This window comes from Tachyglossus aculeatus, chromosome 20 (assembly GCF_015852505.1).
Source record: "Tachyglossus aculeatus isolate mTacAcu1 chromosome 20, mTacAcu1.pri, whole genome shotgun sequence".
NCBI lineage: Eukaryota > Metazoa > Chordata > Mammalia > Monotremata > Tachyglossidae > Tachyglossus > Tachyglossus aculeatus.
Genome location: NC_052085.1, coordinates 22323152 through 22889690, shown reverse-complemented (window position 1 = coordinate 22889690; position 566539 = coordinate 22323152). Strand labels below are relative to the sequence as shown.

General features: G+C 42.5%; 6 protein-coding genes and 3 non-coding genes across 11 annotated transcripts; 3 read left to right on the top strand and 6 right to left on the bottom strand.

The window, feature by feature from the left end:
- Window positions 1-49504: 49504 nt before the first annotated feature.
- LOC119941359 (stromelysin-1-like) lies at window positions 49505-57712 on the bottom strand. Its single transcript, XM_038761764.1, has 10 exons — window positions 57593-57712; window positions 55992-56236; window positions 55750-55898; window positions 54891-55016; window positions 54108-54269; window positions 53612-53744; window positions 52679-52812; window positions 51472-51631; window positions 50879-50982; window positions 49505-49768 (listed from the first exon to the last, which is right to left on the bottom strand). Exons 1-10 carry the CDS (start codon window positions 57710-57712, stop codon window positions 49668-49670), a joined length of 1434 nt encoding a protein of 477 aa, XP_038617692.1. The 3' UTR covers window positions 49505-49667.
- A 27229-nt stretch (window positions 57713-84941) lies between these two features.
- On the bottom strand, window positions 84942-85079 carry LOC119941712. Its single transcript, XR_005455295.1, has one exon. It is a non-coding gene; the product is annotated as a small nucleolar RNA SNORA7 (small nucleolar RNA).
- A 2878-nt stretch (window positions 85080-87957) lies between these two features.
- On the bottom strand, window positions 87958-102454 carry LOC119941523 (collagenase 3-like). Its single transcript, XM_038762006.1, has 10 exons — window positions 102335-102454; window positions 101951-102192; window positions 99536-99684; window positions 98990-99115; window positions 98271-98432; window positions 95570-95687; window positions 94239-94372; window positions 92006-92165; window positions 90751-90854; window positions 87958-88996 (listed from the first exon to the last, which is right to left on the bottom strand). The coding sequence occupies exons 1-10, from the start codon at window positions 102452-102454 to the stop codon at window positions 88896-88898; spliced, it is 1416 nt and encodes a 471-aa protein (XP_038617934.1). The 3' UTR covers window positions 87958-88895.
- A 3421-nt stretch (window positions 102455-105875) lies between these two features.
- LOC119941524 (collagenase 3-like) lies at window positions 105876-119712 on the bottom strand. The gene is made up of 10 exons (XM_038762008.1): window positions 119565-119712; window positions 119243-119484; window positions 117763-117911; window positions 117502-117627; window positions 115207-115368; window positions 112549-112657; window positions 111270-111403; window positions 110635-110794; window positions 107565-107668; window positions 105876-106372 (listed from the first exon to the last, which is right to left on the bottom strand). Exons 1-10 carry the CDS (start codon window positions 119688-119690, stop codon window positions 106272-106274), a joined length of 1413 nt encoding a protein of 470 aa, XP_038617936.1. The 5' UTR covers window positions 119691-119712; the 3' UTR covers window positions 105876-106271.
- A 22573-nt stretch (window positions 119713-142285) lies between these two features.
- On the bottom strand, window positions 142286-142423 carry LOC119941667. The gene has a single exon (XR_005455256.1). It is a non-coding gene; the product is annotated as a small nucleolar RNA SNORA7 (small nucleolar RNA).
- A 26924-nt stretch (window positions 142424-169347) lies between these two features.
- Window positions 169348-188563, bottom strand: DCUN1D5 (defective in cullin neddylation 1 domain containing 5). 3 transcript variants are annotated; one of them, XM_038762011.1, is made up of 8 exons: window positions 188485-188563; window positions 182832-182923; window positions 177891-177961; window positions 177424-177515; window positions 171281-171389; window positions 171067-171171; window positions 170495-170597; window positions 169348-169691 (listed from the first exon to the last, which is right to left on the bottom strand). In XM_038762011.1, the coding sequence occupies exons 3-8, from the start codon at window positions 177930-177932 to the stop codon at window positions 169636-169638; spliced, it is 507 nt and encodes a 168-aa protein (XP_038617939.1). In that variant the 5' UTR covers window positions 177933-177961; window positions 182832-182923; window positions 188485-188563; the 3' UTR covers window positions 169348-169635. The 3 variants fall into 3 exon arrangements, with proteins under 3 accessions (XP_038617939.1, XP_038617938.1, XP_038617937.1); XM_038762010.1 differs by lacking the exons at window positions 177891-177961; window positions 182832-182923; window positions 188485-188563 and adding an exon at window positions 172708-172810 and having other exon boundaries at window positions 177424-177513; XM_038762009.1 differs by lacking the exons at window positions 177424-177515; window positions 177891-177961; window positions 182832-182923; window positions 188485-188563 and adding an exon at window positions 171749-172690.
- Window positions 188564-188990: 427 nt separating this feature from the next.
- On the top strand, window positions 188991-196504 carry LOC119941300 (basic proline-rich protein-like). The gene is made up of 2 exons (XM_038761671.1): window positions 188991-190070; window positions 195983-196504. Exons 1-2 carry the CDS (start codon window positions 188991-188993, stop codon window positions 196502-196504), a joined length of 1602 nt encoding a protein of 533 aa, XP_038617599.1.
- A 63-nt stretch (window positions 196505-196567) lies between these two features.
- On the top strand, window positions 196568-421470 carry DYNC2H1 (dynein cytoplasmic 2 heavy chain 1). Its single transcript, XM_038761670.1, has 90 exons — window positions 196568-196753; window positions 198055-198225; window positions 199226-199361; window positions 199863-199981; window positions 202669-202813; window positions 204800-205032; window positions 205345-205479; window positions 205587-205700; window positions 205925-206036; window positions 206699-206823; window positions 207971-208146; window positions 210485-210680; window positions 213301-213396; window positions 213574-213726; window positions 213994-214092; window positions 215586-215725; window positions 215810-216038; window positions 219576-219703; window positions 221716-221831; window positions 223637-223764; window positions 224598-224747; window positions 225112-225317; window positions 229550-229705; window positions 229791-229905; window positions 231723-231893; window positions 233109-233491; window positions 235689-235821; window positions 235918-236035; window positions 236224-236336; window positions 236425-236544; window positions 239056-239206; window positions 241163-241368; window positions 243608-243790; window positions 244336-244518; window positions 245906-246129; window positions 247280-247395; window positions 247897-248096; window positions 250519-250783; window positions 253437-253644; window positions 256604-256733; window positions 258021-258176; window positions 259145-259404; window positions 260513-260759; window positions 263493-263644; window positions 265979-266123; window positions 268888-268990; window positions 270324-270491; window positions 270776-270906; window positions 272543-272791; window positions 274347-274455; window positions 275358-275471; window positions 276405-276547; window positions 277933-277999; window positions 279749-279903; window positions 280745-280882; window positions 281532-281645; window positions 282330-282490; window positions 282827-282950; window positions 284228-284349; window positions 285039-285125; window positions 287840-287966; window positions 288719-288860; window positions 290828-290937; window positions 292665-292685; window positions 295549-295647; window positions 297891-298014; window positions 298754-298917; window positions 300377-300496; window positions 301336-301470; window positions 304173-304316; window positions 306096-306185; window positions 312333-312398; window positions 313264-313314; window positions 314193-314270; window positions 318795-318926; window positions 320936-321008; window positions 329763-329923; window positions 331022-331147; window positions 332209-332319; window positions 333799-333954; window positions 336906-336981; window positions 338947-339155; window positions 341263-341367; window positions 360729-360845; window positions 371572-371781; window positions 381648-381737; window positions 404493-404602; window positions 405542-405620; window positions 411767-411883; window positions 420935-421470. The coding sequence occupies exons 1-90, from the start codon at window positions 196568-196570 to the stop codon at window positions 421091-421093; spliced, it is 12915 nt and encodes a 4304-aa protein (XP_038617598.1). The 3' UTR covers window positions 421094-421470.
- Window positions 206273-206410, top strand: LOC119941706. The gene has a single exon (XR_005455290.1). It is a non-coding gene; the product is annotated as a small nucleolar RNA SNORA7 (small nucleolar RNA).
- Window positions 421471-566539: the final 145069 nt, after the last annotated feature.

Below are 566539 nucleotides of genomic sequence, written 5' to 3'. Positions count from 1 at the left end.
TTTCTGCTATCTCTGGGCTTCCATTTGGTATTTACTTCTTGTATGTTATTCATTTGTATTCACTGTTTGTAAAGTGGAAAATGTGGGAAAAGGATAAATACTCTTCTGACTCACCGGGGAGAATTAAGCAACATGAATGGAATATCTGTTCTTCGAGCTATTCAATGTTTGTTAGGGTTTTATACGACTTCCTGCTTCAGTCTTATCTACACAGTCCTCGTGGGATGACGCCTCTAATTTGGATTCCACAAGGTTCTTTTTTTCTTGACATCCAGGGAAATATAGAAAAAAGTGTCCTTTGGCCTGTAATATCTGAGCTGTTGTGCCTGAGTGTAGTCAGGAAGAGATCAATTGCTCTTCTGGGTGTACCTGAACTGCTATAACCCTACAGACATTCAATAAAAGACTCCTGATGATGATAAAGATATGATTGCAAATGAACCTTTCAAGAACACCTTCACCAATTGCCTTCAGTTTTTCTGCAGAGTCTCCATCATCTATCCATAGTACTTTTGGAGCACCTACTGAGTGCTAAGCACTGTATTAACCACTTGGGAAGGTATGATAGAGGCAAGGCACACATTCCTGGCCCTCTAGGAAGTTATCATCTGAAGAAAAAGACGGCCTGACAAAAGATTTATAAAAATAATGGAAGCAGAAGAAAGGTCAAAGATATTTGATCTTTATAAATCACACTGAAGAAACAAAAAGAATTAACTTTTCCTCAGGGAGGTTGGTCTTTTATTAAAACTGATTTATTTCTCAATTTCAAATTGGACCTTCTTGAAGAAAGAGCCATGAACTGATTAGGGCCTATAGATTTTTTTTACCTGTTCGTTTAATCAGCTCTTTGCTCCCAACTTCAGGTTTCAGTCCACAGAAAGCAATGAATAGTTATAGTTGACTGAGTCTTGAGTCACCATGGTCACTTCCCGTTTAGACAACACACCTTGTTATTGTGAGACATTCTCCAAAGTCTGGTAAACTTGAAAGCCATGATAAGAGTTGAATGTGGTCACTGTAAAATGGTGTATCAGATTGAACAGCTTGAAGAGTAACAGAGGAAGTAAAATTCATGACTTTTTGTTTTAGCTGATCTCCATTTCCGTTACCTTGCGAGGTGTGTCTCTATTCAGAAGCAGATAGAGTCAGTTAGAGTCTGGGAGTGAGAAGGTCATAGGTTCTAATCTTGGTTCCGCCACTTCTCTGCTGTGTGACCTTGGGCAAGTCACTTTGCTTCTCTGGGCCTCATTTACCTCATCTGTAAAATGGGGATGAACACTGTGAGCCCCACATGGGACAGGGACAGTGTCCAACCCAATTTGCTTGTATAATAATAATAACGATGGTATTTGTTAAGTGCTTACTATGTGCAAAGCACTGTTCAAAGCGCTGGGGGACACAAGGTGATCAGGTTGTCCCACGTGGGGCTCACAGTCTTCATCCCCATTTTACATGTGAGGTAACTGAGGCACAGAGAAGTTAAGTGGCTTGCCCAAGGTCACACAGCTGACATGTGGTGCAGCCGGGATTCGAACCCACAACCTCTGACTGCTAACCCGTGCTCTTTCCACTGAGCCACGCTGCTTCTCTTGTATCTACATTCCAGTACAGGGGTAGGGCTTGGGCAGGGGTTGATGGCGGGACAGGCAAGAACAAAATACGCTTGATAAATGATTGCTTGTACTCTCTCAACAGCTTAGTACAGTGCTCTGCACACAGTAAGTGCTCACGACTGACTGATTGAGTGATCGATTGATTCTTCCAACTCCACAGCCCATTATATCCAAGCAGGCTTGTATGGACTTTCCTTTATGCTGTGTTACGGAAGCAGAGTAGTGCCCATGTTTGTAGAGCTTGTTGATAGAGATCGGATCTAATGCTCCCAATTTTATCACCTTTGAAGCAATTTCCTCTGGCAGAACTATGTCTACAGTCAGCGATGAAATAATATTTTTTCTCGAGAAGCGGTTTGATCTAATGTCAGAAAGAGTCAGAATACTTGAATTAGGATCCTGGCTCTGCCACTTGCCTTCTATGTGAACTTGGGTAAGTCACTTAACTTCTCTGAGCCTCCGTTTCCTCACCTTTAAAATGGGGATTGGAAACAGTGCCAGCACTTAGAACAGTGCTTTGCACATAGTAAGTGCTTAATAAATGCCATTATTATTATTATTATATCTGCTCTCCCTCCTCCTTAGATGATGAGCCTCACGTAGAAAAGCGGTGGTGTTTCACCTGATTATCTTATGCCTTCTCCAGTGTTTAGTAAAGAGCTTGGCACGCAGCAAGTGCTTAACAAATACCACTATTATTATTATTATTGGAGAGGTGATTGAGTACCTTAGAGCCAATGGATGAGAGGTTTTTTTATGGTATTTGCTGAGCGCTTACTTAGTGCCAGGCACTGTACTAAGCATTGGGATAGATAAACTGTAATCAGATTGGGCACAGTCCCTGTCCCACATTAGGGCTCACAGGCTTAATTTCTATTTTACAGATGAGTTAACTGAGGCACAGAGAAGTGAAGTCACTGCCCAAGGTCACACAGCAGACAAGTGGCAGAGCCGGGATTAGAATCCAGGTCCTTCTGACTCCCAGGCCTGTGCTCTATTCACTAGGCCACGCTGCTTCCCATTAAGCTACTTAGCTGTGTGACTTTGGGCAAGTCACTTAACTTCTCTGTGCCTCAGTTACCTCATCTACCTGATTATCTTGTATCTCCCCCAGTGCCTAGAAGAGTGCTTGGCACATAGTAAGCGCTTAACAAATACCATCATCATTAACATCATCCTCATCATTAAGAAGAGTTTCTTCTTGAGAATTGTACGGTTCTCTTTTCTGGGAAACTACAGATAGTAAACCTATTTAAGCTTCAAGTTGCATAGGGAAATGCTTGATTTGGGAAAATAAAGTGCTTAGTAAGGCCCAAGTTTGGGAGTGTGGTTACCTCACTGCTTGGTATTCTTTGCTGATCCTGAGGTTTTCACTGAGGTTACTGAGGTTTTCCTCGATGTTCCAGTGAAATCAGGAAACTCTTGTCAATCTGGGAAAGATTCTGAGGAAACGTTAGGTCTGACTCTCATTTCTAACTAATCAAAGGCTCACTGGAGCAAAATGATTAAAGTAGGCATAGAACGTCAGGAACATAGGTTCAAGGCATGAAAATGTTCATTCTACCAAGGAAGCAGTGTTGTCTAGTGGAAAGACCACGGGCCTGTGAGTCAGAGAACTCAAATTCTAATTCTGACCCTGTGTGATCTAGGAGGAGTCACTTAACTTCTCCCTGCCTCAGTTTCTTCATCTGTGAAATGGGGATTAAATACTTGCTCTCCCTTCTACTGAAACTCAGAGCCCTATGTGGGGCAAGGACAGTGTCCAATCTGCCCATATACTTTTTTATCTTCTCTTACAGTCTGGTAGAGTGCTTGGGGGTTACCAGTGGTCTAAGGCTTATCAGCTGCCAAATAACTGCAGCAAGATACCCATGCTCAGCCTGAATCATTCCAGGGCAGACAATCTGCTGGACATCTTTGTAACTGCTCAATCGATCAATCAGTGGTATTTATCGAGAACTTACTGTGTGAAGAGCACTGAGCTAAACACTTGGGAGAATGCAAAACAACAAAGTTTTTTTTAAGTGGTATTTGTGAAGCGCTTTCATTGTGCCAGGCATTGCATTAAGTGCTACAGCAGATACAAGCCAAGCAGGTTGGACATAGATGATACTTGCATATTTACCCCAGTTTTGGACATAATTTTTGCAACCCCATGACAGGGGAAGGACTATTATATGGGGAATTAAGCCTAGCAATAAGGAGTAAAGGGAAGAAAAACAGGAGGAAAAAAGGAAGAAAAAAAGGGCACTTGAGATTGAATTCCCTTACTTCTATTGCACTCTTTCAAGTGCTGCATGAAACAGGTACTCAGTGAAATAACTCCCCTCCCTTCTCCTGTTCCAACCTGGGAGTTCATAGTGTCAGTGAATAATAATAATGCTAACTATGGCATTTGTTAAGCACTTACTACGTGCCACACCCTGTACTAAGCGCTGGGGTGGATACAAGCAAATTGGGCTGGACGCAGTTCCTGTCCCATGTGGGGCTCACAGTCTTAATCCCCATTTTACAGATGAAGTAACTGAGGCACAGGTAAGTGAGGTGACAATAATAATAATAATAATAATAATAATAATAATAATAATAATAATGGCAAGAAGAATAATGGTATTTATTAAGCGCTTACTATGTGCAAAGTAAAGAAACTCCCTTCCCAGTGTGAGCCTGTATCTGTGACTTTAGTGCAGTCTATGATTGAATGAATAAAGGAATTCTAAGCCTTCTCCTCTTTCTACCCTGAGCTGGGGCCTGGTGGAGAGTTATATGGTGTAGGCATTTTGTGATTACATACCATGATCAAGTTGTCTAAATTGGCATTTAAATAGAAACTACAACTTGAAATTCCACAGATATCTTTTCTTCAGTGAAAATACATACCTCCCAAGAATATTTCATTATGAATTAATCAAATATAGAAACCCTTGACTATTTTCCTGTCTATTCTCTACCCATCTGACAAAATGATTTCCTCATTTAAGCATGTCTTTAACCCTAAGTAGGTCAGCTCTGCTTGTGGTGGATCATTATGTTCAAGTCCCCCCCCCCAACTTCCCGGCCCCCCTCTCATTCTCATGACCCCTCATTCTGATTTTTGCCTTTTGATGTTCCTACTTTTTTATGGTATTCGTTAAGCCTTTACTATGTGCCAAGCACTATATTAAGCGCTGAGGTAGCTACAAGCTAATCAGGTTGGACACAGTCCCTGTCCACCTGGGGCTCACAATCTGAATTCCTATTTATTTTACAGATAAGGGAACTGAGGCAATAGAAGTAAAGCGATTTGCCCAAGGTCACACGGCAGACAAGCAGCAGAGCCGGGATTAAAACCCAAGTCCTTCCGACTCCCGGGCTTGTGCTCTATCCATTAAGTAATGTTGCTTCTCTTAAGCTTTTTGCCATTTTTTTCCCTCTCTCTTTGAAAGTCTCCAGATTTTTTTTTAATAAGAAATGGATTGTAGGGTTTAGTCCTTGTGGTAGCCTTTTTGGAAATACTGATTTTGTGGTTTGGCATCCTGTTGATCATAATTCTCGTGAGAATGAGGAAATTCTCACGGTTGAGTTGAGTTTATCCCAGTGGGGTCCTCATTTCCTTGGTATAACATAGCTAAGCAGAGTCATTTTCTTCTCTGAAGCTCATAACCTTCAGAATCCTTTGCTAAATTTCTTTCTCAGTCAAACTGACACACTTAGAATTAAAAGAAGGACTCCAGGTACTTTTACATTGCCACAAACTATGAGGAACTATGGGAGGCAGTGTGGCTCAAAATAATAATAATAATAATAATAAATAATGATGGCATTTATTAAGCGCTTACTATGTGCAAAGCACCGTTCTAAGTGCTGGGGAGGTTACAAGATGATCAAGTTGTCCCACAGGGGGCTCCCAGTCTTCATCCCCATTTTACAGATGAGGGAACTGAGGCCCAGAGAAGTTAAGTGACTTGCCCAAAGTCACACAGATGACAATTGGCAGAGCCAGGATTTGAACCCATGACCTCTGACTCCCAAGCCCGGGCTCTTTCCACTGAGCCACGCTGCTCCGAGCATGGACCTCAGAGTCAGTAGGACCTGGATTCTAATCCTGGCTCCACCACTTGTCAGCTGTGTGACCTTGGGCAAGTCGCTTAACTTCTCTGTGCCTCAGTTACCTCATCTGCAAAATGGGGATTAAGACTGGGATTCCTTGTGGGACAGAGACTGTGTCCAACCTGATTAGCTTGTGTCTACCCCAGTGTTTAGAACAGAGCCTGGCACATAGTAAATGCTTAACAAATACCCTAAAACAAAGGGGAAAAAAAAGGAAAAGACTTAGATCAGCCTCAGAGAATAGACCAGTACTGGGGGAAGGGGATAATTTGGGAAATTTAAATGGGGAAGATGGGCTGATAGCAGCAAAACCACAACACCCACTCTGCCTCCTTCCTCCTCCACTTCCTTCACTGGGTCGGATGACTTGGAAGTAATCATCATCATCATCATCAATCGTATTTATTGAGCGCTTACTATGTGCAGAGCACTGTACTAAGCGCTTGGGAAGTACAAATTGGCAACATATATAAGTAATACTCATGCTCATAGGAACAAGGGAGGGGGAGCAGTAGCAGTGGCTCTTGAGTAATGTGGGGGACACTGTGGGGAAGAGGGGACATTAGAAATCTGCCTGGACAAAGGCCTTTGCTTCTGCCTTGAGAAGCAGTGTGGCCCAGTGGATAGAGCCCGGGCCTGGGAGTCAGATGGACCTGGGTTCTAATCCTGGCTCTGCTGTGTGACCTTGGGTAAGTCACTTCACTTCCTTGTGCCTCAATTATCTCATCTGTAAAATTGGGATGCTAGTGTGAGCCCCATGTGGGATAGGGATTGTGTCCATCCTGATTAACTTGTATATACCCCAGTGCTTAGAACAGTGCTTGGCACATAGTAAGCTCCCCGTCCCACAGCACTTATGTATATAGGTATTTATCTATAATTCTATTTATTTATATCCCAAGCGCTTAGTACAGTGCTCTGCACACATTAAGCGCTCAATAAACACAATTGAATGAATGAATGTTTACTTGTTTGACTTGTTTTGATGTCTGTCTCCCCTTCTAGACTGTAAGCCCGGTGTGGGCAGGGATCATCTCTCTTTATTGCTGAATTCCAAGCACTTAGTACAGTGCTCTGCACACAGTAAGCACTTAGTAAGTGATTGAATTGAGCAGTTACCATAATTATTATTATTATTATTATGCAGATTTCCATTAAAAGATCCTGGGGGATATCATCAATCAATCAATCAATCAACCAATCAAGTGCTTAGCCTGTGCAGAGCAGTGTTTCAAGCGACTGGGAGAGTACAGCAGTGAGCAGATACAATCCCTGCCCTCAGAAACCATGGTTGTTACCATCTCAGTAGAATGTGACCCTAGGGAGAAAGCCAATTCTTAAAAGTCTTAAAGGATTCTTTTTGCAGACAGGGAATTATTCTAGAATGAAATATTCATCAGGTTGTAGTACTACAGCTCAATGTTTATGTTGGTGGTTTTTTTGTGGTAATTGTGAAGTATATATCAAGCAGCGTTCTAATCGCTGAGCTAGATGCAAATCAGTCAGGTCAAACACAGTCGCTGTGTTACACGGGCTTGGAGTCTAAGTAGGAGGGAGAACAGGTCTTGCATCCCCATTGTACAGTTGTGGAAACTGAGGCACCGAAAAATTAAGTTACTTGGCCAAGGTCACACAGCAGGCAAGTGGAAGATCTGGAATTAGAACCCAGGACCTCTGCCTCCCACCCGTGCCCTGTCAGGCTGCTTTATGTAGTCAAAATGACTTTTAACAGATTTGTTATTTTAAGAATCTTCTCTCTGGCTTAAGCCTGCCCGACTCCTGACTCTGACTCCGAGGCCTGTGTTCTTTCAACTAGGCCATGCTTCTTTATGCTGCCAGGGCTTAGAACCGTGCTTTGCACATAGTAAGCGCTTAATAAATGCCACTATTATTATTATTTTTATCAGATTTGTTATTCTGAGAAATTTCTCCCTTGCTTCAGCCTCCTGAAGGGGGCAGTAAGGCTATTCACAGGGTAAGATATGCCAGTCAAAAGTTTTAAAATGAGGAGAGTGAGAGGGGAAGACAGGGGTAAAAGGGGAAAGAGAGGGAATTGGAGGGAAGAGAGGGAAAGAGACCAGTTTAGGAGTCAGAAGGATCTGTGTTCTGATCCCGGCCCCGTCACTTATCTGCTGTGTGACCTTGGAAAAGTCATTTCACTTCTCTGTGCCTCCGTTCCCTCATCTGTAAAATGGGGATTAAGACTGTGTGCCTATGTGGAACAGGGACTGTGTCCAACCCGATTAGCTTGTATCTACCCCAGTGCTTAGTACAGTGCTTGGCACATAGTAAATGCTTAACAAATACCATTCAAAAAATATGCCAACCACTATGGGGTATCTCCAGCCTCTTGCTCACAACCTCACTCTGTTTGGAATTCCCTCCACCTTCACATCTGGCAGACCACTCTCCCTCTCTTCAAAGCCCTTCTGAAGTCACATCTCTTCCAGATGACCTTCCCTGATTAAGCTCACATCTCTCTGCCCTTTTCATCCCCTTACTGCCTCTCTAGAATCAATCGTATTTACCGAGCACTTACTGTGTGCAGTGTACTGTACTAAACACTTGGGAGAGTACAATATAATAGATTTGGTAGAGACTTTCCCAGCCTACAAGGAGATTACAGTCTAGAGAGATGAATCAAGAATTCAGAAATTTTGGATATACAAACATCCCCATGGCACTTTTTATCTGGTTGCTTAATTTAGACTAGACTTCGTCCCTCTAGACTGTAAGCTCGTTGTGGGCAGGAAATGTGTCTGTTATATTTTTTATTGTGCTCTCCCTAAAGTTTAGTAAGTGTTCTGCACATAGTTAATGCTCAATAAATATGACTGACTGAGTTATCTACCTGTAATTTATGGTGTTTCCAGTGGCAACGTATGGCTCCAAAAGCTGGACAGTGAAAAAACAGGATAGAAAGAACATCGATTCTTTTGAAATGTGGTGTTGGAGTAGGCTTTTGCGAATACCACGGACTGCCCGAAAAACAAACAAATGGATTTTGGAGCCAAGTAAACCAAAGTGGTCTTTGGAAGGCCAAATGACTCGACTTAGATTAGCATATTTTGGACACATAATCAGGAGGACTGATTCTCTGGAGAAGACACTAATGCTAGGAAAAATCCAAGGAAAACGTGGAAAAGGCAGACCAGCAGCTAGCTAGATAGAGACCATAACAACGATAACGGAAGACCCATTAGAAAGGTTGTGGATTATGGCAGAGGACAGGGCATTCTGGAAAAACTATATCCATGAAGTCGCTATGGATCGGAAATGACTCGACGGCACTTAAAAACAATAATAATTTATTTCAGTGTCTGTCTTTCCCCACAGGACTGTAAACTCCTTGAGGGTGGGGATCATGTCTACTAACTCTACCGTACTCTTCCAAGTGCTTGGTTCAGTGCTCGGCACAGACTAGGCCCTTAATAAATACTAGTGATGGAGTATTATGTTTTATGTGCTTATTATTTTTCTCTTCTTGAGGGTGACAGAATTCCAGTGCGTTTGGGTGGTTCTCCATCAGATGTTCCTTATGGCATCATTACTTTCATATTTATTAAGCACTTATTGTGTGCAGAGCACTGTACTAAGCGCTACGTGGTATTGTGTGCCTGTCATGAACTCAACTCGTCATCGTATGTTAAGGCAGTCCCGGCAAATATTTTCTCTCTCAGGGCTCCCAAATGCCTGAAGTTGGTCCCAGGTATATAGAGATTAAAACACTAACGTGATAACTTCATCCTCTACCTGAGCTTCTAACCTGGGATACTGTTCTGGCACAGTGAGCACTGCAATTTTCATGAGTTTGCAATAACTGAGCAGATTTGGGTTTGAGATCAGGAGGCTTCTGACCACAGAAGCCCAGTCGATTAATATCATTGAGTATTTTATTATCTCTTAGCTCTTAGTATGGTGCTCTGCAAACAGTAAGGGTTCAGTAAATAGCATTGATTTTGATCTAATATCGTTGATTTCGATCTAACCCGATTTGCTCGTATCCACCCAGAACTTAGTATAGTGCCTGGCACATTGTAAGTGCTTAATAAATGCCATAATCATTATTATTACTATTATCTCTTTGTTTGTATGGGCAAGAAGTCTTCCCCAAGCCATTTAAATCTGCTGTTCATTGTCATGAATGGAAATAAATTTAATGATAATGAAAATTATAGTACTCGTTAAGCACTTACTATGTGTTAAGCATTGTTCTCGGCGCTGGGGTGGATACAAGATAATCAGGTGGAACATAGTACCATCAATCCCAGTTCCTCTTGTGGCTCACAGTCTAAAACCTGGCTTGGCTTTGCTCAAACATATCTATATTTAAAAAAATGGATCAGACTTCTAAATGGGATGACAGTTCCCCAGATCAACTGGGTAACCCAAGTATTTTGGATTCTGGATGTTGATTACTCTACTGGCTTAAGAGTGGATGAAAAGCAGGAAGGATCAAAGATATTCTCAAACCGGAATGAGGTTCACTCCTGCAGAATCTGGAAGGCATTATTCCCATGAATCCAGTTCTCTCAGGAGTTATAAGGCACATAAAGTGACAGTGGAGAAGCGTGGGATTAAGATATAAGAAATCAGAATGCAGAGGGTCTGTGTGCATGTTAGATCGACAAAAGCAACTACGGTCTTTTGGACTTTTGTCCCCTACTTGCAGATGTCTTGGACACCAGAGATTTGTAATCCGGACAACCCTTCAGCCCTCCCCCTCGCCCCACCAACTTCCTGCCCTTCACCAACCCTTTCTAGTCACTCAAACTTTGGGAAGCAATCCCAAACCCTGAGATTCACCCTAGAACTGACCTGGCCTTTCACTAATCCTTTCGAGAGGTTCTCTTTCCTGGAGTCCTTTGGACTGATTTATCCAGTCCAAGGAAACAATGTGGCCTTTTGGAAAGAACACTGGCCCCCTTCTAGACTGTGAGCCCACTGTTGGGTAGGGACTGTCTCTATATGTTGTCAACTTGTACTTCCCAAGCGCTTAGTACAGTGCTCTGCACACAGTAAGCACTCAATAAATACGATTAATTGATTGATTGATTGGCCTGAGAGTCAGAGGACCTGGTTTCTAATCCTAGCTCTGCCACTTGCCTGCTTAACGAATACCATCATTATTATTCTTATTAACTGAGGCTGGTACAGTGAAAAGGGGAGCTGCCATCAGCCAGGGCAGTCAAAGGCACTAGAAGGAAGAGGCACTAGAAAGTCAAAGGAAGAGGCACTAGAAAGATCTACCGACTCTGTTATAGAAGCAGCACGGTGTAGGAGAGAAGCAGTGTGGAGTAGTGGATAGAGCACGGGCCTGGGAGCGGAAGGTCATGGGTTCTAATCCCGACTCTGTCCCTTGTCTGCTGTGTGACCTCAGAAAAGTCACTTCACTTCTCTGGGCCTCAGTTATCTGTAAAATTGGGATTAAGATTCTGAGCCCCGTGTGGGACAGGGCCCGTGTCCAACCTATCTATCCCAGTGCTTAGCACTTAGCAAATATATTGCACTCTCCTAAGTGCTTAGTACAGTGCTCTGCACACAGTAAATACCCAATAAATACCACTGACAAAGGTCTTCAGACACTTTGTCTCGTAAATATTTAGCCTAGTAGCTGTGGCTCTTCAGGGACATGCAATTTACTGATTTCTTTCCTCATCACAATTAACGCCTTCCACTCCAGTATTAACTCTGCCTCGAGCCAGAACTCTGTAGGAAACATTAGTCAGTATGTCGTCTGCTCCAAAGGTAGGCAGCTGGGAAGGAGCCTGGGTCATTTCTTTCCATCCCTAGGAGTAGAGTCATTAAAACCCCACTGGGTTGAGCCCCATTTCCATGCAAAGGCTGAGGAGTGATGGAAGGGGGGGTGAAATCTGAGCCTGCAACTCAGGAGAGACACCTAAACCTTAGCTGCTGCAATAAAAGAAAAAACATGTCCAAAATTGAGCTCCTTTATTTTCCCTCCCAATCCCTGTCCTCTCCCTCACTGTAGACAGAACTACCATCTTTCGCGTGTCACAAATCTGCAACCTTGGTGTCATCCTCAACTCTGCTCTTTCGTTCACCCCACACATCCAATCCATCACCAAAACCTGCCAGTCTCACCTCCACAACGTCGCCCAGATCCGCCCTTTCCTCTCCATCCAAACCGCTACCTTGCTGGTTCAATCTCAGTCTCAATCTCTGTGCCTTGGTTTCCTCATCTGCAAAGTGGGGATTCAATACCTATCATTAATCATCTTCATCATCATCATCAATGGTATTTATTACCTATTTTCCCTCCTAATTAAACTTTGAGCCCCATATGGGACCTGATTATCTTGTATATACCCCAGCTCTTAGTATAGTGTTCAACACATAGGAAGCACTTAATGAATATCACAATTATTATCCTTCTTGCAATTTTTAAAATGGTATTTGTTAAGACTTTACTATATGCCAGGCACTGTACTACACTCTGTGGTAGATACAAGATAATCAGATTGGACACAGTTCATATCCCCCGTGGGGCTCAAGCTCTTAATTCCCATTTTATAGATGAGGGAACTGAGGCACAGAGAAATAAAATGACTTCCACAATGCCACAGAGCAGGCAACCCGGGTCCCTCTTAATCCAAGGCCTATACTCTTTTCACTAGACCACACTGCCCCCCAGTAAATGTGATAAAGTGGGAGAAAAAATTCTCTTAAAATATTTTATATCAGGCTCTACCCTCCTCAACTGAATTGGCTATGGGAAATTACATTTAAACTGTGACAGGAATCCATCTTTCTCCCACTGGGTTGAAGCATAATGAAGACACAGAGATCGACAAATGGGAAGATCAGAACTAGTTTATCAACAAGGCAGTCCACAGGCTATAGGAAAACAAAGAAAACTAGCAGAGGACTCTGAGAATAAAGGAACAGCATATTGCAATTAGCAGTCACTCTCTGCTAGAGCTGGGAGAAAGTACAAAACAAATGAAATAGAAGTTAGTCGATTAAACACTCAATTAAACATAATCAAACCCAGGTGGGTTTACTGAACAAACAAGTGAAAATTAGCCTGAAATGGACTGATTCTTTAACTGTTGATTTCCTTGCTAGGAGCTGACAGAGCCATCCTTGACTGTGGGAGACACACCTGGGACAAAATCAGGGACTCAATTAAGTAAATGTTGTTGAGACCAGATTTTATTTTACAGATTGCAGGTTAAGTTTTGATACATGAAGCTGAATTATTAAATGAAGGTAAAAATGCACTAACCACAAAGTATGGGGCCCAGGTTAATGACCTGTTTTTGTGAGACCCCCCCCAAGAGAGGATTTGGGGAGATAACAAAGTGTCCTGGCTTCCTGGCTCCTCCCTTGCTGTTTCCCCTCTGGAGTGAGTGAATGATTAATGGTTCTGGAATCAGGTTTGAGTTTTACTTCTGTGGGGGCATGGACTGCATCCATTTCCAGAGGATCTGTAGGGGTTTCCCAATCCTAGCCATCCCTTAACCCCAGATCAATATCCTTTGGGTCTTTTAATCTCCTTGGGGTTAGGCATGTTACAAACCTTTTGGGAAATTGGTTATGATGATATTTCAGGAGAGGTGATGATAGAGGAGAGGAAGAAGGAGAAAAAGAGGGTGGGAAGACAGGAGGGGAAGATTTAGCTGGGAAATAGGACTAGGTCAGAGAAGGGGTGGGATAAATAAGGATAAGGTGAAGGAAACTCCAAAAAGAGTGTGTCAGTCTTGATTGGCTGGTGAGGATATTTGCAGGATTGTGGACCAGAAAGTAACCCCAGAGGGCAGCAATGATATTGTCTGCTACTGTTCATGCAGCACCTAGCAGCTCATAAGTCTTCAGTGGATCTAAAAATGCCACTCACGAAGGAAGGATTTCCTAGATGGGGTGGGGCTAGCCCAGAAAATAACAAAAAAACAAGAAACTCAGCCGCGAAGCTGAAGTTATGCTTCTAATGCAAGTTGTGAGGAACAATCGTGCCTGGAGGAGAGGATGCTGGGAAACCCAGGGAGTGCCAGGGAGACTCGCTGCCCTCCATGATCACGAGGGCTTCCAACAAGGACCAACTTACTTCAGAGAGGAGGAACCAAGCTACTAGATTGTCATCTTCAAAGGAATAGAAAACAATTGAATAACATGAATCAGAGTGTCCAGAAATCATCTCTGAACTACTCAACCTGCCCTTCCCTAACATTGCATGTTAGCGACAACCAAGCCAGCGCTTGTTACTTATCACATTGCGGACTCTGTTTGAAACCATATCGTAGGTGTAGCGTTTTGCTCCATGGAAAAATAGGAAATCTCCTGCAAATAAAAACCAAGCAATTAACATTTGCATGAGAATCTCACAGACATTGATTGCTATTAACTCATATCCTATGACTTTCTCCTGATAGATTGAAAGCTCCTTTTGGCAGAGATAGTGTCCGACCTTGGGCCGCCAAGCTGAGAATCTAGTCTCCTGCTTTCTCTAGGTGCTGCCAGGAGGCATGAGAATGGAGTAGAATCAAGAGCCATTTGTGAATATTTTGATCTGGCCCGGAGGGGCCAAATTTTAATTTTGAGCCCAGGGACAAAAGTGAGGATAAGGATTTTGGGGGCAATCGACACTGGAAGAGGATTGACTTCAACAAATAAATGAGCCAGAAAGCCGCTCACTTCGGTCTTTTTGATCCTGATGGTCAAATCTGAGTTCTTGTCTGAGTCCTGGGGGTGAGTGAGGGTGTGACCCCAGTTCACTCAGCTCCAGGGGTCACAGCTGCCCTTGCTCTGCTGGACAGTGCACTCTCACCCAAGCTTCAACCTTGTTTCCAGGCCCACATTTCTGGGGCTGTGAGTTTTTAAAATCAGGTCAATAATGACAAAGTGTTGCCAGCTGCAAATATCAAGGCAAATAAGGATTTGGTGAAAAAATTGGAAAGTTTTAGTTTCAATTAGCTGATGATTCTGCAGCAGAACCACTCGGGGACAATGAGAGTCAGTGTTTTACAATATCCAGCATGCATTGGGATTCTAGGTTGCAGCCAGAATCCCCTGACGGATATTCCCCACGTACTCCACGGACTTTATCTGAACTGGGCCTGGAGCTGGGACAGACGATATTCCCCTCCCTTCTCACCCCAGAGAGATTAGTCATTCTTTTAATGATTCAGAAAAGTCTTGCAATTTCACCAAAAGTCTCAAAAGGATTTCCCTCTTACCTTTATTTTGGAAAACACTACCAACTTTAGTTCTAACTCCCGGGAAGCCTTCATGAATCATTTTTGGATAACCTTCAGACATGGTTTTCTGGCCTTCTTCGTAGCTGAATAAAGATGGTTTGAAACAGGTTTCAGCAAACACCCTCACTCTCCCTTCCTAAATCACTTTTTATGGTTTCACTTGCGTTGAAAATTTGGCTCCTCCAAAAAATAATCCCTGATTTAGCCAGACTTTCCATCGTCCCAGGTCCCCAGCCTACACCGATGTCTTGGTAAATACATTAATTAGCTCAAGTTTCCCTTTGGTTTAACAAGTAGGAAAGGTCAAAAACACTGTAGGAAACCCAAATCTTTACTCACTCAAAAACCTGTTGAATCTTCCTGTGAAAGTTCACAGTGGATGGGGAGAATGCTCTTTTTTTTTTTTTTAAGAAATTAGTATTTGCTAAGCTTTTACTATGTAACAGGCACTGAACTAAGCGCTGGGGCAGGTACAAACTAATCGAATTGAGCCAGTCCATGTTCCACATAGGGCTCACAGTCTTAATCCCCATACAGATGAGGTGAGTGAGACACAGAGAAGTTAAGTGACTTGCCCAAGGTCACACAGCATACAAGCCGGTATTAGAACTCAGGTCCTTTGAGTTCTAGTAGGCTAAAGTACGTCCCCAAAATTATTTTCTCAAAAGTCAAAAACAGAGGAACCTTCAGTAGGTCAATGCAGTTATTGTCCTACTAGACAATTTGCAACATTGGCTGTTTTGAGGGATAGGGCCAGAGTGATTATCCACTTCTCTATGATAATTCTCAGTGAGTTTGAAAGAGGCACATTGTGGGTTAGGATGGAATATATTAAGCACTTACTATTTTCTAGGTACTGTACTAAGCACTATGGTGAATATAAGATAAACAGTTCAGTAGTCTGTATGCCACATGAGGCAAAAGTGGAAGATCACCAAAGAGTAAGATTCTCTGGTCACTGAGGCTAGGGTAGAGAAAAGAAGGATGACGCTTTTCAGAGTTAATTGTCAGAACCTAAGGAGTTAGGGAAGAGACTTCCAAGAAAAGGTGCCTTTAATGAAAACATATAGGTAGTATAAGTGGGAAAACTTTTTGTCCATAAAGTGTAATTTAAATGCCATAGAGGAAATTTATTTTAGCTTGTCTTTATACCATTTATGTTATATTTCTATCATCCCAGTTAGGCTCTGCCACTTACCTGCTATGTGACCATGGGCAAGTCTCTTTGCTTCTCTGTGCCTCAGTTCCCTCACCTGCAAAATGGGGATTCAATACCTGCCTTCCCTCCTACTTAGTCTGTGAGTCTCATGTGGGATGGAGATTTATGCCCAACCTGATCAACCTTTGTAACGCTTAGTAAGCACTTAAACAAATACCACAATTGTTATCATTATTAGTAGACAATCAGGGAATCAGACGTGGGTGTCTAAAGTGCATTCACAGCATTGTATTAGATGTTACATGTTACAGTGGAGAACCAGCATAGTCTAGTGAATAGAACACAAGCCTGGGAGTCAGAAGGACCTCGATTCTAATCCCGACACCACCACTCATCTGTTGTATGACCTGGAGTAAGCCATTTCACTTCTCTGTGACTCAGTTACCTCATCTGTAAAATGGGGATTAAATCTGTGATCCCTGTGGGGGACAGGGACTGTGTTAAACCTGATTAGCCTGTATCTATCCCAGTGCTTAGTTCAGTGCCTGGCACAAAGTAAGCGCTTAACAAATACCGTTAAAAAAAAGAACAAAACATAGTCCCTGTCCTCAAGGAATTTACATTCTTTTGGACCCCGAAAGAGATCAGCAATGGTTTGATGGTGATGATTTTGAAGAGTAGGAGCTGAGGTATGCTCAGTTTGGGCAAAGCTTGGAGTTACTTGTAAATCAAATCAGAAACCACCATTTTCGGACTGTTCCTACAAACTGTTCTAGGCTGTAGAAAGGAGAAACGTAATGGTTCAAATAAAAAAAAGTAAACGTTGTTTCCGTGTTCATAGTCAAGTATTTTTACTTGGATAAATGTGAATAACTGCCTTTATGGCCCATTTCTGATGAATCATAGGTTTCATCTGAATTGCTTATCTGATCAGTCTTGTTTTGCACAAGCTGTGGCATTGTGACTTTCCTCACATCTTGCTTATTAAACCTATAGCTAACAAAGCACATGAGACTGGTAAATGGGACTGTCATGTGGGACTCTGCAGCAAAGTAAATTGAGCTCTATCTTTCAGCTGTCTCACACTTCCTCTGAGTCACCATTTTATTGGGATTGAGCTAACCCGTTTGTGTTCACATTATGCTGGCAGTGGCTTTCATTCTGTCAGCCCCTGAGAGGAAAAGAAAAACGCCAAGGTAGAGCTAAGCAATATATTCATAAACAGAGGGATCGGGGTTAATTATTAATGGAGCCATAGTTGACTATCAAAATCATCCAATGAAATGAGGTTTCACCCAGCTCCATGGGTTAGGTTATGCAACTAGCAATTTATTTCTTCCATTTCAGTGACTGATGGGAATTGAATAAACACATTTTTATCACTCGTATGTTCTGTGATTCCTTTTAAGGATGTGTGCTGGGTGCTGAGTGCTTTGCTCGGCCCAAAGAGTTCTGTACTCTTAGAAAGGCTGAGAAAGAGGAAGGAGAAGGAGCTTTTACACAATCACAGAGGGCTCCCAGGATGCAGACTAACATAGGAAGTCCACGGACTGAAAGCCAGCTTGGGTTTAGGATGACTCCATGGCCTCCAGAGATGCTTTCCCTCTAGACTCAATGTGAGCAGGGAACGTGTCTGCTAATTCTGTTGTATTCTACTCTCCCAAGCACTTAATACAATGCTCTGCATGTAGTATGCCCTTAATAAGTACAATTGATGGATTGATTGATTGATAGGTGATCTAGGGTCCCTGCTTCCCATTGGACTGGACTGATTTTAGGGTCAGGATATACCAGTCAGCTAAAGGATGTTGCAGGCCTGTGGCCCAAACAGAGGGATGCTGAAATCTAAGAACGGTCTGCCCTTGGAGATTAATAATAATAATAATAATAATAATAATAATAATAATAGCATTTATTAAGCGCTTACTATGTGCAAAGCACATAGGGCTTGCACTCTCAGAGGGTGCACGGTCCAAGTTGTTTCTGTATGCCCAATTCTGGAAATGATTTGAGGAGGTGGATTTTCCTCCTTGGGGCAGAAAGGGGGATGTCCACTTCCTGTCCTGCACTTGGATGTTCCCTGGTTTCTCTGCCCCTCGGAGCCCTTCCTAATGGCATTGGCACCCTCGACCTCTGCTATGCCATTGGCTAGGGAGCACATTTCTTCAACCCAGTTAGAATTAGAAGAGGAGACTTCAGACCCTCCCTTTAATTCCCTCCCAACTCAACCCAACCTCGATCCTTTCTTTGGTACCCGGGGGACAATCTACTGGTTAATAATAATAATGGCATTTATTAAGTGCTTACTATGTGCAAAGCATGGTTCTAAGAGCCGGGGAGGTTACAAGGTGATCAGGTTGTCTCACGGGTGGCTCACAGTCTTAATCCCCATTTCACAGATGAGGGAACTGAGGCACAGAGAAGTGAAGTGACTTGCCCAAAGTCACACAGCTGACAATTGGCAGAGCCGGGATTCAAACTTATGACCTCTGACTCCAAAGCCCGTGCCCTTTCCATTGAGCTACACTGCTTCTCTAATGAGGGAAGAGCTTATCCCCAGCCCAGTAGGTAGAATTGAGCTCATTATTCCCCTTCTACATGGGTCCCTTATGAACTGAATTATAGCCTATTACCGAGAGAAGCGGCCTGGACCAGTGGATAGAGCACAGGACTGGGAGTCAGAACCCAGAAAGACCTGGATTCTAATCCAGCTCCTCCACTTGTCTGTTGTGTGACCTTGGGCAAGTCACTTCACTTCTCTGTGCCTCTGTTACCTCATCTGAAAAATGGGGATTAAGATTGAGAGCCCCATGTGGGACTTGGGCTGTGTCCAAACTGATTAGCTCTCATCTACCCCCACCCCTAGAACAGTGCCTGGCACATAGTAAATGCATAACAAATACCAGAAAAAAAAATGAATTGAATGCTGTGCTGCTCTCATTTGGCCTCGCCTTTTGGCATTGTCAGTAGTAGCACGCGGGGGTGGCGGGGAGGGGATCACTCACCTTTTCCCCATCTCAGGGAATCTCATCCCATCCCCATCTTCTATTTATTTTGTTAATGATGTGCACTTAGCTTTATTCTATTTGTTCTGACGACTTGACACCTGTCTACATTGTTTTGTTGTCCGTCTCCCCCTTCTAGACTGTGAGCCCGTTGTTGAGTAGGGACTGTCTCTATATGTTGCCAACTTGTACTTCCCAAGTGCTTAGTACAATGCTCTGTACACAGTAAGCACTCAATAAACATGATTGAATGAATGAATGAATGAATCTCAGGGCACTCAATTAATCATCTAATCCCCACATTTAGGGCTCCAACCCTGACTAGAGACTACTGAGTCATACCGCCAGTACTGGTCATCCACGAAGAAGTAGGTTTTCCCTGAAGTACTGTCATGAACAGCGGCATCAATGTGCATCACAGCTGTCGGAAAGCCCAGGGCGGTGAGGTTTTGGGGGTAGCTGGGCAGGAGTCTGGAACTTTTGACCACCCAGTACAAGTTATCTTTAAAATAAAAAGAAAGAGAAAGAAATAAGGCATGTTTCCTGACTCTTCTTCTAAGGCTGCTTATAAAGAAGCCCACCTTCTCCCGCTTCCAACCCCTCCTTCATGCTGTTCTTCCAACTTGAAACTCCCTCCCCCAAGCAGGCCACAGCTCTTCCCACGTTCAAAACCCTCCTTGAATCCTCCTCCAATCCCACTTCCTCCAACAAGCTTCACCTGATTTATTTCCCTACACCCTGACCTTCATCATCCCTTCAACCTAGTCTAGCCCCCATGTAGTCGATTATTTATTTTGTTGACTCTAGTTGTAAATATTTTTATGTTTGCCTCCCCCATTAGAGTATAAGTTCCTTCTGGGCAGGGAATGTGTCAATTTATTACTCTGTACTTCACCCAAGCCTAATACAGTGCACTGCACAACGTGGGCGTTCAGTAGATTATGATTACTGTGACTACTACTATTACATTGAAGATGCATGCTGTCTCCTTGCCTGATTGCTATGGGACTTGGCAGGAACTATTTTAATTCTTGGCAACCTTCTGAGCAGGTGTGGACTGTCCAATTCTATTTCTATCTATAACGTGTGCAGAGCACTGACTTGGGAAAGCGCAATGGAGGGAGACGTGTTTGTGTTAAAACACGGTTGTGAGTTTCTGGGATAGGGAAGGTGATGGAGGTGGTGTTGACTCTGTTGTGAAAGGTGGGAGGAAGGGTGGGCACACTATGGAACATGAGGAGTTCAGTTTTAGCTCCGTTCAGTTTAAGGTGTGGCCGGGACAGCCGTGCGGAGATATCCTGGAAGTGGGAGGAACTGCATGATTTTGAGAGGTGGTGAGAAGTTAGAGCTAGCAAGAAAGATCTGTTAATACTCCACACACGGGGGTGGTAGTTGAAACTGCTTAAATGGATGAACTCTTTGAGTCTGTGCTATTCTCTTCAAGTATCAGGGAAAGTAACGTAGCCTAGTGGAAAAAGCATAGGCCTAGGAGTCAGAGGACCTGGGTTCTAATCCCTACTCCACCATGTACCCGCTGTGTGACTCTGGGCAAATCACTTAACTTCTCTTTGCCTCACTTCCCCCATCTGTAAAATGGGGATTTAATATCTATTTTCCCTCCTACTGAGACTGTGAGTCCCATGTGGGACCTGATTATCATATGTCTACCCCAGCAGTTAGCACAGTGCTTGGCACGGGGTAAATACTTAACAAATATGATTGACTTGTCAGTGGACCACTGTTTGATGAAGGTAGGAGAGCCAAGTTTGCAATGTTTCTTCTCACGTCGCCTCAGTCGGTCAGTCAGTTTGTTGAGCACTTACTGGGTGCAGAGCACTGTACTAAAAAGTACCATATTTCAATAGAACAGACACATTCACTGCCCACAAAAACCTTACAGTCTAGAGGGGGAGGCGGACATTAATATAAATAAATACATTGCAGATAATAAGTAAATCACAGATAACGTCTGTAACTTGCAGATAGCCTCAGGCTATAATGACTCTGATTCTGTACAGAAGGGTCCCAGAAAGGCCCCGGGGATGAGATCTGGTTTCCTGCACTCTCATCCCTCCTCCAGGAAGGTGTCTACAGGAACCCCTGCTCCCTCAGAAAAAATAGGTTCAGCCATTCCAGGTTTAAGGATGAAGCCATCCAAGACAGATGAGATTTGAAGGAAACAATCAGTCATTACCTCCCCTAGGTAAGCAGAATGGCCTAGTGGAAAGAGCATGGGCCTGGGAATCAGAGGACCCGAGTATTAATCCCAGCTCTGCCACTTGTCTGCTGTGTGACCCTGGGCAAGTCACTTCACTTCTCTGTGCCTCGGATTAAGACAGAATCCTATGTGGAACAGGGACTGTTTCTAACCTGATGATCTTATATCCACCCCAGTGTTTAGCACAGTGCCTGGCACATCGTAAGTGCTTAACAACACCACGATCATCATTTATCCCACTGAGGCCAATATCAAATTAAATTGGACCTTTCAGGATCTTTAGAATTGTACTGACCTGAAGATCATAGGGAAAGACCATTCTTTATTTCCTTAATGTCGCCTTAACAACAAATTCATTTTTTAAACAGAATTATAGGTGAAAGAGAATTAATTACCTTTAAAAAATACCATCATGTTGTTGTTGGGAATTTCATAAGCTGCTTGGATGCCTGCTGGCAGGAAAGGCCATACGGAAGTTATTGGATTCATATTGTATCCTTCTGTTTGGACGTACTTTTTCCAGTAGAGACTGATTGAAAAGAAAATTGAAAAGTATATTGATTATAGTTTACTATTTAGAAATTATCTATTTAGAAATTATCCTTCGATATATCCTTTGCACAAATCATTGTAATTAGTAACAGCCCTGTGTTTATGAATCACTTCCTGTGTGCTAAGTGCTAGGGCTAGATGTAGGAGAATCAAATCCAACACTGCTCCTTTCCCACAATGGGCTCACAATCTATGAAGGAGGAAGAGCAGGGATCTCATCCCACTTTACTGATTCCGATGAAAATAAAAAACAAAGAAATATTTATTGAGGACCGAGGTTAAAAAGACCATCATTTCATCTACTGACTGTTGCTTTTGAATCAACCATTGCATTTTCTAGTATTTCCTAAGTCATAAAATTGCTGCAAGGTTTCTGGGGAAATTAAATCTTATTCTCCCAGCCAACTAGAGTTAACCTGGCAAGTAACTCAATCTATTGAAGCATCTCAACTCTCAGGCAGAATGATGCTCTTAGGAGAGAAAATAACTGGTGAGTCATTATCTGCAGAGAACTCTTCTCATTTGGAACAGGACATTTTAGGGCAACAATCTCCCAGCTCATCTGGCTTATCATTACTACCCGAGACTGGACAATCTTCGACTTTATGACTGAAACAAATGTAAAAAACATGACATTGGAAATCTAGCCAGTGCCTGGGCTACCCAGCACTCCTTACATAGTAATAAACTGTAGATTTATACTATTTACATTACAAAGGAATATGCAAAGGGCACTTTCTGGCCTATCATCACTCCAAGAAAATGAGTGGAAACTATTGTATAATGGCTTTGGTCAAACATACCTGCCTTTAAAAAATAGAATTGCTCCTTGGTATTTAGAGATAGTATCAAATTTAAGATCGGAGTTGCAGATATGTGGTATTTTTAATTCCTCTGATGTTAGATCTGTTACTCCCTTTTCAGGTGGTCCTAATGGAAAAAGTTTCAAGAAATATTGCAACTTGCATGACATTCGATATTCCAGAACATGGGAAAAAGGAACATTACAACGAACCTAGTGTTACCAGTAATCATAAACTCCTCAAGGTCACATTTGATGGTCTAGGACAAAGAGGTCAGAAATCAGAAATGTAGCAGTTTTTGATATAAGACTATAAGCTCTTTGTGGACAGGGAATACGTAAATCAACTCTGTTACATTATACTCTCCCAAATGCTTAGTACAGTGCTCTACACACAGTAAATGTTCAATAAATATGATTGACTGATGCTTATTATTATTATTACAGGACGGTAATGACAGCTAAGCCTTGGTCCTGAGACTTCAGGATTGAGACCCCGCGGGAAAGAATTGATTCTAGGGGTAGTGGCTTGTGCAGCGTCATTTACACTTTCTCATTCTAGCCAGCCACGTTCTCTCTGGGGTAGCGAATGCAAAGAGCAAGTAGGTGGGCAGAGACGCCACACACTGCAAGATTGTCTGGGTGCAGGACATGACCATTGTAAAACTACATCTATCTATACCTTTATAGAGTTTGTTATGTAGCCGTTCTGTATTTCAAAAGGTGATGTTAGATCCTTGTTGAACCATAAATGCAAACCATCTCTAGACCATGAGCTCGCTGTGGGCAGGAATGCATCTGTTTCTTGTTATACTGCACTCTCTCAACCACTCAATACAGTGCTTTGCCCACACAGTAAGCGCTCAATAAATACGATTGAATGAATTGAATCAACCAATCAATCGTATTTATTGAGCGCTTACTGTGTGCAGAGCACTGTACTAAGTGCTTGGGAAGTACAAGTTGGCAACATATAGAGACGGTCCCTACCCAACCGTGGGCTCACAGTCTAGAAGGGGGAGACAGAGAACAAAACAAAACATATTAACAAAATAAAATTAATAGAATAGATATGTACAAGTAAAATAAATAAATAGAGTAATAAATGCATATAAACATATATACATATATACAGGTGCTGTGGGGAAGGGAAGGAGGTAAGGCTGGAGGGGATGGAGAGGGGGATGAGGGGGAGAGGAAGGAGGGGGCTCAGTCTGGGAGGAGGGGGCTCAGTCTGGGATCTCTTGCCCATCAAAAGAAAGAACAGGTAGCTCGATTGTCGTATGTTTTGTCCAATTGTTCCTTCAAAACACTGACTCTTGTATGAGACATTTTCTTTTACTGTTAAGCGTAAATCATTTTGCTTTACCATAGATGGATTGGATGCCTCTGATGTCATCGGAAGAGAGTTTAAATTTTGCAGGGTTAATGTACTTGTATTCTGGGAACATTATGGCCCGGGGATCTTCTGAATGCGCAAGTCCCAGAGAGTGGCCGGCCTCATGGGTCGCAATGAGAAACAAGTTGACCCCTAAAAAAAAGATAAGGTTCACAGGATCAGCTGGTGAGCTGGACGAAGTCAATCTCTCCTCTGAGCCCTCCCCATTCCCTTCTACTGTTCTCCATTCTGGCGGGGAAAAAAGCCCACAAGCAACTTCCCATTGCAAACACCAAGAGAACCAGGCAACCTGACTGGAAACAAATGTTGGGAGGTAATAAAATAGTTGTGGGTTAAGGTTCAAACCAGAATCTCCCAATGAAAGGTTTGAGTCAGTGGTCCATTTTGATCTCTTGTACTGTCGCTGCAGGAAGTTCTTGATTTACGACATTTCGAGTTACAACTGGTTAGGTCAACTGGTCCAGATTACCTCCGATGAAGTAAAAGTCTGCCACCTTCTTGTGGAACCTCTCTGACTCGATACAAATATTTTGATGTAACTATATTAACGCACATATGAATTCATCCAGTACACAATGCAGAATAATTCATTACCTTGCACACTGAGAAGCAACATGGCTCAGTGGAAAGAGTCAGAGGTCATGGGTTCTAATCCCAGCTCTGCCACTTGTCAGCTGTGTGACTTTGGGCAAGTCACTTAACTTCTCTGAGCCTCAGTTACCTTATCTGTAAAATGGGGATTAAGATTGTGAGCCCCCGGTGGGGCAACCTGATTACCTTGTATCTCCCCCAGCGCTTAGCACATAGTAAGCACTTAATACATACTATCATTATTATTACTAATTCAGGCTGAAAGAAAGGACATCCAATCTATTGGTTCAGGAATCAATCTTCAATTTTTAGCATTGTTCTCGCGGAAAGATTATTTTTGATGGCCAGCATCTCACCTTAAGAAGTAATTTTCAGAAACCAATTGTGTTGTAAATGCAAGACTTTTTTTGAGGCTGAAGAAATCAGCCACAAGGTTCTCTCTTTGTGGTATTTGTTAAGCACTTACTATGTGCCAGGCACTTTTCTAAGAACTTGGATAGATATAAAATAATCAGATTGGACACCATCCATATCCCATATGGGGCTCACAGTCTTAATCCCCATTTTCCAGGTGAGGTAACTGAGGCACAGAAAAGTGAAGTGATTTGGCCAAGGTCACACAGCAGATCAGATTTACTGGAGATTTTGCTGAAGGACAGATCCAGCCATGGCTCCCAGCCATTCCCAACACCCCGTTGCTTCCATTCTCTGCCATTTCTCCATCCCAGTTAAATTGCCTATTTCCTTGATTCTCTTTCATTCTCAACTATAAATAGATCACAAATGCTTTCCCGTCCTCCATTCATTCATTCACCGACTTTATTTTTCTAGACTCTCATGGCTACCAGTGTATCATGATTTTTCTCTTTTCTCCCACTGAACGTTTACGTTCTGCATCTTCCTCTAGCCCCCATTAGATCCTAAGCTTCTTGTGGGCACAGACCATGGTGTTTGTTTTTATTATACTCTCCCAAGTACCTAGAATGGTGCTGTCCACACAATATGTGCTCTGTTAACACTCTCAAATTGTATTAATGAACCACTATCTCCATTCCCTGCTCCCTCCCATACAACCACCTAAATCCTCACCTTCAAATTATTTCTCTATCACTTTTATAAGTGACTGGAACCCTCAGCCACCACTGTGAGAGAACGAAGATTTTGGAGCTTCCAGGAAGTTCTCATTAATCCCTAATCAGTCAGGGTTTACCAATTATCCCATGAGTCCCCAGTGTAATCCTGGTAACTCCAGAAGTGGGGAACTGAGCCAAAAATCAAAAAGAAGGGGTCGAGTAAGGAGGTCTGGGGCTGGAGTAGGGAAGCCATGGGAGAAAATGGTCATGATTAGTGGTTGTACACAAGTCAACCGTGAGACGCAGTGTGGCTCAATGGAAAGAGCACAGGCTTTGGAGTCAGAGGTCATGGGTTCAAATCCCTGCTCAGCCAATTGTCAGCTGTGTGACTTTGGGCAAGTCACTTAACTTCTCTGAGCCTCAGTTCCCTCATCCGTAAAATGGGGATTAAGACTGTGAGCCCCCCGTGGGACAACCTGATTACCTTGGAACCTTCCCAGTGCTTAGAACAGTGCTTTGCACATAGTAAGCACTTAATAAATGCCATTAAAACAAAACAAAACAAAAACATTTTATCTCTGCAAATACTGCTATCTAGGGAAATCGCACATTCAGTCATTCAGAGGTACAGAGCACTGTACAAAGAGTTTGGGAGATTACAACGAGACTACAGAGACAAGCAGCTTGGCCTAATGGAGTCCTAGTCCCGTGCTGTTTCCACTAAGCCATACTGCTTCTCTAAGTTTAGTAGTAATAAACTTGTCTCTGACGTACCCTTTTAAAACACAACTCGGAGTTCATGAAGTTTTTCTTTCTCAAGGGACACAGTCTCTTGTATCTTGGGTATCTAGAGTATTTGTATCTATCCTAGTGCTTAGTGCAGTTCCAAGGCACATAGTAAGTGCTTATAATTATAATAATTATTAATATAATTATAATTATTTTTCCATTTGGTCCACAGGAAGTTGAGGGTTCAAGGTTCAGGTAGGTTCATACATGAAAAGTCCATAATGAGGCACAACAGGGCTTCAGCAAGAACATTGAATAATAATAATTATAATGATGGCATTTGTTAAATGCTTACTATGTGCAAAGCACTGTTCTATGCACTGGGGAGGACACAAGGTGATCAGCTTGTCCCACGTGGGGCTCACAGTCTTCACCCCCATTTTACAGATGAGGTAACTGAGGCCCGGAGAAGTTAAGTGACTTGCCCAAAGTCACCAGCTGACAATTGGCGGAGCCGGGATTTGGACCCTCGACCTCTGACTACCAAGTCCGGGCTCTTTCCATTGAGCCACGCTTGGGTCTAGAACCATGAGGTTGAATATTCAGAAAGAAAACCATCTCACTGTGTCCTGGAACCACTGATAGAAATAGAATACTGACTTGAGAATAATAATCATAATAATGATGGCATTTGTTCAGCGCTTACTATATGCAAAGCACTGTTCTAAGTGCTGGGAAGGATGCAAGGTGATCAGGTTGTCCCATGTGGGGCTCACAGTCCTCATCCCCATTTTACAGATGAGGTAACTGAGGCACAGAGAAGTTAAGCGACTTGCCCAAAGTCGCACAGCTGCCAACTGGCGGAGCTGGGATTTGAACCCATGACCCCAGACTCCCAAGCCCGTGCTCTTTCCATTGAGCCATGCTGCTTAGCATGGCCTAATGGATAGAGCACCAGCCTGGGAGTCAGAAGGACCTGGGTTCTAATCCTGGTTCTACCACTTCATCATCATCAATCGTATTTATTGAGCGCTTACTATGTGCAGAGCACTGTACTAAGCACTTGGGAAGTACAAATTGGCAACATATAGAGACAGTCCCTACCCAACAGTGGGCTCACAGTCTAAAAGGGGGAGACAGAGAACAAAACCAAACATACTAACAAAATAAAATAAATAGAATAGATATGTACAAGTAAAATAAATAAATAAATAGAGTAATAAATATGTACAAACATATATACATATATACAGGTGCTGTAGGGAAGGGAAGGAGGTAAGATACGGGGGATGGAGAGGGGGAACGAGGGAGACAGGAAGTAAGGGGCTCACTACCACTTGTCTGCTGTGTGACCTTGGACAGGTCACTTAACTTCTCTGTGCCTCAACTACCTCATCTGTAAAATTGGGATTAAGACTGGAAGCCCCACGTGGGATAGGGACTATGTCCAACCCAATTACCTTGTATCTCCGTCAGGGCTTAGTACAGTGCCTGGCACATCATAAGTGCTTGAGGAATATCATAATATTATTCCTGAATGGATTGGTATGCCCAGAAGCAGAAATGGTTCTCTCACATCTGAATGATCGGAGCCGTTATCTCTGTCCCTGAAGGGGACTAAACCAGAATTCCAGTGACATGCCAATCACATTTCAAGCTTACCGGGTGGTTTTCCTCTCCAGTTTTCACTCAAATCGAAGTGAATATCTCCCCCTCTACCATATCCAGGAGGAAATGCATGAGCCAGAACACCTGAGGGGCCATCAAAGGGACAATCCTTGACACCGCCGTGAGCTATGATAGAATAAAAAAGAGAGTCAGCGAGTCAGTCAGTCGCATTCATTGAGCACTTACTGTGTGCAGAGTGCTGTACTAAGCGCTTGGGAGAGTACAATACAACAATAAACAAAACCCATTCCCTGCCCATAACGAGCTTACAGTCTAGAAACGGTGTGGCTTAGTGGATAGAGCATGAGCCGGAGAGTCAGAAGGACCTGGGTTCTAGTCCCCATTCTGCCTCTTGCCTATGAGAAGCAGCGTGGCTCAGTGGAAAGGGCACGGGCTTTGGAGTCAGGGGTCATGGCTCTGAATCCCAGCTCTGCCAGTTGTCAGCTGTGTGACTTTGGGCAAGTCACTTAACTTCTCTGTGCCTCAGTTCCCTCATCTGTAAAATGGGGATTAAGACTGTGAGCCCCCCATGAGACAACCTGATCTTGTAACCTTCCCAGCGCTTAGAACAGCGCTTTGCACATAGTAAGCGCTTAATAAATGCCATTATTATTATTATTACTCAGTGACCTTAGGCAACTCGCTTAACTTCTCTGTGCCTCAGTTACCTCAGTGGTAAAATGGGGATTAAGGATGGGAGCGCCAATGTCACAGGGACTGTGTCCAACCCTATTTGCTTATATCTACCCCAGCACTTAGTACAGCATCTAGCACATAGTAAGTGCTTAACAAATGCCACAATTATTATTATTATTATTTTTGTTATTATTATTATAGGGAACAGTTTCTGCTTCCCCTCCTCTCATCCCTCTGTTCATGGTCTCTGGGCATTGGGTTGAGAGAACATCCAAGGTGAGGAAGGATCCAGGGAGAGGGTTGCAGATTGATTCACCTCCCCCGCCCCCGACTCTCCACTTTCACCTCTGCCCTTTTGCATAGCTTCCTAGAGCTGAGACCCTTGTATATGAAACTTCCCTGAGGAACAGTTTGACCAAGCGGAAAGAGGAAGGTCCTGGAAGTCAGAGGACCTGGGTTCTAATCTCAATCCATTTGTCTTCTACATGGCCTTGGGTAAGTCACCTATAATAATAATACTGATGGCATTTGTGCAAAGCACTGTTCTAAGTGCTGAGGGGGATACACAGGTTGTCCCACATGGGCTCACAGTCTTAATCCCCATTTTACAGATGAGGTAACTGAGGCTCAGAGAAGTTAAGTGACTTGCCCAAGGTCACAGAGCAGACATGTGGTGGAGTCAGGAGTAGAACCCATGACCTCTAACTCCCAAGCCTGTGCTTTTTCCATTGAGCCATGCTGTGCCTCAGTCACTTCATCTGTAAAATGGGGATTAAATCCTCTTCCCTCCAATTTAGACTGTGAGTCCCATGTGGGACAGTGACAGTATCTGACATGGCTAACTTGTATCTATCCCAGAACTTAGAACAGTGCTTGACACATAATAAGCAGTTAATCAAACAATCATATTCACTGAGCACTTACTATGTGAAGAGCACTGTATTAAGAGCATGGAGAGTACAGAGTTGATAGATAAGTTACCTGCCCACCACGACCTTGCTTTCTAGAGGGGGCTTAGAGTCTAGAGGGACAAACACAGTGACAATAATAATAATACTAATAATTATAATAATAACAATAAAGGTCCAAATCATAAAAGAGCATTTTACCTCCGGCAGCGAAGAACATCATTATGTCTGCTGTGCCTTCTTGGAGTCTGATGAATCTCAATGCGCTGACTTTACTCCACACTGATAGAGCCTTTCCTATGGACTCATGCACTTGTAAAGGCGACAAGTCTTTTGTGTAATTTAAAATCCTTTAAAAGTAATGAACACAAAGGGACCCATCTTCATTTCTTATTATTCAACGGTAGCCTGGTATTTAAATGAATGATACCACCTGACATTACCTGTAGGTGAGCTGGGTTTTTTCCCATCTAAAAATTTCACCAAATATCTTATAATTAGTATCTTCACGATAATCACATCTGGGTGGGTTGTCCAGTTCTGAGGTGTTGGAGTCCAGTTTTACATCCAGCACCAGCTGGAAGGGATACTGCGGCAGTTGAATTTAAATAAAACAAAGGTTATTATTTCTCTTTCAAGTCACATATTTTTCACCATCAACATTCATTTGTCAAGGACCCACAGGATGTATAATAAATACATTAGGTGAGAGGGTTTCTACAGAGTTTTGGTTAGAGATGGGCCCTATCTTCAAAGCAGTCTTGAGATTGCTAGATATAAATACCGAAATAGGTGGATCAGACTATATGCCACCTTGGGCTGTGTAATGATGCGACCAAAATCAAACACCGAATTGTCAGTATTTTTTCTAAGATTCAGTCATGGACAGCCCACCGAGCTGCCTGCCCTTGAAGAAAAAAGGCCCAGAAAGTGTTGGACAGAAGGTCGAACAGAAAGCCAAGACTGGTCAACTCAGACTGTGGAGATTTCCTTTTCCGACTGCCCCTGCTAATAAGGAGGACTGGTTTGATGGAAACTCTGGAGAGGACATGATGCAGTCATCCCTAGATTGTAAGCTCCTATAGAACAGGGATCATTTCTACCCATGCCCATTGTATGGTACTGTTAAAAATACTCAGTACAGTGTTCTACACAAGGTAAGCACTAAGTGAATACCAGTGAGTGATTGTTTGTGATTAGTTTAGTCTGTCCAAAGCAGGGATATACAAATTTTAAAAATCTGAATGAAATGTAGGGGAAGAGAAAGTGTCTTGGGTACCTTATATGTGTGAGAAAGAAATAACTGTTGGAAGGTAAATTTGAGTCCATGTGGAATGGTTTCAGTCCTGAGCTCAACATAGGACATAAAAAAAATAATAATAATTGTGGTATTTGTTAAGCGCTTACTATGTGCCAGGCGCTACACTAAACACAGGGGTGGATACAAGCAAATAGGGTTGGACACAGTCCCTGTCCCATGTGGGGCTCACAGTTTTAATCCTCACTTTACAGATGAGGGAACTGAGGCACAGAGAAGTGAAGTGACTTGCCCAAGGTCAAAACAGCAGACAAGTGGAGGAGCCTGGATTTGAACCCATGATCTTCTGATTCCCAGGCCCGTGCTCTAGAAGCTAAAGCTGCTTCTAGAGTCACCGGATCATTCAAAACAGAAGTGGCTCTGGGTGGTTTTCCCATTTGGCCTGCTTGATTCTTCCCCCGGCCTGCAGTCAGGATTCTGGAAGCTTCAGTTCGGAAACTGAATCATGGAAACAGAAACCCTGAACAAGGGAAGCAGCGTGGCTTATTGGAAAGCGCACAGGCTTGGGAGTCAGAGATTGTGGGTTCAAATTCTGAGTCTGCCACTTGTCAGTTATGTGACTCTGGGCAAGTAACTTCACTTCTCTGTGCCTCAGTTACCTCATCTGTAAAACGAGGACTAAGACTGGGAGCCCCACGTGGGGCAACCCGATAACCTTGTATCTATCCCAGTGCTTAGAACAGTGCTTGGTATATAGTAAGCACTTGACAAATAACACTATTATTGTTTTTATCCTGGAGGAAGCTTTATCCCCCACACAATCTCCACCACCATCCCTGCTTTCCCAAGCTCCTTTTTCAGCCACCGAACAGAATCCAGAAGTTGGAAAAGGGAGGGGGAGTTATGGATGAGACAGTCTTCTTTCCAAACTCCCTTCTCTGATCTAAGCAGGCTGTGTGTCCAGGCTTCCTCTAGATGATGGTTCAAACCCTTGAAGTGACCCGTGGAATTATGAGCTTCAGTGCTGACCGAATTCGAGTAATTTAGGATACAAATGTTCTTATTAAGGAGTTAATTTCTTTTAAGGACTACAGTGCAAATGAAACTTACTGCCCCTTTCCGCTGCTCCTTTCACAGTCCAATGCACTTTGGAGTTTTGAGGGGTTCCATCGGGAGGGTTATCTGAATGTAGGTTAGAAACGATGATTGCTGAATCGGTGTTTAGATTTGGGGCAGTTTGGCTTTCACTTTGTCTTGAATGTTTGGGGGTAAGTGTGGCTTGCCTTGCGCATAGTAAGAGCTTAACAAATACCACAGTTATTATTATTAGGAGGAGTACTGGTGCTGATTAGAGAGCAACTCCAGGCTCCCAATTAAGTCTGTTGTTTCCAACTCTAGACTGTAAACTCATGATGGATGGGGAATATGCCTGCCAACTCTGTTTTATTGTACTCTTCCAAGCACTCAGTACGGTACTCTACACATAGTAAGTGCTCACTGAGGATGAGGATGATGGTGATGGTAGCCTTCTGACTGTTTTGCTTCAGGCACCCATCATCATGGCCTTAAGAAAGTGACCTAGGAAGCTCACTGGCCAGCTCTTGTTTGATGGTGGGAGGGAGAATCATTCCATCTTCACTCCAAAACAGCTCCAAACCAGCTATCAGAAAACCTGCAGTGGACAAAGCGATTGGGTTATTGCAGTGGAATTGAAATACTGACCTGCTTAGCATTCCTACTGCCTTCTTCTCCAGTTACTTCTGTAGTGAGGGGGATGGGGGAGGAAATGACCCCAGGCAAAATGAGAAGAAGTACAAAGGGCTTCATCCTTCTCTTTGTTCTCCTCTTCTCTTCTGCTTATGTTTCACAGACTCTCTTCTCTCTCGATTTCCTTTAAGCTGATCCTCCCCTGTCCCTCTTTAAAGGACAGGTGGGACTCTGTGAAGTCACTGGCAGCATGACTCATTGCTTCCAGTATCCCCTGATTGGACAGAAATCCCTTGGCTGAGGTGGCAGAATTCATTCATTCATTCAATCGTATTTATTGAGCGCTTACTGTGTGCAGAGAGCACTGTACTAAGCACTTGGGAAGTACAAGCTGGCAACATATAGAGGCGGTCCCTACCCAAAAGCGGGCTCACAGTCTAGAAGGAGGAGACAGACAACAAAACAAAACATATTAACAAAATAAAATAAATAGAATAGTAAATTTGTACAAGTAAAATAAATAGAGTAATAAATCTGTACAAACATATATACAGGTGCTGTGGGGAGGGGAAGGAGGTAGGGTAGGGGGGATGGGGAGAGGGAGAGGAATGGGGGGCTCAGTCTGGGAAGGCCTCCTGGAGGAGGTGAGCTCTCAGTAGGGCTTTGAAGAGAGGAAGAGAGCTAGCTTGGCAGATGTGCAGAGGGAGGGCATTCCAGGCCAGGGGGAGGGCGTGGGCCAGGGGTCAATGGCGGGACAGGCAAGAACGAGGCCCACTGAGGAGGTTAGCAGCAGAGGAGCGGAGGGTGCAGGCTGGGCTGTAGAAGGAAAGAAGGGAGGTGAGGTAGAAGGGGGGCGAGGTGATGGACAGCCTTGAAGCCAAGAGTGAGGAGATTTTGCCTGATGCGTAGGTTGATTGGTAGCCACTGGAGATATCTGAGGAGGCGAGTAACATGCCCAGAGCATTTCTGCACAAAGATGATCCAGGCAGCAGCGCGATGTACAGATTGAAGTGGCGAGAGACAGGAGGATGGGAGATCAGAGAGGAGGCTGATGCAGTAATCCAGTCGGGATAGGATGAGGGATTGAACCAGTTGGGTAGTGGTTTGGATGGAGAGAAAAGGGCGGATCTTGGCGGTGTTGCGGAGGTGAGAGCAGCAGTTTTTGGTGACGGATTGCTTGTGAGGGATGAACAAGAGAGCAGAGTCGAGGATGACACCAAGGTTGTGGGCTTGTGAGATGGGAAGGATGGTAGTGCTGTCAACAGTAATGGGAAAGTCAGGGAGAGGGCAGGGTTTGGGAGGGAAGATAAGGAGTTCAGTCTTGGACATATTGAGTTTAGGATGGCGGGCAGACATGCAGATGGAGATGTCTTGAAGGCAGGAGGAGAGGCAAGCCTGAAGGGAAGGAGAGAGAGCAGGGGCAGAGATGTAGATTTGGGTGTCATCAGCGTAGAGATCATAGTTGAAGCCATGGGAGCGAATGAGTTCACCAAAGGAAGGATGCTAATCTAGCCCAAGGGAAGGAGCAGGGCTTAGGTGTCTGGGACCCAGTGGAGGGAAAGATGATGGGGAGAGAGAAGAGAATTCTAGATGGAGGGTTAAGGATTATGGAAATTAATATGAGCTGGTGGAAAGACCCCAGGGCTGGGAATCAGAAGACCTGAGTTCTTCCTATTTATAATTTATTTTAGTGTCTGTCTCCCCCCCACTATACTGTAAACTCCTTGAGGGCAGGGATTGTGTTTATAAAAGCAGGCAGCTCAGCAGAAGCAAGTGTGGTGGGCGAGGAGAAGCTTGGGTGCTGATTAGAGAATCCTCTGAGCTCCAAATGACTGTCATCTCCTCTTCTAAACTGTAAAGTCACTGTGGGCAGGGGACATGTCTACCAACTCTTTTGTACTGTACTTTGTTCTCTCCCAAGCACTTAATATAGTGCTCTGCTCACAGTAAGAGCTCAATAAATATCATCGATTGATTACTCTTTTGGATTGTCCCTTATAGGCATAAAAGCGATATGTGCCCTTATGTACCCAAGTGCTTGTGATGTAATAATAATAATAATAATGATGGTATTTGTTAAGCGCTTACTATGGATAAAGCACTGTTCTAAGTGCTGGGGAGGACACAAGGTGATAGAAGGTGGAGAGATGAGAGGTAGGTAGAGGAAAGTCTCCCGGAGGAGATGTGATCTCAGAAGGGCCTTGAAGATGGGAAAAGCAGAAGCTGCCTAATATCAAGGAGGGGACAGAGTTCAGGACAGAAGGGAGGGCTTGAGCGAGAGGTTAGCCGTGTCCCTCAGCAGTTCTCCAAATTGTCTGGAGCATTTTGAATCTGATCAGTATATAACCAGGGCCTTCTTTGCCAGATCAAAGTTCTGAGCGAACTCTATGAAGCAGCTCATCATTTTCTCTGTCAACCGACCAAAAGCATTTATTGAGCTGCTACAGTTTGTGGAGGATTCTACTAAGTGCTTGGGCGAGCACTAGTTGTACTTCATCCTTGCCCGCCTTTTTAAAAAAAATCGCCAAGTGCTTACTATGTGCCCGGTACTGTACTAAGCTCTGGAGTAGAAACAAGGTTGGATACAGTCCATGTCCCACATGGAACTCATAGTCTTAATTCCCATTTTACAGAAGAGGTAACTGAGGCACAGAGAAATAAAGTGACTTGCCCAAGGTCAGTGTGGCAGACCTGGGATTAGAACCTAAGTCCTTCGGACACCCAGGCCCATGCTCTCTACCATTAGGCCACTCAGCTTGAGAGGAGCAAAATATGATTGTTAAGTTAATCAATCAATCAACCAATCATATTTATTGAGCGCTATGTGCAGAGCACTGTACTAAGCGCTTGGGAAGTACAAATTGGCAACATATAGAGACAGTCCCTACCCAACAGTGGGCTCACAGTCCAAAAGGGGGAGACAGAGAACGAAACCAAACATACTAACAAAATAAAATAAATCAATTAATCAATAGTATTTATTGAGTGCTTACTACGTGCAGAACACTGTACCAAACACTTGGGAGAGTACGATGCAATAAGTTTACTATAGTTCTCCTCTACAAAGCAGGTTAGAGAGGCCACCAGGTAATAGACTCCAGGTAAAAGAACATGCATCTCAGAAGGTTAGAGTCATATATGTCCTAACTTGGGGAGACTAATCACCTCACCTGCTGATGCTTTTGAAGCAGTGATCGAGGCCTCCCAGTGAAGGGTCTTCCGGCTTTCATTTAAGACCAGGAATAACTCACCAACTGGTGAGGTCTCTGGAGTTAACTCTAGGTCTCCTCCCCATCTGCTTGAACAGATTCCACGGAACAGCTGATAAGATGTACCGGCAAGAGAACATCTTAAGAGATCCAATTCCCTGCCGGTTTGGGTTATCATGGACCAGGCCTTTTCTCGGACAGACGCTCGAAGATTGAGGAGGCAGATTAAGAGGTGGAGGTACGCCTGAGCTGAAGCCTTCGGGAAAGACCCATCTTCCCAGGATTCTGCACTGGGTGGGCCCCCCTAACTTTTAATTAACAAGTCAATAAAATGAATGGAAACATTAATGATAGTGTTGATTAAGGGCTCAGTATATGCCAAACATTGTGCTAAGTATTGGGGTAGAAATACGATCACTAGAGCAGATCATTGAGGACAGGATGTTCCCAACTACGCTAGCTTTCTCTGAATTTCTCTGGCTCAGGAGGGAGCGAGGTCTGGTAGAATGCACTCATTTATTCATTCATTCATTCAATCAATCGTATTTATTGAGCACTTACTGTGTGCAGAGCACTGTACTAAGCACTTGGGAAGTACAAGTTGGCAACGTAGAGATGGTCCCTACCCAACAATGGGCTCACAGTCTAGAAGGGGGAAACAGACAACAAAACAAAACATGTGAACAGGTCAAGTCATCAGAATAAATATAAGTAAAGCTAGATGCACAACATTAACAAAATAAATAGAATAGTAAACATGCACAAGTAAAATAAATAAAGTAATAAATCTGTACAAACACACATATAGGTGCTGCGGGGAGGGGAAGTAGGTGGGGCGTGGGGTGGGAGGGAGAGGAAGAAGGGGGCTCAGTCTGGGAAGGCCTCCTGGAGGAGGTGAGCTCTCAGTAGGGCTTTGAAGGGAGGAAGAGAGCTAGCTTGGCAGATGTGCGGAGGGAGGGCACTAGCCCTAGACAACATTGGGCCAGAGTGATTTCCCATGGCTATTCCATTCAGACTGGAGTGGGCAGAATATGGACCTGAGAATCAGGAGGATCTGGGTTCTAATCCAGCCTCTTCCACTTGTCTGCTATGTGATCATGGGCAGGTCACTTTACTTTTCTGTATTCATCTGTAAAATGGGGAGCATGACTGGGAGCCCTATGTGGGACAGGGACTGTGTCTGACTCAATTATCTGGTATCCACCCAAGTGCTTAGAACAGTGCCTGAAACATTAGGAAGTGCTTAGCAAATACCATTTTAAAAAATGTGGGCCTGATGGCAGGTCAAGTGCACCAGCCTTAGAGATGCTAATGATGATGATAATAATAATGATAATAGTAATAATAAAATATTGTTGCATTTGTTAAGACCTTACTTTGTGCTAGGCCCTGTTCTAAGTGCTGGGGTAGATGAAATTTAGTAGGTCAGACATAGTCTCTATCTCACATGGGACTAAGAATTTTAGGAGGAAGGGAGAGCAGGTATTTATTAGTAATAATAATAATAATAATAATGATTTTGGTATTTGTTAAGCACTTGCTATGTGCAAAGCACTGTTCTAAGCACTGGGGAGGATACAAGGTGATCAGGTTGTCTCATGTGGGGTTCACAATCTTCAACCCCATTTTACAGATGAGGTAACTGAGGCCCAGAGAAGTTAAGTGACTTGCCCAAAGTCACCCAGCTGACAATTGACGGAGCTGGGATTTGAACCCATGACCTCTGACTCCAAAGCCTGGGCTCTTTCCACTGAGCCACACTGTATTTCACCCCCATTTTATCAAACTGTGGCACAGAGAAGTTTGATGACTTGCCCAAGGTCACACAAGTGGCAGTGTGGGGATTAGAGCCCAGATCCTCCGACTCCCACCCCGCGACTCATAGTCAGGGTGTATTTGAGGGTTTCATTTGGATTGGTGCCTTAAACAGAGTTTGGTACACCTCAAGTTCAACTAACTCTGTTGTATCATACTCTCCCAAGCTATTAGTGCAGTGCTCTGCACACAGTAAGTGCTCAGTAAATACCACTGATTGATTGGTTGAGTGGTGGGAAACAAGTTGCTGTGAAACCACAGGGAGGGCTGCATAACTTGGCTGACTTCAATGTCAGTCCCCGAAGCCAGCCTCTGCTGACAATTATACATTCATTCATATGTATTGAGTGCTTCTTGTTTGCAAAGCCCTGTACTAAGCACTTGGAAGAGTACAATATAACATTAAGCAGACACATTCCCTGCCCACATAGAACTAACCATCTAGAGGGGAGACAGACATTGATATAAATAAATAAAACACAGCTCCCGCCACCCCTTTACTTAGGGAAAAGTCTGGTGATCCCCTTCTGAGGACAAATAGGTGAAAGAGCCTGCCTTCATCTTAGATAAATTAAGAGTAAAAAGCACAGCACACATCTCCTTTCACTAAGACTACTTTCTGTTATCTAGCTTTGCTTAGCTTGGCCACAGCTAACCTGATGTGGCTCATCCAGTCAAGCAGTACTTCCTTCCTTGCAAGAAGTGGAAGAATCCTACCAATAAAAATCTGTTAAAGAATTACCTTCCCATCCTATTTCACAAAAATCCATCATTATGATTGATTTTATGCATTCATTCATTGGCCAGAGGAGGAATTTAGGTAAGCCCCCCTCTAGACTGTAAGATCATTATGGGCAGGGAATGTATCTGCTAATTCTCTTGTAATGCACTCTCCTAAGCACTTAGAACAATGCTCTGCACAAAGTGCTCAAGAAATATTGCTGATTTACTGATTGATTGAATAATTCAGATGATGGTTTACTCTGTGTGTCACGAGGCTCAGGGGACTGCAAAGTTAGGAACTGTGGTTTCTATATTTCCCCCCTCCTGCTACCTTTTTGATCCCCTCTTCTTTCTGACCATCCCCATTTCTGGCCTCATAGCCCTTTGACCTTGTCTTCTGGAGAGTTAATCAATCAATAGTATTTACAGAGCGCTTACTCGGAACAGAGCACTGTACTAAGCCCTCGGGAGGGTACAATGGTTACTTGACAAGATTCCTCCTTCGAGAACCTTACATCTAAAAAGTCTAAATTGACCTTAAAGGGAGAACGTTTTCAGCACCAACACCATTACAGCCCCCCAAAATAGGTTAGGGTAACCAGGAGAGAGCTTTAGGTGAGTTTTTGAAAGTGTAAGGCTACTCTGTTACCCCGTGCATTTAAAGCATAAGGCATAGTTACAAGGAAGGGTTTAAAGAGAAATTACCTTCAAAAGTAAATCACATTGTGCTGAAAGCACTTTACAATCAACTTCTCTTATCCTAGGGATAAGAAAACACTTATTTTAAAGAGAATGGTATAGGTAATATTGTTATAGCTCGCTTGTCATTAAGACAGCTCGGATATTTAAATTGAAGATGCAACAGAAAATGCTGCTTTTGGAAAAGCAGAGACATGTAATATTTATTGTGGATCAATATAGAGAATCTATCGCTTTCGATGCTAATATTCAGAACTTGTATTGGCCATTCAGTCCGCTCTGGGTAGGGAACTCGTCTACCAACTCTGCAATACTGTGCTCTCCCACGTGCTTTGTAGAGTTTACCACATACATATCACTCAATAAATACCACTGATTGACTGATTGATTGATTAAACATTTCCTAAATTTCCCCAATCCAGTAGAACCTTAATGAGAAGCAGCATGGCCTAATGAACATAGCATGGACCTGGAAATTAGAAATTAGGTCACTTGTCTGCTGTGTGACCTTGGGTAAGTCACTTCACTTCTCTGGGCCTCAGTTACCTCATCTATAAAGTGGGGATTAAGACTGTGAGCGCTTTGTGGGACAGGGATTGTGTCCAACACGATTATCTTGTGTCTACCCCAGTGCTTAGTACAGTGCCTGGCACATAGTAAATGCTTAAAAAATACCTTAAAAAAAAGAACCTAAGGGAAAACCAGGAGTTTTCTGGGTAAACTAACCTGGCTGTCTCTTCCAAAGTATCAAGGGTTAATTTGAGGAGAATAAATTCCCCAACTGAAGCACCTCTAGCTACTCAAACAGATCTGGATGATGTTTTTTGTACCAAGGAAATAACAGATTAGATGTTCCTGGAGGAATGAGCTCTTCAACCCTGCCTATCTGGGTTATCCTGGATAAGGCCTCGGAGACACTTAGATTGAGGAGGACGATTACGAAACTGGCCATGGCATCTCAGATCCATGACTCATGGAAGAATCAGTTGACTCTGACTGTAGTCCAGTACACTGCTCATCACCACAGTGGGTTCAAATGCAGATCTCTAACACGTAAATTAAAAAACAGTCACATTACCGGTGAGACTTTTGGGAAGCAAATTACCCCTGCCACATTTCTTCTGATGGCTACTTCTCCCAGAACGGCTAGGTTTGCTCAGTGTTTGAGCTTACTGTTTGAGAAGCAGCATAGCCTAGTCAAAGGAGTCAGAGGCCTGAGGTTCTAAGCCCGGTTCCACCACCTGCCTTCCATGTGACCTTGGGCCAGTAGTTTAACTTCTCTCTTTCCTTCAGTTTTCTCATCTGCAGATGGGTATTCAATACCTGTTTTCACTGCTGTTTAGAAAGGTGAGCCCCACGTAGGACAGGAACAGTATCTGACTTGATTATCTTTTACCTAGCTCAGTGTTTGGCAGATAATAAACACTTCACAAGTACCACCAATTTTACTGTTAATGGTAGCTACAGGTACCAGGCATTAGTTTGCAGATGCCTTGAGGAGGAGTTAGGTTTTCACCCAGGTACTGAATAATAATAATAATAATAATAATAATAATAATAATAATAATAATGGCATTTATTAAGCACTTAGAAAGTGCAAAGCACTGTTCTAAGCCCTGGGGAGGTTACATGGTGATCAGGTTGTCCCCCGTGGGGCTCACAGGTTTCATCCTCATTATACAGATGAGGGAACTGAGGCACAGAAAAGTTAAGTGACTTGCTCAAAGTCACACAGCTGACAAGCGGTGGAGCTGGGATTTGAACCCATGATCTCTGACTCCAAAGCCCGGGCTCTTTCCACTGAGCCACGCTGAGGAAGACTGTGGTCTGGAAAGCAGTGTGGCCTAGTGGAAAGAACACAGGCCTGAGAGTCAGAGGACCTGGGTTCTAATCCGAGCTCCAACACACGCCTGCTGTGTATCCATGGTCAAGTCACTTTTACTTCTCTGGGCCTCAGTTGCCTCATCAGCCAGAATGGGAATTCAATACGTGGTCTCCATACAACTTGGACTGTGAACCCCATGTGGGACCTGATTATTTTGTATCTACCCCAGTACAGTGCATGGCATACGGTAAGCACTTAACGGATATCACTGTGATTGTTATTTTTATTTGAAGAGGGTTGGAGTCTCAGAAAGGAGGGAGGGTGGGAGCAGGGTGTCAGATTTGGGGGAGTGAAGAGCAAGGTGAGGGTGAGGGGCTCTCGTTTTGGCAGGCAAGGCTGTTCCTCACTGGAAACTTTGGGCACTGACTGACACCACCGTCTCTGTGCCAACTGGACCTCAAAGACCTTCCTGGCTTCTTTTTATTACGGTATTTGTTAAGCATTTACTGTGTGCCAGGCACCATTCTAAGTGCTGGGGTAGATACAAACTAATTGGGTTGGACACAGTCCCTGTCCCACAAGGAGCTCACAGTCTTGATCCTCATTTTACAGATGAGGAATCTGATACATGGAGAAGTGAAGTGACTTGCCCAAGTTCACACAAAAGACAAATGGCAGAGGCGGGATTAGAACACAGATCCTTCTGGCTCCCAGGCTCGTGCCCTATCCACTAGGTCATGCTGCTTCCTTAGGCTTCACTCCTTGAGCGGACTCTGATAAGAGGTCTTCCTTCAGATCAGCAGGGCTCTTGGGCTATCAATCAATCAATCCGTGGTATTTATTGAGAGCTTACTATCTATGGAACATCGGACTAAGCTCTTAGGAGAGAAGCAACATGGCTTAGTGGATAGAGTCGGGACTGGAAGTAAGAAGGACCTGGGTTCTAATCCCAGCTCTGCCACTTGTCTGCTTTGTGACCTTAAGCAAGTCACTTCACCTCTTTGTGTCTCAGTTACCTCATCTGTAAAATGGGGTTTAAGACTGTGAACCCCATGTGGGACTGGGTCCAACCCGATTTGCTCGTATTCACTCCAGTGAATAGTCCTAGGCACCCTTTAATACCATCGCTGAGAGGCCCATGTTTCTCTCTCCCAATTCGGAGAGATATCCCTGCCTAAACAAAATGCAGTAGTAAACTTGCAAAGATATTCTAACCCATCAGTTTCCAGGGACAGAATCCCTGGGTATTCCTCTTTAGACTTGTTTAGTTTGGGCACGGAATGTGCCCACTAATTCTGTTGTATTGTACTCTCCCAAGAACTTAGTTCAGTGCTCTGTACATAATAACTGCTAATTTGATTAACTGATTGACAGAAGATCAGAAGAGAGCTGGATGTTAGAAGCAGCTTTTTTTTTCTAAATGCCTTTCCTCCACCTTGCTCTCATGTGATGGTTTTCAGTCTCCATCCTTTCCTTAATGGGGTCTTTTGCGGCTATTTCAAAGAACATTTGGCAAAACTCTACCAGAATTCCCATCTCCACCATGAATTTTTAGTTCAAGGGCATGCATTCCACAGAAACAAACACTTCACATTTAAAGAAATTCCTCTCTCAATAATAATAATAATAATAATAATGGCATTTATTAAGTGCTTACTATGTGCAAAGCACTGTTCTAAGCGTTGGGGTGGTTACAAGGTGATGATCAGGTTGTCTCATGGGGGGGTTCACCATCTTAACCCCCATTTTACAGATGAGGTAACTGAGGCACAGAAAAGTTAAGCGACTTGCCCAAAGTCACACAGCTGACAATTGACGGAGCTGGGATTTGAACCCATGACCTCTGACTCCAAAGCCCATGCTCTTTCCACTGAGCCAGTCTGCTTCTCTTGCTACCCATAGCCTGATTAATCAAGCAATGGCATTTACTGAGACCTTACTACTACTATTAATAATGCTACTACTAGTATTAATGATAATAATGGCATTCGAAAAAAATTTAACTATTTAGAGCACCATTCTAAGTACTTGGTAAAGTACAATCCAGTAGGGGTTGGCTTAATTCCTGCCCTTAAGGAGCTTACAATTTAGTGGAGGATCTTAGCAGTCTAGTGGCATTTGCCTTAATCAGGGCACGCTGGTTGTTCTCCTGTTCAGGTTGCTTTCCAGTTCCTACTTGTTCTCATTGAGAGGGGAATCAGTTGTTAAGCAGGGAAGGATTATGGGCAAACTCTGGGCCTGACATTTCTTTCTACTCTAGAGTTAAATTGAGGAGATTTGATAAACCAGTTGCTGTCCTGCCGCAGATCCCAGAAATAGTGATGTTCTTTGAACTAAAGAGGCAGCTGATAAGATGTACCAGGCAGAACAAACAATTCAGTTCTGAAATAGGATATTTTGGGAAAACCAACTCCTTACTCTCCTGGATTACCACGGACCAGACCTGACTCAGGACAAACACTTTTAGAATGATGAAGCTGATTAAATAAGTGGTTGCCTCACAAATACAATTATGTGCGTACACTATAATCATCCCTCGGATTCAAATATGGGGTGCTATTGAAAGTGAGATTTCAACAGTGTGGTGGTGGTGATGTGTGTGTGTGTGTGTGTGTGTGGTGGTTGTTTGTGGGGGCAGAATGTCTTGTTAGACTGTGAGCCTCATGTATGACGGACTGTGTCCGATTTAGTTATCTGGTATTCATGCCACTACTTGGCATATTATAAGCACTTAACAAATGACAGTTACTATTATCATGATTATTTGCACTTCTGCTGTGTATAGTATTGGTGATACTCCAAAGCATTTATAAACATATCTGTAAATTATATGTTATAAATTACTTATTTATTCATATTGAATGTCTGTTTCCCCCTCTAGACTTGCAAGGTCATTACGGGCAAGGAACGTGTCTGCTAATACTCTTGCATTGTGCTGTCCCACGTGCTTACAACAGTGTTCTGCATATACTAAGTGCTCAATAGATGGTTGATTGATATGAGTGAGATTTGTAACTTTTTCATTCAACCCCTCTTTTAGAGAAGCACTATAGCTTAGAGGAAAGAACACAGACCTGGGGAGTCAGAAGACCTGGGTTCTAATTCTGGCTCTGTGGTGGAGGAGAACCCATGTTCTGACTCCCATGCCCGTGCTCTATCTACTAGACCACGCTGCTTCTGTGCTGTGTGCCCTTGGGCAAGTAACTTCTCTCTGCTTCAGTTCCCTCATCTGTAAAATGGGGATTAAGACCGTGAACCCCATGTGGGATACTGACTGTCTAATCTGATTTAGCTTGAATCTACCCGAGTGCTTAGTGTAGTGCCTGGCACATAGGAAGCACTTAAATACCATTTAAAAAACCAACAAAGAAGCTCCCAAAGACCTCAGATGATAGAAGTTGGGTAAGGAATTCCTGGAAAATCCTCATCTAGCTGTTTTGGATAACCCATCTCCATTTGTCTACTGACTTCGGAATAACTAAACAGAGAAAAGAATAAAAAATTATGTCAGAACCGGGATCCTCCAAATTCCCCAGAACTGCCACTTGCACTGCTCTTATCTCACAATTAAACTGCATATACAGATTTCAAACCTTTTCAATCTATAAGCACTTCAGGGCATCCATTAGTTTGGTATGAAAGAAGACAACAGCTACTGTTCCTCAAAGCATCCTGTATCACCTGTTAGAGACAGAACCCTGCTCTGCCCTGATCCAGAAGTCCAATTTTTCCCATTCTTCCATGACTCTCTCTCCGTAGGCTCCTTCAATAATAAAAACCCTCCTCTGCCCATCCCACAAACTCCAGTTTGAGGGACACTGCAAAAAATTTTAAAACTCAGCTGCATCTCTTCACCTTCTCCAGAAAACTACTTAACTCAGGCGGTCCATCACCTGTCATCACCTGTCTCTATTATTCCAGTCATTTTAGGATGAATTTAGAATTTTACCTCCAGTATTCATTAGCTACAAAGAAATTGCTTTTTCTTGTGTGTGGATTATAAAAAGCCGCATCGATTTTCTTCACCGTTTCTGGAAAGCCCAGAGTCTGGATGTCCTTGGGATAGCCTTGCAGAACTTTAAAGTCTTCGGTCACCCAGTACTGTTTGTCTTGGAAGAGAAACAAAATAAGCCATTGATGCCCCTTTGAAGACCTAATTGTTCTTAGCTGAGTCATGCGAATCCCCCCACCCCTCCTTTGTACTAAGACACCCAAACTTTCCTTCACTTATCACTGAAGGTGGCAATTGCCCATATCTTCCATTTTGACAGAAAACTATGAGGGCAGGGATCATGTCTGTTTACTCTGCTCTGCTTTCCTAAGCACTTGGTACAGTGCTCTGCACATAAGATGCACTCAATAAATAGCACTGATTGACTGATTCGGTTAGCAGTATGGGAGCATGTGGGAGCAACATGGCTTAGTGGAAAGAGCATGGGCTTGGGCGTCATGGGTCATGGGTTCTAATCTCAGCTCCACCACTTAGCAGCTGTGTGACTTTGGGCAAGTCACTTAACTTCTCTGCACCTCAGTTACCTCACCTGCAAAAAGGGGCATTACGACTGTGAGCCCTATGAGAGACAACCAGATAAACTTGTATCTACCCCAGTGCTTAGAACAGTGTTTGGCACATAGTAAGCACTTAACAAATACCATCATCATCATTATTAGCTTTTGAAGCACAGAAAAGCGGTCTGAAACGTTCTGGTTTTCTTTTCTTTTTTTTAACTTTTGTACTCTGGAAGCAATTCATGAGTAGAGCAATTTTGACCAAAGCGGGGACTCTAGAGCATTACCTTTGAAAATGATGAATTCATGCGTGAAAGAAGATTCATAAGCAGCATTGAGTCCCAGTGGCACATCTTTCCAGATTGACTTTAACCAATAAATGTGATTCTATTTTTCTTTAGGATAATTTTTCCAGACGGTGCTGAAAGAGAAACAGAAAGTAGCATATTTCAAATCACTAGGATTTAGTCTTGATTACCAATGTTAAACGGATTCTTTTGAATCGCATCACAACAGAAGCATGTTCCTTGGGATTATTATTATTATTGTATTTGTTAAGTGCTTACTATGTATAAAGCACTGTTCTAAGTGCTCACGTAGATGCAACTTATTCAGGTTGGACACAGTCCCTGTCCCACAGAGGGCTCATGTTTTCTGATTAAAGCTGGCTTCTGGGGAAAATTCTAAGCTAATCCTTTCCTTCTGCCAATCAACTAGGTTTAACTTGCAGAAAATGAAAACTGAAGTATTTTTTTACGTGATTGCTAGGTTCTCAATATCATGCCTGGGGTAGATACAAGATAATCACTGGACATAGTCCCTGCCCCACATGGGGCTCAAAGTCAAAGGGGAAAAATACAGTCATTTTGGGCACCTGAGGAGGATTCTTGGAAAACAGTCGTTCAAGGCTTGGAGGCTAGTAGCGGCCCTGGGGTAGATAAAAGATAATCAGGTTGGACATAGCTCCTGTCCCACAGAGGATGAGGTCTTAATCCTTACTTTCCAGATGAGGGAACTGAGGCATAGAGGTATAGAGAAATTGTGACTTGCCAGGTTTTCTGGCACCCAGTTCTGTACTATATCCTGTGGCAAATAATAATGATGATGAGGATAATAACTGTATATCACCTGTATATATGTATATATGTTTGTACATATTTCTTACTCTATTTATTTATTTTACTTGTACATATCTATTCTATTTAATTTATTTTGTTAGTATGTTTGGTTTTGTTCTCTGCCTCCCCCTTTTAGACTGTGAGCCCACTGTTGGGTAGGGACTGCCTCTATATGTTGCCAACTTGTACTTCCCAAGCGCTTAGTACAGTGCTCTGCACACAGTAAGTGCTCAATAAATACGATTGATGATAACTGTGTCTGTTAAGTGCTTACTATTTGCCAAGCACTATACTAAGAGCTGGAGCGCTATACTAAGCACTGGATTGACAGAACTTTGGTTTTCCCTTTTCCTGGCCTCTCTTCACACCACCTCATCCATCCCCTCCAATATAATATGGTTTTCCAAGTCTCTACAATCAGTCCGCATCTTGCAGATCATCTAATCTGTGGCTGTCAGCACTTTGCCAACCCCTCTCTGGAGGTCATGATATGTGTATCACTCCGAATTTAGACTTAATGCTCCTGAGCCCTCAGCTATTCACCTGCCCATCGGGTCTGCCCAGGTGGAGCCAAAACAGACTCCGGGGGCTAAGAGCAGGTGATTCTTTCCTTAGAGGTTGAAACAATACTAAGAACGCCCCAAGTTCAAATAGGCTTGAGAAGAGAAAAATGTTCCGATGTAAAATAGATTGAAAACTGCTCTCCCTCCTGCTTAGACTTGCAAATCCCATAGGGAATGAGAATGTGTCCAGCCTGATTAGCTTGCATCTATTAGATACTTAGAATGGTGCTGGACACATAGTAAGTGCTTAAATATACTAATTACAATGACAATTAAGTTGCAGGTGGCTGGTAGCCAAGATTCAACATTTTTGTGGCATACCAAGACCTAGCATGGCTCAGTGGAAAGAGCACAGGCTTTGGAGTCAGAGGTCATGGGTTCAAATCCCAGCTCCACCAATTGTCAGCTGTGTGACTGGGCAAGTCACTTAACTTCTTTGTGCCTCAGTGACCTCATCTGTAAAATGGGGATGAAGACTGTGAGCCCCCCATGGGACAACCTGATCACCTTGTAACCCCCCCAGTGCTTAGAACAGTGCTTTGCACATAGTAAGCACTTAATAAATGTCATTATTATTATTATCATTATTATTATTATTATTAGGAGCCTTCAGAGACTGCACAGATGATTTCTGGGAATTGAGAAAGTAGTTAAGCAACTTACACACATAGTCAGGGCTTACTAAAGTCATTCAATCACATTTATTTAGCACTTACTGTTAACACAATATTAACTGTTGTTAATACTCTACCATTCTGATGAGAGCAGCAGCATATACAAGATTATAGGATCTCCAACTGACAACCACACTGCCTCAGTACAGTAAATAAATAGAAGTAAATTACTTCAATCCAACTTACTTGTTTTTAATAAAGATAGTTGTTTATTACTACCCTGAGGGGCAGTGAAGGGAAACAGAATTTCCTCCCCAGCATGGCTGAGGACCACCCGCCTGGCTTCAGCCCCGTGAACACATCGTGCTCCGGGCAAACAACCCGTCCCAGGGCTGGTGGTTGAACCCATCACATATGATGTGATCCCTGGGTGCCCATATCTGATTGGAGCCTCACAAGGCAGGCCTGTCCGATCGGACCCCTCGGCTCAGGGCCTTTGAGGCTCAGGAACGTCAAGCAGGGGAGGAGGACACACGTAGTGGCTATCGTCACACTCAGTGAGGGCTCAGAGCAGATCCTAACTGATTCACACCCCCTCCTTCTCCTCTCTACCCCTGTGGTCAGAGAGTAGAGGTATTATATCAGGTCCAAGAGAGGCACACGGCGGGCAGGACTGGGTTTATGGGAACAGATGGAAAGAACGAGGTCTGCAGACTCTGAGCCCTTGCTGACCACAGAGGTCAGTGACAGCGAGGCCGGGTCTGTTGTCCCCGGCAGCAGGGAGTCAGCCTCCGTCACGGCGCTGTACAGCCTGTCTCCAGTCCTCCAGCCCCCTTGCAGACCTCCTTTTGTTCATTCATTCAATCGTATTTATTGAGCACTTACTGTGCGCAGAGCACTGTACTAAGTGCTTGGGAAGTACAAGTGGGTGACATATAGAGATGGTCCCTGCCCTACAATGGGCTCACAGTCTAAAAGGGGGAGACAGACCACAAAACAAAACATGTAGACAGGTGTCTCTCCCCTATCCAGTCTATATTCTGTTGCCCGCATTACATTTCTCAGAAATCGTTTCAGGTACAGCTCCTCTTTCCTCAGAGACTTCAAATAGCTGACCATTCCTCTTTATATCCAAAAGCAACTCCTGACCATTGGCTTTGCAGTCAGGTCTCTCCCATTACTTCTCCTCACTCCTCTCCTACTACACTTACAGTGGCATGCTTCATTCCTCTCAAGACAACTTACAACCAGAAGAACACAGCTATCCCCCATCTTTGAGGCCCTCTTGAAAGCCCACCTCTGCCAGGAAGCCTTCCCTGATTAATCGCTCATCTCCGCCCCCCCCCCCCCCATTTCTCTCCCTGCTGCTGCTTATTATGATGATTCTGATTCAGCATTTCCATCTCACCCAAGCAGAAGAGTTCTCACCGGACCCCTTTTGCCTTTGTGGCACTTTAAAAATTGCTGATTCCCCCTACCTGTAATTTATTTTAGTACCTAACTCCCCACAACCTAGACTGCAGGATCTCTAAAGGCAAGGATGATATCTACTAACTTCTATACTCTGCCAAGAGCTTAAACGCTCAGCACAGACCAAGCACCCCATTAATACTACTGATTGATTGGCAAAGCAAATATTAAGAAAAACAACTATTGTACGAAATGATTTATTTTTCAAGATAAGTAAAAGTGTCATAAGTATATACGAATAAATTACATAATTTAACAATTCCTTTTTAAATAAAATTGAAATTCTAAGTCTTTTTCTGACCTAAAATAAAAAAAGTTAAGTGGTACAAAGAACTTTGGTATAAAAAATTTCAAAAAAAAAAAATTCACGGTGCAAACAGTCAGATGGCTACTCAGACAGCAGTCAATTAGATTAGGCTCTGACCTACACCATTGTAGATGCTATTTTCCTTCTTTATACGTGAGGTATAATGCCATTTTCACAATGAATGTTTCTAACAGTCAAACCAGCTGTTACTATTCATTATCTGGATAACACGTTTGGAAGAAGGTTCAAACTGAAGTTGTTGGGATCCTTGGAAGAAGTAGAAGTTTCCTACAAACAAGCAGAAATAGGCACAGATTATATTTCCCCCACACTACCTCACACACGGATCTTCAAAATGAGGGCAGGAAACCTAACTGTGGCTGATTGCAGGTAACTTTCTTTCCCCCTGCTCGGAGAATATGCACATAGAGAGTAGGATCTATAGGTGCTACAATCTTATGTTTGCACTTTGGGTGCGGTTTGGGTGTGTCCGAAGAGGGAAAGACTTTCTTTATATGCTGCTATGCTGAGGACACCTCTGTTGTTTGCCATGCAATACTACTCGGCTAATTAATAATAAAAACAGTAAATGTGGCTTTGTAAAGTGCTTACCACGTGCCAGACAGTGTTCTGAGCATTGGGGTAGATACAAGCTAATCAAATAGGACCCAATCCCCGTCCCATGTAAGCCTCACCGTCTTTATCCCCATTTTGCCGATGAGACAGCTGAAGCACAGAGAAGTTCAGCGATTCGCCCAAGGTCACACAGCAGACGTGTGGCAGAGCAGGGATTAGAACCCACGACCTCTGACTCCCAAGACTGGGCTCTTTCCACTAGACCACGCTGCCTCCAAGTAAGACTCAGTGAGTACAGTGCGAGAAAAGCCTTTGTTTCCCATTGTACGGTTTGGGAGGATGAAGTGTGGCGTCTTCTCAAACCAGAAATGGAAAATCCTGTTTTGTGTGATTTGCTTCAATGCTTTCTAGAGCTCATGTACAGTTTTTCCAAGGAACCGGTAAGAGCTTCCACACTTCCTCTCAGTTCTCGCCCAGTGCCCCAGGAAGTTTCAGATAGAATAACTGTTCTCTAGAACCAGGTTTTAAGATGGAAAAACAGGGGCAGAGTAAAGATAAGGGCTTGCCCAAAGTCACCAGATCCAACACTGACAAAGTCCTCTAGACTGAAAGTTCCCAGTCTACCAGCTCTGTTGTACTGTACTCTCCCAAACGTTTAATACAGTGCTGTGCACCCAGTAAACGCTCAATAAATATTATAGATTGATTGATAGATATCTGGTCTGACCCCAGGAGACAACTACTTATGTCCTAATGCTCTTCTGTTCTGAATTAAGGCAAACTTCTAGCTCTTCACTGGAGTGTCAGTTTAGGGGGACTCACTTTGGTGGTAGAAGACAGCATCAATTTTCGATTCGATTCCAGGAAAATCAGAGTTGATCTTTCTGGGGTAACCCGGGTTCATAGCCTGCCTGTGTTCATCGTACCTTAGGGAAAAATGAGGAAGAGTTTTGTCAGTGTGTTTGCCTCGAAGACACTTTCCCTGATTCTCTCTTAAGGTTATTTTCCCACGTGAACTGGGATAGCTGCAACATTCAACTGTCCCAATGGCCCCGTGAGCGATATTAAGCTGGAGCCCCATTGATCGCTATTGCACGAGGTCACGGTTCTCCTAGGAGCTGGAAGAAATGACCAGGGAATCACCTAACTGGGTGGTTCAGAGAAGAGAAACTTTCAGGTCGTCGTGAGCAGTGATCCTGTTTACCAACTCTGTTATAGTGTACTCTCCCAAGCGCTTAGTACAGTGCTCTGCACACAGTAAGCACTCCATAAATACCACTGATTGATTCTAAAATCTCCAATCAATTTCTATTCAGTGTTCGCTTCCCGTGGGTTATCTTTGCTCACATTCCTACTCCATCCCTCCTCCCTCAACGTCTCTTGCAAGGGCCCAGCTACAGAGCCCTGATTCTCACCTCCAGTACAGGTCATCTACAAAAAAGTAGGTTTGGCCTGAATACTTGTCATGGACAGCTGCGTCGATCTTTCTCACGTTGCTTGGGAAGCCCAGCGTTTGGATGTTCTTGGGGTAGCGAGGTAGCAGGTCATAGCCGTTGATCGCCCAGTACTGGTTACCTGTGGAGGAAAAAAACAATATTGTCCAAACTATTGTCCAGCTTTCCAGCTTCTGCTTGGGCAGGTTGATCTTTTGGGGGATTGATTCTTGCAGCCTGAATGTCTTCAAAACTCCTTACAGTGCTTGCCGCATAGTAGGTACTTAACAAATACTGTAATTATTATAATTGTTATTGCTCTGCAGATGTTAGATCAAGGTCTTTCCAAGGTGTTTTTATCCATTCTCTAAAAGTCTGTAAACTGAGAAAAGTATATTATTTCAATGCCTATCTCCCCCACTGGATTATAACCTTCTTGAAGGTAGAGATCACATCTATTGAGTGCTCTAATCTTCACCCTCAAAGCCTTACTAAAATCATACCTCCTCCAAGAGGCCGTCCCCAATTAAGTTCTCATTTCCCCTACTCTCTCTCCCTTCTGTGTCATATATGCATTTGGATCTATGCCTTTTGGGATCTTGATATTCACCTCACCCTTAGCCCCACTGCACTTATGTATGTAGTCATAATATGTTTTAATGTCTTCCTCCCCTCTAGACCGTAAGCTCCTTGAAGGCGGGGAATGTGTCTACCAATTCTGTTTGTACCCTACCCTCCCACGCACTTAGGACAGTAGTCTGCACACAGTAAGCACTCAATAAATACCACTGAATGATTGATTCTACTGATGCACAATGCGGTTACACCAAAGAATTATGGACATGAAAAAACAGATCACAAAAATGCACCTGCTTACCTTTCTTCTCATTTTCCTTCCCCAAAACGAGGCTTTCTCCAAGAAGCCTTTGTGATAGTTTTATAGTGTGATTTTATCATTCTGGCTCGGAGTCAAGTGTGTTCCAAATCAGGCAGTCAGTGGAATTATTGAATGCTTACTATGTACAAAGCGCCATACTAAGTGCTTGGGAGAGTTGGTAGACATGTTCTCTGCCCAAGGAGCTTCCGGGCTAGAGGGAGCCATCTTTAATTCACTCGACCACCTTCTTGTCCCTCAGAACAGGTTTGGTAGGAAGGGAAATGGGGAGGCAGCAGAGTGCTTTTAACTCACCTTTAAAGAACAGCACTTGATCCTTGGATCCAACTTCATAAGCAGCTTCGATGCCAGTTGGGAGAAATGGCCAGAATGAGGAAATCAGATTAAGATCAACTTCTGTGAGTTGCGGATGCTTACGCCAGAAATGGCTGTTTGAAAGATAATTAACGTAAAGAAAAGAATTACTATTCCCTCTCTTCAGAAGGTTAGGGAAACCCATGAATGGTTTACTCAGGAGGGCTGTAGAATCTCTTTCATTAGCTACCTCTAATGAGAGAGATACAAACAGAGAAACCTGGGAGTCAGAAAATCAAGGGTTCTAATCCCGGCTCTACCACTCGTCTGCTGTGTGGCCTTGGGCAAATCACTTCACTTCTCTGTGCCTCAGTTGAGATGTTAAGCTCATTGTGGGCAGGGATGTGACCGATGATTGTGATATTTCTTAAGTGCTTATTATGTGTCAAGCACTGTTCTAAGCACTGGGGGAGAACAAGATAAGCAAGTCGGACACAGTCCCTGTCCCCCACACAGGGCTCACAATCTAAGTAGGAAGGAGAACAGGTATTGAATCCACATGTTACAGAGGTAGTTGAGGCCCAGAGAACTTAAGTGACTTGCCCAAGGTCACACAGCAGACAAGGTGTTCTAATCCCGGCTCCTCTGACACCCAGGCCCATGCTCTATCCACTAGGCCATGCTGCTCTACTACCAACTCTGTTGTATTGTACTCTCCCAAGAACTTAGAACAGTGCTCTGCACACAATAAGCACTCAACATATACCATTGATTGATATCCCCAAATGGGAAATTTTCCTTCACCTACCCACTGAAGGGGCATAACCCCTCACTTCATCTGCAAAAATTAATGAAAATGGGCACCTTATGGGTTTCTTCACCAAACCAGTGTGTCCCTGGGTTTGTTGAATTTAGTTTCATTCAGCCACTTACCTGTCTTTAAAGAAAAGCATTTCTCCTCTGATGGTAGTGACAGCATCAAATACGAGGTTAGGACTGCATGTAGAAGGAACTGCTGAGGTTTTTGGTGTTGATCTGGTTGGTTTGGGAGATTTCAGTGGGGGTCCTAAGAAAGAGGTGGCAAGAAATAGATGGAATTAAGAATTCCTGGCAAATATTATGCTGGTCTTCTATGAATATGTTCAGATCTTTATATATTAATAACAAATTTCCCATTTAATATTTTGAGATCTATAACACGGTATTTCAGGAAAGCATATCAGGTATTAGTTCCCCATATAGACTGTAAATTCCTCTTGGGCACAAATCATGTCTATCAACTCTATGATATTGTACTTGCCCAGATGCTAATTACAGTGCTCTGCACATAGTAAGCACTCAATAAAAACCATTGATTCAATAATTGATAGTGCACTAATGAAGCAGATATTATTTCTGAGAAAGGAAGAGAGGAAGCATTTCTTCTTACCATAGAGTGTCTGGATACCATTAATGTCATCTTGATGAAGCTGAAATGTGTTGGGATCACTATCAGAATAGTGTGGGAACATTAGGGAGTGAGGTACATTGGAATGATAAAGACCCAATGAATGGCCAAACTCGTGAGCAGCAACGATGAATAAGTTGTATCCTAATAAGAAAATTGGACAATTGGACAAATTTAGAACCCTGAAACAGGAAAATAGCTGGTACATCAATATGGATGTGAGTTGTCAAAGCGGGAAAAGGTTGTGGCCGATCAGAGTATCCATTATATTGTTTCATCTCAGATGGATGAAAATACTCGCCCTCAGGGTATTCTTCGTCAAGCATATATCGCCTCATAACTATTTCATTTTGTTCTGTCTTCAGTGACAGTGACCTGGGTTTAATGGAATCTTTGAAGAATATTAGAGAAGCGGCATGGTCTAGTTTATAGAGCACAGGCTTCAGAGTCAGAAGGACTTAAATCCTAATCCCGGATCTGCCACTGTGTGACCTTGGGCAAGTCACTTAACTTCAAACATCAGACATAACCACCAAAGGGACAGCCGTTTTGTGTGTACTTTATGGTCACGTCTGTGGGACTCAACACTGGCCTTCTCAGCCACATATATATATACTCTGAGATGAATTTCTTCTTCAGGAGCATCTTCTTCTAATATAGGTAGATAGATAAGTAGATAGGTAGATGGATAGATTAAATATAGATATATCTTCCTAGCTACAGATAGATAGAAGAATAGACATAATGAAGTCATCTTTAACCTACTTCTTGAGTCCTTGGTCCAGGTTTCATCTTCGTCAAAGTGAGCATCTCCCCCGATTCCTTTCCCAGGATGGTAGGCATGGGCTAGGGTACCCTCAGGGCCGTCGAAAGGATAAAAGTCACCGTGGGCTTGGCAAAAAGAAAAGAAAATAAACCATTTCAGTCATCTTCCATGAAGTGCTGGAAAAAAGCCCATACTTTCCCCTTCAAGTGTTCCAGGCACTGAGTTCTCCCAGCATCATCCTGGAAACTTTTTCCTGACCTGCTTATTCATTCACTCATTCATTCATTCAACTGTACTTATTGAGCACTTACTGTGTGCAGAGCACTGTATTAACTGCTTGGGAAGTACAATTCAGCAACAAATAGAGGCAATCCCTGCCCACAATGGGCTCTTATAGCAACCATCTCCCCAGTGGGAAGGAGAAAAAACAGCCTGAGATGTAAAACTTCCACAGAATGTCAGCCAGGCTGTAATGGCTCCTTCAGCCAACACTGCGGTTGCTGGTAGGATTCTTGGACTCCGGGCACATAGTAAGAGCTTAACAAATACCACAGTTATGAAATTCTGTTCCACAAAGAACCTGAAATTCTGTTCCTCTAACCAGAGTACTCTATGCCCTTTTCTTCAGGTTGCATAGTTGTCCTTGTGTTTATGTTGTTAGGCCACTGTTTATTAGGGTTTCATCTCTCCTTGTGTATCTGTTGCCATTCCCTTCTCCCCACCTCATGTTCTTAGACTGTAAAGCCAGACTGTGAGAGACTGCATCTAATTACCATGTATGTCTTCTTTCCCGGCACCTAATTCAGAGCTCTGCAAAGAGTAAGTGCTTAATAAATACAATTACTACTGATAGGTTACCTTCAGATGCGAAAGATATCATTATATCAGCTTGGCCCTCGTTGAGCTTTTGGAATGTCAGTGGAGTCACTTCACTCCACACTTGGAAGGCTTTCTGAATGGAGAATTCTACATCGGCTTTAGACATGTCTGGAGTGTAATTCTCAATTCTACAGTGTGAGAGAAGAGAAGACAGTGAACCCAATTGCTCACTATTGTAGAGTAAGTTGACCCCATTGTAGATTCAGTTGGCAAAACGTTACCTGTAAGTAAGATCATGTTTATTCCACCTTGGACTCCCAGGGAAAAACGAATATTTTCCAACATCAGGAACTCCACATCTGGGCTTGTGCATCATTTCCAGAGTGTCAGAATCCACTTTGCCGGTCACCTTTAACCCTAGAAACCTCTGCATTTCTTGAATTTTCTGCTCCACAGGGCTATTGCTCCTCTTCCTTTCTACAGGGATTGGATCACTCGAAAGGCCATAGTATTTTTCCAGATAGTCCTATTGAAAACAATAAATTGTGCCATAGGTATTAGCTTCCATGTCTCAAAGTAATAATAATAATAATCATGGCATTTGTTAAGCACTTACTATGTACCGGGCATTGTACTAAGTGCTGGGGTGGACACAAGTAATAGTCCTTTGCACGTAGTAAGCACTTAACAAATGACATTAAAAATAATAATAATAATAATGGCATTTGTCAAGTGCTTACTACGTGCAAAGCACTGTTCTAAGTGCTGGGGGGGATACAAGGTGATCAGGTTGTTCCATGTGGGGCTCACAGTCTTAATCCCCATTTTACAGATGAGGTAATTGAGGCCCAGAGAAGCTAAGTGACTTGCCCAAAGTCATACAGCTGACAAGTGGCAGAGCTGGGATTAGAACCCATGACCTCTGGCTCCCAAGCCCGTGCTCTTTCCACTGAGCCATGAGTAGAGATAGTAGTAGTAATAATAACAGTAGTAGTAGTATCCAGTTGTAGCCCATTAGATGGTCTACTAGACTATAAGCTCCTAGGGGTCAGGTATGGTATCTAATAAATCAGTCAGTTGTATTTATTGAGATCTTACTGGGTACGGAGTGCCGTACTAAGCACTTGGAAGAGCACGATACGTCAGAGATGGTAGATATGCTCCCTGGCCACAAGGAGCTTCAAGTTCATCAATCAGTCCATCAATCAATGATATTAACTGAGAACTTACCATGAGTGCTCTCCCAAGCACTTAGCGCAGTGCTCTGCCCAAAGTAAGCTTTTCAGAAATTCTGCATCGATTTACCGATTGACTATATTCTCATTCCCATTCATTGCTCTGATGTCTACCCTATCCCATTAAAGTAACTGGCAGATGAGAGGCAAACAACAAACTTTCTTGCTATAATATAGACTGTCCTGATTTTAATAATTCTAAAGATTCCTTTTACCGCAGCTCAAATCTGAACAGAAATAGAAAATTTCAAGACAAACGCATCTGGAGAAACACGTTAACATCTCCAGGTATAACTTTAAAATTAATGAGTCACATTTCTCTGAGTGGGTCAGGTAACACATAGCAAATCCCGTACATATCCTGTCTTTGAAGGAGCAAATAAGCCAAATCCTCTCCTCCAGAGCCCATCTTAATTTTAGACAAACGTGAAAACTATGCTCCTATTTTCTGTGTAAGATTGATGGACGGACGGTCTCAAGAAGAAAGCTAAAACCTCTTACGTAGCCCAGATGGTCTATGAGTTTGCCTTGTCCATTTTCAAAAGAAGAAAAATTTACTGTCAAAGGAATAGACAGACAGACACAAACACACACACACACACATATCCACCAAGAAACGGCTTTGGGTTAATATAAAAAACAATTACCAGCACAAAAGTTGTTTCATCTTCTCCTATGGGAGTATTTTCTGGACGCAGAGGCACAGCATTTGAGATTGCTAGCTGCAGTGCCAGCATCAGAAGAACTCTCTTCATTCTCATGTTCATTCTGGCACGTTAGGTCAATAAAAACCTCACTTGCTGCTCTCTACAAACTTCCCCAAGTTCCCTCCTTATATAACACTGGTGCGCTGTGAAATCACATCCAGGGTGACTCACTGCTTATAACCCTTTCTGATTTATCTAAAAAGCATGTAAACACATGCATAACCATGCCTGAAGAAAAGATAAAATAACCCACATGTCACTGGTGTATAACCCTTCACTTTGTGTGGCCACAACAGGGGTTTTTGAGGAAATTCTGTATAGAATTCTTATTTAAATTATTTGGGAAAAAGTCCTTAGATTTCCTATTTTAATATGTTTCTAATGGGAAATGAATAGCTAGATTCTAATATTTTGGCTCATTTTTAGTATCGAACACCATTTACTGGCCGTCCTATTTTCAGTCATTTAACAGTTTCTGAATAAACAAACAGGAAGATGGTACGTAGTTAGGTTGAGGCAATCCTTCACATCACCTGGATTGAACTCAAAATCTTAAAAGCACACCCTGACGAGTACGAGGACTCGCTACCCGAAAGGGTGGTGGTGGAAGGAGAAGGAAATGCAGAAACAAGTGGCAGAAATTATTAAATGATTGGAAAATCAAACTCATGTTGAAAGTTTCAAGCAATCAGGAAATTTAGCCTGGGAGAGAGGGGTGTTCTCTTAAGAAGTCTTCCTAGAACAAGAGGGTTCCTCCTATTCTCCCCCAACTACCACCTCCATACTGGGTACTCACCCCCCTCTTGTACATATGCATGCATCTTTATTATCATCACCATCACCATCATCAATGGTACTGATTGAATGCTTATTATGTGCAGAGCACTGTACTAAGTACTTGGGAGAATACAAAACAACAGAGTTGGTAGATACGTTCCATGTCCATGTCTAGCTTTATACATTATTTCTCCCTCCTACCCATAATTTATTTTACATCTCCCCATTTAGATTATAAGCTCCTTGAGAGAAGAGATCTTGTCTTCTACCTACTGTACTCACCCAAGTGCTTAGTACAGCGCTCTCCCTCTATGCAGTAAGTGCACAATAATCAGACTAAAACCTCATCTTGTCTGTAAGTTCCTGGGACTGGGATTTTCTTTAACTACTCTTTGGTACTGTACTCTCCTAAGTGCTTAGTACAGTGCTCTTTCTTTACTCTGAAAGTGCTCAATAATCAGACTAAATCTTCCTATAGTTCGCAAGCTCCTTGTGGGCAGGGACTTTTATACCTACTCTCTGGTACTGAACTCTCGTGTTTATTTCAGTGTCCTGCACACAATAAGCACTCAATAAATATTATTAACTGATAAAAGTAATAGTCTCTGTGCCAGCCTTGGGGAAGTCAAATTCCCAATGACACCAGGTGTCCTAACTAGGAGGTGGCAGAAAAGCCACGGTTGCTGGAAAGTTCTCTTGTTTAGGCGATAGCTGCCTTGGTATCTCCCATATACTTTTTTTTGAGGTGTGGGGGTTATTTGTTAAGTGCTTACTTCATGTCAAACACTGTTCTAAGCGCTGAGGTAGGTACAAGTTAATTAGGTCAGACACAGTCCCTGCCCAACTTGGGGCTCACAGTCTAAGCAGGGGGGAGAATAGTCTTCTCCATTTTATAATTGAGGAAATTGAGGCTCAGAGAAGTTAAGTGACTTGCCCAATGTCACAGAGCAAGCAATTGGCAGAGTTAGGATTAGAACCCAGGTCCTCTGACTCCCAGGCCGGTGCTTTCTCCATTAAGGCCATGCTGCTTCTTAACCTTCTTCATTCCAATCCAACTTCCCCTCCACAGTGCCCACATCCAAATCCCTGCTCAATGCGGCTTTGATGACTTCAGGAACAGCTGTTAGATCTTGAACTTGAAGACCCCTAAAGACACTGAGGGGGAGTAATAGGTATAGACATTATATCATTCAGTGGAAATCCCAACTAGACCCTTCCCATGAGTATTCATCTCAAGGCCAGGGCTCCCCCACCAGTGCACCCACAAGGGAATGTCCACGTGAGTGGGAAATAATCCAAAAACAGACTTCCTCAGAAATCCCTGGTGACCTCCCTGGCTCCTTTCTCTCCCCTCTCCAGTCCTTACTCACTCTGCTCCCCAGATCATTTTTCTAAAATAAAAACCATCCAGTCCATATCTCCCCACTCCTCACAGACTTCCGGTGGTCGCCCATTTCTCTCCGTAACAAATATCAAACAGAAACTCCTCACCACCATGATTTCCTTCTACAATCCAGTCTACACACTTAGCTCCTCTAATGCCAACCAACTCAGCATACCTCAGTCTCGTGTATATTGTCACCAACCTCTTGCCCACGTTCTCCCTCTGGCTTGGAATGCCCTCCTCCTTCACACTTGTCGGAACGTTACTCTCCCCAATCAATGAATTAGTTAATCAATAGCATTTATTAAACACCAACTGCAGGCAGACCATCATACTAAACACTTGGAAAGGTACAAATACAAAAAAGTGGGTAGAAACAATCCCCTCTCACAGAGAGCTTATAGACGAGCCATCAATTTTGTGACATGGCATTGGCAGGAAGAAGAGTGGTAGATGAGGGACACTACCACAGAGTCCCTAAATTGACCAATCTTTCCTCAAATTCAATCTGGCTTCCACGTACGGGAATGACTGAGTGACTCACATGGAAACTTGGTCATTTAGAAACACTTGGGATTTGTTCTCCTTGCCTGCTGTCTCCACCCTGTTTTCCTTCCTGTCACTGTACTGACTCTGTACTTTCTAAGTCCAGAGAAATGGTACGAACAGCGAAGTCTAGCGGAAAGAGTCAATCGTAGGACCCGTGTTCAAATCCCAGCTCTGCCACTTATCTGCAGTGTGACTCTGTGCAAGTCACTTAACTTCTCATGTGTCTCGGTTACCTCATCTGTAAAATGGGGAATAAGTGAGTGCCATGTAGGATGTGGACTGTGTCCAACGTGATTATCTTGTATCTACCCCGGTGCTTAGAACAGTGCCTTGTCCATTATAAGCACTTAACAAAAACCTTAAAGATATATGAACTACTTGTCCATGAATTTATCCCAACTCCTCTTGAACCAACTGATATTTTCTGCCCCTACAAGTTCCTGAGTAACAAATTCCATAAATTGCCACACACCGCTTGTTTTGAGCCTACTATCTTCAAGCTTCAGTGCATGTCCCTGTGGTATGAAATGGGGTACTGAGCTTCTAATTCCACCTGAATTCAGAGATAGCATCCCTTTTCTAGAGGTCTTAAAGAAAGACTTCCCAAGGCAGGAAGACACTAACCAGAAAGCCAAGGAAATGGGAGTGTTGGGGAAAGATTTTCTGTGATCTTCCTACCACAGTTTTGACAATCACTGGGTCACTGTTTCTTCCTGGACTCCCAGGGAAAAGAATTTTCCTTCTTCTCCTCTAGAGTGTAATCTTCTTGGGGGCAAGGAACACATCTACCAGATCTGTTGCAGTGTACTGCAACAGAAGCAATGTGGTTTAGTGGAAAGATCACAGATTTGGCAATCTAATCCAATCCTGGGGTTCTAATCCCGGCTCCATGACTTGTCAGCTGTGTGACCTTGGGCAAGCAGTTTAACTTCTCTGTGCCTCAGTTACCTCATCTGTAAAATGTAAAGACCATGAGCCCCATATGGGACAACCTGATTACCTTGTAGCTATCCTAGTACTTGGCACATAGTAAGCACTAAACAAATACCATAATTTCTAATTATTATTATTATTACTTTCTCAAGTGCTTAGTCAAGTGCCAAGAGAATGGTTACTTAAGTGCCAAGAGCTTAGTATACACGGCTTTGAAGGGGGAGAGAGTAATTGTCCATTGGATTTGAGGAGGGATGGGGTTTCAGGCCAGAGGTTGGAAGTGGGCAAGAGGTCAGCAGAGAGAGCGATGAGATCAAGGGACAGGTGAGAAGATTAGCTTTAGAGGAACAAGGTTCAATAAATACAGATGATGATGATATTCTAGTGTGAATTATGCACTCAGCCAACACTGTAGACACAAACAGAAAATAGACCCAAGTAAATGGTATTTCCCAAAGGTATTTCTGGGAGTGGGGGGAACAGAAGATAGTCCCCTCCCTTCCACACCCAAAAGCGTATGGGCTCCCACCCTCCTGAAGGCGAAGAAAAGATGCCTGTTCCATCCTTCCAGGAAAATAGTTCAGGCCAACCCCCCTGGCAGCATTTGAAACACTTCTGAAACCTTTCAGGAAAGATTTGCATATTATCAGGAGCATTGGGAAGATAAATAAGATAAATGGAATGAGAAATTCAAGAATTTGGAAGGCTGTTGCCTGCTCTCCTCTAGACTATAAGCTCAAGGTGGGCAGGGAATGTATCTACCAACTCTGCTTTATTGCACTCTCCCAAGCGCTTAGTACAGCACTCTGCACACAGTAAGCACTCAAAAAATATGATTGATTCATTGATTGCTCCCCCATTACCTGGGATTGGGATCCATTGGGTTCATCCAGCTGAACTGGATTCAGGCAAAGAGATCTGGAATTTATCTCAGAATCAGTAAATCAGTTATATTTTTTGAGCATTTACTGTGTGCAGAGCATGGTACTAAGCACTTGGGACAGTACAATATTCCCATAAGCAGACACATACCCTGCCCATGAGCTTACACTCTAAGGCTGTGAGCTCCTTAGGGCTAGGAATGTTTCTACCAACTCTGCTGTATTATACTCGGCAGAGTATGTTTAGTAAATGCTCTGCACATGAGAAGTGCTCAATGAATATGACTGATTGTTTTAAACCACCCCACTTTCAAAGCCTTACTGAAGGCACATCTCCAAGAGACCTTCCCCAACTAAGCTCTCATTTCCTTTCTTCCACTTCCTACCTCATTGCCCTTGCACTTGAATTTGCTCCCTTTATTCACCCCTTCCCTCAGCCCCACAGCACATGTATATATTTGTAATTTATTTGTATTAATGTCTGTCTCCCCCTCTAGACTGGAAGCTCATGGTGGGTGGGTGGGGAAAAGGTCAACAGCTCTGTTGTTATATTGTATTCTCCCAAGTGCTTAGTAAAGTGCTCTGCATACTGTGAGCACTCAATAAATCTGATTGATTGATTGATCGATTGATTTTTTTGTGTCGTTCCACTGGCCCGACACAGATGGGGGACTACTGAGGATCAGAATTTTCCCTCTCTTGGCTTCTTGACTTGTGTGGTATAGAGTGATGCCTCTAACTTTCTCCACCCTCCTCCTTCTCTATCTGCAATGAAACTTCCAGATTGTATCTCCCCTAGCTGGGACACCATAGTGCGGCAAGTATTCTTTGCCCAAAATTTCGTGCCGCTTATATCATATGGACTAGCCTTGGTGGAGTTGATATCAGAGCATTGGTTGAGGCTTTTCTGTCTGATGGAGATGGGATTTTGATGCACCTGGTTTCAAAAGGACCTTTCCCTAATGGAGTGATAGCCCTGACCAGCAGCCGATGTTTGTTCGAATGATCAGTCAATCAATAGCATTTATCGAGTACTTTTACTATATGCAGAGCACTGTACTAACTGCTCAGGAGAGCACAATTCAACAGAATTAGCAGACACACTCCCTGTCCGCACTGAGCTTACAGTCCAGAGGACTGGTCTCTGTGAGTCGGGGAAAAATCGCAGAGAGACCGCCCTGACGCATGAGATACCATGGATGTTATTCTGGAAAGACAGCATAAAGTAATAACATCAGTGGATGACCATTTGAGTTTGCCCAAACCCTCGGACCTATTGCACTTTTCTGAGTGGGGACTGATCAGAAATTCAGAATCCCTGAATCCAAGAACTGGAAGATTCTTCTTCCAATCATTTGGAACCAAGCCTGCCACAGGGAAAACTAATGGTTAAACAACCCATGCAGATGGTAGTCGATTACATATTTCTCATCTCTCTTGATAGCCCATTCTAAATAAAAAGTTTTCTTTTGGTTAAACTGAACTGTTCCCCATCTTAAGGGGAGCACGCTACTTCACGGTTTCTTCTTCGTGGATTTGGACAATAACTGGTCAATTTCCAGTACATTAAAAACCCTTATTATTCATGGAAGGCACACACAACATCACCCTCTAGCCTCTTGATTCCAGGAAAAGTACTTGAATTCCTTTAAATCTTTCTTCCCCAGCAACGAGGCTACATTGTTGATCCAAACTCAACTGGTGGTGGACTATATGAAAAGTAGACTAAATAGTGCAATTTTTTCCTGTGGGAAGTGGAAAGTGGAATGATGGGGAAGACTTGGAGAAGGGAGAGGGTATCTGTAAATGTCTTTGTCGTGTAAGGTATCCAAGGCTGAGGTTCACTCCATTAGGGATGTCTAGACTGGTGAGAAATTTAATCACAGGAGAGTGTGGGAGAGATCGAGGGTGTAGAGAAAGATCTGGACATTATCTACTGATCAGTAATGGGAGAAATGAGATTAGGTGAGAGGATGGATGAAGGGGGAAAGAGGCCAGTTCTCAACATGATTTGTATCAAATGATGTATTCCTTTTCCTGTGAACAAGTAGGGGGTTTCCAGTCGAAGCCAGAAACAAGAGTGCTCACTTTGTGGAGAGAGATTAATTATGCTAACATAGACCCATGAATCACTGAGCTTCCATAGACTTTTTCTTCTTAATGTGGAATACTGAACAAAGAAATTGTAATTCAAGAGGGCACACTATTTGCAGATAAAGCTAGTCATTTAGGCAGACCAACAATAACCCATTAAATACCAAAAGAGAGGAGGAAGAGGAAGAGAAGGAGGAACATGAGGATGAAGAAGGGGAGGAGAGGAGGAGGAGTAGCACAAGGATGAGGAAGTGGAAGTGGGCAAGAAGAAGAAGGAAGAGGACAAGGAAGAAGCAGCATGGCCTAGTGGATAGAGCACAGGCCTGAGAGTCACAGTTCTAATCCCACCTCTACCACTTGTGTGCTGTGTAATTTTGGGCAAGTCACTTAACTTTTCTGTGCATCGGTTCCCTCAACTGTAAAATGGGGATAAGATTGTGAGCCCTCTGTGGAACTGGGACTGTGTCCAACCTGATTAGCTTGAATTTACCCCAGTTCTTAGAACAATGCCTGGCATATAGTAAGTGCTTAACAAATACCACAATTAGGATTATTATCATTTTTAGGAAGAGAGAAGGAGGAGAGGGAGGAGGAGGATGAGACCTTCCCCTGCTAAGCTCCTCGTTTCCTCTTCTCCCATTCCCTTCTGCATCACCTTTGCCCTTGGATTTGCACCCTTTATTCACCCCTCTCTCAGCCCCATAGCACATATGTACATAACCGTAATTTTTCATTTATATTAATGTCTGTCTCCTCTTCTAGACTGTAAGCCCACTGTGGGCAGGGAACATGTCTACCAACTTTGTTGCACCGTACTCTCCCAAGAGCTTATTACAGTGTTCTGCACATAGTAAGCACTCAAGAAGTAAGATTGATTGATTGAGGAGGAGGAGGAGGAGGGGGAGGAGGAAAAAGAGGAGGAAGAGGAAGAGGAAAAGTGAGAAGCTTGTGTAAGAGGGAAATCTGCTGGCTTTGTCTCTGGAGATGGGAGAAATTGGTGTGTTTGTTGAGGCCGGAGTTGACCGTAGACTATAAACTCATTCTAGGCAGGGAATATGTCTGGTAATTGTTGTATCATACCCTCCCAAGTGCTTGTATAGTGCTCAGCACACAATAAGCACTCAGTAAATACAACTGACCGACTGACTAGGTTTGAGGGAAAAGATGCCTGGGAGTAGAACTCCAGGAAAGAAAAATCCAGGGGTCAGTGAGGTGTCGATTGCCTCCAATCTTGGGCCAGGGGAAAAAAAATGACCATATGACCTGAAAGTTCCCTTCCTGATAATCTGGTCCCTATCAGTAGGAATTCTCTTTTCCCCAGCTCCAGGGCCAACCACAAGTTCCTCAGAGGAACTGTCTTCTATAGAGTTGGGAAACAGCAGATCTGTCTAAGTGACTCTGGAACTGACCTCCTGCTGAAAACATCACCCCAATAGGGAGAATATCCAGGGTGAGGGGACAGAACTGGGGTGGGGATAGGGAGAGATGGTCTGAGATTATACCCAGACACCAGGCAACACCTAAGGGGCTTGAGGAAGTTTCTTTACCCATCCGCAGCTAATTCTGAAGCAAACTCAGCTACACAGGAGTGATTTACAAAATGCCTCTGGATCCATGTTTTTGGGTTTTTTAATGGTGTTTGTTAAGTGCTCACTATGTACCAGGCACTGTACTAAGAGTTAGCGTAGATACAAGATAATCTTATTAGACTCAATCCATGTTCCTCTAGGGGCTCACAGTTTTAACCCCCATTTTACAGATGAGGTAATAGAGGCAAAGAGAAGTTGACAGACATGCCTAAGGTCACACAGCAGAGAGCAAACCCAGATCTTCTAATTCCCAGGCCAATGCTCTTTCCACTAGGCCATGCTATTTCTCAATACCTTTGAACCTATTAGCAGAGATGAGCTAGTCCTGAACTATTAAGCCATTTAACTGCTGCCCCAAATTTATCATTTGTTGGGAATGCTTTGCTAATGCTAAACCCTGGAGGGTAGAAATAATATCCACTGCCCTTTTAATTACAGACCTATTGGCAGAGTACTCTCACTTGGTAGAGAAGCAGAATAGCTCAGTGGAAAGAGCACGGGCTTGGGAGCCAGAGGTCATGGGTTCGAATGGTGGCTCCACCACATGTCTGCTGTGTGACCTTGGGCAAATCACTTAACTTCGCTGAGCCTCAGTTACCTCATCTGTAAAATGGGGATTAAGACCGTGAGCCCCACGTGGGACAACTTGATCACCTTGTATCCCCCACAGCGCTTAGAACAGTGCTTTGCACATAGTAAGAGCTTAACAAATGCCATCATGATTAATAATGGCCAGCTGAGAAGCAGCGTGGCCTAGGGGATAAAATACAGGCCTGGGCATCAGGAGGACCTGGGTTCTAATTCCAGTTCTGCCACTTGTTGACTGTGTGGGCAAGTCACTTCTGTGTGCCTCAGTACCTTCATCTGTAAAAAAAAATGGGAGTTAAGACTGTGAGGCCCATGTGGGACAGGGACTGTTTCCAACCTGATAAGCTTGTATTTACCCCAGTGCTTAATACAGTGCTTGGCACATAGTAAGCACTTAACAGATGCCATTTAAAAAAATACTTTCCCTTGTGTTAGGAAATTTTGTAGTTGCTCTTTGTATTATTCTTTTAAAATAATCTGTATTCAGTGATGCAATCAGGAAAAAAAAGTGGGCAATCCCAAAATGTAAAATCAAATTCCCGTTATAAGTCTCCTTTGGGGGAAAGAAACAAACTTGTGGTGTCTCACATGGTTGACTATATAGTTACACTTGGATTTTTTGGTGAGGAAAAACTGCCCAGTGCCCAGTATTATGATTTCAGCTGCGACTTCTCTATTTTGCTTGGCTTTCCATAGCGGATGGCTTCCAGTGAGCTCTTGATGGCATTTCCCCAGTTAGTACAAGAAGTCCCTGTGTCTTAATCATAAACTGCTTTTCCCAAAGGCAGTTTCCCAGGTGGTGCTTACTAAGAATTGATTCCCATTCTTCCTTCTGTTGGAATTCACAGAGCTTCCTGCCCCTGGAAGAAAATGAGCAGGTGAAGAAGGGGAGAGGGAATAGGACTGTGGGAATGTAGACTATTATCTTATTGTGGACAGGGAATGTGTTTACCAACTCTGCTATACTGTGCCATTCCAAGTGCTTAGCACAGTTTTCTGCACACAGTAAGCGCTCACTAAATACAACTGATTTAGCAGGCAAGACAGTATCTTCATAATACCCAAATGCATTTTATCTGTAATTCATTTTAATTTCTGACTTCCTCTGCAAACTCCTTGTGGGCAGGGATCATGCCTACCAACTCGATTGTATTGTACTTTCCCAAGCACTTAGTACAGTGTTCTGCACTCCATTAAGTGCTCATGACTGACTGCATTTTCATGGAAAAAGTGTGCACATATGTAAGAGAGTCTCTCTCATACACTCACATTTGCAGATGGTCTCATAGCCAGCAGCTTCATCTTCGAAGCAAAGGAAAACTCTTCTAGAGTACCCAGCATGGGGCTCTGAAGTAGCAAGAGCTTCAATCCGTGGTACTTATTGAGTGCTCTCTGAGTGCAGGGTGCTGTACTAAGCGTTTGGAAGAGAACAGTTCAAACAGAGTTAGTAGACACGTCCCCTGCATAAAACGAGCTTTTCAGATAGGTATCTCCATGACAAGACGAAACCTGAGTGGATGGTTGGAATAAGTTGTGCCTGCGGCCACGTATTCTTCAGTTTCTGCCTCACTCTTGCCTTGCCCCAGAAATCTTGCCCTGTAATGATAATAATTAGGGTTTTTATTAAGCACTTACTATGAGTTGAGTGTTGGGCTAGAAACGAGGCTATCTGATCAATGCAGGCTTATTGAAAGCACATCTCCCCCAAGAGCTTAGAACAGTGCCTGACACATAGTAAGCACTTAACAAATACTATAAAAAAAATCCCCTCCCCTCGCATCCCCTCCCCTCGCATCCCCTCCCATCCCTTCCCCTCCCCAGGTCCCCAGTACTTCTAAAAACTACAATACATGCCATGCACTGTACATATCTATAAATATGGCTATTGAGATTAACAGGAGAAACAGTGTGACATAGTAGGAAATAATAATAATAATAATAATGGCATTTGTTAAGTGCTTACTATGTGCCACACACTGTTCTAAGCGCTGGGGGAGATACAAGGTAATCAGATCGTCCCCCGTGGGCCTCACAGTCTTCATCCCCCTTTTCCAGATGAGGGAACTGAGGCCCAGAGAAGTGAAATGATTTGCCCAAAGCCACACAGCTGATAATAATAATAATAATGATGATGGCATTTGTTAAGCGCTTACTATGTGCCACGCACTGTTCTAAGCGTTGGGGAAGATACAAGGTAATCAGGTTGTCCACTGTGGGGATCACAGCCTTCGTCCCTCTTTTCCAGATGAGGGAAAGGATACAAGCGCGGGAATCAGGAGACCAGAGTTCTAATCCTGGCTCTACCACTTATATGCTGTGTAAACCTAGGCAAATCCATTCAATTTCTCTGAACCTCGATTTCCTCATTTGTGAAATGAGGATTAAATGTCTCCCTCCTACTTAGACTGTGAGCCCCATGTGGGAAAGAAATTGTGTCTAATCTGTTTATAAAGTACAAATCCAAGCACTTAGCACAGTAAGCCCTTTATTAGCATTATCAGTAGTAGTATAACGTTGAGTTTTAGCTTTCACTCCAGAGAGAGTACCAGAGACGCACACATTTGGCCAGAACTCATATAATCCTGCCCTTCAGCAATTCACACCCAACAAAAGGAAAGCAGAAGAGAAGTGAGTTACGAGAAAACAGTGTCAAGTCAAAAGAGGTATACATTCATTCAATCGTATTTATTAAGCATTTACTGTTCATTCAGTCGTATTTATTGAGAGCTTACTCTGTGCAGAGCACTGTACTAAGCGCTTGGGAAAGTACAATACAACAATAAACAGCGACATTCCCTGCCCACAACAAGCTCACAGCAGTCACTGGTAGAAGATCTTCTCCACTTTTGTGCCAGCACTATACTTAGAGCAATCAGTTCACAGTTATCAATGCATTTTATTTATCTTAACTTCTGTCTCCCCGGCGGACTGTAACTCCTTAAGGGGAGGGATTGTGTCTACCAATTCTATCATATTGTATTTTCCTGAGCCCTTAGTACAGTGCTCTGTACCAAGTAAGCGTTCACTCAATCAATTGCATTTACTGAGCTTTTACTATATGCAGAGCTCTGTACTAACCACTTGCAAGAATACAGTCCAAGATAATTGGTAGATATGTTTCTGGTCCAGAGTGAGTTTACAGTCTAGAGGATTGACTAATTGATTTAGAACTGAAAGGCCCTTACATATTACCAGGTATTAAGAAAAATTGCTTTTGTTTCCTTTGATTTCATCTTCTTTACTTTCGGTGCATGTCTATTGCCGACTTTAAGACTGGAATTTGTGAGTGAGCAGATGAGGTTAGAAACCTAGGTCTCTAAAGTCTTGAGTGAACAGGTCCTAACTTGCTGGGCAATTTAGGGCACTGCCCTGAGACCATTAAACCTGGGACAAGTCGGATCTTGTATTTCATGACCCAAATAAATGGAAAACACAAATCATTAATGCATTTTTTTTGACAGAAAACAACTAGAAAACTCATGACTTGATTAGTAACACAGGAATCACATCCCCTCAGTTTAGGGTTTGAAAGGTCCTGGATGTTGACTGCTATCTGTGTTATTCAAACACAGCCACACCTTGGAGCATCTCATCTTCCCTGAATTCCTTAGGAAGGCTAAAGAGGAAGAAGAGAGAGAGAGAGGGTTCAAAGGACATACAATTTGTCAACTGGGATCTGAGCTGTTCTAAGCATCTGGATGGCCTACCAGGCAGTGAATCAATTATGTTATATCATTCTCTCACAAGCGTTCAGTACAGCGCTACGCATAGAGTAAGCATTCAATAAATACCATTGGATGATTGATAACTAGACTTGCTGAGGGTACATCTCCTCCAAGAGGCTTTCCCTGACTAATCCCCCCTTTCCTCTTCTCCCACTCCCTTCTGCATCACCCTGACTTGCTCTCTTTCTTCATCCCTCCTCCCTGCCTCACTCCATTTATGTACCTAGCTGTCATTTATTTACTTATATTAATGTCTTTCTCCCCCTCTCTAGACTGTATACTCTTTTTGGGCAGGGAATTTGTCTGTTTATTGCTGTATCGAACTCTCCCAAGGGTTTAGTACAGCGCTCTGCACACAGTAAGCGCTCAATAAATACGATTGAATGAATGATTGAATAAATGAATGAACTAAAATAACCCCAAATGTCAGGATGCAACCTGTGTACTTCTCCCAACGGTTTCTTAAACGTTGCAGAGCTGGGTAGAAAGATAGAGGAATGGGAAGAGGATCTTATGGCTTGACTTTGCTTCCTTCTGCGGGTCTTGGCAAAGCCCAGTTCATCCTTGCATAAGCCAACAAGTCAAGCAGGCCTGAGGACCCCATGGCCAAATGGATGCTGTACCCATGAAGAAGTGGAGATCCTGCTCCCTTCCCAGCAGGATCATTCAGAGAAGACCTGATGGACAACTTTATTGTTTAAGGAGTGTCGCTGTAATAATAATAATAATAATAATGGTACTTAAATGCTTACTATGTGCCAAGCATAGTTCTAAGCATTGGGGTGAATACAAGTTAATCAGGTTGGACACAGTCCCTGCACCACAAGGAGCTCACATTCTTAGCCCCCATTTAACAGATGAGGGAACTGGGGCTCAGAGAAGTGAAGAGACTTGCCCAAGATCCCACAGCAGACATGTAGCAGAGCCTGGATTAGAACCCAGGTCCTTCTGACTCCCATGCCCTTGTTCTATCCACTAGGCCACGCTGCTTCTCTTTGATCAGTGGCCCCACGAAGAATACAAGAGGCCACTTTGAAACACAGAGGACTGAAATGGGCATCCGGGGATCATCTTTATGCACACAACTGAGGATAGGATGATAAACTCACACTCAGGTCAGATTTCCTCGTCAGTAGCATCGACTTCAAAACTGAAAGACAGACGTGCATGAGCATACACATGCAAACGCAAACATGCATGCATTCACATACGATTCCAATAGCTTTGATTGGAAGCAGAGATATACATACAGCTTCTGAATGAGTGGAGCCAGCTGTAGCTTCCAGTGACACATCCCAGCAGACTGAGATTGGCTGTTCAGAGAATTCACCCTTCTGAAGGGATCTGTCAGTCTTCCTGCAACTGGAATAATCACGGATTAAAAAGTTCCTTTCTTCAGGATCATATCCTTCTGACTCAAAAGTCTCTCCACTTCCCTCATGTAGAAATTGCTGAGTACAGAAATGACGGGAGCCCTGTTGCTTTTTGACTTCTGTTAACTTACTTGGCTGTGGACCCGTTCACTGGAAAGGCCATGCCATGAGGAAGGGGAAATCGGAAACTGAGAACCTATCCTTACCCATCATCGTGGGGAAATACGCACTTGGACTGCATCTTGCCTTTTTCCCTTTGGAGAGGTTCATTTGGGACAGACCAAATTCTACGTACGGATTGGAGTTCTGTTCCTTCACTGAGAAATAGCAGAGCCTCTGCCAAGTCCAAATTGGAAGAAAACTGTAGTGTTGGGAGAAAACTGTCAAACCCAATAAGGGAGGGCTCTTGGGAAGCAAGGAATCAAAAGAACCGAGAAGGTAAAAGACAAAACAACAGTGGCACTAGGCACTTCAAACATGATTCTAACTCTGCACTCCCTCACTCACTCAATCAATCAGTTGCATTTATTGAGTGTTTACTGGGTAAGGAGCACTGTATTAAGCACTTGGAAAAGTACATACAGTATAATAGAGGTGGAACACATGTTCCCTGCCCACAGGGAGTTTACAGTCTAGAGGGGACACAGTAAGCACTTCATATATATTACCACTACTACTACTGTGTGAGCACAATTTGATTAGAACTAACAGAACCACAAGGACCTTTTCAGTCATACAGACACACACACACACACACACACACAAAAAAAAAAAAAAAAGTTTGGGTCACTGTCTCCCCTGTTAGTGTGTAAGTTCTTCATGGGCAGGGAACATATCATTTCATTCAATCAGTCAGTCATATTTATTGAGTACTTACTGTGTGCAAAGCATTCTACTAAGTGCTTGGGACAGAACAATATGCATAATGATGTTGGTATTTGTTAAGCGCTTACTATGTGCCAAGCACTGTTCTAAGTGCTGTGGGGGAATACAAGGTAATCAAGGTTGTCCCATGTAGGGCTCACAGTCTTAATCCCCATTTTACAGATGATGGAACTGAGGCACAGAGAAGTTAAGTGACTTGGCCAAAGTCACACAGCTGACAAGTGGCGGAGTCGGGATTAGAAGCCATGACTTCTGACTCCCAAGGCAGTGCTCTTTCCACTGAGCCATGCTGCTTCTCTTAGTGGAAAGAGCACGGGTTTGGTAGTCAGAGGTGGTGGCTTCTAATTCTGACACTGCCACTTGTCAGCTGTGAGTCACTTAACTTCTCTGGGCTTCAGTTACCTCATCTATAAAATGGAGATTAAGACTGTGAGGTCTGCGTGGGACAACCTGATTTCCTTGTCTCTACACCAGTGCTTAGAACAGTGCTTGGCACATAAACACTTAACAAATACCACCATTATTATCATTATTATTAATAATAATAACAAACAGATAGATTCCTGCCCACAACAAGCTCACATTTTTCTACTTCCCGAGAGTTTGGGGCAATGCCTGGTAAAAAGTGAGCACTCAATAAATAAATAAAAAACTACTACTAAACAGCTTCTACTCAGTAAGTAAATGCTACCACTTCTACTACTCCTCAACTGAACATCTCACTTTGGCTATCTCAGAAAGGGACACACTCAACTAAGTCAATTTAACCAGACTTCAAAAAACCAAAGATCCAAGCTTGCTTTGGTTTGATTAAATGGTTATTTTGTTTCTCATAATTGACTGGTACTTGGCTGGCTACTGAATTTGTGAGGTTACTGTGGTAAACGCCCCCTGATTTGTAGGTTGTGGCCAGTCAATCCGTCACTCATACTCATAGAACACTTACTATGTGTAGGGCACTGAACTAAGCACTTGGGAGACTATAATATCAATATAACAAAGATGGTAGACACTTTCCCTGCCCACTATGACCTTATAGTCTAGAGATGGAGGCAGGCATTAATACAAACTGTGGATATGTACATATGTACTGTGGGGCTGAGGGAGGAGTGAATAAAGGGAGCAAATCAGGGTGACAGTGAAGGGAGTGGGAGAAGAGAAAATGAGGACTTAGTCACAGAAGGCTTCTTGGAGGAGATGTGCCTTCATTAAGGCCTTGAAGTGGGAGAGCGTGGTAGTCTGCTGGATATGAGGAGGGAGGGCGTTACAGGACGGAGAAAGAAAGTGGGTGAGAAGTTGGCAGTGAGTTAGACAAGATGGAGATACGGTGAATAAGTTGGCGTTAGAAGAGTGAAGTGTGTGGGTTGGGTTGTAGTAAGAGGGCAGCAGGGTGAAGAAGGTGGGAGCAAGGTGATTGTGTGCCTTCTGTTTGACGTGGAAGTGCCAAAGATCTCTCGGGCCGACGGGAAGCGGGTGACAGGGCAGTGTGGATCCCAGAGTCCTAGAGAGCTCTTCCACTATAGAATCCATTTCCTGGGGCTTGGTTTCCCCTGGGCCTTGCTTCCTGCTCTGGCATGTCAATCACCTGGCATTACTGCGTTTCCACAGGGTGATGAGTTACTACCCTCTAGGTATTGGAGTCCTAATTCTTCTCAACTAAGCGGAGAATCATGCGTGACTGTACGACAGAGGGAACACTGGGGATTTTCTTTTTCTCCTTTCCCTGAAAGGAAGTCCCCTTCAAGCTGTGAAGATTGAGAAGCAGTGGGGCCTAGTAGATAGATCAGGGTCCTGAGAGTCAGAAGAACTAATCCCTGCTCTGCCACTTGTCTGCTGTTTGTCCTCCGGCAAGTCACTTCACTTCTCTGGGCCTCAGTTTCCTCATCTGTAAAATGGGGATTAAGACTGTGAGCTCCACGTGGGGCAGGCTCTGAGTCCAATCTGATTATCTTGTATTTGCCCCAGAGCTTAGTACAGTACAGTAAGCGCTTAAAATCTACCATTAAAAAAATGTGGCCCAAAAAAGAAGTTGTGGAAACATACTGCTGCCTCAAGGGTGAGGGCACAAGAACAGAGATGTGATCTGCAACCCTTGCAGGGGAGGCGAAAAAAATGACATCTCCTGCAGCCTGCATCAGCGTGTTGGGTAAAGAGAGCCCAGTGCTATGGATGGAAAAGTCAAGAAAGAGGCAAGGGCAGACCGTCATGTTGGAATGATTTCCAGGACTTGGAATACGCCCAGCTGCCAGCCCGGAGCTTTGGTCTCTGGCCAAACAAGTCCCACCTTGAAATTAGAATCCTATTTAGCTGAGCATCTAAATCACACAGTGCTCTCCTCATCCTCTTTCATCATCATCATTGCCGCCATCATCATCATAATGATGGTGGTGTTTGTTAAGCACTTATTCTGTGTGGAGCACTTAGCACTGGGGGAGACTCAGAATCATAACATCAGACTCAGTTCTTGTAGTAATAATAATAATAATAATAATAATGGGATTTGTTAAGCACTTACTATGTGCTAAGCACTGTTATAAGCACTGGGGGTAGGTACCAGGTAATCAGATTGTCGCACATGGGGCTCATAGTCTTAACCCTCATTTAACCGATGAAAGAACTGAGCACTGTACTAAATGCTTGGCAAGTACAGTGGAACACGTTGGAAGACCTGTTCGCTGACCAAAAGGAGCTTACAATCTAGGATTTTGTGTATTGATATCCTGCAAATGACATCCATTTGTTATAATGTCCAGCCCCACGGCATTCATTCATTCATTCAATTGTATTTATTGAGCGCTTACTGTGTGCAAAGCACTGTACTACATGCTTGGGAGAGTACAATATAACATCAGACATATTCCTGCCCAAAATGAGCTCACAGTCCAGAGAGCGCTCATGTACATATCTCTAATATATTTATATTAAAGTCTGTCTCCCCCTCTAGACTGTAAGCTCCTTGTGGGCAAGGATTGTGTCTGTTTATTGTTATATTGTACTCTCCCGAGAGCTTAGTACAGTGCTCTGCCCACAGTAAGCGCTCAATAAATATGATCAAATAAATGAATCTATTGGCCAGTTTTTCACAACAATCAGTGTGTTCTTTACCTCTTTTTAATAATGCAAAGATGATGATGGTGATGACATTGGGAAGAAAATCCGATCGTAAAAGAGTTGGTGACCATTTCACTTGAGCACTACCTGTCTAGAAAAAAAATGCCATTTAATTCCTGTATTTGTGGGTTTGAAGAGGACTGATGGTCGTGGATTGAATCCAAACCCCTGAAGAAATATCTTCTATTTATGCATGAAGCAATGTAGGAAACAAGACCATGCTAAATCTCTTCCTGGAGGTGACAAAGATCTTCATGGAATCCTGTTTATGCTGGGAAGCGGCCAATTTCAGAGTGCTGACTCCATTAAAACCAGATGGAGCACCCTAGAATTCTTGTAACAGTGACATATCTTTCTCCAACATTTCTAAACAGATGGGTGCAATATCCTGGGATGTATACATTAGAATCAATTTAAAAATCTTACTAGTGGTTGATGTTATGTAATGTGGAGCAAAAAGAGTGATTTAAGAGACACCGAAGTCTTTCCTGAGTCTCTCTCTGCTTCTGTTCAGTTCATCTACATCTGTTTTTAAGCAGAGTTCTTTGTGTCACATCAAAGGAAGCTCTGATACATTCTTATTTCCTGGATGTTTGTGTGCAAAACTCATCCTAGCTCAACTTGTTAGCAATAGTGGAAGGATGAAGAGTGAGTTTTAGTAGTCATGGCGTGTTTTAATGCAGGGTTCTGCACACAGTAGAATCAATAAATACTATCGATTGTCAGGTGAATAGTATTACCCAGAGTAAACTTCAGGTCACTCCCCTATGATAAAATTCCTCTGGGAAGTCCTCCAGGCCAGGAAAAGTGGACACAGCATCCTCTGGGCACTGCCATCAGGAATGTGCTTCAGTGACCAGCTCTGGAAGACAGAGACAGGAAGACTGATGCCTCCTCTACTCTCAGTCTGCCCTTGCATATACGGCCCTCAATCCATCAATTGTATTTATTGAGTGCTTTACTGTATGCAGAGCACTGTACTAAGCACTTCAGAGATTACAACACAACAGAGTTGGTAGACACTTTCTCTGCTGCCCATAACAAGTTCAGATTTGTGGGATTTAAACAGAAAAGCAGCGTGACCTAATAATAATAATAATGATAATTGCATTTATTAAGCACTTACTATGTGCAAAGCACTGCTCTAAGCGCTGGGGAGGTTACAAGGTGATCAGGTTGTCCCACGTTGGGCTCACAGTCTTAATCCCCTTTTTACAGATGAGGTAACTGAGGCACAGAGAAGTGAAGTGACTTGCCCAAAGTCACACAGATGACAAGTGGTGGAGCCGGGATTTGAACCCATTACCTCTGACTCCAAAGCCCGGGCTCTTTTCACTGAGCCACGCTGCTTAAAGAGCGTGATCCAGAGGACCCGGGTTCTTATGGTGACTCTGCCACTTTCCTGCTGTGTGAGCTTGGACAAATCACTGAACTTCTCTGTACCTCAGTTCCCTCCTCTGCTAAACAGGGATTCAATATCTGTTCTTTCTCTTACTTAGACTGTGAGCCCAATGTGGGACCTGATTTTCTTGAATCTTTCCCAAGTACAGTGCTTGGTACATAGCGCCTAACAAAAACCACAATTCTTATCATTATTTTTGTTAATGGTAAATTAACTAGGACCCTAGGTGAATTCCAAAATGTTTTCTTTGCATATAGTCTGGATTGACAGCATCTGATTATTGAATAGAAGGGTACGTTCCACTCCTATATTAAATAACATCGTTCGGGGAAACGTTCCAGATTTCTCCCATCCTACATATTCTAATCCTCTATAATCTCCGGGTGCATTTTACAGCGTAATTATCGTGTCCCAATTATGATGCCCTAAAACACACCCCAACCAGTCTCATAAATCACACGTCCTTCTTTACCTGTCTCGGGGCTGTATGCCGTTATGTAACTCGGGGTAGCCTGCATGGGTCGGAGGAAGGATTTCCTTGGCCACCCTTGGTTCCACTATTTAGGAAGTCCCACAGTTTTCAAGCAGTAGGACAGGACACTGGAAGTAGGAATGTAAATGTCACTGAGCTCTGACTGGAATTCAGAGAAACAGTTGGTGGAGAATGGCAGAGTAGTATCAATCAATCAATCGTATTTATTGAGCACTTATTGTGTGCAGAGCACTGTACTAAGCGCTTGGGAAGTACAAGTCGGCAACATATAGAGACAGCCCCTACCCAACAGTGGGCTCACAGTCTAGAAGGGGGAGACAGAGAACAAAACCAAACATACTAACAAAATAAAATAAATAGAATAGATATGTACAAGATAAATAGAGTAATAAATATGTACAAACATATATGCAGGTGCTGTGGGGAAGGGAAGGAGGTAAGATGGGGGGGATGGAGAGGGGGACGTGCTGTTGGGACATGGAGAGAAAACCAGCCTGGATTTTTTCCTGTTGTCCTGCTGCCCGTTGTCTCCTCTTTCTCCCTTCGGTCCTGCCCCCTTAGACCTTTCTTATGCTATTTATTAAACCCTTACTAAGGGTCAGGCACTGTCCTCAAGCACTAGGGTAGATACAAGCTAATCAGGTTGGACACAGTCCCTGTCCCATGTGGGGCTTGCAGTCTTCATCTGCATTTTACAGATGAGGGAACTGAGGCCCAGAGAATCAGTCAATCAATCAATCGTATTTATTGAGCGCTTACTGTGTGCAGAGCACTGTACTAAGAGCTTGGGAAGTACAAGTTGGCAACATAGAAGACAAGGGAGTTGCCCAAGATCACCCAGCGGACTAGTGGCGGAGCTGGGGTTGGAACCCAGGTCCTTCTGATTCCCAGGCCGGTGCTCTATCCACTAGACCACACTGCTTCTCATTCCATGATCTCTCTATCCCTTCTGATAGTCTCTAAATTTCCCCTTATCCATCTCCTTCCCCTTCCTTCCTGCAACTTCCCAAGTAGCAGCGTGGCTTAGTGGATAGAGCACAGACCCGGGAGTTAGAAGGACCCAAGTTCTAATTCCCACTCCGCCCCCTGATTGCTGTGTGATCTTGGGCAAATCACTTCACTTCTCTGTGCCTCAGTTTCCTCATCTGTAAAACTGAGGATTAAGATTGTGACCCAAGCGGCACACAGTGTGTGTGCAACCTGATTAGCTTGTATCTACCCCTAGTGTGTAGTACAGTACCTGGCTCACAATAATAATAATAATAATGGTGGTATTTATTAAGCACTTACTTTGTGCAAATCACTGTTCTAAGCGCTGGGGACGATACCAGGTGATCAGGTTGTCCCACGTGGGGCTTATGGTCTTAATCCCCATTTTACAGATGAGGTAACTGAGGCACAGAGAAGTGAAGTGACTTGCCCAAAGACACACAGCTGACAATTGGCGGAGCTGGGATTTGAACGCATGACCTCTGACTCCAAAGCCCGGGCTCTTTCCATTGAGCCACGCTGCTTCTCTTAGTAAGCACATAACAATTACCAGGGAAAACTTACTCCTTTTCCCACATAATTCCTTGGTATAGACACATAATACCTTAGCAATCAATCAATCGTATTTATTGAGCACTTACTGTGTGCAGAGCACTGTACTAAGCGCTTGGGAAGTACAAGTTGGCAACATATAGAGACAGTCCCTACCCAACAGTGGGCTCACAGTCTATAAGGGGGAAACAGAGAACAAAACCAAACATACTAACAAAATAAAATATATAGAATAGATATGTACAAGTAAAATAAATAAATAAATAATAGAGTAATAAATATGTACAAACATATATACATATATACAGGTGCTGTGGGGAAGGGAACGAGGTAAGATGGGGGGCATGGAGAGGTGGACGAGGGGGAGAGGAAGGAAGGGGCTCAGTCTGGGAAGGCCTCCTGGAGGAGGTGAGCTCTCAGTAGGGCCTTGGCCTCCAAATAGAAAAACTCTGATTATTGGTAAGACCTGAAAGGTTTAGTAAATAAACCAGTTTGTCAGAGCTCTGAGTTAAAAGGGAAGTACAGAAAATTAAAATAGTAGTAGGACTAGTAGTAGAAGCAGTGGTAATAGTATTTTTATGTGTTTGCTGTGTGGGGAGCACTATATTAAGCTCTGAGGAAAAAAGTACACAGAGGAGAGTTAGACCAAGCCCTCCATAGGTCCACTGTCTAAAAATAGGACGGGGAGGGATTTCGTGGCAAAGTAGGAAAGATGAAATAATAGAGAGAGAAGCAGTGTGGCTTAGTGGATAGAGCACAGGCCTGCGAGTCAGAGGATCTGGGTTCTAAACTCTGCTCCGCCACTTGTTTGCTGTGTGATCTTGGCCAAGTCACTTCACTTCTCAGAGGCTCAGTCACCCCTTGTGTAAAGTGGAGATTCAGACAGTGAGGGGGACGTGAACTATGTCCAACCTGATTTACTTGTATCTAACCCAGCGTTTAGTACAATATCTGGTGCATAGTGTGTGCTTAACAAATACCAGAAAAAACCTCCACCAAAAATTAAAAAAAAAAACAAAACAGAAAACTACAATGACCCTGCTACTTACCTTGGGTAAGTCAACTTCTCCATTCTTCAGTTTCCTCAACTGAAAAATAAGGTTCTATAAAATGGGGATTCAATTTAGACCCTAGGCACACTGTGGACAGGGAAAGTGTCCCTTATGTTGTTATAGCGCTCACTAAATACGATTGACTGACTTACTAATAATATCTGTTCTTTCTCCCCCTAGGACTGTGAGCCCCATGTGGAACAGGGACAACATCTGATCTGCATATGTGGTATGTAGCCCAGTGCATGAACACTTAACAAATACCACGATTATTATTAAAAGATGACAATATGAAAGAACTGTCTGAAGGGATTTAACCAGGCCCATCCTTCCTTTAGAAATAACTCTATTTTAGAGGTCATATTCAGGCTTCTTTCCTAGTGGAAACTCAGCTCTGCCAGTTGCCTGCTAGGTGACTTTGGGCAGGTCAACAATTTCTCTATGCCTCAGTTTCCTCATTGGTAAAATGAGGATTAAGTATCCATTCTCCTTCCTGCTTAGACTGTGGGATGGGGTCTGTGTCCAATATGATTAACTTGTATCTAACCCACTTCTTAAAACGGTGCTTGACATCTAGTAAGTGCATAACAAATACCGTAATTATTGCTTTTATGCTTTAATTCTTTGTCCAAAATAGTTGGTTCCTCTCAGGTTAGCAGTTGGGGATTTTCTGGTCCTGGGTTTTGCTGGTTTGTCTTCACATGTATTCGAAAGTTGAATTTCCATCTGATCCTTATGCTGAGCATTGGATGAGTCACAATTGGAGTACGTCCTGTGAATGACACATTCTAAAGTCCCCAGGGAATAGCTATTTTCCGCAGTTGCCAAGCTTACCGGGGTCATCCCCACTTCAACTTCAGCTAAGCGGGCTGCAACGTTTAATAGGGGCAGTGACAGTGGCACACATAATAATAAAAATGATGGTATTTGTTAAGCGCTTACTATGTGCAAAGCACTGTTCTAAGTGCTGGGAAGGTTACAGGGAGATCAGGTTGTCCCACTGGGGGCTCACAGTTTTAATCTCCATTTTACAGATGAGGTAACTGAGGCAAAGAGAAGTTAACTGACTTGCCCAAAGTCACACAGCTGCCAAGTGGCAAAGCTGGGATTTGAACCCATGACTTCGGACTTCAAAGCCCGTGCTCTTTTCACTGAGCCACACCGCTTCCCTATGACCCTTCTTCAGAGATTCCAGGAGCATATCTGAACTGCTTAAATCTTTAGAGAAGCAGCGTGGCTCAGTGGAAAGAACACGGGCTTTGGAGTCAGAGGTCATGGGTTCATATCCCAGCTCCTCCAATCCCAGCTGTGTGACTTTGGGCAAGTCACTTCACTTCTCTGTGCCTCAGTTACCTCATCTGGAAAATGGGGATTAATACTGTGAGCCCCCCGTGGGAAGACCTGATCACCTTGTAACCTCCCCAGCGCTTAGAACAGTGCTTTGCACATAGTAAGCGCTTAATAAATGCCATTATTATTATTATTATTATTATTTAGCCGTTACATGGTGCGGACTTGAGGAAAACTTTGTTAGTCTTTCTCAACTTTACTGCAAGCTCTGGAGATGTTCCTTCATGTTGAGAAAGAAGGGCTTCAGAGCTAGAGTGGATTTCAGTGTGGCTTAGTGGAAAGAGCCCGGGCTTGGGAATCAGAGGTTGTGGTTTCTAATCCCGGCTCCACCACTTGTCAGCTCCGTGACTTTGGACAAGTCACTTAACTTCTCTGTGCCTCAGTTACCTCATCTGTAAAATGGGAATTAAGACTGTGAGCCCCACGTGGGACAACCTGATCACCTTGTATCCTTCCCCGTGTTTAGAACAGTGCTTGGACATAGTAAGTGCTTAACAAATACCATCATCATTATTATTATAATTATTATTTCAACATTTGATGTTCCAGACTAAAGCACGCTCTTTCACGCCTCTTCCAGGAGTTATACATTAGTTGAACAGTAGAGAAGCAGCGTGGCTCAGTGGAAAGAGCCCAGGCTTAGGAGTCAGAGGTCATGGGTTCAAATCCCGGCTTTGCCATTTGTCAGCTCCGTGACTTTGGACAAGTCACTTAACTTCTCTGTGCCTCAGTTACCTCATCTGTAAAATGGGGATTAAGACTGTGAGCCCCACGTGAGACAACCTGATCACCTTGTATCCTTCCCCGTGTTTAGAACAGTGCTTGGCACATAGTAAGCGCTTAACAAATGCCATCATTATTATTATTATAATTATTATTTCAACATTTGATGTTCCAGACTAAAGCACGCTCTTTCACGCCTCTTCCAGGAGTTATACATTAGTTGAACAGTAGAGAAGCAGCGTGGCTCAGTGGAAAGAGCCCAGGCTTAGGAGTCAGAGGTCACGGGTTCAAATCCCGGCTTTGCCATTTGTCAGCTGTGTGACTTTGGGCTACTCACTTCACTTCTCTGTGCCTCATCTGTAAAATGGGGATTAAGACTGTGAGCCCAACGTGGGACAACCTGATCACCTTGTATCCTTCCCAGCGTTTAGAACAGGGCTTGGCACATAGTAAGCGCTTAACAAATGCCATCATTATTATTATTATCATAGCATAATGCTCCGTGAGGATTTTCAAAGTCCATTTGAAAGAAAGCATTGCCACCTAGTGAGCATAATGCCATGTCTTTTCTCATCACCCATCATCTGAATTTTCCGTCTCCACTGCCATGCCAAATCTTGTACTAAGTAGGTCTTTGGAGAACCTACAAAAAGAGTTGAAACCATCATCTCTGTGCTCAGGGAGTTCACAGCCTCTGAGAAGATGAGCAGACATAAATCGATGAATCTCTAATAATTAAGTGTGTGAGAATAGGTAGATCATAAACCTAGATAATAATCATTATTGCTATTTTGGGTCAAGGACTGTGATAAGCAGTGGGAGAGATACGGTGCAATCAGATCAGATATAGAGAAGCAGCGTGGCTCAGTGGAAAGAGCCCGGGCTTTGGAGTCAGAGGTCATGGGTTCAAATCCCGGCTCCGCCAATTGTCAGCTGTGTGACTTTGGGCAAGTCACTTCACTTCTCTGGGCCTCAGTTACCTCATCTGTAAAATGGGGATTAAGACTGTGAGCCCCCCTTGATCACCTTGTAACCTCCCCAGCACTTAGAACAGTGCGTACAGAAAGTAAGCGCTTAATAAATACCATCATCATCATATAATCTCCCCTTTTAGACTGTGAGCCCATTGTTGGGTAGGGACCATCTCTAACTGCTGCCAACTTGTACTTCCCAAGCACTTAGTACAGTGCTCTGCACACAGTAAACGCTCAATAAATACAATTGAATGAATGAATGAATACAGTCCCTCCCTACATGGGGCTCACAGTCTATGGGGAAGAGAGATAGGTATTTTATCCCCATTTTCCAAATGAGGTATCTAAGGGAAGGAAACTGAGGGACTGAGAATTTAAGTGATTTTCAGGCAAGAGGTGGAGTCAAGATTAGAACCCAAGTCTCCTCAGTCCCGATCCTGTGCTCTTTTCATCCACTGATCCATGAGAAATAGCAAATAAACATATAGATAACTGGGTAAAAGGGATGAATGGAAAGATGGGGGAAGGTATTGGGAAATAATCCATAAAGTTTCCGAGTTGCAGGTTTAAATATGGGAGATTTCACCTATCTGATACTAGATTTTCATTCAGATATAATACTTTGTTTCTTGGTTGCTGTAAACAGAAAGTTACTAGAAGCATCATGCGATTGGCTGATTCTCATGATGTAGCGGATAGAGCACAGCCCTGGGAGTTGGAAGATCATGGGATCTAACCCCGGCTCTGCCACTTATCTGCTGTGTGAACTTGGGTAAGTCGCTTCACTTCTCTGTGCCTCAGTTACCTCATCTGGAAAATGGGGATTAAGACTGTGAGCCCTCTGCAGAACAGGGACTGTGTCCAACCTGATTACCCTGTAACTACTACCCCGGGGTGTAGTACAGTGCCTGGCACATAGTAAGTGCTTAGCAAATATCACAATTATTATTATTATTTCACCTCAATTTACCACCCATCACTGCCCTCCTCAAAGCACCATCTCTCCCTTCACTGATGGGCATATTTGTGGGCGTTTTTGTGACAGAACAAATCCATGTGCTGATAAAGAACATCTGAGGGATGAAGGGCAAATGGTAAAGCTACAAAAAACAGAAATTAGTCCAGCTTACCTAAGAAGAAAACAAAGAACTAGTTCAAGGAATTAAAGGAGTAGGACAATCACGTAAGTCAAGATTTGAAAAGCAAAGTTAGAGAAGTATGAAGCGCATAAAGCAATGACACTAAGTTCTTCAACTACTTCAGACGAAAGAGGCATGGCAGTGTGGCCTGCTGGAAAGAACACAGTATTGAGAGTTAGAGAACCTGGATTCTAGTCCCAAATCAGCCATTTGCCTTGGGCAAGTCACTTAATTGATCTCTCCTTGAGTTTTATCTTGTATCTACCCCAGTACTTAATCAACTAAAAGTATTTATTGAGCATTTCCTGTGTGCAGACCATTCTACTAAGCACTTGGGAGTGTGGAGTTGGAAGACAACATTCCCTGTCCACAAGGAGTTTAGAGTTCAGAGTTTAGAGTCCGTGGTTAGCCAAGTTAACCACAATTAAAGCAAAAAAAAATACTCGGGGTCATCAATGATTTAAAGCTGAATATGAGTAAGCAATGTAATGCTGATGTTGTCTTGACTTATGCCATTGAGTCATTTCCGACCCAAAGCCACACCACAGACACGTCTCTCCCAGAACACCCCACCTCCATCTGCAATCATTCTGGTGGTGGATCCACAGAGTTTTCTTGGCAAAAATATGGAAGCAGTTTACCATTGCCTCCTTCCATGAGGTAAACTTGAGTCTCCACCTTTGAATCTCTCCCATGCCGCTGCTGCCCAGCACTGGTGAGTTTTGACTTGTAACGGATTGCTTTCCACTTGCTAGCCACTGCCCAAGCTAGGAATGGAATGGATATGCCTCTGCTTGACTCTCCCTCCTGTAGTCGAGACTGGTAGAGTACTGGAAACTCTCCAGGTGCGACCCTGAGAGGGGTAATGTTGATTTTACAAAACTCAAAATGATTTTGGGATGTAGCAACAGGAACCGTACATCAGTGTAACATAGAAAAGCAGTGTGGGCTAGTGGAAAGAGCACGGGCCTGATAGAGGACATGAGTTCTAATCCCTGCTCTACCACTTGTCTTCTGTGTGACCTTGGACAAGTCACTTAATTTCTCTATGCCTCAGTTACCTCATCAGCAAAATGATGATTCAACCCCTGTTCTCCCTCCTACATAGATGGTGAGTCCCATGTGGAACCTGATGATCTTGTATCTACCCCAATGTTTGTTACAGTGCTTGTCACATAGTAAGCACTTAACACATGTCATAATTACTATTATGCTATATTGTAAACTCCTCAAGGGCACGGACTGTATCTTTGTTTTCAATTCTATATTTCCAACCAGAGTTCTTTGCAACACATCATCATCATCAATCATATTTATTGAGCGCTTACTATGTGCAGAGCACTGTACTAAGCACTTAGCACTGTAAGTACTAAGTACTCTAAGTACACAGTAAGTACTCTATACATGTTGTTGTTGATGGTGATGATAATAATCTAGACTGTAAGCTCATTAAGGCCAGGGAAGGATTCCTCTAATTCTATTGTATTGTATACTCCCAAGTGCTTTGAGCACAGTAAATGCTCAGTAAATATCACTGATTGAGTCTCTGTGCCTCTGTTTCCCCAACTGTAAAATGTGGATGCAAAACCTGTTCTCTCTCCTATTTAGACTGCAAGCCCCATGTATGACAGAGACTCAGTCTGACCTGATTAATTTGTTATTTACCCCAGGGTTTTGAACAGTGCTTAACAGCTACCATAAAAAAGTCAGGGACTCTCCATCCTTAGAGATCTACTTTTCTACGTGCTGGGGTAGATACAAGCTAGTCAGGCTGGACATGGTCTCTGTCCCACATGGGGCTCAGAGTCTTAATCCCCATTTTACAGATGGGGGAACTGAGGCACAGAGAAGTGAAGTGACTGGCCCAAGGTCACTCAGCAGACGAGTGGCGGAGCAGGGATTAGAAGCCAGGTCCTTCTAACTCCCAGACCCCTGCTCTATCTACTAGGCCATGCTGCTTCTCTTCGCTTGTCTGCAGTGGGACTTTGGGCAAGTCACTTCACTTCTCTGGGCCTCAGTTTCCTCATCTGAAAAATGGGGATTAAATTCTTGTTCTCTCTCTCCCTTAGACTCCAAGCCCCATGTGGGACAGGGGCCATGTCCCACCTGATTATCTTCAATCTACCCCAGCTCTCAGTACAGTGTTTGGTACATAGTAAGCACTTAAATACCACAAAGGGACTGGCTGTTTTTCTGATTGTCCTCTGTGGTCAGCCCAGATATCATACACATTCTCCTTCTATGTCCTGCTCAGAGGAGTTGGGTTACGGGGAAGATTGCTCCCAAAATGGCCATGTTTCAGGATCCTCCCTCAGCCCTGTGGATGTCTGTTTCCAGGGCACAGTATTGGAGAGCCAGACTTACTCGTCTCACCGTATCAGGAGGTGCCTTGGGCAACAAGAATCAAAGTCTAGGTTTCAAAGTTTTGGGAGTGAGAATTTGAGGGAGAAAGGATTCTTTCCCATTCTCAGGAAATATTGAAGACTGACCATGTTTAACTCTCTGGGACAGGTCTTGTCCTTTTCAAAAGGAGGGAGGGAGGGAGGGAAGGAGGAAGGAAGGAGGAAGTGAGGGAGACAAGAGAGTGGAAGAAGGAAGAGAGTGAGGGTAGGACAAAGGGAGAGATTGAGGGAAAGAGGAAGGGAGAGAATGATTTGTGCCTCTAGGTACTGAGAGCTCACCTCCTCCAGGAGGCCTTCCCAGACTGAGCCCCTTCCTTCCTCTCCCCCTCGTCCCCCTGTCCATCTCCCCATCTTACCTCCTTCCCTTCCCCAAAGCACCTGTATATATGTATATGTGTTTGTACATATTTATTACTCTATTTATTTATTTATTTTACTTGTACATATCTATTCTATTTATTTTATTTTGTTAGTATGTTTGGTTTTGTTCTCTGTCTCCCCCTTTTAGACTGTGAGCCCACTGTTGGGTAGGGACTGTCTCTATATGTTGCCAACTTGTACTTCCCAAGCGCTGTGCTCTGTGTGCTCTGCACACAGTAAACACTCAATAAATACAATTGATGATGATGATGATGATGATGAGGATGAGTAAGGCCACACTGGAAAGCCAGAGTCTCTCAGCCATTGACCTTCTGAGATCTGTGGCCAGCACATAGACATTGCTCGACTGGCTCAGGCTAAAATGAGTCTTGGCATTTGCCACCCAGGCTTGCCCTTTCCCCTTCCCTGAAGGCTAAACTTGGGCAACTTTAAGTGCTGACTTAGGGTTCATTTTTTCCTCTCCAAACAGCCACTCCTCAGGTCAAAACACTTCTATCCCACTTGTCTATTGCATCTGCCTCTTCGTTGACCTCCCTGACTTCTTCCTCTCCCCACTCCAGTCCATCATTCCCTCTGCTGCTGGATCATTTTACTGAAATGTCATTCTGCATGCATCTCTCCTCCCTCCTCAAAAATGTTCCCCATGGACCCGTGTTGTGTCCCACTTGATTGATGGCTTGACTGACTAGGTTTCAGGGAATAAGGGGGCTTCTTCGACTTCCTTTCCTCAACTCATTCCTGCACCAAACTGCCCTCGTACCTGGAATGGTATAAGCTCCTTGAGGGCAGGGCACAGATCATATCTACCAAGTTCAGTACACCATTTTTCCCAGAGTAAGCATGCAATAAATCTCAATCTCAATAAATAAATAAGACTGATTGACCATTCTTTGGAAGTTTGCAACCCTCCTGACACAGCCAACAGAACCTTGCCTCCTAAGATACTGACACACACAGGTACATTTGTATCTTTTATTCAATATTCCCTGAAAGAACAGAAATAATCACCATAATTATTCATACCTCCAAGAACCACAGAACTGAGAATGTTCTCAAACCATTCAAACCCCTCACTGCAAGCGTGGAGCAAATACCAAAGTTAAAGACAAAAGGCATCACATAAAACTGACATTTAAATTCAGTCTCCTTTTGATGTATAAAATATAGCACTTCTTCAAAATGCATTTAACATACTTGAAGCTGATTCTTGCTGTGGAATGGATTTTTTTTCCAGCATTACGATTCCTCAAATGCTGAGCTATTTCTCTTGTTTTCATCTGTCTCTGCTTTCAAAAATATACTTCCAACACACAACTAAAGGAGTTTGGAATCACTATTTATAAAAAAATTCAGTGAGGCTACGTGTCAGGTGAAATAACACCCATCAAGTCCATGCAAGGCTGGAAAGGAAACAGGATCCTTGTTGAATGTCTCCATTTCCCTACTGTTAACCATGAATCACCCGAATCCCTCCCTCCATGAAAGGTATTCTCACTCACATTGGCAGCGGGAACATGGGAATTTTCTTGGGAAATAGCCCAACAGGAGCCTATTTTTCTTCCTCCGTGGGCAAAATGCTGACAACAAGTTGATGTCTGATGTTTCCCTGAGGACCATCAGAGCTCAGAACAGTGCTTAGAACAGTGCTTGACACATAGTAAGCACTTAAATACCATAAAAAAATCTCAGTGGACTTCTCCACTGACGCTTGGAGATGCTAAGTTTCCTGGTCCTTTTCTTTTAAATCACCGACATTAAGTTCCACTTTGTCATAAATAATATTACCACCTAATCATGAAATCGGTACATGAACTACTCTTTCCCCTGCTATCCCCCCATCATTCATGTAAAAGTAGTAGTAGTAGTTTTCCCCTATGCTACTGAACGCTCCCAAAGTTAACACCATAAAAGGGAATTTGTAGCCATAACACGAACAATCCGTTTACTCCAAATGTTGTACTCAAACTGTAAGGGTCCATTGAAAAAGTAGAGGTAACCTAGGAGAAGAGGAATAATAGTTATTGAAAATAACCAGGTATTTCTAAAGGTATAAGTTAGCATAGCAACATTGGGCTTTCTAATCTTTTGGATGTTAACCGGCTTTTTAAGTCAACTCCGTGCTCGATCAGAATTTTCCAGGTTGTATTTTGCAATGGCTTTTCAGGGTTTCAGTTTTCAGTGTTCAGATTGGGCAATTATTCCACTCTGAGATTTAGTGGTTGGTGAGGGACTTTCCGCTAAATATCTGCCAGGGTTGGGGAGAATAAATATTCCTATGAATGAGATCTCTGTGGCTCCAGTCAATCACAAGCAGGCAGCAGGGCAAGTTAAGAATAATAATAATAATCAGCATGACATCTGGAAGCAGCATGGCCTGGTGGAAAGAAGATGTGCTTGGGACTTGTACTTCCCAAGTGCTTAGTACAGTGCTCTGCACACAGTAAGTGCTCAATAAATATGATTGAATGACTGAATGAATGACTCAAAGGAAGTGGGTTCTCATCCCGGTTTTGCCACAGGTCTGCTGTATGACCTTGGGCAAATCCCTCTACTTCTCTGTACCTCAGTTTCTCATCTGTAAAATGGGGATTAAGATCATGAGCTCTATGTGAGATAGGGGTGGTGTCCAACCCGGTTACCTGGTATCTACCCCAGCGCTTAATAAGTGTTTAACAAATACCACAATTATTATTTTTATTATTATTCCTGAGGGTTGACTCTGTGTCAAGCACTGTACTGGGATAGATTCAAGATAATCTGGTCAGATCCAATCCCACATGGGATTCACAATCTAAGGAGGAGGGCCGACAGGAATTTCATCCCCATTTTACAGATGTGGAAAAAAGGTCTGTGCTCTTTCCGCTAGACCTCATGCTTCTCTATGGGCTGAGTGGCAGTGAGAGTCTAGAGAGGGAGAAAGACATTAATATAAATTTAAAAATTACAGATATGGACATATGTGCTGTGGGTCTCGGAGGTGGGGGGAATGAATAAAGGGAGCAAGTCAGGGAGGTGCAGAAGAGAGTGGAGGTCTTCCTGCCATCATTCATTCATTCATTCAGTCGTATTTATTGAGCGCTTACTGTGTGCAGAGCACTGTACTAAGCACTTGGGAAGTACAAGTCGGCAACAGATAGAGATGGTCCTTACCCAACAATGGGCTCACAGTCTAGAAGGGGTGGACAGACAACTAATCAAAACATGTAGACAGGTGTCAAAATTGTCAGAATAAATATAATTATAGTTATATGCACATCATTAACAAAATGAATAGAATAGTAACTAATCTCTCCATTGTCACATCAACCCTTCGATGCCACCTAAACACTTACATTCTCCCATCCATCATCCACCCTACAGCACATATGTTCGTGCTTTATGAACTATATTAGGTCCTTCTATCTCTAAGAAACTTTGATTTCTGTCTGACCCTCTAGATTATAATCTCCTTGAGGTCAAGGATCATGTCTTCTAATTCTACTGTACTCTCCCTAGTACAAAGTTCTTCCTACAGTAGGCACTCAATAAATACCATTCATCGATTAGAATACATTTCTTCCCAGGCAATTAATCAATCAATGGTATTTACTGAGCCCTTACTATGTGAAGGGCAGTTTTTGTCTTTAACAAAACTATTTTGTTAGCTGCTAATGCCTAATCCGTGGCTATGTTTTGGCTGGGATGAGTAGACGTATGAGCGGTGTCTAGGCCCTAGGGTCTAAATAGGATTAGCAAGAAAAACGATAATTACCGTTTCTTTCAAAGATGGCATCTACTTTGTCACCAATTGCTGGAAATTCCTCCTCGAGAGGTCTGGGAGAGTTTTCATCCATAATTTGGTTCTCTTCATCGTAGCTGTGATAATCAAAGAAAGAAAGAACAGGAAGGTAAAATGCCTCTGGGAATTGAATCCAACCAAGGATCCAGGAACCTGGAATAGCACCAGAGAAGGCTGGGAAGCAACATGGCCTATTCATTCAGTCGTATTTATTGAGCACCTACTATGTGCAGAGCACTGCACTGAGCACTTGGGAGAGTATGACACAACAATAAACAGACATATTCCCTGTCCACAATGAGCTCTAGTGGAAAGAACATGGTCTTGGGAATCAGAGACCAGGGCGCTAATCCTGGCCCTACCACGTGCCTGCTTGTGTGACCTAGGGCAAGTCACTTCACTTCTCTGCCTCAGTTATCTCATCTGTAAAAGGGGGATTAAGACTGTGAGCCCATGAGAGACATGGACTGTGTCCAACTTGATTAGCTCGTATCTACCCTAGAGCTCAGTACAGTGCCTGGCAAATAATAAGAGGTTAACAAGTATTAAAAACAGGTCTGGCTCTATTTGGCAAAGTAAGTTAGGTGGCAACGTAAGTTAGATGTCTTTGCCTAACCCCTCATCCACTCATTAGGTTGGTGTCTGCCATACCGGAACCACCATCGGATGCCGAATCGTACTTTCCAAGTGCTTAGCACAGTGCTCTGCACACAGTAAGCGCTCAATAAATATGGTTGAATGAATGAATGAATATGGCTTCCAACAAACTACGTGTCACTTTTTTTATATATGGTATTTGTTACGTGCTTATGATGTCCAACATGGGGCTCGCAAGTCCTAATTCCCATTTTACAGATGAGGTAACTGAAGCTCAGAGAAGTGATTTGCCGAAGGTCACACAGCAGACAAATGACATAGCCAGGATTAGAACTCAGGTCCTTCTGATTCCCAGGCCCGTGCTTTAAAATTAACCACTATAAGATGAAACCTCACATCAGCACAGAAAATAAGTAAGGGAGCTACCAGGGAGGAGAGAGATGAAGCTGATTCCTCTTTTTTTCCCCTAAAACGTAGATATAAAAATTCCCTCCCCACTCCCACCAGTTTTCCCCAGTGTAGCACTCGTTAAAAGTTATTTTTAACTTTGCAATTCCAGAAAATAACTTCTCGGTAAGAAGAAAGGGCAAAGTCACTGACGAGAAATTTTAGGGAGACGTTGTTGCCATACCTCCAGACCTGGTCTCCAGTAAAGAAGAGAGTCTTGCCACTGTCTTTCATGTAGACAGCTGCATCAATTGCTTTCACGTTCCTGGAGAATCCCAATTCCGATATTTTTTGGGGATAATCTTCAAGGATTTCATACCCATTCAAAGCCCAGTATTTTCTGCCTTGGGTTAAGGAAAAAAAGAAATCACTGTCATTATCCACGAAAACTACTGGCAACTATCAAACAGAAGCAGCCAAAGTATAATTTTGGAGTTGAGAACTTTACAGGAAGAAAAATCTACAGGCTCAGCAAAATAATTTCATTTTTCCTCCCATTTGCTCAAGAGAAATTGGATTTCTAGTGCTATTTTCTTCACACATACACACCTTGCTGCTAGGGAATGTAATACAAGCATGGATTTATTTTTGATATTTTGATGTTATTGCTTTTGCACTATGAACTAGACCTCAAAACGCATTTTTAAAATAGCCTTTTACTTTAGGAATTCCCACAAATCTAATGCCTGAAGGAGTGATTTATTTGCTTTTTCATAGAATTAGACTCTTGAAATTGAAGACTGAATTGAATGAGCCAGATTTCATTCTTTGGCTTGATTTCCATGAATCCTAAAATAAAAAAGCCCAGGGCAACAGCCCGATGTAGGGACTGAAAATACATTTCACTTTATAAAGTTCAAAGGTATTTGCATTAGGCATTTCATCAAATCAATCATATTTATTAAGCACTTACTATGTGCAGGACACTGTACTAAGCATTAGGGAGAGTACAACGCATGAATATATGGACACATTGTCCCTGCTCACAACTAGCTTACTGTCTAGAGACAGTCAGTCAATCAAATTTATTGAGCACTTACTATGTGCAGAACAGTGTACTAAGTGCTTGGGAATGTACGACACAACAATATAACAGACACAGTCCCTGCCCACAACGAGCTTACAGTCTAGAGGGGCTATTTCATTCTGAGGTAGAGTCTGATTATTTCCAAAGTGGAAGTGCGAAAATTCCTTGAAGGCAGGGATCATATCTTCTACCTCTATAGTTCTCTCCTAAACACATAGGACAGTGTTCTGCACATAGTTGATGCTCAATAAATAAAACCGATTAGTTAAATAGCATAAGGTGTGCCATTTACACTGTATAGCAGAATAAAAAAGTACTGGTAGTAGTAGTGGTAGCAACAACAGCATTTGTCGACTTGTACTTCCCAAGCACTTAGTACAATGCTCTGCACACAGTAAGCGCTCAATAAATACAATTGAATGAATGTAGCACCTTTTTGGTGAGGGGTCCTGTACTAGGGCACTTGGGCAAGACAGAATAATGTCGCGACACATTCCCTGCCCACAAATGTTAAAATATGTATAATTAGAGATAAATGAATTGAGCTGCCATATATACAGGAGTGCCAAGGAGGGTGAAAATAAGTTCATAACTTCTTAAAACCCATGGTTTTTAAAAAGCATTGACTTTCACTGCCTAAAGATTATATTTCTTAGGTTGTTCTCAGTCACATCCTTAAAATAGTTACGGAATCTTTGGACTCAATGACTTTGGAAGTGCAAGCAGAGTATCAATCAGTCAGTTGTATTTATTGAGCACTCGCTTGGTGCAGGACATTGTCCTGAGCGTTTGGGAAAGTACACTACAGTGCAGTTGGTATTCACAATCCCTGCCTAGAGAAGCGGTGTGATCTAGTTGGGGTTTTTTTTATGGTATTTGTTAAACACTTATTCTGTGCCAAGCACTGTTCTAAGCTCTGGGGTAGAATACAAGGCTGGACACAGTCCATGTCTTCACAAGAGGCTCACACCTTTAAGGCCCATTTTACAGATGCGGTAACTGAGGCCACAGAAGTGACTTACCCAAGTCCACAGAACAGACAAGTGGCAGAGCGAGGATTAGAACCCAGGTTCTTCTGATTCCCAGGCCCGTGCTCTATCCACTAGACCACACTGCTTCTCAGAGGAAGAAGCAACAGGCCTGGAAGTCAGAGACTTGGGTTCTAATCCCAGCTCTGCCCCTTGCTGGTGTGTGACCTTGGACAAGTCATTTCACTTCTCTATGCCCCAGTTACCTCATCTGTAAAAAGGGGATTGATTTTGTAAACCCCATGTGGGACATGGACCGTATTCAACTTTGTATTCTACCCCAGTACTCAGAAGAACGCCTGCCACATAGTTAGTGCTTAACAGGTATCACAATTATTATATTTTATCCAGAGAAAGTTTACCTCTAAAGATGTAGATAAGGTCCTTAGCAGGGTTTTCATAGGCTGCATCGATCTTGTTGGGAAGTTCTGGCCAAAATGATTTAGTTAAAACTAATTCTGCATCAACCATCTGCGGGTGCAGGCGCCAGAAGAACCTAATGAGGAAAAAAGAAAATTCAGTTTCCAGCATTATACTTTTCTAGCCACTCCTCTCTCTTTGTATAATAAAGTTTTTTCGAAGGTTTTTGACAAACCAGGTGTTGCTGTGTGACCTAGGACAAGTCACTGTACTTATCTAATAATAATAATAATAATGTTGGTATTTGTTAAGCGCTTACTATGTGCCAAGCATTGTTCTAAGTGCTGGGGTAGATACATGGTAATCAGGTTGTCCCACATGGGGCTCACAGTCTTAATCCCCATTTTACAGATGAGGGAACTGAGGCCCAGAGAAGTTAAGTGACTTGCCCAAAGTCACACAGCTGACAAGTGGCAGAGCCGGGATTTGAACCCCTGACCTCTGACTCCAAAGCCCGTGCTCTTTCCACTGAGCCACGCTGCTTCCATCTGTGCCTTACTTTCCTCATCCGTGAAATGGAGATTAGATATCTGCTCTTCTCCTTCATCTTCTTCTTTATGGTATTTGTTAAGGGCTTACTATGTGCCGGGGTAGATGCAAATTAATCAGGTTGGACACAGTCCCTGCCCCACAGGGGGCTCATTGGTCTTAATCCCCATTTTACAGGTGAGGTAACTGAGGCACGGAGAAGTGAAGCAAGTTGCCCAAGGTCATGCAACGGACACATGGCAGAGCTAGGATTAGAACCCAGGTCCTTCTGATTCCCAGGCCCGTGTTCTACCCAGTAAGCGACGCTATTCTACCTCCCACTTAGAAAGTCAGCCCTGTGTAGGGCAGGGACTGTGTCCAATCTGATTGTATTGTATCTACCATAGCACTTAAGCACAATGCTTGGGCACAAAGTTTGTGTGTCACAAGCTTTTTTGTGTGTGTTATTATTATAATCATTCTTTTACAAAAAGTAAATTGTAATAATAATATTGTATTTAAAGTAATTTCCTTCTCACCACTTCTAACCCTGGCTTTTAAATGTGTTTTCCCTTCTCTCGAGATCTGACTTTTATCAAAGTCTCATTTCATAAAAGAGAAAACGTGAACTTTATAACAAAGAAAAATTCTATTACTATAGCAACAATATACCGTGATTTTGCTTTCTCTCATCCATTCGAAAGATTAATACACTTACCTAATTGCTTAGGCAATCTAATCACCTTAGGAGACCCAATGCATTTTAAAGGATATATCTTTTGGGAGTTGCATGCTTCATGCCTACCTGTCCTTAAAGACCATCATTTCTCCTCGAAGTTCAGTGATGGCATCAAGGGATAAATTGGCATCGCATTTCTCGGGAGTTTTGGGATGTTTCGGGTTTGGATCATCACCTCCTGCACCTGAAACCAAAACAGAAAATTAATTCAAGTTGTGGAATAATTTCTTGCATTTACATCATGATATTTAGTAGGTCAAAAGCCCCTAAAGGCACCCAAGAACCTCCAACCGATAAATCACTCAATCAGTCAGTGGTATTTATTGAACACTTGCTTTATACAGGCTATTTGGGAGAGTACAGTGTGACAGAGTTAATAGGCAAGATCTCTGCCCTCAAGGAGTTAACAAACTAGTCATTTTTAAATGCTGCTTCAAAAGGTCCATCCATTTCTATCACCTGTTTTTCCTGATTATTTTACTAAAGCATTTGGTGCAGATCCATTATTGCTATTTTCTCCCATTTCGTTCCATTCTCTACCCACAGCAACCCTCCAGCTGTTAGTGGCATTTATTAAGTGCTTACTACATGCAACGCACTGTTCTAAGCTCTGGGGAGGTTACAAAGTGATCAGGTTGTTCCGGGGGCTCACAGTCTTAATCCCCATTTTACAGAGGAGGGAACTGAGGCCCAGAGAAGTGAAGTGACTTGCCTAAAGTCACACAGCTGACAATTGGCAGAGCTGGGGTTTGAACCCATGACCTCTGACTCCAAAGCCCGGGCTCTTTCCCCTGAGCCACGCTGCTTCTCGAGTGGTGAACTGTTATCAAATTAAGCCTTTGAAAATTACAGAATAGCTCCTAAAACCTTTTCAAATTTTCCAGTGGCACTCACTGTGGCACTTAGTACAGGGCTCTGAACCCAATAAGTGCTTAATAAATACTATTACTACTGTTATCCAAAAGACAGTGAAGAGGTGACTGTTGCCTGCATACATGGAACATAAAAACCAACTCTGTTGGATTGTACTCTGCTAAGGGATTAGTACAGCGCTCCACACACATACATGCTAAAAGAAATCCCACTGATTTCATAGGAAAACACATTTCTTTTCTCTGATTATTCCCTCAAGTGCAACATAAACTGGGAAATTCGAGGAATTCAAAGTCCTTCACCAATACTTAAAAAAAATAATCTTAGGGTATGTCTGCAGTAGGAGCTTTAGATGGTTCAAATCCACGAGGAAAATACTGCGGATTTCAGTCCCCTCCAATCAAATGCACTGTTGAACACTGAAAAAAAATGTAATTGGCTAAAAAAAAATCCCCTTACAATATATATTTTGCCAAAATATTCCATTTGATTTTGCTTCTTTAGAGAAGCAGCGTGGCAGTGGAAAGAGCCCGGGCTTGGGAGTCAGAGGTCAGGTGTTCTAGTCCCGGCTCCACCACTTGTCAGCTGTGTGACTTTGGGCAAGTCACTTCACTTCTCTGAACCTCAGTTACTCATCTGTAAAATGGGGATTAAGACTATGAGCCCCATGCGGGACAACCTGATTACCTTGTATCCCCCCAGTGCTTAGAACACTGCTTGGAACATAGTAAGTGCTTAACAAATTATTATTATTGTTATTCAGTGAATTGTGTTCCTTTAAGTTTATGCTCTGATTGTGATGCAAGAAGTTATCAGTGGCAATTGCATTACGAGAGAATGGAAAGAGCCCCAGCCTGGGAGTCAGAGGACTTGCCTGCTGTGTGACCTCGAGAAACTTAACATTTCTCTACCTTGGTTTCTTCATCTGTAAAATGGGGTTTTAATACCGTTTTATGGCTATGTGTCAAGTAGACCCAAGTTAATCCGGCATGACACAGTCCCTGTCCCACATGGTGCTCACAGTCTAAGTAGGAGGGTTTGGTTGGTTTTGAATCCCCATTTTACAATAGAGAAAATTGAGGTACAGAGAATTAAGAAAACGCCCAAGATCACACTTCAGACAATTTGAGGAGCCGGGATTAGAACCCAGATCTTCTGACTTTCCGGTCGGTGCTTTTTCCACTAAGCCACTTCTCCCTCCCCCTTAGACAGTGAACCCCAACTAGGACAGGGTGTGTGTCTGAACAGAACATCTTACATCCACCCCAGCACTTAGCATAGTGCTTGGCACATAGTAAGCACTTAAAAATTGCCACAGTTATTATTATTACTATTATTGTTATTACAATAACACAATATATTACTGAGACTGTCTTAGTCTCATATACTGCCTACAAAGATGAGCCATAATGAAATGCGGTGGATTAGCGGGTGAGCTCCACATGGGACAGGGACCAGATCCAATCGGATTATCTTGTATCTATCCCGACACTTAGTACAGTGCTTGTCACACAGTAAGCGCTTAACAAATATCACAATTATTATCTTTATTGTTGTTGTTATTACCAAAGTGAATTTGTCCCACTAGACCAGTGCTTTCTATACAGGCCAGATGAATTATTTAAAAATTGCAGACATCCTGCCAATTGGGAAAATCCTCTGGCATGGCTGTTTAGTAAGCACTTTCTTCCCCATCTTTGTAACTGAGGTGCCATGTTAATTGGGGTAAAGGCAGGAGTAGGTGCCATGGACACACACAACGCCAGTCAATCTTATTTTTTGACAGCTTACTGTGCACAGAGCACTGTACTAAGTGCTTGGGAGAGTACAATCCAACAAAAACCATATTCCCTTACAGTCTAGGAACCCCATCCCGGCCAGTGAGCGATCATACCGTAGAGAGCCTGGATTCCTTGAACATCATCATCAGGAAGCACAAAGCCAGTATTGCCAACATAAGTGTAAATGGGAAACATCAGAGCTCCTGGGTCTCTGGAATGGTCTAGTCCCAAAGAATGACCAAATTCATGGGCAGCAACGAGAAACAAATTATATCCTGTAAGGAAACAAAAGCCATTCACCCACAAAGCAATCAGTGCAACCTAACAAATAGCACAATTTTCACTAGTACTATTATTATTGGATATGTATACAAATGTAGTGGTAGGCTGAGTGTGTGTGTGGTGGATGCAATTACTTAGGGTCTTAGTACTATGGAGGAGAGGAGAGATGTCTTCTTTCTCCATCAAGCACTTAGTACAGTGCTCTGCCCAAAGTATGCAATCAATAAGTACCACTGATTGATTTTTAGTCAATCACATTTACTGAGCACTTACTGTGTACAGAGCATTGTACTAAGCACTTGGGAGAGTACAATGTTACAATATAACAGACACATTCCCTGCCCACAACGAGCACACAGACAACCATTCCCAAGAGGACTTAATTCTTCCCACCCTAGTCTTATTGACAAGGAATCACAGAAATGTGGCAGGCGCTTTCTACCCCTTCCCTTACCGACACCCTTACTGGACCCTCCAGAACTTCAGAGCTTTAATTCTCCACACAATCTGTCAACCCTTCCACAGTGGAGACCGTTAGCAGTAGTGTTACCTTTGGAGTCACTTGACCAGGTTTCATCATCATCAAAATGAGCATCTCCTCCATAATTGGGCCCAGGAGGAAAGGCATGAGCCAAGAGCCCAGACGGTCCATCGAAGGGGTAAAAATCACCATGTTCTGAAAATCAAAACAACATTTGGGAATCTCCCCTAACCGATACTGAACTGAAGATGTATCTTCAAGCATTTCACACAGTGCCTGGCACAGCGCTTAACAAACACCATAATTTTTATTTTTTAGAGAAGCAGCATAGCTTAATGTGAAGAGCCTGGGCTTGGGAGTCTGAGGTCATGGGTTCTAATCCCAGCTCCGCCACTTGTCAGCTGTGTGACTTTGGGCAAGCCACTTAACTTCTCTGGGCCTCAGTTCCCTCATCTGTAAAATGGGGATTAAGACTTGAGCCCACATGGGACAATCTGATTACCTTGTATTTCCCCCAGCGCTTAGAACAGTGCTTGGCACATAGTAAGTGCTTAACAAATACCATCATCATTATTATTATTATTTAAAAAAAGAGAGGGGGACAGACTGGGGTACCTTTCCTTCCGAAGGCGATCATGATGTCAGCAGTGCCACTGCGCAGTCTGGTGAAATTTAGAGGTGTGACGTTGGACCACACTTTTAACGCTTTTTTGATTGCTTTGTCGACTTCAGCCTGAGTCAAGTCCGCAGTGTAATTCACAATTCTGTTTAAGAGATGAAACTTCAATGAACAGGCTGAAAGACTGAGCCAGGGCAAAATGGACTACCAAATAGTCACCCGGTCAGGGCAGCTTTCCCTGAAGGGGAACAAACTCTGTTACATTGTTTTCTACCAACTACTTAGTACCAGGTTCTGCACACAGAAAGAGCTTAATAAATACCACCGATCAATTGATAACTGTTATATTGTACTCTCCCAATGGCTTAGCACAGGGCTATGCTCACAGAAAGTGCTCAAAAAATGCCACTGATTGATTGCCCAGTTGTCTTTGATAGCTCTGTCCACTTTTTTGTTTTTTGCCTTAAATGGTAAGCTTCCAAAGAGAAGGGTCTGGTTTACTTCAGTTCCTTCATTCACTCATTTAATCATATTTATTGAGCGCTTACCATGTGCAGAGCACTGTACTAAGCACTTGGGACATACAATTCAGCAACAGAGACAATCCCTGCCCACAATGGGCTCACAGGCTAGAAGAGGGGGAGACAGACATCAAAACAAGTAAACAGGCATCAGTAGCATGATTATAAATTAAGATGTTTTTTTCTAGCACTGCATATTGAACCACAGACAAATAGGCAGTTCATCCATTTTTGTAGTGATGATGAAATTCTCCCCATTAAACATGACTCTTCTCACAAAGACTCAGTCCTCTATTATTTCCAAGAAGGAGTACATCAATGATTTAAAGAGAATTAAACTGGTACATACAGTACAGACAGCTACATTCACTAAATTTTCCATTTTTATCCCTTTCTGGAAGAAATATGGGTCAAATATCCCACATCCAACTGATCTCTCTCAGAGTTCAACTCTACCATAAATTAACCTGCAAGACTTTGGGGTTCCAGATCAATGAAGATTCATCACAGCAGGAGAACAAGCTTCCTGAGAAATTTTCAAATATTTTGGAATTTTCATTGAGTTGGAAAACAGAAACAAGACAAAGACTACTGCTAAATTTGTATCTCATGTGCCAGATTACTAAGTGCCAAGTGCAACTTTTAGAAGTGTTGCTCTTCAGGCAAGATTTCCAGGATGGTCTAAGTTGGGAGATCCAAGCTTTACTCCCAGAGCTCTTTCCCTCACCCATCATGTGACTTTGGTTAAGTCACTTAAGCTCTCTGGGCCTTAAATTTCCCAACTATAAAGTAGATAAGATTATAAGCACTTAATAAATGGCATTGATTGATTGACTGGAAATAAGATACCTGCTCTTCCTACCTCTTAGATGGGTCTGCTCTGATGATCTTGAATCTACCCCGGTGCTTAGCCAATCAACCAATCAAGAGTATTTATTGAGCACTATGTGCAGAATAATCTAGTGGCTTTCCACTAGTACAGGACTGGGAGTGAGGAAGCATAAGTTAGAACAGTGCTTGGCACATAGTAAGCGCTTAACAAAAACCATCATTATTAAAAGTTCTAACCCCAACTCTGCTATTACCTGTTGTCTGACTTTGGGTGCGTCACAAAACTTCCCTGTTTCCTCCTCTGCAAATGGGGATTAAATATCTACTTTCCCTTGGATCGGAGCACCAAATAGGTCAGGGACATTATTTCTTACTTCAGTGCCTGCCATATAGTAAGTGACTAACAAATACCAATCAAATGTATTTGTGTGCAGAGTGCTGTACTAAGCACTTTAACCACAATTATCATTACTTGGGAGAGCACAGTAGAATTAGAAGAGAAGATCCCTGTCTTCAAGGATTTTAGTCTAGTTAGGATAGTGCTTGGGCCATCGTTAGCACCTAATAAATATCATCATTGTCATTTTTATGGTATTTGGTAAGCACTTATTATGTGCCAGGCACTGTTTTAAGCGCTGGGGTAGGTACAACCTACACAGTCCCACATGGAGCTCACACACTCACCCCCATTTACGGATGAAGTAACTGAGACACAGGGGAGTTAAGTGATTTGCCCAAGGTCACACAGCAGACAAGTGGCAGAGCCGGGATTAGAACCCAGGTCCTTCTGACTTTCAGGCCCATGCACTAGGCCGAGCTTCTTCCCCATGTCGTTTGTTTTATAAGGGTAGTTAGTTAATTAATTAATTAATGATGGCATTTGTTAAGCGCTTACTATGTGCAAAGCACTGTTCTAAGCGCTGTTCTAAGCATTTTTATAAGGCTTTATATTATAAGGCTTTTCCCTTCGATAGCTCATGTTTACTGTGACGCTCTTTGAGCAGATAAAAAATAAAATACCAGGGAAATGACCAAGAAGGACACTTGGTCAGGTTTTACCTGTATGTCAAGTTAAAATGAGACCATTTGAGTTTTCGAGGGAAAAAATTGTATTCTCCCACATCTGGAACCCCACATCTTGGCTGTTTCATGACATCTAGAGTTTCTTCATCCAGTTTGCCTGTCACCTCCAAGCCAAAGAACGCCTGCATTTCACGAAGTTTGGAGGCAGCCGTGCCCGCTCTCTTCTTCAGTATGCCGGCCGGATTGGACAAGAGGTTGTAATGCGTCTGCAGGTAACGCTAGAAGAGACAAAGCAGAGGGTGAATTTCTCATGGTCAAAACAGTCGGGCTTTCTTCTCACCCCAAAGCCCATGGACCAGCTCAAGAGACAGTGCTTCACACATAGTAAGCGCTTAACAAATACCATCATTATTATATTACCTCTGCCAACTGGAGGTCTTCTTTGGTAAAATCGTCATCATCGTCGTGAGGTATGGGCAGAGCCAAACAATAGGTCAAACCCAAAGCCAAGAGGGTCGCGGAGAAGCATGCATTCATCATCTTGGCTTTGGAGACCTGGAAGCTTCTGAGTTTCTGTGGCAGAACTACCTTTACTTTTATAGGTCCCCAAGTAGTGAGTCATCTATTATGGACAAGTTTCAACTTCCTCCTCCGTGAAAGGCAAACATGCTTACATGGCAGCTTTTTCATTCCCAAGAGGTTGCTGTGGCTTGCGGTAAAATTGGACAGAAATTTTAAAAACATGGGCATCTCTAGTTTCAGCGGGGTCTCGGAACCCATTTTGCTAAATAAACACACTCAGCACATTTACAGTCACTGTGGGAAGTCTTGAGTAAGAAATCTTTCTCGTTACTTCGCAATTTTTCTTTTCTTTCCTGAGCTATCCTCTTCTTTGTTTTTTTTCTCAGATTATAATAATGGGAAACTATTTACGATCATTCTTTTTCAAATCTTCTTACAGGAATCTCCAATCTCTAATAAATGTCGCTAGTTCCATCTGATATTGGATTTTGTTCAAAACAAGCTCGCCAATTGTATTGGTGACATTCACCGAAAATATGTTTTTTAATCGAACACTATCCTTTTTACTCAGAGTCACTGGTGATGGTGAATATCACCTATGAGTGCGAAAGCTAATACACAGCACATGACTCTCACCAATTCCTCTAATTTTTTTTTTACTTCCTTTTGAATGCCCAACCTCCCAATGAGATTCTAAGAGAGATGTATGAAACAATAATAATAATAATAGTAATAATGGTTTTTGGAAAGCGCTTACTATGCATCAAGCACTGTTCTAAGCACTGGGGTAGATACAAGGTAATCAGGTTGTCCCAAGTGGAGGTCACAGTCTCAATCCCCATTTTACATATGAGGTAACTGAAGCCCAGGGAAGTGAAGTGACTTGCCCAAGGTCATACAGCAGACAAGTGGCAGATCCAGGATTAAAACCCATGACCTTCTGACTCTCAGGCCTGTGCTCTATCCATTATGCCATGCTGCTCCTCAATCAGAGCTGTAAATAATCCCGGAGAAATATATTGTAAACGTGCCGCTGTATTTTCATGCTATGATGAAGCTCTGTATCAGACCATCCTGGTTATATTGAAGAATTCCTCATAGGAATCTTTTTTTAATACCCAGTAAATTACTATTCTTATGAATCTTAATTGTTTTAAAAGTATTTGTGATATAGACACTTGACATGGTATATGAAGGAAGAAGAAATGGAAACAAGAAAACCTCCTAAATTTTATTTTTAGATATTTAAAATGTACGGTGCAACAAACACACAAAATCAGCTTTTTAAAAATTGGCTTAAGATTTGTTTTATCCCAAGAGAGCTGGATATAACAAATGTCACCGTTTTTAACTTATTACCATGCTCAGGAATTGAAAACCTCAGCTGCCTTTTCTGGCATCTTGCACTCAGAGAATGGTAAACACAACCAAGAGGAAATAGAAAACAAGGCGGCTTTGGGATGTGCCTTATCCCTCTTGACCACTGGTGTCTGACCAATGTTCGCCCCAAATTGCAAAGGACAGAAAAAGTGTGCTATTGTGGTATTTTGAAGTGCTCACTATGTGCCAAGCACTGCAGTCGATAGAAGATAGTCAGGCTGGACTTAATCCCTGTCCCACAGGGGGTTCACAGACTCCGGATGGGTCGGGGGGGTGGGAGAACCGGAATGGGATTCCCATTTTACAGATGAGGAAACTGAGGCACAGAGAAGCGACTTGCCCCCAGTCAGACAGCATGCAACTTGCGGAGCCAGGATTTGAACCCAGTTCTCCTGACTTCCAGTACTGTGCACTTTCCACTGGACCACAGTTCTTACTCTCCCTGCAGGAGATTCCCTCTATGTAACATTCACATTTATAAATAGCTTAGTAGCGTGCTCTGCACGCAATCAATCTTATTTATTGAGTGCTTATTGTGTGTAGAAAACTCTACTAAGTACTTGGAAGAATACGATATAACAGAGTTGGTAGACTCATTCAATCAATCAATCAATCAGTCGTATTTATTGAGCGCTTACTGTGTGCAGAGTACTGTACTAAGCGCTTGGGAAGTACAAGTTGGCAACATATAGAGACAGTCCCTACCCAACAGCGGGCTCACAGTCTAAAAGGGGGAGACAGAGAACAAAACCAAACATACTAACAAAATAAAATAAATAGAATAGATATGTATGGGTAAAATAAATAGAGTAATAAATATGTACAAACATATATACATATATACAGGTGCTGTGGGGAAGGGAAGGCTTCCCATAGCCAGTTTACAGTCTAGAAGAAATAATCAGATCCCACACGGGACTCACAGTTGAAGAAGGAGGGAGAATGGGTATTGAATCCCCATTTTGCCGATGAGGGAACTGAGGCACGGAGAAGTTAAGTGATTTGCCCAACGTCATACAGCAGGTACTTAGCAGAGCAGAATTCGAATCCAGGGCCTCTGACTTCCAGGCACGGGCTCTTTCCATTAGGCCTCACTGCTTCTCTTCAACACAGTAAATAAATACCACTGATTGACTGACTGATAATCTCACCATCTGCAAACCTGAAGGACAACTCTGTAAACCACTGCCAATTCTATCACCCTTAGAAACTCTGGCAAGAGTCAAGTGAAATTGATCCTTAAAAAGAACAATTAATCTCCCTGTCCCGGGGCTATGAGAGTTTAGAGGATTGCTCCGCCTGTCATCACATCCTTATGAGCTGGCAGAAATGCTTATCAACACAAGTCCTTATCTCTCCCCACCCATTGTTAGCCCTGAAAATCATTTCTCTCCATTTGCTACTGTGTGATGTGATGTGTGGTTGAAAACTTTGGGCTGCCTCAGGCCGGGCCTCGTAGCTGTCATGCTGATGTTCAAAATGTTTGAAATAAACTAGCAGAATTGCCAACCGTCATGTGAGAGTGGGATGGGACAGTTCTCCTAGCAAGGCAATTTGGGCTTATATTTGATCTGGCAGCTAATTGGAAGCATTGCACTAAACATAGAACATTCCCGGTCAAAACAGAATTCCTTTAAAAGTAAGCCAACGGTACTCACTGTTAGAGCCAGGTGTCTTAGAATGGGGCAAATCTACCTCCGCACAACCCAGTCCAACAGGTAAGTCAGTCCTGGCCTCAAAAGAAATACTAGCAAAAAAAAAAAATAATAATGGCATTTGTCAAGCGCTTACTATGTGCAGAGCACTGTTCTAAGCGTTGGCTTCTAAGCAAAAGGCTGCAGATCATGAATGAGCCATCTAATAGGGCTTGATTTCACTCAGATTCTGCCATTCTGAAATCTTTCAGGGCATTTACCTTCAGAACACTTGAATCGTTTCGAAACTTGGGTGAGTTGGCTAGCTTGTTTGCCCAACCTGCATTAAATAGCCCATTGTGGACAATGCCCCGTACCCACCCCTGGCCCCTGGAAGAATAAGATTTGGAGTAACAACAAGAAGATCAACCAAGAATATTTATTGAATGCTTGCTCTGTGCAGAGCGCTATTCTATGTGCTTGGGAGAGTGACCGTACATGTGGTCTCTGTCTTTTAGGAGTTTACAATCTAGAAGGGCAGACAGATGCTAAAATAATGCTCAGGGAAGGAGAAAGAAACAGAGCTTGAAAATATGAGTGTAAGTACTTCTAGCCCCAATGGGGGGAAGAGACGGGGGACCTGAGAACTCAGATCGTAAAGTGGTAGGAAGAGATGAATAGAGAGTGGGAAGATGAGAGATTAATTGTGACAATTAATCACATGCCAAATATAAGCATCATCGATGGCCGATCGTGCCTAAACCCCAGGCCTAGTAGGTGAACCCTCAGAGACTAGGCTGGGACACTGGACTTCTGGCGGGTCAGCAACATAAAATGCAGCTTGCTTTTCGAGTCTGGGTGACGCACCTTTGAGATGTGCTATATTCCCACTGGGTTGATCCGGAGAAGAAGTAGATGGTTCCTTCAAAAGAAAGGAAATTAATTTTTTTTAGCACATTTTCTTGGGCTTATTTCATAATGATTTATCCATTTAATTACCCCGGTCCACTGGAAAGAGTGGGGAAGCTGTGTGGCTTAATGAAAACAGCAAGAGCTTGGAAATCAGAGGTCGTGGGTTCTAATCGGCTCTGCCACTTGTCAGCTGTGTGCCTTTGGGCAAGTCACTTAATTTCTCTGGGCCTCAGTTACCCCATCTGTAAAATGGGGATTAAGACTGTTAGCCCCACGAGGGTCAACCTGATCACCTGGTATCTACCACAGAACTTAGAACAGTGCTTGGCACATAGTAAGCGCTTAACACCATCACTATTATTATTACAGGTCTGGAAGTAAGATGACGTGGGTTCTAATCCCATCTCTGCCATGTGCCTGCTGGGTGACCTTGGACAAGTCACTTTAACGTCTCTGGGCCTCAGTTGCCTCCTCTGGAAAATGGGGATTCAATACCTGTTCTCCATCCCATTTAGATTATGGGTCAGGGACTGTGTCTGACCTGTTTATCTTGTATCGTCCCCAGAGCTTAGAACGGTGCATCAGAAAATCAGTCGATCATATTTACTGAGCGCTTACTGTGTGCAGAGCACTGAGCTAAACACTTGGGAAAGTACAATATAACAATATAAGGGACATATTCCCTGCCCACAACAAGTTTACAGTCCAGAGGGGGAGACAGACATTAATATAAATAAATAAAATAAAGGATATGTACGTAAGTGCTGTGGGGCTGCCAGGGGGGATGACACATAATGAACGCTTAGCAAAAGCCCAAATTAATTAAGACTGAGTTTGGCTTGAAAGAAAGGGCAATTCTATTGCTCCACAGGTTGAAAAACAACCAGGAATAGAACACACCATTCAGTAGTTTCTTCTCTTAAATGGGAAATACCTAGGTAACTGGTAGAAAATTACTAGGACTGGGATGGAAGAGGCCAACTTATTTTTAAACATACTTCTAATCTCTGTGGCTTGCCCCTTACCTAGTTTTAAAATGCCTGTGTTTGCACAGGCACAGTGAGTCTATTTTTCAAATATTCTATCCTCATCTCATGACTCCCTTCATTCAGACTTGTTCTACTGCCAAACTGTTAGCACTTGGACTCAATCTCAAACGGAGTTAAATACAGTATTCATTAAGGTGGGGAGGAGGAACTTGCCATTTTGTTGGTATGCTGCATCTATGTCATTCCCAATTCCTGGAAAATCATTCTGGATGAGTTTGGGATAACCTTCTTGCAGACTTAGTCTTTCATCACTGTACCTGGAATTAAACGAAGACACTTGCCAAAACTTTTCATTCCTGGGCAGTTCTACCCTAAAGTCCTTAGGCACTGAAGACTAATAAAACTTCTTTCTCAGTCTCTTTTGCAGGCTCCTCCTCCCCCTCCCATCCTCTTACTGTGGGAGTTCCCCAAGGTTCAGTGCTTGGTCCCCTTCTGTTCTCAATCTACACTCACTCCCTTGGTGACCTCATTCGCTCCCACGGCTTCAACTATCACCTCTACGCTGATGACACCCAGATCTACATCTCTGGCCCTGCTCTCTCCCCCTCCCTCCAGGCTCGCATCTCCTCCTGCCTTCAGGACATCTCCATCTGGATGTCCGCCCGCCACCTAAAGCTCAACATGTCGAAGACTGAGCTCCTTGTCTTCCCTCCCAAACCTTGTCCTCTCCCTGACTTTCCCATCTCTGTTGACGGCACTACCATCCTTCCCCTCTCACAAGCCCGCAACCTTGGTGTCATCCTCGACTCCGCTCTCTCATTCACCCCTCACATCCAAGCCGTCACCAAAACCTGCCGGTCTCAGCTCCGCAACATTGCCAAGATCCTCCCTTTCCTCTCCATCCAAACCGCTACCCTGCTAATTCAAGCTCTCATCCTATCCCGTCTGGACCACTGCACTAGCCTTCTCTCTGATCTCCCATCCTCGTGTCTCTCTCCACTTCAATCCATACTTCATGCTGCTGCCCGGATTATCTTTGTCCAGAAGCGCTCTGGACATATCACTCCCCTCCTCAAAAACCTCCAATGGCTACCGATCAATCTGCGCATCAGGCAGAAACTCCTCACCCTGGGCTTCAAGGCTCTCCATCACCTCGCCCCCTCCTACCTCACCTCCCTTCTGTCCTTCTCCAGCCCAGCCCGCACCCTCCGCTCCTCCACCACTAATCTCCTCACTGTACCTCGCTCTCGCCTGTCCCGCCATTGACCCCCGGCCCACGTCATCCCCCGGGCCTGGAATGCCCTCCCTCTGCCCATCCGCCAAGCTAGCTCTCTTCCTCCCTTCAAGGCCCTGCTGAGAGCTCACCTCCTCCAGGAGGCCTTCCCAGATTGAGCCCCTTCTTTCCTCTCCCCCTCGTCCCCCTCTCCATCCCCCCGCCTTACCGCCTTCCCCTCCCCACAGCACCTGTATATATGTATATATGGTTGTACATATTTATTACTCTGTTTATTTATTTATTTATTTATTTTACTTGTACATTTCTATCCTACTTATTTTATTTTGTTGGTATGTTTGGTTCTGTTCTCTGTCTCCCCCTTTTAGACTGTGAGCCCACTATCGGGTAGGGACTGTCTCTATGTGATGCCAATTTGTACTTCCCAAGCGCTTAGTACAGTGCTCTGCACATAGTAAGCGCTCAATAAATACGATTGATTGATTGATTGATCCTTCTGTTTGGGCTTTCAGGAAAATTCAGCCGTATATTCCTAGAAAATACCTTTTTTCGAAAATAAGAAGAATTTGCAAAGGAATTATTTTAAATATAAAGTAATTCTATGACAAAAATAGTAATACCTAAGCAACCATTATGTATCATGTGGCTAAAGAAGCAGCATTGCCTAGTGGAAAGAGCATGAGCCTTGGAGTCATAAAACAGGTTTTAATCCTGTATCTGCCATTTATCTGCTGGGTGACCTTGGCAAGTCACTTAACTTCTCTGGCCTCAGTTCCCTCATCTACAAAATGGGGATTCAATACTTGTTTTCTCTAGACTGTGAGCCACTTGTGGGGCTTGATTATCTTGTGTCTACACCAGAGGTTAGTACAGAGCTTGGCACACAGTATAAACACTTAGCAAGTACCACAACTATTATTATTATTATTATATCAATAGTAATATTTATTGAACACCTACCTATTGTGTGCAGAGCACTGTACTAAGCACTTGAAGAAGTTTAAATGAATTAGTAGACTTGGTTCTTACCCACAAAAAGATTACAAACTAGTTGGGGGGAGATAGGAATAGAGACATTAGAGTGAATTACAAGTGGAAACAGCACAGGCCACAAAGTCAGAGACCTGGGTTCTAATTCTGTCAGTTGTCTAATTCTGTCAGTTAGAGAAGCAGTGTGGCTCAGTGGCAAGAGCACAGGCTTTGGAGTCAGAGGTCGTGGGTTCAAATCCCAGCTCTGCCACTTGTCAGCTGGGTGACTTTGGGCAAGTCACTTAACTTCTCTGGGCCTCAGTTACCTCATCTGTAAAATGGGAATTAAGACTGTGAGCCCCCTGTGGGACAACCTGATCACCTTGTAACCTCTCCAGCACTTAGAACAGTGCTTTGCACATAGTAAATGCTTAATAAATGCTATCATTATCATTATTATTATTATTATTGTCTGCTCTGTGATCTTGGGCAAGCTACTTAACTTCTCTGTGCCTCAGATTCCTCATCTGTCAAATGGGGATTCAATACCTGTCCTCCTATTTGCACTGTGATCCCCATGAGAGACAGGGGTTATGTCTAACCTGACTGTCTTGTATCCACCTCAGCACTTAGTGCAGTGCTTGGCACATGATAAGCGCTTAACAAATACCACACTATTAATAAGAAAAAAGAAAAAAGCACATGGGCAGGAGTTTGTGCCTCAGTAACAGGGTGTGCATGACAGGTACATAAATGCTATTGAAAGCTATGAGTACTTAAGGGCTGAAGCAGCAGATGTAATGGGGAATATAAAGTAGGGAGATTAGGAAATTAATCGAGAAGATTTATTGGAGATGTGATTTCAGAAGGTCCTTGAAGGTGGAGAGAGCTGGGGTCTGTCAGCTATAAACAGGAGGGTCTGAGCAAGAGGTGAGGAGGTTAGCTCAAGTCTAATTTAATTCTCCCTCCTTGCCCCTTTACAGTCTTCCTTTCACTTCTCCATCCTCCTCCGGGCGATGAATAAGAATTTGCAAATATGTGTGGATTGACACGCAGAGTCATCCATCTCTGATTGCATACCTCCAGTATGTGTTTCCAGTAAAAAAAGTCGTCACTGCAGCTTGGGTGTCATGGAGAGCGGCATCAATTTTTCCAATGTTTTTTGGAAATCCCAGTTCACTGAGTCCTTTGGGATAATCATCCAGGACCACATGGCCTTGAAGGGCCCAAAACTTGTCCCCTGCATAAAGCATTGGTTAAAATTAATCATTGCATTTATTGAGTGTCTACTGTGGGCAGAGCACTATACTAAGCGCTTGGGAGAGTACAATATAACACAGTTGGAAGACACATTCCTTTGCTTACAATGATCTGGCAGTCTAGAAATAGGGCCTGTAGTAATTTTTGAAGACTCTATGCAACACATTTAAACTCAATTTATTTCATCACAGAAGTCCATCTTGCTGCCCCAGACTAACCTCTCATTTCCTCATCCTGCCCCCTCTCCACCCCCAAATCTGTTTCCTGCGTGCACCTGGGTTTGTGCCCCTTAAGAACTGGGTCCAACCTGATTATCTTGTATCTTAGAAAAGTGCTTGACACATAATAAGTGGCTTAACAAATACCATCATCATCATCATAGGCATAGACACATAGAAAGAGACTGTTACCTATATTCCCAGGCTGAACTACAGCACAAAAGAGAAGTCAGTCACCTCCAAAAATGAACACAAGGTCTTTTCCAGGATCTTCATAAGCTGCATCGATCCTGTGTGGAAGATTTGGCCAAAATGCATGAATGGGCAGGGCTTTTTCTTCGATCACCTGGGGATGCTGTCGCCAGAAGAATCTAATATTTTAAAAATTAAAGAAAATCAGGGGAGGAACCATCTCAACTCATGATGCAGGGAAGCCTCTAGAGGGAAGAGAAACTAAATAAAAAGAAAGATATAGGATATACTGGAAAATGGTCCCAAAATCACCCAAAGGAGAGGGAGGAATTGGCCATTCCCTAACACTCCCTGAAAATCTAGACTATAGAGATTGGGTTTATTTGTGATCCTCTCAGACTTCACCTTGGCCACAAATGCACAAGGAAAAAGCAGAAATGATTTACAGTACCAAGCATATATATAGTTGCTTTTGGTTTTTGAGGACACCGCTGACAATGATCAGGCCTAAGAATAGAAGAAAAATGCAAGTGGATCCATTTAAATCATCTAAACTCTTCTTGAACCTGTAGACTGTAAGCTCGCTGGGGGCAGGGAATATTTCTACCAACTCTGATGTATTGTACTCTCCCAAGCCACTTAGTACAGTGCTCTGTGCACAGTAAACACTCAATAAATACTTGCGATAGATTGAATGAATTGAAGACTTCGACTGCACAGCATCCTTGAGGAATTAATTTATTTTACTTTCTATGTGAAGTTCTTCCTCACTCTCTCTCTCATTTTATTATTATATTATTATTACTATATTTTATAATCAGTCATATTTACTGAGCATTTACTGTTTTCAGAGCACAATACTAAGCGCCTGTTCCCACAATCTGGAGGACTGATGAGCTGATTGGTCTCCAGCAGTATAGCATAGCATCATCAGTGGTATTTACTGAGTGTTTACTATCTGCAGAGCACTGTACTAAGCGCTTGGGAGAGTACAACAGAATTGGCCGATACAACCCCTGCCCACAATGAGCTAACAGTCTAAAGGGACCCAGAAAAGCTTAGTATCCTCCCTGAACTTGGAAATTACATGTTGTACACTCCATTCTCAAATGTTAAATAAACTAGTCCTAATTCTAATGGTAACCATTCCTCCCTCCAGACAACAACCACTGACTTGTCAGTGACAGGGTAGAGCAGTAGAGAAACTTTCCCATGGTTTCTTAGTGACAAACCCACAGCCTTAACTACAGGATCTTAAAGGTAGAATGACTGTGAAAGGTACAGTTCCCTGAACGAAATTACGTTTTAAGAATGAAATCCTTACGTATCTTTAAAGATCAATTTTTCTCCCCGTAAATATGTGATAGCATCAACTGTGAAGTTTGGATCACATTTCTTTGGATCTCTGCCATCTACTCTTCTTTTTCTTGGTCCTGCAAACAAGGCAGTAAACACAAAATGTTCGTTCTTCCTGGTTCCATTCCAAATTTGCTTCTTTTCCAGAAATGGACACACATGTAAGCTCCGTATGGGCTAGTTCTGTTGTACTGAACTCTTCCAAGCTCTAAATACAGTGTACTGCAAATAATAAGCACTCAATAAATGTGACTGATTGATTGAAATAGACACCAGAATTTTTGTGGAAGAAATCCTGAAACATAGCTCTTCAGAGTCATAGATTATGCATGGTCTGAGTTCTAGGTCTTACTCTCAGATCTTTTTACACACACAAGCACCACAAAACTATATTCAAAAACTGTAGCTGGAAGAAAACTTTAATTGTTGTTAATGGATTTTGGTTTTATTGCCAACCGAACTGAATGATCTTGGACAGCTTATGTAAACCTTCTTTGTCACCTTATTCCCACCTGTCAAATGGGGATATTAATATCTGTCCCTTCCTGAGAGAGATATTTTGAGGGGAAAAATGTAATAATGTATGAAAAAGAGCTTTGAAGTAGAAGTTCAGACTTGGGGTACTCGCTACTATCTGCTAAAAAAGGGATAGGATCACCCCGCTCTGAGAGAGATACATCTATTTTTCTACATATTCTGAAACATCAACTGATAGATTACATGGTTATCCTTAAAGTTGTTACAAAATTTCAATCCACCAATGAAATATGGTTCTAGTTAGGACTTAGGTAAAGAAGAGTCATTCTCCCTCACACCCTGATAAAGGATCTGGGTATTTAATGAATGGGATGGGTTGAAATTGAATGGGAAGCATTACAACGTGGCCTAGTGGGTACAGCATGGGCCCCCTGGGAGTCAGAAGGTCACGGGTTCTAATTCTGGCTCCACCACTTGTCTGCTGTGTGACCTCGGGCAAATCACTTCACTTCTCTGGGCCTCAGTTACCTCATGTGTAAAAAATGGGGGCTCACAGTGTGAGCCCAATGTGGGACAGGAACTGCGTCCAACCTGATTAACTTGTATCTATCCCAGGGCTTAGAACAGTGCTTGGAACATAGTAAGCGTTTAACAAGCCAGGATTATTATTATTTTTATTATTATTATTACTCAGAACTGGGGACACTCTCTAGGGATTGTATTCTGAATTATACAACTCAATAAAAAGGATATAAAAATGTGAAGAACCTATAAGAAGCAGCGTTGCCTAGTGGATCAAACACAAGCCTGGAAGTCAGAAGGCCTTGGGTTCTAATTCCGGCCCCATCACTTATGTACTGTGTGATCTTGGGCACGTCACTTTGCTTCTCTGTGCTTCAGCTGCCTCATCTGTTAAATGGAGATTAAGACTGTGGGCCTCAGGTGGGACATGGATGATGTCCAACCAGATTAGTTTTTTATCTATCCCAGCACTTCTTACAGTGCCTGGCACATAGTAAATGTTTTACGAATACTGTAAAAAGTTTATAAAGAGAAGCAGCATGACCTAGTAGAAAGAGCACTGCCCTGGGAGTATGAGGACCTGGGTTCTAATCCCTGCTCCATCATTTGTCTGCTGTGTGACCTTGGACAAGTCACTTAAGTCAGTTCCCTCATCTGCAGAATAGGGATTCAATATCTATCCTCCCTCCTACTTAGAATATGAACCCCATGTGAGACCTGATGATCTTGTATCTACCCCAGCATTTAGTTCAGTGCTTTAGACACATAATAAGAGCTTAACAAGAAACACAATTATTATTACAAAGATGATTAAGGGGTTGGAAAATCTCTAAAGATTAAAATTCAACCAAAAAAAGTGATAACTATAGGATGGCAGCAGTCTTCAGGGTTAAGGCAGGTTACAAAGAAAATTCAACAGGCTCCCCCACCTCCACTAAAGATAGAAGGCTTAGGTCCATTAAGCATTTCTTGGCAACTGTGTGTTGTTAAGCATCGGTGGGTTATTAAGGAGATTGATATCTTTTTTCATATAGTATTACATTATGTTGGACACTGTACTAAACTCTGATACAATCTAATCAGATTGGACACAGTCCATGTTCCACATACTGCTCATAATATTAATCCCCATTTTACAGCTGAGGTCACTGAGGCACAGGGGAGTGAAATGACTTGCACAAGATCGCACAGCAGACAAGTGGCAGAGCCAGGATTAGATTCCAGGTCCTTCTGACTCTCAGGCTCGTGTTCTATCCGCTACAACACTGCTTCTTTTCTTAATTCCCTTCCGTCTCCACGGAGATCGGGGAATGGAGTAGATGACCTCTTTAAGGTTCATCGTTCTATCATAATACCGTTCTGTGATTTCATGACCTTCTCCTATAACTCGGGCAGGGATTGGGTTCTTGTACTGCAATATTCAGCCACATCAAACCCCATACATATCTATAGGCAGCCAACTCTTTCTTACAACATTGCCGCATCCAAACAAACTGTCATTGTTGGAAGACTAGACATAACAGGAATTCTCACTAAAATGCAGAGGAAAAGCACATGTTAGGGCAGAGCAGACAGCATTAGACTAGAAAGAGAAGAACTAAAGTTAACCACCAGAACTACCGCATACCATAGAGAGCATGGATGCCCTTGATGTCATCTTTGGAGAGAATGTTGCCTTGCGGACGTGGATACTTGTAGATGGGATACATGAGTGATTCAGGATCACTAGAGTGCTGAAGACCCAAAGCGTGACCCAATTCGTGAGCGGCAACGGCAAACAGGTTGAAAGCTGCAAGAAAATGAAGGATTTTGCAAAGTGGCCCAAAGTGGATTTCTCCTCCAAATGGTCTTTTGTCATTTTGTTTCCACCGATCAGTAATATTTACTGAGCACTAGGTAAGTGCTAGACGTTGCACTAAGTCCTTCAGAGAGGACAATAGAGCTGGAAGACTCAATCTCTGCCCATTTCTCTAAACTTTGGTTCATTGTAAAGTCAGGCAACAGTCACAGTCAGTTAATAGCATGTATAGAATGCTTACTGTGTGTAGAGCACTGTACTAAGTGCTTGGGAGAGTACACTGTAACAGACACATTCCCTGCCCAAAATGATCTTCCAGGCCAGAGGGGCAGACAGATATGAATAGAAATAAATAAATTACAGATATAATAATAATGGCATTCATTAAGCGCTTGCTATGTGCAAAGCACTGTTCTAAGCACTGGGGAGGTTACAAGGTGATCAGTTTGTCCCACAGGGGGCTCACAGTTTTAATCCCCATTTTACATATGAGGTCACTGAGGCACAGAGAAGTTAAATGACTTGCCTAAAGTCACACAGCTGACAAGTGGCAGAGCCGGGATTTGAACCCATGACCTCTTACTCCAAAGCCCGGGCTCTTTCCACTGAGCCACGCTGCTGCGGGGCTGGGAGCGGGGATGAATAATGGGAGCAAGTCCAGGTGACACAGAAGGGAGTTGAAGAAAAGGAAAAGAGGGCATAGGCAGGGAAGGCCTCTTGAAGGAGATTTGCCTTCAGTAAGGTTTTGAAGGGATCGGGGGAGAGTGATTGTCAGTCGCATAAGTAGCTCAAAAGAGAAGCTCCACTATCTCGTGAGTTCCCTTCTACCTTTAGCCTTCTGGCAGTCCCCAGCCCACCCCCTCCATCCCCTGACCCAGTCAGCATAGAGCAGCATAGGGTCAAATTTTCTGGGTCTTGCGCTAAGAAATACAGGAAAAAGACGCAGCAAACATTCGCATCGGGCAGATCCTGAATCCAGCAATGAGTTCAGGAAACAGTGAGGTCTAGTGGAAAGAGCCTGGGCCTGAGAATCACTTAAATTCTCTGTGCCTCCGTTTCCTCATTTGTGAAGTGGAGATTAAATCCTACTCTCTCTTATTTAGATGGTGAGCCGCAAATGTGAAAGGGAGTATGCCTGGCTTGATTATAATGTCTCTCTCCCAGGGTTTAGTACAGTGCTTTACACATAGCGCTTAACAAATAGTATCTTTAAAAAAGCCTTGCAGACAAGCGTGAAACCCTGGTTTACTCGCCTCCTCCTATTACAGTTACTTAGGCTTTCAAATTAAGGTCAGTGTTACCCAAGTCAGGATCTGGGGACTTTTGTGGTTTTTATTTATTTTACATTAACACCTGAAAATATGATTTGTGTATGTAAGCATGAGGATCCTTTCACCAAACTCTTGCATGAACATGACTCCATGACACAGTCTCCATTCCTGAGGGAAAAAAGTTAGGTCAGTTGAATGTTAGAGCGTCAACACATAGCAGCTGTAGTGTTTATGGCCTCAAAACAGTGGTTTCGTAGCTTCCTCTGTCTCCTTGATGGCTGTTTTTTGGATAACTTGTGGTGACTGACCTATGCCCGTAAAATTCACGAAACCATTTTCTCTGAATTGGGGGAAATTGATGTTTGTGATTTGGGTTAAATTTTTAAGTTTGTTTATTAAGTCCATCCCAGCTAAATTTTCTTTGGCTACTGATTCATCATCTTAGCTCATTATGGGCAGGGAATGTGGTAATTCTGCTGCATTGTACTCTCCCAAGCATTTCGAGTGGTGCTCTGCATATAGTAAGCACTCAATGAATGCCATTGATTGATCAATTAATTGGTTAATAATTGTGGTATTTGTTAAGCACGCACTGTATGCCAAGCGCTGTACTAAGCGTTGGGGTAGATACAAGATAATCAGGTCCCACATTGGGCTCATGGGTTAAGTAGAAGAAAGGACAGGTATTGAATCCCCATTTGCAAATGAAGAAACTGAGGCACAGAGAAGTTAAGTGACTTGCCCAAAGTCACACAGTAGTAAGTGGTAGAGCCGGGATTAGAACCCAGATCCTTTGACTTACAGGACTGTTCTCTTTCCCCTAGGCCATGGTACTTCCCTTTAAAATCTTTACCTTTAAAATCATTTGTCCAATTTTCATCATCATCAAAATGGATATCTCCTCCAAGACCTCTCCCAGGAGGAAAAGCATGAGCCAGTTTCCCAAGAGGCCCATCAAAAGGGAAAAAATCACCATGTTCTGAAAGGAAAACAAACAGAGAAACAAGCAAGTAGTGTGACCTTCAGATCAACTCCATGTTAGGAAAACCGTTGGGATGCAGCAAATTTGACCAATTGAAAACAAAACCAAAAAAATCACATTTGCTTTGGTTACCTTTGGTTCCAAAAGTGATCATGATGTCAGCAGTGCCATGGGAAATCCTGGTGAAATTTAGTAAACTCTCATCACTCCAAGCTTTAAATGCCCCGTGGATGGCTTGGTCTACAGTTTCCTGACTTAGATCTTGAGTGTAATTGGTAATTCTGTCCAAACCATATACATGATTCAGAAAAGTTTCCATGTTACTCACCACAGTGAATTCCAATTTCAAAAATCCCTCTCTGCCCGGATTTTTTTTTTTCAGAAATGCATCTGAACTTTTTATATATGCCCAGTTGGAAGCCCTCCCTAATACTGAGACATCTTGAAAGGCCAAAACAAGTTTGTCTGGAAAATAAATATATTCTGGAGTTTTTACAAATGCTTAGTTCCTTATTGCTCTCCTAGAACTCCATAAAGCATAATCCCAAATTGAGGTCATTATCTACAGATCTCTTGCCTTACAAGATAATCACCTCGATGCCTTTCTTCAGCTGTGGCATTTCATTTCAGAAAAATTATTTTTTAAACAAAGCCGATCTTGATATCTGAGTTGTAAATATTTTGTGGCTTTCGTTAAAATTAAAACAAATTTGAAACAACATTAAACAAAGAAAAAGCATCAGCCCATTAAAATGGAATTCACAGCATAAATCTCAAATGCGAAAGTTTTGTTTCTCTACAGTGTTTTAGGAAAGTTAAAAAAGATTGAGATCCCCTAAAGGCAGAACAAATCCCAGTTTGAGAAACCAAATTTCAGAATCCTTAAGTTTCTTACCAGCTCTAATTCTTTGTTAAGATATTGCATATGAGGCAAAGGAAATAGTTCTAGCTTTGAGCGATCTAGTTACGTAGCTTTTACAACTACAGAGGAGATGCATGTCAAAAATCTAAAAGTGCAGTTTCACTTGAAACCTATGGTTTTCCAAGTTCCAGACATGACATAACCATAAATTAATTAATTCATTCAATCGTTTTTATTGAGCGTTTACTGTGTGCAGAGCACTGAACTAAGCGCTTGGGAAGTACAAGTCGGCAACATATAGCGATGGTCCCTACCCAACAACGGTCTCACAGTCTAGAAGGGGGAGACAGACAACAAAACAACACATGTAGACAGGTGACAAAACATGTAGAAATGGGTTTGCAGTAGAAAACCAGGCGTATTGCCACTTGGCCACTTGGATCTGGAGTTTTGCTAAAGAAAGAAATCACATTGCTAACCCTGGGAGAGTTTGAACGCTGCCTCCTTGGCTTTCTGGCATATCATGGGCAGGGTAAGAATCTGCCCACCTTATTATAGTGTACTCTCCCAAGCACTTAGTACAATGCTCTGCACACAGTAATCACTCAATAAATACAATTGATTGATTGAGGGACAACGATTTCCTTTTTCTCTTTTTTCATCTGAATTCAAAAAAACACACTCTCAACTGTTTTCAAAAAGGAAAAGAAAATTACAGCATGAAAAAAAATGCAAAAAAAGTCAATGTACCTATATGTTAAGTTGTGGGTGAGCCACTTTACTTTCCTGGGGAAAAAATTGAATTCCACCATGTCAGGAACTCCACACCTCGGCTGCTTCATGAGATCTAAGATTTCCGGACTCAGGTGACCTGTGGCAGTCAGGCCAAAGAACGACTGCATGTGTTGGAGCTTACTTTCTGTCACAAAGGAGTTCCGTGCCTTCAGGCCACCGGAACCCAAGGGGAGTTGGTAAAACGTGTTCAAGTAGTTCTGAAAAGGAGCAGCACAACAGCCTGTTAAAAGAGGTGGTAATGTCAAGCTTAAAACAATTTCCGGGGGTAGGGGGTTACCTCAGCAAGGTGCAGGGCTTCATCCGGGAAGGAATCTGACCGAGGGGCGAACGGGAGAGGCAGGGACCAGGAGAAGATGAGACTCCAGAGAAGGAAGATGTGGAGCATGCTCACAGCCTGCAGCATTATGAGTGATCTCTGGATCCACGAAGGAGTTTGAGGCCTTGCTAAAGCTTGGGTCATACCGATCCCCTTTTATAAGGCTAAAGCAGTGGGCATGTGTTTCGTCTCTTATCCTAACGCTGTTTGTACTCCCCTATTTTCAAGGACAAAAGCATCTCTAGCACATTCTTTTAACTAAAATCAAACGCTGTGGTTTAAAAATAAGAGCAAAACCTTCTTCTCCTCAATGAATGACCTTCATGCCACCTATTGTCTTTGTTTTCAAGCTTTCCACTCCACAGACAGCTGATTGTCAGTGAAACTTTCTCTCACCCATTAAACTTGTTCTTGTTCTCCCTCCTCACAAACTGTGAGACCCATGTGGGACAGGGACTGTGTCCCACAGGATTATCCTGTCTCTACCTCAGTGCTTAGTACAGTGCTTGTTAAGGAAGCCCTTCTCAAATACCACCATAAATGTTCTAGACTGCCACTGCCTCTCAAGCTCTCTGAGAGGCATTCCACAGACTCAAATCAAGACCAAAAAGCTCAAAGGGCAACTAATCAATCGCATTCATTGAGTGCTTACTGTGTGCGGAACGCTCTCCTAAGTGCTTGGGAAAGTACACTTACAACAGAATTGCTTCCCTGCCCACAGTGAGCTTAGGGTCTACAGGGCATGACCCTGGAATTTCTCTCTGTGTGGACCATTTTTCTATTTGTCCTGATTATCACACTCCCTCCTGAATGGGTATCTCCAGTGGAAGGGATTGAGGCATCCCAAATGCCTTGCCAAGTAAGTGGTAAGGAGATGTGCTCATTTTTTTTCACAATTTTCTTTCCAAAATTTCAAAAACAGCAGCCAACAGAAACTGTGAGCCAGATGTAGCACTGTTTACGCAGATGTGCAAATGCGGGCAGAGCAGGGGAATTTCAGGGCAAATGTGGGCAAAACTGGGGAATTTCATGCAAATGAGTGAGGACAAAATATGATCCCATGTAATTTCTCTTGCTAACTCTTTCAACATCTTGGAAAAATCCTCACCTGCTTGTTAGCAGTTGGTTTCTCTCCACCCGAACTGAAGTTCATTCATTCATTTAATCATATTTATTGAGTGCTTACTATGTTCAGAGCACTGTACTGCTTTAAGCACTGAAGACAACGGCACTCTCTGTGGTGTATTTTTTTTTTAAATGGTATTTGTTAAGCATTGCGGTAGATACGAGATAATTGGGTTGGACACCGTCCCTCTTCCACATATGGCTCACAATATTCATCCCTGTTTTACAGAAAAGGTAACTGAGGCGTGGAGAAGTTGTGACTTGCCCAAGTCACACAGCAGAAAAGTGGTGGGGCTCGGATTAGAACCCAGGCCCCTGCTCTTTCTACTAGACCACATGGCTTCTCATGTTTTTGATTGATTCACTGACTCTCAGACCACACTTTGGTATGGATCATTTCAATGGTCTGAGCAGGTTAAAGAAAGCTGGGTGGCTCAATCTGAGCCATTAGGGCAATAGACAGATTTTGTTTGCACTATTTGACTCCATCTCCTTAATGTGCCACTTTTCTCCGGCAGAAAACCTGACACAATTTCCCCAGTTCAGATAAGCAACCTCTTGGTTTCCATGGGACGGTATCTCACTACAGAACTCCAGAATGTAGCTTTCAGTAAAACACTGCTTCCTCTTGGAGATGTTCTTTGGTCCATCTCATCATCTGATGAAGGGCCTTGGAATGACTCTGAACCTCAGTTTAGTTGCTTATAATGGGGAGAACAATCCTGACCAGCCTCAGGGGGCAGAGTCAAAGGGCATTAATCCTTACCATGTGTTGTGAAAATGCAACCGCACAGCACAAGATTTATATTATAATGGGCCTGGGTTCTGTGACAATATGGACAGAGCATCTTGTGCCCAGAAATCAATGAATTCAAATAGGCTTGTGATCTGTATGCCCGGCCCACTCCAACTTCCATTTCCATCCCTCTCCATGGCTCTTCAAAAGTTCCCCAATGGCTTCCCTATCCCTTCTCCCGGCACCACTAATCCCACCCCCTGTCCTTCAACATCCTTTCCCCTCCCCCTTCATTGGATCAACTCCATGTCCATGACTGGCCTTGCAGCTTTTTTAATATGTCATAGCACCCCCTCCACTGTGGCTTCCCTGGCTTAATCTCCTACCACCCCCCACTTACCAAGGTCATAATGGACTGGTCCTCCCACCCTTTCCCCGGCTGCTTCCTCTAGACTGTAAGTTTGTTATGGGTGGGGAACATGTCTGCTAATTCTGTTGCATTATACTGTCCCAAGAGCATAATACAATGCACTGCCCACAGTAGGCACCCGATAAATATGATTGAATGAATGAAAGAACAGTGGCTGGGGCTGGGAGAAGCTGTGCATGAGAATGATGGAGATGGAGAAGAAGGAGACAGGGATAGGATATAGGGAGGGGTTCAAAAGACCTGGGGAAGGTGGGACAGTGAGAAGCAGACAAGGGAGAGGGGAGAACAGAATTTGCCTATCGACAACACGGAAAACTGTGCTCACTGTTTCGTCAGGAAGCAAAGCAAAATTTGTCGCATTGTCATGTAAGTGGACTAATTGATTCAGAGACAGCTTATGAATTCCCAGTGTTCAGAAATGATCAGGATGAAAGACACTTTAAGAGGTTTTATTTAGCCAGCTCCCTGACTTCAAACAGGAGTTCATCAAAACTAGTCTCTAAGCATCATTAAAGATCAAGCAGCAGAAGAAGCAGAAGAATCCAAAATTTGATAGTTCCTCTACATGTAATTTATTTATCTGTCTCCCTCACTAGGTTGTAAGCTCCCTGAGGACTGAAATCATGTTTATTAATTTTACTGCACTCTCTCAAGCACGTAGTGCAAAGTGCTCAAATTCTATTGATTGACTGGAGTCAGGAAGCTCTTCCTAACCAAATCCTTAATCTGTTTTCCTATTAAGTACATGCTCTCATTCTGACTGTTGTTGAAATGGAGACTTATTCAGCACACTCTATATATTATTTCTTCCTATATTGTAAATAAAAATTGCCAATACGACCTTCCCTCTCTCACTACCTCATCCCTGCCAGTTTGCACTTCTCCTGGCTAAATATCCCCAATCTCAAATCATTTCCTTACAGACTCTACTCCGATTATTTCAACATGTTATTAATGGGGGATAAAGTTCTGCATTTATATGCAAAAAAACCTCAGCAATATCAATCAGTGGTATTTATTGAGCGCTTACAGTGTGCAGAGCACTGTATAAAGAGCTTGAAAGAGTTCAATATAACAGATTTGATAGACATAATCTTTATGGATGATCAAGAGAGAAAAGTGAAGGGAGTAGAGGGGGAATATCTCTATAGTGAGCATTAAGGGTCTTCTCTGACTCCATTCCTCCTCTACGGAAACTCCAAACTCATCCAAAGCTGGGATTTTCTTCCTGAAGTTCAGGGCAGCCCTGTGGTTTCTCCATTCCCCATTGTATATGAGGATGGGAGCTTCCAGAATGCACCTCTTTCCTGGAATCTGGACTAAGCTAGTGGAAAGAGAAATGAATAGGGAGACAGAAGGAAGTAAATTTTCCCAGTGAGTAAGCTCCTCCGTGATACTTCTGGTGGCTGCATTAATTCTTTGAGACCCTTAGACTACTCTTGAGATGGTTATTACTTCATTGAGCAAAAACGAACCTGAGGGACTTAGAGTGTTTCTCTCCCTCCCAGCCAGCTTCCAAAGAGGAGGAATCAAGCGTCATCGAAAATCAAGGAAATCCCCAAAGGAAATTAAAAAACAAAAACTGCAGAGTGGGTGGCTCAAACCTGAGGCTCATTCAACTGCATTCATTTTTCACTTAAGGACATTATACATAATGTATTATGAACTGATAAGATTTAAGGTACAGGGAGAGACAGAAATAATGTGAGTCATGTACCCAGGCATTAACGCCAGACGGAATCTGTGGTTTATAGTGAACAAAACCAGAATTGATAAGAGGAGTTTTGCCAAACTGTGTCCTTGGGAAAAGGTGGAGGGTGTTTCATACCTTAAGCAAATATTTTGAAGTTAATTTTAAGACGTGATTCACTCCTGGATTTTCCACCGTGGCCTATATTCATCAAAGGCCTGAGATAAATACTTATCTCCCTCAAACCACATATGGCCTGATAAAATCTCAGGGAAAAATAAAATAATTTTCTGAACCAAAAAGAAGGGGGATGAGCTTTTTTCTATTTAGAACTTTAATAACAATTATATGAGAGCAGCATCAGTGACTAAGAGCTAAACTGACTTAAATCCTATCTTGAGACTTTTTTTTAATTCCAAATGTTACCCTTCCGTTGGGGCAGTGGTGTTTATTAAGTACTTCTATGGGCTGATTCTTTTATTTCAACTATATTCAAGCGGGGTAAAGAAATTATGCTTGGATTTCACACGCCTTCCCTCATGAACTTGCTTTCTAGAAAATGCACGGGGCTCTTTGACCTTTCCTTTTCCCTCTTTCCAGAATGGAAACTTACTCTTGTGGACAGGGGCAGGGAGAAGGAAGAAGTGGGGAGAACAGGAAGGGGAAGACACAGAGATGAAAGAGGAAGAAAGGAAAAGGGAGAGAAGCAATCAAAAAAGGGAAAGAAAAAAACACAGAGGAAGAAGAAGGGAAAGAGGAGAAGAGAGATGGGCAGAGAGAGATGGTAACAAGAGGGGCTGGAAGAGGATAAATTCATCCACTGCCACCGACACCACTACCACAATGACAATGTCACCTTCTTCTTCTGTGCTGCTATCGCTAGCCCAGCTGGAAACTGGGTCAGACATGTGGAAATCTTAGTGGCAAGACCTTGCACAAGTGAGATCAGCTGGAGCTGTTGCCATTTCTGGGCACGGGTACCTGCAAGATCCTCAAACCAGGTCAAAGAGCTTTGCCAGGAGTACTCTCCTGAACTACCAGCATCAACAGAAATGGCTAATTAAGGAGTGATAGGTGATAGACACTTAAAACAGGACTCTAACAAAGAGATGAACTGGCTTCCAAACACAACTAAAAAGTGGGGCTGACTGATTCAAGGAGGGCTGGTCTTGTTTGTTTTTTCCTTAAATGCTACTGTTAAGTGCTTACTATTGTCAAGCACAATTCTAAGTGCTGGGGTAGAAGCAACTTAATGAGTCCCTGCCTCTCACGGGGCTCACAGTCTAAGTGCCGACTCCCCATTTTACAGATGAGGAAGTTGAGGCGCAGAGAAGTGAAGTGACTTACCCAGAGTCACCCAGCAGGCAAGTGGCAGAGCCGGAATTAGAACCCAGGTCCTCTGACTCTCAGGCCTGTGTTCTTTCTACTAGACCACACTGCTGGCCTTGAGCAAGGACTCCAACTGGGTAGAAGGTGCTCCTCAGAGAGAGGTGGGGATGGAGCAGACCAGAGTAGAAGAAACGGAGGAAGCAAACGGTGCATCACTAGGAGAGGAGCAGGAGGCAAGAAAGGAGCAATGGGAGCTTATAGAAGTCAAGGCATCCATAGGTATCACTGGGGTTGTTCTTGCAACTGCCCTAGCTACCCTGTGCAGTGTTAGAGAGGGACAAAAAAAAGTGTTTTTAACTCTCCCAGATTGCTTGAGCTGCTTTTGTATCCCTATGGTCACCAGTAAACTGTTAAAAGTAACTACCGGGGAATTATTGATTTATTGAAAAGAAAAACCTATGAGTAGCTGCTTCCTTCCAAGCCCACAGGAAAAGGCAAACAAGACTGATAAGCAAGTTTCTTCTAAGAAAGATCAGAAGCCTGACTGAAGCAATGAATTTGGGGAAGTTTTCCAAGCACAGTCTTTAATAAGTATAAGAAGCAGGAGCTGATCAAAAAGTGAAGCGTGATTTTGCAATGACCATCTTAACCCTCTCATTCATCTTCACCATCATCATCATCCTCAGTGGTATTTATTGAATACTTACTACGTGCAGAGCATTGTACTAAATGCTTGGGAGACTGAGCTTTAGTCTGCGGCCAGGTTTACACAGCGCAAGGAGTCTTTTCTGAGAAGCCATTTGGTCTAGTTGATAGAACACAGAGCTGGGATTTAGAGGCCTTCTCCTCTGGGATTTAGAGGGTTCTTCTCCTGGCTCTGCCACTTGCCTGCTGTGTGACCTTGGATATGTCACTTAACTTCTCTTTGCCCTCGGTTACCTTACCTGTAAAATAGGGATTCAATACCTGTTCTTCCTTCTCCGTAGACTGGGAGGGGCAGGGAGTCTATCTGACCTGACTATCTTGTACCTAACCCAGTGTTTAGTACAGGGATGGCATATAATGAGTGCATAACAAATTTTTAAATAGCATACAGTATTTTTGACTGAAGTCTGCCCAGAGTCATCCTAACCTTTGGAGCCAAGCCTTAAGCTTTTCTTGTTCCTTTGGGGAGACCAATTGTGAAGTTATTCTCATTATTATTATTATTATTATTATTATTATATCTAAATTGAAAATCATTACAAATCCTTCTGAAAACCTTTCCTGAACCTCTTAGATTGTAAGCTGAGTGCAGGAAACATGTGCCTTGCTGCTATTGTATTCTCCTAAGCATTTAGTACAGTGTCTAGCACTCAGTAGGTGCTCCACAAAAGCCATCAACTAAATGATGATCAATCTATCCAGAAATCAGCTGCCAATCAAACAAATCCCGGACCAATCTGAAGAGCTCACTCTTCTAAAATAATTATGGTACTTGTTAAGCGCTCACTATGTACCAAGCACTGGTCTAAGCAGCAGGGAAGATACAAGCTAATCAGGTTGGACACAGTCCCTGTCCCTTATGGAGCTCACCCTCTTAATTCTCATTTCACAGATGAGGCCCAGAGAAGGGAAATGCCTTCCCCAAGGTCACACAGCAGACAGATGGTGGAGTTGGAATTAGAACCCAGGTCCTTCTTGGCCATGTACCTTTGATGCTGAATCGTTAGGGTCAAGGTTTATAGCAAGCCTTGTTGCCATAAACAAGGTTTATAGCATCAGCCCCTCTAAGAGACTAGGATTCCGGGGATTTTCCCAGAAGTCTTTTTTGAGCTAAGCCAACTTGGCTTTTGCAGGCCCAGGAGAGTAGAGGGGAGCATTTATTAAGTGCTTAGTGAGTGTTAAGCACATCCAATGACTGTAACTCCTCAAAGTTGGAAAAGAAAAAGAAGATGAGGAAACAGGAAGATCCCATCTTGTTAAACCAATTAGAAACTGACCAGCATTAAGGAAAAGCCAAAGGAGGCGAACTAAAAGAAGTAGAAATTGAACCTGGGACGCTCATTCAAACACAACATGCCATTTGCCAGTGAGACCGTCATTTCGTTGCTTCAGTATTGAAGAACGTGTGTCACCGGGCAGAAATTGTATAAAAATAATGCTTTCCTTGGTTTCCTGGAAACAACCACACTACCGCTCATTGACGTTGGCACGCTCCTCTCTAGGAGGAAAGATCTTCTGGTTGGACTCTTTATCCACTCTTCTCCAATTGGAATACGCCTGTGCCCACAGTCTAGAATTTGGGCTGGTTAACCAGAGGTCAGTTAGTGGGTGGAGTGCTCTATGAAGCCTGATTAATTTTCTGCTTGCTAAACTGTCCAAAACCCCTCAGATTTGTACTTTGCGAAGAATAGTTCAATTCGAGGAAATTAAAAGTGGCCAGTTGTGGGGATCAGTCCTCGCCCACTTCCAGGCAGTGATAACTTGCTCTGAGAAAGCAGGACCCAGCATTAATTACTCCCTCACCCCTCCATCTGAGAAAGCTCAGATTTGGTGTGGTTTAGTAGAAAGAGCCCAGGTCTGGAAGTCGGAGGGCTTGGATTCTAATCCTGACACAACCACTTGTCTGCTGTGTGACCTTGGGCAAGTCACTTCACTTCTCTGGGTCTCAATTCCCTCATCTGTAAAGTGGGCCCCATGTGGGACCTGATTACCTTGTATCTACTCCAGCACTTAATACAGTGCTTGGCACAGAGTAGGCACTTAACAAATATCACTATTTTTATTATGATTGTTATTATTCCTCACACCCCCAGGCAAATATTTCGGCTTCTCTAAAGCTCTTCTGACCCAACCACCAGCCAACTTAACCAGTCCTGCTCCAAGCTGCCTATATATAGATGTATATGTGTATATATGTATATTATTATTATATATCATATTATTATATATCATACATCTATATTCAATTGGAATACAATATATCCTGATCACCTTGTAACCTCCCCAGTGCTTAAAACAGTGCTTTGCACATAGTAAGTGCTTAATAAATGCCATTATTATTATTATTATTATATATTATTATATATATTCCAATTGAATATAATTGACTATATTCAACTGGAATATAATATTTAACAATAATATATATAATAATACATAATTACATTATAATATATATTCAGTCATGTTTATTGAGTGCTTACTGTGTGCAGAGCACTGTACTAAGAGCTTGGGAAGAACAATACAGCAATAGAGAGAGACAATCCCTGCATAAAATGGTATTTTTAAGCACTTACTATGGCCAGGCACTGTTCTAAGTGTTGGGGAAGTTAGAAGGTGATCAGGTTGGACACAGTCTCTGTTCCACATAGGGCTCACAGTCTTGACCCCCATTTTACACATGAGGTGACTGAAGTCCAGAGAAGTGACTTGACCAAGGTCACCCAGCAGACAAGCGACAGAGTCAGGATTAGAACCCAGGTCCTTCCGACTCCCAGGCTCTTTTCCACTAGGTCAGGCTGCCTCTGACCCCATACGGAACCAGCCCAACAGACACAAATCTGGCCACCTGGTACGTCACCTCAGAGAAACGCTGAAAACTCAAAAATTAACACTGAGGGCAAACGTGGGGGTGGCCAACTAAATGATTGCTCATCGTGAATCTGAAAAGCAAATAGCAATTGTAATCGTGCATGTCTCCAGGCTGGGCCATTCCATTAGCCTGCTAGACAAGTGAATGATAACAAATAAAATATTATGACTCACATCCTGGCATCAAAGTCAGAGAGCACCCAAGATTAACTGGGGGAGGGGGGGGACTAAGAAAAAAAATCAGAGTATGGAGAATTATTTCTTAAACTGCGGTGACAAGTTTTGCTATGCCTTTTTCAGTCGGTTTTTAAATGTGAATGCAATGGGTTTATAATATAATGGGTCGGGGTATGTTCTTTGGCACACTAAAGGATGCCACTGTGTACTCTCTTATGTACGTGCCACATTTGGGCCACTGTACTCTTTTCAAAGCCCAGAACTTACAAGACTTGGCATGAAGGGGAAAGCATTCTAGAGACAAACAATAGCCTATCCCCAAGATGTCCGACTCGCGGGAGGTGGGAAAAGCAGAAAGACAGAAATTGCTCCCTTTTAAGGGATTAATGAGAGGCAGAAGAAGGGCAGGAGGCTGAATGGGTTTTGAGGGGTTATCATTGCGTCTAATTATCCCATTAGTAAATATTATTGAAATTACTTTGAATATTTCAAAGAGGGGTGACATCTGTTTCTACGGGAATCCCAGAATGAGTTCTTCAAACCATTCTGAGCACACGCTCAGACAGAACTGCCAATTTACTCTTCAAAAACGCTAATTTTCCCAGAAAAGGAAAGAAATAATAAAAACTGTGCCCAGAACAGGGTTGAGTCCAAGTGACTTAAAGGCTATATACCATGGAGTCCTCTTCCTGATTATGGAATGTGAAAAGTGGTCTGCTCACCTTCCTGTTCCTGCTGTGGTCATTTTGGGAAGTGAGACCACAGTTAGACTTACATCGTATGGGATTTTTCTCTCCATGAGTAAACAGTTATGCAAAAACCGGCAATTCCATTGGTCTGCAAAAACCTTGTTCCAGGATAAATCCTGGGTTGAATGAAATCCTTTGTCCCGGGACATAAAATAAAAAAAGCGTCCTTTGGAATAAAGCCTGAATGCCTTGCTGAGGAAGTTTCCGGAACCTGTACCCTCCTGTGTGATAGTTTAGAGGTCTGAGAAGGGGCCAGTCATGGAGTTTAGCAGGGCAATGTTGCCTAGTGGAAAGAGCAAGAGGCTGAGACTTAGAGGACCTGGGTTTTAATCCGGGCTCTGCCAGCTGGGTGACCTTGGGCAAGTCACAACTTCTCTTTGCTTCAGTTTCCTCCTCTGTCAAATGGTGATTCAGTACCTGTTCTCCACATGGAGGACAGGGCCTGTGTCCGACCCGATTATCTTATATCTACGTAGTGCTAGGAACAGTGCTTGACACATAGTAAGAGCTTAACAAATACCATAATAATAATAACTGAAGAAAAAAACCTAGCCCTTATCCCATAGTAAGAGCTTAACAAATACCATAATAATAATAACTGAAGAAAAAAACCTAGTCCTTATCCCCACAAATAACGACAATGGGAAAGTTTTCCCTTCCCAACTTCGCAGCTCAAACCTGCTTAAAGGATGCAATGAACTGTATGAAGTGTTTGGGAAAGCAAGAGAAAAGCTTACAAAATCCTTGTGGAGTTTACATTTTCTATCAGCGCAAGAGAAAAGCTTACAAAATCCTTGTGGAGTTTACATTTTCTATCAGTTCTTGCCCAAAATGCTCTCTACCAATCAGGAGGAGTTTGCTGACACCATGGCTACTTCTGCAGATGCTAAGGTGACACCCTTGGTATGTGGCTCTGCGAATATTAATTCTGTCCAGATAGTACTCTCCCCGGCCCTGAGTGTCGGATTGGTTTTTGTGTGCCTGAGGATCGAAAGAGGAATTTTCTGCTAAAAAACTGCTCTTTCCTCCACGCGGACCTGGATTGTTGGTACAATATTCTGGAGTAATAAATAACCCTGTAATACTGTCCAAGGAAAGAGGAAGTGACATCTTTGAATTCACAGAAAGGATTGAAATTAGGCCCAGGATGCTTTGCCCCATCTCCCTGCCAAGTTAGATCATAGGAATATAGGAGATACCAATCCTGCCTCCATCCCAATGTTTATGGCTCCAAGATTGGCAACAGGAAGCTTGGAGAAATGACATGAATTGGTCCTCTGACATCCATCCTGATGATCTATGATCTCTAACTTCATCCTTTTACATCCCTAGTTCCCCTCTAGTAGGCCATGATGGAGAGCTACAGTGACCTTCCCCTCATAATTTAGCCTCACAGTATTCCTGAGAGAAATTACCACCTCATTTAAAAAAAAATGAGGTATGTCTGGATCCAGGGGGTATGTCCAAGCTGTCAGAGAAGAGAGCATCCAATAGGTCACCTGATGCCCAATTTTCACCCATCTAAGCAACATGGATATTGGCCAGCATAAGGAAACAGATGATTGGTCCCTTTAGATGATCTTCCCACTGGGGGTAAGGAAAACGGCAATCCTAACATGGATCTCACTGCTCGGAGAACAGGAAACCAGTGCCTGGCCTACTTGTTTTGTTTTGTTGTCTGTCTCCTTCCTTCTAGACTGTGAGCCCATTGTTGGGTAGGGATTGTCTCTGTTGTTGAATTGAACTTTCCAAGCACTTAGTACAGTGCTGCTCTGCACACAGCAAGCGTTCAATAAATACGATTGAAGGAATGAATGACTGCAAGCAGCTGTGCAGTCAACAGCAACCTGAGAGAAATCCTCATTTTATAGGGTATGAAATCTCAACAGAAACTGGAATCAGAGAAGCAGTGTGGCCCAGTAGATACAGCCTGGAAGTCAGAAGGACCTGGGTTCCAATCCTGGTTGCACCTCTTGTCTGTTGTGTGACCTTGGGCAAGTCATTTCACTTCCCTGTAGCTCAGTTACCTCATCCATAAAATAGTCCATGTGTGAGACAGGGACTGTGTCCAACCTGACTGTCTTGCATCTACCCCAGCACTAGTTCCATGCTTGGCTCATAGTACACACTTTACAAATACCATAAAAAAAGGAAGGATTACAACATCTACAAGGTGCAGACTGTTTCAAGTAGTCTAGACAACCCAAGTATCTCCCCTCTCCATCAAAGACTTCCAAAAAGGTCACCTCCTCCAGGAGACGTTCCCTAATTTGCCCTCCATTTTCCTATCATCTGTACCATTCCCTCTGCCACCTAATCAATCCTCTATATTTATCAGTTTACCTGTTCATTGGGTTTCATTTGCCTCTATTTTCTACCCTATTCTGATCCTCTTTGAACTATTTGTATTTCCCTCAATTGATATCTCAGTCTTCTTCACAAGCTCTTCAAAGATAGGGATTGCTGCTCATGCTTCCAAACAGTGCTCTGCACACAGTAGGAACTTAATAAATATTCGATAGTGAACTAAGTACCTCTGGGATCTTAGTCTAAGCAGCTGAACTGTGCATTGAACTTCACAGGTTACGTATGCCCTGTAATTTCTCTGGTATCCCCAGTGAACAAAGAGATGCTACATTACACTTTACCCCACAGAAACTCCTGAATGATAAATAACCAATTTTTAGTCATAAGAGTTGGTTTCAAATGGGAGCCATAATGAGAAGCAGCGTGGCCTAGTGGAAAGAGCCTGGGCTTGGGAGTCAGAGGTCACTGTTCTAATCCCGCCTCTGCCACTTGTCTGCTGTGTGATCATGGGTAAGCCACTTAACTTCTCTGGGCCTCAGTTACCTCATCTGTAAAATGGGATAAAGACTGGGAAGCCCCAAGTGGAACAACCTGATTACCTTGTACCTACCCCAGTGTTTAGATCAGTGCTTGGCACAGAGTAAGTGCTTAACAAATACCATAATTATTATCATTATAACTATTTTTAGAACTCCGAACTCAGGCTCCTCCTGGACATTCCTCCTGAGAACTATTTCTCATCCCAGGAACTTCATTTAGATATAAGTGATTTTGCAACAATTTCGCTTCTGCACTTTATCTTTGTAATCCCCAAGCTACTATTTTCCAGAAAGTTATCTGATGATTAGAACCCAGGTCCTATGACACCCATGCCCACGCTCTATCCCCTGAGCCACACTGCTTCCGCAATAAGGATTCACTGATTGAATGTTGGCTTGATTCCACTTTTTCTTCTCTTCAACTCTAACAAGGAGCAACCTTCCTTTCTGGACCTCAAGTTTTATCGCCCAGAGCACAATTCCTGTGGTCACAATTTCTGGTAAAGTGAAAACCTCTGGGAAGCCAACCCAAAATTTCCAAGGACGAGAACTGGCTTCCGGGGCAGCATTTGGTTAGTTTATATTTCAGCAGCTGGGCCATTTGGGCTCTGAACAAACAAGCATAAGGGCTGTTCTTCTGATTCCCCAGGAAATGTGCTGACCTGAGTAATTTGTCCGCACACCAGTCATTATCTAGGAAGATAAAATGGGTTGGGAGTAAAAAGACCTGGGTTCTAATCCCGGCTCCACCACCTGTCTGCTCTGTGACTTTGGGCAAGTCACTTAACATTTCTGTGCCTCAGTTACCTCATCTGTAAAATGGGAATTAAGACTGCGAGCCTTATTCATTCAATTGTATTTATTGAGCGCTTACTGTGTGCAGAGCACTGTACTAAGCGCTTGGGAAGTACAAGTCGGCAACACATAGAGACGGTCCTTACCCAACAATGGGATCACTTGTGGGACAGGGACTGTGTCCAACCTGATTCTTCACCAGAAAATTCCTCTTTTGATCCTCAGTCTTGTATTCCTTCCTTCATTCATTCAATCAATCGTATTTATTGAGTGCTTACTGTGTGCAGAGCACTGTACTAAGCGCTTGGGAAGTACAAGTTGGCAACTTATAGAGATGGTCCCTACCAAACAAGGGGCTCACAATCTAGAAGGGTCCCAGTGCTTAGTACAGTGCTTGGCACATATTAAGTCCTTAACAAATATCAGAAAAACAAAACAAACCCATAGCTATATACATGTATATAGATAGATAGATACATGTATATTCATATATCAATCAATCAATCTATCAATCGTATTTATTGAGTGCTTACTATGTGCAGAGCATTGTACTAAGCGCTTGGGAAGTACAAATTGGCATCACATAGAGACAGTCCCTACCCAACAGTGGGCTCACAGTCTAAAAGGGGGAGACAGAGAACAGAACCAAACATACCAACAAAATAAAATAAATAGGATAGAAATGTACAAGCAAAATAAATAAATAAATAAATAAATAGAGTAATAAATATAATAATAAATATTAATAATAATATAATAATAATAAAAAATAAAGATATATATATATATAAATATATATCTATGTATGTGTGTGTATTTATGTTTACCCGCTAGACTGTGGGCATGGAATGAGACTATCCACTCCATTTTATTGCTATACTGTATTCTCCCCAGAGCTTAATACAGTGCTCTGCACACAGTATTCACTCAAATAATGTGATTGATGAATTGATCTACATATTCCAAACAAAAATCTTAGAGCGTGGGTTGGCAACCCCTAGGAGATATTAGCCAGTCTCTTGGCCACTCCAGAGGCAATGAGGCTCACTTCCAGGGGACATTTCCTGGTTGGAGAAGCCCACTACAACGATAGTGCCATGGTCTGGGCCCTGTCCCTCCTACCTCACCTTGCAACTCTCCCACAACTCAGCCTGCACACTTCCTCCACTAATGCCAACCTTCTCACTGTACCTCAGTCTTGTCTTCTCGCCACTGACCTCTCACCCATGTCCTGCTTCTAATAATAATAATGATGGCATTTATTAAACGCTTACTATGTGCAAAGCATTGTTCTAAGTACTGGGGGGATACAAGGTAATCAGGTTGTCCCAAGGGGGGCTCACAGTCTTCACCCCCATTTTACAGATAAGGGAACTGAGGCCCAGAGAAGTGAAGTGACTTGCTCAAAGTCACGTAGCTGGCAAGTGGCGGAGTTGGGATTTGAACCCATGACCTCTGACTCCAAAGCCCGTGCTCTTTCCACTGAGCCATGTCCCCTCCTCATATCCGACAGACAGTGACTCTCCTCGGCTTCAGAGCTTTTTTGAAGGCACATCTCCTCCAAGAGACCTTTCTTGACTAAGCCCTCTCTCCTCTTCTCCCCCTCCCTTCTGCATCACCTGACTTGCTCCCTTTAGTCATCTCCCCTCCCAGCCCCACAGCACTTAATAATAATAATGATGGCATTTGTTAAGCGCTCACTACGTGCGAAGCACTTTTCTAAGCACTGGGGGGGATACAAGGGGATCAGGTTGTCCCATGTGGGGCTCACAGTCTTAATCCCCATTTTACAGATGAGCTAACTGAGGCCCAGAGAAGTGAAGTGGCTTGCCCAAGGCCACACAGCAGACAAGTGGCAGAGCCGGGATTAGAACCCATGACCTCTGACTTCCAAGCCCGGGCTCTTTCCACTGAGCCATGCTGCTTCTCATTTACGTATATAGCCATAATGTACTTATTTCTATTAATGTTTGCCTCTCCCTCTAGACCATAAGCTCACTGTGGGCAGGAAATGTAACTGTTGTACTGTTGTATTATCCTCTCCCAACCACTTAAAGCTGTGCTCTACATATGATAAGTTCTCCATAAATATGACTGACTGATTTGACTGTCCCTCTCCTCCTTAAATCTCTTAGTTCCTGTGCCTGGCAAGCACATGACAAACATCAAATCCAATAAATATGTCACTTTTTAAGCACTTACTATGTACTAAGCATGAGGTAGATACAAAATAATCAGGTTGGACACAGTCCGTGCCCACTTTAAACTCGCTGTGGGCAGGGAACGTGCCCCTTATATTGTCATATGGTACTCTCCCAAGCGCTTAGTACATTGCTCTGCACACAGTAAGCACTCAATAAATATGATTCACTGCCTGACTCAAAGTCTAAATAGAAGGGAGTAGGATTTAATTCCCATTTTAAGGATGAGGAAACCGAGACACAGAGAAGTTAAGTGACTTGCCCCGTGTCACACAGCCGACGAGTGGCCCACCTTATCTGCCTCCTTCCTCCCACCCTACACCACCGGTTTTGGCACGGCAATCATTTTTTGGTTGCTGACGCCTGATCCGGAAGGGCATAAAGAGAACACTTCCTAAGAAATGGCTTATGGTTTTGACAAAAACACTGAATGTGGTGTGTGTGAGCACAGATGGGAGGGGAAATCGTTGAGGTCAGAGTTGGGGGAATTTTTTTTTGTCCTTTTTTAGGGACGGTACAGTTTATGAATTTATTCCCAGAAGGTAAAATGATCCCCAGCCTGCTCCACAAGCCCATAAACTTTGCTTCACCTTCCCTGCATCTCTAGTGGAGGGGATAGAAAGTGTTGAAAAAAAAGGTGTTTAGGCACATTGCTACCTATGAATCAGTGGAAAAAAAAAGGGGGACCATTTCAAATTGAAGTTCATAGTAAAAACATTCCTTCTGCACTTATGAATAAATCTATGCACTTGGATCTGTATTCTTCGGTGTGGTATTTGTTTAACACTTACTCTCTGCCAAGTATCATATTCATATTAAGCACTTACTGTGTGCAGAACACTGTACTAAGCACTTGGGAGAGTATAATACAACCATAAACAGTGACATTCCCTGCCCACAACGAGCTCACAGTCTGGTGAGGGGCGGAGGGGGGAGGCAAACATCAATACAAATAAAATTGCAGATATATACATAAGTGCTGTGGGGATGGTGGAAGGCGGCAGGAAGAGCAAAGGGAGCAAGTCAGGACAACACAGAAGGGAGCGGGAGATGAGGAAAAGTGAGGTTTAGTACAGTGCCTGGCATGTAGTAAGCACTTAACAAATACCATTATTATTAGAGGGCGAGACAGACATTCATATAAATGGATAATTAGAGAATAGAATTAGAGAAGCAGCGCGGCTCAGTGGAAAGAGCCCAGGCTTTGGAGTCAGAGGTCATGTGTTCGAATCCCGGCTCCACCACATGTCTGCTGTGTGACCTTGGACAAGTCACTTAACTTCTCGGAGCCTCAGTTACCTCATCTGTAAAATGGGGATGAAGACTGTTAGCCCCACATGAGACAACCTGATCACCTTGTATCCCCCACAGCGCTTACAGCAGTGGTTTTCACATAGTAAGCACTCAACAAATGCCATAATAATAACAATAATAATTATTATTATTATTAATAGATCTGTATACAGGGGTTGTAGGTGGAGCTAATACTAAATGTCCAAAGTCTTCTCATCCCAGCTCTGCCACTTGTCTGTCGTTTGACTTTGGGCAAGTCATTTAATTTATCTGTGCTTCAATCAATCAGTCGTATTTATTGAGCGCTTACTGTGTGCAGAGCACTGTACTAAGCGCTTGGGAAGTACAAGTCGGCAATAATAATGGCATTTGTTAAGCGCTTACTATGTGCAAAGCACTGTTCTAAACGCTGGGGAGGATACAAGGTGATCAGGTTGTCCCACGTGGAGCTCACAGTCTTAATCCCCATTTTACAGATGAGGAAACTGAGGCACAGAGAAGTGAAGTGGCTTGCCCAAATCACGTAGCTGACAATTGGGGGATCGGGGCTTTGAACCCATGACCTTTGACTCCCAAGCCCGTGCTCTTTCCATTGAGCCACGCTTCAGCCACCTCATCTATAAAATGTATCCTCCCCACAGTGCTTAAAACAGTGCTTTGCACATAGTAAGCGCTTAACAAATACCAAAATTATTATTATTATTATTAAAATGGTTATCCAGGCTGTGAGCCTCATGAGGGCTGTGGACTACATCTAACCTGATGAACTTGTATCTACCCCAGTGCTTACTTCAGTCCTGTAGCGCTAACCTTCTCACTGTGTCTCCATCTCGCCTGTCTCGCCGCTGATCCCGGCCCGAAACCCCCTCCCTCCTTCAGTCTGTCAGACAATTCCTCTCCCCCCACTTCAAAGCCTTATCGAAGACACAACTCCTCCAAGAAGCCTTCCCAGACTAAGCCCCACTTTTCCTCCTCTCCCACTCCCTTCTGTGTCATCCTGACTTGCTCCATTTGCTCTTCTCCCCACTTCCCAGCCCCACTATGTGCCAGACACTGTGCTAAGAGCTGTGGTGGGTACAAGCAAATCAGTCGGGTCACAGCCCCTGTCCCACGCGGGGACACAGTCTCAATCCCGATTTTACAGATGAGGTAACTGAGGCACAGAGAAGTGTCCAAGGCCAACCAGCAGACAGGTGGCAGAGCCGGGATTAGAACCCAAGCTTGGTCCACAACTCCACACTCCTTCCCCGAAGGTGAGAGCAATAGGGAACCATCTAATCTCACTGTGAGCTTAAGGATAGATGTGTGAAATTAGATGACATCTACATTTAGAAGTCCCCAAGACTCACCTTTGATCATGAAGTAATTCCACCACCGAAAAATCCCTGGATTTCCCATCCTCCTCCACACATATCAAGGTCAAGGGGAGCCTAGATCCGGCAGTTGGGGTATCTGTTAACCAGCGCTGAATCCTAAGGGGTGAGGAAATACAGCCAATCAATCTATAATTCCCCCTCGTCCCCCTCTCCATCCCCCCCATTTTACCTCCTTCCCTTCCCCACAGCACCTGTATATATGTATATATATTTATTACTCTATTTATTTATTTATTTACTTTACTTGTACATATCTATTCTATTTATTTTATTTTGTTAGTATGTTTGGTTTTGTTCTCTGTCTCCCCCTTTTAGACTGTGAGCCCACTGTTGGGTAGGGACTGTCTCTCTATGTTGCCAATTTGTACTTCCCAAGCGCTTAGTACAGTGCTCTGCACATAGCAAGCGCTCAATAAATACGATTGATGATGATGATGATGATCTATGGAATTTATTGAATGCTTTCTCAGTGCAGAGTTCTGTATTAAGTGCTTGGGAGAGAAAAATTCAGTTGGTAGACAGGATCCCTGCCCTCAAGGAACTTAACATTGAGTGGGGAAGGCAGGTACTAAAATAAATTATTCATTCATTCTTTCAGTCATATTTACTGAGGGCTTACTGTGTGCAAAGCACTGTACTAAGTGCTTGGGAGAGTACAGTACAACAATAAAGAGTGACAATCCTGGCCCACAGTGCACTCACAGTCTAGAGGGGGAGACAGACATTAATAGAAATACATCAGTAAATATTTACAGGTAGGGGGAAGTGACAGAGAATAAAGATATCTATCGATAGTTATCTTGACTACAGTTGCCCCTCTAAATTACATACTTAACCACTGCATGCATGCAGACACACACATACCTATGTGTATATATGTATGCATGTGTGTGTGTGTGTGTGTGTTTGTGTGCGCACTGTGGTTAAGTACCTGTGTGATACTAGGTTATACTACGTGATACCTATGTGGATACCCTCCCACAGTGTGTATATATGTATGTGTATGTGTGTGTGTGATTTAGGAAGTTTACATATTCACATGCACAGATGACACAGAAGGGAAGGGAAAGAGAATGGGGAGAGGAGAGATTAGTCAGGAAAGGTTTCCCGGAGGATGTGTAACTTCAGTAGAGCTTTCAAGAGGGGGAGAGAAGTGGTCTGCTGGATGTGAAGAGGGAGGGAGAGTTCCAGGCAAGAAGGAGGATGTGAGCAAGGGGTCAGTGCTGAGATGGAGGAAATCTAAGCACAGTAGGTTGGCTGGTATTAGAGGAGCAGAGTTTGAAGGCTGGGTTATAGTGGGAGAGGAGGGAGGAAAATAAAGGGGAGAAAATCGCCTGAGTACCTTAAAGGGGAGAAAATCGCCTGAGTACCTTAAAGCCGATAGTGAGTTTTTCCTTGAAGCGGAGATGGATGATTTTGAGGGGTGGGAGACATACATGCGGAGCAGTGTTTTAGAAAAATGATCTGGGCAGCAGAGTGAACTATGGACTGGGGTGGTGCGGGGAAGGATGATGTAGTAGACGGAGACACTTAAGTAGTAGTAGTAGTAGAGATGGGAGATGAGAAAATCCCCATGCCTGTACACTCAGTTCTGCCGCAACATGTGTTTTCACTGTTTTGGCTAGAACACGATTGGGGAATTAGGGATCACTCTGCCGAGACTGTCAGGTTACTGAGGTTTGGGATTCCAGGTTATAAAAACAGCAGAACAGGAAAATACCAGAGCAGCGTGAGTTTTCCTGAGGCAAGTTTTAGCAAGAAAGTGATCCTCTTCTCAGAGGAGACCTGGATTTAGCTTGCTTTTAAGTCCACTTCCTGACAATTTTGGCAGGGGTAATCATTGCACTGAAATTCATTTTCAATGTAAACATGTTTGGAAAGTCAAACGGAAGAGTTTGTTTGGAAAATTGCATCCACTTGAATCTAGTCAATGACATCAGAAAACCCTGGAGAAGATTCTGCTCCAAACATTTGCTTTCGTCACGCATTCACATTTCAAAGGCAGAGTTTACCTAGTCATGATTTCCAAGTCACTCGGAAATTACCCTGTAAGGATATTATCCATAACTGGACTCTTGATAAATATCTTTGAAAGGTTTTTACCAGATTTAGTTTAAAAAGGAAAGATTCTGGACTGTTTATTCACCTCCCATGACCTTTCCTAAAACACCTCCCGTATTCAAGAATAGACCATTGCGTTTTGCAAGAATCACCAGAAACCACATGAAATATTTATCTCGAAACCTCCATGGCTGGGAAAACCGTAGAAGGTTTGAGGCCCTGAGTGAAATGCTTTCCAAAGCGTTTCTTGGCGGAAGATCTCGCTTATTTGGAACAATATTTTCAGTCAGCTCTTTTTTGAATAACGCATACAACCCATCATTACAACATGCAAAAACTCAGCTGGGTTTTCTTCCGGCTTCCAGTTTACATTTTGCATTTGAGTAATACAGTCCTGACTTTGCACAATCCTTTGGTTTGGCTTCTGCTATCTTTTCTTTTTATGGTCTACGTTATGTGCTTACTATGTGCCAGGCATTGTACTAAGCGATAGGGTAGGTACAAGCTAATCAGTTTGGACACAGTTCATGTCCCACAGGGGGCTCACAGTCTTAATCTCCATTTTACAGATGAGGTAGCTAACTGAAGCACAGAGAAGTGAAGTGATTTACACAAGTTCACACAGCGGACAAGTGGCCGAGCCGGAATTAGAACCGTGGTCCTTCTGACTTCAAGGCCCATTCTCTATCCACTAGGCCATGCTGCTTCCCGGATTGTTTACAAGAAAATGGAAGCCTTGGCCTGCCTCTCTTTCTAATGCTTCAGAACAGTTGGGCATCATATCCAACTGCTCTTTTTAGAGGAGATGAAATAGGCAACAGTCTTCAAAAGCCCATTTGATGAAACCCAAGCAGATGGAGCCCAGCTTCCCACATCACTCTCCAAGTGAAGAGAAATGCCTTTCTTCTTGTTTTTTTTTAAATGGTATTTGTGAAGCACCGCTCAGTGCTGCGTAGATAACAAGATGGTCAGGTTAGACATAGCCCCCGTGCCACATGGGATTCACAGTCGGAGTGGGAGGAGGATTTAATCCCCATATTCCCGACAAGGAAACTGAGGGCTTGCTCTTACAGAAGTTCTCTGGGGGCCCCTGAGGCCATTTTTGAAGAGGGAGGGAAGAGAGGAAGAGGGGACAGGAAGAATGTGCTCTTTAATGTATGTGTTGCCACAACTATTCCGAAAAGGATCATGGCTAACACAGAGATAGTGGGGCAACATTTACCTCATCTACTGGAGGGCGGGGAGGGGCGGAATTATGCTCATTTGGAAGTGTGCCAAACATTTCTCCTCTAATGTTGCCTTTCAGCTCCTGGAGACCTGTCTCTCTCTCCTTGAAGGCCAGCTAGCAAGACAGGAGAAAAAAATATGGGATAAGATGAAGAAAAAAATCCTCTTTCCTCTGCCACCTGGAGCACTTGTATCTACCCCAGCGCTTAGAATGGTGTTTGACACATAGTAAGTGCTTAACAAATGCCATCTGAATCCCAGCTCCTCCATTCATCTGCTGTATGACCTCGGGCAAGTCTCTTCACTTCCCTGTGCCTCAATTACCTCACCTATAAAATGGGGATTAAGACTTTGAGCCCCATGTGGGATAAGGGCTGTGTCCAAACCGATTTGCTTCGTATCCACCCCAGTGTTTAATACAGCACATAGTAAGCACTTAACAAAGACCATTATTATTATTTACAAAAGAGGTTCCATTAGGTTGTAAGATCCTTGAGGTCAGGAGCCGGGTCTTTCGTTTCTAGTGCACGCTCCCAAATTCTCTACATTCAATAAGTGCTTAGCAAATACTATACCAGAATGATACGACTAGCTCACTATTGAGCACAAAAGGAAGCAATAAGCATGCTATTTCAGCTATAGGAATAGTTTTCTTTCTCTTCTATTCCTCATAAAATGTTCAAGCTGAACTAGCCTGTTAAACCAAGAAGTCAGCCTACAGAGTTACCAGTGCAGAAGGTTTTAGGGAGTTAAGCCTGAATTTATTGCTCACATCACTTAAAAATGATATCAATATAGTTGAATGTAATAATTATAATTAGGTTAATATTTACAACTCGCCGTTGTAGTTGTCTTATGCTGTCGAGTCTTGTCCGACCCATAGCGATGCCATGGACACATCTTTCCCAGAGCGCCCCAGCTCCATCTGCAATGGTTCTGGTAGTATAACCATAGAGTTTTCTTGGTAAAAATGTGGAAGCAGTTTACCATTGCCTCTTTTCGTGCAGTAAACGTGAGTCTACTCCCTCGACTCTCTCCCATGCCACTGCTGCCCAGTACTGGTGAGTTTTGACTTGTAGTAGATTGTCTGCCACTCGCTAGCCACTGCCCAAGCTAGGAATGGAATGGGTAGGCCTCTGCCTGACTCTCCCTCCCATAGCCGCGATCGGTAGAGTACTGGAAACTCTCCAGGTGTGACCCTGAGAGGGGGCTTAGTTCAGTACTCTGCACATATTAAGCGCTCCATAAATACCACTGTTTGATAGTATATTATGCTGATAATCCGAGTATAGTTACACAACTGAAGACCCCTCACAAGTACAGTGCTCTGCACACAGTAAGCGCTCAATAAATATGACAATGAATGAGGGACTGATTGTTGCCCCAAATTGCAAAATCAGAGAAAATCACAAAAGCAACCACAAGGAACAAATACTGAAGGGTACATTGTTGCACTGTGGCACTAAACTGAACGTGCTTTATAAAAATAGGATATAGAGCTATTCCTCAGTTGCAAAAATGACGTTATTGAAAGTATGATCCTATCCCTGTGATCCTATGATAGGAAAGTATGATCCTATTCATTCATTAAAAAAGAATGAATATAAACAAGGAAATGCATCCATGAAACTATTTATTTTCAAACTAAGAATTAGCAAAGCTCTAAGACCATGATGCACATTTTCCATCTGGAAACCAATTACCAGTCACCAAAATACAGGAAATAACAGAGGCTTTGTAGAATGTTTCAGAAGCATTTGTGAAAGAAAATTTGACTCAAGCCAAACAATATCGCTAATCAGCTACTTCACTGAACCTGCCTTCCAGAAAATTGAATCCAAACCCTAGACGGGCAAGGAGGTGGAGGATGAGAGAGAAGAGGTCGATGTGCTGAAATCAGGGTTTTAGATCGGACCCTCTGTGTTTTCTCCAAAGTAATTTCATCATCATATGTAGACAAAGGGGTGAGAAGTTGGAAAAGGAAGAGCAATAAGCGAGCCAATAAGACATTGGCTCATCCAAGTTAAGGAGGCCCCTTAATTCAAACTTGAAATCTAGCAGCCCTGAGACATTTTTTCTTTTCATTTGGCAAAATTCGGGCCTTATTGAAGTTGGCCCATAAACATCCAAAAATGCCTGGGATTTCCTTAAGTGGATGGGCTGGGGTTCTTTAATAATAAATAATAATAACAATAAATACTAATGGTATTTGTTAAAGTGCCAACTACTGTGCTGAGTGCTGGGATGGATACAAGCAAATTGGGTTGGACACAGTCCCTGTCCCACATGTGGCTCACAGTCTCAATCCTCATTTTACAGATGAGGTAATTGAAGCCCAGAGAAGTGAAGTGACCTACCCAAAGTCACTCAGCACACATGTGGCAGAGCCAGAATTAGAGCCCATGACTGACAAGGCACAACCAGGAGAGGGCTGGGTCAGTAAAACCAAACTTTTGATTTCCCTGATAGAGAAGCAGCATGGCTCAGTGGAAAGAGCACAGGCTTTGGAGTCAGGGGTCATGGGTTCAAATCCTGACTCCACCGTCAGCTGTGTGATCTTGGGTAAGTCACTTCACTTTTCTGTGCCTGTTACCTCATCTGTAAAATGGGGATTAAGACTGTGAGCCTCCCGTGGGACAACCTGATCACCTTGTAACCTCCCCAGTGCTTAGAACAGTGCTTTGCACATAGCACTTAACAAATACCATCATCATTATTATTATTATTATTTCCCCAAGAGCTCAAAGAGAGGTTAATGAACTGTGCTTCAAAACCAGTCATTTTGTTGAGATCTTTGTGGTTGAACAACTCTCCAATTGTTATATTTTGGACAGGACAAGAGGAATCGGGTTTCAGTCAATCAATCGATCGCATTTATTGAGCAACTGGCTGGGGGTGGGCCACTGTACTAAGCGCTTGGAAGAGGGCCTGCAAGGAGCTCACAATCTAGAGGGGAAGACAGACGATAAAATAAATTACAGCTCTGTATGTAAGTACTGAGGGGTTCAGAGTGGGATGATGGAGGAAGCATGGAGGATTTAGGCTATACATTGTCCCTTTGTTGGGTAGGGATCATCTCTATAAGTTGCTGACTTGTACTTCCCAAGTGCTTAGTACAGTGCTCTGCACACAGTAAGTGCTCAATAAATACGATTGAATGAAAGAATGAATGATTTGGAAATCCTAGAAGAGTTTTAGGAAACAGTTTAGTTTTCACGGATGATTAGCTTCAGCCTGGTCAGGAGGCAGGAAAAAGGGTTCATTCCAACCCTATCAGTCACTCAGCAAACAATTATTAAATGGAATCATCTGATCTGCAAGTTTCTATTAAAGCTAAAGTTTTCCCAAGATAGATAATCCCGTGTAATTTTCAGTCCCAGAATGAATTTGGTTCCAGAAGTACTCAGCAGTATAGCCCAGTGATGTGCGTGTACACCCAATTATAATGGCGGTATCTGGAAAGCACTTACTATGTGCCAAGCACTGTAATAGATACAAGATAATCAGGTTGGACTCAGTCCCTGTCCTCCAGTCTAACTAGAAGGGCAATATGTATTGAATCCCCATTTCATAGACCAGCAGACTGAGGCACAGAGTAGTTAAGTGACTTAGCCCAAGCTCACACAGCAGGGAAAGGACAGAGCTGGGATTAGAACCTGGCTCCGCTGGTTTCCAGGCTTGTAATCTTTCCACTTAGACCATGCTGTTTCTCTGCTTATCAAATCAAATCAATGGTATCTATTGAGCACTTACTGTGTGCACAGCACTGTAGTAACCGCTTGGAAGAGCACAGTATAATAGAATCAGCAGACCCAATCTCTGCCCATAAGCTTACTGTTTTAAGGGGGAGACAGACATGAACATTAATAAATTTGCAATTTATAACATGCAATTTAAAGGAGTAGTGCCTAAAACTGCAAGGCTAGAGGGTGTCGGAGGTTAACCCTTGGTGAGGATACTAAATCTTGGAGCCTGACATTAAGAGGGTGCAGGTGGTAGAAAAGCTTGAAGTGAATGTTCAGAGTTTTTATTTTCGATGGAAAGCAATAGGGAGAAACCATCAGGGACTTTTGAGGGGGCATTGGGAGACAATCACTGTTTTAGAAAAATGGCTTTTGTGGCCCAACCTCTAATGGACTGAAGAGAGGAGCAGGAGACCAGAAGGAAAACTGATAATAATAATAATAGCATTTATTAAGCACTTACTATGTGCAAAGCACTGTTCTTGTCCCTTGTTCTTGACCTTGGACAAGGAACTTCACTTGGAGAAGAGCATGGGGCTGGGAGTCTGAAGGTTGTGGGTTCTAATCCCGGCTCTGCCCCTGGTCTGCTGGGTGTCCTTGGGGAAATCACTTCACTTCTCTGAGCCTCAGTTACCTAATCTGTCAAATGGGGATTGAGACTGTGAGCCCCACGCAAGGCAGGGACTGCGTCCAACCCCATTCGCTTGTATCCACCCCAGCTTGTATCCATCCCACGTCTAAGCGCTGGGGAGGTTACAAGGTGATCAGGTTGTCCCACGGGGGGCTCACAGTCTTAATCCTCATTTTACAGATGAGGTAACTGAGGCCCAGAGAAGTGAAGTGACTTGCCCAAAGTCACACAGCTGACAATTGGCAGAGCCGGAATTTGAACCCATGACCTCTGACTCCCAAGCCCGGGCTCTTTCCACTGAGCTATGCTGCTTCTCTGATTATTATTATAGTTCAGCTGGGGAAATGTGGCAGCAATAGTTGGGGCATGAAATATTCTAGAGGGAGGAGAAGCAGAGATAGACCAAATGAGGGAACATCAACCTAATTTTTTGCTTACGATGACTTGAGGTGTCAATTTTAATTAACTTTCTGGTTTCCCCAAAAACATTCACATTGTCGGGCCAAGAAGTGCTCATTTCCTCTGGCTCAGAACCTCTTAAGCCCTTGATAGTCCCTCCCGCCCACGTCCTGCCTCTGGCCTGGAATGCCCTCCCTCCTCAAATTTGACAATGACTCTCCCCACCTTCAAAGCCTTGTTCAAAGCACATCTCCTCCAAAAGGCCTTCCCAGACTAAGCCCCGCTTTTCCTCAACTCCCACTCCCTTCTGCGTTGACCTGACTTGCTCCCTTTGCTCTTCCTCACCTCCCATCAGCCCCACAGCACTTATGTGTCATTTTATTTATTTGTACTGATGTCTGTCTCCCCAAATCTAGACTGTGAGCTCGTTGCGGGTATGGAATGTCATTGTTTATTGATGCACTGTACTTTCCCAAATGCTTAGTACAGTGCTCTGCACACAGTAAAAAAATATGACTGAATGAACAAATGATTACTGCATCAGCCTCCTCTCTGATTTCGCATCCTCCTGTCTCTCCCCGCTTCAGTCTATACTTCACTCTGCTGCCAGGATTATCTTTGTACAGAAACGCTCTGGGCACGTCACTCCCCTCCTCAAAAACCTCCAGTGGCTGCCTGTCAACCTACAAATCAAGCAAAAACTCCTCACCCTGGGCTTCAAGGCTCTCCACCCCCTTGCCCCCTCCTACCTCACCTCCCTTCTCCAGCCCAGTCCGCACCCTCCGCTCCTCTGCCGCTAACCTCCTCCCTGTACCTCATTCTCGCCTGTCCCGCCATCGACCCCCGGCCCACATCCTTCCCCTGGCCTGGAATGCCCTCCCTCCACACATCTGCCAAGCTAGCTCTCTTCCTCCCTTCAAAGCCCTACTGAGAGCTCACCTCTTCCAGGAGGCCTTCCCAGACCAAGCCCCCTTTTTCCTCTCCTCCTCTCCCCATCCCCCTGCCCTACCTCCTTCTCCTCCCCACAGCACTTGTATATATTTGTACGGATGCATTACTCTATTTGTTTTACTTGTACATATTTACTATTCTATTTATTTTGTTAATGATGCGCATATAGCTATAATTCTATTTGTTCTGGCGATTTTGACACCTGTCTACATGTTTTGTTTTGTTTTCTGTCTCCCCCTTCTAGACTGTGAGCCCGTTATTGGGTAGGGACCGTTCTCTGTTGCCAACTTGTACTTCCCAAGCGCTTAGTACAGTGCTCTGCACACAGTAAGCACTCAATAAATACAATTGTATGAATGAATGAACAAATGAATCCTTATATCAATCAATCGTATTTGAGCGCTTACTGTGTGCAGAGCACTGTACTAAGCGCTTGGGAAGTACACGTTGGCAACATATAGAGACGGTCCCTACCCAACAGTGGGCTCACAGTCTAGAAGGGGGAGACAGAGAACAAAACCAAACATATTAACAAAATAGAATAGATATGTACAAGTAAAATAAATTAGAGTAATAAATATGTACAAATATGTATTATGTATGTATGTACAAATATGTACATACAATATGTATGTATAAATATGTATTATCAAGCGGAACTGCACATCTGTAATTTATTATTACATCTGTCCTCCCCTGCGGACTGTAAGCTACTCACTGGCAAGGGATAGTCCTACCAACTCTGTGGTACTACTACTCTCCCAAGCACTTAGTACAGTGCTCTGCCCACAGTAAGCTGAAAATAAATACCACTGATTGATTTTATGTCTATTTTTCAGCTTTGTGCTTTAATATTTTCATAGCATGACTGCGACACGTGAATGGGTGACTTCCAAGCTTAAGGGCATTAGAAGCCACTAGGTTTTGGATGACTTTGTTTCCACTCCTGGAACTTGGCAGAAATCAACTGCATCACCAAACCAAACAAATGAAATTAACCAGAGACCCCATAGTCTGGAGTTCAGGCAAACTGAGAGGCTTCATTTACAGTAATAACAATCAGAAAATCCTGGAACCGAATCAACCCTGGTGGGGCTATGGTTTTGAAGAAAACCAGGCTGCCCTCACTGAACTTTTGGCCTAATGAGCGGAGATTAGTGGTTTGACAGCAAACCTTTGGTATTTTGCCTAAACACTCCCTCCTGCTTGATCCAGGGATCTTGGAAAGAGGGAAACTCCTCTCTCTGGCCCCTATGGACAAGCTGTCTCTTCAGATGGCAATGTGACTAGGCTTCACCTGGTATTTTTTAAGCACATACTGTGTGCTAGGTGCTGGAGTTGATACAAGGAAATAATAATAATTATGGTATTTGTTAAGCACTTATGTGCCAGGTACTGTCCTAAGCGCTGGGATAGATACAAGGTCATCAGGTTGTCCCATGTGGGGCTCACAATCTTAATCTCCATTTTACAGACGAGGTAACAGGCACAGAGAAGTTAAGTGGTTTGCCCAAGATCACACAGCAGACAAGTGGTGGAGCCAGGGTTAGAACCCACATTCTCTGACTCCCAAGCCGGTGCTCTTTTCACTAAGCCACTCGGACACAGACCATCTTTCAAATGCTAATTAGATCTTGGAAATTAAGCAGTCAACCAGGGAAGTAGGATAGTCTAAAGGATAGAGGACCTGGGTTCTAATCCCGGCTCCGCCACTTGCCTGTTGTGTGACCTTGGGCAAGTCACTTCACTTCTCTGTGCCTCAGCTCCCTCATCTGTAAAATGGGGATTAAGACTGCAAGTCCCCTGTGGGACATAGACTGTGTCAGACCAGATTAATCTGTATCTACCCAGTGCTTAGTACCATTCCTGGCACACAGTAAGTGCTTAACAAATCCCATTAAAAACAAAATCTCCCGAAATAAGGAGAAAGTAACGAATGCAGCCAATAACTAGACAACAATATTTCAGCTGTTACTATTAATTAAACAAGTTGTGAGAATGCCAGTGATGAACAGGGTTTTTGAAAGAATCATGTGGAACTGAGAACCTTGAACCAAAGACTTGTAACCTCCCCAGCGCTTTAGTAAGCACTTAATAAATGCCATTATTATTATTATTATTATTTATTTTGTTAGTATGTTTGGTTTTGTTCTCTGTCTCCCCCTTTTAGACTGTGAGCCCACTGTTGGGTAGGGACTGTCTCTATATGTTGCCAATTTGTACTTCCCAAGTGCTTAGTACAGTGCTCTGCACATAGTAAGCGCTCAATAAATACGATTGATGATGATGATGATGATGATGATGATGATGATGATGATTATTATTATTATTACCCCAGCAGCTGGCCAGTGGGACAGACCTCTAGGTCCCAGAATTAGCACCAAGAGCTCTGGTCGAGGTGGTAAATGGGGCCTGGAGGTAAAAACCGCATCCCTGCCCACCTACTTACTACCCACCCACCTACTGCCCACCTACAGGAGAAGCAGCGTGGCACAGTGGAAAGAGCCCAGGCTTTGGAGTCCGAGGTCATGGGTTCAAATCCCGGCTCCGCCAACTGTCAGCTGCGTGACTTTGGGCAAGTCACTTCTTCTCGGTGTCTCAGTTCCCTCATCTGTAAAATGGGGATTAAGACTGTGAGCCCCACGTGGGACAACCTGATCACCTTGTATCCCCCCAGCGCTTAGAACAGTGCTTTGCACATAGTAAGCGCTTAACAAATGCCATCATTATTATTATTATTATCTGTAAAATGGGGATTAAAACTGTGAGACCCCGTGGGACAACCTGATCACCTTGTAACCTCCCCAGCGCTTAGAACAGTGCTTTGCACATAGTAAGCACTTAAGAAATACTATTATTATTATTATTATTAAAGACTACCTGGCTTGTTTAAATCCTGTGGTGGGGCCGGGGCCGGTTGAAACTGGGGTTTAGGATGGAGCTGGCTACTCACTGCTTTGGCTCTTGCCACAGTGGGCTGGGGTTGTTCTAGTTTGGCTTTGGGACCATAGAGTCCTCCATGTGGGCAGGCACTGTGTCCATTTATGTCTCTATACATTGCCAATTTATACTTCCCAAGCGTTAGTACAGTGCTCTGCACATAGTAAGCGCTCAATAAATACGACTGATGATGATTTATGTTACACTGAACTCTCCCAAATGCTTAGTATGGTGTTCTGCACACAGTAAGCACTCAATAAATTCGATTGACTGACAACACGCTAGGGAGACTGAGGCAGCAGGGTGATCAGCGACAAAACTCAAGAAAATCAGATTCCAAGGCACATGTGACAGCACACAGGATACACCTTCATGCAGAATAACATGACGATGTCACACAGACAGTGCTCTGCGCACAGTAAGTGCTCAATAAATATGATCGAATGAATACGGACCCCATTTCTGCAGATGCATCCCTGATTTCCCTCCGACCTTGTAGTTTTTCTCCAAGGTACCTCGAGTCTCCCAACTGTTCCAAAGCCATTATGTTCCCACCACAGACATCTCTGACCACAGCTACTGCTTCTGAGCTGCAGAAATTGGCAGGAGATGAAGGGAAGCTGATAACGCAGTCTTACTTCTGTACCTCCTTCAGTAAGTAACTTCAGCATGGGTTTGTGCCTTTAGGGCAGCAGCAATATTACTATTTATTGGTCAGGGTCTTCAACGTTTTTGTGGAACCCAAGAGAGATCGCATGATAAGATGTTGAAAATTTGCCCCGATACAATTATCTTCCACCGCCACAGTTTTAATGTGGCCTCTCACGTACCAACCCATTAAATCTTGAACTAGCTGTTCATCAAGAGAAAGCCAAGGAAACCTTATCAATTAAAAGGTTTATCAAACATTACCATATTCCAAGCACCTGGAGAGTAATAATAATAATAATAATATTGATATTTGTTAAGCACTTACTATGTGCCAAGCACTGTTCAAAGTGCGGGGGAGGATATAAGGTAATCAAGGTTGTCCCACTTGGGGCTCACAGTCTTCATCCTCATTTTACAGATGAGGAAAACTGAGGCACAGAGAAGTTGACTCGACCAAAGTCACACAGCTGACAATAATAATAATAATGATAGCAGTTATTAAGTGCTTACTATGTGCAAAGCACTGTTCTAAGCGCTAGGGAAGTTACAAGGTGATCAGGTTGTCCCACGGGGGGCTCACAGTCTTCATCCCCATTTCACAGATGAGGTAACTGAGGCCCAGAGAAGTGAAGTGACTTGCCCAAAGTCACACAGCTAAGTGGAGGAGACAGGATTAGAACCCATGACCTCTGACTCCCAAGCCCGTGCTCTTTCCACTGAGCCACGCTGCTTCCCGAGGACAAAGCAGAAGATATGATCCCTGATCTCAAGGTATTAAAAATCTAACGGGGGAGGCAGACGCTTTTTGAAAATTTTCAACGAATCGATCAATGCGTGAACTAGACCCTTCCCCCAGAATTTGCAGTAGGAAGCAAAACACAATCATGCAGGTTCCAAGTTACCAGTTCATTTTTACTGATCTCTCTCTCTCCTCAAAATACTATTCAGAGCTACTCTTCTGTCACAGTCATTTAAATGATTATTTTTATTACCAGAAAATTTTCTCAACTCACACGAAAAAAAAAAGAAATCAGGGCTAGGCTATACCCTGGGATCCACATCTTTATTTTATTGTCCTTATTATTTTTTCCTCTCTACTTTCTGAAGACTGACTTTGGAGCCGACCCAATTCTCCAATCAATGTCATGACAAGTTCATAAAAATAAAATAAACTCCTTCTGGGCTGCCTGAGATTCATAACAGTTTATTCTGAAACATGCCTTGCTTCTTTTTTTCCACCTGTGCATTTACATGGAAGGGCAATTGTTGCACAGTTTCCCTTCTGTGAACAGCAAAAAGACCCTTAGGATAATAACTAAATAAAAATAACTGTATTTCTTAAGCACTTACTATGTGTCAAGCACTGTTCTAAGCATTGGATAAAGTAACTGAATATATGCATTTGGAAGCAGGTCTGAGTTTCTTTTATATATAAATGTATATAAATAATAATAATGGCATTTATTAAGCACTTACTACGTGCAAAGCACTGTTCTAAGCGCTGATGTACTTATAAACATATTTTATTTTGTATACACATACAGAATGTGTGTCTATATATGGAATTTTACAGGAGGAGATTGGGTAGGTCTAATTACTACTGAACTTCCCCTCTCTTTTTCCTTCCTATTTCTCCCCCCACCTTCAATCCCACCAGTAGTAGTAGCAACAGTTTTTAAGCCCTTACTCTGTACAAAGCACTATTACGAAGAGGACGTGTACAAAGCCTAGAGAAGGGGTAACATAAGTAGATGGAGAAATTAGGGAGCGGGAGGTGACCGTAACAACCAGATTATCAGCTGTCAGATGGGTTTCCTTTTCAATTTTGTTGAAATGTAAACAGCGAGCACTGTAATCAGTCTTGTGACCCAACTGGAATGCTTTATTTTACAACGCCGTGATTCAAGAAAATAATTGGAAAAAGCAAATGATTCATTAGGATTTGGAGCTGGATGCATCCTGCTCAATGAACATCAGGTTTTTACAGGCTTCTTTGCACGAGCTTATCTTACGGTTTGACTTTTGCAATGTGACAATAAGAGAACTGCAAGATGACTTAATCGTCTCATGTGTTGCTCTGAAACCCATGAAGATCTCCTCAGTTTTTCCCCTCCTGGAGTTAATTATCTGTGTCTTTTTTCCTTTTCCTGTATATTTTCAACACTAGAAAATATTGGTTTCTCATAGTAGTTGTAGTTCGCACTTGAGGGACTCTTTTAATTTTCTGAGTAGTTGAAGGCCTGTTGAATGAACAGTACCAACCTTAAGCACTTGGGAAAGTAACATGGAAGCAAATGAAATGGTTCCTACCTTCAAAGAGTTTATAATCTAATTAGGAGATGGGCAGAAACAAATTATATGCAAATAGAGCAGGGACAATAACAATACTACAACCCACAATGACAAGAAAAATGAAAGCTGAATACTCAACCGTATCTACTGAGCCCTTACTGTGTGCAGAGCACTGTACAGTAGATGGTAAATTCACTGTGGACAGGGAATTTGTCTACCATCTCTGTTGCAATGTTCCCTCCCAAGCGCTTAGTACAGTGCCCTGCGCACAGTAAGCACTCAATCATTCATTCAATCGTATTTATTGAGCGCTTACTGTGTGCAGAGCACTGTACTAAGCGCTTGGGAAGTACAAGTCGGCAACATATAGAGACGGTCCCTACCCAACAAAGGGCTCAAAGTCTAGAGGGGGGAGACAGACAACAAAACAAAACATATTAACAAAATAAAATAAATAGAACAAACATGTACAAATAAAATAAAGAGTAATATAATATAAAATAAATAAATAGAGTAATACACATGGTAAGAGCCCGCTGTGGGACAAGGCCTGCGTCCAACCCGATCTCCTTGGGAGCCACCCTGGCGTTCATTCATTCATTCAATTGTATTTATTGTGCGCAGAGCACTGTACTAAGCGCTTGAGAAGTACAAGTCGGCAACATATAGAGACGGTCCCTACCCAACAGCGTTCAGTACAGTGCCAGGCGCATGGTAAGAGCCCCCTGAGGGACACGGATTGCATCCAACATGATCCGCTTGGAGCCCCCCTCACCCCCCGGGCATGTAGTAAGCGCTTGGGGAATATCATTATTATTAGTCTATTATTATTATTATTATTATTATTATTATTCTAAGTCTACTATGTTTGCCCCGTAAATTAATCAATTAAAAATTGATTAAAAGAGTACAATATAACAGATTTGATAGCCATGTTCCCTGTCTACAAGGAACTTACCCCCTAGAGAAGCAGCGTAGCTCAATGGAAAGAGCACGGGCTTGGGAGTCAGAGGTCGTGGGTTCAAATCCCAGCTCTGCCAATTGCCAGCTGTGTGACTTTGGGCAGGTCACTTAACTTCTCTGGGCCTCAGTGACCTGATTGTAAAATGGGGATGAAGACTGTGAGCCCCACGTGGGACAATCTGATCACCTTGTATCCTCCCCAGCGCTTGGAACAGTGCTATGCACATAGTAAGCACTTAACAAATGCCATCATTATTATTATCCAGAGTGGAAGATAGACATCAAAATAAATTCTGGCACTCTACATAAGTGCTGAGGGTGGGGTGAATATCAAGTGCTGAAGGGGAGCAAATCCAATTGCGAGGGTGACGTAGAAGGGAGAGGGAGTAGAGAAAATGAGGTTTCAATCGGGGAAGGCCTCCTTAATAAATAGAATACAGAGGTCAGTATATACCTGAGTGCTAAGATGACTAGAGTGGTGGAAATCCATCACTGAAAGCATCCAGGAGAAAGTGGGATTTCAGGAAGGCTTAGAAGGTGAGGAGAGTTGTGACATGGAGGATATGTATGGAGAAAGAATTCCAGGTGGCTGGGGGAAAACCCAGGAGAAGGGAGAGTCGATGCTTCTTGTTTTCTCCTCGGCATAGGAAATCTCTGCCGATAACTCATAGGCTACCAGACTCTTGAGAGGAAAACAAGGGTAGAGTCAAAACATGTTTAAATGTCAGATGAAATCCTCATCCAAATTGGCGGCATGGGCCAAGGACATTATCTTATCCAAGGGGAGGCGGGAAAGAGAAGGGAGCGGGGAGAACCCTATCTGCATTTCAAGTCAATGCTTTACAGACCTTCTGAGAAAAACCACAATAAAAAAGCAAGTAGCAAATACTATTTTTAGTGGGCAGATTTCATTAGAAACATGGATGCTATGTTTTTGGGTGGTTTTTTTTCCCAACTATCATTTTTAGCCCACACAGACTCCTATCTATGTAAGCTTGTCCCTCTAGACTGTAAGCTTGTTATGGGCAGAGAATGTCTGTTTATTGTTGTATTGTACTCCCCCAACAGCTTAATGAGACTAATGGAAAGGCCCGTCCAACTTTTCCACCTTTCCAAACTGATCTACCTTTCTTCTTTGTCTCTCCCCATCCATCCACGCCTTTAGACTGCAGACTCCTTGTGGACAGGGAATATGTCCACCAAATCTGTTAAAATGTACTCTCCTAAGTGCTTAGTACAGTGCCCTGCACATGGAAAGCACTTAATAATAATAATAATGACATTTATTAAGCGCTTACTATGTGCAAAGCACCGTTCTAAGCGCTGGGGAGGTTACAAGGTGAACAGGTTGTCCCATGTGGGGCTCACAGTCTTCATCCCCATTTTACAGATGAGGTGACTGAGGCACAGAGAAGTTAAGTGACTTGCCCAAAGTCACACAGCTGACAATTGGCAGAGCCGGGATTTAAACCCACGACCTCTGACTCCAAAGCCTGCGCTCTTTCCGCTGAGCTGCGGCGCTTAATACCACTGACTGAACTCCTACTGTCTATTTATTCCTATTGTCCTCCATTCTTCCTTGGAGATTATAGCTGTTTCTTCTGACTCGGTCTGAATTCCTCTTTGCTGGAAGAAAAAGTTGGGGGATCATCATCATCATCAATCGTATTTATTGAGCGCTTACTATGTGCAGAGCACTGTACTAAGCACTTGGGAAGTACAAATTGGCAACACATAGAGACAGTCCCTACCCAACAGCGGGCTCACAGTCTAAAAGGGGGAGACAGAGAACAAAACCAAACATACTAACAAAATAAAATAAATAGAATAGATATGTATAAATAAATAAATAATTTAATAATAGATAATAGATGATGAGAAATAACACCAAGAGAGAAAAAACATTAAAAACCGGGAAAGAGAGGCAAGAGACAGCAATTCCTCTTTGCCTCTCCTTACCAAACCCTCCCTTGAGAGCTAACTTATGCACAGGGCAGACAGAGCTGAGGAAGGTGTCAGAGAGACAGAGACAAAAAGAGAAGTTGATAAATTATATTCTCCCACCATCTCTCTGGTTCTGGGTTACTTGTCATTTCCAGTACCTTCATCTTTTCCTCAGAAAGGTGACCAAATGGTATTTAAAAGTGTGTACATCTTGTGAATTGCATTCAAAATAATAATAATAATGGCATTTATTAAGCGCTTACTATGTGCAAAGCACTGTTCTAAGCGCTGGGGGGTTACAAGGTGATCAGGTTGGCCCCCGCGGGGCTCACAGTCTTCATCCCCATTTTACAGAAGGAACTGAGGCCCAGAGAAGTGAAGTGACTGGCCCAAGGTCACACAGCTGACAAGCGGTGGACTCGGGATTTGAACGCCTGACCTCTGACTCCAAAGCCCGGGCTCTTGCCACTGAACCACACTGCTTCTCTATACTCTACTATACCATACTGTAATATGCGACATACTATCCCATTCCCAAGCGCTTAGCACAGTGCTCTCCACACTGTAAGCGCTCAAGAAAAAAATACGATTGAATGAATGAACGATATGGTCCCCAAAGCTACATCTTCAGCCCTAGAGAGCGTGACGCATGCGCAGTCAAAATAGATTGGAGTATCACTGTAGTAGATCCCCATTAGTTTTGTTTCATTACTGAATCCTACATGCAAATTTAGAATAAAACCTGTCCCCTAAGCCTTATTTTACAAGAAGAAAAGAGGACACACATACTTTGATATCTGGACCAACACTGAATTAAAAAGCTGAATTAGTCAATTCAGTGATGTGCCTGCCCTCTTGTGTTTAAAATGATTCCTCCCAATTGGATCACAACAGTTTCATCTCCCTCTTGGGTGGATTGGGCTTGTAAATAGAAAAACCAATTAAGAACGTCAATAGGCCCTTCGGGAGGCTACAAGGGTGGTGCCACTTTGGCATTATTACCTTTAGACAAGACTACAGAGCAATTTTTAACCTAATGTAAGGCTGCCACAAACTGACCTCTGAAGCAATTTCATTACTGGTTGGGTTAGTTGATTCATTCAGTCATATTGATTGGGCGCTTACTGTGTGCAGAGCACTGTACTAAGCACTTAGGAAGTACAAGTCGGCAACAGATAGAGATGGGCCTTACTCCACAACGGGCTTACAGTCTAGAAGGGGGAGATAGGCAACAAAACATGTACACAGGTGTCAGAACAAATAGAATTATAGCTAAATGTCCATCATTAACAAAATAAATAGAATAGTAAACATGAACAAGTAAAATAAATAGAGTAATAAAACTGTACAAATATACACAAGTGCTGTGGGGAGGGAGGAGGAGAGGAAAAAGGAGGCTCGGTCTGGGAAGGCCTCCTGGAGGAGGTGAGCTCTCAGTAGGGCTCTGAAGGGAGGAAGAGAGTTGGGGGGCATGAGTTGGGAAGCAGGGTGGCCTAGTGGATAGAGCTTGGCTCTGGGAGTCAAAAGGACCTGGGTTCTAATCCTGCCTCCACCACTTGTCTGCTGGGTGACCTCGGGCAAGTCCCTTCTCTATGTCTCAGCTACCTCATATATCTATTCAGCTCTGTGTGCAAAGTAAATCCCTCGTCTGTAAAACAAGGATTTTACTCTGCACACAGTAACAGCCGAGTACACATGACTGATGGATCTACGTTCGGCCAACTGTATTTATTGAGCACTTACTATGTGCAGAGCACTGTACTCGGCGCTTGGGAAAGTACAACATAACAGACATATTCCCCTCCCACCTTGAGCTTACAGTTTATACCCTGGTTAGTAGGAGTGGGAGTTAAGCGCTTAGTACAGTGCTCTGCACACAGTAAGCGCTCAATAAATACAATTGATGATGAGTAATACCAAATAAAACTTTGCTAAGACTTTTCTGTTATAGACAGCAACAATTCAAATCGACATTACCAGATAAGTGTGAAAACTTGAACAACCTAGGCTACCCTGTACCTTGGACAGACTTCTAAACTAATCAGGACCTTTACCCAAAGGATCCAATCTCCCTGGAAACAGATATCAATCAATCAATTGTATTTATTGAGCGCTTACTGTGTGCAGAGCACTGTACTAAGCGCTTGGGAAGTACTAGTTGGCAACATAGAGAGACAGTCCCTACCCAACAGTGGGCTCACAGTCTAAAAGATGATATGAATCATCTTCATATCATCTTTCATATCATCTTCATATCATAGGAGAAGCAGCGTGGCTCAGTGGAACGAGCCCGGGCTTTGGAGTCCGAGGTCAGGGGTTCAAATCCCGGCTCCGCCAACTGTCAGCTGTGTGACTTTGGGCAAAGTCTCTTAACTTCTCTGTGCCTCAGTTTCCTCATCTGTAAAATGGGGATTAAAACTGTAAGCCCCCCCTCCGTGGGACAACCTGATCACCTTGTAACCTCTCCAGCACTTAGAACAGTGCTTTGCACATAGTAAGCACTTAACAAATGCCATCATCATCATCATCATCACAGTGCTTATGTACGTATCTTTATACTCTTCTTTTAGACTGTGAGCCCACTGTTGGGTAGGGACTGTCTCTATATGTTGCCAACTTGTACTTCCCAAGCGCTTAGTACAGTGCTCTGCACACAGTAAGCGCTCAATAAATACGATTGATGATGATGATTGATGATATGAATGCAGAGGGCCAAATCCAAACCTTTGTCAGCCATCCAAAGAGAAGCAGCGAGGCTTAGTGGAAAGAGCCGGGGCTTGGGCGTCAGAGGTCATGGGTTCTAATCCCGGTTCCACTGCTTGTCTGCTGTGCGACCTTAGGCAAGCCACTTAGCTTCCCTGTGCCTCAGTTACCTCATCTGTAAAAGGGGGATTAAAGACTGTGAGCCCTCCATGGGACAACCTGATTACCCTGTATCTGCCCCAGCGCTTAGAACAGTGCTTGGCGCATAGTAAGCACTTAAATATCATCATCATTGCTTGTGACAAACTGCTATGAAACCGTATCCTCCTTTCGCTTGGTTGAGAATCAATCGGTGGTATTTACTGAGCACCTACGACGCACAGAGCACTGTTCTAGGCACTTGGGAGAGTACAATATAACAGATAGGAGAAAATGCTCCCTGCTCACAAGAAGCTTGCCGCCTGTGGGGGTGGCGGGGAGACAGAAATCAATATAAGAAGAATGCCAAGAAAGCTTATTCTCTTCCAAAAATATCTGACTTTCAGTCTAGTCACCGCCTCCAGCCCCAGGGGCTTTGACAAGCTCCCTGAGACCCAGGCATGACCAACTGGGTAAGCAGGGAATAGAAAAAAATACATTTATTTTTTATGTTTTTATTGCTATTTGTTAAGCACTCCTATGTGCCAGGCACTGTACTAAGCGCTGGGGTAGATACAAGCTAATCAAGCTGGACACAGTCCACGTCCCATACGGGGGTAGGGACTGTCTCTATACGTTGCCAATTTGTACTTCCCAAGCGCTTAGTACAGTGCTCTGCACACAGTAAGCGCTCAATAAATACGATTGATGATGATACGGGGCTCACGGTTTTAATCCCCATTTTACAGACGACGTAACTGAGGAAAAGAAAAGCTAAGTGGCTTGCCCAAAGGTTACACAGCACACAAGTGGCAAAATTTCATGATCATCATCATCATCAATCGTATTTATTGAGCGCTTACTGTGTGCAGAGCACTGTACTAAGCGCTTGGGAAGTACAAGTTGGCAACATATAGAGAGAGTCCCTACCCAACAGTGGGCTCACAGTCTAATGGATAAAGTGAAGCAAAAACGTTTAATTTTCAGTCTGCCCAGGTTCAATAAAGAATACTGTACAAGTCACCCTAATCGGTGTCAAAAGACAACATTTGTCCATTCACTAGTCAAAAACAAACAGAGCTCCGAATAGTTTCTGATATTTAGTTGGCTCAAGACCCATAAATTTAAACAAGGTACCTAAACAGACTTTTATCTTTTCAGTTCAAAAAGTAACAGTAGATCGTATGTAAGTCCAAATGTTCTTTGATCATCATCATCGTCATCATCAATCGTATTTATTGAGCGCTTACTATGTGCAGAGCACTGTACTAAGCGCTTGGGAAGTACAAATTGGCAACATACCTCCTTCCCTTCCCCACAGCACCTGTATATATGTATATATGGTTGTACATATCTATTGCTCTATTTACTTATTTATTTATTCATTTTACTTGTACATTTCTATCCTACTTATTTTATTTTGTTGGTATGTTTGGTTCTGTTCTCTGTCTCCCCCTTTTAGACTGTGAGCCCACTGTTGGGTAGGGACTGTCTCTATGTGATGCCAATTTGTACTTCCCAAGCGCTTAGTACAGTGCTCTGCACATAGTAAGTGCTCAATAAATACGATTGATTGATTGATTGATTGATATAGAGACAGTCCCTACCCAACAGTGGGCTGCTATGTGAATGGTAGGAGCCAGGCACCTGTTTCGAACCTAGTCCACCCACAGAAAACTGCTGAAACTCTTCCTCTGAGGTGGTGAGAGGCAAGAGGGGGAAGGAGGAGGGACAGACATTCCTCAACTCAAAGAACAACTTCTAGTTGCATTTATCAACAAACGAGCCAGACTTTGCTAAGAAATTGCTCTCTTCTCTCCCATTTTTATAGTGTTCCATGATGTGGTACTTGGATACTTGTTAGGAAACTGATTTCCACGGGTCGTTCCTCGAAACAACTGGGAGAGGCTGACGGCACGCAGTTTAAAAGCCGAGGAAGCAAGCGATAAAAATAACCGAGACGCTCAGTCCAGGCGGCCCAGCGATTCCGAGAGATGGCACCGACCTCAATGTCCACCTCACGCTCACCGCCGTAGGGGGCTGAAAAAGTCCCAAGTAGGGGAACGCTTCCGGGAGCGAGGCCACGGATCGGGAAGGATTCCGGACAAAAACCCAGCTAGAGTGACTCACGCGGAGGACAGTCTCCAGAAGAACCCTGAACATTCACTTCTCTGTGCCTCAGTTGCCTCATCTGTAAAATGGAGATTGAGACTGTGAGCCCCACATGGGATGGGGAGGGACCGTATCCAACTTGATTTGGTTAAACCAACCTTAGCGCTTAGTACAGTGACTGGCATACAAGCGCTCAATAAATACTAGCAATAATTATCTGGCTTGTGTTGACAGTGAAGACTGTGAGCCTGTTGTTGGGTAGGGACCGTCTCTATATGTTACCACCTTGTACTTCCCAAGCGCTTAGTACAGTGCTCTGCACACAGTAAGCGCTCAATAAATATGGTTGAATGAATGAATAGTAGCCCAGCCTAGTGGAAAACACTTGGTTCTAATAATAATAATAATAATAATGATGATGATGGCATTTGTTAAGCGCTTACTATGTGCAGAGCACTGTTCTAAGCGCTGGGGGGGATACAAGGTGATCAAGTTGTCCCACGTGGGGCTCACAGTCTTAATCCCCGTTTTACAGATGAGGTAACTGAGGCTCAGAGAAGTTAAGTGACTGGCCCAAGGTCACACAGCAGACATGTGGCGGAGTCGGGATTTGAACCCATGCCCTCTGACTCCCAAGCCTGAGCTCTTTCCACTGAGTCACACTGCTGGGAGTCAAAGGATCTGGGTTCTGTTCACCCCACTCTCAGCCCCACATAACTTAGGTACATTTTTTCCTACTCCCTCTCCCTTTTGTGTCAGTCAATAAATGGTATTTATGGAGCGCTTACTGTGTGCAGAGCACTGCACTAAGTACCTGGGAGAGTAAAATATAACAAAAACAGATCCAATCCCTGCCCACGAGTTTAGAGCCTAGCCATGACCATGCACTTAGATTTGTATCTGTTAAGCACTTGCAGTTCACCTCACCTTCAGCCTCAGGATCCATGCACATGAGAGAAGCAGCGTGGCTCAGTGGAAAGAGCACGGGCTTTGGAGTCAGAGGTTATGGGTTCAAATCGCCACTCCACCAATTGTCAGCTGTGTGACTTTGGGCAAGTCACTTAATTTCTCTGAGCCTCAGTTACCTCATCTGTAAAATGGGGATTAAGATTTTGAGCCCTCCTTGGGACACCTTGTAATCTCCCCGGCGCTTAGAACAGTGCTTTGCACATAGTAAGTGCTTAATAAATGCCATCATTATTATTATAACTGTAATGCATTTATATTAATGTCTCTCCCCCCTGCTGTAGACTCGAGGGCGAGGAGTGTGTCACCAACTCCACTGTATTGCTCTTTCCCAAGCTCATAGTTCAGAGCTCTTAACACAGGAAAGGCTTACTGAATCCCATTAATTGATTGAAAAATTAATTGATCGAAAAATTCAGGTTCTGCTATTTGCCTCTGTGTGAAACCTTGGGCAAGGCACTTAACTTTTTGGAGCCTCGGTTTCTACATCTGTAAGGTGGGGATTCTACCCTTTTATCCCTAACGCTTAGACAGTGAGCCCCATGTGGGATGGTGACTATTAAACCTGATTATTTTCTACCTACCCTAGCGCTTAGGAGGCCTTCCCAGACTGAGCCCCCTTTTTCCTCCCTACCTCCTTCCCCTCCCCACAGCACTTGTATATATTTGTAGATTTATTACTCTATTTATTTTACTTCTACATATTTACTATTCTATTTATTTGTTAATAATTTGCATATAGCTATAATTCTATTTATTCTGACGATTTTGGCACCTGTCTACATGCTTTGTTTTGTTGTCTGTCTCCCCCTTCTAGAATGTGAGCCCATTGTTGGGTAGGGAGCGTCTCTATATGTTGCCGACTTGTACTTCCCAAGCGTTTAGTACAGTGCTCTGCACACAGTAAGTGCTCAATAAATACGACTGAATGAATGAATCAATGCTTAAACACCACTGCTATCTATCAAGTGGCTATCCTAGCATCCGCCCATTGATCTACAATCAATGGCCCACGACTGACGCTGCTCTGCGGTCGCTATAGCCACAAACGGATCTGCATGTGGGAATTCTTATGGACACGGGGATAGAGCATGGACCGGAGTCAGAAGGATCCGAGTTCTAATCCAGGCTCTGCCACGTCTGCTGTGTGAACTTGGGCAATTCACTTCACTTCTCTGGGCCTCAGTTACAGTTACATCATATGTAAAAATCATCATCATCATCATCAATCGTATTTATTGAGCGCTTACTGTGTGCAGAGCACTGTACTAAGTGCTTGGGAAGTACAAGTTGGCAACATAAAATGGAGATTAAGGGTGTGAGCCAGGGACAGGGATGGTCTACTCCAGCGTTTAGTACATAGTAAGCACTTAAATGCCATAAAATAAGATCTCACACCCACCATAAATACACATCACCACCACATGTCCTGCCTCTATGGATCCTTACTGGAACCCCAACGACACGTTCTCATTCTACTTTTTTTTACAGTTTTCTAAAGATTATAACACATAACATGATTCACTAGAGCAGAAGTGAACTTGGCTGCCTCAAAGGCCAGAGTGATAGGTCCGCTGAGCTGTTTTGTGGCATGAGCAAAGAATAAATCCCCTTGGTAATCCTGACTTCCAAGTAGAGAAAGTAGTGTCTTCAACTTGCTAAAGAACTATTCTTTGGCACTACGGTAATGTGAATTGAATTACATGCACACCACACACACACATCTCAAAAGATTCAATGCTTTTCTGGGGACTTTGTGGATTTTTAATAGTCAAAATGCCAGATAACATAAAAGCAATTTCTGCAGAACATTCCTTAGGTTTGAGGTAGAAAGTACACCTTTCTAACTTTTGCGAACGGAGTTTCACTTTGCTTGTTTTAAGTCCGTTGTACCAAACATCTCTAGCCACAAGTAAATAAGTACCGCCAATCCTGAACTTCAGTTTAAATTGCACTGGACTACAATGAAGATGAGCTTATTTTAGAATGCTACCACTTTAAGGATAATCCAATCACACGCAACACCTGGAAAGGAATTAAGACTGTAACCAAGAAGAGTTGTTTTATGTTCCTAATATTTTGCTGTTTTCCCCCCTTCAAACAAATGATGATTGTCAGAACTCTTAGGCAAATTAAAATCTCACCATGTCAGTCCAGATCACCTTCTACCAAACATATCTTTCATAGATATTTGTATATTTGTATATTAAAAATGTACCAAGCACTGGGCTAAGCATTAGAGTACGCAAAAGATAATCAGATCTAAAAGCCCCTGTCCCACCTGGGGTCATAATCTAAAAGGCAGGGAGGGCAATTACTATTCCTATTCCTTAGGCAAGGAAACAGGCTCAGGAGAGTTAAGTGACTTGCCCAAGGTCACTCAGCTCACCACTGGCAGAACTGGGACTCAAATTTTGGCCACCCAATTCCTAGTCCCAGAGCTATTCCCATTAGGCCGTGGTTTTTGTGTTTATTAATCATTTTTATTCAAACTCATGTTTAGCTGAACTGGACGTTTATTTAACCTGTATCTTCTTTTTTCCCCTTCCTCTGAAAAAGGAAAAATATTGTCTTTGATTTTCCCCAGAATGAAGTGAAAGGATCATTGTTTTTTCACAGAGCCCGAACTAAGGAGATCTTGAGGGTGAAGAAAAGAAAGAATTGTGTTTGTTTCCCTCGATTGAACAGAAGAATGGACTTCATTTAGGGGTGAGGATTCCTTGAAGCGTTAGCCTTTTAGAAAGCATTTTTGCTGTGGCCTTGAAACTAGAGCCCCAAAAGGCCACCAACCAACCACTTGCCCTTTAAAAACTGAATAAACTTTTCCCTAGGCTAACAAGGAGTAAAATCCATGTCTATATAGCATTATACTTCAAGAGTCCCTTTCCAGCTTCCCTCCTAAATAAATCACAAAAAAAAAAGTCTTCATTGCCAAAGTGAATACTTTTGATAGCTCTCAGGTTCCTAAACACAAATCAGTCTTCATACCTCAGACACTCTTCAAAAACACAAAAACACAAAATAGTGCATTCAGGAGGTACTGAACCATGAGCTCCTCTTCAAGATGCCCTTAAATTAAAACATTTTATGAGAACAGTCTGTTGATACACATTTATATTCATTCGATGATATTTATTGAGCACTGTATGTACTAAGCACCTGAGAGAGTTCAAAATGGTAGAAGTAGAAGATATGGTCCTTGGCCGCACTGGTCAGTTGAAAGAGCATCGGCTTGGGAGTCAGAGGTCATGGGTTCTAATCCCGGCTCCGCCACTTGTTGGCTGTGTGATTTTGGGCAAGTCACTTAACGTCTCTGTGCCTCAGTTACCTCATCTGTAAAATGGGGATTAAGATGGTGAGCCCCACGTGGGACAACCTGATCACCCCAGCACTTAGAACAGTGCTTTGCACATAGTAAGCGCTTAATACCGTCATTATTATTCCAATTTCCCAGTTCATGGGCTTTCAGGACTGAAGATGGTAGATTGAAGGAAGTAAAATCTCCAAACACTAAAATATAAAAGGGACTTTTAGAAAGAACCAAAGCATACCGGAATTGACAGGTGTCACCATTACCTCAGACTCCAAAGGCATAATCAGAGCACGTTACCGAGTATCGCCTATTGCCCAAAGTAGGTGTGAAATAAATGCTACGTTACCTGATAAATGCTAATTTGTATTGCTTGTACTTATGAAGAAAGCCACTTTGATTTTTAACAAGAAATTTTACAAGTGGATTTTTATTAAGACTTCAATTTAAATTAGGGACGACATTTTGTCAGCTTCACTATGGTACTTTAAGATATTAACTGACGGATCAACTTGCTCTGTTGCAGCGCTCATCAAAACTTTCGAAAGCTTAAAGCTGAATCACTAACAGTATTTAAGTGTCTACCAGGTGCAGAGCACCGTACTAAGCTCGTGGGAGAATACGAGGTAGAATATGTGCTCCCTCCCCTTGAGTAGTTTATACTTTATGGAGAGAGACAGACAGAAAACAAGCTACTGTTGGGAGGAAGCAGAAACTGAAAAGACAGATATAGGAGAAACAAGAGCTTAATAATAGAGAATGCAAATCGTTTTGAACAGAAGTTCTATAGATGACTGAATGCATTACAAGTATGCAAAAGCACTGGGGTGGTAGTGGGAAGGAGATGACTAGAAGAGAAGGGGAAATTAAACACGGAAAGTCTTCAGGAGGGCTTTGGAAATGGAGACTGGTGGGGTCTGGTGAATTTGAAGGGAAAGCGAGTGTGCCAGAAAGGAGGAAGGGGTTGAAGTTGGAGAGTCAAGAATGAGCCCCAAGTGAGGTGCGATTGGGAGGAACAAAGCAAGCTGCCTCGGCAATTTCCTGTTTGATTGTGTTTCACAGACTCAAACTCTGTGACTTGCCTGCTCTTGACCATATGGTCATGTACTAAGCACTTACTACAGTGCTCTGCACACAGTAAGCGCTCAATAAATATGATTGAATGAATGAACATGGTAAAAACCCAGCAGCAGTTTTAAAAGAGCTTCTCGGTGACCTCTCTCACTGTCAACTAAGTGCCAGGAGGTTTTGCCACCGGCCCTTTGTTGCAATTCAGTGCGTAAAGGCCAAAAAAATGATATAGCCTGCACTCCTGCGGGTAAGGCAGATTCCGGATGGGATCGCGGGTTTGTGCGCAGCGTGACGCCACGCTAACCCGGTCACCCGCCCACCTGCCTAATGGGGAAGGCTGCACCTCGCTAGGACGTCAGGAGACCAGGACTGACGGATGGACACACCTGAAGTTCTAGTCCTCCTCAGGCTGATTCCTGAGAATTCGGAGAGAGCACGCGTGATGCCGGACTCTGCAATTTGCAGGAGATTGTGATAGAAAGGTCACAGCAACAAGCTGGTTCCATGTGATAAGAGGCTGCTCTTCCTGAAAAATTCATCTCCATAAAATTACATTGTTTCAGAGCAGGTACTTTCAAGGCAATAGGTTAGATCTGTACCCGCTTAAGCACTTCGATAGTCGCCCTACCCCGAAAGCATTTACGTACAAATCTGTATATCCTGCCGCTTTCCCCAACTTAATATCTCTTTCCCCGACTAGTTTGTATGCTCTTTGAGGACAGGGATCAGACCTATCAACTATATCACATTATAATCAATCAATGGTACCTACTGAGTGTTTACTATGTGCAGAGCACTGTTCTAAGCACTTGGGAGAGTACAAGAGAAATTAGCAGATATTTTTCCTGCCCATAACAGGCTTACAGTCTGGTGGAAGGGACAGACGTTGATATGAATAGGTAATTTATAATAATGCAAAGATACATAGATAAGGGCTACTCTTCTAAGTGCTAGTACAGTGCTCTGCACACAATAAATGCTCAATAAATACCATTAATTGACACTGATTTGCAAAGAACTCGAACTTCCACGTCCTGCAAATTTAGAGTTAGCACATTAATCTTTTCAACCTTTCCAAAGTTCTTCTGAATTTGCAAAACCTCAATGGAGGGCTCTCTGAAAATAAAGTCCACTGTCACAAACTACATTTTTCAAGTGAGTTTCATTAGCAAAATGTACAATTTAAAATTACTTCACCTAACGGGACCAGTGTAAAAATATTAGCCCATCTCTTGATGATCAGACAACTGTCATCAAGCTCCGTTCACCGTTTCCTGTTGAACTTTTAGTTTCCGCAGAAGAGTGAGGCCCGTTGAAAGACATGATGCTGTGCACCTGGCTGGAATGCTACCACCTCTAAAAATGGAATCGACCTTCCTTCATACGGTTTCACGAAGCAAAACAATCGCCAAAGCTCATTCGATGTAACGTTCCAGGGAGCGTGGTTATATCGGTGAAGGAGTCTTCGTGTTTGAAGATGACCGGCCTTTGCTACATTGATGAGCTTGCCCCTAGCTGCATTCTAGCCACTCTCCTGGCAGACGTTTTGGAAAAATGGCAACGTCCAGAGACAGATGGGGGTAAATAAAGGCACTGTCACCGGGACAATTAACGTTGCACACTTAAAACCATTTGAACCTCACCCACTGACTCAACGGCAAATCGTGGCTTAGTGAGAAGCAGCGTGTCTTAGTGGCAAGAGCACAGGCTTGGCAGTCAGAGGTTGTGGGTTCTAATCCCGGCTCCACCACTTGTCAGCTCCATGACTTTGGTCAAGTCACTTAACTTCTCTGTGCCTCAGTTACCTCAACTGTAAAATGACAATTAAGATTGTGAGTCCCAGGTGGGACGGGATTACCTTACATCTACTCCAGTGCCCGGCACATGTTAAGTGCTTAACAAATACCACCATTATTATGACTAAACTTTGGTTTTTAAGTTCCGGAGGCCCCTGAAGGAAGCCTGCTCCACAGAAGTGCGGAAGATACTCAGCTGTGCACAAATGATTTCTTCAAGAGGGCAGTCATTTTCTTCTGACTTAACAAAATATAGACTTGCAAAATGGTAACAATTTTTCCTGATGCAATCAACTTTAGTAAAATTCCTCCCCTTCCCACCCAAAACCATCCAAACTTCAGGGAATCTGTATGGTACACAGATCTCTACGTTCCCCTCCCCGGGACCTGAAAGAAAGATACTCTCAACTACAGCATGGCTTAGTGGATAGAGGACAGGCCTGAGAGTCAGGACTCTAATCCGATCCCGGCTCTGCCACTTGTCTGATGTGTGGCCTTGGGCAAGTCATTTCACTTCTCTGGGCCTCAGTTACCTCATCTGTAAAGTGGGGATTAAGAGTGTGAGCCCCAGGGGGGACAGGGACTGAGATCAACCTGATTAACTTGCCAATCAATAACCTGATTATGTTGCCAATTTGTACTTCCCAAGCACTTAATACAGTGCTCTGCACACAGTAAGCGCTCAATAAATACGATTGATGATGATTAACTTGTATCTAACCCGGCGTCTAGAACAGTGCTTGGCACATGCTAAGCGCTTAAGTACGATAATTATAATTATTACTACTGACTGTGGGATGCCATGAGTAGTGTTCCACTCTTATTTAAGGGCTTAGTTCAGTGTCCTGCAGTAAGTGTTCAGTAACTACCACTTACTGAGGTCTTTCACCTTTTCTTACCCTTTTCATCTTACCGATTAAACGGACTCATCCTCAACACTGCATCTTCTTTCAAGTTCAACAGGACTTGGAGGAGAAGGATCCCTCCTGAGATGCCACAAAAGCAGGATGTAAGAATCCGATTTCTAACAGCTGGAGCGTCTGTCCACCGGGTTGACATCCGCTAAGGTCACTGGAGACTTGTGGAGTGGAGACTTCCAACTGACAGGGTACACCCAAAGAGCCCTAATCCACATGAATACATATTGCACAACGTGAATTTGAATTTTTATGACAATCAGTGCAATGAAAACCGATACACATAAAGAATTTCCAATAAAAAACTCAGTTCAGTAGTGCGTGCATGAAATGTTACACCTTAAAAAAAAATCTTCATGATAAACCTGGAGCCAAAATATCAGATATTCCCACGTTCCAAAAAGGAAGATGATAAACATGCTCATGGGGTTCAAAATCCACAAATATTCTTCCCAATGGCACGTGGTGGATTATAATCAGCAAACTACAGTGCCGGAGAGTTGAATTTCTGAAGTGGGGATGAGGAGGGGGAGAAGATCTTCAGGGAATCAGCACCTTAAATTTCTGATTGTTCAAAAATAAATACCATGCTCAAACTCAAGGGAGAGCTTCGCTTTAGTTCTGTCACAAATCTGATCTTTATTGTTCTGAAATAAATGTTATAAACATAACCTAAAACAGAAACCTCACTTTTCAGTCTCGGAAGAGGTGTGGTTCAATGCCCATTTATCACATGTAACAAGAGAACTTCCTTTAAAAAAAAAAGGAAAAAAAAGTACTGTAAGAAGTCTTTCATAAAGCTGAAAATGCACCCCATGGTTCTTTCTTCGATTCATATTAGTTTGTATTCAGGTGGGCATCAAAAGGTCTGCATTTTCTTCAGAGTAGTTTTTGCTATGACGCTTGACGGACTTTTTGCCACTCAACAAATTCATCAAGAAGAACCGGCCCTAGAAATAAAGAAACAACTTTCATCAAACAAAAAGCAATAGAAAAATTGCTAAAACACCTCTTGGTGAGGCGCATGAAATAAAGTTATTAAAACTATCATCGGGTAGTTTAAACATCTTTAAACAGAGAAAGCCATTGTATATTTTCACTTCTTGTTTCTCATGATCCAACTTGAAGACTATCCTGTTGTATACTCCTCATCAGATATACCCAAGGGGGCATCTTTCAAACGGGAGCTGGAGTTAAAAATTCAGCTTTCCAACTGAATCTACTTTCAGTTTCTGAATTTGCTATTACTTTGGGTTCCCCAGAATATTAGCTAATCTGAGTTTTTCTAACAATTAGTGTGGTGGGCAGAAAATGAATTTTATGCACCCATAGCAATTAAGCCATGAAGTGACCTAAAGAAGCTCACTGTGGGCTGGGAATGTGTCCGTTTATTGTTATACTGCATGCTCCCAAGCGCTTACTGCAGCGCCCGGCCCGCAGTAAGCGCTCAATAAATACGACAATGAATGCGTGAGCTCCTCGTGGGCGAGGAACACATCTACCAACTCTGTTGTGTTGTATTCTCTCCCAAGCACTACGCTCACAGTAAGTGCTGCTCAATAAATACCGTCGATGGACTAGCGATTCAAGTACTAAGGACACCTTCATTCCCTAAAGTAACACCCAAAGCCTATCCTAAAAGCTGGAATGAGAACAATCAAAACGACTGCAGCACAAATCACAGAATGCTCTTTGAAAGTACTCTTATTTGCAAGAACACAATTCATTCTCACATTACAGGGTGAACACTTACATGCACCGTCTTCATCATAGTTACTAAGATCTGCGTGAACAGTTCTGCTGAATTCTAAGACATTGTACCACTGATCTTTGTTCATAACTCGATATTTGGATTGCTAGGAAAAACGAAACAGAGATTTTAAAGTACTGAACCTAGGCTAAATGGCAATTAAGGGCAGCTAGATAATAATCTTGCTACCCCACCGATATTTCTGTTTTTTCCCAAAACCATCATCGGTCCTATGCACTGAGGCTACACGCAGACTCGCCCGTCCGATCCAGCATCTCTTTGAATCACGTTTGCTTTCTAACCACGGCACGGGGAACGAACCCTGCTTCTCATCCGATTTCAAATTAAATTAAACAACAGGTCTTCTATTCCACACTACTTCTGTGATAGGCTGATAGGGAGGTAACCACTACAGAAACTGCAGTGCAGGTGTGGATAACAGAGAGGTCTTTGGGGTGCAGATGATGAACTTTTCCACTGCCACCCATATAGAGAGAAGGACAACGCTTTTTAAGTTACACCCTATGTCACCTGGATTACAGTGCCTCCCCTTTCTCCCCCAAACACGTGAATACCTCCAAGTACTGGTAAAATACTGAAAACAGTGGCCAGGTCCTTCCGAGCAAAAGAGCTAACATAGATTTTGCGGTATCAATATCGAGACTTCTCTGGTCCTTATCCTAATATTTGGGAAAAGAAGGGGAAAAAAAAGAAAAGAAAGTTAGAACTCGAGCATCCAGTCTTAACATCTGGGGTGCTCAAATGACCAAACACAGAAAGGCCACCTACCCTTGCAAAATCAAAGGCATATCTGTAGATATTCTTAAAAGCTGAAATATCGTTCAACTGTGAGCGCAAAAAATCAAATTTGCTCTGTAACTTTTCTGTGCAGTCACACCTTAAACAAAAATCAAACCAATTATATAGATCAAGAAAACAGCGGAAAACCTTCTTTCAGGGGAACTGGCAAGGGTGGAGGGGCAGGGAAGCACGGGGGCAGAATGAGTGGGTTTAAACGTTCAAATTATACAGATAGTCGAGAGTTTCCAAATTTGCACTATGGAACATGCTTGTGGGCTTTTTAAGTACCGTGCTGCGGCATTAAGAAACAAAATCTAAAAATATCCAGATTCGCACTTGGATGGTCACTTCCCAGATGACTTTTCTATATCAAAACCATTGGACGATAAAATAAACAAAAAAATACAGTTGCACAGATCTTTAAAAACAAGGAGATTAAAAACTGAATTTCCTGACCTCCCTTGCATCGTATCAAACTAGGACAACTGATGACGGTGCTACAGTAGATGGAACTCAATGGATCCTGTTTCAGCTAGCCACTCATCTGGTTAAGCCCTTTAAGAATAAGGCCTGGAAAAGTCTAACATTTTGTTTGCAATTCAAAACGTCACATACAGAGGCCCTCCACCCCACAATCCCAAACCGAATAACTGCCTTAAAAAAAAAACAAAAAACAAAAACAAAAACAACAAAAAAAACCATGACAAAATTACAATTGTCTAGTCCCCATTGGAAAGCATACCTAAAAAGAGGGTGCCACTTCTAAAATACACAGAATAATTACTACTGTTATTAGCAAGACCTAAGAGACGCTGATGTGTTTGGCGATCTATTTCTGAACTAGCGTGACTGAAGGTTGAAACACGTCAAAATGCTTCAATTATAAAAATGGGCTTTGTAAGAATAATGGCTAAGGTAGGATACCTAGACTGTAAGCTCGTTACGGGCAGGGAACTTGTCTGCTAATTCTGTTGTCTCGCAAGCGCTCTTTCCAGTGCTCTGCACATTGTACGCGCTGGATAAATACCATCGATCGAATGAATACGGCCAAGTTTCCGAGCTCCATTTCAGGAAGCGGCTGAAGTGGAATTTGGGGGAAAAAAGGGGGGGAAAAAAATACAGGAACTCCTGGCCGTCAGCATCTGAGGACACCCAGGCAGACAAGAATCCAGCAGCCACCGTTTCTTTCTCCCCACACCTCAACCTCCAGATGCGCTCGCTTTCCCCCAAATCAGCGAGGTGGCGGCCGGGTCGGGGGGGGGGGCCCGGAGTTCGAATGGCTGAACCGTGTAGGTGGGACGAAACCGGGTGAGGGCCAAGCTGGCATCAGCCCGCCGATGGCACTCGCTACAACCGTCTTATCTCTCTCCTAACGGCCTCACAGAAACATTGAGCAGAAAGGACGAGCACTCAACATGATCCGACCCACGGGACAGATGAACAGCTGCCCATTACTGTTCTCTTCTCAAAGAAAGGGTGTAGCCACTGCAGCACAACTTCATCCACTCCCGCTGGAGTCTGCACACAAACCAAAAAAATTTATGCTCAATGGTGTACAGGCAGCTGAACGACGCAGCAGTGTCAGCACACAGACTTAACCTGGGTCTAGCATGAGGAGGAGCTTTCGGATACCAGGGCAGGATTTACACACCAAACTCATCTCCGAGGCAGATTCGCGGGGATCGAGGAAGCGAGGTGACTTCTGAGGGCCCTACGAGTGTTGTGGGGAAATCTGGCCATTCTAGCTCTCTAACTAGAAAGGATATATAATTGCACATAGCTAATTTCTGATTTAAATGTACACACGTACATATAAAAGAAATTGGCTAGATCTGCGATAGATGCAAAAGGCTGGCGAATTTCCTTCTCTGGAGGCCTGCGATAACTAGGATAGATTTTTGTCTACATGGGATTACCCTTTCTGGAAGACAGAAGGATGGCTTAGGGGACGGAGCACGGGGCTGGGAGTCAGAAGGACCTGGGTTCTAATCCAGGCTCCACCACATGACTGCTGTGTGACCTTGGGCAAGTCACTTCACTGGGTGGCCCTCAGTTACCTCAACTGGAAAATGGGGATTAAGAGGGTGAGCCCCAAGGGGGGCAGGGACTGTGTCCAATCCGATTACCGTGTACCTACCCCAGTGCTTAGAACAGCGCTTGGCACACAGTAAGCACTTAAATACCACCATGACTATCATTATTATAAATAAATAGCTGCGCATAAAACCTTGTTGCTGGTCTGAAGACCCCTTCTTGCGTCTTGTAATGGAGAAGTGGTGTGGCCTACCCGGAAAGAGCCCAGGCGCCAGAGAACCTGGGACCCAAGTTCTAACGTACTTCCCAAGCGCTTAGCACAGTGCTCTGCACACAGGAAGCATTCGATAAATACGGTTGAATGAATGATGGCTCTGCCCCTGCCTGCTGCGAGACCTTGGGCAAATCACTCTTAACTTTTCTGGGCCTCTGTTTCCTCACGTGTAAAAATGGGAATTCTTCCCGGTTCTCCCTCCTACTTGGCCTGTGAACCCCATGAGGGACAGGGACTGGGTCCGGCCTGATTAACTTGCATCTACCCCAGGGCTTGGCACATAAGTGCTAACCAAATACCACAATCACTATTCCCACGATTCTGATTCCATTTCCCTACTCTGAGGGGGAAGCGTTACTAGGAACAATACTGCAATCTACCCATAAAAGAATTTAGTGGCCCGAGAAACAAAAAGCAGTCACTCAGATAAAACTGACCGGAATACCTGGAAAAGATATGGCATTGATGTCTGCCTGTTTCCCCCACTTCTGGACTGTGAGCCCGATGTGGGCAGGGACTGTCTCTATCTGTTGCTGAATTGTACTTCCCAAGCGCTTAGTATACTGTTCTGCACACAGTAAGCACTCAATATGATTGAATGAATGAACCAGAGGGAACCAATCCATTTGCCTACAGGAATTGGAACTCCCAAACTCCACGGGGTACAAAGTTTCCCTGCTCCCCCAAAGGACGGACAACTGAGATCACGGGGGAACAAATTCTTAGAGCTCTCTTGGGTTTTGGTCCAGGTTTTCCCAGATAGGGTGTGAGGTTTGGTCTGGAGCGTATGCTCACTGCACTTCACTAATCTCTCAAACTGCCCCTCAAGAATGCCAACGAGAATGATTCGGGGCCCAGAATGATCTCATTAGGTTCCCTATCTTCAATCAGAACAAGCAAGCAGGCCATCTACACAGTTTCTTGACTCATTCCAGACCTACACGGGCTGATCCTATCACTTCCATATCAGGTGAATACATTTAAATAAATCAGACCGAGCGAGACTGCACTCTAAATCAAAATAAGTTGAACCAAAATCACTTGAACCTTTCCCTGAGCCTTGGAGTTTATTCTACTCCCACGAGCTTCTATCCCCAAATGAGACTGTGTGTGTAAGAAAATGTTTGTCATGTGATATCCCAAAGCCCTTGGAAGAGGAATTTTTTTTTAAACAAAACAAAAAAACCTTTACTTGCCCAGGAGTGCTTAAATTATTCTAGTACTCCCTAATTTAAGGTTTTGTTACCCTTCAATTTGGCGCCTAGTTTTAGTGACAGACTAGGATGGCAAGGCCTACTCTTTTAATCCTTCCTACAAATAGGAGAAAGTGGTTGCACCCAAAGGGTCAAATCACTGAGGGTCTCAAATCACTGAGCCTCCAAGTTGAAAAGGGGTGGGGGGTTTTTCCCTCAATTTTTTTTTTGAGAATTGATCAGATGGAGCTCAGAAGGTGCCGTATTGCTGATCTCTGGGGAAAGCCAGAATGTGCTAAGGGAAACTCTAAAGGGAATATATCAAGGGAGTTCTATCAACTCTGGCTTACTGTATGGAACTTGGGAGTACTAAAGAGCAAGATGATTTTACTGCATGAGCATCTCTTGGGGGAGAGTAAGACGGGGGAAAATTTTTGAAGCCTAGGAAGTTACTGATATTTTTGTACGGCTGTATTAGATCAGTTGCTATTACGGACAATACTGAAAAAAATACTCTGTGGGTTCAAGTTAACACTACAGTGGGATCATTGATTTAACTGATACCTATTTTTATAGTCACAGAATTGTTATGACAATTTGTGTTTCACATACAACTATAAGCACAGCAGTGACATGGGAGCACAAACAGCATTATAAAATTAAGTGAAAAAAGTTACATGGTTAACAGGCAACCCTAAGGTATTTTATAGTACCAGTACAGACTGTTTCACTCTATGAGAGCAGATTTACAATTATCTTTTTCGTTCATTTAAAATGCATTTCTCTGAGTGCTTTGGAATGGCCTGTACAGATAAAGCATTTTTATAATTCAGCTGCTTAAAATATCCACGTTAAAATAATGCCTCCCAAAAGGAAACATTTTCCTCTTCGCAAAACTCAAAAAGATCATTTTGCTTCTCCCCCAAAAGGCTCGTTTAACCACAAAGGCACATAAATCCAAATGATCATTTTTGAACACTAATATATTAAAATGGGGCATTATAATGTCTAGGTGGAAAGCAGAGCAATTTCAGGCATGAATACCGCGATGAAAACTGGTATCTCTCCTGCAACCTACAGACTCCATCTTGTGCAGTTCAGAACTTCTAATGGAGACAGGCGTTCATGCTGTGTGATTAAACGCTTCCACACTAACATAGGTCCAAAGAGAAAAATACATTCACTGCTTGCTACGAGAAAAAGTCTCCCAGCCCTAAGCACTGCTGTACCCGATGCTACTGATTTCCTTAGACTACCTGATCAGCCTAGTGGGAAAAAGAAACGGGAGGAAGGCGAAGGAGATGGTGCCAAGTGAATAAACTGTTTTTTCCACACAAGACAATGCAGATGATTGGTCCCGACATCGGGTTTTTCACTTGGAAGATATTTTTACCCTAAGCCTTCCTTAAACATTATTCTAGGGGGAATGTTTCCTGAGAGACTAAATGCTTGGTGTGCTTTTTTTAAAAAAAAAAACCTATCGACCATTATTCAAGATGAAAGGCACTGGGTGCAAGATAAAATATAGCTGACCTCACTGACTTTTTTTTTCCCGATGCTAAAATGTTATCGAGTACTCTCGGAAGAATTACTTTAAACCCCTTACCCTACCTTCCAAATTATTAAAAGTGCGGTACTATGGAATGAGTTTATAGGACAACCTGCCTATTCACAAAATTAGCTCAGGGTGTGTGTTAACCAAGGCAAAATTCTGGTCTGGTCCACTAACCTTAACCTTTCTAATGAGGAGGCAAATGAAACATTTCCAAACTACATGGTTTCACGCCAGGAGCTCTCTGTTGAAACTGTTCCCCAAGGATAAGACTGGACTGTAGGGGATGGAAGGGGGCTGGGGGGGAAGAAAGGAACCCTGGCCTATCCCAACTGCTGTAAGCTCATTTTTAGACTGTAAGCTCTCTGTGGGCAGGGGATGTGTCTGTCTATCGTTATACTGTACTCTTCCAAGCGCTCATCTACAGTGCTCTGCACACAGCCTACGATCAGTATAGTGCTTTGCACACAGCAAGTGCTCAATAAATACGACAATGAATGAATAACACAGCATTTCTGAACCCCATGGTAAAGTATCCTAGACAGCGCACAGACCAATTTGGGCGAGTGATTCCTTGCACCGCATCCTCCTCAAGAGGGTCAGATAAAGATGTTTTCCTCTCTGAGCTCTGGTCTCCTCTGCAACACCTTTGTGCTTGTCTGTGGGTCTCAAACCCAGCCCTACAGCACTTCTGGATATGGCTTTATACGTGACAATTTCTCCCACCTGTAATGGACTTTCCTGTCTGTCTTTCCCTCACAGACTTGTAAGCACCCCGTGGGCAGGGACCACGTCTTCCAACTCTATTGTACTTTGTATAGTGCTCTGCACCCAGTGAGCGCTCAATAAATACCACAAATTGTAGACTAAGGCTACAAAGTGTTTTCATTAAAACATCCCGACGGCTGCCATTTTCACCCGTCTACTGCTCATCGAGCCTCTGTTTAAATTGATCACTTGGAGGGGAAACGTTTCGTATTCTTTCTGCACGTTCCAATGGGAGGGTTATGAAACACAGAACATCAATTAAGACTGTCAAAATAACAACTCTCAAATTTGTTTTGAAAAAAGCCCTTACTGTAATGAAGTCATCCCCTTTAACCACTCTTCCTTGGTAAAAAATCCCATGCTTTCAGCCTCCAATTTCCAGGCTAAAACTAACATAATAATCTGAAAAGAACAAAACATAAGGATAGGGGAAAAGAGTCAGCAATTAAATAGGCAGGTCCATAGTTTAGTTTGGAGAGCATTTTGATTTCAGGAATATTTCTGATAATACGAGGTACAAACTACGAAACAGCGAGATATAAGGAGTTTAACTGACTTCACGGGATAGAACACTAACGCAAATAGATTCTGAACAATATACAGAGTTACTCTCTAAGGGAAAGGAAGGGAAAACATCTAATTCCAAATGAAATACAGGAACAAAAATGCTCTACACAGTCAAAAATTTGTTTCCAGTTTATCAGAGGATCCAATTATCATACTTTTCAAAAAAATGTTCTCTCCTTAGCTCCCACCATGCTCAGAATTAAGACCTACATTTTCAGGTTCAACGCCAATGTCTTCACAAAACTTTTCCATTCCTTCAGGCCCTACTACTTCATCTGGACCTTCAAATATAAAAAGAGTTCATTAACGATGAATGACAAAAATGGGGGAAAAAAACTTCAAGTCCACATCAAAATAAGATCCAGATTAGTAGTATTTTGAACTACGCCTACAGTATACTTTGTAGACCCTCACACTTTGGTATTACTTATTACTTTCAAACAGTGTAAACGCTTGGAAATACTCTTAAGAACTTTTAGCATCCTGAAATGTTCGTGCAACGTAGGTGGCCAAATAACAGCATAGGACTAAATAAAAAGAAGAATGGTAAAAATGTGACTTCAAAAACCAGCTTTCTTTAAAAAAATATATTTTAAGAGTTCTAATTTTATCCTGTATTTACAGGGTTCACACGAGTTATGCAAACATTGTTTCAATCGTTACACTCTATGCCAAGAAGAGGTACGAAGTAAATGTTCTCTGTCTCCCGATCCTACATTTTGAATCAGTTTGGGAGCCGTCACAACATGGGTCACTGGGGTTAGGGCTCTGGGACAAAAGATCAAAGTTCAATGTGGATATCAGGGACAACGTGAGTGGGTCTCTGCCTGAGACTGAATTTCTTCCTCAGTTTAAACTAAACGTTCCCAGTGCTTCTTCCGACGAGAAATATTAAAAGGGATAAACCCACACGTCAAAAGGAAAAACCTCTTTCTGCCTGGATGAGAATCAGGTTTGCACTCCCTGTTTCAGAGGCAGAGTGAAAAACACAAAAGGAAGGACAAGGACAAAAAACACACCAAAAAAAGCAATCAAGCAGCCCTAGTACAAGTTAAATACGCTCTTTGGGACCATATGAATTTGTAATTCTGGAAAGTAGAGTCACAAATCCATACCAACATTTAATTAATCGCGATTATCAATTACTACAGTGATAGAAGACTGTCAACTTGCAGGCCGGAATCAGCATTATTCAAATGGTAAACTGGACCAAACGTTTGTTTTCACAGTACATTATTTTAGTTGCTCTATCACCAACTAGTAAGCCTGGTGCCTAAAAAAAAAAAAAAAGACATTTGGAAGCACCACGTAGACTGTATCTATCCATCGTAGTCCTGTTAGGCTTTCCCTCCAATACCTCTGTGAGTGCCTTCCAATTATTTCCTCCTGAGCTCTCTAATACAGTGCCCAGAATTCAGATCACATACCAGTCATCTCTGAGACTAGTGTAGGAGACTATGCCAATTAAGCTAGAGCTCCGTCTCCTTTGTGCCCACGGAAGGTTGAAGTGAGTTATATCATCTCTCCCGGGACGCTTATCCTATGGTTACCATTCTGCCGTTTGAAAGAGTTGGAGTAAGATTTACGGCACTCTCGAAACGTCGTTCTTAAAATGGCCCGAGCCATCCTCCTGGACGAAAGGAGGACATTCCTTTCTCGGGAACCGAAAACCCCGCCAGCATTTCACAGCCTAGGGCCGATGCCAGGCTGGCTCTGGTGGCATCGTACAGCACCGAGTCAGTGCCCGGTAGTTTTCTGGATGGACTCTCTCCTGACGGAGCACTTCTGACCGAGGAGTCTTGCCTAGTGATCCCCATTGTGGGCACTCAATCGCTCCTCATTTACTGCTGCACTCCACTCTCCCAAGCACTCGGTAAGGTGCTCCGCACATGGTGAGCGCTCAGTAAATTTTGAACTTGCTCACTGGCATCAAGGCTGTTGAAACAGGCCCCACAGAAACGTGTCTGCTACGACTTACAACCCCGCAACACAGATGGTCCGACGTTAGGCCCGCTGCCTTTCTCTAATCTCCAATGGCAAGGGTGAATACGTTCAAACTGTCCTCGAAGAACTCAAAGCCTCTCTCTGTTACTCTTTGCTTTCTCTGGCATGGAGGGGTGAACGGTTCGCCATCCAACTGAAGGTCATTTTAGGAAATGGAAACGGAAGTGAATTTGGGGCTCGACTGCAGGTAAATGAAGGACTCTTTTATCCACAGAAAAGGGGAGTGAAGAGAGAACGGTCATTTAAAGCTTTTCCCCAAATGGCCTCAACTCTGACAGGAAAGGAAACAGATCAGAAGCGATAAGCTAAGATGGTCAACGTGGCAAACAGCATTAATTAGAACACAAACACCCGTTTCCCTGAAAGTGGGCCACACTCTAACGGTTTTGTTATACGATCGTTTGTGCTCGCTAGGTGATTTTTAATACCAGGGCATCACACTGAAAAGCCTTTGAATTCCTCTCTCCATTACCGGGGACTAGTCCCTCTTTTTTTAATGTCAATGGTATGGTCTTTACTTTTGTCTAATGAAAAGCATTAGACACGTGGCTCAGTGGAAAGAGCATGGGCTTTGGAGTCAGAGGTCATGGGTTCAAATCCCAGCTCCACCACTCGTCAGCTGTGTGACTTTGGGCAAGTCACTTCACTTCTCTGGGCCTCAGCTCCCTCATCTGGAAAATGGGGATGAAGATTGTGAGCCCCCCCATGGGACAACCTCATCACCTTGCAACCTCCCCAGCGCTTAGAACAGTGCTTTGCACATGGTAAGCGCTTAATAAATGCTATCATTAATGAAGTGCAAAATGGAGTTTTGGATCCCATCTAACCTGGGCGGTCTCCTCAGATCCGGAGTTGAAAGGGCTCATGCTAGTGTAAAATCAGCACCTTTATCCTGAATAGCAGGATACATTCACGATAAAGGTGTACAGATATAACCTTATGGACTTATATTTTTGATGGAACAACTTCTAAATAAGAGCAACCTGCCATCTATGTATGCCGAGAGCATTATAATGGAAGCAGCATGGCAGAGAAGCTGCGTGGCTCAGTGGAAAGAGTACGGGCTTTTGAGTCAGTGGTCAAGGGTTCCAATCCCGGCTCCCCCACTTGTCAGCTGTGTGACTTTGGGCAAGTCACTTAACTTCTCCATGACTCAGTTACCTCACCTGTAAAATGGAGATTAAGACCGTGAGCCCCAGGTGGGACCCTGTAACCTTCCCAGTGCTTAGAACAGTGCTTTGCACTTAGTAAGCGCTTAATACATGTCATTATTATTATTATAATGGCTTTATTAAAAGCAAAAATAGGAACTAAAATCCTTGTATTTTCATTTTGAAAAACACAAAACCTTTGACATAAGCCGATGAGTTTTTTTCTTAAAGCAGTCTTTTCATTTTAGAAGAGATAATCATTTATTCAAACAATGTAGGCCTCAAATACTGCCAACCAGTAAAAAAAAAAAATAAAAAATAAAAAAAAGGGAGGGGACAGACCACTTTGCTGTAAAGGAGGGTCCTTTTCATTCATTCAATCATGTCTTTTTATTGAGCACTTATTCTGCCCGTGCCATATTTCTATCCAGTGTGGGCAGGGATTGTCTCTCTTTATTGCTGAATGGTACTTTCCAAGTGCTTAGTACAGTGCTCTGCACACAGTAAGCGCTCAATAAATATGATTTGAATGACTCTCTAAGCACACCGAGCTTACTGGATTGAATGCAAGTACACCCCCCCATCAAGAACAAATTACGTGCACAACCACCACACCTACATGCAGGGACCGATCGGGATTCCTCGCTCGACGGAAAATGAAAAACTGACTGCAGGGAAAACGCACCTGAAAATGCTACTCCACTCGGCCAAATGACTCGCAGGTCTCTGATAACCCAGAGATCGTGTACTTGGAGAGCCTCTCCTATTTTTGGAAAATTTGTCTCGGGAGTACTTGGGCCTTAACCGCTATGGCCAGCAAGCACGCCACCACTTTTGTCCGTCATCGCTTCACGCTCTGTTCAGGTGGGTGTACATTAAATCGGGAGATTCCATCATTTAAGGCTGCCCAACTGCCCAAAATGCGTAGGTAAGACGCACAATCATCAGAGAGCTGATCAAACTTTAAGGATCCGTTTCATTTTAGCCAGGGCAGGCTGGGATTTGCCAGTTGCCGGATATCCCTACCCACTTTCAGTTCTCGGATGCTTTCACCTGGGTCGGAGCGGACGTGACGCTTCCCCATTTTCTGAAAGGTTTCAGAATACTGGGACACTACAACTCCACCCTCGTCCTCCAACCCTCTCTCGTGGCCCCCAAGGGGGAAAAGAACAATGTTCATTTTAGGACAGTGGCCCAATTTTCGGCCCAATATAACCGGCCTGTATCACCTTGGGAAAAATCTTCCACTTGACTACCCTGTGTATCACTGCAGAAAAGAGTGAGATGTCAAGGAGTTGGGCCCAAGCACAGAGAGGAATATTTTTTTTAAAAAAAGTGCAGTTTGGACAAAGAAAGAAACTAAGACGAGAGGCCACTTTTGGTTCTTCAATTCCTGCCCTGACACGCCAGGTCAAAGTCAACACACCCAACGTTTTGAAGAAAGGGTCAACATTTTCTCCCGAGGACAAAAAGAAGTACTCGGCTTCCATTTAGCTATATCGGGTTATTGGCTTCCCGGTTTACTAGACAGTAAGGCCGTGCCTAGTTTAGTATAAATCAACACTCCCGGTTACCAAATAACTTGGCATTAGCTTGAGATGCCCCTGGGGATCGCTCAGCTGAAATCTAGGCAGGAAAAGTGAAGATAAATTATGGCATCAAAAATAGAATCTATCTGACGCTTCGATTCACACCTTTCGCGAGGTGACCCCGATACGTAATCTAGATCAGCGCTGCAAAAATAGGCACTCCATTTGCACTATTTGAAATAGAACCACTGTGAATGATGCAGCCCTCTGAGGTTCAAGGTAACAGGCCTGAGAGGATGGAGGCGGAACAGAATCCGGCTGATAAAAGTCCCAGTTTCTGGACGATTCTCCAGATGAGCGAGGAGCCACGTTTCCCGACATAATGAAATGAAACCCAAGGGCTGTTTTTCTTATATTCAGTACTTATTAATCACGTGTTTGAAAAATGGCATTATTACTTCAATTACCTGCATACTCGTAAAACCAAGCCAGGCACTTCTTACTTGAAAAATGCTCGTCGCCACTTATTAGTCTAGCAGAGGCTTGTGATCTGCAATAACTTGGAAAAACAGATAGAGAAAGATGCCTGAAACACCATATAGCCCAAACTCTTAATAAAAACATGGCTACAACTAAGTCAGAACTAAACCAAATATGGGTCTTGAGGTAATTTTACACGGCACCCGTGGGAAAACCTACATTTGCTTCAATGTGAGCAGCCTGATGGTAGTTCATGGAAAAAAAAAAACAACCACCCAAAAGCCCACGTTAATAAAAACCCCACTTTGTGGAAAAGATTTCTTGCTATCACGTTTTAAAAATAAAAGACCGACTCTCTTGGCCCAGAATTCCCGAAGACCAAACGCGAGGAGAAGAACCTTAGCGGCCTGAACACAGGCCTGGAGGTCAAGAACATCTGTAGATCATCAATCGTACTTATTGAGCGCTTACTATGTGCAGAGCACTGTACTAACATCTGTAGATCAATCCCGGCTTCGGGACAGCCCGGACGTGGGTGGCCTTCAGCTATCAGAGACTCGTTCCGGGTTCCCTTATTTTTGAGGCAACGATCGTCACGCTTACCCACCTGTTTAGGGACTGAATCAGACTGTGCATCCCAAACAGTTTGAAAAATGAACAGTTGGTAACCATCTTGACATTACTCTCTCTCTCTCCCCCCCACACCCTCTAATTAAATAGGAGATTATTTAGGTTTTCGCTAATTTGGGTGATAACCTCGCTTTTGGAAGCAGTCAGCGAGAGGCCACAAGACACAGTCAGTATAAATGCCAAATACAGAAGAAAGTGCAACTGACTTGTGACTAGAAACCGTTTGCATAAATTATAGATAACTGCCAGATAACCCACCAGTTTAGGCTGGATTTTGTTCACTGTAAGCTCTGCTTTGCACGAACATCCTCTTGAAAATCATTCTCAAGACAGAACGTTCTGACTAAAATATAGAGCTGGGCAAATCGACACTTCTTTTAAAAATAAAACACCCTATATTAAAAACACACAAGCCACCATTATGATGCAATAGAGGTTATTATCTGAACCTCGGAGATCTGGCACTCTCAACCCACAACCAGAGAGGCAAAGTGCTGGCTAGGTACTGCCAGCCAGCTTCATCTTTTTTCCCGATTAAAACGGAAATATTGTAATGGTGCTTGACGACACGTCCCAGATCCTTGGGTGCGCCTATCAGAGTCTGTGAGATGAGCCCAAATTCCGGGAGACCTTTCCCCTATCATCCCGTTCAGTTTATCGGGATTACTGACATAGCTCTAATTCTATTTATTCTATAGCTCTATTCCTTCTATAGCTGCAATTCCTCCCCCTTTTAGACTATGAGCCCACTGTTGGGTAGGGACTGTCTCTATATGTTGCCAATTTGTACTTCCCAAGCGCTTAGCACAGTGCTCTGCACATAGTAAGCGCTCAATAAATACGATTGATGATGATGATGATGATTCTATTTATTCTGACGGTTTTGACACCCGTCTACATGTTCTGTTGTCTGCCTCCCCCTTCCAGACTGCGAGCCCGTTGCTGGGCAGGGACCGTCTCTATATGTCGCCGACTTCCCAAGTGCTCAGTACAGTGCTCTGCTCACAGTAAGCGCTCAATAAATACGACTGAACGAAATGTTTAATAGGTGCAAGCCGAGCATCGGGGGTTACCGATGCCCAGGAAGCAGCTGAGTATAGAAGGGAAGCAGTCGGCCGGAATTAAGGAATGAATCGATCACCACCTTGCTGAGGAGCCTACACCTTAAAAAACAAACACAACGTTTAGGTTTAAAATGGGGGGCGGGAAGCCTCCACGAGACGTCCCGCGGGACAGCAGAAGGGAGAGGGAAGAAAAGTCATTCTATTACCACCAGAAAGGCTCCCAGATAGAGGTGGGTTGGGGTCCAGCCTCTCCCCGAATCTCTCCCTGCAAAACCAGAACCCCAAGAAGGGCAGGTGGGTGGCGAGGAGGAGGGGAGGAGGAAGAGAAGGAGAAGAGGACAGTGTGGATGAAGAAGAAAATGCCACTGTTGAAGTTTCTAACGGCTCCATCTCTGCGCTGAGAGTCCAATCCGGGTCCGGGGGGCCGAAGGATTCCTCCATTTGACCGTTCCCGACTGAGTGCTCACTGTGTGCAGGGCACTGTGCGCTAAGCGCTTGGAGATGCCAACTGGGGTGCAGGTGGAGGCTGAAAGGGTGAGGAGGCTGGGCCCCCCGGGCAGCCTCTGGGGAGACAACTGGGCCACCCATTGAGCCCACTGCCCAAGAGTGGGGAGGGCCGGGAGGAGGAGGAGATGGAGATGGAGGGAGGAAATGGAAATGGAACGGGATATGGAGACGGAGGAGATGGAAATGGAATGGGATATGGAGACGGAGGAGATGGAAATGGAATGGGATATGGAGATGGAGGATGAGATGGAGAAGATGGAGATGGAGATGATGGAGAAGGAGAGGGAGAAGCAGCGTGGCTCAGTGGAAAGAGCACGGGTGTTGGACTCAGAGGTCATGGGTTCAAATCCCAACTCCGCCAACTGTCAGCTGGGTGACTTTGGGCACGTCACTTAACTTCTCTGGGCCTCAGTGCCCTCATCTGTAAAATGGGGATGAAGACTGTGAGCCCCCCCTTGGGACAACCTGATCGCCTTGTAACCTCCCCGGCTCTTAGAACAGTGCTTTACACGTAGTAAGCGCTCTGAGCCCACTCTTCTAGAATGGGAGCCCATTGTTGGGTAGGGGCCGTCTCTATATGGTGCCAACTTGTACTTCCCAGGCGCTTAGTACAGTGCTCTGCACACAGTGAGCGCTCAATAAATACGACTGAATGAATGAATACCTTCATTATTATGGAGAAGATGATGAAGGAGGGTGCTGGAGGGTGTGGGTGATGGGGCCAGGAGGGGGATGGGGGAGATGCCCTCCTTCCCCTCCCCACAGCACCTGCATATATGTATATATGTCTGTACATATTTATTACTCTGTTTTCCTTGTACCTATTTCCTCTACTTATTTTATTTTTTTCATACGTTCTGTCGTTCGTCTCCCCCTTCTAGACCGTGCGCCCGCTGTGAGGGAGGGACCGTCCCTATCTGTGGCCAACGTGGACTTCCCAGGCGCTTAACCCATCATCATCATCATCATCATCATCAATCGTATTTATTGAGCGCTTACTGTGTGCAGAGCACTGTACTAAGCGCTTGGGAAGTACAAACTGGCAACATCTAGAGACGGTCCCTACCCGACAGCGGGCTCACTGTCTAAAAGGGGGAGACAGAGAACAAAACCAAACATACTGACAAAATAAAATAAATAGAATGGATATGTGCAAATAAAATAAATAAATAAATAAATGGCGCAGCGCTCTGCACACGGGAAGCGCTCGTCATCATCATCATCAATCGTATTGATTGAGCGCTTACTGTGTGCAGAGCACTGTACTAAGCGCTTGGGAAGTCCAAATTGGCAACATCTAGAGACGGTCCCTACCCCACAGTGGGCTCCCAGTCTAAAAGGGGGAGACAAAGAACAAAACCAAACATACTGACAGAATAAAATAAATAGAATAGATAGGTCCAAATAAAATAAATAAATAAATAAATAAATGGCCCAGCGCTCTGCACACGGGAAGCGCTCGTCATCATCATCATCAATCGTATTGATTGAGCGCTCACTGTGTGCAGAGCATGGTACTAAGCGCTTGGGAAGTCCAAATTGGCAACATCTAGAGATGGTCCCTACCCCACAGTGGGCTCCCAGTCTAAAAGGGGGAGACGGGGAACAAAACCGAACATACTGACAAAATAAAATCAATAGAATAGATAGGTACAGGTAAAATGAATAAATAAATGGCCCAGCGCTCTGCACACGGGAAGCGCTCATCATCATCATCATCAATCGTATTTATTGAGCGCTTACTGTGTGCACAGCACTGGGCTAAGCGCTTGGCAAGTACAAACTGGCAACATCTAGAGACAGTCCCTACCCAACAGTGGGCTCACAGTCTAAAAGGGGGAAGACAGAGAACAAAAGCAAACGGCAGCAAACCTTGTGACTCCCAGGCCCCTACGCTGTCATCATCAATCGTATTGATTGAGCGCTTGCTATGTGCAGAGCACTGTACTAAGCGCTTGGGAAGTACAAATTGGCAACGTATAGAGACAGTCCCTACCCAATAGTGGGCTCACAGTCTAAAAGGGGGAGACAGAGAACAAAAGCAAACGGCAGCAAACCTTGTGACTCCCAGGCCCCTACCCTGTCCCCATGCAGCAGACAAATGGCAGCAAACCTTGTGACTCCCAGGCCCCTGCCCTGTCATCATCAATCGTATTTATTGAGCGCTTACTATGTGCAGAGCACTGTACTAAGCGCTTGGGAAGTACAAATTGGCAACATCTAGAGACGGTCCCTACCCCACAGTGGGCTCCCAGTCTAAAAGGGGGAGACGGAGAACAAAACCGAACATACTAACAAAATAAAATCAATAGAATAGATAGGTACAAATAAAATAAATAAATAAATAAGTAAGTAAGTGGCCCAGCGCTCTGCACACGGGAAGCGCTCATCATCATCATCATCATCAATCGTATTGATTGAGCGCTTACTATGTGCAGAGCACTGTACTAAGCGCTTGGGAAGTCCAAATTGGCAACATCTAGAGACGGTCCCTACCCCACAGTGGGCTCCCAGTCTAAAAGGGGGAGACAGAGAACAAAAGCAAACGGCAGCAAACCTTGTGACTCCCAGGCCCCTACCCTGTCCCCATGCAGTAGACAAATGGCAGCAAACCTTGTGACTCCCAGGCCCCTGCCCTGTCATCATCAATCGTATTTATTGAGCGCTTACTATGTGCAGAGCACTGTACTAAGCGCTTGGGAAGTCCAAATTGGCAACATCTAGAGACGGTCCCTACCCCACAGTGGGCTCCCAGTCTAAAAGGGGGAGACGGAGAACAAAACCAAACGTACTGACAGAATAAAATAAATAGAATATATAGGTACAAATAAAATAAATAAATAAGTAAATAAATAAATGGCCCAGCGCTTTGCACACGGGAAGCGCTCATCATCACCATCATCAATCGTATTGATTGAGCGCTTACTGTGTGCAGAGCACTGTACTAAGCGCTTACTCTATTTATTTATTTATTTATTTTAGTTGTACATTTCTATCCCACTTATTTTATTTTGTTGGTATGTTTGGTTCTGTTCTCTGCCTCCCCCTTTTAGACTGCGAGCCCACTGTTGGGTAGGGACCGTCTCTATGTGTTGCCAATTTGTACTTCCCAAGCGCTTAGTACAGTGCTCTGCACATAGTAAGCGCTCAATAAATACGATTGATTGATTGATTGGGAAGTCCAAATTGGCAACATCTAGAGACGGTCCCTACCCCACAGTGGGTTCCCAGTCTAAAAGGGGGAGTCGGAGAACCAAACCAAACACACTGACAGAATAAAATCAATAGAATAGATAGGTACAAATAAAATAAATAAATAAGTAAATAAGTGGCCCAGCGCTCCGCACACGGGAAGCGCTCAGTAAATACGACCGAATGAATGAATGAGCGAACGAATGAATGAATGAATGGGGAGGCGGGGCGGGGTGTGCGGCAGTACCTGGAGATTTTGCACTTCTTGATGGCGGCGGCGTCCTCCGCCCCCGGTCCGGCCCCGGGCCCCGCCGCCCCCGCCGCTCCCGCTGCCGCCGCCGCCGCCGCCGCGGCGGATTTCCTTTTCTTCTTCACCGGCATGGTGGGGGGGGGGCGGGGGGGGACGGGGGCGGGCGGACGGACCGAAGGACCCAAGGACCGGGGCCGCCCGGGACCGCGAGCCCCCGCCGGCCCCGCCGCCGCCCTGCCCGGGGATCGGGGGGTCGGGGGATCGGGGGGATCGGGGGGATCGGGGGGTCCGGCGGACGGACGGGCGGGCGGTCGGGCGGCCGACAGCCCCGCTCGGCCCTCGGACGGACGCGGACCGCAGCGACCCGGAAGTGACCGGCCGGGACGGAACCCGGCGCCGGGGGCGGGGCTAAGGCCGGTCCCCTCCCATTGGGCGGGGGCGGAGCCCCAGGCCTCCTTCCATTGGGCGGGGACGGAGCCCCAGGTCCTCCCATTGGACGGTGGATGTACCCCCCTCAAGGCTCCGCCCATTGGGCGGGACGGAGCCCCCAGGCTCCTCCCATTGGACGGTGCACGTACCCCCCTCAGGCTCCTCCCATTGGGCGGGACGGAGCCCCCAGGTCCTCCCATTGGACGGTGGGCGTACTCCCATTGGAAGGTGGGCGTACCCCCCTCAGGCTCCTCCCATTGGGCGGGACGGAGCCCCCAGGTCCTCCCATTGGACGGTGGACGTACCCCCCCTCCAGGCTCCTCCCATTGGACGGTGGACGTACCGCCCCTCAGGCTCCTCCCATTGGGCGGGACGGAGCCCCAGGCTCCTCCCATTGGGCGGGGACGGAGCCCCCAGGCCTTTCCCATTGGACGGTGGACGTACCCCCCTCAGGCTCCTCCCATTGGACGGGACGGAGCCCCCAGGTCCTCCCATTGGACGGTGGACGTACCCCTCCCCCAGGCTCCTCCCATTGGGAGGGACGGAGCCCCCAGGTCTTCCCATTGGACGGTGGATGTACCCCCCTTCAAGGCTCCGCCCATCGGGCGGGACGGAGCCCCCAGGCTCCTCCCATCGGACGGTGGACATACCCCCTCCAGGCTCCGCCCATTGGGAAGGACGGAGCCCCCAGGTCCTCCCATTGGACGGTGCACGTACCCCCCTCAGGCTCCTCCCATTGGGCGGGACGGAGCCCCCAGGCCCTCCCATTGGACGGTGGACGTACCCCCTCCAGGCTCCGCCCATTTGGCGGGACGGAGCCCCCAGGCTCCTCCCATTGGACGGTGCACGTACCCCCCCAGGCTCCTCCCATTGGGCGGGACGGAGCCCCCAGGTCCTCCCATTGGACGGTGGACGTACCCCTCCCTCAGGCTCCTCCCATTGGGCGGGACGGAGCCCCCAGGTCCTCCCATTGGACGGTGGACGTACTCCCCCTCCAGGCTCCTCCCATTGGGCGGGACGGAGCCCCCAGGCTCCTCCCATTGGACGGTGCACTTACCCCCCCTCAGGCTCCTCCCATTGGACGGTGGACGTACCCCCCGGCTCCTCCCATTGGGCGGAACGGAGCCCCCAGGTCCTCCCATTGGGCGGTGGACGTACCCCCCCTCAGGGCTCCTCCCATTGGGCGGGACGGAGCCCCCAGGCCATCCCATTGGACGGGGTTGGAGACCTGGGCTCCTCCCATTGGGCGGGACGGAGCCCCCAGGCTCCTGCCATTGGATGGGGACAGGCTCCTCCCATTGGTTGGGGACGGACCCCACCTCCCCTTCCCTCCTCCCCTTCTCCCCGCCCCTCCCTCCCCCGGATCCTCCCATTGGCCGGGGCGGAGCCCCAGGCCTCCTTCCATTCCACAGTCTCCTAGACTGTGAGCCCACTGTTGGGTAGGGGCCGTCTCTATATGTTGCCAACTTGGACTTCCCAAGCGCTTAGTACACTGCTCTGCACACAGTAAGCGCTCAATAAATACGATTGATTGATTCCATTGGGCGGGACGGAGCCCCCAGGCTTCTCCCATTGTGAGGGAACGGACCCCCCTCCCATCCACCCATTGGGCGGGACAGAGCCCCCAGGCTTCTCCCATTGGACACAGTCCCTTTCCCACATAGAACGTGGCTCAGTGGAAAGCGCCCGGGCTTTGGAGTCAGAGGTCATGGGTTCAAATCCCAGCTCCGCCACTTGTCAGCTGTGTGACTTTGGGCAAGTCACTTAACTTCTCTGGGCCTCAGTTCCCTCATCTGTAAAATGGGGATTGAGACTGTGAGCCCCCCTTGGGACAACCTGAGATCACCTTGTATCTCCCCAGCGCTTAGAACAGTGCTTTGCACATAGTAAGTAGGAGGCCTTCCCAGACTGAGCCCCTTCCTTCCTCTCCCCCTCGCCCCCCCTCTCCATCCCCCCATCTTACCTCCTTCCCTTCCCCACAGCGCCTGTATATATGTATATATGTTTGTACATATTTATTACTCTATTTATTTATTTTACTTGTTCATATCTATTCTATTTATTTTATTTTGTTAGTATGTTTGGTTTTGGTTTTTTTCTCTGTCTCCCCCTTTTAGACTGTGAGCCCAATGTTGGGTAGGGACTGTCTCTATATGTTGCCAATTTGTACTTCCCAAGCGCTTAGTACAGTGCTCTGCACATAGTAAGCGCTCAATAAATATGATTGATTGATTGATTGATTTTGTTTTTTTTCTCTGTCTCCCCCTTTTAGACTGTGAGCCCACTGTTGGGTAGGGACTGTCTCTATATGTTGCCAATTTGTACTTCCCAAGCGCTTAGTACAGTGCTCTGCACATAGTAAGCGCTCAATAAATATGATTGATTGATTGATTGATTGATTGGACGGGGCGGAGCCCCAGGCCTCCTTCCATTGGGTGGGGACGGAGCCCCCCAGCCTTCTCCCATTGGGCGGGACGGAGCCCCCCAGGCTTCTCCCATTGGGCGGGACGGAGCCCCCAGGCTTCTGCCATTGGACGGGGCGGAGCCCCCAGGCTTCTGCCATTGGACGGGGCGGAGGCCCCCAAGCTTCTCCCATTGGGCGGGACGGAGCCCCCAGGCTTCTCCCATTGGGCGGGACGGAGCCTTCAGGCTTCTCCCATTGGACGGGACGGAGCCCCCAGGCTTCTCCCATTGGACGGGACGGAGCCCCCAGGCTTCTCCCATTGGACGGGGCGGAGTCCCGTGGCTCAGTGGAAAGAGCCCGGGCTTTGGAGTCAGAGGTCATGGGTTCAAATCCCGCTCCTCCAACTGTCAGCTGGGTGACTTTGGGCAAGTCACTTCATTCATTCATTCATTCAGTGGTATTTATTGAGCGTTTACTTCTACCATCGGCCTCCTTTTATGGCACTAGCTGCGTGGAGGAGAGCACTGGGGAGTTGAGGAAACATTTTCAAGTCATGATAGGGGAGAAAATTGGGGGAAATCTAAAGAGGGCTGGGAGGAGGGTTACCTGATGGCCCGGCACGGTCACTAGCCGAAGATCAATCAATCAATCAATCGTATTTATTGAGTGTTTACTGTGTGCAGAGCACTGTACTAAGCGCTTGGGAAGTACAAGTTGGCAACATATAGATACAGTCCCTACCCAACAACAGTGGGCTCACAGTCTAAAAGGGGGAGACAACATGTAACATGTAACATGAATTATAGGTAGGGAAAGCAACCCCCACTCCATCCTGATAATAATAATAACAACAATAATAATGATGGCATTTATTAAGCGCTTACTATGTGCAAAGCACTGTTCTAAGCGCTGGGGAATTTACAAGGTGATCAGGTTGTCCCACGTGGGGCTCACAATCTTAATCACCATTTTACAGAGGAGGTAACTGAGGCCCAGAGAAGTGAAGTGACTTGCCCAAAGTCACACAGCTGACCGGTGGCAGAGCCGGAATTTGAACCGATGACCTCTGATTTCAAAGCCCGGGCTCTTTCCGCGGAGCCATCTAATTTTCCCCCCAGTGAACTCTTCACTAAAGGTGTAAAAACACGACAACAGCTGAACGGGCTTCACTTCTGTATCCCCCTGCGAAGATTTATAATCGGATTACAAACGTTTCTTTAGGTAATGTGGTGATATATATATATATCTTTATTGTACTTGTTAAACACTTACTACCTGCCAGACATTGTACTAAGGTCTGGGGTATGTCTGTCTACCCCTCTAGACTGTAAGCTCGTGGCGGGCAGGGAATGTAATATGGTGAGATATATATATATATATGTATCTTTATTGTACTTGTTAAACACTTACTACCTGCCAGACATTGTACTAAGGCCCGGGGTATGTCTGTCTACCCCTCTAGACTGCAAGCTCGTGGTGGGCAGGGAATGTAATATGGTGAGATATATGTATATCTTTATATATACATATCTTTATTGTACTTGTTAAACACTTACTACCTGCCAGCCACTGTACTAAGGTCTGGGGTATGTCTGTCTACCCCTCTAAACTGTAAGCTCGTGGTGAGCAGGAAATGTAATATGGTGATATGTATATCTTTATATATATGTATGTATTTATCTTTATTGTACTTGTTAAACACTTACTACCTGCCAGACATTGTACTAAGGTCTGGGGTATGTCTGTCTACCCCTCTAGACTGTAAGCTCATGGCGGGCAGGGAATGTAATATGGTGAGATATATATATATATATATTGTACTTGTTAAACACTTACTACCTGCCAGACATTGTACTAAGGTCCGGGGTATGTCTGTCTACCCCTCTAGACTGTAAGCTCGTGGCGGGCAGGGAATGTGATATGGTGAGATATATATATATATATATATCTTTATTGTGCTTGTTAAACACTTACTACCTGCCAGGCATTGTACTAAGGTCCAGGGTATGTCTGTCTACCCCTCTAGACTGTAAGCTCGTGGCGGGCAGGGAATGTGAATACCACCTCTGTAATATTATACTCTCCCAAAGTGCTCAATAGATAGATAGGATTGCCTGATGATTGATTGGATAGGTGTGAGCTAGTCAGGTTAGACACGGTCCCGGTTCCACATGGCGCTCAGAGCCCATTTTATAGATGAGGTAACAGAGAGGCTAAGTGACTTGCTCAAGGTCCCACAGCAGACACATGTGGAGCAGGGATTAGAACCCAAGTCCTCTGACTCCTAGCCCCACGTGGTCTTTCCACTAGGCCACACTGCTGCTCAGAAACTTCAGCATGGCTGCAGTCGGGTATTCCCAAGATGATACATGTCTCCCCCTTCTAGGCTGTGAGCCCATTGTTGGGTAGGGACCGTCTCTATATGCTGCCGACTTGTACTTCCCAAGCGCTTAGTACAGTGCTCTGCACACAGTAAGCGCTCAATATGATTGAATGAATGATTGTGAGCCCATTGTTGGGTAGGGACCGTCTCTATATGTTGCCGACTTGTACTTCCCAAGCGCTTAGTACAGTGCTCTGCACACAGTAAGCGCTCAATAAATACGATTGAATGAATGAATGAATGATTGTGAGCCTATTGTTGGGTAGGGACCATCTCTATATGTTGCCGACTTGTACTTCCCAAGTGCTTAGTACAGTGCTCTGCACACAGGAAGCTCTCAATAAATACAATTGAATGAATGATAAGCAGCGCTTGCGATCCGGACACTTTGTCTCATTTTACGCCCACCTTTCTTTCTGCCGACTGTACGGGTAAGAATCACATTACTGTTTTTGCCTCCCTTGTAGATGTATAAACAAATCACCATTATTCTTCAGAGACCGAAAAGCTCATCCCTATTCTGGAAAGGAAACCCAGCAGCAGAGCAAACGCTGTGCTCCTTGGTGTTCTCCTATACTGACACCAGTTTCAATTTGTTTTTCCAGATGGAAAATAACTATCTTGCGATCCATAAAATTTCCTTAAATTTATTTCATATTACAGCACATCTCCATCCTCACTTGAATTTTCCCCCCTTTTAAAAATTTCGTTTCAACTACTAACGCACATTTGAGATTCGTTATCTCCTAACCCCGCAGGAAAGTTGATAAGTTGGAGAGCATTACCGCAGTCACCTAATAGCCATGGAAACCGAGTCATCTTAAGGATAAATGATGTGTATAGTCACAGCAAAATGTCAGAACCGAGCATAAAAATTACGTTCTTTTCCTGTCATTCCAATGTTCTGTCATCCAAATGGCGAGGCATCATCTGTAAATCTAATTAGCTTGGTCTTCGTTTTACTCCCACTTTCATCTTTGTGGAATTGGTAAAGTGGTTTCCGTAACGTCAGGAGAACAAAATGCCTTTGCAGTTTATTGGAATCAGGGGAGAAGTTTTGCCCACTGCCTCATTTTGCCCCTGGAAGTCAGAGTTTGACTCTGCCAATTCTGCCCCTTGTCTAGGATTAAATAAATCACAGGAATGTTTATGTGTCTCTCTATGTTGCCAACTTGTACTTCCCAAGCGCTTAGTACAGTGCTCTGCACACAGTAAGCGCTCAATAAATACGATTGATTGATTGATTGTGAGCCTTCCCAGACTCCAGGAGGCCTTCCCAGACTGAGCCCCTTCCTTCCTCTCCCCCTCGTCCCCCTCTCCATCCCCCCATCTTACCTCCTTCCCTTCCCCACAGCACCTGTATATATGTATATATGTTTGTACATATTTATTACTCCATTTATTTATTTATTTTACTTGTACTTATCTATCCTATTTATTTTATTTTGATAGTATGTTTGGTTTTGTTCTCCGTCTCCCCTTTTTAGACTGTGAGCCCACTGTTGGGTAGGGACTGTCTCTATATGTTGCCAATTTGTACTTCCCAAGCGCTTAGTACAGTGCTCTGCACATAGTGCTCAATAAATACGATTGATGATGATGATTGATTGTCTCCCCCTTTTAGACTATGAGCCCACTGTTAGGTAGGGACTGTCTCTATATGTTGCCAACTTGGACTTCCCAAGCGCTTAGTACAGTGCTCTGCACACAGTGAGCGTTCAATAAATATGATTGATTGATTGATTGATTGTCTCCCCCTTTTAGACTGTGAGCCCACTGTTGGGTAGGGACTGTCTCTATATGTTGCCAACTTGGACTTCCCAAGCGCTTAGTACAGTGCTCTGCACACAGTGAGCGCTCAATAAATACGATTGATTGATTGATTGATTGATTGCCTCCCCCTTCTAGACTGTGCGCCCACTGTTGGGTAGGGACTGTCTCTATATGTTACCAACTTGGACTTCCCAAGCGCTTAGTACAGTGCTCTGCACACAGTAAGCGTTCAATAAATACGACTGATTGATTGATTGTCTCCCCCTTTTAGACTGTGAGCCCACTGTTGGGTAGGGACTGTCTCTATGTGATGCCAATTTGTACTTCCCAAGCGCTTAGTACAGTGCTCTGCACACAGTAAGCGCTCAATAAATACGACTGATTGATTGATTGATTGATTGGTCAACGGCGAGAGACGCGCACGCGCAGCTGCAGGCCGGGGGGGTTGTCTAGAACCAGGACACGGCGCAGGCGCAGTCGCAGCCGCCCCCCCTCAACTTTCCTAGCTACGGCGCAGGCGCAGTCGCGGCCGTCCGCCCCTCCGCGCTACGGCGCAGGCGCAGTCGCGGCCGTCCCCCCCCCCACCCCGAGGTACGGCGCAGGCGCCGGCTCGACCCCGCCCCGCGCTATGGCAGAGGCGCAGTCGCGGCCGTCCCCCCCCACCCCGTGCTACGGCGCAGGCGCAGTCGCGGCCGTCCCCCCTCCGCGCTACGGCGCAGGCGCAGTCGCGGCCGTCCCCCCCTCCGCGCTACGGCGCTGGCGCCGGCGCGACCCCGCCCCCTCCGCGCTACGGCGCAGGCGCAGTCGCGGCCGTCCCCCCCCCCTCTGCGCCACGGCGCAGGCGCAGTCGCGGCCGTCCCCCCTCCGCGCTGCGGCGCAGGCGCAGTCGCGGCCGTCCTCCCCTCCGCGCTACGACGCAGGCGCCGCCGTCCCCCCCTCCGAGCTACGGCGCAGGCGCCGTCGCGACCCCGCCCCCTCCGCGCTACGGCGCAGGCGCGAAGGGACCGCGCCGGGGGCGGTCTCCATAGCGACGGCCCCTAGCAACGGGAAGCCGCTGGTCCTTCCTCCCCGTTGTGGGCCCATCGGGGATGATGGCGGGGGATGCCAGGAAGCGGTTCATCCTGGCCACGACGCAGGACTACTTGGGGCTGGCGGCGGGCGCCGAGGACAGCTGGTGGCCCGCCGCTCGCCCCGAGCTCGACAGCTTCCTGGACGATGGCAACCAGCTGCTCCTCACCGTGCAGCGGTCCCCCAGCGGCATCTCCCTCTCCAACACGGTATCCCCCCTCCCCGCCTGCCATTCACGCTTCTTGGCGCGCTCACTCTGTGCACAGCTCTGTGAGCCCGTCTTCTCATAATAATGATGATATTTCTCCATCCCATCTCTCCATCCCCCCCATCTTGCCTCCTTCCCTTCCCCACCGCATCATCATCAATCGTATTTATTGAGCGCTTACTATGTGCACAGCACTGTACTAAGCGCTTGGGAAGTACAAATTGGCAACAAATAGAGACAGTCCCTACCCAACAGTGGGCTCACAGTCTAAAAGGGGGAGACAGAGAACAAAACCAAACATACTAACAAATTAAAATAAATAGAATAGACATGTACAAATAAAATAAATAAATAAATAAATAGAGTAAAAAATATGTACAAACGTATATACATATATACAGGTGCTGTGGGGAAGGGAAGGAGGTAAGATGGGGGGGATGGAGAGGGGGACGAGGGGGAGAGGAAGGAAGGAGCTCAGACGGGGCTCAGACGGGCTCAGAAGGGGCTCAATCGTATTTATTGAGCGCTTACTGTGTGCAGAGCACTGGAAAACAAAACATATTAACAAAATAAAATAAATAGAATAGTTAATATGTACAAGTAAAATACATAGAGTAATGAATCTACATACAGATATAAATCTACATAAATAAACATATATAAAGGTGCTGTGGTGGGGATGGGGAGAGGGAGAGGATAGTAAGCACTTAACAAATACCATTATCATTATTTTTATTAGGGGAGAACCCATGCTCTTGGCAGAGCACTGTATCGAAAACTAGGGGAAGATCCATGCTCTGTGTAGAGCACTGTGTCAAAAACTTGGAAAAGACCTATACTCTGTGCAGCGCGCTGTATCAAGAACTTGGGAAAGACACGTAAAATTAGTAGGCACAACTCAGCCCGTGAAACTTTGAAAAGACATGGATATTCAGCCATTGCTTTGGTTTATTCCTCCCCTCCTGTGATTCCTGAGCAGTGCTGTTTCAGTTTGCACCAAGCTGGTTCATTATAGGGCATTTGCGTGTCGTGCGGAGGGAGAGGGTAATAATAATAATAATAATAATAATAATGATTGTGGTATTTGTTAAGCACTTACTATACAGCAGGCCGTTTAATTAGCGCTGGCTGGGGTGGTTACAATCAAATCTTTGGTTTTGAAGAGCACCTTTTTGATGCTTTTGAATATATTTAAAAATGAAAGAATAAACTGACTCGGCTTTCAGGCATTGTCATAAACATTTCTTTGTTATAATGTACAATAATTATGACAACTCAATTCCGTTTATCTGGCCATTTTAGATCGACGTTGGAGATGCAAAAGATAAAGTATTGGTGTTTTTTAAGCTACGGCCTGAAGCGATTACAGAAGACAACCTTCACAGTAATATTCTCGTGTCATCTACGTTAGATTCACCTATTAATTCTCTTTATCAAGCAGTACGGCAAGTATTTGCACCAATGTTATCAAAGGTAACACATTTTAGTAGATATCTTTTTACCGCTCTATTCATACTATTATATCTAAATCCTATACTGCGACAGAATTACCTTTAGCAGGAAGACAGATGTTTAAGCCTCATTTTATTCTGTTAATTCTCTGGAAGGACATTAACTTCACGGTTTTCCCACTGGCAGGTATCATTTTGATGATTTAACCCTGTTGGAGGACTTCAGGTCATTGACGGGAGTGACTTTATTAAGATTTATTTCCTGGTGAAAGCCTGGAGCTGGGGAAAAGTGGCCAACTGACTCACAGGGAAGGAAATGATGCTGTACTTTCCTAAGTGTTTAGTACAGCGCTCTGCCCACAGGAAGCACACCATAAGTACTATTGATTGAAATAATAGGTTAAATGCAGCAAAAAAACTACACATCAACAGCGACAACAAAAACCGTAGAGCATTTCTGCTGAAAGAGACGGTTTTCCCAGAAAGGCTGGTGTTCTAAATGATGCTGCTGGGGCCTTATGGATAGAGCCCGGGCCTGGGTGTCAGAAGGACCTGGGTTCTAATCCCCGCTCTGCCACGGGTCTGCTGTGTGACCCTGGGCAAGTCACTTCGCTTCTCTGGACCTCAGTTACCTCATCTGTAAAATGGAGGTTGAGACTGTGTGTCCCACATGGGACAGAGACTGCGTCCAGCCTGATTTGCTTGTGTCCTCTCCAGCGCTTAGAACAGTGCCTGGCTCAAAGTAAGCACTTATATACCATTATTATTATTATTATTATCATTATAGTCCCTAGGGCATACGGGCCAATGGAAACCAGTCAGTTCAGTCTTTTCCGCACATCAAACGAAACACACGTACTTCTAGAACATCTTGGCCTAAATCATGTAGAACAGCAGATTCTTAACTCACCCCTAAAGGCTTCATATTTCTAGTAGATGATGCAGAGTGAATCTATTGCTCTTCCTCTTTTCTGGGAAGTATATTCAGTGACGACCAGTGACTAGATTCTGTTTTCCTTTAGGACGAAGAGTGGAGCAAAAACTTTGACCCCAAGCTCCAGAATCTCCTGAGTGAACTAGAAGCTGGCTTGGGGATCGTCATCCGCAGATCTCATCCCAATTTATCCAAGTTGAAATTCAAGGAAGATGATGTCCGAGGTGGGTAACAACTTAAATTACATTTTTTCACTTGCAGAAAGTTGCCGGAGCCTCTCAGTGGGAAATTCATAACTTTCTATACCCTCTTGGAGCTGCTCTGCCCTGAGTTGACTTAATGGAATTTAGAGGAAGGTGTGCATTTAATTCCGTGTTTGTACATAGTTCTCATTAATGCTTCCCAGAGATTATAAATCTATAACAGAGCTGTATTTCATACTGTGTTTTATTTGCTTAGCTTTTATTTTTATCAGGACTTCAGAAAACACTGTCTGCATGCAACTTTATGCTTAATGATCTTACCTTTCTGTAACTCTCAGAATCTATATCTGAGAATCAATTATATCACTTTAAAATAAATTTTTAGACAGTCCTCAGGATGACTACAGGAAAAAATGTGGATTGATCAGACTCTCGCGCTGCCCGCACAGGAGTGTTTAATAAACCAGTCAGCTCACTTCATCAGTAGGGGCCACGCTGTGTTTTTCTCCTTATATTTTTCAGGTATCCTTACACCAAGCGACGAATTCCAGTTTTGGATAGAACATGCACACCGAGGAAATAAATCAAGTAACAAAGATAGAGCCATTTATTTTAAAGAACTGTTTGAAACAGTTTCAAGGGTATGTATTTCCTTTATGTTATATTTTTAATCCCAAACAGATTTTAGGGATTACTGCTCAGTAGATTTAAGTCAGATTGGAAAATCCCTGGGAATGGAGTTTGTCCCCAGTCATTTTTCAGCTTTCTAATACGTTCAGTGTTTAGGGTAAATGGGGCCCAGGCTTCTTGGAATTTATCCATTGGCACTTGTGGCCAGGGCGATTGCTCACGGAACTGATGACGGAGCTTGGCCACTTTAGGCCGATACCCCTAAAATGGGGGTAGACAGAAGCCCCCTTAAAAGGGAGGAACGAAATAACGTTCCTTATCATTTCCTGCCCCCCGCCACACCCAAATTAACTTCTTTTCCTGCTTGAGGTCAGATTATCAGAAAAGGTGAAAGGAAGAGCAATGAAGAAGTTCATTTATGAAGCTCTGCTCTGTCATTTTGCAAAGCTGTTTTCACGATTATTGGCCTTTAATGTGCCCATTAGATCCTATCTGACCTGAAAATTTGAATAACCATTTTGAAATACCCTGCAATATTAAAAGTTCACAATGGGCCAATTCTCTTCTTTATATGTGAAACGTATTATTCTAAGTTGGAAAAAATGAGGTGGTGTTGGAGTGAAGTCCATTTCTGTAGTAATGCATTGAAAAAGATTGTTCTTATTGTCAAAATATGGAGCAGAGCTTCAAAATTCCAGTTATTAGTTTGCTTCAATGACAGGTTTTTGTTTTTTCTGGGGTGAGCTACCAAATGATTGCAGATGTCGATTTTCAGCTCCAAAGGAGAGAAACGGAAAGGCAGAACAAAACCAAGTAAAACATGTGAACAGAGCCTGCCTCTTAATGGCAGGTGTCTCCAGCCTGATTTTCAGATGAGCACCCTGTAGATCGATAACGCAGAACTTCCTGTCTCAGATCGATCCCTGTCAATCTCAAGTCAAAACCCGTATTTTAGATCAGTAGAGGCAGGGCACTTGTTCTGTGGAATTGCTTCCTCATGGGTGCCTTTGGTCTGGAAGGGCACATTATTGCTAGCAGGTGGCTGTGAAGTCTGGAAGCCCTCCTCTCCACACCACTGGCCAATCTGGGCTCTAAACAGTCAATCATATTTTTGGAATGCTTACCGTTTGCAGAGCATTGTACTAAGCACTTGGCAGAGTCCATTAAAACAATAAGCAGACAACTCCCCTGCCCACAGGGAAACAAATCTTAATAGAAATAAATCAATGACAGCTCTGTACTTAAGTGCTGTGGGGCTGGGAGGGGGGATGTATAAAGGGAGTGAGGGTAACACAGAAGGGAGTGGGAGAAGGGGAAAGGAGGGCTTAGGGAAGTCCTCTTGGAGGAGAATTCCTTCAATAACGCTTTGAAGGGGTGGGAAGGGTCATTGTCGCATTAAAGGAGGGAGGGTGTTCCAGGCCAGAAGCAGGACGTGGGCAAGAGGTTGGCGGTGAGACAGGCGTGATGGAGGCACAGCGAGAAGGTTAGCATTAGATGAGTGAAGTATGCGGGCTGGGTTGAAGGGGGAAAGTGGTGAGGTAGGAGGGGGTAATGTGATGGACGGCTTTAAAGACTCTAGCATCTGCCTTGAGGTTACTCAAGCTGACAGAGGCGGTGGGACAGTGACCTGGGCGTGCCAGAGCTTCCCGGGCAATTTTGGAAGAAAGTTCAGTATTGGCTAGCTCCTAAATGCTTTTTAAAAAACGCTATTTGTTATGTGCTTACTGTGTGCTGGCACTGTGCATAATGCATGCTGGGGTAGTAATAATAATAATAATAATGGCATTTGTTAAGTGCTTACTATGTGCAAAGCACTGTTCTAAACACTGGGGGGGGATTCAAGATAATCAGGTTGTCCCGTGTGAGGGTACGTGCAAGCTGATCAGGTTGGACACAGTCCTGGTACCACACGGGGCTCATGTCTTCTCCTTTTCCAGATGAGGTAACTGAGGCCCAGAGAAGTGAAGTGACTTGCCCAAAGTCACACAGCAGACAAGTGGGAAGAGCCAGTGGGAAGACTATGGAGAAACAGCTGGGCTTAGTAGATAGAGCCTGTGCCTGGGAGTCAGAAGGTGGTGGCTTCTAACCCGGCTCAGCCACATAATGATGGCATTTATTAAGCGCTTACTATGTGCAAAGCACTGTTCTAAGCACTGGGGAGGTTACAAGGTGATCAGGTTGTCCCACGGGGGGCTCACAGTCTTAATCCCCATTTTACAGATGAGGGAACTGAGGCCCAGAGAAGTTAAGTGACTTTCCCACAGTCACACAGCTGACAACTGGCAGAGCTGGGATTTGAACCCATGACCTCTGACCCCCAAGCCCGGGCTCTTTCCACTGAACAACGCTGTGTGACCTGGGACAAGTCACTTCACTTCTGGGCCTCAGTTGCCTCATCTGTAAAAATGGGGATTAAGACTGCGAGCCTTATGTAGGACAGGGACTGCGTCCAACCCGACTACCTTGTATCTACCCCAGTACTTAGAACAGCGCTTGGCAGGTAATAAGCGCTTAACAAGTACCATAATAATAATAATAGTTATTATTATTATTAATATAGTCTTAGCTTAAAAGTCCAGCACTTAGAACAGGGCTCGGGACACAGTAAGTGCTCAAGTATCGTAATTATTATATCGGCGCAGGCATGCATTTTCTTCTGTATACCGTGTTTCTAAAAGTCTTACGTTTTGATTTCTAGGATTTCTACAATTTGGATAACCTTTCCTTGTTGGAAGCGGTGGACTTAGTGGAGACGACTCGGGACACGGTTGACGATGTTTGGAGGCAAACGGAACATGACCATTACCCCGAGTCACGCATGCTGCACCTTCTGAATGTCATCGGTACTCGGAGGGGGAGAGCGGGCTGATAGAATATGGCTACTACTACAAGCTGAATTGAGGCAAATCCATGTGGGACTAGTATGCCTTGCATTGAAATCTGTGAAAAGAAGTTGTCTGTGCCTCGTTTCAGTCATTAGGGAGATCCGTCTCAATCAATCAATCAATCAGTCGTATTTATTGAGCACTTACTATGTGCAGAGCACTATACTAAGCGCTTGGGAAGTACAAAATGTCTCCCGTGGGCATTTTGAGAGATCTTTGTAGTCAAAGTCCTGGGAGCATTTAGGTGATGAAAGTGGGGAATGGTGGAAGAGGGAAATCTCCCTACTCCTACCCATCTCCCAATCTGTTGCCTGTTCTCTGATAATAACAACAGTAATTGTGGTATTTATTCAGCGCTTGCCATGTGCCAAGCACCGGTCTAAGCGCCGGGGTAGATAGGAGGTTGGACACAATCCCCGTCACACAGGGGACCCCCACTTTCGTCCCCATTGTTCAGAGGAGGTAACTGAGGCCCAGAGAAGCCAGGTGACTTGCCCAAGGTCACCCAGCAGACATCATCATCATCAATCGTATTTATTGAGCGCTTCCTATGTGCAGAGCACTGTGCTAAGCGCTTGGGAAGTACAAAGTGGCAACATCTAGAGACAGTCCCTACCCAACAGTGGGCTCACAGTCTAAAAGGGGGAGACAGAGAACAAAACCAAACATACTAACAAAATAAAATAAATAGAATAGATATGTACAAGTAAAATAAATAAATAAATAGAATAATAAATATGTACAAACATATATACAGACGTGTGGCAGAGCCGGGATTAGAAGCCACATCCTCTGACTCCCAGACTGGGGTTCTTTCCCCTTGGCCATGTTGCTCTTATACACCCACCCATGTCTGACTAATTCTCGCTCTCTCTCTGCTAACCTCCATCTTTGAGAAGTTCTCTCCCTCACTCTCTGAAATAAACATCTCAGATTCTGTCTTCGCCTGGTGTTTGAGGGCGGCCTTTACTGACCGAAAACAGTGGACATTTTGGTCAACTGAGGGGGGCTTGTCGAGATGGAGGGAGCAAACTGAGAGAAGCAGCACGGATGGGACACCGAGCTGGGAGGCTGGGCACCCGGGTTCTAGACTGTAAGCCCACTGTTGGGTAGGGACCGTCTCTATATGTTGCCAACTTGTACTTCCCAAGCGCTTAGTACAGTGCTCTGCACACAGTAAGCGCTCAATAAATACGATTGATTGATTGATTGATTATCCAGGCCCTGCCAATTGTCTGCTGCGTGACCTCGGGCAAGTCACTTCACTTCTGTGGGCCTCAGGTGCCCCATCGACACCTGTTCTCCCTCTGACTTAAAATGTGATCCTCAGGTTGGACGGGGATTGTGTCCGGCCTGATTATCTCGTATCTACCCTAGCACTTAGAACAGTGCTTGGTACATAGAAAGCACTTAAAAATACAATAATGATAATAATAATAATAAAATAACAGCTGTTGACCAGTAGAGGAAGATGGCCTGTTAATAAACTCTGAAGACTTTCCTCACGAGCCCAGATAACCAGGAAAACCATCAACGGTGGGACCAAGGAGAGGGGAAGTGTATTACATGTTTTTATAGCTGCTGCTTGCTTCCATCTGGCTGAAAAGCAGCAGGGCCTAGTGAAAAGTCAGAAGGATCTGGGTTCTAATCCCGACTCCGCCACCTGTCTGCTTGTGACTTTGGGCATGTCACTTCACTTCTCTGGGCCTCAGTTACCTCATCTGTGAAACGGGGATGAAGACGGTGAGCCCCGTATGGAACAGAGCCTGGATCCAACCCGGTTACCTTGTACCTACCCCAGTGCTTAGTACAGTGCCTGACACATAGTAAGCGTTTAGCAAATACCACAATTGTTATTCCCAACTTCCTTTATGGGGGCCGTTGGCTAGTGCTTGTGTACTTATGCTAAGGGGCAGTCATATGTCTTTTTTATGTTACTTGCAGGAGGTTCCCTGGGAAGGTTCGTTCAGAAAAAATTGGGTTCTTTGAACCTCTGGGAGGATGCTTTCCATCTTGTGAAAGAAAACCTGAAGGCCGGGATTACAATTTGTGAACAGTGGGTAGCTGCCTGCGATCATTTAACTGGACAAGTGTGGCAACGGTATATTCCTCATCCGTGGAAAATGGGAAAATATTTCCCAGAATCGCTTGACCGGCTTGGCAAACGCCTGGAGGAGGTAACCATTTCAGTCCATAACTCCACCATCTGGTCTTCTTGATTTCAGCTTGGACTGTGAGCTGAAATTGTATCCAACCTGATCAATTTTTATCTACCCCAGTGCTTAGGACAGTGCTTGACCCATAGGAAGTGCTTAGCAAATAACATTTATAAAAAAAAAATACATTTCAGCATTCTTCTAATTGTTTTTTCGTACTGAAGTTCCACCAGCATATCAGTAGCTGTTGGAGTTTTCATAGTAAATTCCACGATTGGTTTACTTGAAGTGACGGGTCACAGAAATAATGTAAGTACTCTTTTCATTTTGCAGATCTTGGCCATTAGAACAGTTCATGAAAAACTCATCTATTTTTTGCCCGTTGGTGAAGAAAAAGTCAAATGCCACACTCAAGTGTTTGAACCTTTTACTGGCCTGAATCCTGTGCAGTATAATCCCTACACTGAGGTATATGCATCTTTATGTGTAGATGAACATATGGATGTCAGTGTTTTTTTTATTATGGTGAATAATTGGATATATACCAAACTAATCAATTCATTCCTTGGTTTTAGCCTCTATGGAAAGCAGCAGTGTCTCAGTATGAAAAAATTATTGCACCAGCAGAAGAAAAAATTGCAGGGAAATTAAAAACTTATTTTTCAGAAATTCAGGATAGTCCCCAGCAGGTGTGTGCTATTTTGATTTTATTTTAAAATTTGCCTTTATGATTTTAAGGGAATATCAATATAGGGCAGGTAAATCACACGCAGTATTTCTGTGTCCACCCCGATTATCTTGAATCTACCCCACCGCTTAGAACAGTGCCTGGCACGTAGTAAGCGCTTAACAAATCTTATCATTATCCGAAACCCTGTTTTCATAGCAAAGACATGTCTTTATATTATTCTAGCTTCTTCAGGCATTTCTGAAATACAAGGAACTGGTGAAACGTCCAACCATAAGCAAAGAATTGATTGTAGAACGAGAAACTCTGCTAGCAAGACTTGTGGACTCAGTCAAAGGTAAAAATGTTAGTTACATAATGAAATAGTGATTTTTAGCAGTGTTTGGGATGGATTGTTCCAGACGTGAAGCTCGTCGTGGGCAGGGAACACGTCTACCACCTCTGCATCGTACTCTTTCCAGCGCTTAGTTCAGTGCTCTGTACACAGTAAACATTCAGTAAATCCTACTGATGGATTGATTTGGGGAAGACAGTGCCCACTACATTTTTTTTTCCCCCAAACTAACATTATTTCTCCTCTCAGGGTCACACCTGGAGAGTTTCCAGTATTCTACCAGTCTCGACTATGGGAGGGAGAGTCAAGCGGAGGCCTACCCATTTCATTCCTAGCTTGGGCAATGGCTAGTGAGTGGAAGGCAATCTGCTACAAGTCCAAACTCACCTGTGCTGTTTAGCAGCAGCATGGGAGAGAGTTGAGGGTGGACACTCAGGTTTACTGTGTGGAAGGAGGCAATGGTAAACTGCTTCCATATTTTTACCAATAAAAGTCTTTGGGTACACTGCCAGAAAGATTCCAGATGGAGGTGGGGCTTTCTGGAAGAGCTGTGTCCACGGCGTCACTACGGGTTGGACACGAGTCAACAGCAAAGGACAACAACGACGACATCATTTCTAAACACAGTGAATTAAGTGGCAATTCCTATGATTTATGACTTACAGATTTTCGAGCAGACTTCGACTATCGATGCCACGGTGCCCCCGGCGAATTATCCGGGCCGCTTTCTGGTAGAAATCTTTCTGAGGTTGTCAATAATATAGTTTGGGTCCGTCAGCTGGAACTGAAGGTACTGGTTTAAATGCATTTTGGGGGGGCCTTCTTAGTTAACATGCTTGGCCTTGAGAGCCGGCAGAAAGGAGAGAGCGTGTGAGTGGTTCTTCACCCCGCTGAGGTTCCCCCGCTGTTCTCCGTGGGTTACTCCACCATCACCAGTCCTAAACGACAGGTACACGAGAACATTTCTGATTCCATTTTGCGATTTTACACGGAGACCAGCATGGCCTAGTGAAAAGAACATGGGCATGTGAGTCGGAGGATGTGGGTTTTGTTCACTGCTCTGCCACACGCCTGCTGTGGGAACTTGGACAAGTCACTTGACTTCTCTTTGGCTCAGTTGCGTACTCTCATTAAACCAATCAATGAGGATTAATAATAGTAATTATGGCATTAAGCACTTACTACGTCAAGCATTGTTCTAAGCGCTGGTAGATACAAGGTAATCAGGTTGTTCATTCGTATTTATTGAGCGCTTACTGTGTGCAGAGCACTGTACTAAGCGCTTGGAAAGTACAATTCGGTAACAACTAGAGATAATCACTACCTGACAGTGGGCTCACAGTCTAGATGTGGGGAGACAGACAACAAAACTAAACAAGTAGACTGGCATCGACAGCCACGCTGGCTCCTTCTGGGTGACCACAGGGCGACCAGGTGGGTAGACAGGCTCCCCGCCCTTCTCCCGTTGTCCTACATTGTCCCACGTGGGGCTCACAGTCTTAATCCCCATTTTACAGATGAGGTAACTGAGGCCCAGTGAAGTGACTTGCCCAAGGCCACACAGCAGGCAAGTGACAGAGCCCCTTGTGGGACAGGGACTTTCTCCAACCCTATTACCTTGTATTTACCCCAGCTCTTAGTACTTAGTTTTGGACAGATCTAAACCTCTGATCAGTTTGTTTGTTGGGATTTGGTGCAATTCCATGTGTCTGGAGGCCAGTCAATAAATATTAAGTAGTGATGGTAGGTCTGCTCTCAGGAACAGAAGAGAAACAATTTACAGCAACGGCTAGCATTCTTGCAGACCTCTTAAAACATGTGTATATATATATATAGAGAGAGAGAGAGAGAGTGTGTGTGTGCATTGTTTGTATTTTTATGATAAATTTATCATCCAGTTGCTTTTTGAAAAAATGCATACCATTCTGACTGTACAGGTGGATGACACTATCAAGATCGCAGAGGCTCTTTTGTCTGACCTGTCAGGATTTCGATCTTTCCGTCGAAGTGCCGACGATCTCTTAGAGCAGTTTAAAACGTACGAACAAGAACAATTTGATGACTGGTCCCGGGATATTCAAGCAGGTTTATCCGATCCCAAATCTGGCTTGTGGTAAGTATATTTTAAACAGTTCCATACAATTTGAAACAGATTCAGGGAGTAAAAGAGGGGTGGGACAAGAGATAGGAGTATCCCTCCAGAAACCCACAATTAACGGGTAAGAGGCCTAAAAGGAAACCATGTCGTCATGAATCTGTCACTAGTGATTGGCTGGTGAAGTTATATGACAACTTTCTGAAGCCGCCTGTCTCAATATAATGGAAAAATAGAAATGACTCCCTCTAGATATAAGCTTATTGTGGGCATGGGATGTGTCTGCCAATTCTGTTGTACTGTACTCCCCTGGGTGATTAGAACAGTGCTCTGCATCATCATCATCATCATCAATCGTATTTATTGAGCGCTTACTGTGTGCAGAGCACTGTACTAAGCGCTTGGGAAGTACAGGTTGGCAACACATAGAGACATCTGCACATAGTAAGCGCTACAAATACCTTTCGATTAATCGGAGTATGGTCTTAGCTGTTAGTTGAAAAACCAATCCAGCGCTCACTTATCTGGAGGAGTGGGATGGCACATGCATCTGATTCATTAATTCATTCAGTCATATTAATTGAGCGCTTACTGTGTATAGCACTGTACTAAGCACTTGGGAGAGTACAATACAACAAGAGACACATTTCCTGCCCACGATGGTAATGAGTTCTTTTTATTTCTGTGTAGATGAAGTTCAGTTGAATTGGGGGTGTGGAGATGAAGAGTGGTTCATAGTTCTGTCTGATGCTTAAGATTTCAATCAGTCAGTGGCATTTATCGAGCGCTTACTATGTGCAGAACACTGTACTAAGTGCTTGGGAGAGTACAGAACAACAGAATCAACAGCCACGTTCCCTGCCCATAATGAGCTTACAGTCTAGAGGGGGAGACAGACATACCCAGAACTTTCAGGAAGAGGATAAAGGGCAATGAAGAGTCTGTTTAGGATTTTAGGGGAAAGGCTCTACAGAAATTCCTAATGCTCCATGGCTGAAAATTTTCCCAGAAGGAATAGCAGCCAGCTATTAATGTTTAATCACAATGGCAAGAGGAAAGAATGCAAGAGGAAATTCAAATGGAAAAAGAATGTGGATGGAGATTTCTAGCCACACGCACATACACACTCTCTCTCTCTCTCTCTCTCTCTCTCTCTCTCTCTCTCACTCTTAGTCAGGGATGCTTCTTGGATATCTCAGAGTACATGGGTTGTAAGCCTTTTGATTAGAAAAAGGAAGAAAGGAAATCCTAAGTTCCAAAAGAACAGCTGTTTCTGATTTCCACCTTTGTGTTTTTTCCAAGCTCTTAGTACAATGCACACAGTAAGTGTGCAGTATTGTATTGTATATTGTACATTGTATTGTATTGTAAATATTGTAATATTTACAATATTAAATAGTATTATAACTGTGTCCTTGGCCTATGTTATTTTGGCAACAAGGGCACAAGTGTATCTTCTCCTAGCACAGTCAGAGGGGCCTGGAGCAGCCTGGAGAGGAAATGCTTTGGATTTTTTGCAATTTCACTCCTTTGGCTGTGAAAACAAACTCTTTCCAGAAAGCCCTAATGGCTGCTGGGTAATATAGGCAATCCATCCCTTTGTTCCTGGAATAATAATGATGATGATAATAATAACTGTGGTATTTGTTAAGCATTCACTATGTGCCAGGCTCTGTACTAAGAGCTGGGGAGGATACAAGCAAACCGAGTTGGGCAAAGTCCCTGTCGCACCTGGGGCTCACCGTCTTAATCCCCATTTTCCGGAGAAGTGAAATGACTTTCCCAGGGTCACCTGGCAGACAAGTGGCAGAGCCGGGATTAGAACCCAGGGTCTTCTGACTCCCAGGGCCATGCTTTATCCACTGGGCTATGCTTTTTCTATGGGCTGTGTACTATTCTCCTTTGCTAACCCACACTTTCCTTGCCAGCTTTCAGTAGACCTCTGATTATGCACACCTCTTCCCCAAAAGACTGACTGAGACTCCAATGGGAATTTTGTTAGGTGAATAATTTCAGGACAATGAGGGCTTATACATGTCGGAATGAATTGATATTGTGGCATCTCCTTTCCTGGTTGTAATGGGAAAAATTTAAAATGTGTGGGATTTCTTTTAGGTTTATTGTCTGACGGGAATGAAAATTTTTAATTAAGGTCTTGAATCAAGTTTATTTCAGGATGATCGATGCTGCTCTTTAATAGCATTGGCTGGAAGTTACTGGATTGATAATTAAGGAATTTCAAAACTCTCATTCTTAGAGGACCAGATTAGCGTCAATCCAGTGCTAAAATATATCAGATGGCATGAAAAGCAGAAACGTATTTTAAAATTTTCAATTGGTCACATTTTTGTCTTAGTATCCAGGCTAATAGTCGCATTATGGAATTGGATCCTAGCGATGGTGCGTTAAAAATACATTATTCCGATCGCTTGGTGGTTCTTCTGAGAGAAGTGCGTCAGCTTTCTGCACTTGGCTTCGTTATTCCTGCCAAAATCCAGCAAGTTGCAAACATGGCACAAAAATTCTGCAAGCAAGCGATTATCCTCAAACAAGTATGAGATAATATTCTGTTAACACCCTTACCTGCCAGGATTTCACTATGCTGATAGCAAAACATTTCAAATCCATTCGGTGTCCTTTTGTTATTTCCAGCTTAGGTCATTTGGGTTAAGCCATTATAGTTCTTTCAGAAGGCAATTGAGAAATAGATTAGCAGTGTTTATTTTCATTTTTTTGTGCCAGGATGATTGTAAGTAATTCTCTAGATGAAAGACTCAGGGCCTCTCTTTAAACGAGCACCTGGAATTATTAAAGTTTTGATACTCTGTCTTAGTTTCTGCAAGTCCTCAGTGTAGTTGGTGAGTAAGTAAATTTGCTGGGCAGATGCTTCGTCCAGTTCCTAAATTTCAAGTTTTGTGTTTACATTTTTTTGTAGTATTTGTTAAATAATAATAATAATAATGATGATGGCATTTGTTAAGTGCTTACTATGTGCAAAGCACCATTCTAAGTGCTGGGGAGGATACAAGGTAATCAGATTGTCCCACATGGGGCTTACAGTCTTCATCCCCATTTTACAGATGAGGTAACTGAGGCACAGAGAAGTTAAGTGACTTGCCCAAAGTCACATAGCTGACATTTGGCAGAGCCAGGATTTGAACCCATGGCCTCTGACTCCCAAGCTCATGCTCTTTCCATTGAGCCACGCTGCTTCTCTAAATGCTTACTGCGTGCCAGGCATGATACTGAGTACTGGGGATAGGGGCTCACAGTCTGAATCCCCATTTTACAGATGAGGTGACAGAGGCACAAAGAAGTGAAGTGACGCTTCCAAGGCCGTACAGCGGAGAAGTGGCTGAGCTGGGTTTAGAACCCAGATAATTTTGATTCCCAGGCCTGTGCTCTATCCTCTAGGCTATGCTACTTCTCTGCATTTGAAGCAATGACTTGTTCTCGTTATTATCACAAGTAGCATGTTGTATTAAGTTAGTGCTTTTCACAGTAACTTTTGTTAGTGGTGAAGGTGAAATTCCCACAGACTCAGTCTATACAGGGAAGTATAATTCTGTGAATACTTTCATTATTTGAAGTACACATTTACATCCTGAATCTGGAGAAAATCACACTCAATAGTAAATGAACACTTTAGGCGAAGGACACTAAGCAGACTTCTGATAAGTGTGAAGCCACTAGGAGAAAAGGTGCTTAGAAAGCCAGGGTAGGCAACATTTTTCTGATTCAGAAAAAAGTATTGATTTGCTTACTAATTCTTGTCACACTTCATTAATGGTATCTACACGGAACCCCTCCAGTGGCTTAGGGTAGGAATCGGCTCACTTTTGGAGGAAATCTTTTTATTCTTTGAACCTGCATTGTTTGTATGTGCCCAACTGCCTTTCATTATTGAAGATGTTATTGCAAACTCTTTGTGGGCAGGGAACATGTCTACCAACTCTTGTACTGTTGGTAGACAGTTGGTAGACTGGTCTTCTCCTCCAAGTGCTTAGTAAGGGCTCAATAAATGCCATCGACTGAAAGTGCTGTTTATCCACACTGGTTGGGCCAAGTCCAGTATGTAATTGGTAGTCCTTGGCACATAAGGATTTTACACCCTGACACATCCATTTCTTGCCAAAATGGAAAATTTTGTTCTTGGGTTTGTTGCATTGGGTTGACCTCCAATCATATTTGTTACTGGGAGAAGAAGATATTTCATCATCGGTAATAAATAGCTTTAATTGCTTTCATTCCACTGGAAAAAAACATTTTTACCCACCCAGCATCCCATTGGGGTTTTTTTTCCTTTTTTTATGATATTTGTTAAGTGCTCACTATTTGCCAAACAGTCTTCTAAGCACTGGATTAGATATAAGTTGATGGTGTTGGACACAGTCCCTGTACTACATGGGGCTCACAGTCTAAGCAGGAGGGAAAACAGCAGAACTGAGGGACAAGGAAGTGAAGTGACTTGCCCAAGCTCCCACAACAAGGATTTGGTAGAGCCGGGATCAGAACCCAGGTCTTCTGATTCTCAGACCCGTGCTCTTTCCACTAGACTATGCTGCTTCTTTCCCAGTAAGAAGTAAAGTTTGTGGAATTATGGAAAAGGAAAGGTACGTGAAGGGTGAGGCCTTAACAGCGCACATTAAATGATACGTGGAGAAGGGGAATGAGAGATGTGACTTTTTCAATCAATCTCTCGTATTTATTGAGCGCTTAATGTGTGCAGAGCACTGCACTAAGCACTTGGGAGAGAGTGCAATACAAGAGTTGGTAGACATGATAGCTGCCCTCAAGGAGCTTACAGTTTCAGGAGGTAGTCCCACATGAAAAGTGAAAAACTCTGCAAATGGTGCTTCACTTTTATTAAGGATAAGGACACAAAACTGCGAAAACCTCAGAGATTTTTAGGTTAGGAATAAATATAGTGAATAAGCAAATAATAGGCAATGCAAACAAGCTGATGTATTGCAGAAAATTTAGCTGTTTAAACCATTTTTTGAAAAAAGTTACGTGCTAGGGAGAGTAGAATTGAATATTGAAATGGAAGTTTTCAGTTTTGGGGACTGCTTTTTGGCAAGGATTTGGGAATGGGGAGAAATTCAAGTGATCAAAACTTAATGTAAAAAAGAAATCACATATCAGTTATGAATGATTTACTTCTCTTCATAGGTGGCACACTTTTACAATTCTATTGATCAGCAGATGATTCAAAGCCAGAGACCAATGATGCTAAAATCTGCCTTAGCATTTGAACAAATAATTAAGGTATGTCACATCACCTCTCACTGCCGCACATCTCTTTTTATAGAACGAGGGTAGTAATAACCGACGCCTAAATCCAGGCCTAATGAAGAAATCGGTTCAATAGAATCTGAGCTTTGGGGATAGAGATGCTTTCAAAACACAGACAGCCTAAGACTTGTTTTTCTGCTTTAATTCTAGCATTCCAAAGCTGCCTCCGGGGAAAAGTCTTACATAACCTGGGATAATCCTAAAGAATTAGAAGTCTACATTCAGAAACTCCAAAGTGCTGCTGAAAGACTCGCCACCGAAAATAGAAAACTAAGAAAGTGGCACACGACCTTTTGCGAAAAGGTACGGTATGGTTCTTCTGAAGTGCAGAAGAAGGCAGTGGTAAACACTTCCATGTTTTTATCCAAGAAAACTCTATGGATACACATACCGGAACGATTCTATAGCTGAGCATGGGACATTCTGGAGATGTGTTGGCGGGCGGGGGGGGGGGGGTCCTTGGAATTGCTGTGGATCGGAAACGAGTCGACGGCATTTGAAGAAGAATTATGAAGCAGAATCTGTGGCGCTGCTCCTTTTTCAAAACAATTATTTTCAATTTCTTAACAGGTCGTCGCTCTTATGAATATTGATCTACTCCGGCAACAGCAGAGGTGGAAAGACGGGCTTCAGGAATTGAGAACTGGCTTAGCTAGCGTGGAAGCCCAGGTGCAGAATAAACCCTTTACTCTTTTGCAGCCATCAGCAGTTGATGAATTCAATCAATCAATCGTACTTATTGAGCACTTTCTGTGTGCAGAGCACTGTACTAAGCGCTTGGGAGAGTACAGTGTAGCAAAGTTGCTAGACACATTCCCTGCCCACAACAAATTTACAGTCTAGTGTGGGGGAAATCCGGAGAAGCAGCGTGGCTCTGTGGAAAAGAGCAAGGGCTTTGGAGTCAGAGGTCATGGGTTCAAATCCTGACTCTGCCAATTGTCAGGTGTATGACTTTGGGCAAGTCACCTAACTTTTCTGGGCCTCAGTTACCTCATCTGTGAAATGGGGATTAAGACTGTGAGCCCTCCGTGGGATAACCTGATCACCCTTTGACCTCCCCAGCACTTAGAACAGTGCTTTGCGCATAGTAAGTGCTTAATAAATGCCATTATTATTATTATTATTTAGGGATTCCTCAGTAGGAGGTGAACCAGTAATAAAAATGATAAAAGCGGTATTATCAAGCTTTTGAAAGATAATTGAAATATTTAAGATCTATCAGCAGACGTATATAAAAGCTGCTTAGAAAGGTCCTGGCAGCATTTTTATATTTCAGCACCATATCTGCTAATCAATTCCTCTTTCATTGGAATGTTATAGCTTAAATTTAGGATTCTTGGTTTCCCCTTAAAATATTGATAATTATGCGGCTACTGGAAGGTTAGCTTTATCTTGAAAACTCTCTTGGCTACCTGAAACTTCCAAGTCCCTAACAATCTGATTTGTGTCAGAAACCGTGGGGCTCCTGATTGTGTAGTAGCCTCGTGCAACTGTTGAGATACACAGTCCTTTCCCCCGTACCATGAAATGATGCGTGGATACTTGGTACCGTTAATGGAATCAATCATTGATTATTTTTTTTAAGCACTCAATGCAGAGCACTGTCCTAAGCAATCTGGACTAGTGGGTAGAGGCTGGGCCTGAGAGTCAGAAGGACCTGAGTTCTAATACCGGCTCTGCCACTTGTGTGCTGTGTGACCTTGGGCAAGTCACTTCTCTGTGACTCAGTTACCTCATCTGTAAAATGGAGGGTCAGCCCGTGAGCCCCATGTGGGACACGGACTGTGTCCAACCTGAGTAGCTTGAATCTACCTCAGGACTTAGAACAGTGCTTGACACATAGAGCTTAACAAATACCATGTTCATCATCATCGTTATTAGTCAAAAGGACCCGGGTTCTAAAGTCTCAGAACCAAAGTCAGATCACGTGCTCACCGGTTAAAAATATGGTATATTTGAAACATGTAACATTTTACTTAATACATTAGCTTCATGTGAAACTCATTATGGGCAGGGAACGTGTCTGCCAATTCTGTCATATTGTACTCTCCCAAGCCCACATAGTAAGCGCTCGGTAAATGAACGAATGAAGGAAAGAACACATTATAACCTGAGTATCGCTAAAAGGTGATAAAAAGGTTGTTATTTTTTAAAAATTTTAGGGTTTCCAAGCAAGTGATATGCACGCGTGGAAGCAGCATTGGAATCATCAACTGTACAAAGCTCTAGAGCATCAGTATCAAATGGGTTTAGAAGCACTTAATGAGAACCTGCCAGAAATAAACATCGATTTAATTTATAAGTAAGATCTTTTTCATCCTGTTAATGTTTCGCCTAAAAATAGTCCAGAAACCTAAAATCGAAAATGATGTGCTCAATTCTTTAGGCAAGGAAGATTACAATTCAAACCTCCGTTCGAAGAAATCCGGGCCAGGTATTACAGAGAAATGAAGAGATTCATCTGTATTCCAAACCAGTTTAAGGGAGTGGGTGAGGCCGGGGATGAATGCATTTTCACCGTTATGATCGAAAGAAACGCGAGTGGATTTGTGACCATATTCAGCAAAGCAGAGGATCTGTTTAGAAGATTGGCTTCAGTTGCAGACCAACATAAGGTACCGAATCTTCTGTCCTCAGGCAGCTTATTCCAAATCGTTCCTTCAGATGCACTTCAGTTTCTTGATTGAACTAGAAGTAGGATTGGCGGTTCCTCTGACAGAAGGCATGATATAATGTAGGAAAATGCCTCCAAGCAGGCTCCAAACTTCACAAGCCACCTACGTTTTTAATGTTGATGAAGTCTCAGCCTAGAAGGTAAGGACGTTAGTACTTTGTTAGAGCAAGGGAGATAGGAATTTTAAAGTTGGCATCCTCATCCTGGTAATATCTGCTCTACTTCTGTTTAAAATTCTGAATAGTCCGTTATTAGATATCATGAGATTGTTTGAACTATTCTGAATTTAAAGGAAATTGAGCTCAACTCTGTGGTCTCCTTAGGTGCTTGCTTATCCCTTTTAAAGGGAAAGCTCACTGTGGGCAGGGACTGTGTTCATATTTTTTATATTGTAGTCTCCCAAGTGCTTGGAACAGCGTTCCGCCCACAGTAAGTGCTCAGTAAATACAAATAGTTGATTGAGGGGAAATAATCGGGTTCTCTATATGCTTGTAGATCTACAGGCTCTTTGTGCTTTTGTTTCAGAAAAGACATCTTTGAAGTTAAACCTCCTCTTTTTCATTAATGAGTTCACCAGTGAAAATTCTCATTTTCCATCTTCATAGCTCTGGAGCCTCCATCAATGTCAAACTGTCCCTCTTTTTAAGATTCCTTGGCCGTAGGAACACCAATTCTCTAACCTGAGGCATGTGAACCTCCCTTACGAAGGCCTATACTGTAGTTTCTGCTGCTTACGTTTTTGTTTGTCTTCAATTTGTTTTAGGTATAAAATATGTACTTAGGGTTTTTTTCCAATGTAGTTCGCTGAAGTGCATTTTTACCTAATGTTTTATGTAGGTCTTGTATTTATCAGACACCTTCTGTTTTAAACACTAGAGCCCACTTGCATTTTTTCTTGGTGCCAACATTATCATCAGTAAACATTTGTTGAGTGGACCTTGCTATCCAGTGAGTCACTACACCAAGCAAATCCTCCTCAGTGAAATAAGAAGTGACAGTCATTATTGATTTATCTATCAGATTCCTTGAGTGTGCTAGCAGAGCGTGTCAGCCAGAATAGCTGAAATGCTAGAAGATCGTTATTCTGACTTGAAGGCTGCTTATCTGGCTCCTAGACTTCCATTTTGACTGCCGATAACAAATCACTTAACCTCTTTCTATGTCTACATTGTGCCCCACGACAAATAAGAGTAGTATTCCCTATCTGTTGCCATTAGACGGCATTTAATTTTGACATCTGCTTTCGTTGCCTCTTCGGGGTTTCCAGAAAAGGGTAGTTGGGGTGATCTTTTACAAATAGGGTTTTGAATTGTGAGCGAAATATCACAGGATCTGTTGTCAAAGGTGATTCGGGAAGCCGAGGGTGAGAAAGACCCTCCTGTGTGGCATTGTACTAAAAAACCCCTCCAAAAAACCCCCAAAAGTTCCAAGTCTACTTATAAACACCGTGCTTCAATATAGCGTGCAGTTTAGAGTGCTGTTTGAAGTGGAGGGTAGTGAAGATTAGTAGAAATAATGATACTTAAGTATCAACTCAGTGCAAAGCCCCTAAGTGCTAGGAATAAATTTGCAGGTGAAATTGTCCTGGTGCGTGGTCCCAAGGGGCTCACAATTCAAGAGTAAAATAGGGAAAGGAGGCTTGTGGTTGTCCCATAAGGAAAGATGAAGCAATAAAACAAAAACAGCATAAAAAATGACAGCGATAAATACAGTAAGAACGATCAAATCCAGACTGTTTGTGCTTCGGCATCCAACGTTCACGGCCACCCCAGCCTTTTAGACTGTGAGCCCACTGTTGGGTAGGCACTGTCTCTATATGTTTCCAACTTGTACTTCCCAAGCGCTTAGTACAGTGCTCTGCACACAGTAAGCGCTCAATAAATACGATTGATTGATTGATAAAGAGCACGGGCTTTGGAGTCAGAGGTCATGGGTTCGAATTCCGGCTCTGCCACATGTCTGCTGTGTGACCTTGGGCAAGTCACTTAACTTCTCAGAGCCTCAGTGACCTCATCTGTAAAATGGGGATGATGACTGTGAGCCCCAAGTGGAACAACCTGATCACCTTGTATTCCCCCCCAGCGCTTAGAACAATGCTTTGCACATAGTAAGCGCTTAACAAATACCATTATTATTATTATTATCCAGTGGGGAAAGGGCTGGGCAGATGACCTCCCAAGCTACAGGATTAAGCAATCTGGTGGCAGAGAAAACTTTCAGGCACCTTGCACTTCTCCTAGTGTCTTTTCACCCTTCTCACCCGTCAAATGAAAATTAGAAAGGTAGATGATGTTCTTAGGCTCTTTGCTAATGAGAATTGACTTGAATTTAAATTTGAAAATGGCATTTTCAAGGTTATAGAAGCAACGTGGCATATTGGATAGAGCATGGGCCTGGGAGTAAGAAGGTCATGGGTTAACTTCTCAGAGCCTGTTACCTCATCTGTAAAATGGGGATGATGACTGTGAACCCCAAGTGGAACAACCTGATCACCTTGTATCTCCCCCAGCGCTTAGAACAGTGCTCTGCACATAGTAAGCGCTTAACAAATGCCGTCATTATTATTATGGGTTCTAATCCTGACTGCCACTTGTCTGCTGTGTGACCTTGGGCAAGTCACTTCTTCTCTAGACCTCAGTTACCTCATCTGTAAAATGGGGATCAAGACTGTGAGCCCCATGTGGGACATGGACTCCACCCTAGTGATAAGTTCAGTGCCTGGCACATAGTAAGCAAATAATTATTATTATTAATTATTATCCTTAATATAAAAATTTATTATCAGGCTAGACCAAAAAAGATTGAATAAAGAAATAAATACTATAGCCACCAAGTTGTCCGTTTGGAGTTTTGTTGAATTGATCCAGGCGTTAAAAGCCAAAGAAACATTTTGGGCAAAAGGAACAAGTTTTCATCTGTGAACTACTCTTTTTTCATACACGTCAGCCTGTAAAGCATTCTGTGGATTTTTCAATTTTTACTCTTACAAACCATAAGAAATTGGTAAGCGGCATCCACAATCGAAAGCTCAAAGGTTTGAGGCATGAAGGGATTAGAAATGATTTATGGTAAACCAGAGAGCATCCTTGTCTTCATCGGTGGAAGAACATGGATGGTTCGCGGCTCAGAAATGTGATTCTAATAAGAGTAATGGGTTCTGACCGTGGCCATTGAACCGTTTAGTTCCTCAGTCAAGTGGTGAAAATTTTCCAGGATTTATCGTTCGGTCTAAATTACATTCTGGGTTTCTCCACTTATATAAACATGGCACGTGAGTCAGTCACAGAAAAGTGGTTAGAATGTATACCCTTCTGAATTCCTATCACAGCTTGTTTTCCTGCATTATACTGGTTTTTCTAAAGCAGTTCAATAGGCAAATCCTAATCTCTCGAACAGGAATTTACAGGGTTGTTAGTCATTTCTGGACTGATCATGCTGTCTTTCTAAATAATCAATTTTTTCTTTTTGCTTTGAAAAGGAATGGGTAGTAATCGGACAAGTAGATATGGAAGCTCTAGTGGAGAAACACCTCTCCACTGTTCAAGATTGGGAGAAAAACTTTAAAGCACTGAAAGGAAAGGGAAAAGAAGTGGAACAGCTTCCAAGGTATGAGGATAATTGTGGTTTATGTTTTTGAATGAGAAACTAGATATTTTGGAAGAGGTATTTATAGGGAGATATCTGCAAATAAAAATAAGTGGGTTTTTTTAATTTTAGTGATCATGTGACAACACTTGGTCTGTCCCTCCCTTATAGACTATGAGCCCCATGTAGATCTAGGACTGTGTTCCCATCTGATTTTATGGTACCTACCCCAGTACTTTGCACAGTGAGAGACCATAGCACTTGTTTTACAGGAGTGGAGATGGAATAGTAGTTGCGGTAGTAATAGTATTTATTAAACACGTAGCGTGTGCAGAGCACTGTTCTAAGCACTTTTGGAGCAGATGAGATTTTAATAAGGCTTTGAAAGAGAAACAGCGTGGCTTACTGGAAGGAACATGGGCTTGGGAATCAGAAGTCATGGGTTCTAATCATGTGCCAGCTGTGTGACTTTGGCTAAGTCATTTAACTGCTCTGGGCCTCAGTTACCTCATCTGTAAAATGGGGATTAAGACTGTGAGCCCCACATGGGACAACCTGATAACCTTTTATCCATCCCAGCGCTTAGAACAGTGCTTGGCACAGAGTAATCACTTAGCAAACACCATTATTATTATTGTCGTCATTATTATCCCTAAACTTTTCAGCCGCCTCTCATTCGGAAGCTTCTCCTTCTGTCTGATCGCCTTGGTTGGCTTTTTCTGAACTTTCTCCAGTTCTGTTATCTATTTCTAAAATGGAGTGACCAGAACTATGTGCACAGTGCATGTTTGATCTTCGTTTTTTTAAGTTTCCTGCCCACAATACCGATCATTTGGTTTTCTTTTTCGACTTCTGTTACAGGAACAATCACTAATGATATCAAACTGTCTCACACAAAGCTCCTGGGCTGGTTTTGAATCCTCTTATTTAGCTTCATGGAGGTCTTCCTGTAGATTATCCCCTTTACATGACATTTAGTCACTTGAAAGAGTTGTGTCACTTTTTTTTGTTTTAAATGATATTTTTAAAGTGCTTACCGTGTGCCAGACACTGTTCTAAAAGCTCGGGACATGCAGGTTAATCAGGTTGGACACAGTCCCTGCCCCACACTGGGCTCTCGGTCTTAATCCCCATTTTACAGGTGAGATAACTGAGGCACAGAGAAGGGAAGTGACTTGTCCAAGGTCACACAGCCAACAAGTGGGAGAGCCGGGATCAGAACTCGGGATCCGATTCCCAGGCCTGTGCTATATCCACAAAGCCACAGTGTCTTGCAACGTTACTGCCCGTTCTCTCTTCTGATCATTTTTATGTATACGCAATCAGTATAGCTGGGAAATTCCTGGTGAATAGTTGCTTTTCTAATTATTTACTTTTCCATTTTTTAAAAATCTTCCACATTTTTCCTTTATATTATTCTATCAGATTTATGCTCCATTCCACAACTATAGGTAATCATTCATAAAACTGCGAAATTCACAGTTTAAATTACTGACCCAAGTAAAATGAATATTTTTACAACTGAATATTTTACAAGTCCGGCATGCCACCAGAATTCTAGTGATTTCCTTGAAGCTTTAAAGTAGATTTTTAGCATTCTTGCCTAGGTGGTCTGTAAACCTTTCTTCATTTTCTTAGGTCATTTATCTGGCTCTTTTGTTCTTTAATGGCTGTTATTTTTCATGGTTGGACTTAAGACTTAATTTCTAGTAAACGTTTAAATAACCAACTGGGGCACAATTGAGCAAATATTTAAAATTGGCGATTTTGGTGATTTGATTTATGAATTTTTAAAGCAACATTATGTCTGTTTTTGCAAAAGGACATGAGAGGATTAGACATTTCAATGAATTACCCAAAGTCATTGCTTTGTTAACATTTCAGACAAGGTGCTTTTGCTTGATGCAATTTAACACAATTCAAAGATTCCTAAACTAGGGTTTTTAGAATTTATTAGAGCACATTGTTCTAATGAGAATATTACCTATAATCTGTCTTGTTTACCTCAGAATCTGTCACTTTCAATTTTGCAGCACTGTCAAGGTGGATTGTTTAAATATTAATTGCAACCCTGTGAAGACTGTGATTGATGATCTCATCCAGAAGTTATTCGATGCCCTTGTTCTGTCTTTGAGAAAGTCTATTCAAGGTAAAAGAAAAAAATGCTTTAGGATCCTCACCCCTCTCACTTTTCACGTGTGAACAGATGTTTGTTTGCTTCTTAATGAAAATTGATTAGCCCACTAAGTAAAAAGCAAAGATGAGCTAAAGAACACTCACATATATTTAAGAACCTAGATTTAGCTGCAGGATATGTGTTCTAATTTGAAAATTAACCAGTGGTATTTGAGTGCTTACTGTGTGCAGAGCACTTTACTAAGCAGTTAGCATAGTACAACAGAGTCGGTAGGGATGTTCCCTGCCCACAAGGAGCTTTGAGTTTCGAGGGGGAGAATGAAAATGAACAAAATGCAATAGAATCCTGCATATAAATTAGCTTGAGTCCTTTTTGTAGTACGTGTGCTTAGGTCCCATTGTAATTCTACCTTTGGCATTTGTTAAAAGGATAAGGGAAGGAATATTTCTTCTGTTGACTTATAGCGAGAGTTTTACTTGACCCACACCTCTCTTTACTTTTGTCTCCAAGGCTTTTGGAGCTTGAAAATCCCTCCCTCCCTCTCTGTCAACAGATGAAGGAAGTAGAGACTGTTAGCTTAGTAGTGTCTTGGACCAAGAATACCAATCGCTAATTTAAGTTAAAAATTTCTCTCTTGTGAGCACTTTTTGTCATAGCATTTATATCTGGGATCTCTTACATTTCTTAGTGCTGCAGAAAGTAAAATAGTGGAAAATAAGGAACACTTGTTAATAGTGAGAAGGGAAACCCTCCAGATAAGGCTTTCTTTTTAACCACTTGATTTCCCTTTTCTTTTCCTAATCTAACCTATCAATGGTATTTATTGAGTGCTTACTGTGTGCAGAGCACTATACTAAGCACCTGGGAGATGACAGTACAACAGAGTTGGTAGACACGTTCCCTGCCCACAACAAATTTTACTTGTACATATCTATTCTATTTATTTTATTTTGTTAGTATGTTTGGTTTTGTTCTCTGTCTCCCCCTTTTAGACTGTGAGCCCACTGTTGGGTAGGGACTGTCTCTATATGTTGCCAACTTGTAGTTCCCAAGCGCTTAGTACAGTGCTCTGCACACAGTAAGCGCTCAGTAAATACGATTGATTGATTGATAACTGAAGACAGTCTCTATAGACACCTAACTTAATTCTCTTTGGAAATCGCTTGTAGGCAAATGGGCTTTTTCTGTGTAGGCTTTCTGAGTTAACATGTAATTAATAAGGATGATTCAAGACTAACTACTTGAATGGAAATTTCCATACAGGATAGCTAGCTAGTTCGGGATTCTCAGTTCAGTGGTTCTGGAGGGAAGATGGTTCGGGATTCTTAGTTCACTGATTCTGCGGGAAAGGTTGGCTTGCAATTCTCAGTTCATCGATTCTGGAGGGAAGATGGTTTGGGATTCTCAGATCATGCGTTCTGCTGCTTTGTTCTTTCTGTCCCCTTCTGGAAGTATTAGAGAAGCAGCATGGTCTAGTGGAAAGAACACAGGGCTGGGAGTCAGAAGGAACTGTGTTCTAATCCAGCCTCTGTCACTTGTCTGTGGTAGGATCCTGGGGAATTCACTTCACTGTGCCTCAATTACCTCCTCTGTAAAATGGGGATTAAGACTTTGAGCCCCATGTGGGACATGGACAATTCAACTTGATTAGCTTGTATTTCACCCAGCATTTAGTACAGTGTCTGGCACACAGTAAGCACTTAACAGGAAAAAAAAAAGATGCTTCATTTAATACTGGGAGAAAAGAGTTTTTGTAAACTGTTTAAAGTGAGGGATCATTTGGTTGAAATTAAATTTATACTTTGCCATCCCCACAGCTCATTTACAAGAAATTGATTCGTTTGTCACAAATGCTATGGAAACATTAACAGTCATGCCCCAGACTGTGGATGAAATAGGTGATGCAAATTTACAATATGCCAAACTTCAAGCAAGGAAGCCAGAGGTAAGCGTTTTTTAAAAATCAGTCTGAGGAAACTGATGTTTTCACTTGGCCATTAGCAGTGAAAGCTAAAGTTTCGTCATTGTTATTTTGTCACTGTTTCCTCTCCATTCTCATATTATTGTCAGTTAAATTCTGGTCAGTTAATATTTTGTTGGCATAACCATTCCTTACCTCCAGGCTTAACCTAGAACAGGTGTATTCAGGGAGGCATCTAAAGCAATGAAGTAAGAGCAGGCTAACAACTATTTCAATCAGTGGTATTTATTGAGCACTTAATTTGTGCAGAGCATTGTACTAAGTGCTTGGGAAAGTACAATGCGACAGAGTTGGTAGGAGTTATTCCAATCAGCAGGGAGCTTGCAGCCTGTAGAAGTATTTGCTTCAGTTGAGTCTTTAAATAGTAGAGACTTAAATCTGAGCATCACTGACACCAACCCAGGAAACATTCAGTCAGTCGTATTTGTCTACCGTGTGCTGAGCACTTGACTAAATAATTATAATTATGGTATTTAAGTGCTTACTTTTTGTGCCAGGCACTGTACTAAGCGCTGGGGTGAATACAGGCAAATAGGGTTGGACACAGTCCCTGTCCCACATGGGGCTCACAGACTAAATGTGTAGTAGATTACAGTGCAAGTAAAGGGAAAATATCTTCGCCTGTTGTTGCCCAGTGACTTTTGACATTTCAAACACAAAGGACAACTATGTATAATAATTTACTATAGAAATCCCTAAACCGGTTAAAATGAGTAAGTACACATTTTTAAAAAATGCATTATGTTTTCAAAGAATGAAGTATGAATGTGTTCCCTAAATGCCTTTTCAATGTTTAGATTTTGCCACTATTCCAAGAAGCCGAAGATAAAAACAGACTTTTAAGGACCGTGGCAGGTGGAGGTTTAGAAACTATTAGTAACCTGAGAGCTAAGTGGGACAAATTTGAATTAATGATGGAAAGTCATCAACTGATGATTAAAGATCAGGTAAGAAAGAATGAAGTGTTGGGAATTCAGGTATGGGCTTAATGCTTCTGATTAGATGGCATTTAGAGTTTTGTCGTTACAAAAAAAAAAACTACAGCTCAAAACTATTTCGACTTTGATTTGACAGTAGTTTGTTGAATTGCTAAGCGGGTCAATAGATGAGGATTTTAAATTGTGGAAATCATCTGGCATCTGTGAAATTTCCTACTTGATTTGCTTTCTGTTCTGGACTTGCCAGAAATAAATATCACTGCTCAACAGTAATAAATTCCTTGAGTTACTACGAAGCGGTAATTTTAACTTAATATTGGTTAGTGACTGGAAGCCTCACTTCTTATTCTTTTCCAACTATAATGGTTTACAGATTGAAGTGATGAAAGGAAATGTGAAGTCACGCCTTGAGGTCTACCGGCAAGAATTAGAAAAGTTTAAGGCTCGTTGGGATCAGCTGAAGCCCAGCGACGACATCATTGAAACCGGCCAGCAAGAAGCCCTTGAGAGAAGTGCCCAGTCTATAAAGGAGAAAAAAGCTGAGTTCGATGACCTTGAAGCCACCAGGAAGAAGCTGATGTACGTTCATTTGTGCTTTAAACAGCTAAATTTTGTTCTTTCCTTTAGAAACTGACTCGCTCTAGATCAGTGCACTGTAGAGATTGCAGGCATTGGGGAATCTAGAGGGCTAACCTCAGTCCAAAACCACTTCCTAATCAGTCACTCATATTTATTGAGTGCTTAGAGTGTGCAGAGCACTGTACTAAACGCTTGGGAGAGTACAATATAACAATGTTACAGGACTTATTAAGCGCTTACCATGTGCCAAACACTGTTTTTTTTAATGGCATTTATTAAGCACTTACTATGTGCAAAGCACTGTTCTAAGCGCTGGGGAGTTTACAAGGTAATCAGGTTGTCCCACTGGGGGCTCACAGTCTCAATCCTCATTTTACAGATGAGGTAACTGAGGCACAGAGAAGTTAAGTGACTTGCCCGAAGTCACACAGCTGACAAGTGGCGGAGCCGGGATTTGAACTGATGACCTCTGCCTCCAAAGCCTGGGCTCTTTCCACTGAGCCACGCTGCTTCCTCAGAGCTGTTCTAAGCTCTGGGGTAGATACAGGATACTCAGGTTGGACACAGTCCCTGTCCCACTCTTAATACCTAGTTTACAGATGAGGTTACTGAGGCACAGAGAAGTGAAGCACCTTGCCCAAGGTCACACAGCAGAGGAGGGGTGGAGCTGGGATTAGAACCCCGGTCCTCTGACTGCCAGGCCAGTGCTCTAGCCAATAAGCCATGCTGCTTCTCAACTAAACTAAACTTTTCGTCTAAACATTACACCTAGGCATGGGTTTAGGGTCGTGGGCCCGGGGCTAGTGGTTTTGGCCAAGCCTCTTGATGACATGTAACATCATTTTAATAGATATTGAGGTATTTGTCAAGCGGTTTCTGTGTGCCAAGTACCACATTTCGGGAAGGGAAAGATACAAATTATCAGGTCAAACTCAATCCGAGGCACAGAGAAGTGAAGGGACTCACCCAAGGCCACACAGCCGGCAAAGTAACAGAGCTGGGATTAGAACCCTGGTCCTCTGACTCGCAGGCCTGGGCTCTTTCCAGAAGGCCACACTGCTTCCCATGTCAGAGAAGCAGTGTGGCTTAGTGAATCAGAAGGTCATGGGTTCTAATCCTGGCTCCTCCACATCATCATCATCATCATCAATCGTATTTATTGAGCGCTTACTATGTGCAGAGCACTGTACTAAGCGCTTGGGAAGTACAAATTGGCAACATGTAGAGACAGTCCCTACCCAACAGTGGGCTCACAGTCTAAAATGTCCGCATGTCCGCTGTGTGACCTTGGGCAAGTCACGTCCCTTCTCTGGGCTTCTGTAAAATGGGGATTAAGACTGTGAGCCCTGTGAGGGACAAGGGACTTTGTCCAACCTAACTTGATTCTACCACAGCGTTTGGAACAGTGCTTAGAACACAGAATAAGTGCTTAACAAGTGCCATGATTATTGTTATTTAATATCGCATAAGATAACTTTGCAGCTAACTCTGTGGTTTGAATGATTCCCTTCAATAATAATAATAATAATAATAATAATGATGGCATTTATTAAGCGCTTACTATGTGCAAAGCACTGTTCTAAGCGCTGGGGAGGTTACAAGGTGATCAGGTTGTCCCACGGGGGGCTCACAGTCTTAATCCCCATTTTACAGATGAGGTAACTGAGGCCCAGAGAAGTTAAGTGGCTTGCCCAAAGTCACACAGCTGACAATTGCCAGAGCCGGGATTTGAACCCATGACCTCTGACTCCAAAGCCCGGGCTCTTTCCATTGAGCCACGCTGCTTCTCTAGTAAGGTGGTTTGAGGCCTTTCTTCCAGCCCAGTTGGGACTGGTCCTTCATTCATTCATTCAATCGTATATATTGGGCGCTTACTGTGTATAGAGCACTGTACTAAGCGCTTGGGAAGTACAAGTTGGCAACATATAGAGACGGTCCCTACCCAGCAACGGGCTCACAGTCTAGAAGGGGGAGACAGACAACAAAACAAAACATGTACATATTTGTACATGTACATTTGTAAATGTACATATGTACATTTGTGCATATTTATTGTACATATTTATTACTCTATTTATTTATTTTACTTGTACATATCTATTCTATTTATTTTATTTTGTTAGTATGTTTGGTTTTGTTCTCCATCTCCCCCTTTTAGACTGTGAGCCCACTGTTGGGTAATGTGTTGCCAATTTGTACTTCCCAAGCGCTTAGTACAGTGCTCTGCACATAGTAAGTGCTCAATAAATACGATTGATGATGATGTTGGGTAGGGACTGTCTCTATATGTTGCCAACTTGTACTTCCCAAGCTCTTAGTACAGTGCTCTGCACACAGTAAGCGCTCAATAAATACGATTGATTGATTGATGTAGACAGGTGTCAAAATCATCAGAACAAATAGAATTAAAGCTATATGCACATCATGAACAAAATAAATAGTAAAGATGTACAAGTAAAATAGAGTAATAAATCTGTACCAGTGGATATGCAGGTGCTGTGGGGAAGGGAAGGAGGTAGGGTGGGGCAGGGGGAAGAGGAGACCTTCACTAAGCCCCCAGCTGTTAACTAATTAATGCTAATGACCAGGGCCATTAGGTAGTAGGGGCTTTTAACTAGCTAATCGATTTAGCTGTTGTGGCCCGTGGCTTTCTCAGGGCTTCATCCACGTGGGTTGACTTCCACACACCTGAGGGATTTGGGAAAAGGGAGAGAGGGGATGAGTGAGGTGGTAATCTTCTGGGGGGCTCTCCCCTCCCCGATTTCCTGAAGCTAAACTGGGTTAGCCAGGGCTAGGACTCTTTCAGGCTTGGAGTTGCCCCCAGCTGCAGGGAAATGAGGGCTTTGTTCTTTCCCTGGAGTGAGAGTGAGATTGAGGATAAAAGAGAGGTGTTTAGAGGAGGGGGAGGTGATTGAAATGGAGGACTATATTGTGCGTCTCCCGTCTCCCGGGATGGGGACAACTCCTCACCCTGGGCTTCAAGGCTGTCCATCCCCTCGCCCCCTCCTACCTCACCTCCCTTCTCTCCTTCTCCAGCCCAGCCCGCACCCTCCGCTCCTCCACCACTAATCTCCTCACTGTACCTCGCTCTGGCCTGTCCCGCCATCGACCCCCGGCCCATGTCATCCCCCGGGCCTGGAATGCCCTCCCTCTGCCCATCCGCCAAGCTAGCTCTCTTCCTCCCTTCAAGGCCCTGCTGAGAGCTCACCTCCTCCAGGAGGCCTTCCCAGACTGAGCCCCTTCTTTCCTCTCCCCCTCGTCCCCCTCTCCATCCCCCCGTCTTACCTCCTTCCCTTCCCCACAGCACCTGTATATATGCATATATGGTTGTACATATTTATTACTCTATTTATTTATTTATTTATTTATTTTACTTGTACATTTCTATCCTACTTATTTTATTTTGTTGGTATGTTTGGTTCTGTTCTCTGTCTCCCCCTTTTAGACTGTGAGCCCACTGTTGGGTAGGGACTGTCTCTATGTGATGCCAATTTGTACTTCCCAAGCGCTTAGTACAGTGCTCTGCACATAGTAAGCGCTCAATAAATACGATTGATTGATTGATTGACAACTGTACATAAATCCAGTGAGCACCTGCATTAAATCTGGCCCTGTTTTAGGGCTATAAAAGCATAGAAGATCCACCCCCCCCAAGGCTGCTTGAAATTTACTGGGTAGCAATTAACTGGAGTGCTTCAGAACTGATGTTGGTGGTCGTGGAAAAGGTTGGAATTATTTCCATTGTCAGGCTGGTATCTTGGCATTGTTATTTTTCGGCTGGAATCAGAGAGGATATCTCTAGAAGATTTTAATTATCTCTGCATAGTGCAATCGCCATTAACACCAGATTGTCAAATGACAGGTTTACCCAGCCCCGGTGTGGATGAAATCATGTCTTTCCTATTGAAAACTGGTCTTGAAATGACACTACAGCTCCTTAAAATAGTCGAACTATTCGTTGAGAATAGGCCTAAATTGTTTAGTAGATAATCTCACAAACCAACATCAGTGTACTTTGTTCTTTAAGAAGGAATTGTAACGGACCATTTTCCTTTTAGACTGTGAGCCCACTGTTGGGTAGGGACTGTCTCTATATGTTGCCAACTTGTACTTCCCAAGCGCTTAGTACAATGCTCTGCACACAGTAAGGGCTCAATAAATACAATTGATTGATTCTAAGATTACAATGCATCCTTTTACTTTCTTTTTTTTTTCTTTTTCTTTTTTGAAAGGGAGGATTGCCGTCATTTTGGCCTGGAAGAGCCTAATTTCTCACTGGCAAATGACATTTGTAAAGATATTGAGAGTAGCGCAGAAGTTTGGGCACTATATGAAGAGTACAATCAAGAGTTCCAGGATAAAGCCAAAGAGGATTGGATTACCTTTAGGTTTGATTTTCATATAATGTAATGTGATGTTTCCAACTGATTTTTATACTGCATATTTTAAGATACGTTTCTTCTTATTTTATAGGAGTAAGACTTACCTTTTTGATGAATTTTTGATGATCTGGCATGACAGGCTGAGGAAAATGGAAGAACATTCAGTAATGACTGTGAAGTTACAGTCGGAAATTGATAAATACAAAGTAAGAGTTTTAGCAATGTAGATTGTTCTAGAGTGCTTCAAAACAGATTTGTTAATACTTGTGTTTTTATATTAAGAACTTTGAGTATGATATTTAAATTTGCTCAGTGTAGCTCTTGAGTTGTATTTGAAATGACAATTTTAGAACGTTCTTCAAATATTGTATAAAGTTCTTTGTAAATCTGCTCCTCTAAGAGAAGGCAGGAATTACTTTCCCCACTCCCTGTGCAGAGATACTGCATATATTCCTGAGGAGAATTCACCCTTCCTTTTCAATAAATCTGTTAATCAATCTCCAGGACAGGGACTGTGTCCAATCCAGTTACCGTGTATCTACCCATAATTAGAGAAGCAGCATGGCTCAGTGGAAAGAGTCAGAGGTTATGGGTTCAAATCCCAGCTCCGCCAATTGTCAGCTGTGTGACTTTGTGCAAGTCACTTAACTTTTCTGTGCCTTAGTTCCCGCATCTGTAAAAATGGAGATTAAGACTGTGAGCCCCACATGGGACAACTTGATCACCGTGGAACCTCCCCAGTGCTTAGAACAGTGCTTTTCACATAGTAAGCACTTAATAAATGCCATCATTATTATTATCTACCCCAGCGCTTTAGTGCCTGGCACATAGTAAGCGCTTAACAAATGCCATAATTATTATTATTAATATTAACAGTGCTTGCCACATAGTGCTTAACAATTGCCACAATTATAATTAATCTATGGTGTTATTGTGTGCTTACTGTATGCAGAGCACTGTACCAAGTGCTTTAGAGAGCACAATATTAATGTCTGTCTCCCCCTCTAGACTAAACTTGTAGGTGGGGAATGTGAGCCCATTGTTGGGTAGGGACCATCTCTATATGTCGCTGATTTGTACTTCCCAAGCGCTCAGTACAGTGCTCTGCACTCAGATGCAAATGCAATGCAATGCAATGCATTCAAATGCAATTGAATGAATGAATGTCTACCAACCTTTGTTGTTAATAATAATAATAATAATAATGGTATTTAAGTGCTTACTATGTGCCAGGCACCGTTCTAAGTGCTGGGGTAGATACAAGTAATCAGGTTGGACACAGCCCCTGTCCCACCTGGGGTTCACAGTCTTAATACCCATTTTACAGATGAGGTTACTAAGGCCCAGAGAAGTGAAGTGACTTGCCCAATGTTCCCCAGCAGACAAGGGGAGGAGCCAGATTAGAACCCAGGTCCTTCTAACTCCCTGGCCTGAGCTCTGTTCTCTATGCCATGCTGCTTCTTTTGTTATATTGTACTCTTTCATGCGCTTAGTACAGTGGTCCGTTCAGAGTAAGCTCTCAATAAAAACGGTCTGTTGATTGACAGAATATGATAAAGTAGGGAGGAGATTAGGTATTAAACCCCAGCGTGGTAGATGAGGAAACTGCGGCAAAACCTGGAGGGCGGAAAATAAAAACACACACAAAAAAACCAGTTTAAAGAAATAGTGACGCACCATCTCATCAGTGAACTGTTGGGATGCCACTGCCCAGACAAACCAGCCTGGTGGATAACCAGCAGATTGGTATTAAAAAAATTCAAATCGTGCAGCAAGGATTTATTCTTCTTGGTAAACAAGGTGGGAGAGAGCGTCAGTCTTGCTCAGTCTTTTTAGCTTTAGTTGCTCCATGACTAGAATCTCACGGTCAATCTTGTCACTGCCATTTTAAGATATGACTAAAACAACTTAAAGTGATTACAAATTTGATATCTAATAATAGCAAACGGGGCGAATGGTATGGTAATCTTGTCTATCTGTGGGTTATTTCATTTTTTTTTTCCCCTTTTTCTGTCTTTTTCAGATGACAACCCCTGTCCTGAAATACGTTAGGGGAGAGCATCTCTCTCCAGATCATTGGCTTGATCTGTTTCGTCTACTTGGTCTCCCTAGGGGAACCAGTCTAGAGAAATTGTTGTTCGGAGATCTGCTCCGAGTAGCCGATGTGATTGTGGCCAAAGCTACTGAGCTTAAGGTATGACTTCCTTTATATGTAAAGTCACTGATTATGCACTTGAGACCACTGTTTGACACATTCATTATTATTTTATATTAACTACTCCCCATTCACCATTCATTCAGTCAATCGTATTTATTGAGCGCTTACTGTGTGCAGAGAAGTGTACTAAGTGCTTACTCTCCCCTATCTGTCTATCTGTCTCCAGATCTGTAATTTATTATAGCTGTGATTTAATTATAGCTGTAATTTAAATGTATTATATCTGTAATTTAATTATCACTGTAATTGATTGTATCTGTAATCTATATTAGTGTCTGTCTCCCCCTCTTGACTGTAAGCTCGTTGTGGGCTGGGAAAGTGTCCCTGCCCACAAAATAACAACGTTAGATTGTACCCTCCCAAGCACTTAGTACAGTGCTTTGCACACAGTAAGTGCTCAATAATTATGGTTGAATGAGTGAATGAATTATCTCTTTGGGCCCCTTTCCCCCTCTTCCCCCCACCCGTCACCAAACCCCACTATTTTCTTTCTTTTTTGAAACAACTGTAGTCTGACTGTGAGCCCCATTCATTTTTATTTAAATGGTATTTAAGTACTTACTATGTGCCAGGCCACTGTACTAAGTGCTGGGGTAGATACAAGTTAATCAGGTTGGACATAGTCCGTGTCTCACATGGGGCTCGCAGTCTTAATCCCCATTTTGCAGATGAGGTAATTGAGGCCCAGAGAAGTGCAGCCACTTGCCCTAGGTCACATAGCAGACAAACGGAGGGACCAGGATTAGAACCCAGGTCCTTCAGACGCCCAGGCCCACGCACTTTCTACTAGGCCCTGCTGCATATTCATATTTTCAGCATCATTAAATCAGGACATTTTAAACCTTTTTTTGCAGTTGAACTAAAGGCCAACTTTCTAACTAAAATTGTATTTTCAATCAATCAATCAATCAATCAATCGTATTTATTGAGCGCTTACTATGTGCAGAGCACTGTACTAAGCGCTTGGGAAGTACAAATTGGCAACATATAGAGACAGTCCCTACCCAACAGTGGGCTCACAGTCTAAAAGAAATGGCGATCAGTCGTAGTAAGTGCTTACTCTGTGCTTAGCACTGCAGTAGATATGAGATTATCAGGTTGGGCACAATATGAGGTGTCCAGCGTCCTTGAAATAAATGGTTTATCCTATCTTTGTCTTTTAATCTCTTGCCTCTGCCTCACGTCAAATAGGATTTGAACAGCCGGGCACAGGGCGAAGTCACGATCCGAGAAGCTCTGCGTGAGCTTGACCTCTGGGGAGTGGGAGCGGTGTTTTCCTTAACGGATTACGAAGACAGCCAAGGCCGGACCCTGAAGCTGATTAAAGATTGGAAAGACATAGTGAACCAGGTCGGAGATAATCGCTGCCTTCTGCAGTCGTTAAAGGACTCTCCTTATTACAAAGGATTTGAAGATAAGGTGTCTATCTGGGAGAGAAAACTTGCTGAATTAGATGAGTACCTGCAGAATTTAAACCACATTCAGAGGAAGTGGGTGTATTTGGAGCCTATTTTTGGACGAGGGGCCTTGCCAAAAGAGCAAGCCCGCTTCAACAGAGTCGATGAAGATTTTAGGTAAGTCTAACGGAGAGGTGGGTTTGCGCTTAGAATCAGAAGGGTGGTGTTAGTGCTTCACACAGAGTAAGCACTTAACCTCTAATAACTGTAGTATTTATGTGCTTTTCAGTTGGTTCTAAGACATTGTACTGGAGACATTTGATGGGTGGCTGTTAAGCTCCTTATGGCCAGTGTAGCAAGTATGTAGGAGGAAGGATAGATGCACCCAATGGGAACTTGGTTTCCAGTGTAAGGGGGCTTATTCAGGGCAGTTCCTCTGAAATCCTAGATCACAGCCGTCTCTGTCTGTTTTTCTCTGTGTCACCTTTACTTCCATTTGTCTTGTCCCACTGGCAATTAATCTAGTACAAGATAGTTTTGCAAGTAGTTTCATTCCTCTGCTTCACGCTTCTTAATGTGAATATACTATTAGGTGACTAATTTATAAGTAATGTATTGGCTGCACTTAAGTAAGGTCAGTTCCAGAATTGATCCTCACGCTGTGGCTGAGCACTACAGGTAATTGACAATCCTTAGCAAATCCTGTCCCTTTCCTCCTCTCATCTTCCCTTTTCCTACTCCCTTTCCCTACCCCTGTAAGTGCTTCCAACTCACCACTCTCTCCAATGTCTTTAGGTCCTCCATCTTCTCTCCCCTTCTCCTCTTCCCGGCCACCGGGCTCCACTATTTTCATTGTCTTTCTAAACAACTGTAGTCTGGACGGAGGCTTACTTAGACTGCGATCTCCAGGTGGGACAAGGAGGTTATCCAACCTAATTAACTTGTACCTGCCCCAGCACTTAGAACAGTGTTTGACACATAGTAAGTGCTTAACAAATGCCATTAACAAAATACAACAACCAAAAAAAAGCATCGTGACAGCTACTGGCAATCCATTCTCTGTCTTGATTGGGGTCCATGTCTCTTCTTTGGCCAAAGCAACACTACTGGCAATCCATTCTCTGTCTTGATTGGGGTCCATGTCTCCTCTTTGGCCAAAGCAAAAGTGGCAGGGAGAGAGGTTAGCAGCTTTGGACAGAATCACGCTGCTCTTTCCTCCCCAAAGCCTTCTGGCCCTGCCCTGGTCTGTCCTTATACCTGTTTCCGGGCAAGCTTGCTGTGGATAGGTTTTTTTTTTCTTTCAAAAAAAAAAAACTAGATTCATTCATTCATTCGTATTTATTGAGCGCTTACTGTGTGCAAAGCACTGTACTAAGCGCTTGGGAAGTACAAGTTGGCAACATATGAATAATAATAATCATGGTATTGAAGTCATTACTATGTGCCAGGCACTGTAGTAAGCGCTGGGGTGGATATAAGCTAATCAGGTTGGACACAGTCCCTGTCCCACCTGGGGATCACTGTCTCAATCCTCAGTTTACAGATGAGGTAACTGAGGCCCAGAGAAGCAAAGTGACTTGCTCCAAGTCACACAGCAGACAAGTGGTGGAGCTGGGATTAGAACCCACGACCTTATGATTCCCAGGCCCGGGCTCTTTCCACTACACCATGCTGCTTCTCTAATGAAGGGACTGGGGAGACGGGAGGGAGAGGAAGTGTGGAAAGTGGGGCAGGAAAGCCACTGGAAATGGGAGGTCTGGGATAAGAGTGGGATGATGAAGAAATTACCAATTGCTCCTACTGGAGTAAATCAGCAGATCAATCGGTGGTATTTCTTGAGCGCTTACGTGCAGAGCAATGTGCTAAGTTCTTGGGAGAGTGCAATGCAACCGAATTAGCAGGCGCATTCCCTGTTCATAATGAGCTTACATTCTAGTGCAGAATGTTTCCTGGGTTTTGCATGGATTATGGAGTGATAGAAACCTGGAGTAGGCCCGCATTTTCATGTAATACTCTCCCAAGCACGTAGTACAGTGCTCTGTACAGGGTAAGTGCTCAATGAATATAATAATGATAGCATTTGTTAAGCATTTACTATGTGCAAAGCACCGTTCTAAGCGCTGTGGGGGGATACAAGGTGATCAGGTTGTCCCACGTGGGGCTCACAGTCATAATCCCCATTTTACAGATGAGGTAACTGGGCTCAGAGAAGTTAAGTGACTTGCCCAAGGTCACACAGCAGACATGGCGGAGCTGGGATTCGAACCCATGACCTCTGACTCCAAAGCCCGTGCTCTTTCCACTGAGCCACACTGCTTCTGAATGTGATTGATTGAGTTAATAGGACAATATGCAAATGGTTTAATTTCTTCAGATCAATCATGGCAGACATCAAGAGAGACAACAGGGTGACATCATTGACCACTCAAGCAGGAATGAGAAACGCTTTGATTACCATCCTGGATCAACTTCAGAGATGTCAAAAATCACTGAATGAGTTTTTAGAGGTAAGGCATTAAGGCTCCGAGAATGCTTGTCTACTAAAAATGGGACTAGTTTACTGCTTTGGTAAGAGAAGTTTGTTTCTGATTTCTCTTGAACAGGAAAAGCGCTCGGCATTTCCCAGGTTCTATTTCATTGGCGACGACGACCTGTTGGAAATATTGGGCCAGTCGACTAGTCCTACAGTTATTCAGTCTCACCTTAAGAAACTTTTTGCTGGTAAGACAGCGGTCAATATTGTGCACGGAATTTGATTTATAACCTATTTAGAGTTAATGGAGACAAATGGCTGAATGAAAAGTGCAAAGAAAAACCATAGGACCTACCATTCTGTGTTTTAGTTAAAGTTGAGGGGAAGTATTTCATCAAATTTGAATATAATAAGGCTTTTGTTCTCACGGTTATAGGCATTAACAGTGTATGCTTTGATGAGGAGTGTAAGCATATAACCGCGATGAAATCACTAGAGGGAGAAATTGTGCCTTTTAAAAATAAAATTCTTCTGTCAAATGACGTTGAGGTACGTGATAGTCAAGGATACCGTAATTGTGATTTTTCTGAATAGTTTCACCTCAGTACAAGTATTGCTGTCTGATTTTTATATTCAGATTTGGCTGAACGGTTTGGCCTCAGAAATGAAGGAGACTTTGAAACAGCTACTGGTGGAATGTGTCACAGCCGGGAGAAAAGCTCAAGTCTCCATCGACCCCTCACTCTTCCCTTCACAAGTAAGGATTTAGTTTTGAGGATTGTTAACATAAGGTTAGGGCAGCCATTTCTGACCTTCTTAGGTCTCTTTTTTAGATATTTACAAAGTAGTTTTGAAGGCAAGCTTTTGATAGAAAGTTACTCCCAAAATGTAAGATTGTGTGTCAATTGCTTGACCAATTGCCTCTTAGTAGTATTTTGAGTTTTATAAGTATAGCCTGATTCTGTCAAATGGATTCTTGAAGAATTTTCCCTAAGTAAAATTCAGAATCACTGAGTTCTTCTCAATCTCATTCATTCATTCATTCACTCTCTTCAATAGGATTTATTGAGCGCTTACCATGTGCAAAGCACTGTACTAATCGCTGGGGAGAGTACAATGTAACATTCCCTGCCCACAACAAGCTGACAGGCTAGAGGGACTAGACCAGTCATAACATGGAGTGTGCCACCTTGAACTGAAATGAAAGAGATCGCATCCCATGAGAGACTATCGTATTCATCGATTAAAATCATTATTTTGGGCGAGGGCTGTGTCTCCCTTATTAAATTTAAATAGTAATGCTAATGTGATTTAGTGTGGAAGGGCACCTGATAACTGAGTACATATGCTGGTTCATGGACTAGCCATGGTTTTTTGTTTTTGGGTTTTTTTTTTTGGTTTTTGTTTTTTTAAGATTGAAGGATGGTTAAAAAACTTAGGCAGCCTGAGTGCCAACTTGTGGTATTCATTGACCCGGGCAATAAGCCAGATGCTTCCTCATTACTTCTCTCCATTCCCCTCCAAGACACCAGGAAAGGTTTGAGTGTCGTGAAGTAGAGAAACAGAGCACAGACTGGGAAGTCAGAAGGAGCTGGGTTCTAATTCTGGCTCCACTGCTCGTCTGCTGTGTGACCTTGGGCAAATGACTTCTCTGTTCCTCCGCTGCCTCCTCTCTAAAAATGGGGACGAAGACTGTGAGCCCCATGAGGGACAGGGATTGTGTCCAAACTGATAAGCTTGGATCTACCCCAGCGCTCAGTACAGTGCCTGGCACCTAGTAAGCGCTTAGCAAATACCGGGCTTTGGAGTCAGAGGTCATGGGTTCAAATCCCGCTCTGCCACCTGTCAGCTGTGTGACTTTGGGCAAGTCACTTCACTTCTCTGTGCCTCAGCTACCTCATCTGTAAAATGGGGATTAAAAGACTGTAAGCCCCCCGGGACAACCTGATCACCTTGTAACCTCCCCAGCGCTTAGAACAGTGAGAAGAACTTAGAACTTAGAACTTAGAGAAGCAGTGTGGCTCAGTGGAAAGAGCACGGGCTTCGGAGTCAGAGGTCATGGGTTCAAATCCCGGCTCAGCCAATTGTCAGCTGTGTGACTTTGGGCAAGTCACTTCACTTCTCTGGGCCTCAGTTACCTCATCTGTAAAATGGGGATTAAGACTGTGAGCCCCCCGTGGGACAACCTGATCACATTGTAAACTCCCCAGCGCTTAGAACAGTGCTTTCCACATAGTAAGCGCTTAATAAATGCCATTATTATTATTATTATAACAGTGCTTTGCACATAGTAAGTGCTTAACAAATACCACTATTATTATTATTATTATTATTATTATTATTTATTAAATACCATTTAAAAAGATCTAAGTTGAGAGACCTGCTCTAATTAGGGGTGTCTTCTGATTCAGAGACCTCCCTGTCTCCCAAATATTCCCATGGGTCAGGGATGCCCAGAATAGGATTTAAGTTCCACTTTGTTGCCCACGCTTCCTCCACGAGCCCATTAAAATGTTCGAAGGAATTTTAAAACAGCTGCTGCTTCTGGATAATGCTGGAATGTATCCACTGGGCAAATGTAACAGTAATTGTTTTGGCATTTGTACATGTGGCATAAGACTTACGGGAGCAGCATGGCTTAGTGGAACGAGCATGGGCATGAGAGTCACAGGTCGTGGGTTCTAATCCCAGCTCTGCCCCTTAGCAGCTGTGTGACTTTGGGCAAGTCACTTAACTTCTCTGTGCCTCAGTTACCTCATCTGCAGAAAGGGGGATTAAGGCTGTGAGCCCCACATGGGACAACCCAAATACCTCTATATCAGCCCCGGCTCTTAGAACGGTGCTTGGAACATAGTAAGTGCTTAACAAAGACCATCATCATAAGATGAGTTCCCCCAGAACTCAGACTGTGAATCATTTCATGAGCACTGACATGGATACCCCATAGCGGTTCTTGGGTTTGGTTAGCTGCTTCTATACTGTGAGCTCATTGTGGGCAGGGAATATGTCTGTTCTCATACTCTCCCAAGTGCTTAGTACAGTGCCTTGCACACAGTATGTGCTCAATAAATACGACTGAATGAATGAATGCTGAATGCCAATAGTTGGCTTCCTTTCTAGCTTTCCGTAGCGTGGTTTGCTACTGAAAATCATAAGGATACCTGAACATCTCATTTTTCAAAACAGGAATTCCGCCAGTTGTATGGAAATGTAGACTTAGAAGAGTTGTTATTTGCTCAATATAATTTTTTTTTTCTCCCTTAAAAAGATCCTGTCCTTGGCAGAACAGATTCATTTCACCGAAGATGTAGAAAAGGCCATCAGAGGTCACAGCCTACGTCAGCTAGAAATGGAGCTTACGGCTAAACTAGAGCACTATACCAATGTAGATACAAGTTCTGAAGATCCGGGAAATCCAGGTATTCGAAATGTTGACCAGTTTTTAAAAACGGGAAACTTGTGGAAGCCTTAATATAGCCTTCTTGTAATATTTGCCCCGGCGTAAAACGTAGCAGTTGTTTTAAAGTGTTCTCATATAAAAAAAATTCCTGGTGCATGTTCAAAATTCGTATTCAGTTCAAATAAAACACTGATCATAACAGAGCTCAAAATTAATTTGAAGAATGGTTTACTTCTGGGCTTTCAAGGATTGTTGGGAGATGTCCGAAACCCTCAGTTGAGACAGGATGATTTCATTCATTTTTTCATTCAATTGTATTTATTGAGCACTTATTGTGTGCAGAGCACTGTTCTAAGCACTCACTACTTTTCTACCAAGTTTCCATGTTAGAAACTATTTAACTCTAAAGTCAACGGTATTCATTGTATATTTTTAAAGTCGTATGTGGGGATCCATACCATTAACAAAGATTGTACATCAGAAGAACTCTGAAGACAAGCTCTGTTTCATATGATTATCAGAGTGACAGTTTTTCACAAAGAGAGTAGGAATTGTGTTATCCAGAATAGTTGGAGAATGGGAGAGACCGGTTATTCTAAAATGGCATTTGCCTTAGAGTCGGGACTACAGAGGGGATTTTGCATAGTCATACAGAGGGCATGTCTCTCTAGAAGATGCAAAAAGGTCTTTTTCCTCTCTGCGTAATCTATTTTAAGTCTGTTTCCCCCGTAGACTCTAAGCTCTTTTTGGGTAGGGTTGCTTTTTTGTTTTAAGGTATTTGTTATGCACTTACTATGTGTCAGGCACTGTACTAAGGACTGGAGTAGATACCAGCTAATCAGTGTGGACACAGTCCATGGCTCACATGGGGCTCACAGTCTTAAATGCCATTTTACAGATGAGGTAACTGATACTCAGAGAAGTGAAGTGATTTTATTACTATTATTATTAGTAGTAGTAATAATGATAATTATGGTACCTGTTAAGCACTTATTCTGTGCCAAGCACTGTTCTAAGTGCTGGAGTAGATGCAGGCTAATCAGGTTGGACACAATCCCTGTCCCAAATGAAGCTCCCAGTTTTAATCTCCATTTTACAGATGAGGTGACTGAGGCACAGCGATGTTAAGTGACTGCCCCAAAGTTCATTAGGTGAGGACTGTTGATTTAAAATATCAACAGAAAAGGAAATCCTGTTACAACTTAGAGAGGGCTTGGGTAAAGTTCCCCCAGAAACCTCAGAAAGATCTGCCAGCAGCCAACAACACCATGAACCCTGGCCACACTCAAATTTAGAGATTAAATCAGAACTATTTGCTGATCCACTGTTGCTGAAACGTACTGCCAGTGGGGCGAGGGAGAAAATACGGTTTGCTAATCACATTAGCTCATTCATCTTGAGGTGGAGGGATTTTCCATACTTAGGAAAGAGTTCACTGGTAAGGACCAAGGCGTCAGCCACTTATATTGGCAAACCTAGTTTCCTTCTCCACACACGGTCCTGCTGACTAAAATTGCCTTCGTATGGAGCTTTATAGGGGCCAGTCAGTAGAACTTTCTGATGGGTAAGTGCTGGATGATGCAGCTTTAGCTATACAGTATTTTATAAACAAAAATCAAATAAATGTTAATATGTCATAAAGCTCCATGATGGAGTTGCCTTCCTTGATGTGTCTAGATTGAAAACTCCCTGTGGGCAGGGATTATGTCTATCAATACTCTGTTGAACTCGCCCAAGCACTTCACTCTGCACATAATGAGCGCTCAGTAAATACCACCGATTTGACTGATTAATGATGTGGTTTCCACCACGTTAGTCTATTCAAGTGATGTGAAGTTTGGCATCTGAGTTACTGTTTACGTTGATCAATTTCTGGTTAAATGGTCATTCCTTTATCTTTAGTCTTTGCAGACTTCAACAGGTGGTTCTCTAAAAAGTCTCCAGTTATTTTCTTCATGTTTTCATTTGTTGGCAGAATCCGGAATCCTTGAGCTCAAACTTAAAGCTCTTATTCTTGACATCATCCACAACATTGATGTGGTGAAGCAGTTAAACCACGTGCAGGTTCAGAGTACTGAAGACTGGATCTGGAAAAAACAAGTTAGATTCTATATGAAAAGTGATCTGAAATGTTACATTCAAATGGTGGATTCTGAGCTGCAGTACACGTATGAGTATCAGGTATGGTGTTTTGATTTGTGTTGCATTTTTATGTTTGGAAGTAAATTCCTTTACAGTTAGCTTGTTTCAGATGTGTTTGCCAACTTTAACATTGTTACTTTCCCAATGTGCTTAGTACAGTGCTCTGTGCACAGTAGCGCTCAATAAATATGATCGATTGATATTTATTACTCTATTTATTTATTTATTTATTTATTTTACTTGTACATATCTATTCTATTTATTTTATTTTGTTAGTATGTTTGGTTTTGTTCTCTGTCTCCCCCTTTTAGACTGTGAGCCCACTGTTGGGTAGGGACTGTCTCTATATATTGCCAATTTGTACTTCCCAAGCGTTTGGTACAGTGCTCTGCACATAGTAAGCGCTCAATAAATACGATTGATGATGATGATGATGATGATTCCAGTGGTGAAAATTATAAATCGATAGCCCGACAACATTTATAAAGAGGATGCATAAAATTTCCTTGGAGAAAACTGACTCTAAATTGAGGAATATATAGCTGTTCTCAGTACCCAAAATAGAGAAACGGCGTGGCTTAGTGGAAAGAACACAGGCTTGGGAGTCAGATGTTGTGGGTTCTAATCCTGGCTCTGCCACTTGTCTGCTGTGTGATCTTTGGCAAGCCACTTAATTCTCTGGGCCTCAGTTACCTCCTCTGTAAAATGGGCATTGAGTGTGAGCCCAGTGTGGGACAACCTGCTTACCTTGTATCTACCCCAGCGCTTAGAACAGTGCTTGGCACATAGCAAGCGCTTAACAAATGCCATAATTATTATTTATTAGATCACTGATAGGGAAATCCAGGACCCATGTTTCTAAGTGGCGCACCTACAGAGACTGTCTTTTGCTGGGCTCTCGGATTTATTGTTTGTAGTGCTTGGTCCTTGTCCATCATCTCATGGGAAGCAGCATGGGGTAGCAGATAGAGCGTGGGCCTGGGAGTTAGAAGATTATGGGTTCTAATTCTGCCTCTGCCAGTTGTCTGCTGTGTGACCTTTGGCAAGTCACTTCCCTTCTCTGGGTCTCAGTGACCCCATCTGTCAAGTGGGGATTGAGACTGTGAGCCCCACGTAGGACAGGGGCTGTGTCCAACTAGATTTGCTTGTATCCACCCCAGAGCTTAGTAAAGTGTCTGGCAAATAGTAAGCACTTAACATGCCATATTCAGTATTATTATTATTGTTAATACAAAGCTGCAGCTTGAAAAGATGTGCTTTCTTGTCAGTGTGCCGTGCTGAAGTATCCGTGTCGATTAACTGCCAGATGATCACTTCTACTGCCTCCTTCCCCAAATTACATAATTAAAGAGGACGTGGGTGTGTGTTTGGTGCCTCCTTCCAAATATCGGAGTCCACAGTAGGTCTGCTGGCAATCGATCAATCAATTGTATTTATCGAGCACTTACTATATATGCAGAGCATCTGCAAAACTGCTGAGCATTTCAGCAGACCCTCCCTTGCACTCTAAAGCTTTCAGGGCAAACTCAGGAGGGTCTCCAAGCTGTCCACAGCCTGAGGCATTTGTCTCCAACCTTGTTACTGATTTGCATGCTAGGATGTATGACAACAATCAATTAATGGTATTTATTAAGTGCTTACTGTAGTCAATGTACTAAGTACTTGGAAGCAATAAAATGATTGACACTCCTCCCCCCCACACCCCAAAAAATGAACTGATTTGTAAGAAATGATTGCTGAAATATTTTCTCATGGAAAACAAATTGTTGTGGTAAGACATTAATATTTTTTAACTGGATTTACTGATTTTATTTCCTGCCATATTTTTTGGCTATTGCAGAGTCACTGATATAGTATATAATGGAGGTGTTATTAGTGGAGTTCCAATTTCTGATCTCCATCCTTATCTTAAGGAGGTATTCTGGGGGGAAAAAAGATTTATTCAATCGTATTTATTGAGCGCTTACTGTGTGCAGAACACTGTACTAAGCACTTGGAAAGTTAGGTTCGGCAACAGAGACAATCCCTACCCAAAAACGGGCTTACAGTCTAGAAGGGGAGACAGATAACAAAACAAGTAGATAGTCAGAAAGTTAATTTGTGTCTTAGAGGAACTGCTGTGAAACTTGTTTTTCTCTCATCTATTCTGAGATGCAGATTTCATCTTATTCTTTCTCTAATGTACTTGGATTATAAATTTGTAAGAAATAAAGTTACAAGAACAGTTTGCTAAGATTGGAGGAGATATATGACTTGAAGTATTATTCCGTGTTTACAGGGTAACGCACCCAGATTGGTATACACACCATTGACTGATAAATGCTACCTCACGCTCACCCAAGCCATGAAGATGGGTCTTGGAGGAAATCCCTACGGACCAGCCGGCACTGGCAAAACCGAATCCGTGAAGGCTCTGGGAGGACTTCTTGGAAGACAAGTTTTAGTTTTTAACTGTGATGAGGTGAAGAAATAACTCCATAGCTCTGCACTTTCTCAATAAAAATGTATTCTGCCTAATTTCATTCCATTATATTTGGAATCCTAAAGTTAATGCAGTCAAAGAATTCAGTTTTTCCTCTCCTGAAACCTTAGCTTCCAGTAGATTAAAATCCTAAAGACAAAGGAGGGTAGTAGTTACAGTAAAGAGTAAAGCTCTCCAGTTAATGTACTAACCTTCTGGACAATAGTAAACTGTATAAAAGGAGCTATGTTTAAAAGAAGCAAAACAGTTTCATCCAACAAAGATGCATTGGTAAAATTGTTCAATTGTACTTACTTTTTCCATCTAAATGGAAATGCAGGATTGTTGAAAAATACATTTAGTAAATACATGGATAGTGTTTTTACTAGTTTTAAGTGAACGATTTGGATGTGCTAAGATTTTTTCACTGTGTCTAGTAGAATAAGAGCAATGGCCTAGGGGAAAATAAATCAAAACTACAGGAAGATACAAAAACCAGGAGTGGGGAAAAATTTAATTACTTTAAAAAAAAATTTGCTTTTCAGGGTATCGATGTGAAGTCAATGGGGCGCATATTTGTTGGTTTGGTGAAATGTGGAGCCTGGGGTTGTTTTGATGAGTTCAATAGGCTGGAAGAAGCAGTTTTGTCAGCAGTATCTATGCAAATCCAGACAATTCAAGATGCTTTGAAGAATCATAGACCGGTTTGCGAGCTACTTGGAAAAGAGGTATGGTGTTGACTAAATGTTATTTTTTTTAGAAAGTGAGCAGTTCATCAATTTTTTAAAAAAGTATCCCAGCTTGCCCTGACTTAAGGTACTTTGGAGTACAATTTAGAATCTTCTTGGTGTGAAAAAGGTGTCATTCCATCTGCAGTCCTGAACATATCAAATGCATTTATGTCGGGGATTAATAGAATGCAAATGTGCATAGTCAGGTATTCCATCAGATTATGTATGACCTTGGACAAGTCACTTGATCACTCTGTGCATCAGTATTATCTATGTAATGGGGTTAAGATATCTGGTCTCCCCATCTCTGAGGCACTGTGTCCAGAGTGGGACTGGGATGAGGCCTTAGCTGATCATTTTAATCTATCCTAGTGCTTGGCACGAAACGACTGTTTAATATCAGAGTGTCATCATTACATTTTTTTTCTGGAAAGAGAAAAGGGGAAGGGAAGTCAAATTTTCCAATATGTAAACAAAATGTACATTGAACTCAAATATGCAAAAGCCATACTAATTCAAACTTTGTTTCAAAGGAAACCTGGCGAGTTTACTGTAAAATGGCTATAAAAAGTAGCTGGAGAGTACTTAACAATCAATTTTTGTAGGCTTTTGTTAGTGCATTTATTACCATTTGGCTTCTGAAGAGCTGTCGATTATAAACATGGTATTTTTCTCAAATGCGCTGTTTGCTCAGAAGCAGCATAATCTAATGGAAAGAGTTTTGGCCTGGGAGTTTAGATGACCTAGGTTCTAATCTGAGCTCCACCAATTGCCTGCCACGTGGCCTTGAGTAAGTCATTTAACTTCTCTGTGCCTGTTTCTTCAGTAAAATGGGGATTAAATCCTTTTTTCCCTCCTGCTTAGAATGTGAGCCTCTCAAGGAGCAGGGACTCTCCGACCTGATTATCTTTTTTTCTACCCCAGTGCTTCACAGTGCTTGACACATAGCGCTTAAATGCCATTAAAAAAAACACCCAGACTCAATTGATATGAATTCATATCACTAACTTTTAATGGGATTTCAAATATTCATAATAACTGTATTAGTTAAGCCATCATGGTATTTATATACTAAGCACTTTACTAAAATTCTGCTGTAGATACAAAATAATCCCTTTCCCACATAGGACTCTGTCTAATTGGGAGGGAGTAAGAAATTTAATCCCCATTTTAGAGGTGAGGAGACTGAGGCACAGAGGAGTGACTTACCCAAGGTCTCAAGGCAGGCAAATGATGGAGCCAGAATTAGAACTCAAGTTATCTGATTCCCAGGCCTGAGCTTTTCCCACTAGGCCCCACTCCTTTTGAGTAAAGAGTAGCATTTTGAGCAAAAAGTACATTTGAGCAAAAGACCACATTTGCAGTTTACTGTTTTTAACTTCAGGTGAAAATGGATTCGAACTCTGGAATTTTTATCACGATGAATCCTGCTGGAAAAGGTTACGGAGGAAGACAAAAATTGCCCGATAACTTGAAGCAACTTTTCAGGCCAGTGGCTATGTCTCGTCCTGATAATGAACTCATTGCCGAAGTTATTCTCTACTCAGAAGGGTTTAAAGACGCCCAAGTATTGGGCAGAAAATTGGTGGCTATTTTTAATCTTTCTAGGTGAGTGAGCATTTCTAAGTAATTTTTTTTTTTTTTTTTTTACCATTCTGTCTGAATGGTTATCAGTGATCAAAGGCTCCAACTCCTGGGTGGTAAGGAAGGGCATTGGGATTGTGGAAGGAAAAACCATTTTGGTTTTAGGGCCCACAGCTTGGGAGGGTTGATGGAAAAGATGGTTTTATTTCTAGTTGGGCCTTACGATCACATGTCTGTTGCACCTCCATTCGATTTCATTATTAGTATCTGTCCCCCCTTTAAAACTGTAAACTTATAAGCGGGGATCATGTCTGCTAATTCTGTTGTATTGTACTCCCCTAAGTGCTTAGTACAGTGCCCTTCAGACAATAAGCTCTCAATGAATACCATTGATTGACTGGGGCAAATATTCCTCATTTGGGCCTGGAGCCTGGCTTAGGTTGTTCCAGACACTCTGGAACTCCTAGTGGGCTCTGGAACATCCAGATACTTTTTCTCCTCTCAGGTTCTAGGCCGAAGCCTGTCTTTTAATAATAAATAATAATAATAATAATGGCATTTATTAAGCACTTACTATGTGCAAACTACTGTTCTAAGTCTTTTCTTCTCCCTATGGCTCTGGGGCCAGACAGGTGCATTTCAAGAGAAGCAGCATGGCTCAGAGGAAAGGGCACGGGCTTGGGAGTCAGAGGTCCAGGGTTCAAATCCTGGCTCCGTGAAGTGTCAGCTGTGTGGCTTTGGGCAAGTCCCTTCACTTCTCTGTGCTTCAGTTACCTCGTCTGTAAAATGGAGATTAAGATTGTGAGCCACATGTGGGACGTGGACTTCGTCCAACCTGATTAGCTTGTATCTACCCCAGTGCTTTGTACAGTCCCTAGTGCATAGCAAGTGATTAATGAACACCATAAACTAAAATAAATACCATTGATTGGGGCTACGATAGGTCACGATGGGGAAAAATTATAAAGGAAGCCCCTTTACCCAGTTTGATTTTATGAGTGGAATTGTGAATCATTCTGAGTAGTATATCATATTCTTTGTGTCTGTGAAGTTAATAGAGCAAAGCAGCCACCTTCTGTCAGCTTTATTATAATTTCCATTCTATATTCAGTGAAGGGAAAAGCAACAACTGAGGTAGCTGAACTATTCACCTTTTAATGTCTTAAAATCTCAGGGAACTTTTGACACCTCAGCAGCATTACGATTGGGGTTTAAGAGCACTGAAGACCGTCCTGAGAGGAAGTGGAAGTCTTCTTCGCCAGCTGAAGAAGAATGGCGTTAAGGAAAAAGGTAAGATTGTGTGTGTCAGGATGAGTGTAGCGTTATCACACCTGTGAGTGCAGAGGGGATGATGTTCTCAAAAATCCAGACCTGTGTGAATATTTTGCACCCACTCCCATGTCTACCAACTCTGTTTTATTGTATTCTCCGAAGCAGTTAGTACAGTGCATTGCAAACAATAAGCACTCAAATACTATTCATCGATTCCCGATCCGCACCCGCGGGCTCTTCGTCCAAACGCAACTTGGATTGGCAACTCAACCTCTTCTGGTTTTCCTCTTTTTCCTTTGGTCTTCATTCTGAGAAGCAAAAATGATTTTGGCAGAAACAATTTATTATAGTAATAATATAGTAATAATAATAATAACTATTATTCACAGTTGTCCATTTAATGTGGGCACTGTTTAGTTGCAAATATGTTAAAATGTGCCATGTTTTTTCAAATGGCAGTTTGATAGGTGATGTTTATAAAAGAGGGCTAAATTTATGTAAGATTACTTTTTTCCGTAGTTAATGAAAGTCATATCGTGATACAAGCTTTACGGCTCAATACGATGTCAAAGTTTACTTTTGCCGACTGTGCACGGTTTGATGCCCTGATTAAAGATGTCTTTCCTGGAGTTGACTTTAAGGATGTGGAATATGACGAGCTAAGCGCTGCTTTAAAGCAAGTCTTTGAGGAAGCCAATTTTGAAATTATCCCCACCCAGGTAAGTATCAAAGCCTGTTTTAACAGTGGATGAAGTGTCCTGAGTGATTGGGTCTGTGTTGGGTAGATTTTTATGAAAGTTATGAAAATGCCAATGTAACTCAATTTACGAAATCAATTAAAAATCTCTGATTACGACTCTCCATAAGCGCACAGTTCATCAGCGGTAAGGTGTTTACCTGAATCTAATAAGCAACACATAATTCAATATGAACAATGATGTGTAAAATTGTTTTAGAGTAACCACAAGTAGAATGTAAGCTCAAGGAGCATAGCGTAGTGGATAGAGCATGGGCTTGGGAGTCAGAAGGTCATGGGTTCTAATCCCGGGTCCGCCACTTGGCTGCTGTGTGACCTTGGGTAAGTCATTTCACTTCTCTGGACCTTAGTGCCCTCATCTGTAAAATGGAGTTAAGACTGTGAGCCTTATGTGGGACAGGAACTGTGTCCAACCCAATTATCTGGTATCTACCCCAGTGCTAAGAACAATGCCTGGCACATAATAAGCGCTTAACAAATGCCATTATTATTATTATCGTGATTATCCAAGGGCGGGGACTATGTTAATCGATTCTTGTTTTCTCCCAAAATTGTAGAACAGTGCTCGGCACCCAGTAAGTTCTCAATAAATTTGTTTGATTGATTGATTACTTCCTGTGAAAGATAGTAAGGAAAAACCCTGGGTGGCCAAAATACTTTTTTTTTTAAACCAACTTGTATTTACACCAGGTTTTAGAACAGTGCTTGACACATAGTAAGCATTTAATAAATACCATAAAAAGATCAAATCAGTGCTGTTGAATAAAGCTTAGATCTTATACCGTCGAGTTGTTTCCAACCCATAGCAACAGCAGGGACACATCGCTTCCAGAACGCCCCACTCTTTATCTGCAGTCGTTCTGGTAGTGTATCCATAATGGTAATAATAATGGCATTTATTAAGCGCTCACTATGTGCAAAGCACTGTTCTAAGCACTGGGGAGGTTACAAGGTGATCAGGTTGTCCCTCGGGGGGCTGACAGTCGTAATCCCCATTTTACAGATGAGGTAACTGAGGCATAGAGAAGTTGTGACTTGCCCAAAGTCACACAGCTGTCAATTGGCGTAGCCGGGGTTTGAACCCATGGCCTCTGACTCCAAAGTCTGTGCTCTTTCCACTAAGCCACGCTGCTTCCATAGAGTTTTCTTGGTCAAAATATGAAAGTGGCTTACCATTGCCTCCTTCCGCATGGTAACCTTGAGTCTCTGCCCTTGACTCTCTTCTGTGCCGCTGCCGCCCAGCACAGGTGAGTTTTGACTTGTAGCAGATGGCCTTCCACTCACTAGCCACTGACCAAGCTAGGAATGGAATGGGTAGGCCTCCACTTTACTCTCCCTCCCGTAGCTGAAACTGGTAGAGTACTGGAAACTCTCCAGATCAATCAATCAATCGTATTTATTGAGCGCTTACTGTGTGCAGAGCACTGTACTATGCACTTGGGAAGTACAAGTTGGCAACGTATAGAGACAGTCCCTACCCAACAGTGGGCTCACAGTCTAAAAGGGGGGAGACAGAGAACAAAACCAAACTAATAAAATAAATAGAATAGATATGTACAAGTAAAATAAATAGAGTAATAAATATGTACAAACATACAGGTATATACATATATACAGGTGCGACCCTGAGGGGGGAAAGCTTAGGTAGAATGTTGAAAAAGCATTTGGTTAAAAAAAATACAATTTTCATTCCTTACCCTAAAGATCTCAAGTTGAATTATTATTTATTGCTGTAATCCCAACCCAAGGTGCTCTCCCCACAGTAAGTGCTCAACAAAACCCTAGCCCTACTTCTAGTGTGCAGTCCAGTCTGTGCTCTTTCCACTGAGCCACGCTGCTCATCATCAATCGTATTTATTGAGCGCTTACTATGTGCAGAGCACTGTACTATGAGCTTGGGAAGTACAAATTGGCAACATATAGAAGACAGTCCCTACCCAACAGTGGGCTCACAGTCTAAAAGGGGGAGACAGAGAACAAAACCAAACATACTAACAAAATAAAATAAATAGGATAGATATGTACAAGTAAAATAAATAAACAAATAAATAAATAGAGTAATAAATATGTACAAACATATATACATATACACAGGTGCTCAGTGGACTGTGTCCAACTTGATTCTTACTATCCCAATGCTTGGCCCAGTGTTTGACACATAGTAAGCGCTTAAGAAATACCATGAAAAATACGACTACTTAAGGCCATATCTGTAAATTATTTATATTAATGTCTGTCTCCCTCTCTAGACTATAAGCTCCTTGTGGGCAGGGAATGTATCTGTTGTTTTATTGCACTCTTCCAAAGGCGTAGTACAGTGCCTTGCACACAGTAAGCGCTCAACAGGTACGATCAATTGATAGGATTATTTTTTTTCTTCCCAGATAAAGAAAGCTTTGGAATTGTACGAACAGTTACGTCAGAGGACGGGGGTCGTTATCGTTGGTCCAAGCGGTACTGGCAAGTCAACCCTGTGGCGAATGCTGCGGGCAGCCCTGTGTAAAGTGGGCAAAACGGTGAAACAGTACACGATGAATCCTAAAGCCATGCCTCGGCACCAGTTATTAGGCTACATCGACATGGACACGAGGGAATGGTCGGACGGTGTACTGACAAACAGCGCTCGACAAGTTGTGAGAGAACCTCAGGGTGGGTCCAGAATGAAGGGTGAATGATTTGTTTTAGCTCTGACGAGATGACGATGATGGTATTTGTTAAGCGCCTTCTAGGTGCCAGGCACTGGAATAATAATAATAATAACATTTATTAAGCGCTTACTAAGTGCAAAGCACTGTTCTAAGCACCGGGGAGGTTAAAAGGTGATCAGGTTGTCCCGCGGGGGGCTCCCAGTCTTAATCCCCATTTTACAGATGAAGGAACTGAGGCCCAGAGAAGTTCAGTGACTTGCCCAAAGTGGCAGAGCCGGGATTTGAACCCATGACCTCTGACTCCAAAGCCCGGGCTCTTTTCTACTGAGCCACACTGCTTCTCTAGTAGCGCTGTGGTGGGTACAAGCAAATGGAGTTGGACGCAGTCCCTGTCCCATGTGGGGCTCACAGTCTCCATCCCCATTTGATAGATGAGGGAACTGAGGCCCAGAGAAGTGAACTGACTTGCCCAAGGTCAGGCAGCAGACAAGTGGTTTAGTTGGGATTAGAACAATTAGACAAGTGGTTTAGTTGGGATTAGAACAGTAGTTGGGATTAGTCAGCTTTCTGACTCCCAGCCCGGTGCTGTTTCTAGTAGGCCATGCTGTTTGGACTCGGTGCCTGTCAGAACCTGTCCACCTGTCAGTGCCTGTCCACTGAGCCCCGCTGCTTCTCTCTTCCCGTGAGGCCCCCCCGGCTTCGCAGGAGAGAAGCGAGAAGGGAAGGGGGCGGTGGGGAAACCGGCTGGGAGGCCCTCGGGCCCGGGGACGGGGATGGACTTGACGCGGCGGAGAGAGCACAGGCTTGGGAGCCAAGAGGTCGTGGGTTCTGATCCCATCTCCGCCACCTGTCTGGTGTGTGACCTTGGGCAGCTTCATTTTCCTGCGCCTCGGTTGCGTCATCTCTAAAATAATAAGGATGGTGTTTTTTAAGCGCTTACCGTGTGCAGAGCACTGTTCTAAGCGCTGAATAAGCGCTGTTCAAGGCCCTGCTGAGAGCTCACCTCCTCCAGGAGGCCTTCCCAGACTGAGCCCCTTCCTTCCTCTCCCCCTCGTCCCCCTCTCCATCCCCCCCATCTTACCTCCTTCCCTTCCTTCCCCACAGCACCTGTATATATGTATATATGCTCGTACATATTTATTACTCTATTTATTTATTTATTTTACTTGTACATATCTATTCTGTTTTATTTTGTGAGTATGTTTGGTTTTGTTCTCTGTCTCCCCTTTTAGACTGTGAGCCCACTGTTGGGTAGGGACTGTCTCTATATGTTGCCAATTTGTACTTCCCAAGCGCTTAGTACAGTGCTCTGCACATAGTAAGCGCTCAATAAATACGATTGATGATGATGATGTCAGCATTCTGTAAATCTGGTTCTGCCAGTGAGGGGGCCCCAGCAGGCTTTGATTAGCCACCATCCCTGCTCCAGGGGGCTACAGCTGATGTCAGGGAATCCACTTTAGCTTGCAGGTGTCTCCTGGGAATTTGAGTTGAGTCCATTACGGCTCCTGGACTAGGAAGCTTCCAGCGATCCAGCCAGGATACCTGGCTTCCCACCTGCTTCTGGGAAGCTTGGGGAAGGACTCAGACGGGGTCTCAACTGAGCCAGAACTCCTTACAGAGGTCTCTGAAGCAGAAGTCATCATCATCAATTGTATTTATTGAACGCTTACCGTGTGCAGAGCACTGTACTAAGCGCTTGGGAAGCACAAGTTGGCAACATATAGAGACAGTCCCTACCCAACAGTGGGCTCACAGTCTAAAAGTCATCTAAAAGTCATCGGTCAATCCATGGTATATATTGATCACTTATTATGTCTCCCCCTTTTAGACTGTGAGCCCACTGTTGGGTAGGGACTGTCTCTATATGTTGCCAATTTGTACTTCCCAAGCGCTTAGTACAGTGCTCTGCACACAGTAAGCGCTCAATAAACAACGATTGATGATGATGATGATTATGTGCGGGGCACTGCTTATCCTGGACTATGCCAGACCTCCCCTTCCTGGGGATACCTCTGGGTCTTCAAGGCAACAGGGTTCAGTGGGCCTGGGCACAGGCCTGGGAGTTAGAGGATGGGGGTTCTAATTCCACATCTGCCACTTGTTTGCTGTGTGACCTTGGTCAAGTCACTTCCCTTCTCTGGGCCTCCATCACCTCACCTGTAAAACGGAGATTAAGAGCCTGAGCCCCGTGTGGGACAAGGACTGTGTCCGACCTGATTACCTCTTATCTACTCCATCGCTTAGAACAGGGTTTAGCACATAGGAAGCACTTAACAAATACCACAATTATTATTATGCCAGCCTTAAACTCCATGTGGTTCCAGCGCAACCAGGGCATTTTGGCAATATTAATTTTAGTGAATTGCATCAGAACATTTTGCTGAAGGAATTTATTTGATTGCTCAGTTCCAGAACAGTGACTTCCTGAGTACAGAGATGGCTCAGGAGTTTTATTTTCAAGAAAAATAAAAATTAGAGAGATCGCTCACATTCACAGATGACGATTGATGATGGTCAACTCAGTATCTCGAGCAGAGTATTTTGAATCATAAGGGAGGACAACAGATTTCTTTGTGATTTGGATTCACTTTTTTTTCGGGTTGTGACCAGCATTTTCATTGACTTCTTCTTCTGCTTTTGCTCGAAAACAGATGTAAGCTCATGGATAATCTGTGATGGAGATATTGACCCCGAGTGGATTGAATCTCTGAATTCCGTGCTGGACGACAATCGGCTGCTCACTATGCCCAGTGGGGAGAGAATTCAGTTTGGCCCAAATGTGAACTTTGTATTTGAAACCCATGATTTAAGCTGTGCATCTCCTGCCACGATATCTAGAATGGGAATGATATTTCTCAGGTGAGATACAAGGACACTTGAAGTGTGCATGAGTCATTTTTCATCCAAAGATTTTGTTAGATGTCTTAGTTTTGTCAAATTCCCGTTAAATTAGAGGGCTTGTTCCTTGGCTTTTGTGTGTCATAGTTAGTTCTCTGGCTGAGAAAGTTTCCATTATTTCTGCTCTTGAATTTATGCAACTGGATTTTCTCTTTCCGTGTAATATCGTCCAGCCAAACAAACCAAAATGAAATCATTCAAATATTTTTCTCTTCTTCCACGCCCTCCCCCTTTGACCCTGCATTACTAAATTTTTCTCCTAATTAGGATTTTTTTATGTATTTTCCAGCTATTACCAAGAAGGGTTGGTAAATTTAATGCCTAAACTTTCATTTTTTAAGACTTCCCCTCCCCTTCCTGTAGATTATCATGATGAAAGGCAGGGTGGGAGTAGGAATGTGGTGCAAGAAAAAGCTTTGTCAATGAAACATTGATAATTATCCAGGATAGCTAGATTGATAATAATGATGGCAATTGTTAAGCGCTTACTATGTGTGAATACAATGTGATCAGGTTGTCCCACATGGGGCTCACAGTCTTAATCCCCATTTTACAGATGAGGTAACTGAGGCACAGTGAAGTGATTTGCCCAGAGTCACACAGCTGACAAGCGGTGGAGCTGGGAGTAGAACCCACAACCTCTGACTCCCAAGCCCGATAGTGGTATTTGTTAAGCATTTACTATGTGCCAAGCACTGTTCCAAGCACTGGGGTAGATACAAGGTAATCAGATTGTCCCGCAGTCTTAATCCCCATTTTACAGATGAGGTAACTGAGGCACAGAGAAGCTGTGACTTGCCCAAGGTCACACAACAGACAAGTGGCAGAATCTGGATTGGAACCCATGACCTCTGACTCCCAAGCCTGTGCTCTTGTCACTAGGCCACCCTGCAATTGGCAATTGTTGTTTCTCACTGTGACCTGAGAAAATTTATACTCCTTGAGCCCTGTTTGGGATTTTGTATTTTCCTCTGTGAATATTGACATATGTAAATAATAGTTGCAGTACTTGTTAAGCACTTACTAGGTGCCAAGCACTGGGGTAGATACAGCATAATCGGCTGAGACACACTCCCTGTCCCACATAGGACTCACAGTCTATGTAGGAGGGAGAAGAACTACTTAATCCCCATTTTCAGATGAGATTAACTGAGGCACAGAGAAGCCAAGTGCTTTGCCCCAAGATCACCCAGCAAAAAAATGGCAGAGGTCCTTCTGACTCCAGGCCTTCCACTAGGCCATGCTACTTTCCATAGAGAAACCTGGGCCATTTTAGGAGACTAAATTTTCTTTTTAAAGGCCTGGGAACTGGGTGCCTGGAATCACGTTGATTCACATCCTTCTTATCCTCTTCATTATTCAATGCACTGCACATTTTTGGTGGGGATAAATGTTATTGTAAAGGATGTAGTTGAAATCACCAGTTTTCTAAGGACCTAGGTAACCCTAAGGCTTAATCAAGTACAGCGCTAGCAAATTTGGAAGGTATGTTATCTGTCTAGTTGAAATGACAATATCGTTTCTAGGTGAATGTTAAAAATAAGCAAACAAACGTACACAAGAAATCTTGTTCTCAGGATGTTATTAAATCTTGCACAAAGTGTTCGCCATAACAAGAAATCAAAAGTTACCGCAGTGATTTTTGCTTCCTCTTACTATATTAAGGTTCCCTCCGTAAGGCTATTTGCTATCTCAGCTAATTCGGTAATTATTATTTGATTTAGAAGAGCACAATTTTTGACATTGCTGGATACTGCAAACACATAATAATTGCTTGTTGGCTAAGTAATGAATTCCAGTTTTGATAATGTGTATTTAAAGTCTTTGTTACCTGTGGACTTTAGCCTATGCCTGTTTGCCTGGTGCGTTAAGCTACCTACTGGTAGTAATTTGGGCATTTTAGGATCACAGTAACTCTTTTAAACTATTCAGGGGCCATTTAGTGCCTTCGTTATAGTGCTTGTATGCCACTTAGATGTTAAAGTTCTCCAAGTGGTGTAAAAGATGCTGCTTTTCCTAAGTTGCAGTATTCAAGGATGGGAGAATGGAACTTATGTTCAAGGCTGCTTAAGTTGATCATATCCAATCTGAATGAAAAGCATCCATTTTTTAAGTTGGAACAGCTTCTGATTGTTTTTTCCTCGCTAGAAGTGGTAGAAAGAAATTTGTCCTGTAGGCCAAATAAATATTAGTTTGTTGGACTATGCCTAGGCATTTGTATATCTCTTATCCACTCCAGGATGCAGGAAATAATAATAATTATGGTATTTTGTAAACCCTTACTATGTGTGAAGCACCGTATTAAGCACTGGGATAGATACAGTACAATCAGATCAGACACTGTCCCCGCAGGGGCTCAAAGTCTAAGGTAGAGGAAGAAGAGGTCCTGATTTCCCATTTTACAGATGAGGAAACTGAGGCAGAAAGAAGTTAAGTGACTTGCCCAAGGTCATGCAGCACACAAGTGAACATACTTATCTTTCCATCTTTTAATATTTTACAAGATCTCCAGACCCATTTGATATAAGATCTCTGTTTCTTCAATTGAGGGAACAAAAAAAAAACCATTAAGCCCAAAGCTCCACTGATTCCCATAACTTCTAATTGCTTTAGTGATGGAATATATGAAAAAGATAGTTTTTTAAAAATCCCATATCTGTAGTTACAATTGATATAGAGTGATCTTTAATATTAGAGCATGTAGGTAGAGTAATCTTGAGTATTGGAGCAGGAGGCAGTAACAGTAGTAGTAAGGTTTATATTGAGTGCCCACTGAATGAAACACACCATTCTAAGCCTTTGGAAAAGTAAAAGAGAAGAAAAATAGCGATCATTTTAGAAAGATTAATAGCTTGGCAGTTGTCCACTCTAAGGATCTATTTGGTGATGTCCGTATTAACCGGAAATATATTTTTTCTAGTGATGAAGAGACTGATCTTAATTCATTAATAAAATCCTGGTTGAGAAACCAGCCTGAAAACTATAGAGATGATCTTGAAAACTGGATTGGAGATTATTTTGAAAAGGCTTTACAGTGGGTTTTAAAGCAGGTCAGTAGTACTTGTCTGTTATGATCTGATGTAATTTGTCACAGTTATATTTTTTAAATGAATGAACAGTCTCATAACCTATCCATATCCCTCACTGTTTTTGTTTGGAAGCCCTATCATGTATAGAAACAGCTTTCTTATTTCAATTAGCATTTCCTAAATCTTTCTTAGCTCTTTACGAGAAACCTCTGTACACAATTAATCTAATTTGGTTTTTACAGGCGTTTTTGTAGGATACATTTAAGCCAATTGCCGGCATGGTGCTTATTACTAGTTTATGTGGTGTGTTTGTGTCTGAGGAAATTATACTCAAATGATAGGCATTAGATAGGCAGGTGGATCAGTTTATGTGATGCAGTTATGTCTGAGAGGAAATTACACTGAAATGATCAGCATTATATGGTCAGATGTACCCGTTTATGTGACACGGTAATGTCTAAGGAGAAACAATCCTGAAATAAGCCTTATTAATTAAGCAGATTGTCAAAAAATTATTCATCCTAAGCACCATTAATGGTGAAGTAGATTCCTGGGACCTCTTCAACTGGACCTTTCCCAATCAGGTGGTAATAATAATAATAATAATAATAATAATCATAATGGTATTTAAGCACTTACAGTGTTCTAGGTACTGTTCTAAGCTCTGGGGTAGTTACAAGATAATTGAGTTGGACACATTCCCTGACCCTCATAAGGCTCCCAATCTCAATCCCCATTTTGCAGATGAGGTTTACAGGTGAGGCAACTGAGGCACAGAGAAGTTGTGACTTGACCAAGGTCACACAGCAGGCCAGGGACAGAGCCAGGATTAGAACCCAGGTCCTTCTGACTCTCAGGCCCGTACTATATCCACTAGGGTAGGTACTTTCTCTCTGACCTCTGTTAGTTGTGGGGAGGTGGAAGTGGACATAATGAACGCCTAAAGATAGGAAACAGATTAACCCAATGCTATGTATTCTCTATATATGTTCTGTATATTCCTGTGTTCTCAATGGTAGCCATCCACACTTGGTTTCCATGGTGGTTAACCAGCACACAGTTGGAAGTGGGGGCGGATTTTAACTTGTTCTTTTCTTGTGGCTGGTTTAAAATCTAAAAAAAAGATTGTTTTTCAAAGGAATATAATTCAGTACTCTGGAAGTGGGATGGAAAGATCAATTCTGTGCCTGGTTTTGGAAAGATTTAAGAATTTGGAAAGAATAACTTGGAAGCCTTTCACCAACAGGTTATATCCTATTTAATGGCTACTCTCCATCTTTTGTTTTTGCTATAATGATCGCTCTCCAGAATGACTATGTGGTAGAAACAAGTCTAGTCGGAACGGTGATGAATGGGTTGTCTCATCTCCATGGGTCCAGAAATCGAGATCAATTTATAATCAGTTTAATAAGAGGACTTGGTGGAAACCTCAACATGAAATCACGATTAGAACTCACAAGAGAGGTAATAGAGGCTTTTACCAAATCTTTTTTTATAAAAGAGAGGTTGAATTTGTTCTGCAATTCATTTCACTTCAGAACCTCCCACATCCAGGTGAATATCTGAAAATTGACTGTTACAGGTTTCTCTCTTGTAGAAAAAAGCTTGGGATTCGTGTGTTTTCATGATCGCTTGAAATTATTTGCCAGAGAAATAAGAGTGGGGAAAATACTTCCTGTTTATTTCTGTATCTGCTTTGGGGGATCTGAGGCTACCCCTTGTCTGGGACTGAAGGGTTTATACTTTCTGAATGTGGACACTGAGAAGGTTGGGACTGAGAGAACCCCAATTCCCACAGTTTCTCTGCTGCTTTTTGGGCCTTGCCCTTAAACAGCACTGTTGACATCGGAGGTACCTGGGAGTAATAATAATTATAATTATTATCAATTAAATACTATTACCATGGTATTTTTAAAGCACTTACTATGTACTAAGCGCTGGGGTGGATTCAAGCAAATCGGGTTGGACAGTCTTTATCCCTATTTTACAGATGATGAAACTGAGGCCCAAAGAAGTGAAGTGACTTGCACAGGGTCACACAGCTGACAGGTGGCAGAACCAGGATTAGAACCCGTGACCTTCTGACTCCCAGGCACTGTGCCATGCTGCTTCTCAGTCAGTTGTATTTATTGAGTGCTTATTGTGTGCAGAGCACTGTACTAAGTGCTTTGGGAGAGTACAGTATACTAACATACAGACACACTCCCTCCCCACAACGAGCTTAGAGTCTAGAGGGAGTGGGTGAGCATGTTCGTATGAAGACTTGGGGGATGTAAATTCTTTTCCTTCCCATTTATAAATCCCTAACGACAACAACTTCTGCACATCTATCTTGCCTTTGTGTCTTTTAGTGCAGGTGGGGAATTGGGGTCACCATTTGTTAGGATTCGATCCCAAAGAACACAAATCACTTCGAACCCTTTTCTTAACAGATTTTTAGCTGGGCCCGAGAATCTCCACCGGATCCCCATAAACCAATGGACACGTACTATGACTCAAATACGGGTCGTCTGGCGTCGTATAAACTGAAGAAGCCGGAAAATCTGACTGCCGACGACTTTAATAATATTCAAACCCTGCCCGTCATTCAGACTCCAGACATGCAAAGAGGCCTAGATTATTTCAAACCGTGGTTGCACTCTGACACTCAGCAGCCATTTATTCTCATTGGACCTGAAGGATGTGGAAAAGGGTAAGAGCAGAGAAACTCAGACTGAAATACCCCGTTGGTTTATTCCTAAATTGAGTAGTTACATTATTCCATCAGCATTTCAGAACTGCTGCTATACTTCCAATGGCTCTTTTGGTAAAATGATCAAAACATTTCAGGGATAATACTTTGGCATAATTGCCGGGGACAATCTGTAGTACAGAGATGAAGAAATGTAGACTCCTTTTTCTTCCTAGTGGTTTTATTCTCTAGCTACTAACTCCATGTCAGTGTGTACCCTGTGACTTAGGCATTGAAATTTTACCTCATAAATGCACAAAAACAGGTTTTTTTTTGGAAAAAATGTGGATTTGTCATAAACTAGTATATGAATATATAAAATTAGGTCGTGTAGAGGTTTTAAATAGTGAAGCCGTGAATTTAACCAGATATGTTTTTATTGAAATTTAATAACCTATTTATCTAAATCAACAACCATTTTCTTTACTCATCTTAAGCTTTTGGAAATCTATTTTTCTTTTTTCAACTGCTGACTTTGGATGCTGTTTATCGGCAATAAACATAACAGGGTACTTGCTGCTGGTTTATTGGAGACATTACCATTTGTTTCATAAAGCTCTCTATTTCAAATGACTTTAATAATATTCAAACACTGTTGGTCATTCAGATTCTAGACATGAAAAGAGGCCTAGATTGTTATAAACAGATACACAGTAGATGCTTTTAATGTTGACCATGTAAAGAAGACTCATATCCTGTGCCTATCAGATGCCATCCCAAGTAGATGATGATGATGATGATGGCATTTAAGCGCTTACTATGTGCGAAGCACTGTTCTAAGCGCTGGGGGGGATACAAGGTGATCAGGTTTTCCCATGTGGAGCTCACAGTCTTCATCCCCATTTTACAGATGAGGTAACTGAGGCTCAGAGAATTTAAGTGACTTGCCCAAAGTCACATAGCAGACATGTGGCGGAACCGGGATTAGAACCCATGACCTCTGACTCCCTTTCCACTGAGCCACGCTCAAATCCACGTAGATGGATTTGCTAGAATACAGCTGGTTTTAATTTTGGTATTTAGAAGATGTTTAATCGTTGACACTTTTAAACCTTGGCTATCTTTCTAGAATGCTGCTTCGATACGCCTTTTCCCAACTCCGTTCCACCCAAATTGCCACAATTCACTGCAGTGCCCAGACCACTTCTCGGCATCTCCTGCAGAAACTGAGTCAGACTTGCATGGTAATCAACACCAATACCGGTCGGGTATACAGGCCGAAAGACTGTGAAAGACTCGTTCTGTATCTGAAAGATATCAACCTGCCTAAGCTCGATAAATGGGGAACGAGCACTTTGGTAGCCTTTCTCCAGCAGGTGAGCATGTTTACTTTTGTTTTTATTTTTCAATTTCAGACATCACTTTTCATGTTATTTTGTCATTCAAGAAATAGGGGTCTCATTCAATCATATTTATTGAGTGCTTACTATGTGCAGAGCACTGTACTAAGTGCTTGGAAAGAACAATTCAGAAATAGAGACAATCCCCGCCCACAACGGGTTTACAGTCTAGGAGACGGGTTTGTGAAGGACCTTGGAGCAGTATGGGATGAAGATATTTGAGAATAACTACCGGGCCCCTATTCTTCAGGAGTTAATTACTTCCAGGGACAAAATGTTTAAACTCTTCCAATTTTCTGAGATTATTTAGTGAATTCCCTTGAGAATCAGCATGGCTTAGTTGAAAGAGCATGGTCTGGGAATCAGCAGTTTCCTTCTGTGTGACCTTGGACAAGTCACTTAACTTCTCTGTGCTTTAGTTTCAGTTCTCCCTCCTACTTAGACTGTGAGTCCCATGTGGGATGGGGATCTTGTCCAATCTGATTATCTCATATATACTCCTGTGCTTGAAACATAGTAAAGGCTTAAGTATCCCAATTATTATTATTATTATTACTGTTATTATCCTCTAGACTGTAAGTTTTTTGTGGGCAGAGAATGTCTCTGCTATCTCTCGCCTTATTTGCAACCAAAAGAAACAGACCAGATGTGCAGGTGGCAGATCTTATTTATGGTCAATTCATTGTTGCCAGTAAAGACATTGAACTAGAGTTGCTTGTATCAGCATTGGTGGAAGAGGAAATGGGATGGGTATAATTGGACAAGATGGCCTTTTGCTTAAGGGTACTTTGGGGTCTGTAGAAGGTGTTTTTGATGGGCTAAGCATCTTTCTCCCCTAGAAATCCTTTTGATCTTAGAGAAAACTCAATACAAGATACATCAAGTAGCTTCACTCATCATCAATCGTATTTGTTGAGCGCTTACTGCAGAGCACTGTACTAAGCGCTTGGGAAGTACAAATTGGCAACATATAGAGACAGTCCCTACCCAACAGTGAGCTCACAGTCTAAAAGGGGGAGACAAAACCAAACATACTACAAAATAAAATAGAATAGATATGTACAAGTAAAATCAATCAATCAATAAACAGAGTAATAAATATGTACAAACATATATACATATATACAGGTGCTGTGGGGAAGGGAAGGAGGTAAGATGAGGGGATGGAGAGGGGGACGAGGGGGAGAGGAAGGAAGGGGCTCAGTCTGGGAAGGCCTCCTGGAGGAGGTGAGCTCTCAGTAGGGCCTTGAAGGGAGGAAGAGAGCTAGCTTGGCGGATGGGCAGAGGGAGGACATTCCAGGCCCGGGGGAGGACGTGGGCCGGGAGTCGACGGCGGGACAGGCGAGAACGAGGTACGTTGGTGGAGTGGTGAGAAGTAGAAGCAGCCATGTTCCTACTAGTTTCTGCCCTGGTTTTTTTCTTTTATGGTATGTGCCAAGCGCTTATTACGTGTGTGGCACTGTACTAGATGCTGGGGTAGGTTCAAGCTAATTGGGGAGCTCATTATCTTAATACTAGTATTGCAGATGAGACTGTGAGCCCGTTGTTGGGTAGGGACCGTCTCTATGTGTTGCCAACTTGTACTTCCCAAGTGCTTAGTACAGTGCTCTGCACACAATAAGTGCTCAATAAATATGATTGAATGAATGAATGAACTGAAACAGAGAAATGACTTTCCCAAGGTCACACAACAAATAAGTGATGATGATGATGTTTGTTAAGCACTTACTATGTGCCAAGTACTGTTCTTAGTGCTGGGGGAAATACAAGGTAATCAGGTTGTCCCACGTGGGGCTCACAGTCGTAATTCCCATTTTACAGATGAGGTAACTGAGGCCCAGAGAAGTTAAGTGACTTCCCAAGTCACACGGCTGATAAATGGCAGAGCTGGGATTAGAACCCATGACCTCTGACTCCCAAGCCCAGGCTCTTGCCACTAAGCCACGCTGCTTCTCTAATAATAATGATGATATTTGTTAAGCGCTTACTATGTGGTGCTTAAAATGGTGTACAGAAGATTAAGCAATGGTACTTAAAACAGAGATTGGTGAGAGAACCCTCTAAATAGGATTAGAGGAAGTAATTCTGGATGACTTTCATATCAGTCCCAAAGTATATTATGTTTTTTTTCCTTCTTAAAGAAAATTCTGTGGGATTTCAGATATGTAGTTAAGGTAATCTAAATAAATCTGAGTAACTTCAGGCAAAGTAAGAATTTAAAGTCTAAGTAAACTAGTGATGAAGAAGTACTTTTTAGGATGACTTTATGTAGTTTAGAAGCATATGATCAAATATATACTTTTATGGGGTATATTTTATCAATCAGCAGTATTTGTTAACAGCTTACCTGAGCAGAGGAGTTAGTAAACTAAGCATTTGGGAGGGCAAAGTTAGTAGACACGATCCCTTAAGACAAAATAATAATAATAATAATGGTATTTGTTATGCGCTTATTATGTGCCAAGCACTGTTCTAAGTTCTGGGGTAGATACAAGGTAATCAGATTGTCCCACATGGGGTTTACAGTCTTAATCCCCATTTTCCAGATGAGGTATCTGAGGCCCAGAGAAGTTAAGTGGCTTGCCCAAGGTCACGCAGCAGACAAGGGGTAGAGCAGGGATTGAACCCATGTCCTCTGACCCTCAAGCCCATGCTCTTTCCACTAAACCACGCTGCTTTTCTCTGTTACTTTGCTGTGTTTTGATAAAGGTGCTAACATATCAAGGATTTTACGATGAAAATCTAGAATGGGTTGGTTTGGAAAATATCCAAGTTGTGGCTTCCATGTCAGCTGGAGGAACCCTGGGAAGGCATAAACTCACCACTAGATTTACTTCTGTTGTTCGTCTTTGTGCGGTTGAGTAAGTATCTATGTTATTCCTATCTGTGTGTATACAAAAGTGTGGGAGGAAGGTATGAGGGTCAAGTAATCACTGGAATTTATTTAACACGTACTGTCAGCACTTGGGAAAGTACAGTGGAGTGAGTGAGTAGATACAATTCTTGCCTTCAGGGAGCTTACATCTAGTGAGGGAAGATGCCCGTCTTCTTTTCTTTTTCCCTATCTTTGAGGGAGAGATTTTCCTCACTTTGATTCTCTTTGTTCATATGAGAAGCCAAGCCATAGATGTAAAGTGCAATACACCACACATATCAAATAACCAATTTTGCCCTCTTTTTATTTTCTCTTTACTAAACAACTTGTATTCAGAGCTCTAGGGTTGGAGAGAGTAATTTTTGCATTCAGAAAATTGCCCACCCTGAGATATAATTTAGTGCCGCTTCTGCTAGCCTGCTCACATTACTTTTTCCCAGCACTAGAAATGTCAAAGGCCTAGTTCTGCAATATAGGTTCATGGGAAGTAAATGTATTTGTGGCCATAACAAAATTAGTTTGCCCTTTAAAATTATGAAACTTTAAATTATGTAGTTTGGCTTCAGTGTGCTACTTTAGTAATATTAAAGATGTCTCCAGTTTTGACCAAAATTCTGTGTTAAAACCGAATAGAAGATGGCAAATGTTGCAAAAATGAATCAGTTTTGGTACTCTGATGATGATGATAATAATGGTATTTGTTAAGCGCTTACTATGTGTCAAGCACTGTTCTAAGCACTGAGGTAGATACAGGTTGGACAAAATCCCTGTCCCACATGGGGCTTACAGCCCTAACTCCCATATTACAGATGAGGTAACTGAAGCCTAGAGAAATGAAATGACTTGTCTAGGGTCACACAGCAGACACGAGGCAGAGCCGGCATTAGAACCAGGTCCTTCGGACTCTCAGGCCCATGACCTTCCACTAGGACATGCCGCTTCTCTGATGATCTTGAAGATTTCAGGACTCTTGAATACACCACCCATTTCCATTAACACCATGTTGTCTCACTCCCATCTCTTGAGAGGACCCCTTTCCCACTCCCACAACCCACTTGCCTGGCAAAATGTAGCTTGCGGAACCACCACTCCATTGAGGTCAATTTCCTCTTCATCCTTGATGTCTCTGTAGCTCAGTCGCTTCCCTTCCATGCCGTCACCCAGACCGAGCTCATTCCAGATGACACCTTCTCCCAACTGTAAGTCATCCGTATTTATTGAGCCCTTAACTGTGTGCACAGCCCTGTACTAGCACACTATAACAATATAACAGACCCATTCCCTGCCCACAATGAGCTTACAGTCCAGAGATGACCTTCACCTTCTACCATTCCCCCAGATTTAGTGGGAAAGGGGCAGGAGTCAAACTACTTCTTGCTCCTCTATGCTACTTGTGCTCCCTCACGCGCTCTCCCATCTTCACCTTCTGCCTCTATCACCCACTATTTTACCATTTGAAGTCTTCTACCACCTCCCAGTGCCGCCTCCAGTTTCCTCAGCAATTTTGATACCTTTAAAAACTTCCTTTTTCCCCTCTCCTGATCCTTAGGGATGTGGATGGGCCTGATGACCTCCAGCTTCCTCTTGTTTCTCAACTCCACAGACCCCCTTCCACCCTCAGCCCTCCGTCCATCTCACATCACTGTCCCCCAACCTCTGATCACCTTCACAATATGCTTTCTCTGCCCTTCACCTCCTACCGTAGGGCACTGTTGACAGAAATTCAGAAACCAGGCTGACTTTAGCCACTTCCGATTCATCCTAACCTGTTGTAACTGCCCTCTTTTCTGCTCAGCAATGCTATTTCTCCTCCCATATCCTGGGAGGATATGGACTCCCATATCCATTACCCCCATCAGTTATTCCAGACCTGTAAGTCCTCCTGAAACTTCCCAGTGTTCCCAGCTCCCTCCCCTTCATCCATCACCTCCTAAGATCTTCCTAACTACTCTGCCGACCAAACCGAAATCGGGCGTGAGCTACCTAAGCCCTTACACTCACCTCCTCAGCTCCCTTTCAACCTTCCACAGTCCTTACCTGTATATTTTACATAACTTATTACTAGTACCAATTCACATTCGTATCCCCTTTTGCTTCTTTTTTGTGTCTGTGATTTTAGCCTGTCTCTCCCCCACTAGCTCCTTGAGGGTCTACTAATTCTCTTTGTACTCTCCCAAGTGCTTAGTGCTATGGTCTGCACACAGCATGTGTTCAATAAGTGCTATTCGCCGATTGTTGGATTAGATGTCTGTAAAAAAAAATTACCCCCAAATATCACACTGATGGGTTGATTGCCTTGCTTTTAATGTGTCATCTTTAGTTATCCAGAAAGAGAGCAACTGCAGACTATTTATGGAGCGTATCTTGAACCCGTGCTTCACAAAAATCTAAAAGATCACTCTCTCTGGGGTTCCATATCTAAGATTCATCAGTTAGCAGGATCCATGGTGCAAGTGTACGAACAGGTAGGAATTTTGAATTCCTTTTTCCGTTGGTTCAGTAGTATTAATGTGTAAAAATACCTCCGAATCACTGGTTTTATACATTAACATTTGGTGGCATATTGGTCAAAATGTAAATGTTCTCCAAGTATCCATAAATAAATACTCCATTTTGGTCTCCTAATTAGAATGGATTGATCGCAACACAGCAATAGCTTTTGAGTTTGCTACAGCTGCCTGGCTTTATGTTTATTTTTAAGTGAGTCCGGTAGTGCTAACAAGCAGCGCTTATTTCCCCCATACCCCTGCCCAATCAGAATGAAGAGTGAACTGGAGATGTTCTGAATCATGGCTTGCTTGTCTTGACATTTTTGTACAAGATTTTTCTCCAAAATTGAACTCTGAAATGTATAAATTAATCCCATAGATGAGCTTTCAAAATAACACGAATCCCTATAACTTTCCCATTCATTCATTCATTCATATTTATTGAGCACTTACTGTGTGCAGAGCACTGTACTAAGCACTTGGGAAGTACAAGTTGGCAACATATAGAGACGGTCCCCAGATACTCTCTTTTGGAGAACTGTGGCTCCAAGGCAGCAGGATTCCCCATTCTTCAAAGGCTTGGGCAGCCAATTTAATTTTGGTCAAAACTCTGCGTATATTGCTTGGCCTCAGGCTTCCTGTTTTGCCCTTAACAATTCTATTTCTTTATCTTATGATCTTTTTGAAGGTTGACTCAAAGAGTTCCCAAATAGAATAACCCTCTGTAGATGTATTTCTTTGATAACATGTTTTTCCTTCATGATTTGAATTGAATACCTGTTAGAGAGTTAAAGGAATGTTCTTCTCACTAGATTGTAAGCTCTTTGAGAGTGGGGATCATGTCTGCCAAGCCTTCTGTAGTCTCCCAAGTGCTTAGTACAGTGCTTTGCACGCACTAAGCATCCAGGGGTTGATTGATTCAAACAATACACTTCTTCCTGGCTAGAACAGCGAACAGTGTTGGGGAAGAAATAGTTATATGCCTGTATGAAGCACTTATCAAGGTCGTATTACAGTAAAGTGAGCTTTCTTTTAATGTGGGCTTTTTCCGAAATTGAAGACTGAGGAATTATGCAATTTGGACTTTTCCCAAGGTCAAACTAAATATTTTGGCCTCTTTGGCACGTCCCTTTCTCATTTCTTTTGCAATTTAGGCATGCAGTTCTGAAACCTTATTTACTAAACCCCAAGACTCCACAAAGTGTCTACATGGAGTTGTGTTTCCTATATAGCACTGTGTAGTTATACTTTATATCTGACCATGTAATACTAATGTTTACGTGGGTTAATTTCAGAGCAGGCTGCAGTTTTATGCTTTTTTATTTTTTCTTTTTAAAATTCCTTTTTAGTGGTGAAATGGGGAAACAGGTTCAGAAAGTGACTTGACCAAGGTCACACGTGACATCACGATAGACAGAAATGGAAATAGATCTTTGATCCCACTCCAAGGCTACGTACAATCGATTACACTCTGCACTGAGTCCTGTTATACTAGACCGTATTTAACCAGCAGGTCCTTTTTTCCAGTATATGACCAGGGATTTGGATATATAAAACCCAAAACCTAATTCAAATCTAAATATAAACTCTATTTTATTATTTTTTGGGGGGTGAATTAATTGTTCCTTAATAGAAAATATAATAACTTGTTTGTGAAGAATAGTAGCTAGAGTGCTGCTTATGAATAAGGAGAACAACTTACATGTTGGGGGGGAAAAGAACAACTTAAGGACAGAACACAGGAAATGAGAAATAGAATGTTGCTGTTTTGGTCCTCTGTTTTCATATTTATTCACAAACCTTAGGATTGAACAAACAGTTCAAACGTAACTTGAACTAACTTGAAATAACAAATAAGGTATTTGTTAAGCGCTTACTATGTGGCAGTCCCGAACTAAGCACTGGGGTGGATACAAGCAAATCGAGTTGCACACCGTCCTTGTTCCCCATGGTACTCACAGTCTTCATCCCCATTTTACAGATGAGGTAACTGAGGCACAGTGAAGTGAACTGACTGGCCCAAGGCCACACAACAGACAAGTGCTGGAGCTGGGAATGCCATCTTGGGATCGATGCCAATCTTAATTCCTGAGGGAGATTGATATTATGACCTCCAGCGTGAAGGAGGATGAGATAGTGGTGTGAAAGTACACCTCCACACTGGATGGAAAAGCAGTGTGGCATAGTATAAAGACCACAGACCTGGAGTCAGAGGACTTGGGTTCTAATCCCAGCTCTACCACTTGCCTGCTCTGTGACCTTGGGTGTGTCACTTCCCTCTGCCGGAGTTTCCTCGTCTGTAAAATTGGAGATTTAACGTCTGTTCTCCCTTCCACTTAAACTATGAGCCCCATGTACAATGGGGAATGTATCCCAGTGCTTAGTACAGTGCTTGCTAGATGAATGTGTCTCTAGTAAGACATCTAGTAAGTGTAGTATATGCCACAAATATTAATCCTTCTTGTTATTAGAGAAGAGAGGGAAGCAATGAGAAGTCACTCGAGGCAATGACAAGCTGATAGTGATATACGTTACCCCTGGATGGGAGGGGAAGCATGATAGAGTGGCTGTCTTCGTCCTGAACCGGGAGGGTTTTGGCCTCGCTTGCCACAAATACAAGTTTGGTATCATGGTGATAGTGATGCTAACCCGTGACCAGATATACTGTGGGTGCTAGCGGTAATTAGCAAGACTCACGCTCACATTGATGCACGTTTTGAGTGACAATTTCCTTTTTCAGGTTCGAGCAAAATTTACAGTTGACGACTATAGTCACTACCTCTTTACTCCTTGCATTCTTACTCAGTGGGTTCTTGGCTTATTCAGATACGATTTAACAGGAGGTGAGTTGCTCTTTCAACAGTTTGAATAATATACATTTTTTAAGACTACCTAAATATCTGTGATACACTGTCTTTCTAAGTAGGTCAGTGAAATAAGAAACTTTTTTTTTTACATTATTTCCCATATGAGCAATCTTTTTCGCGTTAAAGCAGTTCAAAAATGAAGCATTTTCCAAAGTTGTAAGGTATATATATATATATATATATATATATATATATATATATATATATATATATATGTATATATACACATATATATATATATATATATGATGCATTTATTTAGCACTTACTATGTGCAAAGCACTGTTCTAAGTGCTCGGGAGGTCACAAAGTGATCAGGTATATATATATAGATAGATATATATACCCCCACATGAGACTCACAGTCTTAATCCCCATTTTACGGATGAGGTACATATATGTACCTCATCCGTAAAATGGGGATTAAGACTGTGAGTCTCATGTGGGGATATATATGGAAAGCTGTGAGTCTCATGTGAGGATATATATTCAGCGCTTAGAACACTGCTTTGCACATAGTAAACACTTAATAAATGCCATTATTATATGGAAAGCTGGGGAGTAAATAAATTTCCCAAATTCATGAACTCATTTTTATAGTAATCAATCGATCCTGTTAACTGAGTGCTTATTATGAGAAGTAGACCTCATCTGTAAAATGTGGATTACTACTGTGAGCCTTAAGTGGGACAACCTGATTACCTTGTATCTACCCCAGAGCTTAGAACAGTGCTTGGCACATAGTAAGTACTTAACAAATACCATAATTATTATTGTTATTACTCTGTGTAGAGCACTGTACTAAGCACTTTGGAGAGCATAATATAACAGAATTGGCAGGCATGTTCCCTGACCACAACAAGCCTAAAGTCTAGAGTAAGCACCCTCCCTGCTACAGATGTAGTCGAGTAGTGACAGACATGAAATATTCACCCAAGCAGAGCATCACTGATTCAAAAGGCTCTTCAGGAGCCCATCTGATATAGGATTATTTTGTTAGGTACCTCAGTGCTTGTTACATAGTAAACTTTTGATAAATGCCATAATTATTGTCATGTAATGGGCTTATGACATCCCAAAATGTTGTCCTACCTGGGGTAATAGGCTAATTTAATATTGCATGTCACACTTACTAGTGTAAAATTTTAATAAATCGTTTGTTCTTTCTTGCATCTCTCTGATGCGGCCATGTTGGGTATGTAGTCCTTTTATCTCTTTTTTTTCATTTGTTTTATGTTGCAATAGAATAATTGGAAGCCATTTCTGTTTTTATCCTGCAGTACTAAAACGTGTCTGTTACTTGCTGTAGGGTCACCAAACCATTCCTTAGATTATGTGTTGGAGATTGTAGCCTACGAAGCTCGGCGTCTATTCCGGGACAAAATTGTGGGAGTAAAGGAACTCCGTGTATTCGATAATATTTTGACCTCAGTCTTTCAGGGTGACTGGGGTTCGGATATATTGGAAAATATGGCAGGTAAGAGGAATTAAAGGTATGGACATATGTGAACGGTTGCTAAATTTTAGCACTTGTCTCTAAAGGCTTGAGCAGCTTAATATAGTCCTCTGCACATAATAGGTTCTCAATAAATTAACAAAAACTTTTGCAGATTTCATGCTCATAACCTTTGAATAATCCCAAAGATTTTCGTAAGTTCAGAAAAACAGTGTGTTAAAACTTCCTGCCCTTGGAGACTGAAAGGATAATATTTGATAATATACTTGCTAATTAATTCCTTTTTGTGTTCTGTATTACCATAGATAGTTTCTATGTAACGTGGGGAGCTCAGCATAAGACCAGAGCAGCAGTAGCACCTGGGCAGCCATTACCCCATCACGGAAAACCACTTGGAAAACTGAACTCAGCAGATCTAAAGGAAGTTATTAAAAAGGTATGTCAAGAATTGGGAATTTGATCTAGAATTTCATCATCTCCGTCATTATTGTCTTCATTGGCTGTCGTCATCCATGTACCGAATGCCCTCTGACTGCACAGGGATATGGGAGATTATATGAGACACATTTTCAGTGCTTTGTAGGTTTTTACAAGGATGCCTTTTAGTTGTCCTTCACCCTAGCCGAGGCAGTCAGTGGTATTTATTGAGCGCTTACTCTGCAGAATGCTGTATTAAGTGTTTGGGAGAGTGCAATATGACAATATAACAGACACATTCTGTGACCACCCCTTTTACTCCTTTAATTTCCGTGCTTGATTATTATTATTAATCTTATCTTTTGAGCGTTTTACTGTGTGCAAAGCACTGTACTAAGTGCTTGCTCATCTCATCGCCACCTCCAATCTCTACTCTGAATGTCATTCCCATCCCAGTCCAGGTCATCTCTCTCCCTTCACTTTCATGTGGGTTCTGATATCTCATCTCCTCAATGGAGCCTTCTCTGAATAACTATGAGTAAATTTTCCCTGACCCCAATTTGCCTAAATGTGCAACTACCATATCCCTTAGTACAGTGCCTGGCACATAGTAGGCTCATAACAGGTACCATAATCATTATTAACTCCTACTTCCTAGACCAATTCCAAATCAATGGGCTCGACAAACTGCCCTTAAAAAGAAGGATTCTATCTTTACTTTTACTCTTAAAGGGTTAAAGAGAAGAATTCTACCTCTCCCAGTCACAGTGAGGTGGACTTTCAAAATTTTCAATAAGCCAACCTGCTAAATTACCTCTGATTATTTTTTCCAGGCATCTTCAAAAGTTCTGATTGAAGCTCAGGTTGACGTTCAGAATCCAGCTAATGGGGAGAGATGAGAGAAGAGGATGATGGAGTTAGGTTTGAAGTCATTTGTTGGGCTGCTGTGCTTTCCAAGCGCTTAGTACAGTGCTCTGCACACAGTAAGCGCTCAATAAATACGATTTAACAGGGCCATTGATAGTCTAGGTAATTCTGAGGATTTCATATGTTTTAAGGATTGTGGATGGAGTTCTGATCTGTCCATCCTCTTCAAATCCCTTTCAGACGCTCTAGAAATATACAAGGTCTTGGGAATGCTTCAGGTCCAGCACAGACCACTTCTGAGGGTATCTGTGTCCCTCACCTAAACTCCCAAAGTCTTCCAAAGTTTCCCAGGTTTGGGATTTTGGGAATTTCCACAGCTTAGACTCATTGTAGACTCTGGGTAACCATTTGCTCTTCAGCTTCTGACAGTTGGCATTTTACCCAAACCACTTCTAGCTCCAAACAGGAGGCATTTCACACGTCCCTTCAAAATGCACTTTGGTGAACATTATACAGACTTCATTTGATTTGGGAAATTTAGCATCCAGCTTATGGTAGGAAAAGGATCCAAATTAGTTCAGTGCACACAGTAAGCGCTCAATAAATATGATTGAATGAATGAATGAATTACTGTTGTCTTTTCATTCTGAAAGCATGTACAGTTTAATGAGACCTTAACGTTGCCATTTGTTACTTTCAACCATAGTGTCCATAGGCAGGGATTTGGATTTTAGATCACCTTGATGACGGAATAACCCAAAATCCTTTCTTCTTTTTTTTTTTCCTAGGGCATTATTCATTATGGACGAGATAATCAGGATTTAGATATTTTACTTTTCCAAGAAGTCTTGGAGTACATGTCTAGGATAGATCGAGTGCTGAGTTTTCCCGGAGGGTCCCTTCTGTTAGCAGGGCGAAGTGGTGTGGGCCGGCGGATTATCACTTCTTTAGTCAGTCACATGCACGGAGCTGTTCTTCTTTCCCCCAAGATCTCTAGAGGGTATGAGCTGAAGCAATTCAAAAATGATCTTAAACATGTAAGTTACTCGAAGTGTTACAGTGTTTTTGCTTTATGAGATTAAAACTGGAATATGTACAGAATCTTGGTTTTTGCCTTTTCCAGTAAAGTTTGAAATCTTCTGAGGCAGAACATGCCCTGGGCATGTCACTCCCTTCCTCAAAAATCTCCAGTGGTTGCCTGTCAACCTACGAATCCAGCAAAAACTCCTTACTCTTGGCTTCAAGGCTGTCCATCACCTCGCCCCCTCCCACCTCACCTCCTTTCTCTCCTTCTCCAGCACAGCCTACACCCTCCGCTCCTCTGCCGCTAACCTCCTCACTGGGCCTTGTTCTCACCCATCCCACCATCAACCCCCAACCCACGTCCTTCCCCTGGCCTGGAATGCCCTCCCTCCACACATCCGCCAAACTAGCTCTCTTCCTCACTTCAAAGCCCTACTGAGAGCTCACCTCCTCCATGAGGCCTTCCCAGACTGAACCCCCTTTTTCCTCTCCTCCTTCCCATCCCCCCCTTCTCTATGCCTTTGTTACCTCATTTGGAAAATGGGAATTAGGACTGTGAGCCCCACGTGGGACAGGGACTGTGTCCAACCTGATTAGCTTGTATCTACCCCAGCGCTTAGAACAGTGCTTGACCCATGGTCGGTGCTTAACAAATGCCACGATTACTATTAAGGCCAGTTTGACCCAACATGTGGAAGGAATTGCAGCGTCTATACTTCTCTACTTTTTTTTTTCCATTTGTGTTATGAAAGCTGCTTTAGCTTGATACTTTATTTTCACACATTTTCAACATGACCTAGTGGGTAGAGCATGGGCCTGGGCATCAGAAGGTCATGTGTTCTAATTCCTGTACCGCCACTTATCTGCTGTGTGACCTTGGGGAAGTCACTTAACTTCTCTGGGCCTCAGTTCCTTCATCAGTAAAATGGGGATTAAGACTGTGAGCCTTATGTGGGACAGGGACGGTGTCCGACCCAACTGTCTTGTATCTACCCCAGCATTTAGAACAGTTCCTTATGTGGGACAGGGACGGTGTCCAACCCGACTGTCTTGTATCTACCCCAGCATTTAGAACAGTTCCTGGCACATAGTAAATTTTTAACCAATACTATTATTATTATTATTATTATTATTGATAGAGCCCTTACTATGTGCAGAGCACTGTACTCAGCAGATGGGAGAGTACAAAGCAACATAGTTGGTGGTCATGTTCCCTGCCCCAAAGTAGCTTCCATGTTCAGCAAAAATAAAGTTATCGATTATGTTAGTTAACTATGGACTATTCCTAACACTATAGTTTGGAGCTATTTGTACACACTAAAGTCTGTCATTTAAAAAAAAAAAAGATTCTCCCTAGTTTTAAAATTCAAGCCTAGCTAAACCTCAATTTTAACAGTCACTTTTTACGTGGAGTGAGGTCTTACGTGTCAGACATTTAATGGTCAATTTTATAATTCTAAAAATTCAGATTTGGAAAACTTGCAAAGTTAGAAAATACATATTAAGTTGATACAATTACCAGAGCCACTTTATCACCCTTAAATCTAAAATGGCTACTGTACTTGGCAGGTGCTGCATCTTGCTGGCATCGAAGCACAGCAGGTAGTCTTGCTTCTTGAGGACTATCAGTTTGTTCACCCCGCCTTCTTGGAGATGGTCAACAGCCTTTTGGCATCAGGTAAGCAGTGTGGCCTAGGAGTTGGAGCACGGGCCTGGGGACTGAGCATCTCTGGCGTTTTATGAACATAGCCTTCTCGGTTATCCTTGCACTTATCCAGACCAGACATACTTCCTCACTGGGTGCTCATATGCCACGGCATCCAAAACGGCAGTCTACCACCCTGGACTCACCTGTGATCCTCAGATACGACACTCTAAGAACCTTTAATTTAGAGAAGGGGTGGTATGGAGGTAGTCATCATCACCATCATCATCAATCGTATTTATTGAGCGCTTACTATGTGCAGAGCACTGTACTAAGCGCTTGGGAAGTACAAATTGGCAACATATAGAGACAGTCCCTACCCAGCAGTGGGCTCACAGTCTAAAAGGGGGAAACAGAGAACAAAACCAAACATACTAACAAAATAAAATAAATAGGATAGATATGTACAAGTAAAATAAATAAATAAATAAATAAATAAATAGAGTAATGAATATGTACAAACATATACATATATACAGGTGCTGTGGGGAAGGGAAGGAGGTAAGAAGGGGGGCATGGAGAGGGGGATGAGGGGGAGAGGAAGGAAGGGGCTCACTCTGGGAAGGCCTCCTGGAGGAGGTGAGCTCTCAGCAGGGCCTTGAAGGGAGGAAGAGAGCTAGCTTGGCGGATGGGCAGAGGGAGGGCATTCCAGGCCCGGGGGATGATGTGGGCCCGGGGTCGATGGCGGGACAGGTGAGAACAAGGTACGGTGAGGAGATTAGCGGCATAGTCATTTCAACATTGCGGTGTCTTTTCCAAAATGCCTGTCTTGCTCAGTTATTTCTCTTTCAAGCAAATGTTTGCAGTCTGTTGTTCAGAAAGGACCTGATCAAAGTAAAGTCTTGATAATTTCAAAACACCCATTCTATTTTCAGGTGAAGTTCCTGGGCTGTACACGCTAGAAGAATTGGAACCACTGCTCTCTCCTCTAAAAGATCAGGCTTCACAGGATGGCTTTACTGGACCTGTCCTGAATTACTTCACATACAGTAAGTGATGTGGATTTGGAATTAAAGCCCTGTAGCTTATAAATAGCGTAAACTGTATTTAGCTATTAAAGGGATTAACTGTTTTACGATATTTTCAAATGTTTTGCATTTAGGGGCCATTTGACAATTGGTAGTTCTTGCTGTTTTGGGTAGCTTTTAATCAGAAATTGCGTAGATATTTTCAAAAGCTATCATGTTAGGAACTTTAACCCGACAGAGACGCTCATAAAATTCATGCATCGTTCATTAGGTTTCAAAATTCTCTTTTTTTCTTTCCCCTTCTCCTTTTGGATCCTGCTCCCTTAGCCAAGCATGTAAAGTTCCTTTTCTCTCATTTATTTTCTTGCCTTCTCCCACCCTTTCTCTGTCCATTTTTCCATGGGTCTCTGTTTGACTAAAACAATCTCAAACCTCCACATCATCAAAACTACCAGCCTCAGCTCCTTCACAGTTCACCTGAAATCCAGCCAAAGTAATCAGCTTTGATGAAGAACAGAGAGTTTATCCATCTTCTGCTAATTAATTGGACTGTCTCCTAAATGACTCTGATTTAGTGGAAAATACAATTGGACCAACTTTTCTAAACATACAGCATTTCTGACATTCCTTCCCAAATAAGGCATATGCACATCTCATCCTGCTAAAATGTAAATTCTGAAAGGCATGATGCTGGTCTTTTAGATTGTTCACTTTTACTGCACAATACCTGGTTTATCGTAAGTATTACATTAAATGGTCAATGTAAGCATTTCCCAATATTCTTATTTATAAGTGTAAGCAGTGAATTACATGGTGTTTAAGTTTTCCCTGTTATTCAAAAGGTTTTTTTTTTCCTGTACGTTATAAAAAGCTCATAGAAAGAAAGTCCTTTAGCTGTAGTGCTGGAGAGTCTGAAATAGTTGTCGTTTGCATTTTGAAAAATAAATGCTTCAGGGATCCAACAGAACTTGCACATCGTCTTGATTATGGATTCTGCCAACATAAACTTCACCATCAATTGCGAAAGTAATCCAGCCTTCCATAAGAAATGCCAGGTCCTGTGGATGGAAAGTTGGTCCGACAGCAGCATGAAAAAAGTAAGTTTGGCATATGGGACTAGCTTAGGTTGGCGGCCAAGGGTTTGGGGGTGGGCCTACAGTAGGAGGACATGAGTCCAAATAGATATTGACTAAGAGGCGTCCATTTGCTAGGTGGCTATCAGGCTATTTTGCACACCTTCTCGGAATACTGGAACTCAAGCTCTTATCCTTCTGGCATCGTAAAAAATCTGAGGCATTTCCTTCAATCCCTTCTATTTAAAAAAAAAACCACCTCTCTTTTGGAGCGTCCCAATAAAGTCACAGCAGTCAATTTCAGGGCATCCAAATCACCCCTAATATTTTGATTCCTCTAATAACCCAGAGTGCTTAAGCGCTTAGACAATGTTCTGCACACAGCACGGTAAGCACTCAGTAAGTACCATTGATTGAAGTCTTTATTGGCTATTGATGCGTATTCTTAAACCAAGCGCTCGGCATCAGTCATTCAGTTGTATTTATTGAGCCCTTTGTGTATGCAGAGCATTGTGCAAAACACTTGGGAGAGTACAGTATAACAGAGTCAGTAGGCACATTCTCTGCCCACAATGAGCTTACAGTCTAGAGGGGGAGGACTCATTAATATAAATAAATTATGGGAAGGTACATAACTGATTTGGGGCTGGAGGAGGAGTGAATTCAACAAACGATAATTTACTCCTCCAGCCTCTCTTGGACAATCATACGTCTTTAACAATTAAGCAGTTGAGATGGTTTGACTCATAAGCACATGTTTATTGGAAGAAATTAAACACTTTCTTGATGTATGCCTTGTCATCACTGGTTTGATGCTCTGTAAAACATACCTCCTTTCTTCAGTTTTCTATGGCTTGCATATGCCAGCAGATTTTTTTTTTTTGCTTTTTTTTTTTCGTCTTTTTTTGCCACTGGCAGGGACCAAGTACTCAATTGGATGATTACTAAGATAGCATTTGTCATAGCCATATACAATCAAATGATTTGTTACTGCTTTGGGTTTTTAGAACAATCTAACTTTAGATCTAGTCTTTTTTCTTTCATTATAGGTAGTTATTAGGTGTGTCTTGTCAAGGTCTTTTGTAGAGAATCATTTTTGGAATTGAATGGTCGATTCACTTTCCTTCATCCCAGAAAAACTCATAAAGAAAGCTTAAGGTTTCAAAGACATCATCATCATCAATCGTATTTATTGAGCGCTTACCATGTGCAGAGCACTGTACTAAGCGCTTGGGAAGTACAAATTGGCAACATATAGAGACAGTCCCTACCCAACAGTGGGCTCACAGTCTAAAAGGTGTACCAATAGTTGATATGATTAAAAGTGTTATAATTATAACCTTATTATAAGGTTAGACTTTGTTTTAACTCTTGCCTGTATTTTTACATTTACTTTTGACATATTTTAGATACCTGAAATGCTATTCAATGAGAGAACTGATAGAAGAAACAAAGAAAAAACAAAAAAATCCCATGGTAAGTATTTTACAAAATTGATATGATTCTTGGGCTTCACAGAATTTGCTTCACAGAATGGCATTAAACATGACACATGCCCTTTTTTGTATATTTGATGTTTTGCAGTTTTATCTGTTGAACAGTTAAAATAATCTATTCTGCCATTCAGACTGTTATCACAACCAAATTTTTAAAGCAAAGTAATGCATAAGAGACATTAGAAACCCGATGATGAACATTTGATTAAATTGGAGAAATCCATCCACCAGTTTCCAACATTGGAATGCCATCTGAAATCCTGCAGAGTTTATCAATAACTGTTTGAGATTCAGTCTTTGGCTGTCCTCTTACTAGCCTATTTCCGGATTGTCATACTTTTCTATGATGAGTAGAATCTTATAACAATTTAAAGGACTCATAATTTCTTCCCCCCCACCCCCCGCCCCACCTCTGACCCTTTATATGGACAAAACCATTAAGCAGTCATTCAGTAAAACGGGCTAGGTAACCAACTTGTTGACAGAAACACAAGTTTAAATGCGGACCTTGGGTGATCCAGATTGCCTGTCTACACTGCTTAAACTTATCTTAAAATCACTTAGCCCTATCTTTTGCTGGGTAATGTAGACACATCCTATGTGGGTGAAGTTGAAAGGAAGAAAAACATTTGCTAGTGCTCCCTACACAATTCTGAAGTTCATCATCATCAATCGTATTTATTGAGCGCTTACTGTGTGCAGAGCACTGTACTAAGCGCTTGGGAAGTACAAGTTGGCAACATAAGTTGAGTATCTTATGTTTATTTTTGTTGTCGGTTCCTAGCCGTTACTTATCTACCACTGGATCCAATGCTAACTAATCCATCAATCAATCAATCAATCGTATTTATTGAGCGCTTACTATGTGCAGAGCACTGTATTAAGCGCTTGGGAAGTACAAATTGGCAACAACTAATGTAGTGGTAGGTGGTTGAATTCTCCACTTTGTGTCTCTGGGACACTGGAGTTATATAATGATGATGATAATAATAATAATAATAATAATAATACTTTTGGTAGTTGTTAAACACTTACTATGTGTCAAGCACCGTTCTAAGCGCTGTGGGAGATACATGGTAATCAGGTTGTCCCACATGGGGCTTACAGTCTCAATCCCCATTTTCCAGATGAGGTAACTGAGGCACAGAGAAGTTAAGTGACTTGCCCAAAGTCACACAGCTGATAAGTGGCGGAGCCAAGATTAGAACCCATGATCTCTGACACCTAAGCCCATGCTCTTTCCACTGAGCCACACTGTTTATGCCACCAAGGTACATATGTGCAAGTTCTATGCACCAAGGTGCTGTTTTCTGTTTCCAAAGAACCAGAAGATACCATTAAGCACCTCACTCCCCACTGTCCTCTTCCCTGCCTAATGACAGGAAGTAACCAGATCTTATGAGGTTGGGTTTAGGAAGGAGAGTCATTAACACACACTGATATGTGTGCCTCATTTGTCCTTAGACTGTGAACCCCATGTGAGACAGGGAATTGTGTCTGACCTAATTATCTTGTACCTACCCCAGTGCTTAGTATAGTGCTTGTCACACAGAAGGTACTTAGCAATTATTACTATTGTGAATATCATTATTGCTATTAGTATTATTCAAGGTTGGGAGAGGAGGAGAATTCAATTCAGCAAAAATTATGGTAGAACTAGCCTCTGATCCAGCTCTAAAGGAAGCATCAAGATATTTAATAAACTGGCTTATTTTCTATCTTTGTCTAGGTGATGCTGATTTTTTGAAATCCTTTTTGTCCATCCATGAGACTTGTAGAGCATATGGGGCCACCCCAAGTCGATACATGACCTTCTTACGTGTGTACGGCGCCATTAATAGCAGCAAGAGAACAGAACTGTTAAAAAGGCAAAGCCATTTGCAGGTACTTTCTTATTTAAAACCTGTATACACGGTTAACAATGTGATAGGATGGGTTGTCCGTTTTAAGAAAAGAGTGGTGGAAATTAAAATCAATTTCATTCTCATCAGAAACTTGCTAATAGTTTATACAGTCATGGCCTAGGGTAATGTGCCTGCTAACTCTGTTATGGTGAACTCTCCCAAGTGCTTAGTGCAGGGCTTTGCTCACAGGAAACGCTTGATAAATAAATATCATTGGTTGATTGATAGTGAGAAGCAGCATGGCTTAGTTTCCAGAGCATAGCTCTGATTCCTGCTGCTCCACTTACCTATTGTGTGACTTTGGGCAAATCAATCAATCAATCGATTGATCAAATTTATTGAGCGCTTGTGGGAGTACAGGAGAACAGAATCGATAGACATAGTACCTGCCCACAATGAACTTACAGTCTTTAATTCTCTATGCCGCACTTTCCACATCTGTAAGATGAGGATTAAAGGCCTGTTCCCTCTCTCCACTGGGCTGTGAGCCCCATGTTGGGCAGGGACTCTGTCTGAACTAATCGAAGTGTACTCAACCCAGCGTTTAGCACATTGTTTAGCACGTAGTAAGCACATAGTAATGCCAGAATTATTAATTATTTTGTACTATAATCATCATTACTGTCTACTAAGTAGAATGTCTTCTCTCCTTTTGGTCTTGACTACGTCCACTGATGAACGCTTTAGTGGTTAGTGTAGTCGAACAACTTTAATTTTAAGTTCATCATGGGCAGGGTTTGTGTCTGCCAATGTGTCTCCCAAGCGCTTAGTTGAGCGTTCAATAAATACTAGTGATTGATCAGTTGATTTTGTTTGGGAAGGCTGGAGTGTCTAAACTAAATGAAGCTAAAGCTCTGGTGGATGAGCTGAATAGGAAAGCTGGAGAGCAAAGCGTATTACTGAAAACCAAACAAGAGGAAGCAGATGCGGCCCTCCAGGAGATCACGGTGTCGATGCAGGTAAATATATAGAGTGAGTTCAAAAAATGTCATGAAGGAGCCTATGTCTGCCCTCAGAGGGGAGAATCAAGAAGAAAGGCCAACCCAGCAAGTCATCTCTAGAGTGACTCTGCATTGTGTAAATTGAGTAACTCAATTTACACATGGACACATGACCACTGTTTGTTGCTTTAATCGAGCAATGAGGCCCAGTGGAAAGATCGGGGTCCCAGGATCTGATGCCGGCTCTGCTACTTATCTGCTGTGTGACCTTGGGCAAGTCACTTAACTTCTCTGGCCCTCAGTTACCACATCTGTAAAATAAGAATTAAGGCCGGGAGCCCCATGTGAGACATGGGCTGTGTCCAAGCTGAATTGTACTTTCCAAGCGCTTCGTACGGTGCTCTGTACAAAGTAAGCGCTCAATAAATTCGATTGAATGAATGAAAAACTTGTATTTCATTACTTAGTACAGTGCCTGGAACATACTAAGCACTTAACAAATGCCATTAAAAAATTCATATTAGCATTCCGTCAGTCATATCGATGTAAATATGAGGTGCCAAGTTAAAGAGGGCAATGGTTTCAATCTGGGAACACCACATTTACAGGTATTGAGTGAAAAATTAAAAAAAAAATTAATAGTGATCTCATGGGAATATTTCTATAGGATGCCAGTGAGCAAAAGACAGAACTGGAAAGACTTAAACAGAAGATAGCAGAAGAAGTAGTGAAGATTGAAGAAAGAAAAAGTAAAATTGACGATGAGTTGAAAGAGGTTCAGGTGAGAGCAAAGAACAGAACCGCTTTTAAAATGTCCTGATCCCTCTCTCAGCTGTTTGGGGTTTTGGAGAGTTTTTGTTGGTGGTCGAATTGGTGTTGTTGATGTTCTCAGTTTCCCTTGATCTTGGATTTCTGGTTTGTCCTGATGAAAAGACTATTTTCCCTCATACCAACAAGCAAAGTAATCAATGACAAGGTGGGGTTTCTCTGAGTTGCTTTCTGTTGGTTTTGCCTCCAGATTAAAAACTTGTTCGTAAAGTTAAGCATCGAAAATCTTTCTGAGACTCAGCCCAAGTTTAACACAAGACCCGATTTCATTGTGAAAAGTGTTTTCGGTACAGTGCATTTATGTACATTTGGAAGTAAAGTTACGTCTTCATCATTAGACAAGCATTTCTGAAAATGACAGTCAAACTCAAATCGGATTGTATTATCCATGCAGGTGCACCAATGGTCCAATAATGTTATTTTCGATATTCAGCTCAGTCACATCCAATTTAGTGGTGTCGATAAGGTCCTCTTAAATAAATACTTCAACAGTGTTGCAAATGCTCAGAGGGCTTGGTTGTTTGTGCAGTTTTTGGCCTAGCAATCAATTCAAATGCGAGAAAACTGGCGACATAGAAAAGTAATAAAGAATATGTTACCAAGTTACAAAGTCTCTCTGTCTTGAATTTCTTTGCAGCCTTTGGTTAATGAAGCAAAATTAGCAGTTGGAAATATCAAACCTGAATCTTTATCAGAAATTCGGTCTTTACGCATGCCTCCCGACATAATTAGAGATATTCTGGAGGGCGTCTTAAGGCTGATGGGGATCTTTGATACCTCCTGGGTCAGCATGAAAAGGTAAAGTTTCAGTATTTTGGGAGGAATATTGTTTGTCTCCTTTCTTTGGAAAAGTGTTGGGTAGATCATCTTAACCAAATTTTCTCCCTAGAAGAGAGGAAGGAGAGCTAACATAAATCACGATAATAATAGTAGTATTTAAGCACTAAACTGGCCTGCTCCACAAGAAACCTTGAAAGGCCAGGAATCAGGCCTAGTATTTTATTATGAGATTTTAAAGTAGCTCATGCAAACTTTCTGTTAAATTAATGGTATAGTCTCCACTGGCAGTTTCTATTTCACTTGATAGTCTCCGTCAGGCTTTTCTTTTGGTTTAATATATAATTCCGTTTGTAGTTTCCTTGCTAAAAGAGGTGTGAGAGAAGATATTGCTACCTTTGACGCCCGGAACATTCCAAGGGAAATAAGAGAGAGTGTCGAAGAACTTCTTTTTAAAAATAAAGCGTCTTTTGACTCAAAGGTAATTGTTTTCATTGACACATTCTATATGACATAAGATGTATAGCTCAGTTAAAACAGTGAATTGTGATCAACTGACTTAGATTCATTCATTCAATCGTATTTATTAAGCGCTTACTGTGTGCAGAGCACTGTACTAAGCACTTGGGAAGTACAAGTCGGCAACATATAGAGATGGTCCCTACCCAACAACAGGCTCACGGTCTAGAAGGGGGAGACAGACAACAAAACAAGTAGACAGGTGTCAAAACCGTCAGAATAAATAGAATTAAAGCTATTATTAGATGAATACTCTGTTTCTTGCTTGCTTTTATTTTGAACGTTATGGTTTAAAAAGATTGCAATGTTTCCATTCTTACAATGTTAATCAATCCATCATATTATTGAGCGCTTACTGTGTGCAGAGCACTGTACCAAGCACTTGGGAGCACAATACAGAGTATAATAGCATAAATACTGTAATTAACCTGGCTGAACTCCAAAGAAATGAAAATCCAAACCTGACTTCTCTGATCCAAACTCATTCGTAATTAGGAGGGTGCTGTATGCATGCACTGAATTCCCTCATTGTCCATATGTATTCTGGTCATACCATGGCTTTTTCTTCACTAGTTACAGTTTCCAAAATATTTATCTAATTATTTTCTGTGGCCTGAAAACCCAATTTGTTAGTCTCTAATTAAATGATTTGTGCAGTTATTTTGGTCCAAATTACCCCATCAACTCATTTAGTTGAGTTCATTTAGTTTAGTTGAGTTCACTTAATTTCCCCAATAGAAAAAAAAACTTTTTTGTTACCTGGGATTTCATTCACCCTGGAAGAAAAGGAGATGTCTGTAAGTGGAGTGTAGTTTGCCTAAGGTCTGGGCATTCTGAATTAGAAATCATTCTCATGGCCCAGTAGAAAGAGCGCTGGCCTGGGGGTCAGAGGACCTGGATTCTAATTCTGACTCTGTGCTGAATATTGGTGTATGACTGAGACTAATCCTCTTAATGAAGTAATTACTTATACCAATAGAAATCTTTATGCTGACGGTAATTTCAGATGCGGAGAAAATGATTTATTAGTAAACAAAAAATAGGGTTCACGGTTGTTTAATCTAAAAAGCACATTTAATTTCAGTTCATTTCAGTTTTAGGAAGAAACAGAAAGGATTAGTAAGTTAGAGGCTCAAGTTCCAAAATAGATGCTTAAGTAAAATCTTTGCTTTCATTTATCCACTGTGGTGTTAGGTAAAATATATTGGTAATGTGGGGTTAATTTTTTTTTCTTCTTAGAACGCTAAACGTGCCAGTACTGCAGCTGCTCCACTAGCTGTTTGGGTCAAAGCTAATGTCCAGTATTCCCATGTCTTGGAGCGAATTCAACCCCTTGAAGCCGAACAAGCAGGATTAGAAGCGTAGGTGCAGCTATTTCATTTGGCATCTCTTCCAACTCACATTCACTCCAATAATGTACTAAATAGGAGTCAGAATTGTAGTTTCCACCCATTTTTGTGTATCAGAAGAGATCTGTGGCATGAGTGGGACCATTTTAAAGAAATTACAGTACAAGGTAGTGCATTTCTACTGGAATTATTGGAAGACATGATACTTATGTTCTTCTATTGCTCAATCAGAGGGCACACAATCCAACCCCCAGAAACTGTAAGTTGAATAGGGAAAATAAGAAAATGACATACATATGTGGACATAAGGACTGTTTTCAATGAAGCCAGTAACCCACATGGGATGCTGGCTAAAAAACATTAATAATCACAAAGAACGCACTAAGGGATAGATAAATTGTTCAGGAATTGGCTTGAAGTCAGTAGTACTTTTAGTACTGTGTGATTCCCAAAGGCAGTATGAAAGTATGATTACATACGGAGCTGGAGCTCAGAATGGTTGACAAATTGAGTCACAGTAGTGGAATCATTAAGGATTTTGGGGGTGGGGCGAGGGGGGTTGGATTCTTAATTGATGTTTTTTTAATGATTTGTGTAGGTATTCCATTTCTTAATCACTGTTAATTGAGATTTAGGTAGTTTGTACTATCTCGGTGATATGGTCAGAATTCAAACCTTGGTAAAATATCGCTGCATTGTAGGAATTTGAAAAAGACTGAAGCCAGAAAAAAGAAACTTGAAGACCTGCTTAACTCTGTTGGACAGAAAGTATCAGAACTGAAAGATAAGTAAGTTCATTTTCAAATATATTTACTTTTGAGATTTTAAATGAGGCATCCTTCTGTTTTGATCTCAAAGTTTGAAAGAGTTCAAATGCAATATATTCATTTCAGCATAAAACAGGTACTTGAGTCAAATATCTCTTCAAAGGCTGCTGAAGCCTTTTCTTCCCTTTAGAAGGTTAAGGGACATTATTAAAACTTTTATTTTTAATGGGATAAAGAAAAACCATTGGCATGAAAGAAAGCTGTCAAAAACTCCTTACGAGAAAATAATAAAGAGGAAACCTCCAACTATGCCATTAAAATAACCATAAAATATTTCAAGATGATATGACTGGTTGGAGGCTTTTATCTACGTGGGTAAGTTTGACTGTAAAGATCAGTAACATGACTGACAGTGCTTTGCTTTGATTTTACTTGAGTTCTCTTTTCTGTCTTTGAATTTTTTTTTCTTTTAATGGTACTGTTAAGTGCTTACTATGTTACAGACACAGTACTGAGGTCTGGGGTAGATGCAGCCTAATCAGGTTAGACACAGTCCATATCCCAGCCTTAATTCAGTCAATCGTATTTATTGAGCGCTTACTGTGTGCAGAGCACTGTACTAAGCACTTAACCTCCATATTACAAATGAGGTAACTGAGGCAGAGAGAAATAACTTGCCTAAGGTCACACAGCCGACAAGTGGCAGAGCCAGGGTGAGAACCCATGTCCATCTGATTTCCAGGCCCTATCCACTAGGCCATGTTGCCCCTCTTTTGCATGATGAATCATTTATTGAGCGCTTACAGTGTGCAGAACACAGTGCGCTCAGGGAAGTGCCACATAGCCGAGTTACTGGTCACTTTAAAGCGTCTAATTGGGAGTCCCTCTGTTGTCCATTCACCTTACCTGTGCCGTATAGTATAGTTTCAGAGCTTTCATCCCTCCCTCAGCCCCCATAGCATTTGTGTTCGTATCTTTTATTTATATTAGCATTTGTCTCCCCTTCTAGACTGCAAGCTCATTGTGAGCAGGGAAAGTGTGTACTAACTCTGTTGTTATACTCACCCAAGCACTTAGTAGCCGTCCTCTCCACACAGCAAGCACTCAGTAAATGCGATTGATTATTATTTTCCTATGGTTTTTGTTAGGCACTTACTACTGTTCTGAGCCCTGAGGTGGGGACAAGGTAATCCCTTGGGATTGCTGTCCCACATGGGGCGTTCAGTCTTATTAGGAGGAAGAACAGCCATTAGAAGTGTATGTGCTTGAGTGTTTTTTCCAGGGGAAGTGTTGGGTTTTTCTGGGCCTGAAGCCCCGTCTTGCCTGGTCAGTCAGTCATATTTATTGAGCACCTACTGCATGCAGAGAGCACTGTATCAAGCGCTTGGGAGAATACAACAGAGTTAGCAGACACATTTTCTGCCCATATGCTGTTAAGCGTGACTCATCTCTAGGAATTGTTGGCATCTTGGCTACTGCTATCCATAGTTTCTTTTAATATCAGTCTCACCCCCCACCTGATTGTAAGCTCCCTGAGGGATGGGGTGATGACTACCAAATCTATCGTGTTCTACCAAGTACTTAGTACAGTACTGTGGGCTCAGTAAATGTCATTAATTGACTAATTATGTACTCAGTACTATTTAAGTGTCCAAGCTGGCTACATCACTAGCAAATTGAGAATTAATAGGTGTCAAACGGAAGCTAGAACAGCTGAAACTTCCTCAAATTATCTGCTTTGAATTTCATTTGGCTTTGTAGTGTGGGCCATTCACTATGGAAAAACAGGAAGGATTTGGAATGTGATGATTATGCATCTTGACATGAGAGATTTCTTTCAGCCTCTGATCCGAGGTTTTTTGGTTGTGTTCCCTGACATGTAGGGGACTAGAAAATGTGGAAATTTCATTACTGAGGTTGCTTGTGAGCAGCGAGGACACTATGTGCTAATTTATTCAGATACAAGTGGAATAGAAATTTGAGATGACAGATGTTCATAAAAGAGACAACGTACCCACTTTCCTAGAAATAGTCATATTTATAGGAGTTGCATTTATTCGAGCCAAATTTCCATTCATGCTCAAGGTCCTTGAATTATCCATTCAACCATGAACAGCAATTAAAAAGTGGGCAAAGAAAAGAAATTAATATGCAGCACATCAAAATAAATCGATCGTTATTAAATCACCAGAGCTTAATTTCTGCATTCCCTGTCTTAAAAACAACACCAATAAAAATCAAGCTGTCCTGGAGCTCCAATGACCCCTACGACATTGTGGGGAGTAATAATGGTAATAATTCTGACACATTAAAAATTTACTATCTGCTAAGCTTTATTATAAGGTTGTGAGAGTAGATTGATGGGCTTATTTTATGTCCATTTTACAGAAAAGGAACTGTGGCCCAGAATTTTTGACTTGTCTGTGATTTTGTAGAATTGGGATTAGTATTTGGGCTCCTGACTCACAGTCCTGGGATCTTTCCAGTTGATCCCAAAGTTTTTTTCACCTTGGAGGACGAAGTTTTTTTTTTTTTTTAAACAGATTCTCAACAAGGAATGCATTTTTGTGTATCTTCAATGCCTTTTTGAAATGCCCTGCGTGTAATCTGTTCCTGATTTCAAATATTGTTTGTTAAATTGCCAATTTCAGTTTGCTAACATCATTCTTTTTCTTCCATAATCCAATGATGACTTTCCTGGCCCTTTTAAATTAAAAAATATAATTATCCTGCAGATTCCAGAGTAGAACTACGGAAGCAGCAAAACTTGAAGCAGAAGTCAGCAAAGCCCAAGAAACGATAAAAGCAGCCGAGATCTTGATTAATCAACTTGACAGAGAGCACAAAAGATGGAATGCACAGGTTTGTCACCGAAGTCTTTCAAAAAGCAAACTTTGCCTTTACAGACATGATGAATGCTATGATACCAGAACAGCCATACAAGTTGTTACTGTTCTCTGAGAAATCACCAAATTTAATGATAGGTAGTGACCAAAAATGATGTCTCTAAATGTTTTTCCTCAGCATCTGGATCGTATGTGCTACACAACACCCTATAAAGCATGGGTGTGGGGGAATAGTTCCAGTTCCTTTTGTTCAATCTTCCTTTTCCTTTTTCTACTCCCATTCTGCCCATAGTTTCAGGATAACCGCACATTCTCTTTCAGTTTAGTGTCTCTCCAAACCCAGCGATCATTTTGATGGAATCCACATTTGGCATTCTTAACTACTGAGCAACTACAATATTTTAAGTCTTAATGAAAGTTTTTTTTTAAATCTTTAATGTATTTCCTGATTTTTGGTTTAATAAGTTCCGAGATAAAATCAGTTCTTTTAAATCCTATTAGCCTCAGGATTGGGTTAAGAACAGGGATGTAATTGTGATCATTTTTGATTGATTTGCATGATGTGTTGTGTAAGACCGGGACCTGATTTGCCAGAATGTGCTTCTCCATGAATCGTTGCCAACATTTAATAATTGAAAACATAAGTCATGCTTCGCTGTAAAACTAATCTGTGTTGGAGGAAGGAATTGTTTTAGTGGACTTTAATTTTTTGGTTAGCCTTATGAATATGTACATCCATTTTTTGTTTTGTTTCACCCCGCCCCCCAGGTTTTAGAGATAACAGAAGAACTAGCTACACTTCCTAAAAGAGCTCAATTGGCTGCTGCTTTTATTACATATCTTTCTGCTGCCCCTGAGAGCCAAAGGAAAGCCAGTTTGGATGAGTGGACAAAATCAGCTGGCCTTGAAAGTAGGTATTCCATTATGGGGTTAAAAAAATAAGCGAACCTTAGTCGTCATTTTAGTTCTGAAATTTTTTTGACTCATGGATGTAGAATAACACCTACAAGAACACATTGGCAGGGAAGCTCTTAAGGACACAAGGATTCCACACTAGAGCAGTCAGGAAAATCTACCAGGACTATTCAGCGTGGCTCAGTGGAAAGACCCCGGGCTTGGGAGTCAGAGGTCATGGGTTCTAATCCCGGCTCTACCACCTGTCAGTTGTGTGACTTTGGGCAAGTCACGTAACTTCTCTGTGCCTCAGTTACCTCATCTGTATAATGGGGATGAAGACTGTGAGCCCCACGTGGGACAACTTGATTACCTTATATCTACCTCAGTGCTTAGAACAGTGCCAAGGCACATAGTAAGTGCTTAACAAATACCAACATTATTATTATTATTATTCAGGATACGGACAGTGACTATATTCCCTGATGAGTGTAGGCCAATTAGGTGACTGATGGGCTCATCCAGGCTAGGAGATATTCTTGACCTGCCCTTGAGAACCCCGAGGTTGGGTCTGAGTTTGGAGGAAGAATTGAAATTCATCCAAACCACCTTAGGAGGGCTTTTCTCAGCCCTGGTCTATCAGAGAGGAGGTTTGGAGATCACTCGGCTATTTGCCTCCGAATGGCGGAACTTGTCATTCCCAGGAAAACCTTCGAACCTCTTTGCCACCAAAAAGTCCCTCAGTTTAGGTTAAGTCCAGGTAGCAATGGTCCCTAAGAAATCAGTGAGGCCTACTGGAAGGAGCAAGGGCCTGAGCGTCGAAGACGTGGGTTCTCATCCCGGCTCCGCCACTTGTCCGCTGTGTGACCTTAGGCAAATTCCGTAACTTCTCTGTGCCTCAGTTACCTCATCTGTGAAATAGCGATTAAGCCCAGTGTGGGACCGGGACTGTATCCAAACTGATGATCTTGCGTCTACCCCAACAGTTAGAACAGAGCCTGGCACATAGGAAGCGCTTAACAAATACCTTAAAAATACAAAAAATTTCTTCTGGAGCAGCATTGGCATTCTGGGGTTGGGGAGTGTGGTCAGAAGATTTCACCACACTCCCGTAGGTTCACATACTGACCCAAAGGGGAACTTGAGGGCCTGTGAAATTCAGTATAGCGATGTGCCATGTAAAATTCTTCTGATGTTCAAAAGTAGTCGACCGCCTTATGCCTTCTAATTAATTCCTAAATTTGCTTGTAAGAAATGTATATGGCCATTAATAACTAAAACCCCTAATATTTCATCCAATAAATTTACCTTAAAATCATAATACCAACATTATTATTATAAGAGCAAAGTTTAGAACTTTAGGTTCTTTGGGAAATTGCCGAAGGGTGGAATTGTGTTCTAAGAATCCGTTTACGAAACAGACAGTGAGTAAAATTGAGCATTCAGAGAAGAGTTGAGGCATCGTGTGAGTGTGGAAGTGTTATCTTTTTGGCTCATTCTTTTCTTTTAGTGCTTCGACACCCTACCCCACTTTCCTCCGTATTTTTTTAATGGTATTTGTTAAGTACTTACTGTGTGTCAATCAGTTTGGACATAGTCCATGTCCCACATGGGGCTCAAAGTCTTAATCCCCAATTTACAGTTGAGGGAACTGAGATACAGAGAGCATTGAAGTGACTTGCCTGAGGTCACACAGCAGACAAGTGGCAGAGTTGGGATTAGAACCCATAACCTTCTGACTCCCAAGCTTGTGCTTTCTCCATTAGGCCACACCACTTTTGGTGTAGGGCTTTTCTTTTGCCCTACAGGAAGATTGTAGCAAATTTTCAAAGGAATTTTCCCGAGGTTTTGAATTGTTTATTATTGAACCATCAATGATAATTGAAGACCGTTTGTTTCTGTGTATTCAGATATTGTAAGTCCAGGCAAAACAGTCATAGTGAAGTTGAACATAATGAGTTAACCAATCATTAAATTTTGCAGAATTTGATTTAAGGCGGTTTCTTTGCACGGAGAGTGAGCAGTTAATTTGGAAAAGTGAAGGCCTGCCGTCTGATGACCTTTCCATAGAAAATGCTCTGGTGATATTACAGGTAACTCATCGCCTCTTCAGTTAATTTTTGGTCCCTCAAGGTGTTTAGTGTGAACTCTTCAATGTGTAGTATTTCTCTATGAATTCTGTGGCTGCTCTATGAAAAAGAACACTGCTCTGGGAAACAGATTTGAGTTTTAGCCACAGTTCTCTCTTGCCCTGGCTATCAAAGTGAAGACATGCACTCTATAAAGTGCTCCATGCACATAACACAAATGATTTGCCTACAGCTGTGGGGAGAATAGCAAAGAGAGGAATTTCTTCTCCAGCATTAACGTGTCTTCATCTTCAAGACCCCAAAGGAGAAATGGAGTGGTATTGATTTTTAGGCCCCTTAGCATCTGAACGGATAAAATTGTCTATTTTTGTATCAATTGGAGGCATTTATTGAGGGCTTACTGTGTTTATTGAGTGCTTGTGGAGAAAAGCAGCGTGGCGTAGTGGATAGAGCACAGGACTGGGAGTCAGAAGGTCATGGGTTCTAATCCCGTCTCTGTCACGTGTTTGCCATGTGACCTTGGGCAAGTCACTTTATTTCTCTGTGCCTGTTACCTCATCTGTAAAAAGGGGATTGAAACTGCGAGCCCCACGTGACATCTGTGTCCTGTTGGACTGTGTCCAACCTGATTTGCTTGTATTTAATGCAGCATGTAGTACAGTGCCTGGCACATAGTAAGCACTTAACAAATACCGTAATTTTTTTATTATTATTATTATCATTCAGAGCCTCGTAGCAAGAGGATGAATGAGTACAGCAAAAGCCAAACACAGTTTCCTTGCCCTCTAATGGGAGAGAGTCTTTGAAAAGTAGGAGCTGGAGAATGGTTTTGTTGCTGAATTGTACTTTCCAAGCGCTTAGTATAGTGCTCTGCACACAGTAAGTGCTTAGTAAATGTGACTGAATAAATGAATGAATGGGCAAGGAATCCAGGCTGCAGTAGTTTGAATGTGTCAGGTTTGAATTGCGGAATAATTGAATATACAGTGGGACTTGCGCAGTACGCAGGAAAGCTGAGAATGGACAGAACTTAAGCGTTAAAGCTCCTTTTGGGAAACATGACTCGTTGCAAATTAATTGAGGAAGGCTCTCTGGAGGAGGAGGGATTTTAGGAGAACTTTGAAGATTGGTGAGAATGATGGCTTGGGGAATTTGGGTTGGGGAAAAGAATTTCAGATCAAGGAAAAGGTGGAGCCAAGGGGTCAGAGGTGGCAATCTTGACATCTAGGTATGATTGGAAAATGAGCAGGTGGGGAGTGAATACTGTGAGCTGGTGAGTAAAAAGTGAAAAGGAGCAGAATGTAAGATGGGGAGAACTTGCGTAGAGCTCAGAAGTCAATTTTAAAGAGTTTAAGGACACTGGTAATATCGGTCTTAAGTCGACTTCCATTTATTCAGTTGTGACGGTAGCCTAATTGTTTGCTAGAAAGGGTGGTGTAGTTTTTGCTTGACGTAATTTGTGGAACATGTTGGCTTTTAGTTTGGAATTCTAAAAACAAACTTATGCCTCTTGAGAAATTTTTACCGAAATAGTGTTGTGTGTTGTAATAACAACTGAATTGTACTAATTTAGAAAGCAAAAACAAGGGAAAAAAACCCATCATTTTGTAGGAATATTGAACTTTTTTATTGCTAGGTGACAGTATAGGAGCTATTTTTAAGATCTAAATCAAATGTTTCAAACTACTTTTATGATAAATTTGAATTTCCTTTTTGTTTTCCTGCTTCAGATCATTGATTTCAAATCCTGGGTAAGGATGTATTTGATTTAAATAGGTGAATGATTGCCAGAATGTGGTAGATTTTGGAACATTTCATGCTATGCCATCTATCTATGAGACAGCATATTTGTTTTATGTAAAAGCATCTGTCATTTTTACCTGATGTATATTTAGCTGTATGGATGACATTCCCATATTTTACTGACTCATGTCCCTGCTTGCCAGAACCTCGAATTTATGGGGTTTTGCTACTTAGAATAAAAAGACAAGAAATATATACTTACTTCTCACATTGCATTTCCCAAATCGTCAAGAATATTACCGAGTTTTTGCAGCTATTCTGAGGGATTCATTCTGATTTAGTGCCCTGAATTAATGTCAATAGTTCTGGGGTGCAGGGAGGGGGAATGGCGTTCAATGGAGTGGGACATCTCCCTCTTTCAGGGATCCAGTATATAATACAGCAAAATTGATAAACAAATCTACAGTTTTCTTCTCATGGTAAATGAATGCTCTGGATTAGTTAATTGTCCCCACATTTATCAATTTCACAACAGTTCTGGAGTGATAACAAAATGGTTTTGTAATTTTATAATGAAATATTATCAATTACGCCTTCCTGTCCCCATATTGTTCGTGCCCCCACCCCTTTTTCATGAATACTCATTGCCTTTCACTGGTAAATATTTCCTTGATGTTTTGAGGACTTCCTTCACTCAAGTTCATATAGAGCTACTTTGACAAATACAGTGTATTTCTTCTATAAGATGTTTTACCCAACCCCAGCTACCAGTGAACAAAGGGATCTGGTTTTAGAGGGTTGTTTTTTTAAAAAATGTGTCTTCTGTTCCTACAGCTGAAGGTATCATCATCATCAATCATATTTATTGAGCGCTTACTGTGTGCAGAGCACTGTACTAAGCGCTTGGGAAGTACAAATTGGCAACATATCCATGTCTGAAATATTTTGTTGAACAGCCAGTATGAATAGAGCACTCTTTTAGGCACTTGGGGAATATTCTCCAAATAAAAACATGATCTTTCAAGTAGCTTCAGTAGCCTTCAAGTAGCTTACAGTTTGCTGGGAACCAGAGTAGACATAAATTTCTGAGGGATATTTTAATTGAAGGTGGGATAGTAGATGCCAATAATAGAATCGTTTATTCAATCATATTTATTGGGTGCTTACTGTTTGCAAAGCACTGTAAGAGATGCAGTTGAATCAATAACAAGTACACAAACAGATAAATATTGGGGTAACTAAGATAACATGTTGGGGAAGGTGGGGATTGGAAAGGAATGGAGCCAAGGGGAAGCAATCAGTGGTATTTATTGAACACTTACTGTGTGCAGAGCACTGTAGTGAGCTCTTGGGAGAGAGCAATACAACTGAGTTAGTAGACACTTTCCCTGCCCACACGGAGCTCTTCCATTTTGGGGTTCAAGGCTTCGGCCCCACTGACCCAGGACCTGCCCCCCAGTAAGCTCTAGACTGTAAGCTCATTGTGGGCAGGGAATGTGTCTGTTTATTGTTGAATCGTACTCTCCCAAGCACTTAATACAGTGCTCTACCCACAGTAAGCACTCAATAAATACATAATAATAATGATAATAATGGCATTTATTAAGCGCTTACTATGTGCAAAGCACTGTTCTAAGCGCTGGGGAATTTACAAGGTGACCAGGTTGTCCCACGTGGGGCTCACCGTCTTAGCCCCCATTTTACAGAGGAGGTAACTGAGGCCCAGAGAAGTGAAGTGACTTGCCCAAAGTCACACAGCTGACAAGTGACAGAGCCGGGATTTGAACCGATGACCTCTGACTTCAAAGCCCGGGCTCTTTCCGCTGAGCCACGCTGCTTCCCAACTTCCCAAGCGCTTAGTACAGTGCTCTGCCCACAGTAAGCGCTCCATAAATACGACGGAATGAATGAATGAATGAAGCACTGTTCTAAGCGCTGGGGGGTTACAAGGTGATCAGGTGATACATTTGAATGAACCAATGAATTATGGCAGACAGCATGGCCTCGTGGATAGAACGCGAGCCTGGGAGAAAGAAGGACCTGGGTTCTAATCCAGATCTGTCACTCACCTGCTCTGTGACCTGAGGGAAGTTGTTTCACTTCTCTGTGCCTCAGTTTCTTCATCTGTAAAATGGGGATGAAGACTGTGACCACCATGTGGAACAGGGACTGTGTCCAACCTGATTATCCTGGTTTCCCCAGTGCTTAATGCAGTGCCTGACACATAGTAAGCACTTAACAAAAACCACAATTATTATGGCTCCTACCGCCTGACCCCCAACTAAAGTGAAGTGTTTTGGGATGATGGGCCTTTGCCATCCGCCAAAGTTTACAAAGGGTCGGGAGTCAGGACCAATATACAAGAGCTTCCATGTTTAATTGTTGTTTCTCTGTTTGGCACCTTCCGTTCTCCCGCCCCAAGATTGTAAATTCTGTATAAAGATTCCGGTTTAAAATGTATTTCTTCTTTGTACATTCCCAGGTACCTAATGCATTGCTTTGTATAAACTTGGTGCTGATGTAACAGCAGTAGTAATCAGTCTCTCCATGGTATTTATTGAGAGCTTACTTCTAAGCACTTGAGAGAGTACATTACAACAGAATTAGCCGACACATTCCCTGCCCATAATGAGCTTACGGTCTAGAGGGGGAGACAGACATTAGTGTAAATAATTCATAATATACAATTGTAAGATGCAATTTATCTTCATCATAATAGTACTTCAGTTCTGCTATTTGAGTGGATCCTTTAACAATAATATTTAGCACAACTCATTCTTGGAAAATTGAGAGGAGTGTGAACGTTTTTCAGCTTTCAGCCAAAATACTCTAACTTCTGCTGTTTCTTCATCGTTTTTGTTTTATAACCAGAGTCGAGTTTGCCCGTTTCTTATAGACCCTTCTTCTCAAGCCACCGAGTGGTTAAAGACGCATTTGAAAGAATCACGATTGGAGGTTATCAACCAACAGGTATTTTTTATAACACATCCTTCAAATCTTAAACCTTTGTTCTTCATTTTTCTCCATGTTTATCTCTAGTGCAAATGAGGGATCCTTGACTTTTTCAAGAGTCTGTAGTGTTAAGCAAGCACTTACCACAGTCAGTTCCCCTGATTGGACTACTGTTATCTGAACAATAGCCACTTCATGAATTGTCTACGTTTACATTAATAATTGTTAGGTTTTTGTTTTTTTAAGTCCTTGTCTGATGGTTGATATGTGACTACTAACTTGAGTATAATGATGTAGTTAAAGACTGAGAACATGTTTCTGTTTTTATCATTTATTTTAGAATTGGGATGCCACAATCCAGACAAAACCCTTATGCAACCCTACTTAGGTACTCAAAACAAAATGGTGTTTAAAATTAAAAAATAAAATAAAAAGGGGACATAATACAAAGCCTTCGTTGGGGCACTAGCATTATTCAGAGTGAATAAAATGTCAGGTAAAAGGCAGGATGGTTAAAAGCAGCAGGAATCACTAGAGGTAGGGGAAGACAAAATTAGCTGTATTATAGATATTGTGGGTCACCCACATTTATTTTTCATATGTCAAAAAGGAATAAAGATTAGGAAGTTGAGGAGATTTTTTTTCTTGAATAGGGTTGAGTTTTTTGCCCTTAAATTCTTAAAAGGTTTTAAGATTTTTGTTATGGCTCTGGACTCATTCCTAGTTTTCTGTTCCTCGCCACTGAACTCTGACTTTCCAGAGAGTGGAAGGATGTGGGTAATTGAATGAATCTCATTTTAATGTGTTTTGTTTAACTCTCAGTTGAGCTTCCCCTATCCAGAATTCTTTGGTGAAGTAACTAACACTTGTTAATAATAATGATGGCATTTATTAAGCACTTACTATGTGCACAGCACTGTTCTAAGTGCTGGGGAGATTACGAGGTGATCAGGTTGTCCCACTGGGTGCTCACAGTCTTAATCCCCATTTTTACAGATGAGGGAACTGAAGCACGGAGCAGTTAAGTGACGTGCCCAAAGTCACACAGCTGACAATTGGCGGAGCAGGGATTTGAACCCATGACCTCTGACTCCAAATCCCGTGCTGTTTTCACTGAGCCACGCTGCTTCTCTAAACTTGTTCAATTTAGCTCCTTCCCCTGCCCCCCCAGTTTTTTTTCCTCTCCAGTTTCCTCTCTCTTTTTCTCCATCTCTCCCTCTCTGTTTTCTTCTTGGTATTGTTTATCTTTCATGGATTTAGAGCAGTTTTTAGAGATAAGCTGTAAGGGGGGACGCTAACCACACTGACAACCAGTCAGGAGGCTTTGGGCCCCCAAAGTCTCACAGTGAGGCAGAGACACAAATTTTGTATATGAAGGTGCAAACCAAAGATAGACCAGAAAGGTCAACCACTTCCCAAACATTTGCCTTCAAACGTATGCATTTGTCGTATTTCTTGTCAAAATATTTTGTGGAATATGTATGCACAAATACAAACACAAAGTGAAGTGCACATTTAAGCAAATACCTGTCAGTATACAATTCAGTCTGAGCCAGAAATCTTTCCTCCCTCTCACCTCATGACACTAGTGGATAAGAGGTGTTTTTGGTCTCCTTCCACTCTCTACCCCCATTTCACTCCATTATCCTTGGGATAGAATATGTAGGCTGTATGTAAATAGTGTTACTATTTAGATTATATTTTCTCCACTCAAGTAGGACTCCATTTGAGCTAAGGTTTTTAACATTTCTTCGTCTCTTGTTAGAGCTGAGTTGCAAATTACAGAGGTTGCAGGAGTGTTAAAAATCATGAAGTGTAATTATTGATCAACTGGGGACGTAGTGTGACCTAGAGAAAAGGACAGAAAGTTGGGAGTCAGGAGACTGGATTTCTAATCCCAGCTGGGCCCCTAATTTGCAGTGTGATCTTTGACAAGTCACTTCTTAGAGCCTCAGCTTCCTCATCTGGGAAATGGGAGTAAGATACCTTCTCTTTCCACAGTTCAGATTGATCCCTGTGTCACATGGAGCTAACAATCCAGTGACCCCAGCGTTAAGCATATCCCAGACCTTTAAAAATGCCAAAATTTTTATTCATCCAAACGAGTTCATCCTTCTTTTCTGCCTTCATTAGGGTAATTTGGAAAAAATTCAGATTCTTAAAACATGCATTTTCAAAATAATATTTAGAGGGCTTGTGGCATGGTAACATTTTCTCAATCCTTTGTAATAAGGAAAGCATGTATTCTCTTGCAATTATAGGACCCTAACTTTATCACAGCTGTCGAGCTAGCAGTTCGCTTTGGGAAAACACTTATTATCCAAGAAATGGATGGAGTCGAGCCAGTCCTTTACCCATTGTTGAGAAAGGATCTTGTCGCTCAAGGTAAATATCCTGCGGTTTCTTGGAGCTATCAACTCACTGTGGGCAGGGAACATATCTACTAACCATGTTGTTTTGTACTCTCCCAAGCACTTAGTACAGTGCTGTGCATGCACTCACTGATTTATCATTGATTTCCCCTTCCCAAATGTCCAAAGTTCATCCTTTCTGTCAACAGTGAAGTTTCATCAATAATTTACCAACTCTTCCCATTCACCATTTCTACTTTGGTTTAGCTAAATTATATCTATTGCATTTCTATATAAGCTGTAACCTCATGGTGGGCAGGGGATGTGCCTACCAATTCTGCTAATTTTTACTCTCCCAAGCATTTAGTACAGTGCTGTGTGCACCCCAAGCATTGAAAGGCGATCAGTGGATTGACTGATGCATTTGTTTGTATAATTGATTCTTTTCTCTGTCTTTTCATGTTTGCTTGTGTCAGTGTGGTGTGTTTTAGACAATACTCTTCTAAAGGCAGAAGCAAACTCTATGTAACTTGTTATATTCAGGCCACCACTTAGTACACAGGATGTCCAGTAAATGCGTTTTGGTAATGACAGATGCATTTTGAATCACGCACATGTTGATGACTCTGAGGTGCATGTTACAGCATTTGAAGGGGGGTTAAAAAGTCATTCTGATTTAATACAAGTGCAGTAGACTTTTACAACCCCACAAAACCAAACTTCATATCCAGCTGTTTACATTTGAATCTGAATTTTTATCTTTAAAACACTAGGGCCACGCTACGTTGTGCAAATAGGTGACAAAATTATCGACTATAATGAAGAATTCCGCTTATTTCTGTCCACTCGAAATCCAAATCCCTTCATTCCACCTGATGCGGCTTCCATTATCACTGAAGTTAACTTCACTACAACAAGGAGTGGATTAAGAGGACAGGTCTGTTCATTTAGACATTTATTTAGTCTTTTGAGAGTGGCTCGAGTTTCTCCTAGAGGCTTAGATTGTTCCATTTGCTTAAATGTCTATCTCCAGTGTAACTCAAATGTTTCTTTGATTGGGGAGGATTGGGACACTTCTAAGTGATTGCCTCAGAAACGTCAGAACAATTCATACAGTTCTCAAGGGTTTAGTACGGTGCTTGTCACGCAGTAAGCGCTCAATAAATATGACTGAACTTGACCTTCTGAAGCCTGAGGCAAGAACCATTTGATTCTGCTGGACCATGGAGTGAGTTCTAGCCTTCACAGTAATTTGTACCAGGTCATCTACATCAGTCAAAAAAGGATATATTTGTTCAGCCCTTACTACGCACTTGGGAGAGAACGATACAATAGAATTGGTAAACATGATTGCGTCTACCAAACTTGATCGAATTACTTTCCCAAACAGTTGATACAGTGCTCTGCACGTAGTAAGTGCTCAATAAAAACCAGTAATTAAGGTGCTGTATTTCATTTTTGTGTGAGCAGGGAACATGTCTACTAACTCCGTTGTACTACACTCTCCCAAGCGCTTAGTATAGTGCACTCAGTAGTATTGATCGATAGTTTCGGTTGGACGTAGAACTTTAACCAGCTCTCCGTTAGAAACGTTCCTCTGTTTTGTTTTCCATTTTAATACTCCGGTATTAGATGAATATTTTTAATGGGCTTTTATTTACTGTGTTATTTACTGGGCACCTACTCCTTTATAGAGTCCTGTGTTGGGTGCTTAGAAGGGCACAGTAAAAGCCCTGGCCCTCAAGGACTGTGTCTGACCTGACTACCTTATATCTACCACGACGCTTAGTACAGTGCTTGACATATAGTACGTGCTGAACAGAAGTGAAGTGAGTTGCCCTTTGGCAAATCACATAGCAGACAAGTGGCCGAGCTCTATCCACCAAGCCGTGCTGCTTCCTGTGTCACAAAAACCAGAGCCACGGCCTTGTGAATGATCTAAAATTGGAGAAAGTATGCCGCTGCCACTCAAGTTCCACCTTGTCCAGGTGGTAATAACAACAGAATGAAAAATAGATGAAGAAAATATTAATGGGGCCAGTGGAAGTTAGGTGGAGAATGCCTCCTGGGGTTTTCAGGATGGCTTTGGAGATGGGGAAAGATCTTTTGGATCTGAATGAGCAGAAGGAGGTTTAAGGAGGGCATGTTCAGTGCCTGAAAATGGAAGACATGAGAACAAAGTTTCGTTAGAATATAGCAAGAGATGAACAAATGGTTCAAACTGGTTTGGTGGATGAAGGGAAAGGAGAAGTCAGGAGGAAAATTCCTGACCATAAAGCGAATTTTAGATTTCATCTCTATATGAGTCATATGTTGTCCACCATAGTCAAAATTCAGTTTATTTGTATGCTATTGAAGAGATTGTTTTCATCACTGAATAGCCTCTTCTTTTCCAGCTTTTAGCTTTAACTATCCAGCATGAGAAACCAGATCTAGAAGAGCAGAAAACAAAACTATTACATCAGGAGGAAGACAAGAAAATACAGTTGGCCAAACTTGAGGAATCTCTTTTAGAGGTAAAATGAATGAATTAAACAGATTTTTGATGGGGTGCTTTTATTAACAGAAATATTGACCTCTAGAATAACTGTGTCTGCTACCATAATTGTTTTATATTAAAAGTATAATGTAGATTAAACAGTTGTCGTCATTTGCTGGTTGCCTTTCAAGGATTAAAATTTCAACACTCAAAATTTGAGATCCGAGTTTAGCAATCAATTAAACATAATAGAATTTGTTCCCTTTCCTCATCAGTAAAATGGAGAGTCAGAGCTTGTTCTTCCCCCTCAGTCTGCGAGGACCCTGTGAGACAGAAACTATGTCTGATCAGATTGTATTGTATCTACCTCAGTGCTTACAGCAGTGTTCGGCACAGATTAAGCATGTAACAAATACCCTTGTTATTATCACTATTATTATTATCTATTATTTAGAGACAAAATCTAGATTTTATTTTAGGTAAGGTCACATGAGAGAAGCAGCATGGCTTAGTGGATAGAGCATGGGCCTAGGAGTTGGACTTGGACTTGGGTTCTACTCCTGGCTCCGCCACATGTCTGCTGTGTGACCTTGGGCAAGTCGCCTCACTTCTCTGGGTCTCAGTTCCCTCATCTGGAAAATGGGGATTAAGACTGTAGGACCCATGTGGGACAGGGACGGCATCCAGCCTGATGAAGTTGTATTTAGAAGGGTGCTTGGCACATTGTAAGAGCTTAACAAGTACCATAATTAGATACCAAGTCCTCTACAAGCATTAATCAGTAAGGAAATTCACATAAACATTTCCTCAAAATAATATTATATGTCCTTTTCCCCTATACATATTTGTCAGTATGCAATTTACCTTTTTCTTCAGACTCTAGCGACATCTCAAGGCAATATTTTGGAAAACAAGGATCTGATCGAATCTTTGAATCAGACTAAAGCCAGCAGCGCACTCATTCAAGAGTCACTTCTTGAGTCTCGCAAACTTCAGAGTTCTCTTGATCAGGTAATCAGATGCTCTCTTTCTTGTCTTAATTTGAATAATCTATTTCTACATGTTTTGAATTCAATTAGTCGGCATACCCCTCTCAAAACTCGGCTCCTGGACGTAGTAGGAAAATGCCTTAGAGATTCAGCCGGGTCTTGGGCTCACTCAGTTCTTCCAGACCAGCCTGACTAATATCCTGGCTGTTCATTTCACAAGAGGATTATAAATTTTAGGAATTTTTTTTCCTGGTTGTGGTGATTTCGTATAGGAATAAAGGCGTTTTCCCAAATTGCCAAATCCTGCAGATGAACTTGGCAGTTGTAAGACAACAACAAGCTCCATGCCTAATTCATCTTCCGAGAAAGGACTTTCTGATTTCAATCTTGCCTTTACTGGGAATGACAGATTAGTAATGAGGAAGTCTGCTTTAGCAATAGGCTAGACCGTATGGATGTGCCCTGAAGGAACTGCCTTATAGCAGTCTCAGTCTACAGTTCAGGTACCTTGAAAGAGGTGAGTTTTAAGTGGGTAGGACCTGGGTTTTAATCCCACTCCTCCACATGCTTGCTGTGTTACCTCGATCAAGTCACTTAATGTCTCTGTGCCTGTTACCTCATCTGTAAAATGGAGATTCAACCCGATTATCTTGTATCTGCTCCAGTGCTTAGTACAGTGCCTGGAACAAAGGAAGTGCTTAACAAATGTCCTTTTTTTAAAAAAAAAAATTCATCTTTGAGAATCTGATCAAACACGAAGTTGGAAAGAATCGATAAAACATGCACATGGATTAAATGCATTGGAATAGAAACTCGAGAACACCTGTAGAAATAATAGTAATGATTATGGTATTTGTTAAGCACTTAGTATGTGCCAAGCCCTGTTCTAAGTGCTGGGGTAGGTACGAGGTAATCAGGTTGTCCCATGTGGGACTCACAGTCTTAATCCCCATTTACAGATGTGATAAGTGAAGCACAGAGAAGTTAAGTGGTTTGCCCAAGGTCACACAGCAGACAAGTGGCGGACTTGGGATTAGAACCCACCTCCTCTAACTCCCAAGCCCGGGCTCTTTCCACTAAGCCACACTACTTCTCTATGTCAGGTGGCAAAGGAAAATCACTTTACAGATTTGCTCTAACACTAAAGATTGACAGTAAACCTGAAACCTGGTTAATGTACCCGCTCACCCTTGGGAAACCTTGTGTAAAACAAAGATTGCCATCTGCAAAACATCACATTTCTGATACCGAATTAGTGCGTGCCACAGTACACTAAGCAATGATGGAGGAATAAACAAAGAAACAAAAAAAACCCAGCAAATTGAATCAAAGCGGCAGCCTGGCTTTTGGGAGAAAATGGAGAATCAAGTGTCTTACCAAAATGGAGATCTATAGAATTGTGGTCTCCCTTTTTTATGCTCGTGAGACCTTGCTGTACCACAGAAGACACATCTGGTGTGTCTTGAGCAGTTTTGTCAGGATCACACGTGAACTATACTCAGCATGGTCACATGGCCGAACAAAATTAGCAACAGTGCTGGAATACCGTGCTTACAGCAACACTGTTTGCCGTGTGGGATTGGTGGAGGTAGTAGAAAAATTCCCACGGCACCTCTTAAAGGAGGCGCTGAAAAGGAGAGCACACAGGAAAGGAGGGAAGAACAAACACTTGAAAGATCTAGTGAAGTATGGTGATAAAAAAAAAGCCACTATATCAGCGAGCACCACTGTGGAAAAACTAGCCTATAGGCTATAAGTTCATTGTGGGCAGGGAATGGGTCTGTTTACAGTTTTATTATACCTTCCCAAGTGCTTAGTACAGTGCTGTGCAGACAGTCAGTGCTCAATAAATACCATTCACTGATTGATTGATAGCCTAGAGAGCAGTAACTGGGACAAAGAATGCCCCTAGTAGAGTTTTTACAAAGATAAGGAACCCAAAAGGCCTCCGCAAAAACCAAGACAGGCAAATATGTCAACCCAGTTAAGCACTCTCATTCCCCAAACACGGTTGTTCTTTTCAGCCAGTCACTCCCGGGGCCTTGGAGAGAATTTCACCATCAGCTCCGTCACGTTGAAAAATGCAGGATTGGTACCTTAGGGAGTCTGACAGCATTTGAATTTTAGAAGCTGTTATTATTCCCATAATGCTGCACATTAGGGAATAAAATAAATCCTCGAAGCTAGAAGTGGTCGGAGCTTCAGAGTGCTTATTGTGCTACATTTCACCTCAGTATGTTAAAATTCTTGAAGGTCAGATACTGTAGTTGAGAACCGAAAGCTAATTTTGTGTTGTAGAGTGCATAAATATCAATCTATTCCTAAACTGCCCTATCTGAGGCACAACTATTTTTTTTAACCTATACCCACTTTAGAGAATAGAAAATGAGGTTCTGTTTTTGTTAGGTAGCTACAATACTTTAGGAAAAATGGATAGTGTTTCAGGTGCAGAAAGCAATATAAAAAGCACAACGCAATTTCCAATAGGGCTTGCTTGGATGTAGAATTTATAAGACACAGCCCCCTTCTGTGCACTGTTATATGCTGTTCGATAGGGTTGTATGTAATCCTTTATTTGAGTATGGGAAATGTGAACGTGTTAGCAGCTATGGCCTAAAACCCTAAAAATGGTAAAATATTGTATAGTTTTTTATCCGGTGAAACCTCTGTAGATGGCAGTAAAGCACTAGTTTTTGAAACGTCCTTTTTTTTTTTTATCCACAGGAGCGAGATGCCTACCTACCGCTGGCAGAAAGTGCCAGCAAAATGTACTTTATTATCTCAGACTTGTCCAAAATTAATAACATGTACCGTTTTAGCCTGACTGCATTCCTTAGGCTTTTCCAAAGAGCTCTGCTGAACAAACAGGTATGGCCGTTATACTCTAGTACTGTGCAAATGCAGGGCAAAGATACCTTTTTTTGTGTGTATTTGTGGCCTGGGGCAGTCACCACCCTGAAAACTCACAGGAACATTGACTCAATTGATTCTGCTTTTAGAGGGCCAATCATCATACACGGAAAATATAAATAAAAAAAAGCAGGTTTGTTTCCCCAAAGAGCGAAACATTTAAAAATCAACTAAAAACAAATTTATGAAGCAATAAAAACTTGACATTTTTGCTTAATTAGAGGAAGCTGCTACTTCATATCATTGGGCAATTTAGGTAAACAACTTAATGGATTTGTTTAGCCTATGTTTATCTGATGTTCTCTTGTTCTATTCTACTCTCCCAAGCACTTAGTACAGTGCTCTGCACACAGTAAGCACTCAGTAAATACCACTGACTGACTGGCTTACTGATGAATAGTGATTTTTTTTTCATAGATGTGTCATTCTGAAAATCCTTCATTTAAAACTAAACAAAATCCAGACCTACTTTTAAAATGTTTTCACTATATAGTGCCATTGTTGTAATCATGTCTATAAAAGAATTTCAAATTAAGTGCCAAAGGACTAAGGGACTAATTTGTGCTTTGGGGAGTGCTCATGCCTGGCATAGAGAAGCAGCCTGATGAAGTAGAGAGAGCCCTGGCCTGAGAGTCATGGGTTCTAATTCTGGCTCCACCACTTGTCTGCTTTGTGACCTTGGGCAAGTCACTTAACTTCTCTGTGCCTCAGCTACCTCATCTGTAAAATGGGGATTGAGACACTGAATCCCATGTGGGACAGGGACTGTGTCCAACCTGATTTGCTTGTATCCACCCCAGTGCTTAATACAGTGCCTGGCATGAAGTATGGTATTAACAAATACCATATTTATTGTTATTATTATTATTAATCTGGTAAAAAGCAACCTACTTCCTCTGTTTAACAACCAGCTGTGCGAGCTCCTTCTTTTGGATGGGCTGGATTTCTGCTTCTGTATTGCAATGTGGGCCATACTTTAAAAAGGTCTACAATTACTAATAAAGTCATTATTATTTTTCAAACTGGCATAGTGTTAGTAGTGAGGCTCCCTGTGATGTAGAGTCAATGGTCTAAGAGTATGAAGGTGAAGAAGTCTAGAGAAGGAGTACCACTGTCAGTCAGTGGTACTTACTGAGCACTTAATAGGTGCAAAGTACTGTACTAAATGCTTGGGAGAGTATACTATCATCATCATCATCATCGATAGTATTTATTGAGCGCTTACTGTGTGCAGAGCACTGTACTAAGCGCTTGGGAAATTCAAGTTGGCAACATACTATAACATACTATATACTATAACATACTATAACAGAATTTGCTCTGCACACAGTAAGCACTCAATAAATACAATTGAATGAATTGATAGATATGGGAAGAAAGCAGCAGGACATAGTGGATAGAGCACAGGCCTGGGAGTTAGAAAGTCATGGGTTCTAATCCCAGCTCTGCCGCTTGTCTGCTGTGTGGCCTTGGGCAAGTCCCTTCACTTCTCTGTGCCTCAGTTACCTCATCTGCAAAATGGGAATTAAGACTGTGAGCCCTATGTGGGACAGGGACTGTGTCCAACCCAGTTTCCTTTTAACCCACCCACACACTTAGTAAAATGCCTGGCACGTAGTAAGGGCTTAACAGATACCATAATTATTATTAATCATTATTACGGCCCCTGCCCACAGTGAGCTTGCAGAGGGAGAAGTGTCTGTTACTGCTTTTGATTTCTCAAATTTTCTTGCCCAGGATTCTTCAAATACTGAACAAAGGATCCAGTCTCTTATCAGCTCATTAAAACATATGGTGTATGAATACGTGTGTCGCTGTTTGTTTAAGGTAAGGTTCATAATGATTACTTTTAAAACACCAAGTAGAAACCTGCTCCTTCAATACATAAAACTGCAACTTTTTACCCATATGTCTCATTTTGTTTAGTTACATTCCAATGCACTAGACGTTGTCGATTTCCCTCGCCAAGTAGTTTTTTTCTAACTGGAGGTTTTATGTATCCCTGTCTGTTATTTTTTATATTTTTTTAAACATTCTGGCTCCTATGGTATAGCTTTGCATGACCCTGGTTTTCCTTGGCTAGGACTTGTAGTAACTGTCATTTCAAGCCAGTTGATTCTGGTATAGAATTGTCCTTCACTGACTGTCTGTATCACTTGTAACTAGTTAAAATTCATTTTTACAAGTAAACACATGGTAACCGTGATGTTAAAACGTAATGTGAGCCATTGTTTTTCGGTGGTTGTTTTTCCACAAATCTTGAGATTTATTTGGTGTGTTGAAAGGCAGACAGTCCCTAACCCCCATTTCCCCCTGATTCTTTGGTCTTATCAACTGTGGTGTTGCCATCTGCATATTCTTTCCAGGAACCTAGCCCTTGCAGATGTATTTTTATTATGAAAGTCCCTGGATTATTTTAAAATGGTTCATTATAAGGACAAAATGTTCTTTGCTAGTTGACAAGATGAGGCACTTCGTAGACTCTAGCAGTCTCCAACACAAAATACTTGGAAATTATTTGGTGTGTTGAAAGGCAGACAGTCCCTAACCCCCATTTCCCCCTGATTCTTTGGTCTTATCAACTGTGGTGTTGCCATCTGCGTATTCTTTCCAGGAACCTAGCCCTTGCAGATGTATTTTTATTATAGAAGTCCCTGGATTATTTTTAAATGGTTCATTATAAGGACAAAATGTTCTTTGCTAGTTGACAAGATGAGCCGCTTCGTAGAGTCTAGCAGTCTCCAACACAAAATACTTGGAAAGGGAAATCCAAAAATAAAATTCCTTCACCCTCCAAGGTAATCCTGCTGCTTAGAGAAGTATTTATTGGGAAATGTTTGCCAAAACTTAAATTCTGTGCCAGTGCTTGAGGCGAGAAAATCAGGACTCAAATGAGGTGTGGGTAATTGGCCTCGTCATATCTGAAATGGAATCTACAGCTTCACATTTTATGATTTTACACGTGATGCTGAGTTTGCATTGCCTCATAAAATTCTTTATATAGATTGTCAGTTTCTGGAAGGCTAAAAGCAATGTTTCTTGCACTCTGAGACTACTTCACCCTTGTAAGACACACAGTATGGCCTAAGGGAGAGAGCACAGGCCCGAGAGTCCGAGGACCTGAGCTGTATTCCCAGACCTGTCTCATGCCTTGTGTGTGACTCTGGGCACGTCTCTTAACTTCTCAGTGTCTCGTCTCTTCTGTAAAATACCCGTTCTCCCTTCTTCTTAGACTGTGAACCCCATTTGGGACAGGGTCTGTGCTAGAGGAGAGAGATTTAAAGCATTTAAAGAAATGTATTTAATCCGATGTTTTCATTCGAACAAAAGACTTGCCCTTTGGCAGTTATTCTGTGTTTTTCTTGCCCAGAGTCATCATCATCATCATCATCAATCGTATTTATTGAGCACTTACTATGTGCAGAGCACTGTACTAAGCACTTGGGAAGTACAAATTGGCAACATATAGAGACAGTCCCTACCCAACAGTGGGCTCACAGTCTAAAACGGGGAGACAGAGAACAAAACCAAACATACTAACAAAATAAAATGAATAGAATAGATATGTACAAGTAAAATAAATAAATAAATAAATAGAGTAATAAATATGTACAAACATATATACATATATACAGGTGCTGTGGGGAAGGGAAGGAGGTAAGATGGGGGGACGGAGAGGGGGACGAGGGGGAGAGGAAGGAAGGGGCTCAGTCTGGGAAGGCCTCCTGGAGGAGGTGAGCTCTCAGTGGGGCCTTGAAGGGAGGAAGAGAGCTAGCTTGGCGGATGGGCAGAGGGAGGCCATTCCAAGTACCCAATTTGTACTTCCCAAGCGCTTAGTACAGTGCTCTGCACATAGTGCTTAATAAATGCGATTGATTGATTGATTGATTCCAGGCCTGGGGGAGGACGTGTAACAGAGTCAATTACCAGGTTTTTAAGACCCTTACGTCTCTAGGCGGTAGGTGATTGTGTTGGTGAGGCCGGGATCTTGTCCCACCAATTCCCCATCATCAGTAGCGGAAGGTGCTGAAAATTCCCCCTGGAGAACCATGCAGTCACTACTGCACACCAATCAAGGGAAGCAGGGTGGCCTAATGGATAGAGCAAGAGCCTTGGAGTCAGGAAATGTGTTTTAACCTCGGCTCTGTCACTTGTCCATTGTGCGTGATCTTGGGCAAGTCACTTAGCTTCTCTGGGCCCCAGTTACTTCATCTGTAAAATGGGGATTCAATCCTATTCCCTCCTACTTAGGCCTGGAATGCCCTCCCTCTGCCCATCCGCCAAGCTAGCTCTCTTCCTCCCTTCAAGGCCCTGCTGAGAGCTCACCTCCTCCAGGAGGCCTTCCCAGACTGAGCCCCTTCCTTCCTCTCCCCCTCGTCCCCCTCTCCATCCCCCCCATCTTACCTCCTTCCCTTCCCCACAGCACCTGTATATATGTATATATGTTTGTACATATTTATTACTCTATTTATTTATTTTACTTGTACATATCTATTCTATTTATTTTATTTTGTTAGTATGTTTGGTTTTGTTCTCTGTCTCCCCCTTTTAGACTGTGAGCCCACTGTTGGGTAGGGACCGTCTCTATATGTTGCCAATTTGTACTTCCCAAGCGCTTAGTACAGTGCTCTGCATGCTCAATAAATACGATTGATGATGATGATGATGATGATGTAAGCTCTATGTGGGACAGGGACTGCGTTCGACCTGTTTATCTTGTACCTGCCTCAGTGTTTGGCATATAGTGAGCACTTAACAAGTCCCATTTAAAAAAATATTGAGCTTTTACTCTGTGCAGGAGCACTGTATTAAATGCTTGGTAGAGCACAAAGAGATTAATAAACATGAGCCTTGCCCTCAAAATGCTATCAATCCAAAATTCATTTATTTACAGGCGGCGGAGTTTAAGGATAGGTCCTTGGAGGGGTTGAATAAAGTGCTTAGCGGGCAAGGACTCAAGTACAAGAAGCAGCGTGGCTTAGAGGAAAGAGCACGGGCTTGGGAATCAGAGGTCATGGTTTCTAATCCCGGCTCTGCCACTTGTCAGCTGTGTGACCTTGGACGAGTCACCTAACTTCTCCGTGCCTCAGTTACCTCATCTGTAAAATGGGGATGAAGACTGTGAGTCCTATGCGGGGCAACCTGAATAGTTTGTATCTACCCCAGCACTTAGAACAGGGCTTGGCACATAGTAAGCGCTTAACGAATACCAACATTATTATTATTATTACATAGGTAATCCTCTAAATGACAAGCTCATGGTGAGCAGGGAACATGTCTACCAACTCTTAGAGTGTACTCTCCCAAATACTTAGTAAAGAGCCTTGCACACAGTAGGCGTTCAATAAGTACCATTGATGAAAATGCAATAGTGGGGGAAATAGGGAGGGAGGATGAGAGATTTGTCAGGGAAAGCTTCCTGGAGAAGATGCGATTTTAGGTGGTTTTTGAAGCTAGGAAGAGAGTAGCCATCAGTCAGTCAGTTGTACTTATTGAGCACTTACTTTGTGCTGAGCGGTGTACTAAGCGCTTGGGAGAGTATAATATAACACTATAACAGACTCATTCTCTGCCAACAACAAGCAGTCTAGAAGAGGAGACAAACACCATTTTTAAGGAAGGGAATTTTATGCTATCACCCTGTTTGAGTGTTCACTCCCTTACATTTTGATCCTAATCTATCCCATATTGTAACTTTTAATGGGGGGCAGTGTAGCTTAGTGGAAAGAGCACGGGCTTGGGAGTCAGAGATCGTGGGTTCTAATCCCAGCTCCGCCACTTATCAGCTGTGTGATTTTGGGCAAGTCACTTAACTTCTCTGTGCCTCAGTTACCTCATCTGTAAAATGGGGATTAAAACTGTGAGCCCCACATGGGCTGATAACCTTGTATCCCCTCCCAGCACTTAAAACAGTGTTTTGCACATAATAGGTGCTTAACAAATGCCATTATTATTATTATTATTACTACCCCAGTGCTTAGAACGGTGCTTGGCACATAGTAAGTGCTCAGCAAATGCCATCATCATTATTATTATTATTGTTAGTATTATTATTAATTGTACTGCTGTAACCCATGTTCTGGATTCATGTGATTCCATACAGCAATGAAATCCAATAATTATGACATTCCCCAAATGAAACACATCTGAACTAGGAACAATCAAGGTAGATTTTTCTTGTGCAAAAGGATTCAAGTGTAGAGATTTGGCATCCTTAACATTTAATAAGACTGAATTGTTTATTTTTTAGCATGAATAATGTTTTTTTCTGTTTACAGCATAGAATCATCAAAGAAATGCTTTGGTTTACAACACCCAAGGCATGTTTATACTTGGAGTTATAGCACCCATTTTGTAAAATTCATACTTCTGTGTAAGCAATATTTAAAATGCATGATGTATTCTCTGTCCAATAGAGATTCTCATGTGCATAGAAAAATCTGCAAGCACATTAATCATCAAGTAATGAGCTGTGTTTTTCAAGGTATAGTACACTGACCTTAGGATATAAACCACTTCATATTTTAGAGAAAGGATTTTGGCTTTCAGCCATCTACACAGTATTAAACTGCGTAGCAAAGTTTGCCATCTTGCTTGTTTATGGTTTGTTGATTATGTAAACCTCTTGTGGGCAAGGAGTGTGCCTACCAATTTGGTTGTATTGTGCTCTCCTAAGCGCTTAATACAGTGCTCTGCACACAGTAAGCACTCAGTAAATACCATTGATTGCTGACAATGTGACAGCAGTTGGCTCCCTCTAAACTGTGAGCTCATTGTGGGCAGCAATGTGTCTGTTGTTCTACTGTACTCTCCCAAGTCCTTAGTACAGTGCTTTGCACAGAGTAAGTGCTCAATAAATGTGATTGAATGAATGAATAAGAGAATAACTAGGATTTGGGCTAATAGTATGCACAACACATTGAACTGTAAGTCAGGTAACCTGGCAAAAAAACAGTTAACAGTAAATGTAGACATTTTAATGAAGCAAGCAGAACTAGAACAAATTGTTTAAAAGTTTGAATTTAGGTGTGCTAGCTTGTTTCTCTTTTAGCCAGTTGAAGGTTAGTAAATTTGATCTCCAGCACAGCCTGGTTATGAGAGAGCCAGATCCCAAATAATAGGCCTGATCCTCCCTCTCAGCTTAATGCTTGAGACAGGTAAGTAGTTGTGATGAGGAAACACTCTGCTTGAGAGAATGCCAGACCACAAATAACTAGTCATAAAGTCTTGTGCAACACTTTTCAGCAGGATAATACAGGTTCTTCTCCAATTCTTCCTTTGACTTTATTGCCCATGGGGTCAAAGAATAGGATCTTAGAAAACGCCTTCTGTGTTACCAAGATGGAGTCACTCTTGCCCACCACCCGGGCATTCCCTCCCAACTGAGTGCCTGAGACGGGTAACTAGTTTTGATGAGAAAAGCAAATAATAATAATAATAATAATAATAATAATGGTATTTATCAAGCGCTTACTATGTGCAAAGCACTGTTCTAAGCGCTGGAGAGGATACAAAGTGATCAGGTTGTCCCACGTGGGGCTCACAGTCTTAATTCCCATTTTCCAGATGAGAGAACTGAGGCCCAGAGAAGTTAAGTGACTTGCCCAAAGTCACACAGCTGACAATTGGCGGAGCTGGGATTTGAACCCATGACCTCTGACTCCAAAGCCCGGGCTCTTTTCCACTGAGCCACGCTGCTTCTCTAATGTAAACAGAATTAATACCCGTATTGCAAAGCCGTTTCTAGGGATGGAGGTTGGGGTTTCCAAGATCCTTAAGAGCCATGGAGACAGGGCAGTTTATGGAAAGAGCACAGGACTGGGGGGTCAGGAGAACTGGGTTCTAATCCTGGCTCCCTCCAGTTGTTGGCTGAATGACCTAGGGCAAGTCCCTAAACTTGGCTGCACCTCAGTTTCCTCATTTGTGAGATGGGGATAAAATTATTTACATCCTCCCTCATGCCGTTTCTTTCAGGCTGATCAACTGATGTTTGCTTTACATTTTGTGCGAGGCATGCATCCCGAACTTTTTCAAGAAAACGTAAGTGGAAGCAGAAGAAGTGGAACTTTAGTGATATGTACTAGGCGTCGGTGTCGTTCAGTTTTGAAAATAAATATGATTTTATATTTCCCTGATAATAGTCAAAATTACAGAAGTAGAATTTAGCAAAAAATCATATTCAACATACTTGCATGAGAAGCAGCTTGCCCTATTGGAAAGAGCCTGGGCCTGCTCTGCTATTCAGTTTTAATCCTGGCTCCTCCATTTATCTGCTCTGTGACCTTGGCCAAGTGTTTTCATTTCTTTGTGCCTCAATTACGTCATCTGTAAAATGGGGATTAAATCCTCCTCCCTCCGACTGGGTCTGTGAGCCCTATATGGGCCAGGGACTGTGTCCAATCTGATTATCTTGTGTCTACCCCAGTATTTAGTACAGTGCTTGACAAATACTGGGAAAAAAAGGACTTTTAGGGACAACAAGAGTGGTCTTGTCTTATGCTGTCCAGTCGTCTCAGAACCATAGCGACGCCATGGACACATCTCTCCCAGGACTCCCCAACTCAAATTAAACCATAAACCACAAAGTAAAAGCAAACAATATAAAACACCAAGCCACAGTAGAAAACAAAGTCAAAATATTTACCCAGACGTCAAACAAAAACAATAGACGTCATTGGGTAAATTAAAGAGGTTACTTTTCTACGATCCTGTAGAGACGGGATATTTCTCTTAAATTGATTCCCAAATAACACTTAATTTTCGAAAGAAGCAGTGATCAATTTTAATTGGGGCTCTAAGGTAGTATTTTTCTGTAACAATGAGAGGTTAAAATACTGTTCTGATGGTAAACTCTCTATTCGTGAACATATGTTGTGGTTCTCATGTTCTGATTTATTTTCAATAGGAATGGGATACATTTACAGGTGTGATTGTTGGAGATATGTTAAGGAAAGCGGTAAGTGTTTATTGAGGTTCTTGAACAGTGAAATGGGAAGAAAAACTATTGTCTTTGTAGAATTTGTTTTAATGCATTTTAAAACTACTGGTTAGCACCTGGTAAAAGAAATAATTTGATATACAGATTTCTCCATCTGTAAAATGGGGCTAAAAGTGTGTATTTTTCTCTAACTGTTGTTGAAAGTTCATTTGAAGGATGGTGAAGAATCAATTAATATGTGTGTGTGTGTGTGTATGTATATACAATCAATTACTATGTGTGCATATATATATATCTGTAGTGCTCTGCACAAAGTGCTCAATAAATACAATTGAATGAATGTGTATATATGTATATACATATATTCACACATATATTAACTGATTGTATATACATAGAGAAGCAGCGTGGCTTAGTGGATAGAGCACGGGCTTGGGAGTCAGAGGTCGTGGGTTCTAATTCTGTCTCCACCACTTGTCAGCTGTGTGACTTTGGGCAAGTCACTTAACTTCTCTGTGCCTCATTTACCTCATCTGTAAAATGGGAGTTAAGACTGTGAGCCCCACATGGGGCAACGTGATCACCTTGTATCCTCCCCAGCGCTTCGAACAGTGCTTTGCACATAGCAAGCGCTTAACAACAAATACCATCGTTATTATTATTACTATTATATGTGGGTTGAATGAGAGAAAGGATTCAAGGATGATGCCTAAATCAGCAGTCACCATTGCTGGATCCACTACTGGATTGTCACTTTATGGAGCTGTCTTTTGCTTGCTGATTTTTTTTTTTTTGCACCTCTGTTTTGATTCAGAAGTAACTGTTATCATGCTTTATTTTTCCACCCTTATTCTCTTAAATGTTTACCAGACTCTATTTTGTTTCATTCTCCTAAGGATTCACAACAAAAAATTTGCGATCAGCTTCCGTCTTGGATAGAGCAGGAACGGAGTTGGGCAGTGGCCACTTTAAAGGTAATAATAAGGACGGAAAATGCGATCCGTTTGGTTCTTGGATTAATAGATACATTGATTTAGCAGTGGGAGGTCACATCACCTGATATGAATGATCTATTCAAGCATTCTAACAGTAATGAGTATGGTTTGTATTAAACACCGTGAACTAAAGCCTTTTGCTAAAGGTGAAGCTCCCAGTCAGCGGTAGGGTGCTTATCCCTATTTGACAGGTAAGGAAACTGAAGCACAAAGAGAGTAAATGACTTTCCCAGGGTCACCAAGCAGACCAGGGACAGAGCGTGGACTCTAACTCCCAGGACTTTGTTCTTTCCACTAGGCCATGGAGCTGTAGGGAACGTACACTGACACCTAAGAAAATACCAAGAAACCCACAGGCCACTGAGACACAGCTAACTCATGCATAGAGCAAGTCAGCCATCAGATGATTAAAAAAAAAAAACCCACTAAAACGGTTCCTGTCTGCTTCTCTATGGTGCTGTTGTGGTGGGGTAAATTAGCAAGAGAAAGCAGAAAGATTCAACAAATAGTCGCATTTTGTGCAAATTCTTAGGGCGCCTACTCATCCAAATATTAATTTCTTCTTTATCTTTTTTCAATAAATAAGTTTGTCTCCCTGATGAGACTGTAAGCTCCTTGAGGGCAGGAATCATCTCTTCTAACCCTCAACTCTTATTATTACTATTATATGTGTGTTGAATGAGAGAAAGGATTCAAGGATGATGCCTTGAATAAGGATGATGCTTCGCATAAAATAGGTGCTCAATTATTACTATTGATTTAGTGGGCTTATTACTATTGGATTGTTTTATTCACTCCACCTTACTGGATTATAGGCATTCGCAATTGATAGTTGCGCTTGGTACATAGAACAGTGCTTGACACATAGTAAGCGCTTAGCAAATGCCATTATCATTATTATAGTTGGCAGTTTCTACCTAGGATCCATCAGTTGGTGGTATTTTATTGAGTGTCAACTGTGTGCAAAACACGTAAAGCGTCTGGGAAAATATAATGGAGATAGAAAACACAAATCCTACCCTCAAGGAGCTGATGATTGAATGGAGTACAAAAATAGTTTAGAGAGGAAAAAGATGAAGGCTAAGTGAATAAGTGCTTACATAATAGACTGCCTAAATTGATCTGGAAAAAGGAAAGTGGTTCTTACAGAAGTGCTCAGGTGGGAGGATATGAGCTGAAAGAAGACAGTTAATTGAGGAATGAGCCCTGATTAGAAGGGCTCTGACATGGAAGTGGCGCTTGCAGACAGTGAAGGAGCTGGAAAGGAAAAGTAAAAAACGTGGAAAATATAAAAGCTTACAGTCTGCAAAGCTACCAGATATCAAGGTTTGCCCAGAAGTGTCACCTTGGACAAGTCACTTAACTTCTCTGAGCCTCAGTTTCCTTATCTATAAAATGGGGATTCAATGCCTGTTTCCCTTCCTACTTAGACTATGAGCCCCACTTGGGATAGAGACTTTGTCTGCTTTGATGAACTCATAATCTGCCCCAACACTTAGGACGGTGCTTCACCCATAGTGTGCGCTTAACCAATACAATAATAACAGTAATAGTAAGTGCTGCTGGGAGTGGCTTAGGCTGTAAAGATACATTTGTTCTCTTTCACTTTGGATGGGGTTCCAGAGTGATGAAGTTTCCAAATTCAAAGTGATAGTATCAATTTTATCCAATGCATTATACCTGGGACCACTTGGAATTAGTTGAGGATGATAATAGTAACTGTGGTATTTAAGCACTTACTATGTGCCAAGCACTGTATTAAGCGCTGGGGTGGACACAAGCCAATGGGGTGGACACATCCCCTGTCCCATGTAGGGCTCCCTGTCTCAATCGCCATTTTACAGTTGAAGTAACCGAGGCCAGAGAAGCGATGTGACTTGCCCAAGGCCACACAGCAGATAAATGGCAGAGCCGGGATTAGAACCCATGACCTTCTGACTCTCAGGCTCATGTTCTAGCCACCGCGCCAGGATAGAAGAATAGGGGCTCCCCCAACACCCAACCACTTAAGATCACTGTTGTGAAACTGCACCTGCAAGTTCTTACCGAGAATAATCACAAGCGCTTTTACAAAATGCTTAGAAACAGGCCCTGTCTGCTTGGGGCAATCTAATGATAGGTTGAAAAAAAATAATTTCATTCATTCAGTCGCATTTATTGAGCGCTTACTGTGTGCAGAGCACTGTACTAAGCGCTTGGGAAGTACAAGTCGGCAACATATAGAGACGGTTCCTACCCAACTACGGGCTCACAGTCTAGAAGGGGGAGATTGGTTACTAGTGACAGCTCCGTCATTAGTTAGCTAATGAAAGGTAAAGTTTCTGGGTACTTTGTTACCCAATTGGACCCAGCCGAGCAGAAAAACATTCTGTTGTGATTATCTAGAAAGTAGTTTCATTGCAATATCGTTGTCTTGACCAAATTTCCTAATGGGCCCCGGGAATTTCTGAGTGAGGGCTGTGGACTTTTGAGGTGTTTGTTCCTGTGTCACTCCTCCTTACATCCCTCCACCATTTTACTTGGGTAGTGGGTGGAAGAGTTGGAAATGACATTTTTCAGTCAGGAAGCTGTAGTGACATCAGAATTTGGGAGGTGTCTATCAATCAGTGGTATTTAGTAAGCGCTTACTATATGCAGAGCACTGTTCTAAGTGCGTGGGAGAGTACAATTCAAGAGAATTCATTTATTCAGTCATATTTATTGAGCACTTACTCTGTGCAAAGCACTGTACTAAGTGCTTGGGAGAGTACAATATAAAAATAAACTGACACATCCCCTGCTCAAAATGAGCTTACAGTCCAGAGGGGGAGACACATATGAATAAATAGATAATTTTTGTGTCACCCTCCGAGTCAGGACCTTTGAACCAGCACCCTAAAGATTGGTGTTGATTACCCAACTCAGTACTCTGCCCACAATAATTGTTTAATAAGTACTCTTCATCATCAATCGTATTTATTGAGCGCTTACTGTGTGCAGAGCACTGTACTGAGCGCTTGGGAAGTACAAGTTGGCAACATATAGAGACAGTCCCTACCCAACAGTGGGCTCACAGTCTGACATTACACAGCACGGTTCCTGCTACTAAGACATTGGGATTTGCCCTTCTGAAGTTCTTTAGAATGAAAATTTGTCTTCAAACACATCTGTCCTGTGTCAGCATGGCCATAGTGTGAAGTGTTTTTATTGAGAGATCCCCTTTAGGTAAAGATAATGTTATTTTCAACGGTTACATGTAGTGACTGTTTTTAAAACTATTTGCTAATTATGGTAGTTCAGTCTTTAAAACAAAAAAAAACACCTAAAAATGATTATTAAATGAGCTTTATTTCCTGGAGAGATGAGGGTTGCAGTTGTTATAAATCTATACCCCTTAGCTATAGTTTAATTAAATTCAAGACCATCATAATATCCAAAGTAAGTTTATATATCATTGATTTTAAGATAAAAATCAAAGAGTCAGAAAATATCATCTAACTTATCCCTTTTCCTTGAGGCAGGCTACATTCAAAATAGTATAAACAGTGGTCTACTCTTTAAAAAAACAAATTCTGCCCTGAAAAAAGAAAATGCACCAATTAAACTCGGCAAAAAGCATTCTAATGTCTCACAAATCACAGCCAGAAATTTATTTCCACTATTGAAGTCAAGCGATCTCCTGCTGCCAACAGATATCAGTTATTCATCTGCATCAGTCCAAACTGAACAAAACTTGGTTTCCAAGGGTAAGAAAGAATGGGCTTAACCCACAGCAGAGAGAGTGATCTAATTTCCCTACTATCTACATTCCAAAAAATTCTATTTAACTGTATGACCAAATAGGTGGCTAATTTTAATTTGTTTAAGGCAAATGGATAAATAGATTTTTTTAGGGTTCAGAGAGAGGCTCACTTGAGAAAATCACGAGATGTGAAATACAAAACACATTCCACTCTACAGACACTAAAATACCCCAGAATTGGTGCTCAGCTGAATAAATTCTACTAATTTTCCACCTAGTTGTCATGACAACCTTTCCCTCCACAGGGTAAGGACAGTTGTGTAGCCTTGGTGAATGGAAAGATGAACTGATTTCTTCTCGATAAGGGGGATGTTTAAAAATGCATTAACCGGGTGAAATACTATTTTGTGCTCTTCAGTTCCGAGTTTAATAGTTTTCTAGTCTTTCTGAACAATTTTATCTCAGAGACAGCACAGATCCAAGGTGAAAAGTATAAGTGCATTTCATTGTTTGTATTGATCACTTTTTGTCTATCCTGAAATATTTCTCCTAACTTAAAAGAAAGCGATGATGCATGGCCTGTAGAGACAATGGTGTGTAATTTTGGATGATCGCTAGAAAGCCATTGATGTGATAGAAAAAGTACTTTGTAACACCAGTCCACAGTAGATCATAGAAGTACGTAGCCTACACTCAGTTTTCAAACCGCTTGGTAGAAGCCGTGGCAGTGTAGCTGTCATCATTTTAAAACAGGTTTGTGCATGTGTTTGTCTGCCTTTTAGATCTCCCTTCCAGGTCTTTATCAGACACTCTGCCTTGAAGATGTCGGGCTGTGGCGTCCTTACTACCAGAACTCCATCTGTGAACAAGAGTTCCCAACCATCCTCAGAAAGAAAGTGTCCCAGTTTCAACAGGTAAAACGTAGTCCTAAAGGATTTTTAAATATCCCTAACCTATCTCCCGATTAAGAACCAGTACTGCCTTGTGGACAACGTGGCAAGGTGAAAATCCTTATCAGTAAATAAAATATGTGATTTTTGAGACATGGGCCAAATTCTCGTTCGGGGCGTTCAGGCTGACTTTTAGATTTACTTTTTTTTTCCTGATGGGAGTATTTTTACTTTAAGGTGTAATTGTAACTATAATTCTATGACCATGCCCCTCTTCTCTGTGGTAACACTATTAGCGTGTGTACAGCTTTGAGGAGGAGGCTACAGAGAGATTTTTGGAAGTGCTTTAGAGAAGAGAGAAGTATCGGGTCACAGTTACTGTTTGTTGAGTCTGAGTGGGAACAGAAGTGGGGAGGGAAGAAAAAAAACATTTTAAAGTGAGAGAAAAACTATCCTTAAATGACGGGCATACCTGTGGACTGCTGAGAGGCAGAGGGTGTTGGATAAATCAGCTTCATGTGTAGCAATCTGGAATTGGCAGCTCTATTAGAATAAACTTTGGGAAGAGCACGATTGCAAGAGGAAGGTAAAAGAATGGCAAATAATCTATTGAGTGTGCTGTACTAAGCACTTAGGAGAGTACAATATAACAGACACGTTCCCTGCCCAGAACAAACTTATAGTCTAGAGGATTAATATAAATAAATTACGGATATGTATGTAAGTGCTGCAGGGCTGGGATGGCGGTGGGGGGGGGGACATGAATAAAAGGAGCAAGTCAGGATGACAGAAGGGAGTGGAAGAAAAGGAGAAAAGGGCCTAGGGAAGGCTTCTTGAAGGAGGTGTGCCTTCAATAAGGCTTTGAATGAGGGGAGAGTAGTTATGTCTTGGATACGAAGTGGGAGGAAGTTCCAAGCCAGAGGCTGGATGTGGGCAAGATGTCGGCGGTGAGCTAGCTGAGATTGAGGTACAGCTAGTAGGTCGGGATTCGAGGAGCAGAGTGTGCCATCTGGGTTGTAGTGGGTTGAGAAGCAGCGTGGCTTAGTGGAAAGATCCCGGGCTTTGGAGTCAGAGGTCATGGGTTCAAATCCTGGCTCCCCCCAATTGTCAGCTGTGTGACTTTGGGCAAGTCATTTAACTTCTCTGCACCACAATTACCTCATCTGTAAAATGGGGATTAAGACCGTGAGCCCCACGTGGGACAACCTGATCACCTTGTAACCTCCCCAGCGCTTAGAACATCACATAGTAAGCACTTAATAAATGCCATTATTATTATTATTATTATAGTGGGAGATTAATGAGGTGAGGTATGAGGCCAAGGCGAATGAGTGCTTTAAAGCCTATGGAAGGGGGTTTCTCTTGGGTGCCAAAGTGGATGGGCAAACACTGGAGGTCCCTGGAGAGGGGGGAAATACGGCCTGAGCGTTTTTGTGGAAGAAGGATCCAGGCAGCAGGGAGAAGAGTGGACTGTACTGGGGAGAGGCAGGGAGGTCAGCAAGGAGGCTGATACAGTAATCAAGGCAGGATGGGATCAGTGCTTGGATTACCATGGTAACAGTTAGGATGGAGAGGAAAGGACGGATTTTAGCGATGTCGTGGAGATTGAACTGCCGGGATTTAGTGATTGAATATGTGTGTTGAATGAGAGACAAGCCAAGGGTGACGCCAAGGTTACAGGTTTGTGAGACAGGAAGGATAGTGGTGCTGTCTACAGTGATTGGAAAGTCAGGGGAAGGACAACTGCAAGGTCTGTCTTTACCACATGAAAGGAATTGCCTGTCGTTCAGGCGCATATCTTTTCATCCACACTCCCCATTGTTTACACCTTCTTCCTAACCAATGACAATTATATTTGGTCAAAGTCTAGGACGTGTCTCAAAGTAAAACCCCCATGATAATATTTTTCGGAGATTAAACGTTTGAGGAAAGACTCTTTAAAAAAAAAATGAGTAAAAAATCTGGTCCATTGGTGCTTGATGTTTACAAGGTAGAGGACTGAACTGTATTTATTCTTTGCTTTTTATCCCAAGGTTCTGGTGGTACAGGCTCTCAGACCGGATAGACTTCAAAGTGCCATGGCCCTTTTCGCATGCACAGCTCTGGGTAAGTATACTATTTTCATTCTGTGAAAGCCATTCACATTATATCCTCTCACTTTTAAAAAATTTCCTCTGGTATAATTTTATAGACAACATTTTGAGGTTTTCTTGTTACTTTCTGCCATATTCCATTTTCTACAAGTTGCACTGGGCTTTTCAGAATGGCAGGGTTTTTTTGGTGGGTGTATATGACCTGAAGGCATTCAGTGAAGGATTTTGGTGTTCTTTCATCACAAAGAAATCTAAAGCCTAGATTAGGTTGTGAATTGGCCAGTGATTCACCTTGTGGCTATCATCAGTGGTATTTGTTGAGTGCTTACTGTGTGCAGAGCACTGCATAATAATAATTGCTATTATTGTTATTATTCTTGTTGTATTTAAGTGCTTACCATGTGCCAGGCACGGCAGAAAGCACTGGGGTGGATATGAGCAAATCGGGCTGGACACAGTCCCTGTCCTATGTGGGGGCTCACAGTCTCAATCTCCATTTTACAGATGAGGTAACTGAGGCCCAGAAAAGGGAAGTGATTTGCCCAAGGTCACACACCAGATAAGTGGCAGAGCTAGGACTAGAACCCGTGACCTTCTGATTCCCAGGCCCATGCTCTACCTACTAGTCCATACTGCTTTCCTTAAGCGTACTGTGCTAAGCGCTTGGGAGAGTACAGTCTAACAAAGTTGGTAGACATTTTCCTGCCCACAACAAGCAACTGACTTCCTGGGTCTTTATTTTCCATACCTATGAAAAGAACCGATTCCCTCCAGGGTGATTGTTTTGAATAGAAAATCAATAAATCAATAGTATTTATAGATTGCTTACTTAGTTCACAGCATCGAACTGTTTGTACCAATATAATTGAATTAGCAGACCAAGCCCCTACCCGCAAGAGGTTGCACTCTAGCAGAGACAGACATTAAAATAAATCACACCCTTGCCCACTTACTTCTTCAGAGACGCAGCATGGCCCAGTGGAAAGAGCATAGGCCTGGGAATCAGAGGATCTGGGTTCTAATCCCAGCTCCCCACTTGCCTGCTCTGTGACCTTGGGCAAGTCACTGAACTTCTCTGTGCCTCACCCACCTTATCCATAAAATGGGAATTAAGACTTTAAGCCTTATGTGGGACAGAGACTGTGTCCAACCCAATTATCTTGACCCCACGTGGGACCTGATTGTCTTGTATCTACCCCAGCGCTCAAACACATAGAACTGCTTAGAGAATACCACAGTTATTATTCTTGTTTTCCAGGTCCCAGCTAGAATTCGGAGGGCAAGGATATGAGAGCAAACAGCACTATACAAAACACTAACATTAGAATGAATTTCTTTGCACAGATTCTCGGTCTCTGAAGCCTCGGGACCAAACTCATCTGTCATTTCCGATAGAAAGCTCCACTATCATCCCTATGCAGCTTGCCAGTTATCCGCTGCTCCATTTAGCTGTTAATTCTCTCCCTTTCTGACGTGGCTTGTTTTGGACTGAGAATTAAGAAGCAGCGTGGCTCAGTGGAAAGAGCCTGGGCTTGGGAGTCAGAGGTCATGGGTTCAAATCCCAGCTCCGCCACTTGTCAACTGTGTGACTTTGGGCAAGTCACTTCACTTCTCTGGGCCTCAGTTACCTCACCTGGAAAATGGGGATTAAGACTGTGAGCCCCATAAAAAATAATAATAACAACAATAATAATAATAAATAATGATGGCATTTATTAAGCACTTTATTAAGAGAAGTGAAGTGATTTAACCAAAGTCACACAGCTGACAATTGGCAGAGCCGGGATTTGAACCCATGACCTCTGACTTGAAAGCCCGTGCTCTTTCCACTGAGCCACGTTCCTTCTCTAATGTCCCCCTGTGGGACAACCTAATTACTTTGTATCCCCCCCAGCGCTTAGAACAGTGCTTTGCACATAGTAAGTGCTTAACAAATGCCATTATTATTATTAAATCAGGGGAGGCTGACAAGCTCTCTACCACATCAATTTCATGAAATAAACGCTCCACTAGTATGGAAAGGCCCAGTTGTAGGCTCTGCCGCAGTCTTTTATAGGTCTCTAAAGTTTTTCTGAAGTGGCAAAGGACATTGTTCGGAAGGATATGTGCCTCCACCGATTCTGTGACTCTCACCACACCTGATCGGCTGACATCAAAGCCAGAGAGCCGTCGGATATCATTGCATCACAGGGTTTTCACGGGAAATCAATATGTGATTCCCAGCGATAGCGCAGTCGCCGTAGGGAGACCAACCTAATTAAACTGAGAGGCACCTATATGACAGCACTGCCAGCCTTTGTCATCAGAAGTCAATCAATCAATCAATCGTATTTATTGAGCGCTTACTGTGTGCAGAGCACTGTACTAAGTGCTTGGGAAGTACAAGTTGGCAGCATATAGAGACAGTCCCTACCCAACAGTGGGCTCAGTCTAAAAGGGGGAGACAGAACAAAACGAAACATACTAACAAAATAGAATAAATAGAATAGATATGTACAAGTACAATAAATAAATAAATAGAGTAATAAATGTGTACATACATATATACAGGTGCTGTGGGGAAGGGAAGGAGGTAAGGTGGGGGGGGATGGAGAGGGGGACGAGGGGGAGAGGAAGGAAGGAAGTCACGAATCAGACAACTGCCCTGCCTAGCGAGTCATCACGGTGCCCAGTGAAATTTCAACCCAAAGCAGCCCAACCCAGAGCAGTCTAAATATATCATTCATTCAGTCGTTCATTCAGTGAATCGTATGTATTGAGCACTTGCTGTGTGCAAAGCACCATCCAATATAACTCATATGTCATACCTTATGCTTCCAACCACAGACTTCTTACATATCTATTACTCTATTTATTTATTTATTTATTTATTTATTTATTTTACTTGTACATTTCTATCCTATTTATTTTATTTTGTTGGTATGTTTGGTTCTGTTCTCTGTCTCCCCCTTTTTGACTGTGAGCCCACTGTTGGGTAGGGACTGTCTCTATGTGTTGCCAATATGTACTTCCCAAGCGCTTAGTACAGTGCTCTGCACATAGTAAGCGCTCAATAAATACGATTGATTGATTGATTGATTGAGAGAAAAGAGTCGAGTTGCCTCTGTGATTCATCAAGTCCCATCCTCTCCCCCTCGTCCCCCTCTCCACCCTCCCCATCTTACCTCCTTCCCTTCCCCACAGCACCTGTATATATGTATATATGTTTGTACATATTTATTACTCTATTTATTTATTTATCTTGTGCATATCTATTCTATTTATTTTATTTTGTTAGTATGTTTGGTTTTGTTCTCTGTCTCCCCCTTTTAGACTGTGAGCCCACTGTTGGGTAGGGACTGTCTCTATGTGTTGCCAATTTGTACTTCCCAAGCGCTTAGTACAGTGCTCTGCACATAGTAAGTGCTCAATAAATACGATTGTGATGATGATGATTCTCTAAAGTCGTCTCACCCTCCTTCTTGGGATCTTGTCACTAACCAAAGTTGGAGTATCACACTATTTATGCCTCTTCATCTGCTCTACTTCGAGCATGACATTTTCCTGAATGAAGGTATATTTGATTTTAAATGTCAGCGATGACATTTTGGAATAATTGGTCTTGAGCCTTTTTTTTCCCCCATAGAGGAAAATTAAGAAACGCAGTGGGCACAGTGTAATTAGAGATATGGCTAAGGGCCATTTCCATTTGGATATTTACCTCCTAATAAATTGAATTTTTTTTCTCATTGAAAGTTTTTTAATATTTCATAATGCAAGTAATCGATGGCTTCCTCAATCCTTAGAGACTCATATTTTCTGTGTTAGGTTAAAAACAGCTATGCCTAATCAGTACTAGTTAATGTACAACTATTGAAACTCAATTTAGTATTTTGATGACCAGTCAAGACTTAGACACTGGCTTTATTTTTTTGTTTTGTTTTTTGTTTTGTTTTTTTCTTTGGAATTTGTTAAGTACTTACTAGGTTTCAAAGCACTTTTTTAAGTGCTGGGGTTGAGATAAGTTTAGATCACTTTTTCCACTATGAACTACTTCTGCTTCTTTATAACAAATGCCAGTAGCAGATGACCCCCATACCTATTTTAGATAACAAAAGTAAATAATTTTGGCTACACCTCCGTTGGGCTTATCTGTCCCCAATAATTAAAAACCTCATCCCTCAGTAACAGAACTGGCTAGGATTCTATTTGCGCAGGGAGAGTTCAAAAAAACTGTCTAGCAAGGGCCGTGAAAAGGAATTTGGCTCTGAGAAGGTACTTAAAAGAGAATGTTGGCTCTTTTGTATGTCATGACTCACATGAGATTTTTAAAGTCTTATGAAAGTTCTGATGTGTTAAAGGTTTCATTGACACTAAATCTTCCAACATTTCCATCCTTTCTGACAGGCTCCCTGCTATTAGCCTCCTCAATCTAATATAGAATTGCAGATAACATCATTTTAAATGCTGATGGGAGAACATCACCCTGTTATAGTAGTAGTAGTACTAGCACTTAGCATCCACCGAGTACAGTGCTCTGAAAGAAACACTTGGGAACCAAGTGTTCAACCAAGAAACAACATGTTCCCTACCCACAGGGAGCTTACAAACTAATGGGGGAGGCAGGCGTTAAAAATGTTTACAAATAAAGTAATCAAAAAAAGTCAGTGACTGTAATAAGAAGTACACAAAAATAAGTAAGTGCAAAAACATTTGCAGTGGCCAAGGGTAGTTACAACCTGGGATGCCAGGAACTGATTGAAGAAGTATTGTTGGAGGCGAGAGGATTTTAGGAGGAATTTTAGGAGAACTGGGGTTGGTCAGGTTAGGAGAGGCTCGAGGAACAGCGGGAAGGCAAGGAGGATGTGGTACTTTGGAGGGATGTGTTGCCGAGTAGCACTCTAAAATGATTCGTGCAGCGGCAAGAGCCGGAATTGGGCCGTGGGACTGAGGGAAGATCCTTCTTTTCGGGGAGACTGGAGCATATTCAAAAGCACGGATGCCAACAGGGCAAGAGGGGGAAAAGAGTGGTGAATTGAGGGAGGAGAATGCGATCGTCAATCAATCGTATTGATTATGATTGTAATCAATTGTATTGATTGAGTGCTTACCAGCAGAGCACTGCCCTTAGTACTCGAGAGAGAGTACAATGCAAGAGAATTAACGGACCTGTTCCTTGCCCATAACAAGGTTGCAGTCTAAAGGGGGAGACAGACATTGATGTGAATAAATAATTTATAATCTCAAATGTGTAGATAGGTACATAAGTGCTATGGGGTTGGGGGAGAAGCGGATATCAAGTGTCCAAAAGTTGAAGTGAGCAAGTGATTTTCAGAGGTGAAAAGGAATTGGGTCCGAGGTGCAGGGAGAGGGTGGGTTTGAGAGAGGAGGCTGGAGGCACCCCCCTGACAAATGCCCACTGGGTTGCGTTTCCTACTGAATTTATCCCCTTTGTCCTGTTTGGTGATTGCCTCAGCCATCTCGCCACTCCTGGATTGGATCTGCTATTTAGTCGAAGTAATTTATTTCTCCACTTGTATTTATTTGGATCTATTCTTACGCTCATTTAACTACTGTTTCATTAGTAGTTAAATACCCTTCTAGAATGTTCTTGAAAGGCCACCGGGTGACATGCTATTCATCAAAAACCTGGACTACAAATCACCCAATTGTCAATTCTTCTGCTAAATTGTAGAGACCCAGGCGGCTTGAATAGTATTGACTGAGAGGCTGCAGATCAGCTAGAGTTGAGAAGAGGCTCTGAAATTGATCAGTTTTACAAGAATTGCAAGACACTGGCTCTAAATATGTTTGGGGCCGGACACCCTTCTGCGTATTCAAGTATCCTCAAAGGGGCATTTCTACAAACTTAAAACCGATCATATTCAAAGCCCAGTTTCTCTTTTAGAACAGAATGCCCATGCTTGTCTGCTTGCATTAGAATAGATTGTGTCTTGCCAGTGTGATGGAAAGAGAAAGATTCAAGGTATAAATTGTGAAGTTGGCATCGCAATTGCACAAGCCCCCTGACTGATCTAAATGATACTGTATTGGCCTCTCAGAATTAAATGACCTCCCTAAGTGACAAATTTACTACTGTGGAGTGAGAGTAAAGGGAATCTGACTTCTTATTTTGTAATACCCAAATGGCCCAAAATAGATTTCAAGCATCGGAAGTATGTCAAGCAAGTTGGCAAATCATTCATTGTCATATTTATTGAGCGCTAACTGGGTGCAAAACACTGTACTAAGTGCTTGGGAGAGTACAAGTTAAGAATAAACAGCACATTCCCTGCCTCCAACGAACATGAACAAGAGAACGTTCTAACACTGAGACTATGTTTACAAGACCTTATGAAGGAAAGGAGCACCTCAGATATGTACATTTGCAAACACATTGGAAATATGATTTGAGGAATTTTCCCGAATGACCCTACTGTTCAAATTACCCGGAGACCTTGGGTTGGGATCTGTTTCAGGATTTGAATATTGTGGCCAATAATCAATAAGCGGAGAAGGCAGCATGGATTTGGGAGTCAGAAGGACCTGGGTTCTAATCCCTTCCTTGCTACTTTGGCAAGTCACTTCACTTCTCTAGGCCTCAGTTACCTCACCTGTAAAACGGGGATTAAAGCTGTAAGCCCCTCGTAGGACATGAACTGTGTCCACTACACAGCCCCAGTGCTTAGTACAGCATCTGGCACATAGTAAATGCTTAACAAATAAATAGTCACCTTGGGAGCTAAGGATGCCCAGAAGGAGTTTCAATATATTAGGGTAGTTTAAACCCCCAAAATACATTTTCTTCATAACATTGACATTAAGCAGTATAGATAGTGTTTACACTAAATGTGCTCTTAAAAGCCTTCTAGTAAAAAAGAAAAATGACATGTCATATGCATATTGCTCAATTTATTTTCATCAAATACTGCATAGTGGCAAGCTCTCCAAAGCAAATGGCTACATTAATTTGATTTGAAACTTTTTAAGAACACAAATTGCGGATCGAGTTTTCCGCTGAAAATCCATTAGAAAATGCCACAGTTAAATATAACACTCATGCAGTAGCACACTGGTGTTGAAATTTGGCCTTAGGCCCTGATATCCTGATGATTGGAGGTTGTCGAATGTAATTTGAAATATCTTGCTGTGCCCCTGAATTGATATTACAGTTTCCAATGAACTGGATATTTCTGCAGACCTTCATTTTCTTATCTTGTTCAACACTGCCACAGCGATGTTCCCACCACGGAAGGATGGTTTTTGTAAAATCTAAAAGTGCCTTGGAATAACCAGAGTTCTCATTCAGATGATTTTATAAGTCTGAAAATGGACATTGATAATCAGGGAGGCAGATAGTGTGTCAAAATGAGGAACGAACCCATTGTTGTTGTTCACTCCTAGGAATCTGAAAATTATCAGTCAGTGGCATTCGAGTGCTTACTTTTTGCAGAATGCTGTTCTAAACGCTTGGGTGAGTAAAATACAACAAAACTAGTAGACACATTTCCTCTCCACAAGGAGCTCACCGTCTAGAGTTGCGGCTATTTTCTCTATAAAGTGTGAGGAATTTTAGATACCAATAATTTGATATTCAATCCAGTTAATAAGAACAATCATAAGGATTTAGAAGAAGCCAGTTAACATGCCTTTCCAAACTCAGAGGCCAGAATCTGAGTGCGAATTAATATCCTGTTTCCTCAGTGCTTAGTACAGTACCTTGCTCCAGGAATGCCCTTAACAAAGGAATTAATGAATAGTTCTAAAGCTTTATCAAGTGATTTTTTTAAACATTATGATATAAATTTTGATTTGAAACTATGAGCAAGCTATTACATTTTATACAGTGTAAGAACTACAACTGATCAATTATCAATCCAGTTTTAGAGATTTGTTTACATGTAACTTGTTAACCAGCATTTGGGAAAAAATGTAGTTTTAATGCACTTTAAAGTCCATATATTATGAACTTCATGTACAAATAAAACTTCTTATTCGAAGGAACAGGAAAAAAAACAATGTAATAATTCACCCCAACCTTTAACATCCATGTGATTTCCAAAGATATAATGTAGGAGACCCACTTGCTGTAGACCGTTTCAAAATGATAAAAAAATAGGCATTGAATTCAAATACTTTGAGGTTGGGCTTGACACAGACATTTCTTTTGTAGTTTAAAATTTTGCAGCAATTTTTGTCATCTCAAGATTATTTCAGTGTTAATTTTTATCATATAATATAGGTTGTTTACATTTTCTTTTGATAATTTTCTAATCAAATCATTACAACGTTCAATAGATCATGTGAAAAAGAAAATGGTGTATTCAGTTTCCAAGTGCAATTGTTCCTTACATTTTTTTCCTCATGTAGTGATTGTGACCCTCATACTTGAATTAGGTGTAACCAAAGAGCAAGTGCATTAAAAAAATTGTAGCCAGCTTCAATGTATATATCTCTAAATTTTTGCTACCCTTTACCTTTAATTTATTTTGTGTACTTCTCTTCTGTCAGATTATAAGCTCCTTGACCTCAGTGGTCAGGTCTTATTAGGCTCTGCGGTATTCTCCCAAGTGCTCAGTACAGTGCTCAGCACAGAGGAAGCACTCAATAAGTACCATCCATCCAACCACTGTTGTAACATGTGATGTCCTTTGTACCTCTTGAATTCTGCAATTCGTAGGAATGCCAAATTTCCAAGTGCTCTGGGCACTATTTCAATTCATTTATTTCACCGAGCAGCGTTTTTTTTCAGATGAATATAATCGTCCTTATTTCTTTATCATTTTAGGAATGAAAGAGTTATCTCCACCCCCTCTGAATTTGAAACGCTTATACAGGGAGACCCTGGAGATTGAACCCATCCTGATCATTATTTCTCCTGGGGCTGATCCTTCCCAAGAACTACAAGAACTTGCCAATGCTGAAAGAAATGGAGAATGTTATCATCAGGTTAGCACTAAACATTTGCTGCTTCTAGCTATCGATCAAGTGAGGTGACTTGCCCACGGTCACAAAGCAGACAAGGGGCAGAGCCGGGTTTGGAACCCAGGTCCTTCTGACTCCCAAGACCCTAGTGCTCTATCCACTAGGCCACGCTGCTTCCAGTGAGTATTAGCCACATTTTCTACGACTGACAACCCTTAGAGAAAATCTGTGCTGCCTGAAACGAGTATGGAATGTCGTTCAAGCCCAGGATTGAAACTGGGCTGAGGAGGGGCCAAGAAAATTGAGAAATTTTAGACCGAAATAATCGGTTCTCACCCACATCTGATACATAACTTTCTCAGTTATATAAAAACTTAAAATGCTGTAATTCATGTGAATCTGTCATGTCAAACTAACTTTCGTGTTTCTAACAGCTTCGAATACCCTTGTTCCCCAATAAAAGACCTTGCTCCCAGAGACTGTGGCCCTTTCTGTGGCTCCCCTACATTCCCCTGCTAGGAGAACCATTCGTTATCAATTTTCTCCATTTTACATTATGAATCTAATTAAATTAACCTTTAGGAGATGGTTTCTTTTGTTTATTCCAAACAGTATCTATCTCCTAAAGCACTGGGGAGAAGAGAGGATGTCATTTTTTTTCTCTAGCATAGCAGATCACTGCCCAAAGAATCCTTTATTTTGAGAAACGCAACAACATCTAAGAGGACAGAGATTGAGGGCTCTTGTCCCATCTTTTCTGATTATTTTTCATGCAAGCAGTAGGTTGAGGATGGTTTGGGAATTTGTTGACAACTCAAATTCTGAATTATTTCCAACTATTATATTTTTTAATCTTTCAGGGGGTCATTTTTACAGTTCTTTCCTTGGCCCACTGAATATTTATTTCCATACATCGCGTTAATCTGTAAATTTATTATTGGTGATCCAGTAGAATGACAACCACTGGACAGTAAGGAGTGTGAGTAAAGATCTCGCACATGTTACAGAATAGCCAGACAAAGAAATCATAGCCAGTGTCCTAAATGAAATGGAAAAATGTACAATGTCATGATGCATGTATTATGCTATGTATTCCCCATTCCCCCACCTTTTTTTTTCCAGGTTGCAATGGGCCAGGGCCAAGCTGATTTAGCCATACAAATGCTAAAAGAATGTGCACAGAATGGAGAATGGCTCTGCTTAAAGAACCTGCATCTTGTGGTTTCCTGGCTGCCCATTTTGGAAAATGTAGGTTTATAGATAACGTTGGTCAAAAAATTACTTTTATCCCATTCAGACAGCTTCAGTTTGAATAGTCAAGGACCCAGAGAGCATAACTCTATCCCCTGATTCATGAATTGACCATGAACCTTTTAGTAGGGGCTGGAACTCAGGGCTCCTGGATTTATTTCAAGCTTTTCCATCAACTGTCCAGAAGAGCCTCTTGCCTTGCAGCCTTAATTTGATTCAGTCGTATCTATTGAGTGCTTATAGTGTGCAGAGTACTGTAGTAAGCGCTTGGGAGAGTATAGTACAACAACAGATACACATTCCTTGCCCACAATTGAGTTCACAGGCTTATGTCTGTGTCTTAATCTTCAGCTAACTTGTGGATGAAGTCTAATCAGACTTAACAAATAACTTTTAGTAAAATAATTTGCAAACAGGGCACTCATGTAAGGCACAGTTTTATTCAGTAATAATAACTGAAAAGACTAGAGAACACAGGAATGTTGGTAGCATCTTTTTAGGGAACAGTGATTGTATACTTATTGAGGCCATGGTTGTCAGTATATAGGTCCTATTAATATCAATTTGATTGTATTTTCAGTAAAATTGTGGATTTGTAAAACGGAGAATTTTGACCAGAATAGAAGATGCATACTTTTAGACTTATGAATCACATTTTTGGGGGGAAAACCCCCCCCAAAAAACTCCTATATATTTTTAACCTTTGAGGCTTCAATCAGATGAAATCTCACAAGATTCCATAACCTGTTTCAAGCTATAACTGGGCTTATTGAGTTTGTGGTTTCTGTTAGGTGTGAGGTTAAATAAGGGCTTGTTTCAGGCTCTGCCTAATCTGGAAGTTGCTCTTGTCAGTTTCTGGCTGCGGTCAGAATGGTAACAGTCACTGCTGTGAAACCCCCTTTGTCAAACCAAATCCCACAGAAATCCATTCTCATAATATACATTTTTCTAGTAGACCAGGGTCTCAGTTTTTACAATCTTAACCAAGTATTTTGTGTGTGTGGTGTGTGTGCGTGGGTGTGTGTGTGTGTGTTTTTGTGGTACAAATTTTTTTGAAGGAATTGAATACACTCCAACCAAAAGAAAACTTTCGCCTGTGGCTCACTGCTGAAGTTCATCCCAAATTTACTCCCATCTTACTTCAGTCAAGTTTGAAGATAACCTATGAGGTAATGTTTTGGTCATAAACTTAGATGCCTGTTGGGTGAATGCAAGCGATTGATGCAGTTGTAGCTTTTGCAAAACTATGCATAGTCTAAAAATCTGTTGGACAGACAACAAACAGGTCAATTCTCTCTTTTCTCCTCTTCTCTTCTCTTCTCTTCTCTTTCTCCTTCTCCTTCTCCTTCTCCTTCTCCTTCTCCTTCTCCTTCTCCTTCTCCTTCTCCTTCTCCTTCTCCTTCTCCTTCTCCTTCTCCTTCTCTTCTCTTCTCTTCTCTTCTCTGTTCTCCTCTCTCTTCTCTCCTCATCTCTTTTCTCTTCTTCTCTCTTCTCTCTTCTCATCTCTTTTCTCCTCTTCTCTATTCTCCCTTCTCCTCCCATCCTATCATTCACCCCACTGTGGGTTAATTTATCCATTAATTTTTTTTTGAATGATTACCCTGCAAATCTCACTCATAACTATGACCTATATTCATCAGTCAGTTGCATTGAGCACTTACTGTGTGCAGAGCACTGTACTAAGTGCTTGGGAGAGTACAATACAGCAATAAATGGACACATTCCCTGCCAACAACAAGCTGACAGTTTAGCGGGGGAGACAGACATTAATGTCAAGAAATAAATTGCAGGTATTAATTACAGTTTATGTCTCCAGCCCTCCTCAGTCAATTATAAACTCCCCAAGGGCAGGGGTTGTGTCTTTTACCTCTGTTATACTTTTCCAAAAGCTTAATGCAGTTTTCTGCACTTAGCAGGTACTCGATAAATAGCATCAGTAGACTTTGGACCTCCCCTGAACTCTCTCCAAGAAATCTGGGGTGGTCAGTCAAGTTTTAGGAAGTCTGTACTTGTATCAGGTGGCTGGAAAAGTCTCAGAAATGGCCATCTCTGGTTTTTCTGGAGCCCATTCTGAATCTACTGGATCATACCACGGGACAGTCGTAGGAGCTTTGAAACTAACCGGCCTGGTGACTAGGAGGGTGTGGGTCGTATGGACAGCGTTTGCCTGACTGGCTCCATGTCTAGTTTTGGATGGCATAAATGGCCTAGGGCCTTTTAATTCAGCCATGCCAAATAGCCTGGTGCAGTAAATCATTTAAAGCACTCCTTTGGGAGGGTATCAGATTGTTGGAGCAACTTTCCCAAAGATTTATGGTGTAGTCTTTTTCAGATAAATCACAAGTGACAACTTTCTTGAGTCTCAGTTCCTTACAAAGGGAGTAGAAATAGCTAACGCTGGGTAGTGAAGAGTAATGGTCTTATAGCTCACCTTGGGATCCTTGGATGAAAAGCTTTAATTACATTTTTCCTATTTGGAGAAAAAGATCAGGCAGCTCTTCCTTTGTAATATTTCAATGATATCATTTGAAAATTCAGAAATAGCTTTTAAATTAAAATTTCACTTCAGAGCTAAATATTTCACCTTGTGAAATATGCCAAAAAAGCTGAGGAAATGTGAAAATCCTATTTTTTTTTTCACTTTCCAGGCACCTCCTGGTTTGAAGAAGAACTTAATGCGAACTTATGAATCTTGGACTCCAGAGCAAATTAATAAAAAAGATATTTTGTCTCGAGCACATACTCTCTTCAGCTTGGCTTGGTTTCATGCTGCCTGCCAAGAAAGAAGAAATTACATTCCTCAAGTAAGCAAAAGAATTTCTTGGAAGGGATTTGTTTCTATGGAATCTTTTCATGAAAATATTTCTGTATTGGGGCTGATAAATCTGGCCGTTTCTACAAATGTCAGAGAAAATGGAAACTGCTTTATTTAGCTAGTGCCTGCATCACCCATGAGACACCTTTTTAAAGAAGAGTCTTCATGATTGCCACAAAAATAATTTGATTTAAAAGCCACTCCAGGATGTAGTGAAAATGTTGAACACTTTAAACGAAGGAGGATGGAAGTGTGTGGAGAAGAAAATGAAGAAATTAAATAACCAAGCTTCTCGTTAAGATTGGAGCGAGGGAAATGAACTCATGTCTTGTGATTAGGATCTAATGATCAATGGATCAATTTAATGGCATTAACAAGTACCTTTAATCACAATTTTCTAAAAGACCATGACTTAGCTGCATTTTGTTTTTGTTTTTCCCAAGTAAGCTTTACAACAGAGTGATACCAGAGGTATTAAATTAGATTTGATCTTTTTTGGGGAAATTCATTACCATGAGGTAGGATTTTTGCAAGCAGACTTGAAAGACAAGAACTTTATTAGCCCGCGGTCATTTGTCTTTCCATCTCCTGTGAAACATTTATGAAGACCAATATACTTCGTTCACTTTTGCTTTTCTCTCTATATATATTTTCTGGCCTGTCTAACTTCTGTATGCCTAGGGCTCCCCAATAATATTAAACTTGCAACACATTTCACTTTGACCTTGTTTCATATTGGTTAGAAATTGAAAAATAATTGGCTGTGATTAATGGAATTTCTGAGGCTCCGGTTTTGTTACTAATACCATGGGTTATACTGATTTACATTGTATTTAGGACAGTGATTGTCCTCACTACATAAACCCTATTCATCAGCCTATGTGAGGGCAGCCTACACCTAAATTTGATTTTAACTATGCTCTAAATTTCAAATTATTTTGGTCATAAGGTAGGAGTTCAGGTTTTTTTTCTAAAATTGGTGTTGGGGAAAGGATCTGAGAAAATTTCTCCGATTCTGATGTAGCCAGCCATATGATAGTAATAATAATATTTGTATTAAGTACTGTACTAAGCACTGGAGTAGATATAAAATCATCAGGTCCCAAATGGGACTCACACATTACATTTTTTAATTGTTTACATTTTCTTTTGATAATTTTCTAATCAAATCATTACAACGTTCATGTTCTAAGTAGGAAGGAGGACGGGTCTTGACTCCCCATGTTGCAGATGAGGGAACCGAGACACAGAGAAGTTAAGTGACTTGTCCAAGGTCACACGGTCATGGAATTGTGTAATGAACATAATGATAATGGTATTTGTTGAGCACATATTATGTGCCAGGCATTGTACAATACAAGAAAATCTGGTTGGACACAGTCCCTGTCCTACATGGGGCTCACCATCTCAGTCCCCATTTTACAGATGAGGTAACTGAGGCCCAGGGAAGTGGCTTGCCCAAGGTCTCAGAGCATAATACTCTGATGAACTTGGGACAACCAGACGGTTTTAGACCAAGCCCATTGTTGTTCGACCTATTCCCTGCGGACATTCTTGGATGCAGCAAGAAATTTGAAAGGCGGTATTATGATATAATTCTGGTTGTCTAGGAAACACTTTCAGTTCAACAGGTAGAGAGCATCCAACCTCAGAGCCCTTCGATCCCTCCAGTACGTTGATGGCTTTTTCCTGGAAATGGACACCCGTGAAGCCTTGAAGACGATTATGACGGTCTCAGAATCGGCAAAGCACTATGGCTTTACGATCAATCTGAAAAAGATTGGAATCAATAAATACGATTGATGATGATGATGATTATGTACCACCCATATTGGAAAAGCCAAACCCAAACTAAAAGAGTGATAGCAATAGTATTTGTTACGCACTATGTGCCCAACGCTGTACTGAGCGCTGGGATAGAGTCCAGATTAATCAGATTGTACACAGTTCCTGTCCCACATGGGGCTCACAGTCTGAATCAGCTGTGGAGGATTTAATCCCGCTTCTACAGTTGAGGAAACAGGCCCAGAGAAGTGAATTGATTTGTCCAAGATCACACCGCAGGCAAGTGGCAGAGCCAGGACTAACTTACTCCTCCTAGCTGGACATTGGCACCTGTGTTCTGTTGAGCAAATTCAGTAAGAGAACAATTTGGGAAAGATATAAATACGAACACTGCCATGCGGATATAAAATACAACTTGAAAGTATTCAAAATTCAATGACTTTGTGACGTTGGGGCAAAAAAGATCAACATATTTCTACTTTTATACAAAAAAATTAAAAAGATAGAGGAGATGGAGGATTTATAAATATCATCATCATAATAATAATGGTATTTTATTAATCGCTTACATTGTGCCAAGCACTGTTCTAAGCACTGGGGTAGTTACAAGATAATCAGGTGGTCCCATGTGGGTCTCACAGTCAATGCCTATTTTACAGATGAGGTCACTGAGGCACAGAGAAGTTAAGTGATTTGCCCAAGGTCACGCAGCAGACAAGTGGCAGAGCCGGGATTAGAACCCATGTCCACTGACTCCCAAGCCTTTGCCGTTTCCACTTGGAATGTGTACAGTGAGCTTAAAATTCCCTCTATCCACTCAAGGAGTCTTCGGGTGGACATGCAACTAAAGGTGGCTTTATTAAAAAGATAGAATCTTCCAATGTCTGCCTATATCATATGTGGGGTAGAGTCAAAGTACACTACTTTGTATAATTTAGAAGGCAGAGATCTTGAAATATCTAAATCACCCACATGAACAAACAAACCTAAATCAACTATATCCTTCCTTAAGCTGTACCAGAAGTCAAATGAACATCTAAATCTTAAATTTAAGAACTGGCATAGTTACAGCATTCATTAATACAGTGACTACAAGGGTCACGGTTTAAAGTACACCTCTCTCTTTTCATTTTCCTTTTTCTTTTTGAATGGTAGGGTTGGACCAAGTTTTATGAATTTTCTTTGTCAGACCTCCGGGCAGGATATAACATTATCGATCGGCTCTTTGATGGTGAGTTTTTTACTAATGATTACAACTCTTTTCTCATCGTAAACCAGTGGTTCTTAATTAAAAAAAAAGTCTCTGGCGTCTCGTTGACCTTAATGAAATCATTTTGGGTGGGGTCATGGGGAGAATTCTGGCAAGACACTCAAGGTTTTAAACGAGCATCAAACCTAACCTCTTAAAAATTTAAGAAATGAGGTTAAGAAGTGATGGAGTTCTCGGGGTGTACTTAGGCATTTTGTGGGGCTAAATTTCCGACTTGTGCGGAAATGGAAGTTTGGAGGATAGAGCCCAGAAAGCCTAGTTAAGTCTTTGCAATTGCTGCCCCAAAGAGCAAGTATTCTGGAAGATATAAACAGTGTGGGCCACATCACACCCGCATTTAATGCCCACACAGCTCCTGGCATTTGAGTGGCTTAAGCCTGAGGCCCTTCTGGGACACAGGTTAGACATCGCCTCAGGATTTTACATCTGTAATTAAGAACTGGAATGGTATTTAGTACTCATTGTCAACACATTTTTTTTAATGGCATTTATTAAGCACTTACTCTGTGCAAAAGCACTGTTCTAAGCGCTGGGGAGGTTACAAGGTGATCAGGTTGTCCCACGTGGGGCTCACAGTCTTAATCCCCATTTTACAGATGAGGTAACTGAGGCACAGAGAAGTGAAGTGACTTGCCCAAAGTCACACAGCTGACAAGTGGCGGAGCCGGGATTTGAACCGACAACCTCCGACTCCAAAGCCCGGGCTCTTTCCACTGAGCCACGCTGCTTCCCCAATCTTGAATTTTGGGGAATCTTGAATTCCCCAATTTTGAATCTTGGAAAATTCAGGAGGCAGTGTGTTTTCCATAAAGCTTTCACATCTCTGGAATTTTCTCATAGCCTAACTTTGTCGTTAGGACCAAGTGTATTCTTTATGTTTTGTAGGTATGTTTTGGAAATCTCCCCTAAGGGGCCGTTCGATTGTTCTGGTTTGTCTAGGGCTGGGATCCTTTTTCCTAATTCTGTTCATCTCTCCCAAGCACTTAGTACTGTGTTCTACTCACTGGTGCTCAATAAATACCTCTGGTTGATAATTCAAAGTGTTTTTTATTGGTTCATATTTATATTATTTAATTATGGTATTTGTTAAGTGCTTATTATATGCCAAGAATTGGACTAAGCACTGGGGTTGATACAGAATATTCAGGTCAGACACGGACCCTATTCCACGTGGGACTCAAGGCCTATGTGGGAGGGAGAACAGATATTGAATCCCCATTTTAGAGATGGAGAAACTGTGGCCTAAAGAAGTTAAGGGACTTGTCCAAGTTCATATCACAGGTGGGCGGCAGAGCTGGGATCAGAACCCAGGTCCTCTGACTCCAAGGCCTCTTGTCTTTCCCCTAGGCCAGTTGTTGCTAGGTGATCATAAAATTATATTTCTTATACATTTTAATCACTTTTGTAGTATATCCATATTGTTTTGATCAATTTTTTGGATCCTGGGAACACATTAATTTACTCTGCATTATTTTGTATAGGACTGGGTTATGGGAAGGGAATGTCTGTTTATGGTTAAATTATACTTCCCCAAGTGCATAGTACGGTGCTCTGCTCACAGTAAGTGCTCAATAAATTTGAATGAATCTCTGAAGACTTGGTTTAGTGTTCTTCTGATGTAAAAGTGCCTGGTTGCCCTATGGCATCAGGTTGGTTTAATAATTGTGGTATTGTTTAGTGCTTACTATGTGCCAAGCCCTGTGCTAAGTGCTGGGGCAGATACAAGGTCACCAGGTCGGACACAGTCCCTGTGACCTAGGAGGGAGAAGAGGTTTGAGGAAATTGAGGCCCTGAGAAGTTAAGTGACTTGCCCAAGGTCACATGGCAGATAAGTGGCCAAACTGGGATTAGAACCCAGGTCCTCTGACTCCCAAGCATGTGCTCTTTCCACTAGGCCAAAGCTAATGAAATTATCTAAATTCACAGGTACCAAAGATTTTCAGTGGGAATTTGTGCATGGATTGCTGGAAAATGCTATTTATGGAGGTCGCATAGATAACTACTTTGATCTGAGAGTCCTCCGGTCCTATTTGGAACAGTTTTTTAATTCCTCAGTGATCGGTGGCTCACATCACGGGAGGAAGAAAAGCAGTTTCCCTTATGCCATCTCATTACCTAATTCCTGCAACATTTTGGTAAGTAGTTTTGAAGTATTCATCTGCATTTTTAAACAGATCTTATTTCCTTGTTTAGGATTACAGAGTTAAATAGTAACTAATTGTGTGGAATGTTATTCATGAATACTCAGAAACATAAGTAAAGCTAAGAAATGTTTCAATGCCCAGGAATGTTTCTGTGAAATGCCATGAAAGGGAATGTTATAATTTGGATCTTGAACCAACCAACACAGAGCTCAAGTTAGCCACCCAGGGGCTGGGTTTACCACTACCTATAAGTAAATTGAAAGGAAAATCCATAACAGATTATGAGAGAAATTGAGAAAGGCTAGAAGGTTCAAAAAGACTTTCAAGAAATCCATGAACAACAGTTTTGTGGTGTTTTGAGGGGGGAACGTTAAGAACCTTAACTATGTGTTCAGTAGATCCGGGATGAGATTTACATTAGGGGTGTTAATTGATGCATCCTTAAACTATTAGGATCAATGCAAGGAAGGCAAACTCACTGTTCCTCCAGGATCTTTTGATGCCATTATCTGAAGCGGAATCCTGAACAAAATTGGCTGTCGATTTGATCCGATGTGAAGCTGTTCAGGTGGTTCTGAGAGTACAATAGATTGCATTAAGATGTCGATATAATAGAGGCATCCATGCCAGCCCACAATAAACCTACAATCTAATGGGGACACAGCCACATAATGATTAAAGAAAGGAGGAAAAAGTGCCTAAGTAATAGAGTATGTGAGTCGATGCATGTAGAAATGTGGCAGCGGAAGCAATGAATGTAGAAGTCCTGAGATGATAGGTTGATGTAACCACAGAAGGAAAAAAAAAAAATCATCTCAAAAGTCCTCCTGGAGGATGTGGGGTGTGGGAGTTCTTCGAATATGTGGGAGAGCTGAGACTTGTAGTGCCTCAGTTTCCTTAGTCTGTGAGCACCAGGTGGATTAAAAAAAGAGAAAGAGCCCCAGGCATGAGAGGTGTGGACAAGAGGAAAGAGGCAGAGTGAGAAAATGAGGATTGGAGTGGTAAAGGAGTAGATGGGTAGGAATAAGTGTCCTACATTCCAGGTTCAATGTTTCTGTGGGCTTTTCTGTTTCATGTGGCTCTCCCCTTAAGTACCCCAGCCCCTTTGTGCTGAATGGGACTTGATCAAACATAGGGAATAATAGGGGGAAAAGCCATTCTCTGGGTTAATTGAATCCAAGGGCTTACATTAATTAGCGCTGCCAGGACAGTTTCTAGGAGCAAATTTTCCATTCATTCCAATGGAAAATTCAATTTTGTAAATGCTTACCTTACACAGGCACTTCGAAATTTGCTTTGGAGAATAAATTTTGGGTAAATGGCACTAAAAAAGATGGTGCAGGTGATTTTCATACCATACAGAAAATGTGTAGGTACAGCTTTTTAGAGCAGATCAACTTTAGGTCTATGTGCTTTATTTAAAAATAGTGGATATTTGGGGAATATCAGCAAATTAACAATCTCTTTTTTGTATGGAGTAGTAGCTGGGTGCATGTAGATGCTACTGCAGTTGAAAATGTATTTTCCCAAAATGTATATCACAGCAGAGGGAAATAGCACTTGTAAGTGCTTTGTAACGTTTAACAGCAGAACACTTTGAAGAACAACAATTCATTTGCACTTTATTACCTGAGACAAAACAAATTCAAAAAATTCTTTCTTCGAATCATTTTAGTCTCATTACTGAGTTCAAATATGTTTGGAGGCACTGAAGTAAGGTTTCAATTGAAGGAGAATTTCAAATTCCTGGAGCACAGTTGTCCCTGCTGGGCTCTTTAAGCTGAGGTGGTAGAACCCTGGAAGGGGTTTTGGCAAAAGAAGGGCAAAGTGAGGTCTAGAGTATAAGAATTCATATTAATTATCAATCAGCATTAATATAATACATTCATATTTGCATAGCATTTAAAATATCAGCCCTCGCTGATTTTTGTTACTTTAAAATGCCAAATACAACCTCAGTGTCAATCAGTCAGTGGTATTTATTGAGTGCTTATTGTGTGCAGGGCACTGTTCCAAGTGCTTGGGAGAGTACAGTACAACAGAGTTGGTAGACATGTACCTTGCCCACAATGAGCTGACAGTTGATATGCTTCTTTAGGACTATCGCACTGTAATTGAAAGTCTTCCTGAAGATGATAAACCCGGTTTTTTTGGTTTGCCTGCCAATATCGCCCGCTCATCTCAACGCATGATCAGCTCTCTGGTAAGGTTTTTCAATTTGAAGTGCTTGAACAATTTCATATTCAATCATTTATTGAATGTTTACTGTGTGCTTACTGTAGTAAGTGCTTGGGAGAGTACAGTATAACAATAAACTGACACATTCCCCGCCCACAATTAACAATGTCACTATGAATCATCACCTTCAAAGAGATTCAGGTCTATCCATGAATATGGTGCTTTGGTTGGAAAGGGGAAAGTAGTGCGGCATTCTCAACTCGATTTCCAGATGGGTTTTTTTTGTTTGTTTTTTTATGGTATTTATTAAGTGCCTACTATGTGCAAAGCACTGTTCTGAGCACTGGAGGGATACAAGGTGATCAGGTTGTCCCACGTGAGGCTCACAATCTTAATCCCCATTTTACAGATGAGGTCACTGAGTCCCAGAGAAGTTGAGACTTGCCCAAAGTCACACAGCCGATAAGTGGCAAAGCTGGGATTAGAACCCGTGACCTCTAACTCCCAAGCCGGGGCTCTTTCCACTAAGCCACGCTGCTTATCTAGCACACAGTTTTGAAAGACCTTTACTTCGTTCTGTAATTTCTGAGGGCATATGAAGAATTTGAGCAATGATTCTTTCTGAGGCTTAATGTCATCTGTCATTGCTGAGCATCAATGTTATGCTCTTCCTTCAAAACACTTTTCTTTACCTTTTTAAAATGGGCACAATTGTCTATATTCTCTTTTAATGTTAATGCGATTTTCTTCCACTTTGCTTCTCTGTGCTGTGGTTTCAATTTGGGTGTGCCATCGTATCTGCTGCTTAGGTAGTCATTGATCAATGAATCCATTGTATTTACTGAGCAGTTACCGTGTGCAGAGCATTTATAAAATATGCTTGAGAAGGTACAATATGACGGTATAACAGATTGGTAGATGCAACGAGTTTACAGTCTAGAGGGACCCTACAGTCTAGTCTTTGCTGCGAGAGGTATTTTTAATCACACAATTACTTTATTTAAAAAAAATTAAATTATTGCATCTAGCAGACTATCTTTCCTCAGCCTTCTCTTCAGTGGATTGCGTCAGGACAGCAAGAGAGAAGTGAACGGCAGAGTGAGAGAGTCAGGAAAAATAAAGGGAAAAAGAGAAGAAAGGATATTTTTCTTCAGTGGGGCAGCATCTCCAGATGGAAAATTCTTAAAGATTTTATTCTTCCTCTCTAGACCATAAGCTTGATGTGGGCAGGGACCATGTCTACCAACTCTTTTATAGTGAAGAAGCGGCGTGGCTCGGTGGAAAGAGCCCAGACTTTGGAGTCAGAGATCATGGGTTCAAATCCCGCTTTGGCCAATTGTCAGCTGTGTGACTTCGGGCAAGTCACTTAACTTCTCTATGCCTCAGTTACCTCATCTGTAAAATGGGGATTAAGACTGTGAGCCCCCCATGGGACAACCTGATCACCTTGTAACCCCCACCCCCAGTGCTTAGAACAGTGCTTTGCACATAGTAAGTGCTTAATAAATGCCATTATTATTATTACTCTCCGAAGTGCTTAGCACAGTGCTCCGCACACGATAAGAGCTAAATAAATATGATTGATTATTTAATAATTCAAAATGCAGTTTTGCAGTTTAGGTATAGTTCAGATGCAAATGAGTGAAGATTTTCAAAATCCTCTTTGCTACAGAACCATTACTGAATGTCTATAAAAACCCTATTTCCTGTAATTGTTTTAAAAAAAAGTCCCCATAAGGTGCCTGACTTGAAAATTTCATTCCCAAATCTTAGTTTACCATTTTTTTACATGACTGAGCTATAAATCAAAGTTTAACTGTTTCTGTTGCTCTTTGAGATCGACTATGATTAATTAACAGTACATCTCCATTATTAGAAATTATGCATGCTTATCAAGGAGAAAACCGATCTCCTCATTAATTGCCTACAAGAAAAATGGCTAGTGGCGTGCATTTTTAAAAATAGTCATAAATCCTTTAATAGTTGATGAGGAGTCAGTGTTCCAACAGCAACATCTATATTTCATAACAATACGAGTAGGCATAGTAATAGTATGTATTAAGCACCTCCTGGGAGCGGAGCACTGTGCTAAGTGTTGGGAGAGAATACATGGAGGGTGGAGGGAGAGGGGGAATTAAACACGGTCCCCGTCCCTTGTGGGGCTCACAATCTAAGAGTTTGAGTGTGGCTCAATGGGTAGAGCACGGGTTTGGGAGTCAGAAAGACCTGACTTCTAATCCTGGCTCTGCTACATAGTGTGACCGTGGGCAAGTCACTTCACTTCTCTGAGCCTCAGTTAACCTCATCTGTAAAATGGGGATTAAGACTGGGGGCCCTATGAGAGACAAGGGACTGTGTCCAACCTGACTGGCTTGTATCTACTCCAGTGCTTAGAACAATGCTTGGCCCATAGTAAGTGCTTAATGAGTACCATGGGTATTATTATTATGAGAAGAGATCGGAGGCAGAACACACCAGGAAAGAAGAAACATTAAAACACGATTCAACCCAAAAGACACCAGAGTCTCCAAGTCTTGGCAATAATGGAGGAGACCAAGAGCATCTGGAAGCAAGTCAGTGATGTGAGGGAAAGCGGTGGTTAGCACGGTGCTCTTCTCAGCATGGATGGAGAAGTCCGAGAGCACCCAGAAACCTCTTTTATTCCTAGGCCGGCAGGCATGGAGCATGCTGGAGTGGAGACTCAGTCTCAGGGTGGAAGGCGGCAGTTACGGCATTGTTTTTCTCAGGGGCGATGGAAGGGTAGGAGAACTTTGGAGTGGATTTTATCTCCATCCCTGTGCGCAAACTGAGTCTTAGGAACGGAGCCCCTCAGCGGCAGGAGGGAAGGCGAGGGTTACCATGGGGATTTTTCTCAGTGGCGAAGGAGGGGTGCGAGGGTATGTGGGAGCAGTTTTTATTTCCATCACAGTGCGTGCCAAGAACAGGGACCCTCGGCGGGAGGGAAGGCGGTGGTTACCATGGAGCTTTTCTCAGCAGCGATGGGGGGAAAAAGTCCGAGAGCATGCGAGAGCGGTGACACGGAGCCTGCCTAGAGTGGGGGCCCTCTGCAATGGAAGGGAAGTTACCTCGATTTGCTCTTTTGGCTAGTGGAGTCTGAAAGCAGGCGAGAATGGCGTTTCTCCACAGCACGGGATGAACAGGGCTTGTCGGGAAGAGGGACCCTTGCTTGTTGTGGGCAGGGAACGTATCTGTTTATTGTTATACTGTAATAATAATAATGGCATTTGTTAAGCGCTTACTATGTGCCAAGAACTGTTCTAAGTGCTGGGTGGGGAGGAGGCACAAGGTAATCAAGTTGTCCCATATGGCGCTCACAGTCTTAATCCCCATTTTACAGATGAGGTAACTGAGGCACAGAGAAGTGAAGTGACTTGCCCAAAGTCACACAGCTGACAAGTGGCGGAGTGGGGATTAGAACCCACGACCTCTGACTCCCAAGCCCAGGCTCTTTCCACTGAGCCATGCTGCTTCTCTACTGAACTCTCCCAAGCGCTTAGTACAGTGCTCTGCACACTGTAAGCACTCAATACATTCGATTGAATGAGTGGCATGAGGGAAGATGGCGGGTACCATGGTGTACTGGTATTTGTTAAGTGCTTACTATGTGCCGAGCACTGTGCTGGGTCAGATATAAGGCACGCAGGTCAGACGCAGTCCTTGTATCACATGGGGCTCACAGTCTAAGGAGGAGGGGAGCAGTTATTTAATCCCCATTCAATAAAAGATCAATTAAGGGACTTGCCCAAGGTCACACAGCAGCCAGGTGGTGGAGCTGGAATTAGACCTCAGGTCAGGAATCAGAATGCAGTAAGATCGCTGAAAAACTGCATTTGGTCTAGGATTAAAGTTTAAGGTTAAAATGTGATGGTTGCTTAGTTCTTAGCCTACTCATGATTTTAATATCTAATGATTGTTAATGATTTGTTTACTACTGCTTTGGTATCTTCAGGGTTGCCATAATCTTAGTAAAATGGAAAACAAAAATCAAGCAACAACAAAAAAATCTATGCTTTACTCCCCATGGAATGCTAAATCTAATTGATATGTGGCAAAAAGTTCACATATATGCTTGTAATGGTTCTCTCCTTGCAGGATAGCAACACTAGGCATTTCTACATGTCATTCAGCACTTAGAACAGTGCTCTGCACATAGTAAGCACTTAACAAATGCCAACATCATTATTATTATTGTTATTATTATATTGAGTACAGTTGTGGGAGCAGCTAAAGCTTAGAACTTTTAGCAACATCTTTTTCATTTTTTTCTGACGTGGGTTTCCGCCAACAGCTTTTACTCATAAACTAAGGCAGAGTGCTTGGGAATAAAAGGCTTTACACAGAAAATGAACTTCAGTCTTTGATTCATTAGACACCTTTGTCATCTAATAAGCAAAAAATTAGTTTTTCATCATTTAGCTTATGTTTCATCTAAATCAGGTTTGAATTGAAGGCAAAAAGAAGCAATGTGGCCTAGTGGAAAGAGCCTGGGCCTGGGTTCTAATGCCGGCTCTGCCATTTACTTGCTTTGTGGGAACTTGAGCAAGTCATTTAAGTTTTATGTCCCTCAGTTTTCTCCTCTGTAAAATGGGGATTAATACCTGTTCTCCCTCCAGTAGACCATCAACCCCATGCAGGAAGGGGACTGTGTTCAACCAGATTAACCTATATATATCCCAAGGCTAAGAGCTGTGCTTGGCATATAGTACAACAATTATCATTATTTTAAAGTCATTATAATTAAATTATTATTATGGTTAGTTGTCTTTATTGTTGGCAGAAGGCTTAAATACCTTTCCTCCCTCGTACTTAGACTGCAAGCCCCATTTAGGACAAGGACTACACCGAATCTGATTAAATTTGTGTCTACCGTAACACTTAGAACTAGGCATGTCACAAAGTATAAGCGCTTAACAAACTCTGGACTGTAAACTTGTCTTTAGACTAGGCTCATTGTGGGCAGGGAATGTGTCCACCAACTTTCTTATACTCTCCGAGGCATTAATACAGCACTCTGCGCATAATTAAACATTCAATAAAATACGATTGATGGACAAATATCATGTTATATTAACATATAAAGAATATATTATGTATTAATAAATGCAGTCAGTCATATTTATCGATCATTTAATTATGTGTAGAGTGTTGCACTAACTGAGAGAGTATGGACAGCACCATATAAAAAGTCCATTTTTAAAAAGCACTTTTAAAAAGCATTTTTAAAAAGGAAAAAAAGCAATTGGGAGAGTATGCTACAACAGAATTAGCATCATTTTAATGAAAAAGAAAAGGAAAAAAGGTTTCTCTGGGGAAGGGGTGTTGTTGGGACATCACCCAAATCCTCCTGAGTTGTGGTTTTGAAGTTCTGCAAGGCTACTGCCTTGGGGTGTTGCAACCTGTCCATGTTTTTAAGGAAAACTTCCAGAGATGCATTTAAAATTATCCTGCTCTTTTCCTTCAGAACAGAGCAAAAGAGCCCCCCTTTCCCCAGTCAGGGTGGCTGAATTATTTGACTCTGAGGTTTTTTCCTCAGGAGATCTACTGGGTTGTGAGCCCCATTCCCCCCTAACACTGTTTTGAACAAAGAGTCTAAGGTAAGCACGCAACTCAGAGTACATTACCACCTGTTGGTATAAATGGAAGAGACAAGAGGGCAAAAGCTTTAAACAAAAAATGAAAAAAAAAAAATGACCTTCCTGCTTGTTTCTCCTGTTCTGAGAAGAATAGCAAATGTACTGAGTGCTTTACTTCCATCTTTTCAAATGGGTTATATTTTTGTTCAGTTGACAGATTGAATGTAGGATGAAGCACTATTTAAAAAAATTGACTCCCTGTAACTTCCCTATAAGATTTTGCATTTATGTGCCCCTCACCAACCCCAGAGGGAGTCCGATTTTGATGTTACTTAGCTCCTTCTTGCTTTCTGGGAATCAGAAGAGCTTCTACCTCATCTGTCAATTCCTTGTTGCTGGTTTTAAGTGGGGGGGACGTTCTAGGGCTTCTTTGCCACTTAATATAACTTAATTTTCTCAACATTCGCTCTTTCTCACTTGAACTGGCCATATTTTTCCACTGATTAACATTCTCAGGCAGTCACAGAAACTGACTTGGTTTTGGTGCTAAGAGAATGTAGAAAGCAAGTGTGAATGTGTGTGCATGCCTGTGTGTATGAAGTATGTGAATTGAAGCGTGCCATCAACTTCCAGTTTTCTTGAATATAAGATTACAAAAAAGATGTTAACGTGGAAAATTTTGTTAGCAATATAAAGGTTTGAAAAAAGCAAGTAAATGCATTCTCTGTTTTTTTCTTTACATTGCTAATCTCAGAATTAAAATTTGTGGACTGATCATATTGGACACCTAAAGCTTTGCAGGATTTCCTATAGGCTCATCTAAATCTGTTGCATTTCCACTCTACCAGCAGAGCCTTTTTCATTCATTCAGTTGTATTCATTGAGTGCTTACTGTGTGCAGAGCACTGTACTAAGCGCTTGGAAAGTACAGTTTAGCAATAGAGACAATCCTTGCCCATACCAGGCTTACAGACTAAAGGACTGTTTCCTATTTATGCTGTCAAAAAAAAGAATCTCACAACCGTTTTTTCTCAGAATATACTGTGTGCCAATCACATCTATTCAGCAGTTGGACTATAAAGTAATTGAGGCTTGGCGAGATAAAAGATATTTACTTCAAATCTAGGTATGAAGATTTTAAAATGAGAATTTAAATAGGTCTTCCTCCCAACAAACCTAAAATGTTGCTGTGGAATACCATTCAGTAGTTCGCTTATTCTTCCGGGGATAATCCTGGGAAAACGGTTCCCCAGAAGAAATGTGAGAAGACTAGCCTAACTAGATAGGTGGCTTCTGGGGAAAAATTTCAACCAACTGCACACAAACTTTGAAGAACCAGATGCCAAATAATTAGGAATCTGGAACTCTGCACCTCATTCTGAGTCCGTTGGGAGTGTTCTCAGGCAGCTGCCCCAACATCCCAGCCCTAATAACAATAATAATAATAATAATTCATAATTGTATTGTGTGACAGGCACGGTACTAAACCTGGGGTTTAGTACAAGTAAATGGGGTCGGACACGGTCCCTGTCCCACATGGGGCCCACAGTCTTAATCCCCATTTTACAGATGAGGTGTCTGAGGCACAGGGAAGTTAAGTGACTTACCTAAGGTCTCGCAGCAGAAAAGTGGCGGAACTGGGATTAGAACCCACAGCCTTCTAACTTCTGGGCCCTTGCTCTATCCACTATATCATGCAGCTTCCCTAGCTACACTGAGTCCCAAGATCTTGGTGAAAATAATAACCCACCAATTAAGCCTTCCACAGTGCCCTTCATTTGTGAAGAATGGTGGAGCGCTGCAATAGTTCGAATGAAAATATTTTCCGGTTCGGACATTTTACTGGGGAATAAGACGAGCTATAAGGTAGAAGTGACGAAACGGTTGCCTTGGTTTCTGTCATTTTGAGTGACGGCAATGCACGGGTCCCAAGCATGCCTCCTGGCTAACCTCAATTTATCCGAGTCTCTAAGGTTGAAGCACATGGCAGATCCAAGATCAAACTGTCATGTAAACCTGACAAGCCACCGTGACCTGACTTGGAGATTTCTGAGAGAACAGTCCGTCTCCGGGGAGTGGGGTCCGTGGAAGGAGTCAGGAAGTGTGGAAACCAAGGACTCGAGGAAAGAAAGCGGCTCCAGCTGCTTCTCTCCTTTGGCAGCCTTGTTTTGCCCCTGTCAACTTCCTCTGGGGCTTCCTTTCAAGCCTCACTTTTGGCCCGGGTCGTCTGGCCAGTGCTCTGCACACAGTAAGCGCTAAATAAATACGCTTGAATGAGTGAATCAATTCCTCAAGTTGATAATCCCGTTGCGGGCAGGGAATGTGTCTCTGATATTGATGTGTGGTACTCTCCCAAGAGCTTGGCACACAGTAAGCACTCAATAAATAGGATTGATAATAAATAAGACCCTGATGCCTTCCAAGAGGTAGGGCTAATTTTTTTTATAGCAATTGATAAGTGCTATGTGCTAAGCCCTGGGTTAGATACAAGAGAATCAGGTTGGACATAGCCCGTATCCCATGTGGGACTCACGGTCTTAATCCCCATTTTACAGATAATAACAATAATAATAATAATGATGGTATTTGTTAAGCACTTATGAGAAGCAGCGTGGCTTAGTGGAAAAAGCCCGGGCTTTGGAGTCAGAGGTCAGGGGTTCAAATCCCAGCTCCGCCAATTGTCAGCTGTGTGACTTTGGGCAAGTCACTTAACTTCTCTGTGCCTCAGTTACCCCATCTGTAAAATGGGGATTAAGACTGGAAGCCCCCCGTGGGACAACCTGATCACCTTGTAACCTCCCCAGCACTTAGAACAGTGCTTGGCACATAGTAAGCGCTTAATAAATGCCATCATCATCATCATCAAAGCACTGTTCTAAGCACTGGGGGGATACACGGTGATCAGGTTGTCCCACGTGAGGCTCACAATCTTAATCCCCATTTTCCAGATGAGGGAACCGAGGCCCAGAGAAGTTAAGTGACTTGCCCAAACTCACACAGCTGACAATTGGCAGAGCCGGGATTTGAACTCATGACCTCCGACTCCAAGGCCCGTGCTCTTCAAACTGAGCCATGCTGGTTCTGTGTCTGTCACCAGATGTGGTGACTAAGGCCCAGAGAGGCTAAGTGATTTATTTGCCCAGGGTCACACAACAGACAAGTGGGAGAGCCAGGATTAGAACCCAGTTCTCCTGACTCTCGGGCCTGGAATCATTCCACTGGACCACGCTGCTTCTCTTTAATGCTTCCTCCTGTTTAGTTCCCTTTGCTTTTAATATTGATTCGGGAACGATGAATTTGTATTATTGTTTATCATTTCTTAAAGACCCAATTTCCTTTATTAATACCTTTGCCACACTAGAGTAGCATATCTTTAGTTTTCTTCAAGCTCCAACTTGTCTCCTACTTAACTGAAATCAGTTCAGACAGTTTTGGGTGAATTTCCTGAAATTACCACTCGTTTTGGGCAGGCCACATGCCTACCAACTCCGTATATTGCATTCTCCCAAGGGCTTAGTACAGTGCTCTGCACAGAGTAAGCGCGTATTTATGAATTTCTCCCCATATAATGTGGCCCAATAAAATGCAGTCTCCTTCTTACCTATATTTTTCACAAGCTTATTTTCTTTCTCTCCTGGGAAGAGATAATATTGAAACACTTGGCAGATCTGCCTCTGCAGAGCAGTAGCTAATAGGAGGATCCTTGCTCCTGCAGCCTGACTGTTTTGTGAGGCTGAACAGAGAGATTTGCTGCAGACCAATGCAGCAGGCTGCAGAGACGCAAGCAGCCTTACAGCCACCTTCACTAATGCCTGCTGAATGCCAAAGATCAGATAGACACAAGGAGATATTTACCAAAAAGAAAAAAAGCATTCCTTGAATCAGTTGCCCACAAGAATTTAAAATACTTGCCTTCCTGGACTCGGTGTAAATCAAAGCATCTGATTTAGGCCTTCCCAGACTGAGCCCCTTCCTTCCTCTCCCCCTCATCCCCCTCTCCATCCCCCCATCTTACCTCCCTCCCTTCCCCACAGCACCTGTATATATGTATATATGCTTATACATATTTTTTTACTCTATTTATTTATTTAATTTATTTGTACATATCTATTCTATTTATTTTATTTTGTTAGTATGTTTGGTTTTGTTCTCTGTCTCCCCCTTTTAGACTGTGAGCCCACTGTTGGGTAGGGACTGTCTCTATATGTTGCCAATTTGTACTTCCCAAGCGCTTAGTACAGTGCTCTGCACATAGTAAGCGCTCAATAAATGCGATTGATGATGATGATGATTTGGGGAGAGGATCACAGATTAGAGTTTTGGTCCCTTGTTCTGTGGATAAACTGTTTCATATCTCTGTACTCCTAAAACATGAAACTGTTTCAGGATTCATTTCCTGCTTTGTAATCTTTCTGCGAGGTACGTCGGTCGGTCTACCTTAGGAACCGTGGTGGAGGAAAGATAAGCTTCTTGTCAAGTTAGTGGCAGAACTGTGATCTAGGTCTTCAGCTTTTTAATTTCTAGGAAAGGACTTTGCCCATTAGGTAAGTGATTCTCAATAGTTTGCATCCTGCAGTGCCCTCGAGTGCTCCGTCTTGCCTCCGTCTCATTCCCACCACAGAACGAAAGAAAGGGACTAGTGGAAAGAGTGCAGGACAGGAAGCCAGAGGACTTGGGTTCTAATCTCAGTTGTGCCACTTTCCTACTTTTGTGACCTTGGCCAAATCACTTCTCTGTACCTCATTTTCCTCAACTGGAAGACAGGAATCATCTTCCTTCCTACTTAGACTGGGAGTCTTTGTTCAACCTAATTATAATAATGATAATGTTGGTGTTTGTTAAGTTCTTACTATGTACCAAGCACTGTTCTAAGCACTGGGATAGATACAGAGTTATCAGGTTGTCCCATGTGGGGCTCACAGTCTTAATCCCCATTTTACTGATGAGGTAACTGAGACACAGAGAAGTTGTGACTTTCCCAGAGTCACATACCTGACAAATGGAGAGGCCAGGATTAGAACCCACGACCTCTAACTCCCAAGCCCGTTCTCTTTCCACTGAGCCACACAATTATCTTGGATCTACCTTAGTGCTTAATACGATGCTTGGCACATAGTAAACGCTTAACAAATACCACTATTGTATTACTGTTAATATTCTTTGTATGGTATTTGTTAAGCGCTTACTATGTGCCAGGCACTCTTTTAAGCACTCAAGTAGATACATAGTTTATCTACTATCTACTAGTTAGATACTATCTACTACTAGTAGTACTAGTACTACTATCTACTATCTACTACTACTATCTACTAGTTTATCTTAATCCCTATTTTACAGATGAGGTCACTGAGAAGTCAGAAGGATCTGGTTTCTAATCCAAGTTCTGTCACTCATCATCATCATCATCAATCGTATTTATTGAGCACTTACTATGTGCAGAGCACCGTACTAAGCGCTTGGGAAGTACAAATTGGTAACACATAGAGACAGTCCCTACCCAACAGTGGGCTCACAGTCTAAAAGGGGGAGACAGAGAACAAAACCAAACATACTAACAAAATAAAATAAATAGAATAGATATGTACAAATAAAATAAATAAATAAATAGAGTAATAAATATGTACAAACATATATACTCATCTGCTCTATGACCTTGGGCAAGTCTATTCAGTTCCTCTGTGCCTAAATTCCCTCATCTGTAAAATGAGGATTAAAGCTGTGAGCCCTAAGAGCCCGGGCTTGGGAGTCAGAGTTCGTGGGTTCTAATTCCGGCTCCTCCACTTGTCAACTGTGTGACTTTGGGCCAGTCACCTAACTTCTCTGTGCCTCAGTTACCTCGTCTGTAAAATGGGGATTAAGACTGTGAGAACCACGAGGGACAACATGATCACCTTGTGTCTATCCCAGTGCTTAAAACAGTGCTTGGCACATAGTAAGAGCTTAACAAATACCATCATTATTATTAGAGAAGCGGCGTGGCTTAGTGGAAAGAGCCCAGGCTTGGGAGTCAGAGGTCGTGGGTTCTAATCCCAGCTCTGCCACTTATCAGCTGTGTGACTTTGGGTAGGTCGCTTAATAATAATAATAATAATAATAATAATGGCATTTATTAAGCGCTTACTATGTGCAAAGCACTGTTCTAAGCGCTGGGGAGGTTACAAGGTGATCAGGCTGTCCCACTTTAAACCTCATTTTACAGATGAGGTAACTGAGGCCCAGAGAAGTTAAGTGACTTGCCCAAAGTTACACAGCTGACGATTGGCGGAGCCGGGATTTGAACCCATGACCTGTGACTCCAAAGCCCGGGCTCTTTCCACCGAGCCACGCTGCTTCACTTCTCTGTGCCTCAGTTACCTCATCTGTAAAATGGGGATTAAGACTGTGAACCCCACGGGGGACAACCTGATTACCTTGTATCTACCCCAGCACTTAGAGCAGTCCTTGGTACATAGTAAGCACTTAACAAATGCCGTCATCATCATGTGGTACAGGGACTGCGTCCAACCCGATTTCATTGTATCTCCAATAGTGCTTATTACAGTGCCTGGCACATAGTAAGCGCTTTACAAATACCACTGATTATCATTATTCTTATTATGGTAAATAGTCAATAACATGCCCTACATGAAAAAAGGACAAGAGAAGATCCTAGTAAGTGATGGCCAGCCCATTTAGCATCCGTACCGAAGGAAGATAGTAGAACAAACAAAAATTCCTTTGCAGCCAGCTAAAAGGTCAGCTTTTGCGAGGAAGCAGCATACATAGCTTTGTGAAGATCAAATTGTACGAGTCAAAGCTAATCTCTTAGATTATAGAACTGCCCTTCATTTTCAAAGAAAATGTTTCTGATGACGAGGTGCTGTCTTTGGTAGTATTTAAGTGTGGATTAACTACCAAGCATGGTATCTCTGTGGTGAACCTTCAAGCTATTCAAAAGCTAAATAGCAATTGTCATGTTACCCGAAGCCAGGCAGGAGAACAACCTTCTACTAAATATTTTCAAGGCTTTGTACATATAAAGGTGTGGAAGCTGTGACAGAATGCTAACAGATTCAAGCAAATGGTGCAGTTAAATTGAGTGCAGTTTGCAAATAATCAACTCACTCTCCCCAGAAATTAGTGAGTCCCTGGAGCCGAGTACCACCCCCATGAAATACCATTTAAATTGCAGTAATTTCTGTCAGCCCCCTCCTGCTTTGATTGTTAATAGTGTATTGTGGATTGTTAGATAGACTGATTTCAAAGCATTTATGAAACTAATTTTATAAATGTCACATCATTAAACTATTTATAATGAAAGCAATGTACAGGTAGGCATTTCCGTGTTCTCAGTATCGTTCACTGGTTGGTTTTTTTATTTCAAAATCTCCACAGTTTCTTCCTTTAATTTTCATAAGAATTGTAGTTTGGAAACAGTATCAAATAGGAGAACAGAAGGAAAGCTAATGTACAGAAAATATCCAGTTAGAAGCATTTGTCCAGGAGGGTTTCTGCTCTACTCCACCGCTTGTCAGCTGTGTGACTTGGGGCAAGTCACTTAACTTCTCTGGGCCTCAGTTACCTCATCTGTCAAATGGAGATTAAGACCGTGAGCCCCACGTGGGACAAGCTGATCACCTTGTAATCTCCCCAGCACTTAGAACAGTGCTTTGCACATTGTAAGCGCTTAATAAATGCCATCATTATTATAGACTCTACTGTCTCTAGATTGTAAGCTTGTTATGGGCAGGGAACATGCCTGTTGATTCCTTTGTATTGTACTTTCCCAAGTGCTTAGCCTAGCATTCTGCACTTAGCCTTCTCCCTTCCTCCCTCCCTCTTTTCCTAGCTCCTTCCATCCCTCTCTCACACACATATCCAAACAGGTATGTACCCGCTCCCCTCACAATACAGCTAGGTTATATTCTTTGAATATTTGGATAAACGTGCCCACAAAACAACCACAGTTAGGATCTGTTCCACAATCTCTGGAAAAGCAATATGAAATTCTTCTACATACTATGTACTCTAAGCACTTGGAAAGTATAATTTGGCAACAGATAGAGACAATCCCTACCCAACAATGGGCTCACAATTTAGAAGGGGGAGACAGACAGCAAATGTTTCACTCTAAATTGGGCAAATTCTTCATTAAAGTTAAACGGCACTTTTCTTTTTTTTTTTTTTTCCTCAAGCCCTTACAGTAGTCAGATTCCTTCGGAACACCTCTGCGCCTTTGAACTCCTCTCTTCACTCAGTCTTCTTCAATCATATTTATAAATTCATCCACTTTGGGGAAACATGTGGATTTATTAGTACAGTGCCTGACACATCAGTGCTTAACAAATGCCATAAAAAAGGTTGTTGGTGAAAGAGGTAAATCATAACCCATTGGGAGTTTCATCCTGTAAAAATACTTAAAAATAGTATTGCAGGAAGATGTGTTCTCAATGTCTTTAGGAATGGTAAGGCAGTAAGTATATTTGTGCCCAAAATTTAGAGAACAGGAATCTCTGGAATATGATAAATAACCCAGCGCTTAGAACAGTGCTTTGCACATAGTAAGCGCTTAACAAATGCCATCATTATTATTATTCTATATCTCTGTGCTGCAGCGTTGGCTTAGTGGAAAGAGTATGGGCTTGGGCGTTAGAGGATGTGGGTTCTAATCCCGGCCCCACCACTTGCCTCCTGTGTGATCTTGGGCAAGCCACTTCACTTCTCTGTACCTCAGTTGCCTCATCTGTAAAATGGGATTAAAACTGTGAGCCCCATGTGGGACAACCCAATTACCTTGTATCTACCCCAGTGTTTAGAACAGTGCTTGGCACATAGCAAGTGCTTAAATACCATTATTATTATCATTTATTATTACTGCTATCAGTGAAAAGACTTGACACTGCTACCGAGGTCACCTAATTACAGTGGAGATGAAGAGTGAATACAGAAATGTTATTCGTATCTTGATATCCAATAAAGCACAATAAATGAAAATAGTTTCAGGAGAGTGTTTTAAACATGATTTTGAACAAATGTGCCATTTTCACATACTCCAAAGATTAATTTATATTGGAATAGACATCTTAAACATTATGTGCAATAAGTATAAGAAGACAGTAAGTTCTTCAAGGGCAGGAAACACATCCATCAACTGTTATATTGTACAGTGCTCTGCAAATGGTAAATGCTCAATAAATACGATTGAATGATTGATTGACCTTGATCAATAAAGTTGTTTTTATTACAAATCTAGATATATCAGTTAAAGTCCCAGAGACCTGATGATCTTTTTTCCTCACTTTAATGCTGTTTTCTGTCATGCCATGGGAACCGAAGGATATTGTGTTATTGCAATTCTCCATTCTGTGGTGTTGTCATATTCTCACATAATAATTATGGTATTCAAGCACTGTTCTAAGCGCTGGAACTTGTGAGGCTATAAAAGATGAAAAGTATTTTTAGTGGCAAGTAGTTCCTTAAAATTAAACTAGCTTTACCTTCATCAAAAATACCATTTAAAGTTTTCATTGAAATTTACCTTCATTCACAGTACAGTCACAACCTTCCCTTTCTCTGCATTTCTTAATTGTTTTCTGTCATGTTTGACAAATTTGAAACAAGAGTGATATCAAACGTTTCTGAGTTAAAATAGTACTGTCTGAGCCCACCAACTCGTGATGCCTTGTGGTCGGGCGAGGCTGATAAATTAGATACCATTGGAGGGTTCAACTCCAGCAAATGAAACTAATTTATCAGGAAAACAAAAGAAAATGAAACACTGTATCATCACGCATTTTTCAAGATTAGAAAATCAATCAAAGACTCCAGAAGCAACCTGACTATAACTGTGTGATTGTGGACACTTAACAATTAAATAGCACATTCATCCTGAAAGATTAATGGACTCTTTTTTATTACAAACTCTACCAGTGTGGAAATAGACAAAACAGGAAGTTCGTGTACACAGGGTTTCTGGGTTTGTTTGTGTTTTAGTGAACACCTAACATGTCTTGAACAAGCAAGAACCAAAAACCAGCTAGCATATTAGTTGGTGAATTGTTTATCCTTTTCCTCGCATATATGTTATTTAAACTGAATTTTAAATAAGGCAGTATCACAGACTGAATACTCTTGAAAACCACTGCTTTAGAAATGAAGGTTAAAATGTATGACTAAGCCTCCTTGCCTCCTGCCATTGCCCTAAGGAAGCTTCAGCTATGTGTTGAATAGTGAAAAGGAGTCTGCATTGCCAGTTTTTGTTGTTGGTTTTGTGTATGGCTGCCTTGTAAGCTTTTTAATAATAATAATAATGGTAATTGTTAAGTGCTTACAATGATCCAGGCACTATACTAATCTCTGGGGTAGATACAAATAAACGGGTCAGACACAGTCCCTGTCCCACATGGGGTTCACAGTCTTAATCCCCATTTTACAGATGAAGGAACTGAGGCACAGAGAAGTGAAGTGACTTGTCCAAGGTCACACAGCAGACATGTGGCAGAGCTGGAATTAGAACCCACATCCTCGGACTTTCAGGCCCATGCTCTTTCCACTAGGCTGTGATGCTGCTCTTGTTTGGGCAGGGACTGTGTCCACTAATTCTGTTGCATTCTACTCTCCTGAGCACTTAGTACAGTGCTCTGCATGTAGTAAGTGCTCAGTAAATACCATTGACTGGTGCAGGATGATACATCCCTTTGGTAATCCTCGGTTTCTTTTCAGGCCACAATGCCTGGCTGATTTGGCAAAGCAGTTTACAGTTCTTCACATGCCTCCTTTGGTGTAGAACTCAATCAGTCATTCAGTGATATTTATTGAGCACTTATTGTGTGCAGAGCACTGTGCTAAGCACTTGGGAGAGTACAGTATAACAGAGTTGGGAGATATATTCTCTGTAGGGACTGTCTCTATATGTTGCCAATTTGTACTTCCCAAGCGCTTAGTACAGTGCTGTGCACATAGTAAGGGCTCAATAAATACGATTGATGATGATGATGATGCCAAGAACAAGCGTACAGTATAGAGAGAAATCAGGCCATCTACATGCAGTAATTCTGGCATGATTGGCTCTAGAGTTTTGGATGATGCTCAAATGATGATAATAATAATAATGATAATAGTGTTTGTTAAGGGCTTATTATGTGCCAGGCATAGCACTAAGCACTGTACTAACCAAATTGGGGTGGGCAGAGTCCCATTTCCACATGGGGCTTACAGTCTTATTCCCCATTTTACAGATGAGGGAGCTGAGGCCCAGGGAAGAGAAGTGACTTGTCCAGGTTCACCCCGCAGACACGTGGCAGAGCTGGGATTAGAACTCAAGTCCTTCTGACTCCCAGTGCTGGGCTCGAGCCACTAGAGCCACGCTGCTTCTCTCGAAGTGTGTTGAGATGAAAGAATTTTCCAGAGGAGAGGAAGCGTATTTTATTAAATGCAACCAGGTCCGTCGTGGCACCTCCCAGTGTGCCTGCGGAGATTCAATCTCCGCCTTACCCCACTGGCGGAGGGAAACGAAGAGGACGGGGGCATCTCTCATCCTGCCGGGGCCAACCAGGCCATGGAGAAATAGCCTCCGAAACTGGATCAATTTTTCAGGGGAGCCAAATGTGTCCAGTAGTTCTCAGAGAGTACAGATCCACCCATATGGTCAAACACTTGCATATCAATCGGTGGGATTTATTGAGCACTTATTATGTGAGGAGCACTGTTCTAAGAACTTCAGAGAGTACAGTACAAGAGAGCAGTTGTCTATGAAAGATCTTCACGCTGCTTATTATAATAATAATAATAATAATAATGGCATTTGTTAAGCGCTTACCATGTGTAGAGCATTCTTCTACGTGCTGTGGGGGGGGATACAAGGTGATCAAGTTGTCCCACGTGGGGCGCACAGTCTTAATCCCCATTTTACAGATGAGGGAACTGAGGCTCTGAGAAGTTAAGTGACTTGCCCAAGGTCACACAGCGGACATGTGGCGGAGTCGGGACACGAACCCATGACCTCCGACTCCAAAGGCCGTGCTCTTTCCAATGAGCCACACTGCTTCTCTGCTATTATGCTTGTCCTGTGTGTGTCTTGCAGAGGTCATTGCATTGTGATCTGCAGCCACGCTGATTTTACGTAGCACTTATATTGTACATTATCTGTAATTTATTTCTATTATTGCCTGTCTCACCCTCTGGACTGTAAGATCCTTGTGGGAAGGGAATGTGTCTACCAACTCTGTTGTGTTGTACTCTCCCAAGTACTTAGTACAGTATGACCTTGGGCAAGTTCCTTATCTTTTCTGTGCCTCAGTTTCCTCATCTATCTAGTGGGGACGAAATACCTGTTTTCCCTCCTCCTATACTGGGAGCCCCATCTAGGACAGGGACTGCGTCCAACCTGGTTATCTTGAATCTAACTCAGTGCTTAGTACAATGCTTGTCTCATAGTAAGAGCATAATAAATAGAGGGAGTTTACAGCCCTTGATATCCACCCCCTATTCTCCCCAGACTGTAAACTCCCTATGGGCAGGAATTACGCCTACCAACTGTACTGTATTATGCTCTCCCAAGTGCTTAGTACAGTGTTCTACACACAGTAAGCACTCAATAAATACCACCGATTGATTGAGCGAAGGGAACGAAATGGGGTGTAGTGGGTTAAGATAGTGGACGTGCCAGAAGGCGAGAAGCGGTGGAGGGTTTCCAAAGCAGGTATCAGGAGTTTGATGAAAGCGGAAAAGGGGAACCATTGGAGAGGGTTGAGCAATGGCAGGATGTATTCTGAGCAACGGTTTAAGGACGAGGCTCTGGATGGTGACCTGGCGGAGAATTCTGACAGGCTCGGTATGGGGTAAACTGAATTTCACAGCAAGTAGCTCTCTTTATGTGTGCACAGTGTAGGAGGAAGTGTCAGTCATGCCCTAGTCTTTTCAGTCTCACTCCACGCTCAGCTAAATTCTGACTCCAGGTATCCTCCTTTTCAAAAATATTGGTCAGCCCTAGATGTCAGGGCTTTTTTTTTTTAGCCTTTATATAGAGCTTTTTTCTATGTTCTAGTGTTTTGTGACCATTTTTATGACTTTCGTCCGTTATACTACCTAGCCATTATTCCTCGATATTTTGAAAGGGTTCTGTCATAGCCCAAGTAAATGAAAAAGATAAGGTCCTCTGCAATATCCTGGAAGGTGGTCCTGCCATTTTCAGATGAATAACCAGTACAGACAGTGCAAGTGAGGAGACACCAGGATCAGGACAGATCCCAAGCTTCCCAAAGCACTACGCTCGCTGATTTGGCAGTCGGCCTCAGTATTAAGAAAAAAGCTTTCTTTTTAATTCTTGGTGTAGAGGAACAAGGAAATAGTAGAAGTCCAAATGAATTAGGGTTGAAAATCTATTTACTGGACTTTTTTTGTCTTTATTGTAAATTAAATCCATGACTATTTTTTGTTCTGTACCCTTTATTAATGTATTTAAGCGCTTACTATGTGCCACGCACTGTTTCTAAGCAGTGGGGTAGATACAAGCTAATCAGTTTGGACAAAGTCCATGTCCAAGGTTCAGAGTCTTAATCCCCATTTTACAGATGAGGTAACCGATGCACAGAGAAGTGAAGTGACTGGCCCGAGGTCACACTGTAGGTAAGTGACAGAGCTGGGATTAGAATCCAGGCCTTCTGACTCCGAGGCCCGTGTTCTCGCTTGTTCCTCCTGGCTATGCCAGAGATGTGCTAAGCACTTAGTACAGTGCTCTGCCTGCAGTAAGCGCCCGGTAAATAAGATTGATTCATCGATGTGCCACATTAATACTTCCTTTTTCATCCCTCAGGTCATTTCCCAGCTGAGGACCCTGGGCAGGTCAGTATCTGCCGGCTGCAAATTTGATCGAGAAATCTGGTCCAATGAGCTATCTCCCATCCTCAGTCTCTGGAAGAAACTTAATCAGGTAGGATAACTGAGTGCTTTCCTTTCCAAAATTTCCTTTCCAAATCCAAGTTTCCAAAATCACAGTCTTAAAGTAAGTTTCTTGTGCTGACCTGTCTCTCTTTCCGCTCTCCCTCAAAAGAGACAGTCCCTGCCCTCAAGGAATTGATCGTTTAAAGGTAGACAGACTGTATATTTTCAGTGGGAGCATGTGGGAAAACGTACACGGGTGGTTACTATCAATCCATCAGTGGTATCTATTGAATGTGTACTGTGTGCGGAGCACTGTTCTAAGCACTTGGAAAAGTACCATACCACAAAGTTGGTAGACATATTTCCTGCTCACCAGGAGTTTTGGGACTCAGGCAGCATGGGCACCCTAGACCAAGTTCTTTGGGCGTAGCTAAGTCACCAATGGGGAAGGTTTCTAACAGGAGGATAATAATAATAATTATTATGGTATTTGTTAAGTGTTTACTATGTGCCAAGCACTGTTCTAAGTGCTGGGCTAGATACAAGGTAGTCAAGTTGTCCCACATGGGGCTCACAGTCTTAATCCCCATTTTACAGATGAGGTAACTGAGGCACGGCGAAGTTAACTGACTTGCCCAAGGTCACACAGCAGACAAGTGGTGGAGTCGGGACTAGAACCCACATCCTCTGACTCCCAGACTCGTTCTCTTGCCACTAGGCCACGGTCCTTCTCTAGAACGTCCAGTGGTTGGAGAAGCAGCGTGGCTCAGTGGAAAGAGCACAGGCTTTGGAGTCAGAGGTCATCGGTTCAAATCCCGGCTCTGCCAATTGTCGGCTGTGTGGCTTTGGGCAAGTCACTTAACTTCTCTGTGCTTCAGTTACCTCATCTGTAAAAATGGGGATTAAGACTGTGAGTCCCCCGTGGGACAACCTAATCACCTGTAACCTCCCCAATTCTTAGAATAGTGCTTTATACATAGTAAGCACTTAATAAATGCCATTATTATTATTATTATCCACCTCCACATCAAACAGAAATTCCTTATCACCAGCTTTAAGGCTCCTATTCAGCTCTTTTCTTACTACCTTACCTCTGCTCATTTCACTACAGCCCAACCCTTACACCCCACTCCTCCAACACTAGTCTTCTCACTCTGTCTCCATCTTATTGATCTCTTCACCAACCTCTTGGCATCCTCCCTCTGACCTGAAACTCCTTTTCCCTTCATATGTAAAAAAACCCCACCCCACTCTACCTTCAAAGCCTTACTAAAGTCACATCTCCTCCAAGAGGCCTTCTCCAACTAAGCCCTTATTTCTCTTACTCTCTCTCCCTTGTCACCTATGCACTTAGATCTGTGCCCTTTAAATATTTGATATTCTCCCCATCATCAGCCCCACAGCACTTACATACATATAGATCTATAATTTATTTCAATGTCTGTCTCACCCTCTAAACTTTAAATCCCCAGGGGAAGGGAATGTGTCTACCAACTCTGTTGTATTGTAGTCTCCCAAGTGCTCAGTAAAGTGCAGTGCAGCAGTGCCAACAGTAAACGCTTGATAAGTACTATTGATCAATTAATTCACTTAGCAATGTACAAATGTTGATTAACTTAGCATTGTACAAATGTTGATTGACTCAGCATTGTACAAATGTTGACATTTCATTCTCCAAACACTGTGCACAATTATTTATGATCAATGAACTTTTTGCACGTGTGTGTGTGTGTGGGGGGCTTTACTTGGGCTTTATTTTCACATTAAGACATTCTCAGTTAAAAGGTATTTTCGGTAATCAGTATTTCAGTAATCCTGTGTTCTCATCATCTCTATTGTTACCATTATTTTCTCTTTTGGAAAAGCAAATTCCTTTTTTTCTGAGCTCCAACACTTTCCTTCACTTAAAATTACTAGAGAAGATAATCTTTAAAGATGCTTCTGTAGTTCTCTATATTCCTCTAAAGCATTTTCATCAACAAAATAATCCCTTGTGGCTTTTATGTCCTCTTCTCATATGGCATCTCAGCTTTAAGTGTAATTCCGGGGGGTGGGGAGGAGACAGAAAGAGAGAGTGTGTGTGTTTTGTTTTGTTGGACTAGGGTGTCCTTTTTAAAGAATTTCATTTGATTCTTTAGAATTTCCATAGCATATTTCAAATGAGGAATGGAAAGATGATCATAAACAATAGTCAATATGGTTGATTTTTGTCTACTTTTTATAGCCGATACTTTTTCTCCAACTACCATGAATTCTGTTGGTTAGTCTCAATCAAATATGACAAAGGCAGATCTAGTTTGGTCCGTGAAACTGAAGAGCAGTGAAAATTCCTCTTGCCTAAATTACTACTTAGGCAATAAGACACCGTATAAACTTGCAGGTTGAGGGGGGGCAACTTCTACAGGGAATTCCTTGGTAAGAAAAGAGAAAAAGTGAGGCCTAGTGGATAGACCATGAGCCAGAGAGTCAGAAGGACCTGGGTTCTAATCCCGACTGTCACTTGTCTACTGTGTGACTGCGAGCAAGTCTCTTTATTGCTGAATTGTACTTTCCAAGCACTTAGTACAGTGCTCTGCACACAGTAAGCGTTCAATAAATGCAATTGAATGAATGAGTGAATTCTCTGTGCCTCAGTAATGGCATCTGTAAACTGAGGAATAATACCGTAAGCCCCCATGTGGGCCATGGACTGTGTCCAACTTGATTAGCTTGTATCTTCCCCAGTGCTTAGTACAGTGCTTGGCACATAGAAAGTGGTTAACAAATGCCATTAAAAAAAAGAAATCTACTGTCGAGCTTCAAATTCAAAGAAAACTGGGAACTTTAGTTTAAAAGAAATCTTGCAAACTGTTTCTACGTTATTTTAGAATGGAAACTGAAGTAAGACTGAGTCAAAATTATAGTCAGTGGACTTGGCAGCTCTGCGAGTAGGATACCTATTTATGCAAAGTGTCAGTTGCCCTGGCTACAGCGCTGTCATCACTACACCGCAACAATCAGTGACAAGGCTGTTCACTGGCAAGGAGGATATTAAATGCCAACTACTTTGAGCTGCACTTTGGAGGACATCCGTGATGTCGAAAAGATCCCAGAGATCAACGGGCAGTTGAGCAAAACGGTGACCACTATGTCAGTGACAAAAAATAAAATTGAAAAGGCAGCTTCGGTTCACCCTAAGATTTTTTTGTTTTTGAGGACGATAAATAAAAGGGTTAATAGAGGTGGTCCCTAATATAGGCAGACTTTTAAGTGGGAAGTTGTGAGGAGTTGATGTTGTGTGTTAATATTTAATTACCTGCTTTTGATGTCAGTTTCGTATATTCATCCTTCCTATTTTCATCTTGATCATTTTTTTCCCCCACCACCAGCTGTTTTATAAGATTGTTGGGTGAGGTTGTTACCAAGGCAACACAATCAATTCCAGGCATCTGTCTCCTTTGTAGAAAATTCTTAGAGATTAACAGTTGATATCCATGTCATCCAACCTGCTTCTATTACCTCCCTGATTAATAACCTTGGAAATAGGTCTGCATGTTTTGTTTAAAAAAAAAAAATGACACTTAAGTCATTGAAAATATAATGCTATCATCGTAAGAATTGATTAATATGCATACTACTTTTAGTGGACCTTGTGCAAAGCAAGTTAAGGAAACCTAGTAAGTTCTTATTTGCTCAATAACTGGCAACATTAAGGAAGACCAAAGTAAAACAAAGTCTATTATTGCAAATTCACCCAGGCAAAAAGGAGAACATAAGCCATTACCAAGCACTTACATTATGTATAAATAGGAAATTGGTAAGTTTAATTGCTTTCATGTTTATGTGAAGCACTCAACTTCAACTACAAAGATAATTTATTTTGAACGTTTTTTTCCTTTACGAAAATCAGTTAATCTTCTTTCAATTCTTAGCATATGCCACCTGAGTTTAATTTTGAGGTTGCGGCTCAAATCAGGATTTTCCATTTTCTAAAGAAATATTCACCCTGTATTTTTTTCCCCAACTTCTTCCAATTTCTATTCTTAAATTAGGACTTTAGGATAAGTAAATGTGCAGTGTGACTTAATTGTCTGAGAGATTTTCCACACTCATTATCCCTCCATCAAGTCCCCTGGTTAAACAACTCTCATCAAGGGCCATTTGCATGACAACTTTGTTTTCCTAATGTCTCGAAACTCAATTAACAATTATATTCCCCTCTTTGAAAGAAAAAAAAAAGTTCAATTAGAATTGAAAACGCTAGTCAGTGATGGTGCGTTTTTCAACTTTCCTGATTTCAATCTACAAGTCTCCTCATCCCGAGGCAAGTCAAGTCCCCGTTTTCTCTATTTGAAAGCCTCAGGACAGAGGCTTATCATCAGGGATTCAATAAATAAGTCTCCGCGTCTGTGAATCAAAGAGGTTTTCATTAGAGAGTAGTTCTAGTCCCCCAGGAATTGATGATCCAAGATGTGCAGAAGGCAGTGGCCTTCTTTGAGCAAAAGTTTGGCCTGGAAAGGAACAAGAAGGCAAAAGAGAAATCAGCACTAATCAACGTCGCAACGAAGCAGCACGGCTTAGTGGATAGAGCATGGGCCTAGGCGTCAGAAGGACCTGGGTTCTAATCTCATTTCTGCCACTTATCTGCTGTGTGACCTTGGGCAAGTCACTTAATTTCTCAGTGCCTCATTTACCTCATCTGTAAAATAGGGCTAGAGACTGTGAGCCCTATGTGGGGCAGGGACTGTAGCCAACCCGATTATCTTGTATCTACCCCAGCGCTTACGACAGTGCCTGGCACATAATAAGCCCTTAACAAATGCCACAGTTATTATTATTGAGTCGCAACTTTTTGAGGTGTCCAGTGTGGATGCATTGGCAGGGATTAAATAGAACTGTTATCTTCAGAGCTCCTCTTCTTGCTGAAACCGTTACTGCTGTGCAACCAGATTGGCAGAGCAATCCATCAACCAGTGGTATATATTGAGCGCTTACTGTGTGCAGAACACTGTACTAAGCGCTTGGGAGAGTACATTGTAACAGAGTTGGTAGACAAGTTCCCTGCCTCCAACGCATTAAGAGTGTAAAGGAGCTGCCTTCTTGTCACCCCAGCTGAAAGCTGGATCCTAAACGTCTTTCTGGGTAGTGGAACAGAATGAGAAAATGTGGGGTGAGAGTTATTGTTATTATTATTATGATATTTATTAAGTGCTTACTATGTGCCAGGCACTGTTCTAAGTGCTGGGGTGGACATGAGCGAATGCGGTTGGACACAGTCCCTGTCCCACATGGGACTCGCAGTCTCAATCCCCATATTACAGACGAGGTAAAATGGGGATTTTACACATTTACCCACTTCACGGGGAAGTGAAGTGACTTGCCCAAGGTCACACAACAGATGAGTAGCAGAGCTGGGATTAGAACCCATGACCTTCTGACCGCCCAGGCCCATCCTCTGTCCAATACGCCATGCTTGACCATGAGGATTGCATTTGTAGTAGAAAGTGGGGTGTCTGGACAGAGAGGTCCCACATCAGTTTGTTAATCTGGTATATTAGTGATAATCGTGATCCCAAAAACATTCCTTTGGACAGTAGGACCCAATCCCCACCATTGTTTTCTTGGTCCGTAAAGTTAAATGAGGCCAGTGCCAGATCGGAGCCAAAACCCTAATTTTCTCATGGGAAATTCAGAAACAAAAATCCCTTCCCCACAGCAATAGATTCAAAATGCCCACAATAAATAAAACTTTTTGGATGGTTTTTTGTCCAGCTTAGCATTTCTCAATATTTGATTGGAATAAAGACAGCCAAAATTCCGGCGGTATTCCTAAATAACGGCAGAAACAGCAATCTCACTTTCCAGCCAATGGAAGGGGGATTTGCCCCTAATTATTAGTCAGTTTGCCAACTTGTACTTCCCAAGTGCTTAGTACAGTGCTCTGCACACAGTAAGCGCTCAATAAATGCGATTGATTTTAACAGATCAGCTGAACTCAATCAATCAGTCATATTTATTGAGCACTTACTGTGTGCAGAGCACTGTACTAAGCGCTTGGGAAGTACAAGTTGGCCACATATAGAGACGGGCCTTACCCAACAGTGGGCTCACAGTCTAGAAGGGGGAGACAGACAACAAAACAAAACACGAGCGGCATTTGGAGGTACTAAAAAACAGGTTGATAGATTTGTATTACTTTCCGTTATATCCTCGCTCGCTCCACTTTCACCGCTATTCATTTTTGTCCATATGCCTGACAATGGGCAGGGAATATTAACAAAAAAATGTGTTTAAACCATTTGAGTTTGGTTCCCAGTATAATCCATTAAAACCAGGTCCATGGATTAACGAAGTAATCTGCGTAGTGTCTCATTTATTCTTAAACAAAAGACAGTAGAGAGTAGTATAGGTTTTCTAGCATTTATCTGGAAGATGTAATTAACGAAGTGGCTAACACTAATTAGTTAGAAGAACATGGGTCTTTAGAGAAATATGGTTCCGTTTAATGCAAGAGGTCACTTCAGAATCCCAATTAAATTACCTATTAAGTGAGTTGTCGGCTGAATACTGATTAAAAAAAATGGGGTTTTAAATGAGGGAGCTGCCAGCTCATCCTTGGAGCAGATCGTTATTTTTAATGACCGATAGACCAACAGCATATTTTGAGGCCTGGGAAAGAGCTATTCTATATCGTCCGGTTTTTGCTTCATCTTGCGTGGATTTTCCACGTGGGTTTTTCATTTCCTTGCTCTTTCCTTCCTTTCTTCTGTCCTGGGTGTGTTATAGTTTCAGATGTAGAGTCAGTCCCACTGTTTCGGGAGAGATGGGGCAGATCCAACCCCAAGTCTCATTTGCTTGGCGACCTGAGTGGGGACTGCAGGATGATGTGAGAAGTTAATATAAATGAATAATTTATAATAAATATAGTTCCAGGAAAGCAAGCTAATGTATTTAGACAATCTGATCAGCCCTCAAAATAGTGAATCTGACTCAGATTTAAGTAGTGAATCTGAATCTAAGCTTCAATTCTTGGTTGATTAGAGTAAGACCTCCTGGAATAATGATACTTCACATATTGCACCTCCTCCAGGAGGCCTTCCCAGACTGAGCCCACTTCCTCCCCTACCCATCCCCCCGCCCTACCTCCTTCCTCTCCCCACAGCACCTGTATATATGCTTGTACAGATTTATTACTCTATTTATTTTACTTGTACATGTTTACTACTTTATTTATTTATTTTTTGTTAATATGTTTTGCTTTGTTGTCTGTCTCCCCCTTCTAGACTGTGAGCCCACTGTTGGGTAGGGACCGTCTCTATATGTTGCCAACTTGGACTTCCCAACTGCTTAGTACAGTGCTCCGCACATGGTAAGCGCTCAATAAATACAATTGAATACGATTGAATGAATATGAAACGTCAGTGTTTCCCAGAGGACAGGGATGATAACAATAATAATAATAATAACAATAGCATTTATTAAGCACTTACTATGTGCAAAGCACTGTTCTAAGCACTGGGGAGGTTACAAGGTGATCAGGTTGTTCCAACAGGGGGCTCACAGTCTTCATCCCCATTTTACAGATGAGGTAACTAAGGACCAGAGAAGTTAAGTGACTTGCCCAAAGTCACACAGCTGACAACTGGTGGAGCTGGGATTTGAACCCGGACCTCTGACACCAAAGCCCGGGCTCTTTCCACTGAGCCACGCGGCTTCTCCGATATTTTATTCAATCATATTTATTAAGCACTTACTATGTGCAAAGCACTGTTCTAAGTACTGGGGAAGTTACAAGGTGATCAGGTTGTTCCAACAGGGGGCTCACAGTCTTAATCCCCATTTTACAGATGAGGTAACTAAGGCCCAGAGAAGTTAAATGACTTGCCCAAAGTCACACAGCTGACAACTGGTGGAGCCGGGATTTGAACCCCGACCTCTGCCTCCAAAGCCCGGGCTCTTTCCACTGAGCCACGCAGCTTCTCCGATATTTTATTCAATCATATTTATTAAGCACTTACTGTGTGCAGAGCACTGTACTAAGCACTTGGGAAAGTACAATGCAGCAATAAAGAGTTTTCCACCCCATAGCAACTATTACATTATGTGGCATTTCTTGGTAAGCATGAACCTAATAGATTTGAACTTTCAGGGTGAGGTGGAGGGAGAGATGATTTGTCACTGCTAGAGTTGTTTCTGTTTTCGTTTTTTGGTTCTTTTTAAGGTTTTCGTTAAGCAGTTACTATGTCTAAAACACTGTACTAAGCACTGGGGAGATTCAAGCTAGTCAGTTTGGGCACAGTCCATGGCCCACATGGGGCTCACAGCTTTAATCCCCATTTTACAGATAAGGTAACTGAGGCACAGTGAAGTTAAGCAACTTGCCAAAGGTCACCCAGCAGGCATTTGACAGAGCCGGAATTAGAATTCAGGTCCTTCTGAATCCTAGGCCCAGGCTGTTTTCGATCCAAGGAAATAAGGTCTGGGTTTGTTTTTAAAATGAGCATCAGGTTATGGCTGTAAGAAGGGAATGAGAAAAGAATTAAATTCAGTGCTCAGTGGTAGAGAGCCTGAAAACATAAATTGAACCTGAGAAGCAAAATGTGCTGGAAGGGCATTTCTCATTTGACCAGAGCATGGAATGCTTACTCATTTTAAATCCCCGTTTAACTCCTGTAAGTTCAAACTGCTTGTGGTCTGGCTGTTCGGGACATAATATTGGCATAATGAATATGGACTTGAAAACTTAACAGCCAGTGTAACCGACCTGAAAAAAAAAAACCAAACATGATCCTTACAAAACTTTTCAGACCTTCTCATGGTGCTTTGCCATTGTGTTTCTCAGTTGTTTCCATCTTTTTCCTATAACCATCCATCTGCTAATTCTGTTATATTGTATTCTCCCAAGCGCTTAGGACAATGCTGTGCACATAGCGGTCAATAAATAAGACTGATTGCTTTAGACATTGATTCCATGTTAGGAGGAGCACCAATACTAATAGTAATTTTGGCATTTGTTAAGCTCTTACTACATGCTAAACATAGTCCTAACTACTGGGGTAGATTTCTTCAATCGTATTTATTGAGCGCTTACTGTGTGCAGAGCACTGTACTAAGTGATTGGGAGAGTAAGATGTAACAATAAACAGACACATTCCCTGCCCACAGTGAGCTTACAGTCGAGAAATTTACAGTCTAGATACAAGATAATCAAGTTGGGCAAGTCCCTGTAACCACATGGGGCTCCCAGGTTAAGTTAGGAGGGTGAAAAGGTTTTGAATCCTCATTTTACATATGAGGTAGCTGAGGCACAGAGAAGTGAAGTGACTTGCCCAAGGTAACACAGCAGGAAACTGACAGAGCCAGGAAAAGATCCCAAGTCCTCTGACTCTTGGGCCCATGCTCTTACTCTTAGAGCCAAAAAATGGCATTAAACCTGGTAGGGCTGCTCTTCTCTGCTGACAAAACCTTCAATAATTTCCATTAAGAAAAGGTTTGGCTGGTTTTTAGAAATCGAATGTTCTCCCCTGGTTATTAGAATTACAGTAAAGAGGAATAATGGAAACCTAGTTAATGAATGATGATGATTCACATGTAGCTTTTTATTTCCAATTTGAGTTTCATGTTTAAGATTGCGTATTTCACAGATGCTACAATTCTGTACCCTATGAGCCTCACAGAATCCATTTAAGTGTGTTTCCTTGAGATAAAAATGGATTTCTTTGTAAACTTAATGGTCTATGTAAAAAGGAAGCCTTTGACACCTTTCAAGTTCCCATTCCTTCTCAAATCACTTCAAATAATCTTCTCCAAGGCACTTCAAAACAGCTCTGTGCCATCACTACATGTAATTCAGATTTCCACCTGTTTTCTCAGATGTTCAGCTAAACGTTAACAATTGATGTGTGGCCCTGTTGTCACTAAGAGAAGTACATGACCCTCAAAAACTGTGAATTCAACCCACACCCAAGCCTGGTATTTTTCTGAGCAAAATAAATGTCAGAGGTTCTGATTATAACAAAAACAAATTGCTAATGAAGAGTGAATTAAGTTGATTTATGTTATCAATCTTCAGGGCAATTGGAGGAGTAAATTTTTCTCCTTTCAGACCTAAACTTTCTTTTTCAACAGTGGGACAAAATGATCTGTGACTACCACAGTAATATATCAGATATTTGCTGATGGATTTTTCACTACCATCTGTTTTTATTCACTCGCTCCTGTGCCTGTATATTATTTTTTCAAGGAAATATGTCCCATCTTTCTTAACGAGGCTACAAATAGCAAAAGGGAGTACAAGGATTACCCAGCCTGCTAGATTATAATGAAACTAATCAGAGATAAAAACTCTGTGTCCTCTGCTGCAGTTCTTTTACTCAGTCGCATTTATAGAGCGCTATGCGCAGAGCATTGTTCTAAGCACTTAGAAGAGTACAGTATAACACTAGACACATTTCCTGCCCACAACAAGCTTACAGTCCAGAGGGGGGAGACAGACATTAATAGATATAAATAAATTATAGGTAAGTACATAACTGCCGTGGGGTTGGAAGGGCGGATGAATGAAATGTCGTGACCACGCGAATCACACTTTTGCTTGGCTGTCACAATATGCTACTCCCATGTGGTAATTAAAATAGAGTTTACAACTTATTAGGCTAGGATTATATTGACTTGTCACAATTGAACTGATTTACCTTTTAAAACTGTATTCCGCGTCTTTCACCAAATAGAAAAATACGTTTGTACTCTTTTTCCGGAGTCGTGTACTAAAGGAGCGATATTCGTTCTCGTTTTAGAACTCAAACCTGATTCATCAGAAAGTGGCACCTCCTAATGAGAAACAAGGCTCTCCGATATTATCATTCATCATCCTTGAGCAATTCAGCGCCATCCGCTTAGTTCAGAGTGTCCACCAGTCCCTTGCAGCTCTCAGCAAAGTCATCAGAGGCACAACCCTTTTGAGCTCTGAAGTTCAAAGCTTGGCAAGTGCGTTATTAAATCAAAAGGTAAGATAAAGCTCCGTGGATAGGCCGACAGTTCATACTTTTTCTGGTTATTTCAGCCCCTCTCTAAGTTAATGAAGTGTGTAGGATTCATCCCTCTTCTCCCTCTAGACTGTAACCTCCTTATGGGCAGGGAACATGTCTGCTAATTCAGTTGTATCATGCTCTCCCAGCCCCTTAGTACACTGCCCTGCATTTAGTAAGCGCTCAGCAAATACCAGTGACTGACTGACTGACATTTGGCTGCCTGAAGTGGGAAATAATTCCCCCCTCACAGCCAGACACATTGTGTGTATTCTTCCGGACCTAAAGCACAATTTAATGGCATCTGGGGGAGACCCCCTCTGAACCCATATCTATAATACAGCTATAGCCTAAACAAAGGATCAGTGCGATCTACTAAAGTTTGAACCATGTAGCTAGCGGATCTCCAAACCACGTGGCTTCAACAATTCCGAATTGAAAGTCCTCTCAAAATTAGGAGGCCTCTCCTCTGCGATGGTCCCTTGCTTATCATCTGAGGCCGACCCCGGCCAAGCTCACCCCGTACTAGTCCTCCCACAACTTCTTGCTCTGCCTCCTCCAGCCCCTGCTTGAGGAGTCTAGCTCCAGAGCTTCAGGGCTATAAGTTATATTTTCAATGTTCATTATCCTTCCTTACCTACAATCCCATTTCTTTTTAGTCTTGCCCTAATTTCTTTCAGGCCTTGACCCTGTTGACCTGTGGACTTTGCATGGCGGCTGTAAATTAAGGCAACTGATTTTCAGTTTAGCCACAAAAGGGAGCTACTCAGGAATTCTAAAGATTTGTGCTCCGATGCCCTATTTTGAACGAGGGAATGTTACAATTTGAATTCTTGATAAAGTTTTTTCTTATGACTTCACTTTTTTTAAATTAGAACTGCTAAACATGCCCCTGTTAAAACACCCTCTATTGACATTTTTTTAAAATTAAAGCACTTTGGCAGTGGGGTTCCTTCATTCATTTAATCATATTTATTGAGCGCTTACTGTGTGCAGAGCAGTGTACTAAGCACTTGGGAGAGTTCAGTACAACAATAAACAGACACATTCCGTACCCACAATGAGTTTACAGTCTAGAGGAGTGAATCTCTTCTAGTGTGGTGAATCTCTTCGTTCATTTTATTGAAATTTTATTGAATCATGAACATATATTTTTTCTAAATATCAATTATTTTGAAATGAATTTCCATAACTGAAAGATTTTGTTTCAAAAGCGGGAACGAGTCTGTGTTAGATCTTCTTGGAGTTACACTGAAGCTTGAAACTAAAAGGAAAAATTACACGGAAAAGCTCCATAGCAATTTTGAAAGCTCAAGTATTTCAGAAAAAAATGCTGCAGGAAATTTGATAATCCGAAAAAGGCAGTCGGTTTGCCTTTCTCCCATGTCAGCAATCATCATCAATCGTATTTATTGAGCACTTACTATGTGCAGAGCACTGTACTAAGCGCTTGGGAAGTACAAATTGGCAACATGTAGAGACAGTCCCTACCCAACAGTGGGCTCACAGTCTAAAAATGCAATGCACTTTCTGATTCACCTAATATTGAGGGTTCAATATTTGAGAATTCAGTTTATTTGCTTCAGTTGGCAGCAAACTTGTTTTCCCTGGTAGGACTGTGACTTCGACCTCTGTTACTTCATTAAAGCATATGATGGTCTCGATAGGTACACACGACCTACTTTAGGAAACAAAAGTCTGCACTTGGCATTTCTTCTACCACACCTGACGGGAATGCAACTGGAATGCTCCGAGGGAAAGCGGTGAATGCTGTAGTTTCTCGACAGGTCCCGCTGCTCTGACCCCGGCTGGGTCTGCATAGGGCAGGCGTGGGATGATTAGAGGAGACCCCCGCGCTTTGGCAAGTGTGAAGGGAAGTGGTCTCGCTATGCGGATATCTTGAGGGGGTGGGGGTAGAGGCAGGGGTAGTGGCTCCAGCTGGTAGGGGACTCTCTAGTCGTGGCTGGAACACCTGGCAGGTGCCTAGAGGAGCTGGCATGGCTGGGAATTGGTGTCCTGAAGCTTGGGACCCACTGCAATCACAGCTCGAGCTGCCGGGAGTCGAGACTGGAACAGCTGAGTTTGCCCAAGGGGCCACCAGAGCGTGGCCTAGCAAATAAAGCACGGTCCCGCGAGTCAGAAGGAACTGCCTTCTCATCCTGGCTCCGCTGCTTGTTTGCTGTGTGATCCTGGGTAAGTCACTTAACTTTCACTCGTTCATTCGTTCAGTTGTATTTATTGAGCGCTTACTGAGAGATGAGTTGCCAAGGAGGACAATTGGTGCAGGTGCCAAGGCTGATGCTCGCTCTTGAGGTCGAAGGCCAGTTTTCAGGCGTCCTTCCTGTCAGTGGGAAATCTGAAGAGAAAACACGAGTGGAGAAGCAGCGTGGCTCAATGGAAAGAGCCCGGGCTTTGGAGTCGGAGGCCATGGGTTCGAAGTTTGTGGGAATCAGCAATCAAAAGACTCTTGGGCCTACCCCGAAAATCATTATTTTCATCAACCTATTGCACCAAAAAAAGTAGTAAATGGGCCTCAAAGAGGCAGATTTCATTTGAGCTGTATGAAATTCAAATGTAACCCCCTACCTCAGCTCTGCCCATTTAAAGAATTGAAAGCTGACAGGCCTTATGCCAATAAGAAACGTGGTGATTCTATAGTTTTATATGCCCCTTGCTGACTGAGCCACTGGATGGCAGAAAGAGAAAGTGTTTCTGATATTTTGGGGGAAGAAAAGGACTATAAAATTCTATTAGTATCTTTTTCAATGTTGGTGGTTAAAAACATGAAGCTTTGAACTCTGAAATTATAGCATACAAAAGCGTTCTGCTGAATCGCTTCATTTTTTGCTGAATAATCATCCATATAATGTCCTCTTTTGATCAAAATGAATGGTTTGTGATCCTTCTTGTGTCAGTGATACTGTGAACCCGTGAGCCAGTATGTATGGGTATATGTGTCCTTTTAAAATCATTCATACCCAGGACAGTTGGCAGTGTATCCATCTCAGTTGAAGTATGTTGGCCATTGATCAGAACTCAGCTAGCAGTGGATTATTGATCGATTATCAAAACTCTCAATTAAGTTTTTTGATGGCTGTGCCACGTTGTGATGATGTGATTATCTGGTGGGAGCAGAAATTAGTTAAGGATTAGCAAAGGCAGTCTGCAAGATTTGCTATTTGAATTCCAAACTCTCTAATCCAAATCTGCTGCCTAATGAGACTCTCCCCCTTTTTCATTCCTAATTTCATTTAATAATGATGGCATTAGTTAAGCGCTTACTATGTGCAAACCACTGTTCTAAGTGCTGCGGGGGATACGAGGTAATCAGTTTGTCCCACGTGGGGCTCACAGTCTTAATCCCCATTTTTTACAGATGAGGTAACTGATGCACAGAGAAATTAAATGACTTGCCCAAGGTCACATAACAGACATGCGGCAGAGGTGGGATTAGAACCCAGGTCTTTCTGACCCGTGCTCTGTCCATTAAGCCACACTCCTTCTCCAAATAGGACAGGCAATCTGTGTGAGACAGTCAGGGAGTGTGTCGGTTACATTTTTATACCGTACTCTTCCGAGCGCTTAGTACAGTGCTCTGCGCTGACGTGGCTCCAGACTGACTGACGTGGCTAAAGATCCGTTGGCCCTTTTCCAGTCTTGTGTGGGCCCAAGATAGGACCTTTGCTCCCAAGGAAACGGCTCTGCGTGAACTGGGCCAGATTCTAGACTGTAAGCTCGTTGTGGGGAAGGAATGTGTCCAATTATTGTTGTATCGTACTCTCCCAAGTGCTTACTACAGTGCTTTGCACACAGTAAGCACGCAATAAATTTGACTGACTGACTGACTGACTGCCACCACCGGCATAGACTTCCATTTTCTCAAAGGCCAAAGTAATTTTAAGGACACCGGCGCATTGGTTAGTGCCAACATTGCTGCCTAGCAGTAATGCATACGAAGGCAGTCAGATTCACTCCAAAATTCCTAGTTGGGGAATGTGGAGCCGGGGGGCGGGGATCAAAACATTGGGTGAACCCAAGTTCCTTTATTCCTGCAGCAACAGTTGATTGATTAGTTGCATTAATGCTAAGGAATAGCTGTTGAGCTTGGCCTAGCAATTGATCTGCAATGAACTCCTAATTTATATTAATTAACCACTTACACTGTGATGAGATGAACAATTACCATTAAAATATCTCGCTGCCATTTTATATTAGCTGCCGATTTATGATTTCAAGAGATTTTTCGGGATGGAATTGCACAAATGAATTAGGTTTGTCTTGTTGGTCAGGCTCATTAGACATGATTAGTGTTAAATTACTGAAATCAAAACACAGTATCATTACCCTTTGACCTTCCCATTGTAGTAGAACCCTTGATGCGCCGATTCGGTCGCTTCCAACCCGATTGCATCTGCACCAAAAAGTAGAAAGTATGTTTTGGAATCTGTGCGCTTCTCCCCTCTAAGTAGCAAATAGCGGTACCACCCTTGGCTCTGCCAGCCTTGTAGAGTAATTACTAATATTAAGAAATTAATTGGCAGGAATTGGTAACCCCCTGCTGTATGTGCCACAGAATGGCATGCCAAAACATCCTGATTGGCAACTGATTTTTGGCGGCATTGTCAGATCCCTTTTTTCCCTTTGCTCTTCCTTCCTCAGTTTGGGCTGAAATAACACTAAGGCTGGAGCAGCAAGCTGAATCTTAAGGTGGCCGGGCCCCCGTATTGTAGCCAGAGCTCCATTTCAGGGCACGGCAGATGATCTCGAAATGAGCTTGCTGAAGAGGATCTTCTCTGTCGGAATCAGACGCCTGTCAGTGCTTGTTGCCAGCTTAGAAGCCGCTGACGCGCTCACAGATATAAGTATGGAAGCCAGAGCACATTTTGGTATCCGTAAGCTCGTCTCTCAACTGTAAGCTCCTTGTGGGCAGAGAACGTGTCTGTTTATTGTGATATTGTAATCTCCCAAGCGCTTTGCATAGTGCGTTGCACACAGTAAATGCTTAGTAAATACAAACAATTGAATGATTGAATGAATCCATGCCCAAGTGGTTTGGGGAATGATCTCTGGAGGGAAACCAGCTGACTGATCTCATTTTCCAGCAGGTTTGTTGCTGCTGCTTATGACAGTGGTATTTGGTAAGCGCGTACTATGTGTCAAGCACTGTTCTAACTGCTGGAGTAGATAGATACAAACTAATCAGGTTGGACACAGGCCCTGTGCCACATTGGGCTCACATTCTCAATCCCCATTTTACAGATGAGGTAACTGAGGCCCAGAAAAGTGATCCTGTATGGGGATCTCAGTCTCAATCGCCATTGTACAAATGAGGTAACTGAGGCCCAGAGAAGTGATGTGACTTGCCCAAGGAGAAATAGCAGACACGTGGCAGAGCCGGGATTAGAACCCAGGTCCTCCTGAATCCCGGGCCTGGGCTGTATCCACTAGGCCAGTGTGCCGCTGCTCTGCCACAGTGACCACCTCATTTCAGGGGTTGGGGGCCTTAATGGCTCAGCCAAACCCCTTTTTCCTATCTAGCCAGACCCATCCTGTCTCTCCATCCATCGTGATTGCTGTGGTATAAGCCCTCTGCCTTGGGGAGGAGCCTTGGTAGCCAATCTCACTTCTTTAGCTGCATATACTCTTACCTTGGCCCACTAAGAAAGAGCAGAGCATGAGAATAACTGCTAGACTTCTTTCCACCACAGAGAAAGCAGGGACATCCATTCCCCTCCACCCTCCCGTCAACTAGCTTGTTGTGGGCGAGGAACGTGTCTTTATTGCCATATTGTACTCTCCCAAGCATGTAGTGGAAGTGTGAGTGTTTTGCTCACAGTAAGTGCTCAATAAATATGATTGACTGACTAATGCGTGATGTATATTTTTCCTCGGGGTTATAGTCGAAAGAAAATGAGCTGATTTTTGTGAATTTTGAACGGTTAAGTGGAAAGATATATCAATATCACATCAAGCGTTTGGAATTATCAACTAATAGTGTGTTAGTTACCAACAGTTTATACTGAGGGTTTGACTCTCCATGAGGTACCACAACCATCAGGGAATAATATTCATGAAGCAGTCTCATGCCTGGTGAATAGCAGGGGCACTTAACAAGTTTAGATGCTTACAATTTGCCTGTCTTTAGTTGCTTGACTGTTAGTGCAGACCTTAAAACACCGGCATTTGCATAGTGTGAAATAAATTACTTAGAAGCATTTAGTTTCATCCTAATTTGCCTGCATTCAAACATAAGCAATTTATTTGGAAGCATTTTGTAATTTAAGGTGAAATGAATATCTTGATGTTTAAGTTTGTCTACTTAGAAAAAATATTAGCTATTCCCTGAAAATGTGGAAAAGGTGTCTAAGAGAAGAGGAAGGCATAGAATATCAAGTATGCCAAGGTAACTTCAATCAATTATATTTATTGAGTGCTTACTGTGTGCAGATCACAGTACTAAGCACTTGAGAGAGCACAATACAACAGAATTAGCAGACGTGTTCCCTGCCCACAGTGAGCTTACAATTTAGAGGGGGAGACAAACATGTTAAAGATTGGTACCAAACAGGATGAACATGAATGAGTTTGTTTTAATCACTTTGACCGTTAACGGTGATAAAATCATAGTTATACACACACTTATCACACTTCTGCTTAGCTTCAAAAAAGTTTAAATGAAACTTTTCACATATGAGGAATTCTCTTCTGAATCGCTGAAATCGGAGTCTGGAGAAAACTGTACATTGCAGCAATACAATATTTACGTGACAGCTAATTTACAGCAACTGTAATATATATCGACATGCACGTCAGTCTGCCGAAAGAGTATTGACTCTAAAGCAAATGCAGTATTCATTAGTAGCTAGGACGATGTGCTGAAAGCGTAGCAGACCTGATGACAAATATGCTCTCTGTTATTATAAAACTATGTTGTGAATATTGGGATCAAAATGTGTGCCATGATTTTGTCAAATGGCTCACATCATGTTATTTATTTTCAGTGCTGAAGAAAGGCAAAAATGCAATTCTGAAGTAGCTGTGCAAGAATGTTACCCTGAACAAATGTCACAACAAATGAATTTGTTGAATCAACATCTTTATTAACGAAATCTGCTTTTATTGAAGCCTAGGATCCTAAGGTTAACACCTCTCAAGAGTGTAAACTCTTTTCCCTTATAAGGTGAATTTCCTTTTCCAGGCTTTCAAATATTTAACATAATTGATTTGCCTGGCTGTAGTGCCTGGAAGAGTTGATTCAGCTCTTATGGGTGGACCATTTTTCACCCAGCCAATCAATAGTGTTTATTGAGCGCTTTACTGAGCACTTGGAAAAAATACGGTGGAGCTGGTAGGACCAAGATCATGTCCTTCGATTTGAGAATGTCAACCACATAGTAGTTTGGGTCTTACTATTCTTCAGTAAAATGTCCAGTGAATTTCTTTGAGTCAGTAATCCTGAGGCAGTCAGAGACAGAAGAGTTAATAAGCATGATGATACAATAATTTCCTCCAGAACACAACTTTCTAGGGCCCAATTTGGATAGAATGAGATGGAAAATTGGGGCTCATAGCACCTTGAAACAGCTCTGAGAGATCTTAAGGCAGTGCTACCTGAAGCACGAATGCCTTCAAGCAAATTACATTGTGTTTCTGTGTCAGAAACAGTATCTGATCATTAGCTTTATATTGGGACCGAATTCTTTCATTCAATCATATTTATTGAGCACTTACTGTGTGCAGAGCACTATACTAAATGCTTTGGGAGTGTACCATATAGCAATAAACAGGTACTTTCCCTGACCACATTGGTTAGTACTACATCTAGACTGTGAGCCCACTGTTGGGTAGGGACTGTCTCTATATGTTGCCAACTTGTACTTCCCAAGCGCTTAGTACAGTGCTCTGCACACAGTAAGCACTCAATAAATATGATTGATTGATTGATCAAACTGCAGTCAGTACACCTGAGTTCACTGTAAAATGTCGTTCAAGTAATACAGCATTTCTAATACAGAAAAACAGTGCAGATGGTAGAAATAAACAAGGTCTAGAAGCAGAAGTCACAGCTTCTAATCCTATGAATACTTTTCACTTGTGTTTGAACCATCTTAATCGGTAGTATTTATTGAGGGCTTACTTTGTGCAGAGCTCTGAAATCAGCACTTGGGAGAGTACAATATACCTAGTAGAAACTATCTCTGCAAACAGTAAGCACTCAGTAAATACAATTTATTAGGAGGAGAAGACTAATGAATAGGTGGGGGTAAGTATTGAAGAGGCAGGAAGGGTGGAAATAGGGAAGGTCAGGGAAGGCCTCCTGGAGGAAATGTAATTTTCAGGTGGCGAAGGTAGCAGTCTGCAGTTTGGAAGGCAGTTCCAAACAAGAGGAAGGGGTGAGGAAGCGGTTGGTGAGATTGAGGCATAGTTGCGAGAGAGGAACAAGGAAGGGAGGATAGCTGCTTGAGTGCTTGAAAGCCCAGTGGTAGGATTTTCTGCTCACTTCAGAGAAGAAAGTGCCTCCTTCCTCCTGAACCTCCTAAACCCTTGCCCCCATTGAAATAATGACGAACAGTTGTTAATGCTTGGTTGACGTCTAAGTGCAAACAATGTGGTAGCGTTACCCATTAGTTTTCAGCTTCACTCACACGGATGGATGGAATCTTACCATTAGGAGAGGCATCTTGGAAAACAGAGATCCATATATATACTTACCAAGAAACTGGAAAAATGGGGTTTAGGAAATCCATTCTCAATTTTTCCAGTTTCCCGTTAAGTATGTCACGGAAGATTGAATCTAAATCCTTTCGAAAGATGAGACCTATTATATTTGCTCCTTTTTCAAAGTCATTTGTGGTCTTCCTCTGTTGGAAGGAAATTAAATTAGTTAGGATTTATTCCTCCCACGGCCAAATTGGTATTTATACATTGTTTTGTAGTGGGGAGATGTTTTTAAAAATATATATTTGTGTATTTCTGGTATGTCTCTTGATTTTTTTTTTAAAGCTTCATTTCCATATTGGGTACTTCACTAGTGCTCAAAAGTAATTTTGTGATGTCTTAAAAAACAACTTTACATTCTGGATATCATAGATGTCATTATGTGTAATTGAATACTTATAAATCCTCCTTTATTTCAGTGTAGTTCATTGACATTGCATTCCAGGTTTTGCTTGTTGCTGTTGTCTGATCGTACCTGACCTATTTTGTGAAGATGAAGCTCAAAAATTGTTAAAGGCATGTGCTTTTTCAGTGTTATCTATTTGAAACTAGGATAGATCATCCCATGGTGATTTTTTTTCATCTTTCCGTCACACATCATAATACTTGGCTAAGATAAAAACCTTTTTGACGGTGCTAAAAATGATGATCTTTCCTTCTACACTAGTGACTTAATTTGGAAAAATGCCTTTGTAGGAACAAAGGATTTCATCGTACCATTTTTAAAGTCAGATCCATTTGAAAGAGTGGATGTCGCAAACAATGTATAAATATATAAATCATAATGGTTTTCGTATTAATCAAAGTAGTAATATGTTGCACATATATAGTAATTTTCCTGTGACCTCCTCAAGGTGATTTATTTTATATTCCACCAGCAGCTCGAGTGAAGGGCTACTCTCTAGGTATCATTTGGTATGGGATGATGAACCCTCTAATAATGTCATTTTTTTCCTTCCTTATGAATCTCATTTAACAAGGCGATATTCAGTTCACAGTCAACAGTAACGATTAGTGAGAATTCTCCAGAAGGCATTCCTCGCACTGTTCTGCAGAAGTGTTCGTGTTGTACGACATCATAGGAGGATTCATTTTAACAAGAATTTTACCTGTGTGTTTTATTTCAGTGTCCCCTGACCTGGCAGAGCAAATGGGAAGGTCCGGAAGATCCCCTGCAGTATCTCAGAGGTCTTATAGCTCGAGCCATTGCAATTCAGGTAAAACCAACTGCGGGCTGTGACACCTTATTTTTTTTTTTAATCGTATTTGTTAAGTTCTTACTCTCTTCCAGGCGCTGAACTAAGTGCAGGGGTAGGGACAAGCTATTCAGGTTGGACACAATCCATGTCCTACTTGGGGTGTATTGTCTTACAACTCCCCATTTTATCAATGAGGTGACTGAGGTCCAGAGAAGTTAAGTGGCTTGCCCAAGGTCACACAGCAGACACAGGGGTGGACCTGGGATTAGAACCCAGGTCCTCTAACTCCCAGGCTCATGCTCTTTCCACCAGACCATATTGCTTCTATAATTGTTGGCTAATCAAGAATATTTATCGAGTACCTAAGCAATGTAGAGCACTTCGCTGAGTACTTGTGAGAGGACAGTAGAGGTAGAAGGCATAACCCCTGATCCCAAGGAGTTTACGGTCCTAATGGGGGAGGAAATACAAAACTATAGATTGGAGGATGAAAGGGAATGGAAAAGTGGATATGTGGATGAATACCTGAAGGGACTGTAAGTCAATTTGTACAAAAGCACATTGACTACAGACAAAAGGAAAGTATGGGCAGTGGAGCATATGAAATTAAGAAATAGGGGTAGTGGGATTTTTGGGGGGAGTTCCCATTACTCATCCTGCCACAACAAATTCTGCTACTACTAGAAGCAGCATGGCTCAGTGGAAAGAGCCCGGGCTTCGGAGTCAGAGGTCATGGGTTCAAATCCCAGCTCCGCCAATTGCCAGCTGTGTGACTTTGGGCAAGTCACTTAACTTCTCTGTGCCTGTTACCTCATCTGGAAAATTGGGATTAAGACTGTGAGCCCCCCATGGGACAACCTGATCACTTTGTATCCCTCCAGCGCTTAGAACGGTGCTTTGCACATAGAAAGTGCTTAATAAATGCTATCATCATTATTATTATTATTATTGCTACAGTTTCAATAGTCTCCTTGAAACTTTCTTGAAACTTCTCAGAGGATTATGGCTGCTATTGTGAAATGGCCTTAGAGCATTTAACATGAACTTCCTTATATTCAATCTTTTGAAACATGTATTACCATTTATCTGTGGATCATTTCATACCAAGCATAATTCTCCATCCAAAAGTGTCCCATCCTCTTGCTCCTGCTGGTCTCTTTCGTAGGCTTGATCTCTAGTCCTGGAATTCCGTTTCTGAATTTTGCACCTTGTTTCGGTTTTGTTTATTCCTTGATTTCAGCATCCCAAGCAATGAAGTTGTTTTACGTGGTTTTCTCTTTAAACCAAGGTGACTTTCCTAAAATGCTTTGTGAATTATTTAATTCCTTTTCTATGTTTAGTAGCTATGTGATCTCCCTTGGAAGAATGGTTTCTGCTTTGAAAGGAAAGGCAATATTTCTGTTGTCATAGTAGATTCATTTTAAAAACTTGTCTAAGGAATTTCCGCTACATATCACAAAAGCCGCCCCATTAGCAATGTTTGAACCCCTCCTTTCTGTCATATTATGTAAATTTCTACTTTTCCAGTGTTGTTGAAGGGCAGGCCTGCCTAGGGGCAGAAGCATTCATTAAATCACCAGTTGAGGTCTCTCCTAGACTTGTTATTCTATGGTCTTTTAATATCTTTGAAAAAAATTTTGATTTCTCTGTAGATTTGTTCCATGTTTCCTACAGTTATAATCATTCAGCAATATTTATACCTCTATTCCATAGAGACCCAAGCCGATTCCCTCATATTGTGAACAGGACTAAAGGTGATATTTCATTATTCCCTTTTCCCCCACAGCTTGGGAATGCTTCCTTTGGTCATCTTAACCTGCACGCCGAGTAAAGGTTCTTTTCCTAGAAGTGATAAGTCGGTAGTAGTGCTTTGGGAATTCAAAATGAATTAATTCAAAATGAAATGACTTCACTTTTAGTGTTCCTTATCTTTTTTTAGCTTGAAAAATACCTGAATTTCACTAGTTTTGTAGACTTTTTCTCACTTTTTAACCAGTGAACTGATGTCCAAAGTTAAATTGTAGTTTGAGGCCACAGGAAGTATCTATTTTTGAGCTTCATGCTCCTGGTTGCCAAAGCAACTGTAGGTAGGACTGAAGAATGATTTTACCATATTGTTGGGAGCTTATTGAATGATTTTGAATTGTTATTTATAGACCAGAGTGCAAATTAAAATGCCTTGACAGTATGAACCTAAGGTGATTAAGCTTGGAGAAGTGAGTTAATGCCTCTCTGATCCACCTGACAGGCATCACCTTTAACTGAAGTTAGATTAGATTGTCATTTCAAAGAATGAAATAGATTTCACAACTCAGGAATCAATAAAAAAAAATTGCAATAGAAGCCCCAGGAAAGAGGCATTTTTTTTTTCAAAATAACAGGGATCTAAGTTATGGTGATCGGTCCCATAGGTATTCCAGTGAATTCCGTAATTTTACCTTAAATCCTTAATTTCAGTGCATTTTGGTGAAGAGGAAAAACAAGTGTAAAAGCAGTTGAGCAGTGAATTGCTTTTCAGATGACTAATGCTTGTCAAAAGCCGACCTATAAAAGTTTTAAAAAGGAGGCACCTACCGTATGTTCTGGCTTGTATTGGAAATCACACTAGCTGGGGAGATGTGCCTGTAGATTAAATTACTAACACGAATTACTCGACTCTCATCGCTCCCGGAGAAGGGACACAATGTTCTTGTCTAGTAAAGCCAACTGATGGAAGTGAGGTTGGTTGTTTCAGGGGAGTTTATAAGTTTAGGCCTAAGTTTGCAAAATAAAGGAAATTGAACAGAACGGGACTAGTCACTTCTGCCAGTTCGTCAAGATCTAGTGAACGTTTAGTGCCGTACTGGCCCAGGAGTTTAAAACAGTGCTCAATAAATGCCATTGATTGATTAATCAAGGAAAAACTCCTCACTCTTGGCTTCAAGGCTGTCCATCACCTCGTCCCCTCCTACCTCACCCCCTAGAGTAATAGAAATTACTCTATTTCATTTGTACATATTTACTATATTTTATTAATGATGTGTATATAGCTATAATTCTATTTATTCTGATAGCATTGACACCTGTCTACTTGTTTTGTTGTCTGTATCCCCCTTCTAGACTGTGAGCCCATTGTTGGGTAGGGACCGTCTCTATATGTTGCTGACTTGTACTTCCCAAGTGCTTAGTACAGTGCTCTGCGCACAGTAAGCGCTCAATGAATACAATTGAATGAATGAATGAATTGTTGGGAGTGGTAAAGGAGTGTGAAGGGGAGTGCATGGCACAAGCAGGAATAACGCGGTATCATGGGGATTCTGGATTCCTTTCCATTGTTCCTTCCCGTAAGATTGGAGAAGCAGGCAGGAATAACGTGATATCATGGGGATTCTGGATTCTTTTCCATTGTTCCTTCCCGTAAGATTGGAGAAGCAGGCAGGAATAACGTGATATCATGGGGATTCTGGATTCCTTTCCATTGTTCCTTCCCATAAGATTGGAGAAGCAGGCAGGAATAACGCGATATCATGGGGATTCTGGATTCCTTTCCATTGTTCCTTCCCGTAAGATTGGAGAAGCAGGCAGGAATAACGCGATATCATGGGGATTCTGGATTCCTTTCCATTGTTCCTTCCCATAAGATTGGAGAAGCAGGCAGGAATAACGCGATATCATGGGGATTCTGGATTCCTTTCCATAGTTCCTTCCCGTAAGATTGGAGAAGCAGGCAGGAATAACGCGATATCATGGGGATTCTGGATTCCTTTCCATTGTTCCTTCCCGTAAGATTGGAGAAGCAGGCAGGAATAACACGATATCATGGGGATTCTGGATTCCTTTCCATTGTTCCTTCCCGTAAGATTGGAGAAGCAGGCAGGAATAATGTGATATCATGGGGATTCTGGATTCCTTTCCATTGTTCCTTCCCGTAAGACTGGAGAAGCAGTATGATGCGGTTGGTAGAGCACAGGCCTGTGAGTCAGGAGGCCATGGATTCTAGTCCCAGCTCTGCCACTTGTCTGCTGTGTGACCTTGGGCGGGTCACTTCACGTCTCTGGGCCTCAGTTCCCTCATCTGCAGAATTGGGGATTCAATACCTGTTCTCCCACCTACTTAGACCTTGAGCCTCAAGTGGGACCTGATGATCTCGTACCTACACCAGCGCTTAGTACAGTGCTTGGCACATAGTAAGTACGTAGTGGAGAGAACCTGGGCTCGGGAGTCAGGAGGTCGTGAGTTCTAATCCCAGCTCCGCCACTTGTCTGCTGTGTGCCCTTGGGCAAGTCCCTTTACTTCTCTGTGCCTCAGTTACCTCATCTGGAAAATGGGGATTAAGACTTTGAACCCTCATGGGACAGGGACTGCATCCAATTCGATTTGCTTGCATCCACCCCAGCTCTTAGTACGGTGCCTGGCATGTAGTAAGCGCTTAACAAATACCACAATTATTATATTATTATTGTTATTTTTGTTTGGAGCATTAGCTGCAACTACTGCTGCCGCAACCCTCCCCACCCCCGAACTGAACCCCCCTCCTCCTTCTGCCCTCCCCTAAATCATCTCATCCCTGCTGCTGTTGCCATGGGAACCCAATCCCCTCAAGTCCTGGGCACTGCTCCCGGCGGGACTGGGCCTGTAGTTGCAACCCCTGTGATGTAGAGCTCAGAACAAACACCAAGTAAACGTCTGAGAATGTCTCGCGTTGGGCCATTCCCCGGAGACTACTGGATATTTTGTCTCGAGCACAAAGGCAGGATTAGGAAACCTTCTTCCAACAATCAAGCGCTGGCGAGAGTACGCTACAACAAAGTCCACAACGAGCTCACAGTCTAGGCACAGGCCTCACTGTAATATAGCACAACACAGCGTAGAAAGAAATGGTGGTACACACCATTGTCTCTCCCTCTAGTAATAATAATAATAATAACACTTATGATGGTATTAAGTGCTTACTATGTGTTCCAAACGTTGGACTAAATGCCAACTAATTAGGTTGGGCACAGTCCCTGTCCCACATAGGGCTCACAGTCTTCATCCCCATTTTACAGATGAGGTAACCGAGGCCCAGAGAAGTGGACTTGCCCAAGGCCGCACAGCAGAAAGTGGCAGAGCTGGGATTAGAACCCATGACCTTTTGATTTCCAGGTCCATGCTCTATCCACTATGCCACTGTGTCTCCCCTTCTAGACCGTAAGCTTCTCGTTGGCAGGGATCGTGACCATCAACTCGGTACTGTAAGCTCGTCCTCTAGACTGTAAGCTCATTGTGGGCAAGGAATGTGTCTGTTTATTGTTAAATTGTATGCTCCCAGGTGTTTAGGACAGTGCTTTGCACACACTAAGCATTCCATAAATACAGTTGAATGAAGGAATGAATAAATGAATGCTCTTCCAAGCACTTAGGACAGTGTTCAGCGCAGTGTAAGTGCTCAGTATGTACCACTGATGATGATGCTCTACATACTTCAGTAAGTGCTCAATAAATGGCATCGATTGGCTGAGCACTTAGTACAAATCATCACACTACCCACGGGGGAGAATTCAGTAGAGTTAGGACACATGATCCCTGCCTATGAGCTGCTTATAATAATAATAATAATGGCATTTGTTAAGCGCTTACTATGTGCAAAGCACTGTTCTAAGCACTGGGGGGGATACAAGGTGATCAGGGTGTCCCACGTGGGGCTCACAGTCTTAATCCCCATTTTACAGATGAAGGAACTGAGGCTCAGAGAAGTGAAGTGACTTGCCCAAGGTCACACAGCAGACATGTGGCGGAGCCGGGATTCGAACCCATGACCTCTGGCTCCAAAGCCCGGGCTCTTTCCACTGAGCCACGCTGCTTGTGACTTATCTCTCCTTCTTCTCCAACTCAAAACTTCTTTTCGTGTCCGTTACCCCTGCTAGATTGTAAGCTCCTTGAGGGAAATTAGTAGATTGCTATACTCTTCCAAGTGCTTAGTAAAGCTTTCTGCATAGAGTGAGCACTCAAATATTATGGATTGAATTGCATTTCAGAATGTGTATGCTTATTTAATTGGCACTATTCTGAGAAGCAAGCATAGGCATAGAATTCTATAATTTTTTGGTTCAGCGGCACGTAACTCACAAGCCCGGAGAAATGGCCACTGAAGGATACTTTTAAGCAGCAGGCAAGTATATAAAACATAATACATTTTCCTGAAATGGTAAAATGTTTCATGCGCTGTTCTGCTATCTCATCGCAACTAGAAGGGAATTTTATCCTAAAACTCTGCCTTAGGGAAATGGCTAAAAAAGATTAATGTTAATGTGTATTTTGTAGTAATTCTGTTTGAATGCACAATTTCAAGTTCAAGAAACCATTTGTTGGATAAGACTTTTTTTTTTATCCCCTAACACCTGAAATTAAATCCCTTTGGACATTTTTAAAGGATTAGTGTAAGTGCTACATTATTCTTTTGCCAATACAAATTATTGTTGGGTAGGTATCAGTTTTTACAGTCCATTAAACTAGTATAGAGAAGTACCTCTCTGTTGTGCAATTGATATTAGATGAGCTTCAAAGGAGATACAAGCTGTACAGTATAATATCCAATTCATTTTATCTTCTCTCTCATTTTTTCTGCATGTACTGGTGAACCCTGGGAGCAATTGCGATCAATTCTTCCAAGAAGCAATAACATGTAAATCTTGTGGTACTGCACTCTGTCTAGCTGATAGCGAATTACTATCAGTACAAAATGCCAAGCTACTAAACGTCTCAGGATTATATTCTCAGATAATTTAATGGTATAGTAATGTGACTAGTTGTCAGCCTTGTTGTCCAGTATATCATGCTGAGAAGCAGCGTGGCCCAGTGGAAAGAGCCTGGGCTTGGGAGCCGGAGGTCATGGGTTCTAATCCCAGCTCCGCCACTTGTCAGCTGTGTGACTTTGGGCAAGTCACCTCACTTCTCTGAGCCTCAGTTACCTCATCTGTAAAATGGGGATTAAAACTGTGAACCGCACGTGGGACAATCTGATTACCTTGTATCCCCCCCCCCCAGTGCTTAGAACAGTGCTTCAAACATAGTAAGCGCTTAACAGATGCCATCATTATTATTATTATTATTATTATCACCGACAGTAGGGTGGTTGGTTATGTATCATGGGCTATTCAAGCGCTTAGAACAGTGCTCTGCACAATAAGCGCTCAGTAAATACGATTGGGTGAATGAATTCAGTAAACGCTTGCTGATTGAGAATGACGGTCAGTCAACTGATGTAACGTGTAAAATACTGGTCTAATTTGGATAGCGTGGTGTCCACAACCTAGATTACTCCCCTGGCAAATAAATAAATGTTATTTATTTATAATCATGTCTGTCTCCCCCTCTAAACTGTAAGCGCATGGTGGGCAGGGAAAGTGTCTACCAACTCTGTATTCTCCCAAGCGCTTAGTACAGTGCTCAATAAATGCGATCGGTTGATCGGTCGAATAATCGATTGTCTTCCCCTTCCCTTCTGTCTGTTGCAACTCTGCCATCACAAGCCCCAAATGGGCACTTTTCTCCCTCCACCGGTTCTTCTGCCGATTCCTCTCAAGGCCCTCCCTTAAATTCTCCTCAGCTGGTTAATTTCAGCCTCCTCTGCCACTGGGAATGCAGTCTTCTCCCACCTCGGCTCCCTCTGCCTTCTGCCTCATCGGCTCGTTCTCCCTAAATCTGTCCTTGGGACATTTTGGTCCATTCTCATTTTCCCGTCCTTCGTTAAAATGAAAAACACAGTTGGTCCCATTTCACCGATATAATTTTGCAAGCAGGAAGACAATGCTTAACCACCCCGCTTATCTTCATGCTTCCTGTGGCCTTTCCTCACATTTCATTCATTCAGTCGTATTTATTGAGCGCTTACTGTGTATACAGAGCACTGTCCTTTCTCTGCTCCGACTCCTCTCCAAATTCCAAACACCTTACGTACGTTCTGGGATCTAAGTGCAGCAGGGTGGTCTTCTAAAGGCTCAAAGCACCTGTAAGTGAACAAACAAAATAATTAGCCCAGTAAAAATTAATTTGATATTCTACAACAGTAAGAATGTGAAAGGACCTACCTCCTGGGGGTCTGATAGGAAAATGCAGAATTTGTAGCAAGCTCCGTTTAATTGCTAAAATCAATAAATTGCCTCTACACCTATCTGTTTATTTGCATCGATGAAGATAAAATCAGCTTAAATGCCCGATAAATCTCACAATTAAACTGTTTTCTCCCAATTTAACTGTACGCCAAGGCTAGGAGGGATAGTTTCCTCGTGTTTCATGTTCACAACTCCTATTATGATAATGGGAACTGCACATGGCCGATGCCTCTGGGGTCCCAAGTTCCCTCTGCCAAATCGCGTTATTTCTGTGTTTGTGTATTTAATTTAATTATCTGAGGAAGCCCAGCTAAGATGCTGCACATCCTAGGTTTCCAAGAAGTTCTGTTTGTTCCCAGTTTTTAGCTAAGTTGATTGAAGGATCCCTGAGAAAGGAGTATGGCATAGTGGATAGAGCCCAAGCCTGAGAGTCAGAAGGACCTGGGTTCTAATCCTGGCTCTGCCACGTGTCTGCTGGGTGACCTTGGGCAAGATACTTCACTTCTCTGTGCCTCAGTTACCTCATCTGCCCCATATGTGGCTCAGGGACTGTGTCCAACCTGATTAACTTGTACCTATCCTAGTGCATGGAACAGAGCTTCACTCATACTTAAGTGCTTAACAAATGCCATCATTATTATCATTATTCTCTGTGTCTCATTTACCTCACCTGGAAAATGGGGATTAAGACCCTGAGCCCTATGTGGGACAGGGATTTTGTCCAACCTGATTAGCTCACATCTACCCCAGCACTTACAGTGCCTGGCACATAGTAAGCACTTAACAAATGCTTATTTAAAAAAAAAGAAAGAATGAAGGTAGGGATTGCCTTGAATAGTTTCTCCATCGGAGACTGAGACAAAGCCTTGTTTCTAAAGACTCTAACAACTTGAATTCTGTGAAGACAGTGCTTATTCTTTCCAAAGGCACATCATGCTATTCATATAGAAAATGAGCTGCCTTTTCTGTGTCGCCTGGAAAAATTAAATCGATTTTAGGTATTGTCTAAAGTGTTAGACAAAGACAAGAGCAAACTTCGTTTTATAAAGCAAGTTGTAAAATAGGGCTTTTCATTTATCCCCTAGGAGCAACTATTATATTCTTCCGAATCCCAACCCTTGAACATAAAACATGAAACCAACTGTGAGAAAATCAATCGTATTTATTGAGCGCTTACTGAATGCGGAGCAGTGTATTAAGTGCTTGGGAGAGTACAGTATAACAGAGTTGATGGAAAAGTTCCCTGCCCCAAAGAAGTTTACAGTCAAGAACTGGAGAAGCAGGCAGTTTTCCAAATGCGTGTCTGAAAGTAGCCTAAAATACTCTGGGCGCAAGGGAAGCCCTGTCAAAGTTTGGTTACACCAGCCCCCCATAAGGACTGAATGCTTAAGACAGACTGACAAATATTCCAAAATAGATATCAGATTGAATCAACCTTGAAAATGCAATCGCATAAATTTTGGGGGGTGGAGGGCGGGGGTTATATACTATTAATTATGAACCAGAATATCACCCTATGATTTTATTGGGGAAATCTGGCCAAGGATAAAAACTCATCAAACGTTGGTTAAAAAATACAACAACCCCACTTAAAGCTTGTGTCTTTTCTCTATGAGCTGCTTTCTGTTCAGTCTGACAGACTAAGATCTTGTTAAGGGTAGTGAGATTTGAATTTTTGCTTTGCTTTGCAACTGTTCTCTACTGTTGGGTATTTTTACAGTCTCTGTTGGGAGAGCAGGTTTTATTAAATTCTCTCACCCTTGCAAAATTACCACTCTTGTAGGTAATGCCTTAAGTACAAGGGTAATATGTTGCTATAGGTGATGAGTATTTAGTAGTATTTTTATGTTTAAAACTTTAAGTATAAAAAAATTACTAAATATTGATCGCCTGTAGCAATACGTGCCTAAAATTTCCCCAACCTATTAAATGATCACATTTTCGAGGAAAGGAAGTGTCCGATATTAGAATAAGGCTAGTGCTACGTGAAGGCATTGCTTGTTAAGGTGATGAGTATTTAGTAGTATTTTTATGTTTAAAACTTTAGGTATAAAAAAATTACTAAATATTGATCGCCTGTAGCAGTATGTGCCTAAAATTTCCCCAACCTATTAAATGATCACATTTTCGAGGAAAGGAAGTGTCTGATATTAGAATAAGGTTAGTGTTATGTGAAGGCATTGCTTGTTAAGGTCATTGCTAGAACAATGACAGTGTAATATGGAAGGAACTGCGACTAAACACAGCTGCAGAGCCAAGTCATTGGTATTCTGTTTTCTTTATCCCTGGTACCAGTAAAGTTAACGAGCCGCCAGTCTATTATATTCCATCGTCTTTTATTTGTGACCCGAAGACTAAGGCAGTAGTGCCATATTTAATACGGTTCCCTCTAGTTGAAGGGCGGTCACATGGATTTTTGCCTCTGGGAATGTGGCATTGTTAGTGAGTTTATAAATATCAATGATTGATCGATTCAGGAGGGATGTGAACCCTTCTCTCTGTCAAAAACCGAGCTAGGCTTTTTACTCTTTTTCTGCCTCTTGATCTAGTTGTGTATTGCTGGTCTGGGCACAGAGTTACCTCAGGAGCAGAATGCCAATCACAATTGTTTGTTGAGTGTTTGATTTCTTAGTGTGGCCAGCTACATAATCCTAATTTTCTGAAGGCTTAGCCCTGTGCCGACTCTGTAGAGTGATTCATCATAACCTATATATCTTCTTTTCTACTTGCCTCAAGCAGGAATGGGGAATGTGTCTGACCTAATTAACTTGTATCTACCCCAGCCCTTAGAACAGTGTGTGCCACATAGTATGCGCTCAACAAATTCCAATTAAAAAAGCACAGTCATCATCATCTATAGTAATTCTGGGATGTCTGCCTCAAAGACCTGTGATGGTATTTGCTGCCAGTTGAGCTAAAATAATTTCTCAGTGGATCGGAAGCATATTCCGGCTCTATCATCCTCGCCTCTCAATTTCTTTTCAAGTCTGGCGGCTTCGGATGGGTTGAACGTGACTGGACTTAACACATAGCCCAACTTCTTTTGCTTTAACATTTGTCAAAGCCATATTTTGTCGGTCAGTCTGACAATCAGTGATGTTTATTGAGTGCTTACTGTGTGGAGAGCATTGTACTAAGCCCTTGGGAGAATAGAATACAACAGAGTCGAGGTTGTCAAAAATTTTGTCATGTCTCCGAAAACATTTTGAAGGCCTTGGTTGGCCACGCAGCGTGCTTCCTGAGTCTGTCATGCTACATAGGTCACGTCTGTAAACTCTTCCATTACAGCGTAAGCTCTCTGTGGACAGGGAATGCGTCTTGATCTCCTGTTTCCCTTCCAAAGCATTTAATACTCCCGTGTTTTCTTCTGCTGTCTGATTGGAATTCAGAAGGATTCTGCCTAGAGTCGTGTGGGAAATGGGAAGTAATGAGGTGGCTGGTAGTTTTTCACCCTCAGGTCTCCCCCTTCCTGACAATGGTAGCATCAGAGAAGACCTATGACATTTTTTCAATGTTCCGTATCTTTCGGAAGAGCTCGTGCACATGACTGATGTTTTGGGTGCCTACTTGCTTGCATATTTTTTTTATAGAATTGCGGTTTATGAGCTTAGATCTGCTAGGGTAGTTCCGGCCAGATGTTGGGTAGATAGATGCTCTTAGCTAAATGTTGAATTGGAACCAGAACTAGGATCTCTCAGATCCATTTTGAGGAGACAATAGGTTCAAAATTGAAAAGCTTGGGTATGTGGTTTAAAGTTGTCAGCTCCTGCTCTAGATTCCACAGGGATTGGACCCAGGTAAATATCTGAACGAATTGGGTGATTGTTCCTCATAGACTTAATGGAGCAAAATCTATTTTTTGCGGTACTTGCTTGCAGGAACTTGTAGTTCTTAGTTCCTTTCAACTAGGAACGTTCAGTGGTTACTTCCCACGGTCTGTCTCACCTTTGACTTTTATCAGTATACCTTTTTAATTTTGGAAGTAGTGTAAACAAACAAAATCGCTGGGGACTTGAGAGTTTTGTGAAATGAAAACAATTTGTCCTGAACTGAAATCTAATATATTCAGAATGAAATATATTTCTAGTTGTTGTGTGGACCGGGACAAACCAAAGCATTAGAATGCTAACATTCCTGATTGTAACAAGTTTTCCAATTTCCTGGTTGAATAGACTGTAGTAACCCTTAGTAATAATAGTACTTGTTAAGCACTTTCTATGTGCCAAGCACTGTTCTAAACTCTGGGGTAGATATGAGTTAATCAGGTTGGACACAGTGCCCATCCCACACTCTTAATTCCCATTTTACAGGTAATAATAATGATGGTCTTTGTTAAGCGCTTACTATGTGCAAAGCACTGTTCTAAGCGCTGGGGAGGTTACAAGGTGATCAGGTTGTCCCACGGGGGGCTCACAGTTTTAATCCCCATTTTTACAGATGAGGTAATTGAGGCACAGAGAAGTTAAGTGACTTGCCCAAAGTCACACAGCTGACAGTTGGTGGAGGCGGGATTTGAACCCATGACCTCTGACTCCAAAGCCTGTGCTCTTTCCACTGAGCCACGCTGCTTCTCCAGATGAGGTAACTGAGGCCCATAGAATAATAATGATGGCATTTGTTAAGCCATTACTGTGTGCCAAGCACTGTTCTAAACCCTGGGCGGGGGGGGGGGGTGCGGTACACAAGGTAATCAGGTTGTCCCACAGGGGGCTAACTGTCTTAATCCCCATTTTACAGATGAAGTAACTGAGGCCCAGAGAAGTTAAGTGAGTTGCCCAAAGTCACACAGCAGACAAGTAGTGGAGGCAGGATTAGAACCCATGACCTCTGACTCCTAAACCCGTGCTCTATCCACTAAGCCATGCTGCTGCTCATCAAGATAATGTTGTTCGTCAACATTGGCTCATCAACCAGATAAAGGAACACATCTTGCATTATACGTACAAGTATCATGTAGTATAGTACACAACTATTATGTAGTTGTAGATACAATGCAAGTTTTGTTTTGTGTATATGTATATCTGGTGAGATATAGGGCTCAAATTCCTTCATAGGGTGCATAGAAACATACATGTACATCTGATCTTTCCTAAACATTATTCTGAGAGGAAAGAATGGAGGTTTATTCCAGGCAATGCAGTTTTAAACTGCAAAAACTCAAATTATCCAAACACTTGAACTCCTTAGAGTTTGCACCATTAGAAAGACCATCAGGCCTTGTTGATGTTCGGTTTGTTTTCTTATTTGGAATATGGCTGATATGTTTTTGCCCACCCCAACATAAATGTGTGTTAGTTTCTTTCCCATTGCTACTTAAAGGCAAAATAATTTTCTACTTCACCTTCATTATCCCTGTGTTTCCTTGGTTACCACTGGATTGCACAACGAACCCAAGAATGTAACACCAACAGAGTGCACATTGCATTTTCTTGTACGAAGTAATTTGCCTTTTGGACATTATTGTGAAAAGAATTGTGCAGGATTCAAGTTTTCTCTTGTCGGCTATTATAAAAATGCTGTCACCTTATTAGTTCATATATGCCTACACTAGCCAAAGAAACTTCAAAAGTTTGGTGAAAAGTGTAGTGTTAGCGGAGAAGAGCTAAATCTTCCAAGTGCCTTTTGGATACAAGGTTTCAATTGGCATTGGATTTAAAAAAAAATATTCCACAACCCCAGGCAGCCAGCTAAAGGACGAAGTGGAAAGTACATGACTCAAACTGTACAGGAGTTCAATTGAACCTTAAGTTGTATAAATGATAATGTGAAAATCCATCAGCATCTGTTCAGTTCTTTCCATTGCCGCTCAATAAAAGGCAGTCAGTTTGCTGTGGGTGGTTATAGGCGATAAGGAGGCCCTGTTTTCAACTAGAAAACACCCTCCGACAACATTTTGAAGGCCTTGGTTTGCCACCCGGCATGCTTCCTAAGTCTGTCATGCTACACAGGTCATGTCTGTAAACTCTTCCATTACAGCGTAAGCTCTCTGTGTGACAGGGAATGCACCTTGATCTCCTGTGTCCCTTCCCAAGCACTTAGTACTCCCGTGTTTTGTTCTGCTGTCTGATTGGAATTGAGAAGGATTCTGCCTCGAGTCGTGTGGGCAATGGGAAGTAATGAGGTGGCTGGTAGCTTTTCACCCTCAGGAAGCCCGCTTCCCGACAATGGTGATTACTGCATGAATAGACTGTAGTCTGTTCATTCATAATAGATGTTATGAGCAAAAAGTCTACCCTTTCTTGTTCCCCTCAGACAATCCTCCCAGATTTTTATTATGAAAAAGAATTGTAATAAGCTGTCAATTAAGGATTTGGCATTGTACTCTCCCAGACAGTAAGAGCTCAGTAAATACCGTTGATTGAATGGTTTAAGTGTCCTTTGCCGTGATTGTAATATTAATTTCTGAGAGGTTTCTAGTAAGACAAATGATGGCCAGATTGGTTTAAAAGGGTTTCTAAAGCCGGAAGTCAGAAAATGGGAGCAGCAATGGCATTGTAGATAGAGCATGGACCTTAGAGTCAGAAGGTAGGTCATGAGTTCTAATTCTGACTCCGCCACTGGACCGCTGTATGACCCAACAGCCACCTGCCGCCCACATTCATTTAATTACCTTTATTCAGTCCATTTGGGTGTAGGTTTAGTCCATTGTACATTCAGTTCTTTTTCTTGATTTCTCTATTTATAAATATTTATATGTATGTAGCAATGAGTAGAGAGTAAGCTCCTAATAATAATAGTATTGGTGATATTTATGAAGTGTGAGAAGCAGCGTGACTCAGTGGAAACAGCACGGGCTTAGGAGTCAAAGTCATGGGTTCTAATCCCGGCTCCACCACTTGTCTGCTGTGGGACTTTGGGCAAGTCACTTCAATCAATCAATCAATCGTATTTATTGAGCACTTACTGTGTGCAGAGCACTGTACTAAGCGCTTGGGAAGTACAAGTTGGCAACATATAGAGGTGGTCCCTACCCAACAGTGGGCTCACAGTCTAGAAGGGGGAGACAGAGAACAAAACCAAACATATTAACAAAGTAAAATAAATAGAATAGATATGTACAGGTAAAATAAATAAATAAATAAATTATTCACTTCTCTGGGCCTCAATTACCTCATCTGTAAAATGGGGATTAAGACTGCTAGCCCCATGTGGGACAACCTGATTACCTTGTATCCCCCCCAGAGCTTAGAACTGTGATCAATCAATCAATCAATCAGTAGTATTTATTGAGTGCTTACTGTGTGCAGAGCACTGTACTAAGCGCTTGGGAAGTACAAGTTGGCAACATAATTACTATGTTAATAGCAATGTTATGTTATAGCTATCTTATAGCTATGTTATAGCTATAACATATAGCTATGTTATAATTACAATTACTATAATTACATAATTACTATAACTTACTATGTGATTGGCACATAGTAAGTGCTTAACAAATGCTGTTATTATCATTATTATTATTATTATTATTATTATCATTATTATCATTTGCCAGGCATTGTACTAAGCACAGGGGGTAGATACAACCTTATCAGGTTGGACAGTGTCCGTGCCCACATGGGGCTCTCAGTTTCAAACCCCATTTTACAGATGAGGTAACTGAGGCACAGAGAAGTGAAGTGACTGGCCCAAGGTCACACAGCAGAAAAGTGGCAGAGTAGGATTAGAACCCATGAATTTCTGACTCCTAGGCCACTGCTCTATTCACTATGCCATACTGCTCCTCGCAGGCAGGGAACATATCACTGTTTTGTCTTTCCCAAGTGCTTAGTGCAGCACCTTAGAGTAGCACGTGGGTGCTCAATAAATACCAGTAGTACTACTAATTAATTATGCTGTTTGTTAAAAAAGCATGAGATAATCAGGTTGGAAATGATCTCTGTCCCACATGGGGCTCACCCAAAGACTAAGCCTGTAGTAACTAATTAAGTGCCTATAGTACTAGAGTTTCTGCCGCCATATGTGCTTTTGTTTCAAAATGCTCTCCTGCCATGGGTGCTTAGCTCGACCCGTTAGTCCATTACCAAGTGAAACACTCAAATAAAATGTTTTATTGGGAAAATTATTTCCAAAGTACGCACAGTGCTGCCATTTAAGCCGCCTCTACAGAGGAAACATTCTGTTTGAAACGTCTAAGAAACAAGAGTAGACTGATAACTTTTTAAAAATGGACTTCATCATCAATCATCAATCGTATTTATTGAGCGCTTACTATGTGCAGAGCACTGTACTAAGCGCTTGGGAAGTACAAATTGGCAACATATAGAGACAGTCCCTACCCTACAGTGGGCTCACAGTCTAAAAGGGGGAGACAGAGAACAAAACCAAACATACTAACATACATACAAACATACTAACCAAACTGACTTCATGACAGTCAGTGATAGAGAGTATTTGGTGAAGTATTCATAAAAGCAAACAAAGCAGAAATTTTGGTGATGCGCATTTCTGTGGCTCCAAATACATTGAATTTGCTTCCTTCCAGCGGTCGAGGCCTTAAAATTGGGTTGACTTGTACTTCACAGGTAAAACTCCGTTTATTAGAATAAATACAGATATTCGCAGATAATCAATCATTACTCTCCCAAGCGCTTAGTCCAGTGCTCTGCAGAGAGCAAGTGCTCAATTAAAATGATTGACTGAATGGTACTCACCGAGCGATTTCTCTGTGCAGGGACTAAGCTCTTGGGAGAGTGCAATAGTTAGTATATGATCCTTGACTTTAAGCAGGGAAGTCAGACACTAAAATAAATTACAGGTAGGGGAAACAACGGAAAACAGGAGATCTGCATCTAATTGTTATGGGGGGAGAGGATGGAATGAGTCCACAAATGCTAAGCAGGGGTAGGGGGGTGGCTCAGTGGGAGAGAAATGGGCCGCCAGTGAGAGGCAGACGGGCCTACTAAGTAGAAATATTCACTCAGGTTAATCTATGTTCAGTGGAAATTTAATATTTGGTGAATGGGGTAGTTCTGGTTGACATTTCAACATGTGGGCGGAGAACATATTGCTTACCTTTAGACTGAATGCTCGTCCTCAAGACTGTAAGTTGGTTGTGGGCAGGGACTATGTATACCAACTATGTTGTATTGTACTCACCGTAGGGCTTAGTACAGGGTTCTGCACACAGTAAGTGCTCAGGAAATACCACTCTTTTCTACTCAGAATCCATAATTATGGCAAGATAGCAATAAAGTCTGCAGAGCCATTATTAACTTTGAAAGATAAGACCAGGCAGATATCAATTAGCTGCATACCTTTAGCTGAGGAAAACAGAAGGCTGTCTTATTAATAATAGTTTTAGATAAGGGTAAGCAAACTGCATTGGTGACATTTAAAGGTCACTTGATTAAATGAAGAAATAAAAAAAATCTAAAGCACCGTTATGTCGCTTTAGGAAAGGAAATAGTTACATTACATTCAGTACATATCTTCAAGGACTTTTGTATGAAATTCACCCGCTTTGGTGCTGGTTCCCTTGTACCAGGTTGGACAAACAGAGAAATTTGCATTTTTCAATATGTCTGAGCCCTCGCTACAATGAAGTGTGTTATTATGCAAACACAGTGGCTTCAGAGAGTTTATTTCCTCCCAGCCTAGCTTCGGCTGACAAAGATTTAAACGGTTGTGTAGATAATAGTGCTTTACAGTAGAAGAAACACAGCTTGTGTCATCCTTTCTGCACGGCAATAACTTAAACGGAATATTTTCCAACCTCCTTTCAAAGCAAAATAAATTGCAGGGTGAATGAGCATTCTAGAATGTTTTAGCATGTGGGAGTATATTTGGTTTTACAAATGACACTACTGAATTAACCTTCTTGTGCGCCATTTATGATCTGGGGCTGGGAACCCAATACTTTTCATTGAAATATCTAGGAAATAGTACTAGCAGGAAATAACCCCTGAGAAATACAATTTGTCTGTGTGTTCAGCATTTTATGTTGAGTGGATATAAACTACTAACATCTACATTTAGGTGAATTCCGCAGCACTGCAAATTCAGAATTGGCACAACCTGATGACTCAGAGCCCTGAAACGGAAATCACGGCATAGTCCCCGCCTGCGCCCGTATTTAAGCTGAATTGTTATTTTTTGCATAATCGATGGGCACTCTGCTGTGAAATTCTGGCACCAGGAAGCTGAGTTCTACCTATGAGACACTCAGAAAATAATGAGAGAGAAAAGTAACTTGTTTCGTTGCTAGCGATTTTCCAGGTTGCTGCCATGGCCATGAGCATAGCTGTTTTTAATCTTTAAGTAATGAAAAGTGACATCCTGTCATCTAGTATGAAGGATTTGTCACGGTGATACATCCAGAATGAATATCATGTATCTTCCTTAGGGCAGTTACTGGAAAGCTAGAGATGATATAGGTGTAGAAGGAGACCACCAAGGTCATTCCCTGCTCTAATATCCCCTTCAGTGGATGCTAATAGAATTCTCTATCAAATTTAAGATTTCCCTTATCGCCGGGACCTTGAATTGGCCTTCCAAGAAGGAATACTTGACTCCTTCTTGCTCCCAACCAATCATAGTTCAGCTGATATCCAACAGCTCTCTGTGTCAGAGTTAATAGAATGGAATGGGGAATTAGAATAGAAACATAGAATTTGAGACGAATAGATCATCTGCTTCAGACCTCCCTCCGGGCAGACCCCTTTTCCAACCAGTATATATGACTAACCTATCCAGGACAAATGAATGTCAGTTCTTTATTTTTTAAGATATGTCTGAGGATGAAGCCTCTTTAGGGTTTTATTACCTTGGTCGTTCTTCCTTACCCTCCTCTGAAATCTATTTTAAAGCCAATTTGTTTTTGTTGTGTTTCATTTTTTTTTTAATCTTTGGTGGTCATGGAGAACATCTGTAACTCCTTAGCTTTTTCTTCTCTGAACTAACCAACTCTATTTTTTTTGTGGTGTATGTTAAGTGCTTGGTATTGTGCTAGGCACCGTACTAAGCACTGGGGTAGACAGAAGATAATCAGGTTGGACACAGTCCCTATCCCCATTTTATAGATGAAGTAACCGAGGCACTGAAAAGTGACTTGCCCAAAGTCAAGCAGCGGGCAAGTGTCGGAGCCGGGATTAGGACCCAGGCCTGTGCTCTATCCATTAGGCCACACTACTTAGAACAGTGCTCAGTGCTTAGAACAGTGACACATAGTAACCGCTTCTTCACAAATAGCATTATTATTACTTCTCATGAAGGTTACTTCCTTTAACCTTTCCTCCTGAACCCATTTTCCATTTGATTATTTTTGTCCTCCTTCACTGGATCCTCTTTGGTTTCTTTACACTTTTTTTAAAGCTGGAGCAATCAATCAATCAATCAATCATGTTTATTGAGCACTTACTGTGTGCAGAGCACTGTACTAAGTGCTTGGGAAGTACAAGTTGGCAACATATAGAGGTAGTCCCTACCCAACAGTGGGTTCACAGTCTAAAAGGGGGAGACAGAGAACAAAACCAAACATACTGACAAAATAAAATAAATAGAATAGATATGTACAAGTAAAATAAATAAATAAATAGAGTAATAGAGCATGGCATAGGATTTCCTAATAAGGGGTCTCCTCGGTGTTGGATGTAGCAGAAAGACCATTTTCCACATCAGACAGGTCCCATTCTTGTTATAACATCCTAGCGACCAGTCGGCTTTTGAAGTAACGGTACATTCATTCAAAGTCGGCCGCCCCACGAGCTGGTCTTGGGGGTCCTCGGAGCCGGATCGGGGGGTCCGGATGAGGAGGTTTCCGGCTGATCCTGAGGCAGATGGGGCCCCGGGGGACGCGACGGGGCGTGTGAGGAGGTCCTTGCTCTCGGGGCCCCGAGTAGACGTCTTGCCGCAGATCTAGACTGTGAGCCCACTGTTGGGTAGGGACCGTCTTTATATGTTGCCAACTTGTACTTCCCAAGTGCTTAGTACAGTGCTGTGCACACAGTAAGCGCTTAATAAATACGATTGAATGAATTGAATGAATGAATGAATTTATTGAGTGCTTACTTTGTGCATAGCGCTTTTTTTCAGGGAGTCACCCAGGAAACCTTTCATCACCCTTTGTCCCCCCTACCTGTTGAATACTGGGAATGGAATGGATTTTGTACATATTTGTACATATTTGTTACTCTATTTATTTTACTTGTACATATCTATTCTATTTATTTTATTTTGTTAGTATGTTTGGTTTCGTTCTCTGTCTCCCCCTTTTAGACTGTGAGCCCACTGTTGGGTAGGGACTGTCTCTATATGTTGCCAACTTGTACTTCCCAAGCGCTTAGTACAGTGCTCTGCACACAGTAAGCGCTCAATAAATACGATTGATGATAGCTTGGCCTTGGCTTTGCTCGCTTGGCTTTTGGCTAACCTGGTGCTGAGCCTGTACTGCTCATTCTGTATTCGGTGAGTTGGTCTTTTTTCAATAAGCAGACTCTCTTCCCTTTTGCTCTGTTGAACTCCATCTATTTTTTTGTACGTATCGTCATTCTTTCCAATTTGCATAGATCACCCTGCATTTTCTTCTTATTTTGAAAAGTGCAAAGCAACTCGCTGCCTTTTAGTGTCACCTGCAGGTTCGATGAGCAGCTTATACGGAAATAGAGGAGTTGGCCGTGTTGATGCAGAGGCCGAGAGGCTAATATAATTCTGGGAAGGGTGCCGTGCTCATCAAACTATCATTGATTTGGGGGGCCCGTATCCTGTAGACACCTCCGGAAAAAGGAGAAGGAAAAAAGAATTAGCTAGGGCATTTTAGGTTAGCCAGTGAGTACAGACGAGATATCGGATTACCGATTTAAAAGACATAGTCCTTGCCCTAAGAGGCATATGTTCCAAGTGATATAAACGAATCGTTTCTGACGTAAAATCATCAGCTGAAATTGCAGCCTCGAAGGTACGGAATTTCTTAACCTTTCTCCTCCCGTCATCTTACCAACTACCCCTCTGTAGCTGTGTTGCTTAGCATTGTCACAAAAAGTGCTGCACGTTTTTTAGAAAACCAGCTCGACACTCAAAAGTCAGAAGGTTTAGAGCAAAGAGAATATTGAAAGGCAGGAGAGGGAATAAGCAGAAGTAGTCGCTAGTTGGTAAACTCCTTGTGGGAAGGGATCATCTCTATCTATTTTTTTGTACTGTGTTCTCCCAAGCGCATAGAACGGTGCTCTGCACAACGTGTGCCCTCCGCAAATACCATTGATCTATTGATATCTGGACTCTTGTTGACCTCTTGTCAGTGTTTCGAGTCTGTGTCCAAAATATAGTACTAAAAGACCAAGTCAGAAAAGAGCTGAAGCCCCAACAGCTTTCTCCCTACTTCATATTTCCTTTCATTGCTTACTGTGTGCAGAGCACTATACTAAGCACTTGGGAGAGTAGAATATAATGATAAACAGGAGCATTCACTATCCGGTGACTCCCCAGCCAGCATCCTTCTTCATTCATTCATTCATTCAGTAGTATTTATTGAGTGCTTACTGTGTGCAGAGCACTGTACTAAGCGCTTGGGAAGTACAAGTTGGCAACATGTAGAGACGGTCATAAATACTTACAAACATATCTACAGGTGCTGTGGGGAGGGGAAGGAGGTAAGGCGGGGGGGATGGGGAGGGGGAGGAGGGGGAAAGAACGAGGGGGCTCAGTCTCCTTCCTACCAAATTAATCAATCATATTTATTGAGCGCTTACTGTGTGCAGAGCACTCTACTAAGCGCTTGGGAAGCACAAGTTGGCAACATATAGAGACAGTCCCTACCCAACAGTGGGCTCACAGTCTAGAAGGGGGAGACAGAGAACAAAACCAAAATTAACAAAATAAAATAAATAGAATAGATATGTACAAGTAAAATAAATAAATAAATAGAATAGATATGTACAAGTAAAATAAATAGAGTAAATAATATGTAAAAACATATATACATATATACAGTTGCTGTGTGGAAGGGAAGGAGGTAAGATGGAGAAGGTAAGAACGGTAAAATTAACGTTCTTAATGATTATGTGTCAAGCACTGTTCTAAGCACGAGGTTAGGTACCAGTTAATTAGGGTGGGCACAGTCCCTGCCCCACATAGGGGTCATGTCTAAGAAGAAAGGAGGATAGGTATCCCCATTTTATGGTTGAGGAAACTGAGGCACAGAGAAGTTAAGTGACTCGCCCAAGGGCACACAGCAAGCAATTGGCAGAACGGGGATTAGAACCCAGGTCCTTTTGACTCCCAGGACCATGCTCTCTCCACTAGGCCATGCTGCCTCTCATCCTGTGGTGGTTATCTCACCCATTCGGTTGTGGGCACTTCAAGGTTGGAGGTCCCACATCCTCAGTACAATGTACCCATAACCAAAAAACTCTATAAATACTCTCGTTAATGGTCAGGAAGATGACTGCAATGGGCAACTATCCTCTTTTTAGAGGTCAGACTTAGCAAGGTGTTGTAGAAAGATAAGACAATCCAGGGTAGAGTTTTATGAATGAAAGTTTATACCAAGTAAGCTTTCAGAGGTTAAGAGGTCATGCCAACTACGGTATGTATGCAGCCTTCAAATCGTGAATTGGAATGTTTTTGCGTATTTCTTGTTGCCATTTCAAAACCGAAGGGCCTATTGAGAAATGTTTTTTTAATGGTCAGTGTTATCTTCTGTATAGTGCAATTGAGTTACTTGTTTTGCTAATTCTGTACGTGGTTTCTTTTTTCTTTCTTCCAGAGTTGGGTAGATAAAGCAGAAAAGCAAGTGTTGCTCTCAGATACACTTGACCTTTCAGAGCTCTTTCACCCTGACACATTCCTTAATGCACTACGACAGGAAACTGCAAGGTAAGATAGATAATTGATCTGTGGGTCTGTACTTGAGAGCAATTATCTTCCTTCTTATTCACCTTTGATTCCTAAGCCTTGATTGCCGAGGAAGAAAACGGAGATTACACGCCGAAATATTAGTAGGCACTCTTGTTTTTCTTACTCTTTTAAGTAAATCAGATGATAGCTTTTAAAATAAGGAAAATTGCTCCTTTTGATATGATATCCATTTTCTTTAAAATTTATACTATGTAACAAATGAAAATAATGCAGTGGTTGGATAACCTTTTAAGCATTTAATAATAATAATAATGGCATTTAGTAAGCGCTTACTATATGCAAGGCACTGTTCTAAGCACTGGGGAGGTTTCAAGGTGATCAGGTTGTCCCACAGGGACACTGAGCCATGCTGCTTGTCTGTTTTCTTCGAGAAGCAGCGTGGCCTAGTGGCAAGAGCACGGGCTTGGGAGTCAGAGGACATGGGTTCTAATTCTGGCTCCGCCATTTGTCTGCTGTGTGACGTTGGGCAAGCCACTTCATTTCTCTGTGCCTCAGTTCCCTCATATATAAAATGGGGATTAAGACTGTGAGCCCCACGTGGGACAACCTGATTATCTTGTATCCACCCCAGCGCTTAGAACAGTGCTTCACACACAGTAAGTGCTTAACAAATACCATAATTATTATTATTCACACAGTACGTTTATATTTTAAAGCTTGGTTGTACATTGAAACATTGTCTAGGCCATAGACTAAGTCCATCTTTTATAGTTGTATGATTCCTTTCCATATACTCAGGTTGTGAGCCACAGGTGTGACTGGTATCTATCCAATGTAACTATTTTAACTCTACCCCAGCCCTTAGCACAGTGTTTGGCTTATAGTAAGTACTTTATCTGCCATAACAATGACAGTACTAATAAGAATAATAATAATGACCATGATAATTTCTTCTAGGGCTATGAGCTGTTCCATAGATGGTCTGAAATTTGTCGCGTCTTGGAAGGGTCGACTACAAGCAAAACTCCAAGTTAAGGTACTGGACTAATTCCAATTTTGATCTGCGGCTAAACGTAGGCATTGTAATCACATCTAGCAAAGAACTAGCGAGGGTATAATAAAAGTGATCAGGGCATCTCCTGTCTCACGGTGGCAGTACAAGAGAGATCACTGTCTCTATTCACAATATAAATTCCCATTATCAGAACAAGGTGAAATCCATCCGGAAATTGCATCTGTGGAGGAGTAGCATGACAATCTGTAGACATCACAAATAAAGGAACTCCGTATCCTCTTTTCCTGTCGGGGAACTATATCATAGACCATTTGAAAGGTCACACAGTGCCAGGGAAGGCGAATGAAATGGTAAAGTCCGACTTTGACTTCATTAGAAACTGCTGTCTGGGAGAGAGGCATTGATATGATCATATTGAGGAGGAACCTAGTTAGTTTTTTGTCCTCCAGCCTCTTCCAGCAGCAGCAGTCACCCCGCTATCAAGGGACAGGTGTGTTGTCAATCAATCACATTTATTCATTCGTTCATTCAGTCATATTTATTGAGTGCTTACTATGCACAGAGCTCTGTACTAAGCACTTGGAAGTACAATTCGGCAACAGAGACAATCCCTGCCCACAGTGGGCTCACAGCCTAGATGGGGGGAGACAGACATCAAAACAAACAGGCAACAGTAGCATAAGTATAAATAGAATTGTAGATATACATATCAAACAAGTAAATAGATTGATAGCCACTGGCCAAGCTAGAAATGGAATGGGTAGGTCTCTGCTTAACTCGCCCTCCCCTAATCAAGACTGGTAGAGGACTGGAAACTCTCCAGGTATGACCCTGAGAGGATGCAGGATGCAATACTGGAAGAAAGTGCAAACCCATTTGGAATGGATAAGTACTATCAATCAATCAATCGTATTTATTGAGCACTTACTGTGTGCAGAGCACTGTACTAAGCGCTTGGGAAGTACAAGTTGGCAACATATAGAGACAGTCCCTACCCAACAGTGGGCTCACAGTCTAGAAAGTACTAGAGTGTAAGTTTTCTTAAAATGCAAGCCTTGTATTATAGAATGGGACCCTAAGATTCAATCAACGAATGGTAATTACTGAGTGCTTACTACCTGCAGAGCAACATACAAAGCACATGGGAAGTACAACTCAAGAGAGTTGGTAGATAATTTCCCTAACCCACGAGATTGAGACTGTGGCTAAAAAAGACTAGTGTGCAATCAACACCAGCTGCAACATTGTTTGCACTTAATACATCCAATTAATCAGTGGTAATTATTTAGCACTTACTGTGTGCACAGCACTGTACTAAGCGCTAGGGAAAGTTCAGTAATAAAGAGTTGATAGTCACATTCCCTGCCCACGGAGAGCTAACAGTCTAGAGTTATACCATGTTCATGGGTTTGTCCCATACAGACGATCTTTGTGAAGCCTTTAATCAAGAAGAAGCAGCGTGCCTTAGTGGACAGAGCATGGGAGTCATAAAGACCAGGATAATAATAATAATAATAATAATAATAATAATAATAATAACTGTGGCATTTGTTAAGCACTTACTATGTGCCAAGCACTGTTCTAAACTCTGGGGTAGATACAGGGTAATTAGGTTGTCCCACGTAGGGCTCACAGTCTTCATCCCCATTTTACAGATGAGGGAACTAAGGTCCAGAGAAGTGAAGTGACTTGCCCAAATAATAATAATAATAATAATAATAATAACGATGGCATTTATTAAGTGCTTACTATGTGCAAAGCACTATTCTAAGTCCTGGGGAGGTTACAAGGTGATCAGGTTGTCCCACAGGGGGTTCAGTCTTAATCCCCATTTTACAGATGAGGTAACTGATGCACAGAAGTTGTGACTTGCCCAACATCACACCGCAGACAAGTGGAGGGATTGGGATTAGACCCCATGTCCTCTGACTCCCAAGCCCGCGCTCTTGCCACTAAGCCACGCTGTTTCTCTTGGCTAACCTCAGCTCTGCCACTTATCTGCTGTGTGACCTTGGCCAAGTCACTTCTCTGTGCCTCAGTTACCTCACCTATGAAGTGGAGATTAAGGCCGGCAGTCTTGTGTGGGACATGATTGGGTCCAAAATGATCAGTTTCTGTCTACTCCAGCGCTTAGTAAAGTCCCCATTGAAGAAGTCTCCCAACTGTCTGCTGCTTTCAACCGTCCTGATGCTTGTCCATATGAGTAAGGAAGCAGCATGGCTCAGTGGAAAAAGCACGGGCTTTGGAGTCAGAGGTCATGGGTTCAAATCCTGGCTCCGCCACGTCTGCTGTGTGACCTTGGGCATGTCACTTAACTTCTCTGAGCCTCAGTTCCCTCATCTGTAAAATGGGGATTAAGATTATGAGCCCCACGTGGGACAACCTGATCACTTTGTATCCCCCCAAGCGCTTAGAACAGTGCGTTGCACATAGTAAGCATTTAACAAATGCCAATATTATTATTATTATCTGCAATTTAGCTTTCCAAATGCATGGCTTTGTTCTCTGTGGGACCATCACCACTTCCCTATGCATTGTAAACTTACCAGACAATCAGCTTGTCAGATGTTGGACCCAGCTGCAGTGCATTTGTTCAGATCCTTGTAGAATTTTTCTTTCTCCTCATCTATCACATGCTCTGATGATGGGAGCATCAGTTTTGGAGCTAAACACAGGGTCATTAGATGCTCATTGATGTCTGTGGTCCCAGAACCAAGTGCTGCTGTTTTGTTGAGACTGTTTTGCACTCCTTCTTTTTGTCATTTATTCCGTCTTCCTTTTCAATTGACCATATCACAGCTGCTTAGATGTTATGCTGAGGGTGTCCATTTTAATTTTTAATGGTATTTGTTAAGCACTTACTTGGTATTTAAGTGTTTACAGGGCCAGGCAGTGTACTAAGCACTTCTTTTTACTTGTCCTGCATGGCTTTGAGCTATATATCAGGATCTCATCACTGGTAATCTTGTTCTGCCATTTGATATTGAGTGTCTTTAATAGATCCCACTGATCTTAACTGCTTCAGGAAGTAGTTCTATCGTCTGTCTTCCAGCCACATGGAAAGAGGGGCACCCCAAAAGCTGCAGAGCCCTTCAACTTGGAAGGGAGTTGAGGACTCCCGTGTGTCCACACTCTTATTTTTGGGGGGACTATTAGATGCCATGCTGGCCTTTTGGATTCTGTTTTCTCTCGCTACATAAGGGGCAGGCGACCATTGCTATTTAGCTTTCCACAGCTCTTTTCCACGTTGGAATATCACTGCTTCCGTGTGCATTGTAAACTCCCCGAACAATCAACACGTCAGATGTCGGCTCAGCTGCAGTGAGTTTGTTCAGATCCTTGTAAAATTCTTTTTCCCTCATCTGTATCAGTCATGTAGGGATCATAGACACCGATGATGGTAGCATCTGTTCTGGAGATAAAGTATAGGGTCATTAGTTACTCATTAATGTCCCTGGTCATAGAAGCTAGTGACTGCACAGCCAAATGAGAATCTTTACTCAGAGGAGGAAAAAAAATCTCTCCAGAAGTGTCTACAACTGCCTTTTCTAAGAGCTGTTCTTTGCAAAGGAAAACTTTTCCCCCCAATTTTATATTGTAAACTCAAATGAAAGAAATATGAGTTTGATTTCAGTATTTTGACTTTAGGTACATGCCAACTGTGTCCAATGGAGGAATACTTGGAAACATTTGTATAAAGATAAGACCCAAATATGCAGAACCACTGCATATTATCAAATGGGCGAGCTGAATTTGATTATTACCAAAATTATTATTATTATTATTATTTCTTTGTTCCCGCCACCACCCTTTTTTTTAATGGTATTTGTTAAGCGCTTACTATATGACAGACACTGTACTAAGCCGTGGGATAAATTTTCTTCTCATTTTCTGCTCATGACCGTAACCTTAGGCGAGTTAACTTCACGTGCCTCAGTTCCTCCATCTGTAAAAAAAAATGGAAATAACTGCAATCTAGCTTATAGAGGGTACTCAAAGCTTTTCAGAAGAAATGTAATTCAGGTGAACTTTTTTATGGTATTTGTCAAGCACTTACTATGTGGCAGGCACTGAATTAAGTGCTGGGGTGGAGACAAGTTAATCAGGTTGGACACAGTCCCATGTGAGGGTCACAGTCTTAATCCCCATTTTATGGCTGAGGTACAGAGAAGTTAAGCTATAATAGTAGCATAATCCAAAACTCACTCCAACTGCCCTTAAACATCAAGGCTTGTTAGATCCCATTCTAATCAACTGTGACGTTCAGGACACTGAGAGTTTTACATATCTTCAGCTTGTACTTGAACGGGAATCAAATGTGTCGTACTGGGCCCACACCAGTGCTGGCTAATCACATTGCTTCTGCCTCAGTCCCTCGTGTCCCATGCCAGAAGCCCCTGGGGCAAGTGATAGGGCAATCTAGGGGGGCTGACCTGCCCTCCCTAGAACCCAATCGAACTGTCCCTTGGTGTGAAGATGCAGCTGCAGCCAGGGCAACTGTACCTTTGGGTGTGTCATGAAGAGACCCCAGCTAGTGGGAGAGAAGTTTTCCTTACCCAAAGTCAGCCTGGGAAAACGGGAGGAGGCCCGGGGTATTAGGCCTCTGTTGGCAAGCCAGGCCGTGGGAGAGTCCGCAAGGGGACTTTAAGGACCACTGCTTGATTTATTACGCCTTTTGACTGACTTCCTTAAGCTCCCCATGATTTATCTAAGGCCTTGGATATGCAGGTCAGTTTTCTGGTTGAATTAAGGGCAATCGGGAAGATGTAAAGAGTATTACCGCCGTGGATAGACCGCAGGCCTGGGAATCCGAAGGTCATGGTTCTAATCCTGGCCCTGCCCCTTGTCTAGTTAAATCATTTCTCTGTGCCTCATCTGTAAAATGGGGATTGAGGCTGTGAGCCCCATGGGACGGGGACTCTGTCCCACCTGCTAACCTCATATCTACTCCTGTGCTTAGTACAGTGCCTGGCACATAGTAACCACTTAAAAACCACAATTTTTACTGTTGTTAAAATCATCACATTTAAACTGCATCAACTCTGACTTCCAAAGGTCCTCTTTCAATTAATTTAGGTTTGAGAGTACTAAGCAGTGCTGCTTAAACTGTGGGAGAATGTTTTGTTATAGATATATCTTTATAAAGGATTGGTAAGAATACTGGTTTCTCTCTGCTAAGTGTTCTTACTACTACTATTATTAATAATAATTTTGGTATTGGTTAAGCTCCTACTATGTGCCAAGAACTGTACTAAGTGCCGGGCAGATACAACAAGATTATCAGGGCCCACAGTCTAAGTGACATATGGGAGAACTGAGGCACAGAGAAGCTGCGACTTGCCTAAGCTCACACAGCAGTATAGCGGCGGAGCTGGGATTAGAACCCAGGTCCTTTGACTCCCAGACACTTGTTCTTTCCACTAGGCCACACCTCTTCTGGCTTTGAACAGGAGGCCGAGAAGCAACAAATAACTAAAGGTCAGAACCTGGCAGTTCCTTTGTTGCTTTTGGGTGAATAGAGAGGAAAAGTCCTTTGCAGAAGTTGAAAGACTGGGCGTAAAGGAGAGAAAATGCATGTCACAAACCAAATTCTATGTGAACAATGATTGATACTGTCACCAGGATCTTATCTATTTTTCAAAAATGCACTGTTACACTTTCAGTAGATTCATATAGACTTCTCCAGGTAAGTTCATCATCCTCTTTGTATATGAGGTATTTGAGTTTCTCTGATTAAAAAGTCATAGAGAGCTGCGCTCAGTTCTCCAAAAGATGAGGTCAAAACCTTCCGGAAGGAAGCCGTGACTATCCAGTAATTGTGTCTGGGCATTTTTTTCCCTTCTCTTGGCATTGTTAACAAATGTTGATTTGGCAGTGGCTACTAGGTTTCCATTTATCTGATGCCAGGCACCTACAATGACATAACTGATGACATTTACAGGTATTTTTTTGGAGCGTTGACTGAGAATGAGGCCTGAGAAATCCCTCAGCCCAGCTCTGTTTAATGTCGGGTTTCCCAGTATCACGCATATCATAACCTTTAGTTTCCTGTTGTTTGGAACCTTGGACACAATAGGAGCATCACTGCCACCAACTAGGGCCAATGTGATGAGTCCTGACATTTCAGACCCCCGTCCATATTTGACTATTTTCTGTTTCCATGGCAGATCAGCGGCTTGCAACTGGAAGGATGCAGTTTTGATGGAAATCAACTTTCAGAAAACCGGCATGACTCCCCCAGTGTGTCATCAATGCTCCCTTGTTACATGGCCTGGATTCCTCAGGTACTAAATTCTTAATCAACAACTTTAGAGTTGTTTAGAGTAGAGTTGTTACTACACTTTGTTCTGTGTAGTAGCTTTCCAACAGGATTCCTTGACCTGTTTTCCAGAGACGTCACATCTCTAACTTAACAAGCCTTTCTGAACAGCAATGTCTGTTTCTTGTTGTTGCGGAGGGGCTTTTTTGTTTTGTTTTTATCCCATTACGGGATCAGATTTGTTCTAGTCATTAGTCGGGGAGAATTTTATAGCCCATTAGAAGCAGCAAAATCTTTGGAAAAATGCTGCATAAAGCATTATTCTTTTTAATGTCCCTTCTTTGAAAGCTCAGGAGAATATAAAACTCAGGACTTGGCTCGGGGAAAATGATGAGGTAGAATTAATGATTTAAAAATATATTTCTAAGCACCCCTCTAAATAAAAAGTAAAATCTGAGTTAAGTAAACAAGTAGCTTTCGAAACGCCAGGTCCTTTACCCAAAGGAAGTGGTTCTGGTAAATCTCTGCAATTCATAGATACTTTTCCAGTTAATAATTGTTTTGGAAGGAATCAATGCAGCAAAGTAACATGCACATCAAGTAATTTTCTTAAGACCAGAATAATTACTTCAATCTTGTACTCTAATTTCAGAAAAGGCAAACCACCACACTCCATGAGTTACAAAGAGGTAACTTCCAATGAACCTAACACTTATTTCTTTGAAAAATTTACATCAATAATTAGCAAACGCTACAGATGCGTCAATCAGAATAAAAACACATGGAATGTCACCTCCTTGTCATTTTCCTCTAAGTAGAGCTTACAGAAGTGCTGTAACCTACCCTACTATTTAAGCATTTATTCATCTACTTATCCAATTTTCCTTTTCTCCTCTTCTTTCTGTAAATAATTTTTTCTTTGGTCTCTGCTAGACTCTAAGGTTCTGGAGGCCAGGTATCGGGTCCTGAGAAGCAGCATGGCCTAGTAGATAAAGCAGGATCCTGGGAGTCAGAAGGACCTGAGATATTCATTTAATCATTTATTGAGCGCTTACTATGTGCAGAACACTGTACTAAGTGCTTGGGAAAGTACAAGCTCTCTCTTGGGAGAGAGAAGCAGCATGGTTTAGTGGAAAGAGCAGAGGTTTGGGACTCAGAGGTTGTGGGTTCTAATCCTGGCTCCGCCACTTAGCAGCTGTGTGACTTTGGGCAAGTCACTTCACTGCTCTGTGCCTCAGTTACCTCATTTGTAAAATGGGGATGAAGACTGTGAGCCCCACATGGGACAACCTGATCACCTTGTATCTATTCCAGTGCTTAGAACAGTGCTTGGCACATAGAGCTTAACAAATACCATCATCATCATCATCATTCTTATTATTATTACAATATAACAGTGAACAGACATTCGCTGATTGCAATGAGCTTACAGTCTAGAGAAGGAGACAGACTTTAATATAAATAAATTACAGATATGTACATAAGTGCGGCTCTGCCACTCATCTTCTATGTGACCCTGGGCAAGTCGCTTCACTTCTCTGTGCTTCAGTTACCTCATATGGAAAATGGGGATTAAGATTAGGAGCACCATGTGGGACAGGGACTGTGTCCAACCCGATTTGCTTGTATCTATCTATCGATCTATCCCAGCACTAAGAACAGCGCCTAGCATATAATAAGCACTTAAAAATAACACAATTATTATTCTCACTCTCCCAAGTGCTTAATACAATGTACTGCTGCACACTAAATAAAGACTATTGATTGAGTCTGTAATCTGTTCAGCCTAGATGGTGAGTTGAAAAAGTGTAGTGATTTTCACAACAGTTTTGTCAGCAAAGATCAAAAGTTGGATTACTTCAGTACACACACAATGAATGAATCTTGCAAAGTGAGAACATGTTAAAATATGTAAACCTGTGAGACTCAAGAAAGAAAAAACACACACAGAGAAATTTCACCTGTTTAGGTGAAAAGGAATTTGCAGTTGCCGTTTGGTAGCCTATTTGAATATGGACACGGACAAACTGTGCACTAAAGTCAAAACAGCTATCACAGTTTCAAGGTGAAGGGAGAAAATTCAAGATATGTCAGGCTAGTTAGGGAAGTGAACCCATTCTGTTAATGCCTAAATCCTTCTGCAGCTGCTATCATCCTTTGAGGTGACAGAAAATGCAGACAAACCACAAAAGCATAGTGAGTTCCCCTAGAAGATAAAGGTGAGGGGTTGAAACTGCCTAACGGTATGTCAAACTAATGTGCAAATTCAATATAAACTAGTGCAGGAGACAGATAGTTTGCACTGGGCTGTGGGGATTTCATCACATTTTACAGTTGCTACACCCACAGGAGTTCTATTCCTGTATAGGTTCAAAAGAAGGAGACTTTTACTGTTTGTTTTTACCAATGAGCAATCTGGTGTTTTTTTTCTTTTCTCCCTTTTCCCATTCTTGATCTTCTCTGAAGTGATAGCAGATGTTTCAGCCGAGATTGATAGGAAACTTCCCTTATGTTCTGCTTTTTTTTTTTAATCATCGGTTCCATCGTATAAAATTGCCTTGCCTCAATGACAAGATGGAGTCCTTCCTATTTTCATCTGAAAAAACTCCAAGCGGCTTTTCTTTCCCGAAAGGTCACGGAACCGTACACTAAAATGAACATACAAAATGTTTACAATGGTCTGCTGACCAAATCTGGTAGGTCAGGACCAAACTGCAGAGGAAATCAATACTAAGCCAGATGTCTCCTCCATCTTTTGGTGCTCCAAGTGTTAAATCCATTGTTCAATATCTTTCCCTTGGCAACAGCTCAGTGTGTGTGGTACTTTGTGATTCTCTTTAAGTACAATTCCCCTCTCAATAATAATAATAATGATATTTATTAAGCATTTACTATGTGCCAAGCAGTATTCTAAGCGCTGGGGTAGATACAAGGTAATCAGGTTGCCCCACGTGGGCTCACAGTCTTAATCCCCATTTTACAGATGAGGTAACTGAGGCACAGAGAAGTGAAGTGCTTGCCCAAAGTCACACAGCTGACAAGTGGCAGAGTCGGGATTAGAACTCCTGACTTCTGACTCCCAAGCCCTTGCTCTTTCCACTAAGCCACGCTGCTTCTAGTTATGTGTTCAGGGTACAAAAACTTATTCAGAAATAGCATTTGAAAAGTTAAATGGCACACCCTGAATACAACTCTGAAGTTTAGAGAATCCAGTTAGCCTTTGTATGTTTATTTGGAATATTGAGTTTCTGAACTCCATTCTTATTTTTTTCTCTCGATAGTTACATTCCACTTTACTTCTATTCTTCATCAAAAAGTGTGCTTTTAGCTCCCAGGGAATTATGCCCATAGCTAAGAATGATCTAACCCTTTTGTTGTCCTTAATAGAAGCCCACACAAATCTGATCTTGGGGCAGCGGCAATAGAATCGTTTCTGAGCCTTTCAAATAGCCTAAAGTTGCCAGGGGTGAGGGTCGGGGGGAGTTAAAAAAAAGAAAACAAAAACACAATCCATAATCGTTTTCAGAAATCACAGCTCACAAAGAATGGGAGAAGGGAATAGAGAACAAAGTTGATCGGAGTTGCTGAGAGCGGCAATCATTCCGCGTGTAACCTTGACTTTCAAGCAAGGTGTCAACAAATGTTGATTCTTGTGCCACACTCCACTTTTCTGATTTGAATATATCACAGTATCGCTTTGCTCTCTTGGCTCTTTCCAGTTTCCCGTACTGACTCAGTGGCTTTTTAGCAGTTGAAATTCAAGATTTCCGATTTTAAAGATGTCACAGATGTTTCATCTGAAGAGGGCAGGTGCCTCATAAGCATTCTGTAACACTTAGAACTATTTAACAACTCATCTGTGGCGGTAACTTAGATCTGCCAACAAATCCATAAATGACATCTTCCTAAAGAATAAAAAGGATGTCATTTTGTCAAAATGTCAACACAGGATTGGTCAAAAAAAACCGAACCCACCAACCAGCTGCTCCGTTGACCATCTAATAACACCACTTTGCTCAAAGGACATTATTTGGGAACTGTGACAGGAGTGACAATGCCAGCAAGCTCGTTGGGGGCAGGGAATGTGTCTGTTTCTTGTTCTGTCGGTCTCTCCCAAACACTTAGTACAGTGCTGTGCATATACTAAGTGCTCCATAAATACAACTGACTGACAACCATCCCTGGCAGACGATCAACATCGGCCTTACAGGAAGCCAGCCTGGTCTGCGAATGAGAGCAACAAAAGCACCCAAATACCTTCTGCGGGTATATAGTCATTCCTTTTCCAAAGCCAAAGGGCTCACCCTTCCATTTTGACTTCAGACCACACCTTTTCCCCCCTCCCTCTCCCCCAATACCACACAGACATCCCCAAGTTAGAAATGGAGTCTCGTAAGACTCATATGTTCCCTTCATGACAATGAGGCAACTGTCTCCACTCTACACATGGAGAAGCAGCAATCATGTAAATAACTAATGGGCTCCTCCTTCACTGCCCTTCCCAAAGTCAAACTCACTGCCATTGCTGTCTTCTTTAGGGGGAGAATAATTGGTCACCTAGCAGATTTATATCCAGCAAGAATAGATGGAAAATAATGTTCCCTCAAGTTTTATATATCCATTACCTCGTAAAGTGTATCTAAAAATGGACTGTAGCCTCGTTTTGCGCAGGGATGTTGCGTTTCTTGTTGTATTGTGCACTTAGTACAGTGCTCTGCACACAGGCATTCAAGAAGTGCGACTGAATGAATGTTTACAGTGTGCTGTGTACACAATATAATTGTCTGTCTGGTATTACATTATAATTGCTCTTCATTTTCAGAGATGGCGTGGCTGGTAGGGTCACTGAATAGCCCTGTAGCAGGAAAGACAGATGTCCATTCTTCCTGAATAGGTTGACCTTTTGTTTTTAACTTCTAAGTGCAGTATGATAGCAATGGTTCCATCCACTTTTTTTCTTTCTCTGCCATCCTATTAGGAGTTAAAGTTTTGCATTGAAAAGCTAAGGGAAATGCCTCCCTGCAAAAAGCAATTCAAAAATAGCTAGACACTCTAAACAGAAAAAAGTGTTTCAGAATATTCATTGTTTGCATGTAGTCTTGTTTCCTGTTTTGAGATATTTATTTTTACCCTAATAGCTCTCCTAACATGCCTATTAAATGCACATTACCACTTTAATTTCCTGTCTTCTTCTGTTGGAAAATCAATTCTCAGTCTTGATTCACAAAAATTTTAAAAGCAGGTCTAAGTCCTTAGGGCTTTAGGCATATTTTGATATATTTTATGATTAAATTAACTTAAAACCTGAAGCTGATTTACCCTCAAACATCTGCAGCTGTTGGTGAGTTTCTCTAAAATGGCAGTAGTCACATCTGCATCTTCTATGTTTCATTGTCAATGGTATTTATTTGGCTCTTACTAGGTGCTGAGCACTTGTTACAACACAAGAGAGTTGGCAGACACGTTCTTTGCCCACCACGTGCTCTGGGATCATCATCATCATCAATCGTATTTATTGAGCGCTTACTGTTTGCAGAGCACTGTACTAAGCGCTAGGGAAGTACAAGTTGGCAACATATAGAGACAGTCCCTACCCAACAGTGGGCTCACAGTCTGGGATGTAGGCTCTACCTTTTCCTTCCTTGGCCTGAAGATCATAATTAAAAATCACTGAGATATTTAGACTGTGAGCCCACTGTTGGGTAAGGACTGTCTCTATATGTTGCCAACTTGTACTTCCCAAGCGCTTAGTACAGTGCTCTGCACACAGCAAGCGCTCAATAAATACGATTGATTGGTTGATTGATATTTAATATCAATCCACACATAAAAAAATTTTTGAAATCAAAGGACCTATGATTTTCCCTTTTTTAGTGCCAATGTTTTTTCTGCCCTTCTTTATCTCTGATTAGGAGAGCCTGACTTCTGTTAATCATTTAATGGAATTTATGATCAAATTTCCTTTTGTCCAGCAGAATCCTACAGCTTTTATGATGGTTTCACCCGTTATGAAGGGAGGATTTCATAAACATTAAGGAGTAGACAGTCCTCACTCTCCTCCTGTCAATCAATAGTAGTTGTTGAGCACTTATACTATTCAGGAGCACTGTACTGAGTGCTTGGAAGAGTTCCACAGAGTTAGTAGAACCAATCACTGCCTTCAGGGAGCTTACAGTTTAGGCAGGGGAGACAGATGCTAAAATAAATTACACCTAGGAGGAAGCAATAAAAGATAATGATCTGTACATAAGGGTAGCTTGTAGGGGGTGAACACTCTAGTGAAATCAGGTAAGACTGAAGAGGCCAAAGTAGCTTTGTACCTTCCTCCTTGTGTCCATTTAAAGCTGTGTGGATTGATGATGGCACTAGCCCCCTTCAAGGACTGTTATGTGAATAATGAAACAAGGTTTGGTGTTTTAGGAGGAAAGGAACTAGGTTAACGGAAAGATAAAAATCCTCACAGGAGGTGGTGCTACCTCTAAAATGGAGAAACTGTATTTTGTTGTTCACCCATTCTCTGCGGCACAAACTGAAGGCAGCGTATCCATCTTAGAAAACTAAAGGGTTTTTAAGTCTCACAAGTGGTGGTTGAGTTTGAGTCAGTCTGAAAACTGTCATTCACATCAGTGCTGAAATCAAACAGGCTTCCAGAGTTGGGCTGTTTGTTAGAGAATTCCACATATTGGAACCTCCCAGCATTTCCTACTTCCTTACTTTGCAGTAATTAAAGTAACAATCCTAGAAATACATTCTGGAAGGAAAAGGCTGCAGCTTTGTTTACATCATGCAATTCAATAACACAAACATTGGGTCACAAAGAGTCAGAGCAGGTTGTCTGGTCCTCTCCAGAACCATATGTGATGATACAATGATCGTTCCCTGTGGAAAAGCAACACATTTTCAGCTGAGGGCTACATACCCACGTGTAAGTTCCTGTCCTGATAATACCCTCCTGAGACACCCCTCTCCCCCCAAACCCCCCAGAGTCTATAGTTAATGGCTTTCCAGGAGCGACTTAAACCGAATTTCTTTCTTAAAAACACCTCTTTCGATGTTTCAGAATAAAGTTCAGAGAGCCACCTTATGCACACAGCTTGTGATCTACACCCTCAAGAAGGGCGCTTGGCTAAATGAACATATTTGGATTGTCTATCAAGCAGGTGGACACTTCGTTCCATTTACTTTCCAGTGCTTCTCTCCTACCTCCCCTGCCCACTTTCCAAACTACACTTAGATCCGAAGCTGTTCACTTAGATATCTGAAGTTGAGGTCATTGTACTTTTTTCCTGTATTTTGAACATTTCTAAATCGTCTCTGCCTAAAACACTTCCAGGGAATCTAAAACACTTACGGCTGATTGTTTCACCTAGTGAGGCCTGCTTTATTTTATTTCAAAAAGGGCAACCCAGTTATGATGCAAGGATTATTGAACTTGTATCTAAATCTCATCGGTTTATGGCAATGGCAAATGCAAGACGGTCTCTAATTTTGTGGGGAAAAGAAGGGAGTTTTAGAATTGTCTGTCAAGAAATATTAGTTTCTGGGCACTGGGGATAGATGGAGAGAACAAACTGGCTAGCCTTAAGGCAGGGCTAAGAGAACTTCCACCTAAAACATCATCAAGATCTGCGCTCACCTCAGGAGCTGTGCAGGCATGGCATGGAGCAGGGCAATGAAAGAGGGAAAAACAACGGGAGCTGGAAGAAAGAGAAGGAAATGCAAGAAGGGGAAGGGAGGGAAAAGGGAGGACAGCGTGGCAGAGGGGAGAGAGACAGAACTGGGAATCAAGAGATCTGGGTTCAAGCCCCAGCTCTGCCAAGGGTCTGCTGTGGGCTTTGTACAAGTCAGATTAGCCTCTGTGGGCCTCAGTTTTCTCATCTGTGAAGTGGAGCTATGACAGATAGTGAGCCCCAAAGGAAAGGAGCCTGCGTATCTTATTCCCATTTTACAGATGAGGAAACTGGAGAAGTGAAATGCCTTGGCAAAGATCAGATCATCATCATCAATCGTATTTATTGAGCGCTTACTATGTGCAGAGCACTGTACTAAGCGCTTGGGAAGTACAAATTGGCAACACATAGAGACAGTCCCTACCCAGCAGTGGGCTCACAGTCTAAAAGGATCAGATGGAATTAAGCTCATTGTGGGCAGGGAATGTGTCTGTTTGTTGTTGTACTGTACTTTCCCAAGCTCTTAGTAGAGTGCTGTGCACACAGTAAGCACTCAATAAATACGACATGAATAACTGTAAAGAACAGAGCCTCCTAACTCCCGGACTCATGCTCTTTCCATGTGACACAGGATATGAACCCAACCATCTTCCCCAGCACTTAGTACAGTGTTTGACACATAGTAAGTGCTTAGTAAGCACCTTAAAAAAGGGCAGGATGCCTCCCATGGTCTACTGTGAACTGTACGTATCCACCTGTAATTTATTTTAATGTCTGCCTCCCCCTCTAGTCTGTAAATTCCTTGGGACGGGGATTAGCTATACCTACTCTGTTGTACTGGGCTCTCCCAAGTGCTTAGTACAGTAAATATTATTGAATCAACTGCCACGTTATCCTTCCCCAATACAATGTAATGCAAAGCCTCATACATCTCTAGACTGTGAGCCCGTTGTTGGGTAGGGACCGTCTCTATAGGTTGGTGACTTGTACTTCCCAAGCGCTCAGTACAGTGCTCTGCACACAGTGAGCGCTCAGTAAATACGATCGAATGAATACATGAAGCATCTCTGCCGTAAAATAACTGCCCAATGCCCAGACAACTTAAAACCAGAGTTCCCCATTAAAAAAAATATTCACCCTGGAAGCAAGAATTCATCAAGTACCTTTGAAGTTTAGTAGCTTTGGAGTTAAAATGCATACAAATGAAACAAGGAGGGAAGGAGCTCCTTAGGTCCCCCAGCCCCCCTGGCTTAGGAAAGTGCTCCATACGTAGTAAGCACTTAATATACACCACTGATGATGATGTTGCATTATCATTCCTTACTAACAGGGAATGGCCACTGTGCCACTTGGTGGCCTTCACTTGCCATCCCTGCTGATGAAATGACTTTCTGCTTGTTCAACAGGATGCGTACGGTCCTTATTCCCCTGAGGAATGCATCTCCTTGCCCGTCTATACCAGTGCCGAGAGGGAGCAAGTGGTGACCAACATGGACGTGCCCTGTGGAGGCCATCCAGACCAGTGGATTCAGTGCGGCGCTGCCCTGTTTTTAAAGAACCAGTAGTAGCAAACGATAGCAGGCTTCGCCGAGACACCTCTGAAGGCCTCAGCTCCACGGGCTCCATCTGAAAGGTGAATTTTCCCTACCAGGCCGCATTCCCAGACTGAGGAAAGAATCCAGTTTTTCTCTGGAGAGAAATGACCTAAGGAAACTCTTTTCTGTTCAGAAAACACCCTAGTTCTAGGACGTTAATGCTGAATACGCACATCACTAACTGATAAAGAGCGCTTCTCTTTACTGCTGTATCATTCCTGTTAAAATGTTGCTCCAGTACAAGATTGAATAGAGTGAATTTGGGGACTTGATGTACATTCCTCCACCGAGCCTTTTTATCAACGGAATTTAATAAAAGATAAGCTCACCAATAAGATGCTTTCAGTCTTAAAATGATACTCGAGCGGTGTTTTATTCTAAAAGCCCACCAAAGTTAAAAGGGTAATTAATAATGCATTGCAGACAAACCGAGAGGAAGCATATGTGTTATGCAGGCAATAATGATGAGGCAAACCTAGGTTTATTCTCCAAGCTCAGCTCCTTTCAAGATCTAACATCTGAAGAGGCACATCCAGCCCGGTTGGCAGCAGAGCCTGGAAAGATGGAAACCTACCTAGACTCCCTTCCCCCCTCCAACTGACAGAGTAATAAATCATAATGATGATGATATTTAAGTGTCTACTATGTGCCAAGCACTGTTCTAAACACTGGAGGAGATACAAGGTTACCAGGTTGTCCCAGGTGGGCCCTCACAGTCTTAATCTCCATATTACAGATGTGGTAACTGAGGCAAAGAGAAGTTAAGTGACTTTTCCAAAGTCACATGGTGGACAGGTGGCAGAACAGGGATTAGAACCCATCCCCCTTTTAGACTGTGACCCCACTATTGGGTAGGGACTGTCTCTATGTGTTGCCAATTTGTACTTCCCAAGCGCTTAGTACAGTGCTCTGCACATAGTAAGCGCTCAATAAATACAATTGATGATGATGATGATCATTCCCCTTTTAGACTGTGAGCCCACTGCTGGGTAGGGACTGTCTCTATATGTTGCCAACTTGTACTTCCCAAGCGCTTAGTACAGTGCTCTGCACACAGGAAGCGCTCAATAAATACGATTGGTGATGATGATGACCACTGACTCCCAAGCCCGTGCCCTTTCCACTAAGCCACACTCCAGGGGATGGGGAGGGGACCGTGGGAGGGAGAGGAGGAGCAAAGGGGGACCACCTTATCTCCAGTTACTACCACACTGGCAAGAGCGTGAGCTTGAGAGTCAGGAGACATGGGTTCTAATCCTGGCTCTGCCACTTGACTGCTGTGTGAACTTGGACAAGTCACTTGACTTCTCTGTGCTTCAGCTGCCTCATCTGTAAAATGGGGATGGAGAGCTTACAGTCTAAATGTCCTATAGGAAAGGAAGGAACCTGGTCATCCTGGCCCTTGACAGGAGAGGTCATAAATGCTCGGTATTGCTGTCGCTGCTTTGGAGTTAAGCAACGAGGCCTAGTGGAAAGAGCCCAGAGCTGGGAGTTAGGAAACCTGGGTTCTAATCCCTGCTCCGCCGCTTGCCTGCCTTGTGACCATGGGCAAGTCATTTCTGCAAACTCACTGTGGGCAGGGAACATGTCTGCTATCTCTGTTAGTATTGTACTCTCCCACGTACTTCGTACAGTGCTCTCTCTGTGTGTAGTAAGTGCTCAATAAATACCACCGATTTAACTTTCCTTTGCCTCCATTTCCTCAGCTGTAAAATGGGGGTTAAGTACCTGCTCTCCCTCCTACTTAGGACTCAAAGTCTTGTGTGAGACAGGGGATGTGTCTCACCTGATTGTATTGTATCTACCCCAGCATTTGCCTCAGCAGTATGGCCTAATGATTAGAGCACAGGCCGGGGAATCAGAAGGGCCTGGGTTCTAATCCTGGCTCTGCCACTTGTCTGCTGTGTGACCTTGAGCAAGTCACTTCACTCCTCTGGGCCTCAGTTACCTCATCTGGAAAAGGGGGATTCAGACCAGCTCCCCATGTGGGATGGGGACTGTGTCCAACCTAATTAGTTTATATCTACCCCAGCTCTTAGTACAGTGCCTGGAACATATTCAGTGTTTTAAAAATACCATAAAAAATGCATATAAATGGAGTCAAAGAGCAGCATGCTTTTAGCCTTCAGCACATAGTGCGTTACCTCAGCCTCTACCAAACCTCAACCCTTAGAAAATGACACTCATTTTACAGACAGTTCCCTACTTCCTCCCCATGAAGCTACTTAAGTGGTCCACTCCATGGAAAATCTCTATTATTCACTGTTCCTTCAGCGGAAGAACCATCCATTTTAAGACCACTGTCTTTGAAAGAGGAAATTTCCTTCATCAACTCAGCTGCACCAGAGGGAATCTATTGTTTCTTCAAACCCAGGGCCACACAGAGGGCAAGGTAACAACAGATCTCTTCATTTCAAAGGCAGGAAGGGCCCAAGTTCAGGACATTGGAAAAGTGGGGCTGACATTTCCGTGACTTTTCATACCCTGTGACTCCTCTTCGTCCCTGTGCCCTCCCCTTCCACACCACCCCTTCCTGATGAGTTCAGCGAGTGGAGGGGAAACTCAGACTTGGCTAGAGTAAAATGCCTCAGTAAAGCAGGCAGGAAGGTGCTTTATTTTGGGGCCGTGCATTGTGAGCCTTGAGAATCAGTGGAAGGGAGTCAGACCCTCCGAGGGAAAGGAAGAGGAGGAGACCTACTATACACTCTGTCCTCGAAGACACGCGGAAAACCACGGCCCTCTCTCAGGCGAGAAAATAGATCTCAAAAGTTGGCAGTCACTGAAGAAGAATCAAGTGCTTAGTACAGTGCTCTGCACACAGTAAGTGCTCAATAAATACGATCGAATGATTGAATCAATTAGTGGGTGATTTAATGATGTTTTGGAAGTAGGTAAAGGGCTGTTACTTACTCAGCTCAGGTTGATTTGATTTTGCACAGGCCTGCAGCAGATTGAACATTTCTTCATATCGAAAATTGTCCTCAACCCTCCCCACAGTGCATGAGAAAATAGAGGTGCCCTTCCTCCCTCTGGCTTTCAGCCCTGGACCCACTGACATTCTGACCATCACCGGGGAGTTTTCTTGGCTACCGCAGGATTTTTTGGCAAATGAAAACAATAGGGATCATAGGACTTCCCCTACTAACTTGCTTGCTTCCTCCTCCAAAAGCTGCTTAGAACAACAGCATTAAAAGAATTTTTTTCTCCACCACAAGGGTCTTAACGTCAATCAGTAATGGAGTGCTCGCTATGTTGAGCACTGTACAAAGTGAATTTTTAATGGTATTTGCTAAGCACTGTTAAGCCCTGGGGTAATCATGTTGGGCCGAGTCCATTTTTTTTAAAATGGTATTTTTTAGCACTTATTATATGCCAGGCACTGTACTATATGCTGGGGTAGATCCACGGTAAATAGGTTGGACACCGTCCCTGTCCCATATGGATCTCTTAGTCTTGATCCCCATTTTACAGATGCGGTAACTGAGACACAACGAAGTTAAATGAGAGGACCAAGGTCACATAGCAGAAAGGTGGTGAAGCTGGAATTATTATTATTATGAGAAAGACGGAAGAAGAAAGAAAAGAGGAGGAAGAGGAGATGAGAAGAAGAAAGAGTTGAGAACTTATTGTAATAATAATAATGATGGTATTTGATAAGCCCTTACTATGTGCCAAGTACTGTTCTAAGCGCTGGGGTGGATACGAGGTAATGTGCTGTCCCATGTGGGGCTCACAGTCTTAATTCCCATTTTACAGATGAGGTAACTGAGGCACAGAGAAGTGAAGTGACTTGCCCAAAGTCATACAGCTGACAAGTGGCAGAGTCGGGATTAGAACCCACAACCTCTGACACCCAAGCCCATGCTGAGTACAAAGCACCGTTCTAAGTGCTGAGATAGATACAAGATACAGTTTGGACACAGTACCCGTCCCACATACGGCTCCCGGTCTCAATCCTCATTTTACAGAGGAGGTAACCGGCACAGAGAAGTGAAGCGACTTGCCTGAGGTCACACAGCAGGCAAAATGGCAGAAGCAGGATTAGAACCCAGGTTCAACGGACTCCCAGGCCTGTGCTCTATTCACTAGGCCACACTCCCAGGTCGGTGATTTTGATAGTAGGCCACGCTGTTCTTTTTTTCCCTCCTCTTCTTCCCGACATTATTTCAGAGCACTTGTGATCTTTCCCCACTCCATTTCCTTCTCTGGGTGTCTCATGGGAAGCGGGTACACCACCTAAATAAAATCGTCTCTCTTCCAGCCCCATTTCCCTCATCTCTGAACGCATTCATTTCTGTGGAGACGCGGCCAAGGAGAAGGGTGGATCAGCCAAGGAATCCAGCCCCCGGGAGAGCCGAGAGTCCAGGCAAAAACACATACAGATGGATGGACAGGCAGACCTCGCAGCAGCCAAAATCAACAAGAAGGAAGGAAAGAGTGAGCCAAAGGAGCGAGTTTGAGCTGAATCATCCAAAAAGTAGCAGATCAGCTAGAGAGCGGCAGCTGCAGCCTTCAGCCATGACCCTGAAGGCCTCACTGTCCAAAAGACCTGGGGACAATTTGAGGTCCCCGGAGAGGCTGATCCGTTTTCAAAAAGGCAAGAGGGGGCCCGGTCCAGTGAGAACGAAAAAAAAAAAGGCATCAAAAGGCTGTTGGGTTTTTTTTTTTCCGTGTTCATTAGCCTAGCAAATAGCAGTTCCAGGAAAATGAAATTTCCTGACTTTTGTTTTCAGCAAGGACCAAATTCCCTTCTTTTTGCATCATTAGGCTGGCTGATGGATCCAAGGTATGAGTAGACAAGTCAGAATAGTTTGTGATGTTTATGTCCCGGAATGATAGTCCACAAATATGTCTGCGGGTATATCGGTATACATATGCATGTGTTTGGGTGTGAAGAGGAGGGAAGGAGAAAGAGGGGGAGAAGAAGAGGAGAAAGATGGGAGAAAGAGAGGGAAAGCTGCTTTTCCTATTAAAGAGGATTCTACTGTAATCCCGACTCTGGCTCGGGTTTGTTGTGTGACCTTGGGCAAGACACAACTTCTCTGTGCCTCTGTAACAAACGGGGGTTAAGAGTGTGAGCCTAGTGTGGGACAGGGACTGTGTCCAACCCGATTAACTTGTATCTACCCTAGCTGTTAGAACAGTGCTCGGCACATAATAAGCGCTTAACAAGTACCATAATTATTATTATTGATGTTGAGATACATTGCCTGCATGAGGGTGTGGCTATACTCTACTAACCTTCCAGTCTACTTATTATTAGTTGTTTTTTGGGTAAGGATGTAGTGTGCTTTCACACCTTCCAAATCAGCTTGGGTCAAAAGCTGGTAAAGAAGCTCGTTGGCTAGACTTCACGGACATCACATCTTTCCTGTCTTTCAATCCCGTAATTTGGAGTGACTTTTGTCTTCTCCCTTTCAACGCTTATATTCAATCCCTTTCTACCTCCTGTCAGTTCTTCCTCCCAACATTTGACTGAGCCTAAAGCTCTGCACACAATAGGTGCTCAGTAGATACTATTGTTTGAGTTCTGCTTCAGCACATTCAAAGCAGCATGATGGCTGTGTAGTCCATAAGATCTTTCCCTATACAATAAGGGCTGATTAGGAAATGGAGAGAGAGAGAGAGAGAGAGAGAGAGATTGCTTGCTTCTAGCAATGCAGCAATAGCTACTCTGCAAAGTGTTTGACACCAGAAAATATTGGTGTTTTGGTTTTTTTTTGTTTTTTACAGGAAACAGACAATCGAACCAAGTGCTTTTTGGAGCATATTACTTAAACCTCACCTCTAATCACTCTCCAAGCCTAAACAAGCCTAAACACACAGCCGACACACCAGTATGACAGTGTTAGGCCTGGGTGAAAAAGAGATTTATTCTCTGATTTGCCTAATAATTAAGAGGCAGTTTCCAGTAGGAGGGGGTAGGATGGGCCACAGGAACAGATTCAAAGGCTTTAGGCTCCAACTGTCCGAGAACTCCAATTGCATTATAACCAACACACTTGGAATGATTTTGACTCGCCAAAAACCCAACCCTAACCCTCTTCACAGAGAAGAAGAGGCTCAAGGATGCTCACCAGCATTAGGTAGACTGACACTGGTAGCCTCGCTGCAATGCAAGACCTTGTGGGTAGAGTGTCTTGACCCTCAATCAAATTGATGGTATTTATTGAGCACTCACTGTGTGCAGAGCACTGTACTAGAGGAGCTTGTGGGTGGAATGTCTGTCTTGACCCTGAATCAACCTAACTGATATTTATGGAGCATGTTACTGCAGGACCTGTGGATAGAATGTCTATATGGCCCTGAACCAGTCATATCCGTGGTATGTATTGAGCTCTTACTGTGTGCAGAGCACTGTACAGAGCCCTTGGGAGAATACAATGTCCCGCCATCGACCCCCAGCCCACGTCCTCCCCCTGGCCTGGAATGCCCTCCCTCTGCACATCCGCCAAGCTAGCTCTCTTGCTCCATTCAAATCCCTACTGAGAGCTCACCTCCCCCAGGAAGCCTTCCCAGACTGAGCCCTCTCCTTCCTCTCCCCCTCCTCCCCCTCCCCACCCCACACCTCCTGTATATATGTTTGTGCAGATTTATTACTCTATTTTACTTGTGCATATTTACTATTCTATTTATTTTATTAATATGTTTTGTTTTGTTGTCTGCCTCCCCCTTCTAGACTGTGAGTCCACTGTTGGGTAGGGACCGTCTCTATATGTTGCCAACTTGTACTTCCCAAGTGCTTAGTACAGTGCTCTGCGCACAGTAAGCGCTCAATAAATGCAATTGAATGAAGTTAGCTATGCTCCAATGACCTATAGGAAAGAATGTTTGATTTTGCCCTTCTACAGAATGCTAAATTTCAAAGACTTAAATGTGGATCTCCATTTGCTGGTAAACAGAACACACACTGACTTGCATTTCTGCATAAACTCCATGTGAATCAGGTCCTGTGGTGAGGGTAGTCCTGGTTATTTTGATGAATGCGGTGACTGCATCTGTGTTAGGAGTGATTCCAATGCATTCAAATTGCCTTCCTAACAGAAGATAATGTCGACTAGCTACATGGAAGCAGCTCAGTGCTTGGTAACAAATATATGTCTGAGCATAACTCCCATGTGGCTGTGGAGATAAAATGTTTTGTATTTTCTTAAGAGGCATGCATTAATGCAGATTTGAACCCAAGAAGTTTTCAGCATTGAAGGTAATTCCATTTCAGAGCTACTTACAGGGACAGGAAATATTACATAACTTGCCTAACACTACATTTCATCTGATTTGGAGCTTCATTTTACACTCCAGTGTGAGAGACAACTCTGAATTTCCAGCTAGATACGAAAGCTTTAAATGAGAATTCAGCCCACAAGAGACAGCCAGCGGACAATATACAGTCTCACTGAAGCTTGGGTATGTACAGGTAATCCAAATCACCACTCATCGGCCAGCTTTTTATGCATTCATCAAAGCTCGGCGGAGAGTGATCAGCCCAGAAGATTCATACATCAAGCTTCCCGCCCCGACTTCCTTGACATTCCAAACAGATTAGTCGCTGACAGATTTCTGAAGCCCACGAATCATCCCAAAGGGAATCTACAATGGAGATGACAAGCAAATCCTTGGCATCTATGTCACGGTCACTTGTTTCATCACAGCCAACGAGACTGCCACAAAGGTTACTGAAGTCAGACGGTTTGTGGAGAAATGTTTTGAGCCAGACAATGTGACAGGAGAAGAGAACTACCTTGGTGCCTCTTACAACACTGTAACTGTCAATTCTACTAAAGAAAACAAAATCCTCCCTCGCCTCAAATTATATATTCAGGATACAACTATTTCCCTCAGTTTTAAAACACGTTTTCCCTGGTCTAATTGGATATGAAACAAAGCTAAACACACATTACCAGGGGAACACTTGCTTTGTAAATAAAGACAAATTGACAGATTTAAATACATCCACCAGCCCTGCTCCATTCGCCAAATATTACATATCAATTGAATGAATACGTGAGGTTAATCTCCTCAAGTTGTTTACACTTATTAGGCTGTCTGTTAATATGTGTTGTTTACCTTAATAAATGGAGTTCTCTTGGTAAACACAAGTCAACCCAACTTCAAAACCCAATTAAAATTGCTGGAAGGAAGCACATTAGACATCCTTGGATCCACTAATAGCAATGCATTTCACAAAATTTTCGGTTTTGTTTGTTTTTACGAGTACCTCACGCGATGTTCTCTATCACTGGCTGAGGACATTGGCTGAAGGCTTTTTACAGAGTCACAGTTACTTTATTTCTAGACTTTTCAAACAGACCGTTGCCTCCATAGACAGCTTAAATGATAGCACTGTTCCTACTCTAGAAATAACTTCCCCAATAAAACATTTTATATATGAGGGCTATGTGTGCTAACAGCTTGAGCTAAGCAGCCATAGCAGGAGAGCATTTTGAAAGGAAAGCACTTCGGGCAGCAGAAACCATTGTAGTACAGGGAGTAAGACCAGCTTAGTTTTCTAAGAGTACTGCCAGAATTTATTGACCCTCACTTTGCAGCTGTGCCCTATACTAAGCACTTGGGAAATACAAAATAAAGAAGTGACAACATCCCTGCCCACAAGGAGCTTTTACACTCTAGCAGAAAAGGCAGACATAAAAATATGTATAAAGGAAGTAGTTAAAATAAATACTTGAAGATACAATTGAATCAAGGCTATAAGATCCTCTAGACTGTAAACTCCTTCCCTAGACTGCAATTTAAAAAAAAAAAATTCTCAGTCTCTCTATCCCTCTTGCCCACACAACACACACACATACACGATTATATCCTCTTCATTCATCCATATGGAACGAGACAGAGCAGCAGCAGGTGGGCAAAGGAGTATTGGGAGAAAATGCAGGCTGAATTGCAGGATATCTGCAATGGTGTCCTGGTAATAATGGAGCGTCTTCCCCAAGAGTAATGGCTTCTGTTTAGGCTTGATAATCCCAAGCAGCGGTATTAAAAGCCCAGAGAAGCCATGTGGCCCAGTGGAAAGAAGTCATTCATTCATTCATTCACTCAATCGTATTTATTGAGCGCTTACTCTGTGCAGAGTATCAGTCCTAGGCATCGGAGGAGCTGCATTCTAATTCCAGCTTTGCCCACTGCTTGCTGTGGGACTTTGGGCAAGTGAGTTAACTTCTCTGTGCGTCTTCAGTCCCTGTTCTCCCTCCTGCTTAGACTGTGAGCCCCAGGTGGGCCAGGGCCTGTTTCCAACCTGATTAACTTGTATCTACCCCAATGCTTAGAACAGTGCTTGACACATAGTAAATGCTTAGTAATAATAATAGTAAATAATAAGAAGAAGACATCTCTGGATAAACTAGAACAAGTCAGACCAAAGAAGAGAATCAGTCCTCAGGCATATATGAAGAAGGGTCATCAGCTCTGCTCCGTGGAGATCAGGATGAGAGGAAATGGACTCAGTCAACTGCAGAGATTTCAGTTTGATTCTGGGGAAATTTTTGGACAGTGGTGGCTTTTTAAGCACCGGACTGTTTTACCATAGGAAGGGGTGACCTCTTTCTGGAAGATTTTTGGACTATGCTAGACTAATTGATTTTTGGAGGTAAGAGATCAGGGAAAGGGGGAGATGGGAGATGGATTTGAACTCTTTATTCACTCCACCCTCAACCACACAGTACTTAAGTACATATGCATAATTTATGAATTCCAAGCTTGTTGTGGGCTGGAAACATGTCTACCAACTCTTTTTTGTACTGCACTCTCCCAAGCGCTTAGTAAAGTACTCTGCACACAGTAGGCGCTCAATATATACCATTGATGATAGAACTTACACCAGAAATCACTGCCTTTCGAGGCGGCAAGTATGAGGCAAAGTGGTCATTAAGTGAAGGAAAGCTCCTTCTGGGCAGGAAAGGTGTCTACCAACTCTGTTATAAGGTACTCGCCCAAGCGCTTAGAAGAGTGCTCTGAACATAATAAGCGCTCAATAAATATGATTAATTGATTGATACAACAGAAAGTGAAAACAGGACCAGGGCTCCATCTGCAACAATGGGGAGCTACTGACCCACATTTTTAAGAAACTCTAGGATCTCTTTCTCTGAAGACAAAGGAAGACAGCGTGGCCTAGAGGAATGCACATGGGCCTGAGAGTCAGAAGACCTGGGTTCTAATCCTGGCACCGCCACTTACTTACCCACTGTGTGACCTTGGACAAATCACTTAACTTCTCTGGGCTTCAGTTTCCTCATGTATAAAATGTTTTAATCAATCATATTTACTGAGCACTTACTGTGGGCAGAGCATTATTCTAAACACTTGGGAGAATCCAATAAAACAGAGTTGATATGTTCCCTGCCTACAAGGAGCTTACTTTATTCTCTCTCCTACTAAGACTATGATCCTCTATCTGGAATCTACCTCAGTACTTCACACATAGTGTTTTAATCAATCATATTTACTGAGCACTTACTGTGGGCAGAGCATTTTCTAAACACTTGGGAGAATCCAATACAACAGAGTTGATATGTTCCCTGCCTACAAGGAGCTTACTTATTCTCTCTTCTACTAAGACTATGATCCCCTATCTGGAATCTACCTCAGTACTTCACACATAGTGAGTGTTGAACAAATATTATGATTATTTTTATTATTAGAAGCATGGGTTAAAGACAGTGTCCCCTGGAGGAAGGCAGAAAATATTAATCACTTTCTCCCAAAACTATCCATTAAGGACTTTTTTTTAAAAAAAAAAAAAAAACCCAAGAATGAATTTCTTGAATTTCAATTAGTAAAAATGCACTTGTTTGTTTGGGATTTAAAGAATTATTTCTAACTTCTAAATAATTTATAGCTAAACAGAGTAATGGCCATAGCAGCAATGATTAAGGTCTTGAAGCAGAATTACACAAGGCACTGATTTACATCTTTTCGGCTCATCTCCAAGTGCCTTTGGACTAAAAGGGTGTCAGCTGCTTATTCTAAAGTTGAAATGCTCTATTTAAAGTGATTAATTGGGAACAATGCAAGGAAATGAACGGGGCTTTTTCCTTCTTTTCCTTTTTTTAGCGTCTGTACGGGGCCAAAAGAGTTTTGCAAAATTCCAGCTTTTACTGTGCGATATGTATTTATACCTGGTTAACGAATGGCCACACGGCTGCCGTGGGAAAGTGCAAATTTGTCGACTTTCCTTCAGCTTCCTCCCCCAGAGTGAAGACTGGAGCTCCCCAAAGCTTGGTCCCTTCCAAGTGGCAAATAAATCTTGTTGAACCCTACCTATGATGGCTTTGCCGCCTAAGCGTTGGGTGCTGGGGTTTGGGGGTTCCTCATTTCTGGTGCCACCTCTGAGATGGGACACCGTAGCTGCGGTGTCTTCTCTGAACCCTTCTCCACCAGCCTGAGCGAGAAAGGCTCCCTTGATGCCATTATCAACCCCTGCTCGGGGTCAACATAACAGGGAGAGAAGCAAGAGAATCACTCAACCTTCAGAACATCCCAGAGGTGGCTGTGCCACAGGGAATCTGAGCCATGAGGAGCCCTGTGGCTCTTTTGGATTTTGCATTTTATTGATCGCTGCGGGCAGGAAATCTGGTACATTGTACTCCCCAGTGTGCTTTGTAACTGTGGTATTTGCTAAGCCCTTCATCATCATCAATCGTATTTATTGAGCGCTTACTATGTGCAGAGCACTGTACTAAGCGCTTGGGAAGTACAAACTGGCAACACATAGAGACAGTCCCTACCCAACAGTGGGCTCACAGTCTAAAAGGGGGAGACGGAGAACAAAACCAAACATACCAACAAAATAAAATAAATAGGATAGATATGTACAAGTAAAATAGAGTAATAAATATGTACAACCATATATACATAAATACAGGTGCTGTGGGGAAGGGAAGGAGGTAAGATGGGGGGATGGAGAGGGGGACGAGGGGGAGAGCACTTGCTATGGTAAGAGGCACTGTACTAAGCGTTGGGGTGGATACAAGCAAATCGGGTTGGACACGGCTCCTGTCCCGCTTAGGGCTCCCAGTCTTAATCCCCATTTTACAGATGAGGTAACTGAGGCCCAGAGAAGTGAAGTGACTTGCCCAAGGCCAGAGCCAGGCAGAGCCAGGATTAGAACCCATGACCTGACTCGCGCACTATCCACTACACCATACTGCTTAGCCCAGTGCCCTTCTCCCAGTAAGTGCTCAATGAATATCATAGATTGATCATTTAGAGAAGCAGCGGGGCTCAGTGGAAAGAGCACGGGCTTTGGAGTCAGAGGTCATGGATTTGAATCCCGACTCCGCCACAAGTCTGCTGTGTGACCTTGGGCAAGTCACTTAACTTCTCTGAGCCTCAGTTCCCTCATCTGTAAAAATAGGGATTAAGACTGTGAGCCCTACGTGGGACAACTTCATCACATTGTATCCCCCCCAGCGCTTAGAACAGTGTTTTGCACATAGTAAGCGCTTAACAAATGCCATCATTATTATTATTATTATCATTTCAACTCTCCTCCTGTATCTATCGCTAAGCCCTCTCTCTCTCTCTCACTTTCACTGTTAAATAGTGAGTCCCGTGGGGGCCAGGGACCCTTTCTAATTCTTAAATCTGTCCTTTTGCCAGTGTTTAGTACAGTGCTTTGCACGCAGTAGACTCTTAATAAATACTATAGTTTCTGCTCCTCTCAGCCCATCTCACTGGAGGTGGATTCTTCCCCCTGGAATTTAGGAATTTTAGGGTTCAAGTCCACTTGATTGCTACCCTCTGCTGATGAAATCCCCTCTCTTAGATCAAGTTATTTGGATCTCTAAGTTACTAGAGAAGCAGCATGGCTTAGCGGAAAGAGCACGGGCTTGGGAGTCAGAGGTCGTGGGTTCTCATCCCGGCTCCACCACTTATCAGCTGTGTGACTTTGGGCAAGTCATTTAACTTCTCTGTGCCTCAGTCACCTCGTCTGTAAAATGGAGATAAAGACTGTGAGCCCCACATGGGACAACCTCATTACCTCGTATCAACCCCAGAGCTTAGAACAGTGCTTGGCACGTAGTGAGCACTTAACAAATACCATTATTATGATGATGATTATTATTATTATCTCAAATGGCCAATATGGAACTCACCCTTCTCGCCACATTGTGCATAAAAATGGGCTATTGCTTGTGGTTTGGGTATTCATTCAATTGTATTTATTGAGCACTTACTGTGTGCAGAGCACTGTACTGAGCGCTTATGTTTAATGTTTGCCATGCCTGGTGCTGTTAAGAAACCAATGAGGGTGACTTTTGGCACCACTTCACTTCCGTTGTCATTGTAGGCTACTCCGAGTCTCCGAATCCCAAACCTGCAGACCTCCCTTCTCCCAAATTCCCCTTCGTCTAGTTTGAGCGTTTCACAATGCCTGGAAGCCTTCACGAGATCTAGAGGGATTTGAGGTAGGATGTAAAAAGCTAAGCTTCTCCCTTCAGAAGAACTGATGCCGGAACGAATTGCCTTCACATTAACAATATACGGATTCTCCAATATTAACTGAAATGGATGTGTCCCTCTGATTTACCCAAAAAGACCAAGAATAGAACTCAAATAGCACAAAGTGACAGGACCAAAAAAATGGACTGAAAAAGAAAAAAACGGCATGTATTTAAACATTCACCCAAAACCCTTTTAATGCTCCTCAAACCATTGTCAGAAGGGACACTGAAGACTGCCGAGGTGAACAAAAGAAGAGCATTTACCCTTTTCATATACTATGCCAAGATCATTACAACAATTATTCTGCCTTATTTTACAAGAGCAGATGAAAGTAATTTATCTACGTTATACCTGCTTTGTTAGAAATTCATGACTGGAAATGCGTTATAGATCTTCTCTTAACCTTTTCATGTTTGAAGTGTGAAATCATTCTACCCTCTTCCCTCAGAGAAGGGCCTATGAAGTGTTTTATATTTTAGAAATCCCCTTCAGAAAGAATGATTTGGTAAGAAAACGATGGCATAAGTTGTAGAAGCTTGGCAAGACACATTCCTGAAATATGAGACCACAGAGTAAATTTAAGCTTGAGCTTACGCTTCAGATAAATCATGCTCATTTCATATCTTTCGAAGGTTGTTGTAAAATCTGCTCCCCTGATCTACTTTAGCTCTAGCTGAGGCGTTCGGTGGGTGTTGGATTTGTTTTGTTCCCTAGGAATGGAGAGGGAACAGAGTGGGGAATCCCGAAATAAAACCTTGTATCAAGTGACTGCACAGCCGGATTTCAACAAAATTCAGCTGAAGAACATGCCTTATTTGCTCTCGTTATCAAACCCACTGGGACTCTGAGTGGCCAATTTTGAATTTTGAACCTGTAGGTGGGCTTGGGTCGGAGTTCCTGGGACTGGGGAGAAGTGGGTGAGAGGGGGCTGAGGGAAAAAAAAGGTCAGTCCCCCTCTAGACTGTAAGTGCTTTGTGGGCGGGCAACAGGTCTATAACTCTGGGTATTGTACTCTCCCAGGGGCTTAGTACAGTGCTCAAAAAAATACCACTCGTTGATATGACGATCTAGCTATATCCAAATCTCCCCCTGCAAGCCAAGGAGGTTCCTCTGGTGGGTAGTGGAGGAGGACTGGGAATCAATCATATTGCTAGATGTATATCAATATACATCTATATATGTACATGTATATATCTACATATATATGTATATATGTTTGTACATATTTGTACATATTTTTGTACATATTTATTACTCTATTTATCTATTTATTTTACTTGTACATATCTATTCTATTTATTTTATTAGTATGTTTGGTTTTGTTCTCTGTCTCCCCCTTTTAGACTGTGAGCCCACTATTGGGTAGGGACTGTCTCTAGATGTTGCCAAATTGTACTTCCCAAGCGCTTAGTACAGTGCTCTGCACACAGTAAGCGCTCAATAAATACGATTGATGATGATATTGATTCTGCACTTACCATGGTGCAGAGCCCTGTACTAAACACTGTGAGCCCACTGTTGGGTAGGGACTGTCTCTATATGTTGCCAATTTGTACTTCCCAAGCACTTAGTACAGTGCTCTGCACATAGTAAGCGCTCAATAAATACGATTGATGATGATGAGAGTACAATACAACAGAGTTGGTAGACATGTTCCCTGCTCACACCAGGCTTACAGTATACAGGATCGGAAAGATCCCTAAGAGGAAGCTGTTCCCATTGACAGCCTCACGCTCTTTTTTTACAGTATTTGTTAAGCGCTTACTATGCGCCAGGCACTGTACTAAGTGCCTAATCAGGAACTAATCAGGTTGGAACACAGTCCCTATCCCATTTGGGGCTCACAGTCTAATGATGCCTTCCCCTTTGTGACTCAGGAGACCAGGAACCACAGTGTCAGTAGTAACTGCATTATTACACGGCGGCCTTAATGGTCTCTGCCGGTCATCGGCAAAACATGTTTAGAATAAAGATTGCCAAAGGAGACTTGACACACAGAAATTGAAATTAAGCTTAGAATTCCTGGTTCTCCTGCCTTTCAGACCAAGCCATTCCATCTGGGTGGTTCTCTGAACATTTTCAAACACAACATATAACTGATTCTGCTCAAACTATTCCCCCACAAATCCCCTCCTATCCTATTCCATGCTGACACTAGGATACAGACCCCACCTCAAGTATCCCATGGGACTCCAGAAGAAAATAAATTCCATACTGAAAAATGGGAATGGGAAACTGAGATCGGCATTATAATAAAACATTTTCACTACTCAGAGGCTAGAAAATGCATTCTTAAGCAGTTCATTTTAAAACAAAATCCCCATCACAGAGTTTTATTTTTTGTATGGAAGTAAGAATTGGAGCAGGGCTAGAATTGGTGAAATACTGGTTGAAGACAGGATCATTAGTTTGGATGCTGGGGTTAAGAAAAAAAGAAAGGTGAGATTTTAAGGAGAGCTGAATTGGAAAACGCTTTTCTTCAAACTCAGAGGCTATTTTGGCGTCGTAAAAACACAAAGAGGCTCTAGTTTTTGACCTAATAATAATAGATTATTTAGAAATGTTGGCTTCGGGCTGGAATTCAGCATTATAAAACCACCCATATTCCCAGAAATGATTTCTATGCAGTAGAGAATGGACTGTTATTTCTGAACTCTTACCCTGAGCCTCTGAACAGAGTAACTCATTATAGTCAGTCAACAACCCAAACCTAAGCCACCCGGAGCTGTGGAGCACTTTGTGCTAAACTTTGAAATTAATCCTACTGTGTCATACATGCATAAGTCTCCGTTTATAACAACAACAATGGTGGCATTTGGTATGCGCTTTCTATGTGCCAGGCACTGTACTGAACACTGGGGTGGATACAAGCAAATCAGGTTGGTCACAGTCCCTGTCCCATGTGAGGCTTACAGTGTCAATCCCCATTTTAAAGATGAGGTAACTGAGGCACAGAGGAATTGATGTGACTTGCCCACGCAACAGACAAGTGGCATGAATTGAGGGCTCAGGGTTTTCTTTTTTCCATTCAAGCTCGAGGTTGGCTATCCCATCTAGCGAAAGCTTGTCATTCTAAATGTTTATTCTAAATGTTTGTTCTAAAGGTGTGTAGGCCATGTATCACATGTCTGTCATCACAGCTGTACTTTGGATTAGGTAAAACTTGTTCCCACATCAACCTGTGCCAACAACAAGCCCTGATACAGTCTTCAGACCAACTTTCCCCCCTAAGACATGAATGATGATATTTGTTAAGCACTTACTATGTGCCAAGCACTGTTTTAAGCACTGGGGAAGATAAAAGGTAATCAGGTTGTCCCACGTGGGGCTCACAGTTTTAATCCCCATTTTATCGATGAGGTAACAGGGGCACAGAAAAGTGAAGTAACTTGCCCAAAGTCGCACAGCTGATAAGTGGCGGAGCCAGGGTTAGAACCCATGACTCTGACCCCCAAGCCTGTGCTCTTGCCACTAAGCCACGCTGGATGGTGACATATGACAAATGTGTCTGTTTTGTCTCATTAAATTCTCCCCCTCTAATCTATAAACTCATTGTGGGCAGGGAATGTGCTGTTTATTGTTAGATTGCACTCTCCTAAGCACTTAGTACAGTGTTTGGCACAACAGAAAGCAGTCAGTATGATTGAATTGAATTAAAACGCTCAGGAGTCTACCATCTATACTCTGCAAATCCATAGGACTGAGTATTACGTATCCAGGGAACTCAATTAAAGAGAATGCAAAATGATGAGGATGCATTTTCCTATAAATCAGAAAAAATGAACAATTCATTCAATCGTATTTATTGACTACTTACTGTGTGCAGAGCGATGTTCTAAGCGCCTGGGAGAGTACGCAATAACAATAAATGGGCAGTTTCCCGGCCGGTATCTGACAGGTAGCATAAAGCAGATGTAGTCTGGGCCTTCCTAATTTGTCGTGGAGAATACAAGAATCACATTCTATCCACTTAAAGACCCTCCCAACTAGAAACCTGCCACAAGTTAGTTCTGAGCTGAAGGCAGGCGGAAATGTACAGAACGATTCAAACCATTACCTCCCCAGACGGGGTGAAAGCCACAGATGTCAAACTCCAACTGTCTGACCGCCGAACACTTTCGCCCCACGGCTCACCTGATTACCGTCTGTGGCTTTACATTCCCCACCATCTGTTTTGGCTAATGCAGCCTCGAGTGTGTGGTATAATAAGGTTAGAGGCAGGACTATTTTGCTACAGTCTGGTTTGTGTATCTCTGCCTCCAGCTAAATAAACAGCAGGGTGAAGCCTCTAAGATGGTTAATAGAGGGAGAACTTCTGTGTGGCCATGCACAGAAGATGAAATTTGCTGAATCAAATTTCACTGCCCTCTTGGTGTTCCTTCTGTGTGGGGTAAGGTGCCACAGGTGACAGGTCAAAACGATCTGCATGGAATTAAAAGTGAAATGGAAAAGCAGCATGGTGTAGTGGATAGAGCACAGGCCTGGGAATCGTAAGGTCATGGGTTCTAATTCCGGCATGGCCACATGTCTGTATATGACCTTGGGCGAGTCACTTCACTTCTCTGTGCCTCAGTTCCCTCATCTGTAAAATGGGGATTGAGACTGTGAGCCCCATGTGGGATAGGAACTGTGTCCAACCCAGTTTGCTTGTATCCACCTCAGCACTTAGTAATAATAATAATAATAATGAAGGCATTTATTAAGCACTGACTATGTGCAAAGCATTGTTCTAAGCCCTGGGGAGGTTACAAGGTGATCAGGTTGTCCCACGGAGGGCTCACAGTCTTCATCCCCATTTTACAGATGAGGTAACTGAGGCCCAAAGAAGTTAAGTGACTCGCCCAAAGTCACACAGCTGACAATTGGCAGAGCTGAGCTTTGAACCCATGAATTTTGACTCCAGAGCCCATGCTCTTTCCACTGAGCCATGCTGCTTCTCCAATGCCTGGCACGTAGTAAGCGCTTAACAAATACCACAATTATTATTATTATTATTATTATCATTATTCCTGTCCTTCCCCCCAACCCCAGGGGGAGGAACTATCATCAGAATGGAAAAGGCAAAGCTAGATAGGAAGGAGAGGGATTCACTTCCCAGAATTAGAAAGAACAGCTGAGCATCTCATGATTCAGTCTCAAATAATGGGGATATTATACTTCACCCAAGTTGTGATTGTGGTTACTCTAGGCTAGGGCTTAATGCCTAAAACACAAACCCCCACAAAAGTCAGCCAATCCCTCTTGTCCTCATGTCAACTGAAATCCAATTTCCCTTTCAACTCACCATATCTCACCTCAAGAAATGCACTCGGGCAGATATCCTGGGAGAGCTTTCTCGACATGAACCGAGCTCTAGAGAAAATAATCACCACCATCATAATAGTTGTGGTATTCGTTAAGTGCTTACTATGTGCCAACCACTGTAGTAAGCGCTGGAGTAGATATGGGATAATCAGGCAGATACCGTCCTTGTCCCTATTGGGGCTCACAGTCTAATGGGAAGGGAGAATAGATATTGAATTCCCATTTTTCACATGAGGAAACTGAGGCACAGAGAAGTTAAATGACTTGCCTAAAGTCTCAGAGCAGGTAAATGGTGGAATCGGGATTAGAACCCAGGCCCTCTGGCTCCCAGGCCACACTGTGCCCAGCAAGAGAAGGAGGCAACTTCCATGAACCAATGTTGCCTGTTGTGAAAGTGGAAAGGACGGCTGAAGATGAAAAAATGTAACTTAGAGGTCTCTTGTTGAAACAGGGGAAAACCCAAACTTCACATAAGCCTTCTGAAAGGAATGTTCTTTGCTTAACTCTGGGGTGAGCAGCCAGAAGAAAGTCATTAAAATGAAAACTCCCGCTGAGGAATGCACTCGCCATTTCCCTTCCTGTTCCAGAGACATTAACATCTGCTGTGGGAGTGGACATTTTCACTTAATGATACAAAAAGTTTGCCTGGCCAATGGTTTCAGACCAAAATTGAAATGGAAAATACCTTTGACAAACATTACGGCAGAAGCTAAATCACGAGTGATGTCTTCGGCTACTGGTTTACACAACAGCTAAGGCATTTACAAAAAAAAAAAAATCAATGGAGCAGATAAGAGTGGCTGGTCACTGATGAATTGCAGAATGGTCTGAATTTCACCCTAAAATGCAAAGGTTGCAGTCTTGCAAAAATCCACATTTAGGAGAATTCTGTCCCTTCTGATGCCCATGATTGTTTCTTTTCACTCAAATAGTAACTCTGATATTTGTTAAGTCCTAAGTGCCCAAATACTGAACAATTCACTTGGATAGATAAGCTTCTTCTAGACTGTAAGCTCAGTGTGGGCAGGGAATATGTCTGTTATATTGCTCTGTTGTACTTTTCCAAGTGCTGAGAACAGTGCGCTGCATGGTTAGCGCTCAGTAAATACAATTGATGATTGATACTACATAATCAGACTGGTGACCATCCCAGTTCTACACGGGGCTCCCAGCTGGAAGGGGAGGGAGTACGGATACTGAATCCCCATTTTACAGATAAAGGAATTGCGGCACAGGGACCCAGACACAGTTGCACGGCAGGAAAGTGGTGGAGGTGAGATCAGAACCCAGGGCTTCCGTGCCCTTTCCACTGAGCCACACTGCCAAATAGGCTTACCTTTGCAGACAAATGCCCCTTAACTGCCTACTGACATTCGAGACAAAATATGAAGTGAAAGCACACATTACAGGGCTCACAGTCTAGAAGGGGGAGACAGACAACAAAACAAATCATGTGGACAGGTGTCACACTTGTCTGCTTTGTGGCTTTGGGCAGGTCACTTTACTTCTCTGTGCTCCAGTTTCCTCATCTTTACAATAGGGATTAAGACTGTGAGCCCCATGTGGGGCAGGGGCTGTGTCTAACCTGACAACTTAATATCTAACCTAGCACTTAGTGCAGTGCCTGGCACATAGTTGGGGCTTAAATACTATTAGAGAAGCAGCTTGGCTCAGTGGAAAGATCACGGGCTTTGGAGTCAGAGGCCACGGGTTCAAATCCCGGCTCTGCCAATTGTCAGCTGTGTGACTTTGGGCAAGTCACTTCACTTCTCTGGGCCTCAGTTCCCTCATCTGTAAAATGGGGATTGACTGTGAGCCCCCCGTGGGACAACTTGATCACCTTGTAACCTCCCCAGCGCTTAGAACAGTGCTTTGCACATAGTAAGCGCTTAATAAATGCCATCATTATTATTATTATTACAGCAGAACTGACTGTGCCAATCAATCGATGCGATTTATTGAGTGCTTACTGTGTGCGGAACACTGAATTTAGCACTCGGGAGAGAACAAATACAAGAATTGGTAGATATTTTTTCTGCCCCCAATAAGCTTAGAGTCTAGAGAGAAGAGCAGCATGTCATAGTGGACAGAAAAGGGGAATGAGAGTCAAAAGGTCATGGGTTCTAATCCCGGCTCCACCACTTGTCTGCTGTATGACCTTGTGCAAGTCACTTAACTTCTCTGTGCTTCAGTTACCTCGTCCGTAAAATGGAGATGGAGACTGTGAGCCCCACATGGGACTGGGACTATGTCCAACCCGATTTGCCTGTATCCACCCCAGCGCTTAGTAATAAAAATAATAATTATTATTATGGTATTTGTTAAGTGCTTATTATGTGCCAAGCACTGTTCTAAGCGCTGAGGGAGATACAAGATAATCAGGCTGTCCCATGTGGGGCTCACAATCTTAATCCCCATTTTACAGATGAGGTAAATGAGGCACAGAGAAGTTAAGTAACTTGTCCAAAGTCACATAGCTGACAAGTGGCGGAGCCAGGATTAGAACCCATGACCTCTGACTCCTAAGCCCATGCTCTTTCCACTGAGCCACACTGCTTCTCTGTAAAGTACAGTGTAGTACAGTGCCTGGTACATAGTAAGTGCTTAAAAAGTACCATAATTATTATTATAATTACAGTCTAGTGTGTACTACATACCCACACCACTTCCCTTCATAATAAAGAAGCAAGATGGTCATGGGGTCATTTTTGCTATCCTGATCTTCCGAAAAATTTACGGATTTGTTGTCTGGAACTCTCACCTTCCCCCTCCCCTCCCTTCTTTCCCCTTTATGCCTTCTTTTTCCAGCTATTTTTTTCCTCTCTCTCCTCTCCAATTCTTCCTTCTCCCTCTGTTCTATGTCTCTGGGACAGAAACTGGATGTTCCTTAGAGCCACAAAAGAACCACTTTGTTTCTGGAACTGGAAGCATATTGATAAACATCCAAAAAGAAATTTATACACAAAAAAAGTTTTCTGGGCCTATTTTACCACCTCCAAGTATGCAGAGGAATTGTCTAAGCCTGAAGTAGGAACATTTTTTAAGCAAAGCTGAGCAAAAGTACAATACTGACCAATAAATAAAAGGCATAGGCTTCAGAATGAAAACACACTGATTCATCATCCTAGGAAGACTGCTAAAGCTGGGGAATAAAACATGAATTATAATAATAATAGTAATAATGGCATTTGTTAAGTGCTTACTATGTGCGAAGCACTGTTCTAAGTGCTGGGGGGCATACAAGGTTATCAGGTTGTCCCTTGGGGGGCTCACAGTCTTCATCCCCATTTTGCAGATGAGGGAACTGAGGCCCAGAGAAGTGAAGTGACTTGCCCAAGGTCACACAGCTGACAAGTGGCGGAGCTGGGATTCGAACCCATGACCTCTGACTCCCAAGCCCGGGCTCTTTCCACTGAGCCACGCTGCTTCCCTGAACCACTGAACGGCTCTGTTTACCAGCACATGAAGGTGATGATGATGATGATGATAAGAATAATAATAATAATAATAGTATTTGCTAAGAACATACTATGTGCTAAGCACTGATAATCAGGCTGGATGCACTTCTTATCCCACATGGGGCTAACAGCCCTAATGGGGTGGAGGAACAGGTAAATTGTAAGCTTGTTGTGGGCAGAAAATGAGTCCGTTTATTGTGGTATTCTACTCTCCCAAGCGCTTAGTACAGTGCTCTGCACAGGGTAAGCGCTCAATAAATATGATTTAATGAAAGGTATCCAATGCCCATTTTACAGATTTCCTCTGGGTTTCTTTGCCTGGTTCATCACCGTGGAGCAGTAAGCTGGCTTCAATTCCTTGATTATATAATGAGGGCCAGAACTTTGGAGCAATGGGGCTAGAATCAATCAATCAATCGTATTTACTGAGCACTTACTGTGTGCAGAGCACTGTATTAAGCGCTTGGGAAGTACAAGTTGGCAACATATAGAGGCAGTCCCTACCCAACAGTGGGCTCACAGTCTAAAAGAGAGACACCAGGCTGAAATTTCTGGTTCTCAACAGCAACAACTGGAAATGAATGTTTCCCACTCAGTTATTTTTTTAAATTATTATTATTATTGTTTGTCCTTGATTTCCATGTAGGGAAATGAAAGGGCTGTGGATCTATGGATTTTTTTTTTCCAGGACTGATTTATTTCTTGATAAGATACACAAAATCGTGGACACTTTTGCTGATATGAAGTAATGAGGCACTACATAAAACAGCCTTTTGATAAATATTAGCAGGTTATTCTGGAGCAGAAAAAAAATTACTTTAGGAACTTAATGTGCTTGTAATGAAGTCCACAACTCGATCAGCAGCCTGAATTTAATTTAGTATTAATATCTGAAGCCTACATTGTGCCAGAGGGGCTGATTAATTAACTGGATTTTGCAAGCTGAGCATTTGTGTGAGTGATTTGCTTTGATGATTTTCACCAAGGGCAGATCCCCGTTTTGACTCACTACTCAAACTAAGCCCTACACTTAGTTCACTGTTGGTTTCTTCTTTCATCAACATTGCTTGGATGTGAAATAATAATGATGGTATTTGTTAAGCACCTACTATGTGCAAAGCACTGTTCTAAGCGCTGGGGGGATACAAGGTGATCAAGTTGTCCCACGTAGGGCTCACAGTCTTAATCCCCATTTTATAGATGAGGGAACTGAGGCTCAGAGAAGTTAAGTGACTTGCCCAAGGTCACACAGCAGACATGTGGCGGAGCCGGGATTTGAACCCATGACCTCTGACTCCAAAGCCCGGGCTTTTTCCACTGAGCCATGCTGCTTCTCAGTCACACTGCATCTCTAAGCAACTGACAACTGGTAAATTATCCAATCAAATTATTTTTCCTATTATCGATGCTTCAAAAGTGTAAAATATCAAAAGACTTATTCATGACAATTGAAGAGATGATTTTTTTAAGGGAATTTACTATGTGCCAGGCACTGTACTAAGCACTGGGATAGATATAAACTAATCAGGTTGGACACAGTCCCTGCCCCACAGAGGGCTCACAGTCTTAATTTTTACAAATGAGGTAACTGAGGTATGGAGAAGTTAAGTGACTTGCCCAAGGTCACACAGCAGACAAGTGATGGAGCGGGGATTAGAACCCAGGTCCTCTGATTCCAAAACATGTGCTTTTTCTATTAGGCCACACTGCCTCCACATCTGGATCTTTCTTGACTCAAATATCAAACAGAAAAATGGGGCATTTTCAGAGAAATGGCCATCATTGCTATCCAGGAAGATCTTTCCATCTCTAAAAATTAGGAATGCAAATATTTATTCTAATTAGACTACATGCAAAACCAAAGAGAATATTTGGCTTGCGCTGTGGCTAGAGATAGCCAAACACATCCCAAACACCAGCCCCTCCTATAAACACTAAGGGAAAATAATTCAGTAATAGAATCTGCCACCAGGCTGGGGACGGTTGAGGGGAGGGGGAAACCAAGAACCAAGCCACAATCACAATCATTTAGTAAGAATTAATGTTCCAAATTTCTTGCAGGGAAAGTAGGTCCTGAAATCTTCCTCATGAATTTGAAGATTCTATAATTATTCAAAACACTTCCCTTCCTACATCATTCCCCACCTACTCATCCCATTTTTGCTAGACCTGATCACTAATTTGTAAGCAAATGCAAACTGATGAAGGGAAAAGCTGACCTATGGAGGTGTCTTACCTCGTCTCCATTAGGCTGTTCAAAATAAAAAGTTGTAGGAACTTTAAAAGTAGAGGGACATTGAGTTACCCTAGTTTAGTGCCAAGAAAATATATTCAGCTGAATCTCTGAACTTTATTATCAAATAGGTTTCTGTCTCTATTTTTGTTGGGCAGAGAGAGCGCTTGTACACAGCCAATTAAATAATATCGCTTTCTCCTTGGACCTAACACTAGACAATAATTACTCGGAGTCCCAAAGCACCTTATGAATCAGTTAGTCAAGCAATCATATTTACTGAGTGGTTACTGCACGCAGAGCACTGTACCAAGCACTTGGGAGAGCACATATGAGAGCTGCTAAACATGTTTTCTGCCCACAAGAAGTGTACTGTCTCTAAAACAGAGACATAATAAAGGTACACTCCGGTGTGGATTCTTAATAAAGAAAATATGGTTGAAATATAATAGGAAAGGGTAACGCATGTGGCCGCTGTGGGAGGGGAAATGTGAGTTTGGAGGTGGTGATCATTATGGTAGAAACCCCTGTTTTTTCTCGGCGTACAGTTGCTTTCAGTCTGAAGGAGCCTTGACTTTTTTCGTTAGATTTTCTCCATCATGTTGTCATGAAAGGAGCAAAATTCCATTTAAGATGCAATTCGCCTCGAGCTGAAAAAGAAGAGCTCATAAACCTTTAGCCGCAGTGTCGGAAACAGATTTCCCCAGGCTGGAAACCGCAGGGAACTGCCTTTCTCTTTCATGGTTAAGAGAAAATTGCCTGCTCATGACATCTAAACATGGCCCCTTCCTATATTATTACTTATTGAACGCAGAAGCAGGACTGAAAATGAAGATATGGGTTTTCACTTAGAGGGTATTGTTCACCCAAGTAATTACATTAGCATTCCTCCTGCCTTTGCTCTCAATGGGATTCAGGCTCTGCTCATCACCGATTATACTAGTTTTATCTCCCTGCTCCAGGGCTTTCCTGGATTCTCGAAGCCTCAGCTGTTGGCAACGCGATTTTTTTCTCCAAGCACAACTATTCCACAAATCAGGCAAGATTCAAGTGGGGCTAATCTCCCAGTACTTCAATATCTGGCTGAACTGCCTGCATTCAGTTGGATTTGCTCATAATAAAGACTGCTGCGTATTCATTTTAGTTCCCCAAAAAGGGTGAAAATCGCCTTCTGCCTTTGCTCCCCATGCATATATTCCCAGGCCTGTGAGAGGAAGTAAGGTTGGTTAGGTAAATACATTCCCAGAAAACCAGCTGTACCTCAGAGGAAAACCTGAGGAAGAAAGATGCTACCTCCCCATCAAACAGAAACTCCTTACCTTCGGCTTTAAAGGACTTAGTCACCTTGATAATAATAATAATAATAATGGCATTTATTAAGCACTTACTATGTGCAAAGCACTGTTCTAAGCACTGGGGAGGTTACAAGGTGATCAGGTTGTCCCAAGGGGGCTCACAATCTTAATCCCCATTTTACAGATGAGGGAACTGAGGCCCAGAGAAGTTAAGTGACTTGCCCAAAGTCACACAGCTAAGTGGAAGAGCAGGGATTTGAACCCATGACCTGTGACTCCAAAGCCCGTGCTCTTTCCATTGAGCCACGCTGCTTCTTGTTCCCTCCTACCTCACCTCACTGCTCTCCTACTACCACCCATCCTGACAATGACTCTCCCCCACTTCAAAGCCTTACTGAAGGCACATCTCCTGCAAGAGGCCTTCCCTGACTCATTTCCTCTTCTCCCTCTCCCTTCTGCTTCCTCACACTTGGCTTTGCTCCCTTTATTCACCCCTCCCTCAGCCCCATAGCATTCATGTACCTATCTGTAATTTATTTATAGTAACATCTGTTTCCTCCTCTAAACTGAAAGGTGACTGTGAGCAGGGACTGTGTCTACCAGCTCCGTTACTTAATACAGTGGTCGGCACAAAGGAAAGCACTGGATAAATACAATCGATTGATTGACAGAGAGGGAGCAGACCTGCTGATTCAGAGGCAGATCTCTGGTGTACATATTTATTACTCTATTTATTTATTTTACTTGTACATATCTATTCTATTTATTTTATTTTGTTAGTATGTTTGGCTTTTGTTCTCTGTCTCCCCCTTTTAGACTGTTGGGTAGGGACTGTCTCTATATGTTGCCAATTTGTACTTCCCAACCGCTTAGTACAGTGCTCTGCACATAGTAAGCGCTCAATAAATACGATTGATGATGATGATGATGATGGTGGGAAGAGAAGTAGGGTGCTCTCTGTTTTATAATAATAATGATGATGGTATTTGTTAAGCGCTTACTATGTGCAAAGCACTTTTCTAAGCTTTTTATGGTATTTCTTCAACGCTTGGGAAGACGCAAGGTTAGGATTGCAGATATGGACCCCCAGGAGACTCTCACACCCTGCACACTCCTCACCAGACCCCCAGAAACACCTCCATTTACCACAGTTCAGCTTATGTTAAGGTAAGAGTACAATGTCTTCCCTATCCCACAGTGTCATGGGAACAAATGATAATGAGGCCTGGTGGAACCCACTGTGACTGGCTGAAACCTCAATGGGAAAGCAGCCCTGTACAACCCTCTCATGGTAGAAATGCCACATAAAAATAATAATAATGGTACTTGTTTAGTGCTTACCGTGTGCCAGGAACTCTACTAAACACTGGGGTAGATATAAGCTAATTGGGTTGGACACGGTTCTTGTCTCACTCGGGGCTCACAGTCTTAATCCCCATTTTGCAGATGAGGTAACTGAGGCCCAGAGAAGTGAAGTGATTTGCCCAAGGTCACCCAGCAGACAAGCGGCGGAGCCGGAATTAGAACCCAGGTCTTCCTGACTCCCGGGCCGGTGCTCTGAATCAATCAATCAATCAATCAGTCGTATTTATTGAGCGCTTACTGTGTGCAGAGCACTGTACTAAGCGCTTGGGAAGTACAAGTTGGCAACATATAGAGACAGTCCCTACCCAACAGTGGGCTCACAGTCTAAAAGGGGGAGACATAGCCATTGTGCTCCTCTCTGTCCTCTCCGCCCTTCGGCACGTACCGCGGCTCCCCGAGGCTCCTGCTGATGGGATGGGATATGCCTTCAGTGCAGCCTATTCATTTCAGGATTTCATTTTGTAGTCACGTTATGGAGTAATATAAAAAGCAGCTCCCCAGATCAGATTTTTCCAAAGAGAACCTAATCAAATAACTCGTCTTCGCTCTGGGCCTCACCAGCAGAGCGCTGAAGCCCTGGCGAGGAGGGGATAACGAATGACATTTGAGAAATATGCACAGAATAACGATGGCAAGGCAATGCCACGTGCTAGAGGAAGAGAATAAACTGGAATGGGTGTGAAGTGAATTCTAATTGGCTCCGTGTTCTCTGGGAATATCTAGGAGGACGAAGAGGACTATGAGGTGTCTTTAGGATATTGGGGTTTTCAGAGGAGACTCTAAACAGTTGGAGAATTCTAACACTTAGATGGGATGGACTTTATTTCCCATTTCCCAACAGAATGAGAATCAGGAATCGGAAACACAATGTTGGAATGTCGTAATTTTCCACCTAATATAGAAAATAAAAACAGCTCCCCATTTCCTACTACGGTTAGTTCTTTCATTCATTCAATAATACTTATTAAGCACGTACTGTGTACAGAGCACCATATTAAGTGCTTGGGAAAATGCAATAAAGAGTCATTAGGCTTACTTTATTTTTTTTCTTGCAATGGTATTTGTTAGGTGGTTACTATGTGCCAGGCACTGTATTGAGTGCCGGGGTAGACACCAAATAGACATAGTCCCTGTTTCAAATATTAGTCCCCATTTTACAGAGGAGGAAACTGAGGCACAGAGAAGTGAAGTGTCTTGCCCAAGGTCACACAGCAGATACAGGGTAAAGTAGGAACTCTGATTCCCAAGCCCATGCTCTTTCCACCAGACTACAGATAAACATGGCCAAAGTCAGTGTTTTGGGCAATGTTACAGTTTTTAAAAAAAACAAGCAGGAGACCCAAATGAACGTTACATACTGGTGGAGATTTATCCTGTGCCCACAAGGATTAAGGGATAAAGAGACGTCTCAGGCCCATGTGGGATGTGGCTGACTTTATCATGTATCTACCCCAGTACATAGTAGAGTACTTGGGATTTTGGGGGGGAAATATCTTAAGAAAGATAAATTCCTCCCCAGATCTGTCCCAGAGGTAGGTGCCACTTTGCACCAACATCAGAAAAGGCAAACTCTTCCCAGATCACCCCAGTGGTCTCCAGGAAATGTAAGGAAACCAGCCACATTCCCCCTGAGTAACCTAGTTCTTTCCCTCCAGTCCGTCTCTGCAATTCCCTTTCTAACTTGCAGCCAGACCTGTGTGCAATGCTGAAAACTCTCCACTGAACCTTCCAACACCGGCGGAAGGGGTGGAGTCGTGAAGGCTGTTTTCCCAGCCTTGATTTCTCCTGAAGCGGCCGCCACCTGATTTACCCAAATTAACATGGCAAGTTGTGAAAAGCCAAGACTAAAACTCACATTTCTTCTTGAGCCCCAGGTCAGGACAATTACCAAATCAGGACATTCCTCCTTATTGAATAAACACAATTTTAGCTTCTGCTTCCCCGGAATGACCACATGGAAGCCTGGATATATGGATAGAGAAGCAGCGTGGCTCAGTGGAAAGACCCTGGGCTTGGGAGTCAGAGGTCATGGGTTCGAATCCCGGCTCCTTCACTTGTCAGCTGGGTGACCTTGGGCAAGTCACTTAACTTCTCTGGGCCTCAGTTACCTCATCTGTAAAATGGGGATTAAGACTGTGAGCCCCACATGGGACAATCTGATCACTTTGTGTCCCCCCCCCAGCGCTTAGAACAGTGCTTTGGACATAGTAAGCATTTAACAAATACCATTATTATTATTACTACCTTGGGAAGGTCAATAGTTCTTTGGAATCCAGAGGATCAGTGTGGTCTAGTGGATAGAGCACGAGCTTGGGAGTCAGAAGGACCTGGGTTTTAATTCAAGCCCCACCACTTGTCTGCTGTGCAACCTTGGGAAAATCACTTTACTTCTCTTGGACTCAGTTATCTCAACTGTAAAATGGGGGTCAAGACTGTGAGCCCCATGTACGGCAGGGACTAAAATCACTCTACTGAAGGAAACAAAACCAACACCAATTTAAAGCACATTCAGTGCCCTGGACTTACAAATGGAATTTCAATATTTAACTACTTTGTTTTGCCTTCAATAGATTAAGATTCTCGAAAACACATTTTGGTTATTAAACTCCCCACATCTGAGCAGAGTAAACACACTTCTTGAAATCACTTATTTTTTTGCACATCATCAGCTGGAGTGCCGGATCTGATCAGACTCAATTCTGCACAGTTAATTTTTCACATTTTAATTGAAGATTAGTATTAGGCTCACATAATTACAGATGACAAATTAAGAAATCATGTCTACACATACAGAAGCACCTAAAACGCCACTATCCCTGACCTTTGAAAAGTTCACATCTGAGGGAATTAGGGGACCTAGTGAGCAAAAGAACTCATCCGAAGTCTTTGAAACACAACAGTGTGTTTTGCTAGAGCCACTCGATGTTCATTTTAATGAGGTCATGGGCAGCACGCTATAGGCATCAAAAAGACGACTTGCATGTGTTTGATTTACAACTTGGTCCGCAGAGAATGTTTAATGAGGTTCCTCATGATGAACAGAGAATGGGAAGAGAGCCTCCATGTGTCTGACAGCAGGGAAAACATACACGTCTGGCAGTCAAACTTGGTCCTTTTATAGCTCGAACGTCCTTTGAGAGGATGCTAATCTTTTGCCGTTGCCACGGAAAATATCAAGTCAGGAGGCTTCAGAATAAACAATGGGCCAGGCCCAGTGATCGATTCACCTTCAGATACAAAAGAAGAGCAAAGCCACTCTTTGCGGAGCCCGATTCTCCACAGAGGTGGCCCATCCTCTCAAAGGATACCTGGCCCCTTCGGAAGCTCCAGGAGCCATTTGGACTACTGAGGAAGGCCTCGGGCAGTTTCTTGTGTGCCCAGCTCACAAGAACAAATCAGAAAGTTTTCATCAAGCCTCCTGGCAGCCCTCAGACTAGGGACACAATGGTTTCTTGAAAACGGCACCCTAATTTGAGACGCTGTAGGTCAGAACTGATTTTCTGAAGGGAATAACAACATAAAAGGGGATTTGGCTCTGGGAGCAAAGGTCAGATGCCCCCTTTTCCCCTAAATTATCCAAAATTGCGTATTTTAAAATAATTGTAGCCTCTATGATTTAATCTGGTTCCATTAATGCACCTCCAATGAGTCAGAAAGGTTTTTATTGAGTGCTTGCTGTGGGCAGAGCACTGTAATAATAAGAATAATGATGGCATTTGTTAAGCACTTACTATGTGCCAAGAACTGTTCTAAGTGCTAGGGGAGATACAAGGTAATCAGGTTGTCCCACACTGGGCTCACAGTCTCAATCCCCATTTTACAGATGAGGTAACTGAGGCACAGAAAAGTTAAGCGACTTGCCCAAAGTCACACAGCTGACAAGTGGCGGAGCCGGGATTAGAACCCATGACCTCTGACTCCCAAGCCTGGACTCTTTCCACTAAGCCACGCTGCACTGTACTAAGCACTTGGGATAGTACAATATAACAGAGTTGGTAGACACGTTCCCTGCCCATAATTAGTTTATAATCTAGAGAGGGAAACAGATGTTATTAGGAATAAATTACAGACATGTGCATATATATATATATATATATTTTTTTTTTTTTTTTTTGGAATGGCATTTGTTAAGCACTTACTATGTGCTACGCACTGTATTGAGCTCTGGGGTAGATACAAGATAATGAGGTTGAACACAGTCCCTCTTTGGGATTAGTCAATCAATGCTATTTACTGACAGCATGTGTGTAGAACAGCGTACTAAAGGCTTGGAAGAGTATAAACAAGATAATTGGGGCCAGGCATCAACTTTGAGCAAACTGCAGCTTGATATTACTATTCAACATGTATTATCCCATCAACTGCAATCTGTGGTGCTAAGTGTTCCCCTCAAATACCCATCATCTTTCAAATCATTCCAGGAAGAAGAGGAAACTTGTCTCTTCTGCCTGATTGGAGCATTTAAGGATTTTTTGGTTTTGTTTTAAAATTCTATTCACTACGACCAAGCACTGTATAGTCAGGGTAATAGAGATTTGTTTCTTCTAAATTGAATCTGAATAATAGAGGAGTAAGTCATCAAGCGCTTAGTATACAGTAAGTGCTCAATAAATATGAGTGGATTCATTCATTCACTTCACTCATTCAGTTGTATTTATTGAGCGCTTACTGCGCGCAAAGCACAATGCAACAAACGGACACATTCCCTGCCCACAATAGCTCAGTCTAGAGGGGGAGACAGACATCAGCATACATAAATAAATTTATTTAATAATTCATTCACAGGACTCTGTACTAAGTGCTTGGGAGAGTGCAACGTAACATTAAACAGACACAGTCCCTGCCTAAAATAAGCTAGATGAAGAATACTAGCCCCTAATACTAATAATGATGGCATTTGTTACGCACTTACTATGTAAGAATTACTGTTTTAAGCACTGGGGGGGGTTACAAGGTGATCAGGTTGTCCCACCTGGGGCTCACAGTCTTAATCCCCATTTTACAGATGCGGTAACTGAGGCTCAGAGAAGTTGCCCAAAGTCACACAGCTGACAAGTGGCGGAGCTGGGATTAGAACCTGTGACCTCTGAATCCCAAGCCCAGGCTCTTTCCACTGAGTCAGGCTGCTTCTCTCTCTGCTTCTCATTCGTCTTAATGACAAATGGAACCCAATAACCTCAAGAATATTTGATTGAGACTCCCTTTCAGGTATGAGGCTGCCCCCCTCAAATCCATCCCACTTGAGCTAGAGCAATTTCTAATCAATCAATCGTATTTATTGAGTGCTCACTGTGTGCAGAGCACCATTCTGAGCACTTCTAGTGTGCTCAGGAGACGGAAAGTTAAGTTCTTAATGCATTGCCTTTAGTATGAGTGAAATCACTGATCTTAACTATGAACTGCACTGTTTCAACACAAATGAGAAACCAAGATCCTCACATTTTCAAGATGCAGATTCCAACCAAAATGTGCTTGGGCATGCTTTGGAAATGTACCTGGCCAATTCTTAATCTGTTTAAGAAAAATGACCTCCAGTCACATTACAAGGTTGGGGGCTTTTTTCCATGGATTTTTCTCAAATGAAACATTATAGTGCATTAGCAATATGGGTCAGACTTCTAGGAAGGTTATTATATTAAGTGCTGGATTGCAAAACAGGAAACACATGATACCTGTGTCTCCTCTGTGTGGCCTGAAGGGTAGGGAGATAAAAACATTACCCTCTACTTTTCACCTTTAAAGACTACCCTGAGCAAGCAAACAATCACACCTCACACCACAACTGGAAGCCAACCTGTTCTCTGAAAATCCTCAGTTCCATAGCTTGTAACAGCAGAGGACAGTCTCAGTGAATTCTTCTGGAGACACAAATCTGAATTAATTCTTGAAACAATTCTTTGGTAAACTCTTTATATCCTCATAAGAAAGTTGCTACAAGATTCCGATTACTTTTCATTAAGACATTATTCAATTGTATTCATTGAGCGCTTGCTGTGTGCAAAGCACAATACTAAGAGCTTGGGAGAGTATCATATAACAACAGAGTTGGCAGACATGTTCTCTACCCACAGTGAGCTTACAGCCTAGGGCTCCTTGTCCTAGGGAGAGAAGCTGATTGTCATCTAATCACCGGGAAAGCCCTACCGGGGCTCTGTCCCCACACCTCCATTCTGACAAAATGAACTAAAACAAAAGGATGTGACCAGAGTGGTCAACAAAGCACTGCAGATTTAAAGGAATCTCAACTTTACAAGATGGCGCACTTAGGTTAAGTCCACTTCACTGTTGTGCTAAGAACGACACCAACTGAAGCGAACTGTGTCACCTATATCAATGAGAAGCCAAAACATACTCTTTCGGGTTAAAACAAAAACCACTGCCATTCAACAGTGAAACCTGGAAGTGACGAGGCATTCATTTAGTTTTAAAGGAGGAAGTGCTTAGGTCAACTTCAGTTCCAGAAATGCCTTGGGGAAGACTCAACGGACCAACTTCAAATTAATGCTGCCTTAGTAACATTTCATAAAAATGAATATAAATCAGAGTTTAAAAACCTGGAAGGTACAGTAAGCTTTGCGGTTTCTTCACTAAAATGGTAATGCCCCAGTAACCACAAAGTGAGAAAGAAAAATTAGAGAGGTATGTCATTAGGGAAAAAATAATGGAAAACATTAGAGACTCAAAGAGCGGAAAGTCACCAAAAGAAGATGGATCGCTCTTTGCATTTTCTCACAATTTTTAAAAAGCTCCAAGAATCCACCTGCTCGGGAAACTGTTGGTGGAATCATTGATTTGGGACGATTTCCCGACCTAGGAAAAGAAACGTGATGAGGCAAAGTCTCCGGCTAGGACTGTCCAATTGAGCCTCAGCCCTAAGACATCAGGGCTGAGGGTCTGCACGAAGGAATTGAATGTAGGGCTTGTGATTTAGACGGTGTCACTCAAGCACTCTGGCCTCTGAGGGTTTGGACAAAAGAGCAAATAGATGGGCAAGGGTGGCGCAAATTGTGAAATGCACACAATGGTTAGGCGCTGGGCATGTTTACAGAGTGGCTACAACCAACTGCTTCAGTGGTGCCGGAGAACCAGAACCCCACACGTGGCTGTCTTGGAAGTCCCTCAGGGTTCTGCCTAGCCTCCTTTTCGTATGCCTAGCAATCGATCAACAATATTTATTGAGCACCTCCTACGTGTAGGGCACTGAACTGAGCACTTTGGAGAGTCCGATAAAATAAGTAGACGTGTTCCCCGTCCTCAAAAATCTTAACTATTAGTGCAGGAGATAGACAATCAAAATAAATGAAAGGTTGGAGGAAGCGGAGTATAAATATATGCTTATACGGGCTATGATAATGAGATAGGGAAGTACCTGAGTAGCCCAAAAGTTCTGAAGCGCATGATGGGGAGGGAAAGTGCAGCTGAGAGTTGGAGCGATTCTATCTGAATAGAGCATGGGCCTGGGAGTTGGAAGTACCTGGGTTCTAATCCCAGCTCTTTCACTTATCTATTGTGTGACTTTCAGCCAGTCCCTTAACTCTTCTGCTCCTCAGTTCCCTCGTCTGTAAAACCGATCAATGAACCAATCATATTTATTGAGCACTTAATGTACAATAGAATACAGAGCAGTGCACGGCAGGGCACTGTACTAAGCACTTGGGAAGAGTACAATACAAATATGTAACAGAACTGGTAGACACATTCCCTGCCCACAGAGACAGACATCAAACAGTCTCAAGGCTTCTGATTTTTGTAGCCTGAAGAGTTAGAAGAGATTCCCGGAGCAGTATCAGCCTCCAAGTTACATGTTGCATCAATTAAAGGAATTGAATCTCTTACTCTTCCCTGCTGTACTGCACTGACATTGAGAATGGAACGAGACAACATTTAACCCCAGAAGCAGTGACTAAACTCTCAAGGAGCAACCTTGAAATCTGCTTCTACCATTACCACTATAACTAGCCTGTTCCCCTTGCTTATTCATTCTTTAATTTTCCTAAATAAAACCATCGGATTCCCTCAGCATAAGAAACATATCAAGAATCCTGTCCACAAGTTGTTGTTCATATACTTTTTTTATAGTATTTGTTAAGCGCTGACTCTGTGCCAGGCACTGTACTAAGCCCTTGATTAGATATACAAGATAATCAGGTTGGACACAGTCCATGTCCCACATGGGCATCAGAACCCAGGTCTTTCTGACTCCTAAGCCTGTACATTGGGGATTTCTGTTTTTTCAAGTAAAGGACACGGCTGGGGCTGGGATTTGGAATTCTAACCATGACAGAAAAACTGCTTCCTCTCTCTTTCCTTATCTATAAAAGGAGGGCATACCTGCTTCTCTGCTTCACAGGAATGTTTTGAGATTGAGGAGAACGTGCCTGCAAAGCAGTTTTTATTTAGTTTCTGGGAGAAAGTCCCTGTGTACATTTAGTACTGCACGAAGTGCTGTTATTGCCAGACAGACTTTGATTGCCTTCCTGAGATGTTTAATATCTTGACATTTTTTGTTCTATCGTTTCTTTGGAGATGGAAAGTCAATTTACACGACAGAATTTTCTTCAAGCCCATGGCTCAGCAGGGTTGATGAACAGTGCTTTGCCTCCAATCTCTGGACAACACCCCCAGATTGGGGGTATTTACCCCCAATCTTTGAAAAAATAATAAGCTGTGGTTTAGAAGATTAACTGGCAGTTCCTATAATACTCAGGGATCTTGTCTAATTCTCACCTGGTTACTCTTTCCTGGTGCTTCATACAGTGCTTTGTGTATAGCTAGCATTTAATAAATAATTATTTGAAATTCCTCTAAAGGGTGAGCAAGGGACATGTCTACCAACTCTGTGAGATTGTACTCTCCCAAGCCCTTATTACAGTGCTCTGCACACAGTAAGTGCTCAACAAATACCATTGATTGCTTGATAAACAATACTACTACCACTATTTTGCTCTCAGTGAGAAGAACGCACTAATGAATTGTGGGCAGAGGCCAGCTATGTAGATTGCTTTATATCTCATCAATCAATCAATCGTATTTATTTAGCGCTTACTGTGTGCAGAGTCTCACTTTATTCCCCTTCCTACTGATATTTCCGCTACTCCAGATCAACTCACTCTCCTGATACCTCAATCCGAAGTGCACTGAAGTACATACTTTTACAGTAGATTGCTTCGCCCTAGTTAGTTTTCACATTTGTCTCCCCTACTAGCTTGCGAGCTCCTTGAATACAGGAATCAGGTTTAAAGTTACTGTACTCAGTACTCTAAAAGTGTACAGCCCTACAGCATTAGCCCTACCTAGATTAGAACCCAGACCCTTCTGACTCCCAGTCCCGTGCTCTACGCAGTAGGGCAGGCTGCTTCTCTCTTCAAGCTTACCCCGGCTCAGCAACTTTAGGGCCGAGATTTCTCTCCCCTACCCGGCATGTAAACTGATCTTAAAAATCTCTCAAGAAGAAAAATGGTTAAAACAAAGCTAATTTACCTGATTTATGTAGGCCATTAACAACCTACTAGGATGTTCTGTTTCAATTGAGACCATAAATTTTGTTTGACAATTAAGATGACAATTAAGAAAATACAAGGATGAAAGACAAGAAAATGAAAGATTATTTTTTTCCCCTCTTCTCCTGAATTATGTTGTCCCCCTCACATTTTGCTCTGCAAATACCTTACAGCACCTCCTATCAAAGACATCCTTCACCTTGCCTTTCTTGGTGGTGAACTTTTGTCATGATATGCCCTGAATTTTGGATTAAGTGAATCTGATTTAGTGCCTACCAGCCATCTCTGCAGTTTGTGTTTTAAATTTCCTTCTTGGATCGACAAATAATCTTTCCTATTCATCTTATTTCTGGCATTGGGTTCAAGATGTATAGAGGAGATTAGATGAAATCTTCTGTTTCAGCAAATGGCAAGCTTCTTTTTTCCACTGCCACAAACTCAGCATAATAGTAATAATTATGGAATTCCTTAAGTGCTAACTATGTGCCATGCACTGTACTAAGTGCTGGGGTGAATACCAGCAAATTGGGCTGGACATGGTCCCTGTCCCACGTGGGGCTCACAGAAGTCTCTGGAGACCTGATGGTGCTAAAGGATGTTTTCCGTTACCTCTTGGACCGTTTTGTCAGGTCTTTGTTTCCTGAGTCCTGCATGGAGTGGGATTTTTGTTTTTTTATTTTTCCTCCAACTCCTTATACCCTCCAAAGATTTGCCACTTTTTAATAATGGCATTTGTTAAGCACTTATTTTGTGCCAGGCATTGTACTAAGCACTGGGGGAGATACAAGATCATCAAGCCCCACATGGGGCTCCCGACAGCAGTTTTGGCTGAACTAATTTTTCTCTATGCATCTAGAACAGAGAGGTGGAATATCTGGGAACTGACAGGAGAACCCATTGAGTCTTGGGAAGTGCTCAATAAATATGATTGAAGGAATGATACTGTGAGAGACCCCCTTTCATTCACGAAATGCTGAGCTCCAGAAAGAGCCCTAGACACCACAGTGAAATATGTTCATACTGAACAAGGCTTTCTCTGCTTTTCTGGCCCTCACCAGCTCCAGAGCCCCTAAATCATTCTGGAATTTAGCTCTTGGTCTGCTCTATGAACCAGTTATTGCATGACCTAGTGGATAGAGCTTGGGCCTGAGAGTCAGAAGGACCTGGGTTCTAATCCTAGCTCCTCCATGGGTCTGCTGTGCAACCTTAGGCAAGTCACTTCACTTCTGTGACCCTCAGTGACCTCATCTGTAAAATGGGGATTAAGACAGTAAGCCCCATGTGGGACAGGGACTGTGTCCAATGTGATTACCTTGTAACTACCCCAGCACTTAGAACAGTGTTTGACACATAGTAAGCATTTCAAATACCACTGTCATCATTAATGGAAAAAAAGGGTGTCTAGTTGCTGTCTTTCACCATTAACAGGTGTCCTGAAGTAATTCCTTCTCATTTGACCCCAATTCCTGATCCACCACAGGTATAAATTCCTGTCTACCAATCACCCGCCCTAATCAATCATTTATTGAGCACCTGCTCTGTGCAGAGCACTGGTATTCATTTATCCAATCATATTTATTGAGCACTCACTGTGTGCAGAGCACTGTACTAAGTGCTTGGGAAGTACAAATTGGCAACATATAGAGATGGCCCCTACCCAACAACGGGCTTACAGTCTAGAAGGGGGAGACAGGCAACAAAACAAAACAAGTAGATAGGTGTCAATACCATCTTGTGTGGTAGAGTACATAGAGGTAAAAAGCAATGTGTGTAACAATTATTATTGTGGTTTTTATTAGCCTATGCTTGGGTAGATTTAGTACAATCCAAGCAGGCACAGTCCCTGTCCCACATGGGGTTCACGGTCTAAGAGGGAGAGAGACCAGGCATTTAATCCCCATTTTACAGATGAGGACACAGAGGAACAGAAAAGTTAAGTGACTTACCCAAAGGAAAAGAGAAGACCATCCCTGCTCCTCAAGGAGTTTAGATTTAGATAAAATAATTTACAGCGAGGAGGAAAATTAGAGTTGCAACTGATTAGAATGAGTGAAGGGAAAGATGCGTTAGTGCTTAAATAGAAGAGTCTGCAAATCAATAAGTACAGAAGTGCTGAGGGGTAATCATTCAACCAATCAACAGTATTTATTGACCACTTTCTCTGAGTGGAGTACCAAACTAGTTGGTAGACACAATCCCTATCCTCAAGGAGCTTACAACTGAGTGGATAGTGATAATCTAGGTGGTAGTTGGGCAGAGAGGACAACAAATTGGGGAAAGCTTCCTGGTTTAAGTGGGATTTCAGAAGAGCTCTGAAGTTAGGGAGGGCTGTGGTTTGGTTAATTTGAAGAGGAGAGGGAACTAACCACTTAGCACAGTGCTCTGCACACAGTAAGTGCCCAATAAATATCGCTGATTGAACTCCAGGTGGATAGGAAGGCACAAGAAAAGGGCCAGAGGCGTTCAAGAAGACAGCAAAAGACAACAGAGTGGAGGAGAACAGAGTGCAAATTGAAGAGGAGCAACTGAAGAAGGTAGATGAGCAAACCAATGGACAGGAGCTTTTGCTTGGTGCTGGTGGAAATAATATTCTTGCCTACTGGCTACAAGAAAGTCCCTTAGGCCCAGGCCAGTAGTGGCCATAAGGGTGATCACGAGAACCTGCATGGACTAGAAAAAGCACCAGCCTGGGAGTCAGAGGACTTGAGTTCCATTCCCTGCTTCACCACTTGTCTGCAGAGGGACCTTAGGCAACTCATTTAACTTCTCTGGGCTTCAGTTTCCTCACCTGTAAGATGGGAACAAAAATCCCTCCTTCCTTGACTGTGAGCTCCATGTGAGACAGGGACTGTGTCCAAACGGAAAACCTGATATCTACCCCAGTGCTTAGATCAATGCTTGACTCGTAGTAAATACGTAAATACCATAAAGAACTAGACTGCTGCTATCTTCTAGACTGTGGGCAGGGAACAGGTCTATTCACTCTGTAATAATGTCTTCTCCCAAGCACTAGCACACTGCTCTGTACACAGCGAGTGCTCAATGAATACAATCGATTGAAAACACTTGACCTATCTCTTCTTCCCTCCCTGACTGCCACCTTCAACTGTTCACTCTCTAATAACTTCTTCCTCAGTGTTTTTAAACATGCTGCCACATGCCCTAACATAAAAAAACCTCCTCTGACCCCACACCTCACTCTGATTACCTCCCCATCTCCTTCCTACCATTCCTCTCCAAATTCCTTGAATGAGTTATTATAATGGCATTTATTAAGTGCTTACTATGTGCAAAGCACTGTTCTAAGCACTGGGGGGGGTTACAAGGTGATCAGGTTGTCCCATGGGGGGGCTTACAGTCTTAATGCCCATTTTACAGATGAGGTAACTGAGGCACAGAGAAGTTAAGTGACTTGCCCAAATTCAGACAGCCGACAACTGGCGGAGCCGAGATTTGAACCCATGACCTCTGACTCCAAAGCCCGTACTCTTTTCATGGAGCCATGCTGCTTCAACACTTGCTGCCTCCAATTTTCTCCTTCGCCCCGTCCAATCTAGCTTCCACCTCCCTTCACTCCACAGAAACTGCCCTTTCAAAAGGTCACCACTGATCTCCTTCTTATCAAATCCAATGGATTCTACTACATTCTAATCGTCCTTGGCTTCTCAGCTTCCTTCAACACTCTGGACCAACCCCTTCTCCTGGAAACAAAGTCACTTAACTTCTCTGTGCCTCAGTTCCCTCGTCTGTAAAAGGAGGATTAACAAAGTGAGCCCCAAATGGGACAGCCTGATTACCTTGTAACCACCCCAATGCTTAAAACAGTGCTCGGCACATAGTAACTGCTTAACCCATCATTATTATATCTAATCTTGGCTTCACTGACACTCTCCTCTCTTGGTTCTCCTCTCTTACTGGTCACTCATTCTCAGTCTCCTCTGCCTCCCACCCCTAACTGTAGGAGTTTTTCGAGGCTCAGTTTTTGGTCGCTATCTATTCTCCATCTGTACCCACTCCCTTGGAGAACTCATTAGCTCCCATGGCTTCAACTACTATCTCTATGTGGATGATTCCCAAATTGAATCAGACCTGATCTCTCTCCCTGCAGTCTCACAATTCTCCTGCCTTCAGGCCTTCTCTACTTGGATGGCCCGCTGACACCTCAAACTTAAACTGTCTAAAGCAGAATTCCTTATCTTTCCACTCACACCCAGTCCTCCCCTGACTTTCCCATCACCCATCACTGTAGACACACCACCATCCTTCCTGCCTCACAAGCCTTGGCATTATCTTCAACTCAGCTCTCTCATTCAACCCACAAATTCATTGTCACCCAATCCTATTAGTAGTACTTTCACCACATTGCTAAAATTTACCCTTTTCTCTCCATCCAAACTTCTACTCTGTTGACCCAAGTACTTACCCTATCCCACTTTGATTCAGTAATCCACCGCAGTACATACTTCATTCTGCTGTCCAGATCATTTTTCTACAGAACCATTTAATTCATGTTTCCCCAGTCCTCAAGAAACCTCCTGTGGTTGGCCATCCACCTCCCCATCAAACAGAAACTCCTTACCATGGACTTTAAAGCCCTCAATCACCTTGCCCCCTCCTATCTTACCTCACTGATTTCCTACTACAGCCCAGCCCACACATTTCGCTCCGACGCCAAAATACTCATTGTACCTTGACTTTGTCTTTCTCACCAATGACCCCTTTCTCATATCCTCCCTCTGGCCTGGAACTTCCTCCCCCTTCACATCAGATGGACCATCATTCTCCCCACCTTCAAAGCCTTATTAAAATCACATCTCCTCCAAGAAATCTTTGCCAAGTCCTCATTTCCACTTCTCCCTCTCCCTTACATTTGAATTTCCACCCTTGATTCACCCCACTTCAGCCCCACAGCACTTAGGTCTGTAGATATCCGTCATTTATTTTAATGTCCGTCTCCCCCTCTAAATTGTAAGCTGTTTGTGGGTAAGGAACACCCCTACCAACTCGGTTATAATGCACTCTCCCAAGTGCTTAGGACAGTGCTCTACATACTATAAGAGCTCAATAAATATGATTGATTGCCTGGAATAGGAAAGGGTTCGAGGTTGAAAGGCTATGTGACAAGTATCACCCGACAAGTACAAGATTCAGGATACATATGAAAGGCTGCCAAACTGCCAATTCCCTTAAGCTGATTGGAAACAAAACACTATCTAGAATTTCAGCTGCGGCTCACGAGAGACTAATAAAAGAAGTTTCTACTGGAAAAGTAAGTGCCCATGACAAACTTGGATATTTAGTTTCTTCTGGAACTCTAGTTCCAAGCCCAGAGAAAAGATAGAACACTATACCTCTTTTTCATTTTTCCTCTGCAAGGAGAACTTTAAAGGATGATAAATATTTGTCTGAGTTGCTCAGTAGAGCCATATGCAAATTTGCATAATGGGATTCCAGGTGTTGGGCTGCATTATAATTACTTGTAAGTTGATAAAGCAGAGTTTTAGGAGGACATTCATGACTGAAATTACAGCCAGCACACGGGAGTAATGAGAGCATTTCATTGTTCCCTCAAAAGAAATAATATGAAGGAACAAATTGGATGTGGTGGGTAGGATGTATAAAATAGTGAGCACATTCAGAAGACATCTCCAAGGTCATGAATATATGTGACAATTTTAAGAGTTTTATGCCAGTAGGGCGAAATGTTTATTAAAATAGAATCCAAAATAGCATTGCTTCAGGAGGTTTTTCTTCAAACTGGAAAGGCCCTAAGCAATTCTATTCATCTGCACATGCAGATTTCGGAGAATGAATTAGGGTTTGGGTCTAGATAGAAACAACTAACTTTGGGTTTGGCTTTTATTTTTTTTTCTTCCTGTGGGTTTTTTATGGTACTTTGTAAGTGCTTACTATGTGGCAAGCACTGTTCTAAGCACCGGGGTAGACACAAGTTCATCAGGTTGGACACAGTCCCTACCCGACATAGGGCTCACAGTCTTAATCCCCCATTTTGCACATGAGGTAACTGAAGCCCAGAGATGTGAAGTGACTTGCCCAACATCCCACAGCAGACAAGTGGCAGAGGCAGAATTGGAATCCAGGTCCTTCTGGCTTCCAAGCCTGTGCTCTACCCACTAGGCCATGCTGCTTTCTCATTCTTTCATCCCGTGACTGGAGATAGAGAGATTTTATCATCTCTCTTCTGGTTGAGCAGAGAAGGATGGAATACAGTGAGACAAGCTAAGCGGCCACTGGAATAAAATCCCTGAGACACTGCGAGGTTTTGCTGTAACTTTTCTCAACCGACCGTCACCTTCATCTGGAGCCAAGAAAATCCCTAGAAGTCATCCCTCTATGAAGAATACTACACACTCCTTAAAATATAGTAATGCCATCTTTGTATCTTTGCAGAACCCTGCTCATCAGAAATCTCAATAATAACAAATAAATTGTGATCCCTTAAATGCTTATGATATTTCCCTCTTGATGGTAAATTCTTTATGGACAGGGCAAGTGTTCCAAATCCATTGCATTTCACTCTCCCAAGCGCTTAGCACACAGAGTAAGCACTCAAATACCTTTGATCGATTGATTCAGACGTACTGAATCTTCGGGTAGATATAAGATAATTAGATTGGACACAGTCCCTGTCCCGTGTAAGGCTAACATTCTAAAGGGGAGGGAGAACAGATATTTAATCCCCATTTTATGGGTAAGGAAACAGGTACAGAAAAGAGAAGTGACTTGTCCCAGGTCTCACAGCAGGCATGTGATGGAACTGGGATTAGCCCCCAGGACCTGTGGCTTATAGGCCCATGTTCTTTCCACAAGGCCACAACTGCTATTGTCCAGAGAACACACACATCCAGTCCCCCGTTGTCACAGATGCCCAGAGCAAAAAAGCCAGATTTTCCTTTTGAGTGAGGGGGAGGAAAGGGGTGTTGTATTTTAATGGGGGGATGGGAGAAAATGAGCTTCAGAGAGTGAATAGGCCTGACAGCCACCAACTGGGGTCTTTTCAGGCCTGGCTGGAAACTCTCCGATCTGGTCAGAGCCCTGGGAAGGTTGATGCTAGAGGATCCGGCTCAAGTTGTTGTGGGGGCCACGGCCCCAAGAAAGAGGCACTCTGCTAGCACACCAAAGGACTCCTAAGGAACTGAGAAACAGAGAAGCGATGTGGTCTACTGGAAAGAGCATGGGCCTGGGCATCTCCTGTGTGACCTTTAGCAAGTCACTCAACTTCTCTGTGCTTCAGTTATCTCATCTGTAAAATGGGGATTAAGATTGTGAACCCCCATGGGGGTTATCTTGCATCTACCCCAGTGTGGCCCAGAGTAAGAACTCAACAAATACCATTAAAGAAAAAAAGATAATCAAATTCTATAGTGCATTTTCAGAAGGGTGATTACCATGAATCCAAACAGGGGCTGTTACCGGCTGTTCTTTAGGAAACCCTTGGTCCAAGACGCTTTTAAAATTGGACATGCCTTTTTCCATGTTCAGATCGGGTGACTTTTCAGAGACCAGTGCTTCGCTGCCCAAGTGACATTTTTCTACTGGGGTAAATGAGTCTCCCTGCTATATCTGCTTATTGTAATTTTCTTTAAAATGGGAAAATTCTGAAGAGAAGCCATTGCTACAACATTATTCATGATTAATAGGTTTGTGAAGCCTTTTTAAAAATTATCATACATATTAAAGTTCCCGAAAGGGCAAGCACATTAAACTACCTGTATATATGAGAAGAGAATTATGAGCCTTCTTATATTCTTCCATATCCTGTAATTGTGTAGTCAGCCAACCCTTGTTTTTCCACTATGTTCAGTCCGGGTTAGGGATTATTTTTTCAAGGAGAAATCAAACATCTGAATTCTTTTGGAAAAAACATTTTTTTTTCCTGCATTTGAATCCAAGTAGAAACATTTGACTTTCAGGCAGCTTGGATGAAAAGTCTGTTCGACTTTAAACTATCAGATGAAGAGAATGGTGCTTATTCAGTCTGACTCCATGTCAGACAAGGTTGGCTACATTCTCCCAACCCCATAGCACTTATGTACATATCTTTAAATTATATATTATAAATCATGTTAATTCAATCGTATTTATTGAGTGCTTACTGTGTGCAGAGCACTGTACTAATTGCTTGGGAAGTACAAGTTGGCAACATATAGAGATGGTCCCTACCCAAAAACGGGCTCACAGTCTAGAAGGGGGAGACAGACAACAAAACATGGAGACAGGTGTCAAGTCATCAGAATAAATAGAAGTAAAGCTAGATGCACATCATTAACAAAATTAATAGAATAGTAAATATGCACAAGTAGAATAAATAGAGTAATAAATCTGTACAAAATATACACAGGTGCTGTGGGGGAGGGGAAGGAGGTAGGGTGGGGGCTGGGGAGGGGGAGAGGAAAGAGGGGGCTCAGTCTGGGAAGGCCTCCTGGAGGAGGTGAGCTCTCAGTAGGGTTTTGAAGGGAGCTAGCTTGGTGGATGTGCAGAGGGAGGGCATTCCAGGCCAGGGGGAGGACGTGGGCCGGGGGTCGACGGCGGGATGGGCGAGAACGAGGCACAGTGAGTAGGTTAGCAGCAGAGGAGCGGAGGGTGCAGGCTGGGCTGGAGAAGGAAAGAAGGGAGGTGAGGTAGGAGGGGGTGAGGTGATGGACAGCCTTGAAGCCGAGAGTGAGGAGTTTTTGCCTGATGCGTAGGTTGACTGGTAGCCACTGGAGATTTTTGAGGAGGGGAATAACATGCCCAGGGCATTTCTGCACAAAGATGATCCGGGCAGCAGTGTGAAATATAGACTGAAGTGGGGAGAGGCAGGAGGATGGGAGATCAGAGAGGAGGCTGATGAAGTAATCCAGTTGGGATAGGATGAGAGATTGAACCAGCAGGGTAGCGGTTAATAATGACTGTCTCCTCCTCTAGACTGTAAGCTCATTATGGCAGGGAACGTATCTGCTAATTCTGTTGAATTGTACTCTCCCAAGTGCTCTGTATATAGCCAGTGCTCAATAAATGATTGATTAGTACAGTGCATTGTATCCAATGGATGCTCAATAAACACTAGACCAAGGCTCTTTTGGAGATGGGAACTGTACTCTCCTGAGTGCTTCTTACAGTGCTCTGCTTTCACTGGGTCCTCAATAAGTATCATTGATTGGTTGGTGCATTTATCATTGGCTACATCCCACACTGTCAGCAATGATCCTTTTTTCAGTTACAGAAACAAATTGATACTCGGGGGATTTAACAGAAAGGTGGCATTTCTGCTCCAAATAAAAGGCTCCCATGGCTCTGTAACGATCTTATCTTTTTAACATTCTGAAAGAATACTTCTTTTTCTTTTTTTGAAACAAACGTCCTCCATCTCAGGTGACTGGAGCTGTATTTCCACACTGGAAAAATCAGATCAAACATGAGCGGATGATTCCAGCAGCATGTTTCATTTTATTATCCATATAGACTTTTTTACTTTCTTACACGACCAAAAGTCCTTGATTGTTTCAAACATTTTCTGTGCTTGGCTTATCTTCAAAGACATTGTACTTAATAATAATAGTAATAATGATGGCATTTGTTAAGCGCTTACCATGTGCAAAGCATTGTTCTAAGCGCTGGGGAGGATACAAGGTGATCAGGTTGTCCCACGTGGGGCTTACAGTCTTCATCCCCATTTTACAGATGAGCGAGTTAAGGCATAGAGAAGTTAAGTAACTTGCCAAAAGTCACAAAGCTGACAACTGGCGCAGCAGGGATTTGAACCCATGACCTCTGACTCCTAAGCCCATGCTCTTTCCACTGAGCCACGCTGCTTCTCACTACTCTGTCACTAGCATAAACATATGATACATTTTAATCTCTTTTGCCCATTTCTTGGTATTTTTCTTGTTCTTCCCCCCATCATCTGCTGCTCTTCCATGTCTTCATGCTTAACTACATATACCCTCCTCCTAGTTGTCTCCTATCTATCACTGCATTGTCCTTTGCTCTTCAAAACTATTCTCTCAATCTTCAGGATCCCAATATTGTAACTTAGCTAAGTTAAGTCTAACTGCTCTTCATATATGAAGAGAAATATTTCATTCGTTCAACATAAATGTAATGTGGCATATCAAGACCACCACCAAGGAGTAGTGGATCTATGTCCTCTAGGAATTCATCATTAAAGGGGTAGACAGAACTCTTAAAAATGTACACCACATAGTTAGATACAGTAAATACATAATGACATGAGTGTGCTATGCATTTGGAGACCAAACTGGATTTGCATTCCACCTTCTGGAGCTGTTGAATTACCTTCTCCAACCAAATCCAGATTGTAAACTACCTGTGGGCAGAAATTTTATCTACTAACTCTATTGCCCCCTCCCAAGCACTCTGTGCAATGCTCTGCACACAGGAAGTGTCTAGTAAATACTAGTGAACACAGTCCCTGTCCCACATGAGGTTCCCCCTTTTAGACTGTGAGCCCACTGTTGGGTAGGGACTGTCTCTGTATGTTGCCAGCTTGTACTTCCCAAGCGCTTAGTACAGTGCTCTGCACACAGTAAGCGCTCAATAAATATGATTGATGATAGTGATTGATTGATTTCCATTTGTAACTGTAAGGTCCTTGTGAGCGGAGATCACATCTATCAACTCTGTTGTACTCTCCCCATCCCAGCCCCACAGCACTTAGGTACATAGCTGTAATTTATTTATTTGTATTAATGCCTGTCTACCCCTCCAGACTGTAAGCTCATTGTGGGCAGAGAATGTGTCTGTTTATTGTTAAACTGTACTCTCCCAAGCATGCAGTATAGTGCTTTGCACAGAGTAGAGCTCAATAAATATGATTGACAAGACTTATAGATCAGAACCCATTATCAGAAAGGTGTAATTTGTACCTTTCAGCAACTCTCCCCCCACTGCCCATCTACAACTCTCAGATCATGAGCCCCTTGGGGGACCAGAGATCTTGTCATTACCTCATCCATGTAGTTCTTTCCCAGCACTTAGTACAGTGCTTTGCATTTTGTAAGAGCTTCACAAATGCTATTACTTCCACAACCATCTTTCATTTGCTCCTCTACCATTTTCAGATACTCCCTCAATTTCACTACAATTTTCTGCAGTTTAATCCCATCTGCTTGGCACGTGCAAACTTGGAAAGTTCACTGTGGCTTCCCCCTTCCAGATCATTGATAAAGTGTTTCAAAAAATAAAATTTAATACGCACCTTATCCTGGGGGACTCATCATTTACACTTCTCCACCCTGAAAAGTGGCCATTTATCCCTACACTTTGATTCTTCTCTTTCAGCTGCTTTTTTTTTAATTCATGAGGGATCATTCCCTCCAATCAGAAGTCAAAATTTATTCTAAAGAACTTCTCCACTTTCTCACCCAGTCATTTTATACTCTAGAAAAAGGAGGTACACAATTTTCAAGAACACCCTCATCCCCTCAGATGCTTTCCAAGTAAGCGATTTCTGACTTCTCAAGTTTCACGGTTTTAATAGCAGGATAATAATAATGATGATGATGGTATTTGTTAAGCACTTACTATGTGCCAAGCACTGTTCTAAGTGTTGGGGGGGGGGGAATACAAAGTAATCAGGTTGTCCCACGTGGGGCTCAGTCTTAATCCCCATTTGACAGATGAGGGAACTGAGACACACTGAGAAGTGACTTGTCTAAATTCACTTAGCTGACAAGTGGCAGAGCTGGAATTAGAACCCATGACCTCTGACTTCCGAGCCTGGGCTTTTTCCACTGAGCCATGCTGCTTCTAAGGATAAGAACAGGATATTAGCCTTGAAACAATCTTTAATCAAGAGAGAATTTGACAACTTTGGCCTAATAGAGACCTAGTTTACTGCTGAGAAACATGGAATTAACGTCAGATTCAATCCTCTACACCACAAAACCACTCTAAAAAATTGTGGTTGGAGTATTGCTATTCACGTTTGAGACTGCCCCTTCAACGTTAGCTGAAGCATTTGAAGGGCTAGGCTGATCAAAACTTTGGGGGATTTTTGTGAAACTTCTCTCACATGTCCTTTGTTCAACTTCCATTTTTATTATGAAATGTTTTACTTTTATGCCGTTGCCAGGTTTAATATAAGGGTAATCATTCACCTTAATAAACTTTAATTGCTACATTAATCCAGTTCTTTATCCATGTGGATTTCCATTTACATCTCTCTTTAAATCTTTCCATCTGACTCTGTGTAAACAAGTGTAAACAAAGGCAGCTGCCAAATGTGTCCACAGTATTTCAGGTTGGGATATTCCAGCTACCTGTTGTTGCCAAATTAATTAAAATAGATTAAGATGCTAGATCCTGATTGCCGTCATCTGGGTGTAGGGTGAAGTGGGGAAAACAGGTAGAGAGAGTGGAAGAAAGATTTGGGAGAGCTTTTCAGATCTCCAGCTCTGAAGCAGGGTGGCTTAATAATAATACTTATGGTATTTATTTGGCATTTACTATGTGCCAAGCATTGTTCAAAGCGCTGAAGTAGATGCAAGGTAATCAGGTTGGATACAGTCCCTATCCCATATGGAGTTCACAGTCTTGATCCTCATTTTACAGATGAGGTAAACTGCGGTACAGAGAAGTTTAGTGGATTGGACAACTGAAGAAATGATTGAATGGAATTTAAAAAAAAATCGATTGCAGATGTAAACCCCCCAGTAACAATGAAAACAAGTACTACTATTGTGTCACTGTCAGGGACATGGTATGTGTCAGTCACAGGGATAGATGCAAGATAAGGTCAGGCACAGTCTCTCTCCTTGGTCTGACCTGGTAAAATAGATCACATAACTCCCGTTGTCTGGCCTATATTCCCACAGGTTTAATTTGCCTACAGAGAGACTTCTTACCATGTGGAGCCTGTTTCTAGGAGGTGGAGGGAGGAAGCACCTCACCCTACCAAAAGAAAAAAGAGAGAGAGAGAGATTTTGTCTACCCTGTGAAGCTTGTAAAAACAACCATCCTGGAACAGTAGGGTCTTCTTCCCAACCTTCGGAAACCTGATCTAATGACACATAAAAGAAGGCGCTAAATAACTAACCTGTTTAAAATAATTAATTAGGATTGCTTTGATTTAAATGGTTTCTTTTTCTTGAATATCTCAAAATAATTTCAGATGCATAACTCTGAAAAGAAGGTTGTGACCAAAATTAGTATTCCCATTTTGAGAGACGGAAAAAATGAAGCCTAGAAAAGTAAAGTGACTTAACTCCCAGCCCAAATATCTGCTAGTCTCTGCTGTCCCCCCAAAACTTCTATCTTTCCATGAAATGATTAGATTTTGAGAACTATCAGTAAATACTGATACTTGGGTAAAATCAATGGTATTTATTGAGCACTTACTGTGTTCAGGGCATTGTAGCCACCCAGTGCTTAGTAAAGTGCCTGGCACATAGTAGATGCTTAACAAATACCAAAATTATTATTCTTATTATTAGTAAGCACTTGAGAGAGTACAACAGATTTGGTAGACATGACCCCTTTCCATAAGGAGTTTGCAGGCTATAGATATAACACAAATATTCTGGATTTTTTTATTTTGCTTTATTTCATGGTATTTGTTGAGCATTTACTGTTTGCAAGCAATGTACTAAGCACAGGGGTAGATACGAACTAATCATGGTGGACACAGTCTATACTCCACATGGGGCTCACAGCCTGAATCCCCATGTTACAGATGAGATAACTTGAAGCATAGAGCAGGCAAGTGATGGAGCTAGGATTAGAACCCAGGTCCTCTGATTCCCATGCATATTATTCATCTTAATTTATGCCCATCATTTTTAAACAAAAACAATAATTTTAATCAAATACCACTAACTCAAATTCATTTTTGATATTTCTTCCTCAATGATCATTAAGTCAACACACTAGTCAGCAACTCACCCCACTCAGGTTAATCATCATACCTAATAATTCTCATGCTGAGAACTCCTGCTTAGACTAATTGCTCCCATAAATCTCCTTAGAGAAGTGTAAAATTCTCATTACTTAAATGATAAAACAACTAATCTTCGCTCCTTGTCTTCTCAAGATAATAAGATCGCCAAGACTGCTTCAGTTGAATGAAGTTAGGAGGTAATTAATATGGCAACTGAAGAACAAAACTCTTTCAGAATCTGCTATTGTTCAGGGTTGGGGGTGGGAAGAGAAGACCAGAAGGCAAACCTAGCAGCCATCTTCAGAATCATCATCAATCGTATTTATTGAGCGCTTACTGTGTGCAGAGCACTGTACTAAGCGCTTGGGAAGTACAAGTTGGCAACATATAGAGACAGTCCCTACCCCACAGTGGGCTCACAGTCTAAAAGGGGGAGACAGAGAACAAAACCAAACATACTAACAAAATAAAATAGAATAGATATGTACAAGTAAAATAAATAAGTAAATAGAATAACAAATATGTACAAACATATATACATATATTCAGAAGAGGGAAGAAGCCCAGCCCTACTCATTTGAGACCACAGGCCCTCTCTTAGATAACTGCAGAATGCAGGAACACATATTCCAAGCACTGACATGAAATTACCTAGAAGAGCACAAGCGCCTTAGGGGAAACAAGCTAATTAGGTTAAACAAAGTCCATGTCCCATTTGGGGCTCACAGCTTAATCCCCGTTTTTCAGATGACCTAGCTGAGGCACACAGAAGTTGAGTGACTTGCCCAAGGTCTTTTCACCAAGATCAATCAATCGTATTTACTGAGCGCTTACTGTGTGCAGAGCACTGTACTGAGCGCTTGGGAAGTACAAGTTGGCAACATATAGAGACGGTCCCTACCCAACAGTGGGCTCACAGTCTAGAAGATGCTACTGAAGAGGCTGTTACTGTTACCAAGATGTTACTGAAAAGGCCAGAAAGCAATCCAACGACCTCCATTAGCTCATTAGCAGAAACTAATCTACAGATCTACTAATCTAATGGTATCTTTGAGCACTTACTATGTACTTAAAATTATATTATAATGCCCCACAGAACCGCACGATCAATCAATTGTATTTACTGAGTGCTTACTGTATGCAGAGCACTGTAGTTAGGCTTGGAAGAGTACAATACAATAGAGGTGAAAGACAAGTTCCCTGCCTACAACAAGCCACAGAGGGCAGCTTTAAGAAAGACGCTTCCTTAGTTTCTCTAAGACCACCTCAACTGATAGGGGAAAAAAAGGAAATAGTCACTGGATGCAAATTAAGGTTAAAAAAAAAGCAGTTTTTTGGACAACAAAGAGCAGGCAGGCAGGGGAGCAGGGATCTTTATTTCAAAAAAGAATTACCAAGGAAACTTTGATCCAAATCTGCTTCTCTACATATGCATCCTTCAGATAAAACTTTTCATGTGCCTAACAATGATTTCTCACCTTATCAAAATGTACTAGTTTGCATCACCTTCACGTTGCTTTTCTACGGAATCAGTGATTCATTGGAACATTTCCCCTCTGAAATGTATTTTAAAGGCCTTCTAAAAGACTGCTTTGAGGTCTTGAGCCACTTTGAGGCTGCTTTGACTGCTTTGAGATCTTCAGTCACTCTGGAGAGTGACTGCCCATTGCCAGGGCATTGGAATTCCTCCCATCCTCTTGCTCCAGCCGGGAAAAGGGGAATAAATTCCTGCAATAGAATGAATCCCCCCCCCCCCCCAAAAAAAAGACCTCTTCCATTTGTGTCTGCCTTCAGCCCTCTCTCTCCACTATATTATGAGAAGCAGCGTGGCTTAATGGAAAGAGCCCGGGCTTGGGAGTCAGAGATCATGGGCTCTAATTCCAGCTGCTCACTTGTCAGCTGTGTGATTTTGGGCAAGTCACTTAACTTCTCTGTTCCTCAGTTACCTCATCTGTGAAATGGAGATTAAAACTGTGATCCCCACGTGGGACAACCTAATCATCTTGTATCTACTGCAGTGCCTAGGACAGCGCTTGGCACATATAAGCACTTAAATACTATCATGATAATTATTATTATTATTAGGTTCAGAGCTCTTTGTGGTCCAGGGGCCATGCCTAATTCTCACCCCAAAATATCCCAGTGCACACAGTTCATTCATTCATATTTGAGCGCCTACTGTGCGCAAAGCAGTGTACTAAGCACTTGGGAGAGTACGATATAGCACACTTCCTGCCCACATCAAGCTCACTGTCTAGGCACTGATTGCACTTTTTTTAATGGTATCTTTGAGCACTTACTATGTACTTAAAATTATATTATAAATGATTTATTTATACTAATGTCTGTCTGCCCCTCTAGACTATAAGCTTGTCATGGGTAGAGAATGTGTCTACCAACACTGTTGTACTGTGCTCTTAGTACACAAGCATTCAGTAAGCACTCAATAAATACCATTGATGATGATGCCAGGCACTGTACTAAGCGCTGGGGTAGAAATGAGGTAATCAGGTTGGACACCCTCCCTGGTCCACTTGCGAAGAATGAAGGAGGAGAGTCAGAGGGAAACCACAACAAATTCAGAACGAAATAAAAATAATAGTAATGGTATTTGTTAAGCGCTTACTATGTGCAAAGCACTGTTCTAAGTGCAGGGGGATACAGGGTGATCAGGTTGTCCCACGTGGGGCTCACAATCTTAATCCCCATTTTACAGATGAGGTAACTGAGGCACAGAGAAGTTAAGTGACTTGCCCAAAGTCACACAGCCGATAAGTGGCAGAGCCAGAACAATAATCCATGACCTCTGATTCCAAAGCCCCGGCTCTTTCCACTGAGCCATGCTGCTTCTCAATCACATACCAAACCACATATCAAATCACAAATACGACTGAATGAATACCAAATTTCACCAATGAAATCACATACCAAAAGCCAGAAGACCAGTCCTTCATTGCTTGAATCAGTGCATGGACTGATGAGTTGATTTTTAAAGAGAATCCTAACGTGCTCAAAGTGCCCCTTCACTCCAAAAAGTTTGCTTGGAAAAGAGAAAACAGATTTAAACTCTAAAACTCCAAACTAAATCCCCACCCTCATTTCTCTGGCCTATTTTTCCACAGTTTCAGATTCTACATGCCCTGAAGTAAAGACTGGGGGTAGGGGAGGAATAAACCAGCCCCTACCAGTCCAAGGGGGGGTTTTTTGTGTTTGCTTTTTGAAATGGCATTTGTTAAGTGCTTACTATGTGCCAAGCACTTAAAGTGCTGGGGTGGAAACAAGTTTATCAGGTTGGACACAGTCCCTGTTCCACATGGGGCTCACGACCTAAATCAAATGAAGGAGGAAAGCAGCGTGGTTCAGTGGAAAGAGCCCGGGCTTGGGAGTCACAAGGTCATGGGTTCTAATCCCGGCTCTGCCACTTGTCAGCTGTGTGACTTTGGCCAAGTCACTTCACTCACTTCTCTGTGCCTCAGTTACCTCATCTGGAAAATGGGGGTTAAGACTGTGAGCCCCATGTGGGAAAACCTGATTACCTTGTGTCTCCCCCAGTGCTTAGAACAGTGCTTGGCACATAGTAAGCTCTTAACAAATACTAAAAAAAAATAAAAATCCTTATTTCACAGATGAGATAACTGAGGCACAGAGAAGTGAAGTGACTTAACCAAGGTCACACAGCAGACAAATGGCAGAGCGGGATTAAAACCCAGGTCCTCTGACTCCCAAGCCTGTGCTCTTTCTGCTAGGGCACACTGCTTCCCATGAGAGAGGGAATGTGGCCTAACTCTGTGGTTCCAAGGGAAGTGTAGGAGATTGACTCCACCCAGAACAGCCCCCTGAATGAAGCCAGCTCTTTATCCCCCTGGGAAATGTAGGGTTTATTTTTTCCCCCTTTCTTTCCCCACAGTTTCCTTGTCAGCCTCCTTTATTTGGATGTTTTGCAATGACGGCGCTTATCAGATACTACTACACAGTACTAAAACCATGCATATTTAATGCCGCTTCAAGAATAAAACTATCCCAGATTCAACGAATGTTGGCTTAGTTTACAAAATCAAACAAACACTCCTCAGATGCTGTTTGTCTAGTTGCTTGTTTGTTTGCTGCCCTCTTCAAGCACTTCTCTGCCTTCCAGCTATTTCCTAACTACTTGTAGGTTTAAGGAGGAAAGCACTGATCTACCTTAGTTTGTGACTCCTCTCTGATGAGTAGATAAGCATATTTTCGAGACTTGAAAACACATTTAAATAGTGCCATATGGTTGTACTTAGTTATTTTGTTTTTTAAAAAATCTAGAGGTTTGCAGAGTTGTAAAACACTATGTGCCTGCAGAAATTCTATTTGCACCTCAAAATATACCATTATCACAGCCACCTATCAATTTATCAATGCCATCCTGTTTCTCTTCATCTCCTGCTGGACACATCCCTGGAATAAAAGAACAGAGCCTCTGTCTACAAAAATTCCTTCATGGATGGATTTAGGGATTCCTGGATAGCAAAGGGAATCTAAAGAGGCCAAGCAAGCAAAATTTCATCCAAGTCCACTACCTGATTTCTGTTACAGAAATCAGGATAGGCTTTTGTCCGTAAGCATGTTCTTGCTCTCCTGGCTACACTGAGTGTATTTCAGCTGTAACTAGAGCACAGTTTCTGCATGCTTCCTTATAAAAGTGAGAATACAAGCAGTCCCAGGTTTGCTGAAAACACCGATGGTCTGTGGCATAGTTTTGGGCCATGCAGGGATTGGCAACCACTTCAGTTTTTTGAGACAAACAAAATTAAACCTAGTGGATAGAGCAAGGGCCCAGGAGGCAGAAGGACAAGGTATCTAATTCTGTTTCTGCCACTTGTCTGCTGTGTGGTGTTGGGCAAATCACTTCACTTCTGTGTCTTAGTTATTTCATCGTAAAATGGGGAATACAACTAAGAGCCCTATGGGGGACAGGGACTGTGTCCAATCTAATTATCTTATAATTCCTCAGTGCTTAGTATTTATTCAATTGTATTTATTGAGTGCTACTGTGTGCAAAACACTATACTAATTGCTTAGGAATACAATACCTAGTACAGTGCCTGGCATATAGTGAGTATTTAACAAATACTATTTTAAAAAATGAAGTCTTGGAGCAGTTGGTGTGTGATGTTTGGTTTTGTTGTCTGTCTCCCCCTTTTAGACTGTGAGACCACTGTTGGGTAGGGACTGTCTCTATATGTTGCCAACTTGTACTTCCCAAGCGCTTAGTACAGTGCTCTGCACAGAGTAAGTGCTCAATAAATACGATTGATTGATTGAAGTCATACAGTTTATGTCTGGCACAGGTGAGGGAAGTGGAGAAAGTGATGAAGAGGAAATGGGAAAAGGCTGGGGTGGGGGGAAGTGGTGAAGGTGCTGGCAACATCCCTCCCCCCCTTTTTGTTTATGGTGTTTGTTAAGCGCTTACTATGTGCCAGGCACAATCAACTCCAGTCATTTCCTTTGAGCACCAGTCAGGAACTGGCAAAATCCCTGAGGATCTAGACCAGATGGTCAGGATCTCAGCTAACTGGTCAGGCTGGTGAGTGCCAACATCAGACATGTGCTCCTCTGATGTGAAGGGTGGCAACTCCCTCCTAGTCTGGATTGCCCAGTCAGCTAGAGGGACGCTAAACACCCTAGGGGGAGTCCGGGAGGTGGCCAAGTATTTGGAAAGGTTTTCAGCCCCACTCATCCTGCCCTTCCTTTCGGTCCTGATGTTCGTCAATCATATTTATAATAATGAGAGCTCGGCCGCTGCACGGCCGCCATCAGCGTCTGGCACTCCCTGGCCCTGAAGGGAGTGAGAAGTCTTCTTCCCTTCCCAGCTGGCTGGCCCGCCTCTCAGCCACTGCTAATGGCAATGGGGGAGGAATAATAAATAAATAATAAATAATGGTGGCATTTATTAAGTGCTTACTATGTGCAAAGCACTGTTCTAAGCGCTGGGGAGGATACAAGGTGATCAGGATGTCCCGCGGGGGGCTCACAGTCTTAATCCCCATTTTACAGATGAGGGAACTCAGGCCAAGAGAGGTTAAGTGACTTGCCCAAAGTCACACAGCTGACGATTGGTGGAGTCAGGATTTGAACCCATGACCTCTGACTCCAAAGCCTGGGTTCTTTCCACTGAGCCACGCTGCTTCTCCTGGAAGGTGAGAGCGGTTTGAGCTCATCCAGCCACCTGCCGAGTCACAGAGCCTCCATCTTGGCTTTTCCTCAGTCCCTTTCAATCATCATCATCATCATCAATCGTATTTATTGAGTGCTTACTATGTGCAGAGCACTGTACTAAGCACCTGGGAAGTACAAATTGGCAACCTATAGAGACAGTCCCTACCCAACAGTGGGCTCACAGTCTAAAAGGGGGAGACAGAGAACAAAACCAAACATACTAACAAAATAAAATAAATAGAATAGATATGTACAAGTAAAATAAATAAATAAAATAATCTATTAATCAATAATCAATTAATTGATCAGCTCAAAAGGGGTGGGGCAGCCCCGTTACTTCCTGAATGGACCTTGGCTGTGGTGGCAAAGCCAACGGAGTCAACCCTCAGGGTGCCATGTTTGTGGGTGGCTTGAGAGTACCATGAAGAACTGTGTGTAGGGTGAACTCGTTGTGTGCCCGTTTATTGTTAGATTGTTTTCTCCCAAGTGCTTAGTTCAATACTCTGCACAGTAAGCACTCAATAAATACGATTGACTCCCAAGCTGTAAGTTTCCGGCCCCTGCCCTTTAGCTAGGGGCACTGAAGCTATATGGATGTGAGGGGAAACAACTTTACTGAACTCATTTGACCATCAAGTGGAAGCCAATCCAAAATAGAACTTGAAAGACATCATTAGATACCTCTTCGATTCCATCACCAACTTGCTCTTTCCCGGGATTTGAGTGAATTGAAGCTTGGCAAACAACAGATCTTTACTAAAACGGCTCTCTTCCACCACTCTCCATAAACTGTGGTGCTCAGAGCAGCGGTTTAACAACAGTCTGTTCAAAAATGTAGAAAATGCGGCGAACAGAGATTGACACATTCCCTTCATCTGTCTTACTCACATGCTACCCTACTTTTCACAGAAAGTCGAGCGCCTGACCTAACCACAGAACAAAAGGCACTGAACTGATTTGAAGCTGCTCTTTGAACAGATTTGCTCCAAATGGTGTTGAATAGTTTTAAGAGCAAGCCTTGTCTCAGGGGTGTGCAACACCCTAGCTGGGTACCAAACACTTTTCATTTTCAGACACTTAAATCACATTTATTTTCCCTCTAGATTAACATAACATGGAAATGGCAGAGGCACAAATCTGTCTCAGAAGTCTACAAGGTGCTAAAAACCACTGAAATGTTTTTTCTAGAGCTTAAATTGCATTATTTCCCCAGACGCTTTTGAGAACAGAATGTTACCTTTTATCTTGTTTCCTAATTTCCTTTTAAAATTTTACAGATAATGACCTCATCAGCAATTGCACCCTTCTGCGCTTCTCATGTGGCACACGACAAACATTTCTCCTGAACTGTAACGCAAGGTTTTGTATTACACAACAGTCATTTACTCTAATTTGGTCTGCCTTGTATATTAAAAAAGAAACTAATAATAATGAAATGCATAAGTAAAATCATAAATTACAATCTGTGTAGAGAGCTAATTTGCTAATTTGCTACATAGTAAATGCAAAACGTTTCGATCTTAGCAAAGCATAATATGCAATGCTTTGTGAAATCTTATTTCCAAATTAATTTAAATTGCCTTGGACACGAACTGTCTGAAGGATTGTAAAAACGTCTAACAACGAATGGCACTGTGAGAATGCGATGAGTCAAGTCCGTCCTGATGAAGGGCTAATCATCATAACACAGTGATGTGTGCCATTATTATTCAAAGCTGACTGTTTTTCATTAGTTATTCCCAACATCAGCATTTTACGGCTGAGAACATGGAAGCATGAACAGAGAGAAGAAGTGGGAGGGGAGGAAATTGGCAGAATCCCTGGGGGAACTAGATTCGCGTTGCTTTTGACCTTCAACACTACCACACTGCCTCATTTCATTTTCCTCAATACTATCCTAGGTTCATTTCATAAGTTTGTCTCTGAAGCAGAGAAGAAGGGGAATAAACTCGGTTCTGTTGCGATGGCTGTTTTTGTGACCCTTTTTGGCTGTTTCACACTCACCATCTCCCCAGAATTTAGCTTCAGCCCAGCAAGAATCTCCGCGGCCCCACAGACACAAACTGGGGGAACAGGTGAGAGAGGGGAAGCTGGTAGTCAGAGAGGGAGGAGTGAGGAAGAGAGATCCATGGTGTTGGGGGGCAAAGGGCTCCTCCAGGGGAAACCCTCAAACCACAGGAACAGCCTTGAACAGAGTTGGAAAATCCTGGTTCTAGACTTTTCCCCAATCCTGATTGCCCCAAACTATAAAGCATCCCATCAAGCACCATAAAAAAAGTAGAAAGTAATCACTCTCACGGCACAGAATATTTCCTCATGTTCAACTTAGACATCACCAGAGTGAGAACATCAGAAGCCTGTTAGAGGGAGAATCATGAAGTAACCTCCAATTCTTAAGCCTTTTCCCCTCCAAGTTCCCGACTCCGTAGGTGGAGGATTCTCAAATCCTTACCTGAGCTCAGGCTCGGGTGCATAAAGTCAACGAGGCACCGGACAGCTTCCAAAATCCACTGCTTCAGTCTCACCTGGCCATGGCAGCAGGGCAAAGGATCATCCACAATCCTTTTCAGCTTGTCCCAGTCGGCAAGTGTCAGGGTGTTCGCTGTTCTAGCCATCCTTTCCCTCTTCACCAGCAACGGCAACTTCCACGTCTGTGACGTTCCTCCTCTAACGGATCCTGGAATGATCAACGGAAACCAGAAATCTGTGATGTGTGATCCAGCCCTAGCGATATAGCTTTTCCCGATCTCCTGCCATGACTTGGGCAGTGAGGGGGCTCAGGGGATGAGGGGAGAACAGACTCTCAGTCATCGCATGGTCAAGGATCCAACACCTAGTGGCTTGGAGTCTGCACACTTGCTGTGCTTGGGATGCTTGGTTCTACCTGGTTTTACTCTGGTACACCAATATAAAAGCATTCTCTTAACCCAAGCAAACTGAGGGGTTTTAGGCCTTGTTTCTACGTCCTTTTAAGTCTGGCAATTAAACGTCACAGCAAATCCTGTTTACTCGAACTGCAAGAGTTCACACTATGCTTTTCGGCATCATTGCTCTTTTATCTTCTTCATTCCCTCATCTATCAACAATAATAATAATAAGAATAACATTTGTTAAGCACTTACTATTTGTCAAGCAATGTTGTAAACCCTGGGGTAGAGACAAGTTAATCAGGTTGGACACAGTCCATGTCCCACATGGGGCTCACAGTCTTAATTCCCATTTTACAGATGAGGCAATTGAGGCACCAAGAAGTCAAGGGACTTTCCCAAGGTCACACAGCAGACACGTGGTGGATCCTGGATTAGAACACAGGTCTTTTGACTCCCCAGCTTGTGCTCTTCCCATTAGGCCATGCTGCTTCTCATGACCTCTCCACCCCACAACCATACCAGAAGCCCATTTTTTTCTTCAAATTACCCAGGCATAGAGGCATCACCATCACATTCCACATTGAAGTCATCATTGATTATGTCAAAGGGGTCATCTCCAAAATAGAAGAATCCTACAACAGGACTTTATCATTTATGTTTATCTTGTACCTACCCCAGCGCTTAGTACTGTGCTTGTTACATAGTAAGCACTTAAAAAAAAAAAGCTCAATGATGCTTTTGTTGTCATCACATTTCCCTTTTCTAAAGTTTCCTACTTGTTTCCCTCAGGAGTTTGCTCTGTTTGCAGGAGTCAAGGAAGAAATGGGAGAATGAAGGTCCCTTAACTTCTCAGTGCCTTGGTTGCCTCATCTGTAAAATGGGGATTAAAATTGTGAGTCCCGGGTGGGACAAGGACTGTGCCCAACCCAATTTGCTTGTATCCACCCCAGCTCTTAGTACAGTGCCTGGCACATAGTAAACGTTTAACAAGTACCACAATTAATATTACTATTGTATGTGCTGAAACTGTAATTTGCAGGAACAGGGGTATGTGTGCCATGGATACAGAAATAACTCCTTATAACCTTTGGGCCAGGAGCAGGGGCTTGCAGCATTTCAATGTCCCACTCCTCAGGTGAGTGACGGTGGATTTAGGAGTCTAATTCTAAATTAGGTTTCAAGTAATGAATTCCAAGGTAAAAATCCCAGCATAAGAGTTGCATACAGATAGAAAATCAGAAACCATTCTTATGCTTAGTAAAAACATGTTCAAGGAGACATTTTCTTCCTGGGGCAATATTTTGAATTACACAATGTACACAGTTCTGTTTTGCCAGATGATTAATGACCTCCTCACAGGGGACAAGTTGAAAGGAATACATGCCCAGCATTTACAAGGAGTGATGATGGATTTTTTTTTACCCAATTAAAATAGCCTCTAGATTTACTCCCATCAATTCTAACTTCTCATGTTTAAATGTCCAATAAGCACTGCACCCAAATTTTCCTTACCTCTGTACAAAAGATTCCAAAATAAATTATTTAAAGCAACTCAACAAGTGCCCAAGCCCCCAGAATGACAGAAAGTATAGCTGGAAGGCTAGAATTCCACGAAATAATCCACACAGACAAGAAAGAACTTGGAATTCATGGATAGTAAAACTGGACTATGTTAAGTATACACACAGATGGGTGTGAGAGAAAGAAAGAGACAGAAAGAGAGAAAAAGATAGCGTGTTCTCCTTAAGAATGCCAGATGAAATGCCTCATTCCTGAAGCTTCAGGATTAAGCCCCTTCATGGAAGTCATGAAACAGCATTGCCTAATGGAAAGACCTCAGGCCTGGGAGTCAGAGGACTTGGGTTCTAATTCTGCCTCCTCCATTTATCTGCTGTGTGACCTTGGACAAGTCGCTTCACTTCTACATGCCTCAGTTACCTCATCTGTAAAATGGAGATTAACACTGTAAGCCCTGTGTGGGATGGGGATTGTGTCCAACTTGATGATCTTGTATCTACCTCAGTGCCTAAACAGCGCTTGACACATAGTAAGCATTTAACAAATACCATCCTCACCACCACCACTGCCCCCTGCTCCAGAACTCTCCCAACTGCTTAGTACAGTGTTTTGCACAGAGTAAGCGCTCAATAAATACGATTGAATGAATGCCACTTGCTGCCAACCCCTTCCCATGAACTCAAGACCCCAAAAAGTGCTTGGTCTTTTCATGTTCTTGGGTTGCAACTCAATTCATAAGATTTGGCCACCCTTGTTATAACTAGCACAGCCTGGTAGAAAGAGCACAGGTCTGGGAATCAGATGACCTGGGTTCCAGTCCTGACTCTGCCAATTGCTTGCTGTGTGACCTCGGACACTTCCTGGTGTCTCAGTTTACCTCAACTGCAAAATGGGGATTAAATCCCTGTTCTCCTTCCTACTTCTACTGTGAGCCCCTTGTGGGACAGGGACTGTGTCTGTCCTAATTAACCTGTAATAGTAATAATAATGATGGCATTTATTAAGCGCTTACTATGTGCAAAGCACTGTTCTAAGTTCTGGGGAGGTTACAAGGTGATCAGGTTGTCCCACTGGGGGCTCACAGTCTTAGTCCCCATTTTATAGATGAGGGAATTGAGGCACAGAGAAGCGAAGTGACTTGCCCAAAGTCACACAGCTGACAATTGGTGGAGCCGGGATTTGACTCCATGACCTCTGACTCCAAAGCCCGGGTTCTTTCCACTGAGCCATGCTGCTGCTGCTTCTTTACCTACCCCAGTGCTTAAAACAGTGTGAGACACATAGTAAGCACCTAACAAATGTCATTTAAAAAAAAAGAATTTCTACTAATACACTGAAAAAGGACAAAACAGTACAGGGCACACTTCTGTAGAAAGCCTAGGGCTGATTCCTCCATTTAGGGCATTATAATAATAATTATTACTACTATCGTTGTTAATAATGATATGGTATTAAGAGCTTTGTATGTGCCAAGCACCGTACTAAGTGCTAGGGTAGGTTCAAGATAATGGCGTTGGACGCAGTTCCGGCTCCTCATGAGCAGCCAAATTTGTTGCCAAATTGTACTTTCCAACTGCTTAGTACAGTGCTCTGCACACAGTAAACACTCAATAAATATGATTGAATAAATGAATGAGGCTCACACTCTATGAAGGAGGGAGAACAGGAGTTAAATCCCCATTATACAGATGAGGAAACTAAGGCCCAGAGAAGTTAAGTGACTCATCCAAGGTCATACTAAGCAAGTAAATGGCAAAACCAGAATTAGAATCCAGGCCCTTTGAGTCTACTACTTCAGGTTGCTTCTGGATTTCACATGGAAGTCACCTATCTTGGCTCCTATTTCTCAGCATCTCTGAGGCCTCTGGGAACAGGGATTATAAAAGAGGGCAGAAAATGCAAAATAAGCTATCTGCCTCCCAATCTTCAGAGCGACATGTGAGATCGAGACTCTGTCTTCAGGGCTGTTTCTTCATTGCTTAGGGTCAGGTATTCAATTGAAATTGCTGATTAAAAAGGTCCTTTCTTCTTTCTTTCTTACATGCTAATGACATCCTTTGAACTCCACCAACTCCTTGAAGTGATGGAACATATAATCAAAGCAACCTGATTCAGAGTACAGAAGGTCACTTGCTTAATAATGGGATAGCAGAGGTGCTGCAGGAGTTTTCAACACTCAGGAGCTTTAGTGGTTTCCGGTGGTTTATCAAAGTAATGTTTTAACTAATACTCTGGCTTTGGGGGAAAGTTTTTCTCAGTGTCCTTATATTACACCAAATTGCAGGAAACCAGACTGGCAAATTTTCAGCTTCAAACACTTCCACCTAGGGTTGAGGAGAAGAGACCTTTGGACATGTGAAAAGGCCTCAGATTGATAAGAATAAATATACGCATTAATCACTAGTCCAGAGACCTAAACTTTGACACCAATTGAGACTTCTAATCGGTGAGCAACAGTGTGATTTAGTGGAGAAAGCAGAGGTCAAGAACGAGGTTCTAATCTCAGCTCTAACATTTGTCTGCTGTGCAACCCTGGGCAAGTCACTTTACTTCTCTGGACGTCAATTTGCTCATCTGCAAAATGGGGATGAATACCTTCAATTCAGATTTCGTTTGGACAATCAAAGCCTTAGAGAATAGTTTCCCTTAAGAGGTCTGTTTAGTAAATGGACTTGTTTGGAAAAACAACCGATCTGTTTTGTAAAGGGACCTGGTTGGAAAGCAGCCATCTGATTTGTAAATGGACTTGTTTATAAAACATCCTATCTGTTTCTTAAATGGACCTGTTAACTGATCCAAGGCTAATTCAGATAATTAAAAAACAAAACAAAAACAAGCAGGTAACAAAAAAAGGTACTTAAGTCGGTCAAATCCCATTTTGCTCAGCTATGTGAACTATCAATTATGTGAATTATCTCCTCTCAGCAATTCTGATAATCAACTTTTGCCTTATTTGAATCCAAAGCAGAATGAAGTTTATTCACCTGAAGAACCTTAAACACAAATAGAGGGTGCTATGGCAGACCTAAGCACTCAATCTATCAAGACTACATGCACACTTGCTGAAATAGGGAAATAATTTATTTTAATGAGAATAGTATCTGCCTCCACTAAAGAAACAGCACCAATTTTTACTTTATCCACTTTGATAATACAATCATACTCCAAAGACTGATAGAAATGTTTTCAGCAAGGACAGGAAAGCAATAGGTTAGGATATAGAGTCATGAGGTTGTAAATTCAATTTACAGATGAGTTTTCCTGAAAACCGAGCTTTTATTCCGCCTGCTATAAAAATTGGTCAGAAAACCCACCCCAACTAAAGGTCTGTACCCTTTTAAGAACTCCCAGCCCCACAGCACTTATGTACATATCCATAATGTATTTATTTTAATGCCTGTCTCCCCCTCTAGACTGTGAACTCCTTGTGGGCAGGGAAAGTGTTCACCAACTCTATTGTCTTGTATTCTCCCAAGCACTTATCACAGTGTTCTGCACAGTAAGCATTCAATAAATAAGACTAATTTAAAGATAACAGAAAAGAGAAAATCGATTGTGATGAAAAAAATAGTACTAATGCTTATTTGAAGCCTATGCAGGCAACTCCCTGTAAAAAAAACAAAACAGTAGCATAAGACTGTAGGGGTCAGATTATGATTGAATAACAGCCTGCAAAGAATTATTCTCCGTATTTTCAGCAAAGAAAACAGGTCTGTAGCAGAATCAAGATCAGTAGCAGAACTGGGATGAATGCCTGATTCTCTAGCAACAACGCCTTTTCCTCAGGAACAAACTCCTTAACATTTTCCAGGGAGAGACGGCAAAAATGCTTTTTTTTTGAGATGGAAATGTTGGTCTCATTAATCCTCAACCAAGACCGAATGAGATGAAAATGAATTGATCAATCAGCAGTGGGAGAACAGTCCTGTGTTTTTTAGCTTCTGATGACAATCACCCAGAAACGCTTGGCTGATTGAAACTCCTGATGATTGAAGGGGGGCAGGTTGGCAAGATAGTCTGCGTTCCAATTGGAATGGTAATAAAATCCTGGCAGCCTAACCTGATCTCCTTCAGGATGAGCAAAGCGGCTGCCTCGCTTGCCTTGGCAAGAGGGGGAGATAATAATAATAATAATAATGGTATTTATTAAGTGCTAACTATGCGCCAGGCACTGTACTAAGGGACATACAACAAAACACGTAGACAGGTGTCAAAACTGTCAAAATAAATAGAATTATAGCCATATGCACATAATTAATAAAATATAGTAAATATGTGCAAGTAAAATAGAGTAATAAATATGTACAAATACATACAAGTGCTGTGGGGAGGGGAAGGAGGTAGGGTGGGGGGGGGCGATGGGGACGGGAGGAGGAGAGGAAAAAAAGGGGCTCAGTCTGGGAAGGCCTCCTGGAGGAGGTGAGCTCTCAGTTTTGACACCTGTCTACATGGTTTGTTTTGTTGTCTGACTCCCCCTTCTAGACTCTGAGCCCATTGTTGGGTAGGGGCCGTCTCTATATGTTGCCAACTTGTAGTTCCCAAGCGCTTAGCACAGTGCTCTGCACACAGTAAGAGCCCAATAAATACGACTGAAAGAATGATCTACCCTATCCCTTCCCTATTCTATGGATGCTGGTCAGTCTGGGCCTTCTTCCTGCTGTCTTTCCTCTTCAGGTTCTTCCCCAACCACTTTCCTCCTCCCCAGACTTTGGTAGCTGAAGGTCATCAAGTCCCATCAACAATGATATATTTTGAGCACTTACTATGTGCGGAGCACTGAACTAAACACTTGGTAGAGTCCAATATAGCTCACACTCCCATTTCTCCTCTGCTGCTTTGTCCTGGGTTGGACTACCCTGCCACTTTCGTCTCTCCCTGCCATTACTTTTCCAGTGGCAACCAAGTATTGATACAGTGTTAACTGGGTGTGGAGCACTGCGCTGAACACTTGGAATCTACCAGCAGAGTTAGCAGATGGGATCTCTGGTCTCACTCTGGAAACAGCATGGTTTAGGGCAAAGAGCACAAGTCTTGGGAGTCAGAGGACCTGCGCCCAATCCCAGCTCTGCCAGTTGCTTGCTGTGTGACTGTAGGCAGGTCACAACTTCTCTGAGATTGTTACCTCATCTGTAAAATGGAGATTAAATCCTCCTCCCTCCAAAGAGCCCCATGTGGGATAGGGTTTTGTACAGTGTCTGGCACATAGTAAGCACTTAACAGATACTATTTTAAAAAATCCCATTGTCTAAAAATAAAACATTCACCCCACCTGCTTGTCAATCTGGAGAAGGGGGGGAAAAAAAACAAAGCCTAATCCTGAATTCCATTTTTAAAAATAGCCTCGACCACTGGGAGCTCTCTAAAACTAATGGCTCATTTACTCGAGAGAGTTTTATGCAGTCAAGTTATTAAAGAATGCATGTTTATTTAGAAAAAAACCAAAAAGGTAGAGATTTAGAGCTGCCCAAAGAAAAATAATCATTGTCCCTTCTTGTATTCATTTCGTTCAATCGTATTTATTGAGTGCTTACTGTGTACAGAGCACTGTACTAAGCGCTTGGGAAGTACAAGTCGGCAACATATAGAGATGGTTCCTACCCAACAATGGGCTCACAGTCTAGAAGGTGGAGACAGACAACAAAACAGAACATGTAGACAGGTGTCAAAATCGTCAGAACAAATAGAATGAAAGCTATAATTTCCAAAGGAAATACAGAGAACAAAAAGTCTATTGGAATTTGCAGAGAACTGATTTAGCATGGTTCTATTTCCCTACCGGATGTGTTCCATCAACACTATGATGCCTTCACATATCATCACGAACTCTCCCTTCCCATTGCCAATCTGTTACTCGCTGAGGCCAAGAGTTGTCCTAAAAGGCCCAGGAATCCCAGACTGCAAAAGAATCCCAAAGAGAATTTGAGTTGAAAGAAGGTGTTGGTCAAATAGCAAGCCCCAAGGGTTGGGCAAAGCCTATTCTTTGTGTGAAGAAGAATAGATTCGCAATTTATGTGTCCTCATAAATAGAACTCAATTCTACGGGCTGGGGATAGCTGAATCACTTCAGAAGCCATGGTGTTATTGTCGCTGTCCTATTTATTCTCATATTTGGAAGTTTAATTGGGGTCAGATTCCCTAGGAGATTGAGGTCCTTGAAAGGTTTCTTTTCTTCAATAAATATATACAAGGTGAAGGGGGGAAATTCTCAGCTTAAATCAGGATTCGGATGTCAAGTTGAATGGAACCTTTCAGTAGGTATCAATGTCAAAAATGGCCATGAAGAGATGCATCATCATCTTCAATGATGATGGCAGAGTTCAAAACAATGAGCTATCCTCCACAGTAACAGGAGAGCTAGTCAGATACCAGTTTCTCTCATTAGAAGACTTCATTTTCAAAGCCCACATTCCATTCATTGCCGTGATTTCACACAGATTCTTCTAACACAGTACTAAAATGACTAAAATTAAAAATAACACATGCACCTTCTTTTCCAGAGATATGGGGGTCTCCTCTGTCTAGGATAATTTAGGTATAAATACATGTCAATAGAGCAGAAAATTTACTTCTTGAGGTATAGTACTTTGATTTAAAAGAACAAAAATGATCGAAAATTAGAGTTTAAGGGGATAGACCACCCAACTATATGTTCATTTGCCCAAATTGATTGTAATGTTTTCTTAAGTTAATAGTTGATTTTCCCATTATGCAGTATTAGCATGTTTGAAGGGACTCTATGGAAATGTCAGGTTACAGTACTTATGCCCTGAAATAATACTGCATACAGGTACAGAGTAATTTCTCCCGAAAGCATATCGCTTTCTAACCAGACAGAAAAATGTTGAAAAAAGAATGTTCTCCCCACTTCTAGACTGTGAGCCCATTATTGGGCAGGGATTATCTCTATTTGTTGCTGAATTGCACTTTCCAAGTGCTTAGTACAGTGCTCGGCACACAGTAAGTGCTCAATAAACACGATTGAATAAATGAATGCATTCTTCCATCACATTCTATCCAAGTGCATAGTGAAAACATGCACTGGAGGAGACCTGGCTATCTCAACCAAATTATGCCTTCTTATTAATCAGATCTTCTGTGCAAAGAATGAGAGCAAGAAACAACATGTAGCTAATCAGACTCAGAAGTAAACCAATGTTTAACCTTACAGAATTTTTTTTAAAAAAAGAAAGATGGAGGGAAAAGATGTATTACACACACTCTAGACTGTAAACTCTTTTTTTTTAATAGTATTTGTTAAGTGCTTACTTTGTGCCAGACTGGGGTAGATAAAAGATAATCAGGTTGGACACAATCCCTGTCCTACACGGGTCTCACAGTCTACATCCCCATTTACAATTGAGATAACTGAGGCACAGAGAAGTTAGTGGTTTGCATAAGGTCACACAACATACTAATGTTGGAGTAGGGATTAGAACCCAGATCCTCTGACTCCTGTGCTCTTTCCACTAGCCATGCTGCTCATTGTGGGCAAGGATCATGTCTACCAACTCTGTTATACTGTACTCTCCCAAGCGCTTAGTAGAATGCTTTGCATACTGTAAGCATTCAGAAGCAGCATGGTGGATAGTGCATGGGTCTGGGAACCAGGACGACCTGGGTTCTAATCCCATCTCCACCACTTGTCTGCTTAGTGACCTTGGGCAGGTCACTTAACTTCTCTGGGGGGATTAAGAACAAGCAGCGTGGCTCAGTGGAAAGAGCCTGGGCTTTGGAGTCAGTGGTCATGGGTTCAAATTCCAGCTCTGCCAATTGTCAGCTGTGTGATTTTGGGCAAGTCACTTCACTTTTCTGGGCCTCAGTTCCCTCATCTGTAAAATGGGGATTAAGACTGTGAGCCCCCTGTGGGACAACCTGATCACCTTGTAACCTCCCCAGTGCTTAGAACAGTGCTTTGCACATAGTAAGCGCTTAATAAATGCCATCATTATTATTAAGAATATGAGCCCCATATGGGACATGGATTGTGTCAAACCTGATTAGTTATCTACCCCAGCACTTAGAACAGTGTTTGACGTACACTGACTGCTTAACAAATACCATGAAAAAATAAATAAATACGATTGATCTAGTTTTCAAACAGCACAACTCCTCCAAACGCTCGCTGGTATTGAAATTCTCACTGATTTTTTTCCTTCTAAATCCTAAGAGATTTTACAAAATAGTGGTTAAAACCCCCAAATCAGTAGATACTTGTTTTATTATTTAATCAAATCAAATGACTGCAACTATTGAATGTTTATTAATGAGAAATTAAACAATTCCTCATTTACATGAATCCTTCAGGACTATGGTGGGTTCTAGCAACAAACAGACAGACAGCAAGTGAATGTCAGAAGTCAAAGCAGTCTATCAAGGGAAGAATGTTGGCAGTAGCTCTCAAGAAACGTGCCAATTTAAGCAGACCTGCATTCCCCTAGTCAGTTTCAAACTGTGGAAAAGCCAACCATCCTATTTTGACTAACACTGATTTAAAAAAGGTTCAACTCAGCAACATATATGGTAATATAATTGACAGTTGAAGCTCTATATTTCACTCTCCCAAGCACTTAGTACAATGCTCTTTGCACAGTAACTACTCAACAAATTTATATCTATATGTTACTTATTTGTTCTACTGCCTGTCACCCCAGTTAGACAATTCACTGTAGGCAGGGAACATTTCTGCCAACTCTATTTTCTCTACCAAGCTCCTAGTACAGTGCTCCGCACACAATACGTGCTCAAAAAGCTCCATGGATGATGATATTCCTTCATTCAATCGTATTCATTGAGCCTTTACTGTATGCAAAGCACAGTACTAAGCACTTGGGAGTGTACAATGCAACAACTAACAGACACTTTCCCTGTCCACAATGAGCTCACAATCTATTTGCCATTTTAGAGCCAATTATACGGCTCAGGTAGTAAATATGGAACTGTTTAAATTGCGTGATATGCCACTACAATAGCAGTGGAAAGAAAGCCAGAGGGGTCAGAGAGAGTCAGAGGAGAAGGAGAATGTGGGAGTCAGAGGCCCCGGGTTCTAACCCCAGCCCTGCCACTTGCCTGCTGTGTGACCTTGGGCAAATCACTTAAATTCTCTGGGACTCAGTTTCCTCCTTTGTAAAAATGGAGACTACCACTTGGGCCATCAGATCCTATGGAACAAGGACAGTGACTGATCTAATTAGTACTTAAGGGTCCTCTGACTCCACTTACGCCATGCTGCTTCCCAATTAAGGAGAACCACAGAGGGTGTAGCCCCTGTAGTAGCTTTTTATATTCATTCTTCTCCATCTCAACCTCCGCTTGCAAGGTATGTGGCAACCCTAGGGAATGTGTTGAGCTACATAGTCTTATCCTATAAATACAGGATCTGGCATAGGTCATCATGTTTGGCAATCTATACCTACAACTTCTAAAACGAAAGTTCAGAGGTTCTCTGGTGTTCAGAAGCATCGGTTCAGAAAAATCTCTGTGTGCCAAAGCCACAAATGGATTCAGTTAACAGAGTTGCAGCGAAATATTCTAAATATAAATTTAGGGGTGTTATTCAAAAGCGTCAATAAATAATGGTTTAATAGATCTGACTTGCTCCAGCCTTCCTGTACTATGAGAACAACACTTGAAGGTGTAATTGCCCTTAAGCGTTTATTGATTATTTTTCAAAAGACCTTCAGTTATTTGCCTTTACACCACTCAAACAGTTTTCTGAGCTAAGTTGCTTATCCCAGTGCTGATGCTGTTCCCAGGACAAAAGGCCATCCAATTTCAGATTCTATCCTAGTCGTTTCATTGAGGCTGGATCTTTGAATCTTATGTGAGGTGTGAGGAAGAAAGAAACACAAGTGGGTAGTCTTATCCACCAAAGTGCCTGGATTTGACTTGAAGTGAATGAGGAAAATTGCATTTGAATTCCACAGGTTCAACTTGAGTGTTTAAGGTGATCGATGGATTGATGAAAAGCCCGGAGAGGTGGGGTAAATTGGGGTAATAGTAACATCTCACTAGGGTTCCTTTTCCGGTGAGGGGGTGAGATGTTCTAACCTGGGACTAGGCCCAGACTTCAACAGGGGCTGCTGTGAGTGACCACAGGTCCCTCTGGAAGCCCTGAAGCAGTCTGGGAAAGCTATAGGAAGCAGGATGGAGTAGTGGATAGAGCACAGTCCTGGGAGTCAGAAGGTCATGGGTTCTAATTCCGGTTTCCGTCACTTTGCTGTGTGACCTTGGACAAGTCACTTAATTTCTCTGAGCCTCAGTTACCTTATCTGTAAAATGGGGATTGACTGTGAACCCCACGTGGGGCAACTTGATCACCTTGTATCCCCCCTCAGCGCTTAGAACAGTGCTCTGCACATAGTAAGTGCTTAACAAATGCCATTATTATTATTATTGTCTGCCGTGTGACCTTGGGCAAAATCATTTCACTTCTCTCGGTCTCAGTTACCTCATCTGTAAAATGGGGATTGAGACTGAGAACCCCAGGTGGGATAAGGTCTGTGTCCAACCCAATTTGCTTGTAACCACCCCAGCGCTTAGTACAGTGCCTGGTACACACAAAAGCTTACCAGATATCACAATTATTATGATTATTACATTGAGTGGTGAGTCAAGGGCTTTAGAGTGAGCTGGTCGCTTATTAAGGTATTGAAAAGCTTCCAGAACACATTAACACATCCCTTTTTCTACAGTATTGATTAAGCTCTATGTGGCAGGCACTGTACTAAGCGCTGGGCACTTACTAGGTGCCAGGCACTGTACTAAGCTTTAGGAGAGATACAAGATACTCAGGTCAGACACAGTCCCTGGTCACACCCGGGGCTCACAGCCTTAATCCCATTTTACAGATGCTCATTGTGGGCAGGGAATGTGTCTGTTTATAGTGTTCTGCACACAGTATGCCTTCAATAAATATGACTGACTAAGCAATCAGCTATTTCAGGACTTCTGCATTCTTATGTTTGTTGTATACCTCAAGATTGTGAGCTCATTATGGGCAGGGAATGTGTCTGTTGTACTCTCCCAAGCACTTAGCACAGTGTTCTGCACACAGTAAGCACTCAAATACGATTGAATGAATGAATTTATTCACTTGTGTCTATTATTTATAGCTTTCCTTCTTTCAACTATGGAAAATTCATTCATTTGTGCTTACTGTAAGCTCCTTGAGGACAGGCATCCCTTGTGTAGCTTCTCCAAGTGACCAATCTACCTAATTGTCATCATCATCAGTGATATTTATTGAGTGCTTATTTTGTGTGGAGCACTGTACTGAGCACTGGGGAGAGTACACTACAGAGTTGGAAGACACCTTCCCTGTCCACAACAAGCTTTCAGGCTAGAAGGGGAGACAGCTATTAATATAAACGAATAATTGAAATGGTTCTCCTAAAATGTCCATGTTGTGTTTTTGCAAAACCTCAAAACAGGGAAAACTTTTGCTTAAGTGTTCACTTGCTTCGATGAGAGGTACAGACAAACCATCTCTTCCAGTATGGAGATTCGTCCTAACCTAACAGACTTATGTTTTTAAAAGAATATTCTTTAACTTTCTAATAATATTCTAGCACTTAGTATAGGGTGCTGCACCTAGTAAAAGCTTAGTAAACACTAGAGAAGCAGCACGGCTCAGTGGAAAGAGCACCGGTTTGGGAGTCAGAGGTCATGGGTTCTAATCCCGGCTCTGCCACTTGTCAGCCATGTGACTCTGGGCAAGTCACTTCACTTCTCTGGGCCTCAGTTCCCTCATCTGTAAAATGGGGATTAAGACTGTGAGCCCCATGTGGGACAACCTGATTATCTTGTATCTCCCCCCGCCTCCCAGCACTTAGAACAGTGCTTGGCACAAAGTAAGCACTTAACAAAAGCCATCATTATTACTCCATTCTCTCCACCTTCAAATCATTATTAAAGTCAAATCTCCTCCAAGAAGCCTTCCCCGATTAAACCCTCTTTTCCCCAGCTCACTCTCCCTTCTGCACTTCTAAGCACTTCAATCTGTGACCTTTGGAAACTTGATATTCTCCCCACTCCCAATTTATGTACATACCAGGGAGCGTCTCTATATGTTGCCAACGCGTGTACTTCCCAAGCACTTAGTACAGTGCTCTGCACACAGTAAGCGCTCAATAAATACGATTGAATGAATGAATACCATTAAATTACATATTATACATTATTTATTCATATTAATGCCTGTCTACACAGAGCAATGGCATCTAAAATGATGGAATGAAATGACACTGATGTTTAGATCTGCTTGCTGTAAATTCTGTTGGCAGTTCAATTTATATAACAATTGAAATTTATATAACGATTGAAAAAGTCTGGAAAGTGCATGAAAATGGCATAGAGAAGCAGCGTGGCTCAGTGGAAAGAGCACGGGCTTGGGAATCAGAGGTCATGGGTTCAAATCCCAGCTCTGCCAATTGTCAGCTGTGTGACTTTGGGCAAGTCACTTCACTGTGCCTCAGTTACCTCATCTGTAAAATGGGGATTAAGACTATGAGCCCCAAGTGGGACAACCTCATCACCTCGTATCCTCCCCAGTGCTTAGAACAGTGCTTGGCACATAGTAAGCGCTTAAACGCCATCATTATCATTATTATTATATAAATGAACAGTGATAATAATAATGTCTTATGGAACAACTCCCAACTTGGAGATATTTGCTTAAAGAAAGGTCATTGCACTCAATTCCATATAAATTACCATCCACTCACAACTGTATGAGGTCAAAATGGATATTTCTTTAAGGTGATCTACAGTTTTATAGCCTAAAGCTCCCCCTGTTCCACACCTTGTTTACAGATCACTGTTTTGGCAAGAACTTCTGGACTATCGGATGACTTTAAAATTTACCCGCTAACAGAGGAATGCTGTACAAGGCAGGGAAGAAAAAGAGGCACATTTCAGAGGAAAAGGCTTAGAAAAAAGAAAATAATTCCTTTTGCTAGATGGTAATTCACTCAATCGGAGAAGTAGATTGCTCGGGCCAAAGAGCAGCAAGAGTCAAAAGCTTGACTTCAACTTGTTTGACCTCCCAGTAGATTTCAGCGTGTCCTTATTCCCTAACCAATCATTTGTCGATGATGTGAACTAGGCGGTTAGAGTCTGTTTGGATGATTCAATCATGCATCAACATCAAGACAAGGTGTTAAGTAATGGAAAAATAGAGGGATGAAATCTTCAGGGAGCTGGGAGAATTCTATTAATTTCCACCAAACATTCTCCCTCCTGGTGACCCACTTGAACCGCTCAGATAAACAGATAAGCTAACACTCACATTGCCATCAAAAGAACACCACACATTATTTTCTGTCAACTACACCCATACTTCACAGTAGATTGTACATATTACCATTTGCCTGATGTAGTCTAGATGTGCTGTTTAATTCTTCCAAGGCACAATAAAAAGGACTGATGAAAATGTAAGCGTAATATGACCATTTATAATATTTACCTTCTAACTAAATGACTTGGCATTTATTCTCAATCTCTGTCAACAGATAATGCTTCAACAGTAAATTGTTCAATTTTACAGCTGATCTAGTGCCAGACCGGGGATTTCCATTTGCATGCTGTTTATCAGAGGATATTTATTCCTATATTCAGTTTATGGAAAGATGATGCCACTTAATTTATCTTTTAAAGGGAGAAATATGATCTCTTTAGAGGAACCTGTTAGGAAAATAATGTGGCTTTATGTCCGCCTGGGGCAAAGACACAACCAAATGGAATCAAGCGCGTAATCCAGGGATTTAGAAACCATTTTGGGGGTATTAACAAAGAGTTCTGATTTCCGTGGCTCAGTGGAAAGAGAATGGACTTTGAAGTCAGAAGCCTTGGGTTCAAATCCCAACTCCGCCAATTGGCAGCTGTGTAACTTTGGGCAAGTCACTTAACTTCTCTGACAATCTGATCACCTTGTAACCTCCCGAGCACTTAGAACAGTGGTTTGCACATAGTAAGCACCTAATGGATGCCATTACTATTATTATTCTTCAGATAATTGCTGGATTCATTTGGAATATTTAAATCAACATTATAGGTGTTGGCTATGGCTAGTAAAGGAGCCAATAAGGAGATTTAGTAATTGGGCCACATCCGTATTAAATTAGCTATTACCTCTGGGGTGAGATGATGGACTCTGGACTAATTTTAGCATCTAAACCCATATAGGCTGGAAATGCTATCTGAAGCACCAAGTGACACAGGAGAGCACCTCTGTCAGCAGATGGGAAAACACCTGCCTCAAAGTGACATTATCTTGAAATACCATTTGATGGGGTGGCTTGATTAAAACATTGCAGTGAGTCTCTGGCCCAGCCCAGGATAGGCCCTATAATTTGGAGTGATGGTCACCTTACAAAGGCAGGGTTCTAACTGCAATTATCACAGGAATGGACATTAGAGGGCCTAGGTTCTAATTACAGCTCTGCCACTCCTCTGCTGGGTGATCTTGGGCAAGTCAATTTCTTTAAGCCTCAGTTTCTTCATCTCTAAAATGGGAATTCAATACCTCTTCTCCCTCCCACTAGGGGACTGGGGGACCTTGTAGAGCAGGAACTGTGCCTGAGGTATTGTCTCCTGTCTACCTAATTACTGCAATTACTACTGCCATTAATCGAATAATAGTATTTGAGCACTTGCTGTGCAATGTTTGAGAAACAACAAGCTTTAGTAGGCAAGATCGTTGCACTCAAGGACTTTATAATCTACCCTTAAAATAAAATTTGGGTAAGGAAGGAACGTGGCTTGGTGGAGAGAGCACAGGCCTGGGAATCAGAAGACCTAATTTCTCATCTCTGCTCTGCCACTTGTGTGTTGTGTGACTTTGGGTAAGTCACTTAACTTCTCTGTGCCTCTGTTACCTTATCCATAAAAAGAGGACTACATCTCTCTCCCTCTTAGTGAGCCTCATGTAGGACAGGAACTGTATCTGACCTGATTACCTTGTATCTACTTCAGTGCTTAGAACAGTGATCGACGCATAGTAAACATTCTACATATAATAAAAGTAATAATAATTACGGCATGTTAAGTACTTACTATGTGCCAGGTACTGTGCATATGCCATAATCATCATTATTACTAGGTAGGGAAAGCAGCTGAGTATAAAGTTGTATAGTCAATCAATTATTGAGCACTTACTGCATGCAGAGTATTACACTAAGTGCTTTGAAGAGTACAGTATCGTATAATAGACACATTCCCTGCCCACAATGAGCTTGCAGTCTAGAGGGGGAGACAGACATTAGTATAAGTTACAGATATGTACTTAAGTGTTTTGGGATTGGGGGGGTGATTTAAGGGAACAAGTCATGGCAACATAGTAGTGGGAGAAGAGGGAAGGAGGGCTTGGGGAATGCCTCTTGGAAGAAATATGCCTTCAATAAGGCTTTGAATATGTGGAGTGTAATTATCCATCTGATATGAGGAGGGAGGGTGTTCCAGGATATGGGTGAGAGGTCAGTGGTGAGATAGACAATAAAGAGGGACAGTGAGAAGGATGGCATTAGAGGAATGAAGTATGGGGGCTGGTTGCAGTGGGAAGGTAGAGAGGTGAGGTAGGAGGGGACAAGGTGATCCAGCACTTTAAAGCTGATGGTAAGGAGTTTCTGTTTCATGCAGAGGTGGATGGGCAACCTCTGGAGGTTCTTGAGGAGAAGAGAAAGATGGACTGAAACATACATAAATGTTGTGGGATTGAGTACCACAAGCAAAGTGGTGAAAAAGTCTCAAATTCACTAGAGAGGCAGCAGGAAGGGAAATTGGGTGGGGAGAGGAATAAAGCTGAGATGATGCTCCCATGGCACCTTCAAATCCTTCCCTCTGCCCTCAGACTTAGTGACCCTTAAGCTTTCCTAGCCAGACAAGAGTCTATCCTAAAGGAGAATTGACTACCTTCTTGATAATCTGCCCCACTGTTTATCAAAGCTTGCTGTCACAACATCCTGCCTTTGATCCAACCTAATCCCCTTGCTGTCATTTGAATCTACTTGTCCTGATCCCATTCTCGGCAGAGATAAGAAACAGCTTGTCCAGAGATTTCTCCCACTTCACAGGAGTTGGTCTCCCTTGGACCCAACTCTAAATCACCAGAAACATTCACCCTGCTTAATAGCTTCATTCTCCTAGGATAGAAGTGGGATCATTAGCCACACCTGGGTGGTGAAAACCTTTCAATTATTGCTAATTAAAATATTCAGTGCAGGTGATAGAATCATGAACATCTTTTGAATGTTAGAGAAAGGCAGGCAGGTGATGCTTCTTTTCAAACTTTTGCTGCAGTGTTTGTAGAGGGAAAAAAAAAAGGTATTTTGGGCTCTAAGAAGATTTCGTTATTATGCAGGGGAATAGGAGGTCTACTGGATAGAACAAGGGTCTGAGAGTCTGAAGGACCTGGTTAGAACTCCTGGCTCCGCCACTTGCCTTCTGTGTGACTTGAGCAAGTCACTTCTCTGTGCCTCAGTTACCTCATCTGTAAAATGGGGACTAAGACTGTGAGCCCCATGTGAGACAGCACTGGGTCCTACCTGATAGGCTTTTATCTACACCAGCACTTAGAACAATGCCCAGCATATAAATGCTTAAAATAATAATAATAATGATGGCATTAAGCGCTTACTATGTGCAAAGCATTATTCTAAGCACTAGGGAGGTTACAAGGTGATCAGGTTGTCCCATGGGGGGGCTCACAGTCTTAATCCCCATTTTACAGATGAGGTAACTGAGGCACAGAGGGTTGACTTGCCCAAAGTCACACAGCTGACAATTGGTGGAGCCAGGACTTGAACCCATGACCTCTGACTCCAAAGCCTGTTCTCTTTGCACTGAGCCACGCTACTTCTCAAAAAATACCATTATAAAATATATATTCCCACTGAGACCCAATTCAATCCCTCTAAGGGCTCCACTTGTCATACAGGGCCTGGATCGGGCTAATGAATGATAATTTGGGTGTTTTTTAAGCACTTACTATGTGCCATGCACTGTACTAAACACTGTGGGGGATACAAGCAAACTAAGATGGACACAGTTCCTGTCCTACATGGAGCTAACAGCCTTACAGATTTAAGCCATTTTACAGCCCTAACAGCCATTTTACGGATAAGGTAACTGAGGCACAGAGAAGTTAATTCCATAATTATTATTAAGTGACTTGCCCAAGGTAACCCAGCAGACAAGACAAAAAGCTGAGATTAGAACCCAGGTCCTTCTGACTCCCAGGCCAGAGAGGCAATTAGTCATCCCTCAAAGCTTCTGACCATTGAGGAGAAATTCTCTACCCCAGGACTAGCAGTCATTCAGCACAGATATCCACTACCACCACCAGAAACATATCTGAGTGAGGATCATTTATTCAATTGTATTTATTGAGCGCTTACTGTGTGCAGAGCACTGTACTAAGTGTTTGGGAAGTATAAATCAGCAACATATGGAGACGGTCCCTACCCAACAACGGCTCACAGTCTATAAGGGGTCAAAACCCACCCAAACAGAATCTTTCCTGGAACGCTACTTCTAGCCATTGTGAATACCAGACACACAAACACACATGTCATCAGACCCTTTAGCACTGAGGGGGACATAAAGAAACATGGTCTAGTGTCTAGAGCACAGGTGTGGGAGTCTGAGGACGTGAGTTCTAATCCCAGTTTTGCCACTCATCTGCTGTGTGACCTTGAGTAAGTCACTTAACTTCTCTGTACCTCAGTTACCTCATCTGTAAAATAGAGATTAAGACTGTGAGCCCCAAGTGGGACTCAGACTGAAACCAACCTGATTACCTTGTATCTACCCCAACATTTAGAACAATGCTTGACTGATTAATGAGCTAAATAACAAATACTGTTATTATTATTATAAAGACATACTCACCATTTTGTGGAAATCTATCTGAAGCCATCCAACAGAGAGTACTTAGCCAGGGGTCTTGGGCCTCCTGATTCACTCCACAGCTGTGAACATTGTGCTACTTCTGAGCCATGGAACTTTTATAACTTGTTGAGGCAAGACACTTAAAAATTAAACTGCTGCACACAAAAGTCTCCAGAGAGGGAATGGATCAACTGGAAATATTGCAGCTGGCTACCCTAATCTTTCCTCCTCATTGGGTGACTTGCCTTAATTCATTCAATCTTCCAAACCTGCCTCCTGAATGGGCTCATTCACCCCATTTCTTCTAGGCCAAAACTGAGTTGAGAGGGGAAACCACAGTTCATAACTATGGCTTTTTTGTAAACAAACGACCTGCTTTTGGAGGCAGAGTTCAGAGAAAGAGCAATCTGAAGTAGGGGAGTTCTTCCTGGAAGTACTACATTTCCCAGAATGAAACAGGAATTTATTAGTCTTAAAAAGGAACTAGAACTGGGAAAATTTCCTTAAGGAACTACACTTCCCAGAAAGCAGCTCTTGCACTTCCAGCCAACCTAGCTAGCCCAGGTGCACAATCTTTGAAAGCACGTGAAATCAAGCAGCTGTCCCCTTTCTGTTTGTGGGTTGTTCCATAAACTTGATGGCTTGCCTGGGGAGAAGAGGGATTCTATGAGGGTGAGTACATTCTTTTAACAATGTATTCATCTGAAAAGTCTAGTGTTTGCTTTCTCAGATAAGTTTATTTTAGGCAATAAGCATTTAAATTACCATGGCTTGGAATTTCAGTTTCCCTTTACTTGTGCCACAGATTTCTGACTTTTCAATAATAGACTCTTGTGAGTATCGATTCTGACATTTGTGGGATACCAGAGCCCTTAATTTATCCCAAGAGTTTGTCAATCATTCAATTGTATTATTGTTAATAATTAACAATGATTGTAGTATCTGTTAAGAACTTACTATCTGCCAAGTACAGTTCTAAAATCTAAATTCCAATTCCAGCGCTGCCACTTGTCTGCCGTTGTGTCCTTAGGCAAATCACTTAACCTCTCGGTGCCTTAGTTACCTCATATGTAAAATGGGGATTAAGGCTGTAGGTCTAAAATCTAAATTCTAATCCCAGCTCTGCCACTTATGTGCTGCTGTGTCCTTACGCAAGTCACTTAACTTCTCTGTGCCTTCGTTATCTCATCTGTAAAATGGGGATTAAGACTGTGAGCCCTTCCTGCGACAACCTGATTACCTTGTTATTTAGAACAGTGCTTGGTGCATACTGAACTCTTAACAAATACCCTGTTTATAAGTGTTGAGGTAGATATAAGGTAATCAGGTTGGACACAATCCCTGTCCCTTAGGGGGCTCACGATCTTGATCCCAATTTTACAGATGAGGTAACTGAGGCACAGAGAAGTTAAGTGACTTGCCTGAGAGGGGATATGGTGATTGAGTGATTTAAAGCCAATGTTAAGGAGTTTCTGTTTAATACAGAGGTGGATGGGCAACAAGGAGTGGGGAAACTTGGCCTGAACGTTTTGGTAGAAAAATGATCTGGGCAGCAGGGTGAAGTGGGACTGAAAAGAGGAAAGACAGGAGGCAGGGAGGTCACCAAGGAGGCTGCTCATACAGTAGTCAAGGTAGGATAGGATAAGGTTTGGATTAAGATGGTAGCAGTTTGGATGGAGAGGAAAGTATCAAGAGTTGATCTAGTTTCTTGGGATCTGTTCTGGAAATTTGGGGGGGTTAATCCTCATTTGAGACATAATTAGCAATTTTTTTTATTCATTCAATCATATTTGAGTGTTTACTCTGTTCAATGCACTGTACTAAATGCTTCGGAGAATACAATATAACAGTAAACAGGCCCATTCCCTGGCCACAATGAGTTTGCAGAGAAGCAGTGTGGCTCAGTGGAAAGAGCGTGGGCTTGGGAGTCAGAGGTCAGGGGTTTGAATCCCAGCTCTGCCACCTTGTCTGCTGTGACTTTGGGCAAGTCACTTAACTTCTCTGTGTCTGTGACCTCATCTGTAAAATGGGGATTAAGATTGTGAGCTCCACATGGGACAATCTGATCACCATGTATCCTCCCCAGCGCTTAGAACAGTGCTTTGCACATAGTAAGCGCTTAACAAATACCAAAATTATCATTTTTATTAGAGGCTAGAGACAGACAGTAAATAAATTATGGTTTACGACCCCATAATATCTCTGTAAGATAATCACCTCACCCAAATCAATTTCCTATCACCACTTGTACTTCTCAAGTTGATAGCAATGGGAGCCGGGAGGGAAGGACCAGGGGTACAAAAGGGAAAGACTTACTTTGTTTCTGCTTGCTAAACGAAGCCTCATTAAAATGGTCATCTGAAATGCAACAGTGATATTCCAGACTCATCTAGCCAATCACAAAGGTGAAGGGGGAAATGCTCAGATTTTTCCTGAGTCATCAATTGTATTTATTGAGCACTTACTGTGTGCAGAGCACTGTTGAGTGAAGAATACACTCACTCCCAAGGCCCCTCGGAGAAGGAAACTTGTTTTCACTCACCTGTTGACTTTCGGTAGATGCAGAGCCACGGGGAAAGGGAAAGAACTGGGCAAGGAGAAGGAGGGGATTAGAAATTGAGAACAGCTGAGCTAGGAGAAGGAAACTTGTTTTCACTCACCTGTTGACTTTCGGTAGATGCAGAGCCACGGGGAAAGGGAAAGAACTGGGCAAGGAGAAGGAGGGGATTAGAAATTGAGAACAGCTGAGCTAGGTGGATGGTAAAAGCAAGTGTCCAGAAAAGAAGGGTATGTGCTATTACTGTTTCTCCAGGAAGGTTGTGGCCTGAGAAGGTGACTACTAACTCTGAACACTGGGCAAGGAGGAGAAAGAAATCTAGAAATTAAGACTGGCTGAGCCAGGAGGATGCTAAATGCCTTACAGGGGCCTAAAAAAGAAGGATGTGATTTCCCTAGGTAAGGAAAACAACTAACTCTGTTGCACTCTACTGATTATGACCATATTGTACCTTAATGGATTGTGAGAAGCAGTGTGGGGTAGTGGATAGAGCCCAGTCTTCAGAGTCAGAAGAAACTGGGTTCTAATCCCAGCTCTGCCACTTGTCAGAAGTTTGAACTTTGTCAAGTCACTTGACTTCTCTGTGCTTGTTACCTCATCTGTAAAATGGGGATGGAGATTGTAAATCCTGTGTGGGACAGGGACTGTGTCCAGCCTGATAGCTTCTATCTACCCCAGCGCTTAGAACAGTGCTTGGCACATAGTAAGGGTTTAACAAATGCCATTATTATTATTATTAGACACGTTCTCTGCCTACAACTAGCCTATGGTCTAGAAGGGGTTTCCAGACATTAATACATTTAAATTAAAGAGATGACAAGTGCTGTGGGGCTGAGGGAAGGATGAATAAATGGTTTAAATCCAAGTGCAATGGTGGCCGGAGAAGAGAACAGAACTGATATATTTAAATGTCCATTTGTTTCAATAGTAACTCTAACATCAATCAATCAATTGTATTTATTGAGCGCTTATGTGTGCAGAGCACTGTACTAAGCGCTTGGGAAGTACAAGTTGGCAACATATAGAGACAGTCCCTACCAAACAGTGGGCTCACCGTCTAAAGGGGGGAGACAGAGAACAAAACCAAACATACTAACAAAATAAAATAAATAGAATAGATATGTCAATGCACAGAGGGTCTAACTACTCTACCAGGCTCTCACTTTATATTGCCCCTTATTTCTGAGCATTGTTGTGTGATTTCTTTTTGATATGGTACTTGTTAAGCACTTCCTATGTGCCAAGCACTGTAATAAGCACTGGGGCAGATAGAAAATAATCATGTCAGACACAATCCCTGATCCACATGGGGATCCCAGTCGGCACGTATCACGAGAAGCAGTGTGGCCTAGTGGCTAGAGCATAAGCCTGGGAGTCAGAGGGTCATGCGTTCGAAACCTGACTGTGCCACTTGTCTGCCGTGTGACCTTGGGCAAGGTCACTTCTCTGTGCCTCTGTTACCTCATCTATAAAATGGGAATTGAGTCTGTGAACCCACGTGGGACAGGGACTGTTTCCAACCCAATTTGTATCCACCCCAGTGCTTAGTACAGTGCCTGGTACATAGTAAGCACTTAACAAATACCACAATTATCATTATTATTATTATTCTATTGCCGGTTTCTAGCTGGAAGCATTCATTCCTTCAATCGTACTTATTGAGTGCTTACTGTGCGCAGAGCACTGCACTAAGCGCTTGGGAAGTACAAGTTGGCATCATTTGGAGACGGTCCCTACCCAACAGCGGGTTCACAGTCTAGAAGCATCACATCTCCTCCCCTTCCTCCGGCATACAATTTAAACATTTTGACCAGATACTCATAATGTGTAACTATAATGATATGTATTTTATGTTGCATTAAATTAGGCTGACTTCTAGTTTGAGAAACTGGAGTAGGTCCTCTGAATATGAATAAAGGCTGTGAACCTTTATGAACTCATAGGAGGGTTATATGTATAACCATGAGAGGAAAGGAGCTCACAAATTGTTCTCTTGTTCACTTTTAAGCAGCTATGAATCAAAATCTGTTCCATTCCTGACTTGGTCTCCTTATCCAAAATCTAAATGCAAGACACAATCGTGTGTTATTTTGGGAACTATAAAATAGCAGTGAGTAGTAAATTTACTGCATAGATAATCAATATCAATAATGTGTCCTTTGTCTCCGCATTCAAGACTGTGAGCCTGTTTGGTAGGGACCATCTCTATATGTTGCAAACTTGTACTTCCCAAGCGCTTAGTACGGTGCTCTGCACACAGTAAGCGCTCAAATACGATTGAATGAATGGCTAATTTCCATCTGTATATTCATTCATTCAGTCGGATTTACTGAGCTCTTTGTGTGCCAAGCTCTGTACTAAGCACTTGGGAGAGTATAATACAACAACAAACAGATGCCATCCTGGCCCACAGCAAGCTCACAATCTACAGGGGGAAACAGGCATTAATATAGATAGATAAATTAATGTGTGCTTTACCAGTGCTTAGTACAATGTTCTGCACACAATAAGCATTTATTAAATACTAGAACTAATGCCACGGAGGGTCATGTCCATAGTCCCTGTTAGCGTTAAACAAAATACTCATTCTTCTACACTTAGTTTCCTTATGGGCAGGTCAGGTGATCCATTTATGGACCTGAAGTGACACCATTACCAATAGCAGCTTGACATGGTCAGGAAAATACCATGTACAATAGGATACAAGAGTGATTTGACATATAGAGCCAAGAAGAAAAAAGGCAGAATGTATACAAACCCCAGGCAATCTGGTTGAGTCATTTCTAGCCTAATGATCTAGTTTTTACCACAGTGCTTTGCATATAGTAAGCTAATTGACTCCGGTGAAAACTCTTTCCAACTCTAAAGGAAGCTAGCTCAGTGTGATTTCCCTCTAGCCTGTAAACTTGATATGGGCAGGGGATGTCTGCTAATTTTGTATTCTGTTGTACTGTCCCAGACACTTAATACAATGCTCTGCATATAGTAAATGCTCAATAAATAGGATTGGTTGATTATCTCCCAGATGAGCTGGCTTTGGGCTGACCCTTCCTACTTACATCTGCATCCCTCAAACTTGTTCAAGAGCCAGAAGGAGTGATACTGGTTACTAGAATTCCCATTACTCAGCCTCTTAGGCTCCCAGGGAAGGGGTTTCTCTTATCTGCCTTTGATGGTTTCCAAAAGTTTTTTTTTGCTCAAGAAGCCTCTGATGGCTTGCCTTTGTTTCCAGAGGCTTCTATCCATTTATCAGCAAGCAGCAGGTGAGGCTGTGGTATTTAAAAATGCACATCATGGCTTCCTTTTCTGAACAATGTCATTCCTCTTAGTGACAAGGCAGCGATTGGCATTGATCTGAAAAGCGCTGCTTCAAATTTAACCAAGGGTAAGATGGCCACCCACAATGTTTCCTTCTCTTTAATTATTATTATTTTTTGTATTAACCAGTCAGTGTCATTAAAGTCATTCTGAAGGAGATACAGTTATCTGACTCTTTTTTTCATTTGGTCGATTTTGTCCACCAGTAGAGGGAGGGAGAGAGAAATGATTGAAATCTTATAGGCAAAGATCCTATATTAATCTGCCTACTTTAATAGCCTTTTTTTATGGTTTGGGAAACCCTCAGTGATGGTAGGAATAAAATTCCATGTGCTCTGCCATTGCTTCCCAGATACCAGTGTTTGGATAGAAGGTAGGTTAAAAAATGGAAAATGATGTTTGAAATGGTCCCACTAATGATAGTCGTGCTATTTGTTAAGCACATAGTTTGCGCTGAGCACTGGAGTAGCTCACTTCTCTCCTACTACAACTCAGCCCACACACAGTGCTCCTGTAATGCTAACCTCCTCGCTGTACCTCAATCTCATCTATCTCACCTCCGACCTCTTGCCCATAACATACCTCTGGCCTGGGATGCCCTCCCTCCTCCTTTTTGACAGACGATTACTCTCCCTCCTTCAAGAGGCCTTCCCTGACTAAGCCCTCTTTTCCTTTTCTTCAACTGCCTTCCATGTCACCCTGACTTTCTCCCTTTATTCACTCCCCGCCCACCGTCCCAGCCCTATAGCACATGGGCAGCGTGGCTCAGTGGAAAGAGCACGGGCTTTGGAGTCAGAGGTCATGGGTTCAAATCCCAGCTCCGCCAATTGACAGCTGTGTGACTTGGGCAAGTCACTTAACTTCTCTATGCCTCAGTTACCTCATCTGTAAAATGGGGATTAAGTCTATGAGCCCCACATGGGACAACCTAATCACCTTGTATCCCCCCCAGTGCTTAGAACAGTGCTTTGCACATAGTAAGCACTTAAATGCCATTATTATTATTATGTACATATCTGTATTTTATCTCTAGTAATGTCTGTCTCCCTCTCTGGACTGTAAACTTGCTATGAGCAGGGATTATGTCTATTGCATTGTACTTTCCCAAGTGCTTAGTACAGTGCTCTGAACCCAGTAAGCCCTTGGTAAATACGGTTGACTGAGTAGACTGTGAGCCCGTTGTTGGGTAGGGACCGTCTCTATGTGTTGCTGATTTGTACTTCCCAAGCGCTTAGTACAGTGTTCTGCACACAGTAAGCACTCAATACGATTGGATGAATATTGCTTTCCAGATAGCAGGATTAGGACAGAAGGTAGGCTATTTAAAACATGGGAAATGATGTTGGAAATGGTCCCACTAAAGATAAGTATGCTATTTGTTAAACACAGCGTGCCAAGCACTGGAGTTGATACAGATGCAGTCCCTGTCCCTCATGGAGCTCGCTATCTAAATAGTGCATCTGGATTTTTAAACTGGGAATGATCTATTTGAGCTGTAGAGAATTCACTTTGATCCAGCCATTGATTAGATAATCCCGTGTTGCACACCCGTGATCTGACCTTTACCCAGAAGGATACTGGCCTTTGCAGACATCCGTTTTTGGCCCCTCTAGACTAAGCTTATTGTGAGCAGGGAAATGTGTCTACCAACTCTGTTATATTGTACTGTCCCAAGTGCTTAGTATAGTGCTCTGCCCACAGTAAGCGCTCAGTAAATACCATTGATGGAGGGGTACAATTGAAAAGGAAATTCAAGTCGGGACTTAAGACCACTATATTGAGATGTATATCATGAATCACCAAAACTCGCTTCTCTGGCCTCCCTTTCTATCAGCATAATAGTAAAAACAATAATAATTGTAGGTCATGTCAAGCAGATCCCACAGGAGACTCACATGCTAGAGAGGGAGGGGAAATGGGATATTAAATCCCCATTTTACAGAAGAGAAGACTGAGGCTCAAAGGTCAAGTGACTTGCCCCAGGTCACACATGGGCAAGTGGCAGGGATAGGATTAGAACCCGTGTCTTCTGGCTCCCAGCCCTGTTCTCTTTCCACTAGGCCACATGTTTAAATAAAGAATAGAACTCACAATATGGAGACTGCTCTAGAGCTGGAGCAGCCAAAGCCAGGAGAGGAGAGACTTTTTTTTTCCTGTTCCCTTGCAATTCTGGATCTAAATTTTTGACCTCCTTATTCCCAACACTGTCACTCATTCCCCTAGGCCAAATGGTCTCCCTGCCTTTCCTCATCTATTTATCTACTAAGTTCTCTGCCATTTCCCTCAGCTTCTGAGGAAATAACCAATGACCAATACCATTGCCTGTTTTCATCTCTATTCATTTAGTTTAATGCACTCAGAACTATTTCCGATCTTGGTAATTAAAATTCTGTCTCGTATAGTGCAGAGAAATGTTTTCATCCAATTTTAAGCACTCATTTGGAAGTGAGATGAATTATGGCAGTGAATGTTCTTAACAGAGCAGGAAAGTGACTTGCTTTGGGTGGGCTATGTCAATCAATCACTGGTAGTTGATTAATGCGTGCAGACCATTGTATTAAGTGCTTGAGAGGGTACAATGCAATTGCGTTGGTAGCCTCCTCCTCTCAAGGAGCTTGCAGTCTCCTTTCTGTTAAGGAGACTGGCTATTTCTCCAGTGCTGGGGGAGGGTGCTATTGCTTGCCTGATTAATAGGGTATTATTGGATTCCAATAGATCTCATTTATTTTCTGGATTTTGTTGGAAGCTCCGCTAGCTCACACTGCAATCTCTATGTGACTCTGTTCCAGTCCTCATGTTTTAAGATTGGATTTTTGTTTTTTGAATTGTGTTGTATGCTTAGAGGTATAGTACAGTGCTCTGCAATCAGGAAACACTCAATAAGTATGATTAAATGAATTAGTGGAATCGCCGTAGAAGTCAGACGTGGCATGTAAGAAAAGGTCCAGGGCACAGAGACCTAAAACAGCCTATAGAACTTCAACTCGGTGTGAATTTGATGCCCTGTTTTTAAGTCTCCTTAAAGCTGTGTTAGGCTGCAAGCTCATTGTGGGCAGGGAATGTCTGTTTATTGTCATAGTGTACTCTCCCAAGTGCTTACCACAGTGCTTTGCACGCAGTAAGTGCTTCATAAATAAGATTGAATGAATGATTTTCATAGCATAGCCTTGCTCCTTGACAACAGCCATATTGCCCAGGTCACAGAGTTTAGTGAAAGCATTCAACTGATTGACAGCCTTGGTTAATATATAGGAGTTTTGCCAGTACTAATAATTTGAACCCCGATCTTCTGACTCCCAGGCCTGTGATCTCATAAACTTGGGTAAGCAACGCAGGAGCTGCTTGAGAGTTCCTCCCCACTGTGCTCTGGCTCATTCCGGGCTTTGAAGTCAGAGGTCATGGGTTCAAATCCCGGCTCCACCAATTGTCAGCTGTGTGACTCTGGGCAAGTCACTTAACTTCTCTGTGCCTCAGTTACCTCATCTGTAAAATGGGGATTAAGACCGTGAGCGCCATGTGGGACAGCCTGATCACCTTGTATCACCCCAGCGCTTAGAACAGTGCTTTGCACATAGTAAGCGCTTAACAAATACCATCATTATTATTATTCATTCATTCACTCAGTTAGGGGAAGCAGCGTGGCTCAGTGGAAAGAGCCCGGGCTTTGGAGTCAGAGGTCATGGGTTCAAATCCCGGCTCTGCAAGTTGTCAGCTGTGTGACTTTGGGCAAGTCACTTAACTTCTCTGGGCCTCAGGTACCTCATCTGTAAAATGGGAATTAAGACTGTGAGCCCCCTGTGGGACAACCTGATCACCTTGTAACCTCCCCAGTGCTTAGAAAAGTGCTTTGCACATAGTAAGCGCTTAATAAATGCCATCATCATTATTTATTTATTTATTATATTTAGTTAGTGCTTACTGTGTGCAGAGCACTGTACTAAGCGCTTGGGAGAGTACAATACAACGATAAGCAGACACATCTGGAGAGGACCCCGGGGAAGGCATGGGGGTGGATTGGGCCCAGGTAGGTTGGCTCAACCATCTGACTGCCTTTTTTTTTTTTTTTAACATATCTGAAAGTATAGAAGTGTGCCTTGGGGCCCAATGATGAACGGCATAGAAGATTAACAGCTAATTTAATGTAGGGAGAATTACTTAAGAACCTCATTATATCCCATTCAAATCCTTTACATTCAGAAGGTTCTAAAAGACAAATTTGCTACCTGAGTTTGAGTAGAGGGTGGGAAGTGTAGTACTGAAACTTTTTTTTTTCTTTTGAAGATAGAATCTTTATATTGGGAATTTATTTGTTGCAGATGGCTTTCAGTACACTGGAGTATGGGGCTATTGCTAGGAATGTGATTAAAAAGTGAAACTAGGCCAGTGGAGGCAAATAATATGAGCCTCAGAAGAAATTGTGTGTTTCAATAATAATGGTACTTGTTAGCACTTACTTTGTGCCAAGGGCTGTTCTAAGTGCTGGGGTAGATACAAGGTAGTTGTTAGACACAGTCCCTATCCCACATCTTAATTCCCATTTTCCAGACGAGGTAACTGAGGCCCAGAGAAATGAAGTGACTTACCTAAAGTCACACAGCCGACAAGTGGTGGAGCCAGGATTAGACTCAAATGATGAATCCCTATCACGCTGATGTAGGCACTCAATAAATACCATTGCTTAATATGGCATATAGAGAACGTGAACCTCCTGTAGGATAGACTCTGTCCAGTCTTTCCCAGCTTTTAGTAAATAGTAAAGTGCTTAATAAATCAATCCATAGTAGTAATTGAGTTCTCACTGTGTTCACAGCACTGTGTTAAAAGCTTGGAAGATTACAATACAATAGAGTTGGTAGACACATTCCTTGCCCACAGTGAGCTTACTATCTAGAAGAATGCCATTATTATTTCTATGTATTTGATTTAAAAAACAACTCTGCCTTGGCAGTGATCAGTTGCTGCTGCTGGCTGGAAAGAATTATATTGGCTGTCATTTGGCAAAGAGAAGGGTTTTGCTCATTGTCTCTCGGTTTCCCGGCTGACAGGTCTGTTTTCTAGAACTCATTGCTCCTGACAAAAAAATCATTCCTTGATCCCTCGGAATAAGGACGAAAGAGGGGAAAAAGATCTCCTCCTTCCCCTTCCCCCAGCCATGATTCATTTATATTTGAGTGCTTACTGTGTGCAGAGCATTGTACTAAGCGCTTGGGATTTATAACAATGAGCAGACATATTCCCTGCCCATAATGAGCTTACAGTCTAGTGCTTAGAATAATGCTTGACACATATAACAAATACCATAATGATAATAGAGGGGCAGCTAGACATCAATATAAATAAATTAGTTTATCTGCTAACTTTGTTTCCTGCAAGCCATTTATTAGACTTACAGTTATTTGAAGACATTTGCATACTCTTCCATGCCCCCCCATCCCCACCCTATCGACACCTCTCAGATCAAATAAGGAAAACATTTACATCCACACTAGGCAAGAGAAACCTTATCGAGTTGTTTTGTTAACGCATCTCCTTTCTGAGAAAAGGCTATGAGAAGCCTCCTCTGATTAAATGACATCGGGAGATTTATGGTGCTTGTCATGGGAAAGATAACAAAACTCTATAAACATGAGTTAATGTCTTCAATTTATGCCAGGAGGACTGAAGCTCAGAAAAGAGATGTGGGATTCGCCAACAGAAAATTCATTTGAGGGTAGAAATTCCAGATAATAATAATAATTATGGTATTATTAAGCACTTACTATGTGCTAAGCACTGTTTTAAGCGCTGAGATAGATACAAGGTAATCACATGTGGGGCACACAGTCTTAATCCCCATTTTACAGAGAGGCACAGGGAAGCTGTTGCTTACCCAAGGTCCAACAGTGGACAAGTGGTGGATGCGGGATTAGAACCCAGGTCCTGTGACTCCCAAGCCCGTGCTCTTTCCCTTGTGGACAAGACACCCATAGCTTCTACTGAGAAACTCGGTGTAGTAATCCAATACATTTCTTTGTAATAGGTATTGAGGGTCTACTGTGCTCAGAGGATTGAGGCTCTTAGGAGACGTACAGGAGAAATCGAAGACTGGGGCCCGAGAACGTGTGCGGAAGGATTGATTCTAGTGCTAGTGGTTTGTCTGAGTAGGCAAGCAAGGTGCAGCCGATGTGACATGAGCTCAGAGGAGTCTTTGGATGTGCGTGAACACTTACAGCTAAAGTGCCAAAAACTTTGTTCACCACAGCCAACTGCTGGCTGTGATATTCATTCATTCAATCGTATTTATTGAGCACTTACTGTGTGCAGAGCACTGTACTAAGCACTTGGGACGTACAAGTTAGCAACATATAAAGACGGCCCCTACCCAACAGCGGGCTCACAGTCTAGGAGGGGGAGACGGACAGTAAAACAAAACATGTAGACAGGTGTCAAAATCATCAGAACAAATAGAAATATAGTTATATACACATCACTAACAAAATAAAATAGTAAGTATGTATAAGTAAAATAGAGTAATAAATCTGTACAAATATATACAGCACAGATATTTGGGAAGGAGGTGTGTGGGGGGAGAAGGCAGGTCCTCACCTTTGAGGTTGTGGTCAGATAGAGGGATTTCAGAGTAGGTGAGGATGGAGATTGTACAGTGATTAGGGATAATGGCATAGAATGGGTGTCCAAGTTGGTGAGTGGGTATGGTGGGGTGGAGAAGGTCAGTGAAGTGGAGGAGTGATAGAAAGCAGGCAGCGGAAGGGTTGTCAGGAACAGCTATGTGGATATTAAAGTCCCTGAGGACCACTGTAGGGATGGACATTGGGAGAAGGAATGTGAGAAGGGGATCAAAATGATTCCGAAAGTTGAAGGTCGAGTCCGAGGGGCAGGAGATGACTGCACATCCTGTCTCCTGTTCCATTGACTATGTATTTGCTAATATTCCATTTCTGGACACCACTGTTTACCAATCATTTTGATTTGACCTTTTTAAAAATTTTGGCTTAAGGGCTCCTGCATATGCCAGGAGAAAATTAATAAGCTAAGAGAAAAGGTGTGGGTTTTTTTTTAATTAAAAGTTCATAAAATAATAAAGGGTCAAATACCTTTTCAGGAATTTCAGCCTAGAGATCTGATGACCCCATTCTCTAAATTCTACTACCAGGGTCCCTGGTCCAGGGCAGGGTTGTTTATCTGTAGTCTCCAGATGTCTGCAACTGTCCAAATTTATAATAGAAAGTCATGCAATGATGACACATGCAGGATCAGTCCATTAAATTCCTTCATGCAACTCACAGACCCAAGGGCAGTTATATGCTGCACAGTTTCTAATCTTTGAATTGGTGGTGGGGTGGGGGGGCTAGCTACAAGCTAAGGTATTTTATCAGCACTTTCTCCATTTTGATTGTATAGAAAATAAACCCAAACTGTAAGATCTCTTCATTGGTTTGTTCCCCAGCTGCCTGAGTTTACAGGAACTCAGTTTTCAGCCAATCATCTCTCAAATCTTTATGTACGTCTTTGCTTTGGCTGGGAAGATAATGAGATAAACACTTTCTCCCCACCAAAACACTCACCCCTCACCCCCTCCTGTTTCCCCTTTTCTGTAGCTCCAAGCCACAGAGCCTGACAATGAGGAAATCTTATGAGTTCCAGTTGTTGGCTCTTTGAAGATTTGAAAGTGTTTAAACTATAATAGCATTCAGTATCCTAGTGCACAAACAGGCCACATTAGCACAAAGCCAGTAGCCATCACCATCTAATAATATGCATGCTTCAATTCAGCTGTTGGTGGCTAGAGACCAGCGTATGCCGTTTCCATCCTCTCCCGGAGTAACTGATTGAATAAGATTTCTGTTCAGGGTTTAATTTTTAAGCATAGGCTTTTAACCGTTTATAGTCTATTAAACAGTTCAATTTTGGGCAGCATATTTTTCTCAAAATATCCTGAAAGGTTTTCATTTACACAAAACACCTCTGCAATTTTGAGAGGCCCAGTGAGTCCCAGCTCCCGCTTTATCTCTGTAAATTAGCAAAATGTAAGTGGACCCAGATCCAGGAAGTAATCTCCCCATAGATCAGTCCTGCCGGCAGTACTTTTCACCCTGCAGGGCTGGGATATTTTCCTTCCACGGCATCGGTCTCTTGTATTTGCATGAGGATGACGAGCCTGTTATCAGTGGTGTGCCAGGTGATTAAGGAAAATTCATTGGATGCCTTTAACAAGTAATAATCCAATTTCTTGTTGAAGATGAATGCTCTTTTAAATATGAAAAATAGATGACAGTACGTCATCCTAAAGCAATAAAAAATAAGCAAACGCGGACTGCACCCAAATTCCGCAGCTCTGGCTACATAATGAATTGACTGCTTTTTTTGTAGGAAATAAGTGAATGCGTATGGAAAAGAGCTGGCTCAGAGAATCGTAGTGTATGGGGAAATGAATGAAGTCAGGATTTTCTTGGAGGCTTATAAAAATATGAGGTATTTGTGAGGCTAGAATGGTTTGAAGTCCTGACCGAAGCAAAGAGAAAGATTGGATAACCTCTCGGGGACCTCTCCTTTATGTTTGTTTGATTGCATTTCTGAGGTACGTACCAGTTCGAAGATGGTGATGAGTTTTCCCTTTTTACGAGAGGAGAAGTAGTGGGGGAAGGATAGAAGGTGACCAGTGGCGCATTGCAGTCCAAAACAGGCCACTGAAGTTAAGGCTCCCTTACTTACGACAAGTGTAGGAAGACTGGAGTAGGGACATCTTGTGGGAGGGTAAAGCGAGGAAAGAGAAGAAAGAAGAGGGAACAGGGGACAACAGAGATGGGCTAGAACTCCCTATGACCACCACTTTGAGCTGGGGCACCTTTCTGAACCATCCCCACCAGTGCCTGGATGGTGGCATCAGTGGCCACGTAGCAGCATGGCATAGTGGACAGAGCCTGGGCCTGGGAGACTGCAGGTGCTGGCTTCTAATCCCAGCTCTGCTACTTGCCTGCTGTGTGATCTTGGGCAAGTCACTTCCCTTCTCTGGGCCTCAGTTCCCTCATCTGTAAACTGGGGATTGAGACTTTGAGCCCCACATGGGGCAGGGACTGTGCCCATCCTGATTCGCCTGTATCCACTCCAGTGCTTAGTAGAGTGTCTGGAACATAGTAAGCACTTAACAAATACCACAATTAGGTGCCACAGCCTGATTCAACCATCCTCAACTGGCCAGGCCCACAGTCTACCACCAGTGCTCCTGCCCGGTGAAAGACAGTGGCTCCCTATAAACCAGCCTCTCCTGGCAGAACTCTGAGTAAGCACTGTGGCTTGCTCAACCCATCAAATTTATTGAGCGCTTACCATGTGCAGAGCAGTGTACTAAGTGCATGGGAGAGTAGAGTAAAACAGAGTTGCTATCATTCACCATAAGTGACAGCTGTTCTGGATGCTCAGTACTCTCCTATGTTCACGGGCTAATAATGAAGTGATAGAGCAGTATTTATTCATTCAATTATATTTATTGAGCGCTTACTGTGTGCAGACAGAGCACTACTGGAGATGCAGCGTTGCTCGGTGGCAAGAGCCCGGGCTTGGGAGTCAGAGGTCCTGGGTTTGAATGCCAACGCTGCCGCTTGCCAGCAGTGTGAGTTTGGGCAAGTCACTTCACTTCTCTGTGCCTCAGTTCCTTCATCTATAAAATGGGGATTAAGACTGTGAGCCCTACGTGAGACAACCTGATCACCTTGTATCCCCCCCAGTGCTTAGAACAGTGCTTCACACATAGTAAGCGCTTAACGAATGCCATTATTATTATTATTATTACCAAGTGCTTATTTTTTGAGCGCTTACTGTGTGCATTCATTAATTAATTCATTCAATTGCATTTATCAAGTGCTTACTGTGTGCAGAGCAATGTACTCAGCGCTTGGGAAGTACAAGTTGGCAGCATATAGAGACGGTCCCTACCGAACAACAGGCTCACAATCTAGAAGGGGGAGACAGACAACAAAACAAAACATGTGGACATGTGTCAAGTCATCAGAACAAACAGAATTAAAGCTAAATGCACATCATTAACAAAATAAATAGAATAGTAAATATGTACAAGTAAAATAGAGTGATAAATCTGTACAAACATATATACAGGTGCTGTGGGAGGGGAAAGAGGTAGGGCGGGGGGATGGGGAGGAGGAGAGGAAAAAGGGGGCTCGGTCTGGGAACGCCTCTTGGAGGAGGTGAGCTCTCAGGAGGGCTTTGAAGGGAGGAAGAGAGCTAGCTTGGCGGATGTGTGGAGGGAGGGCATTCCAGGCCAGGGGGAGGACGTGGGCTGGGGGTCAACGGCGAGACAGGCGAGAACAAGGTACAGTGAGGAGGTTTGCGGCAGAGGAGCGGAGGGTGCAGGCTGGGCTGTAGAAGGAGAGAAGGGAGGTGAGGTAGGAGGGGGCGAGGTGATGGACAGCCTTGAAGCCAAGAGTGAGGAGTACAGACAACAAAAGGCCTCTTGGAGGAGGTGAGCTCTCAGTAGGGATTTGAAGGGAGGAAGAGAACTAGCTTGGCGGATGTATGGAGGGAGGGCATTCCAGGCCAGGGGAAAGTTGTCAGGTTTAGCTGATTTGTTGGTATTCTTTCCAATCTTACCATGCTTTGTAGAGAAGAATATCTATTAGGACTCTCTTGTGTTTGAAGATAGCCCAGCTGAGACTCCATCCAGGTGGAGGAGTATCATTCAGAAGCATTCCACGTTGCTGTTTGGGGTGAATGTCGAATTCCTAAGCATTGCTGCTCTGACATCAAATAGATCTGCTGTCAGGCCCTCACAAAAGACAAGGATGGGGCTGTCTTTCAGGCAGGACTATAGTTGAGCATAGTGGGTTGGGGGAAGAGGAGAGCTATTTTCTATCACCAAGAAAGCGTGTTGGTTCCCAGTACCCAACAGTGAAAATCGTGAGATGGTTGGTTAGGATAAATGCCTTCTGCAGTCATGGAACAGCAATCAGGCAGTGGTATTTACTGAACAATTTCTGTGTGTAGAGTGCTGTACTAAGTACTTGGGAGAGTACAGCATAATAGAGTTGGGAGAGATGATCCGGGCTTACAAGGAGTTTTCCATTCAGAGGCCTCTGTCAGACCTGTTCCCTTGCCCATTACATAAACCATTGCTGAGTATGGATCTCATGGTAGCTGTAGAAAGGGAAGAAGGGGTCTATCCCCTTGTGACAAAAACCACGGGAAGAGAGATGACAACGCTGGATTTAGCCCTTGGAAGAGTACAAAAAAGTACATGATCCCTGTTCCCAAGGAGCATGCAGTCTACAGTTTGCAGGTAGGGAGAGCTGATGGATTATAAAATCATATTCGTATTGCTCTGGGTGATGAAGCAGTGTTGTTTAGTGAAAAGAGCATGATCTTGGGAATCAGAGGATGTGAGTTCCAGTCCCGGCTCTGCCACTTGTCTGCTGTGTGACCTTGGGCAAGTCATTTCACTCCTCTGTGCCTGTTACCTCATTTGTCAAATGGAGATTGAGACTGTGATCCCCATGTGGGACAACCTGATTACCTTGTATCTATCCCATCGCTTAGAACAGTGCTTGGCACATAGTAAGCGCTTAACAAATACCATCCTAATTATCATGATGATGATGAAGTAGGGGAAATAGTAAGGGAAGATGAGATTAGTCAGGGAAGGCTTTCCGGTGGAGATGTGACTTCAGTACCATTTTGATGATGGGGAAAATAGGGTTCTGCCTCTTATAAAGTGGGAGAGATTTTTCAGGCAGAAATGAGGGCGTAAGCAAGAAGTCAATATTAGATGAGAATGAAGCACAGTGAGTTGGTTGGCATTAGAAGAGTGAAGGTTGTAGTGAAAGAGGGTTGATGATGAGGAACGGATAGGTCCTCCTGAGTCGGCGGGGGGGGGGGGGGGGGGGGGGGGCGGGGAATGCAATCCTTTCAAGGGCAACCCCTTTCCTTTTCTTCTTGTGTCTCATTGAGACACACAATATTCCTCACCGAATCTGTATGCTGAAAGAACCTTGTTTTTTCCCCTTGCAGTCATGTAAACCTTCCCCCTGATTTAGAAATTCTTGCCCTGTGAAATGTATATCACAGATGAGATTTAATCCTCAAACAGTTTCTGTAACTCTCTCCACCCACTCGAGAAAGCAATTGTTAATTCTTTTATTTAGTTTGGATGCTAGAAAAACTCTTAAGTGACTTTTAATTAAGTGATAAGCTGGTAACAACTGTCACAAGCACCCTTAGGATTTATGTACAACCACCAATTTTCTTTCAGCTGCTGCCACATACTAACATTATGCAAAAATATGCAGGGATAGCAAAGTTAAAAGGGAAAAAATATAACTTTCATGTGCTTTTGATGAATGTGTCAAAGCCAAAATTTCATTTTTTTAAACTGTTTCTAGATAATACTTGCATCCAGATTCATTTGTAGCACATTTGTGGTGCAAGCAGACAAACATGAGGACAATTATAGCGGCATCGGAACATCCTGATCTCTTCCAGTTTAGAATCAGCTGCAGAAAATAAAGCCATGAAAGTTAGGCGATCAAGAAATTGAGTTTAAATTACAGATCATGCTGCAAATGGATGCACATTTTTAGGCATGGATTTTTATTCCATTAATAATATTTCTGATTCTAGCCCACACACTTTAAAGTTTCATTAAGCTAATTACCAACCTGAAGGAACATACCAGATAGGAACTGTCATAATTGGGCTGCTTTCTAGAAATCTTTCAAAACTTTCAAAGATTTCAGTCAGGTTAGACACAACCCCTTTCCCCTATGGGGCTTACAGCCTTAATAGGAGGGAGAACAGGTATTGAATCCCCATTTTACAGCTAAGGAAACTGTGGCACAGCCTAGATTGCACCCAATTGTGAAATAGTAATAATAATGGTACTAAGCACTTACTATGTGCCAAGCACTGTTCTGTCACAGTATGGAGAAATAGCTAACAAGAATCAAAAACAACTTGGGCCCAAGATTTAGAATAGAACCCAAGAGTTCAGATTCCAGGTCCCTTCTTGTAGGTTTTGGCCAAGAGGAAAGAGCATGAAGCTAGGATTGAGGAGGCCCAGGTTTTAATGCCAGTTTTGCCACTAGTCTGCTGTGTGACATTGGGGAAGCCTCTAAACCTCTCTGGGGCCTAGTGTCAAAATCTGAAAAGTGGGGCTAAGGTACCTGCTCTCTCCTACCTCTTTGTTCTGTGAGCCCTAAGAGGAGCATGGGCTGTCATATGCGATTCTCTCATAGCTACCCCAGTATTTAGCACAGTGTGGTTTTTTAATCATTAATTGAGTGTTTAATGAGCACTGTACTAAGCTTTTGGGAGAGTAAAATGTAACAGAGTTGGCAGACACATTTCCTCTCCCCAGTGTGCTTGAAGTATAAAGGGAGAGACAGGCATTAATATAAATAAATAAATTATGGATTTTTAAAAAATGGTATTTGTTAGGTATTTACTATGTACCAGGTAATGTTCTAAGCACTGGGGTAGATATAAGGTGATCAGATTGGACACAGTCCCTGACCCACATGGGCTCACAGCTTAATCCCCATTTTACAGATGTGGTAACTGAGGCACAGAGAAGTGAAGTGACTTGCCCAGGTTACACAGCAGACAAGAAGCAGATCTGGGATTAGAAGCCAGGTCCTTCTGACTCCCAGGCCTGTATAATAATGATGGTATTTGTTAAGCTCTTACTATGTGTAAAGCACTGTTCTGAGTGCTGGGATCTATCCACTAGGCCATGCTGCTTCATTACATGCTGACAAGTGGTAAGCATGTAGTGAATTCCATAAAGAATAATAACTGGAGGCATTATTCCTCTCTGTGCCATGGTTATATCTTGCCAACCCTTCCTGAGAAAAAGGGAAATTGATAACTGTATTCTAATGTCAGAGAGAAATAATGGTGTGTGGGGGTGTGTGCTGAAACCAAAGATGGAGCCAAAATAATAATAATAATAGTAATAATAATAATGGTATTAAGTGCTTACTACCTTACAGGCACTGTACCAGGCGCTGAGGTAGGTCCAAGCAAATTGGTTTGGACACAGTCCCTGTCCCACATGAGGCTCACAGTCTCAATCTTCATTTTACAGATGAGGAAACTGAGGCACAGAGAAGTGAAGTGACTTGCCCAAGGTCATGGAGCAGACCAGTGGCAGAGCCGAGATTAGAACTGATGACCTTCTGATTCCCAGGCCCGTACTCTATCCACTCTGCTATTCTGCTTCTCTAAATGCACTGCTCTTGGGCAAGATGAAAGGAATATGGGGAAGCATTTCATTAATACAAGCTTCACCCCTGGATGTTCAAATGGAAGTAGCTCTAGGCTGCCTAGCTACAGGTTGCTGGGTTTTTTGGGTGGTTTTTTTTTTTTAACACCAGGAGAGAAACCATGGGTATTAACTGAAAAAGCAGGCTTCAAATGCACTGGTGTTAGCAGAGGCCTGTTCTAGAGAAAGGAATCATTCTTTTTCGGAGGGAATTTGTGAACAGGAAATGATGTGTTTATTTTATTTCCTCAATCATTTCTGTTCTAGATGCTGCAGAGCAATAATCATGAACCTCTTAATAGGGCCTCAGGGTAGTAACATCTTTCCAACAGTGGTCTTATTCAAGTCTCTTTTGCAAAGAAACCATTTTGATGTGTATCTCCTAAATTCATTCATTCATTCAATCGTATTTATTGAGCACTTGGTGTGTTCAGAGCACTGTACTAAGCGCTTGGGAAGTACAAGTCGGCAACATATAGGGACGGTCCCTACTCAACAACGGGCTCAGTCTAGACAACAGGCTCACAGTCTAGAATGCAGGGACGAACAAGAGCTGTTAACTCCCCGCCTTATAGATAAATTGTGAGCCCGTTGTTGGGTAGGAATTGTCTACATCTGTTGCCGAATTGTACTTTCCAAGCGCTTAGTACAGTGTTCTGCACACAGTAAGCACTCAATAAATAAGTTTGAATGAATGAACAGATGTATAGCAAAGAGCCTTTGACTGAACGGCTCCAGGGAGGTTTTAAGCCTTAACTCCCACTGGCTTCACAAAGGGAAACAGTGTGGCTTACTGGATAGAGCCCGGGCTTGGGAGTCGGAAGGACCTGGGTTCTAATCCTCGCTCTGCCACTTGTCTGCTGTGTGACCTTAGGAAATTCATTTCATTTCTGTGGGCCTCAGTTACCTCATCCATAAAACCCAGATTAAGAGTTTGAGCTCCATGTGGAACAGGGGACTGTGTCTAATCTGATTAGCTTGTATCTTCCCCAACGTTTAGAACAGTACTTGGCACATAATGCTTAGCAAGTACCATTTATTATTATTCACATCTTAATGGATTGAAGGAAAAGGCAGGGCAGAATATATGAAATTACCCCAAACAAGTTTATCTTCAGCATTTCATCAACACACAATAGATGCGCCTACAGTGAGTACATCACAGATGCAGAGAAAGAATTAAGCCAAGTCACAGTCTTCAAGAAACTTCATAAATTCATTCACTCAATCGTATTTATTGAGGGCTTACTGTGTGCAGAGCACTGTACTAAGTGCTTGGAAAGTACAGTTCGGCAACAGAGACAATCCCTACCCCACAGCGGGCTCACAGTCTAGAAGGAGGAGACAGACAACAAACCAAAACAAGTAGACAGGCATCAATAGCATCAAAAATAGATAAATAGAATTATAGCTATACAGCATTAATAGAGTAATAAATATGTACAAAGATACACAAGTGCTGTGGGGCAGGGAAGGGGGTAGAGCAGAGGGAGGGAGTAGGGGCAATGGGGAGGAGAGGAGGAGCAGAGGAAAGGGGGGGCTCAGTCTGGGAATGCCTCCTGGAGGAGGTGAGCTCTCAGGGCTTTGAAGAGGGGAAGAGAGGTAGTTTGGGGATGTGAGGAGGGAGGGCATTCCAGGCCAGAGGTAGGACATGGGCCAGGGGTCGACGGCAAGACAGGTGAGAATGAGGCACATAAATAGGACCAGCAGCACAGTTGTTGAGTGCTCTGAATTTTGGAATACAGGGAAGTGCCCCAATGTGGCTCATGAGTTCCTGGGTGGAATGGAGGCCGGATAGGATAGAAGACAAATGGGGGAGACAACCTGTCCCATCCCTCATCCTCACCCTCCTATCCAGGAAAAAGGTTAGAGTGAGAGGGATTTGAGATGAGAAGCAGTGTGGCCTAGAGCGGACCTAGGAGTCAAGAACCTGTCTTTGCCACTTGCTTGTTCTGTAATATTGGGTAAAACACGGGGTAAGTTTAACTTCTCTGCCTCAGTTTCCTCATTGGTAAAATGACAATCAAATACCTATTCTTCTTCCCCTTAGACTGTGCGCACCCAGGGGTTATGGGCTGTGTCAGATCCGATAATATATGTATAGTATATATTATATGATTATCTTGTATATATGTGCATGATGGTGATGATGGTATTTAAGTGCTTACTATGTGCCAAGCAATGTTCTAAGCGCTTGGGGGGATACAAGGTGATCAGGTTGTCCCACGTGGGGCTCACAGTCTTCATCCCCATTTTACAGATGAGGGAACTGAGGCCCAGAGAAGTGAAGTGACTTGCCCAAAGTCACACAGCTGACGAGTGGCGGAGCCAGGATTAGAACCCATGACCTCTGACTCCCAAGCCCGTGCTCTTTCCACTGAGCCATGCTGCTTCTCTTTATTTATTATTCTCTTTATTTTATTAATGATGTGTATATATCTATAATTCTATTGATTTATATTGATGCTATTGATGCCTGTCTGCTTGTTTTGATGTCTGTCTTCCCCCTTCTAGACTGTGGGCCCGTTGTTGGGCAGGGATTTTATCTATTTGTTGCTGAATTGTACTTTCCATGCACTTAGTACAGTGCTCTGCACACAGTAAGCACTCAGTAAATACGATTGAATAAATGAACTCATTGTTGGCAGGGAATGTGTCTGTTGTACGCTCCCACGTGCTTAGTACAGTGCTTTGCACACAGTAAAATCTCAATCAATACAATTGAATGAAGGAGGCGGGTGGATGGTGAAAGTATTGAAAGTTAGAACAGCACTTAGAACAGTGTTTGATACATAGTAAGCACTTAACAAAATACCATTTAAAAAGAGTGAGGAAGTCATGGCATGTAAGGAGGAAAGCAGAGGAAAGTGGGCAAAGATAAATCCAATCAATCATCTTTATTGAGCGCTCATTGTGTGCTGAGCACTGTACTAAGCGCTTGGGAGAGTATAATGCAACAGAGTTGGTAGACACGTTCCCTGCCTACAAGGAGCTTAGATTTGAGTAGATGAGTAGATTTGACTGGTTGGAGGAAAAGGTATGCAGGGAGGGATAGTCAAGGAAAGTTATTGAGCCTTTAACTGGCTGCTTGTTTTACGATTTACTCCTTGACGCATCATTTACTCTGATGTATGGGCACAGTTTGGCAAGGCCTGTGCCAGGCAGTATTGGTTGGGATTATATTTACAGGCATCATCAATTATTAGAACCTCTTTGGCCGCTATTTCTCACAGAGGGCTGAGAAGTGAACCTGGATGAACCTACCCAATATACAAGGAGGGAGGAAAGAAATGTATTATGGTGAACTATTTTCTTGCTAATTTCATACTCTGGTTCCTAAGGAACAAGGTTAAAGAGTCTTTTATCCTCAAGGTGTGAACACAGATAAACTTTTTACTTTGGGAAGCTGGGAGGCCAAGGAGATATTGTAAACTCCTTGAGGGAAGGGATTCTATCTATCGACTCTGTATTGCACTCCCCAAATGGTTAGTACAGTGCTCTGCACCCAGTATGTGCTCAGTAAATACATTGATTGCAGTCAAATCTACAGCCTTAGTGCTGTGGGCAGGTTGCTGTCAATTACGGGATTGCAAATCCTTTGAATAGCCAAAGAAACACAAGTAAATTACCTCTCCAGGCAGAGTGACAATGTAAGAAAAACTAGCTAAAGACAGAACTAGGAATTATTGGAACCAGTGAGACCTAGTGGACTTTGCACAGGCGCAGGAGTCAGAGGAACTGGGTTCTAATGCTGGCTCTGTGGCCTAGGGGAAGTCACTTAACCTTCCTGGTCCTCAGTTTCCTCAGCGATAAAATGGGGAGTCAATCAGTTCTCCCTTCTGTCTTAGACAGTGAGCTCCACGTGAGGTAAAGACTGTGTCCAACCTGCTTAACCTGTGTCTTCCCCAGTGCTTAGAACAGTGCTTGACAGATAGTAATTGCTTTAACAAATACCATAATAATAATAAAATATGGAAAAGAAGTAGTGGAATAGGCTAACATCCCAAAGATCTTGTGACAGAATAGAGAAACACAATAACTTTTGTTCCTTTCTGACCCAGTTCTAAACTGGATGGGAAAATTTTCTACTGTTTTAGTTGAAAATTAAGACGTGTTTGCCTACAAATTGAAATGATGCTTTCACCTCATAACGGGCAGGGGGTGACTTACCATTACTTATCCAGAAGACGCATCTGCAAATTGCTAGCCAATTAAAATGCACAAAGTTAGCAAAATTGGTTAGTCATTTTCCCAAACACGAATCTGAATGAGCTGTAAATGAGCTCCCTGTGAAAAGTTCATTGAAGTATACAGATTCCAGTTACTGGTAATGACTTAAAATAGGTAATAAAAATGCCAAAGCTGAATGTGGTTTTTAGCCTTTGCTTTTGAGCTTGATATGATACCCTGAAAAGCTAGCATTGAAACAGCTTCCTGAACTCTGCCTGGTTCGAACAAGGGATTCGAGAGAGAGTGTAGGCAGAAACGAGGGAGCCACTGCATTATTTTTTATTCATTCCTCCCAGTAATTGGCAGTGGGGCAAATCCCTGGGGTTAGTTGTCAATTTGTCTGTCCATAAAGATTGAGGTTATAGTCTCTCCAATATCAGAGAGTTTAGACTGTAATTGCATCCCATTAAAAAGAAAGTCTCTACTTGTGCAATGTTGCCAAACATTGCAATTTAACCTTTACAATAATTGCAGGGAAATTCTGTTGCTTATCTATCCACATGGGTCCCTGTTTAGTGAAAAGAAATTAAAAAGAAAATCACCTCTGGGGATCTTATAAAAAATTACCAGAGGGAAGGAAAAGGAAAAAGGAAAGAGTGCCCAGTATGGGATGCATACTATATTACATGCAAATAATTTTCCTTACAAAAACCCAAACTATGGGTGGGGTGGAGATTGTACCCCATTTTTAGAATGCCACTATCACAGCAACTCGATCGATTCTTATTCCTTTCTGCCAAGCATCATTCCTCAAACCCTGCCACATCTTTCTGGCCATGGGAGAACAGAGATGCTTTATTTCTATTCTGATTAAAGTGTGTGCAGAATTGTGGGGATCTGATACAGTTGCTGATTCAGTGCTTTGCCATCAGAGATCTCCCATGGTTCAGTGGGTTTGGGGCCTTGACAAGAGCACTCTAGGAATCCTCTGCCATTTTTCAAAGTGTCCAAGATTGATAGCAACTCTCTCTCAACCTTTGCACTTATCTTCACTTCCTTGGAACCACCGACAGCAAAAACAAAAACAAAAAACCCCCAACAAGACAGCCCATCATTATGGGGAAGGGTTCGTGTCTACCAACTCTTGTTGTATTGTGTTCTTCCAAGTTCTTAGTACAGTACTCTGCACACAGTAAGCACTCAGTAAATACGATTGACTGTGTGGCGTCTAAAAAGAGATGATTATCAGCCGTACTGAGTATGAGAAATGTGGACTGCAGACTCTGGAGAGGTTCAGTAACAGGAATAATTGCAGTATTTGAGCACTTAGTATGTGTCAAGCACTGTTCGTCCTCTCAGTACCCACCAGGAACCCCAAAGAGCAGCACTTGGTCCCAATTTGATTAAAAAATAACTTTGGCTTTTCCAGTCTTTATCCTCCGGTCTTACCCAGAGACCAGGCAGTCTAGCACTGGAGAGCCAGAGGCCACTCAGAAAAATTTGAACCAGCTTGGGACTTCATTTTACAACCCCCCCACCCCCCCCACAAAAACCCTGACTGTTCAAAGTCAACTTAATATTTTACTGTATGCACACCTGCCCCATGCATAAAGGACTAGTTAATGAGGCTAACAGTGTGGCCCAGTGGAAAATAAAAATAATAATGGGGTTAAATACCTGTTTTCCCCCCTTATTAGACTGAGACCCCAATATGGGAAGGATTTTGAATGATCTGAATATCATGTATCTACCCCTTTGCTTAGCATGGTGATTGGCCCATAGCACTTAATTAAAGTTCTTATTAAACTATGATCAATCATATTTGAGAGCTTACTTTGTGCAGAGCATTGCACTAAGCACTTGAGAGAGTACAGTATGCAGATTTAATAAACCTGTCCCCTTCCCACAAGGAGCTTGGTTATTATAAATGTTAGGATTTTTTTTTTTTTTACAAAGTACTGGTAATTCTTCCACATTTTTTCTAATTATTCAGTTTTCCCCTTACACCTTAGGCCAGAAGGTTAATTAGCTGATGCATTTCGAGGCAGTTTGGTAATGGCCCAAGTGATTTGGAGTGATTGAGAATTTAGCATGTGTTTATGTATGAAAAAAGAATGGTCATATCTTTGAGGACTGGATGCTTTCATTTTTGTAGCTGTCTTCCGCATTTTGGCTCATAAAGATTTTCCTGCTAGCAGCCAAAAGAGAGCATTCAAAGTAAGCCCATTTGCCTATTTTGGTGATCTCTTAGGATAGAGGCCTAATCCCTTTCACTCTGCTAAGCGTACCAGGGTTGTAGTTGGCTGTTCTTTGTTCATTCAGTTGCAGTGAAGATGAGTGTATTATGCTAATTTTTCCTGGTCAGCATCTTTAAACCCCGATTCTCAGATCTCTGATTTCCCTTGTGATAAGCAGACTAAATCACTGGAAACAGGAAACAAGGCATGACGATAGTTTGTAGGTGTTCTGATGCATCCTTCATAAATGATGCTGTCATAAAAAAAAATCACAGAAACATCTTTTATGAGGATTTGCTATAAAGGGTCTATTTGTGGATATGAATCCTTCACTAGTCACTTATTGGAAATGTTTATTGCATGTTTTAAAGAGACCATATTTATGGTTCATTAATAAATATTGGGGCTCCTAAAAGGCATGACTTTAATCATGAAGAGATTTTTTTTAGTAACCATATCGTTGATCATTTAGTGAAAAAGTGACTCGTGTCTGATGACAATAACTCATTCCTAATTAAACAGATATTGTAAATTTGATTAATTCTGGCAAGTAAACCCTATGTTAAAATAGTTTTCTCTTCCTCCCTACCATCAAAGATGAAGTTGTTCTCTAGCTTTTTATCTGAAAATAGATTTGGCACACACACACACACACACACACACACACGCACGCATGCATGCACACGCGCACACACACGCACGCACATCTTTGACATTCCTGAAATCCTGCTGGGGCACTATAGAAGTAATCTTAACATTAAGATGATAGGCAGAAATGGAATTCAAAGGTATCAGACAATTCCTCTAATCATTGAAGATTTTTTTTAATGCTCTTTTCAGTATTGTTTTAAAGGTGTGAGTATTTGAGTGAAGTCTTTGGCTTGCTTGATTGGCTGGTAGACAAATTACATTATCTTTTCATATTGGTTTTCCCATCTCCAAATAATCCTCATTTTGTTCTTACTAGTTTTTACTGATGTGTCCAAAGCTGCATAGGGTCTGATGAGGAAACTCTTCTCAGAGTCAAGAAGCTTGACTCTTACCTGTTAATTATACTGCCTACTTCCTCCTAGCTAATACAAGATCTTCATTTTAGAAAGAGTGTTCTGACATTCCCTCCAAACTACTCAAAAGTGGAATCTCATATAATCAGCCCAGTGCTACTCATTTCAGGTCTCACATGTATCTAAGGAGCTGTTCTAACTCAGACTGATTTCTGTATGTGTATTTACAACCTTTTTGCCTGTTCAGTCTCATAGAGTTGAATGTACATGTCTTTCAAAATTGGGGAGGAGGCAAGAAGAGAAGGAAAGTAGAAGGTTAAGAATTAACAATGATTGTTGGCTGATTTAGTACCAGATTTCATTTTTTGTGTTCAATTATTATGGTATTTGTTAAGCACTTACTATGTTACTATGTGTTGAGCAGTGTTCTAAGCATTGGAATAAGTACAAGTTAATCAAGTCTGCCTGGGACTCAGAAGGTCATGGGTTCTAATCCAGACTCCGCTACTCATCTGCTGTGTGTACTTGGGCAAGTCACTTCACTTCTCTGTGCTTGTTACCTCATCTGTAAAATAGGGATGAAGCCTGTGGCCCCATGTGGGCCACTTTATCCAACCTAATTAGCTTGTATCTACCCTAGCGCTTAGTACTGTGCTTGGCACGTAGTGGGCACTTAACAAATACCTTTTACAAAAAAGTCTGATTAACATTTATCTCTGTAGATTCAAGTTAGATATATGATTCTTATATATATGTTTAGATATACCATAGTTCAAAAGTAAGTTGCTATACCTTTTGGCCTTAGAATATCTGCCTTTTTTTGTTGGGGGGATGTCAGTTTGGTGGATGTATAATGTCATAGTCTTAACTGACGTTATGTCCTTAAAGGGAAACCTGATGTTGTTTCTGTGGGAATGCTATTTAACTAGCCCAGGGTTGAAACATGTAAATTCTGCTGCTGTCTAATAAGGCATGAGTAGCTGAGTTGACAAGGCTGAGTGCCATTTTCTCCTCCTTAGGAAAAAATGGGTTTAGTGGTGAAGGACACTATTGATGCTTAGTAGAAGGATACTGAACCCAAACTGATGAGGAAGTAATTAAAGACAGGAAAAAACAATTTGGCGGAATCCCATCTCATACAAGTTTATGGGAATCAGAGGAGCTTTTCATCTGCAGGAACCTGATTTGCATGCCCTGAGAACACATGCCATATTGAGTAGCCTGTTGGGCAAATGAAGCAGAAAAGGCAAGACGTCAGGTTCCTTAGGCATCAGCTTCTTGAAGCCTGGGAACGATTCACCCCTATTACACTAAATTTCTGAAAGCTAAGTGAGAGCGCCCAACCGGATTTGCTCCCAGAAAGTGAACAATGAAAAGGAACTCTATGAAGTGAGGCAAAAATGTGAAAAATTTCCGACTTACACTTCCTCTTACTCTAAAGGCCGACCCAACTGTCTCGGCCTGGAGCGGAAATTGAATAATGTGTTGCTGACTACTTGACAAAAGAATGTCCCATCCCTTCTTCCTCGTACAGAGAGAAGACAACACGGTCATTTGGACTTGATTTTTTTCCTTCAAGATGCAGTTTCAGGGGTTGCACACGAACCTCGCACTGATTCAGACCGAAGGAAAAGGCCTAGCTTTTTCTCTCCGACGTGATCTTTTAAGCCCTGTTGAGGATATGGGTCATCACAATGAACAAAAGGCCAAATACCTCCTCAGAAAATATCCCAGAAGTAATTATGTCTATTCCAGGAGTATTCCCTTCTGCATTCCAGCTTTAATGCTGATGAGAAGCAGTGTGGCCTAATGGGAAGAACAGTGGCCTGGGAGTTGGAGGATCTGGCTTCTCACCTTCGCTTTGCCAGTCGCCCGCTGGGTCACTATGGGCAAGTCATGTAACTTCTCTGGGCTTTGGTTTCCTCATCTGAAATTTGAAGATTCACATGAGCCCGTTGTTGGGTAGGGATTGCCTCTATCTGTTGCCAAATTGTACTTTCCAAGTGCTTAGAACAGTGCTCTGCACACAGTAAACGCTCAATAAATATGATTAAGTGAGTGAATGAGTACCTGTTTTCCCTCTCAGACTGAGAGCCCACGTGGAACAGGGACTGTGTCTGACTTGACTATCTTAGTACAGTGCTTGGCACGTAGTAAGCGTTTAACCACAATTTTTATTATTATTATGACTCAGCTCTCCCTCCTTGGTGGTCGTTCTATTTTAGCACCAGGCATAAGAGGAAATGGCATTGTACAGTGCCTGACATGTAGTCAGTACTTAACAAATACCATAAAAAAAAGTGGTGAGGTGAATGCTCACCTGGCTGCACCTGGGGGCTGTTTAGTTTCCATCTGTCCAGTTCTGTACTATGGTCTCATTCTAAAATACATCTGAATTGTACTTTCCAAGCACTTAGTACAGTGCTCTGCACACAATAAGCGCTCTATAAATACGTTTGAATGGATGAATGAATTTGGTGTTAAGCACTTAGTCTGTGCCAGTCACTGCACTAAGCACTGGGGCAAATACAAGATAATCAGGTCAAATACAGTCCTTCACAGTCTGTGGGAGAGAGTATAATTATTGAATCCCTTTTTACAGATGAGGAAACTGAGGTAAAGATCAATTCAAATGGTCTTGTCCAAGGTCACAGAGCAGGCAAGTGGCAGAACTGACTTTAAAACAAAGGTCCTCTGACTCCCAAGCCTGGGATGATGATGATGGTATTTGTTAAATGCTTACTGTGTGCCAAGCACTGTTCAAAGCACTGAGCACTGTTATGTGATCTTTTCACTAGGCCAGGCTGCATTTCTTCTGTCTCTTGTCTAGTACCCACTTCATCCCAGACACTTTTGTGTTCCTTTTTCTCCCCCCACTTTAAGAACTCTGCCTCCCTCCATCTTAGCTTGGAAGTGGTGTCTATGTTCCCAAGGCTCTGGATGGGGAAGGTGATGGACTGAGAATCAGGAACCTCCTGGAAAAATGCTCTAGTTTCAAGTGAGACTAAGTGGGAGCTGTCAGAGAGATAGGAGAACACAGTGTCAGTAAAATCAAGGTTGCATGTCCTCCTCCCATCTCTCTGACTGCTCCTTCTTAATTCCTATTTCAGGCCTCTCCTCTGCCTCCCATCTTCTGATAGTGGGGAGGGGTGACCCCTCAAAGCTCAATTCTGGGCCCCCCTCTATTTTCCATCTACACCCATTCCCCAGGAGACTCATTTGCTCTGATAACTTCATCTACCATCTCTGTGTAGATGACTTTCTGATTTACCCAATCTTCTCGGCCTTCTCACATTTTCTCCTGCCTTCAGAACATCTCTACTTGGATGTCCCACCGACACCTCAAACATAACATGCCCAAAACAGAATTCCTTATCTTCCCATCCAAACTCTGCCCTCCTCCATCTTTACCATCAATGTAGACAGCCCCACTAGTAATGATGGCATTTGTTAAGTGCTTGCTATGTGCAAAGCACTGTTCTAAGCGCTGGGGAGGATACAAGGTGATCAGGTTGTCCCACATGGGGCTCACAGTCTTAATCCTCATTTTGCAGATGAGGTAACTGAGGGTCAGAGAAGTTAAGTGATTTGCCCAAGGTCACACAGCGGAGCTGGGATTAGAACCCATGATCTCTGACTCTCGATCCCACGCTCTTTCCACTGAGCCATGTTGCTTCTCTGATAACCACGCCACTATCCTTCCTATCTCACAAACCCATAACATTGGCACTATCCTCGACTAATCAATCAATTGTAATTATTGAGCACTTACAATGTGCAGAGCACTGTAGTAAGTGCTTGGGAGAGTACAGTTCAACAGAGTTGGTAGACACATTCCCTGCCGACAAGGGCTCATCTGTCTTAACTCACATATTCAATTTGTCACCAAATCCCACGTGTCCACGTTTACAAAAATAATAATAATGCTGGTATTTGTTAAATGCTCACTATGTGCAAAGCACTGTTCTAAGCGCTGGGGAGGTTACAAGGTAATCAGGTTATCCCATGGGGAGGGCTCACAGTTTTAATCCCCATTTTACAGATGAGGTAACTGACGCACAGAGAAGTGAAGTGACTTGCCCCAAATCACACACCTGACAGTTGGCGGAGCTGGGATTTGAACCCACGACCTCTGACTCCAAAGCCCGGGCTCTTTTCCACTGAGCCATGCTGCTTCTCAGTGCTAAACATTGCTAAAATCCACCCTTTTCTCTCCATCCAAATTGCTACTCTGCTGATCCAAGCACTTACCCCCTCCTGCCTTAATCTTTGCAGCAGTCTCCTTGCTGACTTCCCTGCCTCCTGTCACTCCGCACTCCAGTCCATACTTCACTCTGCCACCTAGATCATTTTTCTGAAAACAGGTCCCCCTCCTCAAGAACCTCCGGTGGTTGCCCATCCAACTCTTTACCTTTGGCTTTAAAGTTCACCCCCTCTTTCCTTACCTCAATAATTTCCTATTATAGCCCAGCCCACACATCTCTCTTCTTTAGCACCAGCTAGCTTTCTGTGCCTCAGTCAAATCTAACTCACTGCCACCCCTTTTCCATTTCCTTTCTCTGGCTTGGAACTCCCTCCTCCTTCACATATGCCAGACCGCCCCTCTCTCCACTTTCAATGCCTTATGAAAAAAATCCGTTGCCTCCAAGATGCCTTCTGGAATTAAACCCTCCTTTCCTCTACTCTCTTTCCCTTCTGCATCATCTATGCACTTGGATCTTTACCCATTAGGCACTTGATAGTCTCCCCACCCTCAACCCCACAGCATTCCTGTCCATATCCCATATCCATAGAGAAGCAGCATGGCTCAGTGGAAAGAGCATGGGCTTTGGAGTCAGAGGTAATGGGTTCAAATTCCGGCTCCGCCAATTGTCAGCTGTGTGACTTTGGGTAAGTCACTTAACTTCTTTTGCCTGTGACCTCATCTGTAAAATGGGGATGAAGACTGTGAGCCCCCAGTGGGACAACCTGATCACCTTGTAACCTCCCCAGCGCTTAGAACACTGCTTTGCACATAGTAAGTGCTCAATAAATGCCATTATTATTATTATTATTATCCCATATTTATAATAGTACTACTACTAATAATGGTATTTGTTAAGCACTTACTATGTGCCAGGCACTGTTCTAAATGCTGGGGTAGATACAGGATAATTGGGTTGGACACAATCCCTGTCCCTTATGGGACAGTCTTAATCTCCATTTTACAGATGAGGGAACTGAGGCACAGAGAAGCTAAGTGACCTGCCGAAGGTCACACAGCAGACAAGTGGTGGAACCAGGATTAGAATCCATGACCTTCTGACTCCCAGGCCTGTATTCTCTCCACTAGGCCATGTTACTGTCTGTCTCCCCCTCTAGACTGAGCCCCTGTGGGCAGGGAATGTATCTACCAACTCAATTGTGTTGAACTCTCTGAAGCGCTTAGTACAGTACTCTGCACACAAAGAGCTCTCAATCCATTCCATTGATTCAGTCCATTACTCTGTTTGTGCAGTGGTAGCAAGACAGTGGTTGTTGTCAACACCTCCGCAGAGATGGGACATAAAGGCGAAGTTCGTTATTTTTTAGAAGCCTTTAACCTGAGCTATTCCTTTATGCCACAGTTTTGGCAAGTTTCCTTTCCTAATTCCAATTCCTGTAAAAGCTAAGTTGTTCAGCTGCCCACACGCATTATGTAATGCAGTTATCTGGCTCAGCATTTGGGAAGCATGTTTTCTCTCTCAGGCTACTAAGGGACCATTTTGTTGATTATGATCTCTAGGCATTTCACATTACCCTTGCAACCTGAAAAAGTTAGTGCAGTTTCCAGAATCGCCTGTTTTACAGGCAAGAAATGGCTTATAATAATGACTGTGGCATTTAAGTGCTTACTATGTGCCAGGCTCTGTACTAAGTGCTGGGATGGATACAGGCAAATTGGGTTGGACAAAAAGTCCCTCTCCCACATGAGGCTCACAGTCTGAATCCCCATTTTACAGATGAGGTAACTCAGACACAGAGAAGTTAAGAGGGTGGCCCAGTGTCACTCAGCAGACAAGTAGCAGAGCTAGAACGAGAGTCATGTCTTATTTTCACGTCTTGTCTTATTGTCACATCTTATTTTCCAAAATTTATGCCCTAAGTCCTTTATTTCATCTATAAAAATTAAGTTGGGGGCTAGAGAAGCTTTTATAATGCCTGTCTGTAACTATAATTAGTCAAATGATAGTGTAAAACAATATGGCTTTTCTAGTATTGTAATTTAAAATTTTTCATTCCTTGTAAAAATAATTGTGGTATTTGAGCACTGAAGTCTGTGCTAACCCCTGGGGTTGATGCAGTTCAGTCAGATGAGATGCAGTCCCTATCCCACAAGGAGCTTACAGTCTCAGGGAGGGAGAACAGCTATGGAATCCCCACTTTACAGAAGAGGAAACTTGAGTCACAGAGAAGTTAATTGACATGTCCATGGTCACACAGCAGGCAAATGGCGCAACCAGGATTAGAATTCACATCCACAGACTCCCAGGCCTGTGCACTTCCCATTGGTGCTTTGGACTTCTGTATTTACCATTGACCATAAAGTCTTAATAATTTTGTTTTCGAAAGATAAATAAGGGTGGGTAAGCATTTGACTGCTGCGATGCATCAGGTGTTGTAACATACTCATGAGTACATTTAAAAAACGCTTAGCTTCGGGAAGTGTTTCGTTGTCCAGATGATGGTGCTAGGACAGAGCTTTTGGCTGATGGGTGAGATTTAGAACTCATCCTGGATCTTGCACAAGGCATGGGGAAGGCTACTCTAGAGGATTTGGGAGCTTTTGATTCCCTTTTCCTAACCCAGGGACTGTTGCCTTCAGGTATTTCATGGATGCCCTCAGAATGCCAAACCTTACATTAAGTGGAATCAGGAAAATTCACTGTCAAGTCAAACCACTCTTTTTCAAGGTGCAATGCATGCCACATACGTTGTGATATTATTTCATAAATACCATAATCATTATAAATTAGAGCCCATTAAGTAAATTCATATTGTCTATTAAAGCAGCGTCTAATTCTTTACATTAAAAAATTTGTAAGCTGAGACTTTTTTTCTTTTTAAAGTGTTAAATCCCCTTGGTAGATAATAGCAACCAGCAATTCTACACACACACACATATGCACACACACACACACCCTCTTTAAAGTATTTTTTGCATAACTGAGAAATTAATACACTATTAGTAGAAACATATTTTGCTTTCCATATAGCACAAGTGTATATTTCTTGGTGCTAAAAATAAATGCATTAATGAATCAGAAGTAAAGGAGAGAATTTGAAATTTATGGCAGCAAGAAGAGTGGTATGATCTACTGATATATTTACTTGCATATAAAATCTAGATTGAGTCCATGCCGAGCTGGAGATCATAATTTTATTTTTTGTTTGAAAGAAGATGCTGAATTTTGGACTGTTTTAAAATTGATGAAAAATAGAAAGTTGAAAACTTTAACAAGCAAAAGTGTATTTCTTGAGTTGCTTTGATATGAAGAATTTAGCACTTGACATGTGGATCCTAAGTGGAAGAACAGTATGAGGAGTAGGAACTGTTCTCCAAAAGGAATATTTAATATAGAGTGAGATCACTCTAGGGTTTATCTATCCCATGACTCTGTCAGGCAGGGCTCCACATAGCCCAGGTGGTCCTTCCGTTTCTCAAAAGAAAAAAATCCCTCGTTGAAACCCAGATCCTCCGTGCTGCCCTTTTAAATCACTTTCCCCAAATTTGGTTCTCATTGGATAGAAAGATAATAACCAATCTCCCACTAACTGCCAGGAAATCAACTGGTACTCAACCTTTGTTCACATGATTTTTACTCTTAGATTCTTTTTTTTACCCCTCCAATCATCCGTCAGTCAATTGTATTTATAGCTGAGTACTGCACTAAGCACTTGGGAGAGTACCATACAACAGAATAATGTGTTCTCCAAATCACCTTTCTAAAGATTAAGAAAACTAAAATGTTAAGATCACAGGGGCCTCCAGGGAACCTTGAATTTTCGATCTCTTCTCACCTACATTTATATAGCTCATCTTTCTTCCCTTGGGCACTTCACTGCCATTCCCCCTATTGAATTTCTTATTATTTATTCTGATCATATCTCTAACTTGTCAAGGCAATGCGGAGTAACCTCTTATTTCTCTCTAGTCAGCTCCCTTCTAAAATAGTCATGATTTTTGGCATCCTTGTGATTTGAGAGCTCAGCCTATGCTTTCCACTTGAGAGAAATTTTCATAGATTTTACTTCTAATTGAGCTCAGTTAGGGGTAGCAGAAACTTCAGAATGCAGATTTGGACTCTATTCAATATGTTCTGCCTTTCGATTTTTCCTCTCAACAAAGATAGATTTTTCTATTTGCACTCACCATCTGTAAAGATTGTGCGTGTTTGTTTTACATTTAAGCAAGCTCGATGCATCTGAATATGGGGATTGTGAATTTGCTACAAATTGGTTTAAAAGAATCATAGACGCAGCCACCCTCTCTTCACACCTCTGTGCCCTCCAACAGACATTTATGGAGTTGAAAATCTTCTCTTCTCTTTTGTAATGTTCTTTTTGACTGGATTTTTCTTTTTGAGTTCTTTATTCTTGTGATGGAGATTCAAATAAGGACGTGCAGAACTTCTTTTTATAATAGTCACCCTTGTCAGAGTATCAGAATGAATGCAGTCTGTTCTGCTGGCTCTTTCCAAGGAAAATGTGTAAGGAGAAGAAAGTAGATTTTTCTGCTTTATAGATATAAGCCAGATGATTCATCTGGAAAGAGGTAGAGATCAACAATTCTACAACTTCCATTCTCTCAGATTCCATCTCTAGGAAGCAGCATGGGGGAAGCAACTTGGCTCAGTGGAAAGAGGCTGAGCTTTGGAGTCAGAGGTCATCGGTTCAAATATCGGCTCCGCCACTTGTCAGCTGTGTGACTTTGGGCAAGTCACTTTTCTGTGCCTCAATTACCTCATCTGTAAAATTGAGATTAAGACTGTGATCCCCACGTGGGGCAACCTGATCACCTTGTAAACTCCCCAGTGTTTAGAACAGTGCTTTGCACATAGTAAGCACTTAATAAGTGCCATTATTATTATTATTAGTAGTAGTAGTAATGGAAAGAGCATGGGTCTTTGTAGTCAGAGGACCGGGGTTCTAATCCCAGCTCTGCCAACTACCTGCTGTGTGACCTTGGGCAAGTCATTTAACCTCGCTGTGGCTCAGGTCCCTCATCTGCACAATGGAGGTTCAGCACCCGTTCTCCCTCCTACTTTGACTGTGAGCCCCATGTGGGACCTGATTTTCTTGTGTCTATCCCAGTGCTTAGTACAGGGCTTGATACATAGTAAGCACTTAATAATATCACTATTATGATGATGATGATTTGAGGATCTTGTATCAGTTGAGCTGATTGACTAGCAAAGTGATTTATCAAGGAGAAGGCTGCCTCTTTACCTTTAATCAAAATTGGTCCTCTGACCATATTCTAAGCCCCACAACTCAATGACATTTATTGAGCACTTTGTGCAGCACACTGTACTAAGCTCTTGGTTAAGTACAACTCAATAGTGAGTGGACATGTTCCCTGCCCACAGTGCATTCAGCAGACCCTCCTAAGGTATAAATTGAGCGGAATAATATGCGAAACCACCCTCTCCCCTCTAGACTGTATGCTCGTTGTGGCCAGGGAATGTGTCTGTTTATTGTTATATTTTACTCTCCCAAGCACTCAGTAAGTGCCCTGCACACAGTAAGTGCTCATTAAATACGACTGAATGAGAAACAAAGAAAAACACTATTAAGAAACCTCATCCACTCTCAGGCAGGGAGAAAAGATTTAGTTCTCTGAATATTAAGCTGACAGGGTTAATGTGGCCACCAGAATTGCTCTCGGGAAATAATGTTAAGCTTCTGAGACAATTTGACTCATGCATACATAACTCGAGGAGAGCAGGCATGGACTCTTTGGCAAAGGAGAAGGAAGAAGCAGTTGTAAAACAGAGGGCACACGGGAAAGGAGGAGAACGAGGAAGTATCATTTTCATAGAGATTTGAAAAGGGGAGTAGAGGAAGAGAAAGTGCAAGGGTCACAGGAGGAATCTCAAGGTAATTCACAGAAATCCGCTTTTCTGGAGTTGAGTAATTCAGCCTTGAGACATTGCCACTTTCTCATTGTCAGACTAGGGAGATAGCAACCTAGTTCAGGGTAAGAAATCACCAAATAGCCAAATGAACATAAGATGACAAAGCACCAAAGTTGACCAAGGAGAAAAGCAAAACCCCCCCAAACAATGGCATCTGTCTCATATTTTCCCCATAACAAAACTGTACCATCAAACTAAACAATAGACTTCTGGGGTGAGTCACTTTCCCACATCTCTGTAATTGTTGTAAAATTCCCTATATTGTTAAAGCAGTCAAGGGAATTAACAAACAGAGGAAGGGGAAAAAATGTTTTTACTGTTGCCTTCTGAGCTGAATTCACATAGCTCATCTCTCCTTTGATATCTCTTAACCACTAGGTTGTCATGCACTGCCTTTTTTAAGGACTTGCATTACTGAAGAGTTTTGAGCTGTTTGTGTAGATGTCCTATGGTCTGGTGACACTTGGATTGTATTTATGGTGTTGTCGAACCTATTACAAATTTGGATAACTTGAATTCAAAAACTCCCCCCAAAATGTGGCAGAGAATAATATGACTATACTCAATGACAAGCTAGGAAAAGGACTGAATAATAATAATAAGGGCATTTGTTAAACGCTTACTATGTGCTAAGCACTGTTTCAAGTGCTGGGGGGGATACAAGGTAATCAGGTTGTCCCACATGGAGCTCACAGTCTTAATCCCCATTTTACAGATGAGGTACCTGAGGCACAGAGAAGTTAAGGGACTTGCCCAAAGTCACACAGCAGACAAGTGGCAGAGGCGGGATTAGAACCTACGACCTCTGACTCCCCATCCCGGGCTCTTGCCACTGAGCTACGCTGCTTCTCTAACTTGAAAAGTAGATGGATATTTATTTTGAAGTTAATATTCAAGGTCCTGGTATACAGAACCAGAAAAAATCAGAGATAGGGGAAATCGATGCACACAATCAGTGCAGGTAATTGAGGCAAACAGCAACAAAAAAAATCCCTTGCTTTCAATGCCCAAATTCACTAATGCTTTGCAACTTTGTAGGCAGAAGGAAAAAATAGTTAAGCGGTTAATTGTGTACTTAGGGTGGGGGTTGCAGAAAGGTGTTTTCCACGATGTGTCTGTCCTGCTTTATGGGATTTACTACTGTAATGAATGATTCAGCTAATGAAAAAACAACATGATCATTATGGTTGGCAATGTCACCAGTTACTGAAGAAAGGTCAGTGCTAAGGAAAATAGAATCAGAATCTAAAATAACCTTGGTATGGTGAACTTAAGGTCAACAACGGAATGGATGCAAGTCAGGATAAGAGCAGGCTTGCAAATTAGGTATTTAATTGTACTTTATGAAGGCACATGTGTGCCATGAATTAATTTCATTTTAATGTTTTCTGGGACCAAGCGTGATGTCAATTTGGCTCAGGGAAAAGGCATGGAATTAGGAGTCTGAAGGCTCAGATTTTAGTCTGAGCCCTACCCATTGCTTTGTATGATCTTGGGCAAGTCATTTTACCTCTTTGGGCCTCAGTTACCTCATCTGTAGAATGGAGATTGATATTGTGAGCTCACATGAGACAGGGACTGTGTCCAACTTAATTTGCTTGTATCCACTCCAGTGCTTAGTACAGTGCCTGGCACATAGTAAGTGCTTAATAAATGCCATTATTATAATAATTATTTCTCTTGCTATAGACTGAGGTTTTTCTGGAAATTTCAGCACTTAGAAGAGTGTTGGTATTTAGAACAGTGTTGTCAATAGTAAGTGCTTAACAAATATCATAAAGTTTTGTATTTTTATTGTGCATTTTCCATCCATCATTCAGAGGGAGCAGAGTGAGGTCATTCTGTGATATTATTAGTTTGAGAGTCTAATTTGTTTGCTTCAGAATAGTTCTCTTTTTCATTGTTGAGTCCATCTTACTACTAATTAGTCCAGTCACTTTGCCATTTTGTGTTGTAGGTAGGAGGTTAACCATCTTTGAAATGTTGAAAATGCTCAACATTTGTTGAGCCACTTGTCTGCTGTGTGACTTTGGACATTTCACTCCTCTGGGCCTCAGTTCCCCCATCTGTAAAATGGGGATTAAGACTGTAAACGCCATGTGCAACATAGACTGTGTTGATTTTTTCCCCTCTGGACTGTAAGCTTCTTATAGGCAAGGAACATGTCTGCTAATTCTGTTGTACTCTTCTGAGTGCCCTAATACAGTGCTCGGCACATAGTAAACATTCAGTAAATAACACTGACTTTTTTTCAGTGGTATTTGTTAAGCACTCACTATTTGTCAGGCACTTTTCTAAGCACTGGGATTTGAGAGTAGCCTTGAAATTTGAGAAAAAGTTGTTGTGATTCTGAAGCATCCGTTGCCAATCCAGAATGAGTTGTGTTATGCCAGAAATGTTGACTAACCATCATGCTTCTTGCTCATTGCTGAAGAAATCAATGGTATTTGTTGAGCACTGTACTAAGCGCTTGGGAGAGTATTTGACTGAATACAATTGGTTAGATACATCCCTGCTCTCAAGGAGCTGGAAGTTTTTGCTCTTCAAGGTACAGCAGACATTCATTCGTTCATTCAAATGTATTTATTTGTGTGCAAAGCAATATACTAAGCATTTGGGACATTACAATATAACAGTAGACACATGCCCTGCCCACAATGAGCTTAATTGATCTGCCCCATGCCTTTAAATGAAGGTCTGAAACCTTGCTTGAGTATTTCACTAGTAGTTCCTAAAGGTGTAATTTTTCTAAAAGCACCCCCTAAAATGTTTTGATTTTGCTGCTGCATCAGGTATTGAAGATTAGTCATGATTCAGGAGGGATTTTTCATTTAAATAATCCTTGCCTTTTGGTTCACTAGTCTAGAACATCATAAGAACAAATATGATCAAACAGCTGATCATTTTCCAATTCTTCTATTGGATTATATCACAGTGATTCTTATTCAGTTACAGTCCAGCAAACGACTCTTCTTTAGCCATTAAGAAACATAATTAAGAAACATAAGCATAAACATCATTAGCCACGTTTATACCGCTTCAATATCTGAAATATCTTGCCTAATTCTTTGATTGTTCCAATATACCTGTTGCTAAAGCCTGTGTCTTTACCTGTCATTGGTTTAACATTGTTTCTGTAATCAATCAATCACATTTATTGAGTACTTACTGTGTGCAGAACACTGTACTAAGTGCTGGGAAAGAGTATATGTGGGGATTAGCCCCTGTCTCTTGAGGGGCTCACAATCTATTGATCTAACAGTAAATCATATTTGAGTGCTTACTGTGTGCAGAGCAATGTACTAAGTTCTTGGGAGAGTACAATATAACGGATTTATTAGACACGTTCTTTGCCCAAAACATTTTCAGGAGCTACATTTTGATGGGATGTTTGTTGGGATGTTTGTCTCTTTTTTAATTTTTTTTTGACATTACTTACAAGTAATAATAATGATGGCATTTATTAAGCACTTACTATGTGCAAAGCACTGTTCTGTCAATTTATAAGTTACTTATAAGTTACTTGTTATAAATGACTTATAAGAAAAACAACTTAAACATTACCTAGGCAACCTTTATCTTCCAAAAAGAAAAGCAGCGTGGCTTAGTGGTAGAGTGCGGGCCCGGGAGTCAGAAGAACTTGGGTTCTAATCCTGGTTCCACCACTTGTCTGCTGTGTGACCTTAGGCAAGTCACTTCACGTCTCTGTGCCTGTTAAACTGATTTGTAAAATGTGAATTAAGACAGTGATCCCCGTGCGAGACACGGACTATGTCCAACCTGATTACTTTGTATCTACGCCAGTGCTTAGGACAGTGCCTGGCACATACGTAAGCACTTAATAACTGCCATTTAAAAATTGATATGAATAATGTCCTGGTGAAATTTGGTTAAGATCAATGTAGTTTTGAAAAGTTTTGTCTATGATCTTGACTCAGTGTTGTTCAGTTGTTTACAAACATTCAAAATCCCACTCCTTGATCTCAGTAACCATTCTCATAAGCGACATTTGCTCAATGTTTACCATGTGCAAAGAACTATACTAAATGCTGGGAGAGATACAGGATAATTAGGTTGGAGTAATTCCTGTTCCACATGAGTGACCAAATGCATAACCAATAGACAGGCAGTTTTCCAGAATACTTAAGGATTTACTTCCCAGATCTTTTTGTCTTCAAGTATTTTCAATAACTTCAAAAAGTGAGGAAAATTCATTTGGTTTTGGCCAAGCTTCAGTAGGCTGAGCCTGGGAATACCTGTTTGAATATGAATATTAAATTTGGGTGAGGATAAAGTCCACACCCAGGTACCTTACCTCAGACCCACAAACTCCATTGCCTCCTGCAACTTAAACTTATTTCCACAATTTCAAGTTGAGAAAGCCCCTTGTTCAAATTCAAAGATGAGCGCACTTCCTCCTATCTAAAAAGAGGACTTGTGTGGCAGGGTTTCAGCTGCCCCTCCAGTAGGAGAGCTAGCCATTATTAATAATAATAATTGTGGTATTTGTTTAGCACTTATTATGTGCCAGGCACTGTAGTAAGCACTGGGGCAGGTACAAGCAAATCAAGTTAGACACAGTCCTTGTCCCACGTGGGAATCACAGTCTCGGCCCCCATTTTACAGATGAGGTAACTGAGGCCCAGAGAAGTGAAGTGACTTGCCCAAGGTCACTTAGCAGATTATTGGTAGAGCCATTACATGCAACTTCATGTTTATAGCATTTTAGAAGTGCTTATGGCATGGTGTAGATGATAGGGAAGTAGCGTATTTCCACGGGTCTCAAAGGGGAAACTTGCTTTTTATCCTCCTTTATAAATTATTTTTGTGCTGGGCTTTTGTTCTAGGCAGAGCTCAGCCTTGGGCTTTGTTTGCTTGTTTGTTTCCTTTACTTTGGCTTTGTTGATTTCCCCCATCTCCTCCGCCCCCCAGCCATATTTCCTCTGTCTGCTTGTTTGTAGGAGGAAAACTGACTGTATTATTTCCTTTGTCGCTGTCACATCCCCTGGTTCCTTTACAGGACGGGAACCCTGCTAGTAACGTGTAGCATAGTTATGTGCGATCCTTTAATCACTGGGATATTTTGAATGCTGCTGGGTAGATTAGGATGAGAGTAGAGGTAAGAGGGTTTAGGAAAAATCTGCAGATCTCCAAATTCTTGGACAAAAATAGAGCCTAGTTTCCCTTACAAACCTAGTTTTGCCGATGCTTCACTCATCATGTTGAAAAGAGAAATCAACATATTTTTTCCTTGCTTTAATTATTTGTACTGGGTTGTGTTTCTAATTAAAATGCAAACTTTTATGCCCATTTTAATTTGATGTGAAATTGTTTTGCCGTATCCGAGATGACAGGTATAATATTCATAAATCACGTTAGCATTTCAGAGCTCTGGGGCTTTCTCAAATTGAAATTCTAGCTTTTACATATCTTGGATATTGTCTGGGAGATGCTTTCAATCTGTGTGTCCCTGGTCTCCTCGAATGTAGCAAAACTCAGGCATCAGTCAGTCAGTGTTATTTATTGAGCATTTTCTGTGTGGAGAGAGCTTAGTAAACACTTTGGAGAGTACAGTACAACCACATTATCATAAAGAGATTATGGTCTAGGGGGGAGATGGACATTAATATAAATGCGTTATGGATGTGGATGTAAGTGCTGTGGGGGAAAACTCAATGTTAGATGCAGACTTAAGGTTAATACAAATGCATTCTCTAGACTCACTATCGGACACTCACCACTGGCTCCATCTCCATACCTAGGTTATAAACTGCTAAATTACTGCTTCTGAGATAATCAATCAATAGTATTTATTGAGCACTTACTGTGTGTGCAGGACACTGTACTAAGTGCTTGGGAGAGTGGCCTAGTGGGAAGAGCACAGGCCCGGGAATCACCAAACTCGGGTTCTAATCCTGGCTCTGTCTTTAAATTCAATCATATTTATTGAGCGCTTATTGTGTGCAGAGCACTGTACTAAGCACTTGCAACATTGCTTGCTGTGTGGCCTTGGGCACATTCACAACTTCTCTGAGTCTCAGTTTCTGTCATCTGTAAAATGGGGATTAATACATAGAGCCACTGGAAGCCTGGAGCTCTACATGCTAAACAGGAAGTATAAAGAAGGATGTTTGCTCATGGAGAAGGAATCTTAGATGCTCCAGTCCCCTCCCATGCTAAATTGTAGCAAAATTTGAGTATTCAATCCTCCTAGGGTAAGTTCATGTGCAAAATACCTCCCAAATGTGTTACTTCTTCACCCTTGGATTTGCACCCTTTATCACCGTCAGGGACACAGCATTTCTGTAATACATATAATTATTTCCATAATTTATATTCATGTCTGTCTCCCCTCTTGACTGTAAGCTGTTTGAAGGCAGAGAGCATGTCTACCAACTCTGTTTTGAGTGTAGTCTCCTAAGCTCTTAGTACAGTGTATGACTAATCGATAGAGATTTAAAGATGAGAACAGACAAAAATCCATTTAGGTTTTCACCGGGCTGGAGCTGGGAGCCTGGATTAGTGAATCTCCTCACATCTCTTCCAGTGCTGTGATTCTTTTTCCCCACTCCAACACGTAAGAGCAGCAAGCCATGGGAATGGCAATTGTTACATGGTTGGCAGTGAAGCAGCCAACTCAAGTTCCTAGTACTTACTGTGATAGCCTGCCCTCCTCTTTCTTCATACTGGTGCACTCCTAGCCTTCTAGGAGCTAATCTTCTTAGTCACATTGATGACAGCAAGACTCTAAACAGGGCAAAACACAGGACTGACATCCAAAAAGGGATTGGGTGCTTTGCAGAAATGAACTGATTTTACAGGGTCATCTGGTACGAGCTTGTTTATTCTCGATACGGTGTCCTGAGCATAACTTAAAAGTTGACTAGCACAGTTCTAAAAGCTGTCTTCTACTTCCCCCATATGGACCCAGCCTTCGGGAGCCAACCGTTATTAGTCTTTAGACGGGACATCTGGTCTGACATCGCAGGAATGAGTGCTGCAAAGCCTTGTGCCAAATCTTGTTAAGCACGACCGCCTAATTTGGGAATACAATTTTCCAGGTTGACCTGTGTGATGACACGTCCATTCTAGGGGAGGGGGATGAAAAGAGAAGCAGATGCTAATTGGGGAATTGGAAACAAGCTCTGCCCATAGGTTCTTTCAGTGGAACCAAGTTATTTTCATGGAGCACTGTTCTAAGCGCTGGGGAGGACTGTGATCCCACTTCTAGACTGTGAGCCCACTGTTGGGTAGGGACCGTCTCTATATGTTGCCAACTTGTACTTCCCAAGCACTTAGTACAGTGCTCTGCGCACAGTAAGCACTCAATAAATACGATTGAATGAATGAATGAATGGAGCAGAGACTTTGTGAAGACTAATAATAAATGTCGTATTAAGTGCCTACTATATGCCGAGCACTGTACTAAACCCTGGGATAGATACAAGGTTAATCAGGTCCCACGTGGAGCCCTTAGAGTGAGAAGCAGCGTGGCTCAGTGGAAAGAGCCTGGCCTTTGGAGTCAGAGGTCATGGGTTCAAACCCTGGCTCTGCCAATTGTCAGCTGTACGACTCTGGGCAAGTCACTTAACTTCTCTGTGCCTCAGTTACCTCATCTGTAAAATGGGGATTAAAACTGTGAGCCCCCGGTGGGACAACCTGATCGATCACCTTTTAACCTCCCCAGCGCTTAGACCAGTGCTTTGCACATCGTAAGCTCTTAATAAATACCATCAAAAAAAATCTGCACACAGTAAGCGCTCAATAAATACGATTGAATGAATCCCCATTTTACAGATGAGGTAACTGAGACCTAGTGAAGTGACCTGCCCAAGGCCATAAAGCAGGCACAGAGCATGTGGCACAGCCGGGATTAGAACCCACATCCTCTGTCTTCAAGGCCTGTCCTCTTTTCACTTGGCCACGTTGTTTCTAGATACCTGGAGGCAAGTGTAGAAATGGCAGGGCCTTCAAGAAGCAATGTTATCAGCACAGCGAGGGACAACTTCCCTGTGTTGACCACGTGGTGTGATTTGTTGGTTGCACCTTACCCACCCATCCATCAAAAAAAATCAGTGATACTTAGCGCTTACCTATTTAAAGAGAGCACTGAAGTAAGGCAATAGGAAGCGACATGGCCTAGTGGAAAGAACATGATCCTGAAAGTCAGAGGTTGTATATTCTGATCCTGGCTCTTCCATTTGCCTGCTGTGTGACTTTGGGCAAGTCCCTTAATTTCTGTTTCCTCACCTGCATAATGCAGATTAGGTTCCTGTTTTCCCACCTATGTAGGCTATGAGTCCTGAGTCAGGCAGGCATTGTGTCTGACTGTAATATCTTGTCTACCTTAGTACAGTGATGGACAATTGCATTGCTTTGTTGTCATATAAAAGTCATATGTTGTTGTTAATAGTATGTAAGTGCTTACTATGAGCCTGCTGTGGGCAGGGAATGTCTGTTTACTGCTGTACTTTCCAAAGCTCTTAGTGCAGTTCTCTGCGCACAGTAAGCGTTCAATAAATAAGATCCACTGACTGGATGGTAGGCAGAGACAGAAGAGAAACTGCACACTGGGGAAACCACCAAATTCCTAATAGGCTCAGGAATGACAGTCTGTTATGATTGTCAGCTGTGTGACTTTGGGCAAGTCACTTGACTTCTCTGTGCCTCAGTTATCTCATCTGTAAAATGGGGATTGACTGTGAGCCACATGTGGGACAACCTGATCACCTTGTATCCTCCCCAGCACTTAGAACAGTGCTTTGCACATAGTAAGTGCTTAACAAATGCCATCATTATTATTATTATTATTATTATTATTATTATTATTATGAGATCAGAAATGCTTTACAGGTGAGGATAATCCTTAAAATGTAAGCTTGTTGTGGGCAGGAAATGTGTCTAACACCTCTGTTATTTTGTACTCTCTTGAGCTTAGTACAGTGCTCTGAACACAGTAAGAGCTCAATAAATATGATTGTATTGTACTCTCCCAGGCACTTAATACAGTGCTCTGCACATAAGAGCTCAATAAATACCATTAATTGATTGAATAATAGGCTGGGAGTTGGGGAAAAAGAAAATGCTATCTGTCTTTGTTTATTCCTGGTTCGTTCAATAGTATTTGTTGAGTGTTTATTGTGTGCAAAGCACACTACTAAGCACTTTGGAGAGTACACTATAACATTAAACAGACACATTTCCTGCCTAAGACAAGCTTACGTTAATTATGGTATTAAGCACTTACTATGTGCCAAGCACTGTTCTAAGGTGGGGGTAGATACGAGATAATCAGGTTGTCCCACGTGGGGCTCATAGTCTTAATGCCCATTTTACAGCTGAAGCAACTGAGGCATAGAGAAGTGAAGTGGTTTGCCCAAAATCACACAACAGACAAGTGGCAGAGCTGGAATTAGAATCCACATCCTCTGACTCCCAAGCCTGGGCTCGTTCCACTAAGACACTCTGCTTCTTATTCTGGAGTTGCACCTGTCCATGGATTAAAAACTGCTCCCAAGTGCTCTTAAACTCCTCCATCCTACTGAGAAAAACATCATGGCAACCACTGCCTTTTCTTGTGCCCGCTTCTGGATTATAAACTGATGCCACACGCTCTCAGACTCTTGAAACTGTAATCCTATTTTATGTATTTGGGTTGTGTTGAATGCCTCATTTGTCCTGATGTGTTCATCTTTAGTCCCTTCTCTCCTCTTCAACTCTTAGACTGTGAGTCTCCAGCGAGGGCCAGGGACTGTGGCCAGTTCTTACCTGTATATTCTCTCCCAGTGCTTAGTACAGTGCTCTGCACAGAGTAAACACTAAATACGTACTATTTCTACCACTACTGTATTTCACCTAAATCATAGGCATGAAGGAGAAAGAATGGGTTGCGTATGTTCTTATTTTTTTATTCTATGGTATTTAAGTGCTTACTATGCACCAGGCACTGTATTAAGCGCTAGGGTAGATGCAAGTTGATAAGGTTGGACACAGTCCATGTCCCAGTCTCTCAGTCTCAATCCCCATTTTAGAGCTGAGGGAACTGAGGCACAGAGAAGTGACATGACTTTCCTAAGGTCACACAGCAGACAAGTAGCAAAACTGGGATTAGAACGCAGGTTAGAGCAGCTCAGCAGCCATCTCTCGGGCTAGAGATGATTGGAAGACCATGTCATAATGGTTCCCATCCTCATGGTTACAGATGTACTATTTCCCAGCCCCATTTTTCCACTCTGATAGAACCGTTATGGAGCACTTGCCCATAAATTCATCCAGTTGTCTCTTGAACCAATTTTCCGTAGTCAAAAAAATTCCACCGGCCCACCTCGCGCTATGTGAAGTAGCATTTTCTTTTTTACGTGTTGATGCTGCCTCTCAAGCTTCAGGGGGGGGGATTCCTCTTCCTGTGTCAGTGAGATTAGGTGAACAATAATTCCATGTTCACCCTGTTCCCACCAATGACTTTGTAGAAAACATTCACGTCCTTTCTCAGCCTTTGTTTTTCCAGACAGACGAGGCCTAAGCGATGTAGTCTGTTGATAGCCCCACAGCACTTATGCACCTGTATATACATTATATATTCAAAATTATTTATATTAACGTCTGTCTCCTCCTCTAGACTGTTAGCTTGGTGTGGGCAGGGAACATGTCTACCATCTCTGTTGTAGTGTACTCTCTGTAAGCACTTAGTACAGTGCTCTGCACACAGTAAGCACTCAAATGGCACTGATGATGGTATCTGTGCAAAGTCTTTTAGCCAGGATAGCACTGAGTGGAATTGGAGCATTTTGGAAATAGCAAAATGTGCTCAGCATTTGAGCCACTGGATAATTTAGGAAGTCTAAATGCTAATTTAAAACAAACACAACAACCAAAAAAACTGATGTGGCCCATATAGCTAAACAGGAGTCTGAAAAGAATCATGAGATTGATTTAGAATGTACACTAGCAGAAGGAGTGGGACACCAGTTCCTATTTAATTAACGTGCCCTCTTTATTTAATAGGCAGGTTAAGTTTGTCCAACCTTCTGAAAACGTATCAGTTTATCCAACATGTCTACTAATTATAAATCCCTTTAGAAAACTGTTCCAGAGTATTTATCAGTTCAATTTAAGTTGGAAGCAATACACTTTAGAGTGGATAAGCACTTTCACGGCCAATTTGTAATGAAATTGACACATTAACATATACTTTTATAAAATTAACAATTTTAATTTATACTTTTAAAAGTAAATTCTGATCGACAAAGTTGTTTTTTTTTAATAAAAGAACAAAATTGAAAGTGACGAGCGATAACCCTGTATTCCTTGGGCTTTGATAAACACATTTAAAGAAGCCTAATTGTTATAGTATGAACTCAACGTAGACCAGTGAAAACTAACTAGGTTTTAATCAGCTTCTTCCTTTCAGCTTGTGCAATAGTAAGAAAAATAAAATCTTCTAGCTTGAGATAAGGATGAATAAAAAAGTGTTAAAATGCATGATTTGGTTTTCCCCTAACTTCTCTTGAAATATGTCACAAGACAAGTGTTATTAGTTTACCGCAAGACTTATGTATATTGTGGAGATAAAAAAAGTCCCCCAGTCAGCAATTTCCTAATCTTCAATATGTGTTGCAGTTCCTTATGAATCAGTTTTGGTAATGCCTTGCAGATCCAAAACACTTGTGGGTAAACAAAGAAGAAACATTCCTTCAAGATGAATCAAGTCTTTCAGGAGTTCTGAGATTTATCCCTTTTCAGCAGTTCAATGATTTATCAGTGACTTTGCCTCTTATGGAGTCAGACATGCTACTTTGATCATTCTTGCAATGCTCATTGGAAGACTGTTTTCGAAACTCCACAAAAGCAATGAATAGAGATTGTCAATTTCCTATTTTTCTTTTGGGGTCAAGAGGGACTAAAGAGTAGGGTGAGTTTGTATTGACTATCTCTACAGTAAATGAACATCTGATAAATAGGAAAGCAATTAATATGAACATAGTAATCATACAATCATTGGTATTTAAGTGCTTACCTTGGGCAGAACACTCTCCTAAGCAATTGGGAAAGTACAGTACAATAGAGTTGGTAGACTCCCTGCTGTCCAGAAGTTTACAGTCTAGTGGGAACCTAGATTCCAACAGTTGCACAAAAGAAGGGAAGGAACAAGAAATGAAACCATGTCCAAGCCTTATAAAGGTCACATCTCCCTAAAGAGCCCTTCTCCAATTAATCCCTCTTTTCCCCAACTCCCTCCCCCTTTGGCATCATCTGTGCACTTGATTCTGCACTCTTTGGACACTTGATAATCACGCCACCCTCAGCTCCATAGCACTTTTATGTGCACAGCCATAATTTATGTATTTATATTAATGTCTGCTTTTCCCTCTAGACTGTGAGCTTATTGTGGGCAGGGGATGGTTTACCAAATCAGTTGTATTGTCCTCTCCCAAGTACTGCTTTGCACACAGTAAACACTCCATAAATGCCATTGATATTAATAAGAAGCACACTTGAAGAAAAAATAATTAGAAATCAGAAAAAAAAATGTATTTTTCATCGTTCAACTGTAAGCTCATTGTGGGCAGCGGATGTGTTTATTGTTACATTGCACTCTCCTAAGGGCTTAGTGCTTTTCACCCAGTAAGCCTCAATAAATATGGCTGAATGAATCTATTCAATAAACATTTGAATCAAAGACTTCATTTTGCTTGTGGGTTTCATTTTGAGCTGAGGTGATGGATAATTTTGAAGATGCCTCTACATAGGGTTGCCTTTTCCCTCAACTACTTTTTAACTAATAAAGTGAAAGTATTCTCAAATTTGATATATGGTACTTGAATCTTATTTAATTCCAATTTATATTTCGAAATAAAGGGAATTTGGATTTTTAACTGAAGTTAAACTCCAAGATGATGAATTTTAAAGACTTCTAAAAGACTTAAAAGCAATTGTCTTTCTAAGAACAAATAAATCAATATCAGGTTAGTAATTTAGCCACCTTTCTGAGAATGAAAAAAATGGAATATGGGAAAGGTGACAAAAAAATTCTTATGGTGATGTAAATCTTGGATTCCAAAATGCTCTAGGAGATTCAACTATCAGATTTTAGTAAAAAGAGAACCGGCCTGGGAGTCAGAGGTTGTGGGTTCTAATCCCGGCTCTGCCACTTATCAGCTGTGTGACTTTGGGCAAGTCACTTCACTTCTCCGTGCCTCAGTTACCTCATCTTTAAAATGGGGATTAAGAGTGAGCCCCACGTGGGACAACCTGATAACCTTGTATCTACAGTGCACGTAGTAAGCACTTAACAAATACCAGCATTATTATTATTATTATCATGTGACTTGCCCAGCGTTGCCCAGCGGACAAGTGGCAGAGCCGGGATTAGAACCCACATCCTCTGACTCCCAAGCCAATGCTCTTGCCATTAGGCCATGTTGCTTCTCATATACTAAGTGTCCTGAAGTACTAGGGAGAGTACAGAACACTGGAGTTGGTAGATTTGTTCCCTGCCCACAAGATGTTTATGGTTTTGAGGCGAAGCTTACAGTCTAGTAATGTTAAAGATTCCTTCAAAGCCCTAAAACGATCACCATCTCCTCTCCAAAGGCATACCTTCTCTGATCCCTCACCTTCCAGATCAGACATACCCTTTAAATATTTTCAAGAGTGTTTTTTTGCCTAGATTAGAATAATATTTTTTAATTGTAATTCCCCCATACCCACTGCATGTTTGGCTATTTGTAAGTGGACCTTTCCAAAGTCAAGTGTGAGCTTCTCAAAGCAGGTTCTTTTATGATATCATTGGTGGTATTTATTGAGTACTTACTGTGTGCAGAACGCTGTATTGCGGGCTTGGGAAAGTGCAATACAAGGTTGGTAGATACATTCCCTGCCTTAGTAAGCTTATTTATTCAATCATATTTATTGAATGTCTACGGTATGCATAGCATTGTACTAAGTGCCTGGGAGAATATAATGTAACAATAAACAGGTATATTTCCTGTCCCCAACAAACTTACAGCCTAGAGGGACGACCTTACTTTCATTCATTCATTCAATCGTATTTATTGAGCTTTTACTGTGTGCAGAGCACTGTACTAAGTGCTTGGGAAGTACAAATCAGCAACATATAGAGATGGTCCCTACCCAACAACAGGCTCATGGTCTAGAAGGGGGAGACAGAAAACAAAACAAACAAGTAGACAGACAAAACAAAACAAGTACATTTATCATATGTTGCCCAAGAGCCTTTTATAATGCTCTACGAACAGCAGATACCCAATAAATACCATTAATAGAGACAACTTTTATATTCTTGATCACTTTTGCAACCTCTACACCTTGTAAGATTAAATGGAGCAAATGTGCTTTTTTTTTCCATGCAGGAGGAGGATGATGAAAATGGCAGAGTCTCCCACTGAGAACTATGGGAGAGCTTCGGCCCGGAGAGTTCAGCTGAAAACCTGCGAGAAGGACTTGATTAAAGTGATATTGGTTTGCGGGGGACAACTACACCTATTCATCCATGTTGGTCATGTTCCTGCCGGATCTTGGAGTGCAGTGAGTGAATTTTACTTTTCTCGATATCTAATATCTTTGGGTGGTGTTGATGCTGTGACCACTGCTTTAATAGAATGCCATTAATTAATCACGTGAAAATGCTGGAAACTGTTCACTGTAGAGAAGGCATGTCAAACTCAAGGGTCGTGTCCAGCTGTCACTAGGGAAGCAGAAGAAAAGATACAGCCAGCCAAGGCCAACCAATCCCTGCCAAGATCGACTTCCCTGAATTTTGTGGGAAGATCACCCTGGATCCTTCTCCATCCCCATCCAGAAACCTCTAGCTGCAGAGACCTTATATTCCAATCAGGAGTCTATGTTTGTTTGGCAATTAGTCTGTGCTTAGCACTGCACTGTACTATATGCTTGGGAGAGTGCAAAAGTAAACAGGCCTGTAAGTAGACACGTGATTTATATTAGTGTCTGTCGTCCCCGCTGGACTGTAAGATCCTTGTGGGCAGGGAATGTGTCTATCAACTCTGTTTTGTATTGTACTCTCCCAAGTGCTTAGTATGGAGTAAGCACTCAATAAAAATTATTGCTGATCCCTGCCCTCAAGGAGGGGAGACAATAAGACAAATTACAAGGCAGAGTCAGGTGAGGTGTAACTTTGGTTGAATTTGGAAGAGCATTCAAGTGAATGCCTGATTGTGTTCTCTACTTGTGAGTTTATAAGTTTTTCTCTCTCTTACTCTGTCTCTCCTCCATCCTCTTTTCAGCCAGTCAGTTAGTGAGCACCTGGTGCAGAGAACTGTCCTAAGCGCTGGGGAGAGTACAGTAGAGTTGGGAGACACGTTCCCTGCCCAAAAGGAGCTTACAGTCTAAGAATCTTTCTCCCATCCCACCTCTCTTTCTCTTTCTCATTTTAGTAGTTTTTTTTTTAAAGCATGACCCACATACAAATGGATTTGTGCAAAAGGATTTACTGAGAGCCCTGGGTGCATCCCAGCTCTCAAGGAGTTTACAGTCTAATGGGTGTGTGACTACATAATGAACTTGGGGAATGAACTTGACCTATCCTTAAAGGAACTTGCCATTTTAAAAATAAAATAGTAACAGGTGCTGTCGCCGGGCCATCTGGTCACTTTTCACCTTAAGGTGCACAGATACGGACATCAGGCTACACCTACAAATAGCTATGGTTATCTTGGTTTTAAACCATTTCCTTCTGGGACATTTACAAAGTAAGCTCAACTAAAGTCTTTCTACAGTGATTGAAATTGTGAGTTTTGGCGGGGGAGGCGGCTGCGAATTTTACATTTAAAATCATTGTTTTTTCCCTTTCAAGATAATACCGAGAAAGAATAAGTGCAATTTAAATCCCGGATCACTGATTAGTAGTAACATATGAAAGTGTTTCTTTCCGTCTGGCAGTGTCTACTTCGATGTGCACAGTTTCAGGGAAGAGAGATTGGGTGCAGATAGTCGGGGGAGAAGTAGGGAACAATGACAAAAAAGTGAAGGTACAGAAGTCAAATTTCCATTTTCTTCTGGGGAAAAAAAGGGAAAGTAACATGCTTCAGAAGTAAAAGGACATTAGTACCCAGAAATCAACAATGGTCATAAGTAATGCACTTTTATTTGGCTCCTTATTGAAGACACCAGAAAAGTTCCAGTAGGATAAAGTAGGCCAGCAATCTCAAAGAATGACCTTCTTGTGAGATTTCCAGTATTTACTACTTGTAGTTGGGCTGGAATTACTGAGAGAAATTGGGCAGAACATCAGTTTTAGCCAGAGCCAAAGATTTCTGGGAAAAATGAAAAAGCAAAAAGAGGACTAGCAAAGATCAGCACATTTTTTAGCATAAAAATAGTTTGGAGCTTTTAATTTGGGGTGAAGACCCATTATTTTGTGAAAAAAAGGCTCACCCATTCATATCTGCTTTGATTTCTTATTGAGTTGTCACTTTCTGAGGCTATCTCAGGATATATGGTAAAATAACAATATGATTATCTTATCAGGTGTGCACAAATGTACTTCACATATTACCCTATGCCTGTGAGGTGGGGAGGGACAAGTATTGTCATCCCCATTTTCTAGATGGGATAATTAAGTTTGGACAAGTCAAATGACCTGTCTGGGCCACTAGTGACAGAGTCTGGATTTTTGACACGCTGTGTCTATACTACTTCTGATAGAGTGGACAAGGGTTGGAATGTTCCACTGTGGTGCAAAGCCTCCTAATCAAAAACTACAGGTGCTTCCTTCTTCAAACACAAACCTGTGAGGTCAGCAGCTCCTCCTTATGATCTCTGAGAAATATCCAAAGCCAAACATAAGCTGGTCTTCCAAGAGACAGTATTTTCCAAAGTCAGATTTTCCTGTGACTTTCTGAGAAAGCAGCTGTATTTGAATTCTGTCTGGTCACATGTGATTAAGGATGACATGCTTCTCCTCTCACAGCCACCATTAAGCCAGGTCTTTGAATATCCCATTATAAGTCACTGTCCCAATCACACAGAAATGGCCCTGTTTTAGCCAAAGATTTCTCCCTATGCCTTAGCCCTTGAGTCTTCAAGGAGTAATGAATCCTCACCATTGGAGAGCCTTACAGTCTGCATAAATACTAAAGAACCTGTCTGCTTAAAGAGCACCAGGTATGATTGCAAGTGTCCTTAAATTAATGGACTAGTACCTAGATCTCTCTCTGGATGAGTCAGGGTCCATATTCATTCATTCATTCAATCGTATTTATTGAGCACTTTCTGTGTGCAGAGCACTGTACTAAGTGCTTGTCTAAAATCTAAAATAGGCCCAGTCCCACACCTGTCACTTCACTCACAACAAAGGACAGATTTAGAGAAGTGGAAAGGACCTGTTCTCTCTCTTATCCTTCAGATGCCAAAGGATTCACATTCAAAGCCCAGGCATTTAGTGCAGTGCTTTGGACAGGGTAAGTGTGCAATGAATACCACTGATTGATTGATTTCAGCTATGCCATTGGCCCATATGTGATCTTGGGCAGTAGTTGTAGTAATTGTGTTCATTAAGCACTTGTTGCACCCCTCTTCATATCCCACAGACAGTTACTCTCCCCTCCTTCAAAGCCTTAATGAAGGCACATCTCCTCCAAGATGCCTTCCCTGACTAAGCCCTCTGCTTCTCTTCTCCCACTCCCTTCTGCGTTGCCTCTACTTGCTCCCTTTATTCATTCTCCCTCCCTGCCTCACAATGTACATATCTCTAATTATATTTATAATAATGTCTGTCTCCCCCTCTAGACTGTAAGCTCATTGTGGGCAGGGAATGTGTCTCTTATATCGTACTCTCCCAAGTGCTTAGTACAGTGATGTGCACACAGTAAGTGCTCAATAAATATGACTGACTGACAAAGCACTGCACTAGGTGCTGGGAAAGAATACACAGATGGGAATTAGACATGGTCTCTGTCCTTCAGGGGCTCACAATCTTTTTTTTTTAAAGTCACTTTCTGAAAATTAGGGATACAATACCCTTCCTCTTAGATTGTGGGCCCCAATGGAAAAGGGACTGTCTATTCTGATTATGTTTTATCTACCTCCAAGCTTAGCACAGAGCTTGGCACATAGTGATTGCTAAATCCCATAACTATGTACTCTTCTAGACTGTAAGCTCATTGTGGGCAGAGAATGCAGAAGCAGCATGGTTTAGTAGAAAGAGCCCAGGCTTGGGAGTCAGAGGTCATGGGTTCTAATCCCAGCTCCACCACTTGTCTGCTGTGTGACTCTGGGCAAGTAACTTCACTTCTCTGTGCCTCAGTTCCCTTATCTGTAAAATGGGAATTAAGACTGTGAGCCCCACTTGGGACAACCTGATTTGCTTGATTCTCCACCAGTGCTTAGAACAGTCCTTGGCACATAGTAAGTGCTTAATGAATATCATCATCAATGTGTCTGTTTATTGTTATACTGTACTTCTCTAAGTGCTTAGTGCAGTGCTTTGGACAAAGTAAGCACTCAGTAAATATGACAATGAATCAAATGAATGAATCTTCCACTACCCAGTATCAATTCTCGGCCTATTGAAACACACTTTATTTTCTCTCAGGAAGTTTTCTTTGGTTCCCAGGCATGGGATTGATCACATTCCAGATGCGATCTGTCTGTTTCTAACAGAAACAATATTGGATAGCACATTGTTGTTCCCACAAATTAGTGGGTGGGCTGCCATCAGAAAGTATTTCAAAACTGAGCATGAAGTGACAGATCAACCAGACGGTCACAACTTTGCTACTGTCACTAAATTTGGCAATGAAGGATGCTTCCTCAGCCTTTTTTTTTTTTGAAAAAAAAAAGCCTTGTGTTAAAAAAAAAAAAAAACACACCCAACCTCACACTCACCTTCTCGGCTAAAAACAATGTCTAAAAACAATTAGCTACATCACCATGGCTGTCAAATTACCCCCGATCCACTGGGAGCCAGGAAGTTAACTGAACCCTAGTGGGAGCCAGGTTTTATCATCCTTAGAGTGATGAAGAGGGGAAATCTTCAGGAAATATGTAAATCCAACCCAATTTGCTTGTATGCTTGTATCTACCCCAGCGCTTTGTACAGTGTGTGGCATATAGTAAGCACTTAACAAATACCACAATTATTATTATTATTATTATCCCCATTTTTCAGATGATGAAGCTGAGCCATAGAGAAATTTAAATGACTTGGTCAAAGTCCCACTGCAGTTAAGTGGCAGGGCTGGGATTAGAACCAGGTGTCTATGGGAAGCAGCACGGCCTAATGGATAGAGCACGGGCTTGAGGGTCAGAAGGACCTCGGTTCTAATTCCGCCTCTACCACTTCTCTGCTCTGTGGCCTTGGGCAAGTCACTTAACTTCTCTGTGCCTCAGTTACCTCATTTGTTAAAAAATGGTGATAAAGACAGTGAGTCCCGTGAGGGACATGGACTGTGTCCAACTTGATTAGCTTGTATCTACCCCAGTGCTTAGTACAGTGCCTAGCACATATTAAGCACTTAAGTCCCCCAAGAAAGGAAAAAAAAAGTCTTCTGTCACCATGGCTCACTGTACCCAGCCAGTTTTTCAGCATTTTCCTATCGGGATGATCAAAAAATTACTGCGAGGGTGTCAGGGTAGCTTAGTAGAGATGGTGAGATGGCAGCAGTGAGGGATAGTGCTGTCTGTCTTCTGGAGTCTAAACCAGCTAATCCCAAATATCTCACGTTCCAGCATGTGAATTTTGGAAACAAATCACACCGAATTGGACTGGTTTTAAAATGCATGTCATCCATCCCCTTTGGGAGAGCTAGCTCATTGTATGGGTGCCTTCTAGGCCGAAGCCCTACTGAGAGCTCACCTCCTCCAGGAGGCCTTCCCAGACAGAGCCCCCTTTTTCCTCTCCTCCTCCCCATCCCCCCGCCCTACCTCCTTCCTCTTCCCACATCACCTGTATATATGTTTGTACAGATTGATTACTCTATTTATTTTACTTGTACATATTTACTATTCTATTAGTTTTCTTAATGATCTGCCTCTAGCTTTATTTCTATTTATTCTGATGACTTGACACCTGTCCACATGTTTTGTTTTGTTGTCTGTCTCCCCCTTATAGACTGTGAGCCCGTTGTTGGGTAGGGACCGTCTCTAAATGTTACCAACTTGTACTTCCCAAGTGCTTAGTACAGTGCTCTGCACACAGTAAGCGCTCAGTAAATATGATTGAATGAATGAATGACTGTATGGTAATTGGTATGTCCTGATGGTGGCAATGTCAGCTTTTTGTGCAGTTTCAGGAAACCAAAAAACAGTTTCACATAGCTCCTGCTGTGTCATCCAGGAAAGCAACCACCTGCAGTGCAATGTCAAATGGATGCTTAAAGAAGAGAAAAATGCTAATGAGAGTGTCTGCTGCAGTAATTTTCAGGAAACACCCAGTCAGGTTAAGCCACTGGGGATCGATGGATTTATGGATCAGGTCTCCTCGCTCCCTTCATTAATCAGTCAGTCACTCAGTGGTATTTATTGAGTGCTTACTGTGTGCAGAGCAGTCAAACAATCCTATTTACTGTACTGAACATTTGGGAGAGTACAATATAACAGACACATTCCCTGCCCACAACAAGCTTACAGTCTAGAGGGGGAGACAGATAATAATGTAAATAAATAAATGACATATGTACATACATGCTATGGGGTTTGAGGGGTGGGGGTGAATAAAGGGAGAAAGTCAAGGTGACACAGAAGGGAGTGGGAAAAGAGGAAAGGAGGGCTTAGGGAAGGCCTCTCGGAGGTGAGGTGCCTTCAATGTGAGCTCATTGTTGGCAGAGAATGTGTCTGTTGTTGCATTGTACTCTCCCAAGTGCTTAATAACCGTGCTTAGCACACAGTAAGCACTCAGTAAGTACGGCTTTGAAGGGGGGACACCGGACTAAGTGCTTGGGAGAGTACAATACAGAAAAACTGGTTGACACATTCACTGACCACAAGGAGCTTCCATTACCGGGGATCAGGCATGTATTTTGTGAAGCAGCAGTGAGTTGTGTATTTGTGATTGCCGGGATTGGTTTAAAAAGTCAACACAGTGGAGAACACTCTATTGGTTAGTTCACTTAGAGTTTAGGAGTCCCATCTTCCTCCCATCCCTTCTTCAGTTTAGGAAAACTTAACAGTGATCATCATTTAAGCCTCAAACTCCAGCAATAGCAGGAAGACGCCCCCTCTTTGGTAAATGTCTTTCCTTTCAAAGGGACAGTGTTCACATTTATTCTTAATCTCTCTTGCTGGTTTCAGATGAGCCCTGAAGTTATCGTTCAGCCGTGTATATAAATATTAATCAGCACTATCTCAAGAGTAATGCTAGCCTCTAATTAACGGCTGGAGCAATTGTGCTAAGTATACAATTTGCCTGACAGCTATAGCTGTCTGTTAACCGTATGATTGCTGTTTTTGCTTTGTCTGTTGAAAAGCCTGGCTAATTATCATTCCCAGATAATCAGCATTTACTTTAAACAATCAGAAGTGGAAATGGCAATAAGGTTCATCCTAGAGTGACTCGGAGTAACATACTGCATTGCAGCAAGCCAGCTGAAAGTGCAGTGAAGTCAGTCACATTACTCTGCGCTACAGAGAACAAGATGATGCCAAGCTTTGGAAGCTTAGAAGCTTTAAGGTGTCACTGAAGGAAGGGGAAATGAATAAAGTAATCAGCTATCCCTGTTTTCTCATCTCCCCCTGCAATTCATGAAGCAATACTTGCCGGTGTTATCGGAGAGAATCCAGGCTCCGTTCATCCTGCCGAAGGTAGCGAATTTTTGTTGGGATCACGGTCGTCTTCTGTCCAGGCCGGCTTGACTGCTGTTTGGCTGGCACCAGTGTAGCGAAGTCCTGGGCCAGCCAATCGAAACCAAGCCAGGAATCCTGCGTCCCATTATATTTATTGAATGCTTACTGTGTGCACAGCACTGTACTGAGCACCTGGGAGAGTACAGTATAACCATAAACAGACACCTTTTCTGCCCACAACAAGTTTACAGTCTAGAGGGGGAGGCACATTAATATAAATAAATAAATTACAAATAAGGACATGAGTGCTGTGGGACTGGGACAGTGGATGAATAAAGGGAACAAGTCAGGGTGAGGCAGAAGGCAGTGTGAGAAGAGGAAAGGAGGGAGGCAGAGAAATTGGCAGTCAAGTCCCCACAGACGAGGGAGAAGCCAATCCTGACCCTGGCCCAAGGTTGTAGGGAGGAGAATATCAGTGGTATTTGTTGCCCAGTGGATCTCCTAATTATTACTCTTTGACCATTAATCCTCCTTGATCTCTCAACTGCTATGGACACTATGGGCCACTCCCTTCTCAAAAAACACTCTCCAGCCCTAGTTTTATAGACGCAGTACCCTCCTGGTTCACCTCTGACCACCCAGGCAGATCTCAGTTGCTGTCATTGGCTCATCCTCTGCTTCCCACTCTCTTTTTGTGGGGGTCTCTCAAGGCTCTCTTCTTTTTATTGTTATTATTTTTTAATGGTACTTAAGTGCTTATTATATGCTAGGCACTGTGCTAAGCACTAGAGTAGATATGGACTAATCATGTTGGACACAGTTCATGTCCCATAGGGGATCACCGTGTTAATCCCCATTTTACAGATGAGGAAACAGAAGCACAGAGAAGTTAAGTGACTTACCCAAGGCCTCACAGCAGACAAGTGGAGGAGGTAGAACCCAGGACCTTCTTACTCCCAGGCCTGTGCTGTTTTCACTAGGCCATTGCTGCTTTTCCTCCATTTCTCCTCTCCCTGTCACTTTATACTCGGGATAGATCATCCATTTACATGACTTCAGCTACCAATAATAATTGTGGTATTTGGTAAGAATTTACAATTTGTATGCACTTTTCTAAACACTAAACAAGGTAATCATGTCGGACACAGTACCTGCCCCATATGAGGCTCACAGTCCAAGTAGGAGGGAGAGCAGGAATTGAATCCCCATTTTACAGATGAGGAAACTGTGGCACCAAAAAGTTGTGACTTGCCCAAGATCACACAGCAGGCAAGTGGAAGAGCCAGGATTAGAATTCACATCCTCTGATTCCAAGACTTCTGCTCTTTCCACTAGACTACACTGCTCCTCTGTCGTTAACCCTCAAATTTATTTCCCTAGTTCCCTGACTCTCCTCTACAATCCCTCGTTTCCTCATGTCTCCACACAACTCCAATTGGTTGCCCAGTGACACTTCATCCTCAACATGTCTAAAATTGAATTTTTTATCTACCCTCTTAAATTCCTAATTCTGTCACTAACATCCCCATCCACGGAGCCTGCAGCCTTAGTGTTGTCTACGACTCCTACCTGTCTTTCAGAGTCCCCATTTGCTCCTCTGCTAAATCCTGCTGGTATTTAAGCACTTACTATGTACCAGGCATTGCTGTAAGCATTGGGGTAGATTCAAGCTAATCAGGTTGAACATAGTCCCTGTCCCACATGGGGTTCACCACCTTAACCCCCATTTTACAGATGAGGTAACTGAGGCACAGACCAGTGAAGTGAGTCACCCAAGGTCACGCAGCAGACAAGCAGACAAGTGGCAGAATGGAATTAAAATGCAGGTCCTTTTCTACCACAATTTCTCACACCCTCTCCCCACAAACATCCCACACCCTGGCTCAAGCTTTCATTACATCATGACTAGACTACTGTGTCAACCTTCTCCCTGATCTCCCAGCCTCTCTCATCTTCAATCTATAAGACCCACTGATGTCCGGATCAATGTTCCCAAAATCAATCAATCAATCGTATTTATTGAGCGCTTACTGTGTGCAGAGCACTGTACTAAGCGCTTGGGAAGTACAAGTTGGCAACATATAGAGACAGTCCCTACCCAACAGTGGGCTCACAGTCTAAAGGGGGAGATAGAGAACAAAACCAAACATACTAACAAAATAAAATAGAATAGATATGTACAAGTAAAATAAATAGAGTAATAAATATGTACAAACATATATACATATATATAGGTGCTGTGGGGAAGGGAAGGAGGTAAGATGGGGGAATGGAGAGGGGGACGAGGGGGAGAGGAAGGAAGGGGCTCAGTCTGGGAAGGCCTCCTGGAGGAGGTGAGCTCTCAGTAGGGCCTTGAAGGGAGGAAGAGAGCTAGAGGGGAAAATGTCTCTGACACACCACTTCTCAAAGGCCTCCAACGTTTTGTTGTTGATTATGGTATTTGTAAAGCCCTAAACTATTTGCTAGGCATTGTTCTAAGCTCTGGGGTAGATACAAGGTAATCGGGTTCCACACGGTACCTGTCCCACGTGGGGCTCACAGTCTTAATTCCCATTTTACAATTGAGGTAACTGAGATACAGAGAAGTGAAATGACTTGCCCGAAGTCCACAGCTGTCAAGGGACAGATCTGGTATTAGAACCCAGGCCCTTCTGACACCCAAGCCAGTGGCCACCTCAAACAGAAACCCCTTATGTGGTTTCAAGGCTCTCTATCCACCTTGTTCATCTGACATCGGGGCTCACTTTACCCACAGTTTACCAGCTTACATGTCCAGCTCCCCTCCACTTTGCCTTCCAACTGTACCTCATTCCCAACTATCCCACCTCAGAACCCTTTCTTCCACAATTCCGCCACCCAAATCTCCCTCCTACTTCACATCCACCAGACGAGTCACCACCTCTCACCAGCTTCAGTGCCCTCCTAAATTCACACTTCTTCCATGAAAGGCTTCCTGAGCTTTTCCCCACTCCCTTAGCACTTTTGTTCTTCTTCTTACCCTCAGCACTTAAGTGTAAGCATTTTATTCAGTCAATGCTTCCATAGATGGAACAGCCAGCCACATCTTCAACCCCTAGTAAGTTTTATTTCCTATGACGTGGAAACAAAATATTGTCTCCTCTGGGGTGCAAAAAAAATGAGGGGAGGCTTTAATTGGATGCTTAACTTTTTCGTTTTTAATAAAAGCCCTTTTGTGTAGGAACATAAAATTGTCTTATAAAAGGAAATCCATCATAGTTATGGGATTTAATAAGGTTATTTTTTTATTTCTCTGAGCAATTTCTTGCTACCGTAAATAATTGAATCTTTCCTTCTACATACTAACATCCAATTTGTAGCACTTTTCTAAAAGGCCTCACTGACGTTTTTGTGACAGATTGTTTTTTGCCAAACTAAGAAAGAGAAGCACTTCCTAATTGTCCCAAATAAAATTGGGATTTAGTGCTTCACTCTGTGAGCTTCTCATCTCCCTCTTCTCTTCCTTTCTTTTGGAATGCAGTTTGTTAAGTACTTACTAAGTGCTGGGGTAACCACAGGCTATTCAGGTTGGACACGGTCCATGTCCCACAAGGGGCTCACAGTTTTAATCTCCAAATTATATATAAGGTAACTGAGGCCTAGAGAAGTTAAGTGACTTGCCCAAGGTCCCACGGGAGACACATGGCAGAGCCAGGATTAGAACTTGGTTCATTCTGACTCCCAGGCCTGTTTGCTCTTTCCACAAGGCCACACTGCTTCCGTGCTTCTCATCATTTCCTTCAGCTGGAAGAGACTCTCCTACCAGGAGGTATTCATAGACAGCAGGGAAGGTACCCACCATCCGTTACAGTGTTCTATTGTACTGTCCCAAGCGCTTAGTACAGTGCGATGTACACAGTAAGCGTTCAATAAATATGACTGATCCAGAAGGTTCTTCTAACTCTGAGAGTTTACAGGTAGGAGAGATTTGCACCAAGTAAATGCTCAATAAATATGATTGAATGAATGAGTTTAGACAGGAGCTAGAACATAAAAGGCAGAAAAGGAGAAGATCATCATGCAGGAGAGAAGAGGTTGTGGCGTGTCTTTTATGAAAAATAAACTTGCAGTTGTGACCTAGCGTATGTTACCCACCACGTGCTCTGGTTAGACTACTGTTAGAGAATTTGGGACCGTTTGACGTCAGCCTGCTTATTGCGGTGGGATCAGAAGAAATGGTTGTGTCCACGCATGTGAAGTCGGAGTACTGTATAATAATGATAATATTTGTTAAGTGCTTACTATGTGCAAAGCACTGTTCTAAAGCGCTGGGGGGGATACAAGGTGATCAGGTTGTCCCACATGGGGCTCACAGTCATAATCCCCATTTTACAGATGAGGTAACTGAGACATAGAAGTCACACAATTGACAAGCGGTGGAGCCGGGATTAGAAACCATGACCTCTGACTCCCAAGCCCGTGCTCTTTCCACTGAGCCACACTGCTTCTCTATATGCAAGTTTTCCTTACAGCTAAGTTTTGTAAGGGATTCACCTCTTGCCATATAGGTGAATTGGGTGCCGTCTAGAGAAGGTTACTGTAAGAGGATCTTTAATTTTGTGCTTTTATTGTTTTACTGTGTGCTTAATATAATCTACCTTAATGTGAAGTGGTAAAACAAAAATAGAGCAAGATTTTTACAACATAGTCAAATCTGTGTCAGTGTGCTTTGCTGCTTAGTGAGTAGCTCAACTACCAGCAGTCATTTATTAATAAGTGCTCTAACCACTAAGCATGCTGCTTCTCACTACACCATGGATGAGTCTGTGAGATATTACTGCAAAGGAATTGGTAGGATGAAGGTCAGCTATGAGAGAGAAGAATCCAAAATGACTCAAGTAACGGGATCTAGAGGAACAATGATGGGCCGGAAAGGGGAAATGAGGGTTTGAAAGGGAAGACTCGTGACCTCTTAAATCCTTAAGGAAGGTTGTGGGACATCCCGGCAGAAACTGAAGTATTAACAGGTAGATAAGTACAACTGTGATCTGGCACTGTGCAGCTCTTTTAATATTCCATTATCCAGGAGCAAGTCTTAGTGGATGGATTCCCTTGTGGAGAATTCCTCTTTCCAGCAGGAGAGAGAATTTGACTTGTTTGGGAGTAAGTCTGAATCCTCCCCGAGTGATGGGGACCCAAACTGATGGCTTCAAGCTGGGTTTTCTACTTCACATTTTTCTAGGACTCCAGACGGGGATGTTCTGGGCAGCTCAGGGTAGTTAGGCAATGAGTGCTGAACTTAAGGCCTCACCTGAATTCAACGGGTCTGTGCCTGGCTCTCGGTCTCTCCTTCTCCCTCTTCCACCCAGTGTTTTTAATCTTGCTTTTCCTGGTTCTCTCCCTGCCACCCACCCCCCAACCCCTTCCGTTAATAATAATTGTGATACTTGTTAAGTGCTTACTATGTTCAAGGCACCGTACTGCGCTCAAGGGTAGATGCAAGTTTATCAGGTTGGACACGGTCCCTATTCCACGTGGGGGCTCACAGTCTCAATCCCCATTTTACAGAGGAGGTAACTGAGGCCCAGAGAAGTGAAGTGACTTGTCCAGGGTCAAGCAGACAAGTGGCAGAGCCAGGATTAGAAGCCCTGACCTTCTGATTCCCGGACCCATGCTCTATCCACTATGCTATGCTGCTTCTCACTGCGCCATGCTGCTTCAAAATAGAGCAGCTGTTTGGATATCTTGCTGTTGTCCATTCTCTGTGCATGACCTCTCCAGTGATGATGGTGAGTGTAGGGGGTAGGGAGAGGTGGTATCTGCACACATTCCAGGATCTCGTTTTTATGCTCCTGCCATTTGTTGTTAAGTACAGCACTTAAGCTCCTTGTGGATTGGTATTGTGTCTGCCAACTCTGTCGTATTATGCTTTCCCAACTGCTTAGTACAGTGTTCTGTGCTCAAATACCATTGATTGATAAGTGAAGCTAATGGTCTTCTTCTAGAAGCCAGATCTGACAGATTCTGAGGATAATCCAGGTTTCTCAGCTGCATAGACCTGGATTTACTGATTGTTCTATAGGAGTGGTACTTGTTAAGTACCTAATATGCGCCAAACACCATAAGCTAAACCCTGGAGTAGATACACTATAGTGCAGTGCTCTGTGTTCAAACGCTTAATAAATACAATTACTACTACCTTTTCATTTAGTTTGTTTTTGTTTAGCCTGAATCTCGATTCCCATATCTGTGCCTCTAGTCTCTGAGTTCACTGTGGGCAGGGAATGTGCCTGTCATCCCTGTTACTGTGTACTCTCATTCATTCATTCAATCGTATTTATTGAGTGCTTACTGTGTGCAGAGCACTGTACTAAGCACTCTCACTAGCACTTTATACAGTGCTCTGCACACAGTAAATGCTTGATAAATTCGATGTATTGGTACATCCGCCAGCCTTCCTAAAGACAGCCTGACATTTTAAGTTCAATGCATATAATTTTTTTTTAATCAAAAATCATTGTGCTGTCTATAAGGGAGTGACATTTAATTCTGTATCTCTGATAGAGGTCCTTTCGTTGTAAGATTTGTCAGGGCTCGTTGTTAGGTAATTGGAGCATTCTTTAGTGTTTTCCTTCCATGGCATTTTGCTGATTCCGAGAAATGGTTCATAACCGCCTGCGTGTCTCCTTGTACGTGAACTCCCCAAAGCACAGTCATCATTATTTAGCCATTACTGACTCACCAATCCACAGGCTTACAATGATGCGCTGTCCTGTTTCATTAGAAAGGTTTTATGAGGACTGGCTTCATAGTCAAACCCCCGAGGTTGCTTGTGGCAACCTCAAACCTGTCTGTGAAGAATAGGTTGAACAAGATTGGATTCATTTCACAATGCAGCTTTACTAGTGATGGGAAATGGGTCTGACTAGGTTGGTATATTCAGGTAGAGTAACCTTAGGTTCTTAATAATTATTGTAATTATCATATTTGTTAAGTGCTTACTAT

Excerpts from the sequence above, each read along its gene's own strand:
- LOC119941359 (XM_038761764.1), bottom strand. The coding sequence starts at position 57,712 with ATGAACATGAGAATGAAGAGAGTTCTTCTGATGCTGGCACTGCAGCTA. Across the intron at positions 55,017-55,749 it reads GATATCTTTCGCATCTGAAG|CCCACGGTGACTTTTATCCT; the intron begins GTAACCTATCAG and ends CTTTTTGCCAAG. Across the intron at positions 54,270-54,890 it reads CTGGACCAAGGACTCAAGAA|GATACAACTTATTCATCGTT; the intron begins GTAGGTTAAAGA and ends TTTTCTTATTAG.
- LOC119941523 (XM_038762006.1), bottom strand. The coding sequence starts at position 102,454 with ATGATGAATGCATGCTTCTCCGCGACCCTCTTGGCTTTGGGTTTGACC. Across the intron at positions 102,193-102,334 it reads AAGACCTCCAGTTGGCAGAG|CGTTACCTGCAGACGCATTA; the intron begins GTAATATAATAA and ends TGTCTCTTCTAG. Across the intron at positions 88,997-90,750 it reads TGCCATCTTTGAAAGAAACG|GTTACCTCTACTTTTTCAAT; the intron begins GTAATTATCGTT and ends CTCTTCTCCTAG.
- LOC119941524 (XM_038762008.1), bottom strand. The coding sequence starts at position 119,690 with ATGCTGCAGGCTGTGAGCATGCTCCACATCTTCCTTCTCTGGAGTCTC. Across the intron at positions 119,485-119,564 it reads AAGCCCTGCACCTTGCTGAG|AACTACTTGAACACGTTTTA; the intron begins GTAACCCCCTAC and ends GCTCCTTTTCAG. Across the intron at positions 112,658-115,206 it reads GGGCATCCATGCTCTCTATG|GACCAAGAAAAAGAAGAGTA; the intron begins GTATGCGGTAGT and ends CCTTGTTTGCAG.
- DCUN1D5 (XM_038762011.1), bottom strand. The coding sequence starts at position 177,932 with ATGGAAAAGTTTTGTGAAGACATTGGCGTTGAACCTGAAAAT. Across the intron at positions 170,598-171,066 it reads TATTTTACCAGTACTTGGAG|CAATCCAAATATCGAGTTAT; the intron begins GTATTCACGTGT and ends CGTTTTTCCTAG. Across the intron at positions 169,692-170,494 it reads CTATGATGAAGACGGTGCAT|GGCCGGTTCTTCTTGATGAA; the intron begins GTAAGTGTTCAC and ends CTTTATTTCTAG.
- LOC119941300 (XM_038761671.1), top strand. The coding sequence starts at position 188,991 with ATGTACCCCCCTCAAGGCTCCGCCCATTGGGCGGGACGGAGCCCCCAG. Across the intron at positions 190,071-195,982 it reads CCTCCCATTGGGCGGTGGAC|CTACGGCGCAGGCGCAGTCG; the intron begins GTACCCCCCCTC and ends CAACTTTCCTAG.
- DYNC2H1 (XM_038761670.1), top strand. The coding sequence starts at position 196,568 with ATGGCGGGGGATGCCAGGAAGCGGTTCATCCTGGCCACGACGCAGGAC. Across the intron at positions 250,784-253,436 it reads AGTTGTGAGAGAACCTCAGG|ATGTAAGCTCATGGATAATC; the intron begins GTGGGTCCAGAA and ends GCTCGAAAACAG. Across the intron at positions 300,497-301,335 it reads TTGAGGAATCTCTTTTAGAG|ACTCTAGCGACATCTCAAGG; the intron begins GTAAAATGAATG and ends CTTTTTCTTCAG.